This window comes from Phocoena sinus, chromosome 5, assembly GCF_008692025.1.
Source record: "Phocoena sinus isolate mPhoSin1 chromosome 5, mPhoSin1.pri, whole genome shotgun sequence".
Taxonomy (NCBI): domain Eukaryota; kingdom Metazoa; phylum Chordata; class Mammalia; order Artiodactyla; family Phocoenidae; genus Phocoena; species Phocoena sinus.
Genome location: NC_045767.1, coordinates 5,564,787 through 6,141,502, shown reverse-complemented (window position 1 = coordinate 6,141,502; position 576,716 = coordinate 5,564,787). Strand labels below are relative to the sequence as shown.

Below are 576,716 nucleotides of genomic sequence, written 5' to 3'. Positions count from 1 at the left end.
CAGAGACCTCTGGGACAATATTAAATGCACCAACATTCAAATTATAGGGGTCCCAGAAGAAGAGAAAAAGAAAGGGTCTTAGAAAATATTTGAAGAGATTATAGTTGAAAACTTCCCTATCATAGGAAAGGAAATAGTCATTCAAGTCCAGGAAACACAGAGAGTCCATTACAGGATAAATCCAAGGAGTAACATGCCAAGACACATACAAATCAAACTATCAAATATTAAATACAAAGAAAAAATATTAAAACCAGCAAGGGAAAAGCAACAAATAACATACAAGGGAATCCCCATAAGCTTAACAGCTGATTTTTCAGCAGAAACTCTGTAAGCCAGAAGGGAGTGGCAGGACATATTTAAAGTGAGGAAAGGGAAAAACCTACAGCAAAGATTACTCTACCCAGCAAGGATCTCATTCAGATTTGACAGAGAAATTAAACCCTTTACAGACAAGCAAAAGCTAAAAACATTCAGCACCACCAAACCAGCTTTACAACAAATGCTAAAGGAACTTCTCTAGGCAAAAAACACAAGAGAAGGAAAAGACCTACAAAAACAATCCCAAAACAATTAAGAAAAGGGTAATAAGAACATACATATTGATAATTACATTAAATGTAATGGATTAAATGCTCAAACCAAAAGACATAGACTGGCTGAATGGATACAGAAACAAGACCCATATATATGCTGTCTACAAGATACCCACTTCAGACCTGGAGACACATACAGACAAAGTGAGGGGATGGAAAAAGATATTCCATGCAAATGGAAATCAAAAGAAACCTGGAGGAGCAATTTTCATATCAGACAAAGTAGACTTTAAAATAAAGGCTATTACAAGAGACAAAGAAGGACACTACACAATGATCAAGGGATCAATCCAAAACGATATAACAATTGAAAATACTTATGTTCCCAACATAAGAGCACCTCAGTACATACGGCAAATACTAACAGCCATAAAAGGGGAAGTCGACAGTAACACAATAATAGTAGGGGAATTTAACACCCCCCTTTCACCAATGGACAGATTATCCAAAATAAATATAAATAAGGAAACACAAGCTTTAAATGACACATTAAACAAGATGGACTTAATTGATATTTATAGACACTATAAATATCAAACAACAGAATACACTTTCTTCTCAAGTGCTCATGGAATATTCTCCAGGATAGATCATATCTTGGGTCACAAATCAAGCCTTGTTAAATTTAAGAAAACTGAAATCGTACCAAGTATCTTTTCCGACCACAGCACTATGAGACTAGATATCAATTACAGGAAAAAACCTGTAAAAAATACAAACATATGGAGGCTAAACAATATGCTACTAAATAACCAAGAGATCACTGAAGAGGAAATCAAAAAATACTTAGAAAAAATGATAATGAAAACATGATGACCCAAAACCTATGGGATGCAGCGAAAGCAGTTCTAAGAGGGAAGTTTATAGCAATAAAATCCTACCTCAAGAAACAAGGCAAATCTCAAATAAACAACTGAACCTTATACCTAAAGCAATTAGAGAAAGAAGAACAAGAAAGAAAAAACCCCGAAGTTATCAGAAGGAAAGAAATCATAAAGATCAGATCAGAAATCAATAAAAAGAAATGAAGTGAACGATAGCAAAGATCAATAAAACTAAAAGCTGATTCTTAGAGAAGATAAATAAAATTCATAAACTGTTAGCTAGTCTCATCAAGAGAAAGCAGGGAGAAGACTCAAATCAATAGAATTAGAAATGAAAAAGAAGTAACAACTGACACTGCAGAATTACAAAGGATCATGAGAGATTACTACAAGCAACTATATGACAATAAAAGGGACAACCTGGAAAAAATGGACAAATTCTTAGAAGAGCACAAACTTCCGAGACCAGCCAGGAAGAAATAGAAAATATAAACATACCAGTCACAAGCACTGACATTGAGACTTTGATTAAGAATCTTCCAACATGCCAAAGCCCAGGACGAGATGGCTTCAAGGGGAATTCTATCAAACATTTAGAGAAGAGCTAACACCCATCCTTCTCAAAATCTTCCAAAATATAGCAGAGGGAGGAACACTCCCAAACTCATTCTACGAGGCCACCATCACCCTGATACCAAAAAAAAGATGTCACAAAAGAAAACTACAGGCCAATATCACTGCTGAACATAGATGCAAAAATCCTGAACAAAATACTAGCAGACAGAATCCAACAGCATATTAAAAGGATCATACATCATAATCGAGTGGGGTTTATCCCAGGAATGCAAGGATTCTTCAGTATATGCAAATCAATCAATGTGATACACCATATTAACAAACTGAAGGATAAAAACCATATGATAATATCAGTAGATGCAGGAATAGCTTTTGACAAAATTCAATGCCCGTTTATGATAAAAATTCTCCAGAAAGTAGGCATAGAGGGAAACTGCCTCAACATAATAAAGGCCATATATGACAAACCCACAGCCAACACCATTCTCAGTGGTGAAAAACTGAAACCATTTCCTCTAAGATCAGGAACAAGACAAGGTTGCCTACTCTCACTGCTATTATTCAACATAGTTCTGGAAGTTTTAGCCACAGCAATCAGAGTAAAAAAGAAATAAAAGGAATCCCAGTTGGAAAAAAAGAAGGAAACCTGTCACTGTTTTGCAGGTGACATGATACTCTACATAGAGTATCTAAAGATGCTACCAGAAAAACTACTAGAGCACATCAATGAATTTGGTAATGTAGCAGGATACAAAATTAATGCACAGAAATCTTGTATTCCTATACACTAATGATGAAAAATCTGAAAGTGAAATTAAGGAAACACTCCCATTTACCATTGCCACAAAAAGAATAAAATACCTAGGAATGAACCTACCTAAGGAGACAAAAGACCTGTATGCTGTAAAGTATAAGACACTGGTGAAAGAAATTAAAGATGATACAAACAGATGGAGAGATATTCTATGTTCTTGGATTGGAAGAATCAACATTGTGAAACTGACTATACTACCCAAAGCAATCTACAGATTCAGCGTTATCCCTATCAAACTACCAATGGCATTGTTCACAGAACTAGAACAAAAAATATCACCATTTGTATGGAAACACAAAAGACCCAGAATAGCCAAAGCAATCGTGAGAAAGAAAAATGGAGCTGGAGGAATCAGGCTCCCTGAATTCAGACTATACTACAAAGCTACAGTAATCAAGACAGTATGGTAGTGGCACAAGAACAAAAATATAGATCAATGGAACAGGATAGAAAGCCCTGAGATAAACCCATACACATATGGTCACCTTATCTTTGATAAGGGAGGTAAGAATATACAATGGAGAAAGGACAGCCTCTTCAATAAGTGGTGCTGGGAAAACTGGATAGCTACCTGTAAAAGAATGAAATTAGAACACTCCCTAACACCGTATACAAAAATAAACTCAAAATGGAATAAAGACCTAAATGTAAGTCCAAACATTATAAAACTCTTAGAGGAAAACATAGGAAGAACACTCTATGACATAAATCACAGCAAGATCCTTTTTGACCTACCTCCTAGAAAAATGGAAATAAAAACAAAAATAAACAAATGGGACCTCATGAAACTTAAAAGCTTTTTCACATCAAAGGAAACCATAAACAAGACGAAAAGACAACCCTCAGAATGGGAGAAAATATCTGCAAATGAAGCAATTGACAAAGGATTAATCTCCAAAATATGCAAGCAGCTTATGCAGCTCAATATCAAAAAAACAAACAACCCAGTCCCAAAATGGGCAGAAGACCTAAATAGACATTTCTCCAAAGAAGATATACAGATGGCCAACAAACACATGAAAGGATGCTCAACACATCATTAATCACTAGAGAAAAGCAAATCAAACCCACAATGAGGTATCACCTCACACCAGCCAGAATGGCCATCATCAAAAAAATCTACAAACAATAAATGCTGGAGAGGGTGTGGAGAAAAGGGAATCCTCTTGCACTATTGGTGGGAATGTAAATTGATACAGCCACTATGGAGAACAGTATGGAGGTTCCTTAAAAAACTAAAAATAGAACTACCATATGACCCAGCAATCCCAGTATTCAGCATATACCCTGACAAAACCATAATTCAAAAAGAGCCATGTGCCACAATGTTCATTGCAGCTCTGTTTACAGTGGCCAGGGCATGGAGGCAGCCTAAGTGTCCACTGACAGATGAATGGATAAAGAAAATGTGGCACATATATGCGATCGAATATAACTCAGCCATAAAAAGAAACAAATTTGAGTTCTTTTTAGTGAGGTGGATGGAGTTGGAGTCTGTCATACAGAGTGAAGTAAGTCAGAAAGAGAAAAACAAATTCCATATGCTAACACATATATACGGAATCTAAAAAAAAAAAAAAGTTCTGAAGAACCTAGGGGCAGGACGGGAATAAAGATACAGACTTAGAGAATGGACTTGAGGACACTGGGAGTGGGAAAGTAAGCTGGGACAAAGTGAGAGAGTGGCATTGACATATAAACACTACCAAATGTAAAATAGATAGCTAGTGGGAAGGAGCTACATAGCACAGGGTGATCAGCTTGGTGCTTTGTGACCACTTAGAGGGCTGGGATAGGGAGGGTGGTAGGGAAACACAAGAGGGAAGGGATATGGGGATATATGTATACATACAGCTGATTCACTTTGTTGTACAGTAGAAACTAACATAACATTGTAAAGCAATTATACTCCAATAACGATGTTAAAAAAAGGCAGAAGACGACAAATACTGTGTGATATTACTTGCATGTGGAATCTAAAAAATACCACAAACAAGTGATTATAACAAAAAAGAAGCAGACTCACAGAGGTATAGAACAAACTAGTGATTACCGGTGGGGAGAGGGAAGGGGGGAGGGGCAACATAGGGGTAGGAGAGTAAGAGGTACAAACTATTAGGTATAAAATAAGCTACAAGGATATATTATACAACAAGGGGAATATAGTCAATATATTATAATTATAAATGGAGTATACCTTTATAAATGGTGACTGTATTGTATAACTGTGACTTGTATAATATTGTATATCAATATACTTCAATAAAAATAAATATAAATTAAAAAAAAAAAGTAAATGGATTCTGTGGGCCTTATATTGAAATGACTGATGTTCAGCTGTTTCAATCACATAATTGAAGAAGGGCTCTGGCGTACTCTGACCTACCTGCCTGTCAAAACAGCATGAAGATGCTGGGATGGGCACACAGAGAGCGGAAGGCGTGAGCTTATCCTTTATCCTCGGTCCCCCTTTAACTATAAGCCTGTGTGCAGTTTCTAGACTCCTGATAGAGTGAAACTTGGCATGGTGATTTCATTAGCACACTGCTTTGGTGAACTGAGCTCACCAAGCATAAACAACTGAAGTGTGGTGACAGTCAGGTTCATTTCAGAAGGCCTTTTGGTTCTGGGGAACAGAAAAAAAATAATCTACATTATTTGCAAAGCCGCTCTGAGAGCCCTGGGTGAGCATCCGGTTTTGTTAACTGAAATAGAAACAGTTTCCTCTCCAGTTGCTAGTGTACCCTCCCCTTGACAGGTACTCAATGAAAGAAACTAAAGTGCCTTTGTGTAATTAAGTATTTGCCTGTGAGAGCCTCTGTGACTCATTCCTTATTTTAAATTGTTTCCATCTACTTCTTTTTGTCTCTCTAAGCTTCTATTGGGCGTTTTGTCCACTTTTCTAACATATTCTTTTACCACTACTGTTTCTTTGTCACTAGTCTCACCCATCTCCTAAAATGCCCTTAGTTCCTTCAAACAATGCACACCCATTGCTTTATTTTTTTCTTTCCACCTTTTTTGTTTGAAAATAAAGCTTAAGAGCTAAGAAGAGTATTTTAAGCAGCTAGGGGCTTTTAAAAATGAATCATATTTCTTTGGGGTGAATACTGTTAATGGAAGAATTCTCCCCCTTACTAAGGCCACATTAAGATAAGTTTAACATCTCCAGGGCTCACTTAAAGTAGGGTATAAAGACATTCTGAGGAAATGCTAGACCTTCAAGTTTATCTTACACTGCTGCCAGCTTTTATGGCCTATTTTAAGAACTTGGTACGAGCTCTCCTGTTTAATGAGCAGTTTAATTTAAACCTTAAAAATATTAAGGATTCCAATAGAGTCATAAATAATGCAGTTTATAATATTCTTATCAAGCACATAAAGATACATTTGTCTTCCATTAACAACATACTTTTAAAGTAGCCTGACCTCTTCAGATGTATAAGAGCATGCAATTAGTGCAATTTGTCACAGGCCTTTTACACGTTAATAAGATGTAATTAATTGTCTGTTTTGTCTAATTAACTTTTCAGACACTGGCAGCTCCTGTTCTTTTAGTATAAAGCAAGTGTGCTCTATTTGCAATTCTAATACTTGACAGAGAATTCTGACCATAAACTCAAGTCTACAATTCTTAGAAAAAGAGCATAAAGCAATTAAGAATCCAAGAGAGAAATAGTATATATTTTAGGATATTAATATGTTTTTAAAGTAAGGAGTAAGAAAAATTGCTACTCAAAAAAGGCTACTCTAAACCATATGAGTAGAGAAACTCATATTAGAAAATAAATGATAAGAAAACATATATACACATTCTAAGGATATATTCACATTATAAGAAGTTCTATAGAGTCATCTCTCAGTATCCATGGGGCATTGGTCCTAGGACCCTCCCCTATGCCAAACTCCACAGCTGTTCAAATCCCTTATATAAAATGGCCTAGTATTTGCCTATAACTTATATACATCCTCCCTTATGCTTTAAATCATCTCAATTACTTATAATGCCTAATACAATGTAAATATTATATAAATAGTTGTAAATACAGTGTAAATGCTATGTAAATAGTTGCCTGCTTGGTGAATTCACGTTTTGCTTTTTGGATCTTTCTAAAGGTTTTTTTTTTTCAATTCTTTTTGATCTGGGTTGGTTGAATCTGTGGATAGGGAACCCATGGATATGGAAGGCTGACTGTAATTCATTTCATAGTTGTTCGTTCATTCATGAGCCATTCTCTTACTAATTTATTCATTTTTTTGAATGCCCACTTTCTGCAAAATTGTTAGTAGCTAGAGATGTGAGGATTAGCAAGATAAAAACACTACCTTTAACAGAAAATATGTTACTTGACCATGATATTAATAGTGAAATTAACTGAGCCTTGGAGTAAATGCCTATACTCTATGTGTAAACTTTTATTTTCCTAGTGAAGTGTAGACCACAGTGAATTTTTGTGGCATATTTGTTCAACATGAGCCAATATATTTACTCTGTTCTTCATGTTTTTTAACTGTAAAATTAATATGTTTTAAGTACAAATATTTGAGAAATAGTTTATAAATATTTGTGTAATATTAAAAATTATTCAAAAATATTATTTTAATGGATAGAAAAATTCTAATGAGTACTATAATTTATTTAACACTGATTCTGCAACAGATCACCAGTGGGCCTTTTTAAAATTCTGAATCTGTGATTCTGTGTAGAAACACTACAGACGATTGTGTTAGTCAAGTTTGAAAAGAGGTTTCTCACTATAATATATTTACACAAATTACCAGTGTGACAAGTAATGAAAGATTTTACATTCTACTTCACTAAATATTTTCTTAGGGTCCCCTCTAGATTTAAAATGTCTGAATCAAATTCCAAATTGAAAGTTTTTTTTAAAGCTTCTAATTCATATAGTCAAATCACTTTCTAGAAAATTCCCAGAAATTTGACACTCTATATGAAAATACCAGTCTTACTGGACTATATTATTTTAAAAATTCATATTTGATTTTAAAGGTCTCTATATTTTACATTTTTGAATGACATTTTCCCTATGTGTATTTGAGTTGTGTACATAATATTAAATATTTCCCTATCATGTTAGTAACAAACTTTTAAATTTTTCCATTTTCATTGTAGTATAATGAAGTACTACTTAAAAGAATGTGTTCTGGGTTCTAATCCTGTTTCTGCACTTACTGGCTGTGTTACCCTGTGTAAATGTCTTAAACTCTCTCTTCTTTCATTTCTTCATCTGTAGAATGGGGACAATAATAGCATCTATATTGCTGAATTATGAGGATTAGATATGTTAATAAATGTAAAACTGTTAAAAAAGCTTTCATTCTTTTAAATTGGTTGCTGTCCCTTCAACTATAATGTTAGATTGGATTATCATTCTTTGTTCTTCAGGGCTCACACCCACTTTCATTAGAATCAATTCTAATCTTCTCTCACTCGCTATAAGCTCTCAGTAAGTGTTAACATCAATATATTACTTCAATATGATGCTAAATATATAGAGACATTTTAAGTCTAGTTGCCACCTGTCACCATACAAAGATATTACATTATTATTGACTATATACCCCAGGCAGTACATTTCATTCCTGTGACTCCTTTATTTTGTGCCTCTTGTACAAATCTCCCTCACCTATTTCACTCATTCCCCCACATGCCTCCCCTCTGGCAACCTCTTGTTTGTCCTCTGTATATATTTGTATCTATAACTCTATTATGTGTGTTCACTTGTTTTTAGGTTCCACTTATAAGTGGAATGTATGGTATTTGTCTTTCTCTGTCTGACTTATTTCACTTGCATATTGTCCTCTAGGTCCATCAATGTTGTCACAAATGGCAAGATTTTATTCTTTATTATGGCTGAGTAATATTCCATTGTAAGTGTGTGTGTGTGTGTGTGTGTGTGTGTGTGTGTATACATGTGCATAATGGATGTACTATATATATAATCGCTTCTTTACTTGTTCATCTATCTGTAGGCACCTAGGTTGCTTGCATATCTTGGCTATTGTAAATAATGCTGCAGTGAACAGAGAGGTGCATATATCTTTTCAAATTAGTGTTTTATTTTCTTTGGAAAAATGCCAGAAGTGGAATTGCTGGGTCATATGGTAGTTCTATTTTAATTTTTTAGGGATCCTCCACATTGTTTTTCATAATGGCTGCACCAGTTTACACACCCACCAACAGTGCATGAGGGTTCCCTTTTCTCCATATCCTTGCTAACTCTTGCTATTTCTTGTCTTTTTGACTGTAGCTATTCTGATAGGTGTGAAGTGATAACTCATTGTGGTTATCTTTTGCACTTCCCTGATGATTAGTGATGTTGAACATCTTTTTACATGTGTGTTGGCCATCTGTATATCTTCTTTGGCAAAATGTCTATTCAGGTCCTCTGCCCATTTTTAATCAGTTGTTTTTTTTGATGTTGAGTTGCATGTTATCTGTATATTTTGGATATTAACCCCTTATCATATTATTTCCAAATATATTCTCCAGTTCAGTAGGTGGCCTTTTCATTTTGTTGATAGTTTCCTTTGCTATGCAAAAGCTTTTTGGTTTGATGTAGTCTCATTTGTTTATTTTTGCTTTCATTCCTCTTGCCTGAGAAGACATATCCAAAAGAATATTGCTAGGACTGATGTCAAAGAGCACACTCTCTATTTTCTTCTTAGGAGTTTTATGGTTTCCAGTCTTAAACATTTAGGTCTTTAATCCATTCTTGAGTTTATTTTTTAATATAGTGTGAAAGAGTAGTCCAGCTTGTTTCTTTTACATGTAGCTGTCCAGTTGTTCCAACACTATTTATTGAAGAGGCTGTCTCTTCCTCATTGTATATTCTTGCCTCCTTTGTTGTAGATTAATGGGTCATATGGGTTCATTTCTGAGCTCTCTTTTCTGTTCCACTGATCTATGTGTCTCTTTCTGTGTCAGTACCATACTGTATTGATTCCTGTAGCTTTGAAGTATAGTTTAAAGTTGGGAAGCATGATACCTCCAGCTCTGTTCTTTCTCAAGATTGCTTTGGTTATTTGTGATCTTTCACGTTTCTGTACAAATTTTAGAATTGTTTGTTCTAGTTCTCTGAAAAATGCCATTGGTATTTTGATAGGAATCAAATTAAACCTGTAGAATATCTTGAATGGTATGGTCATCTAGACAGTATTAATTCCACTAATCTATAAACACAGTATATCTTTCCATTTGATTTTTGTAGTCTTCAATTTCTTTTATCATGTCTTAAAGTTTTCCAAGTCCAGGTCTTTTACCTCCTTAGTTAAATTTATTCCTAGCTATTTTATTCTTTTTGATGCAATTGTAAATGGGACTGATTTCTTAATTTCTCTTTCTGATAGTTCACTGTTAGTGTATAGAAATACAACAAATTTCTATATATTAATTTTGTATCCTGAAACTTTACTGAATTCATTGAGTTCTAATAGTTTTTTGTTGGTGTCTTTAGAATTTTCAATATATAGTATCATGTCATCTGCGAACAGTAACTGTTTTACTTCTTCCTTTCCAATTTGGATTCCTTCTATTTCTTTTTCTTGTCTGATTGCTATGGCTAGGACTTCTGATACTGTGTTAGATAAACATGGTGAGAGGGCATACTTGTCTTGATCCTGATCTTAGAGGAAATGCTTTCAGCTTTTCACCATTGAGTAGGATGTGTTTGTGGTAAATAGACTGATAGTGGTGGTCATTTTGTAATGTATAGATATATCAAAACACCACTATGTTGTGCACTAGGAACTAACACACTGTTGTAGATCTATTACACTTCAAGAAACAAACTCATAGAAAAAGAGATCTGATCTGTGGTTAATAGAAGCAGAGCATGAGAGGAGGGGAATTGTGTGAAGGTAGTCAAATGGTACAAACTTCTAATTATAAGATAAACAAGTACTAGGGATATAATGTCAACATTATTAATATAATTAACAGTGCTGTATACAGTATATGAAAGTTGTTGAGAGATTAAGTCCTAAGAGTTCTCATCATAAGGAAAGTTTTTTTTCTTTTATTTGGTATCTATGTGAGATGATTGTTCATTAAACTTGTTATGGTAATCATTTCATGATGTAGGTAAGTTGAATCATTATGCTGTACACCTTAAACTTATACAGTGCTGTATCAATTATATCTCAGTAAAACTGGAAGAAGAAAAAAACAAAAGAGATATCCACAAAGAAGCATTTTTCCTTAATAGCAAAATCAAGGGAATAACCTAAGTGTTTACAGGTAGAGAAATGAATAAAGAGATTCATATGATAGGGCATAATCTCAGGATGAAACATTGTCAAGGAGATAGAATGTGGATTCATTTCAGAAACATAATGCTGCAAGATGTAACATGATCTATATACTTCTTTTAGTTTGTGGCAGTTAAAAAACACACCAAAAACAACACTCAGCTCATTTGTGAATGCATACCTATGTGTGTACAATGGAGTAAAATGATAAATACAAAATGTATGATATTTTTTGCCCCTGGGGTTAGAAGAAAAGGAATATAGGTGTTAGTGAAAGGTAAGTTTAGTCATATCTATAATATCCATAATATATAATCTCTTAAGATAAAAGAAAACTGGAAACAATTATAAAGAAATGTTTGTGGATTTTTTGATGATAGCCATTTTGACTAGTGTGAGGTGATATCTCATTGTAGTTTTGATTTGCATTCCTGTAATAATTAACAATGTTGAACATCTTTTCATGTGCTTCTTGGCCATCCATATGTCTTCTTTGGAGAAATGTCTATTTTGCTCTTCTGCCCATTTTTTGATTGGGTTGTTTGTTTTGATGATATTAAGCCTCATGGGCTGTTTGTAAATTTTGGCGACTAATCCCTTGTCGGTCACATCATTTGCAAATATTTTCTCCCAATCTGTGGGTTTTCTTTTTGTTTTGCTTATGGTTTCTTTTGCTGTGTGAAAGCTTTTAATTAGGTCCCATTTGTATATTTTTGTTTTTATTTCCATTACTCTTGGAGATGGATTGAAAAAGATCTTGCTGAGATTTATGTCAGAGAGTGTTCTGCCTATGTTTTCCTCTAAGAGTTTTATAGTGTCTGGTCTCACATTTAGGTCTTTAATCCATTTTGAGCTTATTTTTGTGTAAGGTGTTAAACCCACTCCTGGGCATATATCTGGGGAAAAAAAATAACATGGTCCGAAATGATACATGCACCCCAGTGTTCATTGCAGCACTGTTTACAATAGCCAAGACATGGAAGCTACCTAAATGTCCATGGACAGATGAATGGATAAAGAAGATGTGCTTTATATAGACAGTGGAATATTACTCAGCCATTAAAAAGAATGAAATAATGCCATTTGCAGCAACATGGATGAACCTAGAGAGTAATATTGAGTGAAGTAAGCAAGACAGAGAAAGAAGAAATATTGTATGATATCGCTTACATGCAGAATCTAAAAAGAAATGATACAAATGAACTTATTTACAAAACAGAAACAGACTCACAGACTTAGAGAAGGAACTTATGGATACCAGGGGGGAAGGGTGGGGGAAGGGATAATTAAGGAGTTTGGGATTGACATATACAGACTGCTATATTTAAAATGGATAATCAACAAGGACCTAGTGTATAGCACAGGGAACTCTGCTCAATATTATGTAACAACCTAAATGCAAAAAGAATTTGAAAAAGAATGGATACATGTATATGTATAACTGAATCACTTTGCCTTACACCTGAAACTATCACAACATTGTTAATCAACTATACCCCAACATAAAATAAAGTTAAAAAAAAGACATGTTAACCATTATTCTCGGTGTTTAATGTTAATAAAACATTAATGTTTGTAAATCTTTGTACATTAAATTCCTCAAAAAAAATATATAAATATAGACATTTGAAGTTCAGGTCAAAATTATGAGTATTTTGTGGTTTTTTCCCATTGCTATCATGTAATGAAAGATCTTGACTTTTCCATCATCAGTTACATATTAAATTATGTTTTTTTCCCCACAATGTTTTATGTTCTCTCTCTTTTACATTTTACTTTAATTCAATTGGAATTTGTCTTAGCCTATGTTGAGATGAACAGTTGACTTGATTCTTTTTATTAACTCCCAGGTAGCCATTTTTCCCTACATAATTTCTTGAATACCTAACAATTACATATTGGCATATGTGTATGCTTTTAACACACGCTCAGTAGATTTCATTCCAGGACTATATGTTCTGCTACACTGATCTATTATTTATTGTGCCAGTTCCACATCTTTAATTACTATAGTTTTAAAATATTATTTGAACTAACAGTTCAAGCGCCCTTTTATTCATCTTTATCGTCAACATTATATTACTTTTCTCCTTTAATTCATCAAAACGGACTTTAGAATCATAATTTTTGTTTCCTTAAACTCTCATTGTGATTTCTATTATAGTATAATTAAAACCTCTAAAGTATGCAGGAAAAATCATACTCTTTTATAATAGTCAATTTTTATATCCAGAAATATTGAATATATCTTAATTTATTAAACTTCTATGGCATTTATGAGCAAATTTAGAGATGTATTTTTATAGTCCTATACATTCTGTGTAAATAACATATATTCTTCTATATACAAATTACATAAATTAAGTGTTTAATACTTAAAATATTGGATCTTATTTATTTTAGTCTACTTAAACACATTTTTTCAGTCTTTGCCACATTATCTCTATAATTTTGTTTCTCTAGGTTTGTCTTTGTACTTCTAAAAGTTAAACCATTTTAAGTTTCGGTATCAATATATCACATGAAGACTCATGATTATTAAACCCCTATTATGGATTCAGCTTTGTGATGATATAATATTATTTTGTTTCCCCTTTTCTTAAATGCTTATAAAATAATAAATGTGTCTACCCTGATAATCAAAATGTTTAGCTCAGTTTCTGAAATTTGGGGAAATTTCTTTGCAACCTCCTTTCTGCTACTGAATAGATTATATTTTATCTTAAATTCTATGGTTATTTTGGTGGTAACATATGTTAAATTCTAATAGTAGTTTCTTTAGTTTATTAAATACATCAGTATTACTCTAATACAGGAATGTAATGTGATTCTTATTAATTTGTAAACTCAGTTTTTGGCTTAATGAGTTTGTGTTTTGTTTTCTCTATAATATTAGCAATTTCACTGTTCGCATTCTTTTTGAGTTGGTTGTACTTCTGTCAGCAACGGTGTTAAGTTAGATTACCATTCTCTGGTCTTCAGTGCTCATACCCACTGTTTCATTAAAATCACTTTTTTTTTTTTTCTTTTTGCGGTACTCGGGCCTGTCACTGTTGTGGCCTCTCCTGTTGTGGAGCACAGGCTCCGGACGCGCAGGCTCAGCGGCCACGGCTCACGGGCTCAGCTGCTCCACGGCATGTGGGATCTTCCTGGACCGGGGCACGAACCCGTGTTCCCTGCATCGGCAGGCAGACTCTCAACCACTGCGCCACCAGGGAAGCCCCATTAAAATCACTTTTAATCTTCCACTGCATTCTTGGTGAGTCTTTCAGGCTCTCTCAAGTGTATGCTTCAAATCACTGATTCACATTTCCAAAAGTTTCAAATATAATCTTTGCCACTAGTGTATTTTGTATTTTCTGGCATTTTTTTTTTTCATTTAACTCTCTTTACATTTTTGACTTCAGCCCAATTTTGATTTTCCCCTATGGGTCCAAGACTTTGTGTATTAGAGGCCCTTTCTTCTTTGATATATTTGATAACACCAAGCATATATCTCATAATATTTCCATATTTTAGTTTTAGAAATCTATCTTTACAGATGTACTTAGTCTCTGCTTTTCTCCTAATTTTTTTTTTGGAAGTGGGCTTATATGTAAAAAAAAAAAAAAAAAAAATTCAGGCTACTCTCATTGAATAGGGATATATTTATGTAGGCTTGTTGTTTTGCTAGTAGGTAAAGTGGCAAAGTACTTTTGATCTCTCTGACTGCTGACATGCAAACTGGCAATGTTCTGCCTCTACCCCCAAAATAGACCTAGTTCAACCTGAAATGCCCTGCATCTTTTCATTTAATGTTGACCTGATCATGAAGATTGAAATTTGTTTCAACTTTTTCAGAGACTTTGAGGGCTTAGAGAAATGGCTTTGGTGAAATACCTGAAGAATTCTATTCAAAAACATGGTTATAATCATTATTATTAAAACTTGTATTATTGTGAAAGTAAGCTAACACATCCAATTCACAAGTGTTATAATATAGTCACAACTATATAGACAACTATATTTGAATATAGACAGCTGTAATCATAGAAGATTTTAGCTACTGACAACTAGAATCATAGAATATTAAAACTGGAAAGAAACACTATCATTCAGATCAAGCTCAGAATTTTATAAAACCAGATGCTAAAAGAGGTAAAGTTATAGCTATTAGGTAGCAGAGACTGGAATCTGACTCAGAATACCAAATGTCAGTGATTTTTCCCATGATATGTCACTAGCCCTTAAGGTTCAGGAATCAGGATACTAGGCCAGGAAAACACAACATGTTCACCAATTTCGGAGATAGTTGTCATTGGATAAAATCAGGCAAGTGTTACCTAAGAATAAAGACAGGCTAAACCCATGAAGAGAATGAACCATTTTTCTTGGCCCCTACAGAGATTCTTGCAATAATGTTTGAGTGGATGTCATTGCATTAGGAAGTGATAATGTGCCCAGAGAGCCATGGGTAGATGCGTATTAAAGAGCCGGACACTTGAAAGTGGAGATTTGTAATTTTATTCTCACCTGGGATTTGGTATTAGTTGATAAAGTTGACAAATCATGGAAAAAAGAGGACAGGTTTTTCTTTTTCTGTTGTTTTTAGATCCATATCTCAAAGCCATCACTTTGGGAGTTATATAAGCTGTTTCCACATCAATAAAATATCAAAAGTGAAATATTTCCTTTGCCATCCAGTTATTAGGGTTATGAGTGAAATTACCTATATAATGAATATCCAAAGCTCCATTTGCTAGTTCATCTCGGTAAAGGATCATTTCCTTTCTTACCTTTTAAAACACACAGCTAAAGGTATCAGTAGTCAAGAGAATAGATATTCTCTTTGTTCTATTTGTTGCTACTGTATTAGCCATATAATAAAAATTATATTTTTATGAATAAAGACACAATGCAATGTGTTGTTGATTGGCTACTAGAAGCAATGCTGTCTGTTTTGATTTGTCAATGCAGACACTACTTCACTTGCTGGCAAATACCTAAATTTCAGAATCATGTCTGAAAATACGAACACTAAATTCTTTTGGGTTTTATTTTTATGTATAGTTATTTTTTTCCAGCTTTTTGGAGACATAATTGCCATAAAACATTGTGTAGCTTTAAGGTATACAATGTAATAATTTGATACACCAAAGTGAGTACCACAGTAAGGTTAGTTAACATGTCCATCACCTCACATTGTTACCAGTTGTGTGTGTGTGTGTGTGGAGGGGGTGAGAACATTTAAGTTCTACTCTCTTAACGACTTTCAAGTATACGATACAGTATTATTAACTTTAGTCACGATATTGTACATTAGATCCCCAGAACTTATTCATCTTATAAAAAGAACTTATTTCTTTTATAAAGAAAGCTTGTAATCTTTGACCAATTTCACCCATTTTCCCCACCCCCTCATCCCTGGCAACCACTAATGTACTCTGTTTCTGTGAATTCACTTATTTTAGATTCCAGATGTAAGTGAGATCATATAGTATTTGTCTTTTTTGTGAAATTATTATTCAAAGAGGAAATAATTTTTTATCATGGACTTCTTACAGTTAATTTTGAGGCATATGTAGGCATTATTATAAAACCTAGCTGTGATTAAAAAATGGTTCAGACATGAAGAAAACTATTCAATATTATTATTTTAAAATAAAAAGTGAGAGTACTTTTTGCTTTGTATATTATGACAGGCTAAATAAAAACTTTAAAGAACCTTGTTCATTAATTGTCTCAAACATGTTTGGAAAACACCGTACTAAATAAAGATAAGCAGGCCTCAGTGTTCTCTTTAGTATTAACGTGGTGATGTATATTGAGAAGAAGAGAGTATGCATCACTTTCCAAACTCTCTGGATCATTCTGCTTCCATCTCCTTTCCCCAGAACACGCAACTAGTCCTCTAAGGTACACAGATTGGAAAAAACATGCAAAAAGGCTCATTTTTAAAATGTTGCACACTGGTGAGTTATTTTTGTACTTCCGTCTTGGAGTTTATGTCAAAACTGAGATTGTTGAGTGGAATGATGAATTACATCATCTATACCTTCCTTTTTGTCCCCGTTATGAAGTCATGACTATGAAAAGAATATACTTGATTAAAATAAATTGGAATATCTTCATTCTGGCATTCTTTGGTTTTTGTACAATGAAACCACTTTGTGAGAAGCAGTACAGCAGAGGGCTGGAGGGAGAGGGCCCAAGTCTTCGTGCTGGAGTCAAATGCCAGCTCCACTACTTACCAGCCAAATGAACTTGAACAAACTGGTCAGCCTTCCTAAGCCTCAGTTTCCTCAGTATTAAATAAGAAAATTAATCATTTCTAGTCTTATTTGAGGGTCCATTGAGTTAATACATTTGCAAGGTATTTGGCACATACAAAGTGCTCAGCAAAATACATAGTTATTTTTCACAATGAAACTACAAAAACTAATACATGATCATCTTTTTTTTTTTTTTTTTGCGGTATGCGGGCCTCTCACTGCTGTGGCCTCTCCCATTGCGGAGCGCAGGCTCCGGACGCGCAGGCCCAGCGGCCATGGCTCACGGGCCCAGCCACTCCGCGGCATGCGGGATCCTCCCGGACCGGGGCACGAACCGGTATCCCCTGCATCGGCAGGCGGACTCTCAACCACTGCGCCACCAGGGAAGCCCCATGATCATCTTTAAGGAGAGTGTATAGCATTTGAGATTTTTCAGGCCATTAATATCTCTTGCTGCCTTAAATAATTTCAAGGTTTTATACATTGAATTTAACATGTTAAGGATAGAATCTACATTTTTATTTAAACCACTTAGGGAAGTAAGTTGTTTGAAAATAAGGATCTTATTTTAGTGCTTAGTTTGCATTCTCAGAATTGAATTGAAACCTGGATGTTTGGCAAAATCTTATTTTTTAACTATCTTGATAGTTGAAAACTATCATGAGACAATACTAAGTGACATAAAAGCAATTTTCTAATGTTTTCATTAGAATAGTGACATTCTTGGAAATTCTTTCTTTCCTTGTAGTTGTTGAATATTTTTTATATGTAAATTATCATATATATGTATATTGCAAAACTTAGTGGAAAGTGTTCATTGCAAAAGGTAAAGTTGTAAGAGAAACATAGTATTATTTTAAGTATAGATTTTGTGTTTTTATATAAAATTCTGTGGGAAAAACCCAGCTAAAGTGAGGATTTTTGTCTGATTCTAGAACACCCAAAATGATATTATATAAATCTTCTCTTCCTATACTGTATATAGACTGACAGGGACAGAATGAAAACCAAAGCAAATATGGGGTAAAAATGAATTTTTTTATTGCTTTAGGTATTTCTAGATATCAGATAAAAATGAGAACATTGCTAAAAATTTTACAGAACAACAGCTCTGCCTTATGGGTAAAATTTTATAGTTTGATGTATGAGATAGAAAATGTGACAAATATTATGAAGTACTACCCTGACATAATGATGGAAAGCTGCTGGAAGTGTGCTAACATCAGAGAAATAGAATAAAGTTAAACTAGGAAGAATGCAATATTTTTGAATCTTGCCTACTCCAGAAACATGAAGTTTGGCTTTCAAAAAACGCAAACCACTAACTTTTATTTTTTAGTGACTTCTAAATGTTCCACTTTACTGCTTCACTTTGAGATTAACTTCTCAATGAATGCCTTTGCATGTCTATCAAATATGAAATATAGAAAGTTCTTTTAGAGTCATGATTGATTTTCCATGCTCCGTTCTACTGCAAATTACTAGATTACTGTATGATAAATTACTAATTCAGTGTTGCTACACCTATATTCTCTCTACATTCTTTCTTCTAAGTGGTAGTAGGCCCTGGATTCCTTAGTCCACATGGTAACAATTACCCTTTATTTACATTCACATTAGTCAATTTTGTCTTTTAGAAATGATCTAATTCAATGTGCCCTAGCCTTCATCTTTCAAGAGGTGAACACCTAACTCGGAGTCAGGAGACTGGCCTCTCTCTCCTGAGATGTTGCTCTTAGGCTGATTTATGTCAATGGTGGTTCTTTAGTAAATAAGCTTACTTTCTGGAGACCTGAACCTGCCCTGATTCCTAAACCTTTCTAAGCTTGATACATCAATTACTCTTTTGACTCTATAAGAAACCTCTTTCCTTCAAGTAAATTTTGTTTTTGTTAAATTAGCTAAAGTGATTTCTGAGGCTTGCAACCATAAAAACAGTATAAGTACCATACTTATTAGTTGAAGCTGTGATATGGTATAAAACCTCATGACAGAGGCATGCAGTTGAAAGTGTCATAGTATTCTTAATACCTTTAATAAGACAAACCTCCTATTTCTATGAATAATGCTGTCATGGGATTTTATTTTGAAGGAAACTCTCTGTTTCACTGATTTTCCCCTCATGTATTTCTGATGTTGAGAAGACTCCTCATGAATTAGTAAGTTAAGTCAAATATTATTTATTATCGCATATATGTAGATAAACTAGTTTCTACATTGATTTTACCTTAAAAAAGGATCCTTCTTTGTAACTGCTATCCACATAATATAATGTATTTCTCTAAGATCTTAATTTTTCATAGACTGCAGTTCAGAATATGGGCTACTGTCTTTTTTTGCCATGGATATTAAGTTGAAGTTCTGCTGTACATATACATATATATGATATTCAACAACTACAAGGAAAGAAAGACTTCGTTTCCTGAAGAATGCCACTATTCTGGACAGTTTAATGGGAACATTAGAAAATTGCATTTATGTTGCTTAGCATTAGAAAAACTCAACTTTTATATCATTTACAAGGCATAAGCATTATTTGGGTTTAATGTATTAGAGTCGCCAATGAGAACCATACTTAGAACAATAATTATGCTAGAGTTTATTTCTGATTAGATATATTTGTATAAATATTCATGTTGAACAAAAATTAAAGATTAATTGAAAATATTTTTTACTCATTCAATTTGTATAACAGTAATTACCTCATAGGATTTTTATGAGTAATAAATGAGACAGTCCATGAAAAGCTCAACAGAAAATTGGACACATCACAACCTCTGAATAAATATTAGTTGTAATATTGAAAAGTTAATATAATGATAATGATGGTGCACATCAAGTTGACAATAAGTCTTGTCTAAACATTATTTTTTAATTTTTAATACTCTTATCAGCTGGTTGGGACAGTTTATATTTCTCACCAACACTTGATATAATTAAACTTTTATGTTTTTATTATACGGATGGGTATGAAATTATATCTTATTGTTGCTTTAGTTTGTATTTCCCTGATTTCTAGTGCAATTGAGCTCTGTAAATTACTTAACCACACACTTCGCCTGTTTTGTTTGGTTTTTTTTTTTTGCGGTACGCGGGCCTCTCACCGCTGTGGCCTCTCCCGTCGCGGAGCACAGGCTCCAGACGCGCAGGCCCAGCGGCCATGGCCCACGGGCCCAGCCGCTCCGCGGCATGCGGGACCCTCCCAGACCGGGGCGCGAACGCCACATCCCCTGCATCGGCAGGCGGACTCCCAACCACTGCGCCACCAGGGAAGCCCCGCCTGTTTTTTTTTAATTAAAAGATGTTTATTAAGATATAATTGACATATAACATTGTATTAATTTTAAGTATACAACATAATGATTTGATATATGTACATATTGTGAAAGATTACTATAATGTTTAGTTAACGTCCATCACCACCCATAGTTACATACCGCATCTTCTTCATCTATTCATCAGTCAGTAAATACATAAGTTGTTTCCATGTCTTGGTTATTGGCTATTGTAAATAATGTTGCAATAAATATGGTGATGTATATGTGTGTGTATTATACATATATGTGTGTATATATATATATACACATATATATACACACATATATGTGTAATACACACACATGTACTATAAATTTTTTTGAGGTTGTAATTTTGTTTCCTTTGCATAAATACCCAGAAGTGGAATTGCTGGATCATATGTTATTTCTATTTTTAATTTTTTGAGGAAGCACCATATTGTTTTCCATAGTGGCTACAGCAATTTATATTTCCATCAACAATGCCCAAGTGTTCTCTTTACTCCACATCCTCACCAACACTTGTTACTTTCAGTCTTTTTGAAGATAGCTATTCTAACAGTTGTGAGGTGCTATTTCATTGTGGCTCTGATTTGCATTTATGTGATGGTTAGTGATGTGTTGAATACCTTCTCATGTACCTGTTAGCTAGCTGTATGTCTTTCTTGGAAAAGTCTGTTCAGATTCTCTGCCCATTTTTAATTGTTTTTTTCTTCTGTTGTATGACTTCTTTACATATTTGGGATATTAACCCTTATCATATATACAGTTGTATATATTCTATCCCACTCAGTAGGTTAGCTTTTTATTTTATTGATGATTTCCTTTTCTGTGCAGAAGCTTTTTAGTTTGACATAATCCCACTTGTTTATTTTTCATTTTGTTGCCTTCACTGTTGGTGTCAAGTCCAAAAATTCATTGCCAAACCAATGTCAAGGAACTACCCCATACGTTTTCTTGTAAGAGTATTATGGTTTCAGGTCTATGTTCAAGCCTTCAATCCATTTTGAGTTGTTTTTTGTGTATGGTGTAAGATAGTGGTCTAGTTTCATTCTTTTGCATATGGCTGTTCAATTTTTTTCAGCACCATTTGTTCAAGAGATTTTCCTTTCCCCATTGTGTATTCTTGGCTCTTTTGCCATAAATTAATTGACCATATATGTATGAGTTTATTTCTGGGCTCTCTGTTCTGTCACACTGATCCGTGTATCTGTTTTTATGCCAATACCACACTGTTTTGATTACTGTAGCATTGTAGTATAGTTTTAAATTGGGAAGCATAATGCCTCGTACTTTGTTCTTCTTTCTCAAGATTGTTTTGGCTATTTTAGGTGTTTTGTGGTCTCATGAAAATATTAGGATTGTTTGTTCTTTTTCTGTGAAAAATTCCATTGGAATTTTGATGGAGACGGCATTGAGTCTCTAGATTACTTTGGGTAGTATGGAAATTTTAACAATATTCTTCTAATGCATGAGCATAGAATGTCTGTCTTTCCATTTACTTGTGGCTTCTTCAGTTTCTGTCATCAATATCTTATAGCTTTCAGTGTATAGATAGTTCACCTGCTTGGTTATATTTTTTTCATAGGTATTCTTTTTGATGCAATTATAATGGGATTGTTTACTTAATTTCTCTTTCCGATATTTATTAGTGTATAGAAATGCAACACATCTTTGTAAATTGATTTTGTATCCTGCTACTTGACTGAATTCATTTATTAGTCTAACAGTATTTTGGAAGAGTCTTTAGGGTTTTGTATATAAAATATTAGGTCATCTGAAAATAGTGACAATTTACTTCATTTCCAGTTTGAATGCTTATTCTTTTTCTTGACTAATTTCTTTGCTAGGACATCTAATATTACATTGAATACAAGAGGAAAGATGAGGCATCCTTGTCTTGTTTTTGGTCTTAGAGAGAAATCTTTCAGCTTTTTATTGTTGAGTATGATGTTAGCTGTAGGCTTGTCATATATGGGCTTTATTATTTTGATATGTTCCCTCTATACCCTGCTGTCAATACTTTTTGTCATCAATGGATGTTGAATTTTGTCAAATGCTTTTTCTGCATCTATTAAGATGCTCATATGATTTTTATCCTCCATATTATTAATGTGGTATATCATGTTAATTGATTTGAAAATATCAAATCACACTTGCAAGCCTGGAATAAATTCTACTTAATCATGGTATATGATCTTTTAAATATACTGTTGAAATTGGTGTACTAATATTTTGTTGAGAATATTTGCATCTATGTTTATCAGAAATATTGTCCTGTAATTTTCTTTTATTGTGGCATCCTTGTCTGGTTTTGGTATCAGAGTGATACTGACCTTGTAAAATGAGTCGGGAAGTGTTCTCTCCTCTTCTGTTTTTTGAAAGAGTCTGAGAAGAATTGGTATTAATTTTTCTTTAAATGTTTGGTAGAATTCACCAGTGAGCCATCTAGTCCTGGACTGTATTGTTGGGAGACTTTGGATTACTAATTCAATCTCCTTACTAGTAATTGTTCTGTTCCAATTTTCTATTTTCATGATTCAGTCTTCATAGGTAGGTTATATGTTTCTGGGAATTTATCCATTTATTCTAGATTGTCCATTTGTTGACATATAATTGTTCATAGTGGTCTCTTATGATCCTTTGTATTTCTCTGGTATCAGTTTTATTATCTCCTCTTTCTTTTGTTATTTTATTTCAGTTCTGTTTCTTTTAATCTTGGTAAGTCTAGCTAACATATGTCACTTCTGTTTATCTTTTCAAAAAACCAGTTCTTATTTTCATTGATTTTTTTATATTGTCTTTTTGGTCTCTTGCATTTATTTCTGCTTTGATCTTTGTTATTTCTTTCTTTTTACTGAAGTTGGATTTTATTTGTCTTTATTTTTCTAGTTCCTGGAGGTGTAAAGTTAGGTTGTTTATTTGGGATCTTTCTTGCTTCTTGATGTGAGCATTTACTGCTATGAACTTTCCTCATAGAATTGCTTTTTCAGCATCCCACAAGTTTTGGTATGTGGTGTTTACATTTTCATTTGTCTCAAGGTATATTTTGATTTCTCTTTCAATGCTTTGTTTGACCCATTATTTGTTCAGTAGCATGTTGTTTTATCTCCACATATTTGTGAATTTTCCAGTTTTCTTCTTGTAATTGATTTCTAGTTTCATACCACTGTGGTCAGAAAAGATGGTTGATATAATTTAAGTCTTCTTAAATTATTTTGAGACTTGTTTTGTGGCCTAACATATTATCTATCCTGGAGAACATTCACTGTGTACTTGAGAAGAATGTAGAGCCTGTTGCTTTTGGATGGAATGTTCTGCATATGTCTTTAAGTCCTTTTGGGGTAAAGTATCATATGAGGCTAATGCTTTCTTACTGATGTTCTGTCTGGATAATCTAGCCATTGATAAAAGGGGTGTATTAAAGTCTCCTACCATCATTGTACTGCTGTCTATTTCTCTAGCTGTTAATATTCACTTTATGTGTTTAGGTGCTCCCTTGTTGGGTGCATATATATTTTCAAGTTTACATCCTCTTGTTAGATTGATCCCTTTGCCATTATATAATGATCTTCTTTTTCTCTCATTAGAGTCTTTAAAGTCTATTTTGTCTGATGTAAGCATAGGTATCTCAGCTTTCTTTTGGTTTCCATTTCCTTGGAAGATGCTTTTCCATTCCTTTACTTTCAGTTTGATCATGTGCTTATATCTGAAGTGGGTGTCTTGTTGACAGCACACACATAGGTCATGTTTTTTTATCCATTTAGCCACTCTGTCTTTTGATTAGAGAATTTATCCCATTTACTTTTGAACTCATTATTGATAGGTATGTCCTTATTGCTATTTTGTTCATTGTTTTCTGGCTGTTTTTCAGTTCCTCAGTTTTCTTCTCTTGCTCTCTTCCTTTGTGATTTGATGACTTTCTGTAGTGGTATGCTTATATTCCTTTCTCTTTATCTTTTGTGTATCTCCTATAAGGTTCTTGCTTTGTGTTTACAGTGAGGCTTACATAAAACAACTTATATTTATAACAACCTATTTAAATAGATAGAAACTTAAGTTTGAATGCATTCTAAAGCTCTACATTTTCACTCCTCTCCATGATTTATGTTTTGATGTCACAGTTTACTTCTGTTAAATTGCTTTATATCTTACTTTGATTAGGGTACTGTTGTTTTTCAGAATCCCCTCCCCAATATAGGAAACACTTTAGGTGGGATGCCCATGTAAATTTTAAAACATACTTGACACATTTATCTGTGCAAATATTCTCCCAAGTTATTTGAATTTAATAACATCAATTATAAGGAGCTACACTGAGTAACATTACCTTTATGTTTCAAAGTATAAATAAGTATGTTTTACTTTACTGGTAACATTGACTATAATTACAGAATAAAATGAAATAACTAAATTGAGTGTTTTATATCAGGTACTCACTACAACTATGTCTATGCTGCAAACCTTATATTGATATGTATTGCAAAGAAATAGAATATTTAAGGTATCCATTATTTTCTCCTAGAGAATGTAAGACAGTAAGATGTATATATGATGGATTTCTGCTTAGTATATTAAAATGCCTGTGGAAAATGCCACACATACATAATTCCCTTGTGCTCATGCTATGACCTGTTCTGTTCTCAATGGAGTTGGTTTTATAGTCTCTCTAGTCCTCAATGACATTTTTGTTTTGTAAACGACTCTTCTGTTTAGGATGTGTGCATCCTTTGTCTAGTATCTGTTGCAATGACATTTTGGAACAACTATATTTTTTTAGATCAGTATTAATTATAGCACACATTTTCCTTTTGCATTGGGTCTGGGATTGCTAGTGGGTATCTGAATGTATACATATGAAAAATACACTGTTATCAAAGGAAAATAATCACCTAAGTACAGAGTTAGAGTGAGACTCTGCATAACTCTTAACATAGCATTTACAAACTCAAACATATATGAAGCATAATTGTCACCCATAATACATCTTAGATGTATATTGTCATTATTTTCCCAAACATTATAAACTATAGCAATTGGACCACTCTCTTAAATAAGTATTTATCAAGCTCTTGCTTTAGAGAAGTTAAAGATGCCTTCCCTATACCCATCCTTAAAATTTATTTCATTTAGGAGTATGTAGAAAAAGATGTTAGAATACTAATAATTTTTGTCCCCCCACTCTCATCTCCTACTACCTTCATTCTCTTATATATTCCCCTGCTCATGCCCTTTGAGTGCAGTGGATTTCCTAGTATTTATTTAATCCGTCATTCTCCTGCTCAGTCTTTGAATCACTTGCTCTCTGTGCTTAGAATGTTCTTCCACATGCTTGCTGCATTATCTTTTTTACAACTTTTTATAAACTCCTTCTCATTGAGTCCTACTCTGACCTCTCTATTTAAAATTGCTATCTCTCCCACAAAATCCACTTTTTTCATCTCTCTTTCCTTGCTCTTATTTTTCCCACAGCACAACTCTTTAATACCTTATAAATGTTCATGGTATTTATTATCATTCTCTCCACTAGAATATTAACTATATGAGGGCAAGTCTTTTTTTTTTTTTTTTTTTGGATTGTTTTGTTTTTCCAGTTTTCCTCAGACCTGTACACCCCTTGCCTAGAATAGTACTTGCCAGGTAGTAGATAGTCAATATATAATTGTGAAATGAGTGAATAATTACACTTTCTATTAATTAAGTACTCAAATGTAATAAAGTTGCATAGGACATATCTGAAATGCCATGAATTCATAATTAGGGGGGAATTTACTATACAGTAACTGTTTTAAATTTGTTTTTATTGAAAAGATAATATTAAAAAGTTAAATTAGAACTTTATAATCCCACCACTTTAGTGAGCCTATGTTAACATTTCTATGTTATCTTTATCATGTACATAGTATGCTATTGAGACAACATACCATATACAATTTTATGTTATATTTTTCCACTGAGGTTTTTTTTTCCAGTTTTATTGAGATATATTTGACATAGCTGTATGTTTAAGATGTACAGCATAATGAGTTGACTTACGTATATATGTTATTAAATGATTACCACAATAAGTTAACATCCATCATTTCATATAAACACAAAGAAAAAAATGTTTTTCTTTCCGTGTGATGAGAACTTTTAGGTTTTACTCTTTTAACAGGTTTTAAATGTACCACACAGCAGTGTCAATTATAGACATTATGCTGTACATTGCACCCTGAGTACTTATTTAGCTTATAACTGGAAGTTTGTGCCTTTTGACCACCTCTATCCAATTCCTCCTTCCTCCATCCCCATCTCCAGTAAATACAAATCTGACTTCTTTTTCTATTAGTTAGTTTGCTTCTTAGATTCTAAAGATAAGTGAGATCATACAGCGTTTGTCTTTCTCTGCCTGACTTATTTCACTTAACATTATGTCTTCAAGGTCCATCCACATTGTCACAAATGGCAGGATTTCCTTCTTTTATATGGCTAAATAATATTTCATTGTTTATATATACCACAACTTCTTTATCCATTTATTCATTGATAGATACTTAAGTTATTTCCATGTCTTGACTGTTATAAATAATGCTGCAGTGAACACATGGGTGCCTATATCTTTTCGAGTCAGAGTTTTCATTTTCTTTGGAAAAATACCCAGAAATGAAATTGCTGGACTGTATGGTAGTTTTTTTTTAATTTTTTGAGCAGCAATCATACTGTTTTGCAGAGTGGCTAAATCAAATTACAATCCCACCAACAGTGCCCAAGGATCCTCTTTTCCACATGCTCACCAGCATTTGTTGTTTCTTGTGTTTTTGATGATAATCATTCTAACAGGTGTGAGGTGATGTCTCAGTGTGGTTTTGATTTACATTTCCCTGATGATTAGTGATGTTGAGCACATTTTCATGCACCAGTTGGCCATTTGTATATCTTGGAAGAAATGTCTAGTCAGTTCTTTGCCCATTTTTTAACTGGATTATTTTTTCCATTGAGTTCTTTGAGTTCTTTATAGATATTTGGATATTAACCCTATCAGATACATGATTTGCAGATATATTTTCCCCATTCCACATGTTGTCTTTTTATTTTGTTGATTGTTTTTTGTTCTGCAGAAGCTTTTTAATTGATATAGTCCCACTTTATTTTTTATTTTGTTGCTGTTCTTTAGGTATCATTGTTGTATTCATAGATTAAATTATCTGTAATTTTATTACATATTTTCTTTAAAATGTTCAAAATGATCTTAAGGTTATAAATATTTTACCAAGTTTCTGTAACATCATTTAATAAATCATGTTTTCTTTGATAACTTTAAATTTTTAATTTTATAAGTATAAAATAGACTCAAAATTCCTTTAATTTGCAATCCTTTATCATGGAAAATAAACATTTTTTATTTGAATTTTGTCTAATTAGCTCAATTGTTAGTTTTTTTCCCACTTAACTGTTGAAGTATTATAGTTTGATAACTTTCCTATAAATTATAGTAACAAAATAGATATATGAACACCTATTAACCCATTGATAGAAGAAGTGTTTTCCTCTTCTATTGTGCTTTTTGAGTTTTATTATATTCACTCTAAGTTTTAGTTTTTATGTGTTATAGTCTGCCAATATTTTCCATCATAAATTTTCTGCTGTTTCAAGGTTGAGAATTTTTGTTGGTTCTATTATTTGTCCCATTAAATTATATTTTATATTTCTCCTCTTATTCATGAGATTTAGTTAGGAGTATGATATAAGACAGTATTTGTCAATGCAGAGATCAAAACTATATGCTATCAGACGCAAGTGGTTTGTTTATACAGATTAAAGCAATCTCTGGTCTTGAGATCTTGGGAAGTATGTTTTTACAAGTGCCTGAGTTGACACTGAAGAACAGTTGAGAACAACTGGCATAAGATGGATAGAACTCAATATTTGCCCCTAAATCACTGACTGTATTAAAATACAACTCTTTATTAAATAACATTCTACACTAACTTATATTAAACTTTTGTATAATCATGAGATATTAGGCTTTATATTTAATGGATTGCATTCCGAGTTCTCTATTCTGCTAGTTTATTTCTCTGTTTGCCTCTACAAAAGAGAAATTTTTAAATGTTTGATTTGAAAGAGTTTAATTTTAAACTTAGTTTCTGAAAGGAAAAGAGTCCAGCTGTCCCATATTTTCTTCCAAATGTCCTACAACATTGTCTTTTTATTTCCATTATGTTTTGTAAACATTCTGTCAAGTTTTAAAAATGTCCTCTTAAAGATTGTCATCTTGGTGTTGTTTAAACTTATATGTTTAACTCAGGAAATAGATATATATTTTTAAATATTTAGTGTTTATATCCAAGAGTATGATGTATGTCTATTTTCAGATCTTTGATAATTAAGGCTTTGCCCTTTTTAAAAAACCTGACCATCTTTAGTTTATATTTATGGCTTATTATGTATTATATATTATTTTTGTTATAGTACATGGAATCTCTGTTTTTATTATATCTTATTTAGAGGTATTTTCATGATGTTCAGCAGTTGATCCCTTTGGAATTTTATATGTAGTTCAGATTTCATACTATATGGCAAGGCAGAGAAAAATTAAAATTTAGTGGTAAGAAAGAAGTTTATGTAAGTCCCTGGGTCATCCCCCACCTCCTCTTCCATATCTTTCCCACAATATCTCAATAGCCTATCCAACGATGATCATCTTATTTCCATAGAAATTAAGTTTTAACATATATTCAATCATGCAAGCTTTCCTTTCAGTCCCTCATTGCTCCTCCACTCCACTAATTTAGTAAAGGGTTGTTTCAGTTGCCCACTGCAATTTTCAATCAGTACACTACTTTGGTAAATGATAGAGTATAGGATAAGTTCAGTATATATGATGCTTCTTAGCCCATTGTTGTAGTGCATCTTTAGTAAAAGCAGATGCGTTGATCAGGTGACATATAAGCAGGGAATCCAACTTGAAATTATATTTTTGACTCTAGACCTATGGCTGTTGAATCTAGGAGGATGTCTGTCTATATGGGTGGTGAATATCTAAGTAGTTAATTGGTATAATGGGGGTGTTTTGAGGCTAATCTGTTTTGATGGGTGTTTGTTTTAGACGAGGTGGGGAGAGTGGAATGCTATGTCTATTGTACATATGTACACATATAATATTGTTATGTCCTATAACCACTGACTGAATTGCATACCATGGATTGTTGCTGCTGGTAAATAACTTTCAGTTGAAGTCCAGCTACAACTTGCTTGACTGTGTTAAGACCTTTTAAGGTCATAGCTGAGTCCAAACATCCCCCCTAAAAATTAAAAAATACCAAATGCATGAAATCACCGTTATGTGTGAGCATGGGCTGATTAGTCATTAGTCCATCGAGATGTCTTATTTAAGGGGAAAGAGTGGGCGATTTTAGGTGAGATGGCCCTGAAGTAAGACCCAGATGTCTGATAAAGTTCATCAGTAGAATCCCCTACAAGTTATGGGCCCGGAGTGAGAAGAGGGACACCTGCCGAGCAGGTTGATGGTTTCACGTGGCCTGGTGATTAAGCTCGTGATCTAATGGACAGGATATGCACGTTGACTGGAATTGATTTGACTTAATGTGCTATGTACGATTAATAATCTGTATGTACTATGTAATACTACTAATAAGACGTACATGCTTGTAAGCATGGGGTAGATAATGTAATGCACGATTATACATATAATGTAATATGTATGTATGAGGTATATGTACTTATTAATGTGGTGGTACAAGTATGTACGATGTACATAATAGTTTGTGATAAAATGGACTGTTTTTATACTGACACAGTTCTTAATAATTTTGTAAATGTCTTCTTTTCAGGGAATAGTTTAAGTAGAATTTCAGCTTTGGGTGCTGGCGGTGAAGCTTAGGGCTTCTTCCTTGAGTCTTAGGGAGGTGTGTTGTTCTCCTCTTCTGGTTTACAAGACCGGGGTAATGTGATATACTACAAAGACTCTTCATTTCAGGAAATTATTTTCAGTGGTGCTAGTTACTGGCATTAGCACTAGAATTAAAAGAAAGTGTAAAATAGATGCGAGTTGTCCGATAATGATGAAGGGGTGTTCTACAGGTGGCCCTCCAATCCATGTTAGTGTTAGTAGATCTGCCACTAGCACTCAAACTAAAAACTGGCTAAGAGGTCAGAATATTACGCTTCTCTGTTTGAATGTGTGGAGTATTGGGATAAATGCTAGAATTAGTATTCAGAGTAATAGGGCTAAGACCCCTAGTTTGTTAGGGATTGTTCGTAGAATTGCATATGTGAATAGAAAGTATCACTCTGGTTTAATGTGTGGTGATGTATTGAGTGGATTTGCTGGGGTATAATTGTCAGGGTCTCCTAGCAAGTTGGGTGAAAACAGGACTAGTATTAGTGAGGCTAGGATTAGTAGTAGGGCCCCAGGATGTCTTTGATTGTGGAATAGGGGTGGAATGGAATGTTGTCTGTGTCAGATGGGATTCCTGTGGGGTTGCTGGGTCCTGTTTTGTGGAGGAATAGTAGGTGGACAGTTGCAAGTGCTGTAATGATGAAGGGGAGAATAAAATGAAAAGCAAAGAATGGTGTGAGTGATGCTTTGCTTACGGAAAAGCCGCCTCAGATCCATTCGACAAGGATGGTTCCAATGTATGGGATTGCTGAGAGCAGGTTGGTAATGACTGTTGTCCCTTGGAATGATGTTTGCCCTCATGGTAGTACATAGCCTATGAATGCAGTAGCTATGACTGTAAGCAGTAGAATAATTCCAATGTTTCATATTTCTTGAAAGGTATAGGACCCATAATATAGACCACATCCTATGTGAATGTAAAGGCAGGTAAAGAATATGGAAGCTCCATTTGCATGCATGTATCGAATGATTCACCCGTAGTCAATGTCTTGACAGATGTGTGCTGCTGATGAGAAGGCAGTTGTGTCTGGTGTGTAGTGTACTGCTAGTATTAGGCCTGTTAGGATTTGTAGGATCAGGCAAATGCCTAGTAGAGAGCCAAAGTTCCATCATGATGAGATGTTTGATGGGGTTGGGAGGTCAATAAATGTACTGTTGATGATTTTTGTTAGTGGGTGAGTTTTTCGGATGTTGGTCATTGATATTCTTAGAGTTGAATGACAACGATGATTTTTCATGTCATTGATCGTGGTTGGGACCCGTGTGAGAATGATGATGACATATATTGTATTTATTTTAAGTGTTATTTTTGTGATCAGTTCTGTGGGGGGGTTCTTCAAAACCTTCACCTATATATGGGGACTTTGGGTTGATTGTGAGTGGCGGTGTTGGGTGCCGGATCGTGTTGAGCTTTGGTGGTTCATTTTTAGGTTTGATAGTGGTTTTGATTTTTTTAGGAGGGATATTAGCTGTGTTTGATTATATGATGGCTATGGCAACTGAGCCGTACACTGAGGTTTGGGTTTCTAATATGACTGTTTTGGGGGCATTTCTTTCAGGGTTGATAATAGAGTTTTTGATGGTATTTTATATTTTAAAGGATGAGGAGGTGGAAGTTGTGTTTAAGTTCAGCGGGTTGGGAGATTGAGTTATTTATGATACTGGTGACTCTGGCTTTTTTGGTGAGGAGGCTATAGGGATTGCGGCATTGTATAGTTATGGCAGTTGGTTGGTGATTGTTACTGGCTGGTCGCAGTTTATTGGTGTCGTGGTTATTATGGAGATTACTCGTGGTAATTAAATAAAAGCATGCTAAGGGTGAGAGTAATGAGGAATGATAGGAAGTATAGTTTGATAAGGCCTTTTTGGCTTGTGATTAGCGTGGATCATTTTAGTTGAATAAGGGATGTGGTTTCTGGTAGAATGTTTTCTAGTCAGATTAAGTCTAAAAGGGAGGATGCTGATTTTTGGTTTATTTATAGGCTTAGGTAAGGAGGCAGACGGTACATGATGGTGGGGAAATATCCTAAGAGACTAGAGAATTTAAGGGAATTTGAGGGGTAGATGAATTTTAAGTTTTGAGTGTTAAGGTTGATTTTGAGTGTTAGTAGGAAGCCTAGGGTGGTTACTGTAAGGGCCGTTAGTTCTAGGTGTAGGGGTATGGTTATTAGGGGGACTGTGGTTGGGGGGATGTTGTTGGAGATAATGAATCTGGCAGACACTTCCAATTAGTAGACGTTTGATGGAGTTAATTAGGAGGGCGTCGTTTTCATTGCTGGGGGTTCGGGGAGAGAAGCGGAGTTGGCTTAATAGAGCACAGAAGATGATGCGGGTGCTATAGGCAGCTGTGAGGGAGGTGGCAATTAGAGTTATTAACAGGGCTCAGGCATTGGTATAAGACGTGTCGGCGGCTTCAGTGATCAAGTCTTTAGAATAGAAACCGGTGAGGAAAGGCATTCCTGTCAATGCCAGACACCCGATAATAAGAGCTGTTGTGGTGAAGGGTAAAGCCTCGAATAGCCCTCCTGTTTTTCGAGTATCTTGTTCGTTGTTCAAGCTGTGGACAATGGATCCAGAGCATATGAATAGCATGGCTTTTAAAAAAGCATGTATGCAGATGTGCAAGAATGCTGGATGGGGTTTGCTGATGCCGATCGTTACCATTATTCGGCCTAATTGGCCTGAAGTGGAGAAAGTGATCATTTTTTTAATATCATTTTGGGTGAGAGCGCATGTAGCTGTGACTAGGGCGGTGAGGGCTCCTAAACACAGCGCTGTTGTTTGAATACGTTTGTTGTTTTCTGTTAAGGGGTAAAATCGGATAAGTAGGAAGACTCCTGCCACAACTATTGTGCTTGAGTGGAGCAGGGCTGATACAGGGGTGGGGCCCTCCATTGCTGAGGGGAGGAGGGGTGAAGTCCAAATTGGGCTGATTTTCCGGCTGCGGCTAGTATGAGTCCTGTAAGGGGGAGGTCTGAGGGACTTTGGTCCAGTATAGAAATTGGTTGCAGGTCTCATGTGTTTTGAGTTAAACAGGAACCATGCTACTGATATCATGAGTCTGATATCTCCAATGTGGTTATGTAAGATTGCTTAAAGAGCAGCTCTGTTTGCATCTGCCTCTCCATACCTTTACCCAATGAGTAGGAAGGATATCATTCCAACCCCCTCCCATCCAATGAAAATGTGGAAGAGGTTATTGACCATAACAAGGATTAGCATGGTGATGAGGAAAAGGAGTAGGTACTTGAAGAACCGATTAATGTAAGAACCTAAGTGTAGATACCATCTTGAGAACTCCATAATGGACCACGTAACAGATAATGCTACTGGTACGAATGTTATTGAGAATTCTATTTTGAAGCTAAGTGTGGATTTAAGGGTTTGAACAGTGACTCAATGTCAGTTTGAAATGATTATTTCTTGGCCCATGTGGAGGAATATTATTGTTGGAACTAGGCTGGTAATAAAAGCATGTGAGACAGTATTTTTTATGTAGAAATTTGCATTATTATAATCGGATGATTAGTATCAGTAGTGTGACCAGGGCAAAAGAGGGAAATAGGTTTATTACTTTTATTTGGAGTTGCACCAATTTTTTGGATCCTAAGACCAATGGATAACGATTATCCTTTAAAAGCTTGAAAAAGCCATACTGTTAGGCATGGGGGCATGAATTAGCAGTTCTTGCAATACTTTCTCAGTAAATAAGAAGTCTCAGTCTTCTATTACTAGATTGACAATCTACTGGGTTTTTTTTAAACTATATTTACAATACAGGGGGCCCAGGATAATTTTGGGGTTTAGCAATAGGAATAGGAGGGGTAGAATGTGGAGGGCTATAAGGGCCTTTTCTCGTGTGAAGGAGGGTGTAATATTATTAATATGGTGTGTGTATTTACCGTGTTGTGTCATAATATGTATATAGAATATAGGGCTGTAACTACAGTGTTAGTTCCTATTAAGATAATGGTGAGATTTGATCATGAGAAGGTTGTTATAGCTACAAATAGTTCCCCGATTGGATTGATAGTTGGGGGTAGGGCTAAGTTTGTCAGGCTTGCCAGTAGTCACCAAGTGGGTAGTAGTGGGAGGAGGGTTTGTAGGCCTCGGGCTAAAATTATAGTTCAGCTATGGACTCGCTCGTAGTTTGAGTTTGCTAGGCAGAATAATATAGATGATGGGAGGCCATGGGCGATTATTAGAGTGGTGGCTCCTATGTGACTTCAGGGAGTCTGGATGAGGATAGCTGCAATAACAAGTGCTATGTGGCTGACAGAAGAGTATGTGATAAGTGATTTTAGGTCTGTTTGGCATAGACAGATTGAACTGGTTATGATTATCCCTCCTAAGGAGAGCAGAAGAAAAGGGGATGCTATGAATTCTGTCAGGCGCTACCTATGGTAGTGTGTAAAACACTGGCTTCAGTTACTGGGTATGCAAATACAAATCTGGAATAAATATATACCCCTGGCAATATACTGGTGATACCTGCTAGTATCACCTGGAGCCATGGGCAATAGGACAGCTCTGGGCCAACTCTTAATTTCTCTGTTGTGGAACGAATGTTTGTTTCCCCCACAAAAATGAATATGTTGAAACCCTAACCCCCACTGTGATGGTATTAGGAGGTGGGCCCTTGGGAAGTAGTTAGGTTTGGATGAGGTCATAAAGATGGAAGTCCCATGATGGGATTAGTCTCCTTATAAGAAAGGGAAGAGACACCAGAGCTTCTGCTTTTTGCCTTGCTAGAATGTAGGAAGAGGGCATTTGTCTGTAGCCAAGACTGTAATCTACCAGCACCTTGATCTAGGACTTCCCAGACTCCAGAACTGTGGAGAATAGATGTCTGTTGTTTAAGCGCCTCAGTCTGTAGTATTTCATTATAGCAGCTACACTAAGACATTCTTAGTGGGTGGCCCATGGCTGTCCTTTTTCTGTCTCTTACGTTTCTGTTGAAAAACAGAACAATCGTTACCACATTTCAAGCTTTTTTTTTTTTTTTTTTTTTTTGTGGTACGTGGGCCTCTCACTGTTGTGGCCTCGCCCGTTGCGGAGCACAGGCTCAGGACACGCAGGCTCAGTGGCCATGGCTCACGGGCCCAGCCGCTCCGCAGCATGTGGGATCCTCCCGGACCGGGGCGCAAACCCGCGTCCCCTGCATCAGCAGGCGGACTCTCAACCACTGCGCCACCAGGGAAGCCCCCACATTTCAAGCTTTTAAGTGCCTTAGATTAGTGGGATGCTTTTCTATCCACCAATTGTTTCAATGATTAAATGCATCCACACCACTCACCTAATGTACAGGAGAGACTTCTTTGAAAGAATGAATACAGGCATCCATTCACGAGTTCCAGAATACTTCTGAAGTTGGAAAAAGATTCTTTTCAGATTATCAGCCCGCCCCCTTTGATTTTTCCTTTTTAAACCCACAAAAATTTTTATAACATAGCGCCCCAAATTGAAATTTAATTTTCCAGTTATCTAAAACCCATCTTAAACTGTACTGTTAATCCATTGTCTATCACCTGTATTGCTAAAAAATATATAACAGGTCATTATTGTTGTTATCTAATTCTTCTGGATGCCATATAAGTATTGTTATTATCTAATTCTTCTGCCCATTAAGCATATTTACCTCTTCCTTCTTTGGTCAAAATACAGCCCTTAAACAGGGGCAATATAGCTGTTTTCCAAATTAACGGTTGCTACTCCACTCTTGAGCTACCGTCTTTAGATCATGTGCTAGTTTGACATCCTCAGATACTGATCATAGGAAAGGAACTATTTAGCTTTGGGGTTAGTTAACTCCTCAGGGGTATCTAATGTAGGACTCAAAGTCATGCCAGTTACCTGTTTATAAATGCAATATCTATTCCCAAGTGTAACCCCTGTAACAATGTCCTAAACATACTATATCCATTTGACAAGGTAACCCTTCTTTGTATTTCCTTTTCTATTGAAATGCTATTGTGACATAAACCATGACATGATGGGTATTATCTCAAATAATTTTCTGTTCTTCTGGTAATAGAAGTAGTTTCAACTAAAGCCAAAAAAGAATCCACTAATTGTCTTTCAAAGGGTATATATGATAAGAATACGTAATTAATTTTCTAGTCCAAAATCTTAGCAGTCAGCATGATGTTGAGTTACTGACACTTTTAATATCATTCAAATATTTAGGTCCTAAGAAGGGTGATCAACTGTCCTGATTTGTCTGGACTGTATAAGTTTAGCACTGAAAGTCTTGAATGCCAGGAAAACCCACCCTAAGCTATAAAAGGTTTCAGTAGTCACTGTAGAAGGCTGAGGAAAAGTATAAAACCCATATGATGGGCCAAATATAGGGACTGAAAGAAACACTGTTTTTGGTGTCAGATGGGTATGATATAGATTATATAACTTCCATAATCACAGTCACTGCTTTTACCTGACTGTTGATACTGCTAACCATGACTTACAACTCACAATAATAAATAATCCATTGTTGAATCATTCGAAATGATGTGATTTAAGTGTGATATGATCGCTTGTGGAGTAATTGTTGTGCCTTTTAGTGCAATACTGCTAGTTTTACTTATAATATTGTGAATGTTGTGACAGTGTTTTCTGAGAGTTCAGATAATGAATATGTGGATGATTACAATACCAATGCCAGCAAGACTCAGATATCACTGACAAAGAAAGTTAACAACTGGGTTATTTTATTGGCAATGGAAGGACACATACAATGGCATTAGGACCAAAACAGAGCATACTGTATGATGTGCAAAAAAGAATTCAAAATTGGGCAGAGTGGAGAAGGAGGTATAAAATCACATAAAGGAGACTGAATCTCACAAGTCTCGGATGATATGGGCAAGTTCTTCTAAAGCAATGGAAACGTTTATTGTTTCCCCAAATGCTCAGTCCAAAATAGTGAGCACTGAATTAGCTTGGACGTACCACGAGTGAACGTGCGTTATCATTGTGGTCTTTTCATTGCTTCCTTAAACAGGATAGAGTTGTATTTCCTGAGTCAAAGATTGTAACTATAATGTCCTATGGACAAGCAAAAGAAGAAATTTTGATAACAGATGTGTTGGTGTCTTATAGTATTATACTTGGATGAATAGTGTCCCTGAAAATTCATATCTTTCCAAAACCTCAAAATATGAACCTCTTCAGAAGTAGCCTTTGCCGATGTAATCAGGTTAATTTAATCAAGTTAAAATTGGGTGTATTGGATTAGATTAGGCCCTGAATCAAATGACTGGTGTCCTTATAAGAATGCCATGTGATAACAGGCAGAGATTAGAATGTTGCGTCTATAAATCAAGGAAAACCAGGGATTGTCGACAAACAGCGGAGCTAGGAAGAGGCAAGGAAGGATTATTTCCTAGAGCCTGCAAAGGCAGCATGGTGCTCTCAGTGCCTTGGTTTTGAACTTCTAACCTCCAGAACAGTGAGAGAATAAACTTCTGTACTACTAAGCCACTCAGTTTACTGTTATTTGTTATGGTAGCCATAGGAAACCAATACAGTATAGAGCTCATTCTGTCAGATCTTCCCAACCATCATGCTTTCTAGGATATATAAAGTGATATGCTGAATAAGCATCCAAAGATGTTCTCTCTAACTCTTAGACACTTTCACTTCAAAAAAATGTAGTTTCAAGTGAAATCCTTGTTTCTGTGAAGATTTTAGTGAAACCACAGAAAGCATAAATCAAAATATTGCTAATATCTTTTCAAAATACAAACTAGACTTTGTTTACCTCTCTCCATATTTGGCAGACAGTGAAAACATAAATTTTGGCAAGTTCAATTCCATTTATAAATTTCATATCAGGGACAATGAAAACATCTTACCTCTTTAATGTCTTATACATGTAAAAAATACTGCTAAATAAGGGTGTGGTTTTCTCACCTGTGATATTGAGGCTTTTGTAATGTAAGTCATGGATAAATGTGGTATGTTTAGTAATGTTCCCCAAAGATACCCACGTCCTAATCCCTGGAATCTGTGACTGTTACCCTATATGGCAAAGGAATTTTGTAGTTGTAATTATTAATCTTGTGATGGTGAGATTATTCTGGATTATCCAGTTAGGCTCATGAAAGGGAATCACAAGTATCCTCCTAGATGTGTTTCTACAAGAAAGCTTTCATTGTTGTGCGCCATAAAAAAGTGCTAAAATGTTGGCCTGCTGCATGGAAATGCTGTTCTAGGAATATCTGTAAAGTGTAGGAAAAATAAAATTTCCTTCTCTAATTTGGAAATTCAGTGAGGATGAGAATAGAGATTACAAGATTATAATAAAATAGAAAGTTGCATGCTGTTTCTCTAAAATGTCGGAGAATTTTTGAGTCCATAAGTCTAGAAAAGAATGAACTAACAGCATCTAAATTGACCGGTATTATATGTAGGCTGTGGCAAAAATTCAAACTGTGGAAAACAATCAATTTTTTTGGAATAACATTGTTTCAGAATATTTTTTTAATCACCAGAAAAGAGACAAGTTAAACAGGACTTTTCAATTTCTTTACTAGAACTAATTTACATAGAATGCAAATTAAATTTCACAAGATCAACCTCCTCTGTGCTTTAAAATAATTTTCCCTGAGAAAGAAAGGTTTAACTTTTTAGATAATATCCAATGTGCTTACGAATTTTTTAAAATGCTAGAATTTCAGACTTAGTCTATATAATGAGTTTATAGGTACAAACGGCCTAATTGGCAAACAGCTGATGATCTACCAAAATAAGTCCATGGATACAAAGTGGGCATTTTTGGAGTACTGAACACTAATTTCTTAATCTAAAAATCTGCTCTTGCTAGTACGCTGAATTCCTAAATATTTCATGTTCAAGTGTGTTTTTGAGATTATCTAGCTTGATGTTATCACATTAGATTGACATCAGGACTTGGCAGACTGTGAGCTTCATATGGGCGGAGCTGCAAGTCAGTTGGTCAATTTTACATTTGACTATACTCAGTTTACCACTACTATAAGTTTCTTTAAAAAGAAAATGGTACCGCAAAAAAAAAGAGAAAATGGAATAGACATTTACCTGCTAAATGTCCTTCACACCTGTACACTATTTTGACAGTGTTATTTGCTACCAAAAAAAAAAAAAGGGGGCTTCCCTGGTGGCGCAGTGGTTGAGAGTCCGCCTGACGATGCAGGGGACACGGGTTCGTGCCCTGATCTGGGAAGATCCCACATGCCGCAAAGCGGCTGGTCCCGTGAGCCATGGCTGCTGAGCCTGCGCGTCCGGAGCCTGTGCTCCGCAAGGGGAGAGGCCACAACAGTGAGAGGCCCACGTACAGCAAAAGAAAAAAAAAAAAAAAAAAAAAAGGATGCAGGCAATTCAGAGAAGTATTATTTGAAAAATAAACTAAGTAAAATTAGTATAATACAGGGGAGAAACAAACTTATAGCGGCTGACAGACTCTAAGGTGGCTGCTATGTTGCCCACCTCCCACTAATTCTCATCCCTTGATTGTGGATGGGACTTGTGACTTGCTTTTATTTTTTATTAAGACTTTCTCTTTTTAAGAGCAGTTAAAGGTTCACAGAAAAATTGAAGGGAAGGTACAGAGATTTCCCCTCTACCCCCCGCCCCTACACATGCACAGCCTCCCTTATTATCCACCTCCTCCACCAGAGTTGTATATTTGTTACAATTGATGAACCTACATTGACATATCATTATCACCCAAAGCCTGTAGTCTACATTATGGTTCACTCTTAGTGTTGTACGTTCCATGGGTTTGGACACCTCTATAATGACATGTCTCCATCATTATGATATCCTACAGGGTATTTTCACTGTCCTAAATAAAAAACCTCTGTGTTCCACCTCTTCATCCCTCCCCTCTACCCCCAGTTGCTAGCAACCAGTGATCTCTCGATTGTCTCTATAGTTTTGCCTTTTCTAAAATGTCAGAGTTGGAATCATACAGTATGTAGCCTTTTCGGATTGGCTTCTTTCACTCAGTAATATGCACTTAAATTTCCTGTATACCTTTTCATAGCTTAATAGCTCACTTCTTTTTAGTGCTGAATAATATTCCATTGTCTTTGTATACTACAGTTTACTAATCCAGTCACCTACTGAAGGAAATCTTGTTGGCTTCCAAGTTTTGACAATTATGAATAAAGCTGCTCTAAACATCCATGTGCAGATCTTTGTGTGGACAGGAGTTTTGGACTCCTTTGGGTAAATAGCAAGGATTGCAATTGCTGGATCTTGTGGTAAGATTAGGTGCTTAGTTTTGTAGGAACTGCCAAACTCTTCCAAAGTGGCTGCGTCATTTTCCATTTCTACCAGCAATGAAGGAGAGTTCCTGTATTTCCACATTCTCACCAGCGTTTGGGACTGTCATTGTGCCAGATATTGGCCATTCTAATAGGTGTATAGTAGTATCTCATTATTGTTTTAATTTGCATATCTTTGATATGATTTGGAGCATCTTTTCATATGTTTATTTTCCATCTGCGTATCTTCTTTGTTGAGGTGTCTGTTAAGGTCTTTGGCCCATTTTTGTTAGGATTATTTGAGCTCTTATCACTGAGTTTTGAGTTCTTTGTGTATTTTCAATAAATGCCCTTTATCAGGTATAATTTTTTGCAAACATTTTCTCTCAGTCTGTACCTCATCTTCTATTCTTTTGACATGTCTTTCACAGAGCAGAAGTTTTTAACTTTAATGAAGTCTAACTCATTCTTTTTTATTTCATGAATTGTGCCTTTGGCATTTTATCTAAAAAGTCATTACCATGCCAAAGGTCATTTAGGTTTTCTTCTCTGTTATCTTACGTATTTTCATAGTTTTGCATCTTAGATTTAGGTCTGTGATCCATTTTGACTTAAGTTTTGTGAAGGGTGTAAGGTCTGTATGCAGATTTACTTACGTGTTTATTTTTACATGTGAATATCTACTTATTCCAGCACTATTTGTTGAAGAAACTATCTTTTTTCTAATGTGTTGCCTTTGCTCTTTTGTCAAAGATTAGTTGACCATATCTATGTAGGCCAAATGTCTCCATTTATTCAGTTTTTCTTTTTGTTCATCAGAGTTCTGTAGTTTTGCTCATATAGGTCTTGATTTATACCTAAGAATTCAATTTTGGCAGGTGCATTGTATTTTAAATTTCCAATCCCACTTGTTCCTTGCTAATAAATAGGAAAGTGATTGGCTTTTTTATATTAATCTTGTATGCCGCCACCTCGCTAGAATTGCTCATTAGTTCCAGGAAGTTTTATGTTGAATTTATTTTGGATTTTCTACATAGGCGATCACGTCATACGCAATCAAAGACAGTTTCATTTCTTCCTTCCCAATTTAACTTTTATTTCCTTTTATTGACTTATTATATTAACAAAGACTTCTAGTATGATGTTTAAAATAGTGGAATGTGGGGACATCCTTGAATTATACCTGATCTTAGTAGGTGAGTTTCAGGTTCCCCACCAGTAAGTACATTATTAGCTGTAGATTTTTTCATATATATTCTCTATGAAGTTGAGATAATTTCCTTATATTCTTAGGTTACTGAAAGTTTTTTTCATGAATGAGTGTTGGATTTTGTCAAATGTTTCCTGCATCTATTGATATGATCATGTGATTTTGCTTTTTTTTAGCCTATTTATGTGATGGATTTTATTAACTGATTTTCAAATCTTGACCCTGCCTTCCACAGCTGGGTTAAATCTTACTTGATCATGGTGGAGAATTCTTTTTATACATTATTGGATTCGATTTGCTAACTGAATATTCTAAGGATTTCCCCATTTGTGATGAGCAGTGTACCTCATCCAGAATAATCAGCTACACACTGAAATCCATATGATTAACCAGAATTTGTAACTCAATCTTAGGTTGATCTACCAATTGAGAATCAACATTATATCATGAACATTGTGTGTGTGTGTGTGTGTGTGTGTGTGTGTGTGTGATTGTCTGTACTTCCAAGTTAATCAAGTATACGTCTCATCTCTAGGCTCTGGCAATAAGCCTGAGAATTTAAATATCCCTATGTAAACACAATATTATAAACTCTAAAAGTATATTTGAGTTTGTCTCACATGATTGTGCGTTGGTTCTGGCTCCCCACCACCCCAATTTTCTTCTTAAAAAATTTTGAAGTAGTTATTGAAAAGAAAGTGTTAGCCAAATTGAACACAGAATACTGATCTGCCTTAGTTTCTTACATAGTTTGAATAAACCACACATTGGGAAGAACTGATGCTATTGAAGGCAACACTCCATGTAATCTTTTGTAGTGTGAAGTTAAACAGGGGACTTCCCTGGTGGTGCAGTGGTTAAGATATCCGCCTGCCAATGCAGGGGACACAGGTTCGAGCCCTGGTCTGGGAAGATCCCACATGCCGCGGAGCAACTAAGCCCTTTCACCACAACTACTGAGCCTGTGTGCCACAATTACAGAAGGCCGTGTGCCTAGAGCCCATGCTCCACAACAAGAGAAGCCACCACAATGAGAAGCATGTGCACTGCAACAAAGAGTAGCCCCCACTCGCCACAACTAGAGAAAGTGGCAATGAAGACCCAATGCAGACAGAAATAAATAAATGAAAATAAATAAGTTTATTTTTTAAAAAAGTTAAAGAAAATAAAGTTAACCAGGATCCATCACCTTTTCTCCAATAGCCATACTGGACTATTAAAAACAAAAATTGTGGGTACTGATAGACTCGCATCTAATATATCCTTAATTAAAGCTGAAATGTACTGATATTCTCCAATGTATCTGATATTGCTTTAACTAGCCATTTGAGTGTGTTGAGGTAATTGTAAAAGTTCTTATTTGGCATACAAATTAAAATAGTACGAACAGATTTGAAAACAGTTCAACAGCAGATTTGAATGATATCCCTTTTCCAATGGTTTGGAAAAGGACATAGTCTCCCATTCAAACATCTCTCCCATTACAGTAATATACTCTGGTGGGTGAGACAGCAATCAGAGATAACATTTGTTCTTAAATTCTTTAAGTCTTACTCATACTTTGGAGTCTATTATAGTTGCATCACCAGACCCTCTTAACATAATTCTATTGCCCTTTAGGTTTTGATTAGTGGGTTTAGTTATGACAGTACTTTCTTCACCAGTGTCCAGAAATCCCAGTAAAATTTCTTCACAATACCTAGTCCATTTTATTAAGGCAAATGGACTTTGGTCCCCTGCTGGGGTTGTACTGAGAGATCCTAGCCATCCACTCAAATTATAACATCTCCTTTGCTTCACACCTTTTAATTGGCACTGTTTGGAAGGGACTGTAGATTCCTCCTTTGTGTTATTATCACTTTTTAAAATTAATCAAGGCTATAGCAAATTGAGTAAACTCATTGTGGTCTTCGTGCAGTATTAGGGGTTGAGAGTAGCCAAACCACCTATTTTTTACGGCGATCCATTAAATTTTTAATAGCTACTCCATCTATCTCCTCTTTTTTATGTCATTTTTAATTATCTGAACACTTCTACCTAGTTTAATTGTCCCAAGGATATTTCATCCGTTTAATTTGTATTGTTTACTTGCTCCTTAAATCGTAACTATTTTCCCATTATTCAACCCCATCCTGTGGAAGCTCAGCAAGGATGTACTCCACAACATCTGTCACATCTCTCTGCCTATGTGACTTTATTCTGACAATAGGGTCACATAAGGAGTCCAAGCAATTGGAAACTCTTTTCTCAGCATCTAACATCACTTGGGTCAAAGGAATAGAATTAAGGAATACTTCAGTATCATCCTAAAATTTATCCATATGTGTTTGCATCTTCCACGTTTCAGCAGCCTCAGAAACAGTATTCCATTTAATAGCTTAGGATGGATTTGGACAATTTCTTTCTTAGGCTATATCTCTACTTTATCTCACCCAACAGGTTGGGAGTTTGTCTGGCCATATTTCCTGCAAAAGTTGAGATTAATGAAGATCCTGAGTAAGACCAAATATGCCTTTTCATTTGGTAATATCTAATACAAGGGAAATAGCTCCCTGATCACCAATGATCTATTTCAATAATGTCTTAAAAGTAATGTACTAATAGTGTTACAGAAAGTGACTTGACTATTTGAATCAATATTCCCATCTTTTAGGTGTCTCTTAATTCCTATCTCCTATAATCTATATACTCCTTTCAGTGATTTATTATTGGATGATGGCCACATGTTATTTTAAAAAATGTGCCTACCTCTCTTTGGTGTCATGTGTGTCCTCTGAACACACAGATTCATGGGCCATAATTTGAGGACCTTGGCAGCTTGAGATCTTTATCAGTTACTTTTGTTTTCTCCAAAGCAACCAAAAGCAACAAAAGTACCATATTAAGGGGCTGACTTCCTCCTCCTTTGAATTTTTAAAGATCCGTTTAGCTATTCCCCTCTGTTGTGGATCTACCACCTCTGATTCCCACTGATAAATGTTCCTTCCTTTCAGTTGTCACAGTGATTGAGTGAGGACCTCAAAGCAGAGGTTGTCAGGAAGCCATCCTGCCTTTGCAGATTCTCCATTCTAGATTCCTCATCCTTCTTTTTCCTAAACCAAAAGCCTTAGCAATTACTTACATTATAGAGTCAAGTGTATTACAAATAACCTGCTTACAGTACCAGCTGTAGCAATTAAACAATCAGAAATTGAAAGAACATCCATAGGGTAAACTCATTTATGGTGTTAATAAAGAAAACATCCAAGCACAGCGTTTAGGGATTTTTCTCAGTTATACAGAATATGCTTCATTTTCAAACTATGTGATAAGTCTTGATTTCAGGGGAGTCAAAGCACAAGTTGACTGCGGGTTTTCCCATATTCCACTGGTAAAGTACCTAAAACCAGGCTGTGTAAACCAGTTAAAGAAGGTCTAAACCATTAATTAATACATTTTTGGTAAACAATGGAGACAATAGTATAGAGTTGTCTCCAGGGAAATTGTGAACTTTAAACAGGACATTAAAAGGACTAGCTAGCACAATTTTTTTAAATCTTGGCCAAGGGTTAGAACCAGATTTTCAAACATTATCAAACTTAAGCATGGAGCTACCCCAGACCAGATTGAAGGCAAATCTATTTTTATATACCTTTTCCTAACTTGCAAAGATGTTTTACTTATCATAAAAGAATGTTCAATTTTGTCAAATGTTTTTTTCTGCATATATTGAAATAATTCATTTTCCTCCTTTAGTGGCATGGGGACTCAAATCGATTTTAAAAATTTTTTATTAATAGACCTTATTTCTTAAGCAGTAATGAGTTTACAGAAAAGTGAACAGAAAGTACAGAGAGTTCCTATATGCTCCATCTCTTGCCACCCAGTTTCCCACAGTAGCATACATCTTGCACTGCTATGCTACATTTGTTACAAGTGATGATCCAACATTGATACATCATAATTAAAATCCATGGTTTAAATTAGGGTTTATTCTTTGTGTTGCATAGTTTTATGGGTTTTGCCAAATGCATAATATCACGTATTCACCATTATGGTGTCATACTGAATAGTTTCACTGCCTTAATAATCTCCTAAACTTGACCTATTCATTCAACTTGACCTCTACTCCAACACCCACCCCAAACCATGGGAAGCTGTTCTTTTTACTGTTTACATTTACAGAATGCCATATAGCTGGAATCATACAATATGAAGCCTTTTCAGACTGGATTCTGAGGGACTGCATTAAAGGTCCCTCCATGTCTTTTCGTGGCTTGAAAGCTCATCTGTTTTTATCACTGAATAATAGTGCATTCTGTGGACATGCCACAGTTTGCTTATCCATTCACCTATTGAAGGACACCTTGGATACTTGGTTGCTTCTAAGCTTTGGTATTGTGAGTAAAACTGCTATAAACATTTGTATGCAGGACATAAGTTTCTTGGTTTATTTTGGACATAAGTTTGCAACTTATTTGGGTAAACTTCTAGGAGTACAATTGATGGATCATACTGTAAGATTATGTTTGTTTGTAAGAAACTACCAAACTGTCTTCCAAAGTGACTGTGCCATTTTGCATGCCCATCAGCAGCATATGAGAGTTCCTGTTTCTCCACACCCTCACCAGCATTGTGTTGTCAGTGTTCTGGATTTCGACCATCCCAATAGTGTAATAGTATCTCATTGTTTTAATTTGCATGTTCCTGTTGACCTATGATGTGGAGCATCTTTTCACATGCTTATTTTCCATCTATATATCTTCTTTGTTGAGCTATCTGTTACTCTTTGGCCCATTTATTAATCAGATTGTTTACTTATTGTTGATTTTTAAGAGTTCTTTGTATCTTCTGAATATAAGACTGATTGATTTTTTGTGTTAAACAAACTTGCATTTCTGGGATAAACTCCACTGGGTCAAAATATATTATTCTTTTTATATATTGTTGGATTTGATTTCGTAATATTTTATTAAGGAATTCGCATTGACATTCATGAAATTATTAGTATGAAGTTCATTTTTTGTGATGTCTTTTCCTGGTTTTGGGACCAGAGGAATGAAATGTGTTGGGAAGTACTTCCTACTCATCTATTTCTGGAATGTATTCATCTTGGCTTAGTCTTTGTTCTTAAATATCTGATACAATTCAACAATGAAGCAATTTAATGTTGGAGTTTTCTTCGTGGGAAGATTTCAATTATGATTTCAATATCTTTAATAGATATAGGAGAATTCAGATTTTTCTATTTCTTTTATCAGTTTTGGTAATTTATGTCTTTCAGGAATTTATCTTCTTCATTAAGCTGTCAATAGTATTGGCGTAAAGTTGTTCTAATATTCTCTTACACTTTTAATTTCTGTAGGATCTTTAGTGGGGCCCACAGTTTCATTCTTGGCACTGATAGTTTTGTTCTCACTCCTTTTTTCTTAATCATTCAGTCTAGGAGACTGTCAATCTTGTTGATGTTTTCTAACAAACAGCTTTGGACTTTAAAATTTTTTCTCTATTCATCTGTTTTATATTTTATTAATTTCTAATCTTGTCTTTATTTTCTAGCACTCTACTTATTTGAGTTCATTTTCTGACTTCTTAAGGTGGGAGATTAGATAATTAATTTTAGACTTCTTTTTCAATAGAAATATTTAAAGTTATATATTTCTCTTTAAATGCTTTAAATTTTCATGTTTTTTATGATCACCTACTTCAAAATATTTTGTAATTTTCATAATTATTTTTTCTTTTTACCTGTGAGATATTTAAGTGTGACTTGTCAGACTTCCAAATATTTGGGGGCTTTTCTGGATGTTATACTTATATTGCTTTCTAATTTAATTCTATCATAGAAAAGTTTCCTTGGGATAGTCATTATTTGATTTTGGAACCTACTGAGACTCATTTTATGGTGCAGCATATTGAATGTGTTATATCTACTCTAAAAAAAAATGCACATTCTGCAGTTATTGGATGTAGTGTTCTTTAAATCTCAATTTGACTAAAGTAGGTAATGTTGTCAATCAGATGTTCTATATCCTTACTCTATTTTTATCAAGCTTCTCTATCAGTAACTGACAGAAATGTATTAAGGTCTCCAACCATTATTGTGGCTTTGTTGATTTCTCCTACAAGAACTGTCAATTTTTGCTTCATATATTTTAAAGCCCTGTTATTAGGTGATATACATTCATAATTCAGAAAAGTATATTTAATGTGGTATGAATTTTGGAAACAATGGTCAAGACATTCTGCACATGTATCAATTTACCTGTTATCTACCTACCTATATAAATATACATACACACATACTTACATGGAGAAAATGTGTATGGAAGAATGCACAAAGTATTTGAAAAAGGACAAGAAGAAGGAAGATGGCAAGTAAAACATGCAATTTAGGAGAATTTTTAAATTGAAATTTTACCATACTTGCATTGTAATAATGATATTACATTATTGATAATGATAATGATATGCTATAGTACTAGTATTTAGAATTCAAATTATTTTAAATATTTTTAAATTATCTCAGTTGATAAATGTATATATCCTTACTCTTATAAATATTCAGACACCTGCACATGCAGTATGTACACACACACACACACACACACACACACGCACATTTAATAAGAAGGCAAGATTGAATGTTATTTATTTATTTACTTGAAGAGATGTGGTTTCAAATTAGGAGGGATTAGTGTCTGCATTTTGGTTTGTTTCTATTGGTGCATACTTTAATTACTGTTAATGGTAAGATGATACAACTATTTTTAAAAATTAAATAATCATAAAAACTCATTTAGAAATATTTATTGGGTACCAGGCAATCTTCTGAAAGATTTGTATTATCTTACGAAAACAATTTTTGGAATAAAGAAATGCAATTAGGATAATTATGTAACTTTTTCCTGTCTTGTATATTTTACCATGCCAAAAGAATAGAAGAAATAGTTGTATTTTTCTCAAATATAAATTTTCTTCTTTATCGTAAAACTGAATCAATGTCATAGTCATAAGAAACAATATTGATCTCTCCAAACTAGCTAAAATTGCCATTCTGAACAGCAAATAAATATGGCTTATGTTTTCCTAAGAGACTTGGTACTTTCCCTTAGCTAAATAAGTAGCTCATAATTTGAAGATGGCATTTTATTGGGGGGGAAAAAAAGTAGTATAAAGTCTCTTGCTATATATAGTTTTGCTTGGTAATTTTTTTTTTTTTAAAGAAGATGTTGGGGTAGGAGTTTATTAATTAATTTATTTTTGCTGTGTTGTGTCTTCGTTTCTGTGCAAGGGCTTTCTCTAGTTGGGGCAAGCAGGGGCCACTCTTCATCGCGGTGCATGGGCCTCTCACTATTGCGGCCTCTTGTTGCGGAGCACAGGCTCCAGACGCGCAGGCTCAATAGTTGTGGCTCACGGGCCTAGTTGCTCCGCGGCATGTGGGATCCTCCCAGACCAGGGCTCGAACCCGTGTCCCCTGCATTAGCAGGCAGATTCTCAACCACTGCGCCACCAGGGAAGCCCTTGCTTGGTGATTTTGAGTTTATTCTAAAATGTGTGTACATGAATTTATTATTTATATTAAAATTCCAAATACCCTCAAAGGAGCAAAAGCTAGAAAAAAATGTTTCTATGTCAAAATATACATGAAACAATTTAAATATTATTCATACCACTGCACTGGATTCATTTCATATTGGAAATCATCTTGATTCTTTAAAAATAAACTGAAAAATTGGATTAAATGGATTGAGTTAATGTCAATGCTCAAAGCAAAATGACCACATCTGAAGGACAGTATCACAACTATTGCAAATAGTAAAAATGTATAAATTTGGTATCCATTATTTTTGTAGAATACTAATGTAAACTAGCACATAATGTTTGCTTTGATTAATGCAAATATGTTAATATTTGGATTCATTTATGAATTCAACTCAGTAGAATTAAATAAATATATGTTGAACATCTACAATGTACAGAAACTAGGCTAAATACTACAAAATATAGAGATGAGCAATTATAATAAATATGAAATATAATGATAAGCACAGTCAATGGCATTAGATACTCAAACTGCTATAGATTTTTGGAGGAAGGGAAAAATCACATGAAGTTTGATGGGTCCAGAAATTCTGCAGTGTTAAAGAAATGATGGAGGGAGAAAGGAAACAAGAGGGGCTAAGGATAAAGAAGAGAGCAGAAAGATTCCTACTCTGCCAGGATATTTCTTTCTTTATTAATATTCAGAAAAAACCTGAATTGTTGGTACTTTGCACTTCATTTGAGAGATGAAGCTTGAAGAATTGAAATAACCTCCTTTCCACGATTCCATTGGTTGAGATGTTTGGAAACTTACAGGGGATCCCACACATATTCCTCTTCTAAAATCCAGGACAATTTACAATCTGTCTAGTTTTCTGTGTTCTCCTGTTTCTTTTGAAACAAACCCCAAATAGTCAAGCTATTTCTGAGACTGTCTAGGGAGTGGAACAATTACCTACCAATAAACATCCTTATTTCCATTAGACACAGATACACAGCCTCTTCTATCACTATGCACCTTTTTTTGAAAGAGTTTTACAGATATCCCCTTGAGCCACTTTGAAAGGATAAAAAGATACAAATCAGAACAGGGTATTTTAAAGTTGGTGTTTCTGACCCTTTTTTACACCCTTTCAGAAGATAGCTGTTGTAGGCAGCCTCTAAGATGGGGGGCAGTGATTCCCACCCTTTGATATTCATGCCCTTGTGTAATCCTCTTCCCTTCATGTGGGCTGAATTTACCAACTCCTTTCTTAGAGAACCGGCAAAAGTGATGACGTGTCACTTCTGAGATCAGGCAATGAGAATGCAACTTCAGTTACTCTGAGGAAAACCAGATGCCACATCAGGAAGCATCCCTTCATGATGCATTATCCCTTAAGGGAGCATGAGGAGGCCCACAGGGCAAGGGACTGAGACCTGCCAACACCCATATCAGTGAGCTTGTAAATTGGATCCCTCCCCGCAGTGAGCCTTCAGATGAGACTGCAGCCTCAGCTAAAAGCTAGACTGAAACCTCAAGAAAGACCAAATTCAGAGGCACCCAGATCAGTTGTGACCAGGTCCAGACCCACAGAATCTGTGGCTAATAAATGTTATTTTTAAATATCTAAATTTTGAGATATTTTGGTACATAGCAATAGATAAACAATACAGTAACATAAACCATCTCTAGACACTCCCACTCTTTCATGTCTTAATGACACAACAATCTTCCCTCCAATCCAAGTGTCCCAAATTGTCATAGAGCATCTAAACCTTCTGAACTCAAATAACATTTGAAGTCACTATTCAGTTACCCACATTAGGTAACCAAAGTCAGGAGTAACCATTGGAAATAAATTTGAAATGAATCAAAATATATGAGAAAAAAATATACTATCTTGGGGTTAAGAATGTAATTTGAAAAAATGTTTTGTTTTTAGACATACTTTGTGGAAGGACACAGATAATTTCGTTCTTAGTGACCCAGAAAATTTCATGAAAAATCAAGACACTTTAAATGATAATATTACACAGATCTAGTACTTTTTCCCTTAGTATCATTCACGTGCTTTTTTTTCAATTACATAGTAGATGTTGGGATATTTGATATGTTATTGGTAGTGTATATTAACACAATTTAATACAGAATTTGAATTTTGTACAGTGGTGTATTTTATACTGAATATGATATATGATAATACCAAATATAGATGAGACCTACAGCTACAAGCTTTGGAAAAGAATAGCATTGTTAAGTGTGTTAATGTACTCATCCATGACTTTTACATCAAGTTCATTTTATCTTTTAATTATTCTGTGTCCTGAGTATTTTACAAGGCATTACTCCAAGGTCTAAAGCATGTTTTGACTTCCATTTGGAGACAACAAAGGTCATTTTGTTCACCTTCGTCCTGAATCCAAGACAAGGAAAGGAGAAATAGAAAATGATAAAATTGATAAAATTAGGACAAAGCACACAGAAAGAAAGAAAAAAAAAACTAAACATGGAGTAAAGTTGCCAACAGCAGAAATTATTGGACCAGAGCAGTAAAGAGAAACAGAGAGAAAATTGTCTCTGTGTATCTAGGAGCACAGAGAATGACAAATTCAGTGTCACTTTCTCAGAGGCCATTTCAAGGTGTCCTTGATTGAAATAGCAATATCTAGAAAAACAAACAAGGAGATGTCCTTAAGCCATATTTATCACAGAGGTGTGTCAGGGGAAAAGGGGCTGGGAAGGACCCATCCGTATATACTGTCCTTGAAAGAAGCATGCTTTTAGGAGGCAGGATGAAGCAGCTTTGGGGAGTATGCAGCCCTGCAGTTTTCCATCTTGTCTGCTAAAAAAAAAATGCCATGTCAGTATACAATAAGTCTGTGTAGGAAGGTTGAGAACCAAGAGGACTGCTTGCTACCTCAAGGACAGAGAAATTTAGAAACCACAGGAGAAAAATGTTCAAACTGGGCTATTACAGCTCATGGACCTTTCCCCTTAAAATCACGTCTACAAAAAGCTGGACCATGGAGAACAGTCTCCATTCAGGGATGAGTGAAATCTAGAAAGGACTGAGCAAAGACACTCCAAAACAAATGACCTGGAGTGGACGAACAAAAGACAAATTATATCACAAAGTAGACCAAATCTTAAAAATCAACAACGGAAACAAAGAACAGTGAAAGATATGGCCCCTCTGAAATAATTGCCCAAAAAAGCAATGACAAGGTAACATAAAGAGATGAAAAGTGAGCAAACTGGTTCCAGAAAATAAATGAAAAGGGAAAAGAAAATATGTAGTGAAAATTCAAATAATATTAGCCAATAAAGGGGTCATTGGTCAAAGGTTTGGAAATATACAAAATCAAATTAGAAACAAAGACTGTAAAGAAAGAGAAAGATAATGAGCAATGTGCAAAACAGCATGTAACAAACCAGTGTTTTTAGAGGAGAGAATAAATAAACCTAGAAAAAATTCATATAATCAAAGAAAGAAATTATTTTAAAAGGAAGAACTGTATTATCACCTTAAATAGCCCATACCGTCCCAAAGATTATCAATACCAGGCCAATCCTGGTGAAGTTATAGAACTTCAATAACAAATAATAAAATTCTAAGGGAATTTAGGTAAAAGATCAAGTCACTTTAAAAAGGTACAAAAAAATAGAGCTCATTGCAGACTTGTAATTAACACCATTCAGTACTAAAAACTGTGGGGCAAATGTCTACAGTGTTCCCAGGGCTATATCAGAAAGCATGACTCAAATATTTTACACTCTATATGTGCCAATAATGCCATAATTTAGAAGAGGGACTCTGGGTCAGTATGGCTGAGTTAAAATTCTTGTTCCACCAGCTATAGCTATGTGAACTTGAACAAGTCACAAGTTCTCAATATCTCAATTTCCTCATCTCTAAAATGCAGATGATAGTCTTTTTTTCAAAAAAGTGACTTCTAGAATTTAATTAGTTAATACTTATAAAAGACTTAGTATGAAGTCAGGTGAGTATTATACATATGTTAAATAGTTAAGGAGCATTAAAATTAATAAAGCAAGAACTCTCTGGAAAAATACCAGAAACTTCTACTTATCTATTAGCCAATAGATTAAATAGTTTCAATAAAATCAAGAATATAGGAGAAATAAATAATGCATTTATGGTAGGATACAAAGAAAAAGATACATGTTTGTACTTATACATACTGAACGCATAGAATACACTTCACAAAATATAAAGGTGGTAACACTATCAGCTCTTTTGTAGTATCTGGTAAAAATGTTCAGATGAAAAATTAATACTATTATGCACCTAGCTTACAAGAAAAAGGAAAAAAATGGAAACAAAGGAAAACATTGAGTTTATAAAATAATTAAAAGAACAACAAAACATAACAAAGGAATGGAGAAGAAAGTAACTTTAAAAGATAAAAGCAAGCAAAATTTTATAAAATAGAAATCAGAAAAATGGCAAAGTTTAAGCACAAATGATATTAGAAAAATGAATGGCAGAATACAAAAGACTTATTTTTGACCACTTCTCTCAGCTCCATATGAGTTAATTTGAAAAGCTGGATAGGAAAAACTGTGTCTAAAAGAGATGGAAATCTAAAAGAAAATTCTAAGGAACTGTTTGAGAAAATTATTAAGGAACTATTTTCAAAACTCTTATGTCCAGATCTTTTACAGGTGCACTCTTTTTCATTAGGAAACAAACAGCTCCAATTATATTTAAAGAAAGGGGGAGGGGCAAATAGGGTTATGGGATTAAGAGAAAAAAGCTACTATGTATAAAATAGATAAGCAACAAGGATATATTGTACAGCACAGGGAATTATAGCCATTATGTTCTGATAACTATTAATGGAGTATAACCTGTAAAAATACTGAATCACTATGCTGTAGATTTGAAATTAATATAACATTATAAATCAATTAATCTATGATCTAAATGAATTAACTAATTCATCTAGATCATAGAAAAAAGGAAAAATTTGTAAAATGGTTTTCAGAAAAGTAGGAAAATACTGTCACCAAAAACTTAAAAATGGTGAAGAATAAATTGAAGAAAATTACTGACCAATATTACTTAAGAATATGAGTCCAATAATGCTAAATGAAAAATGTATTAATACATAAGTACCATCAACTGATTGAATTTTATCTAAGGAATGTACAAATTCTTCAGTATTAGGACATTTATTAGATTTACTGATTCAAAGGAAAAAAATGATAACTCACTAGGTGCTTTTCTGCATTAGTTAATGAAAAGAAACACAATCAATATAGACACTCCACCTAAAATAAGGGTTAGATTTGGGAAAATAGTTTGTGAGGCCTTTAAAAAACAATTGGGCAGTATATAAGAAATTCAAATACATTATTTCAGCTTAACATCATCATGAAGACTACTCCAAAAAGATAATTATTTTAAATATTCTTGATAGTACTAGGTAGTCCAATTACACATGCAGTATATAAATAAGAACACTTTGGGCAGATGGTGTTGTATTTGTCCAAAACTCTGAAGACTCAACCAGAATATGGTTAGAAACGATAAGAAACTGTATTAAAATGGTTAGCTACACAAGTAATAAAGTCAATCATTTTGTATACTGTAACAGAGAAAATCTAACAAGAAAAATGATTTCATTTGCAACATTTCCTTAAAGAAAGAAAAGAGGGAGGGAGGGAGGAAGGAAGAGAAAAAGACAATAGATAATATATGGTGGATGTGCTTAGGAATTGCAGATCTACAAAGGAAACTTGAAATATTTGTGTAAGACATAAAATAAGACTTGAGTAAGTGGAATCATAAACATTGTTTTTGATTATAAGTTCTTCATATTTAACTATGTCATTTCTCCCCTCAATCTGAAATGTATGTATCATAGTTTCTGGAACTCAACAGTTCTAATGTTAAAATTCTTAACAAAAAATATATATATTTTTAAAAAGCCAGGATAGTCTAAAGAGAAAAATGAGTAAAGGGTAAGGAGTCTCATCAGATAACTGAAAGATATTTAAAGCTTTAGTAATTGAAACAGCTTCATATTGGTGCAAAAAAATCTACAGACATTAATGGTACCAATTAGAAAATTAAGAAGTAAACACAAACAAGTATGGGAACATAACATATGATAAACTGCCATTCCCAGTTAGTGAAGAAAATACAGATACTCTGTAAATGTTGGATACATGGCTAGCCATTAGAAAGAAATAATGCTGATTTTTAATTCCTCTTGAAACAAACACTAACTGCAAATGAATCAAAGATTTAAATATTTAAAATGGAATCTACAAGAGTACTAGAATAAAACAATATATTTTAAAAAGATTCTTAGTTGAGGAAGTCCTTTATAAGCAAAAAGTTTAAAATTTAGATGAAAAGATGCCAGGTATGAAGTAAAAAAGAGAAACAATATTCATCCATGTAATTGTAGATTGTGGTAGAGTACTTTTTTTTACTGGTGTGTATTCACTGCATAAATGTAACACTTATTCTATGGTTAGTTGTTTCTAATTTTTGACTATTCTGAGTAAAGCTGTTGTGATATTCTTTTATGTGTCTTTGGTGGACATGTGCACTCATTTCCCTTGATAATCTGCCTAAGAGAGGAATTGCTGATAGGAAGTATGTTTGGCAGTACTTACTAAACAATATGGTTTTACCCGTTTACAGTCACTAACTATGAAAGAAAATTTTACTTGCTACAGAAATCCTTGTCAACATTTAGTATTGTCAAACTTTCTATTTTAGCCACTGATGGATGTATACTGATACATCCTTGCAGTTTAATGTGTATTTCTCAGATTACTAATGATGAGCACCTTTTATATAATTATTATAATTTCAATATATTCTTTTGTGAAGTGTCTCAAGTCTTTTGCCCACTTACTGTTTAGATTTTTTTCTCTTATTGATTCATAGAGTTTCTTTATACAATCTGAATACAATTCCTTTTTCAGTTGTATGTATTGTAAATATCTTCCAATCCATGACTTCCTTTTCATTCTGTTAACGATATCTTTTGATGAACAGAAAGTCTTAAATTTAACAAAGCCTCTTTCCATTTGCTATTGCTGTGTGAGTACCTACCATCAAAATTAGCAACTTAAAACATTGTATTATTTCCTCACAATTGTGAAATTGGGGAGGGTATGGCAGTCCCTTGAAGTTTCATTTCTCTCTTGGTAACCTGCTTCTGGTAACACAAAAGCAGCACAAATGCCTTGTCCTCCACATTCTTTTAGTTAAAGTACATTACAGTCTACAGTTGTGCAAACACACCCGAAAAAATTTCTCCTAGTATAGCATAGTTTGTATTAACAAAATGCTAGAAACGAATCAAATGCCGGTTAATATAGGGCTCATTAAATGTATCAAAATACAATTGTCTAATGAAATACTGACTCTGCTGCTGCTAAGATAATGAAGTAGATCTAATTTGATGATGTAGAATGAGCCAAAATATATATTGGCTTATTTACTGAAAATTGAAAACTGCATGAGAGGGAACACTTATGTGTGTGTGTGTGTGTGTGTGTGTGTATGTGTGTGTGTGTATAACATGATCTCATTTTTGTTAAAAAATATAAATGTATTTGGGCATATTCATAGGCAAATTATGGTAAGATACACAAAATAATACTAACAATGTTTGCATAGCAGAAAGAGCCTTGTGGAGTCTTCTATAGAAAAGAATCTTTCCTTTTAACCCCTCTTTGTTTATCATATGCATATATTAATTTTCCATTAGAATGTTAATAAAAGTATGTAAATGTGCCATTTCAACATATCAACATTAGCAAGATAAATAGTGCTAAATGTGTGTGTATACGCACACACAAATTACATGCCTGTCATGAATTTGTTGTTTTTGATTTTAAAGTTTAAAGTACTACCTATATGTTTCTGAGTACATAAACAAAGAAGAAAACTTGATGGTGATAATAAAAACAAGATGCGAATCCCAGTAGAATTTCAACCTAATCAGGAACACCCTCAGGCAAAAATGAATTCTCTGGGAGGATTTTTTTTAATGGTTTCAGAAACTTACACAGATATTTGAAAATAGTATATGTAAAAACATCCACAGGAAGTTGCATAAATTTCATGATACCACAGAATATGTGATGGAAGTGATAGGTGGCATCACTGTATCTCCTAAGAGAGCATCAGGAGTGCAGTTTGCCTGTTCTTTTTTACTGTGGACATTTAACCTTGACTTTCATAGCCCTGATAGGAACCACCCAGTCTTGCATTCCATATGCCACATTGTGTCACCTGGGAATTAACAAAGATGTGAAAAGGAATTTTTGAGACATTTATGATGTCTATTTACTTATTATGTTAAAAAAATCATTAAAATGCAGCATTTTGGGAGGTTCTGATGTCAACTACCAGTTTCCCTATTGTAATCTGGTATAAATATTGGCCAGTCTTAAGGGTTTTCTGGTTGTCTTCCACCTTTCTATCCCTTGTATAAAACTGTGTTTTCTAATTTATCATTTAACTCATCTTTACTAAAATGTCAGATTATGTCTTACTACAGAGTACACAGGAGAGCATTATGCTCCATCACAGAGACTTTAATTATTACCACACCCTTGATTTGAGTCAGTTTCAAATGTCAGCTCTGTAAACACTTTAAAACACTTGTTTTTCTCATTGTTTTTGAGAATTTTTGAATAAGTAGACATTAATATTGATGAGATCTGTGAGGGTCTAGTCCTACTTTAGTACTCCAAAAGATTTTTTTTTTTAAGATGTTGGGGGGTAGGAGTTTATTAATTTATTTTTATTTACTTTTGCTGTGTTGGGTCTTCGTTTCTGTGTGAGGGCTTTCTCTAGTTGTGGCAAGTGAGGGCCACTCTTCATCGCGGTACACAGGCCTCTCACTACTGCAGCCTCTCTTGTTGTGGAGCACAGGCTCCAGACGCGCAGGCTCAGTAGTTGTGGCTCACGGGCCTAGTTGCTCCGCGGCATGTGGGATTCTCCGAGACCAGGGCTCGAACCCGTGTCCCCTGCATTAGCAGGCAGATTCTCAACCGCTGCGCCACCAGGGAAGCCCCAAAAGATTTTTTGAAGTCATTTGAATATTTGGGCTGTGGGGCTGGGGAGCAGGAGTGTGTTAATGATAATTTTTTAAAATATAGGAAACCTACAATGTGACTTGGTATTCAGATAAAATCGTTGGAAATGCAGAGTTTTAATGCCCTAAGTTTAGCCTGGAGCAGAGCTTCTAGGCAAGTTAGGGAAAAAATGGTTTCTATGGACATTTGTCTGTAGGCAAAGTTTTTTGTTACAGCTGCTGTACCGGCAGCTGAGTCACCAATTAGGCTCTAGGAGCAATTTGCAAAGTACTAAGGTTTGACTGCATACCCCTCTGTAACCTCTTTCTAGAGCTAGGTGGGAAAAATAAAGTTACAGCCTCTTGAGAAGGAAAAATGTTCACATTCTACAGCTTTCAACTTTAGAGACTCTGAGCCAGTACTTATGTGTTGCAGAAGTTTTGATTAGAAGAAAAAAAAATCAATACTTTCTGATTCCTGTGATCCTGTTATTGCAATCACTTGCTTTATGATGAATAAAGCTATTATTGCTGCTGAGTGAACCAGAAAAATCTAGACTCAGAGCCAGACATAACTTATGACATAAAGTCAAATGCCAAAATGAATTTTCACTTTTTTATTTCTTCATGTATTTTATTTACTGTAATAAACATATAGACTATGAAAACATAAATGTCACATCTTCTCTTCCTAAAAACAATACACTCTAGCCCCTTACCGTTGAAAAGAAGTTACTAGTTAAAATGGCAACATTGCTGCTTTAATTTAAACAAAGAAACAGGTTGTTTGGATGCTGCCTTTGTTATTTAGTATGGAAAACAACCTATTTTACGCTTCAGTTACTCTACATTGCAAATGTGGAAAATAATGGTATTAAGAACTGATGGAAATAATAAATCACAGATAAAATAATTATGATGTAATCTACAAACACAAAGTACAAAGGCAAATGTAGTAACAGCAGCTTCATGAAATATGTAGAGGGTCATGAAGGCACTTATGGAATTAATTGCCTAGTTCTGAATTGAATAATTCTGTGTAAGCACATTACTCACACAGGTAAGACAGATGTTCCTCAAGGCATCAGTGTAAATATTTAAATCACATACCCAATCCTTAGAATAAAGCAAGAGTAATAAGCAGTACAGAAATGTGTTTCACCCTCGGTTCCTAAGAATGCATGTCCTTTTAGCTTATTATTTATTTTAGGCAATTCATATCATCAATGGGGGTAAAAGATTAAAAAAAATAGGAATAATTGAAGCCATTAATATAATACCCTGTTCTTACTTTCTGTTAATATTTTTCTATATTTAATTCTTAATATCACACATGATTATTTTTGCTTCACTTATATTTATGTTAAAATGAAAGAATATCCAAGACTATACTCACTGTAGAAACAAAAGGAATTTACAAAATATCTTGAGGAAGAAAAAAGAAGAGCATTGATTACAAAAACCAATACCCAATGCAGCTTTATAAACCAAACAACAACAAACCTTTGAAAATCTCTGATTTTCTGAGTCTATAGATAAGTTAATATGAACATAGACAAGAAAGAATAAAAGAGAACAGCACAAAGAATAGGGAAATGTAAGAAATAGAACCTGGGCACTGAATGATCATAAAAGCTGAAATTGATTGAAAATTGTGTTAGTGCTATGCACCATGCTTTGAATGCAAAATTTCTAAATCCCTACATCCCAGCAGTGTGGATTTCATTATGTAATTATGTAGCCAGGACAAACTATGTTCAGTAAAACTAAAAAACTGGCCATCAGTTTATCCAGCCAATTGGAGTCAGCACCAGCATCTGAAGGCAAGTTGGCCTCAAGCACAGTGCATGCCTTGCTGCTGGGCTGTTCCTCAAGTTTAAGGAAGTCTCCTGGGTTTATTAGAGAAGAAGTGATAAGTCTCCCAGACAGGAAGAACCTGATCTGGGAATCATTTGACAACAAAATTCTGATGAATTATATACCAGGATACTAAGTGAAGTTTCAGATAAAGTTACCAAGTGATTGCATTACTATTGGAAGAATTATGAAGAAGAGAAAGAAGGAAAATGTAGCTTGTGTTTTCCAAGAGACAAAGAAATTAGATTCTGATAATTATTAGCAGATGTGATTATACAGGTCCTGGTTAAGTTTCTAGAATCAGGTACTTAAAATTTGTGTGCTTAGAGAATGAAACCATTAATCACTAGGAGTATTAATGGCTTCATTTAGCACATGCCATTATGACTAATCTAATTTTCTCTTTTTTTCTTATGTGAAATTAGCAAGACATTTGTCAAGGTTTGTCATGTAACCTAGTGGATAGGAACAGAAATATGGGTGACACAGAAGTTTAGAGAGGCATTTTTTCATAACATTTTAGCCAATAATAAGAATAAAGACATTGAATATATTTTGCAAAATTTGCAAATAACAGGGAATGGTCATTAGTGAAAGTAATTAAAATCTAAAGGAGGTGCAATGCAATAGAGCAATCTGCCTAGTAGAATGAACTTAAAAGTGGGTAAATAAAAATTCTTGCGTTTGGTTCCAAAAAGGATGGAAGAAAATAAAATCTGAGTGGGAAACAGTACCTGGGAATTGAGAAGGCATGACATCTGAATGTTAGTTACTAAACTCAATATCAATCTCAATTAATACCCAATATATTGGTATAAAGTACCAACCTGTATAACTAATACAATGCTAGCCTAGTTGAATAGAATTGTAGTTGTGTTAGATTGCAGGATTCCAGAATATTGATTTGGGGTTCGAAATGACCAAAACTTTCCTCATTGCAGAGCTATCCAAAGATGAAAGAAATTTCCTCTGTAGGTCGTGTATTCTCAACTATGGCAGTTATCAAAAGTGCACTGGTATATTCTCCTGGTATATTCTCTGGTGAGAGTATATCCAAATAAACAATCCACACATAGTGGGAGATGGTATTGGATTGGCCAAAAAGTCTGTTTGGGTTTTTCTGTAACAGCTTAACGGAAAAAAAACCGAACAAACATTTTGGCCAACCCTGTATTTATGTGTGTATATATATATATGTATATATATATAAAGCTAAGCACTTTATTTTATTTTTCTATTTAAAGTGTATAATTCAGTGATTTTTGGTACAACCAAAATTGTGCAACAAAGTTTTGGCAACCGTCACCACAATCAATTTTAGGACACTCTTATTACCTCCCCCCAAACCTTGTATCTGTTAGCAGTCACTTCCCTCTTCCCCTTCATACACTCCCCACCTCCTCAAGTCCTAGGCAACCACTAGTCTACTTTTTTTGTCTCTGTAGATCTGTCTGTTCTGGATGTTGTGTATAAATGGAATCATATAATATGTGGTCTTTTATGACTGGATTCTTTTACTTAATATGCATTTTCAAGGTTTATCCATGTTGTAGAATGTGTCAATACTTCATTTCCTTTTTTGAAAAAATTTATTTATTTGGCTGCATTGGGTCTTCGTTGCTGCGCACGGGCTTTCCCTAGTTGCAGTGAGCGGGGGTTACTCCTTGTTGCGGTGCACAGGCTTCTCATTGCAATGGCTTCTCTTGTTGTGGAGCACAGGCTCTAGGCACACGGGCTTCAGTAGTTGTGAGTCATGGGCTCAGTAGTTGTGGCACACGGGCTTAGTTGCTCTGCAGCATGTGGGATCTTCCCGGACCAGGGCTTGAACCCGTGTCCCCTGCATTGGCTGGCAGATTCTAAACCACTGCACCACCAGGGAAGCCCCCATTTCCTTTTATTGCCTAATAATATTCTGTTAACCCACTCATCGGTTGATAGACATTTGCATTGTTTCCATTTTCTGGAAGTTCCACCATTGTTATGAATAATGCTGCTATGAACGTTTGTGTACGAGTTTTTGTGTGGACATATGTTTTCAAATCTCCAAGTATATACCTAGAAGTGGAATTGCTGGGTCTTATTGTAATTCTATGTTTAACCTTTGTGAGGAACTGCCGAAGTATTTTGCAAAGGAACTGCACCATTTTAAATTCCCACCAGCAATATGTAAGGGTGCCAGTTTTTCCACATTGTCATCAACACTTGTTATTATATCTTTTTTATTATAGCCATCCTCATAGGTGTGATGTGGTATCTCATTGTGGTTTTGATTTGTATTTCCTTGATGGCTAATGTTGACTATCTTTTCATGTCCTTATTGGCCACTTGTATATCTTTTTTGGGGAAGTGGCTACTCAGATCTTCACTCATTTTTAATTGGATTGCTTGTCTCTTTCTTGTGGAGTTGTAATTCTTTATATATTCTAGATGTTAACTCCTTATCATATAAATTATTTGCAGTTATTTTCTCCAGTTCTGTGGGGTATCTTTTCACTTTCTTGATGGTGCTTTTTGCAACACAAAAGTTGTTAATTTTAATTAGATTTTTAAAATTAATTTTTATTGGAGTATAGTTGATTTACCATGTTGTGTTAGTTTCTGCTGTACAGCAAAGTGAATCAGTTACACAAATATATATATATATATATATCCACTCTTTTAGATTCTATTCCCATATTGGCCATTACAGAGTATTTTTTTTTTTTTTTTTTTTTTTTTTTTTTTTGCATTACGCGGGCCTCTCACTGTTGTGGCCTCTCCCGTTGCGGAGCACAGGCTCCGGACGCGCAGTCTCAGCGGCCATGGCTCACGGGCCCAGCCACTCCGCGGCATGTGGGATCCTCGCGGACCGGGGCACGAACCCGTGTCCCCTGCATCGGCAGGCGGACTCCCAACCACTGCGCCACCAGGGAAGCCCATTACAGAGTATTGAGTAGAGTTCCCTGTGCTATACAGTAGATTCTTTTTTTTTTTTTTTTTGGCGGTACGCGGGCCTCTCACTGTTGTGGCCTCTCTCATTGCAGAGCACAGGCTCCAGACGCACAGGCTCAGCGGCCATGGCCCACGGGCACAGCCGCTCCACGGCACACAGGATCCTCCCGAACCGGGGCACGAACCCGTGTCCCCTGCATCGGCAGGCGGACTCCCAACCACTGCACCACCAGGGAAGCCCTACAGTAGATTCTTAGTTGTCTATTTTATATATAGTAGTGTACATATGTCAATCCCAATCTCCCAAGTTATCCCTCCCCCCACTTTTCCCTTTGGTAACCATAAGTTTGTTTTCTACATCTGTGACTCTATTTCTGTTCTGTAAATACATTCATTTGTACCATTTTTTTAGATTCCACGTATAAGCGATATCATATAATACATGTCTTTCTCTGTGTGACTTACTTCACTTAGTATGACAGTCTCTAGGTCCATCCATGTCGCTGCATATGGCATTATTTCATTCTTTTTATATGGCTGAATAATATTCCATTGTGTGTGTATATGTATGAATAATGTATGTGTATATATATATATGCCACATCTTCTTTATCCATTCCCCTGTCAATGGACATTTAGGTTGCTCCCACATCCTGGCTATTGTAAATAGTGTTGCAATGAACATTAGGGTATGTGTATCTTTTTGAATTTGGTTTTCTCCAGATATATGCCTAGGAGTGGGATTGCTGGATCATATGGTAGCTCTTTTAGTTTTTTACGGAACCTCCATACTGTTCTCCATAGTGGCTGCACCAATTTACATTGCCACCGGTGGTGCAGGAGGGTTCCTTTTTCTTCACACCCTTTCCAGCATTTATTGTCTGTAGATTTTTTGATGATGGCCATTCTGACTGGTGTGAGGTAATATCTCATTGTAGTTTTGATTTGCATTTCTCTAATAATTAGTGATGTTGAGCATCTTTTCATGTGCCTATTGGCCATCTGTATGTCTTCTTTGGAGAAATGTCTATTTAGGTCTTCTGCCCATTTTGTTGTTGTTGTTTTGTGGTACGTGGGCCTCTCACTGCTGTGGCCTCTCCCGCTGCGGGCTCCGGACGCGCAGGCTCAGTGGCCATGACTCATGGGCCTAGCCACTCCACAGCATGTGGGATCTTCCCGGACCAGGGCACGAACCCATATCCCCTGCATTGGCAGGCGGACTCCCAACCACTGCGCCACCAGGGAAGCCCCTGCAGAAGCTTTTAAGTTTATTTAGGTTCCATTTGTTTGTTTTTGTTTTTATTTTCATTACTCTAGGAGGTAGATCCAAAAAGATCTTATTATGACTTATGTTGGACAGTGTTCTGCCTATGTTTTCCTCTAAGAGTTGTATAGTATCCAGTCTTAATTTACGTTTTTAGTCCATACTGATTTTATTTTTGTGTGTGGTGTTAGAAAATGTTCTAATTTGCTTACATGTAGCTGTCCAGTTTTCCCAGCACCACTTATTGAAGAGACTGTCTTTCCTCCATTGTATATTTTTGCTTCCTTTGTGGTAGATTAGGTGGCCATAGGAGCGTGGGTTTATCTCTAGACTTTCTATCCTGTTCCATTGATTTATCTTTCTGTTTTTGTGCCAGTACCATACTGTTTTGATGACTGTAGCTTTGTAGCATAGTCTGAAGTCAGGGAGCCTGATTCCTCCATCTCTGTTTTTCTTTCTCAAGATTGCTTTCACTATTCAGGGTCTCCTGTGTTTCCATACAAACTGTAAAATTTTTTTGTTCTAATTCTATGAAAAATGCTCTTTGTAATTTGAAAGGGATTGTGTTGAATCTGTAGATTACTTTGGGTAGTGTAGTCATTTTGACAATATTGATTCTTCCAATCCAAGAAACCAGTATATCTCTCCATCTGTTTGTGTTATCTTTGATTTTTTTCATCAGTATCTTATAGTTTTCTGAGTACAGCTCTTTGGCCTCCTTAGGCAGGTTAATTCCTAGGTATTTTATTCTTTATAATGCAATGGTAAATGGGATTGTTTCCTTTATTTCTCTTTCTGATCTCTCGCTGTTAGTGTACAAGAATGAGAGAGATTTCTGTGCATTAATTTTGTATCCTGCAACTTTACCAAATTCATTGATGATCTCTAGTAGTTTTCTGGTAGCATCTTTAGGATTTTCTATGTAAAGCATCATGTCATGTGCAAACAGTGACAGTTTTACTTCTTCTTTTCCAATTTGGATTCCTTTTATTTCTTTTTCTTCTCTCCTTGCCGTGACTAGGACTTCCAAAACTATGTTGGATAAAAGTGGTGAGAGTGGACATCCTTGTCTTGTTCCTGATCTTAGAGAAAATGCTTTCAATTTTCCACCATTGAGACTGATGTTTGCTGTGGGTTTGTCATATATGGCCTTTATTATGTTGAGGTATGTTCCCTCTATGCCCACTTCCTGAAGAGTTTCTTAAATCATAAATGGGTGTTGAATTTTGTCAAAAGGATTTTCTGCACTGATTGAGATGATCGTATGTTTTTTATTCCTCAGTTTGTTAATGTGGTGTATCATATTGATTGATTTACATATGTTGAAGAATCCTTGCATCCCTGGGTTAAATCCCACTTTATCATGGTGGATGATCCTTTTAATGTTTTGTTGGATTTGGTTTGATAGTATTTTGTTGAAGATTTTTGTGTCTTTGCTCATCAGTGATATTGGCCTGTAATTTTCTTTTCTTTTTTAAATATCTTTGACTGGTTTTGGTATCAGGGTGATGTTGGCCTCATAGAATGAGCTTGGCAGTGTTCCTTCCTCTGCAAATTTTTGGACTATTTTCAGAAATATAGGTGTTAAGTCTTCTCTAAATGTTTGATAGAATTCACATGTGAAGCCATCTGGTCCTGAACTTTTCTTGGTTGGGAGTTTTTAAATCACAGTTTCAATTTCAGTACTTGTGATTGGTCTGTTCATGTTTTGTATTTCTTCCTGGTTCAGTCTTGGAAGGTTGTACCTTTCTAAGAATTTGTACATTTCTTCTAGGTTGTGCATTTTACTGGTGTATAGTTGCTTGAAGTAGTCTCTTATGATCTTTCTGTTTCTGCGGTGTCAGTTGTAATCTCTCCTTTTTCATTTCTAATTTTATTGATTTGAGTCCCTTCCTTTTTTCTTGATGAGTCTGGTTAAAGGTTTATCAATTTTATCTCCTCAAAGAACCAACTTTTAGTTTCATTCATCTTTGCTATTGTTTTCTTCATCTCTATTTCATTTATTTCTGCTCTGATTTTTTTGATTTCTTTCCATCTACTAACTTTAGATTTTGTTTGTTCCTCTTTCTCTAGTTGCTTTAGGTGTAAAGTTAAGTTGTTTATTTGAGATTATTCTTGTTTCCTGATGTAAGATTGTATTGCTATAAACTTCCCTCTTAGTACTCCTTTTGCTGAATCCCATAGATTTTCGTTTTCATTTGTCTCTAGGTATTTTGCTTTCTTCTTTGATTTTTTCAGTGATCCATTGGATGTTTAGTAAAATATTGTTTAGCCTCCATGTGTTTGTGTTTTTAACATTTCTTTCCTGTAATGAATTCCTAATCTCATAACTTTGTGGTCAGAAAAGATGTTTGATATGATTTCAATTTTCTTAAATTTACTGAGGCTTGATTTGTGGCCCAATATAGGATCTATCCTGGAGAATGTTCCATGTGCGCTTGAGAAGAAAGTGTGTTCTGTTGCTTTTGGATGGAATGTCCTATAGATATCAGTTAAATCTTTCTGGCCTAATGTGTCATTTAAAGGCTTGTGTTTCCTTATAAATTTTCTGTCTGAATGATCTGTCTATTGGTGTAAGTGGGGTGCTAACATCCCCCACAATTATTGTGTTACTGTTGATTTCCTGCTTTATGGGTGTTAGCATTTGCCTTATCTATTGAGGTGGTCCTATGTTGGGTGCATATATATTTACAATTGTTATAGCTTCTTCTTGGATTGATCCCTTAATCATTATGTAGTGTCCTTTCTTTTCTCTTATAACAGTCCTTATTTTAAAGTCTATTTTGTCTGATATGAATATTGCTACTCCAGCTTTCCTTGATTTCCATTTGCATGGAATATATTTTTCCAGCCCCTCACTTTTGGTTACTATGTGTCCCTAGGTCTGAAGTGGGTCTCTTGTAGACAGTATATATATGGGTCTTGTGTTCATATCCATTCAGCCAGTCTGTGTCTTTTGGTTGGAGCATTTAATCCATTTACACTTAAGGTAATTTTCAATATGTATGTTCCTATTGCCATTTTCTTAATTGTTTTGGGGGGTTTTTTGGTAGGTATTTTTTCTTCCCTTCCTCTTTTCTTCTCTTGTGGTTTGATGACCATCTTTAGTGTCATTTTTGGTTTGCTTTTTCTTTTTTGTGTGTGTATCTATTGTAGTTTTTGCATTTGCTGTTCCCATGAGGTTTTGATATAGCAGTCTATGTATGTACACAGTTGTTTTAAGTTGCTGGTCTCTGTCCCACCTAGAGAAGTTCCATTAGCATTTGTTTTAAAGCTGGTTTGGTGATGAATTATCTTTGTGTTAGCTTGTCTATAAAGCTTTTGATTTCTCCATCAAATCTGAATGGGAGCCTTGCTGGGAAGAGTATTCTTGGTTGTTGGTTTTCCCTTTCAGCACTTGAAGTATATCATGACGCTCCCTTCTGGCCTGCAGAGTTTCTCCTGAAAAATCAGCTGAAAACGTTTGGGGATTCCCTTATATGTTAATTGTTGCTTTTCCCTTGTTGATTTTAATATTTTTCTTTGTCTTTAAGTTTTGTTAATTTGATTCATATGTGTCTTGGTGTGATCCTCCTTGGATTCATCCTGTATGGGGTTCTCTGCACTTCCTGGTCTTGAGTGAGTGTTTCCTTTCTCATGTTGGTGTAGTTTTTGGTTATAATATCTTCAAATATTTTCTCAGGCCCTTTCTCTTTCTCTTCTCCTTCTGTGACCCATATAATGTGAATATTGTTGCATTTAATATTGTCACAGAAGTTTCTGAGACTGTCCTTATTTCTTTTCATTCTTTTTTCTTTATTCTGTTCTGTGGCAGTGATTTCTACCACTCTGTCTTCCAGCTTACTTATTCCTTCTTCTGCCTCAGTTATTCTGCTATTGATTACTTCTAGTATATTTCTCATTTCAGTTATTGTATTGTTCATCTCTGTGTGTTTGTTTTTTAAATCTTCTAGCTCCTTGTTAAACATTCCTTGTATCTTCTTGATCGTGCCACCATTCTTTTTCTGAGATTTTGGATTATCTTTACTATCATCACTCTGAATTCTTTTTCAGGTAGATTGCCTATCTCCTCTTCATTTAATTGTTCTTGTGGGTTTTTATCTTGTTCTTCTTTTGCAACATATTGGGTTGGCCAAAAACTTCCTTCAGTTTTTAAGTAAAAATGAAAGACACATTTTTCATTTTTACCAAGAACTTTATTGAACAATGTATTCACCCTTTTGTTCCACTACCTTCTGCCATTTTTCAGGCAACTTCATAATTCCATCTTCCCAAAACTTTTTATCTTTATGAGCAAAGAACTGTTCCAGGTGCCTTTTACAGTCCTCCAGGGAACTGAAATTTTTTCCATTAAGAGAATTTTGTAAAGACTGAAATAATTGGAAATATGAAGCTGCAATGTCTGGTGAATACAGGCAGAGTAATCAGAACTTCCCAACCAAGGTGTAATAGTTTTTGCCTGATCATCAAAGAAACATGCAGTCTTGCGTTATCCTGATGGAAGGTTATGAATTTTCTCTTGACTAATTCTGGACGCTTTTCATAGAGTGCCGCTTTCAGTTGGTCTAATTGGGAGCAATACTTGTTGGAATTAATCGTTTGGTTTTCCAGAAGGAGCTCATAATAGAGGACTCCCTTCCAATCCCACCATATACACAACATGACCTTCTTTGGATGAAGACAGGGGTTTGGTGTGATTGATGGTGGTTCATTTTACTTGCTCCATGATCTCTTCCATTCCACATTATTGTATAGTACCCACTTTTCATCGCCCATCACAATTTTTTTTAAAAACAGAAAGTTTTCATTATGTTTAAGTAGAGAATCACATGAAGAAATACCATCAAGATGGGTTTTTTTGCTTAACTTATGTGGAACCCAAGCATCAAAATGATGAACATAACCAAGCTGGTGCAAATGATTTTCAGTGCTTGATTTAGATATTTTGAGTATGTCGGCTATCTCCTGTGTGGTATAACATTGATTGTTCTCAATTAATGTCTGGATTTGATCACTGTCAACTTCAACTGGTCTACCTGACCATAGAGCATCGTTCAGCAAGAAATCTCCAGCAGGAAACTTTGCAGACCACTTTTGACACGTTTAATCAGTCACGGCACCTTTTCCATACACTGCACAAATCTTTTCTTGTGTTTCATTTGGGTTTTTACCTTTCTTGAAATAATAAAGCATAGTATGCCAAAAATGTTGATTTTTTTCCTTCCATCTTCAATAATAAAATGGCTACACAAAAATTCACCAATTTTGATAATGTTTTTAAAAATGCACAATGATATGACAGCTGTCACAATATAATCTAACAAAATTGTTTTGAATGAAGTTAAAGACAACTAAGCGCTACTAGAACCATCTGACGGGGAAAAAATGAACCTTTTGGCCAACCCAATATTTCTGTGTTGTCTCATTTTGTCTGACTTTCTGTGTTTGTGGTCTCCTTTCTACAGGCTACAGGATTGTAGTTCCTCTTGCTTCTGGTGTCTGCCCCCTGGTGGGTGAGATTGTTCCAGAGGCTTGTTCAGGCTGCCTGTTTGGAGGGACTGGTGCCTGCCATCTGGTGGGTGGAGCTGGGTCTTGTTGATCTGATGACTAGGGCCATGTCAAGGGCTGTGTTTTGAGGTGGCTGTGAGCTCAGTACGACTTTAGGCAGCCTTTCTTCTGATGGGTGGGGCTGTGTTCCTATCTTGGTGGTTGTTTGGCCTGAGGCCTTCCAGCACTGGAGTCTGCAGTTTTTTGGATGAAGCTGGGTCTTGGTGCTGAAATGTGGACCTCCGGGAGAGCTCACTCTGGTCAATATTCCCTGGGTCTTCAGCTGCCAGTGTCCTTGCCCTCACAGTGAGCTCTAGTTGACCTTCACCTTCCCAGGACGCACTCCAAGACCCCTAGGTAGGTGGAACCCAGGTTCCTATGGAGGTACTGCTTCATGCTGGGTCCCAGTGTACATGAGACCTTGTGTGTGCCCTCCAAGAGTGCAGTCTCTGTTCTCCCAACCCTGTGGATCTTCTGCACTCCATCCCTGCTGGCCTTCACGGCTAAATGCTCTGGAGGTTCTCCCGCCAATGCCAGACCCTCAGACGGTCTTCAAGGGCCATTTTATGTGGGAATGTCCCTGTGTAGCCTACGTGAGTTTAATATTTTTTGGTGCAAGGGTTGTTTTTAGTATACATGTCTGCTGTCTCTTTCCTTAGTGTATCGTGGCCTTTATCCTCTTTATAAGAGGTGTGATGACCAGAGCCTGCACTGGTTATTGAGCAGGGCCTCTCCTTTTCTCTGTGGTTGTTACTGCCCTGTCAGAGATGGGGTATCCTCCCTAGTTGTTGGAGTAGAGGCCCCCAGATCTGTTTCTAGCTGTGTTTCTGATCTACAGTGCAAGGTAGGTGGGATTGGAGCACTCCCACTGAGAGAGAAGACACTGAGTATTCCTCCTCTGTAGCCGTTCACCTGTGGGTGTGCTCTGTTGTGTTACCTTTCACCCATTGTGTGTGCTCTCAGATTACGTTGTTGTTGACACTGCTCTCGGGCCCACCTTAACTGTGGGTATGCTGGCAATTGGCCCTGGTGTCTCTCAGACATTATTTTCACGAGGGCACCAGCATAGATCCACTGAATTCAGGTCCCAGGAATGCAATAATTATGGATCTGGAACTGCCGTTGACACTATGGGGCAGCTCAGGCTCTGGCCTGGCCCAACCCCCATGTGTATGTGCCCATAAAGTCTACAGCTGCTAAAGTTAGACCAGTCTTGGCTGTGGGAGCACTTGTCCATTCAGATGTTCTGTATGCACTGAGTTTACAAAGCCCGTTGCGGGGGTGTCAGTGCGTGGTCTGCACAGCTGCAAGGAGAGATTTCAGCTTTTCTTCCTTAGTTGCATGGCCCCTGGGGCTCAGTTGTGGTTTCAGCCCCACCACTGCGTGTGGGCCACCCACAGGTGTCTGTTCCCGAGGCTGCCCAGGATCACATGAGACCACCCTGGTGAGGAAGGGGTACAGAGGTGGTAGCGGCCTTGGCCATGGGAGCCCCAGTGGGGATGGGGCATGCGAGGTAGCTGGCAGCCATGGGCATGAGAGAGGCGGTCCTGGTGGGGACCCTTCCTAGTGCCTAGTTGCAGGCACAAGAGAGCTGGCCCCAGAAGGGACCCTTCCTAGTGCCTGGGGAGGCAGGGGCTGGTGCATGGGGAGAGAAGCTGCAGTGGTGGCCCCACCCCTTTCATGACACTCAGCAAAGGTGCTTCACTTCTGTGGTGGTCCGAGTTTCCTCCACAGGCATTCCCAGTAGCTGATTTTCTCACTCCAGTCCCCTCAGGCTGTCTCCTCACAGCCAACAGCAGTCCTCTCCCTTAGGTCTGCTCTCCAAACCCCACATTCCAGCACCCAGAATGAATACTACTTGTTTTGTTTGAATTAATTGTACTGCTCTATTTTCTTTGAAATATTTAATGATTTAAATTTTCTACTTCTGTGAACCAGCGTTCTTGATGAGCCAAAAAAAGTGACAGTTTATCTTTTTTTATAAATTTATTTATTTATGGCTGCATTGGGTCTTTGTTGCTGCATGCAGGCTTTCTCTAGTTATGGTGTGCAGCTTCTCATTGCAGTGGCTTCTCTTTTTGTGGATCATGGGTTTCTCTCTAGTTGTGGCATGTGGGTTTTCTCTCTCTAGGTTGTGGCACGCAGGCTCCAGGGTGCGTGGGCTCTGTAGTTTGTGGCATGCAGGCACTCTAGTTGAGGCGCACAAGCTCAGTAGTTGTGGCGCAGGTTTAGTTGTGGGATCTTAGTTCCCTGACCCGGGATCGAACCCACATCCCCTGCATTGTAAGGTGGATTCTTTACCACTGGACCACCAGGGAAGTCCCTAATTATTTATTTTTATTGGATGGAATAATTAAAATTTACTCTCTTACCAAGCTTGATGATTATAATACATCACTACACTGTGCTGATTTATTGGGTTGGCCAAAAAATTCATTTGGGTTTTTCTGTAAGATGCTGTGGAAAAACTGAATGAACTCTTTGGCCAACCCAGTAGATCTCTAGGATTTATTTACTACTCATTGCAAGTTTGTACCTTTAAACAGTGTTTGTCCTATCCTTCCACTCCCACTCTCCTACCTCCTGGTAACCACCATTTTACTCTCTCTTTTTACAAGTTTGGCTATTTTAGATTCCACGTATAAGTGATACCATACAGTATTTGTCTATCTCTGTCTGACTTATCTCACTTAGCATAGTGTCCTCAAGGTCCATCCATGTTGGTGCAAATGGCAGGATGTCCTTCTTTATCATGGCTCAATAATATTTCTCTGTGTGCCTGTGTGTGTGTACACATACCACGTCTTTTTTTATCCACTCATCCATTGATGGTCACTTAAGTTGTTTCCATATTTTGGCTAATTTGAATTATGCTGCAGTAAATGGGAGTGCATATATTCCATCTATATTCCATGTCCATTTCCTTTGCTGGACCATATGGTAAATCTATTTTTAATTTTCTGAGGACTATCCGTATTGTTTTCTATAGTGGCTGCACCAGTTTACATTCCCACCAACAGTGTTCAAGTTTTCTCTTTTCTCCATGTCCTTGCAATACTTGTTATTTCTTGTCTTTTTGATGATAGCTATTCTAACAGTTGTGAGGTGGTATCTCAATGTGGCTTTGATTTGCATTTCCCTGATGATTAGTTCTGTTGAGCATGTTTTCATGTACCTCTTGGGCATTTGGATGTCTTCTTTGGAGAAATGTCTCTTTACTTTCTCTACTCATTTTTAAATTGGATTCTTTTATTTTTTGTCTGTTTGTTTTTAAGTTGTATGAGTTCTTGATATATTTTGGATGTTAACTCCTTATCCAATATATGGTTTGCAACTTTTTTTCCCATTCCATAGGTTACCTTTTCATTTTGTTGTTTCTTCTGCTGTGTAGAGCTTTTAAGTCGATGCAGTCCCTTTTGTTAATTTTTGCTTTTTTTGTTTGTGCTTCTGGTGACATATACAAAAAGTCATTGATGAGAACAATGTTGAGTAATTCTTCTCTATGTTCTAGGAGTACTATGGCCTCAGGTCTTATGTTTAAGTCTTTGATGCACTTTGAGTTAATTTTTGTGAGTGATGTAAGATAGGGATCAAATTTCATTGTTCTGCATGTATTTACCCAGTTTTCCCAGCACCATTTGTTGAAGAGACTGTCCTTTCACCATTGGATGTTCTTGACTCTCTTGTAAAATATTAATTTTTTGTGTATTTGGGGGTTTAATTGTTGCTTCTCTATTCATATTCCATTGGTTTTTGTGTCAATTTTTATGCCAGTACCATACTGTTTTAATTAATATAGCCTTGTAGTATTGCTTGAAATCAGGATGTATAATACCTTTGTCTTTATTCTTCTTGCTCAGAATTGTTTTGGCTATTTGGGGTCTTTTGTGGTTCCATACAAATTTTAGACTTTTTTAAAATTTCTGTGAAGTATGCCGTTGGAATTTTGGTAAAGATTGTGTGAATCTATAGAGGGCTTTGGGTAGTATGGACATTTTAATAATATGAATTCTTTCAATCCATGGACATGGGGTGTCTTTTCATTTTTTTGTGTCATCTTTGATTTCTTTCAATAAAGTCTTGTGGTTTTCATTTTACAGATCTTTCACTTCCTTAGTTAAATTTATTCCTAGGTAATTTTATTGTAAATAGGATAGTTTCTTTAAATTTTTCAAAAGATTCATTATTAATGTATAGAAATACAGTAATTTCTGTATGTTGATTTTACATCCTCCAACTTAAATGAATTCACTGATCAATTCCAATTGGTTGTGCTTTTGGAATTTTTTATATACAAAAATCATATCATCTGATAAAAATGTCAGTTTTACTTCTTCCTTTCCAATTTGGCTGCATTTTCTTTCTTTATCTTGCCTAATTGCTCTAGCTAGGACTTCCAGTACTATATTGAATAAGAGGGGTGAGAGTGGGCATTCTTGCTTTTTCCTGATCTTAGAGGAAAAGCTTTCAATATTTCTCCACTGAAGATGTGATCTGTGGGTTTGTTGTATATAACCTTTGTTATGCTGAGGTATGTTTCTTCTATACCTTATACGTTTTTCTGCACCTACTGAGGTGATCATGCAATTTTTATCTTTTATTCTATTAATGTGATGTATTATATGTATTGAATTGTGTATGTTGAAACATACTTGCACCCCAAGGATAAATCCCATTTGGTCATTATGTATAATAGTTTTAATGTGTTCTTGAATTTAGTTTGCTAATATTTTGTTGAAAAATTCTACATCTATTTTTATCAGAGACATTGGTCTATAGTTTTTATTTCTATTGTTTGATTTTGGTAGTTCTTATCTGGTTTTGGTATCAGAGTAATGCTGAATTATAGAATGAGTTGGGAAATGTTCTCTTTTCTTCAATTTTTTGGAAGAGTTTGAGAAGCATTGGCATTAATTCTTCTTTAAATGTTTGATAGAATTCACCCGTGAAGTCATCTGGTCCTGGGGGTTTCTGTGTTGGGAGATTTTTGATTACTCATTTAACATCTTAGTACTCATTATTGGTCTGTTCAGATTTTCTATTTCTCCCTGATCTAGTCTTGGTGGGTTGTGTGCTTCTAGGAATAGATAACATTTTTCCCCTAGGTTATCTAATTTATTGGTATATAATTGTTAATAGTACAGGCATACCTCATTTTATTGCCCTTTGCTTTATTGCACTTTCCAGATATTACTTTTTTTTTACAAATTGAATGTTTGTGGCAACCCTGAGTCAAGCAAGTTATGTCAGTGCCATTTTTTGCAACAGCATGTGCTCACTTCATGTCTCTTTGTCACATTTTGATAATTCTCACAATATTTCAAACTTTTAATTATTATTATCTTTGTTATGGTGATCTGTAATCAGTGATCTTTTGATGTTACTACCTTAAAAAGATTAAGATTTATTACTAAAGTATTTTTTAGCAATAAAGTTTTTTAGCAATAAAGTATTTTTAATTAAGGTATACACATTTTTCAGACACAATGCTATTGCACATTTAATAAACTACAGTATAGTGTAAGCATAACTTTTTTAAAATTTATTTATTTATTTATGGCTGTGTTGGGTCTTCGTTTCTGTGCAAGGGCTTTCTCTAGTTGTGGCAAGCGGGGGCCACTCTTCATCGTGGTGCGCAGACCTCTCACTATCGCGGCCTCTCTTGTTGCGGAGCACAGGCTTCAGACGCACAGGCTCAGTAATTGTGGCTCACGGGCCCAGTTGCTCCGCGGCATGTGGGATCTTCCCAGACCAGAGCTCGAACCCGTGTCCCCTGCATTGGCAGGCAGACTCTCAACCACTGCGCCACCAGGGAAGCCCTAAACATAACTTTTATATGCACTGGAAAACCAAAAAAATTATGTGACTCACTTTATAATTGCGTTATTGGAATGTTCTGAAACTGAACCTGTAATATCTCTGAGGTATGCCTATAGTCCCTTATGTCCCTATGTATTTATGTAGTATCAGTACTTTTCTCTTTAATTTCTATTTTTATTTATTTGAGCATTCTTTTTTTCTTGGTGAGTCTAGCTAAAGGTTTCTCAATTTTGTTTACCTTTTTGAAAAACAAGTTCTTTGTTTCATTAATCCTTTTTGTTTTTCTCATCTCTAGTTCATTTATCTCCATTCTGATCTTTATTATTTCCTTCCTTCTGCTAAATTTGGGCTTACATTGTTCCTTTTTTTCCTTCCTTGAGGTATAAAGTTAAGTTGTTTACTTGAGATCTTTCTTGTTTCTTGATGTTGGCATTTATTGCCATGAACTCCCCTCTTAGAACTGCTTTTGCAGCATCTCATAGAATTTGGTAAGTTGTGTTTCCATTTTTATTTGTTTCAAGAGTTTTTTTTAATTTCCATTTTTATTTTTTGTTTAACCATTGGTAGTTCAGAAATGTGTTGTTTAGTTTCCACGTATTTATAGACTGTCCAGCTTTCATTTTGTTTTTGATATTTTGTTTCATACCATTGTGGTCAGAAAAGATAGTTGGTATTATTTCAATCTTTTAAAATTTGCTAAGACTTGATCTGTTCCCTATCAGATGGTCAAGCCACTTGAGAATGTTCTATATATGTCTGCTAAGTCTCTTTGGTCTAAAACATGGTTCAAGTCCAATATTTCCTTTTTGATTTTCTTTCCAGGTCATCTATCCATTGCTGGCAGTGGGGTATTGAAATCTCCTACTCTTACTGTATTGCTCTCCAATTCTTCCTTCAGATCTGTGAGTATTTGCTTAATACATTTAGGTGCTCCAATGTTGTGTGTGTATATGTTTATGATTGTTATAGCTTCTAGATGTATTGAATCCTTTATCATTATATAACGACCGTTGTCTTTAGTTACCATTTTTGGCTTCAAGTCTATTTTATCTGACATAGGTATGGTTATACCCACTTTCGTTTGGTTTCCACTTGCATGAAATACCTTCTTCTATCCTGTACTTTGAGCCTATGTGTGTCTTTAGAGCTGAAATGTGTTTCTTCTAAGTAGCAGACATCTCTGTAACTAAGCTTTTATGACTTTTTTGCTTCTTACAATTCAACAGGCTGGCTATTAGAATCAACCTTTCTTTTGTATTCCAGAAGGTGGTGCTATAGCTCAGTTTTGTAGTTTCTCCCTTGCCTATTATCTGATCACCCTATGCGTCTACTCCAGTTCCCTCTTAAGGATGCACTTGAGAGCTTGCAGAAGGAGCCAGCAACAGAGTGCAGTGGGGGGGGAGATGTGGGTTTAGCACTTGGTGATTTGGGGCTACCCAGAGGCTGGTAGGGAGATCCTTGAGTGCGATACTCCCAGAGGTTGGTGGGTAGACTTCCTGCTGAAGTCCTGAAGCAGACCACAGGAAATATATTCCTTTAATGCCCTTCAATATTCTTATCAGCTTCCTTCTCTTTCTCCTCCTTCCCCCGAGTCATGGAAGTTCCTCCTCGGAAATCAAGAACTGCTGGAAACAAGCATGTTTCTCCAGATGTAACCCACACACCTGGGGTGGCTGGGCAATCACTCACAACTTTTGCTTCCCACCTCCTCTGCAGGAGGGGTCACCACTACAGCAGCCAAAAGTTTAGCCCCTTACAGTGTTGCCCTGGTAGCAGGGTGGTGTGTTACTCCCTCTCCTCTGTGTCCAAACTGACCTCTCTCTTGATTCATTGGGGTGACAGAATCTCGCCTCTGGCAGGCTATACTTTTATAAATTCTCTCTTGCCCATAGGTATCTGCCCAGTTTTATGCTCTCCAATTTTTTTTTTTCCTAATCAAGCCCAGTTGGGGTGGGGGGTGGAGCAGGTTCACTGAATCCCTTGTATCCACAGCCCTTATAAAGTTCTTGTTTAGCTTTGGATGCTTTTGTGGGCTAGGAACCTCCTAGGTCCATTGGTGTAAAATGCAGAAGCATTTTTGTTTGGTTATGGATATCTAATTAGTTGTTTAAAAAAGGGAGAGAAAAGAAGAGAAATGACTTAGACCACCGTGAGGCTGACATCATTCCTAACAAATCCTCCAATTTTATAATTCATGGTTTAGAAAAAAAAGATTTCTGGTAGATGTCATCTTCTGGAGAAGTCAAGATCACATAGACAATGTACATTATCTTTTTTAGTAAATCTTTAAAATATGATTTTGATTTACTTCATTTATAATTAACAGCTTTTTGAAATGAGATTTCTATACTTCATTCAATACAGTAAGAAAACTCTTGGTTCCTGTTTTATAAATGAGGGAAGACAAAGAATATTATGAATCATAAATGAAAGTCTACTGTATGTTAACAGATAGGGTATATTTATTGTCAGAAAGCTTTGGCAAGTGCTCAGAATTCTGAAAAAAAAAATTATACTCCTGACCTAAGGTAAGTAGGATGAGCAGTAAATAAGAAAATGTACAGTATATATGTGTTTATGGTAAACTCCCCTCTGCCATACACATACAATTAAAATTAAAAGTCACACCTTCTGACCTATAAATTCCTGCTGAAAGCTAAGCTTATAATCTTATGGGGGTTCCCTTATATATAACAAGTTGTTTTATCTCTTGCTGATTTTAAGATTCTCCCCTTAAATTTGACATTTTAATTATAATGTGTCTTGGTGTGGGTTTCTTTGGATTCATCTTATTTGGAACTCTCTGTCCTTCCTGGATCTGAATGCCTATTTCCTTCTCCCTGTTAGGGAAGTTGTCAGCTGTTTTATCTTGAAATAAGTTTTCTGCTACTTTCATTCTCTCTTTTCCTCTGGGACACCTGTAATGTGGATGTTAATCCATCTGATATTGTCACATTATCTCCTTAATCTATCTGTGCTTTTGCAATTTTTTTTTTTCTTTTCTTTTAGCTGCTCTTGGTGAGTTCCGATGCCCTGTCTTCAAGTTCATTGATCCTCACTTCTGCTTTGTCTGGTCTGCTATTGAACCCCTCTATTGTATTTTTCAGTTCGTTAACTGTATTTTTTTTTTTTTTTTTTTTTTATGCGTTACGCGGGCCTCTCACCGTTGTGGCCTCTCCCGTTGCGGAGGACAGGCTCCGGACGCGCAGGCTCAGCGGCCACGGCTCACGGGCCCAGCCGCTCCGCGGCATGCGGGATCCTCCCAGACCGGGGCACGAACCCGCGTCCCCTGCATCGGCAGGCGGACCCCCAACCACTGCGCCACCAGGGAAGCCCCCGTTAACTGTATTCTTTAGCTCTGTGACTTCTATTTGCTATTTTCTTATATTTTCTATCTCTTTGCTTAAGTTCTCATTGTGGTCATCTGTTCTTTTCCATAGCTAGTGAACATCTTGTTGACCATTACTTTGAACTTTTTATCGGGTAAATTACTTATCCCTGCTTCATTCATCCCCTCCCCCCCACACCTGGGTTTCATCTCTTTCTTTCCCTTGGGACATATTCCTCTGTTTCTTTATTTCCTTTGAATCTCTGTGTTGGTTTTTTATGCATTAGATAAAACAGCTGCCTCTCCCACTCTTGAAAGAGTGGCTTTGTGTAGGAGATGAAGCTCATTGTTCTATCCTGCCCTTGCTCTTATTTTTCTCTCAGACTTGTGTGATTGCCAATGCAGTCTATTTTATTTTTAATGGCTCTCACTAGTTGTGGTTGTGCAAGACTTGTCATTGTCCCAGAGGGGAGGATCTCATTCAGCACCTAGATTCAGGCTGATAGGAAGCCCAGCAACAGCTATTAAGGTATGCAAATATATACAAACCTGAGGGGCAGCAAGTATAAGTATCACTACCAGAGTCATGCAATCAAGGGTGTTGCCTGGTTACCAGTGACAAAAATTGGGGCTCCTTTCCAGGAGATACACATGAGTTGTAGCAAAGCAGAAGTAGAGTGCAAGGATGGCTTCCACTACTCTGTGTTACCTGAAAGTAGCTCCAAAGACCTCTAGATGTGAAGGTCTGAAGCCTATGCCTCAGGCTGAAACTCCAGAACAAGCACAGAAAGACTTTGGGTGTGTAGATCTGTCTCTCTGATCGTTACAGTCCCATGGGACCCAGGAACACAGGCTCTCCTGGCCACCAGAGCCAGGTATTCATGTGGCATCCCTTGGGTGGCAGCCACAGAGACCAGGGCATCAGACACTGTACAGGTTCTCCTCTGGGAGGTACAGTTGCTCTGGAGCATGACAGAGAATGCAAAGACAGTGCCCACTCTACAAGGTCCCTGGAAAGGACTGTATGAGCTCTTATCTGTATGTTCAACTAGAACATGTCCCTCAGGCTACAGCTGAGATGTTAAGCTAAGAAAGACTGAACTCCTTGATCCATTGCCTCTTGCTGTGCCCTGTGGGTAGTAGCCATTTTTTAAAAGTGTTTTAAGTTTTTACTTTATTACAGGCTTTTCTGTTTTTAATCATTACATATGTTTTCAACATTTCATGTTTCTGCTCCATTGTATTCCATTATGATTCTCATCTGTCCACCATAACTTCAAGTCATGTCTAGTATTTCCTATTTTTTAAAAAAATTTATTTTATATTGGAGCAGAGTTGATTAGCAATGTTGTGTTAGTTTCAGGTGTACAGCACAGTGATTCACTTATACATGTATATATTGTTTTTCAAATTATTTTCCCATTTAGGTTATTACAGAATATTGAGCAGAATTCCCTGTGCTATACAGTAGGTCCTTGTTGGTTATCTGTTTTAAATATAGCAGTGTGTACATGTCAATTCCAAATTCCTAATCTATCCCTCCTTCTCACCCTTCCCCCTGGTAACCCTACGTTCCTTCTCTAAGTCTGTGAGTCTGTTTCTGTTTTGTAAATAAGTTCATTTGTATCATGTTTTTAAATTTTAATTTAATTTAATGTTTAATTTTTTAATTTTATCATATGTAAGTCTGTCTGACTTACTTCACTTAGTATGATAATCTCCAGGTCCATCCATGTTGCTGCAAATGGCATTATTTCATTCTTTTTAATGGCTGAGTAGTATTCCATTGTATATCGGTACCACATCATTATCCTTTCTTCTGTTGATGGACATTTAGGTTGCTTCCATGTCCCAGCTATTCTAAATAGTGCTGCAGTGAACATTGGGATGCATGTATCCACTCAAACCATGTTTTTCTCCGGATATATGCCCAGGAGTGGGATTGCTGGATCATATGGTAGTTTTATTTTTAGCTTTTTAAGAAACATCCATCTTGTTCTCCATAGTGGCTGTACCAATTTACATCCCCACCAACAGTGCAGGAGGGTTCCCTTTTCTCCACACCCTCTCCAGCATTTATTATTTGTAGATTTTTTGATGATGAACATTCTGACTCTTGTGAGGTGATATCTCATTGTAGTTATGATTGCATTTCTCTAATAATTAGTGATGTTGAGCATCTTTTCTTGTGCCTCTTGGCCATCTGTATGTCTTCTTTGGAGAAATGTCTATTTAGGTCTTCTGCCCGTTTTTTGGTTGGGTTGTTTTTCTGATATTAACCCACATGAGCTGTTTATAAATTTTGGAGATTAATCCCTTGTAGGCTGCATTGTCTGCAAATATTTTCTCCCATTCTGTGGGTTGTTTTTTCATTTTGTCTATGGTTTCCTTTGCTGTGCAGAAGTTTTTGAGTTTAATTAGGTCCCATTTGTTTATTTTTGTCTTTATTTCCATTATCCTGGGAGATGGCTTGAAAAAGATCTTGCAATTTATATCATGGAGTGTTCTGCCTATGTTTTCCTCTAAGACTTTTATAGTAGCCAGTCTTACATTTAGGTCTTTAATCCATTTTGCATTTATTTTTGTGTATGGTGTTAGGAAGTGTTCTAATTTCATTCTTTTACATGTAGCTTTCCAGTTTTCCCAGCACCACTTATTGAAGAGGCTGCCTTTTCTCCATTGAATATCCTTGCCCCCTTTGTCATGGATTAGGTGACCATAGGTGCATGGGTTTATCTCTGGACTTCCTATCCTGTTCCATTGATCTATATTTCTGTTTTTGTGCCAGTACTATACTGTTTTGGTTACTGTGACTTTGTAGTATAATCTGAAGTCAGGGAGCCTGATTCCTCCAGCTCCATTTTTTTTTTTTTTTTCCTCAAGATTGCTTTGGTTATTTGGGGTCTTTTGTATATCCATACAAACTTTAAGATTTTTTTGTTCTAGTTCTGTGAAAAATGCCATGGGTAATTTGATAGGGATTGCATTGAATCTGTAGGTTGCCTTGGGTAGTATAGTCATTTTGACAGTATTGATTCTTGCAATCCAAGTACATGGTATATCTTTTCATCTATTTGTATCGTCTTTGATTTCTTTGATCAGCGCCTCATAGTTTTCAGAGTACAGGTCTTTTGTCTCCTTAGGTAGGTTTATTCCTAGGTATTTTATTCTTTTTGATGCAATGGTAAATGGAATTCTTTCTTTCATCTCTCTTTCTGATCTTTTGCTGTTAGTGTATAGAAGTACAACAGATTTCTGTGTATTAATTCTGTATCCTGCAACTTTACCAAATTCATTGATGAGCTCTAGTTGTTTTCTGGTAGCATCTTTAGGATTTTTCATGTGTAGTATCATGCCATCTACAAACAGTGACAGTTTTACTTCTTCTTTTCCAATTTGGATTTCTTTTATTTCTTTTTCTTCTCTGATTGTCATGGCTGGGACTTCCAAAACTATGTTGGATAAAAGAGGTGACAGTGGACATCCTTGTCTTGTTCCTGATCTTAGAGGAAATGCTTTCAGCTTTTCACCATTGAGAATGATGACAGCTATAGGTTTGTCATATATGGCCTTTATTATGTTGAGGTAGGTTCCCTCTATGCCCACTTTCTGGAGAGTTTTTATCATAAATGGGTGTTGAATTTTGTCAAAAGCTCTTTCTGCATCTATTGAAATGATCATATGGTTTTTATTCTTCAGTTGTTGATGTGGTGTATCACACTGATTGATTTGCAGATATTGAAAATTCCTTGCATCCCTGGGATTAAATCCCACTTGATCATGGTGTATGATCCTTTTAATGTATTGCTGGATTTGGATTGCTAGTATTTTGTTGAGGATTTTTGCATCTTTGCTCATCAGTGATATTGGTCTGTAATTTTTTGTGTGTGTGTGGTGTTTTTGTCTGGTTTTGGTATCAGTGTGATGGTGGCCTCATAGAATGAGTTTGGGAGTTTTCCTTCCTCTGCAATTTTTTGGAAGAGTTTCAGAAGGATAGGTGTTAACTCTTCTCTAAGTGTTTGATAGAATTTGCTTGTGAATCCATTTGGTCCTGGGCTTTTGTTTTCTGGGATTTTTAATTTCACAGTTTCAATTTCAGTGCTTGTGATTGGTCTGTCCATATTTTTCTATTTCTTCCTGGTTCAGTCTCGGGAGATTGTACCATTCTAAGAATTTGTCAATTTCTTCCAGGTTCAGTCTCGGGAGATTGTACCATTCTAAGAATTTGTCCATTTCTTCCAGGTTGTCCATTTTATTGGCATACAGTTGCTTGTAGTAGTCTCAAGTGATCCTTTGTATTTCTGTGGTGTCCATTGTAATTTCTCCTTTTTCATTTCTAATTTTATTGATTTGAGCCCTCTCCCTTTTTTTCTTGATGAGTGTGGCTAAAGGTTTATGAATTTTGTTTATCCCTTCAAAAAACACGCTTTTAGTTTCATTAATCTTTGCTTTTATTTTCTTCATTTCTATTTTGTTTATTTCTGCTCTGATATTTTCAATTTCTTTCTTTCTGCTAACTTTGGGTTTTGTTTGTGCTTCTTTCTCTAGTTGTTTTAGGGGGTAGTAGCCATCTGAGATTTTTTTCTGTTGGTTACAGCCCAGTGGGAACCAGAAACATAAGCCCCACTGGCCACCAGAGCCAGGTGATATACAGATGTCCTCTAGCCACAGGCAATAATTGGGGTGCCAGACAAAGGTATAACTTTTTTTTCTGGATGATACCAGTGTGCTGGAGTGAGGCAGAGGCAGAGTGCAAAGATTGCATCCACCAGCCTCCTTTCCCTGAGAGCACCACCGTAGCGCTCTTAGTTGTGTGCCAAAGTAGAAGGCTGCCCTTCAGACCAAAGTCACTGGGCAAGCAAATAGGCTTCTTTCACAGAAAGTTTGAGGGTATGTTTCTCTGCTGTCTGTGCAGGGCTCTGGGCTGGTAGTCTGCCAAGGACTGTCTCTCTGATTGTTCCAATACCATGGGACCCAGGATCACGAGCTTCCCTGGCCTCCAGGGCCAGATATCAAAGCATATGCTCTTAGTGGCAGCCATAAAAACTGGGGCACCTGATATAAAAACCAGAGAACCAGATGCATGTGAAAGCTCCCATCTGGGAGATACTTGTGCTATGGAGTGTGGCAGAGAGTGCGCCTGAACATGGTGCCCACAGGCTGAAGCAGGGCAGAGGGAGAGTGTGAAGGTTGTGTCTGCTCGGGGGGAAACAAAAATAGATGGAGCAAGGCAGAGGGAAGGCATATAAATGGCACCCACTGGGGGTGGGTGGTTAGGTGGTGCCCACTGGCTGGACTGAGACAGAGGGAGAGTGCAAAGACGGTGCCTGCCAGCCATCAAGTACCCAGATGTGTACTAAATTAGATTCCTGCTCCTCAAGCTGAAACTTTAGGATTAGCAAATGAGCCTCTTTCACCTGAAGTCTGGGCATCTCTTGATCAACTGCCTCTGCATTGATCCCTGAGTTGGGTGAGTTCGTGCATGAGCCCCTTATTAACCATTTCTCACTTCACTGTGGTCTTGTTGCCTCATGGACATGAGTCTCATTTGTTTCAAAGCTAGATGTTTTGGAGTCTCATCTCTTAGATGCAGGTCTTAAAAGATGGGCCACCCTAAAAGATGTAGTTCAAACCCTTTACTCCTCAGGGGAACCTTCAGGTTTTGAGTTCCCTCTTGATTGTGGGTCATAGCACTGGGGGTGGGATTCATGGTGAGATTGTGTTCCAGCCTCTCCTACCCACTTCAATGTGGGCTTTTTCTCATTTGCCTGATGTGTAGGAGTTGCTCAGCCAGTTTCTAAGATTTTTCAGAGGAAGTTGTTCCACATGTAGTCACAGATTTGGTGTGTCCAAGGCAGGAAGTGAGTTCAGAATTCTGCTATGTTGCCATCTTGAACCAGAACCCAGCACTTTGATTATTAAAATACAGACAGTTGGGCTTCTCTGGTGGCGCAGTGGTTGAGAGTCCGCCTGCCGATGCAGGGGACACGGGTTCGTGCCCCGGTCTGGGAAGATCCCACGTGCTGCGGAGCAGCTGGGCCCGTGAGCCATGGCCGCTGAGCCTGCACGTCCGGAGCCTGTGCTCCGCAACGGGAGAGGCCACAATAGTGAGAGGCCCACGTACCGCAAATAAAATAAAATAAAATAAAAATTAAAAAATACAGTTATCATGAATGGAGGGACTAGGAACAAGAGATAGCTCCTAGTTTTCTGCACACCTAAGTTCTACATGCCATCCAAAAATAGCATTAAAGTCATTGGAATCTCCACTTTTCATCATAAATTAAGGTATTCTTCATAATCATCTCTTGGTACACTAGGTCTAACCATACAAATATCTAGCCAACCAATTCTTATCTTCAATAAATTCTCCTTTCAAAACGTCTCAAAAACCTAGTTAGACAGTCAGGTTCAATGCCCTTCCACAATACAAGTCATGGTATTATCCTTTAACGATTTAGCTTTTTTATTTAGGACATTTTTTTTAAAGATCGAATGAGTATTTCAGTTACAGAAATATGTTCTGCTCTTCCAAAATAAAATTAATTTACATAATAGAAAACTCTCTTTCCATGGTTTGAAAATACTTTAAAAGTGAAGTCCTGTTAAATATATGGAGTTCCAAGGATACCTGGAACATTAAAATTTTGGGAAAAATAGGTTAATAAATTAAATTTTACCTGTTTTTCTGGATAATATAAACATTTTATATAAATGTAAAAATGTCAGTTTTTAAAAAAATCCATGATTGGGCTTCCCTGGTGGCGCGGTGGTTGGGGGTCCGCCTGTCGATGCAGGGGACATGGGTTCGTGCCCCGGTCCGGGAGGATCCCGCGTGCCGCGGAGCGGCTGGGCCCGTGAGCCATGGCCGCTGGGCCTGTGCGTCCGGAGCCTGTGCTCCGCAACGGGAGAGGCCGCAGCAGTGAGAGGCCCACGTACCACAAAAAAAAAAAAAAAAAAAATCCATGATTGCAATTGGAACAGATAAATACTTGCATATTTTGACAAGGAACTGTCAACATTAAGCCCTATTTATTCGTGAGATTTTATTAATTAACTTATTTCAAAAATGAAAATTATCTTGCCTTTTACTTTATGGTTTTATTTGTTTTAATATTTAACTAAACTAATTACAAAAATTTTATAACCAGTCTATGCTTGTTATCTTGAAATTTAATACTGTTGAGTAACAATTTTGTCAAATTAAAATCCTCCACATTCAGTATAAACTGAAGAAATATAACTGTGAAAAACCAGAGGCTCTGAATGTCTAAGCAAGAAATAATTATGTTGTATACAAAGAAAATACATAATATAATTAATTACTAACTTTATAAAAAATCTTTAAAAGTGAGAGAAACTTCTCCCTATGATAAAAAAAAAATAGGAAAATGGGATAGTGAGACAGGAGTTGGAAGAGAGGGGCAGAAAGAAAAAAAGAAGTGCAAAAACTGTAACTACTTCTAGATTTCCCTCGACCGAAGTTGATCTTACCTTCTCTCCTGGTAAAAATAGGTCCCTCATTTTAGAAAGTGGAATGTGAGAGAGAATAATCCATAAGGATCAACAGCATCCTCTTTCATAATCCCGAGAAATTAAGGGGAGTAGGAATCTTCTGTATATTTATGAAGATTTAGTTGTGAAGGCTTCAGGAAATGTTAAATATTAGGAAATATGAGTTATATATGTTGTATATGTTAAATATTAGGAATAAGAGTTATGAAAAGAAAAGTCATAGAAGGAATTTTGAAGTGTGGGACAGTAGAAAGGTGGGAAAATCTGGATAGGATGTCATGGTAGGGTTGTGGTCAATTAGAGAACAGTAAAGTGAAAGTTACTGAAGGTCTTGGAGACAAACAGACCTAGAATATATAAGTGAGAGTGAAATAACTCTCATAACTATTTTGTCTAGAGCCACCTACTTTGGCCACTGTGCCACTTTTGAAATATTATCATAGGTTTTCATTTCTATTTATAAATACCTAGATTTTAATTCTGAAATACTTCCAACATACAGCAAGCTATGCCACACCTTTCAGGGCCAACTAGATTACAAAGTTTACCAGAAGGGGAACTTCAGGCAGGTTCAAGGTCGTTATCGAACTAGCAGAAGCCATGCAAAGGATTTATGAGGGAAGAATCAACATGACTGGAGGCAGGTGCCCAGTTTCTTCCTAGAGCCTCAGAGAGGTGCGCACAAAGTTTGGTCAGGACTGCGTATGTGGTGGGAAGAATCTGATAGACCTGAAGAGTCCAGAGTCAGGGGCTTGCTGTATTTTACTCCAATCCATTAATCTTACTTCATCAAAGTTCCTCACCATTCAACCACTATTTGTCATTCATAAATAAGTACAATCAATATAGACAAAGTGGACACAGCCAGGTGCACTGGTCCAAATTCTACCCTCTGCAAAGATTTCTCTTCCCAAGACCTTTAAAGAAGGTTTTAATGCTACAGACTTCCATTTTCATTTGGTGATAGCGTATCACGTAGCGCCATCTAGAGGACAGGTACATTTTTTTCCCCTTAGTCACCCAGTCACAGGATCTTTCCATGAGGCCATTGATAAGGGTTGAAAAAGACAAGGCAATAAAACAGGGATGAATAATACATGCAGTGGGAGTGCAAGCTACCTGCTCATGCAACCTAGTCATGTTTTCAGGACCTTGTTCAGGACCTCCTCTTCTTCTGGGCATTGGGGACTCAGCAGTGACTACGGAGTTAACCTTCTGTGAGATGCAGACTGAAAAAAAATTAAAAGGACATATTTTGTGTACAGTAGTGAGTGCTAAGGAGAAATTTTTTAAATAAATAAAATTAAAGCAGGTAGAGGAAATGATGAGTTGTTTAGAGTTGTAATTTCATATAGATGATGAGGGAAGGTGATAGTTGTATAAAGAGAATGAAAAAGGAGGTGTAGGAAAATGCTATGTGGACATCCCTGGGAAGAAGAATGTTCCAAGCAGAGAGAGAACCTGTGCAAATATGCTGAGGTAGGAGCATGCGTAGATTACTAGAGGAGGCCTGTGTGCCTGGAACACAGTAAAAAAGGAGAAGAGTGGAAAATTATGAGAACACTGCTGATGCCAGCATGATTATTTACCACCTTATACACTTTTATTTCTCTGGGTGAACTAGGAAGCCATAGATAGCTTTGAGCAAAGATGTGACTTACGTTGAAGTAGGATCTTCAACGTCTGACTTACGTTGAAGTAGGATCATACAGGCTTCTGTATTCAGAATAGACTGAAAGGGATCAAGCTAGGAGACTATTGCAGTTATCCAGGAGAATGATAATGGTAGCTTGGACCAGAGTGGTTAATGGTGTAGGTGGGAAGCAGGGTTAGACTCTTAGGCCAACAGAATTTTTTGATGACTTAGATGTGGTTTGTAAGAGAAAGAGAAGAAATATGGCTTAAAGAACTGGAAGGAACTAAGATGAGGAACACTTTTAGAGCCAGACTGGGGGGATGGGAAATCATATCAATTCTGAACATATTAATTTGGGGTACTGCTAAGTCAGTTGTATATATGATATAGGTATACATAGGATAGAAACTGGGAATTAACAGCCTGGAGATGTTTAAAACTATGAGACTGTGTGAGATCATCTAGTGAGCAATCCAGGGAGGAAAAAGGTCTGCAGACTGAGCCCTGGGTGTTCCACTGTTGAGGTCAGAGACATGAGCAGGAACCAGTGTAAGTCACTGAGATGCAGTAGCCAGTGAAGAAGCCAGAAATCCAGGAGTGTGTACGTCTCACAAGAGTGTCAGGGAAGACTGAGTAGAGTCACATGTTAGATTTTTAAATTTCATTCTCCACATCTCCTAATCCCTTTCATATTAACCATCTAGTTATGACTCTATGCTGAATTCTAGATAATTTCCTCAGGGTCAGTACAGCAGAGTGGTTGATAGCACAGGTCACAGAGCCAGTTTGCTTGTCACTAACAAATTCCACCCAGCAGGACTATACTAATGAACATACTTATAATAATAAAATTAGTAACAGGGCTTCCCTGGTGGCACAGTGGTTGAGAGTCCGCCTGCCGATGCAGGGGACACGTGTTTGTGCCCCGGTCCGGGAGGATCCCGCATGCCGCGGAGCGGCTGGGCCTGTGAGCCATGGCCGCTGGGCCTGCACGTCCGGAGCCTGTGCTCCGCAACGGGAGAGGCCACAACAGTGAGAGGCCCGCGTACCGCAAAAAAACCAAAAAAAACTGAAAGAAAATTAGTAACAAACGACAATAAAAAATCATAGTATAGCAATGACCTTTTTAGCATTTGTAGGCTTGGTAAGCACTCTATAGGCATTAGTTATTATGTAGCTTCCAGGTCACTAATTTCCTATTCACCTGTTTCTAATCAATTGTTTAACTTCATAAATGTTTAAATGACAATTTTTAATTTTTGAAACTTATATTTAGTTCTTTTCAAATACTCCTATTATTTAAATTTGCTTTTTAGTTTTATAACTTCATTTTTATATATTTTTAAATCATTTTAAACATACATTTTCATAATGTCTACCAGTTTGCTTTATCACCTAAATTTCGGAGGTGCTATTCAACTGGCTCGTCACGGCCATGACTCTCTTACATGGGATAGTCTTTTTTGAGTGCGTTATAACTTTGGACTGTGAGCTTGCCTTCTGGGCTTTATTTATAGGCATTCTGTAGGGTCAAAGAGATTTTGCACTTGCTTTTCCCTAGTACCCCAAGCCTACCACTGTCTTCTGGGCCAACACTTATGTCATAGTGTAGGTTTCTTACTGTAGGGTTTCCAGAACCATTTAGTTAGTATATACCAGGGGTCCCCAACCCCCGGGCCATGCACCGGTACCAGTCTGTGGCCTGTTAGGAACTGGGTTGCACAGCAGGAAGTGAGCGGCGGGCAAGCGCGCAAAGCTTCATCTGCCGCTCCCCATTACTCGCATTACCACCTGACCCCCCACCCCCGCTCCCCCCCACCCACCGTCTGTGGAAAAATCATCTTCCAGGAAACCAGTCCCCGGTGCTAAAAAGGTTGGGGACCACTGCTATACACTGAACCAAAAGCCCAGTAGATAAAGATCCATCGTTTTGCATCGTTATTCAGGTATCTGCCGCATCATCTGCGTGTGCAATTAGGCAAACTTTCTCTGTGCACCCTCTTCACATGAGTGGAGGCTCTGAGGGTCTCAGCTTTACATGGGAGTCTAAGTACTAAATCCCTGCTCAGGTTACAAAGAGCAATAACTAAGATCTCCCTGCAGCCCGCTGCCAGCTCATTTTCTTATAATCCACGTTGAAGTTCTATTTTGTTTCATTTGCTTGGGGACTTCCCTTTCTTCCCTGTGAGAATGCCTCTTAAATTTTATCCCACATTTGCAGCAGGGTTAGTTTTTGTCGGTCGGGGTCAGAGATTGAAGCCACGTTATCTATTTCACCATATTACCAAAGCCAGAATTCCTCTACCTAGGTTGTCGAGCCTGGGATTTTATGTTCGGATTATGTATGAAGATTGGTCAGAGCTATACTGAAGGCATACACAAAAACATGTTACTCAAATCTACATAGTTGGAAAGCAACTTGTAGTTTGTATATACTTTCAGGTCAAGGTGAAAATCTCCACGAATGCCAAAGACACGAAGACATGATGGTATTATTATTTGACTATTGAATCCTTATTTTTCTACCCTCGTAAGCAGGCATTTCTTTACCCTTGCACATGGCTTTCCATTATGCCTATAGGACATAAGCTAGATGAAACAAAAATGAGTATATTCTCAGTAAAATAGCTAAATTAGTCCTGCTATTTTGTAAAGTGAAACTACCAGAAGCAGTTTTAGTTTCTATATCATAATCCTGATTCTGTCCTGGTATTCTTATTTTAAAGTAGTCTGTGACGTTATGACTCTGCAAAAGTTACAGGTTTCACATGTTATCCAGTTATAAAGATTAAGCTTCAAGGAAGAAGAGCTGAGATGAATCTAATTGAATTTTGCTTTATCAGTCATCTTTAGAATGCTACGCTTGCTTATACTGAGTTTTCAATTCAAATATCAACGATAATTTGGTACTGAAAAGCAGTCGTCTTTGACTTGGCATTAAGAAGATCCATGTAATTCACTATGCTATTTGCCTGTTTAGGGAAGCAAAAATGTGCTAGCAGAACAACAACGAAAACTGTTACAGCCCTGTCGGTTTCGTTTAAACATGGTTAATGTTTAAGTGCAACAGAAACAGGAATCAGGACAAGAATATGATTTTGTTTGCTATAAATGGAGTCTTTGTTTTTGAGCATCCATATTGCATTTGATAAGACAATATGTATTTAGTTCTACTGAGTAACTAGAATTTCCAATTTTATAAATGTGTTCATTGTAATTCAGATTATCAGGTAGGCAAATATATTTGAAAGACTAACGTTGTGAAATATTGACATTTATTGATCATATAACCATAAGTTACAAAATTATTCCATAAATAAAGTGTGAAGGAACTTATTTAAAGATATGAATGTTGAAAATTTTACACAGCACCACCACATTACTTTGAGAAGGGAAATATAAAGAAATATAACCTGTGACAATCCAAGGATACTTGAATCCTGTTTATATTTATACATACTAAATTTGATTTTTCAGCTGTAATTAGGAAAAATATTGTTTTCATGACTCACTTTTCTGCCAAATGTGTTATTACTTTAAGATTAGTCTAAACAGTCCTACATAATTCCCAAGTCATTTATACTTATTATTCTTGTGCTACTTACGATAGACCTATTAGTTCAGTGAATTTAACTGTCAGGATTGTTATTAGTCAATGCCTTACGTCAAGTGACTAGCCAAGTGGCAAACCAGGGATAGCTGGGAATTAGACGAACCTAGCTTCTAGGCTTCAGATCATCACCCCATGTCATGTGGTTTTATAAAGGGAACTATAAAATAGTGTATATAACATCCTTTCATGTCATATGTTTTGCATGTATGTATTTTTGTAGTACTTACTTTCAGTGTTTTGCCCAGTACTTTTATATGCATATTCATATTGTTCGATAAATCAGAGGAAACTCTGACTTAAAACGAATTTAAAAAATTAAAGCAAAATTAATGCTCAAAAATTGTTAAATAATACATTTTCAAGGATCAGGGCTTATGTGTATGTATGGGGTATCTATTTATAATACATACAGATATAAACTATGTTCATTTTCCTGCTTAGTTTTTGTCCTCACTATTCTATATAACATACGTTTCTTTTTGCTTAAAAAAACAAATTTAAAAATGAGATGGGAACTGTATTTTATTAAATGCTGGGATTTCTTGGTAAGGAAATAATTGTTTGGATTTGCAGCTCAGTAGAACTTCTCTATTTATCCATTACTTTTTCAAACAGTTCTTTAAAGCTAAATAGGATTGTTTTTTTCCTTTGCATTGCTTTTCAATATTGCCAGAAATGTTTCCATAATGAAGAGAAAATTACTTCAGTAAAATTTTCATCTTTATTACATCTCATGTACCGTTCAAGTTAATGAAAAACTATTTAACTATTACTTCAACTCAACAGTAATTCTGCTTTCCTCATTATTGCTGGTATATAACTGCATCATTGTAGCCAATATTTTTTGCTTCACAATGATGCATCTTGAAAAAAATACAGTCTTCCTTTCAGAGAAGCTGTACCATTGCTGCAATAAATTCCAACCCAAGAAAGCAGTCATTCACAGGCTTAGTATTTCATCCACGTTGTAAATGTCACATGCCATAGCATCTGAGGTCAGGCATTCTGTGAACACTGAAATTATAGTTATATAACACTTCAACATACCAAACTCAACAAAATAAAGTAAGCCAGTCTTTTCTTATACAATAGAAAATTTGAATGAAGAATTGAACTTTAATTTTAATGACGAAAAGTAGCAAAAACGGTTTCCGCCGTGCTATTTGTGAAGGCGACAGGTCTTCAGAAGTATGGGGTGTATTTGTTGAATCTGACAGCGTTGGTTTGAGGCGTCTGGTTCCAGGCCAGAGATCCCTGTGTGACCTTTCAGGCCCGACTATAGGCAATTACACCGGCTCTGCCTTACAGGTCTCATGGGGAAAGCTGTTCCCTCCTCACCAGACTTGGTCTGCAGGCCACATGTTAGAGTTGTCTGGAGAGAGTCAAGTTCAGGACTCGAGGTCCCACAGGCCAGCCATGTTCAGACACATACCTGCTTCCTAGCCTCGGTGCCTCCATTCAGAAGCCTCTTTACTGGGGCAACTGGCCGAGGCACTTTTCAGGTGTCTCTGCCAGGACCTCCTTAGTGGGGAACCTTCACTAAGACACTTTTCTCCAGTGGCTCAGTACTTCTCCACTCCTAGCCTTTCCCTTCTCCCAAGCCCCTCAGTTCCATAAAGAGATAGGGGCTGTCTGTTTGGGGCTCCTTGGCAGTTAGACAAAGGCTCCTGTCTGCACTGTGCGTCACTGAACCCTTGCCTTGCTTGTTCTATGTGAGACATGGAACACTGGGGAACTGGCATCTACTTTTGTCTCTTGTTATGCTGTTACAGTGAGTCAATAGGCGTGCTTGTTACCTCCGGTTTGACTCGGTATCCTAATTGACCACTTTGACATCTGAGAGCTCTACATGGCTGATAACTCTTCTCTGTTCATTGGGTGGTTTTCCTTAAACAACTTTCTTTTTATGAAACTAATGACCAAGTAACACAGACATTTTTATACGCTGAATTTTCTAATGGAGAAAATGTCCTCTCCTAAGAATACAGATGAAACTACTGGCTATCTAGACTCATATTTATAGACAAAGCAAAGAAGAATGATATGTCAGTTAGTCTATTTGAATATAATAGCCTACAAAATAAAGTCATGGAAACCATACTCATTGATATCTCATTGATGTGGCAGTATTTCCTGTGTTCAAAATTGTTGGGTTTTGGTTTCCATGACTGAATTTTAAAATATGTGGCTTTCTGTAATAACAATGTCATATTCACACCCTAACAATTAATAGAAAGTAAGTGTTGAATCTTTCCTCCTGACACTTTAGGCATCAAATCGATCTCTTGAGAAAGAAGTTGTTATTCAAGTTACACTAGTAAAGAGACCAATATTATGTGCGGGAAAACAAAGTTTCATTGTCTAACATATGTCTAATTAGGGAGTTGAGCACGTGAATCAAGTGAGGCATGGAAATGGATTATACAGCATTTACACGTGGAGCACATGATTTATCAGTCAGAGTAATAAATGCTGCTTTAAAGGCAAACTCACCGAAGCTTAGTTGAACTTTGAGCTGTTAATTTTTCTTCTTTTTTCATAATTCACATGACAGAACATAACTTTACCATTCTAGCTTGTGTTAAGTTAAACAGTTTAGTTATCCCAGTGAAAAAACACATTGACCATAAAACTTGACTCTTATAAGCTTTATTTTCAGAAACACACCATAGATAAACTTAACAAAGAATCTGTGAAATACTGACGAAATAAAGCACGTACTCAGACACTGCTAAATTCCACAGATGAGCTGAATTAGGAAGATAGCTTTGGTAGAAATGAAATGTTCTGTAAAACTAAAACACCTGCTTTGCATACTGCACATGTCTAACGAATAATGGATTGCTGTATTCTTCTTCAAATAATTTTTTCAAAAAAGGAAAAGTTTTAGCTTCTTTAGACTTTTACCATGTGCATAGCTGGGCTGAATATTTTAACACTACTTCTGACTTTTGAACAGATAGAATCTTACGCTACAATTACTTGATCGTAAGTATTATATATAAAATGTGCCTCTGTGACCTAGCACAAGATGCTCTGGGAGCAGAAACAAATGCACTGCCATTTAGGAGATGTAAGTGGAATTTAATCTGACTTTAGCAGGAGGTTAAGGACTCCTCATACTCCTCAAACTTTCGTAGTTTTAGACACAGCCACTACTATATATTATCAAACCTGTCCATTTTCTTAATCAGAATTTTACCCCAGCAAAGTAAAATAAATAGATAAATACAGACATTTGGAAAACTCAGATTCCTTCACTTACAATCTACATATCCATCAACTTAAGCTCTAGTTATCTTTTCATTTTCCCCTTTCCTTCTTTGCACATTTGTCTTTCCCTCAATTTCTTTCTTTCTAACTCAGACTACTAACCTATTGTTGGGTTGTGTTTATATGTGACTTCACAAAAATAATCCTTCTGTAAATGCCTGTAGGGCTAGTTAAGGAGAAGTGTATTGCCTATAACTGTATAACTATATTCTAGGAATATGTTTAAGTCTTGATAAGGTAGTTCAAAGTACAGTGTTTGTTTTGACGTCTCAATTCCAGGAAACCATGTGAACCATTGAGCTTATCTGTATCAAGGAATGCTAAATAGTACATAATTAAATGCTAATGCTCTATATTTTGAACAGAGTCCATTGTTTATGAAGTGCTTTATAATATTGTGGTTCTTAAAGAGTCTGATCAGTTTAAAATGATGTCCATCATCCCCATCCCTACCCTGCTACCTCTGGCAAGTGCCATGCAGGCTGGTGAAAGTCAACCCGCTCTGCTCTTTACTCTTTTTCCCACTCTACCTCCTTAAAGCAGAAGAGTCTGATGCCTGGACTGGCCCTACAATCTCTCTTCTCCTGCTACACTGGTAAAGTGAAATAGGAGGGACATGGGGCAGAAGTGGCAACTATCTCAATTCAACTGCCCATTGAAGGCCGCTCCTATTCATTGTCACTGTCTTTAGCTACTGTCTGGGCATCGATGACCTCCATGTGGCAAGTATAAAATGCTGGCTCCATCTTGGAGAGTTCCTGTTACTCCTTTGAAAGATCCTAAGGTAGTTCCTAGACATAGGAGTGCCACTCTTAAGGCAGTCATGGTAGTGCTTGACTGTGGTTGGACTAGTTCAGCTTCTTTGTAAAGATTTGTCTGGTCCCAAATTTTAAGGCTCATTTTAGAACTGAGGCACATAAGTTCTCTTTGTCCTCAGGAGTCAGTGCCAATTGAGGAAACCCTGAAAATCCTACTAAATATCTCATTTGACAACTATAGTTCTTTAAAAGCACTCTGACATGATGAAACCCACGGACTGCTGTGATTTTGTTGAGGATGTTACAAGATGTCTGTGTGGTGGTCAATACAGGGGCACAAGCACCACTGGGGAGCTTCAATGACCCAGTTAATTTTCAAGGAATGCTTTAAAGGAACTATACAGGATTGACAGGATTAATGAGTTAAAGAATTATATCACTTAACAAGTGTGTGTGGAGAGAAACCTAGAGTTAGGAAGCTAAAAAAATGACAAAGAGAGAACAATTAAAGTAACAGTGTTTCACTAGAGACTTGCCACTTAGCTTCAGAACTGGTGTTTGGGGAACATAACAGTCTAGTTCAAAGTCAAGTGGTATGGAGTTCTCACTGAATTATAGTATAATTGAAGATGTGGCAATTTCTGAGATACTACTAAATGCTTCAAAGAGACTAAAATAGGCAGGAATTGATTTTGAGATAGATTTTTTAATATACCTAGGGTAGGAAATAGAAGATTAACTGTCATCATAATAGATCTTTTATCTTAGTGGAAGACCTTGTGGAGAAATAAATGAAATGTTTTAAGTTTTGATCAAATAAAGTATGCACATGATTTTTAAAAAATGGAACATACTTACTTGACATAAAAGCAACTGTCCCTTCTTTATTTTTTTCATATTCTGTCCTGTTCCTTGCAGGAAAAAAATACTTTGTATTCTCTTGGATCTTTCTTCTGAAACCTAATTTTATCTAAAGTGTATTCTCATATAGATATTTTAAAATCAATTTTGACCATTATCTATAGACTTTTTACTCTAAAAAAAAAGAGAATATAGCTCAACTACAAATTTCCTTATCCTCCCTTCCCTTCTCCATTCTTCCTTTTTTTTATTTGTTTATCTATGATGAATTTTTCCGCTGCAGTTACCATGAGGTTCTGATATAGCAGTCTATATGTATACGTGATTGTTTTAAGTTGCTGATCTCTTAATTTCAAATGCATTTCAAATATCCTGCATTTGTACTCTCCTCCAACCTTGATTACTGGTTTTGATATCACATTTGTGTGTGGATGATTTCCTACCTTTATTGTATGCTTGCCTTTACCAGTGAGTTTTCCCACTTTGTAATTTTCTTGTTTCTAGTTGTGGCCTTTTCTTTTCTGCCTAAAGAAGTTCCTTTAGCATTTTTTGGAATGCTGGTTTGGTGGCGCTGAATTCTTTTAGCTTTTGTCTGTCTGTAAACTTATGATTTTTCCGTCAGATCTGAACGAGAGCCTTGCTGGGCAGAGTATTCTTGGTTGTAGGTTTTTCCCTTTTATCACTTTAAATATATAATGTGACTCCCTTCTGGCCTGTAGAGTTTCTGCTGAAAAATCAGTTGATAACTTCATGGGGATTCCCTTGTATGTTATTTGTTGCTTTTCCCTTGTTGCTTTTAATATTTTTTCTTTATCTTTAATTTTTGTCAATTTGATTACTATGTCTCAGCATCTTCCTCCTTTGGTTAATTCTGTTTGGGACTCTGCACTTCCTAGACTTGGGTGACTGTTTCCTTTCCCATTATAGGGAAGTTTTCAGCCATTATCGCTTCAAGTATTTTTTCACACCCTTTCTCTCCTCTTCTCTTCTGGAACCCCTACAATGCAAAGGCTGGTGCATTTGACGTTGTCCCAGAGGTCTCTTAAACTGTCCTCATTTCTTTTCATTCCTTTTTCTTTATTCTGTTCTGTGACAGTGATTTCCAACACTCTGTCTTCCAGCTCCCTGATTCGTTCTCCTGCCTCATTTATTCTCCTGTTAGATTCCTTCTAGTGTGTTTTTCTCTTCAGTTATTGTATTCTTCAACTCTCTTGGGTTGTTCTCTATATTTTCTACCTCTTTGCCAAGAACTTCTTGTAACTTCTCGATTTGTGCATCCATTCCTTTTCTTTTAAAAAAAATCTTTATTGAAGTATAATTGCTTTACAATGGTGTGTTAGTTTCTGCTTTATAACAAAGTGAATCAGTTATAAATATACATATGTTCCCATATCTCTTCCCTCTTGTGTCTCCCTCCCTCCCACCCTCCCTATCCCACCCCTCTAGGTGGTCACAAAGCACCGAGCTGATCTCCCTGGGCTATGCGGCTGCTTCCCACTAGCTATCTATTTTACATTTGGTAGTGTATATATGTCCATGCCACTCTCTCACTTTGTCACAACTTACCCTTCCCCCTCCCCATATCCTCAAGTCCATTCTCTAGTAGGTCTGTGTCTTTATTCCCGTCTTGCCCCTAGGTTCTTCATGACTTTTTTTTTTCTTTTCTTAGATTCCATATATATGTGTTAGCATACAGTATTTATTTTTCTCTTTCTGACTTACTTCACTCTGTATGACAGACTCTAGGTCCATCCACCTCACTACAAATAACTCAATTTCGTTTCTTTTTATGACTGAGTAATATTCCATTGTATATATGGGCCACATCTTCTTTATCCATTCATCTGTTGATGGACACTTAGGTTGCTTCCATGTCCTGGCTATTGTAAATAGAGCTGCAGTGAACATTTTGGTATATGGCTCTTTGAATTATGGTGTTCCCAGGGTATACGCCCAGTAATGGGATTACTGGGTCGTGTGGTAGTTCTATTTTTAGTTCTTTAAGGAACCTCCATACTGTTCTCCATAGTGGCTGTATCAATTTACATTCCCACCAACAGTGCAAGAGGGTTCCCTTTTCTCCACACCCTCTCCAGCATTTATTGTTTGTAGATTTTTTGATGATGGCCATTCTGACTGGTGTGAGGTGATATCTCATTGTAGTTTTGATTTGCATTTCTCTAATGATTAATGATGTTGAGCATTCGTTCGTGTGTCTGTTGGCAATCTGTATATCTTCTTTAGAGAAATGTCTGTTTAGGTCTTCTGCCCATTTTTAGATTGGGTTGTTTTTTTTTATATTGAGCGGCATGAGCTGCTTGTAAATTTTGGAGATTTATCCTTTGTCAGTTGCTTCATTTGCAAATATTTTCTCCCAGTCTGAGGATTGTCTTTTGGACTTGTTTATGGTTTCCTTTGCTGTGCAAAAGCTTTTAAGTTTCATTAGGTCCCATTTGTATATTTTTATTTCCATTTCTCTAGGAGGTGGGTCAAAAAGGATCTTGCTGTGATTTATGTCATAGAATGTTCTGCCTATGTTTTCCTCTAAGAGTTTTACAGTGTCTGGCCTTATATTTAGGTCTTTAATCCATTTTGAGTTTATTTTTGTGTATGGTGTTAGGGCGTGTTGTAATTTCATTCTGCTACATGTAGCTGTCCAGTTTTCCCAGCACCACTTATTGAAGAGGCTGTTTTTCTCCATTGTATATTTTTGCCTCCTTTATCAAAGATAATGTGGCCATATGTGTATGGGTTTATCACTGGGCTTTCTCTCCTGTACCATTGATCTATATTTCTGTTTTTCTGCCAGTACCATACTGTCTTAATTACTGTAGTTTTGTAGTGTAGTCTGCAGTCAGGGAGCTTGATTCTTCGAGCTCCATTTTTCTTTCTCAAGATTGCTTTGGCTATTTGAGGTCTTTTGTGTTTCCATACAAACTGTGAAATTTTTTGTTCTGTGAAAAATGCCATTGGTAGTTTGATAGGGATTGCATTGAATCTGTAGATTGCTTTGGGTAATATAGTCATTTTCACAATGTTGATTCTTCCAATCCAAGAACATCGTATATCTGTTTGTATCATCTTTAATTTCTTTCATCAGTGTCTTATAGTTTTCTGCATACAGGTCTTCTGTCTCCTAGGTAGGTTTATTCTAGGTATTTTATTCTTTATGTTGTGGTGGTAAATGGGAGTGTTTCCGTAATTTCTCTTTAAATTTTTCATCATTAGTATATAGGAATGCAAGATATTTCTGTGCATTAATTTTGTATCCTGCTACTTTACCAAATTCATTGATTAGCTTGAGTACTTTTCTGGTAGCATCTTTAGGATTCTCTATGTATAGTATTATGTTATATGCAAACAGTGACATTTTTACTTCTTCTTTTCCAATTCGGATTCCTTTTATTTCTTCTTCTTCTCTTGATTGCTGTGGCTGAAACTTCCAAAACTATGTTGAATAACAGTGGTGAGAGTGGGCAACCCTGTCTTGTTCCTTATCTTAGTGGAGATGGTTTCAGTTTTTCACCATTGAGAACGATGTTGGCTGTGGGTTTGTCATATATGGCTTTTATTATGGTGAGGAAAGTTCCCTCTGTGCCTACTTTCTGGAGGGTTTTTATCATAAATGGTGTTGAATTTTGTCAAAAGCTTTTTCTGCATCTATTGAGATGATCATACGGTTTTTCTCCTTCAGTTTGTTAATATGGCTTATCACAATGATTGATTTGCATATATTGAAGAATCCTTGCATTCCTGGAATAAACCCCACTTGATCATGGTGTATGATCCTATTAATGTGCTGTTGGATTCTGTTTGCTAGTATTTTGCTGAGTATATTTGCATCTATGTTCATCAGTGATATTGGCCTGTAGTTTTCTTTCTTTGTGACATCTTTGTCTGATTTTGGTATCAGGGTGATGGTGACCTCATAGAATGAGTTTTGGAGTGCCCCGCCCCCCGTTATATTTTGGAAGAGTTTGAGAAGGATAGATGTTAGCTCTTCTCTGAATGTTTGATAGAATTTGCCTGTGAAGCCATCTGGTCCTGGGCTTTTGTTTCTTGGAAGATTTTAAATCACAGTTTCAATTTCAGTGCTTGAGATTGATCTGTTCATATTTTCTATTTCTTCCTAGTTCAGTCTTGGAAGGTTGTGCTTTTATAAGAATTTGTCCATTTCTTCCAGGCTGTCCATTTTATTGGTATATAGTTGCTTGTAGTAATCTCCCATGATCCTTTGTATTTCTGTAGTGTCAGTTGGTACTTCTACTTTTTCATTTCTAATTCTATTGATTTGAGTCTTCTCCCTTTTTATCTTGATGAGTCTGGCTAATGGGTAATCAATTTTGTTTATCTTCATAAAGAACCAGCTTTTATTTTATTGATCTTTGCTATCATTTCCTTCATTTCTTTTACATTTATTTCTGATCTGATCTTTATGATTTCTTTCCTTCTGCTAACTTTGGGGGTTTTTTGTTCTTCTCTAATTTTTTTAGGTGCAAGGTTAGATTGTTTATTTGAGATGTTTCCTGTTTCTTATGGTAGGATTGTATTGCTATAAACTTCCCTCTTAGAACTGCTTTTGCTGCATCCCATAGGTTTTGGGTCATCGTGTCTCCATTGTCATTTGTTTCTAGGTATTTTTTGATTTCTTCAGTAATCACTTGGTTATTACGTAGTGTATTGTTTAGCCTCCATGTGTTTGTATTTTTTACAGATCTTTTCCTGTAATTGATATATAGTCTCATAGTGTTGTGGTCGGAAAAGATACTTGACATGATTTCAATTTTCTTAAATTTACCAAGGCTTGATTTGTGACCCAAGATATGATCTATCCTGGAGAATGTTCCATGAGCACTTGAGGAGAACGTGTATTCTGTTGCTTTTGGACGGAATGTCCTATAAATATCAATTAAGTCCATCTTGTTTAATGTATCATTTAAAGCTTGTGTTTCCTTATTTATTTTCATTTTGGATGATCTGTCCATTGGTGAAAGTGGGGTGTTAAAGTCCCCTAGTATGATTGTGTTACTGTCAGTTTCCCCTTTTATGGCTGTTAGTATTTTCCTTATGTATTGAGGTGCTCCTATCTTGGGTGCATAAATATTTACAATTGTTATATCTTCTTCTTCGATTGATCCCTTGATCATTATGTAGTGGCCTTTGTCTCTTGTAATAGTCTTTATTTTAAAGTCTATTTTGTCTCATATGAGAATTGCTACTCCACCTTTCTTTTGATTTCCATTTGCATGGAATATCTTTCTCCATCCCCTCCATTTCAGTCTGTATGTGTCCCTAGGTCAGAAGTGGGTCTCTTGTAGACAGCATATATATGGGACTTGTTTTTGTATCCATTCAGGGAGTCTGTGTCTTTTGGTGGGAGCATTTAATCCACATATATTTAAGGTAATTATTGATATGTATGTTCTTATGACCATTTTCTTAATTGTTTTGGGTTTGTTTTTGTAGGCCTTTTCCTTCTCCTGTGTTTCCTGCCTAGAGAAGTTTCTTTAGCATTTGTTGTAAAGCTGGTTTGGTGGTGCTGAATTCTCTTAGCTTTTGCGTGTCTGTAAAAGTTTTAATTTCTCCATCAAATCTGAATGAGATCCTTGCTGGGTAAAGGAATCTTGGTTGTAGGTTTTTCTCTTTCATCACTTTAAATATGTCCTGCCACTCCCTTCTGGCTTGCAGTTTCTGCTGAAAGATCAGCTGTTAACCTTATGGGGATTCCCTTGTGTGTTATTTGTTGTTTGTCCCTTGCTGCTTTTAATATGTTTTCTATTTAATTTTTGATAGTTTGATTAATATGTGTCTTGGTGTGTTTCTCCTTGGAATTATCCTGTATTGGACTCTCTGCTTCCTGGGCTTGATTAACTATTTCCTTTCCCATATTAGGGAAGTTTTCAATCATAATCTCTTCAAATATTTTCTCAGTCCCTTTCTTTTTCTCTTCTTCTTCTGGGACCCCTATAATTTGAATGTTGGTGTGTTTCATGTTGTCACAGAGGTCTCTGAAACTGTCCTCAGTTCTTTTCATTCTTTTTTTCTTTATTCTGCTCTGCAGTAGTTATTTCCACTATTCTATCTTCCAGGTCACTTACCTGTTCTTCTGCCTCAGTTATTCTTCTATTGATCCCTTCTAGAGAATTTTTAATTTCATTTATTGTGTTGTTCATCCTTGTTTGTTTGTTCTTTAATTCTTCTAGGTCCTTGTTAAATGTTGCTTGTATTTTGGATCATCTTTACTATTGTTATTCTGAAGTCTTTTTCAGGTAGACTATTTCCTCTTCATTTATTAGGTCTGGTTGGATTTTACCTTGCTACTTCATCTGCTGTGTGCTTTTCTGTCTTCTCATTTTGCTTAACTTACTGTGTTGGGGGTCTCCTTTTCGCAGGCTGCAGGTTTGTAGTTCCCACTGTTTTTGGTGTCTGTCCCTAGTGGCTAAGGTTGGTTCAGTGGGTTGTGTAGGCTTCCTGGTGGAGGGGACTGGTGCCTCTGTTCTGATGGATGAGGCTGGACCTTGTCTTTCTGGTTGGCAGGACCACATCTGGTGGTGTGTTTTGGGGTGTCTGTGGCCTTATTATGATTTTAAGCAGCCTCTCTGCTAATGGATGGGGCTGTGTTCCTGTCTTGCTAGTTATTTGGCATAAGGTGTCCAGCACTGTAGCTTGCTGGTTATTGAGTGAAGCTGGATCTTGGTGTTGAGATGGAGATCTCTGGGAGATTTTCGCCATTTGATATTACATGGAGCTGGGAGGTCTCTTGTGGACCAGTGTCCTGAAGTTGGCTCTGCCACCTCAGAGGCACAGCACTGACTCCTGGCTGTAGCACCCAGAGCCTTTCATCCACATGGCTCAGAATAAAAGGGAGAAAAGATCGAAAGAAAAAGAGAAAGAAAGAAAGAAAGGAAAGAAAGAGGATAAAATAAAATAAAGTTATTAAAATAAAAAATAATTAAGAAAATTTTTAAGCAGCAAAAAAAAAAAAAAAAAAAAAAAAAGACAGATAGAACCCTAGGAGAAATGGTAAAAGCAAAGCTATACAGATAAAATCACACACAGAAGCATAAACATACACACTCAGAAAAAGACAAAAAGGGGAGAAAATAATATATCTTTGTTCCCAAAGTCCACCTCCTCAATTTGGGATGATTCATTGTCTCTTCAGATATTACACAGATGCAGGGTACATCCAGTTGATTGTGGAGCTTTAATCCGCTGCTTCTGCGGCTTCTGGGAGAAATTTCCCTTGCTCTTCTTTGTTCGCACAGCTCCGGGTTTCAGCTTTGGATTTGGCCCCGCCTCTGCGTGTAGGTCACCGGAGGGCGTCTGGTCTTCACTCAGACATGACGGGGTTAAAGGAACAGCTGACTGGGGGATCTGGCTCACTCAGGCCAGGGGGAGGGAGGGGCATGGATTGCGGGGCGAGCCTGTGGCGGCAGAGGCCAGCGTGACGTTGCACCAGCCTGAGGCGCGCCGTGCGTTCTCCCGGGGAAGTTGTCCCTGGATCCCGGCACCCTGGCAGTGGCGGGCTGCAAAGGCTCCCCGGAAGGGGTGTGTGGATAGTGACCTGTGCTCGCACACAGTCTTCTTGGTGGCGGCGGCAGCAGCCGTAGCGTCTCATGCCTGTCTCTGGGGTCTGCGCTGTTAGCCACGGCTCGCGCCCGTCTCTGGAGCTCCTTTAAGCAGCGCTCTTAATCCCCTCTCCTCGCGCGCCAGGAAACAAAGAAGGAAGAAAAAGTCTCTTGCCTCTTCGGCAGGTCCAGACTTTTCCCCAGACTCCCTCCCGGCTAGCCGTGGTGCGCTAACCCCCTGCAGGCTACGTTCACGCCGCCAACCCCAGTCCTCTCCCTGCGCTCCGACCGAAGTCCGAGTCTCAACTCCCAGCCCCGCCCGCCCCGGCCAGTGAGCAGACAAGCCTCTTGGGCTGTTGCGTGCCAGTCGGCCCCGATCCTCTGTGCGGGAATCTGTCCGCTTTGCCCTCCGCAACCCTGTTGCTGTGCTCTCCTCCGTGGCTCCGAAGCACCCGCCCTCCGCTACCCGCAGTCGCTGCCCGCAAAGGGGCTTCTAGTGTGTGGAAACCTTTCCTCCTACACCGCTCCCTCCCACTGGTGCAGATACCGTCCCTATCCTTTTGTCTCTGTTTATTCTTTTTTCTTTTGCCCTACCTAGGTACGTGGGGGGTTTCTTGCCTTTTGGGAGGTCTGAGGTCTTCTGCCAGCGTTCAGTAGGTGTTCTGTAGGAGCTGTTCCACATGTAGATGTATCTCTGATGTATCTGTGGGGAGGAAGGTGATCTCTGCGTCTTACTCTTCCACCATCTTGAAGCTCTCCTGTGCATCCATTCTTTTCTCGAGTTCTTGGATCGTCTTTACCATCATTACTTAGAACTCTTCCTCGGGTAGATTGCGTATCTCCACTTCACTTAGCTGTTGTTCTTCTGGGGTTTTATCTTGTTCCTTCGTCTGGAACATACATATTCTTTTGCCATCTCATTTTGTTTAAATTTCTATTTGTATTTTTATGTATGTAGTAGCTTAGCTACATTTCTTGACCTTGGAGAAGTGGCCTTCTGTAGGGGATGTCCTGTGTGTCCCAGCAGTGCACCCCCCTCTTGTCACCCAAGGGCCAGGGATCGGCTGGTCCCAGGGTAGGTTCTGACCTGTGTTTGTTGACTCAGTTCTGCAGGTTGCAGGATTATAGTTTCCTTCCTTCTGGTGTCTGGTTGGTGAGGCTGGTTTAGAGGCTTGTGCAGGCTTCCTGGTGGGAAGGACTGGTACCTGCTCACTGGTAGGTGGAGCTGGGTCTTGGCCTTCTGGTGGGCAGGGCCATGTCAAGGGTGTGTCTAGAGGAAGCTCTGGGCTCAGGACGTCTTTAGGTGGCCTGTTTGCTGATGGGTGGGGCTGTGTTCCCACCCTGTTGTTTGTTTGACCTGAGGTGTCCCAGCACTGGAACTTACAGGCTGTTGGGTGAGGCCAGGTCTCTGGGCCAAGGACCCAAGATATCTGCCTCCAGCCGGTGGTCATGTAGGTCCCTGCTATGTCTGCCACCAGTTTTTATGTCCCCAGAGGGAGCCACGGCCACCCCCAACCTCCCCAGGAGACCCTCCAAGACCAGCAGGTAGGTCTGGCCCAGGCTCCTATGGAGTCACTGCTTTTGCCCTGGGTCCCGGTGCACACAAGACCTTGTGTGCACCCTGCTGGAATGGAGTCTCTGTTTGCGCCTGTCCTGTGGAACTCCTGCAATCAAGCCCCACTGGCCTTCAAAGCCAGATGCTCTGGGGGCTCCTTCTCCCCATGCCAGACCCCTAGGCTGAAGGGCCCAGTGTGGGGTTCAGAGCTCTCACTCCCATGGGAGAAGTTCTGTGATATAATTATTTTCCAGGGTGGGGGTCACCCAGCCGGGTGGTATGGGATTTAATTATATCATGAGTGCACCCCTCCTACCATCTCCTGGTTTCTTCTTTATGTCTTTGGATGTAGAATATCTTTTTTTGGTCGATTCCAGCCCTTTTTATCAGTGGTTGCTCAGCAGTTAGTTGTGGTTTTGGTGTGCTCCTGAGAGGAGGTGAGCTCAGCGTCCTTTTACTCTGCCGTCTTGTCCTGAGTCCTCCATTCTTTCAATATAGTTATGTCAGTATTTGTAATTCCACTCTTTAAAACCTTCAAGTAAATTTACTTGGTACCTATATGTAATGTACTTGCAAATCTGTTTCTTATTCAATAAATTATGCAGAGTATCATGGAAGACACTGTTGGATGTCTAGATAGCAGCTATTTCCCCCTTTCTTGCTTGCTTTACAGGATAATATTTTCTACTGATCTCCCTTCTACCCTTGCATTCTGTTTAGGATTATCCCATGTAAGGATGCTGCTTAGAGCTATGGCTGACCTTGTGGGGTAAACCACTAATGCACTAAGAATGGCCAACAAGAAAGGTAGACCCTGGTCCTTGATAACTTGAATGAATCTCAAAAAAAAGCTCTGGGGATGCTTAATTCCAAACATTTTGTTAAAGAAAATAATAAATGACCGTATGGGTTATGTCAGGTTTATTTGACTAGTCTCTTACTTTCAGCTGAAAATACTACTAATGCATGATCACTTGATGCACTCATTCTCTTCTACCCTCCTGTCTTCCACTTTCCAATTTTATTTATCTGCTCTTTTATTTTACCCTCTCAGAGTGGAATAACAAAGATATAAATATGAGAAATATTTGATTGAGAGGTGATTTCCATAAAGGTCAGAGAATATCCAAAATTAGCCAGAGATTTAACACATGTAAATTAAGAAAGAGAAAACCAATAGGAAGTTAAGCCAGAGACGAGATTAGGAGATAGTATAAGAAAAGCTAAATAAATACAGTACCCCATTTGGGTCAACAGTAAAATAGCATTTATGTAGTCATTAAAAAAATAAGAATTCGTATGAATTCATTTAAAAATGTGAAAGGGAAGGGAAATAAGCATGAAAGCTAAGGAATTAGGACAATGCAGGAACAAAGAAACAATGGAAGAGATTAAGGAGTCAGAAATAGACCCAATAGTGAATGAGGTTTTAATGTGTGATAGAGATGATTTTCCAAATCTGTGGGGAAAAGTTAAATCATTTAGTAAAATTTCTGGGAAAATTGATTATTAATAGTTAAAAAAATCAAAGTGGATTATTCAGTACACACATGCATTTGTGTATACAAATAATCACAGTAAAATTCAACCTAAATATTTAGAGCAAAGTATGAAAATTGTAGGAAATATAGGAGAAAATCTTTCTGAAGGTGGGGCAGAGAAGGACTCTATTGGCAAGAATCAAGATAGCATAAACCATTAAGGAAACATTTAATACATTTGACTACTTTATAATTAAAATCTTTGGACACTTGAATCAGCATAAACGTTAAAAGCAAATCCATCCACAGGGAAAAGATATTTGTTACACATATAAATAAGCATAGAAATACACAGAAAAGACTTGACAAATCAAATTAAAAACAACAGAGATAACTCTGCAAAATATCCAAAGAGGAAAAAACAAAAACAAAACGAAGAATTTTAAATGTATTTGAGAAGAATGGCTAATCTTACAGTAGTCAGAAAGAATACTTCTCCATTACGTTCTTTCCTTGAAGCACTGGACCTTTCCCCCATGTGCCCTGCCATCCTCTGTTATAGGCAAATCTCCAAAGTAAATTACTCCCCTGTGTTTTCATCCTCCCCTAGATTGGCTTCGCAGTAATTCTCCATCTGTTGGATTAAGCCCTCAGTCCTACTCATGTAACTGACCTCTTTTGTTTATTATACCATTAGGTCGCCTGGATTCACATAGCTCAGGTATGTCCATCAGGTCTAATTTTGAGAGCTAGGTGCCTTTCTAGAATTGATTCCTTAGCCTCCAGTGAGCAAAATGTGTCCTGCTACCTGGTTCTTTTTCTGCCTCCTCAAACAGCAACATCTTTGAGAACTGCATCTTCAACCTCAACGGCCCAGGTGTATTCTTATCCGATTCATCGCTTTGGCATATCTTTAAGATTACTGGACACATTCTGCAAAACAGGAGCTCTTTAATATGTGTTCACTTGTTGCTTCTTCTATATAGGGAAATACATCCTATAACATACACTTGTGTTTGCTGATATGGGACTACAAAATTCCACAATAAGACAGGTTTTATAATGTTTAAGAATATAATAAGTATGAGCTTTTGTTAACTTTGCTATGTAAAGACAGGGTTTTTTCCCAATAATAGCACCTTCCCTGTAACTCTCCCATTATTCTAACCAAGAAAATATAGGGGGAAACATTAAGACCAAAAAATAATTAAATGTTTTTTCAAAAGTTCTGTCTTCCCATTTAGAAGACAATCATATATTTCCAAAAAATAGTTGTAAAAATAGATATTGAGTCTCAGTTCTTAGGTAGCATAATGCCAATGACTGTAAAACTGAGACAGATGGCTCTTCATTACTCTATGTAAAGACAGTCTCTTGGATATAAAGTCGACAGCAGATGCTTCAGGAGGTTTTGTTGTTGTTTTTTTGCGGTACGCGGGCCTCTCACTGCCGCGGCCTCTCCCGTTGCGGAGGCACAGGCTCCGGACGCGCAGGCTCCAGCGCCATGGCTCACGGGCCCACCCACTCTGCGGCATGTGGGATCTTCCCGGAACCGGGGCACGAACCAGTGTCCCCCTGCATCGGCAGGCGGACTCTCAACCACTGCGCCACCAGGGAAGCCCTTCAGGAGGTTTTTTTTTTATGAGACACAAAACAGTGGGAGATGTCATAAAAGGCTCATTATCTTATTAAAGTGCAATTAAGCCATACCAAGCATTTATTCAAATAAAATATCTAAGAGTTAATTATATATCTTGAAAAAAAGTGAGTTTTGAATGTTTTAAGTCACCTTCACATGGTTTACTTATTAGATTAAAATAGTCTATACATTTTTAAGGTTAAGTAAGAACAAAAACGCACACTGATATTTCATTTTGCATTCCTTCGAGTGTAGCTTCTGTCGTGATGCCAGTGTGCTACAGTATTAAAGTTGTGCTCAAAAGCCTATATAAATTATGTGCAAATTATAGACAACACTGTCTAGAACTTAGTATTGCCCAAGCTTGTTAAATCTTGTAGCTAAAGTTGACTGCTGAGTGGATTTTTTAAGGCTTATGTCACATCCTATTGGTCATTAATTTTTCCTAATTTGAAAAGTGGAGCATTTAAGTGCAAGCTACAAAACACCTATATCTTCTGCCAACATACAGCATGCTAATTCCATGAAAGCAAGTGATAGCTAACATCTGGGCTAAACTCAACCACACTGCTTAACCTTCAGAGTAAGTTGAAAGAAAGAGGCCAGTTCCATTCCTAAATAATAGGCTGTAAATGAATCACACATTTACAAATCAGGCCAGTTGTAAAATTTTAGAGAATTTTACAAATTCTCTAAAAGAATCAAACATTATATGCAATCTTTTCTGGCAAGTGTAAATGTATAGAGCATTTCTGCAATCCGCTGCATACTGCAGTGTTATACCTTTAAAGACTCTCTTTCACTGCACATTTTTGTCAAAGAAAGTTAGTTTCCATTCTCCCTCTTGGTTTTGTTAGCATGTTCCATATTTTTTTAGGTGTTTAAAAATTTGTTCAGAATATCCCAATCTTCTAATAAACTATTTCTTAAAACATGGGTTCTAACACCTGCGTCAACGAGAATCATCTTATAACTTAATAATTTCTATGTATCTTGAGTGATCATTAGGGGCACCTTAAAATCTGGCAGTGATTGATCCAACATTCATTATGAGTCAGCTGTCAACATACAGGTGTTGGTAAGGCTTAATTTGCTCAAGTTGTTTTTATATTTAAAGGGTCTTATTTTCCACTGCTCTGTAAATTCTCAATTATTCATGGGTACTTTTCACATTTGAAGTGCCATGCTTCCACATTGCAGGGATAAAAGTCCAAGGGACATGAGCTTTTTTATACCCAATAAAATTTTTAACTTACTCAAAATCGGCCAGGCATAGAAAGCTCGTTAACAGATGAAGGAAGGTGAGCTGAAGAAATGACTTTCAGAGAGAGAGAGGAAAAAAAAAAAGATAACTGCCACTATGCGTTTTCTAGAGATGATAGAAAATGGAGTTTAGACAGCTCTGATTTATTCTAAAGTTTGGGAATTCAGCACTTTCAATTTAGCTAGGATTCAAATCAACACACAATATTGACAGGGCTAATATACACAATGTGTCAGGCTGCAGATTTTAAAGACTACTTTAATTCACCCTGAAAAACTGTGGAAGGAGCTAAAAGCATTGCTGTCCCTACATGGGAACACACCCTTAGAGCACTGTAAACGTAATAGTAAGTTTCTAGTAATAAAAGCATGTAAAGGTACATAAAAGGCTGCTTCACAAATGATAGTAAACTCTTTTTTACCTGTATGTGTCTGGTATTGTGAAATAATCCCTGCACTAAAAATAACGACCATTATCTTCTGAAATTGTTCCATTCCAGTGCTAAAGCTTATGGAGTTTATGAAATGTTTTCCTTCCTAGTTTATTAGGTGAGATATATGCACCTGAAAATGTAAGATTGGTTACAAGAACAAAATTCATACACACAGGATTAACAAATCATACCTAAATTGACAGCACCCTCAAGTATTTTAAGAAATTTGCATGCTTGCATAAAGTCTGGTATTTGATTGAAGAAAGCCTAAACATAAGTAGAAGAATAGGCTATAAAAGAGGAATCTTCTAATTGGGACAACAAAAAGTATAAACCCAGGAAAATAATTCAGTGAGTGTGTAAGGTATGCATGCTGTGTGTCAGCCTTTGTATGCTATTGGTCTTTTAGTTTGTGTTAAGGAACGTTTATGCTGTGTAATTTAAAGATTTATTGAAATCCAAGCCCATATATATTTAGTGGAATGGCTGCAGTACAATTTAAAGCACTTGAATCTCAGAATACTAGTGTAGCAATGCAGTGATCTAGTAAAGTAATATTCTAGCATTCCAAATGTCTAGTGGTACCTCTACGTGTATTTATATCTATTACTAATGATCTTGTGTGTGTATGTGTGATTTTTCTAGTACTCGAGAGCTGAGTTCTGTTGATGAAACATATTAATCAGTCGATCTAAGAAAGAAATAGAAAAACTGTATTTGAGCCAAGTTGAGGATTATAACCTGGGAAGAGCCTCTCAGAAAGCTCTGAGAACTGTCCTGCTCCTGGGAGGTCAAAGCACAGTTATACAGGTTTTGGAGACAAAGGGCCGTACATTAAATGATGTAGATAGTTTGCACGATCCAGGTCTGCAAGTACGAAACGAATAGTGGGTTATGGGTCACCGTGGCCCCTTACAAAATTAAGAAGGAAGGTTATCTCCTAAGGTGCTAGGTGTTGGTGGTAGGAGAATGTTGCTCTTTATAGTTGAGCAAGTATTTCTGCTGATGGGGAGGTCTGCTCGATACATAATACAGATACCTAATGCACAGTAGAGGGGAGAGAGGAGGCCAATGGGCAGAGAAAAATTTTTATGTTTTAATCTTCCTTGACTTGCCATAGAATACAAATTTTTATTATATCTGTTCAAAATATAGGTCTAATTTACTAACTATGTAACCTGGGTTAATTTCCTTATGCTTCCATTTCATCAGTAAAACAGATAATAATGGTACCACACTTCTATGACTGTTAGGCAAATAAATGAATACATGTAAAACCCTTTTGCTAGTTTTACTCTCTCAAGAAGTGTTGGTTGCTATTTTTATTACTTTGTTGAAGCTTTTTGCCTATAATATCCCCTGACCATCTATGCTGAGGAATCTGGTAGAGCAGTGTGGCCGGATGAAATGAGGAGTTGTGATACTGGATCTCTGTTCTCTTAGGGGATGTCAGAAAAAGTTACTAAGGATTATTTTATTAGCAGAAGGTTTTGAAGATAGGGAGCTATCTTTAGTTATCTTTATGTCCCTAATACTTAGTGTGCGTGGTACTCGATAATTAATTTTTGTTTCCGCAGTGTCTGATAAATGACAAGCTGTGAGCATTTATATAATGGACAAAATAGCCTGGGTAGTGTATCAGGGAAGACTCATGGTATTAATCTCAGAAGCTCTGCGTCCAAGTCCAAGACAGGGTAATCCAAGAAGACAGCCAGATCCCACAGAGAGAAAGTGAACAGCCAAGGTGACCACAGTAACAGGCTCCTTGCCACAGCAGGCAGTAAGGATGTCTCTCTCTTATAAACTGTCCTTCCAGTCCTGTGATGCCAAACAGGCAAGATGTTGTAGAACTGGCAGCGACAGCACCTGGAATCATGTCAATCTTGAAAGAGAATTGGCAGAAAACAGGATTTAGACAAGCAGGAAGACAGAGCAAAGGCCAAAATGTCACTCTGTGGAAGGGAGACCTATCCAAGCTACATTTCTCAGACCTGAAAAGAAAGAGGCGATACAGTTTTGTATTCCCCAAAGCGATTTCTGGCTAGAAGCGTCTTGTTTGGGGAGTGCTATTCTGTTGGGAGTGCTTGGCTTTACACCTTGTAGAGAGTAGGGCTGTTTTATGTGAATGCATTGGGTGGGCCGATTCTCTGGGAGAAGCAAACTGAATAATTACTGAGCATTTGATAAATCGCAGGCACTAACTTGAGAGATTTCTCATTGCATCATTTAATTCAATCATAATAATTCTGTGAGTTAATGTCCTTTAAAAAATTTTTACTGATAGCATTATCACTACTTAATTTAACGTTTAACAAATAAAGAAGCACAGATACATAATTTGCCAGACATCAAATTGTCACCGATAATTAAGACTCTCCATAAATATTTTGGGATGAATGAGCTGTAAAACTGATATTTTCTTCTTTCTTGTGGTTTACCTACAGAAAAAGCCGTTTTGCGTTCGTTCGATGAAGATTTTTTTTGGTCTGATATTAAACTGAATTTAGGTTAGCATCTGTTTCATGTGTATTTCATGAAATTTTAGAAACTTTGAAGAACTTATTGGTGACATGCAGGACGAGGAAATGATTCTTTGGAAAGAAATCTATGATACACAAAAAGGGTTAGGACGTAAGGATGTATAATTAATAAAGTAAGTTGAAAAAGACTGAATAGAGGCATTGCATGAAGAAAGGTAAGTACAAATCAGAGTCTGTAAATGTCCATTTCACAGGTACCATTACAAATGAGGAACAAAGAATGTAGTTAGAGATTTCTTATTCTTTCAGAGTTACAGAACGATTTGTTTAAACAGCCACTAAACATAGTAAAAGATATTACTGGCTCTTACATCTTCTTGCATCTTCTATAACTCATTGAATATTGAGAAGGAGAAGGGGGAAAGGATCCTTTGAGAGAGAAAGAGAGAGATTCTCCCAAGACATTGTCATCTCTGTATCAATAAGCTTTAAACCATTGTCATCTCTGTATCAATAAGCTTTAAACCATTGTCATCTCTGTATCAATAATCCCCAAATTTCTCCTAGATTCTCCTAGATTTATTTTTATATTTATTCTCTCTCTCTCTCTCTCTCTCTCTCTCTCTCTCTCTCTCTATATATATATATATATATATATATATATATATATATATATATATTTCTATATAAAGAAACAACACCTTTAAAATCGTGGTTGCATCATTCCTGATTTGTATATGCTAAATTTATCTCTTGGTTAAATATCTTTATCAAATAATTTTGATCAAGAAAGGTTTATACATGTCTATATTTGTTAAATGTATATACTTAGGAAATACTTTATGTTCATGTTTTTAAATTTTAATTATTTTTAATTGGGATATAATTGACATATAACAATATATTAGGTTCAGGTATACAACATAATGATTCAATATTTACATATACTGCAGAACGATCACCACAATAAGTCTAGTTAATATTCATCATGTTACAAAGTTTTTCTTGTGATGAAAACTTTTAAGATTGACTCTTAGCAACTTTCAAATCTACAATACAGTATAACCGTAGTCACCGTACTGTACATTACATCCCCATGGCTTATTTTATAACTGGAAGCTTTTGATCTTCTTCATCCATTTCACCCATCACACACCCCACATCTAGCAATCACCAATCTGTTATCTGTATCCATGAGCTTGGCTGGTCGTGTCTTTTGCGGGGTTTTCTTTAGATTCTGTATGTGAATGAGATCATGTGCTATTTGTCTTTCTCTGACTTATTTCACTTAGCATTAACGTCCTAGGATCCATCCAGGTTATTGCAAATGGCAATATTTTCTTCTTTTTTTCAAGGCTGAATAATGTTCCAGTGTGTGTGTGTTTATATCCCTATCTATCTATCTCTATATCTCTATATGCTTTCTTTATCCATTCATCCATCAATGGAAACTTGGGATGCTTCCCTATCTTGGCTATGGTAATTATACTTCAGTGAATTGGGAGTGCAGATATCTTTTTGATACTGTTTTGGTCTTCTTAGGACAAATACCCAGAAGTGAAATTGCTGAATTATATGGTAGTTCTATTTTTAATTTTTTGAGGAACCTCCATATTGTTTTCCATAGTGGCTGCACCAATTTACATTCCCGCCAACAGTGCACATTCCTTTTTCTCACATCCTTGCCAACGTTTGTTATGTCGTATTTCATTTGTTATTTCATTTGTCTTTTCAATAATAGCCATCCTAACTGGTGTGAGGTGACATCTCACTGTGGTTTTGATTTTTATTTCCCTGATGACTAGTGATGTTGAGCATCTTTCCATGTACCTGTTGGCCATCTGTATGTCTTCTCTGGAAAAATGTCTGTTTAGGCCTATTTTTTAATGGATTGCCTGTTTCTTTGTTATTGAGTTATAGATGCAAAAAATACGTAAAGAATTCAGATACATCATTTGCAAATATTTTTTCTCATTCACTAGGCTGTTTTTTTCATAGTGTCAATGGTTTCCTTTTCTGTGCAGAAGCATTTTAATTTGATGTAGTCCCACTTATTTTTGCTTTTGTTGCTTTTGGTGTCAAATGCAAAAAAATACCAAGACCAATGTAAAAAGCTTAGTGCCTATGTTTTCCTTTAGGAGTTTATGGTTTCAGGTCTTATGTTCAAGTCTTTCATCCATTTTGAGTTAATTTTTGTTAATGGTATAAGATGGTGATCCAGTTTCATGCCTTTGCATGTGACTGTCCAGTTTTCCCACAGTATTTATTGAAGAGGCTACCCTGTTCCCGTTGTGTATTCTTGGCACCTCGCAAGCGTAAGTCTCACTGGCAGCCAGAGCTAAGTAATTTAGAGGTGTTTCCTGCGTGCAGCCACAGGAGTTGAGGTGTCAGAAGAGTGTACGAGCTCCTTTCTGTGAGATACTGGTGAGCCACAGTGATTCAGGGAAAGAGAGCAAAGACAGCGCCCACTAGCTTTCGTCCCTGGATAGGATAGCACCTCAGTAGGCACCTAATTGTGTGCCAGAGGAGATGCCTGCCCTTCAGGCTTCCAGGACAAGTCAATAATAGTCCTCTTTCACAGAAAGACTTTGGATGTGTTTCAGTCTGCCGTCTGTACTGTGCCATGGAGGTGGCAGCCAGCCAAGAACTGTCTTTCCATTGGTACAGTGCCACGGGACACGGGAATTCAAGCCCCACTGGCCACCACAGCCAGACGATCACAGGGCATCCCCTGGGGCAGCAGCTACAAAGCCTGGGGCACCAGACACGTTGTACAGGTTCCCTTCTGGGAGATGTTGGCACTCTGGGGCATGGCAGAGGGACAGCACAAAGATATCGCCCATCCTCTGAGGCCTCTGGAGACGACTAAAGTTGGCCCTTACATATGTGTTGAAGTACAACCCTGCCTCTCAGGCTGTACCTACAAATATTAGCTCCTAGGCGTCGTTCACAGAAAGACTGGGCATTTCTGTTTGCTGCCTCTTGCTGTGCCCTGGAGTTGGTAACCAGTTAAGAATTCTTTCTCAGTTTCCTACAGGCCTGTGGGGTCTGAGAGCATAAGCCCCTCTGGCCAGCAGAGCCAGGTGACATAGGGGTGTCCTTTGGGCAGCAGCCACAAAAATCAGGGTACCAACAAGGGTACAAGATCTTTCTGGAAGATAGCGGTGAGCTGGAGTGAGGCACAGGGAGAGTGTAAGAATGGTGCCTGCGAGAATTTATCCCCGGAGAGTATTTCAGTTGGCTCCTAAATGTGTGTCAGTTAGATGCCTGCGCCTCACATCAACGCTAGAAGCAAATACACCTCTTTCACAGAAAGTCTGGGTGCCTTTTCGGTTGGCTGCCTCGGGTGCTTGGGCTTATAGGGCAGGTGAGTCTGAGTGTGAGAGCCCTTTAGGAACCGTTTTCTGCGTTCACTCTAGCCCTCTGGTTCTCATGGATGCAAAGCCGTGTTAGCTTTCAAAACTAGATGCTTTGGTGTCTTGTCTCTCAGGTGGAAGTCTTCAAAGTTGGGGTGCTCAGTGTGTAGTTCACAACATTTTGCTTCTCAGGCAGAAGGTGGGGTTTGGAGTCCCCTCCTGACTGTGAGTCATCACTGTGGGGTGGTGGGGATTATGCTGACTTTGACTCAGCCTCTCCTACCCACTTTGATGAGTTTTCCTTCTCACTTACCTGCTACGCAGGAGCTGCTCAGCTAGGTTTTTTCTTCTTCCTCAGAGGATACTGCTCCATATGTAGCATAGATTCAGTGTGTCTGTGGACGGAGGTGAGTTCAGGGTCTTTATACATCGTCATCTTGAACCAGAACTCCCACTCATATTTTAAGTGAATAAAAATATGAGTGTTACGAAATTTTTAGGAACACTCTCTCTATATATAGCTCAACTGTTGGCTTACATCAAATTTACTGAGGAGAATCCTGGAGCCAGTTATTTTATGCTTCATCTTTACAAGTAATTTAATTTTTCTGTCTGAATACCATAGGTTTCTTTCTTGATCCTTCAAGTTCAATAATGTTATCAACGTATGTATCAGTGTTCGTCATTTTAAATCAACTTTTCCTGGAACAAATTTTGCATTTTTGGTCTAGAGAGTCCAATTCTTCTATATTTTGGGAAATATCTTATTCTTTTTGATTTTTAAAAATATTCTCTTCTTTTAGAAATCCACCCATTTGTTTTCCTATGTTTTTCCATGTCTATCATCTCATTAAGCACAGTTATTAAAATGTTTTTAAGTAATTTGTTTTTCATAGTCACCTTGGTGTTTGTCCTTATTCCTATTCTCTCTTTTCAGTAGTATTTATTCTGTTTCTTTCTGGTTCAAATGTAGTTTTCATGTCTGTAGTGGTTTTATTTTATTTCTCTGTTTTCTGTGTTTTGCTGATTCATATTTGATCTGCTAGTATGTCTCCTCTCTTTGTTAATCACTAGTGCATCTCCCTTTTATATTAGAATTTTCCTTTGGTTTTATTTAAGGGTATGTGTAGATGTATTTGTGTGAAATGTTTTCTGTTACCTGGACAGAATTATTTTTTCTGAGGTGTGTTTAACCTAACAGTTCATCTGAATTTTCATTATCACTCCTCCTTTTCTACTGTATCTATCGTGCATCGTGTTCTTCTTGTCTCCACTTCATCTTTGAACGAGGTAATTCTCCCCTATGGTACAGCTGTTTGTTCAGCAGTGGTTAAGGCAAGTAAATGGATATTGATCTGTGATCACAACTCTCAAGGAAGAAAAGAAATGCTCTGACAATTCAGCTTTTGGCATTCCACCCTCAGGACAAGCAGTCACCCCAGACAGAGGATGTTACTTCTCAGTGAAGCTTGAAGTGCTTGGGTATTTTGTATGATGGTTAGTGTTGATTTCTGTTTAGTCCATTCCACCCCCTGCTGTAAAACTGGATGCTGCTCATATTCTAGCCTCCGTTACGATCCATCACCATGATGCTCTTCTTGGCTTAGAAGTAGAGATGGTGCATCAACAATATCCTTCCTTCCTTTATCCATAATGTTTTACCGGGTTTCAGAAGAAATGTAGTATACACAGGCTACTGCTTTACCAACAGTTTTCTTTCTTCCTTTCTCATTTTGGCCACTGAATATATCTTTTCTGAATTTCACTTTATAAATTTAATCTAACTCACTTGGTTGTATACATAAATCACAGTTTACTATTTATTTCCATGAAGCCAGAAGTAAACTTCTTGCTCTGCATTGATTCTTTCACATAAAGCATCAATTATCTGACGACCATCGGGGAAAGGTCTGTCTGTGTCACTTTCACTGCAATGGATTGTTCACAGTAGGTTTAAGTGAAGTTGCAACTTACGTGCCGTGCTGCAAAATTATGAAAAGTGTTTGAAATAGAACTCCAAATTGTTTAATTATTTCTGGATATACTAATAGCAATATTCACACTCCTCTTTTACTGAGTTACTATACGATCAAATGAACTAGCAACTATCTGCTATCAATCACATTAGTCTTCCATAAGAAAGGGAGAGCATGCTAAAATTAAAATATGCAACTTCTAAATGTCATTTGCCCAATGTCAAATTTACTTTATTCCTTTCTCAAAGGTTTCCTTGTATCTTTTAAAGGCAAAAGGTACAAAAACGTTTCCTCAGTGTCTTATTTCCATGAGTCAATGCTTAATTTTTCAGCTTTGCTGAAGTAGTGTTTTGCTTCCTTGGCATATCAGACCATTTTCTTTGATTTTTGCATGAGCACATCTGCCTTTCAACTGTAAACCCTCAGTAATAGATCTTTAAAATCTGATTGTGCTCTCATTCAGTATATCATGATACTAATTTTTTTCTTCCTAATGAAAGAAATTTCTTACTGGCAATATAACTAACTTTGAAATCATCCTTAATATAACAGCATCTTACATGTTTTCAGTTGTTTCCTATTTTCATTCAGATGTACGATTTAAACTTTTGGAAATACACAAATGCTCTGATAGAAAAAATGAGCATCTATTTCTATGTTAAGACTAACTGCTCTGTATCAAAAGTGGTTGGACAAAATAAGAATGTTGCTTTAACAAGTATAAGAAACTATACATATTAGAAACTGCTGAAGGTAAGGAGCAATGAGATAGAAATATTATTTGAAAATGATGCCTAAGCACTTAGAAAACACTCACTGTTTTCTGCGGTATAAACCTTGGTTCTCAGACCTACAAATAAAAAAATTACATACAGCCATAGGTCACTGGTTATCTCTAGGAGGCTAAGTTATTTGTAATATGTTAACGCTGCTGTCTTCAGCTGCCCCCAATCAAATTAGTTTCACATGAGCTCTTCTAGTTTAATTCTTCTAACAAACATTTCTCTGCTTCATGGAAAATAGATGACTTCTCTGACTTGCTCGTTTGGGCATGCTTGTGCCACTCTCTTTGAGCTGCCAGCATGTGTCCAATGCTATCTTATCCTTCACTTCTTGTTGCCATAAACTATGCAGGGGACGCTCTATAGAGGATGGTCTGCATCCTGACACCATTGCCTTAATTGGAAGGGTAAACCTGTGTAATTTTTCAAAATACACTAATCCACTTGACTGTAGATATATGCCCCATTTTCCAATACTAACTTTATTAATTTAAAAAAGTCATATTTGATCTCTCATCTGCCTCACTCTGTTGGTCTTATTTCCCAATTGATTGATTAGAAATTGGATGATGAAATTAGTGCTATAAAACTCTAAAACCTATATATTAACCAAAATGCTAATTGTCTTACAGAGAGAAATAAAACAGCCAGGCAAAAGAGAATACTTGTTAGCTGGTATCATCTTCTTTTCCTACAAGGAAAATGATGTGGGAGATCATTTGATTATTAGATGATTTTACGTTAAATAAATATACAATCAGGGTAAGGCTTACTGGGTAATCTGGATGGCTACCATCACCAACACACAAGTTTCATGCTTCTATTCTCTTACAAAGATATGCCTGTCAAGAGGTCTAGATGCTTAACTCTACTGGTCGTTATAGGTTCTTTACTGGAACTGCTGAAGATACTAAAAGTTTCTTCTTTGCCACCCTTTTTCTAGCTTCTAGGTAAATATTCAAATCATTCCCTTCAGGTAAAGGAGTCTTCAGACAGGGTATAATATATTTGAACATGCTACATAAGTGGACCTTCTGTGAGAGTTGTATCTTTTCAACTACATACTAGACAACATGGATAGGACCTTTAAATATTATTAAAATTAATTTTTAGTGGAGAATAGTCGCTTTACAATGTTGTGTTAATCTGGGCTTATATATTTTTAAATCTCCTGTGGCAAAGATGGCTAGTTGTCTGCTCCCTAATCATTGTGTACAATTCCTACTGATAGCAACTGCATGGGCCAAAGTTCTTATAGCAATTCTAGCCCTGGCCCATAAAAACCTCTTATAATCCTGATTTTTGCTCAGAATCAAGCCTTCCAAGGTGACATCTGGAGCTTCTGCTGAAGATGGTAGATCCCCCATCATTTGGGTTCCCAAATGAACATATAAAGAAATGCTTCTAGAGAGTGATATCACCAAGATTGTGACCTAGTCATTCCTGACTTTGCTCCCCAGCACAAGAAGAACAACTAACAACTATTCAGAGGCAAGACATGAATGAAAAAATCCTAGAACACGGGACTGAGAAGGAAGCACCCCCTGCACCAGAGACCAAGACAGATTGCAGTAGAAGGTAAGAAAAGTAGCTGTATGCTGACCACGTTGCCCCTCCCTCAGGCCAGCATAGCATCCCACGGAATGGTTGTCCCTGAGTCTGTGGTTCCTCCAGAGGAGAAGGAGAACCCAGGGTAAACATCCATCTCCCCCAGCATTGTCGGTCATTTCTTGGGAGCCCCCATTCTGGTACTGCCCCATGGGGGAATCTGACAGGCTTTACTGCTGGGAATCTAATTATAACAGAGAAGGAGGAAAGGGCTTCCAACAATCAGCACTCAGACCTTGGCAGACCAAGTTCCTACCTGCAGCGCCCAAGTAGTTATCCCGACTAGCAGCTTTGCTCATCTGCAGGGCCAAGATGGTGGTGCAGTCTGACCAGGGAACTTGGCAGGGTACAGGTCAGCCTGATTCGGGTCCTCAAACCAAGAGCCTCTTGGCTCTGGAGCCTATTCGGCCCCTGCCCAGGCAGGGGAGCTAATTCACAGCCCCATCTATTGCTGAGTATAGCTCCCAGCGTCATCTGACTGGAAAGCCATGTAGCCCAATAATGCGCCACTGAAGAGTCCAGCAGGCAGAGTTAATTGTCCCCAGAGCAAAGCTAGTGGCCCCACTTGGCCAGGGAACTTGGGGTGCAGGTCATCTTCAGTCAAGAGCAAAAAGAGCCTTACTGATTTGGATCCAGTTCTCCCACGCTGCCCTGGCGAGAAAACTAATTCATAGCCATGTTCATTGCTAAACCCAGCTTCAGGCCCTCCCAACCAGGTGATCTAACCAGAGCCCACCCAGCAGATCTGTTTAAAGTATAGATGAACAGAGAGCACAGCCTGTGGCTTGCCCCATCTGCAGAGCAAAACTGGTGGTTTCTCTGGCCAGGGAATTCAGTGCATAGTTTTGCCTGATTTGGGTCCCCAAACAAGAAGCTGTGCAGGTCCTGGGGACAGTTCTGCTGCCCTGCCAGGGCAGGTAAGCTAATTCATAGCCTCCAACTACTACTAAATAAATATAAAGCCCAGTCCCAACTGTCTAAATCTCACCAAGCAACTGCAGAAACCATACTTCAGCCTTGCTTGGGCAGGGAAGAAAGCCAGCAATCCTATCTAAATCTCCTCAGCTAGCAGATATCCCACTCTGACCTCAGAGCTCAGACAGTTGCCTCACCCAAAAATAGTCCCTGATATCAAGCCAAACCTGCCCAAGGCAATTACCTGTGGACACATCCAGAAACTCAAACTCAGCTGACTGGTTAAAAAAAACCCAAAACTGTCTCTGCCACAGTGAACCTGTAAAGTCTGGAAGAGGATAACACTTACTTACTCAAATTCACAGATACCAATGAAAGAAATCAAGGACCATAAAAAATAAGGTAAACATGACACCACCAAAGGAAATTAATAAGCTCCAATAACTGACCCTAAAGAAAGAGGTATATGAAGTGTCAGACAAATAAATAGTTCAGACTAATCCTCTTAAATTTTAGTGAAATACCAGAAAATCCAGACAACTAAATGAAATCAGGAAAATAATGCATGAACGAAATGAGAAGTTCAATGAAGAAAGAGAGACCGTTGGGGAAAAAAACCCCAGAAATCCCAGAGTTTAAAAATAAAATGACCGAAGAACTCAACAGAGAGCTTCAAGAGCAGACTCAATCATGCAGAAGAATCAGTGACCTAGAACACAGGATGTTTGAAATTACCCAGTAAGAGGAGCCAAAAGGAAAAAGTGAACAAAGCCTATGGAACTTATTGGACACAGCCAAAAGAAACAATATGGGAATTCCAGAAGGAAAACAGAAAGTGTATTTAAAGCAATAATGGCTGACAACTTCCCAAACCTGGGGAGAGAAATGGACATCCAGACACATGAGACTCCAAAGTTCCCAAACAGGGCTACACCTAGACACATTACAATTAAATTGTCAAAAGTCAAAAACAAAGAAAGAATTTTGAAAGCAGCAAAGGAAAAGAGACACTTAAATAAAAGGGAGCCTCCCTAAGACTTGGCAGGTTTTTCAGCAGCAACTTTTCAGGCCAAGAAAAAAATGGAATACTATATTAAAGTGTTGAAATAAAAAAGCCCCCACCAACCAAGAAATCCATATCTGGCAAAACCATCCTTCAAAAATTAAGAAGGGGGAAATACTTTCCCAAACAAACAAACAAAAGCTGAGGGCATTCATTGCCACTAACTCTGACTTACAAGAAATGCTAAAGGGAGTTCTTTGAGTGGAAGTAAAAGTACCCTAATAGTGGGGGACTTTAACAGTACACTTACATCAATGGACGGATCACCCAGACAGAAAATCAATAAGGAAACACAGGCCTTAAATGACACATTAGACCAGATGGACTTAACCGATACTTATAGAACATTCCATCTGAAAGCAGCCAAATACACTTTCTTCTCAAATGCACATGGAACGTTCTCCAGGACAGATCACATCTTGGGCCACAAATCAAGCCTCAGTAAATATAAGAAAACTGAAATCATGTCAAGCATCTTTTCTGACCAAAATGCTCTGATATTAAAAATCAACTACAAGAAAAAAACTGTAAAAAACACAAACACATGGAGGCTAAACAATATGTTACTGAACAACCAATGGATCACTAAAGAAATCAAAGAGGAAATCAAAAAATACTTCGAGACAAATGACAGTCCAAAACCTTTGGGATACAGCAAAAGCAGTTCTAAGAGGGAAGCTTATAACAAACAATACAATCTTACTTCAGGAAACAAGAAAAATCTCAAACAACCTAACCTTACACCCAAAGCAACTAGAGAAGGAAGCACAAACAAAACCTAGTAGAAGGAAAGAAATAAAGATCAGAGCAGAAATAAATGAAATAGAGACAAAGAAACAATAGCAAAGATCAGTGAAACTAAAAGCTGTTTCTTTGAGAAGGTAAACCTTAAGCCAGACTCATCAAAAAAAAAAAAGGTCATCGGATAAATGGATAAAGAAGATGTGGCACACATATACAATGGAATATTACTCAGCCATAAAAAGAAACGAAATTGAGCTATTTGTAATGAGGTGGATAGACCTAGAGTCTGTCATACAGAGTGAAGTAAGTCAGAAAGAGAAAGACAAATACCATATGCTAACACACATATATAGAATTTAAGAAGAAAAATGTCATGAAGAACCTAGGGGTAAGACAGGAATAAAGACCCAGACCTATTAGAGAATGGACTTGAGGATATGGGGAGGGGGAAGGGTAAGCTGTGACAAAGTGAGAGAGTGGCATGGACATATATACACTACCAAACGTAAGATAGCTAGCTAGTGGGAAGCAGCCACATAGCACAGGGAGATCAGCTCAGTGCTTTGTGACCACCTGGAGGGGTGGGATAGGGAGGGTGGGAGGGAGGGAGACGCAAGAGGGAAGAGATATGGGAACTTATGTGTATGTATAACTGATTCACTTTGTTATAAAGCAGAAACTAACACACCATTGTAAAGCAATTGTACTCCAATAAAGATGTTAAAAAAAGAAGAAGAGGACTCAAATCAATAAAATTAGAAATGAAAAAGGAGAAGTTTCAATGCACACTACAGAAATACAAAGGATCATAAGAGACTACTACAAAAAACTATATGCCAATAAAATGGACAACATAGAAGCAATGGACAAATTCTTAGAAAGGTACAACCTTCCAAAATGAACCAGGAAGAAATAGAAAATATGAACAGACCAATCACAATTACTGAAATTGAAATTGAAAGTGTGATTTTAAAAATCCCAACAAATGAAAGTCCAGGACCAGATGGCTTCACAGGCGAATTCTAGCAAACATTTACAGAAGAGTTAACACCTATCCTTCTGAAACTCTCCCAAAAAACTGCAGAAGAAGGAAAACTCCCAAGTCATTCTGTGAGGCCACTATCACACCCTGATACCAAACCCAGACAAAGATATCACAAAAAAAGAATTATAGGCCAATATCACTGATAAACATAGACATGAAAATCCTAAACAAAATACTAGCAAACTGAATCCAACAACACACTAAAAGGATAATACACCATGATCAAGTGGGATTTTATCCCAGGGATGCAAGGATTCTTCAATATCTGCAAATCAATCAGTATGATACACCACATCAACAAATTGAAGAATAAAAACCATATGTTCATCTCAATAGATGCCGAGAAAGCTTCTGACAAAATTCAACACTGATTTACAATAAAAGCTCTCTAGAAAGTGGGCACAGACAGAACTTACCTCAACATAATAAAGGCCATATATGACAAACCCACAGGTAACATCATTCTCAAGGGTGAAAAGCTGAAGGCATTTCCTCTAAGATCAGGAAAAAGGCAAGGATGTCCATTGTCACCTCTTTTATCCAACATAGTTCTAGAAGTCCTAGTCATGGCAATCAGAGTAGAACAAGAAATAAAAGGAATGCAAATTGGAAAAGAAGTAAAACTGTCACTGTTTGCAGATGACATGGTACTATACATAGAGAATACTAAAGATGCTACCAGAAAACAACTGGAGCTAATCAATGAATTCGGTAAAGTAACAGGATACAAAATTAATGCACAGAAATATCATGGATTCCTGTACACCAATGATGAAAAGTCTGAAAGAGAAATTAAGGAAACACTCCCATTTACCACTGCAACAACAAAAAGAATAAAATACCTAGAATTAAACCTGCCTAAGGAGACAAAAGACCTGTATGCAGAAAACTATAAGACACTGATGAAAGAAATAAAAGATGATACAGTCAGATGGAGACATATATGTTATTGGATTGGAAGAATCAACATTGTGAAAAGGACTATACTATGCAAAGCAATCTACATATTCAGTGCAATCCCTATCAAAATACCAATGGCATTTTTCAAAGAACTAGAACAAAAAATTGTGCAACTTGTATGGAAACACAAAAGACTCCGAATAGCCAAAGAAATCTTGAGAAAGAAAAAAGGAGCTGGAGGAATCAGGCTCCCTGAATTCATACTATACTACAAAGCTATAGTAATCAAGACAGTTTGGTACTGGCACAAAAACAGAAATACAGATCAATGGAACAGGATAGAAAGCACAGAGATAAACCCACGCACCTATAGTCACCTTATCTTTGATAAAGGAGGCAAGAATATACAATGGAGAAAAGACAGCTGCTTCAATAAGTGGTGCTGGGAAAACTGGACAGCTACATGTAAAAGAATGAAGCTAGAACACTCCCTAACACCATACACAAAAATAAACTCAAAATGGATTAAAGACTTAAATATAAGGCCAGACACTATCAAACTCTTAGAGGAAAACATAGGAAAAACACTCTTCGACATAAACCACAGCAAGATCTTTTGTGACCCACCTCCTAGAGAAATGGAAATAAAAACAAAAATAAACAAATGGGACCTAATGAAACTTAAAATCTTTTTGCACAGATGAAAAGACAACCCTCAGAATGGTTGAAAATATTTGCTAATGAAGCAACTGACAAAGGATTAATCACCAAAATATACAAGCAGCTCATGCAGCTCAATATCAAAAAAACAAACAACCGAATCCAAAAATGGGCAGAAGACCTAAACAGACATTTCTCCAAAGAAGATATACAGAATGCCAACAAACACATGAAAGAATGCTCAACATCATTAATCATTAGAGAAATGCAAATCAAAACTACAATGAGATATCATCTCACACCAGTCAGAATGGCCATCATCAAAAAATCTAGAAACAATAAATGCTGGAGAGGGTGTGCAGAAAAGGGGACACTCTTGCACTGCTGGCGGGAATGTGAAATGGTTCAGCCACTATGGAGAACAGTATGGAGGTTCCTTAAAAAACTAAAAATAGAACTACCATACGACCCAGGAATCCCACTACTGGGCATATATTGAGAAAACCATAATTCAAAAAGAGTCATGTACCACAATGTTCATTGCAGCTCTATTTACAATAGCCAGGACATGGAAGCAACCTAAATGTCCATCGACAGATGAATAAAGAAGATGTGGCACATATATACAATGGAATATTACCCAGCCATAAAACGAAACGAAATTGAGTTATTTGTAGTGAGGTGGATGGACCCAGAGTCTGTCATACAGAGTGAAGTAAGTCAGAAAAAGAAAAATAAATACCATATGCTAATGCATATATATGGTATCTTAAAAAAAATAATGGTTCTGCAGAACATAGGAGGAGGACAGGAATAAAGACGCAGATGTAGAGAATGGACTTGACACGGTGAGTGGGAAGGGTAAGCTGGGACAAAGTGAGAGAGTGGCATGGACATATATACACTACCAAATGTAAAATAGATAGCTAGTGGGAAGCAGCCACATAGTACAGGGAGATCAGCTTAACGCTCTGTGTCCACCTAGAGGGGTGGGATAGGGAGGGTGGGAGGGAGATGCAAGAGGGAGGAGATATGGGGATATATGTATATGTATAGCTGATTTGTTATACAGCAGAAACGAACACACCATTGTAAAGCAATTACACTCCAATAAAGATGTTAAAAAGAAAAACAAAATTGAAGAATAAAAACCATAGGATCATCTCAAGAGATGCAGAAAAAGCTTTTGACAAAATTCAAAACCGATTTTAATAAAAGCTCTGTAGAAGGTGGGCATAGATGGAACTTACCTCAACATAATAAAGGCCATATATGACAGACCAACAGCTAACATCATTCTCAATGGTAAAAAGCTGAAGGCATTTCCTCTAAGATCAGGAACAAGGATAGGATGTCCTCTGTCACCTTTTTTATCCAACATAGTTTTTTGTAAGTCCTAGACAGCAATCAGAGAAGAAAATGAAATAAAATGTATCCAAATTGGAAAAGAAGAAGTAAAACTGTAACTATTTGCAGGTGACATGATACTATACATAGAAAATCCTAGAGAGGCTACCAGAAAACTACTAAAGCTCATCAACGAATATGGTAAAGTCGCAGGATACAAAGTTAATACACAGAAATCCCTTGCATTCCTATACACTAAAAACGAAAGATCAGAAAGAGAAATTAAGGAAACAATCTCATTTACCATCGCATCAAAAAGAATAAAATCCTTAGGAATAAACCTACCTAAGGAGACCAAAGAGCTATACACTGCAGACTATATAAAATGTTGATAAAAGAAATCAGATATGACACAAACAGATGGAAGGATATACCATGTTCTTGGACTGCAAGAATCAATATTGTCACAGTGACTATACTACCGAAAGTAATCTACAGATTTAATACAATCCCTGTCAAATTACCAATGGCATTTTTCACAGAACTAGAACAATTCTAAAATTATATGGAAACACAAAACACCTTGAATAGCCAAGGAAATCCTGAGAAAGAAACACAGAACTGAAGACTCCCTGACTTCAGTCTATACTACGAAGCTACAGTAATCAAAACAGTATGGTACTGGCACAAAAACAGAAACATAGATCAATGGAGCAGGATAGAAAGCCCAGATATAAATTCATGCACCTTTGGTCAACTAATCTACAACAAAGGAAGCAATAATATACAATGGAGAAAAGAAAGTCTCTTCAATAAGTGGTGCTGGGAAAACTGGACAGCTACATGTTAGAGAGTGTTCTAATTTCATTCTTTAACACCATATGCAAAAATGAACTCAAAATGGGTCAAAGACCTAAATGTAAGGTCAGATGCTATAAAACTCTTAGAGGAAAACATAGGCAGAACACTCTTTGACACAAATCGCAGTACGATATTTTTTGAACCACCTAAAAACAAAAATTAACAAATGGGATATAATTAAACTCAAAAGCTTCTGCACAGCAAAGAAAACCATAAACAAAATGAAAAAAGAACCCAGAGAATGGGAGAAAATATGTGTAAACAAAGTGACCAACCAAGGATTAATCTCCAAAATATACAAACAGCTCATGCAGCTCTACGTCAGAACAAACAATCCTATCAAAATAGGCAGAAGATCTAAATAGGAAGAAGATCTAAATAGACATTTCTCCAAAGAAGACATACAGATGGCCAAGAGGAAGAGGCACATGAAAAGATGCTCAACATCACTAATTATCAGAGGAATGCAAATCAAAACTACAATGAAATCTCACCTCACACCAGTCAAAATGGCCCTCATTAAAAAAATAAACGACAAATGCTGGAGAGGGTGTGGAGAAAAGGGAACCCTCCTAAACTACTGGTGGCAATGTAAATCGGTACAGCCACTATGAAGAACAGTATGGAGGTTCCTTAAAAAACTAAAAATAGAACTACCATATGATCCTCCCACTCCTGAACATATATGTGGAGAAAACTTTAATTAGAAAACATACATGCACCTCAATGTTCATAGAAGCACTATTTACAATAGCCAAGACATAAAAACAAAGTAAGTGTCCATAAGTGGATGACTGGATAAAGAAGTTGTGGTATAAATACATCAGTGCAAAGAAGCATTATTCAGCCATTAAAAAAGAAGGAAATCCTGCCATTTGCAACAACATATATGGACCTTGAAGGCATTATGCTAAGTGAAGTCAGACAGAAAAAGACAGATACTGTATGATCTCATGGAATCTCAAAAAACAAACCAAAACCTCATAAAAAAAGAGATCAGATTTGTGGTTACCAGACAAGGTGGGTGGGAAGAGGGGGAATTAGATGAAGGGGGGTCAAAGGGTACAAACTTCCAGTTACAAAATCAGTTAAGTACTAGGGATGTAATGTACAACATGGCGACTCTAGTTCACACTGCTGTCTGGTATATTTGAAAGTGAAGAGAGTAAATTCTAACAGTTCTACTCACAAGGGAAAAATATATTTTTACACATATATGTCATGATGGATGTTAACTAAACTTACTGTGGTAATAATTTCAAAACATATGTAAATCAAATCATTATGCTGTATACCTTAAACTTACACAGTGCTATATGTCAATCATATCTCAATGAAAATGGAAGAAAACAAAAAATAAATTAACGTCAGCTTTCATAAGGCCCACTGTAATCATGTACCATCTAATAAAATGCAAGGAAATCAAAAAAATCACTTCTGGGCTTCCCTGGTGGCGCAGTGGTTGAGAGTCCGACTGCGGAAGCAGGGGACGCGGGTTCGTGCCCCGGTCCGGGAAGATCCCACATGCCGCGGAGCGGCTGGGCCCGTGAGCCGTGGCCGCTGGGCCTGTGCGTCTGGAGCCTATGCTCCGCAACGGGAGAGGATATTCTACAAAATAACAGTCATGTAATCTTCAGAGAGTCCCTGGCCACGAAGGTCAAGGACTGAGGAAAAACGTTCCAGATTAAAAAGGACTAAAAGGACCTGACAACTAAAGTAATGTATAATCCTGGACATTTATTGGGACAACAAAACTTGGATGGGTGTGGGGATTCGATGACAGTAATGTATATGAGTTAATTTCCTGATTTTTATATTGCATCATTATTACGTGGGAAAATGTCCTTGTTTGTAGAAAATGCACACCAAAACGTTAATGCTATTCTTGGAACTGAACTGACCATTGTTTCGAAATAAAAAGAAACAGGAAAGCCATCTATCAGTCTTTTCCTCCACTCTTCCTCATATTAAGTTCTGTAAGCCACTGAGATTTTAGGGTTGATTTGTTATAATAACAGTCAGGCTATCTTAACAAATTTGCCCCTTTGCTTTACCACTGACAGATTATTTATTAGTGTGGGACTTGCTGCACCTTTGCCATTATTGATCCCAGTCGAGACATGCCAATTGCTTCTAAATTCATCCTCATAATGTCTGTAACCTTACCTTCCAAGTTTCAGGTTTCTTGCTGTCACTAGTATATACTATAGAAAGGGTCAGTCAACCAGAGCCTGCAGGCCAAGTCAGCCAACTGTCTATTCTTGCATGACCCACAAGCAAAGGATGGCTTTATATCTTCAAATGGTTGGGGGGGGGGGGAAAAATCCAAAGAATAATAGTTTGTAACATGAAGATTACATAAAATTCAATTTTCAATGCCCATAAATACAGTTTTATTGGAACACAATCATGTCCATTCATTGACGTATTTTTCTGTAGCGGCTTTCATACTACAACAGCAGAGAAAATATTTACTTGCTTGACCTTTTACCAGAAAAAAAGAAAGAAAAAATGTGCTGAAGGCTGTACAACAAAAAACAAAAAAGTTTCCCAAACCAAGCTTTTATTATTAAGAGGCTAGATAGCTGCTAAGAGCAGAGGCTCTGAAGCCTGAGACCTGGCTCCTCCATTTACCAACTCTGTAATCTTGGGAAATGGACATACTGTTTCTGAACAGCAATATTTGATTGGTAATAATAATGGGACACAATTCAGAGGGTTGTGAGAATTCCACGAGTTATTACAGGGCAGGTCCTTAGATCACTGCTTAACAATAAAATCAGCATTTTTTCTTTCTCCTTTTTAATTTAAATTGTGTAGTATCATTAAACATACATGTTCTTTTCAACACTGATCTCCAGAAAAACAAAAATAACTCTCAAAATTCAAAGACATTATATAACAACAATCTAGGAATGTAAATTAATTCATAACTTTGTTTATATTAAATCCCAATGAAAGATTAAAGGGCAGTGACAGAGGCAGTCTTAATCCTGAAAGTATTACTTAAAGCAAAGGGAAGGATAAGAAAAAAAATTTATGTTGTAGTTGAGAAATTAAAATAACAGGAAGATACTAGAATTCTTCCTATTACTATAGTGGAGGGGTTGAGTTTAGACACAATAAATGAGTCTATAGTCTGTGTATTCCTGAACCCTTTTAACCCTTAAAATCCACTTAACAAAAGTAATGTATTTCAGATGCTGGAACATAGAGAAGAAATATGATGATACATTTTACATTTGTTCCCTCCCGTATATACTAAGAATTTAATGCTTTTAATAATAGAAAAACATTTTCTTCAATATATTAAATTAGTTTGAACACAAGGATTTTACCAACACATGTAGTTAAGAGTCTCCTGGAACAGTATATAGAGTCTTTTCATATTTTTTCTCCAAGTTTTTATAAGATTTCTGAGGCAAGTTTAACAGTTTAGATATTTAATAAAAATAGACTACAAAGAGCACCATTCTAGCCTTTCTAGGAAATTTAAGGTAGATATGAATTGGTTGAGTTGGCATAAATTTGCCCAAATTCATAAATATATTTGCATATTTATATTCTCCTTCTGGTTTTAGGTTCACTCTAAAGTTATGGTATACAGCAAAGGAAACCATAAGCAAGACGAAAAGACAACCCTCAGAATGGGAGAAAATATTTGCAAACAAAGCAACTGACAAAGGATTCATCTCCAAATATACAAGCAGCTCATGCAGCTCGATATCCCAAAAAACGAACAACCCAATCCAAAAGTGGGCAGAAGGACTTAAATAGACATTTCTCCAGAGAAGATATAAAGATTGCCAACAAAACACATGAAAGGCATACGCAACATCACTGATCATTAGAGAAATGTAAATCAAAACTACAATGAGGTATCACCTCCCACAGGTCAGAATGGCCATCATCAAAAGGTCTATAAAACAATAAATGCTGGAGAGGGTATGGAGAAAGGGAACCCTCTTGCACTGTTGGTGGGAATGTAAATTGATACAGCCACTATGGAGGTTCCTTAAAAAACTAAAAATAGAACTACCACACAACCCAGGAATCTCACTACTGGGCATATACCCTGAGAAAACCATAATTCAAAAAGGGTCATGTGCCACAATGTTCATTGAAGCTCCCATTTACAATAGCCAGGACATGAAGCAACCTAACTGCCATCGACAGATGAATGGCTAAAGATGTGGCATGTATATACAACGGAATATTCCTCAGCCATGAAACGAAATGACAATTGAGTTATTTGTAGTGAGGTGGATGGACCTAGAGACTGTCATACAGAGTGAAGGAAGTCAGAAAGAGAAAACAAATACCGTATGGAATCTAAAAAAAAAAAAGGTCTGATGAACTAGGGGCAGGACAGGAATAAGATGCAGACATAGAGAATGGACTTGAGGACACGGGGAGGGGGAAGGGTAAACTGGGACGAAGTGAGAGTGTAGCATGGACATATACACACTACCAAATGTAAAACAGATAGCTAGTGTGAAGCAGCCACGTAGCACAGGGAGATCAGCTCGGTGCTTTGTGTCCACGTGGAGGGGTGGGATACAGGGGGTGGGATACAGAGGGTGGGAGGGAGACGCAAGAGGGAGGGGATATGGGGATATATGTATACATAAAGCTGATTCACTTTGTGATACAGCAGAAACTAACACAACATTGTAAAGCAATTATACTCCAATAAAGATGTTAAAAAAATAAAGTTATGTGATAATATTCATGGAATTTTCTTTTTCACTTGCAACACTGTTAGCAATCTGAGATAAAGTGATAGTCATTAATTCCGTTTGTTTAATTTCTTAAGCCATATACACTTGTTGTGTTATTACAGTAACTTTGACAAGTCCATAGCTCCTTTCATGTGTAGTACTTTTATACTTTTACGAGGCAATATCTATCTTTATATCCTGACTAGCACATTTAAATAAAACTCATCTTAGTTTTATTTGTTCTTTTCTATTTCCACATCATCACACATCAAAGTATTAAGGGCTGTAGTTTTATATGGGTAAGAAACTTCACACACACATACACAAAAATACTGTATGTTCCATTTATATGAAATTCAAAAACAAGCAAACCTAATCGGTAGTAACAAAAGTCAGAATAGTGGTTACCTCTGATGGCGAATGGGTGTAGGTGTGAGTGGGCGTAGGTATTGGCTGGAAAGAGACACAAGGGAACCTTCTGGAGAAATGAAATTTTCTCTATCTTTAATCTAGGTCTAATTACAGGTGTACACATATGTAAAAATCTATCAAGCTGTATACTTAGTCATGTATTTTAATAAAATCACTATATTGTTTAAAAAGAGGAAGTGAAAAAGGGTAATATCTGTCTTGTCTTACAGTAGTTTTAGAATTGTAGCTCATCAATAGAATTGGAAACAGTTGTGTACTAAGTGAATGAAAAGAGGTCAAGTCATGGAGTAAGATTCCACAGAGGGTGGGAAACTGGAAGTCACCCCAAGGGCCACTGATAAGTGGTGAGAACATTAGAGAAATACTCAAAGTCTAGCTTTCCATTGTTCTTTATCAACCCTCTGAAATCGCCACAGCTTTTTCTTACTCCTATTGCCATCCTAAACATAAAAAAACATTTGGGAAGGCAGGCAACAAACAGGAGCAGCTGTTACTATTGGCACAGAAGAAAGGAAGAGCCGCACAGAACCAGCAGCATGTAGTAGAACGGCCATAAAACGAGGACAAAGCAGCAGCGCGCCCAAGGATGGCAGAGAACTGAATGCCAGCAATGGCGACCAGCAACATTTCCACTTTTCGAAAGCTACTAAGAAAACTTAAACACAAATAATGGTTCTTAGTCAAGTCACGGACACATAACCAATAACTCAAATGCCCTTTTCATAAAACCATGCCCAGGTTCTCGGTATCCCAAAGCAGTTAGATATTCTAACCCCAGTATTTTTACTAACATCTTTCAGCTTACTAAAGTACTTAAGAGTTTGCTAAGTAAATCTTAGGTAAGATGAAATACTTTACTTGTCAACACATTTGCTGGCTTCTTTGTATTTCTCAGCAATTTCAGGTAGCTTGGATAAGTAAGCTGTGAACTTTGCATTTACATGCCTGACAAGGATAGGAGTACAAGAGACAAAACCCAATTTAAAAAAAAGCAAACAAACATATAGCAGGAAAACTTTATCCAGAAGAAACTTGGTGTTGACTAGACTTTAAATAAAAAGCAATATTAAAAATAGAGTCACATACTGATAATTGTTTTTCCAGTAAGAAAAATTAATTCTAAACTCCTATGCATCAAATAATAAAGTTTTGTAAACACCAGCTGATAGAATTACAAAGAGAAGGTCTCAGATTCACCACACCAAGAGGATTTTAACACAGCTTTCTTGGATAGATCCATCTGCCCAAGCCAGAAAGTACATAGAAAAATTAAAGAACAAAATTAATAAGCTTAATACAATAGGCATATAAAGAACATATTCCTCGAGAATTATTTTAAGCACAGATCAAGCATTTATGAAAATTCATATAAATTTCTACAAATTCAAAATAACTGTTATCATAAAACTCCATGCCCTAAATTAATTTAAAATAATTGAAAGAAAAGTAGAACTTCCCACCCAGCTAGAAATTTAAGAACGCAAATCTAAATAAATCCTCATTCAAAGATAAATCATACTGAGAAGCAACAAATTTTAGATGTAAATCATGAAGAAATACTTATAGAATTCAGCTTACGAGATACATTGAGATAAAATAAACTTTAAGTCAAAAGCGTATTTTAAATGCTAATTTTAGACTAGAAATGTATAAAGGATTAAAATTAATAAGCTAATCCACTAATATAAGAAGAAAGAAAAAGATCAGAATACATCAGGAGAATATCACAAGGAATAATAAAAAAAGAAAAACAAAAATTCATGACATAGCAACCAAAAGTATAAAAGTCAAAAGAAGAAACGTTTTTTTAAAGACTAATATTTAAAAACCTATGATGAGAATGATAAAGAGAAATGTATTCTTATAAATTTGAAAGCTGTAAGAAATGAACAACTTCCTAGAAATATAAGATGCATCAAAACGGGCTGAAGAAAACACTGACAACTTGAATAGTACAATAAGCATTTAAGAATGAATCGATAACTAAGTATCTTTCTCTCACCAAAACCCATAGACCTAATTGTTATTACTTACCAGGATTACCAAATACTCAAAAGACACATAACGCCAACTCTATTATGACTCTTTCAGAGAATAGGAAAAAAAAAAAAAAGATATATCTTCTATATCTTCAACTCATTGTATAAATCCAGCATAATCTTATCAACACCATGAAAGGACATATGGGAATGAAAGAATAGAGGTAAATTCCATTAATACAAAAACAAAAATCCTGAGTAAATAAACAGGAAGGTGAATCTTCCAATATATAAAATCAATATATACCATAAGCAAGTTGGATTTATCTAGGGAATTCATGTTTGGTATAACATTAGAAAGTGATTCGCTAATTAATGGATTGAGAAAATACAGTTGAATGTCGCAAAAACACTCCCGAAGAAGTAACACACAGAGAAAAGATTTACTTCATAAGTACCACACCACAGAAATGAACCTAAAATGTTATGAATATAGAGACAAATAAACTAATGCAATAGAACAGAGTATCCAGAAAAAAAGACCCACAAATATACGGAAACATGGTCAATGGTGTTTGAACAAGTAATTAGCCATGTTGAAAAATAAATTGGGGACTTCCGTGGTGGCGCAGTGGAAAAGAATCCGCCTGCCAATGCAGGGGACATGGGTTTGAGCCCTGGTCCGGGAAGATCCCACATGCCCTGGAGCAACTAAGCCCGTGCACCACAACTACTGAGCTTGCACTCTAGAGCCCGCGAGCCACAACTACTGAGCCCACGTGCCACAACTACTGCAGCCTGTGTGCCTAGAGCCCATGCTCAGCAACAGGAGAAGCCACCGCAATGAGAAGCCCGTGCACCGCCACGAAGAGTAGCCCCCGCTCACTGCAACCAGAAAAAACCCGCGCACAGCAACGAAGACCCAATGCAGCCAAAAATAAATAAATTTTTTTAAAAAAGAAAAATAAACTGGATCCCCATTCATACCATACACAAAAATCAATTTCAGGTGGATTAAAATCAATGTAAAAATACAAAACCATAAAGCTACTAAAAGACAATAGAGTAGAAGGTGCATCTGATATTGGGGGCAGAGAAAATTTTAATAAACTAAATGTAAAAACACATAAACAAAAAAAAATTTACAAGTTCCACTACATTAATTAGAACTTATGTTCATAAAGGACAAGGCAAACTTGGTGAAACATTTGCATCACATAAAACTGAAAAGGACTGTTATGTAGAAAATAACGTTTTAAAACCTACAAATGAATACGAGACAGACAATCCCCCCCAGAAAAATGGGAAAAGATACTTCTTTTATAAAAAGAGAAAATAAGAAAAGACAAATGACCAATAAATATATAAAAGATGCATTACATTATGAGCTCTCAAAGGAATTAAAAATTAAAATCATAGGGAGATCAGAGTTTATACTCACCAGCTAAGCTAAACAAGATTTCAAAATTTCACAAGGTGAAATAATGGCAAAGATATAGAGTAACTAGAAATGTTACATAATGCTAGGAAAAGGTAAACTGTGCAACTACTTGGACGTCAATTTGGTGCTTTTCTGTTAAAGGTGAAGTTTAAAAATTTTTTATTTAGTTTTCTTTCAACAAACAGGCTTACACAGATGCAAAGACACTGAAACCAGACAGCTTCAGTTTGAATCACGGCCCTTTCACTAATTAGCTGTGTAACCTTGGGAACACCCACGACCTCTCTCTGCTTCAGTTTCTTTATCTGTAAACTAAGGACTGAGAACACTGTCTGTCATGCGGTAAACATTCAATAAATGTTAGCTGGGCTTACATGGAGAAATAAAGATCATTGTAAAACAATAATAATCAAAGGATACACCCATTAGCTTTGAGAAAAATATTTGTTAGGCATGACCTTTATATTTGTAATGAAAAATTATTTTTTAAACTACCCTGACAGGCAAATCTACCTGTGGCACAAAAAATTCTGATAAAACTAAACTTAGGAGCTGGGAAAGTACAGTATTTAAATCCACTTATCACAAGGAAGTACAAGCAAGTTCTTAGAACTGAGGGGACTACAATCATTTACTGAGCAAATGCCACAAGCTCACCACCCCAAAAGATTTCCCAACCTGTGAGACTAAGAGGATAGTCTTTACAGCAGAGCTTAATGAAGCCCTTCTGTTTGGTACATTAACTCAAGCATATGACTACCTGCTAGGAAGCTGAGTCCCTGACAATCTCAGGCACATGCTGGTGAACGCCCCCAGTGCTTTGCGTCCTTAGCTATACATTGGAAAGACCTGGGAGTTTAAAAAAAAAAAATTAAAAATTCTCTTGCCCAGGCCATACCCACACCAGTTTAATCAAGTTCTTGGGATGGGACCCAGGAAGAAGTACACTTGAAAATCTTGGCAGGAGATTCCAAAATGCAGCCAAGATTGAGAATCACCATGTTAGTACAAATCCCCATCACTCTACCTTGAAAAACCCAATCAGTGCCCCACGTGGGCATAATTTTACTTGACCCCTGATAAGCTAGCCAGTCTAGAATTGACGGTCTGAAGCTCTAAAAGGTTCGTTGTTTTTTTTTGGTATAGAGATTAAGGTAAAGCCTTTAAAGACCAGAATATGAACAAACCACTGTGGAACCTGTGGTTTCACCTGAGGTTAAAATCCTGTGTAGAGTCATACAACGGAGGACAGTATCAGTCAAAAAAGTATTATATCAGCGCGCATTGCCCTCACCTACCACAGAGACCTGAACGATCACGTCATCGTCATGAAACTGCCTACAATTCACAATGATGTCTGAAAAGCACTCTTCATTCAATCTCCATGAGAAGTGCACCAAAGAAGGCAGAGAAACAGTAGTAGGTTTACTCCATTCATAGAGGACAAGGTCTACACAGACTCTGAAAAACAAAAACAGTTCACATACAAGAGTATCTTAGTAATGCATTCTATTGTCCTTACTGATGTGGTATTATTAGAAGGTAAGTTCCTAACTGCATCATACAATATCAACCAAAAGTCTGTGGGCACCAACTATAGACACCTACATTACTAGACTTCTGTATTTACACATAGGCGTATTTTTCTTTTTTAATTGGGGTATCATTGTTTTACAACGTTGTGTTAGTTTCTGCTGTACAACAAAGTGAATCAGCTATATGTATACATATATCCCCTCCCTCTTGGACCTCCCTCCCACCACCGCCATCCCGCCCGTCTAGGTCACCAAGGAGCCCCAAGCTGAGCTCCCTGCACTATACAGCAAGTTCCCACTAGCTATCTGTTTTATGCATGGTAGTGTATATATATCAATCCCAATCTCCCAATTCATCCCCCCTCCCCTTCCCCCCTCCCCGTGTCCACATACTTCTTTTTTTTTTTTTTTTTTTTTTTTAAATAAAACAAACTGCTTTTATTTAGAATCATCTATTTTTTTAAACAGGGGAAACAGTAATTACAAATAAAATCACCAAAGTGAGGATCTTAAAGGACATGTATTTAGCACATCTTCGTAGTCTATATAACATTGTATCTATTTTGAAGTAATTCCTAACTTTTTATTAGTTCATACCACTTTAACATCTGTTAGTGTGAATTAGTACATTTTTTTCTTTTTTTTTTTTTTTTTTTTTAAACATCTTTATTGGGGTACAATTGCTTTACAATGGTGTGTTAGTTTCTGCTCTATAACAAAGTGAATCAGCTATACATATACATATGTTCCCATATGTCTTCCCTCTTGCGTCTCCCTCCCTCCCACTCTCCCCATCCCACCCTTCCAGGCTGTCACAAAGCACCGAGCTAATATCCCTGTGCCTTGCGGCTGCTTCCCCCCAGCTATCTACCTTACTACGTTTGTTAGTGTGTATATGTCCATGACTCTCTCTCGCCCTGTCAAAACTCACCCCTCCCCCTCCCCATACCCTCAAGTCCGTTCTCCAGTAGGTCTGCGTCTTTATTCCTATCTTACCCCTAGGTTCTTCATGACATTTTTTTCCCTTAAATTCCATATATATGTGTTAGCATACGGTATTTGTCTTTTTCTTTCTGACTTACTTCACTCTGTATGACAGACTCTAGGTCTATCCATCTCATTACAAATAGCTCAATTTCATTTCTTTTTAAGGCTGAGTAATATTCCATTGTGTATATGTGCCACATCTTCTTTATCCATTCATCCGATGATGGGCGCTTAGGTTGTTTCCATGTCCTGGCTATTGTAAATAGAGCTGCAATGAACATTTTGGTACCTGACTCTTTTTGAATTTTGGTTTTCTCAGGGTATATGCCAAGTAGTGGGATTGCTGGGTCATATGGTAATTCTATTTGTAGTATTTTAAGGAACCTCCATACTGTTCTCCACAGTGGCTGAACCAGTTCACATTCCCACCAGCAGTGCAAGAGTGTCCCCTTTTCTCCACACCCTCTCCAGCATTTATTGTTTCTAGATTTTTTGATGATGGCCATTCTGACTGGTGTGAGATGATATCTCATTGTAGTTTTGATTTGCATTTCTCTAATGATTAATGATGTTGAGCATTCTTTCATGTGTTTGTTGGCATTCTGTATATCTTCTTTGGAGAAATGTCTATTTAGGTCTTCTGCCCATTTTTGGATGGGGTTGTTTGTTTTTTTGTTATTGAGCTGCATGAGCTGCTTGTAAATTTTGGAGATTAATCCTTTGTCAGTTGCTTCATTTGCAAATGTTTTCTCCCATTCTGAGGGTTGTCTTTTGGTCTTGGTTATGGTTTCCTTTGCTGTGCAAAAGCTTTGAAGTTTCATTAGGTCCCATTTGTTTATTTTTGTTTTTATTTCCATTACTCTAGGAGGTGGGTCAGAAAGGATCTTGCTGTGATTTATGTCATAGAGTGTTCTTCCTATGTTTTCTTCTAAGAGTTTGATAGTTTCTGGCCTTACATTTAGGTCTTTAATCCATTTTGAGCTTATTTTTGTGTATGGTGTTAGGGAGTGATCTAATCTCATACTTTTACATGTACCTGTCCAGTTTTCCCAGCACCATTTATTGAAGAGGCTGTCCTTTCTCCACTGTACATTCCTGCCTCCTTTATCAAAGATAAGGTGTCCATATGTGCGTGGGTTTATCTCTGGGCTTTCTATCCTGTTCCACTGATCTATCTTTCTGTTTTTGTGCCAGTACCATACTGTCTTGATTACTGTTGCTTTGTAATATAGTCTGAAGTCAGGGAGCCTTATTCCTCCAGCTCCTTTTTTCGTTCTCAAGATTGCTTTGGCTATTCGGGGTCTTTTGTGTTTCCATACAAATTGCGAAATTTTTTGTTCTAGTTCTGTGAAAAATGCCAGTGGTAGTTTGATAGGGATTGCATTGAATCTGTAGATTGCTTTGGGTAGTAGAGTCATTTTCACAATGTTGATTCTTCCCATCCAAGAACATGGTATATCTCTCCATCTATTTGTATCATCTTTAATTTCTTTCATCAGTGTCTTATAATTTTCTGCATACAGGTCTTCGTATCCTTAGGTAGGTTTATTCCTAGATATTTTATTCTTTTTGTTGCAATGGTAAATGGGAGTGTTTTCTTGATTTCACTTTCAGATTTTTCATCATTAGTATATAGGAATGCCAGAGATTTCTGTGCATTAATTTTGTATCCTGCTACTTACCAAATCATTGATTAGCTCTAGTAGTTTTCTGGTAGCATCTTTAGGGTTCTCTATGTATAGTATCATGTCATCTGCAAACAGTGACAGCTTTACTTCTTCTTTTCCGATTTGGATTCCTTTTATTTCCTTTTCTTCTCTGATTGCTGTGGCTAAAACTTCCAAAACTATGTTGAATAAGAGTGGTGAGAGTGGGCAACCTTGTCTTGTTCCTGATCTTAGTGGAAATGCTTTCAGTTTTTCACCATTGAGGATGATGTTTGCTGTGGGCTTGTCATATATGGCTTTTATTATGTTTAGGAAAGTTCCCTCTATGCCTACTTTCTGGAGGGTTTTTTATCATAAATGGGTGTTGAATTTTGTCGAAAGCTTTCTCTGCATCTATTGTGATGATCATATGGTTTTTCTCCTTCAATTTGTTAATATGGTTTATCACATTGATAGATTTGCGTATATTGAAGAATCCTTGCATTCCTGGAATAAACCCCACTTGATCATGGTGTATGATCCTTTTAATGTGCTGTTGGATTCTGTTTGCTAGTATTTTGTTGAGGATTTTTGCATCTATGTTCATCAGTGATATTGGCCTGTAGTTTTCTTTCTTTGTGACATCCTTGTCTGGTTTTGGTATCAAGGTGATGGTGGCTTCGTAGAAGGAATTTGGAGTGTTCCTCCCTCTGCTATATTTTGGAAGAGTTTGAGAAGGATAGGTGTTAGCTCTTCTCTAAACGTTTGATAGAATTCACCTGTGAAGCCATCTGGTCCTGGGCTTTTGTTTGTTGGAAGGTTTTTAATCACAGTTTCAATTTCAGTGCTTGTGATTGGTCTGTTCATATTTTCTATTTCTTCCTGATTCAGTCTTGGCAGGTTGTGCATTTCTAAGAATTTGTCCATTTCTTCCAGATTGTCCATTTTATTGGCATAGAGTTGCTTGTAGTAATCTCTCATGATTTTTTTTATTTCTGCAGTGTCAGTTGTTACTTCTCCTTTTTCATTTCTAATTCTATTGATTTGAGTCTTCTCCCTTTTTTTCTTGATGAGTCTGGCTAGTGGTTTATCTATTTTGTTTATCTTCTCAAAGAACCAGCTTTTAGTTTTATTGATCTTTGCTATTGTTTCCTTCATTTCTTTTTCATTATTTCTGATCTGATTTTTATGATTTCTTTCCTTCTGCTAGCTTTGGGGTTTTTTTGTTCTTCTTTCTCTAATTGCTTGAGGTGCAAGGTAGGCTGTTTATTCGAGATGTTTCCTGCTTCTTAAGCTGGGCTTGTATTGCTATAAACTTCCCCCTTAGAACTGCTTTTGCTGCATCCCATAGGTTTTGGGTCGTTGTGTCTCCATTGTCATTTGTTTCTAGGTATTTTTTTATTTCCTCTTTGATTTCTTCAGTGATCACTTCATTATTAAGTAGTGTATTGTTTAGCCTCCATGTGTTTGTATTTTTTACAGATCTTTTCCTGTAATTGATATCTAGTCTCATGGCATTGTGGTCGGAAAAGATACTTGATTACAATTTCAGTTTTCTTAAATTTACCAAGGCTTGATTTGTGACCCAAGATATGATCTATCCTGGAGAATGTTCCATGAGCACTTGAGAAAAAATGTGTATTCTGTTGTTTTTGGATGGAGTGTCCTATAAATATCAATTAAGTCCATCTTGTTTAATGTATCATTTAAAGCTTGTGTTTCCTTATTTATTTTCATTTTGGATGATCTGTCCATGGGTGAAAGTGGGGTGTTAAAGTCCCCTACTATGAATGTGTTACTGTTGATCTCCCCTTTTATGGTTGTTAGTATTTGCCTTATGTATTGAGGTGCTCCTATGTTGGGTGCATAAATATTTACAATTGTTATATCTTCTTCTTGGATCGATCCCTTGATCATTATGTAGTGTCCTTCTTTGTCCCTTTTAATAGTCCTTATTTTAAAGTCTATTTTGTCTGATATGAGAATTGCTACTCCAGCTTTCTTTTGGTTTCCATTTGCATGGAATATCTTTTTCCATCCCCTTACTTTCAGTCTGTATGTGTCTCTAGTTCTGAAGTGGGTCTCTTGTAGACAGCATATATAAGGGTCTTGTTTTTGTATCCATTCAGCCAATCTGTGTCTTTTGGTGGGAGCATTTAGTCCATTTACATTTAAGGTAATTATCGATATGTATGTTCCTATTTCCATTTTATATATTGTTTTGGGTTCGCTACTATAGGTCATTTCCTTCTCTTGTGTTTCGTGTCTAGAGAAGTTCCTTTAGCATTTGTTGTAAAGCTGGTTTGGTGGTGCTGAACTCTCTCAGCTTTTGCTTGTCTGTAAAGGTTTTAATTTCTCCATCAAATGTGAATGAGATCCTTGCTGGGTAGAGTAGTCTTGGTTGCAGGCTATTCTCCTTCAGCACTTTCAGTATGTCCTGCCACTCCCTTCTGGCTTGTAGGGTTTCTGCTGAGAGATCAGCTGTTAACCTTATGGGGATTCCCTTGTGTGTTATTTGTTGTTTTTCCCTTGCTGCTTTTAATATGCTTTCTTTGTATTTAATTTTTTGACAGTTTGATTAATATGTGTCTTGGCGTGTTTCTCCTTGTATTTATCCTGTATGGGACCCTCTGTGCTTCCTGGACTTGATTAACTATTTCCTTTCCCATATTAGGGAAGTTTTCAACTATAATCTCTTCAAATATTTTCTCAGTCCCTTTCTTTCTTTCTTCTTCTTCTGGAACCCCTATAATTCGAATGTTGGTGCGTTTCATGTTGTCCCAGAGGTCTCTGAGACTGTCCTCAGTTCTTTTCATTCTTTTTCTCTATTCTGCTCTGCAGTAGTTATTTCCACTACTTATCTTCCAGGTCACTTATCCGTTCTTCTGCCTCAGTTATTCTGCTATTGATCCTATCTAGAGTGATTTTAATTTCATTTATTGCATTGTTCATCGTTGCTTGTTTCATCTTTAGTTCTTGTAGGTCCTGTTAACTGTTTCTTGCATTTTGTCCATTCTACTTCCAAGATTTCGGATCATCCTTACTATCATTATTCTGAATTCTTTTTCAGGTAGATTGCCTATTTCCTCTTCATTTGTTAGGTCTGGTGGGTTTTTATCTTGCTCCCTTCATCTGCTGTGTGTTTTTCTGTCTTCTCATTTTGCTTATCTTACTGTGTTTTGGGGTCTCCTTTTTGCAGGCTGCACTTTCGTAGTTCCGTTGTTTTTGATGTCTGTCTCCAGTGGCTAAGGTTGTTTCAGTGGGTTGTGTAGGCTTCCTGGTGGAGGGGACTAGTGCCTGTGTTGTGCTGGATGAGGCTGGATCTTGTCTCTCTAGTGGGCAGGTTCACGTCTGGTGGTGTGTTTTTGGGTGTCTGTGGCCTTATTATGGTTTTAGGCAGCCTCTCTGCTAATGGGTGGGGTTGTGTTCCTGTTTTGCTAGTTGTTTGGCATAGGTTGTCCAGCACTGTGGCTTGCTGGTCGTTGAGTGAAGCTGGGTGCTGGTGTTAAGATGGAGGTCTCTGGATATTTCCACCGTTTAATATTATGTGGAGCTGGGAGGTCTCTTGTTGACCAGTGTCCTGAAGTTGGCTCTCCTACCTCAGAGGCAGAGCCCTGACTCCTGGCTGGAGCACCAAGAGCCTTTCATCCACACAGCTCAGAATAAAAGGGAGAAAAAGTAGGGAGAATTAGTAGAAGTATGAGTAAAGAAAGAAGGAAAGGAGGAAAGGAAGGAAGGAAGAAAGAAGCAAAGAAGGAAAGAAAGGAGGGAGGGAGGGAGGGAGGGAGGAAGGAAGGAAGGAGGGAAAGAAGGAAAAAAGACAGAAAGAAAGATGATACAGTAAAAGAAAATAAAGTATAATATAGTTATTGAATTAAAAAATATTTAGAAAAAAAAAAAAAAGGGACGGATAGAACCTTAGGACAAATGTTGGAAGCAAAGCTATACAGAGAAAATCTTACACAGAAGCATACACATACACCTTCACAAAAGAGGTAAAGGGGGAAAAATCATAAATCCTGCTCCCTGAGACCACCTCCTCAATTTGGGGTGTTTCGTTGTCTAAAGGAGGGAAGGAAGGAAGGAAGAAAGAAGGAACGAAGGTAAAGTATAATAAAGTTATTACAATTAAACTTAATTATTAAGAAAAAGAATTTTAAAAAAAAGTCATGGACGGATAGAGCCCTAGGACAAATGTGGAAGCAAGAGTATACAGACAGGATCTCACACAGAAGCATACACGTACACATTCACAAAAAGAGGAAAAGGGAAAAAATCATAGATCTCGCTCCTAATTCCACCTCTTCAATTTGGGATCATTCCTTGTCTATTCAGGTATTCCACAGATGCAGGGTATATCAAGTTGATTGTGGAGCTTTAATCCGCTGCTTCTGTGGCTGCTGGGAGAGATTTCCCTTTCTCTTCTTTGTTCTCACAGCTCACAGGAGCTCAGCTTTGGATTTGGCCCTGCCTCTGCGTGTAGGTCGCTGGAGGGCGTCTGTTTTTTTCGCTCAGACAGGACGGGGTTAAAGGAGCCGCTGATTCGGGGCCCTCCGGCTCACTCCGGCCGGGGGTTGGGGGGTGGGGGGACGGCGGGCCACTGCGTGCGGGGCGGGCCTGCGGCGGCAGAGGCAGCGTGACGTTGCGGCAGAGGCCGGCGTGACGTTGCACCAGCCTGAGGCCCGCCGTGCGCTGTCCCGGGGAAGTTGTCCCTGGATCCCGGGAACCTGGCAGTGGCGGGCTGCACAGGCTCCGCGGAAGAGGGGTGTGGAGAGTGACCTGTGCTCGCACACAGGCCCCTTGGTGGCGGCAGCAGCAGCCTTAGCGTCTCCCGCCCGGCTCTTGGGTCCGCGGTTTTAGCCGCGGCTTGCGCCCGTCTCTGGGGTTTGCGCTTTCAGCCGCGGCTCGCGCCCGTCTCGGGGGCTCGCGCCCTCAGCCGCGGCTCGCGCCCGTCTCTGGGGTTCGCGCTTTTAGCCGCGGCTCGCGCCCGTCTCTGGAGTTCCTTTAAGCAGCGCTCTTAAACCCCTCTCCTCGCGCACCAGGAAACAAAGAGGGAAGAAAAAGTCTCTTGCCTCTTCGGCCGGTGCAGGCTTTTCCCCGAACTCCCTCCCGGCTAGTCGTGGTGCACTAACCCCTTCAGGCTATGTTCAAGCCGCCAACCCCAGTCCTCTCCCTGAGCTCCGTCCAAAACCAAAACCCGAGCCTCAGCTCGCAGCCCCGCCCGCCCCGGCGGGTGAGCAGACAAGCCTCTCGGGTTGGTGAGTGCCGGTCGGCACCGATCTTCTGTGCAGGAATCTCCCCGCTTTGCCCTCCGCACCCGTCGCTGTGCACTACTCCGCGGTCCCGAAACTCCCCCCTCTGCCTCCCGCAGTCTCCGCCCGCGGAGGGGCTTCCTAGTGTGTGGAAACTTTTCCTCCTTCACAGCTCCCTCCCACTGGTGCAGGTGCCGTCCTTATTCTTTTGTCTCTGTTTTTTCTTTTGCCCTACCCAGTTACGTGGGGAGTTTCTTGCCTTTTGGGAGGTCTGAGGTCTTCTGCCAGCCTTCAGTAGGAGTTCTGTAGGAGTTGTTCCACGTGTGGATGTATTTCTGGTGTATCCGTGGGGAGGAAGGCGATCTCCGCGTCTTACTCTTCCGCCATCTTCAAGGTCCCCCCATTTTTTCCCACATACTTCTTATACTTAAATTATAAGCTGGCTCATTTGCTTATTTTATAGCACTTTCAAAAGGGTTAAGCTGATACTTTTTTAGCATAGATATACACAGTTTTAGACATATTTTATTATTTAGTTCAGTTTTCTGAAAGAGACTGTTGTTTTTCAAAACTCATTCTTTATACACATGCTTAAACCTACCTCAGATATTTCTGTTTACCATTCACTTTGAGGATTTTTTCCCCCTGCTATGCTCTATGATTTAATTCTTGTCTTCATATCTCCAACATGTTAACAAGGAAGCAAACGCTATCAACTATTGTGATGCTTATGGTGAGAAATTCATCTTCATCTATTAGCAAGCCTAAACATCTAGTGATTTTGAGTAGAATGATTAACAAGCATATTTCTCTTCTTGTAAGGGGGAGAAAAGTACAAGAATGGTTAAAGACACAGGTAAGAGCAGATCTTAACTATACTGGGAAAGAAAAAAAATATAAGAGATTGGGAAAGAAGAGTTCTAAACGTACACAGGTTTCTAGAGATGTAATTGGTAGATGGAATTTCCCATTTACTAAAAGACACATGAATCGAAACCAATGTATATACTCTCCTTATGTTATTGGCAGGAGAACTAAGCTATTTGAGTGAATTAAGGTAGAGCTGGGCCAGAAGACAAAGGGTAGATTAGTTTTAATATTGGAGATAACGAACAGAATTGGTTTAAAACTGAACCAGCAAAACCCATAGCAAAAGGCATACATAAAACTAAGGAAACAACTAATGAGATGGTGTATAGATGCTGTCGATGCCCACGTAGGTCCCCTTTACCAGGCTGATGTACCCATATCCTGCCGTGAATGTTGCTTACTCATGGCTTACAGCCGCCCCTTTCTCCAAAGAATTGACCTAGGTCTTGGAATGTTCATCAATCCTTCATCTCCCCTTCCCAGCGGTTCAGTTGATATGAGACAAAAAGGCTGCCCCTTATCCTCAACTCCTCGCCTCACCAGCTTCAAAGCTGGATCAAGTCTATGGCATCATTCAGCTCCAGAGTCCCCTCTGGGACCAGAATAAAGCTGGTCTCACATTCTCTACTTACGTTTTTTTCCCTTTCCTACTTACCTTCGACTGAGAACTCTCCTAGTAAACCACTTGAGTAAGAATCCCCACCTCAGGCTCTTTGGGGACGCTAATCTAAACTCTCTTAAGTTCTGTAGTCTTAGCTTGCATAGAGTGAGGGAGGTGGCATTTAAGAGGAAGTCATGGGTTACTTTTTCTTAGATTTATTTAATTAATTAAGTTTTTTGGCTGCCTTGGGTCTTTGTTGCTGTGCGCGGGCTTTCTCTAGCTGCGGCGAGCAGGGGCTACTCTTCCTTGCAGTGCGAGGGCTTCTCAATGCGGTGGCTTCTCTTGTGGCGGAGCACAGGCTCTAGGTGCGCAGGCCTCAGTAGTTGTGGCACGTGGGCTTCAGTAGTTGTGGCTCGCAGGCTCTAGAGCGCAGGCTCAGTAGTTGTGGTGCACGGGCTTAGTTGCTCCGCAGCGTGTGGGATCTTCCCGGACTGGGGCTCGAACCCATGTCCCCCACCTGCATTGGCAGGTGGATTCTTAACCACTGCCCCACCAGGGAAGCCTGCTCATGGGGTTTCTTGTGGCTGGGGATGAGGTATGCCAGGATCCATCCTCTTACTATACAAGAAAATGTAAATTACCTATTTCCACACTCAGTGTTTTTCTTATATCATAAGGCTACTGGCAGTGGGCCTGTCGTACTCTTCAAAGATCCTACCCTTGATTGTGAAAATGGGTGTCCGGCCATTGTGGACAACCAACCTCTAGCTCCTGACTGGGCATGGGAATGACAACTCTATAATGTGGCAGAAACATACTTGCCTTTTACGTTACATGACTCTCAGTTCATAAGGCTTTACATTTCAGTGACTTGCTATGTTTTACCTCAGGGTCCTCAGTTATGAAGTAGTGATTATCTGGCCTGCCCTCACCAGACAGTTCCTCAAGACTTATTTGTCGACCTTTACTCTGTAGGACTCACTGACCAGGATGTGTTCTCAGGATTCCCCACCCCATGGGAGAGAACATAGCCAAAGGCCTACGTGGACCTGGCAAGTTCCACAGACTTCTATTAAAGAATCCTGAATAATAATGTTGGCAGATAATTAATTCTCTGTTCTACACTGGTCCAAAATCAGCTGTAAGGTGCAGGCCAAAAGAAGATCCCACATGAAACTGACAGCTAGGTACTGGGTTGCCAAATTTAGCTAATGAAAATCTAAAACACCCAGTTAAAATTGGAATTCAGATAAGCAATGACTAATTTTTTTTAATATAAGCATGTTCAAATGTTACAGGAGACACATTTATACTAAAAAATTTTCATTGTTTGAAATCTGAAATTCAGATTTAACTAGGAGTCCTCTATTTTCTATGATAATTCTACCCAGCGGTACACCTAGAAGGAGGTGGATTCTAACTAGGAGCTACTCTTCTACTGCAACCAATCTGCCACAGATCGATGGCAGACGATGGAGGATGCACCGGCCTCCCCAGGGAGGCCAGCTCAGCCTCCCAGGCCTCTGGATGTGTCCATGAGACTATCATACCTGAGACGACCCAGGCGTGGTCTCTTTGCTGTAGGCCACCAAGCCAAGTCTTGAACACTCCACGTGACTAGAGGTGCAGTATCCAACACTTTTCCACTAAAATTTCTCTGTCATTCACAACACTCCGGAGAGTGACTCAGTAGCACTTCATCAGCCTCCCCCATCAGAGTCCTTCTCTAAATGCCTTCACAAAGAGCTCTCTGCTCAAGCTCAAGTGGGGATACAGTAACGGATGTGAGCAAAAGGGTGAGATCCATTATTTCGGATTTCCTGCTGATGTTGTTATTTTTCTCCACTTGCCCTCCATTGAAAGTGTGATGTCCTTCTTGCCTATCTTGTAGACTGTATCAAACAAATAACTGGCCAGATCACGAAGTCCAGTCTAAGTTCAGATACTGGTAAAAGTGATGACTGAGATTTGTTTGTATATGCTTTCATTTCACTACTGAAAAATACACACAAATACATACAAAAGTTCACAGATATCTGTGATTTGGGCTTCTGGTGCCTGACTCATTTGCTGCTAAGGTGTACCCAACGTGTGGCAGTCTTAGCATCCCAGCAGCATATGCAAGCTGACCTTCCACCACGCGCTGCCTGCTTTCCAAGTGAACACACTGCAGGTTACAAAACTTCACCAACCTGAAACTGACTCTGGCCTCCCCACGGGGATGGAGAACCACGAGAACACATTTCCAAGAGTGAGTTACGAGATGTGGAGCAAGATAGAGCCCCCACGTGCCCATTTTCTGTGTGATGTATGATGAACTAAGAATGAATGAACGTAGAGAATTTGTAAAGAGTATCTTTATATCATTGTTTTAAATGACATACAACCAGTAGGAAAATAGGTAATTGTAAAGACAGGCAATCACAGAAAACAATACAAAATTGACTCAATGGCAATAGGAGTAAGCAAAAACTAAGGGATTGAAAAGTGAAATGCCTACACTTAGAAGCATTTTCATCCATTAGATTTAAAAAAATTGAAAGACATATAATAACCAGAATTGACAATGATGAGGAAAAAGAGGCACTCTCATACAGTACAGCTGAAGAAAGTGTAAAATGGTAATGCCTATTTAACGGCATCTTTTTTAAAATGTTAATATCCATCAAAGTGATTCCACTTTTGGCATATATCTTAGTGAAACTTTTGCACACGTACAAAGAGGAATGAAAAGGAACAATACTGTATGAAATAACCAAAGGTTGTAAACAATCTAAATCATCATCTAGAAATATAATCGATATATCAACACTATAGAATACTAGGTAATTTTAAATTATATGTGCATACATATATTGATAAGTTAAATTATCTAAAATATATTGTCAAATAAAAAGAGTAATTTTCAGAAAATAGGGACTTGATTCTATTTATGTAAAAGTAAGCAAATTCAAAATATACTTAGCAAGTAGAAAAAGATTCACATGGATAAAGACGAACTAATACTAATAATATTTGAAAAGAGAGTGCAATTAGGGGAGAGGAAAAGAAAGTTTTCACTCTTACTTTGTATGTCTGAAATTTTAAAATAATTGTGGATTTATTTATTGTATAATTACAAATGCACAAACACAGACACACATATATATGATGGAATAAGAACGATCACAGATTTTTTTAACATTCCTCCCTTTGACAGGTGGCAGCTGTGTACCTTCCCCTTGGTTCTGGGCTCAGTCTACTGAGCTGTCCTGAATAATAGAATATGGCAGCACTGTTGCTGAAACAGTTCCCAGGCCCAGGTCTTAACACATTGGCCACTTCCACTTCTGCTCTCTGGGAACACTCGCTCTCAGGTTGTTTCCTATGTGAAACTAGCCAACAGGCTGTGAGAAGCTTAAGTCATGGGGCGTCAACAGTCCCCAGCCAATAGTCAATATCTACTGCAGGCCATGTACATGAGCCATCTTGGATATTCAGTCTAGATGAGCCTGCAACATATGACTACAATAGCACTAAAGACTGCAAACAAGAATTGCCCAGCTGAGCCCAGTCAATGCACAGAATTATGAGAGATAATTATACACTAAGTCCCCTCCATATGAACAAGTTCTGTCGAGAGTGCATTCATAAGTCCAATTTGTTCGTAAGTCCAACAAAGTTAGCCTAGGTACCTAACTATCACAATTGGCTGTAGAGTACTGTACTGTAATAGGTTTATAAATACTTTTCACACAAATAATACATAAAAAACAAACACAAAAAATAAAACATTTTTAACCTTACAGTACAGTACCTCGAAAAGTGCAGTAATACCAGCTATATCACCACTGCTTTTACACCTGCTTCCAGACATCCTGGGCTTGAAATAAAGATACCGTACTGCTGTACTCTGTACACTAAAGTACCCAAAAGCACAACCACTTGTAGAGGATGCATGCACGTGACAATGTATGCCAGACATGTGAACTAACTTACGTGATGGGACATGCCAACGCCCATTTGTATCTTCGAAAGTTCGCAACTTGAAGGTTGCGTATGTAGGAGACTTACTGTAAATTGTTGTTTGAAGTCCCTCAACTTTGGGACGGTTTATTACATGGTAATAGATAACAAGAACAATATAAACAATATGCTTTAAAACACTCAGTAATATACATTTAGGACTTTAAATAATGAAGAAGAATATAAGATATCAAATCTATGTATCTGGGGAAAGTTAATAAACAGAAGTCAAAGTAAAATTTTATCTTTGCCGCCTAGCACAATCTTTGAAATGTAGCAAATGTTTCATAAAGACAGTAAAATACAGACAGAGGAGAGCTGTATAGTCAAGGAAAGGTTAAAAGAGAGGAGGGTATCTAACCTAGGTGAAAATGAAAAGTATGTTTTCTCTAGGATTCAACAACGTCCCTTCAGCAACTCAGAAACTACATATTCTACTTTATTTCACACATGTTGTGTTGTAATCATCTATTTGTATATAGTTAACACTTCACCTAACAAAAGAAGATATAAACAGTCATGTTTTGCCCCATGCCTTTGATTTGCCCAGAAAAGTTTATATGCATAGTTTTACATAAACATAAAAATGTTTCCAATAAAATTATGAAAATATTTTAATGAGTAAACTTCAAGGACTTTGCTTGAAGATGTGCATTTCAAGCACAATTCTTCTTTGTAGAAGACCGTATAATAATTGTGATATTACAAAACGAAACAATATTATTGTCTTTTTCAAATGGAGGAAAGGTTACCTCCTAAAGAGTTGAGGCTCACCAAAAGAGTTTTGAGTTCACCATTCTGAGTATCATAATATTTTTATCCTGAGTAACTGCAAATGTGTACATTGTATTTCCAGATTGTCATTGTTAAAAATAATCCATTTTGGGGGGACCTCCCTGGTGGTGCAGTAGTTAAGAATCCACCTGCCAGTTCAGGGGACATGGGTTCGATCCCTGGTCCGGGAAGATCCCACATGCCACGGAGCCACTAAGCCTGTGCGCCACAGCTACTGAGCCTGTGCTCTAGAGCTTGCGAGCCACAACTACTGAGCCCACGTGCCACAACTGCTGAAGCCCGCGCGCCTAGAGCCTGTGCTCCGCAACAAGAGAAGCCACCACAGTGAGAAGCCCACGCACCACAACAAAGAGTAGCCCCTGCTCGCCACAACTAGAGAAAGTCCGCTCGCAGCAATGAAGACCCAACGCAGCCAAAAATAAATAAATAAATAATTTTTAAAAAGGTAGAAATAAAAAAAAAAGAAAAGAATCCATTGTTTGTTATTTTAAAGAATGTTGAAATTGGGAGGAGGATACTACAAGGTAATACTGAGGAAGATGCAGAGCTGCACATGAAGAGAGGCACGACCTCACAGTCACTGGAATGGCCTACAGTTTGGGGAATAAATCTTAGGGCCACAGATGAAACAATAAAAAGTGCATTTCATAATATCAGCACTAAGGTAAATTATCATCAGTATACAAAAAGAATGTCACACGTATTTGAAAGGACACCAAGAAACTACTGCTACTAGATAACACATATAGGGCAGCCGCTTCAGTGTAGCCCTCCTATCAAGAATAACCATAGTCGTTGAATAAAATAAAAATAAAACAAAATAGCAAACAAGCAATGGCAGTCACAGACTTTTATGGCATTACAAAGCAATCAAGGCTTCAGAATTTGAGGGGCCACAATCTCAGAGAACAGGCAAAATCATCAAAGTGAACTGACGTTTTCTGTTCATTTTCCTTGAAGTATTTGTTTATTCTTAATCCACATGCATTAAGAGAAGAATCCAAAATTAAAGTGGCATCTAAGAAACTGAGTTAAGCAGAGCTTTCAGGAATCTCACAATACTATGAAAGAATAGTTGGAATTTGGGCTATTAAAGCAGCCAGGGCTTTTGGGGCCAAGATCCTAGGAAAACAAGGAAATAATGGAGAAGAGAGAGAATATTCTCAGCTGCATTTTCATTTGCGATTTGTAGATGCTGAAGTTTCATGGGATGAGAAGCTGAGATTAGCAAAATGGAGGCAAAGAGGCTAAAAATCTAGGCGGAGCTTCTAGCAACCTGATATTGCTAGGGAAACAAAAATTAAAAGTTTGGGCTTCCAGAAGAAGACGCCCTGCTTTCAGTTGAGACCCAAGGAAAATTCTCACGCAGTACTAGTGGGAATGTAAATTCTTCCAATGACCTTGCAGAACAAGAATGGGTATTCTTGTTTTGGTACAGGGAGATTCTGCTTTACAAAGTCACTCGGGGATCCAGGCTGCCAGTGGCCCTAACATCTGCAAAATGTGGCTTCCAGGAACTCCCTGGCCCAGGTCCAGTGGTTAGGACTCCGCGCTTCCACTGCAGGGGGCACGGGTTCAACCCCTGGTTTGGGGAACTAAGATCCCGCATGCTTCTCGGCACGGTCAAAAAAATAAATTGCTTTAAAAAAATAAATGTGGCTTCCAAGTGGAATTCACTTCTTACTCCACTGAAGATTGGGTAATAGAGATTATAGAGGGAAAACAGAAGGCTTGTACGGGCTAGACCTTATGAGTGGTCAATATCACTTTCAACCACATTCCATCGGCAGGAACTCAATTATATGGCCACCTTTCATTGCAAGGGAAATTTAGCTCTGAACCCTAGAGGCAGTTAAATTTATTTGATGAATAGCCAGCCAGTCTCTGCCATGGCCCATTTCTCATCATTTACACATATATAAAATAGCATTCCTTGAATAATGCTAGACATAAAAAATGACTAAGAGATATTTCACATCTTAATTTTATTTTACTGCATACAAGTAAAATTTCTCTACGAACACCATTCTCTTAGAGTGCGTAGTTGCCGTATACTAAAAAAAAAAAGTCTAGGTTCAAAACGTTATCCTCAAGCTTTTTGCTGATTTAACAGGAAAATTTAATAGATATTCCTTCAGTTCTCACTTTATGAACACCGATGATAAATTTGTTACAAAAAGAAGGAAATTCTACAAGTTAAAAAACAAATGATATAAGCAGCTATTAAAGATTGTAAACTGCTGTGTAGGATGGATATTCACAGCCAGTAATGGAAGCCTTAAAACAGAAGTTCTCATGCATTCTGGGCATTAATCCTTTTCAAAAGCTAAACAAATGCTTTGTGATTAATACCTAATTTGAATATGCCATGCTAAACAATCCTAGGAAGTTGCTTTTGAGAGAAAATGTCATTTTCAGTCAATTTATTTTATTATGCTTTTGAAACTTATCCACTAGTGTTGAAGGACATACTTAACCCTGAGGATGCAGTCCTAATCACTGTGTCTTACTCTAAGATTTTCTGGGGAAATGAGAATGTGCTTTCTGCACAGATATTAACTTATCAAGCTTTATTTTAGCAATCAAGGAATTGCAAAAAAGCACAAGGGGAGGTCACAATTAAGCAGAAAATGTATTGATTCCTGTGTCCTCCATTTATCATGGAATTTACATTATAAATTTCATCACAGTACATAGAAACCTTTTCTTTTGTAATTGTTCACCTTGTCTTTGGTCGGGTTTAAACAAGAATTGGGAATTATTCATCCATTTTATCAGTCCATAATTCAATCTTAAATGTTTTAAAATACCTTGCCCTCTAATTTATATAGTTTGCTCAATTAATGTTGAGAGACCAGCCAAAGAAGGAGGTAAAGCTCTCAGCTAACACTTGTTAACTTGGCTAATGTCTGGTAAGCACTCTCTCCTTGTGCATTACACATATGGTATTTATGTCTCAAATTTCTCACACCTCCTACGTAAGATGGGTATTATAAGGACTGACATTTAAGTGCTTTGTCCAGTGTGACTTAATTAGCACCTTTCCTTCTGACTGGACCTTGCCTTTCTAGTAATTAAATATTTGAAGTATCGTCTCTGGGAATTGCTATCCCATTTTATAGAAATAGGCATTTTTCTTGAAGATGGCGGAAGAGTAAGACGCGGAGATCACCTTCCTCCCCACAGATACACCAGAAATACATCTGCACGTGGAACAACTCCTACAGAGTACCTACTGAAGGCTGGCAGAAGACCTCAGACCTCCCAAAAGGCAAGAAACTCCCCCCACGTACCTGGGTAGGGCAAAAGAAAAAAAGAAAAAACAGAGACAAAAGGATAGGGACGGGACCTGCACCAGTGGGAGGGAGCTGTGAAGGAGGAAAAGTTTCCGCACACTAGGAAGCCACTTCGCGGGCGGAGACTGCGGGTGGCAGAGGGGGGAGCTTCGAAGCCGCGGAGGAGAGCACAGCAACAGGGGTGCGGAGGGCAAAGCGGGGAGATTCCCGCACAGAGGATCGGTGCTGACCGGCACTCGCCAGCCCGAGAGGCTTATCTGCTCACCCGCCGGGGCGGGCGGGGCTGCGAGCTGAGGCTCGGGTTTCGGTTTCGGACGGAGCGCAGGGAGAGGGCTGGGGTTGGCGGCTTGAACATAGGCTGAAGGGGTTAGTGCGCCACGGCCAGCCGGGAGGGAGTCCGGAGAAAAATCTGCACCTGCCGAAGAGGCAAGAGACTTTTTCTTCCCTCTTTGTTTCCTGGTGCGCGAGGAGAGGAGTTTAAGAGCGCTGCTTAAAGGAACTCTTAGAGACGGGCGCGAGCCGCGGCTAAAAGCGTGGACCCCAGAGATGGGCGCGAGCCGCGGCTAAAAGCGCGGACCCCAGAGACGGGCGGCTGACTCTAAGGCTGCTGCCGCCACCACCAAGGGGCCTGTGTGCGAGCACAGGTCACTCTGCACATCCCTCTTCCGAGTACTGCCCGCCACTGCCAGCTCCCCGGGATCCAGGGACAACTTCCCCGGAAGAACGCACGGCGCGCCTCACGCTGGTGCAACGTCACAACGGCCTCTGCCGCCGCAGGCCCGCCCCGCACGCAGTGCCCCTCCGCCCCCCACCCCCCACCCTGGCCTGAGTGCGCCAGAGCGCCGGAATCAGCAGCTCCTTTAACCCCGTCCTGTCTGAGCAAAAAACAGACGCCCTCCAGCGACCTACACGCAGAGGCAGGGCCAAATCCAAAGCTGAGCCCCTGTGAGCTGTGAGAACAAAGAAGAGAAAGGGAAATCTCTCCCAGCAGCCTCAGAAGCAGCGGATTAAAGCTCCACAATCAACTTGATATACCCTGCATCTGTGGAGTACCTGAATAGACAAGGAATGATCCCAAATTGAGGAGGTGGACTTCAGGAGCGAGATCTATGATTTTTTTCCCTTTTCCTCTTTTTGTGAATGTGTACGTGTATGCTTCTGTGTGAGATCTTGTCTGTATACTCTTGCTTCCACCATTTGTCCTAGGGCTCTATCCGTCCATGGTTTTTTTAAAAAAATTTTTTCTTAATAATTAATTTGAATAACTTTATTATACCTTACCTTCGTTCTTTCTTTCTTTCCTTCCTTCCTTCCCTCCTTTAGACAACGAATCATCCCAAATTGAGGAGGTGGTCTCTGGGAGCAATATTTATGATTTTTCCCCCTTTACCTCTTTTTGTGAGGGTGTATGTGTATGCTTCTGTGTAACATTTTGTCTGTATAGCTTTGCTTCCAACATTTGTCCTAAGGTTCTATCCGTCCCTTTTTTTTTTCTAAATAAGTATTTTTTAATTCAATAACTTTATTATACTTTATTTTATTTTTACTGTATCTTCTTTCTGTCTTTTTTCCTTCTTTCCCTCCTTCCTTCCTTCCTCCCTCCCTCCCTCCTTTCTTTCCTTCTTGCCTTCTTTGCTTCTTTCTTTTTTTCTTTCTTCCTTCCTTCCTTCCTTCCCTCCCTCCTTTCCTTCTCTTTCCTCATACTTCTACTAATTCTTCTTTTTCTCCCTTTTATTCTGAGCCGTGTGGATGAAAGGATCTTGGTGCTCCAGCCAGGAGTCAGGGCTCTGCCTCTGAGGTAGAAGAGCCAACTTCAGGACACTGGTCAACAAGAGACCTCCCAGCTCCACATAACATCAAACGGTGAAAATCTCCCAGAGACCTCCACCTTAACACCAGCACCCAGCTTCACTCAACGACCAGCAAGCTACAGTGCTGGACAACCTATGCCAAACAACTAGCAAACCAGGAACACAACCCCACCCATTAGCAGAGAGGCTGCCTAAAATCAGAACAAGGCCACAAACACCCCAAAACACACCACCAGACGTGAACCTGCCCACTAGAGAGACAAGATCCAGCCTCATCCACCACAACACAGGCACTAGTCCCCTCCACCAGGAAGCCTACACAACCCACTGAAACAACCTTAGCCACTGGAGACAGACATCAAAAACAGCTGGAACTACGAACCTGCAGCCTACAAAAAGGAGACCCCCAAACACAGTAAGATAAGCAAAATGAGAAGACAGAAAAACACACAGCAGATAAAGGAGCAAGATAAAAATGCACCAGACCTAACAAATGAAGAGGAAATAGGCAGTCTACCTGAAAAAGAATTCAGAATAATGATAGTAAGGATGATCCGAAATCTTGGAAATAGAATGGACAAAATGCAAGAAACAGTTAACAAGGACCTAGAAGAAATAAAGATGAAACAAGCAACGATGAACAACACAATAAATGAAATTAAAAGTACTCTAGATGGGATCAATAGCAGAATAACTGAGGCAGAAGAACGGATAAGTGACCTGGAAGATAAAATAGTGGAAATAACTACTGCAGAGCAGAATAAAGAAAAAAGAATGAAAAGAACTGAGGACAGTCTCAGAGACCTCTGGGACAACCTTAAACGCACCAACATTCAAATTATAGGGGTTCCAGAAGAAGAAGAGAAAAAGAAAAGGACTGAGAAGATATTTGAAGAGATTATAGTTGAAAACTTTCCTAATATGGGAAAGGAAATAGTTAATCTTAAGTCCAGGAAGCACAGAGAGTCCCATACAGGATAAATCCAAGGAGAAATACGCCAAGACACATATTAATCAAACTGTCAAAAATTAAATACAAAGAAAGCATATTAAAAGCAGCAAGGGAAAAACAACAAATAACACACAAGGGAATCCCCATAAGGTTAACAGCTGATCTCTCAGCAGAAACCCTACAAGCCAGAAGGGAGTGGCAGGACATACTGAAAGTGATGAAGGAGAAAAACCTGCAACCAAGACTACTCTACCCAGCAAGGATCTCATTCAGATTCGATGGAGAAATTAAAACCTTTACAGACAAGCAAAAGCTGAGAGAGTTCAGCACCACCAAACCAGCTTTACAACAAATGCTAAAGGAACTTCTCTAGACAAGAAACACAAGAGAAGGAAAAGACCTATAATAATGAACCCAAAACAATTTAGAAAATGGGAATAGGAACATACATATCGATAATTATCTTAAATGTAAATGGACTAAATGCGCCCACCAAAAGACACAGATTGGCTGAACGGATACAAAAACAAGACCCTTATATATGCTGTCCACAAGAGACCCACTTCAAACCTAGAGACACATCCAGTAAGGGGATGGAAAAAGATATTCCATGCAAATGGAAATCAAAAGAAAGCTGGAGTAGCAATTCTCATATCAGACAAAATAGACTTTAAAATAAGGACTATTAAAAGAGACAAAGAAAGACACTACATTATGATCAAGGGATCGATCCAAGAAGAAGATACAACAATTGTAAATATTTATGCACCCAACATAGGAGCACCTCAATACATAAGGCAAATACTAACAGCCATAAAAGGGGAAATTGACAGTAACACATTCATAGTAGGGGACTTTAACACCCCACATTCACCCATTGACAGATCATCCAAAATGAAAATAAATAAGGAAACACAAGCTTTAAATGATACATTAAACAAGATGGACTTAATTGATATTTATAGGACACTCCATCCAAAAACAACAGAATACACTTTCTTCTCAAGTGCTCATGGAACATTCTCCAGGATAGATCATATCTTGGGTCATAAATCAAGCCTCGGTAAATTTAAGAAAATTGAAATTGTATCAAGTATCTTTTCTGACCACAACGCCATGAGACTAGATATCAATTACAGGAAAGGTCTGTAAAAAATACAAACACATGGAGGCTAAACAATTCACTACTTAATAATGAAGTGATCACTGAAGATATCAAAGAGGAAATAAAAAAATACCTAGAAACAAATGACAATGGAGACAGAACGACCCAAAACCTATGGGATGCAGCAAAAGCAGTTCTAAGGGGGAAGTTTATAGCAATACAAGCCCACCTTAAGAAGCAGGAAACATCTCGAATAAACAACCTAACCTTGCACCTCAAGCAATTAGAGAAAGAAGAACAAAAAAACCCCAAAGCTAGCAGAAGGAAAGAAATCATAAAAATCAGATCAGAAATAAATGAAAAAGAAATGAAGGAAACAATAGCAAAGATCAATAAAACTAAAAGCTTGTTCTTTGAGAAGATAAACAAAATAGATAAACCACTAGCCAGACTCATCAAGAAAAAAAGAGAGAAGACTCAAATCAATAGAATTAGAAATGAAATAGGAGAAGTAACAACTGACACTGCAGAAATAAAAAAGATCATGAGAGATTACTACAAGCAACTCTGTGCCAATAAAATGGACAATCTGGAAGAAATGGACAAATTCTTAGAAATGTACAACCTGCCAAGACTGAATCAGGTAGAAATAGAAAATACGAACAGACCAATCACAAGCACTGAAATTGAAACTGTGATTAAAAATCTTCCAACAAATAAAAGCTCAGGACCAGATGGTTTCACAGGCAAATTCTATCAAACATTTAGAGAAGAGCTAACACCTATCCTTCTCAAACTCTTCCAAAATATAGCAGAGGGAGGAACACTCCTAAATTCCTTCTACGAGGCCACCACCACCTTGATACCAAAACCAGACAAGGATGTCACAAAGAAAGAAAACTACAGGCCAATATCACTGATGAACTTAGATGCAAAAATCCTCAACAAAATACTAGCAAACAGAATCCAACAGCACATTAAAAGGATCATACACCATGATCAAGTGGGGTTTATTCCAGGAATGCAAGGATTCTTCAATATACGCAAATCTATCAATGGGATAAACCATATTAACAAATTGAAGGAGAAAAACCATATGATCATCTCAATAGATGCAGAGAAAGCTTTTGACAAAATTCAACACCCATTTATGATAAAAACCCTGCAGAAAGCAGACATTGAGGGAACTTTCCTCAACATAATAAAGGCCATATATGACAAGCTCACAGCCAACATCATCCTCAATGGTGAAAAAATGAAAGCATTTCCACTAAGATGAGGAACAAGACAGGGTTGCCCACACTCACCACTCTTATTCAACATAGTTTTGGAAGTTTTAGCCACAGCAATCAGAGAAGAAAAAGAAATAAAAGGAATCCAAATCGGAAAAGAGGAAGTAAAGCTGTCACTGTTTGCAGATGACATGATACTATACATAGAGAATCCTAAAGATGCTACCAGAAAACTACTAGAGCTAATCAATGAATTTCGTAAAGTAGCAGGATACAAAATTAATGCACAGAAATCTCTGGCGTTCCTATATACTAATGATGAAAAATCTGACATTGAAATCAAGAAAACACTGCCATTTACCAGTGCAACAAAAAGAATAAAATATCTAGGAATAAAGCTACCTAAGGAGACAAAAGACCTGTATGCAGAAAATTATAAGACACTGATGAAAGAAATTAAAGATGATACAAATAGATGGAGAGATATACCATGTTCTTGGATTGGAAGAATCAACATTGTGAAAATGACTCTACTACCCAAAGCAATCTGTAGATTCAATGCAATCCCTATCAAACTACCACTGGCATTTTTCACAGAACTGGAACAAAAAATTTCGCAATTTGTATGGAAACACAAAAGACCCCGAATAGCCAAAGCAATCTGGAAAACGAAAAAAGGAGCTGGAGGAATCAGGCTCCCTGACTTCAGACTATACTACAAAGCTACAGTAATCAAGACAGTATGGTACTGGCACAAAAACAGAAAGATAAATCAATGGAACAGGATAGAAAGCCCAGAGATAAACCCACACACATCTGGGCACCTTATCTTTGATAAAGGTGGCAGGAATGTACAGTGGAGAAAGGACAGCCTCTTCAACAAGCGGTGCTGGGAAAACTGGACAGCTACATGTAAAAGTAGGAGATTAGATTAGTCCCTAACACCATACACAAAAATAAGCTCAAAATGGATTAAAGACCTAAATATAAGGCCAGAAACTATCAAACTCTTAGAGGAAAACATAGGCAGAACACTCTATGACATAAATCACAGCAAGATCCTTTCTGACCCACCTCCTAGATTAATGGAAATAAAAACAAACAAATGGGACCTAATGAAACTTCAAAGCTTTTGCACAGCAAAGGAAACCATAAACAAGACCAAAAGACAACCCTCAGAATGGGAGAAAATATTTGCAAATGAAGCAACTGACAAAGGATTAATCTCCAAAATTTACAAGCAGCTCATGCAGCTCAATAACAAAAAACAACCCAATCCAAAAATGGGCAGAAGACCTAAGTAGACATTTCTCCAAAGAAGATATACAGACTGCCAACAAACCCATGAAAGAATGCTCAACATCATTAATCATTAGAGAAATGCAAATCAAATCTACAATGAGATATCATCTCACACCAGTCAGAATGGCCATCATCCAAAAATCTAGAAACAATAAATGCTGGAGAGGGTGTGGAGAAAAGGGAACACTCTTGCACTGCTGGTGGGAATGTGAATTGGTTCAGCCACTATGGAGAACAGTATGGAGGTTCCTTAAAAAACTACAAATAGAACTACCATATGACCCAGCAATCCCACTACTGGGCATATACCCTGAGAAAACCAAAATTCAAAAAGAGTCATGTACCAAAATGTTCATTGCGGCTCTATTTACAATAGCCTGGAGATGGAAACAACCTAAGTGACCATCATCGGATGAATGGATAAAGAAGATGTGGCACATATATACAATGGAATATTACTCAGCCATAAAAAGAAACGAAATTGAGCTATTTGTAATGAGGTGGATAGACCTAGAGTCTGCCATACAGAGTGAAGTAAGTCAGAAAGAAAAAGACAAATACCGTATGCTAACACATATATATGGAATTTAAGGGGAAAAATGTCACGAAGAACCTAGGCGTAAGACAGGAATAAAGACGCAGACCTACTGGAGAACGGACTTGAGGACCTGGGGAGGGGGAAGGGTGAGCTGTGACAGGGCGAGAGAGAGTCATGGACATATACACACTAACAAACGTAAGGTAGATAGCTAGTGGGAAGCAGCCGCATGGCATAGGGATATTGGCTCGGTGCTTTGTGACAGCTTGGAGGGGTGGGATAGGGAGGGTGGGAGGGAGGGAGACGCAAGAGGGAAGACATATGGGAACATATGTATATGTATAACTGATTCACTTTGTTATAAAGCAGAAATTAACACACCATTGTAAAGCAATTATACCCCAATAAAGATGTTAAAAAAAAAAAAGAAAAGAAATAATGGAAACCAGAAAAAAAATGGAACAGCTTTAACGTACTGAAAATAAGATGAAATAAGCACACATTCAGAAAAGCAACAGCCAAACAGGTTCATTGCCAAGAGATCAAGAAATGTAGTTATTGGCCATTCAGGCTAAAGTAAAACTATATAAACTCAGCCATAAAAAGAAACGAAATTGAGTTATTTGTAGTAAGGTGGATGGACCTAGAGGCTGTCATACAGAGTGCAGTAAGTCAGAAAGAGAAAAACAAATACTGTATGCTAATACATATATATGGAATCTAAAAAAAAAAAAAAGGTTCTGAAAATCTGGGGGCAGGACAGAAATAAAGATGCAGACATAGAGAATGGACTTGAGGACACGGGGAGGCGGAAGGGTAAGCTGGGACGAAGTGACAGAGGGGCATGGTCATATATACACTACCAAATGTAAAATAGATAGCTAGTGGGAAGTAGCCACATAGCACAGGGAGATCAGCTCGGTGCTTTGTGTCTACCTAGAGGGGTGGGACAGGGAAGGTGGGAGGGAGATGCAACAGGGATGAGATATGGGGATATATGTTTATGTATAGCTGATTCACTTTGTTATACAGCAGAAACTAACACACTGTTGTAAAGCAATTATACTCCAATAAAGATGTTAAAAAAAAACTTAAAAAAAAAAAAAAGAAATAGGCATTTTTAAAGAAAAGCAGGGGTGCCTTCAAAATGATGGAGAAGTAAGGCGTGGACATCACCTTCCTCCCCAGAAATACATCAAAACTACATCTACATTTGGAACAACTCCTACAGAACACCTACTGAACGCTGGCAGAAGACCTCAGACTTCCCAAAAGTCAAGAAACCTCCCACGTACCTGGGTAGGGCAAAAGAAAAAAGGAAAAACAGAGACAAAAAAATAGGGACGGGACCTGTTCCTCTGGGAGGGGGCTGTGAAGGAGGAAAAGTTGCGACACACTAGGAAGGCCCTTCGTGGGCAGAGAATGCCGGTGGCGGTAGGGGGGAAGCTTTGGAGCCACCGAGGAGAGCAGAGCAACAGGGGTGCAGAGGGCAAAGCAAAGAGATTCCTGCACAGAGGATCGGGGCCGACTGGCACTCACCAGCCTGAGAGGCTTGTCTGCTCACCTGCAGGGGCAGGCATGGGCAGGGAGCTGAGGCTTGGGCTTTGGAGGTCAGATCCCAGGGAGAGGACTGGGGTTGGCTGTGTGAACACTGCCTGAAGGGGGCTGGCGCACCACAGCTAGCTGGGAGGGAGTCCGGGAAAAACTCTGGACCTGCCTAAGAGGCAAGAGACCATTGTTTCAGCGTGTGCGAGGAGAGGGGATTCAGAGCACCACCTAAATGAGCTCCAGAGACGGGCGTGAGCCACGGCTCGCGGTGCAGACACCAGAGACAGGCATGAAATGCTAAGGCTGCTGCTGCCGCCACCAAGAAGCCTGTGTGCAATCACAGGTCACTATCCACACCTCCCCTCTTGGGAGCCTGTGTAACCTGCCACTGCCAGGGTCCCGTGATCCAGGGACAACTTCCCCGGGAGAACACAGGGCGTGCCTCAGGCTGGTGCAATGTCACACTGGCCTCTGCCACTGCAGGCTCACCACGCATTCCATACCCCTCCCTCCTCCAAGCCTGAGTGAGCGAGAGCCCCCTAATCAGTTGCTCCTTTAACCCCCTCCTGTCTGAGCAAAGAACAGACGCCCTCAGGCGACCTACATGCAGAGGCAAGTCCAAATCCAAAGCTGGACCCCAGGAGCTGTGGGAACAGAAAAGAGAAAGGGAAATCTCTCCCAGCAGCCTCAGGAGCAGCGGATTAAACCTCCACAGTCAACTTGCTGTACCCTGCATCTGTGGAATACAGGAATAGACAATGAATCATCCCAAATTGAGGTGGTGGACTTTGGGAGCAACTGTAGACTTGGGGTTTGCTTTCTGCATCTAATTTGTTTCTAGTTTTATGTTTATCTTAGCTTAGTATTTAGAGCTTATTATCACTGGTAGATTTGTTTATTGATTTGGTTGTTCCCTTCCTTTATTTTATGTATATATATTTTTTTTTCCCTTTTTCTCTTTTAGTGAGTGTGTATGTGTACGCTTCTTTTTGTGATTTTTGTCTGTATAGCTTTGTTTTTGCCATTTGTTCTAGGATTCTGACTGTCCATTTTTTGTTTTTGTTTTTTTTAGTATACTTTTTAGCGCTTTTATCATTGGTTGATTTATTTTTTGCTTTGGTTGCTCTCTTTCTTTCTCTTTTTGTATTACTTTTTCATTTTTTTATTTTTAATACTTTTTTCTATTTTAGTAACTATTTTTTTCTTTCTTTCTTTCTTTCTCTCTCTCCCTCTCTCCCTCTCCCTCCCCCCTCACTCTCCCTCCCTCTCCCCCACTCTCTCTCACTCCCTCTCTCTCTCTCTCTCCATTTTCTTCTGAGCCCTGTGGCTGACAGGGTCTTGGTGCTCTGGCCGGGTATCAGGCCAGAGCCTCTGAGGTGGGAGAGCCAAGTTGAGGACACTGGTTCACCAGAGACCGCCCAGCCCCACATAATATCAAATGGCGAAAGCTCTCCCAGAGATCTACATCTCAATGCTAAGACCCAGCTCCACTCAATGACCAGCAAGCTGAAGTTCTGGACAACCTACGCCAAACAAATAGCAAGACAGAAACACAAACCCAACCATTAGCAGAGAGGCTGCCTAAAATCATAATAAGTTCATAGACACCCCAAAACACACCACTGGATGTGGTCCTGCTGACCAGAAAGACAAGATGCAGCCTCATCCACCAGAACACAGGCACCAGTCCCCTCCACCAGGAAGCCTACACAACCCACTGAACCAAACTTACCCACTGGGAGCGGACACCGAAAACAATGAGAACTACGAATCTGCAGCCTGTGAAACAGAGACCCCAAACACAGTAAGTTAAGCAAATTAGAAGACAGAAATACACAGCAGATGAAGGAGCAAGGTAAAAACCCACCAGACCTAACAAATGAAGAGGAAATAGGGAGTCTACCTGAAGAAGAATTCAGACTAATGATAGTAAAGATGATCCAAAATCTTGGAAATAGAATGGAGAAAATACAAAAAACGTTTAATAAAGACCTAGAACAAACAAAGAGCAAACAAACAATGATGAACAACACAATAAATGGAATTAAACATTCTCTAGAAGGAATTAATAGTAGAACAATTGAGGCAGAAGAACGGATAAGTGACCTGGAAGATAAAATAGTGGAAATAACTACTGCAGAGCAGAATAAAGAAAAAAGAATGAAAAGAATTGAGGACAATCTCAGAGATCTCTGGGACAACATAAAACACACGAACATTTGAATTATGGGGGTTCCAGAAGAAGAAGAGAAAAAAAAAAAGGGACTGAGAAAATATTTGACAAGATTATAGTTGAAAACTTCCCCAATATGGGTAAGGAAGTAGTCAAGCAAGTCCAGGAAGCTCACAGAGTCCCTTACAGGATAAATCCAAGGAGAAACATGTCAAGACACATATTAATCAAACTATCAAAAATTAAATACAAAGAAAAAATATTAAAAGCAGCAAGGGAAAAGCAACAATTAACATACAAAGAAGTCCCCATAAGATTAACAGCTGATCTTTCAGCACAAACTCTGCAAGCCAGAAGGGAGTGGCAGGACATATTTAAAGTGAAGAAAGGGGAAAAATCTATAACCAAGATTACTCTACCCAGCAAGGATCTCATTCAGATGTGATGGAGAAATTAAAACCTTTTCAGACAAGCAAAAGCTAAGACAATTCAACACCACCAAACCAGCTCTACAACAAATGCTAAAGGAACTTCTCTAGGCAGGAAACACAAGAGAAGGAAGACTTACAATAACAAACCCAAAACAATTAAGAAAATGGTAATAGGAACATACATATCTATAACTACCTTAAATGTAAATGGATTAAATGCTGCACACAAAAGACACAGACTGGCTGAATGGATACAAACACAAGACCTGTACATATGCTATCTACAAGAGACCTACTTCAGACCTAGGGACACATACAGACTGAAAGTGAGGGGATGGAAAAAGATATTCCATGCAAATGGAAATCAAAAGAAAGCTGGAGTAGCAATTCTCATATCAGATAAAATAGACTTTAAAATAAAGACTATTACAACAGACAAAGAAGGACACTACATAATGATCAAGGGATCAATCCAAGAAGAAGATAAAACAATTGTAAACATTTATGCACCCAACATAGGAGCACCTCAATACATAAGGCAAATGCTAACAGCCATAAAAGGGGAAATCGACAGTAACACAATAATAGTAGGGGACTTTAACACCCCACTTTCACCCATGGACAGATCATCCAAAATGAAAATAAATAAGGAAACACAAGCTTTAAATGATACATTAAGCAAGATGGACTTAATTGATATTTATAAGACATTTCCTCCAAAAATAGCAGATTACACTTTCTTCTCAAGTGCTCATGGAACATTCTCCAGGAATAGATCATATCTTGGGTCACAAATAAACCCTTGGTAAAGTTAAGAAAACTGAAGTCATATCAAGTATCTTTTCTAACCACAATGCTATGAGACTAGATATTACAGGAAAAAATCTGTAAAAATTGCAAGAACATGGAGGCTAAACAAAAACTACCAATAATAAATAAGCAAAAGGGGCTTCCCTGTTGGCGCAGTGGTTGGGAGTCCGCCTGCCGATGCATGGGACACGGGTACGTGCCCCGGTCCGGGAGGATATCACATGCCACGGAGCGGCTAGGCCCGAGAGCCATGGCCGCTAAGCCTGTGTGTCCAGAGCCTGTGCTCCACAATGGGAGAGGCCACAACAGTGAGAGGCCCATGTTCCGCAAAAAAAACTAATAATAAATAAATAACCAAAAGATCACTGAGGAAATCAAAGAAGAAATCAAAAAATACCTAGAAACAAATGACAATGAAAACACGATGACCCAAAACCTATGGGATGCACCAAAAGCAGTTCTAAGAGGGAATTTTATAGCAATACAATCCTACCTCAAGAAACAAGAAACATCTCAAATAAACAACCGAACCTTATACCTAAAGCAATTAGAGGAAGAAGAACCAAAAAACCCCAAAGTTAGGAGAAGGAAAGGAATCATAAAGATCAGATCAGGAAAAATGAAAAAGAAATGAAGGAAACGATAGCAAAGATCAATACAACTAAAAGCTTGTTCTTTGAGAAGATAAACAAAATTGATAAACCATTAGCCAGACTCATCAAGTAAAAAGGGGAGAAGACTCAAATCAACAGAATTAGAAATGAAAAAGGAGAAGTAACAAGTGACACTGCAGCAATACAAAGGATCAAGAGAGATTACTACAAGCAACTTTATGCCAATAAAATGCACAGCCTGGAAGAAATCAACAAATTAATAGAAAAGCACAACCTTCCAAGACTGAACCACGAAAAAATAGAAAATATAAACAGACCAATCAAAGGCACTGAAATTGAGACTGGGATTTAAAATCTTCCAATAAACAAAAGCCCAGGACCAGGTGGCTTCACAGGCGAATTCTATCAAACATTTAGAGAAGGGTTAACACCTATCCTTCTCAAACTCTTCCAAAATATAGCAGAGGAAAGGAACATTCCCAAAATAATTCCACGAGGTCAGCATCACCCTGATACCAAAACTAGACCGAGATGCCACACACAAAAAAACTACAGGCCAATATCATTGATGAACATAGATGCAAAAATCCTCAACAAAATACTAGCAAAGAGAATCCAACAGCACATTAAAAGGATCATACACCATGATCAAGTGGGATTTAATCCCAGGGATGCAAGGATTCTTCAATATTCGCAAATCAATCAATGTGATAAACCATATAAACTAATTGAAGGAGGAAAACCATATCATCATCTCAATAGATGCCGAGAAAGCTTTCAACAAAATTCAACGCCCATTTATGATAAAAACCCTCCAGAAAGTAGCCATAGAGGAACTTACCTCAACATAATAAAGGCCATATATGACAAACCCACAGTCAACGTCATTCTCAATGGTGAAAAACTGAAACCATTTCCACTAAGATGAGGAACAAGACAGGGTTGCCCACTCTCACCACTATTATTCAACATAGTTTTGGAAGTTTCAGCCACAGCAATCAGAGAAAAAAAAGAAATTAAAGGAATCAAAATCGGAAAAGAAGAAGTAAAAATGTCAGTTTGCATATAACATGATACTATACACAGAGAATCCTAAAGATGCTACCAGAAAAGTACTCGAGCTAATCGATGAATTTGGTAAAGTAGCAGGATACAAAATTAATGCACAGAAATATCTTGCATTCCCATATACTAAAGATGAAAAATCTGAAAGAGAAATTATGGAAACACTCCCATTTACCACCGCAACAAAAAGAATAAAATACCTAGGAATAAACCTACCTAGGAGACAAAAGACCTAAATGCAGAAAACTATAAGACACTGATGAAAGAAATTAAAGATGATACAAACAGATGGAGAGATATACCATGTTCTTGGATTGGAAGAATCAACATTGTGAAAATGACTCTACTACCCAAAGCAATCTATAGATTCAATGCAATCCCTATCAAAGTACCAATGGCATTTTTCACAGAACAAAAAATTTCACAGTTTGTATGGAAACACAAAAGACCTCAAATAGCCAAAGCAATCCTGAGAAATAAAAACAGAGCTCGAAGAATCAAGCTCCCTGACTGCAGACTACACTACAAAGCTACAGTAATTAAGACAGTATGGTACTGGCAGAAAAACAGAAATATAGATCAATGGTACAGGAGAGAAAGCCCAGTGATAAACCCATACACATATGGCCACATTATCTTTGATAAAGGGGGCAAAAATATACAATGGAGAAAGACAGCCTCTTCAATAAGTGGTGCTGGGAAAACTGGACAGCTACATGTAGAAGAATGAAATTACAACATGCCCTAACACCATACACAAAAATAAAGTCAAAATGGATTAAAGACCTAAATATAAGGCCAGACACTATCAAACTCTTAGAGGAAAACATAGGCAGAACACTCTATGACATAAATCACAGCAAGATCCTTTTTGACCCACCTCCTAGAGGAACGGAAATAGAAACAAAAATAAACAAATGGTACATAATGGAACTTAAAAGTTTTTGCACAGAAAAGGAAACCATAAACAAGATGAAAAGACAGCCCTCAGAATGGGAGAAAATATTTGCAAATGAAGCAACTGACAAAGGATTAATCTCCAAAATATACAAGCAGCTCATGCAGCTCAGTATCAAAAAAACAACCCAATCCAAAAATGGGCAGAACACCTAAACAAACATTTCTCCAAAGAAGATATACAGATTGCCAACAGACACATGAAAGCATGCTCAACATCACTTATCATTAGAGAAATGCAAATCAAAACTACAATGAGGTATCACTTCACACCGGTCAGAATGGCCATCATCAAAAAATCTACAAACAGTAAATGCTGGAGAGGGTGTGGAGAAAAGGTAACCCTCTTGCACTATTGGTGGGAATGAAAATTGATACAGCCACTATGGAGAACAGTATGGAAGTTCCTTAAAGAACTAAAAATAGAACTACCATATGACCCAGCAATCCCAGTACTGGGCATATACCCTGAAAATACCATAATTCAAAAAGAGTCATGAACAACAATGTTCATTGCAGCTCTATTTACAATAGCCAGGACATGGAAGCAACCTAGGTGTCCATCGACAAGTGAATAAAGAAGATTTGGCACATATATACAACGGAATATTACTCAGCCATAAAAAGAAACGAAATTGAGTTATTTGTAGTGAGGTGGATGGACCTAGAGACTGTCGTACAGAGTGAAGGAATTCAGAAAGAGAAAAACAAATACCGTATGCTAACACGTATATATGGAATCTAAAAAAGAAAATTGTTCTGAAGAACCTAGGGGCAGGACAGGAATAAAGACACTGACATAGAGAATGGACTTGAGAACACGGGGAGGGGGAAGGGTAAGCTGGGACGAAGTGAGAGAGGGGCATGGTCATATATACACTACCAACTGTAAAACAGATGGCTACTGGGAAGCAGCCACATAGCACAGGGAGATCAGCTCGGTGCTTTGTGTCCACCTAGGGGGTAGGATAGGGACGGTGGGAGGGAGACACAACAGGGAGGAGATATGGTGATGTATGTATATGTATAGCTGATTCACTTTGTTATATAGCAGAAACTAACACACCATTGTAAAGCAATTATACTGCAATAAAGATTGTTAAACATAAATAAATAAAATAAAATATAAAGAAGAATAAAAGAAAAGCAGATTGTGGGACAACCACTGATAAATGTTGATATGCATATCTCGTAAAAGAGAGACACAAATATATCAAAATCCAAGCCACAGAGTCTTTATAACATGTTTTATTGAATACCCTTGTAATATAACTTGCAATCTGTACTGATTCAAATACTTATTGTTGTATGACACTTATTAAATCATAACTTTATAAAATTTGAGTAATGTATGAGGGAAACACTTCCACGCATTAAAACATGTGTTTAATTATCAAAATGAGAGACCACACATTATCAGAGCCAGAGAGAACACAGTATATCCACTGTTATAAAAATTGAGTGCAGTGTGTCTGTTGTTGTATACGCTTTGACTCTTCCTTTACCATAAGCAGACTAGCACAACATAAACCTAAACCAAATAGTCAAGTAGTCCTGATAATAGCAAGGTAATAGTTCTGACGTGGGGAAGCGTGTTTGTGTGTACTTGAGGACACAAAAACGTATCGGAGCATTAAGGTAGCAAGTGGGAGTTTCTTTTCCTCTTTTTGTACTTTCATTTTACTCACAGACATACACAGAAAAACATTTACATAATAATCTTTTTCTCTACCACAAAATAATTGTGATATACCTTTAAATAAAGCAATCTTGTATGTTACTTTGTTTCGTTATCCTTGGAATTTGAGTATTTATAATTATTACAAAAAATTTGGCAATCAACACAACTGATTCATATTTACAAAAATACATGGCATCTGGCTCTATATGGAGGGAATCTATACCCTAGTTCAATCTCAGTTCACTACAACATATCCATAAATCCCCAAGCAGCTAATCATGAAACTATTAACGAAATAATCACATGCTTTATTTATTTATAAGTCTTGGCTAACTAGGCCCTTCTTACATTGCCAGAGAAGAGGAATATTAAAATAAATGATATCTGTGTTTGGCACTGAAAATAAAGCAAAAAAGCCACAGTGTCAGTTATAATAGATTCCAGTCAAATGTCGTTTTGTCACCTTAAACTGAAATGGCTTTTTCAACAATTCTAGAATAATGTCAGCTAGCTATAATTGACTAAGTGGAATAATTAAAACCCCTACATATATAAAGTATTGTAAGATAACACTTTATATTATATACATATAGCAATATACTTAGTATGTTTTAGATTTCTCAGAATCATATATCAGGGATTTACACAGTGAATCTTAAATTTGTAATTCACTAAACTACATGCTTTGTAAAAATCATCAATATATTATAATATGGTAGTGCTTTAGAAAAACATAATTTACTTCTTTTTTATCTTGTTTGTTAAGGTGAAATGTTTGGCTAAAGCAAAAAATAATTGTTTGCTGGAAGCAGATCCTTCACAGATTCATAAAGGAACAGGTGAATATTCAGGCTGGCCTCACCTCTGGGAGGTGCCATTCTCACTGGACAGCTATGCAGTTTACAGCCACATGCGGTGCCTTTGGGTGGAATCATTTCCAGAATCCACTATTTAAGCAAATAATATGTCATCTCTAATTTCTAGCTCACTATACTTCCTTATCTTTTGCAAAAACCATTCATGGCATTTCAAACGGTTTCGCCCTCTCTCTTATCCACTGTGTGGTTGACTTTTTGAGAAGCTTCTTTTTCCTCAATTAGTCTTGCATTGGCTGCCTCTGCAGAGACCCCTTAGAGCCATTTTCCATTAGAGACGCTTCAAACCCCTATCCCTCCCGACACTCGTGCCTTTGAAGAGACCTAACACATCTAATTTGTGTATTTATCCAGCTGTTTAGACTTTGCTAATTCATACATATGGTAGCAGTCAAAATTTAACAGAAAGCGCATTTAGAATTGTGTTCAAAACAAAGGATGGCCTGAAAAAGGAGGTGCAAGTTGAATCTGCCATGAATTTACGGCGCCTCACAAATGACCCACCACAGAGTTACACTCTCATCAAGAATGACCATTTAATTAACCTTCGTATAATTCAAAGTCATTCACTCATTACTGCAACCAAGCAAAGTCATCACAAGGATAGCATACTCCTTCAGTACAAGGAAACTGTCACCTTTATTCAACAGAATTTCTATCTTTGGATCTCAGTGCTAAAACTTCTGCCTTGTCTTTATGCTATATAACATAAAACATTATCAATAATTCAAAATAGAGAAGATACCAACAATATCAAAAATATAACCAATTTTCTAATAATTTACTTTCCTATCTTTATAAAAAATTATTTACAAAAATGTCACTGCAACATTTATAATTTCATAAATACATTCTGCATTTAATTGACTAAAATTCCAGGTTTGGGGACCTTTTAAAACATTTCATCTCTGTAGTTCTCTAAAAAGAAATGGGTAACTTCTCTAAAAGTTTTCCCTATTGATACCTCCTATACAACTGATGCCTTCAAAATGTCCATTCCCAGCTTAAACTTTTCTCCTGGGTTTGCAACCTCTATTACCTATCAGCACATCCATTTAGTTCTCGTTCTAAAATTGAGCTCACCACCCTCCCCCAAAACCTGCTGTATTGTCATGCTCCCTGTCTTAGTAAATAGCACTGCCATTTATCCCAGTTACTCAGGTTAGAAATCTAGGTGTTGGGACTTCCCTGGCGGTCCAGTGGTTAAGACTTCACCTTCCAATGCAGGGGGTATGGGTTCGATCCCTGGTCGGGGAGCTAATGTCCCACATGCCTCGCGGCCAGAAAACCAAAATATAAAACAGCAGCAATATTGTAACAAATTCAATAAAGACTTGAAAAAAATGGTCTACATCAAAAAAACCTTTGGGGAAAAAAAAAAGAAGAGAAGAAAAGAGAAAGAAATCTGGGTGTTAGCCTGGGCATCGTCTTCTCTGTCATCTTTCACATCTACTCGGCCATCCCCTGTAAATTCTACCTCCCGCGTGTTTCCGTCATCTGTCTAACTTCTCTATCCCCCAGGTGAAAGCCTCCTAGTCTAACCACCAACTTCTCTTGCTTGGGCACTTGGAACAGCCCTAGAACTTATCTCTCTGTTCCATTCCAATCTAGCCTCCATTCTGCAGGCCAGTCTTACTAAAACACAAAACTGACGATTCACGACTCTGCTAAAAATCCCTTGATGATGTCCCGTTTCCATTAGGATAAGACCCACATTTCTTAAATTCCCTCCATGAATTCTTCCCAACACAATTTCTACCCTCCAGTACTGGAATGCTCACCATCCCTTCACAGGTCGTGTATTAAGCAGCTTTCAGTTTCTCTAAAATGTTATAATTTCTTATCATACATTTAGACTTTCTGCAGTATCTGCCTGCAGTTCACCCCACAAGCTCTTGGATAACACGTGTCCATCACACGCATATCAGTTTAAACATTACGTAAGTCAGGAGACCTATGCTGACCTGTTAGATTGAATCATGTCCCTGACTGACTTCCCAAAGTCCTTGTATTTCCCCTATATTAACACTCTTTCCTACATCCTCTCTGGTCTCTCCTACTTATCTCTTGGGAGCTTTTAAATTCATGTAGGTGTGGCTCTATCTGCCTTGTTCATGCCAGTCTCTATCACACGTGTGATTTTAAAGCAGAAATTTCTCGCTTGAGATTCAGACTTCAGACATATTAGAAACTGAAATATTTTTTCAAAGCCAACTTAGATTTGGGGGAGGGGGGTATTCAGCAGCCTGGACCCTGAGCCAGATCTGCCCCTTACTAGCTGTGTGACCTTGGGCAAGTTACTTAAACACCTCTGTGCCTTAGTTTGCTGGTCTGTAATATAATCATACTTACCTCATAGTTTTATTGTGAAGGTTAAATGATAAAATACTTGTACAGTGCTTACAATAGTGCCTGGAACATTAAAAACCTACACTAGGGGCTTTCCTGGTGGCGCAGTGGTTGAGAGTCCGCCTGCCGATGCAGGGGACACGGGTTCGTTCCCCGGTGCGGGAAGTTCCCACGTACGGCGGAGCAGCTGGGCCCGTGAGCCATGGCCGCTGAGCCTGCACGTCCGGAGCCTGTGCTCCGCAGCGGGAGAGGCCACGACAGTGAGAGGCCCACGTACCGCGAAAAAAAAAAAAAAAAAAAAAAAAAAAAAAAAAAAAAAAAAACCTACACTAAATATTATTATTCCTAATTTTTTTTTTTTTGCGGTACGCGGGCCTCTCACTGTTGTGGCCTCTCCCGTTGCGGAGCACAGGCTCCGGACGCGCAGGCTCAGCGGCCATGGCTCACGGGCCTAGCCACTCCGCGGCATGTGGGATCTTCCCGGACCGGGGCATGAACCCGTGTCCCCTGCATCGGCAGGCGGACTCTCAACCACTGCGCCACCAGGGAAGCCCTATTCCTAATAGTTTAAGCAGGAAAATGTAGAGTCAGATTGTGTTCAAAGTCTTGCTTTGATACACTATAATCTTGTCATCTTGGTCAACTGACTCAACTTTGCAAAGTGTCAGATTCCTCTTCTCCATAAAACAAGGGGGACAGAACGTGCATAGTAAAAACAAATCAACTAATGTTAATGTTAGTCTATATTAAATAGTTGAATTGGGAGAGAGAAAACTTCTTGCTTAGGTTGAAGTCTTGTTTGCTTAAAGCTGTAGCATTAGTAAATCTGACATGAACTTCAGTTAAAAATCTAACCTCAGCTAAAAACATCTTTATCACTTACTGTAATTAAAAACAGATGAACCTACAATGCACATAAGGTACAAATGCCCAGGAATACCAAGTTTAAGAAATTAAAACGAACAGTAACTTCAATTAAAAGTATGTTCCTGTGAAGATCTATCTGGGGGAAAAAAATGCAATTTCTTTTTTCCTATGGAGGAAAGGTAAAAATATTTACTCTCTTGCTATTTTTAGATCGCCTCTCAGGAGAATTAGAAGTTATGGCTCTGGACGTGATTTTATAGATTCTTTCCTTATGTATGGTCTTTTAATCACAGATTATGTTATCTTAACTCTGTTAACTGAAAGATTACATTTTTAACTCTTTCTACTATTTCTCCTTTGGTCACGAAATTTTAACATCACGTTTCTCTGGGTCCCTCATTCCATTGTGTAGCGTATACTGTGATAGAGCTTCTCAACTAATACTCATTCCCTGGATATTTCATAACGCTGAACCAAATGAAGTTTTAACTAACACCAAATCATTATTATTAGCAATCTCATCACGCCATTATCTTTAAGTCATTTTCTTTTATTCCATGCTGAATGGAATCATTACTCTAAGTGTGACATCCTAATATAAATATGTATTAGTCAAACTGATCACTATGTATACAAATAGACAGTTTAGAAGCTAACTATATCAGCCATGCTGCTTTTGCACAGGGTTTTAAATATGCTACTGAATGATGCAAATGGAAGAAACAGATTCTAATACATCACAAGACAAGTAGCCAAAATGTTCTGAGCTGGATCAGAGGCAAAGCACCACAAATCAGGCAGACCTTTCACTTACGAACAGGAACATAGCTTTGTCTTTCACAGTAGTTTCTCAAAGCAAAAATAATCCCTCTCCAGTGATTTACAATGGACGATTTTCTGTCTTCCTGGCTGTTTCACAACTTTTGAGCATCCTTGCTATTTTGGAGAATTTCCACTTTGCTGGTTTGAGCTCCTCCAAGGCAGAACCTACAAAACTAGATTCCCTCACCTTTGGTGCTCAGGCCCAGTTAATGAGATCAGAGATCACGAATGCAAGACCTCACTTCAGAACTGAGCCACACGTAGAAGGAAAATGTGCACAGGATCCGTTTTGCTGCAAGGGTGGTAGCAGAGGCAGCTAGCTCTCTCAGTGGCGGTGCTTGCAAGATTGCATTCTGGCTCTGAAATTGTTCCAGTCGGTGTGGCAGTAAATTGGAGTTTGGCAGGGGGTTGTGAGGCGTGGGAGTGGCACTCAGCAAGCCCGTTCTGTGGCATCGTTTTGGGCAACGTTGCTGGAAGCTGAGTCTTGAGCCTGGTTATTTACTCACCTTAGCATTCTGTGAGTTACCCATTTAAAAAATAACAAAAAATACCTATTCTGCTTCATCAGTAAGAGTCAATTTCTGTTACTTTTAACAAGAATCTCTACGAGTATCATAACATAGAGTTCTTTTAACAGCTCCAAACGGCTCAAGTCTAGCTGGAATTGCAGCCAGACTGAGAGAAAAAGAATGGTGCAATTAAAATTTTAAATTATCATTTTCTTTTTTTTTTTTTTTTTTTTGGTTATTTGAGGATTTTTATTTTTATTTTTTAACATCTTTATTGGGGTATAATTGCTTTACAATGGTGTGTTAGTTTCTGCTTTATAACAAAGTGAATCAGTTATACATATGTTCCCATATCTCTTCCCTCTTGCATCTTCCTCCCTCCCACCCTCCCTATCCCACCCCTCCAGGCGGTCACAAAGCACCGAGCTGATATCCCTGTGCCATGCGGCTGCTTCCCACTAGCTATGCTAATCGTTGCCCGGCACTGTGTTAAAGCCTGTCACCCATCATCTCATTTAATCTTCACAATAGCTTAATGCGGACAATATTATCCCCATGATGCAAAGCAGAAACTGAGACAGAGATTAACTTGCCCAAGGTCTCAGGACTACTGATTACCAGAGCCCTGTGACACTGTAGATCTAGGTCACCAGCATTCTTACTTATGGCCACTCAAATTGTTTCATATTGCTGATAAGTTTAAAGTAATGAGGTAATGAATCTGTTCACCATTTGCATCTGCTACTGCCATCCGTATGGCTCTTTCTTCCAGCTGGCTAATAAACGTGGAAGTATTGGCTGATTCTCTGCCCTTTCTTGGCACTTTTTCCGTGTTTATCTTCAGGTCTGAAGATATCTGCACTTTAACATATTTAATATCAACTTTCAACCTTGCCTGGATGAATAGGTTCATCTTCCCTTAGATGTCAACATAAAGTCAGAGTAATCCTGGGTCTCTTCTTGTCAGTTCCTAGGAGCACTTACAAAGTTTAAACATTTTTATCTGAGTCTGTTTTAGAAGGAATCAACCAACTAGAAACAGAAAACCTTCTCAAAATCCAAGTTGAAAAAATACTGGAAAATTCTATGGAAATTGACAAGGCAGACCCCAAACTGGGGTATAATTAACCCTAGTAACCATTTGTTATCCCTAGGAATATATAACTATAGAAGTAGCAGTCCTTCAATAGAGTTTAAAAAAATAGATTTAAAAAATACATATAACATTTTTAAAGTTAAATTATTTATAGAATATCGATAGTTCCAAAAACATCTCTGCAAAGGAATCTAAACTATGTGTTTTTCCTTCTCCCAAAAAGGTCCACGATATCTTTGCAAGAGATTACTTAAAGTCCAAATAAAACATTAAATAAACAAAAGGGAACATGTGTGTGGAAAATATTTAATTGAATAGACATATAACCTGTACCCATGTCTAAGGATTTCTCTTGCAGGTTGCTTAGCTGACCTCAATCCTTTACAGACAGAGTCCCATCATGATGACATACAGAGCATTCTCCTGAATTATGTAAGTTGGCTGTCCAAGCAGAAAACTCTCTTTTGGTGCTAAATCTCCCTGCTGGAGACTCCTCTTTCCAGTTTACCTTCCATCTCCTGCTGTGACCTCAGAACCTATCAATTTGCAGCTGTCCCATTTCATTGGCCACTCTTATTGTTTCTTATAAGTCTGAATTGATTTTGTTACTTTTTTAAAACTTAAAAAAAATTTTCTACATTGTATTGATATCTGTGTTTAGCACCTATCTGCTTAAATGCTGATGGCTCTAATTCCCCTTTTTTTGTCTGTGTATATTTTCATCAATTCCTGGGAAGAGGGAAGGTGGGGGTCTGCTCTTAGTATCAACTCTAAGCTCCAAAAGAGTAGGGGCTTTTGTCATTTTTGTTCATCGCCTTACTCCCAGTGACTAGATCACCTAGGACACTCATTATCCCTATGTAAACCGGTTCTTCCTACTTAGCAAAGGGCAGTTAAGCTGTCACTTGCCTTCACAGATTCTGGAAACACATGAACTCGCATGAACTCTAATTTCCTAATTTGTAAAAAGACAACAAAAGTAATCCTGCTGTTTCGTATGACAGTTTAAAGGAGCACTCTCTAAATGTGTATGTGATAATGCTTTGTAAACTACAAACGTTCTTATCGCTAGTTCTTTATTCATGTAGCTCTTGGGTAAAATACTTTTCATTAGTTCTTATTTCTCCTGCCTTGGTATATGAATTCACTTTGATTTCTTTCTGTCAACAGTTTTTCTTCTTATCCCACGTAACTATAAGCTTTTTTTTTGAAATGGTATTTGTGGAAATTAAAAGTGGATAGATTTTTTTTTAGAAGAACAAGGTTTTTATTTGCTAATAAAAATGTGTCCATCGGAACACCTATTTCTTAGTAATCAAAACCCACTACTCTAGTCATTGCTGTACAAAGCACTGTCTTCAAGAACAGGCCCCTGAGGTTTTATATAGTATTGATCTCAGTTAATTCAAGCTTTGAATTTATGCAGTTTAGGAAAATTGTATTCAAATTTGAACTAAGTAATACTTCATTAATATGTAGAAAATGTATTTCCTTCTCATTCAATTTCTAATTAACTAGAACCTTTCATTTAAATAAAGATAAACCATGTTTGGTTCTTGGTACTTAAATCCCTGCAAAAATAATTCCTATACCAGCTTTTCAGACATACAAGTCTGTACCTGATATTATTCTTTTACTTAATTATGTCAAGAAAAGACAAGATTGTACCATTTACTCATTTTCACATTAATTTAATTTTAGTGCTCAAAGATGATTCCTTTGTAGGACAAAAGGGAAAATTAGAACTAAATTGGAATCGTTCTCAACCTTTTCCATTTCTAAACTGAAAAACATCCTTGAAATCATTTATGTTCTGAAAGAGCACCGATTTTTAATACCAGAAAAACTTTAGATAATAAGTTGTTAGGGGCTGTTTGAGCTAAATTTTGTCCTCTCTAAAATTCATATATTGAAGTCCTAACCCCCCTACTTCAGAATGCAACCGTATTTGGAGAAAGGGCCTTTAAAGAACTCACAGATACAGAGAACAGACTTGTGGTTGCCAAGGGGGCAGGGGTGTAGGGCAGGGAAGGAATGGGAGTTTGGGATTAGCAGAGGCAAACCATTATATATAGGATGGATAAAACAACAAGGTCCTACTGTAGAGAACAGGGAACTATATTCAACATTCTGTGACAAACCATAATGGAAAAGAATATGAAAAAGAACATATATATATATATATATATATATATATATATATATATATATATGTAAAACTTAGTCACTTTGCTGTACAGAAGAAATTAACATGACATTGTAAATCAACTATACTTCAATAAAATTTTTTTAAGTAACTAAATTAAAAGGAAGTCATCATGGTGGGCCCTAATCCAATATGACCTGTGTCCTTATAAGTAGAGGAAACGTGGACACAAACACGTCCCATTCACAGAACAGGTGCAGCCCGGCCCCCAGCTGCTGTGAATATTAGCTGCTGACAGCTCACAGATCCCTCCTCCTATGGAGAATTGCCCATGGCCAAATGGGAGCCATCCTGCCCAGAAGGTTAAGCCTCCACGATGGAGGCAGCAACCAGTAGCCAATAACTGACCTACGTAGGGTACCTCAAAGTGGGACCAACTCCATGGTGCCATTCATGCTCCAGATCCTCCATGGGACCAGTCTGAAGCTTGCCTAAAGCAGGAACCACACCATTGGCCTTTTCTGTATCATATCTTTGTTTATCTCCATAACGCCTTTCCTGAGAACACTCGCAATAATTCACTTGTACAGTAATTCAGGCTCTGCTCCTAGGAAAACTGAGCTCAGGCTGTTGGTACCAGAAGGGGTCAGAGGAAGCAAACTAGCGATAGGAATCTCAAGTTGGATTACTCATCAATCAACTGGCAGTGGGAACCCATCACTAGTGGTAGGTAGAGAATTGAAAGTCTCTGGCATACCGCCGCACTGAGATTTGCCGGTGCCCCATTCACAATCTTTATTCCTTTGCACCGGGTGAACTGAAACAGCGTGTAACTGGAAGTAGATGTACTAGCTGGTGCAATGATATGGAGGAAATAGTAACTATAAGTACTGTGGAGTTAGGTGGCTATGGCAAAGTGCTCTGTCATATTGGAAAGAGAAAATGAGAGACTCAGATTGAATAATAACTTCTCAAGCGAAGTATGAGTCCGGGAGCCTTCTTGGCAACACTTAAAACGCCAACAATTCAACTGTAGCTGAAGGGCAGTAGAGCTGAAGTTCAGGCATAGGTAAGAGAGGCAGAAGTTTAAAGAAGGTTGCATTCTTACCTTAGCCAAGTATTTCATAACAAAGTCACAGCCCTGCTAGGCAAGAAGTGGGAAGCCTGAGACGGGATGGACATATCTGGGATAGTACTTGAACTCTCAGATTCCCCTGAAGCCTGTGCGATAACGGAAGGAGCCCACATTCCTTCATTTGAAGATAGGGGCAACCCTTACTTAAAGACCGTACAGAGTTCCTTAATATGGCAGGTACTCCATAGATACCCCATAAGACAATGCTTATTCTCCTTAGGATCTGCTCCCACCTCCATTCTCAGACCCCTGCATCCACAATTTGGGTCAAATTGCATCAAAATCTGATTGTCAGTGTTCTAGGCCCACTAAGAGAGAACAGAGATTATATATCGAAGGAGCCGCAGAGTCCTGCTAACGTGTACTAGCAGGAAATGTAGCCAGTAACATGTACTCCCAGAAAATGCCTGGCAGTTGAGGCTGCGGGATTAAGAGAGGTAGAATATTATACTAGATAGGGGAGAGTTTGTCAGTATAAGAGACACTCTCCCATGAAACAAGACCCTTGAGGAGATGGGCCAAATATACTTCTGGGTATGGCTTCTAGAAACTTATAAAACGTAATGGCTCAAATTAAATAAGGTCAAGATGCCAGGCCTGCCAGCCTATGGAGGAAGAGATAAAAAACTCAGAGCAGTGGGCGTCTAGAATGGTTCTACTACTTAACTATAAACAAAACAATAACTGACCGCACTTCTTGGAAGAACCTGGAACACACTCCTTATACCATGGCAGTAAGAAAAGCAGACTGCAAAGAGGCAGTAAGTAGCATTGTTGGGAAGCTCACCAATGGCTGCTCTCTGCAGGACGGCACTGAGGGTAAGAGATGCTGTTAAAGAACAGGCTCCAAGTAGCAGTGAGATGTTAGTATCCCCAAACAGCCATGGACATAACTATTGTAATAAGCAACAAGGTCAGAACACAATTAAAGATCCATCTGCAGGTATCTATTGTCATGGAGAGTAGAACATAATTTTCCTAGGGGCATGTTACCTGGGCCGCCAACAAGGATATTTCTTAACATATACAATAAAAAGAAATCAAGTATAGATGAAAAGCCTGAGGTCAGCACTACAAATGGAAAGTCATGATCCTTCCCCCAGTTTCCAAACCTGAGCCAGTCCCCAAATTCAGAGCCCATTAACTGAAGGAGTGACCAAGTCCCCATCAAGAAGCACTATGAAACACCATGCCAATTACATACTGTGGTAATTTCCGCAGTCCTTTTCCTCCAGGGGACCTATAGCCATGTACTTAGGTAATACACATCGAGAACAGGAATGTTCAGATCTTTCTAGGGATGTTGAATACAGTCTGATCTGACATTAGTATCTGGGAAGCCAAAGTGCCCTCCTGGCTCCGATGTTAAAGTGAGGGTATACGGAGTCAGGCAACAAGTGGAGTCCTCGCTTAGGCTTGGGTCCATCTCACCACAGGTCCACTGGATGTGCAGACCCAACCAGTAGAAATTTCCCAGGTTCTCAAATATCTGATTGAAATGGACAGACTTACAGTTGTAGAACCCCCTTAAGAGCCGTTATAGTTGGAGAGGCAAAGTGGAAATTCTGTGTATTAGTTTTCTATGCTACATTAAAAGAGATTATCCCAGAGACAAAAAAACACAAGTCTGTAAGTCAGAGATCCAGGTGGGATCAACTGGGTTCTTTGCTGAGAGTCTCACAAGGCTGAACTGTTCTCTTATCAGAACTGTTCTCTTATCAGAAAGTGGATACTTCTTCTCTGGAGAAGTATCCACTTTCGTGTTCATTTCAGTTTGGGGACGAATTCATTTTCCATCAGCTGTAGGACTGAGGGTCTACTTTTCTTGGTTGTCATCAGCTCCCAGAGGCTGCCATCTTGTGCCCTTTGCCCCTTCTATCTCAGCAATGGAGAGCCTCCCTCAGGTTGAGTGATTCTTACAGGAATCTCTCTCACTTCTTTTGCCACAAGTTGGCAAAAACACTCATTTTAAAGGGCTCAGGCCCACCCATATAAGCTCTTTGGCCACGTGATATAGCCCAATCATGGAAGCATATGCCTGGGGCCAAAGATCTTGCAGGCTGTATCAGTTTCCTATTGCTGTGCCAACAAACACAAACATAGTGGCCTGAGCAACACAAATTTATTATCTTATGGTTTCTGGAGGTCAACATCTCAGAGGGTCTCACTGGGCTTAAATCAAGGTGGTGGCAGGGCTGCATGAGTTCCGGAGGCTCTAAGGGAATATCTGTTTTTATTGCCTTTTTTTTTTTTTTTTTTTTACCTTTTTGTTTTATATTGGAGCAAGTTGATTAACAATGTTGTGATAGTTTCAGGTGTACAGCAAAGTGCTTCGGTTATACATATACGTGTATCTATTCTTTTTCAAATTATTTTCCCATTTAGGTTGTTACGTTACATTGAGCACAGTTCCCTGTGCTATATTATAGGTCCTTGTTGTTTATTGCCTTTCTAGCTTCTAGAGACCGTCCTAATTCCTCGGGTCACGGTCCCTTCACAGCCAGCAATGTCAAACCCAGTCTTTCTCACCCTGCCATTTCTCTGGTTCCTTCTGCCACCCTCTTTCCCTTTTAAGAACTTTTGTGATTACATTGGCCCCACCTGCATAATCCATGTTAATCTCCCTATTTTAAGGTAAGTATTAGCCATCTTAATTCCATCTGCGACATTAATTCCCCTTTGCCATGTAACCTAACAGATTCACAGGTTCTGGGGATTAGGACATTGACATTTTTAGGGGCCCATTATTCTGTCTACCATAGGGGCCATCTTAAAACTTTGCCTACCACCAGCCAAGACAATAAATAAACAATTGCAACTCGTGAGGAAGGGCAGAAATAACTGGCACCTCTAATGACACAGGGATGCAGGGGAAATGGTCCTCATCATATTCCTTTTTAAATCATCAGGTTGGCCCCCGGAAAAACTAGGTAATTTGTGGTGGATGAAAGTAGACTCCTGCAAACCTAACCAAGATTAATCCCAACTGTCACTGCTGTTTCAGATATGATTTCACTAGAGCACCTCCCGGTACAAGGTGTACAGTCATTGTATGAAGTAAGGAAGGCGGCAGATGTCAGATGGCATCTGTCCCCAGTGCTTATGCAGTGGGCTCGTGGACAAAGTAGCCATGTTCTTGAGGCAGAGGTGCTGCGTGAGCCCAACTGCACGAACTCTCAACAGGACCGATCGAGGCACTGCCTACGATGAATGCTCGACTATCCAACAACAGAGGCGAAAGAACCCTAATGGAGTACTGTCCCTTGAGGAGATTAGCCAGCTACTTGGTGCAAGCTGACAATATTGGACTCCTGCCACACTGGAAGTGACAACCTTTCATCCTGATGGAACTGACAAATACATTGGGTATGGGTTTATCTTTCCTGCTCACAAAACCTCAGGCGTCATCACTATCAGAGGACTTGTGAAGAGTCTGGCTTATCATAACACTGCCTCAGACCAAGGGACCCACTTTACAGCAAAGGAGGTGTGTCAATGGGCACATGGCCATGCTACCCACTGTTTCTACCATCTACCACACTACCCAGAAGCTGATGACTTGAGAGAGTATTAGTCTCTTGGAAGCACAGCTGAAGCACTAAGTTAGAGAGGACACCTTGGAAGCACGGGACTTATCCTTCAGGATGAGGCATATACCCTAAACCAATAAGCATTATATGATTCTGCGTCATCAATAGGTAAATGTCGGGAAAGAAAGGTCTGGGAAACAAGGGGTGGAAATAGTTGTGATGACCTCACAGTAACCAACTCGGGGAATTTATGCCTTTTGTCCCTGCAGCTTTAGGTTCTGACTTCCTGGAGGAACTAGGTCCCAGAAGAGGGATGCTTCTACCAGTGGACACAGTATGAGTCCCACTAAAGTCAAAGCAAGAGCTGCGGCCCGGCCATTTTGAGTTCCTTGTGTCAGTGGATCTGTAGGCACCAAAAGGAGTTGCCAAACTGTCAGGGCCAACTGACCCCGATCCTCATGACGATGGAAGACTGCTGCCACAAACTGGGGGCAGGAACAAATACGTTTGGTACTCAGATGGTCTACCGAAGCATGGTACTCCCATGTCCAGTCTGAACTGTACGTGAACAAGTGTAGCAGCTAGGAGCCTCATAACCCCTGACCCATCAGGTCACCCCACCAGGCAAGCCATCCGGACAAGCAGAAATGCTAGCCAGAGGAGTGAGGGAGTATAAAACCCTCCTCTTACGTAGGTTTCCTAGAAATTGTGAACAATCAGAAACCTAAATTAGCTGTGCCTGAATGCAGTGAACTAAATGTGAGAAGCAAGAGGACCCGAGTGGTGCAAGTTGTAAGCTATAATAGAGGCTCTGGGTACCCACCCAGATCACCTTTGCCAGACCAGTGAGTTCATCCAGCAACTAGCTGCTCTCTTCTCATTCTTAGAGTTTCTGAGAACTATACACATTTTAATTTTATATACATTAAGCATATGTATATAAATATATATATATGACACTCTAATCATTTCACTGGATTTCTTAATTTATGGTATTTCAAGGATTTTAAAAATTTCTTAACTACAAAAAATTGAAGCTATGAGCATTCTTGTGCCTGAATGTATCCATCAAGATTTGACTCTTCCCAGGAGAGAAACTGCTAGGGACAATTGTGTATGCATTTTAACCTAATTGCCAAAGTGTTCTGTTTTTTTTTTTTTAAGCAGTTGAAGCAATTTATAGTATTACAAGGGAAGTTAATGTGTTCACAATATTCTACATTTTTGTCAATACTGATATTCTAATATTTTAATGTTTCCTAATTTCTCGAGTGTGTGATGGTATCGTTGAGGTTTCATGTTGCAGTTATCTGGTTATTTATGAGGTAAAGCATTTTTTCATTTCTTTATAATAATTCAGGTTTCCTCTCTTGAGAAATGTCTGTATATATAATTGAGTATTCTTCTGTAGAACTGCCCTTTTCTCATTGATGTATAGGAAATCATTATAAATTCTCAATATCGGTATTTGTGAAAATTTTCTCCAGTCTGTAGGTTGTCTTTTCATCTTGTATTGTTATCTATTGATGTACACATTTTTTAAATTTTAGCTTCATTGAACTTATCAATCTCTTTTTAAAGTTTTCATTTTTAACGTTTTTAGAAAAATTTCCCCTACCCCCAACACATGAAGGTATTTTCCTAAATGCCCTTCTAATGTTTATAATTCTTACTTTCAAATTTATATCTTTAAATCTTTAGAAGGGGTTTCTGTTATAAGGTTATCAGTTGTCCTAGTACCATTTATCCAATTGTCCCTTCTTGCAGCCTGATTAGCAATGGCAGTCCTGTCACTTATTACCACTCTATAACTATGTGGGCCTATCTCTTGGTTTATTTTTCTTTCCCACGACTCTCCTTCTATATCTTTAAGCCAACCCCATTGTCCTAATTATTATCTCTTTAATTTCTCTTGATATTTGGTAGGACAGGTCCACCAAATTATTCTGGCTATATTACACCTTTCCATCACACTTGAAAAACAGACTTAGTGAGTTCCATTAAAAATTCTGTTGGGTTTTGATTGACTATATAGAATAATTTAGTAAACTGACATCTTTAAGATACTGATTACCTGATTCTTCCCGTACAATTAGATCTTTTAGTCCTTTTACATCTTGACATTATTTTTATAGTTTTTTCTGTACTTTCATGCTTTTCTCAATCTTTTATTTCTAAGTTGTCTAAAGTTGATGCTCTTTTAGTATTTTTTAAAATGTATTTTTAAATGATTTTATTAACTTATTATTTAACATATAATACAATTACATGGTTCAAAAGTCAAGTCTCTCTCTTACTTCTCTTCTCCAAAACATTTTTCCCTCAACCGAAAGCATCTAATGTTATAAAATTTTAAATACACTTCTAAAACTTCTTTATACTTATATGTGAAAACATGCATATATATTTCCCTTTTTATCTAAATGGAGTATTTTATATACATGGAGGAGTACACAGAGAATATATGTAACTTATACGTATTTTTTAAAAGAATAATAAAATGAACTACCGTGCATACCACCAGCTTTAGAAATGGCACACAAATAATCCCCTCAGATCCCTGCTCTCCTCCCCAATCACATATTCCATATATCTACTTTATGGCATTTGGGAGATCTGCTCTGTCAAAACATCACACGTAAGGAAATACAAACATGGGCTTCCCTGGTGGCACAGTGGTTGAGAGTCCGCCTGCTGATGCAGGGGACATGGGTTCGTGCCCCGGTCCGGGAAGATCCCACATGCCGCGGAGCGGCTGGGCCCGTGAGCCATGGCCACTGAGCCTGCGCGTCTGGAGCCTGTGCTCCGCAATGGGAGAGGCCACAACAGTGAGAGGCCCGTGTACCACACACAAAAAAAAGAAAATACAGTTGTTTTTTTTGTCTCCAATGCCCACAATAATATTATATTATTATTAATCGCTTTAGCTGAAAAGTTCACAGATTCTTTTTTCTACAACAGTGTATAGATTTTCTCCAGTACGTTTTCACATCCTTCCCGTAATCCTGGAATGTGTGTTTCAGCGCAGGCTCAGTTTTATGTTGGAGCGACTATGTGGGCATTATCCAGGAGGATGCTCAGTGACCCTGGGCAGAGCCTGCCAATGGCTGTGAATTGGCATGTATATAGTACTAACTCATCAGAGATGTGCATGGAATATTTCCCCATAATGCCAGATCTTACTGCCTTTCCATGTCCCCAGACAGTTCATTTGTTATTTTATTTTATTTATTTATTTATTTATTGGTACGTAGGTAGGTAGGTAGCAGACTTAATAACAAGGGAACTTACTTATGAGGCTTGTCTTGGGAAGCTGCAAGATGAACAGATCTTCACACCAGCCTGCCAAATCTTAAAATCTTTTTTTTTTTGAATTTTATTTTATTTATACAGCAGGTTATTAGTCATCAATTTTACACACATCAGTGTATACAGTCAATCCCAATCGCCCAATTCATCACACCACCACCCACACCCCACCCCTGCATTTGTAATTTTAATTAGGCTAAATTCTTGGTATTTTATAGTGTGTCATTATAAAGAGCATTTGAGTTTGCTATTGTTTTCTCTTGCTTTGTAAATTGTTTTTCTTTCCAGGACTAATAGTCCTAATTCATTCTAATTTTTTGCTGAGTTTGTTGTTGCTTTTTCTAGGTGGATGATCAGGCAATCTATAAAGAAAGAGTAAGTTGTATCTCTTCTTTAACTCTTATGCCACACTTTTACGTTTCTTCTGTAATTGGAGAGAATTTTCAATATTCTTTTAAATATTAATGAAGATTGTGGGTAGCTTTGTCATGTTCCCTATCTCAAAGGGAATGAATGCAGTATTTCATTAGGGCTTGGGCTCTAAAATCTTTTCAAATTAAGGAAGTTTTTTCCTTATCCTAATAGGCTAAGTTTTATTTTTAACAAAAAATGAATGTTTAACTTTATCAAATGCTTTTTCTACATTGACTGAAGTAATCTATGATTTTTCTCAGTTAATATCTTAAATACATGAATCAATTTTAGGATAACAAAAAACATATTTCATAACAAAACCTCCATTTCATAATCTGTTATGTTAAATTTATTATTAAATTCATTTAGCCAATAATTTACTTATGAATTTTGCATGTATTTCCACTAATATAAAATAGAAAGTAGCTCTTTTCTGAAAGTTCGCTAGAACTCCCATGTAAAACCTCCTCAGGCTGTAGCCTTTTGAGAAAGGAAAACCTCAGTGACCATTTCAGTTTCTTTCCTGCTTACCGTTCTGTTCAAATTCTCTTTTCTCATTCTCAGAGAGAAAAGTAATTTACCCAATTTTCTGTTGCCATGTACTGACAGGCACAAAATTTTAGCTCAGGTTTCATCGATTCCACTGCTTATGCTCTTAACCACTGTGGTAACTATCATACAGACTTTTCTTCTTTAGAAAACGTCCTCCCTAAATATGGAGTATGAAGGAGGTACTAAGTAGAAAAACACAGTGAAAATCTTGTATACAGAAGACGACTCGTTAGCCTGAAATAGAGATTGAAGGCAGATGTAATGAAGGGAGAAAAATAAATCAGAAAGGTTATTCCAACAACCCAGGAACAAGCTGAAGAGTACAGAATGTATTAGTGTTGATTGGAAACAAAAGAAAGAAGCCGGTAGATGGCCAAAACAAGAGAACACGAAGTGAAATGTAAGAATAAATAAATACCCCGAAAGATGTGAAGTGCAAATACCCAGTTTCTTTGGCAGAAAACAAAACACCTTAGGCCTTAAAAGAAAAAGGCTGAAAGGAAGAACTGGTAGTAAATGAATTCAGTTCTGTATCTGGAATAGCCATTACTTTCCCTCCTTGCGTTTCCTCCCCTGCGGAGGGCGTGTCACTAGTATAGCCTTCCTGGTCTCTCTACTCACTCACTTCTCCCAAAGGACGGAGGAACGATTTAAAGAGGATCTTGGCAGAATATCCCTGCCCCTTCCTCTCTGTCTCCTTTGGGATGAGCTGTCTCTAGAGAGTATTCTGCTCTGTTCCACCTCCAAGCCTCTAGTTCTAGAGGATTAAACTTGAAGCCCTCAGTGAGGGCCCTGACGTAGGCCAGAGCTGTCAGGGATGAGACGGCTAAATCTGTCTGATTCTGGGTCTCAATATTAGGTTTAGGCGTAAGCCACATTTCCAAGACAGCTTTACCATTAATAAAGCTTATATTTGGCTTCTCAACCTGCCTATTCTTTTGTCCTATTTGTCAACGAGTTCAGAACTCAGGAAAGGAAAGTGAGTGGTATTTTTTGAATTCCTCAAGCACCAAACACGTATTAAGACTGGTATGAGATAAAATACATTTTAGAAATTTAAAATAAACATTTGATTTGTTTGAAATGGAAGTATTTGTGAAACATTCACACTGATGTGAAAGTTAAGGTTGTGGAAAAGAACTACGGAAACTGAGTTTGAAGATCTAGCTTTGAGAATTCCTTACATAAGAGGAAATAGAGTATATATTCCAGAATACAGGGAATTACTTGGAATGATAAGAGGTAAATCAGAAACCAAAGGAAAAGTAGCTTTTAAGAAGGAGATTCTCGACAATATCAGATTCCCAGAGGGTTTGGTAAGAACAGGATGCAAATGATGTGCTTCAAAAGCAATATTTCTGTATGTGGTGGGAGGTGAGCACCATGGTGGTTGTGCTAGGATTTTGCAAGGGAGAATGATTGAGGGGGCAGGGGGAGGGAGAGAGAGAGACAGACATAGAGAGAAATTCCGGGACTCTTGAGAAGAAAGTGCCTAATGCTCCCTCATTTCCTGGGAACTTTTCAGTTGTAACATAGTCCCCAAATACACCTAACACAGACCCTTTTAGGTAAAGTTACTTGCAACCTAAGAAGAATAAACAGTACGCTGATGAAGGGCTTATGGCATGTGTACGTACACGTGTAATTGTTGGGGATGGATGAAGAAATTAAGTTTATCAGAAATGTGATTACGAAGTGGCTTCTGTGCTTGGTTGGGAACTTTTGATTTTCAGTTCTTGACTCCTTCAAGATAAAAACAAAACAAAAACACCAAACAACGATAAAACCAAAGCCTGCCACCTTTTATTCTCTCTCTTCTTTCAGCTTTACTCTGCATTTCCTGATTTACCATCGCAATTTCTTTTTAGTCTCCGTTTTTTTGCACTTTGCTGAACACTTAAATAGTATTTAAATCTAAACAAAAAAAGTCTTGCTAGGGTTTGAAAGAATGGGTTTGCTTTGCTTTCTACCTCTTAGTTTATCTTATCTCAAAGTTCTAAGGTGTAATATATTAATTCTAACTTTAAATAGAAGCATGAATCCAGTCTCAGTGGGGAAAAATCAGCTTGTATTTTCACCACTGCCTCTATTAAAGTTAGAAATTCCCAACATTATTAGCCTATATTCAATTCTGTCAGTATTGATCCTGAAAGGATACATAAATGCACCAGCAATATCTTTAGATTTTTCCTCCAGTGAAATAGAGATGGGCTCCTCTAAATTTTCCACACCTTATTATGAATATTTAATGTATAAAAATTTAAGGATATGAATAAGCATGCAATAATAACTCATGGAGCCAGCAGCTGGACCATAATTGCTTCCCCAGACCCATCTTTAGGTTATATTTAGACTCTAGTTCTATAGTTCTACCATTGACTGACTCTTTGTTTTCCCAAATCTCTAGTCAACCAAAAGAGAAATATTTCCTGAATGTTTTTATTTAATCAGTGCATAAATTATATGTATCTAATCAGTTTACAGATTGATTTTCTTAGATCAAATTCAATCAGCTCTGGTCAGCAATGAAAGTGAGAAGGAAGGATCATTACATGGTATAAATTATTGCTCCTTTCACATGGCTGAATAGACAGGAGGGATGAAAAGCAAGCAGGAATTAGAAATAATACATCCGGTACCATGATCACCAATATTTTTTGGTATTACTCATATAGGTAATATCGTCCCATGTATAGTTAAAAACGCCTGCCCTCTACTCACACAGAGACATTCAGACAATTTATGCTATACTAACGATACATGGAACCATGGTATCTGCTGTTTTCAGTATCAAAATTCCAATCCTGACGTTAATGCCATTCTGTGACCTTTGACTTCTGAGACGTTACTGACATATCCAATACAGAATGATTGGGGAAAGCAAACACATTCAATAATCATAATTCCTATTTGAATTTAAAAAACAAAGAAATTACTATGAATTTGCTTAGTGGGTGCTAGTCTCTGCAGCTAGTTAACAGGCCTTTCCCGTACTCATTTCTATGGTCTATGGCATTGAGCCGGTACTTCCGACAAGACTTCAGGTCAGATATCTTTATTACAGATGAAGTCCATGTTGAAGGTGTCCTCTAAGGTTCAGTTAACCTTACAAATGGCAAGGTAAAGAAACACTTCGGGAATCCTCTGCATTCTATACTTAGTGTATTTGGCCTCCATTATGCAGTAGAAATACTATTTACTATTGAAAACGAATCATTTATTCATCCAAAAATGTAATATGTCTAACTTTATATAAAACAAACACAAAATTGTGTTCTCGTATGTAATAAGGAGCCCAAATTTCCAAGGTTTTATTACAAATTTATTGCAATCATTATTATTTTTCCTGGTAGACACATCATTCCATTTGGTGGTGAACCTCCAGACCCACAGAAACCAGTATAGAGTTCAGGAAACATCTGAGAGTTTGTTATATGTAATGTTTTAGTGAATTCTTAGCCCTTATTTCCTTAAGTACTACTTCCGCTCCAAATCTCTATCCTTCCCCTTACAGAAGCTGATTGTGTGTGTCATTCTGTCTTTTCTGAAATGTATTTTCTCTTCTGTATTTTTCAGACATGTATCCATCCATACTACATTTTGGCTATTTCTTTCTTATCTATTTCACTTTCACTTATTCTCTTTTCTATGTCTACTCTGCTTAATTTTAGTTCTTGATTTTATCTATCTCCCTCCTTCCCTCCCTCCCTCCCTATTTATTTATGATTTAGTTACTGTGTCTTTTAGTTGTAGAAATCATATTTGGTTATTCTTGTAGCTTCTAGATCTCTACTGAAATTTTCCTAATCACTTAATTCTACACATTGAGAAAATAATAGCTTTTCAAAAATAAACAACTGGGACTTAATCAAGCTTATAAGCATTTGCACAGCAAAGGAAACCATAAACAAAACATAAAGACAACCTACGGACTGGGAGAAAATATTTGAAAATTATGTGACTGATAAGGGCTTAACTTCCAAAACATACAAACAGCTCATACGATTCAATAACAAGCAAGCCAGTTGAAAAATGGGCAGGAGATCTAAATAGACATCTCTCCAAAGGAGACATACGAATGGCCAATAGGCACATGAAAAGATGTTCAACATAGTTAATTATTAGACAAATGCAAATCAAAACTACAATGATGTACCATCTCACATTGGTCAGAATGGCTCTCATTAAAAAACAAATGTTCTCTACAAAAAACAAATGTTGCAGAGGATGTAGAGAAAAGGAAGCCCTCCTACACTGCTGGTGGGAATGTAAATTGGTGCAGCCACTATGGAAAACAGTACGGAGGTTCCTCAAAAAACTAAAAATACAGTTGCGATATGATCCAGCAATCTTCCTCCTGTCCTACCCAGACAAAACTATAATTTGAAAAGATACATACACCCCTATGTTCATAGCAGCACTATTTACAATAGCCAAGACGTGGAAACAACCTAAATATACATCGACAGATGAATGGATAAAGAAGAGGTGAGACACACACACACACACACACACACACACACACACACACACACACACACAATGGAATATTACTCAGCCATTAGAAGAATGAAATAATGCCATTTGCAGCAACATGGATGGACCTAGAGATAATCTTACTAAGCACAGTATGTCAGAAAGAGAATGACAAATACCATATGATATCACTTATATGTAGAATCTAAAATATGACACAAATGAACAGAAACAGACTCACAGACCTAGAGAACAGACTTGTGGTTGCCAAGGGAGAGGGAGTGTAGGGGAGGGAAGTATTGGGAGTTTGGGGTTAGCAGATGCAAAGTATTATATATAGGATGCATAAACAACAAGGTCCTATTGTATAGCACAGGGAACTACATTCAATATCCTGTGATAAACCATAATGGAAAAGAATGTGAAAAAGAATATATATATGTATAACTGAGTCAGTTTACTGTACCGCAGAAATTAACACAACATTGTACATCAACTATACTTCAATAAAATTTTTTTTAAAAAAAGAATAGCTTTTGCTTGGGCAGCAAGTCTTACAGAGGAGATCCCCACTGACAAACATTTACTTATTATTGTAAATATTATAAAGATAATTATCTAAATTAGAGTCCCTGTAGGTTTGGTTCAATTTTCTTTTGTTTTTCTTGGTTTTTATTCTATGATTTCCTCATGTGCTTTGTTTAAAGTGTATGGAGGCTGTCCCTTGATCAGCAAAGTGCAAATTTTCACTTCACAATGAAATTCTTTGGGACTTGTCCAGCGCATGTGGGTGTGATTTAGAAAGGATGCCTTAGAGAGTCAGGATATTGGGTAATACTCATGAAAGTCCCGGCTTCCTATCAGGTAAATGATCTTCGTCCACTAGGGCTTAGTCACAGATTCACACTTACCACAGAACAGCGGGCAGAGGGGAGGAGGGCTGTACTCCAAACCTAAAGTACAGGTAAAGATCAGTGCCAAAGACGTTGTGAAATTTTTGTGACCAAACACCAAAACTGTGATCACAAACACCAATAATTTTATGGATTTTGATGGAAATATGTGGTTCCAGAGAAGCCTTTGTTTTATTGCTCTCAAGATTGGTTCCAAAGTTTCTTATTGTAGGGCACTCACTCAAATTTGTTTGGTGAGTTGGTAGAGAGGATTTAATAAAATGTCCAGGTCTGGAAAGTACTGTTTCCAAAACGTAAAAGCCTAATCAAGGATCAGGCCTCTTTCTTTGCAGTTAGTGGCTATAGGCACAGAATCATTTTAATGATTGTTATTGCTATTATTATGATGATTATGAGGAGAAGGAGGAGGATGTGGAATGTCCCCTTGGGCTCTGAGGCAATCATTGGAATGCAGAACCTTAGATATTGACCCCATCCATGGCCCATATATTGTCAGCTGGCTTGGATGTCTTATAATGTAATGAAGGTATTTTTATCAGTATTTCTAAGACTATAAATATATCATCAGTATAATGGAATGTTTAAATTTCAACCAGCAGTATACAGTATTCTAGAGTTGGTCCAACTAGCTGACGACATAGTTTGGGATTTCAAGTAGCAGAAGTGTACGGAATGACTTTCCAAATGAAGGCAAACTGACGTGGACTGGATTTCTGGAAAAGTGTTTCAGAAAGAAAGGATTAGCTATGAACAGTGGGGTGCATGTATCTTTTCAAATTAGTGTTTCTGTTTTTTCCAGATACATACCCAGGAATGGAATTACTGGATCATATGGTTGAGGAACCTCCATACTGTTTTTCACAGTGGCTACACCGATTTACATACACACCAACAGCATACAAGGGTTCCCTTTTCTCCACATCCTTGTCAACATGTGTTTTTGTAGACTTTCCGATGATAACCATGCTGACAGGTGTGAGGTTATATCTCACTGTGGTTTTAATTTGCATTCCTCTACAGTTAGCTAGGTTGAGCATCTTTTCATGTGCCTGTTAGCCACCTGTATGTCTTCTTTGGGGAAAAGTTGTCTGTTCAGGTCTTCTGTCCATTTATTGATTGGGTTGTTTTTTTTCGATACTGAGTTGTATGATCTGTTTACATATTTTGTATATCCACCCCTTGTTGGTCATATCATTTGCAAATATTTTCTCCCATTCCATAGGCTGTTCCTTAGTTTTGTCGATGGTTTCCTTTGCTGTATGAAAGCTTTTAAGTTTAATTTGGTCCCATTTATTTTTTGTTTTTATTTCTTTTGCCTTAGGACCCAAAAATATATTGCTACAATTTATGTTCAAGAGTGTCCTTCCCATGTTCTCTTCTAGGAGTTTTATCGTTTCAGGCCTTACATTTAGATCTTTAATCCACTTTGAGTCTATTTTTGTATATGGTGTGAGGAAATGTTCTAATTTCATTGTTTACATGTACAGTTTTTCCAGCAGCACTTACTGAAGAGACTGTCTTTTCTCCACTGTATATTCTTGCCTCCTTTGTTGTAGATTAATTGACTGTAGGAGTGTGAGTTTATTTCTGGACTCTCTGTTCATTTCATTGATCTGTCTATTATTGTGCCAGTACCATGCTGTATTTTTTGTTTTTTGTTTTTTGTTTTTTGCGGTACGCGGGCCTCTCCCTGTTGTGGCCTCTCCCGCTGCAGAGCACAGGCTCCGGACGCGCAGGCTCAGCAGCCATGGCTCATGGGCCAGCCGCTCTGCGGCATGTGGGATCCTCCCAGACAGGGGCACGAACCCGTGTCCCCTGCGTCGGCAGGCGGACTCTCAACCACTGCGCCACCAGGGAAGCCCCAATGCTGTTTTGATTACTATAGATTTGTAGTATAGTCTGAAGTCTGGGCCGGTGATACCTCCAGCCTTGTCCTTTTTTTTTCAAGATTGCTTTGGCAATTTGGGGTCTTTTGTGGTTATATATGAATTTTAGGAATCCAACAACAGGGCTGTAAATGCATTTATCTAATCAACAATAACACACATTCATACACCTAGATATCATTATCAGTTATATAAAGCTGACATAAAAAATAGCAAGCAAACCCCAAAACGAATGTTAGAATCATAGCCACCTTAGCTCTGGTATCCAGTAAGTTTAGGAATTTGGAGGGCTTCCTCTAGGGAGTTGAGATTGTGTGTACTACATCTTAGACTTGTTCTAGCTTATTTCTGTCAACATAATTCTCTGAAGCATGGGCCTTTGTTCAACCAATTGGTTTATCTGAGTCTTTGCTCAAAAAAAAAAAAAAAAAAAAAGAGAGAGAGAGACAGAGAGAAGAAGTCCAGGGGGGTTTGTTTGTTTGGTTGTTTTGTTTTTTTTTCCATGAGCTGGTAAGATCCAGTTCAACTTAATCTATTTGTCCCTTTAATATTATGAGAAAAGTCTGCAACAATAGCTAAGGTGACTCATCCTTATAATTGTGTCTTCTCCCAGTTTTCAGCCATAACACATTATTATTCATGCAAATTTCCCCCAGACTCTGCAAAATCTAGCCTCCTTTTCACCGGCTAACTGTAGTCCCAATTACCCATGATTTCCTTTTGGAACATACCTACTTCTCTTTAGAAACACCTGCTCGTTTGGGGCCTATAGTGGCCGAGTACCACCCCTTCCAGTCCTTGGATATGATAACTGAACAGCCACCACAGGCTCCTGGGCTTCTGGATTCCATGGTTACCCTGCCCACTCCAAGGCATCTGAACACTGGGGCCACCCAGCTTGATCCCAGGCTATGAAATAACACTGTGGTCCCCTACCCGTGGCAGGAAAAGTGTCTGTCTCAGCAATTCTGCCACTTTTTTATAGTCTCCCTACAGCCACTGTCACTAGGAAGGAATGTTTCTCATCTCCAAGATCAGCCAGTTAAACACCACCACTTCCAAGAACACGCTGCACAGGGACAGAGTAATGTTTGTCCTTTCACTGTTGCCAACTCTTTTGCAAATGTTATACCCATCCAGCTAGTAGAAATATAAAAACAGGGTTTGTTAAGAAAAAATAATTAGTGAAATAGCAGAGCACACTCTAACCTCCAGGCTTTATTTTTTTCCAGAGAGATATACTTAGACCAGATGGAGTTAGACTGTCTGTAATATTGGCAAATATTCCAATAGAGAGAAGCCTGATCTTTGAAATGCCCTACTATTTATAAGGATGAGGAACAGGGAACATCTATGTGTCTATATAGCAATGGAAGCCTCCTGGTGGAGGGGTATTCTCAATAGCTTATAATTTCCTGTTCTTCTCTTGGGCCAACTCTGTTAAATTGCCAGAAATGGGAAGAAATGAGCCTCAGGACCATCCTTATTTGTTTTGTCTCCTAAAGGTATCTTGGTCAGAATTTTAAAATGCAATTATCTTAGTCTAAGTTTCAGCAAAGTTGCTGAGACCATTGAGACCTCTTTCCAGAATAAGGTTTGAGACCAAGATGCAGGGCTTGCAAAGAAGTTGCAAGAAAATCAAGTCATGTATTCTTAGCTAACTACATGCTTCTAGTCTAAAAGTCGCTAGAAAGTTAGGTTGAAATTCAAAGAGGATTTATTTGAAAAGAGTGTCTCTATGAGTCTCACCATTCTATACCTCCTGAATTCAAGCCCAGTGAAAGGGCTTCAAAGCTATTCAGTAGAAAGCTTGGTCGACCCCCAGTTATTTGTGAGACGATCAGTAAACTAGTGTCTGAGTCATTCTTTAGAAATTTAAATAGACAGAGGGACTGGCTGAGGGTCTTTGTGAGAGCAGAACATGAGCCACAGTTTTAGGAAAATTTCATTCCCAGAATTAGCTAGGAGAGAGAATTAGTGTTTCCTTGGACCAAATATGGGCCCTAATTAGATGCAAAAGTTGGTTTCGGAACATGTTGGATACTTCAAGACAGATACCCAGACAAAAGCAAAAAAAAAAAACCTAGCAAAAAAAAAAAACCTAGCAAAAATAAGCTGAAGTTGATACTGGATGCATAGCCATTGAAGAACAAATAAGGAACCAGGGGAAACACTGATACATTTACTCTTTCAAGAAAACCATGGTTGACCAATTCACTGAAACTGGGGGATGGCAGATGGGAACATTTTCAAAAGAAAAATGAAAGCACCTGATGAGAGTCTACTAGGTTCAAAAAGGATAATGCCAGCATAGTGCCAGATAGCTACGACTATTCCTGTCCCTTTGTTTCCTTTTATTTCCAAGGATCAGAAGTCATGGCTAACTGAGTAGAGAGGTTGGAACTGACAAAGCAGAGTGAGAAGAGCCGGACCTTGCCAGGTCTGTCCCATTACAGCTTGACTTAGCTCAAAAAGTGGAGACTCAAATGGAATTTGAATTTGTATTACTATTGCACTGGACCAGGCATATTAAGTTCCCAGTAGAATCTGTTTTCTGTGAGCCAGTGGTCAAAGAACTTTCTTATACTTAATATTCACAAGAAAAGACAAAGTACTCTTTTTATCTAGTTAGGGGAAGAACTGGAACTATGAAATCTAAAGTGGCAGTGGAAAAAAAAGATTCTTTATATTCACACTTCATGAGGTATGCTTTCTGAATTATTATAACATATGTATTGATAACTGTATTACATATTTATATAATTATTATAGAAATAGTTTATATTATATTAAAATAATAAAACTTTTAAAAGATAAGTTTTTAAAGGTCATTTAAAAATGACATCCTGTTTAGACTTTAGTTACTGCTAATGTTGAAGTCAGCACTTTGACTAATATTTGCTCTGACACTTCGCAAAGCACATGGCTCATTAACACTTTGATTCCGCTTGTGTGTGGAAACATTCACAGATCTCCCACCTAACATTTTGTTATATGCTATTTTTCATCCTAGATTACAAAAAAGAAATTTGAATCTCAAGAGTAAGACTGAATTTTTTTAAATATTTACATTTCTAAAATAAATTGCTATGTAATGTAACTGCCAAGCTTTAAATCATCCATGGGAAACTGACTATATTCAGAAACATTCTAATGGAAAATATAGAGAAGGAAAGGGGAAAAAAGAAAAACTAACGAGCCATGATTTAGTAAGACATCTGTACTTTTTTTCTCTCTGTTTGGGCTTTTCCACTGTCAGTTTGATTAATGGGATGTCTTTAAATGTATCTCCTTTTGGATATCTTTTATCTGAACAAGTCCACCTCATGTTCTTGCCACCAACATTTCCAGTGGATTTCTTCTAACTTGTCAGAATGACGGATAAGTTTTCATAGTCAGCCTTATAGAGAGCTCATTATTTTTTCAAGCCAGTGCAATTGCCCTGAAGGTCCCCAAAGCAAAGGGCCTTGGAGTGCCCTGTGATTTCCAAACCCATGCTGAATAAAGGTGTCCATTTCTGGGCTTAAAATAAAGGTTTAAGTCACCAGTCAAGGTCAACTACTGATATTTTGTAAACATTTGTGGAAATCTCCTGAGTTAATGGGAAATAAATATTTTAAATATCTTAAATATATCAAATGGACTTTCAATTTTTAATGTAATCTATCTGTGGTTTATTTCATAGTATTTGGCTAATAATAGAATAATAAATCATTGAAAAGTTATTTAATTCAGTGTGAAAATTTTTTCCTGATTGAAAGTTTGAATAAAGTAGCATTTCTATAATATATAATATACAATTATAATAAAAAGCACCAATTTTAATTCCAGAAAATGTTTATAAAACACATACATTTTGATGTCATTTCCTTTTAAAGACACTCAACTAGACTGTAAAGTTTAAAAGTTTGACCATCTCCCCTAAAATTATTTTTTTGTCAAATATTTGTAAAAAAAAAAAATGCATGTGGGGGCTTCCCTGGTGGTGCAGTGGTTGAGAGTCCGCCTGCCAATGCAGGGGACACAGGTTCGTGCCCCAGTCCGGGAAGATCCCACATGCCGCGGAGCGGCTGGGCCCGTGAGCCATGGCCGCTGAGCCTGTGCATCCGGAGCCTGTGCTCCGCAACGGGAGAGGCCGCAACAGTGAGACCGCCCGCGTACCGCCAAAAAAAAAAAAAAAAAAAAAAAAAAAAACGCATGTGGGTGTTTACGAAGAGTTCAGCCTGTCAGTAGGATAACCTAACAGAGAAAAACAATGTGAAATATCCATAAATCAGTTACATAATATTTTAAGTAACCTCAGAAGTTAGTACTGAATCCATGGAAGAGTTTACGATTTCATCAGTTCTAAGGTTTTTAGACTCAGAGAAGACATTTACATCTTTAAGAGAAGACACGATACATAATCCCATCAAGTGAATAACTTGGGTGAGAGTTGCAAACTGAGGAGAAAGAACCAATCAGGTAATGTTAGTAGGTTGTTTTTAGCCCAGGATATTATAACTCTAAAAAGGAGCTCAGCGTGATGGCTGGGGAGTTGAGAAGCATCACCTATACTTTCAGCCTCAGGCTGAAATTTCTGGTGACACGTGATTTATCTGGATTCCTTTGTGTCCTTTCTAGTGTGTATCCACCTCTTAACTCCGGGAAGAAAACCAACTACAGTCAAGTTTAAAGTAACACACTAGTATTTCTAGTTTCATGTTAAGAAGGAAGCTGTTCCTTTTCAAAAAAAAATATTTTATGTATTTTATTTTAGATAGTTTGGCCTATTAGGGTGGTAAAGACGAATTTTCAAAAGAGTAAAACCCTGAATCTCATACAAATATAAAATGAACACGGGCAAAGATTGTATTTAACTTACTAATTACTGAGGGCGAGATGTTAAAACTGGCTCAAATAAGAATTCGACTTGCAGAGATTTATATTCTCTATCAGAATATAAAATTCATTTGTATTGTCATCTGCAGGGGTGATTTGTGTTTCTATGGTCAACAAATCTTGCATTGGTATCAGTTTCCACAAAATAACTTCTTTCTCTACCAAGTTGTAAACCAATCAATCAAAATTGCACTCCCACTATGGAATCCTATAATGCCTAGAAAATTTAGTTGACATGGCTCAGAACTCCATACCCAGTAATTCCTCATGTCCTTTCCAAACATTTGACAGTTTTCCTGACAAGTAGTAGAATTCTGTAACTTCAAGTTCCAATATGTAGTAAAGTAACTAATTTGAATTTGTGATTACAAAGTATTTATATATAATTTTGAAACATTACAGAGATTTTTTTTTTTTTTTTTTTTTTTTTTTCAGTACACGGGCCTCTCACTGCTGTGGCCTCTCCCGTTGCGGAGCACAGGCTCCAGACGTGCAGGCTCAGCGGCCATGGCTCACAGGCCCAGCCGCTCCACGGCATGTAGGATCCCCCCGGACCGGGGCACGAACCCATGTCCCCTGCATCGGCAGGCAGACTCCCAACCACTGTGCCACCAGGGAGGCCCTACAGAGATTTTATGCTTCATTCAAGTTTAAGTTATTACAAGTATTACTTAAGCATGCAGAAAGGTATTTAAGCCCAGATATAAACCCATGCACACCTATGGCCAATTAATCTATGACAAATAGGCAAGAATATACAGTGGAAAAAAGACAGTCTCTTCAATAAGTGGTTCTGGAAAAACTGGATAGCTACACATAAAAGAATGAAATCAGAATACTTCCTAACACCATGCACAAAAATAAACTCAAAATGGATTAAAGATCTAAATTGAAGACCGGACACTATAAGACTCCTAGAGGAAAACATAGGCGGGGCACTCTTTGACATAAATCACAGCATTGTCTTTTTGGATTTGTCTCCTAGAGTAATGGAAATAAGAACAAAAATAAACAAATGGGACCTAATTAAACCTAAAAGCTTTTGCACAGCAAAGGAAACCATAAACAAAACAAAAAGACAACCTACAGAATGAGAGAAAATATTTGCAAACAATGCAACCGACAAGAGATTAATCTCCAAAAAAATCCCTCATACAGCTCAATATCAAAACAAACAAACAACCCAGTCAAAAAGTGGGCAGAAGATCTAAATAAGACAATTCTCCAAAGAAGACATACAGATGACCAAGAAGGACATGAAAAGATGCTCAATATCACCAATTATTAGAGAAATGCGAACCAAAACTACCATGAGGTATCACCTCACACCAATCAGAAAGGCCATCATCAAAAAGTCTACAAATAATAAATTCTGGAGAGAGTGTGGAGAAAAGGGACTCCTCCTACACTGTTGGTGGGGTAAGTTGGTATATCCACTATGGAGAACAATATGGAGGTTCCTTAAAAAACTAAAAATAGAGCTACCATATGATCCAGCAATCCCACTGCTGGCCATATATCTGGAGAAAACCATAATTCCAAAAGATACATGCACCCCAATGTTCACAGCAGCACTATTTTCAATAGCCAGGACATGGAAGCGACCTAAGTGTTCATCGACGGAGGAATGGATAAAGGGAATGGATAAAGAAGATGTGGTATATGTATACAATGGACTATTACTCAGTCATAAAAAATAATGAAATAATGCCATTTGCAGCAACGTGGATGGACCTAGAGATTATCATGCAAAGTGAAGTAAGCCAGACAGAGAAAGACAAATATATGATATCACTTACATGTGGAATCTAAAAAAATGATACGAATGAGCTTATTTACAAAACAGAAAGAGATTCACAGGCATAGAAAACAAACTTATGGTTACCAAAGGGGAAAGCGGGTGGGAGGGAGGATAAATTAGGAAGTTGGAATTAACATATACACATTACTATTTATAAAATAGATAACTAATAAGAACCTACTATATAGCACAAGGAATTATACTCAGTATCTTGTAATAACCTATAAGGGAAAAGAATCTCAAAAGAAGTATACATTATATATATATACACACACGTACACACACATATATATATACACACATATATATACCTATATATTTATAAACTGAATAGTAAACTTATAAATGCAACTTAAAGTATTGGAAAGTGTTTAAATCAAATTTTAAATGAGACCGGACATAATTCAATGTTCAAATGTAAATAATTACTAAAATCTGTGAGGTTTATAAAATATAATAATATTTCCATGCTGAACTCAAGGGTATAAAAGAGAATTAGATTTTGAATTGTAGCTTTATTTATCTGTACATTAAATAAATAAATGATAAACCTAGAAGACGTCTTTTCTGCATACAAATTCTACCCAAAACTTAATCTATATGCAAAAATACCATATTATGCCTTGCTTTCATTTTGCTATTACATTTTCTTCATGTGTATTAAATGTTATACATTGCAGAAGTCAAACATTAACAATATGCCAATATTTTAACATCTCATAATAAATTATATTCCTCAAAATTAGAAGGCAAAATCTTTTCTCTGGTGGATTAATTTTTCACGTTTGTCATATTTTCTTTTTCTATACATTTCAAAAATAGTATAAACATTTTAAAATTCTTCCCACTAGACTTCTCTTAATCTCCTTCCTATCATTCTAAATTGCTTAATAAATGCACTACTAAAAACAAATACAGGACAAATATCTGGTTATATTCACCTCATAAGTTCATCGGAAACCTCTGCCTCAGTTTCTGAGCCAGTGCAAGTTACCAATTCATGCTTTAGCCAGGCACATTCAGTTTAAAGAGTTCAACAATAACTTATGTATTAAGCTTTGAATTATGAGTTAGGGGTATAACTGATCTTTTCTCCCATTGTCTTGGCCCATTTAGGTATTTCTTCAGTATAATTTAATGCTAAAATCCATTTTAAAATTCCAGTTATTTTGCAGATATCAACAAACCAATTCTAAAGTTTGTATGGAGAGGTAAAAGACCTAGAATATTCACCACAATACTGAAGGAGATATCAAAGTTGGAGGACTGACACTACCTGATGTCATGACTTATTATAAAGCTACAGTTAAATCATAAATCTATGGAACAGAATAGAGAGCCCAGAAATTAATGCCCACAAATATAGTCAACTGCTCTGACAAAAGAGCAAAGGCAACATAATGGAGCAAAGATAATCTCTTCAACAAATGATGCTGTAACACAACTGGATATCCACATGCAAAAATATGACTCTAGACACAGATCTAACACCCTTCACAAAACTTAACTCAAAATGGATCATAGACCTAAATTTAAAATGCAAAATTATAAAATGACTAGAAGATAGCATAGGAAAAAACCTAGATGACCTTAGGCATGGCAATGACTTTTTAGATACAGTACCAAGGGCACAATTCATGAAAGAAAAAAGTGATCATTTGGACTTCATTAGTATTACAAACTTCCACTTTGTGGAAGACAACATCAAGAAATGAGAAGACAAGCCTCAGACTGGAAGAAAATCTTTGCAAAATACACATCTCATAAAGAAATGTTATCTGTAATATAAAAAGAACTCCTAAAATTCAATAATAAGAAAACAACTAACCCCAATAAAAAAATGAGTCAAAGACCTAAACAGATACCTCGCCAGAAAAAATATACAGATGGCAAATAAGCATATGTCATCAGGGAAATGCAAACTAAAACAACAATGAGATACCACTACACACCTATCAGAATGGCCAAAATCTGGAACACTAGACAACATCAAATGCTGGTGAGCATGTGGAGCTCTAGGAACTCTCAATTCCTTAATTGTGGAAACGCAAAATAGTACAGCTACTTTGGAAGACAGTCTGGCAGTTTCTTACAAAATTAATCCTATTCTTATATGATCCAATAATCACACTCATTAGTATTTACCCAAAGAAGGTGAAAACTTATGATCCCCCCCAACAACCTGTACATGGATGTTTAGAGTAGCTTTATTCATAATTGCCAAAACTTGGAAGCAACAAGAGATGCCCTACAGTGGGTGAATGGATAAATAATCTATTGTATATTCAGACGATGGAACATCACTCAGCGCTAAAAAGAAGTGAGCTATCAAGCCATGAAACTTCCTTTATCAAGAGAGAGGAAACTTAAATCTGTATTACTAAATGAAAGAAGTCAATCTGAAAAGGCTACATAATGCATGGTTCCAACTACCTGACATTTGGGAAAAAGCAAAACTATGGAGACAGTGGAAAGGTCAATGTTAGCCAGGGGCTGGGGGTAGGGGGAGGGATGAACAGGAAGATCACAGGGGTTTTTAGGATGGTGAAAATACTCTGCATGATATTTAATATGGATATATGTCATTATACATTTGTATGTACAACACCAAGAGTGAATCCTAATGTAAACTATGAACTTTGAGTGAAGATGTGTCAGTACAGGTTCGTCGATTATACCAAATGTACCACTCTGGTACCACTCTGGTGGTGGTTATTGATAACCGGGAGACTATGCCTGTGTCTTGGCAGGGCACATATAGGAAATCTCTGTACCTTCCTCTCTATTTTGCTATGAACCTAAAGCTGCTCTAAAAATTAAAACAAACAAACAAAAAATACTGACAGACCAATTCAAAGACTCATTTTTTGGTGTTAGGAAAAAGAGAATTATTCAGTAGTCATTGTTAAACTACATACAAAAAGAAATGAATGCATTTTTAAAGATACTTAGTCTGTTTCATAGTCAATTGAGAATCAATTACATGACTGAGTAGTTTCCGAAAACAAGTTTTATTGCCCTTATAATTCATTATATATTTGTTTAAGCTTTTTAACAGGAAAGTTAATTTCTGTCCAGGAAAAGATCATGAACGACATCAGGCAAAAATATTTCATTCCAGGCAAGGTTTCTAATATCATCTTTTTGGGGGTTTGAAAAGTCATGTCTTATTACATATGATATAGATGTGTGTTACTTGAACTCAAGTCTCCAGAATACCTTAACTGTTCACTACAGCACATGAAATTCATAATAAAAATTATTTTGTAGGATCCTCTTTAGGGAGTATTATTACAAATCCTACAAAGGAAAATGATGAATATTTAATTTTTGAACAAAATCTGGCAAACTACGAAAAATAACAAAAAGAATATATGGTCCTACGGCCCATACCCGCAGCCACTTGGGGAAGAAGAGGTGGAGGCTCTCAGTGCCCATGGGGGCTGCTGGCTGCCCACCCCGATGCCATGTTCCCCCAGCCCTCATCCCACCCTACAGTAGTAAGACCTGATCTCTGGATAAGCGGCCGTGTGACTGACAGGGTCTTGGTGCTCCAGCTGGGTGTCAGGCCTGTGCCTCTGAGGTGGAAGAGCCGAGCTGAGGACACTGGCTCACCAGAGACATCCCAGCTCCACGTAATATCAAACGGCAAATGCTCTCCCAGATATCTCCATCTCAATACTAAGACCTAGCTCCACTCAACGACCAGCAAGCTGCAGTTCTGGACACCCTACGCCAAACAACTAGCAAGACAGACACACAAGCCCACCAATTAGCGGAGAGGCTGCCTAAAATCATAAGGTCACAGACACCCCAAAACACACCACCGGATGCAGTCCTGCCCACCAGAAAGACAAGGTCCAGCCTCATCCACCAGAACAGAGGCACCAGTCCCCTCCACCAGGAAGCCTACACAACCCACTGAACCAACCTTAGCCAATGGGGGCAGACACCAAAAACAACGGGAACTACAAACCAGCAGCCTGTGAAAAGGAGACCCCAAACACAGTAAGTTGAGCAAAATGAGAAGACAAAGAAATACACAGCAGATGAAGGAGCAAGGTAAAAACCCACGAGACCAAAGAAATGAAGAGGAAATAGGGAGTCTACCTGAAGAAGAATTCAGAGCAATGATAGTAAAATGATCCAAAACCTTGGAAACAGGATGGAAAAAATACAAGAAACGTTTAACAAGTACCTAGAAGAACTAAAGAACAAACAAACGATGATGAAGAACACAATAAATGAAATTAAAAATTCTCTAGAAGGAATGAATAGGAGAATAACTGTGGCAGAAGAATGGATAAGTGATCTGGAAGATAAAATAGTAGAAATAACTACTGCAGAGAAGAATAAAGAAAAAAGAATGAAAAGAATGGAGGAAAGGCTTAGAGACCTCTGGGACAACATTAAATGCACCAACATTCAAATTATAGGGGTTCCAGAAGAAGAAGAGAAAAGGAAAGGGACTGAGAAAATATTTGAAGAGATTATAGGGGAAAACTTTCCTAATGTGGGAAAGGAAACAGTCAAACAGGTCCAGGAAGTGCAGAGAGTCCCATACAGGATAAATCCAAGGAGAAACATGCCAAAACACATACTAATCAAACTACAAAAATTAAACACAAAGAAAAAATATTAAAAGCAGCAAGGGAAAAACAACAAATGGCATACAAGGGAATCCCGATAAGGTTAACAGCTGATCTTTCAGCAGAAACTCTACAAGTCAGAAGGGAGTGGCAGGACATATTTAAAGTGATGAAAGGGAAAAACCTACAACAAAGATTACTCTTCCCGGCAAGGATCTCATTCAGATTTGACAGAGAAATTATATACTTCACAGACAAGCAAAAGCTAAGAGAATTCAGCACCACCAAACCAGCTTTACAACAAATGCTAAAGGAACTTCTCTAGGCAGGAAACACAAGAGAGGGAAAAGACCTACAATAACAAAGCCAAAACAATTAAGAAAATGGTAATAGGAACATACACACTGATAATTACCTTAAATGTAAATGGATTAAATGTTCCAACGAAAAGACATAGACTGGCTGAAAGAATACAAAGGCAAGACCTGTATATATACTGTCTACAAGAGACCTACTTAGACCTAGGGACACATACACACTGAAAGTGAGGGGATGGAAAAAGATATTCCATGCAAATGGAAATCAAACGAAAGCTGGAGGAGCAATTCTCATATCAGAAAAAATAGACTTTAAAATAAAGACTATTACAAGCGAAAAAGAAGGACACTACATAATAATCAAGGGATCAATTCAAGAAGAAGATAAAACAATTGTAAATATTTATGCACCCAACATAGGAGCACCTCAATACATAAGGCAAATGCTAACAGCCATAAAAGGGGAAATCGACCGTAACACCATCATATTAGGGGACTTTAACACCCCATTTTGACCAATGGATGGATCATCCAAAATGAAAATAAATACAGAAACACAAGCTTTAAATGGTACATTAAACAAGATGACTTAATTGATATTTACAGGACATGCCATCCAAAAACAACAGAATACACTTTCTTATCAAGTGCTCACGGAACATTCTCCAGAACACATGATAACTTGGGTCACAAATGAAGCCTTGGTAAATATAAGAAAACTGACATGATATCAAGTATCTTTTCTGTCCACAACGCTGAGACTAGATATCAATTACAGGAAAAAATCTGTAAAAAATACACACACATGGAGGCTAAACAATACACTACATAATAACCAAGAAATCACTGAGGAAATCAAAAAATACCTAGAAACAAATGACAATGAAAACACAATGACCCAAAACCTATGGGGTGCACTGACTTCAGACTATACTACAAAGCTACAGTAATCAAGACAGTATGGTACTGGCATAAAAACAGAAAGATAGATCAATGAAACAGGATAGAAAGCCCAGAGGTAAACCTACGCACATATGGTCACCTTATCTTTGATAAAGGAGGCAGGAATGTACAGTGGAGGAAGGACAGCCTCTTCAATAACTGGTGCTGGGAAAACTTGACAGCTACATGTAAAAGAATGAAACTAGAACACTCCCTAACACCATACACAAAAATAAACTCAAAATGGATTAAAGACCTAAATGTAAGGCCAGAAACTATCAAACTCTTAGAGGAAAATATAGGCAGAACACTGTATGACATAAATCGCAGCAAGATCCTTTTTGACCCACCTCCTAGAGAAATGGAAATAAAAACAAAAATAAACAAATGGGACCTAATGAAACTTCAAAGCTTTTGCACAGCAAAGGAAACCATAAACAAGACCAAAAGACAACCCTCAGGATAGGAGAAAATATTTGCAAATGAAGCAACTGACAAATGTTAATCTCCAAAATTTATAAGCAGCTCATGCAGCTTAATAACAAAAAACAAACAACCCAATCCAAAAATGGGCAGAAGACCTAAATAGACATTTCTCCCAAGAAGATATACAGACTGCCAACAAATACATGAAAGAATGCTCAACATCACTAATCATTAGAGAAATGCAAATCAAACCTACAATGAGATATCATCTCACACCAGTCAGAATGGCCATCATAAAAAATCTAGAAACAATAAATGCTGGAGAGGGTGTAGAGAAAAGGGAACCCTCTTGCACTGTTGGTGGGAATGTATATTGATACAGCCACTGTGGAGAACAGTATGGAGGTTCCTTTAAAAGCTACAAATAGAACTACCATATGACCCAGCAATCCCATTACTGGGCATACACCCTGAGAAAAGCATAATTCAAAAAGAGTCATGTACCAAAATGTTCATTGCAGCTCTATTTACAATAGCCAGGAGGTGGAAACAACCTAAGTGTCCATCATCGGATGAATGGATAAACAAGACGTGGCACATATATACAATGGAATATTACTCAGCCATAAAAAGAAATGAAACTGAGCTATTTGTAGTGAGGTGGATAGACCTAGAGTCTGTCATACAGAGTGAAGTAAGTCAGAAAGAGAGAGACAAATACCGTATGCTAACACATATATACGGAATTTAAGAAAAAAGAATGTCATGAAGAACCTAGGGGTAAGACAGGCATAAAGACACAGACCTACTAGAGAATGGACTTGAGGATATGGGGAGGGGGAGGGGGAAGGGTAAGGTGTGACAAAGTGAGAGAGAGGCATGGACATATATACACCACCAAACATAAGGTAGATAGCTAGTGGGAAGCAGCCGCATAGCACAGGGAGATCAGCTCGGTGCTTTGTGCCCGCCTGGATGGGTGGGTTAGGGAGAGTGGGAAGGAGGGAGATGCAAGAGGGAAGAGATATGGGAACATATGTATATATATAACTGATTCATTTTGTTGTAAAGCAAAAACTAACATACCATTGTAAAGCAATTATACTCCAATAAAGATGTTTAGAAAAAAACAACAACCTATGGGATGCAGCAAAAGCAGTTCTAAGAGGGAAGTTTATAGCAAGACAATCCTACCTCAAGAAACATGAGACATCTCAAATAAACAACCTAATCTTACACCTAAAGCAATTAGAGAAAGAACAAAAAAAACCACCTGGATAGCTGAAGGAAAAAATCATAAAGATCAGATCAGAAATAAATGAAAAAGAAATGAAGGAACCGATACCAAAGATCAATAAAACTAAAAGCTGGTTCTTTGAGAAGAAAAGGAAAATTGATAAACCATTAGCCAGACTCATCAAGGAAAAAAAGGGAGAAGACTCAAATCAAGAGAATTAGAAATGAAAAGGAAAAGTCACAACCGACACTGCAGAAATACAGAGGATCATGAGAGATTACTACAAGCAACTATATGCCAATAAAATGGACAACATGGAAGAAACGGACAAATTCTTAGAAAAGCTCGACCTTCCAAGACTGAACCAGGATAAAATAGAAAATATAAACAGACCAATCACAAGCAGTGAAATTGAGACTGTGATTAAAAATCTTCCAACAAACAAAAACCCAGGACCAGATGCTTCACAGGTGAATTCTATCAAACATTTAGAGAAGAGCTAACACCTATCCTTCTAAAACTCTTCCAAAAGAGAGCAGAGGGAGGAACACTCCAAAACTCATTCTTTGAGGCCACCATCACCCTGATACCAAAACCAGACAAGGATGTCACAAAGAAAGAAAACTACAGGCCAATATCACTGATGAACATAGATGCAAAAATCCTCAACAAAATACTAGCAAACAGAATCCAACAGCACATTAAAAGGATCATACACCATGATCAAGTGGGGTTTATCCCAGGAATGCAAGGATTCTTCAATATATGCAAATCAATCAATGTGATAAACCATATTAACTAATTAAAGGAGAAAAACTATATGATCGTTTCAGTAGATGCAGAAAAAGCTTTCAACAAAATTCAACACCCATTTATGATAAAAACCCTCCAGAAAGTAGGTATAGAGGGAACTTACCTCAATATAATAAAGGCCATATATGACAAACCCACAGCCAACATTGTTCTCAATGGTGAAAAACTGAAATCATTTCCACTAACATCAGGAACAAGACAAGGTTGCTCACTTTCACCACTATTATTCAACACAGTTTTGGAAGTTTTAGCCACAGCATTCAGTCAGTGAAGGAAAAGAAATAAAAGGAATCCAAATCGGAAAAGAAGAAGTAAAACTGTCCCTGTTTGCAGATGACATGATACTATACATAGAGAATCCTAAAGATGCTACCAGAAAACTACTAGAGCTAATCAAAGAATTTAGTAAAGTAGCAGGATACAAAATTAATGCATAGAAATCCCTTGCATTCCTATACACTAATGATGAAAAATCTGAAAGAGAACTAAGGAACACTCCTATTTACCACTGCAACAAAAAGAAATAAAATACCTAGGAAAACACCTACCTAAGGATACAAAAGATGTATATGCAGAAAACTATAAGACACTGATGAAAGAAATTAAAGATGATACAAACAGATGGAGAGATATACCATGTCCTTGGATTGGAAGAATCAACACTGTAAAATGAGGATACTACCCAAAGCAATCTACAGATTAATGCAATCCCTATCAAACTACCAATGGCATTTTTCCACAGAACTAGAACAAAAAATTTCACAATCTGCATGGAAACACAAAAGACCCAAATAGCCAAATAAATCTTGAGAAAGTAAAATGGAGCTAGAGGAAACAGGCTCCCTGACTTCAGAATATACTACAAAGCTACAGTAGTCAAGACAGTATGATACTGGCACAAAAACAGAAATACAGATGAATGAAACAGGATAGAAAGCCCAGAGAGAACCCACATACGTATGGTCACCTTATTTTTGATAAGGAGGCAAGAATATACAATGGAGAAAAGACAGCCTCTTCAATAAGTGGTACTGGGAAACTGGACAGCTACATGTAAAGAACGAAACTAGAACACTCCCTAACACCATACACAAAAGTAAACTCAAAATGGATTAAAGACCTAAATGTAAGGCCAGACAGTATAAAACTCTTGAGGAAAACATAGGCAGAACACTCTGACATAAATCACAGCAAGATCCTTTCTGATCCACTCCTTGAGAAATGGAAATAAAAACAAAAATAAACAAATGGGACCTAATGAAACTTCAAAGCTTTTTTGCACAGCAAAGAAACCATAAACAAGACAAAAAAGACAACCCTCAAATGGGAGAAATATTTGCAAATGAAGCAACTGACAAAGGATTAACCTCCAAAATTTACAAGCAGCTCATGCAGCTCAATATCAAAAAAACAACCCAATCCAAAAATGGGCAGAACACCTAAACAAACATTTCTCCAAAGAAGATATACAGATTGCCAACAAACACATGAAAGAATGCTCAACATCACTAATCATTAGAGAAATGCAAATCAAAACTACAGTGAGGTATCACCTCACACCAGTCAGAATGTCCACCATCAAAAATCTACAAACAGTAAATGCTGGAGAGGGTGTGGAGAAAAGGGAACCCTCTTGTACTGTTGGTGGGAATGTAAATTGATACAGCCACTGTGGAGAACAGTATGGAGGTTCCTTAAATAACTAAAAATAGAATTACCATATGACCAGCAATCCACTACTGGGCATATACCTGAGAAAACATAAGTCAAAAAGAGTCATGTACCACAATGTTCATTGCAGCTCTACTTACAATAGCCAGGAGATGGAAGCAAGCTAAGTGTCCATCAACAGTTGAATGGATAATGAAGATGTGGCAATATATATAATGGAATATTACTCAGCCATAAAAGAAAAGAAATTGAGTTATTTGTAGTGAGGTGCATGGACCCAGAGTCTGTCACACAGAGTAGAGTAAGTCAGAAAGAGAAAAACAAATACCGTATGCTAACACATATACATGAAAATCTAGAAGAAAAACAAAAAGGTCTGAAGAACCTAGAGGCAGGGACAGGAGTAAACACGCAGATGTAGAGAATGGAGTTGAGGACCCAGGGAGGGTAAGCTGGACAATGTGAGAGAGTGGCATGATTATATATACTACCAACGTAAAATAGATAGCTAGAGGGGAAGCAGCCACATAGCACAGGATATCACCTCAGTGTTTTGTGACCACCTAGAAGGGTGGGATAGGGAGGGTGGGAGGGAGATGCAAGAAGGAGGAGATATGGGGATATATGTATATGTATAGCTGATTCACCTTGTTCTAAAGCAGAAACTAACACACCATTGTAAAGCTATTATACTCAATAAAGGTGTTAAAAAAAAGAATATATGAATATCTATCCTAATAGTTAAAACTAATTAAATATCAGTTGGACTGTTCATTTGAATATTTAAACTAATTGCTATTATGCATTTTTTGTGATTCTTCTAATACTAAAATATAAGTATGTGTGTGAGAAACATTATCCAGCAAGTAAAGGAGGCCCTTTAGTAGACATACAACAAATATGAGATGGCAGTCTCAGAATTTTAGGATACCTAGCTACTCTTTTCTATGAAAAAACAGATACTCCATTATTGATGGCATTTTCCGTTATGATATCTCATCTGGATTTCACAGTGAAAGGGCCACTTTGATGAAATAATAAAGGAGAGAAAGAAAGCAGAATGGATTAAAATATTTATTTTTGTTTTAAAATTCAGCATGTTACTTCAGTAAAAATACACACAAAATTGAATGTGACTATGGCTATGCAATGTGTTTCTCACCAGTACAAGAACAGGCATGAAATGTTGAAATTTGTGTCTCTGTTGAATATTGTATTATTTTGAAAATTAGTAGACTAGATTACAAGGAAAAGGTATCCTACAGATAATATATTTGAAGTGGAGGAACCTTTGTGTTATTTTGCAAGATTTTGGATAACAGTATTATGTAGAATCTTTTTAATATAGGACACACATATAGATTCACTGTATATGGCTCTTATTAAATATTTATTAATTCATTATAGTTTTACCTCATATCCATTGAGCTCTCAAGCAGTGATTACTGCTGTCCCAAATATACTGAAGGGTAGCAAAGCAATTCAGTATAATTCATGATACACAGTGTAACAAATCAGAAGCCACTGTTGTATCAATTTGGAGGAATAATCAATCATTCATTAAGATGAGCAACAGTTAAGCGTAGTGACTATTCTGATCACAGATGCATACTTGTCACCATGTTTTGATCATCTTTAGGAGCTAAATAATAATGCTTGTAATTTAAATATAAAATTCGACCGTTTTATTAAATTGGTCAGAGTACAGAGATAGGACACAGTATGTTTTTAGTCTTAAGAACAAAAAGATCATCAGAACAATTTCTTTACCTCAACTCAAATAATAAACCTGATGTTAAGAGATCTCCAAAATCTACTGTGGACAACATTATATTGTGGATATAAATAAAAATGGATAATTTTAACATTTCATTCCTAATCTATAGAAGGTGCTTAGATGCCCCGAACGCATCAATCTTGTGCAAAATAGAAGTAGGTACAATTACAAAAAGTATCCCCTCCTCAAACGCGATGTAGACCAGGGTCAGGGCTTACATCTGGCAAAGCTGGACTAACGTTTAATTTACCTCTTCTACAAATCCTTGTTGAACTATTTCTTTCTGTGCAAAAATCTATGCCAAGTATCGTTGCATCACGGCACTAGCTTGTATGTAAGGTCGACTTATAATCCTGTCTTTCTCCCTAAGAAATCATAAGCTCTCCAAAGTCAGGACTACAAAGGGTAGAAACTAACTGTTAAATGTACTGTACCATTTTCTACGGAGCATCTTTTTTACAACCTTAAAATATAATTGCTTCTGTTTGTAGCATTTCATAGTTCACTTAAGATTTTATATTCATTACTGTATATAATCCTTCAACAGGCCTAGGTTATAGGAAAATTGGATGTGATTACATGCTCTGTAAAGGTTACACAGCTAGTAAGCACAAGAACCAGTCCTATGCCAAGAATTTGGATCTCAGTCTACTGTACTTCCTTTTATAGCAATTACCATGAAAGAGCTGCCGCCATTAAAACAATGTGACATATTAAGGATATTATTCAAGAGTGGTTTTGCATAGAGAACTTATTAAAGTGAATTCAGAGGCAGCTCTACGTTTTTAGAGACAAGGTCCTCCTGGATTCAGTCTTCATTTCCTTCTTCATAAAGAATCAAAAAAACAGTTACAAATATGTCTACTGATGCTGATAAAAAGTAAGTTACCTTCCGATTTTAACGGAGAAATACTATCTCTGGAGGGCTATATTCTTCAGGCAGCACTCATGGAGTTGCACTTGCTTGAGGATTTCCCACAATTTTTTTTTTTTTTTTTTTTGCGGTACGCGGGGCCTCTCACTGTTGTGGCCTCTCCCGTTGCGGAGCACAGGCTCCGGACGCGCAGGCTCAGCGGCCATCGGCTCACGGGCCCAGCCCGCTCCGGGGCATGTGGGATCCTCCCGGACGGGGCACGAACCCGCGTCCCCTGCATCGGCAGGCGGACTCTCAAACCACTGCGCCACCAGGGAAGCCCATCCCACCAATTTAATGGGAAAAAAATGTTGGCCCAAAAGCACAGCAGGTGAGCTCCCATGTATAACCCCGCTTGAAGCCCACTCTGACCCCCAAAAATGGAACAAAAGAATGTCCTTCTTTTCTCTGGGATGTAAGCCTTTGAAGCCCAGGATTTCCTCCTAATTATCATTGTTTTTCTCCCGCTAAGACACCGCCTAGCATGTGGAAGAGACTCATAAAATTTTGCTTAACTTCATTGAATTTTAAAGCACAAACATTTGCTTATTTTAGCCATTTTTAACCACATTTTAATATTTAACTCTTATTCACTGACTAAACTGGGCTTAAGGGCATTTCCTTCTCATGCTTATCATTGTTTTTGAAACTCGAGAATCATTGATAGAACAATTAACTAAATAACTAATAAATAAGGAGAAAAAATTCAAAACACCTCTTTATATAAAAATGTGACAGTTTGAATCTCAAATTTTGTTGTCTGTTCTCGACCTGATATAGCTAAGTTTAAACTCTACTATTTTTTAAACCTTTGTAAACGCTACCCAAAGTCACTGAAATATAGTTTTGATCTATCCATGGATGAGGAGTTCAAGAGTTGGTTGAACTCAAGTTATTTCTTTTTTTTTTTTTTTTTTTTTTTTGCGGTACGCGGGCCTCTCACTGCTGTGGCCTCTCCCGTTGCGGAGCACAGGCTCCGGATGCGCAGGCTCAGCGGCCATGGCTCACGGGCCCAGCCACTCCGCGCGCGGCATGTGGGATCTTCCTGGACCGGGCACGAACCCGTGTGCCCTGCATCGGCAGGCGGACTCCCAACCACTGCACCACCAGGGAAGCCCAAAGTACTTCTTAAGAACCTATACTGCTTCCTCTCACTGTCCCCAAGCATGACAAGAACACTGGCAGCACCGGGGGATTCGTTCAATGAAAGACCATGACAGATTGGGTCCAACTGGTTCAGTAAGAAAGTGTTCATATAAGAACCCGTGTGTCATTCACATACACGCTCATTAAAAATCTATGTATGTTTGTTTCGTGAATGTACATAAAACCATAATCCGCACTCTTCATCACCAGGGTTTTTTTTTAACAAATTTGGAGATTGTATATAAATTAACAAGACTAAAATATGTAAGAAATTACAGTGAGAATCCAAAGATTCAAATTAATTTCATTCTGGAAAAATAGGCACTGCGTCTCCATAACCTCACTCATTCCTGAGCCATTGGCATTAACAGTCTTGCTTACAGGCCCTGGAATCCCCTCCCTTCTCATTCCTGCTGGTTCAGATTCTGTTCATTCATTAAGTTCCAACATATGTATCTTCTCTTCCATGGAATCTTTCATGAAAACTAGAGCCCACACTCATTCTTTATGTCACATACAGATATCATCATGACTAATGTTTAACTTTCTAAATATTTGTAGCAGTTTAGTTTTCATCTTACACGGCAATTCCGGTTCTTGACTGCAAGCAACGGAAGCAGCTCTAGATAGCTTCTGCAGAAAAAGAATTTCAGAATCAATGAAGCCTGTAGAATCGGGCTTGGGATATAAGCAGGATCCAAGAATGTTAGGAAACAGGAAACAGTCCAGGTTGGTTCCAGAAACAATTTGAATAAGGGGTTCTCTTTGTCTCTACTGATTTAGTACCTCAACCTCCATGCCAAAAAATAATTTAGTACCTCAACCTCCATGCTTAACTTCCCTATCTATTTGCTTTAAATACTCAAGATTCAAAGGCTCAGCAAGTTATGTGTTCTCTTCCCAGCAACTGGCAGAAGGAATATCTAGCTTTCTCAGCTTCAATGTGGTGGCAGTGGAGCCTTGACTCTTAGCAAAACTAACTCCATGAGGGTTCCTCCTAAATGGAGAAAATGTTTTAATTTGAGTAAGTTAAAATGCTTAGAGATGTCTATCATATTTTAAAATTTATAATATAACCTCACTGAAGTTATAGTTTCATTTGTGTCTCATTTTTACATTCTTCACTCTGCTTAAAACAATGTTGGCCATATGGTATGCGTTGTAACATTTGGTAACAGACTAGTGAGTAGAGGTTAGCATAAGACAGTCTCTTTCACAGCCAAAATTTCATGTTTCTAAAGCTTGATTCAGATAACAATTCTGATATTCCTAGGCCTTCCATAATCAGACAACTCGGCATATGCTATGGAATAGCTTTAATCACTGAATTCTAACAACAAACATTGTAATGTATGCATAATGCGTGCTTTAGAGAATCCTAAAGGAGTATATAACACAGTCCATGAACCAAAGACCCTCATAATCCTGATACAGAGATGCACTTTTTTTTCATGAGAAACAACTTGAAAAAAAGGCTAAGGAGCAATAAGCAAGTGCATATGATCTATAGAGGCTCCTCGCATGGGCATTAAGAAAATACCAAGTAACCAAAAGATTAATGTGAACTGTGTTTACTTCAAGATCATGAGTATAAATTGATTTATACAGTCTGAACTCAAGGACAAATAACATTCTCAGAGTAAAAATCTGATGAATAATAATACTGTGAAGCAGTTTGATTTATACAACACTAATAAAAAGTCCCTGCACTGCACTGGTAAAATAGGTTTTTACAATACCAATTGTCGGTGTTTCAATTGAACGTATTTTTTAAATATATATATATATATTTTTTTTTTTTTTTTTAATTTTCAGGCAGTAGACCTGATTTCATTTCCTTGAAAAATTCAAGGAGTTTAGCATTTTGAAACTGACAGATTTAGTTCATTAATGCAGATGTCTGTGAGCATTTCCTACTGAACAATTTTGCTTCATGACGCATGACTGTTGCATTCTTTCTGATAAACTTGTAAAGAGACAGAAAGAAAAAAAATCATTGAATGAAAAAATTTTCTGTCTCTCTGTAATATCGTTTTCAAAAAGAAAAAAAGCTTTGTTGAGATTCAAATAAAGATTTAAAGGTATTTTTATTATTTTTCCTAAAGTTTCTCTTAACATTATCATGTCAAGTTGGAGTCTTTTTGAGAAAGATGGTGTTTTGATGCTGTAGTATTGAGCACAAAAGTAAGAAAATTTTCCTCTTGTGGGGTCCCAAGAGGAAAGAGATTGAATGCTCAAATTATGATTATTCCAGAAGGATTTAACAAAGAGTATTAATAAACAAGTATAAAGAAAGCATTAGAGAGAATGTCAGATCACAGGACCGCCCCTATGTCCCCAAGGCTAGGCCACAGTTACAGGGAAGAGCTGCCTTGAGAGAAGCTGTAACCTTCTTTCAAAGGGTTTCCATACACCACCTGCCCTTCTTTCCAATCTGCTTCCTAGGCTCTCAACTGGCCAAATTCTGTTGGAAGCCAATGATGTTGTCCACCTAACTCAGCCTTCTGGGAGTACAGAACAAGGCAGAGAAGAGTGGAGAGCTGACATGGAGAGGTAAAGGGATTAATCTAGCATGAAGAATCTTGGATTAAGTTCCTAGATTTTTAGCCTGTTATCTGGTAAATAAACATGATGCTAGAATTTTGCTAAACGAACAAACTACACGACAAAGACCCATGGCAACCCTGATAGCAGATTTCACTGAAGAGTAAGAAAACAGCAAATAAGATTAGTAGACATTGAGAGGTTAATAATGAATCAACGCATGACTTTCAACGCACCAATCATTTGCTTATTGTTTAACCAATGCATAAAAATAGTTTATCCACCTGCACATTTCTTAGGAGCTTGACAAAGTTTTAAAGCAATTTATTAAAGACCTCTTTCACAGGGAAAAAATTTAAAGGCAGGTAAATCTTGTTTCCTTCTTCTAAATTACTAACAGTATATATCCATTCACTTACTTATCACTCAAGGAACATTTAATATAAGTCTACTGTGTATTCGGTATTATGAGTCCTTGACCTTTGGGAGTTCAGGGTAGTCACAGACTCTAATGGAAGGCAAACCTCTATGAACAAGTTAAATTCACTTAAAATACACTGATCTGATGAAACTTTCAAAGGGTAAGTTCTTTTAAATCCTTTACCCTTCATAGGAAAAGATGCCATTTCCCTTCTTTCTGTTCATGGCTGTAGCGGTCTGTGCTGAAAAATCAGCATTTCAAGAATCAGCTATGTGTATGACTTCACTTTTTAAAAAAAAATATACTGAATTATGCGGTCTGTGTAACATCAAAAGGTTGGAACATCCATCAAATTGCAAATTTCTTAAGGTCAGAAATTATGTTCTCTATTCCACTGGCAATTTTATGCTTCCTTATTCGGGGCTACAAACAGCAGTTACTGAGTTCAAATAGTGGCAGATCTCAAATTTAAGTTCAGTACTTAGTTTATCTCTGTGCTAGAGGGACTGAATTGAGTTATGCCTAATTTTTTCTGCACATATTAAAATATCAAGCACATCACTGCCAAATGCTTCATTATGGTTTTATCTACCCTCTTGAAATGGTATTCAATTTTTCCACCTTCTATAGTATTCTACTAGAGAATCACCGCTGTTAAATTAGCTCACAGTTTTACACATTTTAATGGCGAGACATATTCCCAATACAACAGCTTTAAAACAACATGGCTGGGCTTCCCTGGTGGCGCAGTGGTTGAGAGTCTGCCTGCCAATGCAGGGGACACGGGTTTGTGCCCCGGTCCGGGAAGATCCCACATGCTGTGGAGCGGCTGGGCCCGTGAGCCATGGCCGCTGAGCCTGCGCGTCCGGAGCCTGTGCTCCGCAACGGGAGAGGCCACAACAGTGAGAGGCCCGCATACCACAAAAAAAAAAAAAAAAAAAAAAACAATATGGCTACACTGTCTGCAGCCCTGAGAGTTTATATTCTACTGTATTTAGAACGGAGCTCAAACCAAATATTCTACTCTCACAACTGAGGTCTAAAAAGGAAGGCCGCAGTGAAATTCTGGGAATGTATCTAAAAACAAGTGAGGCAAACCAAGACCGTAAGATTTCTCAGCTTAAATATTGTCTGGGTTATACCTCTTTCAGATTCCTGAAATATTTTTAATGACACAGAAAATGTGAAACCTTAAAAACAAGACTCAAAGACACCTTATTACAACAACGTGGGAGAATATTTGTTATTAAAAAAAAATAGCACTGGTCTTAGCAAATAATAGCTTCGCCCTGGTAATACACAGGTTTAATATTATGACACAGGCTTACAAGTTAGTGAGTTGCCTCTACCTTAGATCTAGAATTTGTACCAGTCAGAAAAAATGGGCAATTTCTTAATCTTTCTTTTTTTTTTGAGGCAGAGAGTCCCCTTCCATCCACTTCTAGCTTTCTACATTAATTCTGAAACAGTCTTAAAATCAACAGACCTGGGACAGATCAGGTGAGAGTGGAGGGGTGGGGAATGGGGAGAAGAGGTGATGGGGAAGGGATGTGGCCAGTATTACACCACTTCTTGGAATAAATTATTCCAAAAAGTAAAGTGCAATACTTTCAAGAAAATATAACCCTAAGGATACTGAGCTTGGAGAATGGAAGCGTTTTTCATTTGATTTTTTGTTTGTTTTAGTGTCTTTTTAGAGTAATAGGGGTAGGAAAAATCACATTTCAAAAGAGAAGAATAACTGAGTGTTAGACTGGCAGCTGAACAAATCAACCTAAATTCCAGCCGTGGGGCTGGAGGGACCAGTAACCATTACCAAGGCAACAGGGAGCCAAGGCAAATATATGCCAACCCTTTACCTCTGAAGGAAAACTGAGTCTTATGGGAGGTCATCTCTCTTGAGAATGAGTAAAGCAAAAAGAAAGGAAGGAAAGGAAGGAGGGGGAGGGAGAGAGGGAAAGAAAGAAAGGAAGGAAGGAACCCTTATGGTTGATGAACAATACAAAAACAGAAAGGGGCTATGAAATCATCCTGAAGATTTATGAAAAGTAAACACCACTAAAAATATTCTATGGCTGTATCCAGAAAGAAATTCCAGGAAAGTATCTGCCACGCTAAAAACGAATGCAAAAAGATACAGCATGTATGAAATTAGAATGAAAATCCATGAGGCAATATTAGGTTGAAATGAAGATAAAAGTTGATATGGAAGGAATTACAAAGAATCTAAAACCTGTAAGTTTCTGTGAAGATTCTCCAAAGCAGAATTTCTAACAAGTATATCCTGACTACACATGGCTTCATTAGCAGAGATGATACAAAGAACAGCCATCCGAAGGAAGATCATCTTAAAAGCAATTTTCAACGTGTACAACGTATTTATACATATTGTGTTCATCTCAGATTATTTTCTTACGAAATGTGCCCTTGTCACAAATGCCCCGAGTTTACCACTTTACAATGCTCTCCACACGTGTCAAATGAGGACTGCAGCGTTTACTGAGCGCAACATTGAAGGAGTGAAACGCAGTGATGCAAAGGAAAGAGTAAATTGAGGAACACAAGAAGTAAAAGCATACTTATTACGTGACAGGGTGGGAATGGTTAGTTAAACATAGAAAAGGAAACAGAGATGGCTCCCAGCTTTCACACTTAGTAGCAATGATTCTAACAGAACTCAGACAAAGGAATACAAGAAAGTTCCAGATGAAGTGATTAGCTATGTCTATAGATATGATAAAGATATTATAAAGATAAATCCACAAGAGATGTAATTCCAGATGAAACTAAGCTTTAAAGGGCCAAGGTGGGCTTCCCTGGTGGCGCAGTGGTTGAGAGTCCGCCTGCCGATGCAGGGGATGCGGGTTCCTGCCCCGGTCCGGGAAGATCCCACATGCCACGGAGCGGCAGGGCCCGTGAGCCATGGCTGCTAAGCCTGCGCGTCCGGAGCCTGCGCTCCACAACGGGAGAGGCCGCAACAGTGAGAAAAAAAAAAAAAAGGGGGCCAAGGTACAAATTCCAGTGAAATATAAAACATTAATATGTCTAAAATTTTATTCAGAGGCTAGCTGATTTTCCTAATGCCACCTACATACTTGAAAAAAATCCCTGCCATGAAATGGAAGGATTAAAATACAAACAGCAAAATGTTGCAGAATAGTGAGTTCCTCAGCACCAAAATGTTGCTCACTTGAATTCAGATCTGCTAGGCTGGTTGTGTGAAAAGAACTGATGACGAAGAGAGACGTGCCACCGCAGAACTGACGGAGGCGACCATATTTAAAGATATGTCAGTGACTTCCTGGGGCACGACCTGCAGCGATGCACCGAGCTTCGGAAAACACAGTAACTGCAGTTGAGAGAATCTGGAGTTGGGAGGCAATCAATCACAGAATTCATTCATTTTAGCAAAATCTTTGTGTTTTGCTAAGGGACCAAAAAAAAAAAAAAAAAAAAAAAGACATTATGCTCACAAATAGGCCATGTAACTGAAAGCCCAAGCCTGTAATCACAGAAAATAATCTCTCTGCATAGCGTTTTGCAAGTGACTCCAGGTTAATGATAGTCACAGTACCATTAGCCCATCTGCACGCATAACAGAAGTGCTCTCAGAATAAATTTAAACTATGAAAGACCTTGACTTCTTAGGTTAAACCCTTGAAGATAGTTTTCCATACCACTAACACCTGTGTCATTCTAAGAGGCAAATAAGGAACGTTTTGAATGTGAGGAACTCTAAGTTAAAGAAATACAAGAGATATGGATATAGTTTCTCCTGCTTCTGAGAAAATGTAAAATGAGGTGATTTTCCACGTGAAACGTAATCAGTGAGATTTGAAGCATTTTGGCATTTACATTTATGATGCTCAAATTTTCTACTGTATATCCTGAATGATACTCAGCTACCATACTCTCCTCAGTTAAAAAGTTTACTGCTGGGCTTCCCTGGTGGCGCAGTGGATGAGAGTCCGCCTGCCGATGCAGGGGACGCGGGTTCGTGCCCCGGTCCGGGAGGATCCCACATGCCGCGGAGCGGCTGGGCCCGTGAGCCATGGCCGCTGAGCCTGCGCATCCGGAGCCTGTGCTCCGCAATGGGCGAGGCCACAACAGTGAGAGGCCCACGTACTGCAGAGTCTACTGCTGTGCACGCATGAGACGTTTCCAAAGCAAGTTAATATAATTCTTAAAATCAAGCCAAGGATATTATTCTTTGGATACTGTGCATGTCATTTAAAATGCATTTTTAAATGTTTTTCTAGCTATGTAGGAAGAAGAAAATTCAGAAATTATATATGGAGAATGGTTTATGGGTAGGTTTTATTGTCAACCTGTGTACAAATGAAACTGCAGTGCTCAGAAGAAGCATGTACACAATACTTCCACAAACCATTCAGTGTGGCTTTAATAATTCAGACTGTGTAACTACAAAAATAAAACTATAAGTGTATATTATGACTGCAATTTTTTTAAAAATCCGTGAAACTGGGAGCTTATACTCTGCCCAAGGATATCAGCAGAGTTCATTGTATGTACAACCTGTTTGTACATGACCAAAATTGAACTGGAAAGGGATTCTCTTTCCTGGACAATTTTTAAGTTGTGTCAATTCTGAGACTAAGAACAGCATAGGAAAGGATCACATCTAACAGATGATGTCTGAATCACTTTTATTTCATACCAGCAGGAACTAATCAGAACATTGACACCGGTGAGACAGACTAAAATAAAAAGCAAAGGAAAGCTAAGTCAAGATATATCAAAACTGAAATTTTAGGGTAATATTTCTAGTCATTTCTGGACATGTTATTCAGTTTGTAAATGAAAGGAAGAGCTACCTGATGGGTGGGTGGTATTTGAAATAAACTTTCCTAATAAATCTTTCATTATAGTGGAAAGTACAGAAGTTAATTTTCCCTCAAGTTTTTCATCTAAGAAAGTTTAAAACTATGGTTTTTTTGGTTCTTTTTAAATTTTAAAAAATTTTTATTGTAGTATAGTATATGTTGTGTTAGTTTCGGCTGTACAGCAAAGTGCATCAGTTATACATATACATATATCCACTCTTTTTAAGATTCTTTTCCCATAGAGGTCATTACAGAGTATTGAGTCGAGTTCCCTGAGCTATATAGTAGGTCCTTATTCGTTATCTATTTCATATATAGTAGTGTGTCTATGTCTATCCCAACCTCCCAATTTATCCCTCCCCACCCCTTCCCCTCCCTGGTAAGCATAAGTTTGTTTTTTACATCTGTGACTCTATTTGTAGGTATGTGTTTTTAAAATTTAATATTCCTGGTCCCCCAAAAATGCTTCATCTTGAGGAATGCAAGTGTGATAATTTAGTATGCCTTCTCTCTTGGGAGAAATGTAAAAGCATAGCTATTAGGCTGAGAAGGGGTCTAAAAAAGAGTTCTGGTACACACACTTACATGCACATAATTTAAACCCATAAACCAGCTAAATTCAGAAATTAAGAGTGTACACTTTAACAACTGACTTTGTTGTGACTCCTAAAAAATGCCATCAATGGCAGTAAATGTGGTTTGGAGTTTAAGTTCTGGGCAGGATTAACTTCTGTTGGTCCAGAAAATATAACCACAGGGAAGTATTTATGAGTAGCTACTCAGATTAAGAAGACTGCACCAGGATGTGAATCAACTCAGTGTTTTCTACACTGAGAAATTCTGATGAATGTCAGCTAAACTAGAGAGTGCATTTCATAACAGAGCAAAAATTATGAATTTTATAAGGTTAATGCACTAAATTAAAGAGTATGCTCTTTATTGTGTGATAATAGGGAAGCTGATCATAAATAAATGCTATCGCATGCTGATGTGTGGTTATCCAAGGAAAAAGGTTCTGTTGATAATGTCTGAATCATGGAACACACTTTTAGCGTGACTTAATATAGTTTTGGACAAATTGTTAAAGACGTAAATTTTTTTCACCAACTAGATTATTTGTCTGATGTCTTAGGTGTTTTAAGACTTATCTTAATATATCTAAGCAAAGAATGAATGTGTCAGGTATTTTTTAATGATAGGTAAGATGGAAAGACTAAAACAAAAGTTAGACATATGGACGAATAGACATTCCCCATAATTATCAGTGGAATAGATGAGGGACATTGAATAGATGATATTACAGCTTATGAAAGTTATCAAGAGCAACTTATAAATTAAAATAATTTTTCATCAGAAGAAGATCTAGACATATGAAATGAATAGACCCAAAGTCCATCTTATTCACTTAAAGGTAATTTAAATTTAAACACAGTTTTAAAGGCTAAACTGTTGAAAACTACTACAGGTCAAGAATTTAAGATGAATTTTGTAAATAATCACTTGCCTCATTTTGGATAAAAAATAATATCCTGAGATTGCTATGTAAAACTTAATAAACAGAAGCAACACTTAAAATACAGTCAGAAGACCAGAAAGGGGAGCTCTCACACCCTATGACAGTAGCAGAGTCCAACAGGAAGAAGGAGTTTTTCTTCCTCTTTTCTTTTCATGGGCAAGGATTCAGCCAATGAAAAGCCATAGACTCTTTGCTTACTATAGCCCTCCCACCTTCCTTTTCTCTTCTAAAAAAAGAGTTCTCTTTCCCTTGCCATGCAGGGACTTGCACACGGCTCGCCACGGTTGCAGTCTCTGAACTGCAATTCCTTGCTGATCCCAAATAAACCCATCTTTGCTGGAGGAATATCTGGCAGTCTGTTTGTTTTAGGTCAACAACTAAAATTGCTTTAAAAACTCTTCCTTCATTCCCGTTGACATACTATTGTGAGATTGTTTTTTCTTCTGTGAGTGCTATTCAAACAACACATAGAAAGATTTTGGAATATATAAATCAACAAGCAAGAAGCAAACAAACACTTGGTCACACGTAAACTTTACATAATCCTATGTACAATGTTCCTTCGAAGTATTCATATAGACAATAAGGGAAATAGCTATTTTCTTTATACATTTTGTTTAGTTATAATCTGGAACAACAGAAATACAAGTGTAATAATAGTTCTCTATGTTAATTATCTCTAAGAATACTTCCAATTAAATAACTTCCAGGGCTAGGTCATAAAAGAAATGCAGCCTCCAGCCTACCAGTGGTGCTCTGAGCCACCATATAAGAAATGAAACTGCCCTAAGGCCACCATTCTGTGAGCCACCGTAAGGAGGCGCTATGTGTAGGCTCTCTAATTGACTGCTCTAGCTGAACTCCCGGGTCAACAAGTGAGCATCAGCTGCCAGTCACCAGAGTGAGTCGTGTTGGATGCCCACCTCAGTCAAGCCCCGAATATAACTACAGCCACAGCCTACAGCTGGATCCCTCCCAAATTCCCAGCTTACAAAACTGTGAACAACAGGGGGGAAAAGGGTTATTTTCACTCGCTGGTTTGTAAGTCACTAGTTTTGAAAGTAATTTGTTATACAAGATTAGGAATTTAGTCCAGTGAGTATAAAATGGTAATCAATTAGATAAGAAAGTTAAATATAATACAAAGCATGGAGAAGTCAATTATTTTTTACACGAGCAACGAAGAGTTTTATTACCAGGATCTGCAGTATGAATTTTATTCATTGCGATCCAAGAGCAAGGGGATTAGTTGCACTTTTATTGTAGAGTTCAGATTTCCATCTTCCAAATAAGGTTAAAAATTCAAAAGAGGTTAAAACCAAAATAGAATGAGGATGAGTCTTAAAACTTACCCAGGGAACACTTTACACACTGAGTTGAAAAATTAAAACACAAAATTCAACCTGAGAAGCATGACTTTTAATTCTCTACTTTCCCTTGTTTCATTCAGTACAGACAGAACTATACTCCTCTAAAATAGCCATATGAACATGCAGCTCAGGTAGAATTATCAAGTAATCAACCCCAGATCCTATACGCCCGGTCCAGAATCTTGGGCCATAACCCAAATCTGTAAATGTATTTTGACACCAAGTCTAAGATCAAGAAACGTAAGCCAGTATGACATCTTAATTCCAATCTCTTTAGTTGTATTATAAATCGGTCTGTAATCCCTGGAAGGTACAGAAATAAATACAAAATAGGGAAGCAAATCAGTTCGATTATTAGTATTTTTGTATTAAGCTTTGCAATATGTTTTCTAACCATGGTGATCATTCTGTTTTTCATTTAAATATTTGAAATGCTTAAAAGAATCTGATATATTTGAAGACCTAGCATATTAGGCTTTGGATTTAATTTTAAATGTTTAGGTTTTCAAGCCATGCTTGGACTGATAGATAATATGAATTTTTACATCTAAAAATTTAGGCATTAATTTGTGCGTTTCAGTGCATTGGTAGAGTTATTTGATAGATTGGTAAATATGTCGTTTTGATATTCAAAGTCCTGAGAGATTCAGATATATTAAATCTGTGACTACAGTTTGAAATGTATTTATAAATGTGATCAATTACATAAGCGATGTAATACATTAAAGAAGATTTTAATCTGTAAAAATAATTGAGTTAATTTAATGATGGTCAAAGAATGTATTTTTACAAAAGCTATCAGATTTATAAATTAAAAGCAAAACTTATGTGTTACACTTAAATCAATAAAAGTAGTTATAAAAATCTGTAGTTTTAATAAGTAAATTATTAATTTAAACATGGGTAATGCAAAGTCATTTTACATGCAAAAACTCCAGTCAGACACTAATAACTGAAAGGATTTCCATTGCTTTAGTATATATCAGTAAAAAATACAAAATATCATTTTTATAAATAATTTGAAGCCAAATTATTACTTATGCTTTGATAATCTTATGAGACCTAGAACCTGGTTTATTGATGGAGGACTTTAATGAATGCACCTTATGTAAAGAAAGCAAAACCTTGAGACACAGGAAGTTCACTGGCCACTTAGTGAATACTTTAAATCTATATATCAGAGATCACTTACAACTAAACACTGGCATGAAAGTATTTTGGAACACAAAGGCTCTGTGTGCTTGGGCTACAAATCCACGTGAAGACTGACTTAATAAATTTTGCATGAAGTTATGTCATGGGAAATAATTTTCCTCCACTTGGGAAAGAGAAGCCAGTTTCCCTACTGCCTCTCTCTGTAGAGTGGGTCTCCTTGGAATTCATTCTTTCACGGAGGGTATACTCCTTGGCCCTTATTACATGCTCCCTAGCCAATATCCCATGTTTGGGTGGGGCTAGGTTTTGTCTCCTGCAACTGACACTGACTGCATGTAGCTATCAAAACAGAAATGCAAGGTGACCAGAGATTGTAGATTCTCTCATCTCACCTGCTCATTTCCCTCGATCCCTGCATTCAATTTACTTTTCATCTTAAAGGAGTTTCCTTACATTCATACAAGGTCTGAAATGCAATTAAAATAAATTTTAAAATACTGGTCTACCATATTCCAACTCCAAATTTATAATTCTACTAACCCAGGAATCGGAAGTAGTAATAGCAGTTGTTCAACCAACAAATAAATGAAGTATATTTCCATAAATTGTACAAAATTTTTTTGCATTATCATAAAGAATTGATGAATTTTTCCTAAGTTACTCTATTCTTTCTTCATCTCAGAGAATCTGACTCAGAAACATTATCAAGGTGAGAGCTTTCATAGGTCAAATACGGAAAAAAAAAGAAAATAGTTACCAATTTCAAAAATACATTTTTAAAAAATGTATTTATTTTTATTCATTTATTTTTGGCTGCATCGTGTCTTCGTTGCTGCGCGCGGGCTTTCTCTAGTTGCGGCGAGCGGGGGCTACTCTTCATTGCGGTGCGCAGGCTTCTCATTGCAGTGGCTTCTCTTGTTGCGGAGCACGGGCTTAGTTGCTCCGTGGCATGTGGGATCTGCCCGGGCCAGGGCTCGAACCCGTGTCCCATGCATTGGTAGGTGGATTCTCAACCACTGCACCACCAGGGAAGTCCCCCAAGATACACTTTTGAATGTGTTTTTGAAATACATTCATAAGTATTACAATAGGCTTTAAGCATTTTTACAGATTTTACTAGAAAAAAGGAACATAAAGATCACTCTATTAGGTAAAACATTTTTTTCTAGTAAGTAACTAATGGGAACATAATGGTAGTTTATTTTTATTGATGATGCTTTTATGCATAGAAAACTATAACTCAGTATCTATGTAGATATTCCTAGCAGAAGCAAGTTTACCTGAATTATTCAGCCCAAATGTATGCTTGTAAATCAACTGAGACTATCTCTAACTCAGGCAAAAATTTTACTCTTTTCTGAGATTATCAGGGCAATATATTAAAATGGAGAAACTTTAGCAGAAGTAGTAGCTGATATTTGTCCTCAAGTTTCTTGGCTATGAGACCTTGGCAAGTCATCCAAACTTTTGGGGATGCAGTCATCTCATTAAACATACTGGATTAATTTATTGCCACCCTGAGGCCAGGAAACAAGACAGAGGCTTGATGGAAATCTTTTAAAAATTTTAGGTCGATAGTCTGTCAGCGTGATTCATTATTTCTTCCTTCCCTCCCTTCCTCCCTCCTTCCCTCCCGTTTTTAACTGTCCCCCCCAACCACTGGCCACACATCCCACCGTGGACCCTTCCAGCTGCACAGCAGTGTCTTAGTCTTCTATCTTCTAAAACATATTTAGAATGTTCAGCATGTTCTATCTTCTAAAACATATTTTAGTCCAGGAAGGAATACGTGTACACTTACAAACACTATTTCTGGAAGACAATGACTGAGCTAAAGTTCTACACAGAGATGAAGTTAAAGTTGATTTCAGTCACTTAAGATGATATCAGCAATCCTCTAATTAAAAAAACAATGAAAACCAGGGCTTCCCTGGTGGTGCAGTGGTTGAGGGTCCGCCTGCCGATGCAGGGGACACGGGTTCGTGCCCTGGTCCGGGAAGATCCCACATGCCGCAGAGCAGCAGGGCCCATGAGCCATGGCCACTGAGCTGGCGCGTCCGGAGCCTGTGCTCCGCAACGGGAGAGGCCACAACAAGTGAGAGGTCCACGTACTGCAAAAAAACCAACCAAACAAACAAACAAAAAACCAATGAAAACCAAAAGTTACTACAGGTGTCCAAAGGTCAAGGAGAATTATAGCCCAAAGTTCTTAGGACCTTCTTGGTCTCCAGAGTTTAAAAGTATATATTACAATCACTTTTTCTGCAAAGTGGAGTCATAATCTTAGACCTTTTACAGCTAGATTTTCCAGATGGAAAGCCCTGGTTATTATCAGCTGCTTGAGTAGTTAAGTTTATATTTCATTGACTTTTCAATCCATTACACAGAGTAATTTTGCTTAACCAAAAAAATGATTTTTATAGTGTGTTCTTAAAAAATCCTAATTATAAAGAATATGCACTGACTGCTTATAGCCACAGTCCCAGCTCATGATTTATTTTACAAGTCTTTCCTCACAGTTCTTTGCTAAAGACATTCTTTCTGTTTTATTACAAGTTTCTTCCATTGCATCATGCTCTCAGTGGGATGGTGTGCCTATATTTTATTTTACTCCTGCCATTAATTACCTGTAGGCCTGTATAATGTCTCCCTCAGACCCATTTATTATAATAGTGTCTGCCTATGTCCCCACAGCTAGCAGTCTGTCAGCATTTCATTAGAAACACCATTTCACAGGGGCTTAAAATTCAGCTGTAAAATTGTGCTTTAGGCTGTACATGTTTACATGTTTAGAGTACATGATATGAGCTATGAAGTTCTTCATTTATAGCTCTAAAAAGACAAATTTGGAAAAAAAAAAAGCTGTTTCAAAACTGATGTGAACGTGGGTCTTAATTTTCATGATAAAGGGGTTTATTTTTCTAAAAACAATGTAGTTCTATAAAAATGTTTGCAGGTTTTGTTTTATTCTTTACAAAATGGAAACATATTTGCTCGTAGTTTACAGGAAACTGAATAAATCTAGGTGATGGTTATGCTTGCATACTTCTTTCTTTTCTCATTTTAATTCCACTAAAATATACATGACTGCTAATTTTTAAAAGATTTTTTATTTACTCACTGAACTCAGGAAATGTTCTAATGACAATATAATACTGATCTTTTAAAATGTTTCAAGAGTTTGCTATATAGTTGTTCATGAGACAGTATTCAAATATGAATGTTATTTGCCATAAGAAATACCTTGGAATTCAGAAATCATAAGTTTCTGAAAAATTATCACCCCAAGAGAAACTAAAATTACCCTTATCTTGGGTATGATAGTAGGATTGCCTGATAAAATACAGGACACCCAATTATATGTTAATTTCAAACTTAAAAAAAATTTTAGTATAAATATGTCCCAAATATTGTATGGAACATACTTACACTAAAAACAAATATCTGTTGACTATCTGAGATTCTAACTTAACAGGGTTTCTTGTATTTTCATTAGCAAAATTTGACAATCATAAATATTAGTGATTACTTTTCATATTCTTCTAACCTAAAACCAGAATTCAATGTTATAGGACATCTGAGGCATAAAAAATTGAGAAAATATATAGATGCAAAAATCCTCAACAAAATACTAGCAAACACATTACAAGGATCATACACCATGATCAAGTGGGATTTATCCCAGGGATACATGGATTCCTCAACATAGGCAAATCAATCAATTCGATACACCATATTAACAAATTGAAGGAAAAAAACAATATGATCATCTCAAGAGATGCAGAAAAAGCTTTTGACAATATTCAACACCCATTTATGATAAAAACTCTCCAGAAAGTGGGCATAGAGGGAACCTACCTCAACATAATAAAGGCCATATACAACAAACCACAACAAACATCATTCTCAATGGTGAAAAACTGAAAGCATTTCCTCTAAGATCAGGAACAAGACAAGGATGTCCACTCTCACCCCTATTATTCAACATAGTTTTGGAAGTCCTAGCCACGGCAATCAGAGAAGAAAAAGAAATAAAAGGAATCCAAACTAGAAAAGAAGAAGTAAAACTGTCACTGTTTGCAGATGACATGATACTATACATAGAGAATCCTAAAGATGCCACCAGAAGCCTATTAGAGCTAATCAATGAATCTGGGAAAGCTGCAGGATACAAAATTAATGCACAGCAATCTCTTGTATTCTATACACTAACAACGAAAGAGCAGAATGAAAAATTAAGGAAACAATCCCATTCACCATTGCAACAAAAAGAATAAATACCTAGGAATAAACCTACCTAAGGAGGTAAAAGACCTGTACTCAGAAAACTATGAGACACTGATGAAAGAAATCAAAGATGACACAAACAGATGGAGAGATATACCATGCTCTTGGATTGGAAGAATCAATACTGTGAAAATGACTATACTACCCAAAGTTGTCTACAGATTCAGTGCAATCCCTATCAAATTACCAATGGTACTTTTACAGAACTAGATCAAAAAATCTTAAAATTTGTACGGAGACACAAAAGACCCCGAATAGCCAAAGCAATCTTGAGGGAAAAAAATGGAGCTGGAGGAATCAGACTCCCTGACTTCAGACTATCCTACAAAGCTACAGTAATCAAGATAATATGGTACTGGCACAAAAACAGAAATATAGATCAATGGAACAGGATAGAAAGCCCAGAGATAAACCCACGCACCTATGGTCAACTAATCTATGACAGAAGAGGCAAGTATATACAGGGGAGAAAAGACAGTCTCTTCAATAAGTGGTGCTGGGAAAGCTGGACAGCTACATGTAAAAGAATGAAATTAGAACACTCCCTAACACCATACACAAAAATAAACTCAAAATGGATTAAAGTTGTAAATGTAAGGCCAGACACTATAAAACTCTTAGAGAAAAACATAGGAAGAATACTCTTTGACATAAATACAGCAAGATCTTTTTTGACCCACCTCCTAGAGTAATGGAAATAAAAACAAACAAATGGGACCTAATGAAACTTAAAAGCTTTTGCACAGCAAAGGAAACTACAAACAAAACGAAAAAACAACCTCAGAATGGGAGAAAATATCTCCAAACTAATCAACAGACAAAGGATTAATCTCTAAAATATATAAACAGGGCTTCCCTGGTGGCGCAGTGGTTGAGAGTCCGCCTGCCGATGCAGGGGACACGGGTTCATGCCCTGGTCCAGGAGGATCCCACGTGCCGCGGAGCGGCTGGGCCCGTGAGCCATGGCTGCTGGGCCTGCGCGTCCAGAGCCTGTGCTCCGCGGAGGGAGAGGCCACAGCGGTGAGGGGCTCGCGTACCACAAAAATAAATAAATAAAATATATAAACGGCTCATGCAGCTCAATATTAAAAAAGCAATCCAGTCAAAAAATGGGCAGAAGACCTAAATAGACATTTCTGCAAAGAAGACATAAAGATGGCCAAGAGGCACATGAAAAGCTACTCAATATCTCTAATTATTAGAAAAATGCAAATCAAAACTACAATGAGATATCACCTCACACCAGTTAGAATGGGCATCATCAGAAAATCTACAAACAGCAAATGCTGGAGAGGGTGTGGAGGAAAGGGAACCCTCTTGCACTGTTGGTGGGAATGTTAATTGATACAGTCACTATGGAGAACAGTATGGAGGTTCCTTAAAAAACTAAAAATACAATTACCATATGACCCAGCAATCCCACTACTGGGCATATACCCAGAGAAAACCATAATTCAAAAAGACACATGTACCCCAATGTTCACTGCAGCACTATTTACAATAGCCAGGTCATGGAAGCAACCTAAATGCCCATCGACAAACAAATGGATAAAGAAGATGTGGTACATATATACAATGGAAAATTACTCAGCCATAAAAAGGAATGAAATTGGGTCATTTGTAGAGATGTAGATGGACCCAGAAACTGTCAAACAGAATGAAGTAAGTCAGAAAGAGATAAACAAATATTGTATATTAACACATATATGTGGAATCTAGAAAAATGGTGCAGGTGAACCAGTTTGTAAGGCAGAAATAGAGACACAGATGTAGAGAACAAACGTATGAACACCAAAGGAAGCGGCAGGAGGGCCTGATAGTGGTGGGATGAACTGGGAGATTAGGATTGACATATATACACTAATATGTATAAAATGGATAACTAATAAGAACGTGCCATATAAAAAATAAATAAAATAAAAATTAAAAGATAAAACACACAGAAAGAAGATCTCTTAAAAGACACATGGAAGAAACAGTCACAGAAAAAAAAAATGGGAAAATACTCTTGGATTTTTTTCTAAACATTGCACAGGCTATAGAAACACTTTTCCAAAGAGTAAATTTATTGTTAGGAAATAATAGGTTGCTGTGGATAGAAGTCAAAGTGGAATTACATGACAAAGAAGAAGAAAAGAGAGATATTCTTAATGCAAGGAGATTCCCTAAGGATGAAAACTGAGATTTGTTTTTTTTTTTATGTCAATAAGTCCTTGAGCACAAAGACACTAGGGGAAAAAATACAGTGACAATAGCTAAGCAGACACTTCCAGATGTTCAATGCCCCTTGCAGACTCTTTCATAACTATGTGACTTACTTCTGAAGTACACAACTACTAAATACCTTTTAAGTTCATCTATTTGATTCCATAATAAAATTAACTCAAAACAAAAGGCTGTGTTAAAAATAAATTTCAAAGTATTGGACCCATTCACACAACCAAAAATTGTCTTTAAGCAGCTGCAAGAGACTGGATGGAAACAAATGGAGCTAGTAGTTGGGGAATTGCTGGGAAATTAATAGGCAAAGAGTCTGGAGGAGTTGTGTTGCCACAGAAGTTCCTAAGGATGAAGAGAGTCCATCATAAAACAGTATCTTCACTAAGCATTAATCAATCATATGCCTAATAAAAATATTCACGTAAAATCAGGCTTCGCTGGTGGCACAGTGGTTGAGAGTCCGCCTGCCGATGCAGGGGACACGGGTTTGTGGCCCGATTGGGAGGATCCCACATGCCACAGAGCAGCTGGGCCCGTGAGCCATGGCCACTGAGCCTGCGCGTCTGGAGGCTGTGCTCCGCAACGGGAGAGGCCACAACAGTGAGAGGCCCGTGTACCGCACACACAAAAAAAAAAATTCACGTAAAATATAACACAAGAATAAGATAAACAACTTATGAGAAAAAGACTCATTTTATAGCTAGTTAAGAACCACAATTGCATAAAACATAAACGCTATCCTAAAACCTATCAGAACATGGGTGAATCCATGAGAAGAGAGTTATACTGAATGTGAATTTATGTGGAAGGGCAAAAAGAAAATAGAATCTATGTATAAGAGAAGGATGAACATGAAACATTAAGTGAACATGAATGAGTGAGTCAGAGTAAGATACATACTATGCTTAAAGAACTTAATACATAGTTGGAGCTAGAAGACATGCCATAATTCAAAAGTATATCTCACCATATATTTTCTGTCACAAGATGTTTGGTTTGGTTGGTTTTCAACTTGCTTTTTTTGTTACAAATTTATTTATTTTATTTATTTTCTTTTGGCTGCTTTGGTTCTTTGTTGCTGTGCACGGCTTTCTCTAGTTGCAGTGAGCGTGGGCTACACTTCGCTGCAGTGCGTGGGCTTCTCACTGTGGTGGCTTCTCTTGCTGCGGAGCATGGGCTCTAGGCTCATAGGCTTCAGTAGTTGTGGCACGCGGGCTCTAGAGCACAAGCTCAGTAGTTATGGTGCACTGGCTTAGTTGCTCTGCAGCATGTGGGATCTTCCCAGACCAGGGCTCGAACCTGTGTCCCCTGCATTGGTGGTGGATTCTTAACCACTGTGCCACCAGGGAAGCCCCCTGGGAAATCATATTTTTATTATGCAAAGCAGCAGGAAAATATGATCCATAATCAGTAGAAGCTGATTTGAAGAGGATCTTGATATTCAAATTAGCAGACAATGATATTCACTAACCTATAAATATGTTTAAAATGTCCAGAAAAAGGTAGATATAATCAGTTAAACAATGAAGAATTTCAGAAGAGTTACAGAAACCTTGTAATTAGACTCTGCAAAAGAACAGATCAGTGACCTGCAGACATGTTAACAGAAACTATCCAAACTTAAGCACATAGAGAAATAATAATAAAATATTATTTATTATAATAATACAATACATAGGGACTTCCCTGATGGCACAGTGGTTAAGAATCCACCTACCAATGCAGGGGATGCAGGTTCAAGCCCTGGTCTGGGAAGATCCCACATGCTGCAGAGCAACTAAGCCTGTGCACCACAACTACTGAGCCTGAGCTCTAGAGCCCGCGAGCCATAACTACTGAGCCCATGTGCCACAACTACTGAAGCCCTTATGCCTAGAGACTGTGCTCTGCAACAAGAGAAGCCACTGCAATGAGAAGCCCGTGCACCGCAATGAAAAACAGGCCCCCCTCGCCACAACTAGAGAAAAGCCCGCACACAGCAACAAAGACCCAACGCAGCCAAAAAAAAATTAATTTTAGAAATAATAACACAATAAATATTATAATGATTGCACATAACACTGATCCTTGAGACTGTAACATGTAGTCTAACATTCATGTGGTTAGAATTCCAGAAACAATGGAGCAGAAGTACTTAAGAAATAATAAAAATGTCTGAATTTGATAGAAAACAACCGTCTTCAGCTCCAAGAATCTCAGTAAACACCGAGAAGGATAAAAAGACAAACATACACCTAGACGTATCATAATCAAACTGCTGGAAACAAAAGATAAAAAGAAGATATTAAAAGAAGCCAAGGGCTTCCCTGGTGGCGCAGTGGTTGAGAGTCCGCCTGCCGATGCAGGGGACACGGGTTCGTGTCCCGGTCCGGGAGAATCCCACATGCCACGGAGCAGCTAGGCCCATGAGCCACGGCCACTGAGCCTGCATGTCCAGAGCCTGTGCTCCACAGTGGGAGAGGCCACGGCAGTGAGAGGCCCGCATACCGCAAAAATAAATAAATAATAATATAAAATAAAAGAAGCCAAAAATACCTAATTACATATATAGGATTAACAATAAGAATGAAGGCTGATTTCTCATCAGAAACAATGGACTCTGATCTTCTCTGCCTCTCTCTTCCACTGTTAAGAACACTTGGGATTTCATTGGACCCACCTGGATAATCTGAATAATCTCTCCATATGCTGATTAGCAATCTTAATTCATCCACAAACTTAATTATTTTTTCCTATGTAACTTAACATATTCATAGGTCACAGGGATCAGGACACTGATATCTTCTAGGAGGGGCTGTTATTCTGCCTACCACAAAGGGCATCCCTTAACTTTCTGTGATGGTTCATTTCATGTGACAACCTGACCGGGCCACTAGGTGCCCAGACATTATTGGTCAAACATTAATCTGGGTGTGCCTTTGAGGGTGTTTCTGGATTAGATTAATATCTGTATTGGTAGTCTGAGTAAAGCAAATTGTTCTCCCTAATCTAGGTGGGCCTCATCCAATCAATTGAAGACTTGAATAGAACAAAAAGGCTAAAAGGAACCTCCCCTTGCCTGACTGTTTGATATAGGACATTGTTTTTTTCTGGCTTTTGGACTTGGACTGTAACATTCACTCTTCTTGGGTCTTGAGCCTGTTGGCTTTTGGACTGGGACCTACACCCCTGGCTCTCCTGGTTCTCAGATTGGAATTACACATCAGCTCACTTGGGCGCAGATCTTGGGACTTCTCAGGCTCCGTAACTGTATGAGCCAATTTATTGTAATAAATACATGTGGACCCTTGATCAGTGAGGGGATAGGGGTACTGACCCTCTGTGCAGTCAAAAATCTGTGTATAACTTTACAGTCATCCCTCCCTGTCTGTGGTTCTGCATCTGTAGTTTCAACCAACGGCCCGGCAGATCATGTAGTATTATAGTACCTAGTTAGAGAAAAAAATTCACGTATCAGTGGAAGTGTGCAGTTCAAACCCATGTTTTTCAAGGGTCAACTAATACATATATTATTTTTCTATTGCTTCTGTTTCTCCAGATAAGCCTAATGTACCTCTCATGGAAATTATATTCATAGTTTACATGAAACTCTATGTAACAGAGGTACTGATGAATTTCTTTGATAGTTTCATGTTTACTTTTTTTTTTTGGCTACGTATTGTGATTCTGTACAATAATCTACACTTGGTGATTTATTTGCATTAAACTGGAATTATTGTTGTTTGGACTGAATGTTTGCGTACACTCAAAATTTATATGTTGAAATCCTACCTCCAGTGTGATGGTATTAGGAGGTGGGGCCTTTGGGGGGTAATTAGTTCATAAGAGTAGAGCCCTCCTCAAGGGGATTTATGCCCTCTTAAGAAGAGACACCAGAGAGATCATCTTTCTCCCTGCCATGTGAGGACACCAGAAGAAGAACCCAACCATGATGACACTCTCAACTAGTTTTTTGAACTTCTGCCTCCAGAACTATGAGACATAAATGTTTGGTGTTTAAGCCACCCAGTCTATCTTATTCTGTTATACCAGCCCCCAACTGACTAAGACATGTTGGGAAACTAAGTATTTATTTTATACTCTAGGAAGAATGGGTATTTATTGCTGTAATAATTAATTTTCTATTTTCCACATGACTCATTGACAATTTAAAAAATAGAGTCTCCAAATTAAAAAGAAATTAAATCTATAGGTAGTACTTCAGTAGAAGAATCCTTTAGAGATACTTCTAAAAGATAAGGTATCAAATTTATTAGTCAGGGTAGGTTTGGTTAGGCTGAAACAACAAATATCCCCAAAATATTCCCAGTAGTTTAAACAGCAAAGTTAAGTGTTCTTTCAGACAATATGCTCACTATGATTTAGCTATGTATTTCTGAATCAGTAATCTACTTTCCATATATATTTGCCTACTCTTTTTTTTTTTTTTTTTTGCAGTACGCGGGCCTCTCGCTGCTGTGGTCTCTCCCATTCCGGAGCACAGGCTCTGGATGCACAGGCTCTGGATGCGCAGGCTCTAGACGCACAGGCTCACCGGCCATGTATTTGCCTGTTCTTAACATTTCATATAAATGGAATCATACACTACATTTTTTTGTGATTGGCTCTTTTCACTTAGCATGTTTTCAAGGAAAATCCATGTTGTAGCATGTTTTCAGTATTTCATTCCTTTTTATTGCCAAATTTCTAGTTTCTCCACATTCTCACCAACGTTTACTGCCTTTTTTATTTCAGCCATCCAACTGAAGCAATATCTCATTGTGTTTTTGATTTGCATTTCTTTTGTAACACTGGAGCATCTTTTGTTGAGAATCTTTTCGTGTACTTATTGACCATTTGTATATTATCTTTGAAGAAATATCTACTCAAATGTTTTGCTCATTTTAACTGGGTTATTTGACTTTTTATTACTTAATAGGAGAAGTTCTTTATATAATCTGGATACATGCTCCTTAGCACATATATGATTTGCACATATTTTGTCCCATTCCATGGATTGTGTTTTTACTCTCTTGATAGTGTCCTTTGAAGGACAAAAGTTTTTAATTTTGATGAAGTATGATTTATCCATTTTTTCTTCTGTTGCTTTCTGCTTTTGGTTTCATATCAGACAGACCACTTCCTAATCAAGAGTCACAAATTTACTGCTATGACCTCTTCTGAGATTTATAGTTTTAATTATTATATTTAGGTCTATGATCTATTTTGAGTTAATTTTTCTATATGATATGAAGCATGGGTCCAACCTCACTCTTTTGCATGTGACTGTCCAGTTGTTCCAGCACCATGTGTTGAAAGACTATTCCTTCTGCCACTGAATTTTCATGGTATACTTTGAACTGACAGCAGCTATAAGAGTATTCTCAGCCTGTCCTGCCTAAACCATAGCTTCTGCCTACTTGTCAGGGATTAGTGGAAGAAGGGTGCCCAAGCCTACTGACTGCATTCACCAAAATTTATCCTCTGCAACGCAGAGGTGAACGAGATAAGAGTTGTTGGTGGCCTTTCCCTTCTCAGAAGTACTGAAGTTCTTGACTTGGACTGGGCAGTAAGAGGTATCCTTATCTCTTTAGCACATCTGTTCAGAATAGAGCTGTCCAACAGGCTAAGCTGGGGCAGTGGTGGAGAAAGAAACAGGTTGCTCAAGGGCTACAGACACTCACTATTCTTACAAGATTTAGTAGATTTTTAAAATAAATATACTGTATATTCATTTGCTGTATGCCCTTAGGACAACTTTCAGATACCTTGAATTATTGTTTTTAGCTTAATTTTCTCCAATTACTGTTTTACTGGGGAGCAGTCCATAGAGCTCCTTATATGGCCATTCCACAAGTGGAATCTTCTCCCTGTGTGATGTATTTATTTTATGCGACGTTTTACTATTCTACCAAAATGTCTATAATATGCTTCAAAAAGCAGAACTTCTACTTGTCATACAGAGACAGAAAGAAAGAAAGAAAGAAAGGAAGGAAGGAAGGAAGGAAGGAAGGAAGGAAGGAAGGAAGGAAGGAAGGAAGGAAGGAAGAGAGAAAGAGAGACCTAGAAATAAATTACAAAAAATAAACCCAAAGCCATTTTTAATTTTAATAAAATGAGATTTTTCTGAATAATAGCTGTGTAAATTATAGACTCACACAGAAATGAGATTTCTTGGAAAGTAATAAAAGTAACACTACATTAAACATATAGGATTTAATCAAACCAGTACTTAGGCATTGTTTCTATTAGGATTATTTTCATCTGTAAGTGACAGAACCTCTATAACAGTTTTAAAAAGTTTTAAAAAGATGGAATTTTATCTCTTTCTCATTAAAGAAAAAATCCTGAAAATAAGAAATCCAGAATTAGTATATCAACTTGAGAGTAATCAGTATCCTTCCAGCTTGTTGCTCCAATATTTGTTCTAGTATTAGTCATCATGTTTGCTTTGCAGAAAACGAATGAGTGATAAAACAGGAAGAAAGACAACAGTTTCCTTTAGAGGCATGGCCCAGAAACCGCACATGCTATTTCCACTTGAACAACAAGTCATAAGGATAGCTGAAAATTTTTGTCTTTACCCTGAGCTATATATATTCAATATTCAAGGATCTATCACTGAGGAAGAAGAGAAAAACAGTTATTGGGGGAAAACTCATATACTCTCATGTGAATATAGCCATCTTGATTTAATCCGAAGAAGAATAATTGAACTAATAATCAAAATAAATTGAAAACAAAAGGTAAGAATATATTAATAAAGATTAAAATTGAAATTAATACATTAATAATTTATAAGAAAAAGTATATCCAAAAGAAACATTAAAACATTGAAATCCATTGGAAAAAGGCACAATCAGAAAATATAAAAATACAATGTTATATTGGATAAAATAACATTAAAAAATAATTTTTGTTATATCCTATTTATATGAAAATTCTTAACGAATTACATGACTTCTAGAAAAATACAAAATTCCTAAATTCTTTAAAAAGAGAGGAAGCACTTTCAAAATCAACTTTTTTCTGAATTCTGGAAATTAACTTAAGGCTTGCAACAATCTGAGGAGATTTATTCAATAAAAAGGCAGGATCCCATATAAGAACAGAGAGCTTTGTAGCATATCAACTTGTCCTATTTCTAATCACCTCCCCCCAGCTCCGAGGTACCTTTGAAAATCAATAGCTTCATGAACAAAGTAGTGAAAACCAGGAGCCTACCAGCCATGAGAAGGAAAAATGGGTTTAGATCTCTCCAGAAAGCCTTACCTCAGAGAATTCATTCTATCTGATCTGTCTGGCAGTTGCCTTGAAAAGTCTCATTTATACAGCTTGTCTTTATTTGAACTGACTCACAGCTCATTCAGGGAGAAAAACCCTATCCCCAGGGTGTTTGTCAAAAATAATCAACAGCAATTATTTAAAACTGCAGCTGCTTGAGGCAGTGAAACAAGGTTGAGCAAACAGGAAGAAAGAATGCATTAGGAAACTCCAGCTAATGAGCTGTCCATGGGGGCTTTGAAAACCTCCCAAATATTTCTGAGCATATAGATGGTCACTGGCACGTCCAGTGCTGTGCACAGGACTGTGAAATATTTGAGAAGACCTTAATCTCTCACTCTTGCTGACCTTAAGGCCCTGTACAAGAAGGTAGACTAAGGCAGAATTGTAATCTGCCAGAGCAATGAAAGTATGTCCCATCATACGCACAGAACAAAGTTGAGGGGGGAAGACATAGTTCTTCAATGTATTTAAGGAAATTTCTATTCAGTTATTAGCTGACAACTAAGCTAACTGAGCAAAGAATTCAGTGGTAGCATATGACAAAAAATGTAGTTTTTACAGAATTTTTCCTGTAAAGTCACTAAAAACAAACAGCAAAAACACCACCACCAAAAAATAGTAACAAACAAACCCAAGGGGATATGTGATTTCCTGCTTTGTCACTATTATTATACCTATAGTGCTGAGGTTTAGAAACTCTGAGACAGTGTTTATAGTTGCAGGGGAGGAATATAAACTGTATATGCATGTATGTATATGTATATGTGTATGTATATGTATATATATGATTGAGTTATTTATATTCTATGCAGTTTCTGTATGCATATTATACTTAATTTTAAAAAAGGAAAAAGGAAGGAAGGAAGGGAGGGAGGGAGGGAAGGATCTTGAACAGAAAATGACAGGAAATAAATACAAACATATATCATATAATTATCTCCAAATGTTTAAGGTATGAGTTCTTTCAGACTTTCAAAGAATGAATAATTGTCACCCTATGCCTAGCTTTCCAAAGTAAAAATATATTAAGCTTGCCAATGTATTTTATTGAGTAAAATAATCCTTACAAGAAAATATTACTTCCAAATTCATCCTGTGAGGCCACCATCACCCTGATACTGAAACCAGACAAAGATATCACAAAGAAAGAAAATTACAGGCCAAATCACTGATGAACATACATGCAAAAATTCTCAACAGAATACTATCAAACTGACTCCAACAATACATTAAAACGATCATACACCATAATCAAGCGGGATTATTACAGGGATGCAAGGATTTTTCAGTATTCACAAATCAATCAGTATGATACACCACATTAACAAACTGAAGAATAAAAACCATGTGATCATCTCAGTAGATGCAGAAAAAGCTTCTGATAAAATTCAACATCCACTGTGAGAAAAACTCTTCAGAAAGTGGGCAGAGAAGGAACATACCTCAACATAATAAATGCCATATATGAAAAACCCACACCTAACATCATACTCAATGGTGAAAAGCTGAAAGCATTTCCTGTAAGATCAGGAACAAGACAAGGATGTCCACTCTCACCCCTATTATTCAACATAGTTTTGGAAGTCCTAGCCACAGCAATCAGAGAAGAAAAAGAAATAAAAGGAATCCAAACTAGAAAAGAAGAAGTAAAACTGTCACTGTTTGCATATGACATGATACTATACATAGAAAATCCTAAAGATACCACCAGAAAACTACTAGAAATCACCAATCAATGAAGTTGGTAAAGTTGCTGGATACAAAATTAATATACAGAAATCTGTTGTTATTCTATACACTAACAACAAAATATCAGAAAGAGAAATTAAGGAAACAATCCCATTTACCATCACATGAAAAAAAAAAAAAAATCTAGGAATAAACCTGCCTAAGGAGGCAAGAAACCTGTACTCTGAAAACTATAAGACTCTGATGAAAGAAACTGAAGATTACACAAACAGATGGAAAGAAAAACTGTGTACTTGGATTAGAAGAATGAATATTGTTAAAAATGACCACACTACCCAAGGCAACCTACAGATTCAATGCAAATCCTATCAAATTTTCAACAGCAGTTTTCAAAGAACCAGAAAAAATTTTTAATTTGTATGGAAACACAAAAGACCCCGAATAGGCAAAACAATCTTGAGAAGGAAGAACAGAGCTGGAGGAATCATGCTCCTTGACTTCAGACTATCCTACAAAGCTACAGGAATCCAAACAGTATGGTACTGGCACAAAAATAGACACATAGATCAATGGAACAGGATAGAAAGGCCAGAAATTAAACCCACGCACTTATGGTCAATTAATCTACAACGGAGGAGTCAAGAATACACAATGGAGAAAAGACAGTCTTTTCAATATGTAGTGCCGGGAAAACTGGACAGCTACATGTAAGAGAATGAATTTAGAACACTACCTAACACCATACACAAAAATAAACTCAAAATGGATTAAAGTCCTAAATGTAAGGCCAGACACTATAAAACTCTTAGAGGAAAACATAGGCAGAACACTCTTTGACATAAATTACAGCAAGATTTTTTTGTATCTGTCTCCTAGAGTAATGGAGATAAGGATAAAATAAACAAATAGGATCTAATTAAACTTCAAAGCTTTTGCACAGCAAAGGAAACCATAAATAAAACAAAAAGACAACCTACAGAGTGGGAGAAAATATTTGCAAATGATGCTACAGACAAGGAATTCATTTCCAGAATATACAAACAGCTCATACAGCTTAATATCAAACAAACAACCTCCCCCGAAGAGGCAGGAGACCTAAACAGGCATTTCTGCAAAGAAGACATACAGGTGGCCAATAGGCACATGAAACATGCTCATCATTGCTAATTATTAGAGAAATGCAGAGGTATCACCTCACACCAATCAGAATGGCCATCATTAAAAAGTCTACAAATAATAAATGCTGGAGAGGGTGTGGAGGAAAAGGAACCCTAGTACACTTCTGGTGGGAATGTAAATTGGAACAGCCACTATGGAGAGCAGTATGGACGTTCCTTTAAAAACTAAAGTTACCATATGATCCTGCAGTCCCACTCCTGGGCATATATCCAGACAAAATTCCAATGCTAAAAGACACATGCATCCATATGTTCATAGCAGCACTATTTACAATAGCCAAGACATGGAAGCAACTTAAATGTCCATCCATAGATGAATGGATAAAGCAACTGTGGGGTATACACACACACACACACACACACACACACACTGGAATATTAATCTGCCATAAAATTTGTAAAATAATGCCACTTGCAGCAACATGGATGGGCCTAGAGATTATCATACTAAGTGAAGTAAGTTAGACAGAGAAAGACAAATATCATATGATATCACTTATATGTGGACTCTAAAAAAACGATATAAATGAACTTGTTTACAAAACAGAAGTAGACTCAAAGGCATAGAAAACAAACTTATGGTTACCAAAGGGGATGAGGGGGGAGAGATAAATTAGGAGTTTAGGATTACAATATACACACTACTATATATAAAAGTATGTAAACAATAAGGACCTACCGTATAACACAGAGAACTAGATTCAGTATCTCATAATAACCTATAATGGAAAAGAGTCTGAAAAAGAATCTGTGTGTGTGTGTGTATGTGTGTGTGTATGAATCACTTTGCCGTATACCTGAAACTAACACAACATTGTAAATTAACTACTTCAATTTAAAAAATGGTAAAAGAGAAAATATCACTGAAAGATTGTATATTAATTTTGTGACTATTAGTATAAAAATTTTTAATAAATTTGTAGAAAAGTAAATTTAGAGGTGGAAAGTCAAGCATAATTTAATATTAAAGTTATTACATATTATATATTAATAATTCAAATTATAATAATTTGAATTAATTATATATAATTATATATTATTTGAATTATAATTCAAATTAATTATATCATATTAATAATTCTCCTTATATTGGGGAAAATATTCAATAAAATTTGTTAATTTTTAACCTAGTAACAAGGCAATGTCTTAGCATGATAAAAACTCTATCTCAAAGCAACTTCTAAATTATAATTAATAACCTGTTTAAGATGGTGAACGTTTAAATCAGAAGGAACAAAAGTCGATTACTATCATTTAATTTGTACTTTTTTCTAGAAATTCAAATTAGTTCAATAAAACTTTAAAATAGAAATCGAACCTGTACACTTTGTATATCCTGCTCTAATTTATTCCACATTGTTTTCTGTAAGCTTCTAGTCTGTATCTTCACTTATCCTTTTGTAGATGAGAATCTCAAAATAATGAGAAGCTTCATAATTTAAGCCCTTATGTATCATTTTTTATTACAAAGTAATATGTGTAAGAGACATAACCCATATTCAATCCTTAACTTTAACTCAGTCCTCATATTCATTGTTACTCTTACGAAATCTTTCTTAACTACATCCCTAACACTCCTAGGTAGGGAAGGGGTAATATCTGGGGTGGACTAAGAATATGGGTTTCACAGGTTACTTGGCAATTTTTAAGAGCTACAAGTCCAATAGTTAACTTTTCAAGCAAGTTAAAAATTTCCCCAACTCCAAACTGCTGTATCAAAATGCCATACATCAGATTTCAAGCACGAGAATAGTACTGGTGAATAGTACTCCACCTATAAGGAGACTTTTTTTTTTTTTTTTTTTAATAAGGAGACATTTACTAATGAGATCTTCCTTTTGATGCACATGGATACTGGCATCTTTCTCAGGGCAAGGTGCCCTGTGGAAGGACTCAGTGGAAATTGTTTCACTGTTAAAATTGATTGTTAAACAGCTGGCACGTGGCTGGCTTGGGACAGGTGAAAGGGGGACACAGAGCCATGACGTCCCTGGCAATGTTAAGACCAGCAGGAAGGTTTTACTGCTGATCACTGATCCCTCTCAAAAATGACTAATGGGTGTAATCATTTGTACGCAAATGACACTTACCTCTCTGTGTCTCATTATTCCTGGTAGTAGAAAGTGGAAAATATTCTTTGTAACATATGAAATACCATATATCATACATGCACCTCAATGTTTAGTCAAAAATAAGTCTCAAGTGTTTGCTCTTTTTCCTCTTTTAAAATTCAGTACTAGTCACTGATCTGGAATCACAATTTATTCTTAAAGTAGTATCTTGATTTTATTTCTTGGCATTCTCAAAAATATATCGTTTTCTTCAAAATATTTGATTTGTAGTACAGAAAGTTGGTTTAATTTTCATCCTAGCCATCCAAGAAAAAGTAAAGATGAAGGAAACTTCTAAGAAAGAATGGCATAGCAAGTCAAAATTATAATATTTTATGCAACAGCTATTTTCCTTTCTGAGTCTTGCTTCAGAGGTCCAACAAAACATTGGGGTAAAAATAGACCAATGCGTGTGAAATTTTAATCTTACTGTCACAGAGGTTAGTAAAAAAAAAAAAAAAAAATCACATGAAGTTTATTGATTTCTAGTTTTGAATCTTCTATCCAGTAGATATTGCCCTACTTTCAAATGAGTTCAAAATAGAAACATCAAGGTATAGAAATATCCATGGCGAAGAATTAAGTCTGTCCTAGTCAATTTAAGTCAATCATTGAGTAATTGATTAGAATAGTTCACAGTTAATTTTGTTCACTCCACTATGAGGACAGCTGGAAAAGAAAATCAATTTCTTGATTTAAGTCTTTACCCTATCGAGACTACCGACACACAGGAAAAGGAAGTGGGCCAACTTCTCCATCAGGCCACATGACGGCCTCTTCCTTTCTCTCTCTGGAAAGTGCCCTGAGTTAAAATGAGTAAGCTACTTTTCTTATAGTTTGTAATATCTCCTGCTACACAGGTTATACTTATCCCTCTCTCTTTTAGAAAAATATGAACTCAGAGACAGCTTGTAGTTTGCCCTATGTACTTCTTTGAATAAATTCAGTAGTTTCCAAAAAATGTTTTCGTTAGAAATTTTATCAGTATAAATCATTTTGGAAGAGAAAGCTCAATAGGCATGGCGAATTAAATGAAGCAACTACATAGTGTACTGTAACTGAATGATAATTGCTGTTAGGGAAGAATCTTGTCCATTTTTCTCTCTCACATCTCCCAATGTTCTCAATAATAATATTCAGAATGAAATAACCAGTATTGCCTGGCTAGAGGAACCCTTGAGGAGCCTCTAGGTGTCCATAATTTGAAAACAGTTAGTATGAAGCATCGGTTTGTCCAAATGTACTTGACATGTATGGCTGGTTGGATAGAGTTTGACCTGATCCTGGGAGAACATTAACTTTCCCAGCCAGTTTTTCTGAAGAGAAGTGAGGAGTATGAAAAGTCGATGAAGATTTTAATTCACTGAGTTTCAGATATTCGCTTCCTGGAAAGAGACCTGTGTGTTTTGAAAAAAGCACTGGGGCTCAGGAACTCCCACAGGTCTTTTCTATTTGAGGATAGATGCTCCGATGGGACTATACAAGGATTAAACTGTACATCTCAGGGCAGTGACACAGGGACAGTATATTTATGCACTTAAACACATCAGAAGTCTAGAACTATGCTATTAACTTGGACCAAATGACACTTCTGATTCTGCGTGTCTTCGTCTCCTCTAATTTTAAAGTGAAGAGGAGAGAGGTGGTCATCGTGATGTAGTGGTGAGAAAAAGATGAGAAAATACTATTCAGCTTTGGGGAAATCTGTTTTGCTTTTAGAGAATTCTATTTTCCTATTTATTTCTACTACAAAAATTTTAACTCAGTATCAATACTCACAATATTAACCAACTTTTGCTATACTAAAAATACATCACAAAGTAAAAATATTAAAGTCTAACATTGCAGTAGAATCTGTAAGAGCAGATAGTTGCTTCATTCTGCTTACATTATTTTCTACCAAAGTAAAAAAAAATAAAATTATACAGAGGAATGGAGAAAGAAGATATGGTACATATATACAATGGAATACTACTCAACCATAAAAAAAGAACAAAATAGTGCCACTTGCAGCAACATGGATGGACCGAGAGATTGTCATACTGAGTGAAGTAAGTCAGACACAGACAAATATCATATGATATTGCTTAAACACGGAATCTAAAAAAATGGTACAAATGAACCCATTTACAAAACAGAAATAGAGTCACAGATATAGAAAACAAACTTATGGTTACCAAGGGGGAAGTGGGGGGGGGGGGCGGGATAAATTGGGAGATTGGGATTGACATATACACAGAACTATAAATAAAACAGATAACTAATAAGGACCTACTGTATAGCACAGGGAACTGTACTCAATACGCTGTAATGACCTATATGGGAACGGAATCTAAAAAAGAGCGGATATATATATATATGTGTAACTGATTCACTTTGCTGTACAGCAGAAGTTAACACAACATTGTAAATCAACTATACTCCAATAAAAATTAATTTAAAAAATAAAAACAAAATTATAGTTTTAATCCTTCCTCCTGTTTTCCATCCTACATATATTTATCACGTTGTCCCTTACAACCGTAACAAATGGTTCAACATGTCATTTCTATGTTATACATGTAAGAAACAATAGTAGGCAAAGAAAATTGTACTCCTCAGTAGGTTATACTGTCCTTTCTGAGGACCCTCATGATAAATTTGTCTCTGATGACAGGAATTAAACATCAGTGAATGTCAGAAGCCAGTCTACATAGTAAAACCTGCTAACATGCATGCCGGTCCACACCAATTCCTTCTCTCTCTGCACTTTTCCTTAAAATTACAGACATTACCACAAAGCTGCCAGTGGAACAGTCCATTACAAGTTTCTTTTCTTTTTATAATCCAAATTCACTGAGGATAGAAGCTTATTTTATATTTGTATCCCAATACCAAAACATGATACAGATAATCAATAAGTTTGTAAAAGCCCTTCAAATCAAAGCAAATTTGATAAAATGTGTATAAACATGAAAGCTCTTATAATGTCAGATTAGAGAGATAAGGGTTCACCCAAAATGTGGGAAAGTTATCACTGAATATACAGAAATATTTGCCTGTAACAAGCTTGTTTTTGCACACAGAGCAGAAGTATTTTGCCTCCGTCTAATCACTAAATCATGAATATAACTGCATTTTGCCAGAACTCATAATGGCAAGGTCTGGGATTCCATCTATTCTGAATTTTTCAGTTCTTTGTCAAATATTAATTCTTTTCCCTGACACTGCAAGGGAGGGAGCTCTTTTTAAAAAACCATCCCGTCTATGTTCCAGGCACACTGGATTAAGTATTTGAACCTGACAACAATCACCTCGTTATTTTCATCTCTCCACTTGAATGTGAGCTGTAAGAGAGCAGAGACCTTTTCTATTTCATTCTCTACTGTATCCGTGGGACCTGGAACAGAGTAAGAGCTTCATAAACACTTTTTCAAATAATGAATCGAAGTAGAAAGGCAAGTTATCCTGTGACTGAGAGTGTGGGCCCTGATGTCAGACATTCTGGAATGATCTGACCGCTGCAAACTTGGTCGTGTTACTAGTTACCAATCTTGCTTTGCCTCACTCTCTTCATCAGTAAACTGTAGAGGACAATTGTACCGTCCTCATGGGGTTGTTACGAGGACTGAATAAGTATTTCCAAGTAAAGCGCTTAGAGGGTGCTTTGCACATACTATGCACTCAATAAATGTCGGTGCTTGTTATTTTTTTAGTATTATTATAAAAAATATTTTATTATTAATAAAGTAATAAATTATATTTTGATATATTATTATAAAATATATATTTTTATAAAATTTTATATTTTATAATATATTTTAATATATAATTATAATATTGTTATATTAAATATAAGGAATTTGAAATTCAGAGACCTTTTATAGCCAAAGTCACACATCTGGTATAAGAAGAAAATTCTAATTTGAGACCTGTGCTCCTTTCTACTGAACTTTTCTGACCAACCAGTATATTATGATGATGTTTATGGACAATACAGTTTCTAGAAGTCAAGTAATACATTAGCACAAAGGGAAAAGCAATTGTTTTCTTAAGAAGAAGATTGATAGTAATTTTGTACAACTCAGGCTTAAGACTCAACCTTGAGAGAATTTCAGGGAACGAGTGCTGCCTTACAAGCATGAATTAAGTAGCTGTGCTTGTTATTCTGTAAAGCATAAGGCAGTAACACATCACTTGAGCTAAGCAGCCTTGGTCTGCAGAGGAGGGCACCACTGAATTCAGGGATACCCATGCTGTTCCTGATGGCCTTGGTGACCGGTTTTTCCTCTGGACCCTCCATGGAAAGTAATCCTCTGGTAAGTTTTCTGGCCTGGCCTCATACATACATTTCACCATTTACATCTAAGCCTTTGTATTACTTCCTTTATCGCCTGCCAGGTCCATGCAGGCATTTTCCCTTTGGTTCACTTGGGGTATCACTTTCTCTAGGCTTCCAAAAGCTACCCTAGCAGCAAGTTTGCCCCATGGCCACGGTCTTGATACAGTGTTAAATCCATGTCCTGAGAAAGTACCCAAGACAGTAAGTTTCTTTTTAAGTTAAAGATTTTATTAAACGCTCTTGTTAATGCTTTCTTCAATTCTTAAGGCGCAGATTTCCACTGAGTCACCCAGGAGTGATGAGAGCAATGATCCTGTACACTACACTCTACCATCAGCTGGGGGAAGACAGCTAAATACCACTGCTCATTGCTCCTGAGGGGTGAGTTTGACACTAATGTATCTTTTAGAACCTGTTTTGTATACAGTTATTGCACGATGAATGTCTTTCCCAAACTCCAGCTAAGGTATTCACATCTCTATGTCCTTAGTTGTGAGAATAATGAAAGTGGATTTTCTTCGTCACCGAAGGGATACGTGATGAAAACAGAGGTGATCAATTATGTTTTAGTTCCTGTTCTCATTGCCCCCAACCCTAGTTGATTCTGCTTGAAGTTGAGCTCTTTGTTTTGTTGATTTCACTTCCTTTTTAAATAATTTATTCTGGGTGAGACATCACCATAGCTATAACTTATTGTAATATTCCCCATTTCTTATATTACACCCCATTGGATAGAAATAGATCCATCTTGCACACAAAATGGGATAATCCAATGCCGGATGTGCTGTAGTATCCATCTCCCTACCGTCAGATTAATCTTCTAAATTGTTGTGTAAACTTGGTTTCTAGTTTTATATGTTTTATGGGCATATAGTGTGTGTACACTCACATATACATTTACATATATAAATAGATGACATCGTACATATCTGTATATATGTACAAAGGATGAACTGGATAAATTCCACTAACTGTTAATTATGGTTGTTGCAAAGGGTGAATTTTGGAGTTTTTTTTTTTAAATATAACTTTCAAAATTGCATATATATTATTTCGATTAATAATTTCACCATATAACTTATCACCCAAACCAAGACTTTATTGAGAGTAAAAGAGAACACTATTGACATATATGCCAAGGAAGTGGCATAAAGGCAGGCTGTCCTGGGCAAACAGTATGTATCAATTACTACTTCTTACACAACATCCCGCTTGCCTGTTCTTGTCCCTATGGCCAGATGTGCTCTTTGCACACTCTTTTTCCACAAGTTGGGGTAAGACTTCCCATGAGCTTCTCTTGTGACACTTATCTTTCTGTTATGGATGTCTGTGTACCTCTCTTATCCCTATTTCTAAATGATGTGTAAGCCATTTATTTCAAACACAACATTGAACCTTTCACTGTGTCTTGGTTATCTATAACTGAGGAACAAATTACCCCGAAACTTAGAGACCTGAAGCAACAAATGTTTCTCAAAATGTTTCCTTTTTGAAGAAAGTTAGCACAGGTTTGCAGGTGTTCTCACTGAGGTTTATTTCATCAGTCAAAAGCCATACCCACAAATCCCAAAAGGGCATTAATAAGTTTTTATTTAATTTAGCAATTGTATGTCAATATTCTGTTTTTCAGTGATTAAAAAACCTACAGATAGAAGTAATAGTTTCATCAACCTACTGGTCACCCCATTAACGGGTTCAGTAAATCTTTGACTTGTGCCCACTCAACTTATGTAAGAATCAAAGTTTAACTCTTGAAAATTATGCTTTCAGAATAGATGAGTTCTTAGAAAACATAAGGTTTCTGTTATCAATATAGCTTTGCTGCTGACGAGATGTCATGGTTTCCTTTTTCTTTTGAATTTATGTTTCAATAAGGTGCACAAATGATACACAGGAATGAATGGGGGTAGAACACAATACCCATCACCTCTGTGATAAATAATCTAACTTAAACAGATAATTGGCTGGCTTAGCAGGTTTTCTCCTTCTCTTCACAAAATCTTGTGAAATTCCTCAGTTGAAAACAGTGAATAGATTGTGTTGTTAGAAGCATAGAACTGGCTTCTGCTGAAACCTTTCAATACTTAAATATTACATTTATTGGAGTATATGGTAGAGGATTCAGCTTTCCACGTGTGGCTTCAAAATAAATAAGAATCTTTCTTTTGCTTTTAACAATTTAACGTTCATCTTGTCATCTTATTTAATCAAAGAGGCCATCAACTGAGTAATAAGTAGATGGAATAGCTAACTTACTTATCTGGAGAGAGACCATCACAGAAACGAGAAATCAAATTTCTTCACTGTCAGACTGCCTGAAGCCCATCTCTTAGTTGAGGCATGGAGAGCATAGATAATGATAATAAACTTTGATTTTGTACCTTTTAAAAGTGATACCTGGGGGGAAAAAAACACTACAGGCTCATTTTTACAGCATCTTCTGTGCATTGGAACAACTGGTGCAGAAATTCAGTCTGGCTCTCAACCTCAATGACAATGAATGATACTGAAAGAAGTCACATATTAGGGACTTCATTTTGACAAATGGTAATGAAACACACATCTCAAAGAAGACAGCTTTCTGCAGAACCAGTTTCCCATCTTAATTCTAGAATATGGAGATAACTAGGTACCATCATCTATAGTTTATGTAACTCATGTCTGTTTTATCATCTGATTGTTTTCTTGGGAAAGCAGCCCCAAACGTTTATTTCAGGAATTCAGAAAAATTTAAACGTACCAACTGTTTTGACATCCTTTCTGCCGCACTGCCCTTTAGTCATGTTCTAGCTCCAGAATGTATACGCTCTTTAACCCAGTGTAATAAATCATGAAATGATTTTTCTCAGCAAGACAAAAGGGACATTACTTGAAATGCTGGCGCGGCACTGGGATGGCAGGGAAGGATGATGCAATTATCTAGAAGGTCTGTTTATGCCTTCTCCATTCTCTCAACCTGAGGACAAAATTATTATTCAGCCCAGTCAGCTTGAGCGTTGCATCAAGAGCGAGATTAGAAAGTACTGATTTATAAGGAGAATTATAGCTGGAATAGGAAATTCAGATAAGCAAAATGACTTAAAGGCTTTATTTTATTTGCTCTGTTTTTTAAATTCTCCTCTGCCCCTTGCTCTCTATTTAAGTTGTATAATAATTGACATGAAGACTTTCACTGTTTACCTCTATACTCTCACCCCAAATATATAACATTGTATTCGGTCACTGTTTCATCTGTGAAACAAGGGAATTCTAATATGTAGGCATATAAATCCTGCTGGTGCATGATGTATGTGCCACAGGACACTAGGTCCCATGTCCTGGGAGGGAAATGAATGGCCTTTGAAGTGTACAATGTTGGTAGCAAATGGTGAGAGGTGGAAATCCCTACCTAGTAGTTCATATCTTTCCAACATAAGCAAAGTTTACTGGGCTTTTCCTGAGACACATAAATTCATATTTCTTGACTTCACTTATTTTTGTTAAATACACAGTCAAATAGAGAATACTACAGAGTGGAACCCAGACAAGGAGAATGACATGTAAATCTTGCTGTTGTGAGCGTGGGTCTCTTTCCCCTCATTGCTTCTGGAACACGGTTTGCGATTCAGAATAACTTATTAGTGAGCCATGCCGTATTACCAATATGACTACTTTGGATTGAGAACAGAAGTATTTTGTATTGTCCTGAATGCAATCTGTTGAAAGAGACAGCCGGGAGAGCAGGCGTAGGGGTGCATCCCACTGACACGTGCAGACTTCCTTTGCATACTAATTACCACACAAAATGTCAGCAAACAAAAGGATGGATAGGCAAGGGTTTACTATACCTGAACACTTCCGAAACTATAATACTTCATCCTGGTAAGCTGCAATCGGTCTATTGTACCACACGTATGCAAAGTAATAACTATGTGAGCCATCTGATTCTCCAGACAAATCATATTTCCTCTACATTACAGACTATCTTTTAATCCTTTTATAAGATTATCCTCAAATCGTCTGTAGTTTATTCTTCTCTTACAAAGAGGATCTGGGTCAGAGACATGGACCCCTAGCCTCAAGAAGGCCAGCTAGCCTCCCGCAAAGGGAGTGGCAAATTTAAACCATTCTTGCCTGGTTAATCATAACTAACCTACTTAAATTATTCAGCAATATCCATAATTACAAATGGAATGGTGATACTGTAATAAGAAATAGTATATGTTACAATTTTAAAATGCATCTGTGAAATCTATAGTTATATTTTCCATTGCATTTCAAACCTATTATACTTTCCTATCAAGAGTTATATAAAATCTCTTTTATATTCAAGCTCTTTTTAAATAATCATTGATAACCCAAGGTTTAAGAAAATGATTCACAATAAAAACATTGTAAGACATCACTAAAAGTATCAGAAATCGAACTCATATGTTATTAATGACAGTTTAAGTTATATGCAAACAATAACCCTAGTGCCTATTTCTCAATCTAGTTGCGAAACAACCAGCAAAGCGTCAAGGTTTCTCTCTAGTAACCATGAAGGATGAAATCTGAAAACCACTGAATTCAAGAGAAACGAACCTCAGAGATCACTGGGTCCAACCCCCTAAAGTTGCACAGAGAGGTTAAAAACGCAAAGGCCTAGAGCATCTAAATATCCCTCACTTTCAGCAAAGCCAGCATCAGAAACAAAGGCAAACTCAAAGTCCCTCACTTTCTTGAAACAATGAATACATACGTTGCAAGCCATTTTGATAGGAGAGCAGGTGTGCCATTCATATTTTGATCTGATATCAGGTACGCTGATTCATATTGCCCACTGACTAACCCAGAATGACTACGTTACATACTAATCTAAATGACAGTCATCCTGAATCACCTTGCTGGCGTACAAACAAGCCTACACTTAAAAAGAGATCTGCAAACATGAACTAGGGTTGACATTACTCAATCTGCAACAAGGAAGCTAGCAAGTAAGAGCAGCTGATCTTGTCTCTCTCTCGTCAACCCTGAAATATCAAGGCAAGTCATCAGGCATCTTATTCGAATCAAGGCCTGTAAGTCTTACGATAAGCCTGGGGGGTGGGGAAACTGAAGTGAATGAAGATTCTAGAATTGAGGATGGATTCAAATCATGAAGTTTAGGATTCTGTGATAAAAAAGGGATTAAAATGTCTTTAGTTCTCCAGAAAGATGCTCTAAGGCTACAGGAAAAAGGCACTAGAAAGATCTGGAACAGTAAGTCCCCTACATACAAACGAGTTCCAGTCCAAGAGCGCATTCATAAGTCCAATTTGTTCATAAGTCCAACAAAGTTAGCCTAGGTACCCAACTAACACAATCGGCTGTAGAGTACTGTCCTGTAATAGGTTTAGAATACTTTTCACCCAAATAATACATAAAAAACAAACACAAAAATAAAGAAAACATTTTTAATCTTACAGTACAGTCCCCTGAAAAGTACAGTCGTCCAGTACAACAGCTGGCATCCAGGGGCTGGCGTGGAGTGAACAGGCCGGGAGAGTTCCTGACTGGAGGAGGGAGAGGAGGTGGGAGATGGTAGAGCTGAATCGGGATCGTCCGCAAGAGGAGACGGAGGGCGAGCTGCAATTCCACTCAACGCCTGACGCTGATGGCCCAGGTTCTGGTTCAATTCTATCTACCCTCTTGAAAAAACGATCCAGTGATGTCTGGGTAGTAGCTCTTTTATTCTCGTCACAGATAACATGGTGGCACTGGATTGCATTCTGATCGGCTGCTGCACCTTTCATGTACCATTCTACGTTCAGGTCCCGTGCCTCAAACACGAACAGTGCCTCCTCAAATAAAGAAAAATCCCCTTGCCATTTCTCACGCTGTGAATCTCTTTGGTTCTTCAGTTACTTCTTCTTCCTCTTGTCTCTCTTCGTCCTTTCTCTGGGCCCCCAATTCCTGGAGCTTCTTAGCACTCCCAGCTACATCACCGCTGCTTTTACAGTTGCTTCCGGACATCCTGGGCTCGCAATTAAGATACTGTACTACTCTACTCTACACGGTACTGTAACGTACACAAAAGCACACCACTTGTAGAGCGCGTACCACTTGTACACACGCGACAATGTACGCCAGACACGTGAACTAACTTACATGACTGGACGTGGGAACGCATGTTCCCATCTTTGAAAGTTCACAACTTGAAGGTTCGTATATAGGGGACATATGGTAATATTTATTTAGGACCTACTACATGTCAGATACTACGCTGGATTGTTTACATTAGAATATTTCCTTGATTTCTCAACAATCCTAGGAGGTAGATATTTTTTCTGAATATGTGAGTTTAAGTTCCTTTGGGAAGGTCCCACATGGAACAGAAGTTCCATACATATTCATTAGCATGTAGGAAAGATTTATATGCAAAACCTAATAGAGCTCGAAGTAGCTACTCCTGTAGAATAGTGATGAAATGCACAATTTCTAGAGCCAGACAACTTGGGTCTAATGCTGGCTCGCCAGCTGTTTGATGGTGAAGTTACTCCCTCTGAGCGTTAGTTTCCTTGTCTGTAAGATGCGACTGATGGAGCTGGTGTGAAAGTTAAATGAAGTAATGTGTACACATCTTGCACTGTGCCAGGCACACAGCGAGATTTCAGCCCTCAGCTATGGCTGGTATTATAAATGTCACCAGCAGATGGCGCAATATACCTATAAAAGCAGGGCTCTTAAAAGCATTCCAAAGGGCACAAAGAAACATTACATTGCAGGGAAAGACTATTTCCTCTTGGCCAAAAATTCTGTGGCTCTGAGCAAAGAGTCTGAATGCTGGGCCAACGTAAGGAGAGCCCCCCAAAACCAGAACAAGATCTGGAAACTACAGAAACCAAGAATGGAAACACCTGTGCTTGAGAAGGCCAAGGACCCCAACAGCAGAACCTAAACAGTCCCAGAGCAAGGCGGCTGGGAAGGACTGCCTGAGAATCTCCTCAGCTTATCCCAAACGTCCCATGTGGGGGGACACTGAAAGGCTGAGGGAGGTGGGCACATCATAATAATAGCTAGCATAAACTTTGCAATCCCTACCAAAATTTTATGAGTTACAAGGAAACTGAGACACAAGGGGTTAAGTAACTTTCTTAAGGTCTCAAACTGGCGAGGCCAAGATTCTTACCCATTATGTGTTTCTGGAGAAAAGCCTCCAACAACCCAAGTGTGTCTGCAACAACAGGTGGGTCTGAGTTTTTTCTTTCTTTATGCATCATTCATCTAGGCCACACGCACCATCTTAGGGCACAGATGCTCTGCTCAGCCCCAGGGGAAGAGCATCTTGGCCACCACAGGACCTGGTCACATCTACGAGAAGGGGAGTTTTCCACAGAAGACAGATCAGGTTGTTACAATGTTCTGAGTCAAGTTTCTTCACGTTCTCTACAATCGGAGAGATACAGGAGGTCATTCTCTATCCACACCAGATGCTTTGTCCCTCTCAAAAACACTCAAGTGTTTTTGCTTACTGTTTTCTCATGGTTGTGCTTTGGAGTCATGTTGAGAAAGTTCTTCAGTGTAAACAAGAGAAAGGTTTGCTGATAGCATTGAGGTTTCAAAGAAGCAGAAACACTACGAGATACATAAATAATTATCGTTTTGTGTTCAAGCACCCTACTATTATTGTATTATTGTCAATTCCTCCCTTTACCTCTGTTAATTTTTGCCTTATATATTTAAGTGCTCCCACATGAGGTGAATGTACGTTAAAAAATGTTATATCCTCTTCTTGTGTTGATCCCTTTATTATTATCTAAATAATGCTTTTTAAATAGGAATTTGACTTCACCGACTTGTGGGAGCTGGTTCACCAGTATCTGTGAACTGCTGCCCTCATATCTGACGCTAGAATTAAAAGTCTGGAAGAAAGAGCAAGAATATACTGGAAGCACAAACACAAGCAAAGCCCACGACCATCAACAGAAATCTGACTTGTTGCCTTGGAACTTGGTAGAACTGCAGAAGGTGGGACATGTGAAGTCTCCACCTCTGATCTAGAGAAACTGAATAAGGCTCCAGAGAAAGGTGGGACAGTTGCAGGCCTGGTGGTGGCCTCCCAGCAACAAAATGAGTCATCAAATAAGCAACAGTGTGTGTGGAACAGCTGTTGCTACATCTTGGCTTTCCAAATATCCCAGAAGACTCTCTCACACAGCCCACCCTAACTAGGTAAGTGTAGGAAAGAGAGCTCTGGGAAACGGTCCAGCCCAGCCAAACTGACACGATACAAAATGACCACAATCGACCCCTTGTCGACTTGGCATACATACACATCTTAGTAAATCATACTTAACCTCCAATAACCGTAGCAAAGCCACGCCTCCACCTAACAAGATACAGTAACATCCCAAGTGCGACCAAAAGCAAGCTAACGTGGAGATACAGGTCCAGGAAGGCAGCGCGAGGAGTCCTGTGGACTGGCTCTCTGGTCAATCAACTATGGTTGGTAAACATTACCAAAAAAAAAAAAGTTTAAGTCTCGGAAACTGTCCTAAGGACATATATCAAACAAAGAAAACTTTACTCAAGAAAGTCTATTACATCTTGGTAGGAACAGTAAGGATCTGTGGCACTTGAGCCATGACCTGCTCACCCCCAATACTCTCCACAGCTCAGCTAATGGAAGAGGCATTTCAGGTGGGTGTGACCAACAAGAGGGAACTCCCCCACCCCTCAGCTCAAGGGCTGCGGATCTTCCCAGGAGCCACTAGTATTTCCCAACACCCCACAGCCTGGGCCAGACAGACTAAATTCCAGAGCGGTGCAGACAAGGGCCGGGGGGCTCTCCAAGCAGCCCCCACTGTTAGGCAGAGGCTCTAGCCCAGGTATAGCAGGCTGAGAATACTGGGGTCTCCATCATCGCACCCCAGCTCATTCGGTAGATAGAGGCTTCACGCTACGAGAGGCAAGCCAGAAACACCAGAAACTACCAATCTTGTTCAGTGCCCTGCCCATAATGAAGGGGGTCACACCAAAAGAAGTGGGTCCCAGTCCCAGCTCTGGGACAATGGCTCCGAGTTTTGTACAGAGAAGAGGCAGGACATACAAACAGAGTCCACCGAAGGTCCCTCCAAAGGAAATGACTTTATGACAAAGGATGGGATGGTTCAAGACTAAGGGGGCTTTGAAAACAATGGAAATTTAAGTGGTAAGCAATTAGTAGGAGGCTGATTGCTCCATTAGAGCCAGAAGCTAAGCCCGAGGACAGCTAGTGTAACGTTAAAAAAAAAAATGGAAAGTAGGAACAAGATGTTTTATAATTCCGCAAATGGTAGTTTTGGCAGAAACATCGAGGACATCTAAGACAAATCCGTATCTACAGGACAAGTGTCTACTCAGTAAGAACAAAACACTGCCCCTTCCGTTATGGAAGCAGTCCTATGCAATCAACCTGCTACCATGTAGCTTGCTGACACCCCCAGGGAATGGTGACATGTCAGGGTTCAGTGTTGATGTCATCTGCTGACACAACGCAGCAGCAACTGTCATCAGACTGGCCTTGGTGAATGGAAACATGTAATCTCACCCTGCCATCGTGGTCACTCTGTGAGCCCATTAGACAATGGGGTAGGAGGCTGATTGAATCATTCCATCCCCTAGTTATTGAAACCCTTCTGTCTTGAGGTCACCACTTGGTGAGCATTCTCACAGGACACAAATATCTCCACATTCTATGTCCCTCTGACCATCTGGCCAAAAACTCGGCCACAGTCTATGAATTGCTATAACCCCATACTTTCCGACCATCTCTTCTTTCAAACTAATTGAACCGCTAGGCAAACACCCTGAAGTTCCGTCCACTGGACAGAGTGGGGTGGTGGTGCTGTAGCCATCCATCGGTGGGTAGTTCCTACATTTTCCACCTTCAGGCAACTGACCATAGAGAACTCCCTAAGTGGCCTTAGGGACAGGTTGAGGAAGAGAAAACAATGTATCGGAAGTAAGAGTCATCTGGTCAACCTTCTCACGCAACTTCCCGGTACCTTCAGGACCTGGTTCTATTTTGTTACACAGTGCTGGTGTGCATGCCGGACTTCATGGCATAGTGAGTCAGAACACACCTAGCTCAGGAAGGATAGCTCAGGTCACATGGTAACACAGCATGCCATGGTCAAGGTTTCAGTTCCTCTAAGGTCCAGTAGCAAGGCAGAAGCTGTTCTCGAAAGAAGGGGGTAGTCTTTTGGCAAAGAATGGCCTAGCTTTACTTCAACATCCTAAGTGCTGTGTGTGCCACTTTTAGGGAGCCTGTTGAAGCCTCCAGGCAGCCTCCCTCTCTGTCCCTGACACTCTGAGCATCATCAGATTTGCTGTGTCATGTGGTCCGCGTGGCAGAGCGGCTTGCACAGAGCCTGGTCTTGCCCTGAGCCTCACTCAAAGCTGGCCACTTACTGGGTCGCTCAATAAATGGGTCAGGGTAACATTCACAGATGAGTCCTGTGTTGTTCTCAGAATCCAAAAATGCCTACTTAGGTATTGTGCCTTCTCCTAAGTGGTTGGATGGGTCAGATGCAGTAACTTGCCCTTCACCTTGAAAGGGCTATCTCAGCATGCCCCTGTACAACTGGATACCTAGAAACTTCTCCAAGCTAGAAGACCACTTAACTTTGGTGTGATTTATTTCTCACCATCATTCATGTATCTTACCAATGTCTTTAGAGTAGTTGCTACTTACTGCACACCCAGGCCCAAGCAGAACTATATAATCATTGTAATAGATGAGCGTAATGTCCTATGGAAGGAAACTGAAGGACATCCCTGTTGTATAGATTACAACATAGGTCCTGAGAAGTTCGTATAGCCCCAAAGTAGGGCAGTGAAAGTGTACTGTTGGCCGTGCCAGCTGAAAATATACTGTTTTTTGGTGCTCTTTGTGGAGGTGAGTAGCTATCTACCAGGTAAATCACAAACACTCCAACCTCTAAGTTCTTGATGGTGCCACTGACGCCTATTAATCCCTTCAGGAATATGGCATTTCTCTCGGTTCACAATTTTGGTAGATAGAGGCAACTCTAGTGAATTTCCTCACTTCACAGACCAGGGAAACAGTCTCTGAGTATGTCTACTCCAATTACACATTTCAGTACTGGATAAGTAACCACAGAATAGGTTTGGGGACCTATTGGATCCACTGATCACCTAACCTCCACAGGCTCCTACTCTGACCACTGAGCCACAGTGACATTTTGGATCTCCAGGAATTAATCTGATTTCAGAGCCGGTGTCCAGTAATCCATAAAACTACACAAAAAACCTGGTCAATGCCTATAGGTCCCATTGAGGAAGGCTGGGAGGGTGACTGACACAGTAAATTTGGGACAATATAGCAAGGTCTTTCCCCAAGGGGACCCAATGTCCCCTTTATTCAAAGGGTTCAGGGTCTGTAGACCAGTTCAAGTATGGGAAATGGTTATGAGACTGTGATAATTTTCTTGAATCAAATTCTCTATCAATATAAGCAGAAAAATAATGTCTAGAGTAAAACTTCATTACTATCTATAGTTGATTTTCATTATGTTTAAAGTCACCACAAACACTGAATTAGCAAATACTAAACTACTGCTCCTAGGGAACATACAGAGTTAGAGTCCTGCCAGCCTCTGGTCATATTTTCATCAACCTCCCAACACAGAGCCTTGTTTTATATGCGTTTCTGTTTAAAGACACCTCATTTATATATTTTATTCATTAAAATTGAACTCACGGCCAAGAGCATAACTCATACCAACAAAGAAGGCAGAGAGGGCTTCCCTGGTGGTGCAGTGGTTGGGAGTCCGCCTGCCGATGCAGGGGACACGGGTTCGTGCCCCGGGCTGGGAAGATCCCACATGCCGCTGAGCGGCTGGGACCGTGAGCCATGGCCGCTGAGCCTGCGCGTCCGGAGCCTGTGCTCCGCAACGGGACAGGCCACGGCAGTGGGAGGCCCGCGTACAGCAAAAAAAAAAAAAAAAAAAAAAAAAGGCAGAGAGTTGCCTTGTTCGCTTCAGCTGGTGTGTGAGCATCCTCTCTGTATGCACATGTCCATGAATGGCTGCAAAATGCTGCTAGTATTGCTTTTGAGGTGACGAAAGTATTTTAGCAAGTAGGCAAATGTGCAAATGCAAAGTCTGTAACTGACAAGGATTGACAATTTTAGTTCTAGGGAACGCCATGATCTATCACTCAGCCAATGCCAACAATCTCTGTGAGTCAGACTATTGTGATTGTGGCTTTGGCTCTGCTGCCGGTTATGATAAGCCTGTCTACTAGTCTTTGACAGTTAGGTGCCTCCACTTGTCCTCTGCCACCATGGAATCCTGCCATCCCCATTACGTTTCAAGATTCCGGTTTGATGGCAGCAGCTCCCACTGTAATTTCTGGCCTACAGAAAAGAACCATCACAGAACTCTTGAAAAATATATCTATCAAAGCCACGTGGAAGGGAAGGTCCCCTGGACCCTCGCAGAGTGGTGACCAGGTCTGACGTGATAAATCCATTCTACCTTTCCAACTTTCCCAAGTCTTTGGATACTGTTCTCTGCAATGCACCAGGAGATTCTGGTGTTTCGATGTTATTTAGCGTAGGCTACCTTTGAGTCCATGTTTCGGTCAACCAACCAAGTGAAGAGAGCAATTCTTAGCCCCTCAAGCTAAAATATTGACCTGGGATTTTTGCTTACGAAGCTTATCGCTGGTAAATTCTTCCTGTTCCAATTTTACACTCCTTCTACCTTGATCGTACACCCTGAAGTTCCTTTCCCTAACATATTCCCTGGGTTCAGCACTATAAATTGGAAAAATCATGCGATTATTTTAGTATGTATTATATCCCTCACAGGGCACCCTTTTACCACACCCATCTGGGTCTTGCTGAGACTTGAGGCTGCTAACAGATCTAGAAACCAGAAGAGTTTGTGGAATTATGTCCTGAACAGCAGTATCAGTGCCTTACAAGTCAACCAACTCAGAGGAAGCTTTCATAGGTTCCTCAGACATGGATGCTTCAACTTGCCACAAAGGTTTGACAAAATTTAGGGGTTCAAGATTCTGGCATCATTAGTATCTACCCCTATGTCCCTACCCCAATTTTCACAATCCCATTCCTTCCCAACCAATGCCTTAACTTTAATAAAAGACAGCCTATGAGTTTGCGAAATCATTTGCATTGTAATTCAGTCCACCTCAAGATCAGATTTGAGGTCTGATTTCCAGAAATCTCAGCGCTGTAACTACAGGACATAAGTATTTCTTTCAGGGAAGTCAAAGAAGCCTTCAGATCCTTTGTGCAGACTTTGATCTGGGAATTTAAACCCTTATGCTTGTCACACATTTTCCCCAAGTTCTCCAGCACAGTTATAAGCAACCAATGCCATTGTCCTCCTATTTTTTTTTTTTTTTTTTTTTTTTTTGCGGTTCGCAGGCCTCTCACTGCTGCGGCCCCTCCCGTTGCGGAGCACAGGCTCTGGACGCGCAGGCTCAGCGGCCACGGCTCACGGGCCCAGCCGCTCCGCGGCATGTGGGATCTTCCCGGACCGGGGCACGAACCGGTGTCCCCTGCATCGGCAGGCGGACTCTCAATCACTGTGCCACCAGGGAAGCCCTGTCCTCCTATTTTTAATGAAAGCTTTTATGATAGCAAATAATTGTTCACCTGGCGCCTTGCCTTCTATAGTTGCTTGATTACAAGTATCTAAAGACGATAATTTATGTAACTGTTTTACTGTTGCATGGCACAGCCTACCGGTATCCTTTTAACCACTGGAAACAGCGTCATTAATACCTTTAGAACCTATCCGATCAAGGAACCAATTCCAGAAAACCCAGAACCGATTCATTCTTAAGATTCTGTCCTTCTAGAACCATTGATGGTACCAAATTAGTATCAGTCAGGATTTTATTAGAGGCAAAACCACTAGGGCCAATATATAGGTAAGTTTATAAATATAATCAATATGAAGCCATTTATTACAAAAATTTGGCCTTATGGAATTCTGGGAGCTGATTAAGTACTTGTCTTTGCATTTGATTCTGGAGCTTGAAGCCCACGGGGCAAACAGTTGGGAAGGAAAGACAGACAAATGTGGTGGAGGGCAAAAGCAAGCTGAAACTCATGAGCTGGAGGCCGCAGGGACAATGGGAAACACTGGTCAGTTCTTTATGCTTGTGTGACCTTGGTGATAAGGGCGTCCTAGAGACTAGGGCCCTTCCTCGTGGAGCCAGGCACACACACTTGGCCCAGGAGTCAGAGACGCTGAAGTCGGCTCTAGCAGAAGGTGGAATGCTGCCAGCCCACTACCACCAATGAGGTGACACGGCAGGTCGGTGGCACGTGGGAGATACAAAATGGCTGCCACTTCACTTCCCGCCTCCAAATCTCCCACAAGAATCCCTCCCGATCGCATCCTAACCAGCTGGTTTCATTACAAAGGGAGTGGGAAGGATAAAACTGGCACTTCCAGAAGGGAGACATGAAAAAGGAACAAGGAAGGATGCAAAAGAAGATACTGGACCTCTAGCACTGATTCAAAGTAGTCTCTACACGGGGTAAATACGACCTGATGGGAACAGTAAAGAAATGTCTGCACTCTGGATACGTTCCAAATATATTTCTAACCGGCTAGAGTGAGACTGAGTTCTTTCAGGTGATGACCTGGATCTATATGCCTTGGCCAGCCTTGAGAGTTTTTTTTTTTTTTTTTTTTTTTTTTTTTTTTTTGCGGTACGCGGGCCTCTCACCGTTGTGGCCTCTCCCGTTGCAGAGCACAGGCTCCAGACGCGCAGGCCCAGCGGCCATGGCTCACGGGCCCAGCCGCTCCGCGGCACGTGGGATCTTCCCGGACCGGGGCACGAACCCGCGTCCCCTGCATCGGCAGGCGGACCCTCTGCCACTGCGCCACCAGGGAAGCCCTCCTTGAGAGTTTTTAATAGCAAATTTGTAATCAGAGGACAAAATGCTCTTCTGTAAAGCGGCCCTGCAAGCATACCCTCCGAGGAACTTCTACAGGCAGAGTGCTAGCTTGGTGCAGAACCTTCAACACTTCCAGACAATTTCACGCCTGTACTAGTAATCTTGCTAGGATTAGGATTCGTGCAATAGTGAGGAAACCCAGTTAAAGAAACTGGTCTACAAAGTTGTTAACACTAGGCTAGAACTGCCCTGATCATTATAGGACTTGGAACACAAAGAGAGGTGCTGACAGGTAAAGGGACGTGGAGTTCCCCAAACAGCAGTTCCCAGCATAGCTTTGATCCATTTTCAGTATCTCCTAACCAATTCTGAAGAGAGAGTCTCAGGATCATAATGGTAAGGAAAGAGATTAAGGAGCAAATTTTATTATCTGCAAAGTCACAGAAGCAAACGTAATTTCGGCATGTTACTTAGAAAATGTAAAGTTCAGGGTCCAAAGATTTTATTACGTAAGCCTGGCTCAAAGACTAGAAATACTGACGAAGGAGAGAGAAAACAACCAATGAGAAAATATACAGTACATTTTGTCAGCTCATTTCGATGAACCCTAAGGTGTGACAATAGAAATGACATTTTCCATTCATGGGTAGTTAAGTTCTCTCATGTCTAGATGTAGAGAGAACAATGACAATTTGATGGGATACCTTTAAAGCCACTTAAGGAATGAGGTATGGGTCTCATTCATCTTTCATTCTGAGTTTAGCACGCAGATACAACATAGGTACTAGCAAATGTATAGCTAACCTTCCCAACTACTTAACACATCCACTTGGTCAATGGCTGCCCAATAGACTGTATACGCATCAAAGTGATTTGCAAAGCAAAGACACTTCTTTTTGGGTCAATATCCGTCTTCAAACTCATCAAAGTGATTTAAAAGAGTACTTAAGTCAAGTTGTCCTTCCCTCTCATCATCCTGGAGCACCTTGTTAAACATCGAGTAATAGCAAAAGAGCATTTAACCATCTGCTTCACACACACCTCTTTTCCAGCCAAATTGCACCTATAAAGTTAAAACAGAACCTCTTTGGATTCTCAGCAAACACGAACTAAATATTTTATGATTTGTGCACTGTTTACGGTGTGTTGCCTTTTCTTAATTAGCATATCTGGGGATGCCTTTCTTTCATGGCACGTTATCACTGTTGCAATAATTCAATAAAAGTACCCTAAACATTTACATCGTGGAACATTTTTTATGATTTATACCAACACAACAGCACACCCAGTGCTGCACCTCTGCTTTCGGTCATCACTTTATTTCATATTCTCATGTCCCTTTTAAGAATGAGAAATACTGTAGCTTTGGAGCAATGCCTTTACTTTTCATCATTCTGTCTCCCTGTGAATTTCATTGTTTTACATACTCTACTCCCCATAACGTTGCTCAAATCAATACTGCTGAGTGGAATTGATTTTTAAAAATGCCATTTTTTGCCAAAAAATTGGCAACTTTTTCCTGAAATCTCTCACGACAGAGTAACAAATTGTTTCCTTAATCCACTCCACTGGATTTTTATTATTAAAAAAAATAAACAGTATTTTTCCCTGTTTGGTCACTAACTAGACTTACACTCAGCCTCTTCAAAATGGCTTGTAAATAGTCAAAAGCGCAAGTCTTCCATAAGGAAACTATATACATGCTGAAAGGAAAACCATTGTAATTTCTTTAGAGTGTACTCCTCCCCTAAACCATTTCCAACCTCAAGGATCAATGGAATTATGGTTCAGCTGAACAAAATGATTATGTAAAACACCTCTCTAGGGCTTCAAGTTGTTTCCCTTTGTATTATTATACATATTCGTGACAAAATAGAGCCATAGCAGTCTGCTTCCATTCAAAATTCAAGGCTCTGAGATTTCATTTGCAATAGCTCTGTTATGTCCATGTGTCAGCCTGAGCGTTTAACCTGCCCATGTCTCTACTCCATCTCCTTTATATATAGAGAAGCAAGCAGCCATCTCAGAGGAATTTAAAAGATATCTTTTGAAGTGAGAATTGGACATCCAAAAAAACCGGAATACACATTCTTTTCAAGTGCACATGGAACATTCTCTAGGACTGACCATGTACCAGGGCACAAAATAAGCCTCAACAAATTTAAGGGTATAGAAATTATCTCAAGCATCTTTTCTGACCACAATGGCATGAAACTAGAAAATAACCACAGAAAAAGAATTGAGGAAAAAAAAAACCAAAACATTACATGGAGACTAAACAACATGCTACTAAAAAAACCAATGGGTCAACAATGAAATCAAAGAGGAAATTTAAAAATACCTTGAGACAAATGACAATGAAATCACAACCACACAAAATCTTTGGGATGCAGCAAAAGCAGTTCTTAGAGGTAAGTTCATAGTGATATAGGCCTTCCTCAAAAAACAAGAAAAATCTCAAATAAACAAACTAACCTACCACTTGAAGTGATGGTTGGAGCTTATGGTAACAAAATTACAAATTTCAAGTAAGAGGTTTGGTCAATGACAACACTCTTTTTAAACCTTAAGATGTGGTCTGAGTGACCAGCAAACATACCTGAAGTGGAGGATACTGGTTGAGGTCTGGCCTAGCCCACTGGCTGAGTGCTAGTGGAGCGAGTGGCATTTGTGAGCACGGCACTCTAAGCTAACTCATTCCGAGGGAATCTTGCAGAGATATCTACAAGAGAAAGGGAAAGACAAATAGGTCTTGTTTTAATATCAAGGTATTTTAAGAAACCGCAAACACCAGGCCTACCTTAAGGCTAGTGGGGATAGGGACATCCTTTCCCTGAGATTAGAATTTCGTAAGGGCAAAGCAACAGGGACCACACAAGGAAAGAGAGAGTGACGTCCGAGCTGAGACACCCTGAGAGCACCACGTGGTGCAGATCGGCATCCCCGTCAGGGTCACGTGGACAGCAGGTAAGAACACCAGTGATCAAGAATACAAAGGTCCAATACCATTTTCAGACATAATTTTAAAGGCTACAGAGGAGAATAGATGGAACGTTCAGGATTCCACAGATGAAGTGATGATGATGGTGATATTAATAATAATTACTGAAACTTAGAAAATTCTTTTAATTTGTCAAGAACTACTCTAAAAAGTTTACATAGGTCGTCTTATTTAATACTCAAGCCATCCCTATGAAGTAGGAACAATTATTATCTTTTTTTTTAAGATGAGGAAACTGAGGGGTAGTAGGCTAAATTATTTACCCATGTTTCATAGCAAAAAAAAAAAAAATTACCGTGCTGAGCTTGAGCTTGGAAAAGACCTATCCTAGATGCTTCAATCACTACAGAATCCCTGGCAGGGAAGAGGGGAGGCTTGGGTTTCTACTTCCAGGGCCTCCACTGCCAGTGTTCAAACACTCTTTTTGATATCATCGCGTATTGTTACTTAGCTAGATCTCCTTGACAGTATTCCCCCAGGCTTCTGTGAGAACTAAGATAACACAGGAGGGGTAACAGAAAATGTAACTTAATCACGGTCGTCAACAATAGTACTGGCTATTCTTTCACTTTCTCATTCATTCATTCACAGGATACCCACCCTTTTTCCATCTCACCCTCGTTGTGCCTGGAATGCTAACTATATAATCCACAAGCACTTTCAGGCCCAAATGCCCATCTCCTTTTCCAGAAGAAGCCATGTTCTCATCAGCTGATCATAGTACATGCCTTTGATACATGCCTCTTAACTGCTAACTCAGTTCAAACAGCTCAGGGTGCCTCTGCTACTGCAATATAGCTTTAATTCTCCGTGCCCACAGTGAGAATATTTCAATACAAAAATAAAAGACACAGTGTTATTGGAACGAATGTGTTGATAATTAGTATTTAAGAAAATGTTGTTTCCATAGCATCACCGGAGGTCTAGAGTCATACAAACACACATACTCAAGAAGGTTTTGAATTTTCTTCACATATTTCAAATAACATAGGAATAAATATCAGGTTTAAAGAATAAAAAGTACAATACTCTAAGTGAACTGACAATCCTGCAAATGTTAAATGACACTCAGACGCGTTTGTACATAAAATACATTGACAAAGAGCTAAGCTAAAGGTAATTGTTTACCCTTTTCGTCAGTATACTCAGATTCCAGCACAGCTCCAGCCCCTAAAATTCACTGCTCAGTATTCAAAATGAGTATAGTTATAAACATGCTCATTTTTTATGCTGTTTTATCAGCAGGTAACTTGGCTGATCTGAAACGGAAAGAAAGCTACAGTCTACCTCATTTTTCTTCACGCCACCTAATTCTGAAGACGCAGAGTAAATAAGTAGTCACTCAGTGACGCATATCTAAAATCCTCAAGGTTCATCCTGAGCGCCTACTTTCTGAGAGATTGACTGACTTATCCTCTGGGCTCCACGATCATTAAAATGTACTGGAGCCTCGAATCCACTGAAGTGCTTTAAAATTCAGCGGGTATAACCCTTCCTGCAAGTGTTCCATTGCTTTTTCTCCAAAGCATAAACTCTCTGGGGGCCTGACACAAAGTAGCTGTTCCACACTTCAGAAAGGGAGTACCAGTTGCCAGACTTGAAATTGCTGCTGGGATTACAGCAAACTCCCAAACCACCACACAGCAGAAACAAACAGCTAGTCTCAAATGTTCAAAGAGCGAGATGAGGCTGAAACGTTTATGCCGCAGAAGAAGGCTTTGTGGCAACTGTTGGGTAATGTTGAGATTCGAAATTAAGGGGTTTTAGTTCTAAGAATGAACTGGGGAGGAAGGTAAGCAAGTAGGACAAGGAAAATGAGACAGCTGATCATTTTAGAAAGTTTCGCTCACAGATTTAACCAATAATTCGTTCTTTATTATAGCATGTGTTACATATTGCCATATGGTTTAGTTATGCCATACAGTTCTGTAATGTTTATATTCAGAATAGGCTGTAACATGCATAGAGATGGCCACTCCCAACTATGTTTATTCATCTTTGTATACCTACAGGTCCCAAGGAGGCTATGCATTTGACACTTAAACTGAGAAAAACGTAAGTCATCATCTTAAACACAGCAAGGCTAGAATTGAGTAACGTGCCGTTATCAGAAAACGGCCAGATGGCTATTTTTAAAATTGCAAACTCATATATTTCTGTCATAGGGACTAATCATTGGAGGTTATTACAGGTGAGGCCTTGAAAGGAATTTCTGCCCATCCTCTGCCCTTCAAGTAAGCATTCAGCACTACCCCAAACAAATGAGAATTTCTTCTCTGTCTACAGAACTCCAGGGAAGCGTAAGGCACCGTCCTCTTCAGTAAATCATGCCATTGATCATATTGCCCTGTAGTAAATTTGCATGTATGAATTGATCGACTAACTGGCAATCTGGCAATGGGAGAATTTAATCTTAAATTTATTAAAAAGGCAGCAGACTGAAGTTACTACCGAAAGCTAAAAGTCTTCTGCGTATGTTTAAAAATTCAGTCAAAACTTTAAAAAGTTAATAGGAAAAGTCCGAGACTCCCTCTATGGATTGTTTGAGGGTTGTTATTACAACGCTTGAAAATCAGGTAGAGTGTAGAAAAATTAAAGCCTGGTTCAGGTCCATTAATTATAAATGCAATGCCTCAGCCAACCAACAGCTTGGCCTTAAATCAATACTCAATTAAATGCTTCCTGCAGTTCTAGCCATTAATTGCTCTGCAGCTTAGAAAATAACATTCTAACTGCTTGTAGAAAGGTAATCAAAATTGGTGTGTGAAACTTCAACTTGGTTCCTTTGTGAGTATCTTTCCTCAAAAAGGGAATTTAATTTCTTCAGTGACTTATCGTCCATACCTTTCAAATCTACTCAAAACGATTGAAAACTGAATACAGTAACCAGCAATAGTTTTTGTTGTTGTGGAATAATATATTTAGTTTATCTTACGAAGTGAACACAGCAAACAAAATAGCATTCTCAATCTTCCTAACGAAAAGTATCATTATTTCTATATTAGATCTTTACTTGGGGATGTACAGAACTCCTGCTGCCTATACACCATTGGATGGAAAATGTTTAAGGGGTACATCCAGCTGCTGCTGTCAAGGGAACATTTAATCTTTAAATAGGAAATGCTATCTTGCTTCTGCAGTGAGGAATCACCTTTCAGCTCAACTGGAAGCACAAAGTAAGTCCTCCTGACTAAGGTGATTTACGATGCCCCTCCCACTGATGTATCATCCGGAACGCTGATTGTATAGCAGGACAAATACAGAAACAGTGAAGGGAGAGGTGGGATTCAGGAGGTTCACTTTAGACAGAGCTGCAGAACCTAGAAACACATAGAAATCGTCACCACGGCCAACTAATGAGGATGAGAGAACATAACTGAGAGAAACAACACAAATGTAAACACCTGGCAGGCTGGGAATACCAAGTGTTTGCAAATGTGATGACTAAGAATGTAGGAAGTAAGGTTTGAAAATGAAGTAATATCTCAGCCCTACACAGACCGGGGCAAGATATCCGGGGAGTGAGAAGAGTTGCAGAACGACGGCAATGCAGACAGAAAAGGAGAAGCCCCTGGAAGAGGAGCCCTTTGCCGTCCCTCACATATTCATGATTTAGTGTGGATGGTTTACAAGTGTGTGGTATACAGTTTTGTTTTTTTTTTTTTTTTTTTTTTTTTTTTTTTTTTTTTTTGCGGTACGCGGGCCTCTCACTGTTGTGGCCTCTCCCGTTGCGGAGCACAGGCTCCGGACGCGCAGGCTCAGCGGCCATGGCTCACGGGCCCAGCCGCTCCGCGGCATGTGGGATCTTCCCGTACCGGGGCACGAACCCGTGTCTCCTGCATCGGCAGGCGGACTCTCAATCACTGCGCCACCAGGGAAGCCCCCAGTTTTTTTTTTTTTAATAGCAAGTTTGATACTTATGCATTATGATTCAGATGTGCAGAAACACAACTCTCCATATTTCTCCCCACTGCATTCAACTTGTTCTCGGAGCTTCCTTTAAAAACTGTAATATAGACTTCCAATTTCCTGTTCGGCACATAAGAAATTTGGAAGTCGCCACTCTGTCCTAACAAGAAGTGAAAAGCTGAACAAACTGAAAAATCAACAACTCTTTAGACCCCGAAGTGGGGTCACACGCCAAACTGCCGCTACCAAATTCACTGACAGGCAAATACAAAGAAGCACCACTTACCGGATCAGAAGCCCGGGGGCAGAAACCTCTGTAGGAACCGGCACGGGGGTATAAAAAGCCGAGCAGGAATTGATGAATGGCTGGTCAGTGTGGACAAGTCTGAGAGAGGAAAAACTCCAGGGGCACCCAGTCACCGGGAGGACGCCACACTTTTGTGAGTCTTTACCTTGGGAGCTTTACCGAGTTCTGACAGTGAATATCTGAGAAAAACCCTCTCACGCTTTTCGTACGGGATGGGAAAAGAAGCCATCTTGAAATGCACCAGAGCATTCTGGTTCTTGCAAGATCTGCCCTCAGGAGAAACTATTTAACCAGAGCCTAACCGGCTGGGGTTTATGAGTCTAAGTGCTCTGGGGGAAGGGAAATCCCCAATTCCAGCCCACTCTGGCCATCCTGTCCCACCTGAGGGGGGTCAGGGGGGTGTAATTGAGAAGCACACATGAAGTTCACCATCCAGGTGCAGAGGCTCATGAAAAGACCGAGACCGAATCAAAGGACCACAGAATGCTTCCCCTCCCCCAACACCACCCCCCCCCCCCCCCCCACGTTACTAATGGCCCATTTACAGTAGCTCCTTCTGCCCAGCATATCATATCTGGCTACCAAAAAAATTTACAAGACGTACTATGGGCAAAAACACGCTCTGAAGAGACTAAGCAAGCATTAGGAGATGACATGGCAGGGATATTGGAATTATCAGACCAGAAAGTTAAAACAATTATTATTAAAATTTTAAGAGCTCTAAAGGATAAAGTAGACAGCATGCCAGATAGATGGGCAATATGAACAGAGATGGCAATCCTATGAAAAGAGAGAGAAAGAAACACGCTAGAGATCAAAAACACTGTAACAGAAATGAATTCCCTTGTTGGGTTTAGCAGTAGATTGGACACAGGTGAGGAAAGAATTTCTGCACTTGAGCATGTCTTTTTTTAAAAATTTTTATTGGAGCATAGTTAATTGACAATGTTGTGTTCGTTTCAGGTATAGAGCATATCTTAATAGACACTTCCAAAACTGAAAAGCAAATAGAAAAAAACTGTAATAAAGAAAAACAGAACATAATGTCCACAAACTATAGGACAACTACCAAAGTTCTAACATACACATAATGGGAATACAGGGAGGAGAAGAAAGAGAGAAATTAACAGGAGAAATATTGGAAACAATAGTGACTGAGAATTTCCCCCAAATTCATATCAGACACCAAACTACAGATCCAGAAAGGTCAGAGAATGCTAAGCAGGATAAATGCCCCCAAAATGTACATCTAGGCGTACCATTTTCAAACTACAGAAAATCAAAGATAAAGAAAAAAAATCCTGCAAGACACCACAACGAATCAACACTGATAGAGGAACAAAGGTGAGAATTACATCTGACTTCTCAGAAACAGCAAGCCAGAAGAGAGTGGAGTGCAATATTTAAAGTGTTAAGAGAAGAAACACCACCACCCCAGTAATCTGTACCTTGCAAAATAATCCTTCAAAAAGGAAGGGCAAATAAAGCCTCTCAGAAAAACTCTAAGGTACTCTATGGACTCTCACTGGTAATAATGTGTCATTTTAGGTCTATCAATTGTGACAAATGTTCCACTGTGATGGGGGTTGTTGACCATGGTGGGGGCCATGCATGTGTAGGGATGGGGGTTATATAGGAAATATCTGTACCTTCCATTCAGTTTTGCTGTGGACCCAAAACTGCTCTACAAATTAAAGTCTATTTTTTTAAGAAATATAATCTAGGCTTCTGCAGGTAATTCTGTCACATCTTGTCGAAACGTTCTTTTTGGTGTAAGTATTTAATTAACAGAGATGTTAATGATATGCGCTCCTCTTGGGCTCTTGCCTCCTGACCCGTTCCCCTGTGGGAGAGCTTTGGAAAGCAAGCAGCTGCTGACAGGTCATCACAACAGAGGGAGTGGGGGAGTGTATTTTTCAAGGGTACTCCTCAGGTTCCAATGGACTATATCACCCTCCATATTAACCTTTTATGACCACCTTTGTTCTCTCTGTATCCACAGCTGACGTATCCACAGATCCTTGCTCATGACCAGAGCCCCTACCATGGTCTTGATGTGTACACACTCATCTTGCCCCTTATCTCAACCTCAGGCCTCCAGTGAACCTTTACAATCAGATGTTCTCTCTTCAGGCATGAAGCAATTTCGTGATTTTCTCCATACCACCAGGTCTTTCAGAACTCTGCAATGCAACAAAAGATGCAAGCCAAGCCCGCTTTCTGCATGAATATGCAAAGCCTTCACGTAAAATCCTCTGGTCATCCCATTTGGGGAGCATTATGGAGCCCTGCCTCCCAAATGGGAACAGAGAACATGCTCTCTGTCCCTGAAATCACCTACGATATGGGAGTAGGCTTCCCTACTTACCATCTGATGCCTGTCTTGATTTAAGTCATTATTATTTATACTCCACATATTAAATTCCAGGAGGACTTAGTATATTTTAGTAATTTTTTTGTATTAAAATACAAAAGCTAGAATTTAATATTTTTCCTTGACTTAATATTCTTATATCTATTTGTATGTATTTTATCATGCAATCTTCATTTATTTACATACTACATATTAAATCAATGAGAGGATTTATTCTACATATGTAAATTTTAAAAGACCTAATGGTAAGTTAAATTGTAAGAGTGGAAGAAAAGACAAAGGAAAAACCAGCTTGATTTCTGCAGTACTGTAGTGCCATCGCGTATTCAGTATCACCGTCCAGTCAGGAAAATAGAAACTTCGACTGGTATTTCAACTGGAGGAAATTTAATACAGGGAATAAGTGACAAAAGGTTTAAAAGGGAAACGAAAAGGTTCGCAAGTGATTAGTATCTGCAGTAAGCCAGTGCCATCTTAGGCCACCCAAGCAGAAGGGAAAGGGTGTCCTCAGTAGTGGAGCTGCTGGGCCCCACTGTGGCCTCTACTATTTGGAAGCAGTGAGGAAGCTGCCTCGCAGAAACCATGGCCCATTCTCCTGTTGCTAGGGTGGGAATCCTGGGGTCCAGAGTTCCTTGCATCTGTCACTGAAACAGACGGAGTCAGGGCACGTTAGCCAGGGCCGCTAAAGCCCCTGCAGCTACTGCTGCTTTGCTATGCCCCCGGAAACCTGTGCAGCTGCTGGAAGCAGGCTGCCTGAGGAAGAGCCCAGGGGCTCACCGCCACCCTCTGCAACTGCAGCTGAAGCCTATGCTACACGCTCTGCCCTCCCCACCTAAAAGAGGTGTGAGTTTTTGCCTAGTTTCCTTCCTCCCAACTTCTAATCACCTGCCACAGTGTCAGAGTCTAACAGAAGCCAGCGGGCAAGGAAGTCTCAGGAAGGTACCTTTCGGGCATCCAGCCCTCTGTGATACAGAGCGGAGCACAGAAGATGAGAAGCGGAGCTGAGAGCAGATGTACAAACAACCCTGTCCCACCTCCTAAGTTACCGAACCCTTTTCTTGACATCAGTCTTTGGTAGTCTCCAAAGATTCCTTAGATTGTTTTCTTTCTCTTCTGCTCATTTTGAAAGTAGAAAATATATCTTCATTCTTTTAGTAATTTCTGTAAAATTTTAAATTCTTTGTTGTTATATAAAATACAATTTAAAAGTGTGAAGTTCTATCCATCAGTTGTGCTATATTCGTTTACTTGTTCTAATAATTTATTTGTAGATTCTTCCGGATGTCTATATATATAATAAAATTATCCATGAGTAAATGGCAACTTGTTTTCCATTTTTCAATATTAAACAGTTCACGTATGTGTGTGTTTGTATACTTTTGCTTTATAGTGCTGGCTAGTATCTCAAGCACAATAATGAATAAACGTTGTAATAGAGGGCGTTCTTGTTTTCCTTTCCTTATATGAGAGAAAAAGATTTCAATATTTCACCATTAATATGAAGCATGCCATAAGATTTTCATTTTTAGAAATGTTATATCAGAATAAGGAAATTTATTCTATTTTTAGTTTCCCAATTCTTTTTATCATAAATGTTTGATTTGCCAAATTGTTTTTTCAGTACCTGTTATGAAGATTATATGATCTTTTTTTTAAAATTCTGTGAATGTATGACTTAATTGATTTTCAAATAATAAATCTCAAATGAACCTACCCTGGTCATGGTGTATTATACATTGTATATAGTTGTAGATTCTGTTAGATTTTGTTTAGAAGTTTTTTTCATAGTTGTTTATGATTTTTCTTTCACAAATTTTTATTGTTAGTTTTGGTATCAAGGTTATACTGACTCCATAATTCCTGTTGAGAACTGTTTAATAATTTTTTTCTGTTCTCTGAAAGAATGTGTATAATATTAATGTTATGTTTTTCTTAAATATTTAGGAGAATTCACCAATTAAGGCACTCGAGCTGTGTCTTGCAACAAGTATGAACTATGAAGAAATGAAGGCAAAAGAAAAGAACTAAGCAGGGGTAAATACCAAAGCAGAAGTAGTACCATAATGAACACTCTTTACAAATTTCTTCTTCCAATCAACTGTTAATAAAAGATCCATTAGATTTTTTTTTTTTCTCTTTCATCTCTTATAGAAGGAAGTAGAAGTGACAGTTGGGGAAAGACTAGGAGGTAAACAAGTTTACTTATCTGATGGAAATGTAAGCTCCATCATTCCATAATGAATATAAGAAAGAGGATGTTCCCACAAATAAATGAAACTTACTAATTCAGTCTATTTACTTACTGTGAGGTTGCAGAATTTTGGTAGTTTGTGTTCTTCTAGAAATTTGTCCATTTCTTCTAAAGTATGTTCTGTTTATTTTTCTTCATCCTTTTTTCTCTCTTTGGAATGCGTAATCCCTATCTATCTGTAATAACGCTAAGGTACTTTCTTTGGCTGGCTTAAGTCTACTGCTGAGCTTTTCTACTGAATTTCTCATTTTATGTAAATGTTTTACAACCCCAGAATTTCTGTTCGGTTCTCTTTTTATCATTCCTATCATTTTAATAATATTGTCTATTTGATGAGACACTGTCTTCATACCTTCCTTTACTTCTTCAAGCATAATTTCCTTTATTTTTACAACCTATTTATCATGGCTATTTTGAAGTCTTTGTGAAATCTGATATCAGTTCCTCTCACAGGCAGTTTCTGTTTCCTGATTTGCTTTCTTATTTTCTTATATGTGGGTCACACTTTCCTGTTTCATTGCTGGTCTCATAATTTTTTTTTTTTTTTTTTTTTTTGCGGTACGCAGGCCTCTCACTGTTGTGGCCTCTCCCGTTGCGGAGCACAGGCTCCAGACGCGCAGGCTCAGTGGCCATGGCTCACGGGCCCAGCCGCTCCGCGGCATGTGGGATCCCCCTGGACCGGGGCACGAACCCGTGTCCCCTGCATCGGCAGGCGGACTCTCAACCACTGCCCCACCAGGGAGGCCCTGGTCTCATTATTTTTTATTAAAAACTGGACATTTTAGGTACTATATTGTAGCCACTCTGGATCCCCCAAAGATCTGTTTTTGTTGTCTGCTTGTTTGTATTTTGGTGACTTGGTTTGGCTCTTTCAATGAAATCTATTTCTACCTTTTTTATACCTCCTTGGGTGCAGCCTTGGATGGGGCCTAGTCACCCTGAGATAACAGCAGTTTTAACACGGCTCTCTTTTGTCTCTTTCCATGATCTCTCTGGTAAACGGTCGGCTTCATCTGGCATTAGCCCCTACCCATTGGGCTTTTCTAATTACCAGCTGACTACTCTATTTTTGTTGACAATGTCCTCAAGACAGAACATATTGCTCAGAAGTCTAATCCAATGAAATCTGGGCTCCTTTGCAGATATATTTTTTGAGGCAAGTCTTTAAGTTTTTTTCTGATCCTACAAGGGTTCTTAGGTATCTCTTTTCCTAGTTCTCAGTTGAACTAGCTCACCTGTGGTTGTGAGCGTTCTTCTTAATTAACACATTTTTGACCGGAGATGTAGTAGGGCCACAGGTGTTAGTTTCTGCAACAATCCTCCAGTCAACAATGTGTAAGAGGGACTATTGTTTGCAAGGACCCCCTTAGCCCTGAATTTCTCCACACACTGTTCCAGACGAAATCAGTTCCTTTGGGAGGAGCTGCAGAACTTTCTTCTCCTATAGACTGCCTCTCCCCCTGGACAAACTCTCTGCAACACTGTTCTGGGCACTGGGCATGGCAGCAGCCTCTTCTCAACTTGCCTCTCTCCCGTCATGGGACCTCTGTCCTAAAGTGAGCTGGAGTGAGGGCAATCTTGGTGCAAGTAGTCTCAACCTGCCCTGCACGGAGTCTTCATCCTGTGGACAGAAGCAGGTTGCAGGAAGGTAGCCCTTAACCTCTCACCCATACTGACCAGCAATATAGCCTCTTCGACTTGAAGTTGGAGGAAATGAGCAATGCTGGTAACTTTCTGTCTCAATGGGATAAAGTAAGCTTTGACTGGAAACCGAGAAGAGAGGAAGCCTCAACTTCTTGGCCACCCCTACCTAGGGTGAAGTTTCTGTGGATCTGAGCCAGAAAGGGGGTTGGGGGGGGAGAAAGAGGAAGTGGATTGAGGCTCGTTATCTTACTGCATTTTCGTAGATTTTATTGACTAAATGTCTCTTTCTCCACTGCTTTGCTGTGTGTCCTTAGGACTATTTCCAGAAACTTTAAATGGCTGGATTATTTTTTATAGTCTGCACTAGCTTTGCTTGTTTCTCTGGGTACTCACCTATGGAACTCTTCATGCTGGTGTCGTGAAAGTGGAGCTCTCCTGAGCTTCAGTCTTAAAGGTAAGATAATGTAATGATGATCCCCAAATGTTTAAAGTCTTTATATCCGTGGCTTTTATTTTTGGTATCCCACTAATTTATTGTCATATCCCCGGTATTGAGGGCATTGTGACTAAAGGTATTGGTGTTTCTCTGCTACCTATTTGATTTAAGAAAAAAGATTTTTTACATGTTTTGCATCAGGACCAACCGTGTAACTTTATGCCCATTTAATCCTCTACCATTATTGTTTCCAACGTACTGATAGAGTAGATTGGTATGAGAAATGAAAGAAAAACTTCAGATTGCCAGAAGGGGCCAACTAAAAGGAACATTTGTGCTAATAATGTTCCTTGGGTTTGTGATGGGGATTGCATGATTTTAAATAGCATCAACCAGTTATCTAAGCCCAGGTAATTATTTCTATAAATTGAAAGATTCCAGAAGGATCTTCGGACTCACGTAATTCTAGAGTTAGAAGTGCTCTTACTGGGCATTTGGCCTAACCATTTCATTTACAGCCACAAATGTGAGAGGTCACTTGTCAGAGATGAGGTCAAAGTCACACCTCTTGATTGACAATCACTGTAATTTCTTCTGCCATGCTACTTCTTCTATCTGCTGTTCTCAATTTAATGGTTGATCTAAAATACAATGGATACGGAGTTCATTTTTATCTAGTTAGGAATGAGGATATATCTGGGCAACTCCCTGCTCACACGGTTTACTTTTAACATATAATCTGAAAAATCCATTTCATATATGTAATTTCTGAGTTGTTACATCTTCTATTTCCTCATTACTATTTTCTAAATCTCTATAATTTTGATCCTATATGTTATGTGTCTTTTTCAAGTAGAATTTCATTTTGTAGTTTTACCCTTTTCAGTTCATTGTTATTAGTGGTTTCTCACAACTGGCGTTTGCAGTAACTATTAAACTCCTCAAAATTTGTTGGCGTGATTTTTCTATCCTTTTCCAACTCAAGATTATTGAGTAAGGTGTATAATATTTTCCTTTACTATACTTTTCCCAGGTGGTTGCAAAGCCCTCTATCATTACATCTCAGTTTATGGCAGTTCAGTCACATCCAAGCTAAAGGACTGCCAAGTAATATTATACCAATAAAATGTCAGGTTAAAGTAAACTCAGATGAATTTCATACGTGTAAATAATGTTACTGTTTCTCTTTTAAAAATAATACTATATTGTATGAGATCAAAGCATAGTGGTCTGCATTAAAATGTTTTAATTTATTGCCTACTTAAAATTACAACCCATCTCTTCCCCTCTCGTGATTCTCTTTCCTACTCTACCAGTTATTTCTATCACGTTGATCACTTTCTACTGAAGTATATATTTTTTCATTGACTGTGACCGAGGCTTATTATTTTTCTTCCCTCCCATTCTTCTACCTAGACGTGAACTCCATAAGGGCTTTAATTTGTTGACTGAGGTACTCTATGTGACCTGGATGATGCCTAGCTCTGCTGACTGATTCGGCGATGGATGTCTATCGGCAGCCTACTACGTTTAAGGCTCTTGGCTAAGCTGGTAGAGGAAAAAGGTGGTTACAGCCCTCAAGATATATACATTTAAAATATATTTGACAAGCTTAACCTTTTTAATAGCACTATAACGGGATAGGAGCAATAATAGCAGACCTGGACCCCTTTATTTTCAAATTAATTAGAGGATTTGTAATACAGCCTCCATCAGGAAAAGAGTCAGTATCTCTTGATAATGAGATCAAAATTATGTAAACAGAGGGAACAGGGTTATTTCACTGAGAACACTCAACTCCACAGTGCGGGATATTAGTTTTTAAAAAATATTCCTGGTAAGGGGAAGGGTCTCCCCATGTTGGATTAGCTGGCCGTCCCTTCTCACTCACCCAGGAGACCACTTTTCTCCCGAAACAGGTGCAGAAGTCTGGCAGAGCTGGAAACATTTTCAATTCATGGCTTCTCCTGGAGCATCAATTCATCCATTTATCTATTCATTCACTTGACCAGTTTTTCTTAATTCCTGCCTATGTATTCGTAACTGTTCTAGGTTTGGGGGATTTAGCAGTGAACAGACCAACTAAATTACTCTTCCATAATTTACATGACACAAAAGTGGACTTGGGACTCAATGGTTTCTAAAAATGGGGTAAATTATTTTGGAAAGAGAAGTCTACAGGACCACAGGAGACTTAAAGATTATTTCTAAAAAAGAGAGAGATACTGAGGAGAAAGAGAAGAGGTAGAGCTATGGAAGAGGGTTTGTTCACATGGCAAACACGTGGAAGCTTCTGTGTCACGACATCCGGCACTGTGCACGACAGTGGCTACGAGCCACATGGGGCCTCTGAGCGCTAGAACTGGGGCTAATATGCCTTAGGACCAGGCAGTGAGGGCCAGAAACACTAATGTATGAGTCATCAGATCAATAACTCATCCCCTTTCTGCAAAATTCAGATTTATCCCTGAAGTCAAAACAGCTTCCAGGGACCTGTGGCAAACTCCATTTTGTCCACCACTGATGACCCCTTCAAAAGCATTAAAATTCAAAAACGTCCAAAACTGTACAAGCCAAATTAAATATATGCAATAAGCATGCAGGTAAATATACTGTGACCTGTGATTCAACGATTCCCAGAATATGAACATGCTTGTGTTTGTGTATAAGTAGCTGTCAACACGGTACCTGAAATAGGCAAGTACCACAGAGCCTCCCTCATCCAACAGACAGCATCAGAAACACTTTCGTCCTGAGATACGTAAGGGGCAGCATAGGGAACCCTCTTATTATAAAAACCAAGTTGAACACAGACTATGGTTGGCAAGTCCTCACCCCATAACTACCACCAACTAGTCACTTTATTGCAGAAGCTACCCCAAAATACCATGCTGTGCAACAAATGAAAAGAATCTCAACTTGCTTTAACCTATAAATGAAAGCCTCCTGGGCTTCCCTGGTGGCACAGTGATTAAGAACCCGCCTGCCGGGCTTCCCTGGTGGTGCAGTGGTTGAGAGTTCGCCTGCCGATGCAGGGAACGCGGGTTCGTGCCCCCGTCCAGGAAGATCCCACATGCCACAGAGCGGCTGGGCCTGTGAGCCATGGCCGCTGAGCGTCCACGTCCGGAGCCTGTGGTCCGCAACGGGAGAGGCCACAACAGTGAGAGGCCCATGTACCGCAAAAACATAAAAAAAAAAAAAAGAATCCGCCTGCCAATGCAGGGGACATGGGTTTGAGCCCTGGTCCGGGAAGATCCCACATGCCGCGGAGCAACTAAGCCTGTGAGCCACAACTACTGAGCCTGCGCTCTAGAGCCCGCGAGCCACAACTCCTGAAGCCCGAGCACCTAGAGCCCGTGCTCCGCAACAAGAGAAGCCACCGCAATGAGAAGCCCACGCACCGCAACGAAGAGTAGCCCCCGCTCGCCACAACTAGAGAAAGCCCGTGTGCAGCAACGAAGACCCAACACAGCCAAAGATAAATTAATTAAAAAAAAAAACGAAAGCCTCTTAACAGGCAAATTAATCAAGTTCCTAACCAAAGAAGGAGACTTTGTCATTCTCCTTAACAGACAGTTAGTTACATGACAACTCATTGCCAGTCAGCACAGCTCTGGGCCTCACAAGTCAGGAAAATCCACTTTGGGAAATTCTGTATTGCTAACATCTTCCTCACCTTGAGCTCCAATTTCTCAACCTGCAGCTTCTACACTTGGTTGCAAATTTTTCTCTTAGTACCTCTGAAAGTATATCAAACAAATCAAACTTATCTCCTCCAAGAAGGTGCTTCAAATATGTCACATGTTATAAACACTCTTCCTCCCTACCCTTTCCTCATCTTCCCCAAGTTAAATATTCTTCATTCTGTCAACGCTTTCTCATCTGACGTTAACTTAGAAGCGTCTAGTGTTCTGCAAACAGGTTTGGGTTTGTTAGGTTTTGCTTCTGATCTACTCTGAATTCAAAATTGTACTTTTTTTTTTTTTTTTTTTTGGCTAAGTGCTAACTTCATTTATTCCTATTGATTTTACCACATCTAGCATAAGAGACTCTCCCCAATTTTTCTACTATTTCATTCTGAATCCTGCTTTTATCATCCAATCGTTTATCTACAGCTGCAGTTTTACACCCCTATAGATTTTATTCATCTGCCTTTCCTGTATTTCTAAGCCACTGATAACATGCTAAATAAAATCAATCAATAACTAGAAACCTAGATAAATCAAGCCACTAGAAACTTCTCATTCTGATTATCAAGAATACATTATTCTCTCCAAATAAGCTATTCAAATTTGGAAGATAAGACATTTAACCAATATTTGCTGAATGTTTACTATGTGCTAGGTACTCTTCTAAGAATATGGATGCTAATATGAGCAAGACAGAAAAAAACAAGACAAACTTTACAACATGAAGGAGTTCGTTCGTGGTGCCATAGGGTAGGTAAATACATAAGTAACTGCCTGCTCTAAATCAGTGCTATCATCTAGAAATTAAACAATCAAAGGTTAGATTTTATTTTGTTTTGTCTGACATATAAGAAGTAAAGTGGGAGCTGGTCGCTAGGCTGATTCATCCACTTAAGAATATCAGACCTGGGCTTCCCTGGTGGCGCAGTGGTTGAGAGTCCACCTGCCGATGCAGGGGACGCGGGTTCGTGCCCCGGTCCGGGAAGATCCCACATGCCGCGGAGCGGCTGAGCCCGTGAGCCCTGGCCGCTGAGCCTGCGCGTCTGGAGCCTGTGCTCCGCAACGGGAGAGGCCACAGCAGAAAGAGGCCCGCGTACCGCAAAAAAAAAAAAAAAAAAAAAAAAGAATATCAGACCTTTCTGAGTCTCATGCCCTTTTCACAGCGGTCATAAGACAGCCATATAGCTCCAGCATCAAGTCTGTGTTTTGTATCCGAGGAGAATAGGGTGAGAAAAGGTAGGACTCCTGTGTCAAGAAAACAAAAGCTTTTCCCACATCAAGACTTAATTTATGTCTCATTGGCAAGAACCACGTCCAGCGGCCACGACTGGCTCGGGGTACGAAGGAAAAAGGGGTCGGGAATGCGGAATTGGCTGAGCTTAGTAAAAGTATCTCCCAAATTATGGGCACACGGGGTGTGGCACCCAAATCTACCCAAATGACCAGCAGGGGTGAGAGAAGACCTCTTAAGAGTTACTGAACTGAATCATGGAAACGTGACAGTTTTTCAGGTGCGTAGTAGACAAGGATGAGATGGACAAAGGTTATCGTAGGAGAAAAAGTAATGATATTTACAAATGCAGAAAGGTGTGAGAGACGACGTTGTGTAGCACAGTAGAGTATGACAGGTGGCAGGACGTCAGCCTGTGTTTTCTTCCCTCCTCATTTTACGCACAGCGCGGGCTTTTCGGATTTAATTTCAGTCACAGGGAATACAAGTGGAGCGCCCTTGATCCCACCTGCAGCGTGTCCTGTGTCATGGCTGATTCCTCCGGAGAGCTCTCCCTGAGTGCTGTTCAAGGTTCATAACTTCCCGTTTCTGATATGCTCTTTTATTTACTGTATCAAGGCCTTATTGAAGCTGAGTCCTAACTGTGCTGTTGCCCCATCTGCCTAAAGCTCAAATTGTCTCTTCTATGAGCAAACATCATCACGTTTTTGTTTATTTTCTTCAGACGGTTTGAATCAGTCTCCTGTCACTTGCATTCTGTTACTTGAAAAAGATTCTTACAACCTCTGGAAGTAACCTTCAATGAAATGCGCTTTGGGAAACATGGGTTACAGCAGGCAGAATTTTGAGATGACCCCCATAATCTCCACCTCTTCATGTTTCACTCTGCATAATCCCCTCCTTTTGAGTGTGTATAGAACTTGTGACTCTCTTCTAGCCCATTGAACATGGCAAAGTTAATAGGATATGCAGCCCTTGGCTGGGTTTCATTACATAGCAAAAGTAATGAGATGTCACTTCTGTGATTACATTCTTATACAAGATTCCTTCTTAGCAGGCTGGTATGAGAGACTGCCTTGCTGCCCTCAAAGAGGCAAACGGCCATAGTTTGAACTACCTATGGAGAAGACCACGTGGCAGAGAACTGCCGGTAACCTCTAGGTGCTAAGGACAGCCTCTGGCTGGCAGTCAGCAAAACGCCCGGGCCCCAGTCATGCAGCTACATGGAAATGAACTGTGCCACCTGGGTGAGCACAGAAGTGGACTCCCTCCACTCAAGCTTCCAGATGAGAATGCAGCCCACTGACACCTGTGTGCAGTCTTACGAACACAGATTAACAAAGCCCAAGGGTTCCTCACATACACAAAAGTTAAGACACACGTTTGGCTTTGAGCTTCCTGACGGATAATATAAAAAGAAAATACATTTATTTGCCTCGTTTTTATCGTATAAATATACCGTTTCTTGTTCGCCTAAACAGCAATAGTAGAATGTGAATCAAAGTACCTCTGTATGCAATGTTGTGCAAGCTTCTGACTCTTAATTTCAAGAACTCTGGTGAAGTCCGAGCTGGAGTACGTGATCTAAGTGCTCCAAGGAGAGGCACCTCATCCATGAAGCTAGAGTCTTAAGAACAGTCCACCCACGCCAAGACCGAGGAGAAGGAAAAGAGGGAGAACCACAGCAGAAGAAAATGCCATGTCCCAGGAAGAGCCTTCACACAAATAGACCCACCAGCTGCACGGATCCAGGAATGGAAGAGAGATAAGGAGCCGCCCCTGGACATGCACAGGGTCTCACCGCGCAGTCACTCCATCCACACATTGGCGTGGTCCAGCTGCCGGCTCTGTAGGTTGACCAATCAAACTAGTGTCTCTTCCTCCCTTGGAGGCTCTGAAAATGGTACTGGCAGAGGTAACCGTGGCCTGAGAAGAGCCCACCTCTCTCTCACACCCTCTCATTTTTCTTCTGTTTTAATCTATGTCCAACAATAAAGTCAAGTTTCAACCATGAAAATGGCATCTCTTTTAGGAGGAGAGCTCTTTTTGTAGTCTCCAAGGCCTAGTGGAGTGGGAGACTAAGATTTTGCCCACAGAGTCTCCGAAGCAGGTCAGAACGGCCACCAAACGTTAACTCCAAAACACACTTACTACTAGATGAAATTCTCTCGCAATTCTTCTAACCTCAAATTGTGCCCAGCTACCCGGCCCAACAGGGTTCACAAGAAAGAGTCAGACAATGAACACCATGCGTTAGTCAGAATTCTTTCTATTCCAGGGAACAGAACACCATCCCAAACGAAGCTGAAGAAAGGAATGTATTGTTTCACGTAACTGAAAAAGCCAGACGGGGCACAGCTTCAGACACGTGCTGTGTAACATCAGGACCTGGCTGACCTTCATCTTTCAGTCCTTCTACCTTTGTATGGGCTTAATTCCCAGGCAGACTCTTTCTACATCATGGAAAAGAGAATCGATAGCATCTCAGTGTGTACATCCTTCCACCTACTCATCCTGAAAGACAGACGAGCTGAAGGCTTATGTCACATGCCTGTCCCTGAAACAAGAATCCTGTGACTGTGACTGGCCAGGACTCAGGACGGCCCCAGCCCCACAGTCAGAGAGAAGATCAACCATTCCCAACCACGCGGCCTGAGAACTGGAGAAGGCTGGCTCAGTAAAGCAGAACAGGAGTGTTCCATTAGTGAAGGAGTGGGACGGATACCCAACAGGCCAAACTAACGTGTCTCAGGCACACGACTGGCCATCACATCCCAAATACAAGAATGGAACATTTTCCTAAATGTGAACATAATGAACACTATTCCATGATCATCTTACCACACAGAAATGAAAATGCCAAATAAAAGCCCTGTCTCCTTATAAATTAAAGTAGTAAAATATTAAAGTCCAATATTCTCTCTTTCACAATTTTCCTTTGCCGCTTAGTTCAGCTCCACAGATTCAGAAGTCAGGGCAAATTGAGGGCTTTTACCAGGCACTGTGACGCTTGAAAAATATTTCATCCACTGAAATGAGTGTGACTCTTTAAATATTTCCAGAGTTTAACTGAACCACGCAAGTCGTTTGTACGTCAAGAGACAAGCTAGTACACGAGACTCCCTACTCCTTAATGATATTTAGAAAACACAAATGATTCCTAACTAGCTAGGCACATTGCTGCATTGAATAAACTTGGAATTTTGTTACTAAGGAAAGAAAGAGGAGTGGATATTGTGGGAGAGTAGCAACCTCTACCATAGGCCATTATATTTACTTTCCTACATGATCAGAATAAGAAAAGAGAAACAGACCCAAGGTCCAAGGTATCCTCTGACTAATAAGAAATTTTACACAGTTTTTATATTGGTAGATTAAGTAAAGGCAAGACCATGAGGTCATAGCCCATGGGTTCCTTATCACAAGGTTAGTGAGAAAATTCAATTACCAATGGCAAATACAGTCTATAAATGTAAGTGAACAAATACAATTTCCCGACATGCATGTTTTATAAGCCTTCCTTGCGGTCACAGCTTGCAGTTCAAAAGGTTACATTTTAAAGGAAAGCAATGGAAGCTTTGTAGCTAATTGCTGAACATGAAAGGAGACTTTCTGCTCTTCCTGGTAAAAGATACAGGAAGGCAAATCCATAGCGATAAATTGAATCCACAAGGATTCAATCTGAATAAAACCTTTGTGCTTCCTGGGCAATTCTTGAACAAATCTGGGGTCACCGGAGATTATTTACTAGCCCACTTTTAGTCCCTCTAAGACGTTTTCATCAACCATTATAACATATATTTTAATTTTAACCAGTCGGGAATTAAAGTTTCTTTAAAGTTATGATCTTTATTTCCATTAGAGGTTAGTGGTGCTGCCATTTGCTCTTCTATAAATAAACCTTGAGGAAGTCCCAGAGTGTCTTTATATCTCTTTGCTGTTCCCCTTGACTCTTCCCAAACCTGAGCTATTGGAGGCCCAGAGAGAAGCAACTGTCTTGGCCAGATGCTCTGCCCTGATCTGGCCTTTCTTCAGCATTTAATTTCCCAGATATTGGATAACCTGCACCACCCTGGTGTCAGCATCAAACTTCCTTCCCATCTTTGATAGCACTGCTCCAGCGGGACCTGACTTTACCGTTCCCGCAGCCAAGGCTAAGAAACAGGATAAAATGTAAAAGGTTAACAAGATTCTCAAGAAGGTAAACACAAGTGAAATCACTAGCAATTAATCTGATGCCGCCTACCAAGGTTCAGGACTCATCATCCAAAACCCAACGTCTCCCCACAAAAGAAAGCTGTCAGCATTTATCCGGACCCCCTTGTGGTTGGCAGTGACAGTTGAAGACAAGCTTATTTTGTGATGCCGTCTTCCTGACTCTAGCTAGAGCTTTTCCATGTCCATATGGACCTCTAGGCTCTAGGAGATGGCCCTGCAGTCATGGTGTATAGAAGTGCTGGCCTTGACCCCTAAGGAAGGACTCTCCAAGCTTGGTCCCATCATTCTGTTTGAAGTTACCACCTAGGCTCTCCACCACCAACCTCCAGACTACTCTCCATAGCGACACCACAGCCATGTTTGGTGAAAACCACCCACATTAGCCAAGTCTGCTTAATTCACCAGTGTACGAACCGTCTCCCTGCAGAAACATTATGTAAAACGATTGTCTTTCTTCATAGACCCTCAGGACACCACATGGAGTGCTAATATCATAGAGATGATTTGCATGCCTATGTATTAAATCAAACTGTAATCATTACCTAGTAGCAAAGAACAAGGGAATGGAGGAGAGGAACATGTTTGCATCCCTTTTGGCTGAATAAATCCGACAATTAAATACATGTCTATATCAATGTACCTTCATTCTAGAGTACTTATCATAGTCATATGTTTCCACGTATTTGTTTTCTTACTTGGCTATATGCCTGTCTCCCCCACTCACTCTTTACTCTTTGAGGAAAAAAAAAAAAAAAGAAAGCCTGATTTACTCATCGTTGAATTAGCAGAACTTAATGCCATGCCCAGTATAAAACAGGCACTTGCTCCAGTAATATCTGAGCCTGGACCAGATCAACAATTCATTCTTGTTCATAGGTGAGGTTCACTGCATTCAAAAAAATAACTTGCAAAGAGGGACTTCTCTATAAAAATGAAATACATGAAGTACTAAATGGAAAATGTCCCCCAAAATACCTGAGGAGAATGGAATATTTGAGTTTGGTATTTTTTTATGTCATCTCTAAATAAAAGCCAAGGGCATGATTTATAATTACCTCAGTTAAATGATTCTACCAGAAGTCAAGGCACCGTGATTCACAAACTCAGATGGTCACTGCTTCGACTCAATCCAAGTTAAAACCAAATACGCAGATAAAACTTAAACCACAGCCTAGAATATCTAAAAGAGATCTAGAGGATATAATCCTTTCTTCCATATAAACTTTTAAGAGGAGTTGGATTCCAAGGTTATATTCTCTGGCAAGGCGCTGGACTATAAGCCCAGTATTCTGTTGTATATAAAATGGCAGGCTAATTAGTAAATGGCAGTGTTGACAATTTTTTACAAATCCGTAATTCCATCCTCAATAGATGAATATCCTACTTCTAGAAAGCAGGGCTAAAAGTTTTCCTTTAGGGAAAAATGAGTCTTTCCTGAATACTTATTACAATTTTGCTATAATAAAAGAACAACCTATTGATGAAACCCCGAAGTTCTACACCACAGACAATAGCCTCTATCGGTGCCGTTCAAATTGCCCCATGGATGCGTGGTGGTCTGCTATTGCTCTCAGTCCACAGTGATATAAGTCCAGAAGCTGGTAATAAACACTAAGAGACTTGTATCACAACCTGATATTGTCATGCCACCCAAGCACACGATCAGTGCATTCTACAAAAGTACGGGAATGTGACTGCATGAAAATTAAACAAATAAACAATAAGAACAACAACAAAACAGTTCTTTGTCACAGATGGTTTAAGAAGCTTTGGCTGAAATGGTTTCACTCGGAACGTTTTCAAAAGGTTTAACGGTTGCTTAAAATGACCACAGAAAATTCTCATTAATGAAATTACATAAAACCCTGTTTGAACAAGCATATTGGGGCAGCTGCTAGGATTAATTATTTGCACAACGTGTCCAAAAGTAACCAAATGAAATGACTTATTTTGGGGAACGTTATCAAATACAATGATGTTAATTCCAGATTGATTCATCCATGGTAAGGCACTCCTCCTGACAGAAGCTGGAGAACAGGAGGAATTGTCCATTCAAGCCAAATAAAACAATAAATGAGCATAATATGATCAATAACATTTATTTTCACTTGGAAAATAAAGTTTATTATTTTTACTATGACAACTCCTCCCACACACAAATTGGCTTCGGTGAGGAACGTCTTGAGAGATAGAGGAGAGTATTTGAGAAGAGATGTCCAAGCGTGATTTTTTGGAATGAAATTTGAAAGCTGTATGATGTCTCTCTTTTGATAAAATCTACACCTTCCAAAAATGACTTACAGAGTGAGAGGGAAAAGAAGGACAGTAGTTGGAATGTAAGGTCGTACTGAACTTGCTTCAAGGTTGACAGAGGCCAAAACAATCAACAGAAATAAGACATTCTGAAAGTGGAGCCAGTTATACCAGATTTACATAGAGGAGGACGTTTGTCAGCGTCTTCTCAAACACACGTGGAAAGTGAGCTCAGAAGTTCAACAAGCCTTAAAATATAATTTAACATGAAATGAAGTCAGGCAACTCAGAAACGTGATGTAATTTGTTCTGAAGGCATCTATGCCAACCTCACTCTCCCCGTGGTTCTGGCCGATGGCTGGTAGAAGCAGCGCTGAGTAGGAGTTCATACCTAGTTCTTAAGAGATCACCCACCAAAAGTTCCCTTCCACAGACTCCAATTCTGAACTAAAGACAGTCATACTACGCTTTTGTCATCAATTCTCCAGAGAGTGACTGAACGAGGGTCAAAATTGCTTGCTTTTCATGCAACAGCAGGATTAAAGATCCTCGTACTTGTCATGGGTCAGAGGAAACCCACAAAGTTTAGATGCAGTGCTTGAAATTTTTAACAGAGGTAAGATACAGAGGAGTTTGTATGAACATAGGATCAACCATACCGCTTCTCAGGAGCGAAAGGGACTTATAAGGGGTTTAAATCATACTGTTCTCGGGATTATATTTTTTTAAATCTTCAGTTAACAGACAACTGAAGATCCAAGTCCTTGAGTTACTTAATTAATTACAATTTTTGGTCCATTGCACTAGTCAAAGTGTTCCAACCAAAGATGCATATAAGACATACAAAATGTTGACAATTTGCCTGTCATTATTGAGATGGCAAATTAACTCTCAGGTTAAACGTAGCTCGGGGCTGGTTTGCAAGGACAAACCCAGTAGCTATAACTGAGCTTACTGTATTTGAAGTATTTGGAAGCTATCCGCAAAAGGGTTAAATAGGCTAAGGTCTTGAGTAGCCCCTTTCATGCTTCTGTCTCACTGTCTTACTGATTTCCCATTTTGCTTCTTTTTTTTTTTTCTTCTCCCATAGCCCTTGTCAAACCAGGAACTTTAAGTCCAAGACCTACATTTTTCCAAACATGAAATAGACCAGATTTTATTAATTATCTGTTGATAAGACAAGAGGAATCTTTACTTTGCCAACAGTGACAGCAGTTTGAAATATTCTTAAAAAAAATAGAATATAAGAGAATAAAAGCTTTCTTTACTCTTTCTCAATCTTTTCAGAATTCTCATCTCACCAGTCTCCATAAGGATATAGGTAGACACAAGAACACCTACAACCATGTCAGATAAACCAAGATACTTCGTCTAAGTCCGAAAGAAAGCAAATGAGTCCATTATAATATAACCAGTGACATATGAATTTCTCCTAAATATAAGTGCCTTGCTTTCCAAATTTGTCCCATAGGCTGCCATTTAATGATACAAAGGCTTTATGTGTAAAACAATGAGAAGTAAATTTTCCATTAAATTGACACAGCTCTTTTGTCAAGAAATATACTGTCTTAAAAGTTTTCCCTAGAGCAGCTTTTCTCTTCTACAGGCAACTACAAAAGTCTTCACAAATCATCATCTCTGGTATATACCAAAATATAATATAATATAACACAGTCAAGTTAAAGGGTAATTACAATTTAAAAAAAAAATCTGAACAGGCATATTCTGCTTTGGTGGGAGTGACATGCACAAGATATCAACAAATCATAGAGAAAGCCAAATCTGTGGGGCTGGGAGGGAAAAGTCTTAGGTCAAAGAGTTTAATAGCCTTATCTTTGCCGCCCCCCATTACCAATCCCCCCTTTACAGTTGGCGAGTATGAGGGCTTAAAACGTGGCACTTGAAGAAAGCTATTTTATAAAATTCCAGGTTGCCTCTAGACCTATAGTATAATATTAATATCCAACAAAAAACCTACCCATAAAGACTGTGCATTAGTTTTCTTGCCAAGCCACAATTCTGGAAACAAACCTTGGAATTTGGAAGGCAATCTTCATAGAATCTGCCAAACATGAAAAACCCCAGTCATTATTCTCATGAAGCTGAAGGTTAAATCTGTTGGTGCCAGTGGAACAAAGTAGCTCACTCAAACCAGGGACTTAAGGAATCTAGCCAGGTTTCTGAGGAAAGAGAGACAGAACTGTCTTTCTGGAATGGGTCACGAGCCCACTAGCTGGAAAGGCAGCCAAACAAGCACTATTTCAAACTATTTCTGAAAAGGATGGGACAGGATGTTGACAGGGGACAGTCTGAGGGTTCAATTACCTACCATTTCGTATCATTCTACTTAATTGGCGGTGATCAGTTTGGTTTCCAAAAGAGAAAAAGTGTCAGCTTCTAAGAGAGTTTTAATTTATGCTCTTTTTATTTTTCTAAACCTAATACTCTGCTTAGCATGGTCTTGTTTATAGAGCAGGCCCTGTTGGACTGTGGTTAAACTGAGCTGAACACATGCTAATCTCTGAGAAAAAGATGAGGGTTTTGTCATCATGAACAACCACCACGCTAAAGACTATTAAATCTAGTAGATCCCTTTACATAATAGGAGTTTTCAATCAAACTTCTATTTTGGGAACTGTCATTAATATTTTTCTACAGTGTCACTTCCACAAAGACATTCTTTGGTTTATATTGGAGCCCAGTCAGTTTATGAAGCTTATCTTGGAGCCTAATCAAATTCTCCCACACTCTTCCTGCATTTCTTTGTATAATGACCCCCATTCCCCGACCTCAATCTCTGTTGTTAATTTCCTGAGGATTGTATAGAATGCTGCCTAAATGAGAAGCATGTTTTAAGGATGTAGGCAATGCCTTAATTGATCAGATAAACATGGTCCATTTAGTTCTGCTTTAACTCAAGACTTCAAAGTACTAAGCTGTATGTTTGCTCCGTTTTGGCAGAAGCAAAAAGCCTGAAACTCTTCAGGAGGTAAGGAAGCAGTGGAAATTAGGCATCTGCCCAAAATCTAGGATGAAGAATAAACACTTACAACCCATCTTAATTTCTACTTTGAACTGAAAAGAAAAGGACTTATGAGAACATTTGAAGACAGGAAAAGCACAGTTTTCAAGACCATGAACTTGAACCCATGTGACAGCAGAGGATGTGGTCTCTGGGCCATGGACTACTGGCCTTTCTTCATTAATGTCCCATCAGCCCAATCTAGATAAAAAACGGGTTCTAAACTTTCGTGCACTCTTCCACCTGCCCTCTGTTAGCCCTAGGTACAGACTTGCCTGGGAAGGATTTCTATATGCCTTTTTTTTTTTTTTTTTTTTTTGCGGTACACGGTCCTCTCACTGTTGCGGCCTCTCCCGTTGCGGAGCACAGGCTCCGGATGCACAGGCTCAGCGGCCATGGCTCACGGGCCTAGCTGCTCCGTGGCATGTGGGATCTTCCCGGACAAGGGCACAAACCTGTGTGCCCTGCATTGGCAGGTGGACTCTCAACCACTTGCGCCACCAGGGAAGCCCTCTATGTACCCTTTAGAACTTCTAATAGAGTTTCTCTTTTGAGTAACCATGTAAAAGAAGATTAAAGTTAATTAGACTGTATCTTTTTCCTGTGACATGCTGTCTTCAAAGTCCACTTTGTTACATTCTTCTACCCCAGCAGTGTACTAATGCTGGCTGGCACGGGGCACCTTCAAGATGCAGGGGGAAGGGAAGGAGATATTCATCCCTTCCTCCTGCACTTTATCCCCTGGGAGTATTTTGGAAATGGCTGACATCGACATCTATGCCAGTCCAGCAACACACCTGAGTAATTTTGCTCAGGGATCAACTGGGACATGTGACAAGTTGGAGGTACCTGAGCAGCGCCCCCAACCTGCCCTAGCTAGGAGCTCAGAGTCATCTTGGGTTCTTTCATCTACTTACGCCCTATTTATTTTATTTTTTTGATGTTCTCTCAGTCTCTGAATTTATTAATAATAACTACACCACAATAGTAGTTGCTAAGAACCCACTTATGGAGAAGCGTTTGCTTTACCCTGAAACCTAGGTGTGATGTAATTAATGAACATTTCAGTCTAATTTGCTCTTAAAGCTATGTTTACACATTTACTATAAATACTATTTATTCAAACAAAATCAGTGTCAATGGCTTGAAAGGGATTCATGGGAAGCAAGTAACTCAATTGCTGTTCAACCGTTATTAGATCACGTAGGAAATCATTCCATGTAAGATTCAGTAACTATCATTTTTAATTGGTAGACCTTTGAGAAGAGAGAAAGAAATATGACAAAGAGGAAGTAGGCATTAAAAAAAGATAAAAGCATTTTCAACCTGGTACTAAGGACTTATTCCTTTTTTTAAAAAAATTAATTTACTTATTTTATTTATTTTTGGCTGCGTTGGGTCTTCGTTGCTGCGCGTGGGTTTTCTCTAGTTGCGGCGAGCGGGGGCTACTCTTCATTGCGGTGCTCGGGCTTCTCATTGCGGTGGCTTCTCTTGTTGCAGAGCATGGGCTCTAGGAGCACGGGCTTCAGCAGTTGTGGCACACGGGCTCAGTAGTTGTGGCTCGTGGGCTCCAGAGCGCAGGCTCAGTAGTTGTGGCACGTGGGCTTAGTTGCTCTGCGGCACGTGGGATCTTCCCGGAACAGGGCTCCAACCTGTGTCCCCTGCACTGGCAGGCAGATTCTTAATCACTGCGCCACCAGGGAAGCCCCCAGGACTTATTCTTCTTAAAGGGGAAAAGAAATGCAGCTGATTGTTGGGAAGCGCAGATAAAGGGCATGTTCTCGCTTCATAATTGTGCTGTTGCTTTAGTCAGGATGTTACGGCATTTTACCAACCTTTCCCGACCCAGTCACATCTTTTACAAAGATGAAGAAGAAAGAAAACCAACAATTTTTAAAGCAATTCCTTCTTCATTTTGCTGTGTTTTTCAGCAATGCTGGAGCATCTCCGTGGCCCTGGCTGCAGGCTGGCTGCTCACTTCTCTGACCTCTAAGTCTCCCACACTGCTTGGACACGGGGAGGCAGAAGGGTTGTTGGTGATTTTTCAGTTTTTGCTTTTTCACTGGCATGACCTTGCACAGCAGTCTAGTCTATTCCTGCATTTTTCACTGGTGCAGAGGTGTGGAGTCGCTTAGCAAAAGACACCACCGGCGGCTAAAGGCAGAGAAGGGGATGCAAAGGGGCAGGCCACTCTGGCCTCTCTTTGGGGCCTGAAACTGTGTAAAGTTGATTGCTCGCATAAGAAGAATAACTGGTGGTGCTATAATTGAATTTTTACGGAAATAGACAGGTGGCAGATTTGCTATAGCTGTGGGGATAGGAGGGGGTGAAATGCTGTAGCCACATTAGCCTGTTTAATTTAATAGCTCAGTACTCGTAGAAAAAAAAAGGCAGTGTTGCCCCTGGAACCAGCTGGATGCCAAATGTAAAGAATTACAGTTACCCTAGCATGCCCATGTCGTTGAGCCACAAAAGGGCACTGTGCCAGCTTCCACTTGTTTTTTCATGTTTATTAATTAAGCTCCTGGAAGTTCCAAAATAAACGTTTTAACTCACCAAGAACCCTGAAGAAGGAGAACAGGAAAAAATTTGACAGAGAAATAACAGACCGACGGACAGGCAGGCAGACAGACAGACAGACAGACAAAAGCTCTGCTTACGTTAAAGGCACAGCACAAGTCTTCGAGCGGGAGGTTTTACCTAGTCTCCCCGGGGTGCAGGAAGGATGAACGAAATGCTAGCTTTGCGCTATGCTTCCCCCCAGTGGTCACGTTTGGGAAATGCACTTTTATAGCAAGGGAAGAAAAATTCGGGACCATCTGGGTGAAAATCTGCAAAGAACACCATTAGCTTATTAATGTACCTGACATTTACTTTTAGGCCAAATAATAAAAAGGAGAGTTTGTATTTAAATTGTTGCCGATTTGCAAATATAATATATATATATATATATATATATATATATATATTTTTTACGTCAGGGATTGAAAGAAAAAAATATTAAGGGTTATAAGAGAGCGTTTACTTTACTATCAGGGAGGCACGCCAACAGCATTGTGAACACAAAGGTGAGTGAAACAAGGGCTTCGTCCTGCCAAATTTCCCGGGTTTGGAGGGTGGACAGATTCCCAGATCTGCAATCTAAATGTAAAGCAGAGATTTCTAAGTACTGAATGTCACACAAAAGAAATGGGGACGGGAGTGAAATAGAGAGCATCAGAAAGTCACTGGCTAAATGAGAAATGTTTTAGACTGTATTTGAATCACCAGATCAAATACTTAGTAGCCAACATTATTAGAACCAGAGGATTTGAGTGAAACGTTACAATCCAAGTTGGAATGCTTGTGTTTATTTTTACTGTTTTAGAGTCAGCTAGTAGACAGTGAGAGGGCCTAAAGGGGTGCTCTCCTTTTCTATCAGTTTTAGATTTTAAGCCCATAAACCGTTAGTGAATTCTTGCCTGGTACGTTTCACTGTACTGACTTCATCCCAGGGGGACCACCGCCTTATCTGCTGGGGTCTTTCAGGGCACATCCTCGGGCTTTTCTCGTATTACTCTGCATTCCTCCACATCTCTGGCCTCACTTCCCATCTATGGACCAGTGCCCACGACATGTACGATTTCTTTCATCACCAAACTGGTTCCCATCCCTCATCGTTGTGTCTAAGTTTTCATTCAGCATCTTCACATAAATGTGTCACACCCCTCAATCTCTACAGGTCCAAGAAGGGACATATCATCATTGCCCCAATTTTATTCTCATTCAGCGATAGATAGATGGATAGACAGACATTTTCTAGTGAATCCAAATTATAGTGAAGCAAATGAGCCCCAAATCAGAGCCACTCCAGCCAGTTCATATTATATATAAGATAGATAGATATAGATATACAAAGATCTTCTGCTATACCAGCTAGAAATATACCAGCTATACCAGCTTTACATTTTCTCCTGCTGCATACCCAATATTCAATCCATATCATGGTCCGTCACCGATCCTATTAATAGCACCTCCTAGATATGTCATCAATCTACCTCCTGGTTTCTATGTCCCTACCACAAACTCTCCCTTGAGACAGCTCCATAATGTATCTTGCCACTCTCTGTTCAGATCCCTATGGCAGTCAGTGAAGTCTTTTAAATATCTGATCATGCCGTCTTACCTACTTAAAACCATGCACTTGACTTCATGGATAGTCATACAGGAGCAAATCCAGCAAGGTTAGCCCCCCTGGCTACTACTTCAACTTCCTCTCTTCCCTATTTTGCGCTTGACACTCATCGCTCGAGGTACACTGTTCTTCATTCAGTTTCTGCTCTGCTCTCTGTGGTGTTTTGGTCCCTGCCCCCATGCCCCCCACCCACCGCCCGCCACAAGCTCTGCCTAGCTGACACCTTCCTCTGCCTCTGAGGTTATCTGAGTGTCACTTGCTAAAGGAGGACTTTCCTCACCCTCCCTGCTCCCTCCTCCGAACCCCCTCTGAACGCACATACACACGAACACCAGGACAACACAGGGCTCCCCTGTAAAACAAGCTCGTAGAATTAGCTTGAGCAATGCCAGTCTCTCCCACCAAAATATCTGTGCCACAAAAGCAAAGACACGTCAGGATTTGCTCATAATGGTACCCTTGACATCCAGCACAGAGCATGAATCTTGCTCTGTGCTAGAATAAATATGTGTTAACTGGACAACTGGGTATAATTTATAATCATTCAATGTATCTGTGTCTTCCAAGCCTGTACATCTTCTAGACAGGCCTAAAGAGAGGCATGAAAAGAGGCATCAACCCTGTATCTTTCATGCTTTTGATGTCTTCCATCGTCATGCTTTACCTCTGGATGCAGTATCACTTGGGATTTCAGTACTTTGGTAGATAGGGGCAACACCTGAAGCTTGGCATTTCCAATCATAATAGCCCTAGTCATGGTACAGGGACCCAGTAAGGGTTCCTGCCAATTGCTTAAGAGACCTGTTCCAGTCACGTATTCAGAAAAATAACCACAAGACTAGACCACCTAGAGACAGCCTCAGGTCAAAACTCAATTCATAACCTGAGATACAATTTGCTGTTCTGATCCGTAGATCACAGTGGTGGTCTCAGTCTCCAGGAATTAGGTAGCTCAGCATCAGTGTTTAACAATATCCCAAAGCTCCATTTTTTTTTCCCTTTCCCAGGGCATGTTCGGTATATACGTTTTTACTACATGGAATTTTACAGCTCCTTTGTATTCTGTTCACATGTAAGTAATACCTAGCATGACACGTCTCTGTAGCTGGATTCTAGGATGTGTTTGTATCAGCGTGGTTTGAAATGCAAGCAGTCCATTTTTGTCACAAAGTGGAAACAATGACATTTGGTACCTGAAAATGTTTACGTGAACGTTAACCCCTAAAAGCACATTACCCTTAGCATGTAATATCGCTATTCTTAACTCTTGCTGGATCATTGTTATAAGAGAGCAAGGGTTCTTTGTAATTCTTTCTCCAAAAAGACAGCATTTCCCAGCCATTCTGAATAAACCCAGAACAAAGAACAGGCTAACCAGATTAAGGACTCTTTATCTGCAATACATAGTAAATGGCCACAGATCCTTTGGTGAAGTCTAGGAAGGAGGTTTGTTGCACATACAAATGGTATTATTGCAGAATCCGTTATCAAGTAATTCTTGATTATGGAGATAAATCTGAGAACTGGGTGAAAATGGGAAATTCCTGGTAATGGTAGCCCACATCAGACCTATACTTCCCAGTTGTGGAGTGTTTTCCATAACGCAGATCAAGAAGGACTAATGTACTATCACCTGTTTCAATCAAGGGACTTGATGATCCGCCACCCACTACCAAAGAGTCCTGTAATTCACCGCATTCTGACTGATGAGCTCGCCCTGCTGCCTATTATGGTAACCAGAATGATTCTACCTTTGAATGCTGCCCCACGGCCTTGGCTGCCCTACGAGAGTTTCCTCTCCTTTCAATCAGGGAAACCGTTTCAACAGAAGCGTCTGCCACCATCCTCAGCCTAGAAGGAACCGTGGCACAAACTCCTCTGAAAACTGCTGTCACTCTTCTCACCAACACATTTCTTAAGACCTTTTTAATGACCTAGAACCTCTTGGGGGACAAATTAGGGTGAAGGTCATTTGTATACGGTAATTTTACCCTCGAGTTCCTTGCTACCCTTCTCTGTGTTATTTAAGGGATTTCCAGAATCTCAGCTTCATTATCCTAAGCCTCCACTGAACCCAGATTACAGTCAAGCAAATGAGCTAAGGATCAGACACATCCCTGCCAGCTCAGACTGATACAATCACTTCTTTGAAAAACTGTTGTCTACCTGTTCAAGGTCAATCACCCTTATTATTGTTCTCATTATTGTTCTTTCAGATAGTACCAAGTTTTGCCAAAAAAATAAAAGGAAAATAATTCTCCACCCAGGTCTTACACAATGCAACTGACTCCCCTGGGACATGTCGGGTCAAAGTCTGGAAATAAGAAGAGATCTGTGGGTTCCAAGTGGTGCCCTGGCTCTCCCTTGCAAAGTTAGCCTCGGAGCAAAAGACATCCAGTCTCCAAGCAAGAAGAGAAGGCCCCACCAAACAAGGAAAAAGTACTTCTGAAATCCCAAGAACAGTGACGTGCTGGTACCTGTTTAACAACTCACTCTCCAGCAAGAGGGGGAGAGGGAATCCTGATTTGTAGCATTTAAAATTCTTCCAACCATAGTGGATTTCAACTTGTGCACATGGCGTCAGGGCACACAGAGCTGGGGAGAGATAAATGCAATTGGCTCTCAGAAGCATAAAGAGCTGGCTTCAACACAGCACTGCAGGGGTGGGGGAGGCTGCACGTTCGGGGTATTGCGAGCCTTTAGAATCAGTTCGCATGGTCCAATTGCAATCGGTGCGTTCACTTTCACATAAAAAGACCAGCAGTACTGTAAAGTTAATTGGTATTATGACTCAGCAACCACAGCAAACCACGGGTTTCATTTTCCAGAACATGCAAGTAGAAAGAAGCTGAGAGACTGGAGAGGCTCTTCTAGCATTGTTAGAGCTCCTCAGATACAGCCCTTGCCATAATCAAGAATTTAAGGGGAGAGACTTATTCACCTCTTCCAGCTAGTCAATGCTCTCAAAACATTCCCAGTATCCCTATAATCTTTGATTTTAGCTGTTTAATGACAGTGGCAACTTGGTTCTCCCAAAGCCTCACCTTGAATAGACATTTCATTCCAAGGGAGTCTTTCATTCCAGAGACCAGAGGCTGTGTTTAATTAGCTCTTCACCACTGCATGTGATGGGCTGCCGGAGTCCTGTCCCTGAAGACGAATGGGATTCAGTGTTTTCAGCCCCTTCCTGCTAATAAGTCTTCACCCCACTTTTCCTAAGACTCCAACATTAAACCCATTCCCAAGTACCATTTCCTGTGTCAGCGAGGTCTTTAACTCAAAGGAACATAAACCAAATATTTCAATGAAGGGATGAAAGACATTTACAGAAAAGATATTAGCTAGCTCACAGAATTATGTGAAACTTAGAAAACCAGGCTCAGAAAGTAGGGAGGACCCAAAAGGAATGAGTCAACAGAAAACACTGCAGAGAAAAAGTCTAGTGTGGGACACCATGGACTCGATAGCCAGCACCGTCACCGCTGTTCCAGGCTCTGTTGCTGCCACTGTCTCTGTTAATAATTTCCCCTCTATCCCCTGCCAAGCCAAGACTGCATGCCTGTCTCTACCTGCATTTCTTCAACCTCGTACATGAACCCTGCCTTCTGCCAAGATGTGGAAATTCAAAAACACACCCCTGAGAGGAGGAGCGCTCAGACGCTAAATGGTCTAAAACTATGACACCTATACTCAGTACACAGAACAGTTTCGAAAAATGAGATTACAATACAGAGCCAAGTAAATGAAGAGGAAAGATAACAGAAGCTGAGGCTAATCTTTCAAGAACTGTTGTAGGAACAGAAGTGATAGTAGCTCGAAAGGCAATGTAGTTGCGGAAGTAATGTTTTGTTTCTTTTCCTTGATAAGGAGTAAATGCAAGTCAATCAGAGGATGCATTTAAGAGAAAAAGGCTGAATATTTTAGTAGTTAAGGGCATAACTGAAGAATGAGTGGAACTGGGTAAAATTAATAACACGTTTGGATTAACATTCTAAAGGGGGAGGGTAACTTTCTCCCTAAAACTGGGGGAAATGAAAGAATTAATGAAGTCAGGGATACTTTGAGTTGGAGGGGCAGGTTGCAGCTGTTTATTAAGTGAGTTCTCTCCGAGAGCCTTGATCTGTTTACTTAAACAGGAGATCAGAGCAGCTCAATGCTGAAGGAACCAGGCAGAGTTAGGAATGGGGGGTGACTAGAAACCATTTAGAAAAGCTACTACGAAAAGCAATAATGAACTAGGCTTCAATAAATGATCTACTAGTGGAATTGAGGACCACTTCCTATCCGACTGCCTAAAAAGCTGTTTCAGAATAGTCACTGAAGTTGGGCTGATAGATTTTTCTATTAGGAAAACCAAGCGTATACTAAATCCAGCTTCCCCAGCCATGGTAACAGCCTTCAACGTGATTATACAAACAGGCGCGGGAGACGTTAGCCATGCACCCACACACATAAAAGGCACAAACACCTTCTTGTAGTTATGGTAAGTAGAATAAAATACTGCAGGAGGATGAAATGATCCTGACAGATGATAAATAAGTACCAAATTTCAGTGTCTGGGGCGGCTTTCTCTTTGGTCTGTGGTGCCTTTGATGGCTACTTAAAGGAACTAGAATTTAACCACCCACTGAGAGCACAGATCAGAACTTAGATTCACCTTGGTCTTCTGAGGTTTGCCCCTCTCCCACAGAATCTTCCAGATGCATTCTGTAATGACACTCTAACAAGCCACTGAGATCAACTGCCAAAGCCCAATCTGCTACAGGAATCTTCCTAGAAGAAAAGGATGTTTCATCAGAGGCAGTCATCCATCCTAGCCCTCACCTCATCTGCTTCTACTGTTAAAAACATAACACACTGGAGGAAGATTGTGCTATACTTCATGAGTGTTCTGTGCCGCTACCAAGGGACAGTTCCATCTGTTATTTGCTCTCAGCTTTGCTTTACTGATAAAACAGGAAGGACAGCTTGCTGACGGGCCCTTTGAAGCAAACGGCCCCTCTCCTTCCCGCAATTAATGTTTATAAATTATTTCTACAGTAGACAGTATGTATGGTATCATGATTTCAAAATTAGTTTCAATCAGTTAAGGGCCTGCATTGATTACAAGAGGAGCTCAATTACAATGCACTGCATGGAGTTCAGCATTGCACGCTACCTTTGGTGAAAATCGCTGCAAGAAATCAGTCATTAATTCTGTTGATTATCATCCCCTCCTAAGATCTTAAGATCGCATATGTTCAGTTGTTGAAATGTCATTTGATGCAGAGTATATCAGAGAGTTTTAGTTCTTCACAGAAAATAGGATTCCAGGGCACCTCAAAATTTCAGAGACTAGGTTAATAACCCTTTGGCCGCAGCAAAGGGAAATGGTTCATGAGAACAAAGCACAAATGTATCTAAAGTGATTTATTCTTCCCCCAAATTACTCTGCTGTTCCAATCATATACCATTCTTGGGGCAGAGAAATAACTGTATATTTTCTGGCCTCCGCACCATTTTACAAGAGATTTCCACAGATCTAGAATATGAGTCACTTTTTTGAAACTGGAAAACATTCTTGTACCACAACTTGTCATGTTTCCTTCATTTCTTTGGCTTAATATCTATGACCAAATTTGTCTATCTTTTCTTTCTAAACTAAATATTTTCCCGTGTTCTATAATGATCCATCTTCTAAGAAATAGTGACTCTAAAACTGATATGAGGCTCGTCACTTTTAAAGTTTTAGACTAGGAATTTTAACTTTCCAAGCAACGCCTATCAGTTCAAAGTCCGAATGAGAAAAAAATGAAATCATGATTTCTAAAGACTCCAGGTTGGAAAGAGAAGGCTTTTAGCCATGTGAGAGTCATTAAAAGACTCTGAAAAGCCCGGGGAGGCAATCACCTCTTCAGCCTCGTGTGAGATCAGATGAGAAACAGAACTCCTGCAAGGAGGGAGGATCAAGGGGGACAGGAACACCAAGACTGCTGGTTAAATAGAATAACACAGTACACCACCTGAAAGCACTACTTCTTTGTGCATGTTAATAATAGAAAAATGGAAGAAAGAATTTACTGGAACATTAAGAAAAAGATAGGTCTGAAGCACTCCCTACCATTAACAGAATGTATTTAGGAGAAGCAATGTTATAAAAATGCAGGCCAGTGGTATTGCACATTCTGTGACCGTTTCACTTTAGTTCGTGATAAGTCACAGAAGATGTGGTCTGTGTTATGTGTGCTCATGGAACCATGAGTGTAAATCAGAAAGCATGGTACAGATTTGAAGCCTAAAACCAAAAGCGAAAAATACAACTGATAACATCTTTAAGATTAACTTTAGTGGAATTTGAACTACAGCATTCTTTGTCAACTCCATCATTCAATGAGAAATGAGATAAAGCCCCTTTGAGATGGGACCACAAACATTAACAAAGATTAGACAGAATAAAATGTTCTGTTCGCTTTTTTTTTGAAATCATTAAATCTGTTTCCTTCATTTTTTTTCTAACCTTCCAAGTACCCAGCCATTCTCATGAGATTGAAGTGGTATTCAAAGCAGCACTGATAGCAGATACAAACTACCGTGTATAAAATATATAAACAAGGTCCTACTGTATAGCACAGGGAACTATATTCAATATTCTGTAATAAACCATAATGGAAAAGAATACATACATATATATAACTGAATCACTTTGCCACACAACAGAAAGTAACGCAAATTGTAAATCAACTATACTTCAATTAAACAACAAAAAAAAGCGGACTTCGCTGGTGGTGCAGTGGTTAAGAATCTGCCTGCCAACGCAGGGGACATGGGTTCGAGCCCTGGTCCGGGAAGATCCCACGTGCCACAGAGCAACTAATGAGCTTGCACTCTAGAGCCCATGAGCCACAACTGAAGCCCATGCACCTAGAGCCTGTGCTCCACAACAAGAGAAGCCAACGCAATGAGAAGCCCGCGCACCGCAACGAACAGCAGCCCCTGCTCGCCGCAACTAGAGAAAGCCTGCACACAGCAATGAAGACCCAATGCAGCCGAAAATAAATAAATGTATTAAAACAAAACAAAAAACAGCACTGATGAAATGGAGAAGTGATCAGAAACTAAGAGAACACTTATGAAAAGGCCAGGTAGAACAATTAGGGTTTTTTTAACTTTTGAATTTTATTTATTTTTTTATACAGCAGGTCCTTATTAGTCATCCATTTTATACACATCAGTGTATACATGTCAATCCCAATCACCCAATTCATCAAACCACCCCCACAACTTCCCCGCCTTGGTGTCCATACGTTTGTTCTCTACATCTGTGTCTTTATTTCTGCCCTGCAAACCGGTTCACTTGTACCATTTTTCTAGGTTCCACATATATACGTTAATATATGATATTTCTTTTTCTCTTTCTGACTTACTTCACTGTTTAACAGTCTCTAGATCCACCCTCGTCTCTACAAATGACCCAATTTCGTTCCTTTTTATGGCTGAATAATATTCCATCGTATATATGTGCCACATCTTCTTTATCCATTCATCTGTTGATGAGCATTTAGGTTGCTTCCATGACCTGGCTATTGTAAATAGTGCTGCAATGAACATTGGGGTGCTTGTGTCTTTTTGAATTATGGTTTTCTCTGGGTATATGCCCAGTAGTGGGATTGCTGGATCATATGGTAATTCTACTTTTAGTTTTTTAAGGACCCTCCATACTGTTCTCCATAGTGGCTGTATCAATTTACATTCCCACCAGCAGTGCAAGAGGGTTCCCTTTTCTCCACACCCTCTCCAGCATTTATTGTTTGTAGATTTTCTGATGATGCCCATTCTAACTGGTGTGAGGTGATACCTCATTGTAGTTTTGATTTGCATTTCTCTAATAATTAGTGATGCTGAGCAGCTTTTCATGTGCCTCTTGGCCATCTGTATGTCTTCTTTGGAGAAATGTCTATTTAGGTCTTCTGCCCATTTTTGGATTGGGTTGTTTTTTTTTTAATATTGAGATGCACGAGCTGTTTATATATTTTGGAGATTAATCCTTCGTCCATTGATTCATTTGCAAATATTTTCTCCCATTCTGAGGGTTGTCTTTTCATCTTGTTTATGGTTTCCTTTGCTGTGCAAAACCTTTGAAGTTTCATTAGGTCCCATTTGTTTATTTTTGTTTTTATTTCCATTACTCTAGGAGATGGATCAAAAAAGATCTTGCTGTGATTTATGTCAAAGAGTGTTCTTCCTATGTTTTCCTCTAAGAGTTTTATGGTGTCTGGTCTTACATTTAGGTCTCCAATCCATTTTGAGTTTATTTTTGTGTATGGTGTTAGGGAGTGTTCTAATTCCATTCTTTTACATGTAGCTGTCCAGTTTTCCCAGCACCACTTATTGAAGAGACTGTCTTTTCTCCATTGTATACCCTTGCCCCCTTTGTCATAGATTAGTTGACCATAGGTGCGTGGGTTTATCTCTGGGCTTTCTATCTTGTTCCATTGATCTATCTTTCTGTTTTTGTGCCAGTACCATGTTGTCTTGATTACTGTAGCTTTATAGTATAGTCTGAAGTCAGGGAGTCTGATTCCTCCAGCTCTGATTTTTCCCTCAAGACCGCTTTGGCTACTCGGGGTCTTTTGTGTCTCCATACAAATTTTAAGATTTTTTGTTCTAGTTCTGTAAAAAATCACCATCGGTAATTTGATAGGGATTGCACTGAATCTGTAGATTGCTTTGGGTAGCATAGTCATTTTCACAATACTGATTCTTCCAATCCAAGAACATGGTATATCTCTCCATCTGTGTGTATCATCTTTAATTTCCTTCATCAATGTCTTACAGTTTTCTGCATACAGGTCTTTTGTCTCCCTAGGTAGGTTTATTCCTAGGTATTTTATTCTTCTTGTTGCAACGGTAAATGGGAGTGTTTCCTTAATATCTCTTTCAGATTTTTCATCATTAATGTGTAGGAATGCAAGAGATTTCTGTGCATTAATTTTGTATCCTGCAACTTTACCAAATTCATTGATTAGCTCTAGTAGCTTTTCTGGTGGCATCTTTAGGATTCTCTATGTATAGTATCATGTCATCTGCAAACAGTGACAGTTTTACTTCTTCTTTTCCAATTTGTATTCCTTTTATTTCTTTTTCTTCTCTGATTGTGTGGCTAGGACTTCCAAAACTATGTTGAATAATAGTGGCAAGAGTGGACATCCTTGTCTTGTTCCTGATCTTAGAGGAAATGCTTTCAGTTTTTCACCATTGAGAATGATGTTTACTGTGGGTTTGTTGTATATGGCCTTTATTGTGTTGAGGTAGGTTCCCTCTTTGCTCACTTTCTGGAGAGTTTTTATCGTAAACGGGTGTTGAATTTTGTCAAAAGCTTTCTCTGCATCTATCGAGATGACCATATGGTTTTTCTTCTCCAATTTGTTCATATGGTGCACCACATGGATTGATTTATGTATACTGAAGAATCCTTGCATTCCTGGGATAAACCCCACTTGATCATGGTGTATGATCCTTTCAATGTGTTGTTGGATTCTGTTTGCTAGTATTTTCTTGAGGATTTCTGCATCTATATTCATCAGTGATATTGGTCTGTAATTTTCTTTTTTTGTAGTATCTTTGTCTGGTTTTGGTATCAGGGAGATGGTGGCCTCATAGAGTGAGTTTGGGCGTTTTCCTTCCTCTGCAATTTTTTGGAAGAGTTTGAGAAGGATGGGTGATAGCTCTTCTCTAAATGTTTGATAGAATTCACCTGTGAAGCCAGCTGGTCCTGGACTTTTGTTTGTTGGAAGATTTTTCATCACAGTTTCATTACTTGTGATTGGTCTGTTCATATTTTCTATTTCTTCCTGGTTTCGTCTTGGAAGGTTATACCTTTCTAAGAATTTGTCCATTTCTTCCAGGTTGAACATTTTATTGGCATAAAGTTGCTTGTAGTAGTCTCTTCGGATGCTTTGTATTTCTGCGGTGTCTGTTGTAACTTCTCCTTTTTCACTTCTAATTTTATTAATTTGAGTCCTCTCCCTCTTTTTCTTGATGAGTCTGGCTAATGGTTTATCAATTTTGTTTATCTTCTCAAAGAACCAGCTTTTAGCTTTACTGATCTTTGCTATCGTTTTCTTTGTTTCAATTTCATTTATTTCTGCTCTGATCTTTATGATTTCTTTCCTTTTGCTAACTTTGGGTTTTGTTTGTTCTTCTTTCTCTAGTTCTGTTAGGTTGGTTTATTTGAGATTTTTCTTGTTTCTTGAGGTAGGCTTGTATAGCTATAAACTTCCCTCTTAGAACTGCTTTTACTGCATCCCATAGGTTTTGGATTGTGGTGTTTTCATTGTCATTTATCTCTAGGTATTTTTTGATTTCTTCAGTGATCTCTTGGTTATTTAGTAACGTATTGTTTAGCCTCTGTGTGTTTGTGATTTTTACGTTTTTTTCCCTGTAATTCATTTCTAATCTCATAGCATTGTGGTCAGAAAAGATGCTTGATATGATTTCAACTTTTCTTAAATTTACTGTGGCTTGATTTGTGACCCAAGATGTGATCTATCCTGGAGAATGTTCCGTGTGCACTTGAGAAGAAAGTGTAATCTGCTGTTTTTGGATGGAATGTCCTATAAATATCAATTAAATCTATCTGGTCTATTGTGTCATTCAAAGCTTCTGTTTCCTTATTTATTTTCATTTTGGATGATCTGTCCATTGGTGCACGTGAGGTGTTAAAGTCCCCCACTATTATTGTGTTACTGTTGATTTCCTCTTTTATAGCTGTTAGCAGTTGCCTTATGTATTGAGGTGCTCCTATGTTGGTTGCATATATAATTGTTATATTTTCTTCTTGGATTGATCCCTTCATCGTTATATAGTGTCCTTCCTTGTCTCTTTTAACATTCTTTATTTTAAAGTCTATTTTATCTGATATGAGAATTGCTACTCCAGCTTTCTTTTGATTTCCATTTGCATGGAATATCTTTTTCCATCCCCTCACTTTCAGTCTGTATGTGTCCCTAGGTCTGAAGTGGGTCTCTTGTAGACAGCATATATATGGGTCTTGTTTTTGTATCCATTCAGCAAGCCTGTGTCTTTTGGTTGGAGCATTTAATCCATTCACGTTTAAGGTAATTATCAATATGTATGTTCTTATGACCATTTTCTTAATTGTTTTGGTTTGTTTTTGTAGATCCTTTTCTTCTCCTGTGTTTCCCATTTAGAGAAGTTCCTCTAGCATTTGCTGTAGAGCTGGTTTGGTGGTGCTGAATTCTCTTAGCTTTTGCTTATCTGTAAAGCTTTTGATTTCTCCATTGAATGTGAATGAGATCCTTGCCGGGTAGAGTAATCTTGGTTATAGGTTCTTCCCTTTCATCACTTTAAGTATATCACGCCACTCCCTTCTGGCTTGTAGAGTTTCTGCTGAGAAATCAGCTGTTAACCTTATGGGAGTTCCCTTGTATGTTATTTGTCATGTTTCCCTTGCTGCTTTCAATAATTTTTCTTTGTATTTAATTTTTGCCAGTTTGATTACTATGTGTCTCGGCGTGTTTCTCCTTGGGTTTATCCTGTATGGCACTTCCTGGACTTGAGTGGCTATTTCCTTTCCCATGTTAGGGAAGTTTTCGACTATAATCTCTTCAAATATTTTCTCAGGTCCTTTCTCTCTCTCTTCTCCTTCTGGGACCCCTATAATGTGAATGTTGTTGCATTTAATGTTTTCCCAGAGGTCTCTTAGGCTGTCTTCATTTCTTTTCATTCCTTTTTCTTTATTCTGTTCCTCAGCAGTGAATTCCACCATTCTGTCTTCCGGGTCACTTCTCCGTTCTTCTGCCTCAGTTATTCTGCTACTGATTCCTTCTGGTGTAGTTTTCATTTCAGTTATTGTATTGTTCATCTCTGTTTGTTGGTTCTTTAATTCTTCTAGGTCTTTGTTAAACGTTTCTTGCATCTTCTCGATCTTTGCCTCCGTTCTTTTTCCGAGGTCCTGGATCATCTTCACTATCATTATTCTGAATTCTTTTTCTGCAAGGTTGCCTATCTCCACTTCATTTAGCTGTTTGTCTGGGGTTTTATCTTGTTCCTTCATCTGGTACATAGCCCTCTGCCTTTTCATCTTGTCTATCTTTCTGTGAATGTGTTTTTTGTTCCACAGGCTGCAGGACTGTAGTTCTTCTTGCTTCTGCTGTCTGCCCTCTGGTGGATGAGGCTATCTAAGAGGCTTGTGCAAGTTCCCTGATGGGAGGGAGTGGTGGTGGGTAGAGCTGGCTCTTGCTGTTGTGGGCAGAGCTACGTAAATCTTTAATCCGCTTGTCTGCTGATGGGTGGGGCTGGGTCCCCTCCCTGTTGGTTGTTTGGCCTAGGGCAACCCAACACTGGCGCCTACCTGGGCTCTTTGGTGGGGCTAATGGCGGACTCTGGGAGGGTTTACGCCAAGGAGTACTTTCCAGAACTTCTGCTGCTAGTGTCCTTTTCCCCATGGTGAGCCACAGCTGCCCCCTGCCTCTGCAGGAAACCCTCCAACACTAGCAAGTAGGTCTGGTTCAGTCTCCTATGGGGTCACTGCTCCTTCCCCTGGATCCCGATGCACACACTACTTTGTGTGTGCCCTCCAAGAGTGGAGTCTGTTTCCCCCAGTCCTGTCGAGGTCCTGCAATCAAATCCCACTAGCCTTCAAAGTCCGATTCTCTAGGAATTCCTCCTCCCGTTGCCGGACCCCCTGGTTTGGAAGCCTGATGTGGGGCTCAGAACCTTCACTCCAGTGGGTGGACTTCTGTGGTATAAGTGTTCTCCAGTTTGTGAGTCACCCACCCAGCGGTTATGGGATTTGATTTTACTGTGATTGTGCCCCTCCTACCTTCTCATTGTGGCTTCTCCTTTGTCTTTGGATGTGGGATATCTTTCTTGGCGAGTTCCAGTGTCTTCCTGTCGATGACTGTCCAGCAGCTAGCTGTGATTCTGGTGTTCTCGCAAGAGGGAGTGAGAGCACATACTTCTACTCCGCCATCTTGGTTCCTAATCGAACAACTAGTTTTTTTTTTAAATGCCTTTTGGTGGGATTAAAAGAAATTGTTATCAACAAGGCAATGCTATTGTTAAAGAGCAGGCAGGGCTTCCCTGGTGGCGCAGTGGTTGAGAGTCCGCCTGCCAACGCAGGGGACACGGGTTCGAGCCCCGGTACGGGAAGATCCCACATGCCACGGAGCGGCTGGGCCCGTGAGCCATGGCCGCTGAGCCTGCGCGTCCGGAGCCTGTGCTCCGCAACGGGAGAGGCCACAACAGTGAGAGGCCCGCACACCGCGATGAAGAGTGGTCCCGGCTCACCGCAACTACAGAAAGCCCTCTCACAGAAACGAAGACCCAACACACCCAAAAATAAATAAATAAATTTAAAAAAAAAAAGAGCAGGCACATCACTGGCCTTTGTGTGATGAATAAGAGCCATGAAATAATTTTCCTACTGAACATAGTTATGTCTTTGGGGGGAAACTTAGATAATCCAGGATCCCTGGAATGATTAGACATTTGACAAAACACTCTGGTCAGTGTATTCTCCCCAAGTCGTCAGGGAGATAGAAACATTCGCAGAGGTTAGAGGAGAGAATAGATTCAAGTATATTTTCGTTAAAAGAAATAGCAGGCATTGAACCCAGAGAGTAGCCTACCATGTAACAGATTTCAGCAAGACATGGTAACTCTGTGTTTTCGATAATTAAAAAGAACATACGGTAAAAAAAATTGATAACGTAATATGAGAGACTGAAGTTAAATCTGGGGCAACATACATAGAACCTGAAAGATACGAGCCTTTGTTCTGAGTCTTTATAGACACATGCCCTGTCACGTGTGAAATATTTTAATGCCAACCTTCTTACAGGCCTACTCACGATGATCAGCCCTATCATTATTCCCTCGGATACAGTTTAGAAAATATGTTTGTGCACTTAGTAAATGGACTGAATCGTAAGCAACTGTCTTTTGCTCCTGAATTGACTGCTTTGCTTATGCGTACCCGTAACTAGTCAATCTTAGGGGGGAAAATGTTCGTTTTCTTTTGAAAGAATTTAAGTGCCTGGTTTTATGAGAACTAGAAAGAATAACGGCATCCATTGTGTTATTTTCCTATGAAAGTTGACGGATGTTTAAGGTGACTATGACAACAAAATCACTGGCTACTAGTAACAGGTGCTTTTCTTTTGATATGGAACTTAAAAGAGTTTTTAATTATTATTTGAGAATTTCCAGTTGTCTGTTGAAGCGACCTAGGGAAAATGGGCCGTGCAGGGCCGGTACTCAGGAAAAAGACAGGAAGCTGGTAAACAGAACAGCATGATAGGCGACCAGAAAGAGACTTATTTAAGCGTTGAAACTACCTATCATTCAAATGGGTATTTTTCTTCAAAGTAATCTCCATAAGGAAGCTATTATCACAACGATAACTTTGTTCTAAGTATTCTGAAAACATCACTTTGGGAATTGATTTTGTATACAACACCAGCTATGCAAGCAGTCAGGCACTATAGCTTTGCCACATCCTATGTAACAGCTCAACTTCTGTAGCTTCGCCCCAAATAGCAAAATAAATATCCTCTACTCAGAAGATTTGCTGCCTCCTCGTCTTACTGGCAGCGCCATACAATTAAACTGAAGCATTTTTAATCATTTTAAACTTGTAGTGAGAGCTATTAACTTCAACACAGATTCATGGCCCTTAAAGTTTTCTATGACCATGTGCTAAATAGACAACGTGAATGGTCATGAACGAACGCACCAACCCACTCCTGTTTTACTATCGGTTTGGTTACACGAGGTTACTTTGCATCAGCACATAAACATTTAGGAAGAAAAATTACCTACACAGTGCAGGTGAAATGTCACAGGCTAGTTAATACATTTTGGTCCTCGATTGCCACTTTAAACTAGCTCGATACTCGTGCAAATTCTGCAGCCAGCTTGAGACCATTACTCACTCCTGACATAGTCGCTTACAATCCAAAGAATGGTCATGTCCCTCCACTTAGGAAGGCAAGAGTCTTAGGACCCAAACTCCATAAATTATCACCTCCAGTCTAAACAAAGCCTCTCGTATCTCATCATTCTGAATAGAGTTACTGTTCCTTAAAAATTGTTAAAATATTGGCTGAGGGCTTCCCTGGTGGCGCAGTCGTCGAGAATCTGCCTGCTAATGCAGGGGACACGGGTTCGAGCCCTGGTCTGGGAAGATCCCACATGCCGCGGAGCAAATAAGCCCGCGCACCACAACTACTGAGCCTGCGCGTCTGGAGCCTGTGCTCCTCAACAAGAGATGCCGCGACAGTGAGAGGCCCGCGCACCGCGATGAAGAGTGGCCCTCGCTTGCCACAACTGGAGAAAGCCCTCGCACAGAAACGAAGACCCAACACAGCCAAAAATAAATATTAAAATAAATAAATAAAAGGTTACTATTAAAAAATATATATATATATTGGCTGATAGAGTATGGTGGTATGGCAGATTTTTTAAAGGAAAAAACTGGCAAATGCCAACAATATATAATGAAACGTAAGGACACAATTCCTGTCTTGCAAGCATTTATCATGTTTGTATAATGTATAATGGCGGTATATGGTATAATAGTCCCCTCCAAAGCCATCACTGCATTACTGTCATTATTGTTTTCAATAAAACCTCTTGCTTTGAAAGGGATGGTGGGAAGTGTGACTAAAAATGTTTGTGGGTTAACAGCATAGATTATGTGTCTACTGTGTGCTCTATTACTATAAAAATAGTTAACACGTCTAGAGAACTTACTGTGATCCACACACTATGTTTAACCTGTACAGGAGGCATTGCCAACCCTATTTTAAAGATAAGTAAGTAGAAGCTCAGTGAGGTTAATAATTTGCTCTTGGTTTCATCCCTAAGAAGTGGTAAGACCAAAATTTCAACCGAGGTCTAACCTCAGTTTGCATTCGTACTGACTGTTTCTGCGAGTTTTGACTAATCCTAGTTGTTGACGTTTTACTAGGAAAAATCTCAGTCTCTAGGGGCTGAACCATCAATATCTAAACTGTTGTAAATGACAGTATCTGTCAGCCAAAGAAACACAATTTAAAACAATGTTTAAACCTGAGACAAAACTCCGTGTCCTATTTATTGTTTCAAAAATGATTAAATAAATTTCTTTCCCTGATGGATGAACATCAGAATGGCATCTGATATATTTGGAATCTACGGTCCAGCCTCAAGTGGCCAGAAAACAAAAGCTGCTTTCAAATCATTTCTAAGCAAAAAGCTGAAAGGCCAAAAATCACTGGAGAAATTCACTCTGGCGAGATTTTCAGTTCTGTTTTATTCTCCCTTGGGGTTCCAACAAATATCAGATAATTATCTTGAACTTGGTGATGAACCAAACTCAGATTCAGACAACGGCTTCTCAGAGGGTCAGCCCTTCCATTTAGACTAAGGCAGAGCTTTACAGTGATGAGTCAAATGGGGTCAGATGCTCCATACTTGGCAAAAGCCTCTGCTGTCATATTGAAACAATGTTGACAGGACGGCAGGCTTTAATAAATCCCCGGTGGAGGCTACTGATATCGTTGTTGCTTTCCCTTCTGTCTTATCCAGCCTTGCTGCTTTCTGGAGCACATGCCAATCACGCACAGCACTTACTAAGAACTACCGAGACTACGCGACAGGGCAGTATTTCAGCAACAGGAGTCAGTCCCGGGCACCCACACAAGGGCGCTTCCTCGACGCCCCAGCCCAAGATAAAACACACTGCTGACATCCATCTGCCTCAACGATCGGAAAGCAACCAAAGCCACCGCAGGCCTCACCCACCAGCAGTTAACCCTTTTCAGTCAATTTTACTGAATAAAGTGGGCATTGAGCCTCACGAGCTCTTCTTCTAAACAATCCATTTTGGCAAATGTTCGGAGAATGTTGATTGATTTCAGTTCGGCAACATCAAGCCGTGTTTCTGGTAAACGAGAAGCTGGCTTACCGACTTTGAGTTAAACACCATGTGAGGATTAGAAATACGGATCAGTTAACTCTTTGGGTGGTACCATTTCTCTACAATAAATTAACGTGGACTGCTTCAAGTAGAGCCTAAAAATGTAGCCCAAATTATGACAAGCCTAAAGCTTCGGATTTCATGACCTTTCACTGTGCCATCATCAACTGTATCAATAGATACAGAGCTAGCCACACTGTGAGGAAAATTCACTTTTTGACACATCACTCCTCTGTTCCAGATAACTGATCGTCCCATAGATGTAAGAGAATAATAGGAGAATACTGTAATTAAAAGAAATATAATTGGATATTAAGGTGATATTCTTTTAAATGGCTCAAATTATCTTTGCCTTTGGAATCTATGTAATACATGATTTCAGCCCATGTACCTTTTGGTGATAAAATTCTGAAGTTGGTAAACAGGTATCTCAGTAAGCACACTGGGGGGTCCTAAACCACCAGAACACTCAGGTAAATTGGCTTTACTACAATGAAAAGTTGCAAAACTACTAAAATGAAGGGAAACGTGGAGAAAAGAATGTTCTTCTAATGGGGGGTCTTAGACTTACCCCATTCTTAGGCTATTCATCTTTTTAGTGCTTTCAGAATTTTACAGTCATGGATAATTAAAAAGCTAGAACTTGAAGGGGCCAGAAGATGGCTTGATTTGGTCCTTTACAAATGGGTTACAACGCGTCATTCCGAGGCTACCCAAAGGCGAGAGCCGCGGGCTGCCCACGTCTGCCTCCTTCCGGGCAGGTCCTCCACCCTTCAGCTACTGGTCTTGTGAGCAGAGTTTCTTTGGGGAAAACAAAGTGCACTGTTAAGGGAAGAATTAAAACTCATGGCTCTTGTCCACACTCATTTAACAAATGCATAAATTACACACTACTCTAAATAAAAACAGATAACCCACAAGGACCTACTGTATAGCACAGGGATAGCACAAAATACTCAGTATTTTGGAATAACCCATAAGGGAAAAGAATCTAGGGGAAAAAATAGATATATACGTGTGAATAACTGAATCATTTCACTGGACACCAGAAACTCACGTAACATTGTAAATCAACTATACTTCAATTTAAAAAAAAGTGAAGTTGAGAAAGGTGATCAGGCTACCGTCACCCACCTGGCTAATGACCAGGTCAGAAGTGCAACAACTGTTCCCACTGCTGACGCCAGAACACGTCAGGCTCTTTCAGGAGACAACAGTTTTCCTCATGTTGCTGTTTCTTCTGTCCGCAGTACCCAACCCCCTCTTTTATCCTTTTATGTCCTCCTCATGTTCCCAGCATAAATCCATGAAGCCCTTTTGGGATTCCAGGCAAGTTCATCCCTGTCACCACACAGCTGAGCACCTACCCAAAGCCTGAAGGAAAGCACAGGGAGAAACTGGCATCAGAGAGAAAAGCCAGAGCTGGGGTGACACCTTCACTTCATTTCAGGATTACGTCATCATCATCATGATCATGATTACGTCATCATCATCTCCTTCATCATCCTTTATATTCATACTGCACTCTATAATGGTTTATTAACACGCATGTCACTTCATTTGATGACCCGTCAACAAGTACCAGGAAAGCATCTTAAGAAACTGAGTGCTGGGGAAATCGAGAATTCGGACGACTCTGTCCTTTCAGACAGACTGCTTTGTAACTGTCCACAAGTTGCCTAACGTGTGAAACTTCTCTCACAAAATAGATTTTCAAACTTTTGAGGTCGTCTGTTATGCCTCCTGTACCTTTTTTATTACACAGATGTCTAACACAGAGACACGTGTAGAGAAAACAATCTGCAGATGACTGGTTAATGGAACTAGAAATAAAGCCAACACCCTTCACCACAGAGTCCAATGACGAAAAGTTGGGTTGAAAGTGGAATCAACTACAGAGGAACTGCAGGGGTGCTGCAGCCCTGACGACCTCCCTGCCGCTGCTGATGCTAATGACCATGCCCTCCTTCCTGAACCTTCCATGCCCTTTGCTTCATATATCACTGCTCTCTTCTTGGCCCTTTGAAGCTCCCTTCTCAGTGCCATTTTATGGCTTTGCTGACCCTCCACGGATGTTCATGCTTCTGAGTATTTGCTTATGACATTCATTTCTGGCTTCGTCTCTGCTTGAACTTCTCACCTTCCCAGATTCACCTCAATACTGCTTCCCTTCTAAATCCTTTCCTGACCATCCAGGCTGGAATGATTTGCTCTTGCCTCTTTTCTTTATAAAAAATACTTTTAGTTTTTCAAACAGGTAATGCATTCACAGGGTTCAGAAACCAAGAATATACATAGGCATGCAGTGAAGTCTCCTTTACACCATTGTTTTCTGTCACCCAAGTTTTCTTCCCATTGATTGACTGGTTGATTTTTGTGTTTCCACAGATACCTAAATAAGGAAACATGAGCATAACTTTCCTCTGGTTTTACACAAGTGGTGGCGTACTACACAGTATGTTTTGGACATTGCTTTTTTTTTTTTTTTTTTCACTTAATGTTGTGTTTTGGTGAGAGGTGCTTTCCTATTAATACACAGAGTATAGTATCATTCTCTTACATTCTCTTATGCTTAATATTTTATTGCAGGGTTATAAATAGTATATTTTAATCAGTATCTTATTGATGGAAATTTAAGTTGTTTCTAACTTGTACCATTTTGAGCAATGATACAGTTAACAGTCTAATAATACGTTTTTGCACATATGTACTATTATACCTACAGAGTAAATTGGGATTGTTCTATGAGAGACTATGGAATTCTGATAAACATTTTCAATAGTCCTGCATGTCTGTGTTGTAGAAATTTATAGTTTCTCAAGCAGTATGTGAAGTGCTTATTTGTCTCCCATTCTTGATAACACAGGATTATCAAACTTTCCTATCTCTGTCAATCTTAATAGGTAAGAGATGCTATTTCAGTGTAATATTAATTTTCATTTCCTTTATTATGATTAAGGTCGAGTACCATTTCTTACTTTTAAAGGTCACGTATATTACCTTTTTAATGAATTATTTGTTTATATCATTTCCACATTTTTCTACCAGATAATCTCATTTATTTATAGATGCTCTTTACATATTAGGGAAATTAGAGCTGCGATTTTTTTTTTTCCAGTTTGTGCTGTTTGCTTTTGATTCTGTTCATAGTAACCCACCTCATTTTCTAGCTGCTCATTAACTATTCATTGAACTTATGTCATAAATGTTTCTATATTTGCTATTACAAACAAACAAATATTGTTGCTGCTAGACTTTGAGAATCTCAAGAGCACATATCATTTCTTATTCAATTTTCCATGACTTTTGTACATGAGCACAGTGCCAGGCACCTAAAGGTCAGCAATCAATTTTCTGTGAATGAACTGGTGTTTGCTCTATTTTTTTCTTTTGAGCTTAAATGAAGGCTACACTGGAAAGGTTAAATCGGTGTTAACTACATGTATTACATAAACAGCATTTACAGCGCTGCTTTGCTGTGGCTCTCTGTTTCCTTTTCCCACTCTACTGATGTTTAACTGAACAATAACAAGCAGAAATTCTTCAGCAGATTGGTTTTAACTTGGGGTCCAATTCAAAGCATGTCACGAGAGTGTGTCTGTGTGTGTGAGGGTGTGCGCACATGTGTGTGGGAGGCAGAAGTGGAGGAGGCATGTTCACGGAACCATTTAAGGGCCTGAGCTTTTTTTTTTTTTTTTTTTAATCTATAAAAGAAATAAGTTGCCAGAATACAGCCTCCTGGAACACACTGAAGATTTTGTGCCAAGATTCCTAGTCCCAGAAATCTATTTAGAAATGATAGCTTTGAAGTCGATCAACAGAAAATTCAAGGAAGTAAGAGACTTGCCCTTCAGTGAATCCAACATCAATCGGGACCACCTCTGTTTGTTCTTTATTTTCCTCCTTGCATATCCTAGATACACATTTTAAGGTATCTTTTTTAGAAAAAGAAATGACGATTTAATTTTCTAGGATCAGCCACTTATTCTCATACTACTGCTTCTCAAGCGTTTCTGTGGTTGAATGAAAATACAAGGACGGGGCTGGAAGGAAGGTGTGGAATTCCACACACACGTTCACCCATAACTTTCTCTTGGGTTCAGACCTTAATGAGAAGCCAAGGTGATCCTTCGCTTCGTTTGGGTTCGAGGTCTCTGTGCTAGCATGTGCTGGCTCAAGAGCAATTCACCCAGACTCACCTTCCCTTTTCGTTCGTTTGTATCTTTTTTTCTCTCTCTCTTTCTGCCACTGATAATTGCAGAAAGAAAAAGAAACAGTTTTCCTATGGTGCTCAATAGCAGTGAAATATGCCAGGGCAAGGACCCCTTTTCTAGAAAATGAAATACAACATATGGAAGGAAACTAAGAACTCTTGTCAAAATTATTCCACTGTGAAACTAGTTACATTCCACAAGAAAATATAATCATGCCAAGGGTTTCTTTCTTCAGTGACTCTCACATAAACTGCAGTAGGAGAAAAAAATCGAATGCTCAGCTTCATAAGCTGTCAGTGCCATTGGCTACCAAAACCCATTCATATTCGATTATTTTCAGTCCACTGCAATTTCTATACAGCCCTCGTTGATATTTCTTCGGTTCACTGAATAAAACATTCACATCAGCCTATGATTGTGCTGTTGCTGTCTTTGCTATAATTAACACAGCAACAGATTAAAAAATACTACTTAAAATAACTGGTGTACAATTCACTTCCAAACAGAATACACATAAAAAGGATTATCCCACAGAGAGCTGCCAAACGTACTGTAAACTGGAAGGATTTCAATATCCCTTAAACACTCGGCTAGAAGCTAACTGAACCACGTCTCTGCTGTCAGCAGAGCATGAAACCCTGAGATCTGTTTCAGTTCCCATCCAGTCTCTGCCAGTTAAAACTAAAGACTTCCACAGGGTAAATGCATATTTCCATTTTTACTGGCATGGTCTACTTACTCTTTTCCAAGCAATATACTTCCCTCTCAAGGATGCTTGAGTCTTTTATGAGATGACATTCTGAAAAGCACTATGGTGTAACAAACTTTCCCAACTTTGATCACTTTCCCTCGTCTCTACGAAGGCTTTCTTGGGTGCGCACAGTTGTGAATGGCACCGTAGAGAAAATCTAATAGACCCTATCCTTTTTCCAATGAGAATGTATCACAGAAAAATACACACACACTATCTAGAGAAAAAGAGGGAGAAACGAATGCAGGCGGTAAATCTGCTCCACTGAATTCCCATTTCTTATCAAATCAAATTCAATTTTCTCAGCATGTCATTCAGAGACTTCCACAGTGTGAGCCTAGATTATCTTTCCAGCCTATGTTCTAGCAATCTCCTGGATGTATCTCCCACTCCTAGTAAACCAGATTACTCGTAGCTCCTGTGACATTGGCGCTTTCCCATTATTTGATCCTACCTCCTATTTAAGCAGAGAATCAGGGCCGTGGAGTCAACTCGTCTAGGGTATGGGGTGTTAGACGCCTGCTTCAAAGGGAGGGAGGCAGGGGCCTAGGAAGGAAAAGGTGTTCCTTGTAATCTTATCAATAGGCAACTGGTGTGCAGCTAAGAAAGGGATCTGAGCCCGACCACTTCTCAGAGTCGCTGAGGAGGAAAGTCATGCAGACCGTCCAAATAAGTTGTCAGTTGAAATGAGTGCTGCAGAAATAAGGTTTCTGTGATGAAACCAGGAAGACAGAGACAGGGCAGGAGACGTTTTAAAGCGGAGGCACTGAGATGCAATCTAAAGCTGAAGGAATGAGAGGAGAAATGAAATGACTTCCTAATAGTGACTGCTCCTCCGGGCAGCTGGGGACAGAGTTAAGGATGTGAATGGAACCAAGTGCCCCCTCAGGGCTCCTATTCATGGCATTCTTTCTGCAAAGAACATCTTCCTCCACTGGTTCCAATCATATCCAGCCTTCACCACCCATCTCAAAGAGCATCTTTTCCATGAAACCTGTTACTATCCCTTCAGAAGAGGCCACCCCCTCCCTCTTTTTCACTTCATCAGACATGGTTGGTACTTCTTTACGGCCTTAGGTAGATTGTATATTACGGTCTTCCAGTTTACTTGTCTCATACCTTTACTGTATTATATACATTGTAAACTATGCATTTATTCTTAATATCAACTGTAGCAACTACAAACCCTGATGCTTAATTGTTGCTCAATAAATATTGTTAATATTATTTTACTAATATCTGGGTAGGGAACAAAGATTTGCCTGATCTCTGGAAAAACGAAAAGGGTATCAAGGTCCAAACATATCTCTGGGTCTGCTCCCAGCTGTCCAGTATCACTGGCATCCCCACAGTATGTTTTAGAGAGATAACTAGTTATGTTCCGCTTATATTGACTATCTATCTACAATTCCTTATGGGCCTAGTCAATCAATTTGCTAATTTGTCAGAATGAGATTATTCACTATATTCTCAAGGTACATGGAGGGTGCTTAATAAATATCACTGCAGAAATATAGAAATGTCCGTTTTAACATTCTCTCTTAGCACAGCCAGGAAGCCATTTCATCCCACCTACAAGTCTGATACCAAGACTAATTTAGGTTATCTTATGATTAAAATTCAGTTTGCTATTTTATTTTAGTCAACAATTATTTCTCACTGTATTATCTGTCTGTTAACTTCACCATTTTGAAAATATATGCTTGAAATACATATTTCACAGAAACCAGTGGTAGGATCCACAGGAAAAAATCTTACACTGCTATCAGGAATAAAATACTTGAATGTTGTCTGTATTAGTTGCTAGGAAGATTGAGGTCAAATTTTCAGCCAAGCTATAGCAGAGCCTATTGGACATTAGGAAATATATTTTATGGTTAAAAATTATCACCAGATTTATTTTACTTTTCCTACTTATTTTCCAATTTTATCACTAAAAAAATTGGTATTTTACAAGTCCCTTCAAATATTTTTTATTTTAACAATGAGGGGCATAAATAATAAACACGTAAGATTAATCTACTCTTACTGACACTTCGATAGTCTGAAGTCAAAGATATTACACAGACGTATAATACTATTAAATAAAAAAGAAATTGCCACTTAGGTATATTTTCTTAAAAGTAGAATGATCTCAAAACTAGCTGGAGGGTTCTGGAAAATTTTATTGATCTAATTTGCTCCAAATATTGAGGGAAGCCATTTATTCATTTTTCTCTCCTTTTTTTCTCTAAAGGGTAAGGTAAATGAAACTCTTACCTGGCCACCTCACTTTTACAATTCTATCATAAAGTAGAAAGGTGACAAATATTGGCTTTCAAAATTCCTTGCAATACTCACAGAGCTGGAAGATGATAAGAAGTGCAGAATGGTCCTATTCATTAAGGACCTTGTCTTCCAAGGCTATAGGCATGAATCAAGAACATAAACTATAAGTATGATACATTGTTGGCCACTCAGCATTTGAAAGACCGACACCTTTAAAACACGTAGTTCTCTCACTAAAATAAGATGAAAACTTAGAAACTGAAGCTGACGAACAGCAAAATCATTGCAAGTGTGATGAAATTTTGTCATAACTTCTTTTTATTTCCAAAACTTCCCTATCCTTAGTAATGCTATGTTTTGCTTTTATTTGTATACGTTCATTTCCAATTAAAATGTTTCAGAACTTAATGTTTTGACTAAAAACAGTCATTGAAAGGCCAGTCCAAAATACGAAGTTTCACAAAAAACAAAGTCTTTTCCTTAAAAAACTAAAAATAGAATTACCATATGACCCAGCAATCCCACTGCTGGACATATACCCTGAGAAAACCATAATTCAAAAAGACACACGCACCCCAATGTTCACTGCAGCACTATTTACAATAGCCAGGACACGGAAGCAACCTAAGTGTCCATCGACAGAGGAATAAATAAAGAAGATGTGGTACATATACACAATGGAATATTACTCAGCCATAAAAAGAAATGAAATTGGGTCATTTGTAGAGACGGGGATGGACCTAGAGTCTGTCATACAGAGTGAAGTAAGTCAGAAAAAAAATAACAAATATCATATATTAACACGTATATGTGGAATCTAGAAAAATGGTACAGATGAGCCTTCTTGCAAGGCAGAAATAGGGACCCAGATGTAGAGAACAAACATATGGACACCAAGGGGGGAAAGGGGAGGGTGGGATGAATTGGGAGATTGGGACTGACATATATACACTATTGATACTATGTATAAAATAGACAACTAATGAGAACCTGCTGTAGAGCACAGGGAACTCTACTTAATGCTCTGCGGTGACCTAAATGGGAAGGAAATCCAAAAAAGAGGAGATGTATGTATACATATAGCTGATTCACTTCACTGTACAGCAGAAACTAATACAACATTGTAAAGCAACTATACCCCAATTAAAAAAAATTAAAATTAAAAATGTGTTTAAACAAACTATGAGGCTTTTTATGAACCAGTTATTTAAATGTGTGGAAGTGAGCAAATGTTATCTTACTGTTGACTCAAAAGAAGACGCTGTGTGGGCAGAGAATGTGGAAGCTGTCTGTGAGAGAAGAGTTTGTCATCTAAAGTAATGTGGTAGACTTGCCTCATAAGCTATCTCCACCGCCCTGCTTTATGACTCTGCTGGGAAGAGTCAAGGTCAATATTCCACTCATTTAGAACACACAGAGCCTATTTATTTACTAAGGGACTCACATCCCTTCATGTAGTCAGGATACAATAAGACTCAGGTTAAAAGCTTCTTTAAGAAATCAATTATGCAGGGAAACGAATCAACTACTAAACTTGAACTCATATGTCAAAATCCGGCTTGCTCTCCTCTGCTACTGAATGCCACGACTAGCCTACCCATACAGAGGAGATGGTCACCTACCAACTCAGATTTCAGTGCAGTTAAAGAGGCTCCTCTCCCCCGATGCAGTATGTTTCCCTCTTGGTGTGTTCGTTGAAGGCTTGATTTCTATTATTTTTCCCCCAAATCCTTTAACAAGGAACAAGGCATTCCTTTGCTCAATTAGACTTAAGAATTAAACTCCTTTATGCAGAAGGAGTGCTGTATTCAATACGGCACTTTTAAAATACTCATTCCACACCAATTATACAGGAAGCACTGTGACAGACTTTCAATTACAAAAATATTTTTAAAAAAATAATTCCTGGGCTTCCCTGGTGGCGCAGTGGTTGGGAGTCCGCCTGCCGATGCAGGGGACGCGGGTTCGTGCCCCGGTCTGGGAGGATCCCACGTGCCGCGGAGCGGCTGGGCCCGTGAGCCATGGCCGGTGAGCCTGCGTGTCCGGACCCTGTGCTCCGCGACAGGAGAGGCCACGGCAGTGAGAGGCCCGCGTACCGCAAAAAAAAAAAAAAAAAAAAAAAAAAAAATAATTCCTGTTTTCACAGAGCTCAGGGTCCTCGTGAAGGTCAGCATGAAAGCAATACAGCTGAATAAAAACTATTATAAGAACTGGTGAACACACCATTGTAAAGCAATTATACCCCAATAAAGATGTTAAAAAAAAAGAACTGGTGGCAGATTATGAAGAGATGAAACTGTCTCAGAGATAAGAGATGGAAGGGTTACTTAGCAGGAAAAACAAAGATCATGAAAAAGGTAGCATTGGAAGGAAGTCTCAAAAAATTGTGATTGAGAAATATAATGTGATTTCAACATTATGAGAACCAGGGAATCACTTCCAATTCCTCACCACCTGAGGGTGCGTCATACAATTGGGGGTTTGTGTTTCCATCCTATGCACTTTTAGCTACTTCCTGCTTCTATTTATGCACCGTTAGCTGGTTGGCTGGAAACTATGCTACCATGTGTTCATCCTTACTCGTCTTTCATTCTTTATAAAAAATGACTCAACTTCTATAAGATTCTATGAGATTTTCTCAGAGGTCTCTATTTCCCTATAATTTTATCATCTTTAGGCCCTTCCTTGACCATTTGTATGCCCTATAAATTCAGCTGCAATGGGGCTCTCCAAAGGGCAGAAGTATCAGACCTGGGGCAAATCAAAATTGGTTTTCCTTCTCCCCTATGAAGTATGGTTAAAAAACATCAATGAAATCTATGAAGGACCTAAACAGAGAGGAGATCTCACAAAACCAACTGAAATGAAGCTGAGTAAGGCCTGCTTCTTCCTCTTGTTGAGGGAACACTGTCATAGAGGAAAGAGTAGGGACTCGGCCACTGGGAGCCTCTCCCACCTTTTCTCCCTGTGCTTTCCATGGGATACAAAGCAGCTAAACCCTTGGTACCCACTTCAGGCCTGGACTCAAGTTGCATCTCTGTGCTTGTAAAAGCCCTCCATTCAGCTGGAACAGAGGAGACTAACTTAGTTGTCACGGCAGATAAGAAAGCACACGCAGTAGAAGTGGAGTTGGCAGAACAGACAAGAACACACGGGTGTCGTGGAGGGCTTTCAGCCACCTGAAGCAGAAGAAATCAGGCCGAGCACACACAGAGCACAACCCGGAGCAGAAACGCCTTTGTGTGTTCAGCACACATTCATCACCCTTCCCTCTCCACCCATTCATTCTTTAACAACTGTATCCTAGAAATTGATGCTCTATCTCTTCCATTAGTTATATTTTCATTTGCCCAGATGTACTTTTGCTCTCAACCTCTTGGCATAAGAAACAGGAGGACAGAATGGCCACTATTCTCCAGAAAAGCAGATTCCATCTTCAGTAGCTTATGGAAAGGCTGACAATAATTCATTCCTACCAACCACTTCCAGAAAGTCAGAGAAGGAACGGCCCAGCGCCCTGAAGGAGAAAGTTAATTTCTCTGTGATGTTTAAATGTACAAAAAGAAAAATCTCTACTGCAGCATTGGCTATAAACTGCACCAACAAATTGTTTTGAAGATTGATTAAGCTCGCAAGAGTTGCTATGACCATTAATTAATGGCATCAGCAAAGTTTACATGACGTAAACAGAGCATTTGTGAAAAATCAACAAGCACAACTAAATTTGGTTGTAATCTGTTCAAGCCATCTTAGAAATCTCACGAAAATGGGAAACCAAACATGTATTAAACGGTACAGACGTCTAAGTATTCTGATTTTCATTACTACCGCACCAGCAGCGTTTGATTTTACATTGTAAAATTTTAGGGTAAATTTTTGTTTAGAATGTGTTCCCATTTTCAAGGATGTAGTTTTCTTAGGCCAAAAACATAGTCTGCAATAACTGTAAGGTTTTCTTCCCCTATATTTTTTGTATCTTTGACAATACTACTTTATGTAACCCCTTTTCTCACCCTGTATTTTTTCTGCCTACCAGAATAAATTTGAGGCGAATAAGCTATTCAATTTAGCAAGCATTTTCTTTTATTTTTAAAGATTTACTTATTATTTACTTATTTTTATTTATTTTTTTTGGCTGTGTCGGGTCTTAGTTGCGGCACACAGGATATTTCGTTGTGGCGTGCAGGCTTCCCTCTAGCGGGCCTCTCTCTAGTTGTGGCGTGCAGGTTTTCTCTTCTCTAGTTGTGGCGTGCAGGCTCCAGGGCACGTGGGCTCTGTAGTTTGGAGCACAAGGGCTCTCTAGTGGAGGCGCAAAAGCTCAGTAATTGCGGCATGCGGGCTTAGTTGCCATGTAGCACGTGTGATCTTAGCTCCCTGACCAGGGATCAAACCTGCGTCCCCTGCATTGGAAGGAGGATTCTTTACCACTGGACCACCAGGGAAGTCTCTGGCAAGCATTTTCTTTTTTAATTTATTTATTTGTTTATTTTTGGCTGCACTGGGGCTTCGTTGCTGCATGCGGGCTTTCTCTCGTTGTGGCAAGCAAGGGCTACTCTTCGTTGCGGTGCGCGGGCTTCTCGTCGTGGTGGCTTCTCTCATCGTGAAGCACGGGCTCTAGGCACACGGGCTTCAGTAGTTGTAGCACACAGGCTCAGTAGTTGTGGCTCGCGGGCTCTAGAGCGCAGCCTCAGTAGTTGTGGCGCATGGGCTTAGCTGCTCTGCAGCATGTGGGATCTTCCCAGACCAGGGCTCAAACCTGCATCCCCTGCATTGGCAGGTGGATTCTTAACCACCGCGCCACCAGGGAAGCCCCGTTAGCAAGCATTTTCAATCATTAAAAAGCTGATGTAAAGGTAGCTGAATATGACCCAAGCAAACAGAATGGATCAGTGTAGGATTACCTGAACCGTACATCATCCTAAAGCAGAGGGGTCATCTCTAATCGTTCTTGCACCTCTTCTTATTGCCTAATACAGGACACGGCATAGAACAGGTTCTCAGAATCGCTGGTGAAATTGGTTAGAGATGAATATTCTTATCTTGTAAGAATACAGTAAATTTTGTTACCCACCTCTTTCAAATGGCCTCTATGGAAGCAGGAGACCATCCTGCCTCTTGGCACTAAGCCTTGAAAAGTGGATTTGCCAAGCTCAATGTCAATAAGGCCAGTTACAGGATCACCCTTAGTAATCAGATCTGTGCTGAAAATTTAGTTCTATGTGTGTGAATTCGAAGTGATCTTATCAGAGTTTTATTTAGTTATTGTTTTATTTATTTATTTATTTTTGGCTGCATTGGGTCTTATTGCTGCGAGCAGGCTTTCTCCAGTTGCAGTGCGCGGGCTTCTCATTGCGGTGGCTTCTCTTGTTGCGGGGCACGGGCTCTAGGCGTGCAGGCTTCAGTAGTTGTGGCACGAGGGCTCAGGAGTTGTGGCTCACGGGCTTAGTTGTTCCGCGGCATGTGGGATCTTCCCGGACCAGGGCTTGAACCCGTGTCCCCTGCCTTGGCAGGTGGATTCTTAACCACCGTGCCACCAGGGAAGTCCCAGAAGTGATCTTATTAGGGTTTTGAAGTGTGAGACCTGACCGCAGTTTAAATCAAAATATCTCTTCAAAGAGGAGTCATGTATAACAGGAAGAGCACTGAGGTAGGAGTTGGCTGACAGAACTCTATCTTGACTGGGTCATTCTGAATGAATCTCTTTAACTTTCTAGGTCTCAGCATGCACACCTGCAAAATGAAACAAGTTGAACCCCCAAATCTTCTATGTGCGTCAGGGTGAAACTCTTTAAATAGCCTGTTGCCTTTCACCTAGTAAACCAACAATTGTGAGAAATAACCAGAACGGAGGTCTTTAACATTTACCTTTAATAATTATTTAATAATAACAACAACTGAAATAAAAATGTGATGAAAGGGCGCCTCTTACTTGATTCCTTGCCCATGGCCTTGGCTTTCCTCATCATTTTTTTCTTCTCTGTCTGATGCTGTTAGAACCTGTGGGAGAGCGTGTGAGTGTACTTCTGGTCCCACTTGCACTACCGCGAGGGCTTAGTTTCTTGGATTTCCCCACAAGGTTCTATTTGTCTGCCTGTGCCAGCACTTCTGTGATTTCTTAGTAACTGCTTCTCTAATCCTCCAACATCACCCTTCCAGAGCATCACTTCCTCAGCAAGCTCCCACATTTGTCTATAGTCTAATTTCTTCCACAAAACCTAATAAATCTTTTATTCCCATGGAACTTAGAGTGGCTCTGTTCTCCTAACTGAAAGCTGATGGGAACAGTGGCATGGCATACCATGGGGACCACCAATTATAGTCTCTGACTTGTTGGCATATGTTCAGTCTCTACCTTCAAATCTCTTTGTCCTCAAGAAGGTACCCCCAAGAGAAAAGGACAGTGAACTTCCCTGACAACGTGATACATGCAGAATCACTGCATACCTATGTACCTATTCTTTACCAGGTGGAACACAAGGTCTTAAAGATGCTTCCTGCTAAAAGGAGATCCTCGCCTATTCTGCGAGTATGAGAAGAGAATTCGCATGAAAGAGAAGTGTTTCCGGGCAGTTCTCTGTTTCAGCACCACTTCTAAAATTGATCCTGAAGGGAAGAAGGTGTCAGGAAAATGGTTATCAGGTGAAACTCTTGTCCGTGTCCCCAAGATCTTCACACACTTTAAAATCCATTCATTCCCTCCTCAGAAAACTTAGGGTAAAATGCAAAAAATAATGAGAAACTGAAAAATAGATATGAAGGAAGCATTGAGTTAATGAAAGTCAGTATCAATAGACGTAAAACGTACTAAAGAATAAAAGTAAAATCCTATTTTATTGACAAACAGATTTCACATTCTTCAGTGATGCAGAAACCTAATCACTAGTGGAAGTGAGGAAAGGTATGACCTTCACTACTTTGAAAGGCACTCCGTCTTCTTTGTCCTATTGGTTTTCTAGTCCATTTCTAAGTGCCAATGCCCTATCAGATGCTCAAATGCGAAAACTTGAGTTCAAGTAATTGTCAGCACTCATCTGGACTCTTTTTCATTCCATCTTCCATTTCTAAATCATGTTTATTTCGTAACTTTAAACTCAAGTCAGATGAACTCCCTTGACAAAAGAACTGAACAAGTCCAGATTGATCTCTTAAGTGGATCAATAGAAACTTAACTGAAATGGATTGGGGATTTTATCAAACTTGATATAGTAGAACACTAATGAGATCACTTCCAACTCACACATACAGAACTAAATTTTCAGCACAAATTGATCTGATTACTAAGGATGAATGGTCACCTTTAATAATGGATTAAGGTGGTAAAGAATTATCTCCTTATACAAAAATCCTTTTTTTTCTTTTAAACTACTGGAGATTGCTTTAACTTTTCTTCTTATATTGAACTTTACTTGCTTCTTACATGGTCAGGTTTGAGTTTGGGATTGTTTTAATTTTCGGAATTTGACCTGAAGTTTTCAATTCAGAAATATCTTCTGAGGTATTCTCAAAAGGGAATTTTGTAACACCCAGAAACGCCATGGTGATACAAATGTACTGCTCCAGTAAACCACAACATCCCTAAAAGCTGTTCATAAAATAATGCAAATAATAGTTAATAAAGCCGTCAGTATGACAGAGGATTGTACCTTTGAAGTGTCAGCTTTGTCCATTTTGTGACTATTAATATGATAATCCGGATATACGTTTCTTAGAAGATGTTACACATTAGAATTTTTAAATATTATTCATAAAAAAAATGCATGAAAATTTGATGATCAATCTTCCAGTTGGTTGGGGTAAAGACTTAATATAGTGACGAACAGAGACCAAAAATTGTACCTCTCTCCAATCCATTTGAAACATTAGAAGATTCATCCATCCAACGTCCGTCTCTTCATTTCTACATTCAGTGACTAGCTTCCGCAATGGCGTCAAGTGTTGGCTCAGACGCTCCCGGCAATCTTCACTTTTCTTCAACGAAGACAAAGAGTGGTGCTATGAAATGGTCAGATCCTAGGAGACTTTACTGGACACTCTGTTAGTGAATGCATGTGAATGTACCTTTTCCAGATCTTTTCTTCCTGGGATCATAGAATAATGCTCCATGACCTAAATCCCTTGAGAAAATCAGTCAGTCAATCTCTGTCTCTCTCTCTACTTTTCCTCTATCCCTCCCCCTTTCTCTTTGGTCTCTCTTCAGGTCTTTAACTCTACTGACTCAAAAATCTCCCCATCTTACATTAGGTAAATAGATCCAAAAGCAGAAAGCTTCTCTATACCTAAGAAAATGTTCAAACACTCAACCAAGGCTTTGTATCTTGTTCCTGCATTCTCCTTTGCTTACTGGTGGGTGTGCTCTGAATTAGAAAGTCTTAAATGTATTTGTGCTTCAGCAAGGAAAGAACAAGACAGAACATGTGGTCTACTTTTTGCTTCTCGGTTCTTAGAACATAGATGGTTTAGGTGGAGAAAATCCATCTAAAACGTTCTCTGTCTTTCTGGTTCAGGATAACTCACAAGAGTTTTATATTGGATGGGGGTCTAAAGCCCTAGAACTTCTGCAGTATCCTTGTCCCTTGGGATGCCTTCTCTGTTCATCTTTGTACCCAGAAGCACACACACACAAAGGTTGATTTGTCTAGTGTAGATCTGGATATAAATCTGTTCCTAAAACTAATACCACCATAAGGGTCACACACATCTTTCAACACTGGGAACTATAAGAAATAAAAAATGAACAAGATATTACAAATAGTCTCAAGTGACATGGAATTCTCCCTGATTTCCCTGAAGTCACTCTCCTCATGCAGGACTCTTCATTTTTGTGTTGTTTTTGAAAATAAGTTTATTGTATTTTTTTTCTAAATGTAAAACTAATGATGTGCTTATTGTAAAGTAAATGTTTGGAAAATATAGAAAACAAAAAACTAAAAGAAATAGAAACTCATATATAGTCCCACAACCCAGAGAAAATCATTAAGCTTTAGAGAGAAACTACTCTGTGTTTAAGTTGAAAAGTTCTGGAGCTGAAGTGCTAAATTGAAAATTTCTTTCTGTTTCTAGACCAAAGCCCCAATAATGGCCATATATCTTAGATATTCAATGCAAGTAGAGGTCACCATTTCAGAAAGAAGAATGGTCAAGATATCCAAGAGACATAGAATAGTTACCTCAATTTTTACTAAGTTATTAACTGATCCCATCCCCATTCCACTCACCCATCCTACCTGATTATGTTGGAAGGAATTCAAAAGAGAGAGACGGCAAATATAAACGGTCTAACCATCCACGAGAAAGAGGATGCCCCCAGCTACCGACAGTACCAGACCACTCCAGCCCTGCACAGAGAAAGCCCCTACCCATTTCCAAGTGGATGATAAGGCCTCTTTGGCTTTGAGCAACACATCTCCTAAAAGCACATTAAGTGGACTAGTCCTACCTCTTCTGCAATAAGGAGTCAAGAGGTTCTGTGGGGAGATAGGGTTTGAGCTCCTTTGAGAGACCAAAACCATAGTCTAGGATGTGACATGAGTATGGGTAAGTGAAGTGGAATAGTAGCAAAAGTTAATTAATGTGAGATAGTGGACAAAATGAGAGCTGAGGGTCATGGCTTGCTGTTAGATCAAATGTTACTACTTCCCTTCTTTCAGTGACCCTCTTGGAGGGATGCTTCAACATCCCCACTCTGCTGAACCTAGACTTGCTTTGGCCAAATAAATGTGTGTGAAGTGGTGTGAGTTAAAGAGATGTAGAGGTTTTAAGAGCCTATTTGTGGTTTGCCATGCCTCTTTTCTCCTTCCAGCTAGAGATGGTTCCATTACCCTAAGTTCTAAAGGAAGTACAAGGAACAGAGTCAACATGAACCAGTGAAGGATATTAACGTGAGAAAAATAAACATTTACGGTTATAAGTTAATAGGACTTGTGTGTTGTTTACTACTGTAGTACACAATAGCCTACTCTGATGGATACGCGCCACGCGCCAAAGATTTCACAAACTGATGAGAGACAGATAATAACGGATGCTACCAACAAGAAGGGGTAGAGCAACCACAACTGCAAGAACTGAGCTGCAAAAGAGGTTTGTTTTTTTACGTAAGAGTGAAAGGTAAACTCTGGCAGCTGCATAGACTCAATTTTTTCACTGTGCATTTGAGTCATAGATTAATTTTACTCAACCTAATACTGTGAGCGTTTCTCATGTTTTAAGCGTTTTTGGAAAGCAACTTTTTTTTTTTTTTTGTGGTACGCGGGCCTCTCACTGCTGTGGTCTCTCCAGACGCACAGGCTCAGCGGCCATGGCTCACGCGGCATGTGGGATCTTCCCGGACCGGGGCACGAACCCACGTCCCCTGCATTAGCAGGCAGACTCTCAATCACTGCGCCACCAGGGAAGCCCGGAAAGCAACATTTTTAATGCTTATGTTCTATCCCATTTATTTACTTACTGTGCCATTGCCATTTGTCTCCTATTATATACCATTTCAATGATACTCCAAAAAATATCATTATCTCGATACTCAAGTTTTGAATATGTAATTTTATAACCTCAGCTGACTACGAATTTTACTTATTTAAAATCTCTTTTCGTACTGCCCCTTGCATTAGACTGGAGCTCCTTATATGCACATATTATGTGTATTATTTTCTCTTAATTTCCCTTGACATTTATTCCAGTAAATGACACAGAGCTAATACATATAGTAATTATAGCTAGCCAACTAACCCAACAGTGCTACGAACATACTTTTCTCTGACTCTTATAGAGATAACTGACAAGATGGTGGAGTGTTTTCTTAACAACAGCTGCCGTATGGGTGATGTAATTGCATAAACATTTATATTTATTTATAGGAAGGCTAACTCTGAGTTTTATTCTACATTTGATACTGATAGCCAGGCTCTCATCAAAGTTCTTTAGAAGATAAATTAAGAAAACTGGCAAAAGCCAGTATTTTAATACATCCAAATCCCTATTTCCCTTCTTATTCAATAACTAAAAGCTATTAAACACAGTAAGATTTTACAAAGTCAAGATCATGACTGATTCAAGTGTGAAATAGAAACGTCTGTGACTGAAAGAAAAACTAAAGTCTATACAATTAATCATCCGTAGATGACACGTATTCACGCAGAAAATCTAGATAATTCCAGCAGGGAGTTAAGGGAAAGAACTAAGCTTCACCCCAATTATCATGTATGCTATACAATTAGATTCTAAATTCACCAAATGTAATGTGTGTAGATAAGACAGAGTGGGGTGATAGTTGAGAATGATAGCCAAATTTCTGACTTGAGCAATGAGGTAAATGGTGATACCATTCTCTAAGAGAGGGAAATCCAGGTTGAGGGGCTGGGTTGAAGGGGAAATGTCTCACATCGTCATGAACATTTGGAGAAAATGTGAGGCCAGGGTGTCTGACGTGTCTATGTGCATTTATCCATTTGTCAGTTTGGTGGTAATTTCCCATGTTTATCAACCTGGTTGGCTCAGGTTGATAAGTATCTACCTGGTATCTAATCCTATTCATTAGCTAGTTACATACTGTTATTTAAACTTACAAGAGAATAGAAAAGCAGTGGAGAAACAGGACAATGTTTTACCAAGGCAGAAAAGTCGGGAAAATAAATGCTTACACAATAATACGCTTTAACTCATTTGGAGTAAGTGCTGGCCATTAAATATAGTCAAAACAGTTACCATGCTGAGAATTACAGGGTCTTAAACATGCCTTTAACTGATACTTGACATGTTAGAGTGTAATGGTGGGTGGAGAGAGGAGTATCACAGTAAATAATTGAAGATAAATTCTAGGCCTCTCAGCAATGGTTTCTCACGTGTTATTTTCACTTCAACACTGAAAGAAATGACAAAGGCATGAATAGAATGAAAGCCGACTTAATGAAGTCTTTTTTCATACAGTTCAGTCACGCTGAATCTCAACCAGTTTCCAGACAAGGCAATTTTGGTACTAGAGCCACATCTCAGGACCGGTTTGCTGGGATCGAAACCGAGATGCACTTCTAGAATTGTCTTTATTCGAATGAGTCAAAAAGGTTAATATCGTCGTATCATCTACTTTGTGTTTTTTCAACTTGATGGTGTCTGCAAAATCCTTTTCAATTTACAAGATTTTAGGTAGAAATGTGCTTCAGATTGGTATCTACTTAGTTACTTCAGAGATTTGAGTGTAGCAATAAATCTAAATAAAGAAACACTATAGACTTCCAAAAGTTAAGGGGCCTCCAGCCCAACCTAGTCTACTTTTAGCTTCTAAGAGTATACTTCTATCTGAGCTGCCAGTGATCCAAATTCACATCGTCATTGCAAAATCAAAGCAAGTCAAAGATTATGCTGTATTGACCTTCCATACCCCAAGGGCTGTCTACGAACAAAAGTTGCTTCAAGAAAGGCAGCTGGCACTGGATATTCATTCATTCATTCAACCATTTTATTGAGGATCTATTTATTGTCAGACATCATGTTGTACTGATATAATCAAAGTACTAAGTGCATCTTCCCTATCTCTCTTTGGGACCTAGATATATGGCTTGAATTGCAAATTTTAAAATACTGGGAAAGTCAAAGCCTTTCTCACAATTGATATGATTCCAGAGCCCTACTTTATCTTGAAGTCATCTTTTCCATACCCATCCGTATCTGAAACTTAGCTCCTTTAACAGAAGATATACACACACACACACATCTGCCTATTGTCAAGTTTAGTAATGCTATTAAAAATACTGTATACTCCCAAGTATAGAATTATATGGCAGAATGTATAGCCTTCTCCCGTCTCTCTAGCTCCCTGTCTCTCCCCATTAAAACTCTCTCGTCTTCTCCACTCTCCTTCACCTCTCAAGACCTAAGCGGCAGTGCACTCGACGGTCCTACAGATCTGTCTCTTGCTTCAACAGTGTTTAGATGCACCAGACCCAGGGACGCCCCTTGCTTCAGTCTCTGCCCACCCTCCAACCTTTTTTCCAGTCTCAACCTTTTGAATCAGCCACTCATCTACCCTCGGCCACCAGGACCTGCCAGCACCATTTTTCGATCTTAACTCCTTATTAGCGATCAACCATGAGCTCCCAGATTCATCAGAATTATTCCACTGAGGTGGAGGCTGTCGTCAACCACCTGGTCAACAGGCATCTGCGGGCCCCCTACACCTACCTCTCTCTGGGCTTCTATTTTGACCACGACCATGTGGCTCTGGCCGGCGTGGACCACTTTTTTTTTTCCGCGAAATGGCCGAGAAGCGAGAGGGCGTCCAGCGTCTCTTGAAAATGCAAAACCAGCGCGGCGGCTGCGCCCTCTTCCAGGATGTGCAGCAGCAGTCCCAAGATGAGTGGGGCGAAACACAGGGTGCTGTGGAAGTCACCGTGCTCATGACGAAGAACCCGACCTTGGCCCTTTTGGAGCGGCACGCCGTCGGTTCTGCCTGCAGACCCCGCCTGAGACTTCCGGGAGAGCCGCTTCCTGGAGGAGCAGGTGAAACTTATCAAGAAGATGGCAACCACCTGACCGACCTCCGCAGGCCGTCTGGTCCCTAGTCTGGGCCGGGCGAGCATCACTTGGAAAGACAGCCTCAAGGACAGCTAGGAGCCTCCAAAGCCCAGCAGCCTTTGAGGAGCCCCTCTGGTGTCAGGGTTTCTACCCGAAGCCCCTCTCTGCAGCCACCAGGCAGCTTTTTAACTACCCTGGAGCCCTCTCCCAAGCCTTGGACCAAATGGAAACAATAAAGCTTTTAGCAGGAAAAAAAAAAAAAAAAGACCTAAGCAAATTCTTTTCCTAGTTGCATGCCTGCATGCCTGACATTTCTGTCTTATTTTATTGAAATGTTCTGACTCAAACCCAAGTCTCTCTCTAGTCTGCGACGTTCTATTTCCCAATAAAATCTCTAATGTACAGAGCAAGGTTGTTCAGTAGAACTTTCTGTAATGAAGGAAATGTTCAATATTCATCTGGTCCATAGAATAGCTACTCGCCATATGGGACTACTGAACATTTTAAGTGTAGCTAATACAAGTAAGGACCTGAACTTTTATTTAATTTTAATTAATTAAAGTTTAAATAGTCACATATGGCTGGGGGCTACCATCTAGAACCACTCTAGATCAAGTAACCTTTGCTAAGCATTCGAGAACCTGCTTAATTATCAGGGCTATATTGGCCACCAAGTCATTAAGTGTATCTTTACAGACCTCATTTTCTTCACGTTAAATATTCTAATCTCTTAATGAAAAAATGCCAAGGACTGAATTATCAAACCAGACTCACTTGAACCAGAGTTTCAAACTTTAGTAATGATTTTGAGTTTAAAATTAATCCATGGGACAGGCAAAGCAAAGAGAAATCTAGAATCCCTAGTGCAGGTCCCCTGATGCTTTCTTGTCACATCAATACCTTCCAGCCCTGATGAATGTATGAGATCACTAATAATGTATGTGACTACAGTACCTACACAGAGGGGATCTATTTTAATCCTGAAATTCCTTCACTTTATACCAAATAGCTTTCATAACATTTCCTAGAAGGCCATGGCCACACATCCATAGATTTCATCCCCCCCCCCCCCCCGCCCCCGCAATCCACAGACTATCATAAGCAATCATGGACAGACCAGGTGCATCAGCTCAAAGTATTCCATAGATAAAAGACTCTCCCACTACTGAACGCATTAGGGCTTTCCCCAGGAGTTCTGTAATTAGAATGTCTATAAGAAGATTGACTGGGTCACCTTCGTTCTTTCTTGGAGGCATTTTCCAGGTAAAGGAAGAGAATGCATTGAAGACCTGACGCTTAACCATTTTCTTCCTACTCAAGAAACTGTGTTCACTGATACTCTGTTGAGTCCTAACTTATACGCATCCAACGGTTAGGTGGCTATGGTGAGAATGTATTACCGGTTGAGCATCATCCAGGATGTAGTGCCATATTTGGTCCAAGTTCAACAATCCCAGGGGAGCACTGAAAAATGAAATCTTACTATCAGCTGCAGGTTACCTGGACTATGGAAATCTACAGTTTTGATGTCCAGTATAGAAGCCACTAGCCACACATGGAGTCCCTGAATGTGGCTCGTTCAAATTCAAATGTAAATACAAAATGTGCACCAATTTTTGAAGACTTAGCATCAAAAAAGGAATGTGACACAGTACATTAATAATTTTTATGTTAACTACATGCTTATATGAAAATATGTTGGATGTATTTTGTCAAATAAAACGTATTATTAAAATTAAGCCTACTACTTATTTTTACTTTTTTAATGTGACTACAAGAACATTGAAAATTACCTATGTGGCTTGTCTTTTGTGATTCACATTATGTTTCTATTGGGCAGCACTGTTCTAAAATATTCTATTTCAAAAACCCTTTGCTGGGCTTCCCTGGTGGCGCAGTGGTTGAGAGTCCGCCTGCCGATGCAGGGGACACGGGTTCGTGCCCCGGTCCGGGAAGATCCCACATGCCGCGGAGCGGCTGGGCCCGTGAGCCATAGCCGCTGGGCCTGCGCGTCCGGAGCCTGTGCTCCGCAACGGGAGAGGCCACAACAGTGCAAGGCCCGTGTACTGCAAAAAAAAAAAAAAAAAAATCCCTTTGCTAGTTAAAGCTCAAAGCCTCTTTGTGATCTCTTCAAACTCCCAGATATTACATTTCCATGGCACTTTTACCAAACACCTCCTCTATCCACACTGTCTCTGTTTTGCTCTATGTTAGCTCAGCCCCAAATTCATAACCTTTATCAGTTATTAATTTAAAGGATAGGATTTATAAGCGTAGAAACATGATTGACAATTAATGGACTGGAGTTGCATCTTAAGATCTCCTGCCTTCTCTTTGCTGCCTTTCTTTTTATTCTTCATTCATTCTTCCTTTTCCTCTCCTTTCTTCTCAGGAACAGAACAATCTCTTTCTCTGTCTCCCACAGAGCAGTTTGGTAAGCATCATATTTTATTTAAGCATGCTTTTGAGGTCTCTCTCTTTACCTAAATCCAGGCAAAATTTCTCCTTATGATGAAGTCTAGGGAATACATTTTTCTGTTTTTTACACTTGCGATACAAAGATGAAAGCCACTGGGGAGATCCTTCGTGTATTCATAATCTAGAGGGGGATACAGAAAAGTTAAAACAAAAATGAAAATGGAATATGGAAAGAGCCATGATCAAGCCATGTACAAGATGCTGTGAGAACATAGGGAACCGACAACACGAGTTGTTAATTACACAGATGGATAAACGCAATCACAGCTGTATGGTTTTGGCTACATTCACCCTATGCTCTACCAAGCGACCATGTGACGTCCATCGTTCACTCTACCCCAACTTCACTACTCTAGAGATTTTCATATTTTAAATACAATTTTATTAAAAAGCCCCTTATTTAAATAAAACCCTATGGAAAAAATGTGAACCTATGACTCAAATAAAAGCACAGTCACTCTGATTTTGGTGAGCAGTGCGGAGTCCTATTTATTCACTCCTCTCTTCTACTGTGAAATGCAGTAATCCCTAGCGGGACTTTGAAGGGCACAGTCTGCTCTGTTGCCTTGGTTCTTGAAATATTCCCTTTACCAATTTTCTGACAAATCCTCCTTGGTCAACGTTGAGGGCTGCTGTTCCAAACACCCCTAATGGCGGCTCCCTGTGATTCTCCCCACTCTCAATTTCTCCCCATGTGTTTTCGTCCAACACGGCTTCAACTCTGCTCCCTAAAGGCTGGAAACATCCAAATCTAAACTTCCAACACAGTTTTCATCCAGGCTTCAGGTTCACATAGCAACATACCTGCTGGATAGCTAGACGTCTCCCGTGGGCTTGAAGTTCCACAGGCACCCCCATCTCTACGTGCCCGTCACCTCACACCTGAATGATAACCCTCACACCTGAACGGTTTCTCCTCCAGCATACTTCATCACAGTTGATGACACCTCTTTTCTTAAAGTCAGCCTGGTAAACAGCCGGGCATGTTTTACTTTCTCTTTCACTCATCCCACACCATCTTCCTGAACTACCGAGTCCTCCTAAATATTTTTTCAACATGTCCTGTGTGGTAGACAGAATAACGACCCGTCAAAGATGCTTCCATCCTTATCCCTCAAACCGGTGGATATATTACCTTACGTGGCAAAAGGGACTTTGTAGATGTGATTCAGTTAAGGGTTTGGGGACGAGGCTAATGACACGGGATAGTATTATCTCGGTGAGCCAACCCCAACGTGATCACGGTCGTTATAAGAGGGAGACAGGAGAGTCACAGTCAGAGATGTGACGACAAAAACTAGGAAACCAATACATCCCTTACCTCAGTCTCTATGTCCACAGCCCTGGTTTGGTTCCTGTCACGTCTTGTCTAGAACACTGTCACCACCTTTTTCTTATGACCCTTCTTATACACGGGTCCTCTAGAATCTAGTCTCTACTTACTATAGGGTTTTGTGAAAGCTGCCCCTTGCTTACCCCCCCAAGGAATCATATAAAGATTGCTCACCAAGGCCTATGTGATCCCAAATGACCTGGCCTTTGCCTCCTTCTCTGGCTTTATGCCTTTATATCAGCCACAAACACCACCTGAGGTCCTGTAACAGAGAAGAACAAACCTGACTCCATATTGGATCTGTTCCTTTAGCCCTATCCCTTACACTTGTGCTCCGTAGCCTATGCTTAGTCATGCTGGCTCTGCACGTTTTGTAAAAGAATGTTGCCTAAAGCCTGAAATATACAGGATAGTCCATTCTCAAGGCTCTGATCTTTAAAGGAATAACACTTTTCCATTCAGATAGAGATACAGAGTTGCAGAACAGAGAACAGCATTTGTCTTGCTGGAGCTTTATAGGAACCTTGTGACAGGCCCCACATGGATGTTTGCAAGGACAAAGGATTCCTGCAGCAAGAGGTGTGCCACAACCTGCAACACTCCCTCCCCTTTTACTATAAAAGAAGCCTGCATGCTAACTCGGGTAAGATGATTCTTTGGGACACTAGTCCACCATCTTCTCCGTCTGCTGGCTTTCCAAATAAAAAGATGGAAAATCCATCTAAGATAGCAAATGTTGTATAGAACAGACCAGGGTTGCAATGGTATATTTCCAGTTTAAAAGTATAACTTACCTTTGCATTGGTATGTTGCAGGTAAGACTCATACTTGGTCAATGAAGGAAAAAGATTTTATAGGATAAGCAGTCATTTAAAATCCATATTCATATTGGAACTCAAATGAAAGTCTCTGGAATGATCTCCCATTGCCATATTTATCTTATATAGCTGAAAGGTTAATAAGCCCATCTCAAGGCTTCTTTTCATGCTTCATTTACTATAGAGTTAAATGTAAATTGTGGAGAATATCTTATGATTCATGCGATATTGGTATTTGAAAATTATACTACCTGGAAACTTCAGATTATTAGGTCAAAAATTCTGCCAGGCAAGGTGAGAAGTGAGAAAGTTTGTTCTAGGCTTCATTTTTCTCCGAAATCTAGAAAACAGGACTGAACTCCCTGGAATGAAGCAGGGGATCGCAGTAATCCATGGGTGAGATGGGCTTCTCTTGCTAACATGGTAAACTAACCATCCTTATTCTTCTTTATTTTCTGCTCTCTCTTTTACGGATCTCAGATGCATAAATAACTAGGAAATTTGTGGTAACTTACAACACGCATTGACAATTATTTCATTGGTACATGCATTTCTATCACAGTTCCTCGATATCAATTTAATTTCCTGTAAAATAACCCCCCTTCCATTCTAAAAACCGATTTGAATGGAACACATTCTTATTGCATTATTGCAGTTAATTTATTCAAAACTATTGTCTTTTAAAAACACTAGTAAGCGGTTTCTCAGTTCATGATTGGTCCTCCATCTTGATCAACCTGTGCAGTCTCTGTCCTGGTTTTGTCTCTGTTGTGCTGTTATTATTGTTATTATTTTCCCCCTACATCTGCATCTCCACTCTTCTTGCCTTCCAAATTTCCCTCTCAGAATGCTTTACCTGTCACCTAAAACTCCTGGCTTGTTTTTGCTCTTCATTACCATGTAGTTCAAAGTATCCTGTAAAATATTTTTACTTAAGAGTTTCTTACAGTCTCTTTTTAATATTACAGATATACAGACTTTTTAAAGCTATCTTTTTATTATTAGATAATAAAAAATTATTAGATTTATTAAAATTTTCTAATTTTATTACATTATTATCATAATCTCCAAGATATTGATTCCTTGAGATTTGGTGGGTTTTCACTGAGTCCCAGTAGAAACTCAGCTTTGGTGGATGGTCCATGGATGCGCAAAAATAATATTTGCTTATTGGATATTAAATGTATACATATGTAATTTTATATATAAACATAATTTATATATAATTAAATATAATTATGATTTTCAAACATTCTAAACTTCATGTCTTGTGTCTGTTAAAATTTTCAATTAAAATTGGTAATCCATCCAAATTTCCCTGTCACTCTGTCCACTGCTCACCCCTTCACCCCAACTAAAAACAAGTCCTGAAAGCAAGAAACCAAAAGGAACGTAGAATTGTCAATCAGAAGTAAAATCGTTTTTTACTAGCTACGGCCTTAGGGCAGGATCGTGGAAGTGAGGCCTGTAATTTGAGGTGAATTGCCTTACTATTGGCAGGACGTTCCAGTGGTGAGAGGACCTGGCGAATTACACTTCCATTCTTAATATGTCCCCACAGCTGGATAAGCCATCGTCAAAGTGAACATCATTATCCCACAGGTATCCCAAAGAACTAGTAATACCCATCACCAGTCCTCCTACCAGTGGAGGTTTCTTCTGCTTTTGCTCGGTAAGCAAAGAAAATTCAATACTTAGGAACAAACTGAAAAGAAAACATTTAGTGGTTGGAGAATAGGAATAATTTTTAAATGCTTTTATGTAAAGATATCTGAAATGTTCCAAGCACTTACCATGTGACTTTTGAACTTTTGATGCTTTGGACTTAATTCCAACTTGCCTCTGTTTCTTCCTAATTGTGAGGACCTCCTAAAGTCGCCATGAGGATTAAATGAGTTAGTATATATTTAGTGCCTAGAACAGTGCTAAAGGCACATAATATGTATTTGTGAAACGTTAGTTATTTTTATCTTATTCCTGCCTACATTTCACTCTTTCTATTCTTTCCAACTTCTTGAATGATTCATGCTTTATAGAATGTGTGTGTGTGTGCGTGCGCGTGTGTGTGTCTAGAAGCCTTTCATCGTTACTAAAATCTCCAGGAATTCTGCTTCCTCAAAACCATTCACCCATTCAGTTATGCAGGAACCTGAAAGCCATGACTGGATTCTGCTTGGGGTTAAAATCTGTTACCTGGAATTGTGACTAAGAGAGTTGATTCTTCGTCTGAGCTTTTCTCTTTTTTTTTTTTTTTTTTTTTTTTTTTTGAGCTTTTCTCTTGATTGGAAGAGACGTATAAACTCAGGCATTGTGTAACGAAGGCCAGTACAGGGAAGAACAGAAGTATAATAGAGTCACACGGAGACAGAGATAAGAAATGGAGAGAATGTGACCTAGCTTCCTGTACTTTCCAGTTCCAGACATGTATTCCTTTCTAAGGCCAGATTGCATTCCTGACAAATGGTTCTTCAAGACATGGCTATATCCATATCCTATTCCCTCTTGTGCTTCAATTACTTGAACTGCTTTCTGTTACTTGCATCTAAAAGAGTCCTAAATAATATAATACAACACATCACAACCGCCTTGTTAAGGCTGAAAATTGTCTTTGATGGCTTCTGGGATCAGAAGGTAAAACAGTAATCGTTGTTCAGCATCTTTTCATTTACCACATACCTGAGACCACAAATCCCAGAATGGCTGTCAACCTGACCAAAATATGAGAAATAGAGAATGACATCATTGGAAGTGTTCTGAAACTACAATACATCATGCCGTCGTCCAAAACAGACATCCCCCTAGATCCAGAGTCTTAGTAGGTTTTCCTGTTTAGTTCCCCTGCCTTTTTCCATTTCCTACCTAGCTCATGCAAGCTTACTCCATGGGGTTACACGCTTCTCCTCTTACACTCTCTCCAGTGGAAATACATCAAGTTACATCATCTTCAACTGCCAACTTCATATTTACCCATTTAATCAAAAACGATTTGTTGGGTAATAGACACTTTCCAAGTTCCATGCTTGAGTCAGATTGTGGATTAAAAAATAGAAAAGACATGTTTTCTGAACCCATGAAGGTGCGTTTCTATGCAGAGTACTCTTTTTTTTCCTTAATAAATTTGTTTATTTATTTATTTTTGGGTCTTCGTTGCTGTGTGCAGGCTCTCTCTAGTTGCGGTGAGCAGGGGCTACTCTTTGTTGTGGTGTCCAGGCTTCTCATCGCTTCTTTTGCTGCAGAGCACAGGCTCTAGGCGCGCGGGCTTCAGTAGTTGTGGCACGCGGGCTCGGTAGTTGTGGCTCGCAGGCTCTAGAGCGCAGGCTCAGTAGTTGTGACGCACGGGCTTAGTTGCTCCGCGGCATGTGGGGTCTTCCCGGACCAGGACTCGAACCTGTGTCCCCTGCGTTGGCAGGTGGCTTCTTAACCACTGTGTCACAAGGGAAGCCCCAGAGTTCTCTTAAATGTGATGGGGTGGGCAGAAGGAGCGATGGTTCTTTCCCATAGCTGATATTTACTTCCATGTAGAAGGCACCATGTTAGGGAAACACTCTTAAGCCTCATTCTAGAAGAGTAGTGTCTTAATCTCATTGGTGAGTTTGGAAAGAAAAAAAAAAACCAACTGTATGTCTTTTCTCTCTTGGGAGCCATCCTGACCTCAGAGGACATTAATTCTGCCGTGCTGCTCCACGTCTTAAGTTTTACAGGGGCAGAGACCCATGCGAAGAGGCCTGAAATGGTACAAGACTGCCTGCGGTGGGGTGAGTAAATCTCTCTAACCCCAGAGTTCAATGTTAGAAAGCCTACTTGCCCATAGCTATGAATCACATTCTTCTATACGAGCTGTATCAGAAATAAAGGTGATATTTTGTTCTCCTATCTGCCTTACAGTTTCGACTTCTATCTTAATTGATTCATAACTCAAGTAGGGAAGAGAGGTGCTATCCATAAGCCTCCACAAGAACATTTAACGATGTGTATCTAAATTCTCTCCTCTCACCTGAGCTGTTGACCTATAAGCTGATGATCAGGGGACGTGTACAGATGGACTTTTCACGACCTCAACTTTAGCACTTCACAAATGAAAATGTGCTGGAATCGCCAATCACCTCATAAAAGGAAATCAGATGTTTTACCACCAAAAACCTCTGGTCAGTCACATGCCCCTTTATTTTATCAGCTCATTCAGGCCTGACACCACAGAGTCACCTATGACTTCTCTTCCTCTTAATCCTCCAGAGTGAGTCAGGCATGATGTCATGCTGCTTTTTTTCTCCAGAATTTCTCATTCATCTGCCCTTTTCTTTCCCGTCCCAATCTGGACTTCTTCACACCTGTTTCCTGCACAAGCTTGTCAGCTAGATTTTGCCGAACCCAGATCTTTCCTCATCAACTCTAGCAGAACTGACAACCTTGCTCAGTTGCCACTTTGACCATACGATTCCCTTCAGAAATGTGTTCAGTGGCTTCTGTCTTCAGGTCAAACTCATTTTCCTGATATAAAGGCACTGGCGTAAGGGGACATGGTACAATCAACTTCTCTGTATTTACTCTTCTCAACTCCACTCAGAATTAGCTCTGTTATGAACCAAAAGCATAGTATGCTTTTAATACATACCTTCCACCAAGTTGCAAACCACGCACACACCATCCAAAATCAACATCTACCCAGCCGACCCCCTCCTCCAAATATTTAAGAACTAATGCGAAGCCCAACACACATTGTCACGGTTAATCACACACTGTATTCAATGATGTGTTCCTGCGGTTTATTATTAGGTTATAGATTCTTCTTTATCCAAGCTGAATTACTGTGAGTTCCCTGCGCTGAAGAATCAGGGTACATTTCCCATACCATAAAGTTCATTGTTAATCATATAGCAGATACAAAATAAATATGTAATGACTGATTGACGTATAAATATAACGAAGTAATTGTCTTTACCTGAGAGATGGTTTGATCCAAGAGTCAGGAATTTAAGAGTGATTTGATAATCAGAACTTCTACTCTGACCTTTTTGACTTTCTCTGTTGCTTGAGGCAAGGCATTTTAGCTATTTTGAACTCATTTTCTTAATCCAAAAATGGAAGTAAGGCTTGTCATCTCTCTTATTCACAGAGAGTGGTGACGAGTATCCCAGGCAATGCAAAGCACGTGGCTGATACAAGGTTTAATAAAAATGATAAATAACATCTATTACAAAATTGAACCGTTGTTCAATTTCTTCTGCCCTTTCAGTCCTTTGATTCCATATTCTCTCACTGAAATCTGAGAGCTTTAATTTGAGAAAGCGTTTTACTAAGAATCATAGACTTTCTACATTAACCTTTTGTTATCACTAGGCACGCCTGGATGGTATCAAATTATTCTCTTAAGGAAATCAATACATCACTATAAGTGCATAGAGAAACACCTGGTAATGGAACTTCAGATTAGGGAGACCTGGGTATGAAAATCTGCTTCAGAGCAAAATGGCAAAATGGATGGTTCCTGATCTCATTCCCCCTCACAGAAAGAGCAAACAGCACTGCCCATAGACAAGACGCCCTTGTGAAGATCCCAGGACGTAGGGGTGAGGCTGAAGCACCCTCCTGGACCGCAGAAATCAAGAAAAGACGCATTAGAAGGGTGACCGAGTCTCCCCTCCCTCAGGTCAGTACGCCATCACACCTAGCAGTTCTCCCCTGGCCTACAGTTTCTCCAGGGGGAAAAGGAGAGCACAGGGCAGACACCCAGCTTCCCCAGCATCCAGGAAGCTTCCCAGGAAACCCACTTAGGTATCTCCTGATGGGAATAACTGGGGGAACAGCTAGAGCTGGAGGAGAGAAGCGGGCTCACAGAAACGAGTGTATAGATCTCGGCAGACAAATTTCTGCTGGCAGTGATTTTAGCCTGATCTGAGATCTCAGCCAGCAGCTCTGCCCATCTGCAGACCCAAGCCGGTGGCCTGTCTAGCCAGAGAGCTTAGTAGAAGTTCTGCCCAGTTTGGGTGCACAGCCAGCGGGCTGTCCCAGTGGCGGAGCCCCTCCTCTAAACCCACCAAGAGAGTGAGAGCTTGTGAGCAGCTCCGTTCAACTGCTAGACATAGCCTCCAGCCCTGCCTGACCAGCAAGCCCAGCCAGAGACCTTGGGCAGCTGTGAAGCTCATCCTGGAGCCCCGCTGAGGCAGAGAACCAGGCTGGCAGCCCCAACTGCAGAGCATAGCTTCCAGCCCTGTCTGCAAGGGAGCCCAAACCAAGACCCCAGGCAGCCTCCAGCCAAGCCCGCAGTACTTGCTGGCCGAGCACGGCAAGCTTCCTCCTGCAGGCAGGGGGCCCAGCCAGCAACCCTGCCCAGTCATGGAACACAGTCTGTGGCCTCACCTGCCCAGGAGCCTTGGACTGCAGCCCCACCCACTGCCAGGTAAAGCTGGAGGCCCTGCTCCACCAGGGATCCCAGACAGAGACGTCGCCTAAGAGCGGAGCTCAACCAGCGGACTGCCCGATCACAGGCGGCAGCCCAGCCTCAACGGAGTCCAGCCAGTGGCACCATCCGGCTGGGGAGCACAGCCTGATGAACACAGATTCGAAAATTCTCCACAAAATCCTAGCAAACTAAAGTCAACGTTTAAAGGATTTACGCAATGACCAAGTGGGATTTATTTGGGGGATGTAAAGATGGCACAGTATCTGCAAATCAATAAGTGCGATTCATCACATTAATAGAATCAAAGATTAAGATCGTATGATATTCTCAATAGACGCAGGAAAAGCATCTGACAAAACAGAATATCCTTTCATGATAAAAACTCTCAGCAGATTGGGTATAGAAGGAATATACCTCAACATAATAAAGGTCATACACAGCAAACCCACAGCTGACATCCTACAGTGAAAGGGTTGGACGCTCTTCCTTCAAGACGAGGAAGAAGACAAGGATGCCCACTCTTACCTCTCCTATTCAACATAATACTGGAAGCCCTAGCCAGAGCAGTTAGGCAAGAAAGAGAAATAAAAGGAGTCCAAATCAAAAAGGAAGAAGCAAAATTGTCTTCGTTTACTGATGACATGATCACATATTTAGCAAACTCTAAATTTGCCACCAAGACAAATACTCTTTGATCTCACATAAGTATTATCTAAAAAGTTGAACTCATAGGAAGGAGGTTGGTGGCTTACCAGGGGCTAAAGGGTGGGGGTAGTGGGGAGATGGTCAAAGGGTACACATTTTCTGTTAGAAAATGAATACATTCTGCACATGTAATGTACAACACGGTGACTGTAGTTAACAATACTGTACTGTATACTTGAAATTTGCTAAAAGAATAGATCCTAATGTTGTCACTACAGGAAAAAGTAGTCACTGTGTGAGGTGATGGATGTGTTAACTAACCTTAATGTGGTAATCAGTTCACAATACGTACATGTATCAAATCATCCCATTGTACTAAACTTAAACAATATTACTTGTCAGTTACATCTTAATAAAGCTGGGGGGAAAACTGTATCAGAGAATTCCCCGTTTTCCATGGAAGTGTTCTTTAAATAATCTCAAATAATTTTTCTTACTTTATTTCCTTATTTCCTTAAATGAAATTCTTGTTCTCTTGCTAGAAAAGTCACTTTTCATCCATCGTGAATTATGAAGAGTGGGAAAAAAAAACCACTAAAAGTTCTTCTCTGTGTTTCTACAGAACCAGAAATAATTTCAAATATCTATAGTATTGACATTTTTCACATTGACCCACTAGAGTCAGATGAATGATACCTTTATTCATAAGACAATAACTCTGTTAACAACAGGTCATGCAAGGTAGATTTTTGTTTAATGTTTTCATTTGGGCAAAAAATAAATTTAGAAGTTAAGAAGAGATTTAAAAATTATAGCACCAGAGGAATATCTCTCTCAAAAAAAAAATTTACAAACCATCCTAGAGATAGCTGATGAATGTTCAACACTGTAGATCAGATGTTAATCTAACTTGGAAGAGAGAGGGGAAAACATGCTAAGGAGAGACAACAATAAAATTCCCAGAAAAAAGCTTTCCCTCGTACGTTGATTACATATTCCTGTAATTACTTCCTCTTTCAATATTAGATGGTGAGCCTATTGCAGTTTACAAATACCTTTGGCAGTGTGAACTAATTAGATAAAATATAGGAATAATATGAAAGTGGTAAAACAAATTATCTTCTACTACTGAAAAATTCTATTTCGAACTTTAGGAGAGGGTAAGATTTGAAATTTTGATAAAGTTCAACGTTCATGTTGTGTGTGAATTTCTTTTTGTCTGTGACATCTCCGTTATACTGGGTAAAGACCAAAACTTTGAACATTGCCTAATAAGTCCTCTACAATTGCTCCTCTTTTAAAGCGCATTATAAACTTTGTCCTGTGCTCTAGTTGCACCGGTCTTGCATTTATTTCCTTTAACAAGCCTTGCTTTCTGTGGTTCAGGGTCTTTATCACACAGTCCGCTTTGCCTGTAACACTCCTCATCCCACCTTCCCTTTACCTGGTTAATGAGCACCCATCCTTCAATATCAGTTCATATCACATCCTTAGGAAAGCCTTCCCCAACCTCCTAGACCAGATCACACTGGGGTATACTGCCTTCTAGCACTTGAGATTTACCCTAATTCTTAACAATACAATTGAGTGATCAAGAAAAAGTATATCTCTGTCTTCAACTTCGTGAAGCACAGGCAATACCAACTGTTCAGTATTGTATTTCTAGCACCCACCTCTTTGCTCGGCATGGGGAGGTTCTTGTGGAATTTTTCTTGAATCAATAAACAAATAAACTTTGACTTTAATGCCTTGAGTAACAAATTCTTAAAGGAACATGGCAATGTGGGAGTAAGAAGTAAACATAAAGTTTAAGGTGGAATTCAGAACATGAAAAAACTTTTGTGGCATATTTAGATTTTAGGAGATGGAATACATAAAAATAATGACATATTGTTATATAATTACAATGTTAATTACTATGACAAAAGGAAGATTAGTTTCTCTTATTTTTAAGAGAAGTTAGAATAAGAGGAAAATAACTGGTTTGCTCATACCTTTCTTAGGGTTATACTCATTTATACTTATTTAGTTTATTACAGCTAGAGGGGATTTCAATTTTTATAGTAATTTAACCTGAATTAACACCTTTGAAATCCTGTTTCATATCTCTTTTCAGAGATTAATAAATCTTCAAAGCTAAAAACGTAAAGGGTATTGAATCCTAATTATATTTTTATTTTTAAATTCTTTCAAACATCAAACATTTTAAGATCATAGTTTTTAGTCAACGTCTGCTGGTGACCAGGTGTTCTTAGGCTTAATACTATAAAAACAATAAAATGTCTATGAAGACCTGACCTTCTAAGTCAGATTCCTAGAAAGTCTGCACATATAATTTTTAGGGCATGTGGAGGCAAAAGCAACAGTACAGTTATCCATGACCTGCCCACCCATCCCAGGATACATCATCATCTCAAATTTTTATAAATTAGACACAGCCTAAAAATTCCAGTAGAAAATTATTAGATGTAGTTCAGCTGCAAAAGTCATTGTGAAGCTAAACCAGCATGTTTAAGAGCCTAATGAAAGTTTTAAAAAATTATTAGCCATTACGTATTATCTAATTTTTCCTACACATTTTCGTTACACTTCCAGTCATATTCATTAATTTTAAAATAAGTATATCTACATATCACATGGTTTGTATTTCTTTTCAAAAGTGTTTAAATTTAACAGGTGCAAAAGTTACGTTTCCTTTTTTATTGTTCTCCCAAAGTATGTCATCAGGAAAAAGTGCTACTTAATCTCCTGTGACTATTTCGAAGAGAAGTTTGTTCATCAGAAATATAGATTTTCTTCTGCTCTCCATTTCAGACCATTATTTGTTTTCAAGTTAGTATTATGAAAAAAGATACCTTATCAATAACATAGGAGCCCAAATGCATTTTCATGGGAAGAGATCATAGTAGGTCATTTGCTCATTGCCTCTATTCAAGACCCACCTACCAACATGAACTGGGGAGGTAGGAGTGGGGAGAAAGAGAGAACGAACAGGAGAGGAGAGAGTCTGAAACTCTCCAGTTTCCTTATATTCTGAAAGTAAGACATTTCACAGAATTTCACAGAAGCTAACAGATTGCTTAGTTTTAAAGGTACTGTAAACTACTTCGGAAAAAAGTTTATCATGAAACCTAATGAATAAACGTCATTTGTTCATTTATTGAATGTATGAATCTAAAGCACTGAGCACCTACTATGCTTCAGTCAGTAAAAGACAACTAAAAATTGGCAAATCCAGGCAGAGAAAGGAATCGAGCATATCGATTACAACGGTGTACAGTGAGTTCTACTAAAGAAATGCACCCCAGAAGATGGAGGTGGTCAGGGCTCAGGTCCTGAACCAGCTTGGGGAAAGTTTTTGGAAGAAGTGACTTTTGAATCTCAAACTTGAATGTTGGGTAGAAGTATGCTACGCTGGGTATAGGAGACAGGAATGGTGGAAGAAAATATAATTCCTGTAGGAATCCGCCCTATGTCAAATGAAATGATGGCATGTTTTCTTTGTTAGACTAAAAAGACAGTTAATATTGTGGCAGAGAATATGGAAGTGGTCACTTGTACCTGGAGAAAGAAACATGGCAGATTATGGAAAGCCCAGTATGCTATACAGAAGTATGGATTTTACCCACCCAGAAAAAATTATTAATAATTACTAGATGTGAAATCATAGAGGGTTTTTTTTAAACATGTACAAATCTCTTTTCTTAAAATAAATTTATTTTATTTATTTATTTTACTCACTTATTTTTGGCTGCATGGGATCTTTGTTGCTGCGCGTGCTTTCTCTAGTTGCGGCAAGCAGGGGCTGCTCTTCATTGCAGTGCAGGGGCTTCTCATTGCGGTGGCTTCTCTTGTTGTGGCGCACGGGCTCTAGGCTGCATGGGCTCAGTAGTTGTGGTGCACAGGCTTAGTTGCTCCACGGCATGTGGGATCTTCCCGGACCAGGGCTCGAACCCGTGTCCCCTGCATGGGCAGGCGGATTCTTAACCACTGCGCCACCAGGGAAGTCCCCATAGAGGGTTTTTACCATATTTGTGCTTCAGAAAGAACATTCTGGGGAAACACGTGAAGGCTGAATTATAGAGAGACAAGGAACGAGACTTTTGTTAAGAGGTGGGAAATAAGAAGACCGAATTAGGACAGGTGAGAAAAGAAAAGAGAAGTTGCTAGATATTTCAGAGCAGAGGACAGATGGATGGAGGCCATGGGGAAGAAGAATGTCTACAGTGTTTGCTAAATCCACCACCACTTTCAGTTTTTAGAACAGGAAATCGTCGTGAAGTGGGATACTCCAACAAATTCACGTAATGAGTGACAGATAAATCCAATCATTAAAACCGAAGCCTTCAATTTAATGGAATGGACACTGCTAAAAAAAAAAACACAAAACAAACAAAAAACAACCAAAAACACAACATGGTTTTCATTAGGTAAACTATCAAATGTTTATTTAACTTCCATGTCAAATGTTTTCTACTAAAAATATGTACAAAAATATATATACAAAGGTTGAAGCAACTAGAAGCATGACAGGTGTACATATACATAAATACAATTGCAATTAAATTCAGTGCAACATTGAGTGACGTCATATTGCACCAAAATCTATTCCATACAAAAACACATGCATCAAGAGTTTCCATCAGATGAAATCACACTTATTTCATAGCATCTTACCACTTACACAAATAGCCCGTAAACACCATCTGGCAGTGCGATTGCTGTACCAGAACTCTCCCCGGAGGGAAATCATTAAGCTGTAGAAAAATCCATTTTATGTCACATATCACATGCTGGTATAGGCATCAGTGCCACAGAACCCTAAGAAACGGCACAGTCCACAGATGAAAGTCCCTTTGCACCATTTATATTTTCATAGTTAATTATCTTAGCACTTCTAATATGGTTGGAATGTAGATACAGGAAAGAAATGTTGCTCTTTAAGAATTTGTCGATAGAAGATGCTGTGCAAAATTTGTATAAAATAGCACAATCCCATTTACTGAGCTTCATTATCACGATGCTAAGATGAAGAAACCCCACCACAGATGAGGACCATGTAGGATGTCAGGGCTCCCCCTCCCTCAGCTGAACTTCTTGTTCCTGTATTTTAGAGCACCCGCCCAAACGCACCCGCCCCTACTCACAATGAATGGTCCAAGGTCATGATGAACCCATTCCAGATCCAAGTTAATGGATAGAGCTGGTCTATAAATGACAATCTAAGCACAGATCAAAGAGACAGCTACCAGCACAGCCCTTCAGGATAACCGGACTACTTCCCCACTGGGCTGTGAAAAGCACTGAAATACATTCATATATAGTACCTAGTAATATGTTAATGAACATTACAATACATATGGATTTTTCTGCCCCTTGATAGTTGAAAAAGAAATTACTGCTACCAGGTCAAATTTTAGCACAGAGCTCGCTAAACCCATGTTAATAAAGTCAATACAGATATACAGACGATAAAACAACATGAAAGATTCATCCTGAGATGAATTCTGAGTCAATAACTGAAAACCATGTCTACCAGTACATCACTACCATCTAATCTGCTCTCTGATAAGTAAAAACCAAGCTCTCTGAAACCCAGAGTCAAATCTTTGCCAGCAAATTAGGACAAATTAAGTTCTCGAAGCATTCAGTACAAGAGGTCATTTGTCTTGCCTCTCTGTGACTTGCACTTATTATAAAACTGCAGGCAGTCAACATTTAGCATCAGTGAAACAGTTCTATCAATACACGTTTGTTCACCAGTTTGGCGTAAACAGAAGACACTGCATTACATGGTAATAAGCAATTTTTGTTTGTTTGTTTTTTTAAACACATCTGATGCTTATGTTCGCAAAGTTCCCCAAATGCTGAAAGGTACCACTGAAAATTCATTATTATTGTGCTGCAGTCCATCTACAAAAAGACAGAAATTTGGGGCAAACGTCTGTGTCCACAGTAAGCAAGAGTAAGGTGATATGCCACTCTCTGAACGCAGATGGTTACTGTCAAAAGATGAACCCTGTTTTCAAGATGATAAGTATCAATAGTTAAGTTCTAGATGTAAAGCAGTAGTAACAACATTCACAAGGAAAAACCATAAAGTAAAAAATTTCTCCAAAAAGAGGATCAAAAGAATCCCAGACTTAAAAAAAAAAAAAAAAAAAAGAATCCCAGACCACTCAAAATCTTTGCAGGGGTCTTGTGTGCTAACCATAGTTACATATACCGTTTTTGCTTCCAGAGCAATTTAAAAGTGCCCTGTGGTAGTGTCTGAAGTAATAGCATACACAGTAGTTTAACGTAGATCATTTCTATTCTGTTATAAGCATACGCTCATTTGAAACAATCTGTGTTTTACTTCTCCAAAGTACTTTTACTTTATATTCCATTAGTCAGTAAGTGGAAGTTTGGAATGAAGGAGGAATGCTAGGGAAAAAAAAATAATTCAGACATGCTTTAAAATAAGACAGCTCAAACCTCAAACCAGGGAACCACACTGCATCGCCTCCCGGTGCGCTATGAATGTGCTTCAGAGCGCGCGCAGAAGAATATTCATCAGTAGGAATAAGTGGGCTCTAACTTCACAATCCTCGGTGCAGTCAGGCCAATCACACCCCAACCAGTTATACAGCTGTAACGTCCAAAGGCCTAATCTGTCTTCCCACAAGACGCTGTACAAAATACCCTGCTGCACAAAGGACTCAAAATACATGGCCTTTAGTGGCTTCAACAAGAGGTAATAAGGATTCGGGAGGCAAGTCTTCTAACCAAGAAATTAATTCACTTGAAAGTCACACTTTTAAAAAATAAAATCAGTAGTGTATATGTTGAGGGAAAAAAGTATGCTCACTTTCAAAGCAGTGCATCCATCTGTATGGCTGCTAGACACCTAAATGCTCCACAGTTTCTTGAGAGGTTATCTATAAAACTGTTAAGGCACTTATTGATACTCTAAATGTACCCTTGATCCAAGTAGCCAAAATGCACTCGTGTAACAGATAACTGTCTGGAGACTGTAACCATCCTCCACTGACATTTTAAAGCCAACGGTAACAGAGAGAAGGGGGCAGGGACGCACACAAGGGCATAACCGAAGTGGTAGTTTCAGGCTAAGAATATCAAGTAATTGTATAAAATTAAGACTCACTCCTATCTTGAAAATATCATGTCAAGAAAATAAAACATACAGGGAACCATGTGATTAACTCAAAGGAAACAGAGAACCGGTTCGGAAAGATCAAGTTATTATCCTGACGAGATTGTAGGGAAGGGCAATTATCTCACAACATATGGAAAACTGGTGAACTTTCTGTGAGACCATGATGTATGCCTCCGTGAATTTGTTATCAGACCTAAAAATAGACCAAGCATTGATTTTTAGACTCCAACTAATTTGAAAAATGCGACAAAAAGAAGGATTAACTCCCAAAATTGGCTATTAAAATATCTTTTTAAGTACAGTACTAATAATACCTAGAGGTTACACTTTTAGGTATTATATATATTGAGATAAATTAAAAATACTGTTTATGGGAAAATTAACCTAAAATACATTTATAGGTAATAATTCTTTTACCTATATATATAAATAATGTAAACAGAAGCTGCCAAGATGACTCTATCTACTCTAATTTATATCCACCATGAGCTTCTTGTCAGTCACACGATGCCATCCTTTAATTCCTGACTTTGAACGGTTACGAAAGTACATGTAGCTCTGTAAACATTATCAGCACCAACATACAGCATATCACGTAGGGTGAAATGAAACAAGGTTTTATTTAACTAAAATCAAATTTCTTGACTCCTCTGCATTCAAATTTCAAATCTCTCTCTATTTCCTTCCAAACTAAGAAAAAGAGATACAATTAAAATCCCATGCATTGTTCTTCTATCATTCAGAATTGACACATAAAATATGTCCAAAGTGAAACTCTCTCCTTATATACCACATATAATATGTACTATGAGAAAGCCACTTAGTTATATAGAGATATTTCAATTAACTCACAACTTTATTACTTAAAAATATATCCTACAAATACCCCATGCTTATTTCTAATAGACAAAGTAATGGGAGTACTTTGACCTTTCTCACAGGGACAGATGCAGATTTTTTTAGGGCCAGAAGTATATCTAATTTTGCTAACCTTCAAGAAACGTGATACAAAATTCCTAATGCAAAATTAGGTACAGGACCTAGGAAAGGGCATGTCTAAGTAAGGGGCACTGAAGCTTACATTTCATTAGCTTTTAGGGGATTCACAAGGGCATAACCAAAGTCCCTGTGTACAGCAGACAGTTAATTTTTAATATTTCTCTGATTATGTGGCATAATAAGTTAGACCAAAATATCGTTCCCTCCAATCACATACTACCTTTCATTTCCTGCTACTCTGACCTTTAGTTTTCCATCTTTTCATAACCCATTCCTCAATTAGAAGAAATCAGCTATAGGTCAAAGATGCTCCCTTCCTCAGTTAGCATTACATTCATCTCAAATAGAGATAATAAGTTTCCTGAAGACTGATTCAGTTCAACATAGAATTCTATTGAGTTATGTAATTATACTCATGTTAACCATCTGACGATATATCAAACAGCAACTGGGGAAACAACTGTACCAGACACACAAAACAATGTAGAAGCTTGTTTCAACTTGCATATCTTAGTGTTAGAGAAAAACTGCCGTGAATTGGAAATGTAATTTAATAATCTGTCCTATTTTTGTGCCAGCAGAGGCAGGGGAGATACGGTATAAGCACGTATGCAAATGTGTGCAAACACACATCTAACGTTTATGTTTGGCACTGGACTCAGCCATCTTTTCTAGGGCAAACCTTTAATCTCCTAAAGAAAGATAAGAAGAGGGTCTACTCCTAGCTGACCAAGACACCAGTTATAATAGTCAGTTTTCTTCATTCAATCTTAGAAAAATCTCAGAAAACTAGTCTAATATTTTTTAAAAGGGGTCAAAAACGTTTACTGAAATATTCATAATTGTGTAAGGAGAATCATTCCATTTCTCCTAGCAAATTGTTTTAGCTTTGGAGGTCTTTACTACATCTACTAAATTCATATCTAAATACTTGAGAATCTATGTACCAAAAGAGCAGAACATTTGAAAACAGTATATTAGCCGTCGTAAACTATATTGGCTACTTTTACTTTTTTGTGTTACAATAAACTGATAAAATGTATTTAAACATTTGAATATGCACACTGGTACAAATGTATCACATCTAACAGTTCGATATATGAGAAAAATATATATGAGACAAAATTTTCCTAAATATGAGAAAAAATTACTTAGCATAAAAATATATATACATATAAAAGTGTGTAAGGGAGTTTTCAAACTAGAATCTGCTTGACATTAATACCATTCCAAATAAATGTTACGACGATTGAATGGATGATTACAGAAGCCCTGTATCTTGTCATGATGTATCCTAAGGATAAGTAGAAATACAACTTAATCCTCGTCGCTTTAAAAAAAAATTACTGGGCTTCCCTGGTGGCGCAGTGGTTGAGGGTCCGCCTGCCGACGCAGGGGACACGGGTTCGCGCCCCGGTCCGGGAAGATCCCACATGCCGTGGGGCGGCTGGGCCCGTGAGCCATGGCCGCTGAGCCTGCGCGTCCGGAGCCTGTGCTCCGCAACGGGAGAGGCCACAACATGAGAGGCCTGCGTACCGCAAAAAAAAAAAAAAAAAAAAAATTACTGACTGACTTTCCATCTGGTTAAAATGATATTACAATGGCATTAGAAATTTAACAATGCAAAAATCATTTTTTAAAATGATGAAAATAATAATGAATATGTAATCTAGTTAGCTTGTATAATGACATATTTAAAGAGAAATTAGAACTAAAACTAAAATAACTAAAATGAGGAGACCTATCTCCCACTTTTGATATAAGCACATTAACCTCAGGAATTAATCAGTAACTATACAAACTTCTCCATGAGACTTTACCATTTTTCTCTTTCATTAGGGGAAAAAAACAATTCCAGGAGAGTTTGCTGGTTTAGATTACATGGGCCTAGACCATAAACAAGAATATAAAGGAAATCTGTTTTCACCTACAGCAACAATTTAGTGGGGACAGATGTAGACAAATGGATATAAGCTGTACAGACTACAGATCAAATTCTGAAAATCCATGGTAAGAGAAAAAGGAAGGAATTTTTATAAATTCACTTAAAGACCCAAACACTACGTTTGGCTGACAAAATTTCAATCTCAGATAGATATTAAATTGAAATTTAATTAACTGAATTAAATTTTGAAATTGAAATTAATGAACTGAAAATTAGTTAATTGAAATTGCCTCAAATTATCATCATTTCTACTTTGACCAACTGTCTATGAACTCTATATATCTCTTCTTAATGATCTGAATCAGTGTAATTCTTCCAAAAATTCTTCTTTTCAAATGGACAAAAATTACAGAATGAAAAAATTCTGGCCCTGACTATTTACTCTGAGACTTAAGTAAATAATGGTTAACAACTTTCATCATTATATTATTCTTATTTGAAAATTCCACAGTATTTTCCAAACCCAGCATAGTAATACCTGTCTGAATATATACATTTCATGTACAGTTTCTTTCAGTGAATTTATCAGTTATCTCTTTTACTTTGTCAGGAAATTACTGATAAAGCCTAGAGAGAGAAATGGGAACATTCTTAGAAACATCAGTTGTAAATCTTATTTAGCAGTGACATTTCTTCCTTAATTTTTATGTAAATATATGTCTTTTCCTAATTGATCTGGACAGTTTTGTCCAAAGAGATATTTTAACAATACAAAATGTATAAAGAAAACGTAAAACTGTCAAAATTCATCACCATGTAAAAACAGCTATGAGATTTTTTTAAAATGTTCAGAAACACTAACAATGTATGTAGAACGACAGAGTTGGGCATAATATTTTGGGCATTTTCTTTCTTGGTGATTTCCGTCTCCTGTTGATATTGTAACTTGGAGATTTAAAAATGCACATATTTAGATGTATTTATCAAAGAGTAAATTATTAGTGAAACACATGATCATGCTTAAGAGGATTTAATACCAAACTGACTTTTGTTTTGCTCTAAGACAGGCGTTACATCCTTTCCTGATCAATTAGGCTGCCATGAAAACAAATGGCACGTAACTACGGAGCTTCCTGATAATGAGTGAAAAAAATCCTAACGTAATAAATTCTCAAGCATTTTTTTTACTTAAACATAATTCCTGGATTTGCCTCATAAACAACAGCCCCTAGAAACTCTTCTTTAATGTATTCATCACAATTAGGCATACCCCTAAGTTTTTTTTCTTTTTCAAAATGCTCTGGGTATAATCCATTAAAACATGTATGATATCTAAGTTGATACCTGTGGGAAGCAATGCAATGCCAATGTAAAATAAATTTCTTTCTTTCCTCTGTCCATAATGATGACATACACTTTTTTTTTCCCCCAGAGGAGTAGAAAACAATTTTCACAGTACAGTTATCTACAGTATATAAAAATTGTTTTTACAAAACCCATATTAAAGAAAGCATCTCAGTTTTCAGTCTGAAGGTTCTTAGCCATAAGATATGTTATAGAGAAAGACCACTAAAGTAATTTCCATTCTGTAGTCGTTTTTCCTAACCTCAACAGGTAGGTATCAGGGACTCAATGATCATGTGAGCTTATGGTATAATTGCATATCAGCGTTCTATAACCACATGGAGTAATAACTAAATTTCTTAGAAGATCCATTTTTTGTTTCAGCCCTTTGGGCAGAAACAAAGCCAAGGATAGATTGCCAAGACTTCAAATGCGTTAATTTATAATTTATGACAATCTTCTTCTGGTACAACTTCCAGTATTATTTGTAATGTTCTGGTTGTAATGTCTACAAAGAAATAAAGAAGAGAAATTTAAAATGCACAGAAATCAGAAATGCATAAAAACAGCAAAATGCAAATTACTGGGGATTGAATATTGAAAACTCACAACCGCCTATCTCACAGCGCACTTTCAAGAATTACTTATTTCATTAGAATCCTATCATGCTCAATTAACTTGTTAGTCACCTCTGTAACCTCCCATGATGGCTTCTCAGCAAGAATACATTAATACTGGGGTTTCCCTGGTGGTGCAGTGGTTAAGAATCCGCCTGCCAATGCAGGGGACACGGGTTCGAGCCCTGGTCCGGGAAGATCTCACATGCTGCGAAGCAACTAAGCCTGTGCGCCACAACTACTGAGCCTGCCCTCTAGAGCCCACGAGCCACAGCTACTGAGCCCACGTACTGCAAATACTAAAGCCTGCGTGCCTAGGGCCCGCGCTCTGCAACAAGAGAAGCCACAGCAATGAGAAGCCCGCGCACCGCCAACGAAGAGTAGCCCCCGCTCGCCGCAACTAGAGAAAGCCTGCGCGCAACAACGAAGACCCAATGCAGCCAAAAATAAAAATTAAAAAATAAAATTTATTTTAAAAAATACATTAATATTTTGCGTTCGAATAAGGACTTTTAATCCTGAACCAGGAGGCTGAAAATATTTTGAGACAATAGAACCAAGATATAAATAAATGTTCAAAAATATACTTCATATTGAGTCTAAAATTGGTTTGTTGTTTTTGTACCTATGAGAGTACATCCAACTCCTCAGCAAAATCAGAAGAATCAGAATATAATTTCCAGTCTCAAACTTGTAGTGTATTATTGAGCAAAACATTTTATCTCCTAGGGCCTCATTTACCTCCTCTATAGAATGGGGGGGACTTGGAAGTGATGTCAGCAAGACGGAGGGCCGGGAGGTCCCCCACCCCCAAAAACAAACAAACAAAAAAGAAAACCAAGAACAATAAACAGTTACAAATGGAAGAAAACAGCTCAGGGAAAGCTCTAGACAACAAAGAAGCAGCAGCAAAAAACCTGGCAGAGCTCAAAAATCAAGGATGGCCACAGACAAAAGCAAAGGAGGCGTTTTGTCCCCATCACCCCATCCCCCAGTCGGGAGCTGCTGGGCACCAGGAGGAATCCTCTCAGGAAGGTCACCACATGGGGAGAAGGAGAGCAGAAGGACCACAGCAAGCCTCGCCATTGTGGATGTCTGCAGCTTTTGGTACAAGAGTCTCTCAGTCTTCAATGATGCTGACCCCACCTGATGGAGCAGCCTGTAGTACCCCCCTCTTCTGGATCTACTCCCAGAGGCTGGAGATGTTGCTGAGGTGAGACCTGCCCTCAGGGGTCCCAGTTGTTGCTGTGCCCCCCTCTCACACATTGGGTACCACAGCACATCTCCACATAGGACACCAGAGCTGCCATGGCTCTTTGCCCACCCCAGCCCCAGGTTGGGGCCTTGCTCCACCATTACCAAGGCAATCTCCCTGACCTGAGCCGTGCCTCCTGGGTCCCAAGTCATGCTTTGGCTGCCCGAACTGGCTGTTGCCCGCCCTGCCCCATCCCAGGTCAAGACTCTGAACTGTCGTTGCTGAGATGAGTTCTCACTGCCTCCCAGGTCCCAGGTTCTGGCTCTGACTCATCATTGCTAAGGGCAAGGCCACTATCCTGAGCATCACCCCCATGGCAGGTCTGGTCAAGCCTGAGACCCTCCACTGCTGGGACTGGGCCGCCTCTACCCTGAGCTCCGCCTCCATCCCAGATTGAGGCTCTTGAGCCATCTTTGCCAGCGGTGCTACCACTGCCCTGAGCCCCGCCCCTCAGATTTCAGGTCAGGACTCTGACCCACGGAGGCTGGGACCAGGCTACCACTGCCCTGAACTTCACCCCCCATCCCAGGTTGCGGCTCTGAACTGTCATTGCCAGGGGCTTGCTGCCACTACCCTGTGCCCAGTTCCCTGAGTCCCAACACACAGCTTTAACAAACAACTACCGGAGTTGTACTACTGCTATCCTGTGAGCGCTCCCAGCGGGCGGTGGGAGGGGTGGGGGCAGAGGTCAGACTTTGACCTGCCATTCCCAGGCTGTGCTACTATTTCTGCCCAAGCCACCACTGCACCTTGTCATCCCAGGGCCCTCGTCACTGCCACATTCCCTCTCACCAGCACAAGTCACAGCAGTGGGCCCTCGAGACCCAAGTACCAGCTCCGTAGGATATCTGCACATGTCCATGCCCTTAGACACCTGTGTCACAGCCACAGCAAGTGTGCCTATGCTCCAGGACCCTGGCACTGTGGTAGTTCCATGTGTGCCTGATCCCCGGACCTCAGTTCCAATACTGCTCTGAGAACTCTGGGTGTCAGCACATCAGACCAGGCACCAGGAGGGGTGTCCTCAAACAGAGGCTCCTTCCAAGAGCAAAAAAGTAGAGGAGCGCAGGAAGATGTCAGCAGCCTTAGCCTCTGAAGATACCGACAGCCCTACCTGCCACCTATAGGTCCTCTGCAGCCTTAGCCATATAAGAACCCCACGGTCTGGCCGATTTCAGCCTCAGCCAGTGGAGTGGCGTAGAGACTGCATCGCTGTGCCTTCTCGGGAACCAAAGACACCACGTCCCAGTCAGCAGGTGCTCTAACGGCCACCTCCAGGTGAAAGTCTTTCCCTACTGAAGCCAGTCTGAAAAGACTGGAAGAGGTGACATCATTCTCAAATGCACAGATATCAACACAGACCCATCAGAAACATGAAAAAGCAAGGAAACATGACATCACCAAAGGAATGCAATACGACTCCATTAACTGCCCCTAAGGAAATAAAGATCTGTGACCGATCTGAGAAAGAATTCAAAACAATGATTTGAAGGAAGCTGAGTGATATGTGAGAGAACACAGATCAATGAACTCCGGAATAGTATATGAACAAAATGAGAAATTCAACAAAGAAAGAGGGCCCATTTAAAAAAAGATCAGGAATTTTGGAGAAGAATACCATGAATGAAATGAAAAATGTAATAGCTTTGACGAGTAGGCTCAATCAGGCACAAGAAAGAATCTTGGAGCTTCGAGACAGACCTCTTGATATTTTCCACTCAGAGGAGAATGAAGAAATTAGAATAAAAAAGAAGAAAGCCTGCATGAACTGTGGAACATGATCAAAAGAAAAGTTATCCATATTATGGGAGTCCCAGAAGGAGAAGAGAAGGAGAAAGATACATAAAACCTATTTAAAAATATAATGGCTGAAAATTTTCAAATCTGGGCAGAGAGACAGCCATCAAGGCACAAGAAGCTCAAAGATCCCCAAACAGATTCAACCCAAAGAGGTCTTCACTGAGACCCATTAGAGTCAAGCTCTCAAAAATCAAAGACAAAAAGGGAATCTTGAAAGCAGCAAGACATAAAAGAATCATCACATATGAGGGAATCTTGATAAGGCTATCAGCAAACGTCTCAGCGGAAATCTTACAGACCAGGAGAGAATGGGATGATATATTCAAAACGCTCAGAGGAAAAAAACTACCACCAAGAATACTTCACCCAGAAAAGCTGTCATATAGAAATGAAGGAGAGAGAAAGACTTTCCCAGGTCGACAATAGCTAAAGGAATTTGTAGTCATTAGACCTGCCCTGCAAGAAATGCTAAAAGGAGTTCTTTAAGCTGAAACAAAAATATGCTAATCAGTACCATGAAAATATATGAAAGTATGAAGAAGAGGGAACACTTCCAAACTCATTTTATGAGGCCAGCATTACCCTGATACTAAGTCCAGACAAAGACACTATAAGAAAAGAATATTACTGACCAATATCCCTGATGAATACAGATGCAAACATTCTCAACAAAATTTTAGCCACCCAAATTCAACAACACATTAAACGGATCATTCACCATGATCAAGTGGGTTTTATCTCTGGCATGCAAGGATGCATTCAACATAGTACTAAGCCAGAGCAATTAGGCAGAAGAATAAATAAAATGTATCCATATCAAAAAGGAAGGGCGGGGCTTCCCTGGTGGCGCAGCGGTTGAGAGTCCGCCTGCCGATGCAGGGGACTCGGGTTCGCGCCCCGGTCCGGGAAGATCCCACATGCCGCGGAGCGGCTGGGCCTGCGCGTCCGGAGCCTGTGCTCCGCAACGGGAGAGGCCACAGCAGAGAGAGGCCCGAGTACCAAAAAAAAAAAAAAAAAAAAAAAAAAAAAAAAGGAAGGGCTTCCCTGGTGGCGCAGCGGTAGAGAGTCCGCCTGCCGATGCAGGGGACACGGGTTCGCGCCCGGGTCCGGGAAGATCCCACATGCCGCGGAGTAGCTGGGCCCATGAGCCATGGTCACTGAGCCTGCGCGTCCGGAGCCTGTGCTCCGCAACAGGAGAGGCCGCGACAGTGAAAGGCCCGCGTACCGAAAAAAAAGGAAGAAGTAAAATGATCTCTGTTCACAGATGACATGATCTTATATAGAAAATCCCAAAGACCCCTAAAAAACTGTTATACATAATAAATAAATTCAGTAAAATTGCAGGATACAAAATTGACACACAGAAATCAGTTGTATTACTATACATTAACACTGAATTATCTGAAAAAGAAATTAGAAAGCAATCTCATTGACAATAGCATCAAACAAATTAAAATACCTAGGAATAAATTTAACTAAGGAGGTGAAAGACCTGTATACTAAAAGCTATAAGGCTTTAAGGAAAGAAACTGAAGAAGACACAAACCAAAGGAAAGATACCCCATGTTCCTAGATTGAAAGAAGTAATATTGTGAAAATGTTCATAGGACCCAAAGTGGTCTACAGATTCAGTGCAATCCTGGTCACAATTCCACTGACATTTTTCACAGAAATAGAAACAAACTATCCTAAAATTTATTTAGAGCCACAAAGTAATCCTAAGAGAGAAGGACACAGCTGAAGGCACTGTAATACCTGACTTCAAGCTATATTATAAAGTTATAGCGATCAAAACATTATGGGGACTTCCCTGGTGGTCCAGTGGTAAAGAATCCACCTTACGATGCAGGGGACGTGGGTTCGATCCCTGGTCAGGGAACTGAGATCCCACATGCAGTGGGGCAACTAAGCCCACACGCCCCCAACTACTGAGCTCGCGCGCCTCAAGGAGAGAGCCCGAGTGCTGCAAACTACAGAGCCCACGCGCTCTGGAGTCTGCCCGCCACAACTAGAGAAGAGAAAACCTGTACGCCACAACTAGAGAGAAGTCTGTGCACAACAATGAAGAGACTGCGTGCCGCAACTAAGACCCAATGCAGCCAAAAGTAAATAAATAAATCTTAAAAAAAAAAACACAGTATGGTATTATCATAAAAACAGGCATACAGATCAGTGGAACAGAATGGAGAGCACAGAGGTAAACTCCCACATATATGGTCCACTAATTTTTGACAAGGGTGCCAAGAACACACCATAGAGAAAGGACAGTTTCCTCCATAAATGGTATTTGGGACAACTAGATATCCATATGCAAAAGAATGAAACTGAACCCCTACCTCATGCCAATCACAAAAATTAACTTGAAACGGATCAACGATTTAAATGCAAGATCTGAAACTATAAAACTCCTAGAAGAAAACATAGGGGAAAAGATCCTTGATATTGGTCTAGGCAATGATTTCTTGGATAAGCCACCAGAAGCACAGGCAACAGAAACTAAAATAAATAAGTGTAATTGCATTAAACTAAAGAGCTTCTGCATAGCAAAGGTAACAACCAATAAACTGAAAAGACAACCTACAGAATGGGAGAAAACATTTGCAAACTATACATCTGACAAGGGACTACTCTCCAAAATATAAAAAGAACTCACAACTCAATAGCAAAAAAGAAAATAATCCAATTTAAAAATTGGCAAAGGACCTGAATAGATATTTTTCCAAAGAAGGTATACAAACGGCCAAGAGGTATTATGCAAAGGTGTTCAACATCACTAATCATCATGGAAATGAAAATCAAAATCACGACATCACCTTCACCTTAGCAAAAGGATGGCTTTTATCAAAAAGACAAGAGATAACAAATGGTGAGGATGTAGAGGAAAAGGAACCCTTATACACTGTTAACGGGAATGTAAATCAGTACAGCCAGTGTGCAAAACAGTATGGCGGTTCCTCAAAACATTGAAAATTGAACTACGGTATGATCCAGCAATTCCGCTCCTGGGTATGTACTCAAAGGAATTCAAATCAGTATCTCAAAGGGATGTCTGTACACCCATGTTCACTGCAGCATTATTCACAGTAGCCAAGATAAGGAAATAACTTAAGTGTCCATCAACAGATGAATGGATAAAGATGTGGTATATATATATATATCACATCTGGAATATTATTCAGCCATGAGAAAAAAGGAAATCCTGCATTTGCAACAACATGGGTGGACTTGTAAGACATATGCTAAGTGACATAAGTTAGACAGATAAAGACAATACTGTATGATACCACTTATATGTGGAATCTAAAAAAACTGAACTTGTGAAAGTAGAGAGTGCTTACCATGGGCTGGAGGGTGGGGAAATTAAAGAGATGTTGTTTAAGGGTACAAACGTACAAGTAGTAAATATATAAGTCCTGGAGATTATCGTCAACAATACTGTATTATAAAAGTTGCCAAGAGACTATATCTTAACTGTTCTCAACAACAACAAATAATAAAAGATGTTTACCATGATAAAGACATCGTAAAGGTGCTAGCTAATGCTACTTTGTTTTATCTAATGCAATATATAAATATATCAAAATCAACACTTCCTACACCGTAAACTTACACAATGTGATAGGTCCATTTTTTCTTAATTTAAAAATTAATTAATAAATAAAGAAGAATGAGGGTCTTGGACTAGATCAGTGGTTCTCAAAGTCTAATCCCCAGGCCAGCAACATTAGAATCACCTGAGATATTAGAAATACAACTTTTGAAGCCTCATCCTAGACCTACTGAATCAGAAACTGAAGGTAGGGCCCATAAATCTGTGATTCTGATAGACACCAAAGTGCAGAGGTCACTGGGCTAGGTGATTTCTACGGTCATTTTATCTCGACAGTCTTAGAACCCTGTGACTCCACTTTCCTGAGATATTAGCTCTTGTCCACCTCTTATCTCTGTAATTGGTCTCCACAAAACCTCTTCAAACTGCTACTGGTCCTGAAGCCCCTGGTGCCTATTGTCTTGATGGTTTTCAGAGCCACATCATCTCTCATCCAGACAGGCCATCTTTCTCCTCTTTTGTGACTTGTCACCTGTAAGAGTCCCTTCCCAGCAATATTTAATGCCACTAAAAAAGGTACGTTTTTCACCCTTTATTTTCTAACAGTGTTCCCAAGTTGTTTTCCTCAGCACACTGATTTTTATAATATACATTCATTACAAAGGGTCCAGCATCATTCTGGCAAAAGGTAAACTCTATGTAAATGTTTCTCGAATGAATTCTCTTCTGTCACAGCCCACTCTTGACATTGAGATGTACATGGAGCACAAGGGAGTGCTCAAGAGCAACTGAAGTTCATGTTTACAGAAAAGGGAAATGATAGAATTATCCTAGAAAAATAGACTGTGGAAAAGTAGATAGCAGTCAATAGTAAGGGCAATGTGGCTTTTGCGGGCAGAGATGGAGCTAGGACTAACTGATAGCTTTAAATAACAATTCTTCTTCCACGGTCAAATGCAAAGCGGTGGGGTTAAGGTGACGTGCTCTGCAGCCCTTCCTCCCTGGAGAAGTCCTGCAGTCGCTACTCGAACTAGTCTCCATAACGACGGCCGTTCTTGAGTGTGTGTGCGCGTGTACGCACGTGTGTGACTATTTATGCAGTTGTCTACGGAGATTTTTTTTTTTTTTTAATGCAGCATCTACTCCTCCATGCCCCAAATGAAAGCCTTTTCCAAAAGTGTGCCTCTGTATTCTGCAGCCCTCGGCCCTCGACTTTCTTAGACATCTTACTGACCCATGTCACCACACTGCATGGGTTCCAGACAAAGGGAGAACAACTTAAGAGATCCTGTTGCTTCGCTCGTGTGGCATTCTCCTTCCTGAAAGCTCCATTTGGATCTTCTATTCAGTAGCACTTTTGGGGCCAAAGAACCTCTCTCCTCGTTCTACACACCCAGTAGAACCTCCACGCTCAGTCAGCCCTGTTGACAGTCCCTCGTGTGCTTTTCTTATGCCCTCTCTTGGGATCTCGAGATTTAAATAATTTTCATCATGATGGAGGTTTGAGCAGAGTGACTGATTTGGGCTCTGAGTGGCTTTTGGAGTCCTACCAACTTTTCCCACCAGGTCATCTACAGCCATGGGGGTCACAGAGCAGTGCTCAGCGGACCCAAGTAAGCCTCTGAGGAAGCTTCCTGCTTGCCCAAAAAAGTTGCAGAGCATGTGATCTCCCACTACATCCCTACCCAGATAGGGCCTTTGGCTTTGGGTATAATCAGCCCCCTGACAATATTTCTTTAAATAAAGTCGAGCCATTCAGTCTGCATTTGGTGTTTTTAGTTATGTAAGCTATAAGACCAAATAGCAATTGAAATATTTTCAGCTTTGTCTTCCATGTTCAGTAGTTGTTTTTGAAATCCGTTGAAACAACTACTGCCCTTGCAGAATCTGATTTACCCAATCATACCTGGTACAAGCGTGGGAACTACAGCCAAAACGGAATAAGCCTATGAAAACCAAGCTTCCCCAGAAATCATAACAACAGTGTCTACGTTTTTCTTTTTTTTTTTTTTTTTTGGAAAAGCCTTCAAAACCTTTTCACATGCATGGCCCCACTTGACCCTTACCGTGAAGATGGTTTGGTAAGAAATGCAGGCAAGCTTAACTCGTGTAAAACATCGCACCTCGGTCTTCGTGAAGAGCCCGTCAAATGCACGCGGCAGCTTTCAGTGGAGCATCGTAAACAAACTGATCACAGCACACCGTATGCAGAACATGCTTTTAGAATTCTGGTTTTGCAAAATCTGTCCACGATGGACAACGGTCATTCTGTGGTGCTGCCCTGTATGATTCTTTATAACTAAAGATTTTGTTTTAATACAGCTGTCCTCCACAACTCGCCCGGAGCCGGAGGGACCAACTTCCAGTCACCCCACGCACTCCCGGCTGTGATGGGGTTGGACGGATAAACAGAGGCGGCCGGGGAAAACGGCTGTGGGGAGCCCTGGCTGGGGTTTGCCGGCTCCAGCATCCCCACGAATTTGAGTATGTCAGTGGGGTATCTGTCCCCCCTTCCTTGGGTGAGAAGCTTGAGTTTCTATAAAGAAATCGATCCAGATGAATTAAGCACTCCATCACGGATGGGGGAAAAAAGCTCTCTGCACATCCAAGTATTCCCTTAAGAGCACGTTTTCTTTTCATCCCAGGAATGCTATCAAATGAAGCGCGGTTCAATACTGGCACCCTGTGGCCAGAGAAATTCATCAAGTCTCTGGAACTCTCAGCTTCTCGGGTTCTGAACGTTCTCTGGCTATCTAAACTCAGCAGCCCGTCTCTGTTTTCTGAACGCTGTTCGGTGACCCTGTGTTTTTTTAATGGATGCCCCCCTGGTAAGATGTATTTTGATAAACTATCATTTCACAGGGATGATCTGTTCAGGTATACTTGGGTGAAAATAAGTGATCAGACCAAGGCTAAAGAATGTTCCCCAGCAGAACAATTTGGTGTTAACTCTACACACTGCTCCAAGCAGAGGCTCTCTGGCTCCAAGTTTACACTGAGTTTCTCCCTAACAACAAGGAGGCAATTGGGAGAAGAGGCGACGTGATGGCTCAGGACTCTGCTGTGGTGTGTGTCCGTGTGTGAGTGTTCTGTTTTGGCCAAAGGCTAGCAAAATACCTGCTACGGCCGCAATAAATATTATGAATTTTCTTTATTTTACTTTTAAGAATGCTGCCTAAGTGGAAATCAAACAAAATTACAGAGGATTGTTGCTTTTCGCAAACTCACTCAAAAGGCAGCTATAAAGATAAAGGGTTGCAATGATCGCAGTTTCAAGGCAGAATTGCCACGCTCCCTGGTAAGACTCGATGGCGTTGTTGAGAACCAAATAACCATTACGGGACTGCTACTTGCTGCTACTTTCACGAATGGCTAATGCTACATTTAGAGTCCTTGGAGATGTTCAAAACGCCATAGGAGACAGAAAAATAACAGAAAACTTCACAACGACATGAGCATGGAAAAACATCAAAGAAGGAGCAGGCGTGAAAACCAGTAGTTGATACGTACCGGCAAAGAAATGGAAGGAAATATGCACATGTTAGCAGAAAGAAAGCATTTTTAGAGTTGGCTGACTGCAAACAGGAAGGACAAAATGCCTACTAAGTGCGCAAGAAGGGGAATTTGTTCTTTCGTCATGGTCTCTCACACTGTAGTCCAACTCTAGGGCTACCCACTCTTTCTTCCTAAATTCTCATGGTTTTCCATGCATTCAGGGGTTTTAATTGTCTCTAGCCAGGATCTGAGATGGACACAGACCCCCACCCCCCAGTGGTGAGTACTAATCTACCCCGAACATTGGTAACAAGCAATCCTAATGGTAAATACTGTTTAACAAGACTTGGATTTGTTTTTCAGCAAAGGCTCTCTATGTATTGCCTACAACAGATAAAACGTAACTAAAAATACTCTACCGAAAACCAGTGTGATCTAACAAGACACAGAGATTAAATACCCTGTTAGGCAATCTGTGTGCCTGTGTAAACCTTGAAGAACCTAACTTTTATAGTAACACTTCCTCTGGGAATAATGTTGCCAGCTAGGCAACAAAATGCAGGTATAAGTAATAGTATAAGGTCTAAAGATATCAAACACCAATTAAAAGCTAATAGAGAGTAGTAGCAGAAGTCTATTTTACACTTGATCTTAGCCAAAAGGCCGAGAAGCAATGCAGAAGTCTATTTTAAATGACTAGCTTCTAAATGAGTTTGTGTAGCACACTAGAGATGCAATATGTACACAGAGTTGTTTGTTTTTTACTTTTAGTAACACTGACATTATTTATTAATAATTTTACCAGAAATCTCCCTGAACTTTTTACTGGGCTTTAAAAAATTAATGATGGTAAAGTAAGTAAATTAAAATGAATGAAAAGAAAAAAAGTGGATTTTTTAACTCACCAACCTCACCAGCAAGAACCTATCTGCTCCCCTGGATATAGTTCTCCCTCTCTCTCTTCCTACAGGTACCCGATCTAAAAAGAGCATGAATTTGAAATCCAGCATATGTGGGTTCAAATCCCAGCTCAATGGTTTAAAATCTGTACACTTAAATTCTCCATCTCCCTGCACCCTGGTTTTCCCATCTGGGTATAGAAATCAGCCAGTTCACACGTGGATCTTGTGGAGGATTGAATGAGACGATGATGTGAGGAAAACAGCTTCACTGGCAGAGCCTCTGACAGAGGGTGAGGCTTTTAACAGAGGCTGTTCCGAAGCACCCTTCCTACCTACTGATTTTTTTTTTTTTTTTTTTTTTTTTTTGCGGTACGCGGGCCTCTCACCGTTGCGGCCTCTCCCGCTGCAGAGCACAGGCTCCGGACGCGCAGGCTCAGCGGCCATGGCTCACGGGCCCAGCCGCTCCGCGGCATGTGGGATCTTCCCGGACCGGGGCACGAACCCGTGTCCTCTGCATCAGCAGGCGGACTCTCAACCACTGCGCCACCAGGGAAGCCCGGAATGCGGAGTCTTAACCACTGGACCACCGGGGAAGGCCCCTCAGGATCATTCTTGCTGTTCTTATGACCCTCCATGATTCACCAATAGGGTGGTGTTATAATAATGATATTTAAGCCCTTTGCAGGCTCTACCTAACTCCCCACCAAATCTCATATCACTCATTAAGTAGTATGTTATCATACAGAATCAATAAACTACGTTCAACCCAGGATACAAACAATTAAGTTAGTAAGGGATGTGGAAGAACAATTAGGTCGTTTACAGAACTGCTGATAAAATTCTATCTAAAAATGTGTTCTCCTAAGAAGTGATTAAAGCAACTGGAACTCAATATCCTGAAAGGATTCAGTGGCTCTACCCCCAACATCCTTCCTGCCTTTTCTTCTACCAGTTCTCATTAGAATACGGTAATGTATTCAAACTAGCAACTTCCCCACTTATATTTTCACACTTTAATGCATGCATGTTATATAGGTACACATAGATGGGTTTTCTACAACATGGTCTCTCAAGAGGTCCCAAAACTGCTTAAAAGTCTTACCTGACATTCTTCTAAACCACCTGGGTTTCTTGTCCCATATAATAAAGAGATAGTAGGCAGGGACCCCGGTCAGAGTGATGATGAAGCCAATCCCTGTACTAAATGGGTCTGAATAAAGGGAAAGGGCGACCATGAAGAGACACGTGAAGGAAAACAAAGCCGGGATGAATAGCGGCACCTGGAACACAGCACAGAAGAAAATCACTTCAAGGGTGGTTCAAGAGACAGAAGGTGGATTCAAGATGAGCACATCAGTCATGTGATCAGGTGATACACCTTGATCACGTGACCAAGTGACAGGCCCCATCCTACCATACCTTTATACCAAAATCTCTTGCGTAGGGCACAGAGACTATATTAAACACACTCCTTTAAATTGAAAAAAAAAAAAAAAAAAAAAAAAAAAAACTTTGGGTAGAACAAAATCTAAGGATAAATAAGTGTGTTTCAATAGAGATGTTCTGTTTGAACTATTTTACTAGTTAAGCACTGTTTTACGAGTTATGTTTTTGATTGTAAAAGATTGGTTCTCTGATAATTATGATTAGAATCCACTTTAATGTAGAGCCAAGAGCACAGGCTGCTTGTTACATGTTAAAGCCTTTCAGTGCATATTGATTTTCTGTTGGAGATTCACAATAAGAACGGACAGGGATAAAACAGGCCAACTCCTATTCAACCACTAATAAAGATGTTGCCGGCATTAGGCAATGAATACAATTAGAAACAAATTCTGACAACATGACGGACAACATTATCGGTGTTATTTCTTAAAAGCAAAAGTGTGGGAAGCCGTTGTTCTGCCATGCCGCAGATAACGTGGAAGCCGTTGTTCTGCTGGTCGTAGATAACGCTTATCAGGGAGTAGCCCAAAGGCTATGTGCCACACATGCGCCACGACGAGCCAATATGCTAATAAAGGCTCAGAATTGCAACCAATAAATTGTGAACAGCACATATCTTGTTGAGGTAACCAGCCAACCACAGATTGAGTTAACCAGCCAACCACAGGTTGAGTTAACCAGCAAACCACAGGTTGCCACAGGTTCTAGGGCATTATAAAAAGCCAGTGTGAACAAAGCTCGGGGTCTTCCTTCCATCTGTCTATAACCAAGCTGTACTCCAATAAAGTGTGATACGAGAAGAATCTAGCGTGTGGTGACTCGTCATTCTGCTGGTCAGAAGCGGCTCGCCGCAAGTGGTGCCGAAACCCGGGAACTTCGCACCTCGCGTGGGGGACCGATTCAGAACTCGACACACGGAGTGGACCGTCGGTGAGTAGTCCAGGTATGCTATTGTTGCTTTCGTCCTTTTGTGGTTCTCGCATTTTTGTCTGCGTGTAGCTGCGGGTCCATCAGCTTGACCGAGTGTGTCTCCCACTTTAGTAAGTTGTTTGTTTAGGAGAGTGAACTATGGGGAACAGTTTATCTACGGAACCGTCTGCTGGATTTCATGAACCCATTCAAGCTCTTTTGAACAGCCAAGGACTTAAGCTTTCGCACAAAACGATTAGTAAGTTATTGCAGGATATTGATGGTGCCGCTCCATGGTTTGCAGTATCCGGAAGCCTGACTGTTCCATCTTGGGAAAAATTGGGGAAGGACTTAGCTGATCGTCATGAAATGGGGGAGCTCTCTCGAGGCACGTTTCCGTTATGGAGAATGATACATTCGTGCTTAAGAGAAGGGAAATGCGAGGATATTGTACAGATGGGCCGTAAAGCTCTTAGCATATATCAAGATAGTGCGTCAGAAAGTGACAATATAGGGACTACAGTAGATAGGCCTAAGACTCCTAGGAAAAGGAGAGAAAAACAAACAGAAAAATCGGATCCAAGAGAAAAACAAACAGAAAAATCGGATGCAACGCCAGGATTGTATCCACTTTTAGATGAATTTAAAGCGCTTTATTTGTCTCAGGATGAGTTGAATCCCAAGGAGGAGGCGGATCTGGAAGCTATGCTGGATTTAATTATAGAAGGAAAGGTATTTTCCGGTCTGGTTGATACCGGAGCTGATCGCAGTATTATTACTGCCACCTACTGGCCAAAATCCTGGCCTTTACAGACCTCCTCTCAGACCTTACAGGGTTTAGGATATGCCAAAGCACCCCAAATTAGCTCTAAAACACTGACCTGGATTTTTGAAGATCAGAAAGGGAAGTTTCAACCCTTTGTGGTTGAAGGATTGCCACTTAATCTGTGGGGAAGGGATGTGCAAAGCCAGATGAAATTAAAACTTACTAATGATTATTCCGAGGCTGCACAGCAAATGATGCTCAGGTCTGGTTTTCTACCAGGCAGAGGGATAGGGAAAAATTTACAAGGTGCTGCTGCTCCTATAGAAGCTCAGGGAAACCCCAATCGCAGGGGGTTGGGTTTTTCTCAGGGGTCACTGAGTTAATGATTCCTATTACATGGAAGACCACGATGCCCGTGTGGATTCCTCAGTGGCCATTGTCTAAGGAGAAATTGGAAGCAGCGTCACAACTTGTGGAAGAACAATTGCAATTGGGACACTTGGAACCCTCTCAATCACCCTGGAATACTCCTATTTTTGTTATTAAAAAGAAGTCGGGGAGGGCTTCCCTGGTGGCACAGGGGTTGAGAGTCCGCCTGCCGATGCAGGGGACACGGGTTCGTGCCCCAGTCTGGGAAGATCCCACGTGCCGCGGAGCGGCTGGGCCCGTGAGCCATGGCTGCTGAGCCTGTGCGTCTGGAGCCTGTGCTCCGCGACGGGAGAGGCCACAACAGTGAGAGGCCCATGTAACGCAAAAAAAAAAAAAAAAAAAGAAGTCGGGGAAATGGCGCTTGCTCCATGATTTGAGAGCAATAAATCAACAAATGCAAGTTATGGGACCCATACAGCGCGGTCTACCGGCCTTGACAGCCATCCCGCAAGGGTGGCCTGTTATAGCTGTTGATATAAAAGATTGTTTTTTCTCTATCCCATTGAATAAGACAGACAAGGAGAGGTTTGCCTTTACATTACCCTCAATTAATCATGAAAGACCTGATAAAAGGTATCAATGGGTCGTGCTTCCTCAGGGTATGGCCAATAGCCCCACCATGTGCCAGCTTTATGTTGACACTGCCTTACAGCCAGTACGGGAGAAGTTCCCGGGTGTTAAAATTATTCATTACATGGATGATGTTTTGCTGTCAGCCCCTAGCATGACACTGCTTGAGCAGGTTTTAGGAGATTTATCAATGAGTTTAGAGAATAGAGGTTTGTATTTGGCCCCTGAAAAAATTCAAAAGGGAGATGCCATGAACTTTTTAGGAGCTGTTATAAACAAAACCAAAATAGTGCCTCAAAAAATTGAAATTAGAACCAGCCATTTGGTAACTTTGAATGATTTTCAGAAATTGCTTGGGGATATTAATTGGCTTCGACCGTATTTGAGTCTGACTCGCTTTGAATTACAACCCTTGTTTGCTGTATTGGAAGGTAATCCTGATCTTAATTCCCCGCGTCAGATGACCCCCGAGGCCCAAACAGCTCTTCAGAAGGTGGAACAGGCTCTTATGAAAGCACAATTACAGCGTTATAACAATGCCTTGCCTATTTGGATGTGTGTTCTTCCAACCTTAGGATTTCCAACAGGTGTTCTTTGGCAAGATGGGCCTTTGCTTTGGATTCATACCAAGTCTCTGGGGATGAAGACGCTGTCTCACTATCCATCTATGGTTGCTGAGGTTGCCTTTTTGGGTATTAAACAATGTGTTTCCGCCTTTGCAATGTTGCCGGAAAAACTTGTAGTTCCCTATACTAAGGATCAAATAGAAATATTAACTGCTACCACCTCTGAGTGGTCTATACTTATTTATACCTTTTCTGGAACTATTGATAACCATTTGCCCAAGAGTGAAATTTTGAAATTCGTTATCCAGCAACCTGTCATTTTTCCAAGGGTCACTGTAGAGCGACCACTAAATGATGCCCTGACCATTTATACGGACGAATCAAAATCCGGAAAAGGGGCTTATATGGTTCAGGGTCAGCATCCTGTCGTTATAGACTATCGACCTGATGCTCCTCAAGTGGTGGAATGTCATGTGGTTTTGGAAGTTTTTCAACGATTTCAAGAACCCTTTAATTTGATCTCTGATTCATTGTATGTGGTTAATGCAGTGAAACATCTCGAAGTGACCCCCCATATTCGATCATCCAGCACAGTGGCATCCTTGTTGGCCGGGATAAGGTTTCAGATATTGCGCCGCCAACACCCCTTTTATGTTACCCATATGCGGGCTCATTCCCTGTTGCCTGGTCCAATGGCAAAAGCCAATGAACAAGTTGATATGGCAACGCGTGTTTTCTTATCCTTGGATCAAAAGCAGCAAGCACAAGAATTTCATGAGCTATATCATGTATCATCTGCAGTGTTGAGAAAGAAGTTCTTCATTACTAGAGCCGAGGCCAAACATATTGTTAAGTCTTGTTCCACTTGTGCCCAATTTTTGCCGGCCCAAAAGACTGGTGTAAATCCCAGAGGTTTGTCCCCAAACGAGCTGTGGCAGATGGATGTCACTCATGTTCCCTCCTTTGGGAAGCTCCAGTATGTTCATGTATCTGTGGATACCTATTCCGGGGTGGTACATGCTACCCCTCTCTCTGGAGAACGGGTTCAACACGTTATTACTCATTGCCTTGAAGCCTGGGCAGCCTGGGGCAAGCCTGCTAAACTAAAGACAGATAACGGCCCAGCTTATAGTTCCAAGAGCTTTGCTCTCTTTTGTCAAAAAATGCAAATAGAACATGTTACGGGCCTGCCTTACAATCCACAAGGCCAAGGTATAATAGAGCGAACTAATCGCACACTTAAAGAATTGCTTTTAAAACAAAGAGGGGGAATAGCGGAGAATTGCACCCCGAAGCAGAAATTGTCGCTTGCCTTATTTACTCTTAATTTTTTGAATTTACATGATGAGAAAGAAACTTCTGCTGAACGCCATACTATACATGAACAAAAGGAACATGGTATAGTGATGTGGAAAGATGTGTTGTCTAATCGATGGAAGGGCCCGGATCGCGTTGTCACGCGATCCAGGGGATCTCTTTGTGTTTTTCCGCAGGATCAAGATCCAATTTGGGTCCCAACAAGATTAACAAGAGTCGTGGAAGAGGATCCCAAGGGCGATGCAGGGCGCTCAAGGGATGATGCTGAGCTGGATGGTGTTGATGAGCCTTTCCTTACTCAAGGCGGAGGACAAGATGTTTTGGGGAATTAGCCGGTCCTGGCCAGTTCCTCTACCGGTCCATTCCCATAGCAGAGTGCTTCCAATATTTTATTCCACCAGTTGTGAGATGAATACAGCCTGCACTGTATCGTTAGACGATAAATGGGTGCAATATAATGCTACAAATTTTGTTTTAAATAATACCCTTTGTTTTAGTTGGAATGCCTCTGTGGACTGCATTCGTTTAGCTCGAAAAACCTTGACTGCCTGGAATAACCCACTTACGGGAAATCAGGTTCCTCTGTCTATGCTAAATGAAGCCTTGACCAAAATATCACAGGGTCAACATTCTGGCTCTGGTACAGGGAACTCTAGCCAGAATGCAGTGAATGTTACCACCTTACTTTTGAAACATGAGGGCATGGTCCCCCTACCGAACAATACAAAAAATTGCACTGAGTCTAACCGGACCAGGATTGCTCCTTACTGTGCTGCCATTGTCAATACGCCTCCAATTTTTACCCCGTTACGCTTGGGGACTTTACTACCTGGCTGTCTTCTGCCTTTACTTTCTTTAAGGAGTGGGTCGGTGTAGGGATGTTTGCAGTGTGTTGCATGGCGGGACTTGTGGTGTGCCTGTGGTTGATATGTCGTTTGCGAACTCGGACAAAGCGAGATAAGATGCTGCTCACGCAGGCATTGGTGGCCATTAGTAAAGGCGACTCCCCTGGCGCCTGGATCTCCATCTTGAATGACCCGTAGTGATTGCCCTTGCACAAAAAGGTTTATGACCATTGCACTTTTGATGGGAATCACGAGGAACATCAGCCCCTGCACTCCGCGGTCTGTATGGACATTGCACGACGGGGAGGGTGATGAGCCAGCTTCTCGAACTAACTCTTGCTCAGCGAGCATCCCATGGGGTGAGCCTTTTTGCGGGCATTGTTCGAGTTCAGCTCCTGGGTCTAAGAAAACAAAAAGGGGGAGATGTGGGAAGCCGTTGTTCTGCCATGCCGCAGATAACGTGGAAGCCGTTGTTCTGCTGGTCGCAGATAACGCTTATCAGGGAGTAGCCCAAAGGCTATGTGCCACACATGCGCCACGACGAGCCAATATGCTAATAAAGGCTCAGAATTGCAACCAATAAATTGTGAACAGCACATATCTTGTTGAGGTAACCAGCCAACCACAGATTGAGTTAACCAGCCAACCACAGGTTGAGTTAACCAGCCAACCACAGGTTGCCACAGGTTCTAGTGCATTATAAAAAGCCAGTGTGAACAAAGCTCGGGGTCTTCCTTCCATCTGTCTATAACCAAGCTGTACTCCAATAAAGTGTGATACGAGAAGAATCTAGCGTGTGGTGACTCGTCATTCTGCTGGTCAGAAGCGGCTCGCCGCACAAAAGCACGTTTGAAAGAACGTGCTTTCAAAGAGCAAGTAAAGACAAATCAGTCCATGAACTTTCAAGGCTAGAGGCATATGCGCCAGCCCTCCCAAAAGGAAACGCTTAGCTATGGTAAATGGACATTCTATTAAGCGGTATATTCACACATCTTCACTTTCCCTATGTATTTCACAGTTCTACTCCTTCTGGAGTGTACAATGCAGAAAAGGGGCAATATAACAAGTCATAACATTTAAGAACACTTAAAATGCCTTTCTGTAAAGCAGCATCCTTTTTAAAGTTTGAATTAGCGATGATTTCATACACATCGGCCTCACTCTCGGTATGGTTGTCCACAACTTATTCAGCATAAAAAAAAAAGAAGCAGTCTATATTTTGAACGTATCAGGTCATTAGACGCATTCATGAAAAATCAACATAACAAACATTGTATATTAATATCCCCGCTTCTCAGCAATGTGACCTACAAAGTTCAGGACATCACAAACAAGTCGATGAACTATTTTTCCAAAGTAAAATAAATCCCATATGAAGGCATGACCTGCAAGGGTTAAACATGTTATTCCAGAGGATTCTGGCCCTCTGCCCAAGCTCTTCATCATCAACTTTTGACAAAGGGAGGACCAGGCATTAGGAGGAAGATTTATGGAAACCCATCAAGATTGCTGAGGTTACCTTGAAAGGACGATGCATATCTGGGCGTTTGTATCGAAGATAAATCAGCCCAGCAACCGCCAGCCCAATAAAAAGCCACCTGGCAAAACTGAGGAAATTCAAAAGACTGTAGAGGTCCCCAGAGAAGAGCATTACCATTGTCAAAGGGTGCTGTGGGGGGGGGGGGGGGGAGGGAGAGAAAAATTATGCACAGTGAGTTAAAAGAGAACACACGTGATAACAAGCAATACCATCACTGTACATTATTATTATCTTTTCCAAACGATTCTTTCTACTGATAAACAACCACTGCGCCTAACACCTATACTCAACTAACCTCCTAGCTATACATCCAGCTTTTCTACTCTCCCTTTACACACACACGCATGCATTGCTTTTAGTTGTTTTTCATTTGAGTTAAGAGAACGTGCTTTCAGAGAGCAAAACACAGGACACTCAATGACTCAAAATTTAAAGCCCCAGAGACTGAGATGGTCGGTAAATAACTAACAATAAAAGTCAAAAGCGCATCCAATACACACATTTGCAGAAAGCTCTGCGAATGGTGTCTGATGAGCCCCTGGCGATGCATACACAGGGACGACAGCCACCTCTAAGAGACTGTGTCCTCTCCTGAGTGCAAAACGTTGACCTCTCCTTCCTCCACACTTCCTCTCCCTGGGTGCTTGCCACGTGTGACCCTCAAGACCGCAGAAAAGAATGGAGCGCAGAGTTCAGCAGAGCAAGTCTCTACAGCTGCACAGACCAAGGACAGCATGACTGATAACGCAGGCTTAAAATGAAAGCCCTGTTCACCAATAATATATTCTGTTCCCACAAAATAATACATTCTGTTCCCACAAGTGAAGTAAATTTCCAGAATCCACACAGAGCACCCCACCCGCCCAACCGGCCTTTACAAAGAAATTTCAAGGAAATATTTTGAAACAAATGAAACCCATGGGGGGTGGAGATGGGGGTAAAAAAGTGTTCAGTGCATTCTGTGGTGTGCCTGACAGCAGGAGATTGGGAAAAAATGTTACTGGGGAACATTTCTGGGAAATGTTTTTGGGTTTTGGAAACGCTATTGGGAAAAATTAGTAGGTAAAAAGAATATAACATTGCCAATGGGGATCTGAGGACTTCTACACCTTACACAGTCTTTCATATCCCGTGTTTCACAAATACTTTTCTCTGCATAAAGAATCGTACGGCTCAAATTTAAGTTTTGGTGCTTTTATTTCTCCCATTTAGGGTTGCTCTCAAAATTCTCACTTTCAAGCACAGAATCCCTGCACTGTCTAGGATACTGTCAACTTTATCTATAATTTTGTATGCACTTCACGATAAGGGGCCTCTGATGAGACATCTGGGCGTTTTGGGACTGTAGCTTTTAGCTCCACTTTCAATAAGTAGAATTGGGACTTATTACTCGACCTCCTTTTCTGCGAGGCTCTCTGTCGGTGACAGGAGCCCAGGCAATCATTTCCCTTTGATCTCACAGATTTCTACACAGATGAAAAAGAAGTGACGTGTCATTGCTCCAAAGCATCAAATATGCATCAGATATACTGGATGAAGGGAAGCGATGGAAAATATCCTGCCTGTGCAAATCCACCAGGATACACAGAGAGCCACTTTAGCAATGAATGAGAACAGAAAGCACGAGCTGAAGTCAAGTTTGAAATCCTCTTTGCTAAGCGGTTCTTTGAGGGTACATCTAGATACACGTTACTATGCATTTACCAAAACAATAACAGCTGGCAGAGGAGTGTGCTTGCGGATGTGAATCATGGAGAGGATTTCCGGAAGGTGACCCTCCCGAGATGCAACATAGAATAACCTGACAGGAGAAAAATGTATAATTAATCATTTCCAAGGGAAAAAATCCAGAAATCGAAGAGAAAACTTGCATCTTCTTCCTACCGAATGGTTTGACATTTCTTAGGTGATTACTTCGAATTTTATAGAGTCTGCCCAAATGTTACGTTCCTTTGAGGAGAAACGGTAGCAACATCTGACTCAGCAAAACTCACCCCACATATAAATAGCTGGTGGTGAATTCAGTTCTAGATTTCTAATACTGCTCGTGTGTCATCAGTCCAGTCCAACTCAACACACACGCACGCACACACACACACACACACACCCCATTCACATTTATCTGATTGGGTTTGCATCAAATTAAAACAAAAGGGACTTCTGCATCAAACAAAAGGGATACAGATGGTGGCATGGTGATGTCTGGCGTCTCTTACTTTACTTTTTTGCTTGTCACCTTTAGAGAAACAAAAGATTTTATTGCCAGAAATAAAATGTTGTTGCTAAACTCTGTAGACATAACGTTAAAACAACAACAAAAAAAACCCCTGCATCCCTGGCTTCAGAGTAGGCTATGAGTAGACAAGCAGTGCCCTCTAATGGACAGAACAGAACATGCTGTTGACACTTGGAGAAAGATTTCAATCTTGCGTTTCCCTTTAAAAACAGCAGGTTTAGAGGCACTATTTCTTTTCTTTTTAAACTTATCCTTACCACATCCCATCTCAGACACAGAAATGCGTTTCTAGAAATGCCTGAACTCACTCACCTGGAGACAGCAAACACACCACCATTCATGGAACCAAAGCAGGAGAGGGCAACAAAGATTGGAACCGCTACTGAGAAATTTCCCAGGAGCCGCTCCGAAAAAGTCTAGCGAAAGACAGAAGGAAGCAAGTTAATGCTCTGCCAAAAAGTGGAATAAAATGAACAATTTAGGTCAAACTCGCTCTATGACTTTCTGTTCACCTGGTGATATGTGTGTGTTTTATAATCCTTTTTTTGGGTTAGGGTCAGACTAACCTCTTAGAATAATAATCAAAGGCAGGCACCATGTCCTTGCTTGTTGCAGAATTATGGGCAATAGTCCAAACAAGCGCCTTCCCTCTACTTCCAAAGAGCAATGATCCATTGATCAAATCTTTATCAACTATGATATCTATTGTCTCTGACTCTGGTAAATAAAAAAAACTCAGTACAGAAGTTCTCCTTTTAGAGACAGAAATCCTTCTGTATAATACCTTCTCTTTCGTCTGGAAAGCCACATTTTTATAGCAAAGTACAAAGGTACACTGAGAAGTGTTGCAGATACCTGTTTCATATACCAGTCCCACTGTTATGACTCAAAAGCGTGGCAAAAAATAATTGAGGACTTAATCATGTATATTAGGGATATGAACAGTTCTGAAAATCTTTTGCCCAGAACAATCACATCAGCTGAATCTCTGTTTATGAAGTCCATCCCGCCCTCTCAGTTATCTGCCAATTCCTTCTGTAGTTTCCTATTAAAGGGCTAGAACACCAACACAAGTCCAAGGAAATCAAGCTACAGAAAATATAAAAGTTAAACAAAACTTCTGACATTTCCTTTTGTTGCATGGCATGTGCCACACTGCAAATTTTCATGAAGGATGTATTTTCCAAAAAAAAAAAAAAAAAAAAATGTGGGATTCTCTACTTGTCCTTGATGCAGCCGGTGCTGTGTAATTAATGGACCATATTACGCTCAAAGACTTAAGTGCTGCCCTCTGTCTAGTAAGATGAGATGACGACCTGACATCAGGAAGCTCTGTGCATTTGGTTGTCTGGTAGAAGCTACAGCAGTGGACAGAGTCTTTTCTAATACAGTGAACTCGTACATAGGTTCACATGAAATGAGATAATTTGTTCCCTGTGGATGTTTCTGATATGAGGTAATAGTGACTCTTTTAAAAGGAACTGACATCTAGTGATGGGAAGTTCTTTTTTTTTTTCACCCGTCATTGTTATAAGGTCATGAATGAGTGCCCTCTTACTAGCTAAGTTTTTATACCAAAAAGTCTGGGTCACAGAATAGCAGTCCCATAACATGACCTTTGAAAGCAAAAGATGCTCCTGAAGTCAAATAAATTTGGGGAAATGCTGTAAAATTATGAGTATCCGCATCTCAGGGAGTTAAAATGTACATTAGCTTCTCTAACATTCTGAGAAGTACTATAGCAATGACATCTGCTTAACTTTGAATAACTCAGTATTTCCTTAAATTTATAATATCCTAGAACTTGTATTCAAAATGATATATATACTAGAAAAAAAAATGTTATGTGGTCCATTCGGAAATTCTAAAGTGGTACTTTGGGAAAAAGATTTTAAGTTAGCATTTGAAAAGCGTCTAAACAGGGAGGAGTCCAGAATCCATTGCGATTTGCATACCTCAAAGTGCATTCATTTACACTCAGTGACTGCCCACCTGTCTTTAAAGACATGTTGGAAGAATAATGACTTCTATTCAACATGTATGTGTGGAAATATGTTTTCAAGCAGGCATATGTGGAAATGTTTTACATGAAATTAACAGTACAGAGAAATCATTTAGGAGTGTAGCTGTATCCGTTAAATGGAATATGCTAAGGTATGTTCTAAATTTTTTAAATATTCATTATCGTTCAGTTAAAAAAGAATTACTGGGTTTCAAAACACTTTCTGCTGGAGGGAACTACTATAAAATTGCATCATTTCATTAACCTAAATTCAAACTGGCGTTTTCCCAACTTAGACTTACCACTGCCACTGCCTCTGAAAGCAACAGCTCCTCCGCGCTAATGGTCGTAAAGTAGGCCACATTTGTTAGCACATAGCCAATAGTGACAACGGCCATGGATATACATATCGCGAGGGGGATGGTTCTGAAATGCACAAAGGAATCACTTATCAGTCATCTTTTGTTAGCCATTTCTCTGCAAGCAAAGAAGATAACAGGCTCATTCAAACAAAGAACAAAACGGTATATGGCTAACCACAGGCTCTGTTGGGTATGTATAAACATTTCATCAGGGTGAAGTACCACATATTCCTTTGTAATTTAATAAAGTCCATAAGGGGAGGTACTACATTTGTCTTGTCTACTGCTCTACCCCAGAACACGTGGGTCTGTCCGATTCTCGTGCTCCATAAATCCTACGGCAGGGGTTCACACACTTGAGCACACATCACCCGGAAGGCTTGTTGAAACAGAGATTGCTGAGCCCACCTCAGGAGTTTCTGATTCAGGAGGATTTGCGTCTTTCACAAGTTCCTGGGTAATTCTGATGCTGCTGGCCAGGGGACCACGCTTTGCGAGCCACCGTCCTATATATATGCCTTTCAAATCCTGATTCACTTGCCTTGACACCTTTCTAATACTAGTTTCCCAAAAGATCTTTCGCATTCAGTGTTTTCCCCTTCAGTAATTCCCCTTGCCGTCAAATACGCGTACACTTTGGGAAGCATGCCAGCAACATATATCTACCTTTCTAAAGGACAGTAATAATAATTTTGTACATAACACAAAAAGCCCAGAAGTGTTCCCAGTAATGCCTTTGCACTGCCCTGCTGTGAGTTCAAAGGGAGCTCAAGATCATGAGTATCTATTAAAGCAACAGCACAGATAATCCCATGAAGTCAGAGGTGACATGCTGTGAAGTACATATGACCGGACGGTACTGACACTACGTAGCATCAAGAAGTAGCCGGCACAAACACAACGTTATGTCTTCATTTAATGCACCGGGAAAGCCAGGAAGTTACTGACCCTCATAATTTGACTCCATGTTACCGATACACATTACTTGCTTAACATAATCACCTCTTCAGACTGTTTCCAGTTCAAGCAACTTAAACCTTCGGCTCCCTACACAAAGGCTGATGGGTTTTGTGGGTTTTTTTTTTTTTTTTTTTTAGCCATAGAGCTTATCAGCCTTCATGGAGCCTTAACCCTGCTGGGTGCCACTAATGAAGACCTCCATATAATTTCTTCCAAGATGAAAATACAGGTCCGAACCAGGAAAAAAAAAAGGCACAGCCTGCCTCTCTCCCCAAGCTGGGTGTGTTGAGAACACTAAGTCCCAGCTCATTACGCTGAATTCTCTATCCCCTGTTGAGAACAGGCAAACCCAGCCAGCCAGCAACTGTCATTCATTATGCTGCCTGGAGCCCGACACTTCCCCTGGTCCCCAAAGCCTTAAGCCTTGATGGGGAAACACACTGACCTCTAAAATCCTGGCATCCTGCTAGAAAAGGAGCAGATGTTCCCCTTCCCCAGTGTGAAGAGGGTTCTGTGGAATTTTCTGTTCATGCCGTACCACGCACTGCTACCTGTGACTGATAAATGCTTAATGTAAGCAAAGGAGATTAAATTAAATACAGAGGGGTGAGTGGCATAAGGCATATGAAAGATAAAGGCGGCTTTTCAACCACTCGCTGTATTATCAACATTTTAAACTCGAATCCCTCAGCTCTTATAACACGCCAAATGGGGTTTTGAGTTCTTTCTATGGAGGAGAGAAGCAGAGAGAAAGGGAGGGAGAAAGACACTCTCTAGAGATCTCCTCGCAAGAGGAGGATTAAGAAACGCAAAGGCTCTGCTAATAAAAAGTGAGGTGATTTACTGTTCAGTGCGGTGAAGTCACCTAACCTGTCCAGGACAGGTAGTAACTGTCACATCACGTGATGCTGTCATAGAGCACAGAGGAGTCACTCTGAAATTTTGACTGTGGCCCTGCCGGCATAGAATCTAGCCTCCCAGCCCAGCTCTTTCAAGGCAGCCTGTGTTTCCTGCCCGGAGAGTATGGTCTTTCTGAGGGAGGATTTCTAAACTGACTTTAGCAGAAGGGACCTTTAAAACATTTGAAACTTCCAGGTTAGTTTTCCTTTTGTTCTTCCTCAGCTTGTCAATAACAAAAAACAGCAGATGCTGCTATGTACACCTACCCTTTTATTAGCTACTTTACATATTTGCCTCATTTTGTCCTTGGAAAATCCTGTGAGTTAGGAGCACAATTACCATGTTATTTATGAGGAAATGAAGTCTTAGAGAGTTTAAAGAACTGTTCAAGGATACACAGCTGGTAAGTGGAAACCCAGAATTCAGCTGCAGATCCAGCTACCCTGAAGTCAAAGCATTTAAACCACTGAAGCGTATTCTCTCTCGTGCATGTGGGTCCTCAAACTCTTAACTATTACTTTCCAGAGAAATTATAATTATTGAATATAATGTTTATTGGAAAGCTCTTATCAAGGCTGTATTCCTCATGTGTTCACTGAAAATATAGTTTTGTGTAGTATGAAGGAGGGGGAGAGACTTATTCCATGGTTTTCATGATTTTTCTGTGTGATACGAACTATAACGTCAAGTGAATGTTTTCAAAAGTTTCAATGTTTTGGAAATACTAGTTTATTCTGAATTTAAAAAACCACAGAGGCACACTGAATAAACTTCCCTAGACAACTGTTATAGAAAAGGAGGAAAAGGAGGCATACTTCTCAGACAAAATGAAACAGATTATTAACAGTTTTACTATCAGCCAAGTATAGATAGCCTATAGATATAGCCTATAGATAGATCAGCCTAGAATATAGATACTAGAGGAAAAAAAAAATCAAAGGAGCTTAAAATATAGGATAAAAGAGAAAAGGGCTCTAACCTTGCAGCAACTCACAGCAAACCCAGTAATTCCTCCCTAGGTAAAATTAAGCCATGGGAACTGAAGAGGATGTGGCCAGACAGCCAGTAGCTTCTGTCCTTAAGGTTCCATTTCACTTTAACAAAGGAATAAATAAAAGGAATCACAGGAACTGGTAGGCCACTGACATTTCGAAGCCCCTGTGTAACTGCGAGGTATCCACCAATTCTAAGTGCAACAAAAGCATTGTCTTTAAGCTGAATAAAAATGACTCACACCTATGAGTTGTAATCTTTCTCAAACGTTGTGTATATATATTTTTATGATTAACAAGATATGAATGTATTGGGAAAAGTTACTTAATCCTTAAGAGCTTTTTGTCATTATAGTCTTTTCAATCACGTATTCATGAGAAATAAGCACTAAGTAAGTGAGAATCTGATATTTTTATTCATTGCAAATGGTCTTCAATCAAAAGGTCTTGGACGGTCTTCTTTCCTTGTAGGTTTATTTTAAATTGGCATCTGTAACCAGTCTATGTAACACATAGATAAATACTTGTTTTATTGGAAATTATTAAATGGAAGTCTCTGGAACATCTGCTTAGAAGCACTCTGATTCTAAGGATAGAGCTGCCCAGGAATTTAAATGGCCCCAATAGTCACGGCAGGTAGCTTCTATTTGTACAATCTACAAAGCACTGGCAAACGCATTTTATCTCCAAATATACACATTTCATTTCAAATCCTTTGTGGAATAACACAGAATACGAACAAATGACAAAATCCACAACAACCCACTGAAATAGGAGGTAATACCACCATCTTCAAACAATGGAAACAAGGCTCAGAGAGGTTAAGTGACTGGCCAAGGTCACAAAAGTAGTAAGGGAGAAAGCTGGGTCTTGAATTCAGATCTTCCATCGCTAAGTCCCACGTTCCTGAAATATCTTGTCCGTGATATCATGGCTGTTTTGTGCCTACTTTAACTCTAGGTACAAAGTTCCTAGGATCCTCACATGCTGACAAACATGTCCTCTATTTTATATACATGATACAAATATCAGAAGGCTGACTGTTACAATGTGACACATTTTAAGCCACGTAATATTTTACTATGCACTTAATAGTCATCACAAATAATCTTGCAAATGATGGAGCATGGGATGCATTTTGAATATACTTTGCAACTATACGGTAGAGCATCAGCAAAGATCATTGTTTCCAGTACTGTATGTTGGCTAAAAAGACTCCTGCCATGAAAACAGAATGAGTAAACCTAGCTTCAGAGAGTTGAGGACACATGAAGGTCACAAGGATTTCTGATATTCAGGCCATCCGAGTAATTCTGTAGTCACTTGTATTTAGGACATTCCTAAAATTGTTTTATAACTGGCGCAAAATCTTCTGAGCTTTATGTGAATCAAAATAAGTTTCATACATTCCCCGGTGTGGATACATCCACTGGAGACCACAGAAACCATTGATCCTGGGGCATCTAAAATTGTCTTTGAGCCATGGGACTGGGCCTGATGCCAGTTCTGCTAAAACCTTCTCTTGTGTGTTCTGGAATCTTCTAAGAGAAGTGCCTGATACTTCACATTTTCTATTTAAAAATCAATAATGTTTTAACACATGTATTTTGCATTCAGGAAAAAAGAGGGAGGGGAGAAAAGAGGAATTAAGAAGGGCAAGAAAATGACGAACTTCTTAATATGTGAGATGCAAATAAAAAAGAAAACAGGGTTTTTCAAAGAACTTTAAAATTTTTTAGTAAACTGTTTATATATAATTGAAACAAAGCCATGATTCATCTCAACATAAAGTATTTAAAATTATAAATGAGTATTTCTTGATTCTGAGTACTTATTTTAGGATCATACCTATTTCACATTGTCTTTTTTTTTTTTTTTTTTTTTGTGCTTTGTGACCGCCTGGAGGGGTGGGATAGGGAGGGTGGGAGGGAGGGAGACGCAAGAGGGAAGAGATATGGGAACATATGTATATGTATAACTGATTCACTTTGTTATAAAGCAGAAACTAACACACCATTGTAAAGCAATTATACTCCAATAAAGGTGTTAAAAAAAAAAAAAAAAACATTTTCTTTATAATGACCCTGTAGAGACCGTGAAAGCTTTTCTCTAGATCTGACCCAGAAGTGACTCAAGTATCTCTTACTTCTCTTTTTTTGATCTACCAATTTATTTTTGCAGGATTATTCAGTTTACTTTATTACCACTGCTGTTAATTTTATTGTACTCCTCAAACTTCAGTCATGTGTTACAATCCAAAAGATAAATACTAGTATATCTCAAAGAAAATCTATCTATATTTTTCACTCACGTGATTTTTTTCTTCCATACATTTTTACATAATTTCCCTGATTCTTGCTCATCTCAAACTTTCCAGAGACACCCCCCTGCCCCCCGGCAAGCATGAAACTGTACTATCTGGCTATGTGATTTCTGAGATTTCTAGCAGGGACTGAATTACAAATAAGGGTTCTTGATTGTTTTCCAGACTTGAAACAATTAGATTACAGATGACTGGAACCCTATGAACTGCCTTGTATGTTATCGGTGGTTTTGCCCCCTTGTCATTTAGTGCTATCACTGTATCTCTAGCTGCACATTGTGAGTGGGAACTGGACTGTGAATAACAGTATAAGAGAAATGCACTTGAGGAGACACGGCAAGTTGCGGGGGAAGTTGTGGGTTGTCACTGAAAGAAGAAAATGTAGCAAGAGGAAGAGTACACTCAATAAACCCATTTAGAAACGTTCTTAAAGGTCCATGGTTCATGTTCTAACTTAATGACAATTTCTGGGCCAAGGCTGAACACAGTGATGTGACGAGCAGATTGTCACATAAAGGTACACAGTGATCCCACTGATCTCAAGCACTAAACACCTGCCCTCGGCTTCTTATTGTACCACGGCAAGACTACAGGTGTTTTCACAGAGACGCTTTAAATTTCAATACCACTGATGTCTAATCTAAATCTCACCATTCTCCATTGTCCACAGATGAAGAACTCCATAAACAAAAAGAGAAGACAGAGGGACCTGTAGGGAGATGTAAGAAATGAACAGACACAGATTAAAAGACTGCAGCCTGAAGGAGGCTCATGGAAAAAACATACACAGATGCATGAAGGAGACAGAAAAGTGCAGCAAAACCTCGCAGAAAAATGAACTGAAATGGAAACTTATAATTCAGAAACATAGGGTCATAAGCAATCGGAAGCATGAGTCTAAGCGTTTTTAGCCCTAATAATACTTTATTTTTTTATCCAACTAGCAGAATAAATTCCTGCCTAAATAAAATTATTCAGCAAAATGTAGCTTGGGGGTAAATTTTCATTTGCTTGAATTTCATACGAATAAAAAATCTGCATTGTCTGCATCTCATTTGTTCTCATTTTCTCAAGATTTAGAGTGTGGCGTCCAGATATATTACAGTTATCCATATTTATCATGGATGAACGTAAAGAAATTAGTAGGCAAGTTTGAGGGCGCAAACATAGAAACAAAATTGGTTTTTGATAAAACGTTAGCAAGTAAATAACTAAGAAAACAAAATATTTTAATAACAATAAATTACATTTCATACTAATGTTCAGCTCTTATTTTTTTTTATTTTACTTTTTAGTACGCGGGCCTCTCACTGTTGTGGCCTCTCCCGTTGCGGAGCACAGGCTCTGGACGTGAAGGCTCAGCGGCCGTGGCTCACGGGCCCAGCCGCTCCACAGCATGTGGGATCTTCCCGGACCGGGGCACGAACCCGTGTTCCCTGCATCGGCAGGCGGACTCTCAACCACTGCGCCACCAGGGAAGCCCCAGCTCTTATTTTTGTTATATTGTTTTTATAGTATACTTTTTAAAATGTTATTTCCCTCAGGACTTTGTCTAAAGTACTCTAAGGTGATGTAACATCTCAGTGAACCTTTTTTTTTATGTTTTATAACTGAGTTCCTGAGATTCAGATATGCATGGCTGAGAGAATGAAGTACTCACCACAGTTTTGTGCTCGTCTTTCCAAAGTATCAGTCATTCCTGAGAAGAAGCTACCCAGACAGACCACATTTTCCAGACTCTCTGGTATCTAGGTGGGAGTGTGACTCATCCTTATGTGTCAGCTGATGTGGCAGTTTTAGGCCAAGGTGGTTAAGAAGTGGGTCTGCCCCCAACCCTTTCTCTAGTTGTATAGAGGATCTATAGAGAGGCAAAGCCACAATGTGGAAGGAATCTGGGCCACAGAATCAACATGAGGAAGAAAGTCTACCGCTCAGCCAGGGACACCAACAGTGGACTGTAACATGATCTAAAAACTAAACTTTCGATTGTTTAAAGCCATTGAAAATTTTTGGTTTGCTTGTTGGAGCAGCTGGCACTACCCTAACTAATAAAAGAATGAAGGGCCTCATTATATCAAGACTTTTTGTAGATTTCAGTGAATTAGTTTTTATGAGACAAAATGGGTCCTCATTAATTTTTATCTCATATTTTTTTGTTTCGTAAGAGACCAGTATATGATATAAAGTCTTTAAAATAATGTCCCAAATGAGATCAAATTGAAACACTTACATTTGCTAAAGTTAGAACAGTGAAAATTCGATTACTCAAAACTTCCCAGAAACAGAGCAAACACAGACCCCATTGTTCACTATTTTGAAATATAAAATCTCCTGCACATTTGACAACTGCCTCCGATCCAACAAAGATCAAAGTATAATCGCCTCTTGTTTTGGCCAAAGATACATAATAAAACAATGCAATGTTAAATAAATATACTCTTACGCTAAGTACAAGGCAAGGTAAAATAAACATACCCACTTTGGTATAATAAGTGGGAATTAGAGTCAAAATTCCCTCTGGTCATAAACACGTGTCTTAGAAGGAACTGATAACACTTCTCCTACTATAAACCCATAAATCAAATCCAGTCACATTTCTGACCAGCTGCACGGTAAGAAATGGAACAGGTACATACGGAGACATTCAACCCTGACAAATGAACTACTGCTCTACCACCGGAAACTGCCTTCAATATTTGTGACCAACAATGACAGGTCTAATTATTAGAAATCATTTTACTTTGACATCTGGTAGTCAAGGAGACACCAGGGCAATATGGGAATCAGAATAGAAGATGGACAATTGATAAGATTAGAGGCTAACCTGTCCTCACTCACTTCAACCAGATCAGTCCTCTCTTCCTTGTTTTATGTACTGATATACAACTGAAGGGATCCAGTGCTTTCAAACAGTTTTAACATCACTCCACTAGATGCTACAAGTCAAATTCTGTCTTTAAATACTTTTTTGGGACTCAATGCTGGCTTCCTAAAGTACGGTTTTCAAACTCTATGAATTGGTTTCATAAAATGCCTATCTATGAATGATTATACAGGTATGTACGTATGTATATATATATTTGATCCTACAAAGTTAAAAATAATTTTTCACGGCAACAAATCCTATTTATAGGTAATTGAGGGAAACATTTGTAGTAGGAAAGGTATATGGTTGATAGGGGAGCCAACAGCTATGGCCTGGCTTTAATCAAAGTGGTAAATCCACATGGCCGGGCCCCAGAGAACATGACACAGCAGCTTAATGGAGCTGCAGAGAAAGGTGAAGATGAGAAGAAATTGAATTGATGGGTTAAATACCTTTCCAGCTGAGAGAGATGGTATGTCATTGTCAAGAAAGTGATGATGCTGCCTTCTGCTTGGAACAGTTGACAGCTCCCTGCAAAGGTCACAGAGGCCCCCAGAATGGCAGAACCTCCTGTAAGTTCCCCTCTCCTCTCCTTGGGCTGTCCATTTACAAAGATTCATATTCCCAGCCGAAACGGAAATTTCATTATCTTTTATCTTTCAGCTCAAAAGTTAAACTTTTCAAAAAATAAGCTTTGTGCTTTATTTTATATTTGCTAATGCCTTTTCTTAGACTACAAGGATTCGTAGGCAAATTTCTCCCCAAGGATACTTTTGCAAAGTCAAACACAACATGCAATGGTTGAGGGACTACCTGCCCCAGAAAGGGAAGGGGTCCCCGCATTCACCCACCCTGTAAGTTCCCTTCTCTTTCATATTTTCCCTCAGCCCCATCCCCAAATTCCTATAACCAAGAAAAAAATGTATATGTACCATCCCAAGTGAAAGTTTCCTTTATGCAACATCTTGTCTCCGATGTTTGCCTTCAGTGTTCGTTTTGATTTCATAGAATTATGAACATTCTCTGGACTCCAACCTGAAAGCAGGGTCCAGTCATCTTCCAGTCACTGGCAGGAACCCAGGAGATCACTGGACCTCACTAGGCATAAACTTCCTCCTTAGTTAAAGAGGGTGCTGAATTAATGAACTCTAACGTCCATTTCTCTTGGAAGTTCATTATTCAATCACTTTAACAAATAAAGCTGATCTTTAAAGACTGTTGAACAGAATACTTTGAAAACTTAGTTCAGTCCTTGCTCATGTAACAGAGCATCCTAAGGAAGTGCCTGTGTCTGTCCTGTTCTGTTGCTCAGAGGAAAAAAACAGGACACAGATTTTACCGACTCTTCTCCTGGGTCTTGAGGTTATGATCCTATCCTCAATCAGGAATACCAGTACATCGCAGTACCTTCATAGTATCAGCCTGGCTGATAACAGTGATCATTACAGAAGAGCATATAAAGGAAAAGTGGTGAGGGACCTTCAAAATGGCAGAGGAGTAAGACATGCAGATCAGCTTCCTCCCCACAAACACATCGGAAATACATCTACGTGTGGAACAACTCCCGCAGAACACCTACTGAACGCCGGCAGAAGACTTCAGACTTCCCGAAAGCTTCCCAAGAAACTCCCCACGTGCCTGGCCGTGTGGCTGACAGGGTCTTGGTGCTCCGGCCAGGTGTCAGGCCTGTGCCTCGGAGGTAGAAGAGACGAGTTGAGGACATTGGTCCACCAGAGAACTCCTGGCTCCACGTAATATCGAACGGTGAAAGCTCTCCCAGAGATCTCCACCTCAACGCTAAGACCCAGCTCCACTCAATGACCAGCAAGCTACAGTGCTGGACACCCTATGCCAAACAACTAGCAAGACAGGAACATAGCCCCAACCATTAGCAGAGAGGCTGCCTAAAATCATAATAAGGTCACAGGCACCCAAAAACACACCACGGGACGCAGTCCTGCCCACCAGAAAGACGAGATCCAGCCTCACCCACCAGAACACAGGCACTATTCCCCTCCACCAGGAAGCCTACACAGCCCACTGAACCAACCTTAGCCACTGGGGGCAGATATCAAAAACAACAGGAACTACGAACCTGCAGCCTGTGAAAAGGAGATCCCAAACACAGTAAGTTAAGCAAAAGGAGAACACAGAAAAACATACAGCAGATGAAAGAGCAAGGTTAAAAACCCACCAGACCAAACAAATGAAGAGGAAATAGGCAGTATACCTGAGAAAGAATTCAGAATAATCATAGTAAAGATGATCCAAAATCTTGGAAATAGAACGGAGAAAATACAAGAAACATTTAACAAGGACCTAGAGGAACTAAAGAGCAAACAAACAATGATGAACAACACAATACATGAAATAAAAAATTCTCTAGAAAGAATCAATAGCAGAATAACTGAGACAGAAGAACGGATAAGTGACCTGGAAGATAAAATGGTGGAAATAACTGTCGGGGAGCAGAATAAAGAAAAAAGAATGAAAAGAATTGAGGACAGTCTCAGAGACCTCGGGGACAACATCAAATGCACCAACGCCCGAACTATAGGGGACCTAGAAGAAGAAGAGAAAAAGAAAGAGACTGAGAAAATATTTGAAGAGATTATAGTTGAAAACTTCCCTAATATGGGAAAGGAAGCAGTCAAACAAGTCCAGGAAGAGCAGAGAGTGCCATACAGGATAAATCCAAGGAGAAACATGCCAAGATGCATATTAATCAAACTATCAAAAATTAAACACAAAGAAAACATATTAAAAGCAGCAAGGGAAAAACAACAAATTACATATAAGGGAATCCCCATAAGGTTAACAGCGGATCTTTTAGCAGAAACTCTACAAGTCAGAAGGGAGTGGCAAGACATATTTAAAGTAATGAAAGGGAAAAACCTACAACAAAGATTACTCTACCCAGCAAGGATCTCATTCATATTCGATGGAGAAATTAAAACCTTTACAGATAAGCAAAAGCTAAGAGAATTCAACACCACCAAACCAGCTTTACAACAAACGCTAAAGGAACTTCTCTAGGCAGGAAACACAAGAGAAGGAAAAGACTTACAATAACAAAACCCAAAGAATTATGAAAACGGTAATAGGAATATACATATTGATAACTACCTTAAATGTAAATGGATTAAATGTTCCAACCAAAAGCCACAGACTGGCTGAATGGATACAAAAACAAGACCTGTATATATGCTGTCTACAAGAGACCCACTTCAGACCTAGGGACACATACAGACTGAAAAGGAGGGGATGGAAAAAGATATTCCATGCAAATGGAAATCAAAAGAAAGCTGGAGGAGCAATTCTCGTATCAGACAAAATAGACTTTAAAATAAAGACTATTACAACAGACAAAGAAGGACACTACATAATGATCAAGGGATCCATCCAAGAAGATATAATAATTGCAACTATTCATGCACCCAACATAGGAGCACCTCAATACATAAGACAAATGCTAACAGCCATAAAAGGGGAAATCGACAGTAACACAATCATAGTAGGAGACATTAACACCCCACTTTCACCAATGGACAGATCACCCGAAATGAAAAGTAAATAAGGAAAGACAAGCTTTATATGATACATTAAACAAGATGGACTTAATTGATATTTATAGGACATTCCAGCCAAACACAACAGAATACATTTCTTCTCAAGCACTCATGGAACATTCTCCAGGATAGATCATATCTTGGGTCACATTTCAAGCCTTGCTAAAGTTAAGAAAAAATTGACATCATATAAAGTATCTTTTCCGAACACAATGCTATGAGACTAGATGTCAATTACAGGAAAAAATCTGTAAAAAATAGAAACACATGGAGGCTAAACAATACACTACTCAATAACCAAGAGATCACTGAAGAAATCAAAGAGGAAATAAAAAAATACCTAGAAACAAATGACAAGGAAAACACAGGACCCAAAACCTATGGGATGTACCAAAAGCAGTTCTAAGAGGGAAGTTTATAGCAATACAATCCTACCTCAAAAAACAAGAAACAGCTCAAATAAACAACCTAACATTACACCTAAAGCAATTAGAGAAAGAAGAACAAAAGAATCCCAAAGTTAGGAGAAGGAAAGAAATCATAAAGATCAGATCAGAAATAAATGAAAAAGAAATGAAGGAAACAATAACAAAGATCAATAGAACTAAAAGGTGGTTCTCTGAGAAGACAAACTAAATTGATAAACCATTAGCCAGATTCATCAAGAAAGAAAGGGAGAGGACTCAAATCAATAGAATTAGAAATGAAAAAGGAGAAGTAACAACTGACGCTACAGAAATACAAAGGATCCTGAGAGATTACTACAAGCAACTATATGCCAATAAAATGGACAAACTGGAAGAAATGGAAAAGTCCTTAAAAAGCATAACCTTCCAAGATTGAACCAGGAAGAAACAGAAAATATAAACAGACCAATCACAAGCACTGAAATTGAGACTGTGATTAAAAATCTTCCAACAAACAAAAGCCCAGGACCAGATGGCTTCACAGGCAAATTCTGTCAAACATTCAGAGAACAGCTAACACCTATCCTTCTCAAACTCCTCCAAAATATAGCAGAGGGAGGAACACTCCCAAACTCATTCTACGAGGCCACCATCACCCTGATCCCAAAACCAGACAAGGATGTCACGAAGAAAGACAACTACAGGCCAATATCACTGATGAACATAGATGCAAAAATCCTCAACAAAATACTAGCAAACAGAATCCAACAGCACATTAAAAGGATCATATACCATGACCAAGTGGGGTTTATCCAGGGATGCAAGCATTCTTCAATATACTCAAACCAATCAGTGTGATAAACCATATTAACAAACTGAAGGAGAAAAACCCTATGATCATCTCAATATATGCAGAGAAAGCTTTCGACAAAATTCAACACCATTTACTATAAAAACCCTCCAGAAAGTAGGCACAGAGGGAACTTACCTCAACATAATAAAGGCCATATATGACAAACCCACAGCCAACATCACTCTCAATGGTGAAAAACTGAAACCATTTCCTCTAGGACCAGGAACAAGACAAGGTTGTCTACGCTCACCACTATTATTCAACATAGTTTTGGAAGTTTTAGCCATAGCAATCAGAGAAGAAAAAGAAATAAAAGGAATCCAAACTAAAAAAGAAGAAGTAAAGCTGTCACTGTTTGCAGATGACATGATACTACACATAGAGAATCCTAAATGCCACCAGAAAACTACTAGAGCTAATCAATGGATTTGGTAAAGTAGCAGGATACAAAATTAATACACAGAAATCTCTTGCATTCCTATAAACTAACGATGAAAAATATGAAAGAGTAATTAAGGAAACACCCCCATTTACCATTGCAACAAAAAGAATAAAATACCTAGGAATAAACCTACCTAAGGAGACAAAAGACCTGTATTCAGAAAATTATAAGACAGTGATGAAAGAAATTAAAGATGATACAAATAGATGGAGAGATATACCATGTTCTTGGATTGGAAGAATCAACACTGTGAAAATGACTATACTACCCAAAGCAGTCTACAGATTCAATGCCATCCTTATCAAACTACCAATGGCATTTTTCACAGAACTAGAACAAAAAATTTCACAATTTGTATGGAAAAGACCCCAAATAGCCAGTTTTGAGAAAGAAAAACGGAGCTGGAGGAATCAGGCTCCTGGACTTCAGACTATACTACAGTAATCAAGACAGTATGGTACTGGCACAAGAACAGAAATATAGATAAATGGAACAGGATAAAAAGCCCAGAAATAAACCCATGCACATATGGTCACCTTATTTTTGATAAAGGAGACAAGGATATACAATGGAGAAAAGGCAGCCTCTTCAATAAGTGGTGCTGGGAAAACTGGACAGCTACATGTAAAAGAATGGAATTAGAACACTCCCTAACACCATACACAAAAATAAACTCAAAATGGATTAAAGACATAAATGTAAGGCCAGACACTATCAAACTCTTAGAGGAAAACACAGGCAGAACACTCTATGACAGAAATCACAGCAAGATCCTTTTTGACCCACCTCCTACAGAAATGGAAATAAAAACAAAAATAAACAAATGGGACCTAATGAAACTTAAAAGCTTTTACACAGCAAAGGAAACCATAAATAAGACGAAAAGACAACCCTCAGAGTGGGAGAAAATATTTGTAAATGAAGCAACTGACAAAGGATTAATCTCCAAAATATACAAGCAGCTCATGCAGCTCAATATCACAAAAACAAACAACGCAATCCAAAAATGGGCAGAAGACCTAAATAGATATTTCTCCAAAGAAGACATACAGATGGCCAACAAACACATGAAAAGATGCTCAACATCACTAATCATTAGAGAAATGCAAATCAAAACCACAATGAGGTATCAGCTCACACTGGTCCAAATGGCCATCATCAAAAAATCTATAAACAATAAATGCTGGAGAGGGTGTGGAGAAAAGGGAACCCTCATGCACTGTTGGTGGGAATGTAAACTGATACAGCCACTATGGAGAACAGTATGGAGGTTCCTTAACAAACTAAAAACAGAACTACCATACAACCCAGCAATCCCACTACTGGGCATATACCCTGAGAAAACCATAATTCAAAAAGAGTCATGTACCACAATGTTCACTGCAGCTCTATTTACAATACCCAGGACATGGAAGCAAGCTAACTGTCCATCGACAGATGAATGGGTAAAGAAGATGTGGCACATATATATAATGGAATATTACTCAGCCATAAAAAGGAACGAAATTGAGTTATTTGTAGTGAGGTGGATGGACCTAGAGTCTGTCATACAGAGTGAAGTAAGTCAGAAAGAGAAAAACAAATACCCTATGCTAACACATATATATGAAATCTAAGGGAAAATATGGTTATGAAGAACCTAGGGGCAGGACAGGAATGAGGATGCCAACGTAGAGAATGGACCTGAGGACATGGGGGGTGGGAAAGGTAAGCTGGGACGAAGTGAGTGGCATGGACATATATACACTACCAAATGTAAAATAGATAGATAGTGGGAAAGAGCCGCATAGCACAGGGAGATCAGCTCGGTGCTCTGTGACCACCTAGAGGGGTGGGATAGGGACGGTGGGAGGGAGACACAATGGGAGGAGACATGGGGATATATGTATACATAAAGCTGATTCACTTTGTTATAAAGCAGAAACTAACACGCCATTGTAAAGCAATTATACTCCAATAAAGATGTTTTTAAAAAAATTAAAATATAAAGGACAAGTGGTCTGTCCATCCTTCCAGATTCTAAAACAGTGTCTGTAGATCAGGTCAGACCTCTGGCTGCCACATTATATGGACCATATTATCACAGACACTCATATTTTCTGCCTTTAGTTTTTATCAAAACTGTATTGCAAATATATTTTTAAAAATCATATGAATTTTAGGAGGACATCTGTAGTAATATTATTAAGGATATTGTCCTTTATCAGAGTCCTTTACAAAAATTTCATTTCACCTCTGTTTATCAAATATCTTCTTTATGCTAGACATTATTGTAAGTAAAGTGATACAGACATCAACTACAAACGAAAACTCACTTGCTCGTGGAATCTAAAATTCAAACAGGATAAGACATGGGCTCCCTGCTCCGGTTCTTCACGTGATCAACTCACTCCTTTCGCTTAGGCTTAAATCAAAAGTCTCCTCCTCAGAGAAATCTCCCCTCCTTTTCTACGTATGCCCCACAACCCCTGTACTCCTCATTCTCTACTATTTTTAATGTGAGGAAAACAAAACCAAACATTTTCTAACTTCAACAGTCTTCTCAAATATCTTTACATATTCATACTCACCAAATTCTATGGCGAAATTAAGGATATTCAAGTGAGCACGTAATGTGGCCTGAAAATATATCCTCTCAATCTCTAGGGCAAATTTTTTTTTTTTTTTTTTTTCGGTATGCGGGCCTCTCATTGTTGTGGCCTCTCCCGTTGCGGACCACAGGCTCCGGACGCGCAGGCTCAGCGGCCATGGCTCACGGGCCCAGCCGCTCCGGGGCATGTGGGATCTTCCCGGACCGGGGCACAAACCCGTGTCCCCTGCATTGGCAGGCAGACTCTCAACAACTGCGCCACCAGGGAAGCCCTAGGGCAAATATTTTTGAGAGGAGTTGTCAGAACTGTTTGCCACCCTTAAGGATAAGTTCTGCTTTTTATTAGCTTGTAATCACACATGGAAAGAGCTCCTGACCTCTTTGGCCTCTGTTATTTATTTATCTATTTATTTTTTGCTTTCTTATCAACCTTTTATTTGTAAGACATGTTTTATTTTATTTGTAGGACATGTTCTAAAAGAAATAGTTCATTAAAACAGGGAGAGAAGATAACTACTTTGGAAAATATAACTTGGGATTAAAATAAGTAAAACAGAAGTGCGTTTATAATAGTGGTGAAAAGACTCACAAAACTTACCAAATTTAAATCACTTCAACCAAACTAAGCTATCGTTTTGACTCTTCCTTTTACATTATCTTCATAGCTTTGAGATAAATCTGTACAAACCTCCCAAAAGAAGACTTTAAAAAAATAAATAACTGGAAGCAGCGAAGAGGAAAAAGGAAATAAAAGGTTAAGAGGCAGCTTTAACAGAGAAAAGGAATGTTTATTCCACCAAAACCTCATGTGAATTCTAAATTATTAAATCTCTGAGAACACCTGACTTATGAACAGGATAACATGGCCCCTAGCCAAAATCATTTTTAATAAGAATCAGGAAACCTCCTGAAGTTCATCTCAGATTTAATACCAAACGCAGCAGCCGCACATGAACATCTCCCCATAAAACACGAACAAACACAGCACGGCACAGTCAGCTGGCAGCCATCGGCAGGGAATCAACAGTACAAACAAACAGGGTGTCCGAACCATGGAAGGGATCAGGCCTCACAACCTGGGGGGAGAAGCCAATGGAAATGGAACACCGACTAAAATGACGTCATTGAGGAAGGAAAAGGGCACAAGGGAGACTCATTTCTAAATACACAATAGCAGCTGACTCACTCTTGGTCAAAGCACTGAGGTTCTCGATTGACTATTCGATCGAGAGAGCAACACAATTGTGTCTTGAGTTGATTTCTGTGCATACATTTGGAATATACCAGATGAATTGGAAACAGCATGAGAAAACAAATGCTAGAAATGACACAATCCAATATTGCCATTCTCATTTTGTAAGAAAAGTAGCAAATGTCTAAGAGACGCATAAAACATGATTCAAATATTTTCCAACAGATGTTTGGTTCAATCATAAGAAGGATATCAAGGAAAAAACTTCTACTGTCCAATGTATGTTGCTTAGGAATTGTGTTTATTACCATGTTAATAATCTATGTAGCAAAGGATTATTTCTCAGGAATATAAACTCAACTATTTGGATACATACACAATAATTAAATTCATTGATATTTAATCCCTTACAGGGCAGTTGCACCAATTACAAGGACCGTAAAGAAATAATTTTTTGCATGTTTCCATTGATATTTCCACTAATATTTTGGCATTTGGTATTTTGTTTAAAAATATTCTGGAAAATAGAAAATCATTATAAAAGTGCTTCATTAGTAGAGCTCAGAGGTTAAAAAAGAAAGGCTGAAAGGGGAAAAAAGTAAGACTAATATTATCAGAAGATACCTTGTAGGTTACTTTAGTTAGTATTTTTTAAATCTGATAGAAGTAAAAGAAGAAACCAATTAACCATGATATAACCAATATACAGGAGTCAACAATTAACCATAGTACACAGCAAAAGAAATTTCTGGAGTACAAAGGATTTAGTCATATATGAAGAATATATCTTTATACGATACAGATTATGAGATAATACTACCAAGATAATCTGAAAAACTATGAGCTTTAAATTTCAAAGCACTGTATAGATTCTCTTCCTATGCATGAAAAGCTGAGAGTAAAAACTGCCTTCATACGAATAAGTTATACTCAACGTTGATTTATTTAGAGAAAAAGAACAATACTTAAGGCTACCTTTCCCTCCAGATTAAAGAGTATTAAAACTTTTAATAATAAAAATTGTATAGTAATTGGCTGATATATCAATAGAAAGGTAAGTGGAGCAGAATAGATTACCTTGAAATAAAATCTAGTATATGACATAAAAACTTAATACATAATATGATGTGTAGTAAGTATTATAAATTAAGTAAATACCATAAGCTAAGTGGCATTATGACTTCAATAAATGATGGGATATTGGGAAATTTGGGGGGAAATCAAGAGCTTACACTGGATGGATCACACTCAAAGAAATCCACTCCAGATAAGATTAAAAGTTTAATGGGAGGGCTTCCCTGGTGGCGCAGTGGTTGAGAGTCCACCTGCCGATGCAGGGGACACGGGTTTGTGCCCCAGTCCTGGAAGATCCCACGTGCCGCGGAGCGGCTAGGCCCGTGAAGTTTAATGAGAAAAGAAATCAGGGAAAAACAAACAAATAAAATATGAGTGAGATTTAAATGATCTAGGGATGTAGAAAGATTTATGGTATAAAAGCAATATATGGAAAAATTTTTAAATGGTTACATTTAAATGTAGTAGTTAAATTTAAATATCTAACTTATTAATTACTATATTTAAATTTAAAGTTCTATAAGCTGAATCATAAAGAAAAATTTAATTACATGAAAAACTGATGAAATGTTTACAAAAAATATAGGATATAAAGAATAAGGGCTTCCCTGGTGGCGCAGTGGTTGAGAGTCTGCCTGCCGTTGCAGGGGACGCGGGTTCGTGCCCCGGGTCCAGGAGGATCCCACATGCCACGGAGTGGCTGGGCCCGTGAGCCATGGCCGCGCGTCCGGAGCCTGTGCTCCGCAATGGGAGAGGCCACAACAGTGAGAGGCCCATGTACCACAAAAGAAAAAGAAAAAGAAAAGAATAAGTGCCCATGATATACAAAGAATTCTGCTGAATTGTGAATATTCATGCCCCCAAATGGCATCCACACACAGCTACTAGACATGGGAGAAGTATTAAGCCTCATGCGTGATCAAAAACTGCAAATGAGGTATAATTTTTGCTTTCAGTTAACAAAGATTTTTGTTAATAATGACACACACTGATTAAATATTCTTTTTCTTTTTTTTCTTTTTGCGGTACGCAGGCGTCTCACTGTTGTGGCCTCTCCTGTTGCGGAGCACAGGCTCCGGACGCGCAGGCTCAGCGGCCATGGCTCACGGGCCCAGCCGCTCCGCGGCATGTGGGATCTTCCCGGACCGGGGCACGAACCCGTGTCCCCTGCATGGGCAGGCGGACTCTCGACCACTGCGCCACCAGGGAAGCCCTCTTCTACATATTTTTGAATATTCTAAATTTTGATCATCTAGTATTATTAAGAGAAAGGGGGAAAGGCTACATATTGTTATTGAAAATACTGAAAATCATAAAGTTTTACTTTGACTTTTCCTGGTAGGGTACAGAAGCCATAGAAAGTGATTTTCCTTTCTATCTCTCGACTAAATCATTTGACTACAACTAGAGATGGAGAATTGTGTCCTAGCCATTTAAAAAATGGAATAAGCAATGTGTGTCTGTTAGGAGAAATATGAGAATGAAATAACCAGGATATCTTGTGCTCCTAGGTGCCCCCTGGATCAGCCATGTGGAGTTGTGAGGCCAGGCTGAGAGGTGAGGGACTTTTGGGAGGAGTTGCTATAGAAATGGCAACAGCAGGAACAGAATTAACACTATCTTTTAGAGAACAGGAAACTGCCGCTCCGTTTAGTTACTGACATGCATCATAAACTTGACGGTTTGAAAGCACCTACATATCCAAGCAGAAGCTCTCTCGTTCGCTGCCGTTCAGAGTTCAGGCTGTGGCTTGGCAGCAAGACAAATAGCTTCGTGGCCCAGACAGAGACATCGCTGAGTTCAATTTGCAGCTGCTTTCCCCCCACCTTTGCTACTTGCTCCACCCCTCCATCCTCGGCAAGAGTACAGGGCACTATGGGGATCAAATAGCTAAACACATACATTTAAAACACATTTAACCTTTCCTCCATCAGACCCTGAGCAGCTACAAAACAGTCTTTTAGAGTCATGACCTCCTCTTGCTATCTATCTCATTCATTTCTTTTGTCATTTTCTGGCTAAAAAAAAAAAAAAATTAATTGCATCTTCTGTCTCAATTTCTCTTTTGCCCGCCTCGGGCCAGAATACAGGAAGGGAGATTTTGATTGTTTGACAATATCAAGACAGGGAAATTAAATATTGTCCCCTCCCCCAGAGACAGCAGAACCATTTTAAGAAGCAGTCTCTCTGTAAAGATGTTAGAGAAAGTAAAAAGCAACTATTTCCTGAGAAGAGCCTAACATTTTAGCATTTCCTAATCATCAAATTTCTGTTTTAATCTTGTAACTAAAAGACCTTCGATAAACGACCTGGAATAGAATACTTAATTCAAGTTAGCCTGGGACCTCTTCCATTATGTGTGTGAACAACAGTTGTAGAAAGTCGAATGCAGGCAAATGTCAATGCTTTTACACATTTTTTAAAAGCAGTTTTGTGGTCTTCTCAAATGACGTACAGGTCACTCCAAATGATTACATTCTCCTCCCAGCTAATTTCAAGGCTACGAGCTCGCCCTAGCCATCTCTCTTAGATGTGTGTTCAAACAACATTAAGTATTTAGAAAGAGGACTGGAAAGGGTTCAGGGTTTTAACTCGTAAATATAGACAAATTAATCTATCTCTATGACTTTGATTCTTTGATCTTTACAAAGAAAGGGTTGTAAAATGTGACGGCCACTTCCCTTCCAATTCTAACACCCCAGGCCTTTGTGATTTATTTTCCCAAGGTCAAGTTCGTTGTGTTGTTAACTGTGACAGTGAGTTAGTCTAATAAACTAGGCCACCCCAATGCCAATGTGTGAATGGAAGAAGGTAAATGGGTGGAGAAGTATTTGTACACAGAGGTAACATGAAAATTGAAACAATTTAGACCTTTAGAGACATTATTACATCCTTTGCGATATATCCATGAGAGAATGACCATGATGGTAGAATGTTGGGGAGGAAGAAAAAATGGCATCCTGAAAGGCCAACAGGTGAGACACTTTGGATGAGGTGGGACATGAGATGCCTGTAAAAAGCACTGTGTGATGGGTAACCTACCAGGTTCTAGAAATGACTGTTTATAAAGCCATGAATTACAATCTTTAGTCTCTTTCTCATTTTATGATATATGACTATATATTATAAGCCTTACTTTTTCACATATTATGAAATATTTGAGTGCTATGCTATAGATTTAATTTCATAAACTATCTTCCATATAATATTGTATATCTCACCATGTAAAACAGTGGCCTTTGTATTTCATCACTGCATTCTCAACTAATTTGCATTGGTATTGATTACTGTTAAGCTTTGGGCAGTTCTATTTGCTCCATATCTAAAATTTTAAGAAAGAGAGAGAATACAAGAAAAGAGGAAGCTTAGAATATGGCACACTAGTGAACAGTCAGTTGGGAAAATCATTTGATTTTTAAAAGCTATGAGCTGGTCTCCTTAGAAAATGAATGAAATACTATATGTTTTTGGAAAACAACCTCCAAATTCAAAGATTAGAAATGCCTAACTCTGAGACTGAGATAATTTCTGCCTCCCATGGCAAGGTGTTTCAGAAAGTGTGTCTTTTACCTTGTCATAATGGATCGCAAACCCAACACTTAAGCAGGACAGAAGAGAAATACTTTGCCCAAGTTTACAAATCCTGACCTGATAAGCCCTATCGGATTACAAAGGAGCTAATGACATGATGTTTGATGACAACAATAAAAAGTTGACTACCATTAAATAAGCATCTATTACGAGCAAAATAATGTCAGACACGTCAGTATATTATTTCTAATTCTCACCAAAACTCTGCAAGGTAAGCATTAGAATACCCACTTAACAGCTGGGCAAAGGAATGCATATACACTCTTGAAAGTTATTACCAAAATCTCTCTCTCTTGCTAACTCTCTCTCTCCCTCTCCCTCTCTCTCTCTCTCTCTCTCTCTCTCTCTCTCTCTCTCTCTCTCATTCTTTAGGTAGGCGGTATAAAATTATAAATAAATCAATAATTCTAATTGGATTATTGGAAATGTCTTATGCTTAAAGTAGTAGACCTATCAGAGAAGATACCTCCCTGCATGAGTAATTCCCTCATAATATAGGCTTAGACTCTTGAGAAAAATAAACACAGTAAAAGGTTACTAGGAACACCCTGTACCACTTTATAGACCATTTTATACCTTCTGTAGCCATATATGATAAAAATAGTAAACAGGATCTAGGATTCATCATCAGAGATTACCGATCACCCTAACAAATGCATTAGCATCTATATTTCTCCTGGAACACGCCACATATCATAAGATCCTGTACTTAGGGTCACCCCACTGCATCAGATTCCACAACTTGGACTAACCCTAGATCTTCAGATCTAATAATTAAGTTTCCACATAGAGAGGTGCCAATCTGGCTTTATCCCCACTCCCTCATTTGTCCATCCAAATTTCTTACCATTTTCTGAAATAACTCGAAAAACTTTAGTCCTGTCTGATCTCCAAATCATCATGTAATCTAGAAACTGGTCACAGAATCCCCTTCTCTGTGTCTGTGTACTTGACACTTTTTCTTCCTGAGATAGATCTTATAAGTTTCATCCCTTCGCCATGCTCCCAAAATATCTTCTACTTGTCAAACCAGGTACTTGGTGTGTCATCTACAAGAATGATAGAACATACTAGAGTTGACAGAAAACTCAGAATTTGCTACTCTACCATTCCTTTTCTGCAGATGAAAAATCAGCAGCTCAGAGGGGATAAAGGATGTAGCTAACGTCACAAAATTAAATATTTTCAGAAGCGGAACTAGAACCTTACTCACTTACTCCAAGTTCAGAGCTCTTTCTACAACACCAGTGTGAATCTCACTGTGGCTGGCAGTGCCAATTACCTCCCAGCACAACTCTTGTCCTGTACTGGCATAGCTATTTTCCTCACCTCCTTATGCCCCCTTCCCCTGGAATATCAAATGTTTGAATGTAAGCTTTTATAACACATCTTATTTAAAATATTTCAAAACTCTTTGACCTTAAAAATCTAACTAAGGATTTTTGGATTTCCTTTATCTTCCTAGCATGTGATACCCTCCCCAATAATATAGACCTGTGATGTAGTATATGCTTCCCCACATTGATTCCTATACATTTACTAACCTAAAAAGGGAAACTTTATATTACAGAACTAGAAGCAAACTTAGGCAATGGTCTCTCCCTTTTCAACCTGAATATTGAAAGAACTATGGCTAAATTATAACCCCTTCTATCTCTATTTTGAGAATTCCAATGCTTAACCAAATTCTCTTATGTCAACACATTTGCATATAAATTTTATTCTAAAATGAGCTCTCTTCTCATTTAATCTCACTTGCTCTTCTACTGGCATGGAGAATAAATGATACCACCTTCTTCATTCATTCATTCAAAAAAAGACAACTCTGTATATTTTCGGAGAGTTATGTGAAGCCTATGTTGACTTACTCCTTTTCTCTGAGCAGTTTGTTTAGTCCATATCTTTAAGCTAGGACAGTGTAGAGATTATGGTGCTATTTCCTAGAATTTTCTGCCACGTAATTTGTCACCGTGTCTGACTCCAGCAATGGTTCAAGTACAGGAAACAATTACGTTTTCTGAGATACTTGCTTTAATTAAAAATAAACTTATAAAAGATTGAAATGTGACTTCTTGGATGGTAACTCTCTTTAAACTGTATATATGTCACAAAAAGAAAATCCACTGATTGTGCCATTGGGGTCATCTTCCCCAAGCACTGCTTCACATACACCAAAAACATACAACACACCTGCACCCGTCCCATCCCACGGGCTCCCGGATCAGTTCCTAAACTCCTGTAATGGAAGCTAAGGCTCACCCCACGCCAGCACCCACATCTTAATTATCCCCGTGTCTTCTATTCCTCTTCATAATCTTTTGCTTTAGCTACAGCAGTCTACAGAGTTTTCCCTGAAACCACTGAACAGCTCCACGGCTTTGTGCACGCCCATCCCCTATCTGAGATGCCTTTACTTCTCTAGTCTACCTTTCTAGGTTCTGCCCTTCTCCCAACTTCCTCTTCCACAGCCAAGTTACTTCCTTAGTCAGCCGTTACACCACCTTGCATACCCATGGATCATTTCTGCTCTGCCTCCCAAAAAGAACAACTGGCATTTGGAAAGAGCTCTGATGGATGGATCTAGAGGTGATCGTATCAAGCAAAGTTAAGTCCGAAAGAGAAAAGTACCACATGCTATCACTTATACTTGGAATCTAAAATATGACACAAACGAACTTCTCTACGAAACAGAAACAGATTCACAGATTCAGAGAACAGACGTTTGGTTGCCAGGGCGGTGCGGGTGGGTGGCGATTGGAGGGATGGAGTGGGGGTTTGGGATTAGCAGATGCAGACTGTGATATACAGAATGGATAAACATCAGGGTCCTACTATAGAGCACAGGGAACTACATTCAATATCCTATAATAAACCATAATGGGAAAGAATATGAAAAAGAATATATATATATACACACACACATACATATATACATATGCATATGTATAAGTGAATCACTTTGCCGTATACCAGAAACTAACACAACATTGTAAATTGATTATACTTTAATAAAAAAAAGAAAAAGAAAAGAAGATCTCTGGAGCCAGACAAACAGTCCATGCGTCATGTCTAACATGGATTATAATCCTAATTTCCTCACGTACTAATTACATGGCCGTGAGGAGTGAATTCACTTCTATGCACTTTCTCAACTGAAGAATGCAAATAACACACACCATATTTTCAAAAATAATGAAGTGCTACCCCGTCATCCATCTCTTACTCAGATAACAAGTATCATTTATATTTTTAATGATGCATTTTTAAATTAGACAGAAATTCATTTAAAAAAAATCATTTGGGCCTAAACTAACACTCGTATTCTCCTGTTGTGTACCAATTCTATAGCTTCTTTCCTGGAAATAAAAATAACAATTTCAATACATGATACCAGCCACTCAGATCAAGACCTTGTTCGTCAGACTTCGTAAAGGAGTTTCTTGGTAAGACAGTGAGCCTAAAAATAGGTGACTGAAGCGGAAGTACAAATAGTCCATCCATTATAGCAGCACCACTGGCCGACAGTGTGACGTGGGCGGTATGGGTGTGGCTATGCAAATACTGGTTCAGAAGGGAAAAAAAACCTGCCAAGAAATTCATCCTGATTATGATGCGTGAGCATATTACCACCTGAGGGAGGTTAGAGACTATTAAATAAAAAGCAGTTCTCATCGTCTTCTGAACCTTCTAACGACCGATAATCGGGTACTTTGCTGACTGTGCAGAACTTTTCAAATTGATTAACAAGCCATGTGTGTTGAAAAGGCAGGCCCGTCCATAAAACAATTATGCTAATCCTCTCGTTTTTTCCAAAGATCATGAAATATTCTTATCTTTGAAGAACACAGGTTTGGGTTGCAGATGGGTTTGTATATTACTTGTCAGGCTCATGAACGTTTCTGATTTTCCCATATTTTATCCTCACAACCCCATGAGAACTGCAATATAGGGATTATGACCCTCTATTTCAAAGGGGTAAACAAAGATTCAGAAGCATTTAGAGGTCTACCCAAGGTCAAACATCTAGTGAAGAGGAGACAGCATTAGAATGTTTATTTTCTGAACAAGTGCTATTTTCAAAGACTCAGTAAGTGTTTTTAGAGTTCACAAAAGTGAAGGAAAATGTTGCTTTCCTGGAAAGTCTCAACTTCACTGCGTTCATTTTAGATGTTTACATTATCGGTAATACGGCTTTAGCTTGCACCTATGCGAATTCCAAAGTGGCTCATTTTCCTGAGCTGGTCGGTAGGCTGAGTCACTGTTTGAATATGACTAGAACTAAATTATCAAAATTACTTCAGTGCATGGCGAGCACACAGATAACGGCCTAGACGCATCTTGTCTCTGCCCATAAGGAGCAATGTGGGATATTATTCTATTTTTGTGAGAATCTTAAACGACACTCTTTCATGAATGAATGAATACCACGCAGCAGTCCACGAGCTAGATATTAGGGGGTCTAAGAAGTTTTTCACCAATTATAACCCAGGATGTAAAATTTAGTTATGAGCTGCCTGCTGGGTACAATCATTAACTTTCCAATTCAGGAAGAGAGAAGGGTAGCTTATTTGCATAAAGCAGCATATGGATGAGGGGACCTACTAAAGTGTGAACCCAAAAGCGGGAGACAATCTCATGACTGACTTTTTACTTCTAATTGCAGGAGGTACTTCCTTTCAGATAAGAGGATTCTAACTCTGCAACCTCTGGTGCATGAGAAATTAAATGACATTTGGGTTGTGCCTATTTAGTCAAGACATTTGGATCACCCTATGTATGCCAGCCAGCCAACAATTTATCAAAGTTTGAAATGGTTACAGAAATTAGCAGGTTGGGGGGCGGAGTCAAGATGGTGTACTAGGAGGACACGGAATTCGCATCTCTGCGAATCACCTCGCAGCACGACTAGGGCACCCACCAGGCACCAGTGGAGAACCACAGACACCTAAGGGGACGGGAGGAACCCCCAGCGACTGGGTAGGACGTGGGGCGTAGGGGGAGTGAAGGGGGAGGAGAAGTGGAGGTAGGACGGGACTGGCGCCCCTGAGGGGTGGCTGGGGTGGGGTAGGGATCCCACGCCTGAAGGGGTAAATTGGGGAACCACTGAGAGGTCAGAGGGTCCAAAGGGAGTGTGGCCAGGTTTCCCCTGCCCACTTGGGCCCCCAGGAATCTGCTGAGATCCCAGGTCTGATCCTCTGCCCACCAAGGCCCCTCCAGCCGTGCAGGTCCTGAGGGAGTGGGAGGGAGGGAAGGGGGAGCAAAAGTAAAGGCCGGACCTCTGGGACCGGGACCCCTGAGGGGCGGCTGGGGGAGGGGAGGAGTTCCTACACTCAGTGGGACCCACGCACGGTTAGGGTTCCAGCGGGGACCGGGGAGACCCTGGGGGAGAACTGGGGGTGAGGGGGCATGGAGGAACAGAGGGGAACACAGCCAGCGCTTTCCTGTCCACTTAGGCACGGGGCAGACTGTTGGGGTCCACAGCATAAACCTCTGCCCTCGGAGCCTCCCGCCTGCCGAGAGCCCAAGCCCCGCCCCTACACCCCCACCCAGGGCCCTCTACACTCGGAGACACGCCCCCCCACCCAGACCCCCCTCCAACGCTCTGGGCCTAAACCCCACCCACACAGCCTCACCCAGGGCCTTACCTCCAAACTCTGCAACTCCACACTCGAGGCCCCCCTTTGGACGTGCTGCCTCTCCGCTTCCGGGCAGGTCTTAAGCAGGGGGCCCTGCCCCACGCTTGAACATCGCCCTTCCTAGGCCCCACCCCCCCAGGGCCTTTTCCGGCTACATGGGTCCTGAGACTACAACCCCACCCCCACCCCCACCCCCCCCACCCCCCCGCCTAGATCCTGTCCCACCCGAAACCCCACCCCTGCTTAACTTCCACCCCTGCCTAAACTCCACCCCCCACGGCCAAAGATTTTTTTTTTCTTTTTTCCTCTTTTAGATTGGGATTCTCTTTTACCTTGCTATTGATTCATTGTTGTTGATTCATTTATATTTTTATTTTTTCTAATAAATCTTTTATTTTTCTAATTTTATTTCATTCTTTATACTTTGTTATTGTTCTGCTCCTTTTGGCTTGTTCCCCTTTTTCTTTTTTTCTGTGTGGTTTTGTTTTACCTTGTTGCAGTTGTTTCAATTATATTTTTATTTTTCCTAATATATTTTTTATCTTTCTAATTTTATTTTCTTTTTTATTCTTTTTTATTGTACTGCTCTTTTTTTTTCTTTTCCTTTTTTCCACGTCATTTGGCTTGCGGGATCTTGGTTCCCGGGCTGGAGGTCGGGCCCAAGCTCCTGTGGTAGGAGCTCCGAGTCCAAACCACTGGACTAACAGAGAACCTCAGGTCCCTGGGAATATTAATCAGACTGAGGCCTCCCGGAGGTCCTCATCTTGGCACCAAGAACTGGCTCTATCCAACTACCTGTAAACTCCAGTGCTGGACGCCTCAGGCCAAACAACCAGTAACACAGGAATACAACCCTAACCATCAAAAAAAGAAAAGAAACGACAAAAAAAATATGTTACAGACTAAAGACCAAGGTAAAAACCTACGAGACCAAATAAACGAAGACGAAATAGGCAACCTACCTGAAAAAGAATTCAGAGTAATGATAGGAAAGATGATCCAAAATCTTGGAAACGGAATGGAGAAAATATAAGAAACATTTAACAAGGATCTAGAAGAACTAAAGAGCAAACAAACAATGATGAACAACACAGTAACTGAAATTAAAAATACTCTAGAAGGAATCAGTAGCAGAATAACTGAGGCAGAAGAACGGATAAGTGACCTGGAAGATAAAATGGTGGAAATAACTGCTGGGGAACAGAATAAAGAAAAAAGGATGAAAAGAATTGAGGACAGTCTCAGAGACCTCTGGGACAACAGTAAACACACCAACATTCGAATTACAGGGGTCCCAGAAGAAGAAGAGAAAAAGAAAGGGTCTGAGAAAATATTTGAAGAGACTATAGTGGAAAACTTCCCTAACATGGGAAAGGAACTAGTCAATCAAGTCCAGGAAGCACAGAGAGTCCCATACATGATAAACCCAAAGAGGAACATGCTGAGACACATATTAATCAAACTATCAAAAATTAAATACAAAGAAAAAATATTAAAAGCAGCAAGGGAAAAGCAATAAGTAACATACAAGGGAATCCCCATAAGGTTAACAGCTGATCTTTCAGCAGAAACTCTACCAGTCAGAAGGGAGGGGCAGGACATATTTAAAGTGATGAAAGGGAAAAACCTACAACCAAGATTACTCTACTTGACAAGGATCTCACAGATTCAATGGAGAATTCAAAGGCTTTACAGACAAGCAGAAGCTATGAGAATTCAGCACCACCAAACCAGCTTTACAACAAATGCTAAAGGAACTTCTCTAAGCCGGAAACACAAGGGAAGAAAAAGACTCACAAAAACAAACCCAAATCAATTAAGAAAATGGTAACAGAAACACACATATCAATACTCACCTTGAATGTAAATGTATTAAATGCTCCAACCAAAAGACACAGACTGGCTGAATGGATAAAAAACAAGACCCTTATATATGCTGTCTACAAGAGACCCACTTCAGACCTAGGGACACCTACAGACTGAAAGTGAGGTGATGGAAAAAGATATTCCATGCAAATGGAAGTCACGAGAAAGTTGGAGTAGCAATACTCATATCAGATAAAATAGACTTTAAAATAAAGAGATAAGGAAGGACATTACATAATGATCAAGGAACAAATACAAGAAGAAACCATAACAATTATACATATTTATGCACCCAACAGTAGGAGCAACCTCAATACATAAGGCAAATGCTAACAGCCATAAAAGGAGAAAGTGACTGTAACATGATAATAGTGGGGGATTTTAATACCCCACTAACACCAAGAAACAGATCATCCAGACAGAAAATAAATAAAGAAACACAAGATTTAAATGACACAATAGACCGGATAGACTTAATTGATATTTTCAGGACATTTCACACTAAAGTGAAGAATACACTTTCTTCTCAAGTGCACACAGAACGTTCTCCAGGATAGATCACATCTGGGTCACAAATCAAGCCTTGGAAAAGTTAAGAAAACTGAAATCTTATCAAGCATCTTTTCCAACCTCAACACTATGAGATTAGAAATCAACTACAGGAAGAAAAAGAGTAAAAAACACAAATACGTGGAGGCTAAACAGTGCACTGCTAAATAACCCAGAGATCACTGAGGAAATCAAAAAATACCTGAAAACAAATGACAACAAAAACACAATGATCCAAGACGTATGGGATGCAGCAAAAGCAGTTTCAAGAGGGAAGTTCATAGCAATTCAAGCTCACCTCAAGAAACAAGAAATATCTCAAATAAACAACCTAACCTTACACCTAAAGCAACTAAAAAAAAAAGAACAAAGAAAACCCTAAGTTAGTAGATGGAAAGAAATCATAAAGATCAGAGCAGAAATAAATGAAATAAAAACAAAGAAGACAATAGCAAAGATCAATAAAACTAAAAGCTGGTTCTTTGAGAAGACAAACAAAATTGATAAACCATTAGCCACACTCATCAAGAAAAAGAGGGACAGGACTCAAATCAATAAAATTAGAAATGAATAAGGAGAGATTACAACTGACACTGCAGAAATACAAAAGATGATAAGAGACTACTTCAAGCAACTATATGCCAATAAAATGTACAACCTGGAAGAAAAGGACAAATTCTTGGAAAAGTACAAGCTTCCAAGATCGAACCAGGAGGAATTAGAAAATATACACAGACCAATCACAGGTAATGAAATTGAAACTGTAATTAAAAATCTTCCAACAAACAGAAGTCTAGGACCACATGACTTCACAGGACAATTCTATCAAACATTCAGAGAAGAGCTAACACCTATCCTTCTCAAACACTTCCAAAAAATTGCGGAGGGAGGAACACTACCAAACTCATTCTATGAGACCACCATCACCCTGATACCAAAACCAGACAAAGATATCACAAAAAAACGAAAATTACAGACTAATATCACTGAGGAACATAGATGCAAAAGTCCTCAACAAAATACTAGCAAACAGAATCCAACAACACATTAAAAGGATCATACACCATGATCAAGTGGGATTTATCCCAGGAATGCAAGGATTCTTCAATATATGCAAAACAATCAATGTGATACACCATATTAACAAATTAAAGAATAAAAACCATATGATCATCTCAATAGGTGCAGAAAAAGCTTTTGATGAAATTCAATACCCATTTATGATAAAAACTCTCCAGAAAGTGGGCACAGAGGGAATCTACCTCAACATAATAAAAGCCATATATGACAAACCCACAGCAAACATCATTCACAATGGTGAAAAACTGAAAGCACTTCCTCTAAGAACAGGAACAACACAAGGATGTCCACTCTCGCCATTCTTATTCAACATAGTTTTGGAAGTCCTAGCCACGGCAATCAGAGAAGAAAGAGAAATTAAAGGAGTACAAATTGGAAAAAAAGAAGTAAAACTGTCATGGTTTGCTGATGACATGATACTATACATAGAGAATCCTAAAGATGCCAGCAGAAAACTACTAGAACTAATTAATTTGGTAAGGTTGCAGTATACAAAATTAATGCACAGAAATCTCTTGCATTCCTATACACTAACAATGAAATATCAGAAAGAAAAATTAAGGAAACAATCCCACTTACCATCACAATAAAAAGAATAAAATACCTAGGAATAAACCTACCTAAGGAGGCAAAAGACTGGTACTCAGAGAACTATAAAACACTGATGAAAGAAATCATAGATAACATAAACAGATGGAGAGATTTACCATGCTCCTGGATTGGAAGAATCAATATTGTGAAAACGACTATACTAGCCAAAGCAATCTACAGGTTCAATGCAATCCCTATCAGATTACCAATGGCATTTTTCACAGAACTAGAACAAGAAATTTTACAATTTGTATGGAAACACAAAAGATACCGAATAACCAAAGCAATCTTGAGAAAGAGAAACGGAGCTGGAGGAATCAGGTTCCCGGACTTCAGACTATACTGCAAAGCTACAGTAATCAAAACACTATGATACCGGCACAAAAACAAAAATATAGATCAACAGAACAGGATAGAAAGCCCAGAGGTAAACCCACACATGTATGGTCACCTTATCTTTGACAAAGGAGGCAAGAATATACAATGGAGAAAAGACAGCCTCTTCAATAAGTGGTGCTGGGAAAACTGGACACCTACATGTAAAAAAATGAAATTAGGACACTTCCTAACACCATACACAAAAATAAACTCAAAATGGATTAAAGACCTAAATGTAAGGCCGGACACTATAAAACTCTTAGAGGAAAACATAGGCAGAACACCCTATGACATAAATCACAGCAAGATCCTTTTTGACCCACCTCCTAGAGAAACGGAAATAAAAACAAAAATAAACAAATGGGACCTAATGAAACTTAAATCCTTTTGCACAGCAAAGGAAACCATAAACAAGATGAAAAGACACCCCTCAGGATGGGAGAAAATATTTGCAAATGGAGTAACTGACAAAGGATTAATCTCCAAAATTTACAAGCAGCTCATGCATCTCAATATCACAAAAACAAACAACCCAATCCAAAAATGGGCAGAAGACCTAAACAGACATTTCTCCAAAGAAGATATACAGATTGCCCACACACACATGAAAGGATGTTCAACATCACTAATCATTAGAGAAACGCAAATCAAAACTACAATGAGGTTTCACCTCACCAGTCAGAATGGCCATCATCAAAAAATCTATAAACAATAAATGCTGGAGAGGGTGTGGAGAAAAGGGAACCCTCTTGCACTGTTGGTGGGAATGTAAATTGATACAGCCACTATGGAGAACAGTATGGAGGTTCCTTAAAAAACTAAAAATAGAATTATCATATGATCCAGCAATCCCACTACTGGGCATATACCCAGAGAAAACCATAATTCAAAAAGACACATGCACCCCAATGTTCATTGCAGCTCTATTTACAATAGCCAGGACATGGAAGAAACCTAAATGTCCATCGACAGATGAATGGATAAAGAAGATGTGGCACATGTATACAATGGAATATTACTCAGCCATAGAAAGGAATGAAATTGTGTTATTTGTAGTGAGGTGGATGGTCCTAGTATGTGTCATACAGAGTGAAGTACATTAGGAAGAGAAAAACAAACACTGTATGCTGATACATATATATGGAATTTTTAAAAGTGGCACTGATGAACCTAGTGGCAGGGTAGGAACAAAGATGTAGATGTAGAGAACGGACTTGAGAGCATGGAGGGGAAGGGGAAGCTGGGATGAAGTGAGAGCGTAGCATTGACATATATACACTACCAAATATAAAATGGATGGCTAGTGGGAAGCAGCCACATAGCACAGGGAGATCAGCTCGAAGCTTTGCGATGACCTAGAGGGATGGAATAGGGAGGGTGGGAGGAAGGCTCAAGAGGGAGGGGATATGGGGATATATGTATACGTATAACTGATTCACTTTGTTATACAGCAGAAACTAACAGAACATTGTAAAGCATTTATACTCCAATAAAGATGTAGAAAAAAAAGAAATTAGCAGGTTGATAATCAACATATGCAGGTAAAAAATACTGGTAGCCCAGTCAAAGAGGTTTTAGTAAGTTTCTCATTGTATTTTACATGAATTATATCTGTTTAAAGATATTACGGAGGAGATTCGCGCATTTGGTGAAAAGCTAGATTATACAGCGTCCAAGGTCCTCCTCTAGTTCTGAAGTTCTTTGATTCTATTCACTTGTGGTCTCATATTTTATGGATAATTAATGAGATCAGAAACACAGGGTAGAATTAAATCAGCCACTATTATTGCTCCTAAAACACGAGTTTATGATTCTAGACTCAAAACATAAACTTCAATAAAGCTGAAATTCAAATTTAGAAACAACTAATGTGAAAGGACGTAAAGCAGTCAAAAGCACTGACCTTCAAATTTTTGCCTCATAATGGGGTTAGAATCCTTAAAATTTTTTTAAAAATATCTAAATGTCTTCCACAAAGCACTTGAAGGATTAATATCTGTCTTCTTTGATTACTGCCTGATAAAATACTATAACATAATCCTGTAATTTCTGCACCACTTATTTGACATTTCAGCCTTACAGGAACAAACTGTGTTTGAGCCAGACGTATTTTTTATGCATATGTGAAGCTGAGAAATGCAAGCATTTTGATCCCAGGGTACATCAACCTCATGTTCCATCAGTGAGAAATTCTCAAACTGCACAAAGGCAGAATAACTTGGTGACCTTGTTGTCTGAACATAGAATCATTTCTTCTCTGTGTCATCTGGACAAATTCTGATCTTTTGTCTGCCTCAGTGCCTCAACCACTATATTTAAAAATGGATTTACCAAATTTTTCGTATATATATATTTCCAGAAGAAATGCATAAAATAGAGTGATTTTAATTTAGGTTTCAATTATTTCAACAACTGAAGAGAAACACTGTCACATATTAAGATAATCCTAACAATGTCTTGTTGTCATTAATAAAGAGATGCCTCATTTTGCCAAAGAAATCTTTGTAAATTTTGGTATAAATTCAATTTTACAAATAACCTGGTTAGGAGACGTCATTTCTAAGAAGTTCATTTGGCAAATTCTTTTTGCAAATTAATTCTGCTTAATAATCCCTATTTTTTTCTATCTACATTTATCTATAGTGAGGTAACTGTGAAAATGAGTTTGCATACCTTAAGAACATTTATCTATAGTGAGGTAACTGTGAAAATGAGTTTGCATACCTTAAGAACATATATCCCTTGAGTATTTGTAAAAGACAGTTTGAAAATATTCTAAGAATGTAGCAGATAACATTACTTTTTAACAAAAAGATCACAAAACATAATATTACTGTAATCTGCACGTGTATACATTATATGCTATTTTCTAGCAACTGTTGCATTAGGAAGCTAAGAAAGCATAGAAAGCGGAAGATTTGCCTCTCATAGAAAACTGCATCCTTAAAATGCCAATATGCAAGATAAAAGACTTCAAGTCAACTTTTCATATTCTGTCATGCAACTGTGCTACGGCCCATTTGGGCAAGATCTTTAAATTGCTTTGTTTTGCTGTGTTTTTAGTCATGTTAACAGTTGTATATGTCCTATAAGCAATAGGCCTTATAAAACAGTAAAATATTATTAATAAATGCCTTTACTCTGGCTTAATATAAGTCAGTGAGGATTAAAACATATATGCTATGAATTTAAGACTGCACCATCTGAACGGAATGCAAGTAATGTGATAGTGGACCGTTTATAAGCCCCTGTGGTCGATCACAGACCTTAAAGGTTTTGGGGCATTTTTCCCAAACCAAATTTCTCTTCTTCTAAGTTATCATTGGTGCAAGGTGTGATGACTTTCAGGCTTCAATTAATATAAATTGAAAGCAGGCAAAGTATTAATTAAACATGACACCCTGATTATTTAAACCTTCTATTAAAGTTGATTATTCACAGAGAGTTGATAGCCTGCTCTTCAACAATGACGGATGATATCAAGGTTTACTGACTTCCTTCAAGTCTAGTGTTTCCAACTATTCAGAACAGAAGGAATAAATGAAGTGAGAAGAACGCTGGAACGAGTCTGATAGACAGACTGACTAATCTCAGACCCGCAAGGTCAAAGTAAAGCAATTCACTTCTTGGCTTTCATGAACATGAGACATGATTTATCCATCTGAGAGCAGAATTACAAACATCATACATCTCAGTGATAGGTTCTTCGCACCGTGTAACTTTCTGAACAGTGATCGGTGGCACGGTTGCCACAAAATTCATGTCATAAAGCAAAACTCATTATAGTTGCAAATAAAAACCCTTTGATTTTTAAGAACAAATGTACACATTAGCAGTTATTACCACTACATACTTCATTTGGGGGGAAAATAACATTTTAAAATTCATATGTTCCTTGGGATTCTATCACCTTCATGGTCCAAACTTTGGATATACGTGCTCCTCAAAATACTATTCTTACTCTAATATTTATTGCTTGTGGAGCCAGTCAGCATGCTATAAATAATTATTCGATGAAATACTTTTACATTTCTATAAAACTTCAATGATAATCGCTGTGTTTTCAAATAAAAACGTTAAATACCTCGTAAAGGGTAACTACTCCCATAGATCCAAAGCCACTCTTAGAGAAGAAAACACAAATTATAAGACAGACCACGGGAACGTTTTTTAACATTACAAATGTAATCACAGAACAGGAATTTTGCCCAAATTTTTAGGATTAGTGCTTTACAAGCTTTAAAGAATAGATGAAACTTAAGAACAGAAAAAGCCACGAGCTAGTTCTTCGGATTGCATTAATCTCCCAGTTTATCTCCCACTTGTTACGATATTAAGGAACTGTTCTGTAAGTCATACTCGTAATAGCAGTTCAGAAATTATTCCAGAAAGTAATGTTAGCTAATTTGAAAGATTTCCGCTGAAATTAAATTATATGTAAAGGGTAGCCAATTGCGATCATGAAACCTCATTCCACATCCTATATATTCTAACTCACAGTGCTGTTTTCACTGATCTAAATTAATGATCCCTTTTTCGATCAGGTCACAATTTTAGGGAAATTTTATTGCCTAGGTGGAGGAGGACAGTAAAAAGGGTTGTATCTCCAGCTGATGATTCATTTCACCAGCTGCTGAATGCTGCCCATTACAACGCACCTGGACACATGCACCCGTGACTGAGGCGCGAACACATTTATCTCGGCACGTCACAAAGGAGATGGAATTATAATTATTCTCCCTTGTATCTAAAGGTATTTTGGAGCCGGTCTCCCTACAGAATAATACAAATTACACATCTGGACAAGGTCCACATACATAATTTTACCATCTCTTCTCAATATTCGATCATTGATATTTCCCAAACCATTCTCTGCGTTTAAAAAATAAGATTTAGTTTTAAAAGACCTGGGAAAATTGTCAACATTTCAGGGAAATGCTATTTTTAAAATTAAGACATTGAATAAATTGCTCAAAACCCTGGATTTCTTTGGTTGATAAATACATAGTACAAATTTGACCTTTCCTTTCCATTAAGGGGATTTTGGAGATTTCTCATATTCTGATTTTGAGAAAATAAATGTGTTGTCTGAGTTTTACACAGACTCCTCCATGCAAACATTGCATATCTGAGTACCTAGCATAAAAGGACCAAAAGGTATCAGAGGTTTCTTTCTTCAAGTTGTCTTTGTGGTTACTCATTATCTTGACCTAAAAATCTAGAGATTTGTACTCTCTCCTGAAAAGTTCCTAAGTTTAAGAGCTTAAAATATAAGTTTAAAATTAAAAGTATTCTAGGAATATTTCATGAAATTTGCAGAATCACGATTTCCAGAAAATGACAATATTTCATCCAGTGTAACCAGTGATAACAATCTTAGTCTTATACAACAGGCTTCAATATGGTGTGAAAATTTTTTTGCCTTTCTTTCTAAAACACTGAAGAAAGAGAATTGCTTAGGATCCTGAAACCTAGGAAACACTCTGATGGGAGTAACATTTTACCTTGCTCCTAAAATAAGGATATGGTAATAGTAGCAACAACCAATTATGTAGAGATTAAAAAGTAACACTCACTAATCTACGTACTCACTGCCACAGCCCAGTGAAGTAGGTGCTATTATTCTTCTCACTTTTTGAGATGAGGAGATTTCTTTGCAACAGCGGACAACAAACCCCGAATCAACACATCCCTGTTATTTAGTATTTGTATATCTTGATCATAAACATTATCAATGTGTGAAACTAAGCCTCTTAAATTAAGAAGAAGAAAGAGGGAGAGAGAGAATCCTAAACTGGCATACCTCTCTGGCAGAATGCATCAGAAATTCAGATCAAGCTAATAATGGCATAGTTTGAATATGCAAAATAGTATAATTGTACATATTGAAAACAAAATCTATGCTTAAATTATTAAATAACATTCAATGAGAATATGAACTATCTCCATGCCACTGATGTACCATGTAACTGTTCCATTATAGGTCACATCCACAGACCTACAGTTTGCCACTCTTTTCATAAGAAATATTCTCTGATATTGGATTTTAGTAATTGGTCTCTTTAAAATGTTTGTAGACTTAAAAAAAGACAGTCATAGGGCTTCCCTGGTGGCGCAGTGGTTGAGAGTCCGCCTGCCGATGCAGGGGACGCGGGTTCGTGCCCCGGTCCGGGAAGATCCCACGTGCCGCGGAGCGGCTGGGCCCGTGAGCCGTGGCCGCTGGGCCTGCACGTCCGGAGCCTGTGCTCCGCAATGGGAGAGGACACAACAGTGAGAGGCCCGAAAAAAACGACAGCCATAAACCGTAGTAATCTCTTTCACACAATGGAGACTCAATAAATACTTTACATAAAATCTAGTAAGAGGAGTCTTTCCTCCTCATTGCCACTTACACACTAATTATGTGCAAAAAATTAAAAGGCAGGGCAACCCATTTATCTCTGTGATCAGCGGATTTAGAGTCATAATGTAGTTTATCACTTCAGAGCCATGCTAGAAAGGACTAGTTCCCGGTAAATGTATGTTCTCTACCACAATTCCAGGTATAAATCTGAAAACATTGCTAGAAACTTACCATATTTCTCAATAAAATAACCATTTCACATGTTTAAATTACATAGTGATTTGCATAATGGTTAAATCAGATAGTATGAAACACTATTTGAACCTCAATTACTGGTTTGCGTATTCAAAATTCTGACAACTCTGGTACTTGGCCAGATCTAATCGGCTACCAATATACTTGCTGCCCGAATTTTAGTCTACCTTAATTTGAACTGTCAACCCTTAAGCATGTTCTCTGAAGTCCAGGCTACTTCATACTGACTCACCTTTGCACCTGTTTCCCTTTCTTGGAAGTTTGTCCCTTCCTCTCCCTTCGCTCTCTCCCTCTCTCCCTCTCTCGCTCTCCCTCTCTCTCTCTCTCTCTCTCTCTCTCTCTCTCTCTCTCTCTCTCTCTCTCTCTCTCTCTCCTATAATTACCTAAGGAACACCTACTTACCATTTGAGTCTCTATATAAGCAACATCTCCCTAGATAAATATTTTCTCCTTTCGTCTCTGTCAAATGGGGAAAATAATCTACTATGGTACCAATCACACCATGTTAGTTATTTGTTTACACATTTGACTCAGTGACTAGGCAATGGAATCCTGAATACGTCTTATTCATCATGTCAGATGGTGTACCATAGTTGGAACATGGTATAGATATTTCATAAAAGTCAGATGAATTAAATAACTCTAAAATTCTGTCTTTATCTTACACTGTGCTACTTAAAATTTCCCTTTTCTGGCTGTAGATTATGTGATTTTCCTGTAAAAAGTCAAGTTTTTAGACAAATCATCAAAATAATTCAGTTTCCAAAGTTCTAGGTTAAAAATAGTTCATTCTGAAACATTATATAAATCATCATCAAATCACCTAATCATCAAAAGGATGATTTTTACCAGTAACAAAAAGGAAAAGCAGTCACCCAGCTCCCCAAATTTACAAGTTCCTAGAATATTCTGCACTTGTTTATAGGTTTTCATAACTACTTGTTCATTAATTACATTATTCCCTTTAATTGGATAGCTCTGAAAAAGCTCACGTGAATTACTAGAAATAATCAACTTTCAGAGTTCACATCTCATAGCACGTTTGTGAACATCCAAGACTCCGTTTTAATTTGTATGTATGTTTTTATGAAATGAGTTACCTAAAATACAACTCTATTCTTTTATGCTTTCAGTTTACCAGACAATTTTATATTGGATGTAGAATATACAATAAAGTTATTTACATCTAATTTATGATAAAATCAAGTAAGTTTTACTGTCCAAGAGAATGATGATAGTGAGAAAGCTAATTAGCCCTCACTGAATTCCTTCTTTAGGTCCACTTTTTTAACCATACAACCTTACACTTCATTCCTTATAAATATTTCAGAGTAGTTATGGCTACTTACTTTTCAGGATTTTCCACTTCTTCAGTAACAAAGTTGAGATAAAACCTAAAAAGACATCCATGAATTATAAACCATTAATATATTTTATGATCATCACCCAAAGTTTGAAATTTTAAATATTTAAAATCAAACTCAGAATCATAAAAACTTTATAAACAAATAACCTAAGATGAAAATCTCCAGCACCCAAAGCTCCCACAATTCATTTTTCTATTAAGCAGTATTTATAGAGTTCTTTTTTATTTCTTAACTTTTTCATAGAGGTATATATGGCACACAAACAGTAAAGTGAACAAATCTTAGTATACAGTGATAAATTTTTACATATGTATACACCTAGGTAACTGACAAAGGGATCGAAAGATACAACATTTCTAGCACCCTGGAAGGTCCCCTCAAGGCCCTTTGCAATCATTATCATCTCCTCCACCCTCCTGTAAAGGTAACCACTTTTCTGGTTTCTACCACTATAGATTAGCTTTGTTCGTTTCATTACAATAGACTAATAATATTTGCTTGTATAACTATTATACAATATTTATTCTATTGTGCCTGGCTTTTTTGCTGGACTTTATGTCTGTGGGTCTCATCCATGTTGTTTGTAGTAATTCATCATTCTTTATTGTTGCTTTTCATTGTATGAATGTAACACTATACGCTCTACCACTGATGGATATTTGAATCATTTCCAATTTACAGCTATTATGAATATAGATACCATAAATATGCTTGTATATGTTCTTTTGGGGACCATGCAATCATTTCTCTTGGGCATATACTCAGAATACGATCACTGGGTCACAGAGCAGACACATGTTTATAGTCAAACTATTTTCCTCCATTTCTGCATTCCTACCAGCAGTGTATGAGATTATCACATGTCAGTCACTGGGGAAATAAAAGTAGAAAATCTATCATCTTTCTTGTCAAGGAGCTCATAGTTCATAGAATGGTCCATAGAGTGGTGTTAGAGCATGCCCAGGTTACCATGGAAGCCAGGGGTGAGGTCTAAACCAGACTGGCAGGTCTTGGAAGGTTTCTGAGAGAAGGCATCACCCAAGCTGAGTCTTCAAAACTTCTTGATGTTTAGCCCCAGTCAAGTGGCATGAGGACATTCTAGGCAGAGTACAGCGCATGAGCACGGGGGGGTGTGGGAGAGGGGTGTGAGCAACAGCGTAGTACCACAAAGCGTGCCCTGGGAGTGAGAACAGGATGTAGGTACAAGATGGCCTTTGGCTTCTGGGAATCCAGCTTTTAGTAGGCGTGATAAAAACTTGCAGGACAATAGAAGCATGATAATAGCATTTCTTAGTTTTAGGGGATTGGCTTCTGGATATGAACACAGAAGGCACACAGGAAATAAAAATGGGATAAAGGAGAATAAATTCTCAATTTGCACTTTTTTTTTTTTTTTTTTTGCGGTACGCGGGCCTCTCACTGTCGTGGCCTCTCCCGTTGCGGAGCACAGGCTCCGGACGCGCAGGCTCGGCGGCCGTGGCTCACGGGCCCAGCCCCTCCGCGGCCTGTGGGATCTTCCCGGACCGGGGCACGAACCCGCGTCCCCTGCATCGGCAGGCGGACTCTCAACCACTGCGCCACCAGGGAAGCCCTCAATTTGCACTTTTTCCTTTCAATGCACTGTTTTCCAATATGCATCCCACCCAAATAACCTCGTCATAAGGCAACTATGCCTTACGCATAATAGCAATGGTGAAGTTGCTTTGTGTGTGTGTGTATTTAGGCAGCTAATTTTAGGCCCACCGTTAGTCATTACACTGTAAGTTGATAACTAAAGGGCAGAACACTTTGAGTATTTCCCCCGGATCCTGGACACTTTTGTCATCTCTTACATGACAAGAAGCATTGGAGGCACACAATATTTCACTTTCCAGTCCCATAGGATTACACATATTACCCTAAATTTATGGCCCTAGAGAAATTCAGATTCCTTTCCCTCACTTTATGACACTACTTATCCCATCCAGGCATGTCAATTGCCTTGCATCCTTGACTTCTTTTTCTAATCTAAAGTGACTTCTCGAGACCATTTAAAGCCCTTGAAGTTCTCTTTCAAGGTTCCAAGATGTAAAATTGAGGCAGACTCCTCAAATAAGCACACAGAGATAACCGGATCATGAAGATGGGAGAACTAAGGGATCGTAACGAAGAGAACTAGACATACAAAGACCTTTCTACTTCTCCATTTCAGAGGCTTAGAAACTTTCTGCAAAGTAAAAAAGTCATATTTCCATTGTATTCCTCTATGCTCTAATTATTCCTTAGAATATAAAATAGCTATTATATAGGTCCACAGAAGCATGGTTCTACAGGGACAAATTCTCTATCATCTAAAACCAAGAGGCTGGAATATTAGCCCATCAGCCTTTAATATAATTAAGGTATCTCACACCTTAAAGCAAAGATGAGAAAACCTGTCTTATTCCACCTTTATTCACAAATAGGCAGTTGATGTTCATGGTTGTAAAACAAAACAAAACAAAACACAAGACAACAGGCCCAAAATGGAGTCGCTTATGCTAAGCCTCGTGTCACCAAACCAAACTGTAATTCACTTAAAAGTTTCAGATCTCCCAGAAATGGAATCTGAAACCAGTCGATTAGGAATTGCATTATCTAAGCATTCTGCCTGACAGACCCCTGCCATCCCCTAAATGGAAATAACTTTGTAATAACTAAGCTGTTTTATGGCTTAGTATAACTTCTTGTTCTCACCGCCTTCTGCCTATAAAAGCCTTCTCTTCTGTACAGCTCCCTGGAGCTCCTTTCTGTCTGCAAGACGGGATGCTGTCAATTCATATCGATTTTTGCTCAAACTCTTAACATTTTAACATGCCTCAGTTTATCTTTTAATAAAGTTCAGGTGTCTAATACTGTAAGGACCATGTTCTAAGTAGAAATATTTGAATACCTGAGAGAAAACAGTAGCAGCAAAGGTGATCTAAAAAGTCAGCAGAGGAGCCAAGTATATGTTTTAATGACTAGAAAGTAAGTTTCTAAAAATAGAGGTTGTAGTTACACCAGGAACGCAAGCAACAATCAATACTTATATCTGGAATATGCACTCTGAGGGATCTGATGTGTTTGCTATAAGCCCAAGGCAGTGGGAAGTACAGGAAGAAAATGAACAAAACAAAAAACCTAAAAAAAATACCCCACGCAAAAACCACACACACACTTAGAAATATTTCCAGGCTTCTCACTTCAAAAATAACCAGTTCCTTCTAAACAGTTGTTTTAGAACTGGTCTTTTTCCAACAATGTTAAGGCGAGAAAGGAAATATGAAAAAAGAACGCAATTGCAAATATTTTGCCATAGAGAAAAGGAAAGGGCTTGGGACAGGGTGGGAGGTGGGAAGGAGAAAGCTTCTTATTTTGGTCCAAACATTCACTCCTGTGGGAAATACACCTTTATGCTCTCTAAGTCTCCAGCCATGCGTCCACAGCCCGTCTCCTCAAGTTCTCTAGAGAATGTTCATAAGATCCACTCTTCCAGCTTTTCCGTGATTGTGTATAAAAGGCACTGCAAGGCTGGCAATGCATTCTGGTACCCAACCATGTGAATTATTTTGAAACGAATCTTATTCTTTAGATTCGATTTGACACAATGCTACAAAATAATCCCAGCAGGTGCTTTAGAAAGACTAAATCCACTGAGGATAGGATTTAAAAGGGAGAAAAAAGACAGACCAAAAAAACTATTTTCTATCACACAATTCAAAAAAAAAAAAAAAAAAAATCCCACCAAGCAATATTTAGCTTGGGATCAGGATATGGGACTGAAATTGATTGAGTTCCCCTGGGCCACAAGGGAGACTGGCGGACATACTTCTCTGAATGCAGACGTTGGCAATAATACAAAAGTTGTTCTGACCCAACTCTGTGGCCTGGCTGGGTTAATGATTTCTTTCCCCCTAATCATGTTTCCGTGAAGGAGTTTTCATCATTCTGAAAAGGTCCAGCACTCCTCATAAACCAACAGCCTGCTCTATTCAGGTCCAAGGTTTGGCTACGTCTATTCAACACATAGGGGGTGACTTACTAACGGAACAGGGCCTCCCAGACAACAGGGGTCTTGCTGCGTTTACTTACACCCTGGGTGGTTAACTTCTGAGGACGACAGCTGCTTCTGTCTCCTTGTTTGCAATGCGCCCTACACTCTTTTTTTTTTTTTTTTTTTTTTTTTTTTCCGTTTTTTGCATCAAATATTGTCAGGGCAACAGCACAGGGAGTGGAGGCTCATTCCTGGCACCCAATTTATAATTCCACAACCCAGTCTTGGAATTCCATCACGAAAGACAAAAAAAAAAGGTCAGAGAGGCGGGATCACATTTGGAAAGTGCCTAAACACCCCCTGCTTTGGGAACTCTTTTAGTCTCCATCTCGTTGCGCTTATATCCAGATATTAACTTTTTCCTCCGGCACTCCAAACCAACAGACTAGTTCTTCTACCCACAGCTCCCCTTTTCTAAGACTGGTGGCCACAGATTAACAAGCAGGTGATTTCTACCTATCCACAAAGCAGCATGCAGGTCGCAGAACAGCCTGTTGGAGACATACGGTTACTTATCTGCCCCCGTACATTAACCATTGGTAACGCGTAACAGTCCATTGAAAATCCCGGCCTTAATTTCCTACACTATGATTGAACCCTCTAGAATACAAGAAAACCAACCGTTTCCTGTTCTTTAACCTAGGATGTGGACATGAGGATTCGACGGGTAAAAGTAGGACCAAAGGTTCACGTAAACCCCATTTACACTGTAAACAGTGTAATATATTTCTAGGCCCAAGATGGAGCCACTCAACCTCCAAACGCCAAGCCACCTCTGGGGTCTATAATTATTTCCTTGTTTCATACTCATTTTCTACTTTTCTTGGCTCCTTACTCTTCATCCTATAAAAGCTTCCTGTCCTCCACCCCGTTTTGCAGTTCTTTGGACTCGTCTGCTATCACCTAAATTGTCATTTCTAATCATTTTAACAAAAGTAACATTTGGGGTTCAGCATCAAAAAACCAAAGATTAAGATAATAAGATCATTCAAAATGAAAAGAGTCTTTATACTTGGAGAGATCTACCAGCCCTCAAGAGCTTACAGAAGTGGAGAAGATTTGCTCGACATAAAGCAGGTTAACCTCAAGATTCAGCACTTACAGCAGGGGAGTGAGTTGGATAGAAGCACACTGTTAAGATTCCGTGGGAACACACGCATGGTACTCACAGGCTAAAGAAACTTCATTCAATAGAATTAATCAAATCTCCCTCGTGATGATCTCCACATTCCGCATTCCTGATTGAATACCGCCAAGCCCCCAACACTTGGCTCTAGCTGAAAGCTTTTGTCACCTCCCCCACTTGCTCTGGTGTCTCTTGGTGACCCTCCCAGGGCTTGGCTGGTGCCCCAGGGTGCCAGAGCTGTGATCAGGCTGAATAGCCATAGAATAGATGATTCTGCTGCTAACCCTGGGAGCACAATTCCGTTCTATTTTTTGTTCAGCCCCACGTCGTGCTTTGGACAAAAATGAAAAGACTTTAAAAATACTAAGAGTAATGCTTACACGCAATGGCTATCCAAATATTTCGAGAATACACAAATATTTTACACTAGACGTTTCAGAGCTACAATCTTCTAAGAACTTCAAACATTTTGCTTCAAATACCGTATTAAAATTTTTAGTTCCTGTGCTCTCCTAATTCCCCTCTATAATTCAGTGAGATTAACAGGGTAAAACTATCTTTATATTCCATGCATTAGCTGGAAGGTAAGATCCTAAAAACAAAAGAAACAAAAGGAAATCGTATTTGTATTTGAAATGAATTTACATAATTTTTGAGCTAGTGTAGTTCATTATTTTTAGACTCATAGAACATTCTCACAGCAACTGTACAACTATCAGCTCTATAAATAATAAAAAAGAAATACTGCTAGTAATTATTCCAAAACAATGAAATTTAACTGCATTACAATTATTTGGATGTTTAAGTAGTATTTTTCTACCCAATGGGATTTCTTGCAATAGTCGCTTCAACTAAATCTTATTAGATCAGTAAAATTTAATTAGGAAAAACAATCCCACTCCCGGCCATGATTATTGTTATTCAAGTTCCCGAACAAAGCAAGACATAAATACAAAGCTTTAATGCTTCAACCAGAATGGCATCACAGTTGGACAGGGATTTAAGGAAATGCACTTGTGGCACAGTGATTTTATTCATCCTTTCTGCATTTTTTTTGTTTTCAAGTGTTGAGGAAATTTTAAGGAATCTGTAAGGTCCTTTAAAATGTAACAGATTATCTAGTACACCTGATTTCACTATCCCGTTTTCTCCTCCCTGCCTTTAGAGTACCATTTTACCTCCTGGGAACATCTTACTCATTTCTGTAACTGACTTATTTCCTTCTCATGGGAAGGGGGAGTAAATCAATTAATCACTATTGGGTACACCTCTGCAGCTTCCGCTGGGAGGCTTTCTGACAAAGTATCAATACTAATCTTTAATTTCTTGTGGTGCTCTTATGCCCTTACCGATCCATACTTACAAGTGATTTGTACTGGTTCTCAAGACCCAGCATTTGTTTCTTTTTTACATTATCAGGTTAAATCTGGTAGTTGCCTTGACTGGAAACCTCAGCCATGTTTGTGTTAAGTTGTGTGCACGGTAATGGGCCTGGTGAAGGGAGCCTCATCATCTTTCTCACTTCAAGTAAAGCACGTCACGCTGGATTATCCCTGTTCACGTTTGCCTAGCGCCTTGCTTGGCACTTAAAGTACCTGAAGGAATTAATGAACCACCCAAATCACCTGTTGATAGCGATATCAACTTACCAGCCAGCGTATGCATACATTCCGTAATAAAAAGCCAGTGGCAATCCCATAATACTTGCATCTCTTCCTGAAAAGGCATCTTTAAAGTGTTGTGTTTGCCCTACAATAAGAATAGAAAGATTTAGGACTTTTCAAAGAATTGGTTATTATTCATTCTTTAACCATAAACATGAATGCGGGGGTGGGGGGGGGGGACTGGGAATAAACTATACAGTTTCAGGCCTAGATTTCTTTCTGTCTGCTCATTCCCAACTTTATTAATGCTGTATCCATTCTACAGAAGGAGTCCCAAAAGTATACTGATTGCCACTAACACTACCTCACATTTATTTTACTAAAATCATGGCAAAGAGGAAAATGGCATTTCAAAAACAATCTGTTTTTTAAGCATGCCTCTACTCGTAACAGAGTTTGACCAGGAAAGAAGACTGAAGGATAGTCTGTAAACTATAGTTTTTAGGAGTGTGATATAATTCTTAAAAATGATGATAATATAATGTTTGGGAAGAAATATTCAAGGGTCTATCTTCAGTGAGGAGGCATGAAACCCAAGAACCACCTCCTCAGATCATTTAACTTACTGTCTGCTTTCTCCCCATAGTTCATTAGATACCAACAGGGCTTGGAAAACCCTGTGGAACCAATCTGTTCCGCACCCCCAAGCTTCTTTTGTAAAGAAAGATTTATTGGGGCTTCCCTGGTGGCGCAGTGGTTGAGAGTCCGCCTGCCGATGCAGGGGACATGGGTTCGTGCCCCGGTCCGGGAAGATCCCACATGCCGCGGAGAGGCTGGGCCCGTGAGCCATGGCCACTGAGCCTGCACGTCCAGAGCCTGTGCCCCGCAACAGGAGAGGCCACAACAGTGAGAGGCCCGCATACAGAAAAAAAAAAAAAAAAAAAAAAAAAGAAAGATTTATTGGAGCACACTTAGGTCCACTTATTTACCTATGACTGATACTATCGGTCTGCGGCTAATTTCACTCTCCAGCAGAGCTGATAGCTGTGGCAGAGACCAAATGGTGCACAAAGTTGAAAACATTTACTATCCGCCCATTTACGGAGAAAGTCTGCAGACCCTTTCCTAGAGAATGGCATGCTTTCCTTCTGGAAACAGAAAAGAAACTATACTGAACTCTAAAATAAATAGGTTTAAACAAATTTTTGCATCAACACGTGAACTGAGCATTTTTATTTTCTATAAATTTATTTATTTATTTTTGGCTGCGTTGGGTCATCACCGCTGCGCGCGGGCCTTCTCCAGCTGTGGCCAGCGGGGGCTACTCTTCATTGCGGTGCGTGGGCTTCTCATTGTGGTGGCTTCTCTTGTTGCAGAGCATGGACTCTAGGTGCACGGTCTTCAGTAGCTGTGGCACGCAGGCTCAGTAGTTGTGGCGCACGGGCTTAGGTGCTCCACAGCATATGGCATCTTCCCAGAGCAGGGCTCGAACCCATGTCCCCTGCATTGGCAGGTGGATTCTTAACCACTGCGCCACCAGGGAAGCCCTGGACTGAGCACTTTTATGCATAACAGTTTTCTCTACTTTGTAAATCATAATGGGACTTTTCCGGTATATCTTTTGGATAATTAAAAAATAGAAATTCAGATTTACTTTAGTCAATCAGTATTCAAAGTTAGGCATGAAAAGTCTCTACTTCCCAAAGAAAACAGCAAATGAGATGATCTAAATGGGAAATGTGACTTGTTTCAAAACTGGCCTTCCCGTAAGAAAATAAAAGGCGGATGGGAGGTAGGTGATATACATAAGACCCTTTTTCTCTTCACTCAAATCTCAGTTTTTGCCTGCATTGTACAGACAACAACACATGTATCAATATAACGTGCAAGTTTTGAGACCCAAAATGGAGAATATTGAGTTATCCACTAAATGACTTTCCCCTCAAAGCATCCAATGCCTAAATATAGTTCATTTTTTAAAATGATACTGTCAATTCAGAAATACCTATTTTACAAAAACATCTCTTGTCCTCATAGAAGGAAAATACTGGAAACCCTGTAAAAACATCTGTTGCATATTGCTTTACCATGATCTGTAGTCTACTTGGCCTTAAGGGACAATATTCCTAAGAGTGCAGCACTGAATAATCAATAAAAGATATCAAATTTTTTTTTTTTTTTTTTTTTTTTTTTGCGGTACGCGGGCCTCTCACTGTTGTGGCCCCTCTCGTTGCGGAGCACTGGCTCCGGACGCGCAGGCTCAGCGGCCATGGCTCACGGGCCCAGCCGCTCCGCGGCATGTGGGCTCTTCCCGGACCGGGGCAGGAACCCGTGTCCCCTGCTTTGGCAGGCAGACTCTCAACCACTGCGCCACCAGGGAAACCCAAAAGATATCAAACTTTGCAAAGACTGAATCCCAAGCACAGATCCTGAAAAGGGCCATTTTGAGAGTATTACGAAAGAGAGGTGTTTCTAAGTTTCAGGAATATTTCGGCTGCATAACAGAGGTCTCACGAAGATGAAAGCTATTATATTCAAAGGAAAGTTTAACAAATCCTCGTAAGAGAATACAGAACACACAGCTAGTTTCTGGATCTCATTAGATTAGAATAAATGCACAATCTGTATAAGTAAAATTTCTCTCTTCTTGAAGTTTCATATTAATGCGAGAAATATGTGATAAGTTAGAGACAAAGAGAATCACTGTTTTATAGTAATAGAGTAAATAAACCTGCTAAGAATACTCTCCAAAATATTTAATTTACTTTAAATGTAGTAAAATTCTCAGGTCACTTCTCTGTTAAGTGAGATATAAGGAAACATGGTCACATGAAGCACTGATATTGAAACTGAGCAGGACCCTGTGGGGCCTTCCTGGGGACAGATCACTCCCCATGTCCCCTGCCTCTTGTCTGTAGAAAACCTTTAACCTTCTAGGCCTTCCCTGAGTTCCAAAGAGCAATTTTAATCAGAGAAGTGAGAAAATGCAGAAACAAAGGAAAGCAGTCAAAGAAGACAAAACAGAATAGTCACAGTTTAGCTGTAAAACGAACTCAAGGTCTTTTAGTTACTCCTCAAGGGCTATAGATAACATCCTGAGTCATACCCTTGAGTTGTTTTCCAGATACTAAAATCCCCACCAGGTGGAAGAAGCTAACTGCGTGATCACCAGTCTTGTGGCCCCCAAACTGGCGGCAACCTGAGGATCGACAACGCTGACCTCTGTGACCTTACCTGTTACCTCCTCATCAACCAATCAGAGAATGGTGCCTGAGCTGATCATGCACCCTGTGTGACCCTCTCCCCCACACTGTCTTTAAAAAGCCTTTCCTGAAAGCCATCCGGAGGTTCAGGTCTTTTGAGTATGAGCTGCCCATTCTCCTTGCTTGGCCCTGCAATAAACACTGTACGTTCCTTCACCACAACTTGGTGTCAGTAGATTGGCTTTGCTGTGCATTGGGCAAGCAGACCTAAGTTTGGTTCAGTAACAATATCATAAGTATTAAAGGATCATTCTATTGTAATGTCAAAAAACAAATCTAAACACTCTATCGTGACCTTTGCTCTCAAGGAATTCGCAATACACTACCACTTGGGTAACCTCACCTCACCTCACACACATATATAAATAAGTGGTAAAAACTGACTACGGTCTTACATTACAGCAAAAAGAAAAAAGAAAAGAAAAAAATCTTTGTTTTAAAGGATAGCATATCATCTTTTGGAACCTGAACTAGAACAGAAGAAGGGTCCATGACCCAGAGTTTCTGCACTTTCCGAAAATGGAAGAAATTCCTTACAGAAGTCTAAAGAGTTAGCCCAGAAAAGGAAAGCAGCAGCAAAACAGATTATTTTCCCAACATTTCTGACAGGTCAGATAAAATATGGGCAGGCCACCTCTGTGGAGGCCAAGGTGAATTAGAAGAGTGAGCCCACGTCTTCCCTTCAGCGTAAGCTATAGTGTTAAACATCTTCATTGTGTTTACGTTGGCTGAGGTTGCTGGATTTGATGCAAACATTCAGCCAGGAGAGCTCTAAGCTCTCCCACAAGGCTTATTAAATGGACAGCAGCAGCTCCCTTTCCCCAGCTACAGAATGACGAATCGTTCCACTTTTATTACTGTTTAATGCCTCTACCATCAGCAATGATTTTTTTTTGCTTAATTTTGGCATTTCCTTTTGTCTTGTGTAATTCTTCTCTTGCCACTTCATTAAATTTCTCTATAAATTCCCTTTCTTGGAACAGACAATATCAATGTAAACATTAAGTACTTAACATGCCCAAGTTATATGTCAGTCCTTTACAATTTCATCTCACTTTCTTACTTATTTCCTACCATTGTGCCCATTGTTAGTTAAATAACTCACCTGGACCTCCTTCTCATCCAACAACTTCCCCTGAATCCAAGCAACTGCCTGTGCCTTCTTACCTAGAACAACTGAAACTCTAAATGACATCACCTTCAACCATCTCATCTTTGCTTGTTTAACAGTCAAGTCTATAAGGCAAATACTCCCAGAAAATGGTGTTACATCTCCACAGAAATGCAGATTTTACATTAAACATAATGTAACAATAAAACTTACATTTTTACAGCTATCTTTATTGTCAGATAATAGTTGTCTTTTTGCGAACGCTATTCCCATATCTGACTCTCCTTCTGTCGAGAGTCTATTCTCAAGGTAAAAGGAATGATAACCGTAAAAGAATTATTCATCATTTTTCATTATTTTCCAGATATCTTTTTCTCTCTAATCTTTAATACTGTGGTTGAACTACTTTAAAGGAAAAATAAGAAGACATATTTATCTGTAGTTAAAACTAATGGCTTATTTTTCTTTCCCCCTTTGTGTTTTCGCTACAAATAGTTTAGACCAAGAGAAAATTCACTGATGCCTTATTTTGTTGCTTGGCCCAGTCTTAATCCTCTTGTTGCCGTTCAGCTGTAAATACCAACTCAACCCCCAATGTTGCAGGCTTTCAAATCAATTAGATGACAGTACAGAGTCTAAGTTCCATGAGCAGACAGTCTAATTAAGGGATTCTGCTAGTACAAGCGAAAGTTAGTGTTAGAAGAGACCAAAAGCAGAAACGTATTTTAAAAAGCATTTACTTTTCAGTCCCTACCTTTAATTAGCTGCATCACTCCAGGGACTATAATTATCAGAATTGCTGTGAGCTTGCAAAAGGTTAGGAAAATCTGGATCCGGGCGCTCCAGCTGACACTCATGCCATTTAGGACCATCACCACAGCTGCAAACAAATAGATGAAGTTAGAAAAGGTGAATCATCATTGGTATGAAGACGTCTTAGGTTGTGGCTCTTCAAAGTGCCATCCACGAACCAGCAGTGTTGCCATTACCTGGAAGCAGTTGAGAAATGCTTAATCTCAGGCGCCACACCAGACCTAAGGACTACAAATCTGTATCTCAGCAAGATCTCTAGGTGATTTTTATGCACACTGAAGTTTCAGAGGCTTGGATGAAACCTGTGAACAGTAAGAAGTTCTCTCTTGTTCTTTGTATATGTCAATAAGAGTGGACAAATACCGTAGCGCCCTAATAATCATATAAAAATACCTTCTAAGCAAATCCCGAAGTCATCACGTGCAATGAGATTGTTGAATGTGACTCTTCAGCTTGATACAGCTGGCAACTCTTTCCTCGTTCAATGATTGCGTCACCTGCCAACTGGGCATCACACTCAAGAAGGGGCAATGTGTGATTCTTCACCGTCAGGACTAGCTGTAGACAGCACTTCTTGCATTTCCTTTCCACGTTCCAATCAGCACAGTCAGGAGTGACTTTCATCCTACCCTAAATGTATAGGCTTCCCAGATACGTTTTGGAACTTGAAAAAATGTTACAAGGGATGAATCCAAAAGAGTTCCCAGATGCACAGTGGGTCTGAAGCCAGCAGAATTTCCCTCTCTTGGTGGTACTGTCACAGTGTCCGAGTAGTATTCAACTATTCACTCTCCCCACACTGTGGACCATGAGAACCTTGAGGGCAGAACAAGCATTATTCATCTCTGTCTTGCTAGTATCCAGCTTCATCCCTGGCCCAGGAAGATCGTCAACATGGTTTTGTTGAATCACTGAATGAGCTGGATCCTCAGTTTTAAAAAGCCAACTTCAGCCAAAGAGGAATGAAATGAATGGCGATATTCTCAAACCGTGCCTCCTATACTCTGCTGGAGTGACTTACTCTAGACAGTGGAGTTCAACTTTACGCTCCTTCTAAAACTTTATGCTTAGTGTTACTTGCTCCCTCCCCCACTGCCCAAAAAGCTACTTCATACCTGATATCTGTAGTTATTATCTATAAGCTTTATTTTTAAAAAGGTGTATTCTCCCTAAACAAATAACAAAAATGTATGAAAATACTTCTTGGAGGATAAAACCAAACACAGAATTCTTACAGTTCAGGCTGCAATAGGAAGCTTTCCATATGTACAATAATGAGTCATCTTCATAGTTCCAATTGCCTGATACAATCATTAGCTCATTTAAGAATTGGAGCCAATGTATCAACACAATGTATAATAGCAGAATTTTTAAAATAACCTAGCCCCCTAAAGGAAGGCTAATTAAGGTATACCTTTTTAAGGGTTTACTATGCAGCCATGTAAAATCATGACGCAGTTAAATATTTATTCCACGAAAGATTGTTCATGACGTTTTACTGACCAATACAGCAAATTACAGAGAGATGGGTAGATAGAAAGATAGATAAAGACACAGAGAGAAAGGAACGGAAAAATTCTGAATGAGTGTTTACTAACACATTAACAGAAGGTATCTACAGATGATAGAATATTGAATAATTTTCAAGTTTAAAAATTTATTTTTCTACATGATTTCAAATAATTTTTATAATGAACATGAAGTATTAAGTAAAAAATCAATAAAAGCAATTTTCATTTTTGAAAACAACTCAAAGATGGGAAGAATGAGGGACCATGAAAAGTTAGATACGAGGTTACCAATGAAGAAATGTTTCAATGATTAGAAAGGCTGGAGCCCTGAATAAGCTACAGGGGAAGCTAAGAGAAATATTTTATCTACGTTTGAAGCTGGAAACATGAAGAAATAGACAGGTCTATTGTTAATCACCAAGTGCATTATTTTATCAGTGAAAAGATAAAAAATAATTATTTTTCTCTCCCCTATACAAAGCACTTATATACTGAAAATAATTTAATGCAACTCTGTGTTCATCTTCATCATCCAGTGATTCTTTTCCTTTTTCTATGTAAATTACTCTGTGATAAATGAGTCATGATAAGAAAGGGATTTTTTTTTTAGTTAAGGAGATTCAGCACTGATCTGAAAATAATTGGGTGCATGTTCCCACCAACAACAAAAGAGCACTGTTTTCTTTTAACTAGAGCTCCTAAAACCCCAAAGTATTTTTGAGAGTATTTTTGAGAGTACTCCACAATAGAAAAGAGCTGTTGTAAGGAGAGGAGGGGAGAAAAACGAGGAAGGAGAAAAAGGAATAGAGGGCAGGAGGGCAGGAAGGAAGAAAAAGAAGAAAGGGAGGGAGGGAGGAAGGGGGAGGGAAAAGAGAGAGGCATTCTCATATTTAGAACCTCTATATATTTGGAAGAAGGTTGTTACGTTCATAAAGAGCGTAGGCATTACATTCAATGCCTATTGAAATAGAAAAAAAATGAGTTTTGGGAATTTTATATTTTGTAAAGTTTTCTTAGAAAAATGGAAGACAAAATCAAACAAATATTATGAATGGATAATCTCACCTTGCTTTCCTCTCAGACAGCTGAAATAAAAATTCTGGTTAAGCCTGATTTCTCTCAAAGGTTTCTCAAAACCCTGCTTTATCTGAGCATCCAGACATTGCCCTCATTATTCCATAAGCCAAATTCAGCTGAGATGTACCTCTATGACCCTGAAGGGGATACAGCTTAAACAGTAACAAGGTAGCCAGTACAGAGGCACTGTGAAGGTCCTCAAGCCGCTAGAACTGCTGTTTCATCATGTGTCTTACAGAGAAATTTAAGTCTATGTATATTGCTCATCCAACAATACTGAAAAGGGATTTGGGATCACTAACTGCAAGTTTTCAGAGCTTCTGAAACGACATCTGCAATACTTCCGGTTTTTATACACTATCTATCCACATTGTAATCATCAAAGAAATGTAAGCAAGCTTTCAGTCTAGCTTTACTTCCCTTGAATAATGATGGCTAACTTCATGCAATTAAGAATTACTTGTATCAATTTGGGCTTATTATTATTATTATTGCTTACCTTAAATGTTACCAAAATGAAAACAGAGGGACATACAGTTTTTATTTACTTATTAATGAGGCCGTTTCCTAAGAACTGAAACGCAGCAACAAGGAGTGTTGAAAACTGGTACCATGATTTAAGGACTGGTATTTCTTTCTGCACTTCCGCCATTCAAGTCTGTCTTTTGTTTTGCAGAGTGAGATGACCGAGCCTGGATATACTGGGTTATCTCCCAGGTTCAGGTTCTCCCTGGCTTCTGGCTTCTGACTGCTCTGTGCTAAACTGGTAAAATATATGGACAGTATATGGATGCGACATGGTGAGCTAAAGTGAATTGTTCCACTGTTCTTTGTAGCAGCTGCCTGGGTCGCCTCTGTCTCTTTGCATTCGTTTCCTGGATACATTAATTTCAGATAGGCTTTTAGCAATAAACAACCTTTATAAAGCAGAGAGACTATATCTAGGATCTCACTATTGGGAATAAAAATGGTAAGCCTTAAATAAATACATACTCTTGTTATATGACAGACATTGTGCAAGGACCTTACTTACGTGGATAATGTTATTTAATCTTATCTCTCTGACGTGGTTACCATCACTGGTGTTATTTTTCTGATGAGCAGCTGAGAATCCAGATATTACTTAACTTGCCCGTGTTCACGAAGGTAAGGTGTAAAGATAGGACTGAAGCCAAATAAGCTGACCCCAGAGTCCACACTTTTACCAGTTGTTCACAGGTAACAATGAGGAAGTAGCTCAGAAGACACATACGATCTCACTACTATACCTAGTCCTTCCAAACTCCCGGTGACTCTTCCTCTCTGCTAAGGTTCATGTTTATCTTGGCTGGGATTTCAGGACACTTTGATTCCACATTTTATTTCTCATCCTCCTGAAGGGTACCGTTGCTGTTCTGCGGTCCTTGTATATTTCAACACGACATGTATTTACCTAAGAATTGCTTGTCATGGTATCTAGTTATGGTAGAAAAGGAGTAGGGATAGTCCAATTTCAGATTTATAAAGAGCCACTCCATGTACAATGTCTGAGAAGCTAGCACAGAACTGGGCCTAGAGTTTCTTTCATGTAATTTAATGATGCCAGGGAAGGACAGTTTTAGAAAAGGAAGTACAGCACTGCATTTGTAGAAATGGCTATTTCTTTTTCCCACATCGCCATCATTAGTGTTACTTTGTTTCCTTCCCCCAATTATTCCCACAGGTTATGGGAAGAAGGTAGGGCTCTTTACTCACCTACGTAAAACTAAACTAGTAAGAAAATTGAGACGGAGAGAGAGGCTGTTAGGGATGCATCTGAGACTAGATCCCACATTTTATTTTATTTTATTTTATTATTTTGCGGTACCCGGGCCTCTCACCGTTGCGGCCTCTCCCGTTGCGGGGCACAGGCTCCGGACGCGCAGGCTCTGCGGCCATGGCTCACGGGCCCAGCCGCTCCGCGGCACGTGGGATCCTCCCGGACCGGGGCACGAACCCGCGTCCCCTGCATCGGCAGGCGGACTCTCAACCACTGCGCCACCAGGGAAGCCCTAGATCCCACATTTTAAGGAAAGTATTTTTATTATAATATTCTGCCATTCGAGTGTATACTTAAACAGGGTCTAGTTTCAGGAGTGCAGAACCAAAAAACTAAATATCATTTCAACTATTGAACATACTTCAATGTTTATTGAAGCTACAAGGAGAGTGAAAATTCATGGAGTTCCATAAAAGTTAAAGGGAGTAATGTCAGTATTGGGCTAGAGGAGAGAAGACAAATGTGAATATATAAGATTTCCCCGTCCAACTTCCGTGTGCCTGGTACGTTTACCAGAATGGACAAGATGTGGGGTAAGCCAAAACTTCTCATTTTTGTTAACTTGGCAGAAACGAGGTAGAGTACTTTTAAAAGGGGAGGGGGTGAATTAGTGTTCAGTAATGCCCCCCTACCACCCCACTCTCATTTCTCGAGTGGTTGGTTAAGGCACTCTGCTAAGTGTTAAAAATCTGACTAACTTCGTCCTTCCACAGCCATTCAAGATAAATGATCTTTTCACAGGTATTTTACCAATAAATAAAAACAATGCTTAAAGAGGTTTAATATTTAGCCCTAAATCACATCACTAAGAAATTATGACACTAACTTTCAATTCAAATGCTAAGATGTTTCAAAAATTCAAAAATTCATGGTGTTAGATCGGAGCAAACTATTTACCTCCATCTTCCCGCTGCCTGAGAGACCTGAAGACGTGTAATCCTCCAAGTTTAACACACAGGCATTCCATTGGCTTCTCTACTAGGGAAAAATTCTTAGACCTCTTCTCATAAAAATCAGTTGTCAGTAAATATTTACTGAGCGCAAACGACATGCTAGGTGCTACGGGAAGGGCTGGAAACACAGCAGTGAGGAAGCCCCTGGTCTCACGGAATTTGATGAGATGTTTTCCCACAAGGGTATAAAGAGCTACCATTTGTAACTTCATTCTTAAAAAATTTCTGGCATTCTCCAAAACACTTTATATACATTGTCTCTTTTACTATCGTTTCATCTTCACGAGACACCTGATGAGACTGGGCACGATTTAAAGGTAAGAACACGGAAGCGCAGAAAGTTGAAGCGATGTGTCCCCAAGTCTCACATCGGTGGCAAGGTGAACCAAGAACACCATTACCTTTCCAGAACTCAGAAATGTCTAATTCGAGTATTTTTCTTTGCCTCCCTTCAAAGATTTCACCGAACAATTATTTGTGTAGGTTCCATGAATGAGGGGGGAGAATCCAGGATGAACCTACTTGAGTTCAGAAATACATGTACCCAGCACTAGGGATATTTTAAGTGCAATTCCTAACTCTTTCCTGCTAACTGACCACTCACCCCTCTACTGTCAAATGTTCACGTCTCTCTTCGTTGTTCTATTGAAATACTTCAGTCACGTACAACTACAAATTCTTTCATGGGTATGCAGTTCAATTATTCCTGGGGAGCTCTCTAGCTCCAAGTAGGTCAAACTTCATCAAGTGGGATCATATGGATTCTGAAAACAGTGATTCAGTTCGTATCTACAAGTAAGTGATCATCTCCCATCATATTTAAGAGTTTGGAATGTCGACTCTTATAACAGGAAGTTAGAGTCATATTGGGCTTCATATCACTTACATCATGTTGGCCATGTTCCTCTTTTTTAATTTCCTTTTTTAAAGAGAGTTCTAATATCTGTGCCCATTGGTGAAAATGAACAACTTCCTAATCTAGAGACAATAAAGAAGACTCCTAGTTGAGGAACATTGCTAATAATCAAATACTGGAGGAAGACTCTTGTGACCGTCGATGGACAGCCAAAATCCTAACGCTGAGAGTGACAGCTGCTAACACTGGGAAATGCATGAACACCACACACACCCAACACACAAACACCACTCCATGAGGCTAAGTGCGTTCTAATTCAACACGTTATCGGTGAGGAAGGATATTTTCCAATACAGAATCCATTTAAAAATTGGGTTTTCATTTGTAAACGTCTCTTTTTATGTACAATCCAGTTACTATTTTACTAACAAAGTGGTTTTGTTTGCCTATTTTAAAAGCTTAGCCGTCAGAGCTACTGACCTGGTGCAAAATGGGCATGTAATGTCATATCAGGTATCACTCCACCTCCTTATTCTTTTCTTTGTTTTCCAAACACAAACTTGGCAGTGAACGGTAAGCAAAAAGATCATGTGGGAAGCAGTCCCGCCACAAAGAAAGTCTTAAGAAACTTTGTCTCCAATCCCTGTTGTAGGGATTTTTTTTTCTCTTTCATATTTACACCTATGATACTCACTTATGCCCACAGCTGTAATGAGCTTGACTGCAAGTTCAGGAATTTCACACTGAATGAAAAATGGTTCCAGAATGTACCGTCCAAAGGCCAGAGATATCACAGCAGTGGCTGCAGGGCTAGAAAAAACAAATACATACTTAGGTTAACTACAGAAAAAGAAAAGAGCATCTTCACTCAACTTGTTCTACACTGAGGTGCTATTATTCAGCATGTGGAACATATTAAATACGGAAGTCTGTGATTTTCAGAAGTCCGTATTTGATTAGGTTGTCATAGACATTCCAAATGAAATACTGTCTACAACTTTGCTGGCTCCTTTTTAAACTTCACGTCTCCTTGGGTACAAGGCTGGGTACTGTCAGTTTTGCCCCTGCCTTCCCATTTTTGAATTTTTCTTAAAAATTGAGTCTATTACTTGAGATCCTGACAGGGGTGGGCTTCACAAGAAGCAATCTAATTTCTCCGTAAGTCAACAATTAAACTCCAGCACAGTATGAATGCATTAACAGTGCAGGTCTAATGGGTTGGGTCATGGTCAGAAAAGGAACACAAAAGTCACCTTAAAAAAATTAGTACTAATAAGCGTTCATTGCAAATATATGCTTATGTGCTTGATACCGTGTTAGTCTTGGTTTTCCATACAGACCAAAACTTGAAGAGCCAAGTGATTATTCTTAATTCCACAGAAATATTTAGATGCAAAGTATGCATTGGAAAATAAAAGTATTCTTGTAATTTTACAAATGGAGGAAACATGCATGAAATAAGAAAATGCAATAACTTCAGGTATATAGTGAAATAGGTAACAAACCATTCTATCTTAATTTTTCAACTATTTCTATGAAAAGATTACAGATGCCTTTCAGTTTAAATATATCTATATATGAATGCATATTTGTTAGATACACAGGCAAGTCCATGGTATTATCTACTCTGTCCTGCCTGTCTTCCCTTTCAGCTTATCTTCCTTCTCATGGTTATACAACACCCATGTCCAACTCCTAACTGTCAGAAAACCAACCACCATTATGTGTTCCAACCTGGACCTGCCAGTACTAGCATGACAGATTTCTTGATTTTTTTTTTTTTTTCTTTTCCAAGAGAACCTCTTCCTCGCCCCAACAAGCTTATTTTTCTCGGTCACCATCATTCATAAATTTTTGACGTATAAATTAAAATCTGATCATGACATCGTAGTGCTTTCAAAACATGCTCAGGATATGCAAAAACTCTTCAATTCAAGGCTCTATCTGCTCTAAGCTTTTCCTTCCTCTTCAGTGTGCTTCTTCCCACACAAGGATATGAATACCCTTTGCCTGAGGCCCCTGCAACTCACTGACGGTTTCTTATACCTCAGGTCTTAGTTCAGTCTTTTGCCCAAGGAAGCTTCTCCAGTCCTCTGATTGGGTTAGATCTCCCAGAGTGTACTCTCTTCCGGAACCTCATGGCTTCTCTTTCACGGCGTGTATCACAGTAGTAACTTTATATTCTCTTATGTGATGTCTTGATTCATAACTATTTCCCTCATTTGACCCTGAGATCCATAAGTACAAGGCTGTGTCCAGCTTAATCATTATTTCATCTTCAGTGTATAGTATAGTGTCTGTCATACAGTAGAAACCCAATGAATATTGAATATATAGTCAATGTGTGAATTCAATCAAATGACCCCTGATGTGTGATTTTTTTTCCCTTAAGATTTGTTTTTACAGACTAATTCTGACAAGAGTGTCTTAACCTGATGTACAATTTTAATAGTAAGTATTTAGGTACCATGGGTGTTTTCAGTGGAAGAGAAATGTTAAAGCACCTAGGTATCTTGTCACCCCTGAAGCCATTCATTACTCTGCCTATCTGAGAAACCAGTTGAGTAATGTAAGTCCATTATTACAAAGAAATATATGAACCCATTAAAAAAGCTTCTAGAATATATCTAGGTAATTTCTTCTGTAAACACACACACACACACACACACACACACACACACACACCATGAAGTAGCTCTCCCGTGATTAAAGTAACATTTGATTATGAGCTGCTTGAGAATAGGAACCATGGCTCACTCCACTTCGGGTCTCTTTAACGTACCATTCACCATTCAGTAGCAGTTTGTGGAATGAATAAGTGAACGCATAAGCACCGTTTCGGTGCTACTACCGCAAATGAAATGATCACGCTGATCACACTGCCGACACAATCAGCCAATACAGGACTAAAGCAGGACTCAAGTCCAGCTACATCACGTTCCAAAAGCCTACTGTCCTGACAGGCCAGCACTCTAAATAAGTAGTGTAGCCATCTGAATGCTGAGTGTGTTGTATTCAAAATACTATAACCTTAACCTTTCAGTTACTTGTTCAAAAAGAATTTAATATCTGACCATCAGGGCACTGAATGAAGTAGTATAAGGGTTACAAAAAGTGTGAGACTTGGTCTTATATGCTTGAAATGCTTGCAGTTTTAACAGGGAGACAGAGCACGGATTCCTAAAATATTAAGTAAGGTTTTATGACATCTTGTTCAATGTCAAACGAGAAGAAGAGACTGCATTCTTTTCAGAAGGATTAAGAGAGGAAAGACATACTATAAACTAGGGTGAACAGGAACTTAACTGTGGAAATGATAGAATTTAAGTTGACCTTTGAAGAGTAATATTCAGATTATCAGAAAAGAGTGGAAGGCGCATCCCGGGCCAATCCCAGAGTTTAGGAAAGGAACAAAATACCTCTTTATCACTATTTCATTATAACAAATTTTAAATAATGCAGAATTGTCTAAAAGGAGAACAGATTTAACAAAGAAGTAAATACTACTCTAAGCTCTTTGATAAAAAAGAGATTCCTAGAACTATAAAAACCAAGATTAGTGTTAAGTCAATACTTATTAGCTCTGCATTTGCCACTTAGGCCCACATGACAGGATAAAAGCTCACAGGAGCTCTCAGCTGTGTAAGTTTGATAAGTTTACAGTAAGAGCAAGTGTCCCTACTTACTCATGTTAAACTCTGCAATCAGAATGTGCTAGTCACATTTCACGGATGCCCTTTGCCTTCAAGATACTTTTAAACTTCTCAGGTGACATCATAAGTTTCCCACAAAGTTGGAGGAAATTTGCTGCTCAGAGTGACTTAGCATTATTTGGTTTGATTTTAAACCAGGGCAATCAGGAAGAGGAACATATTCTTACAAAAGTAAACTCAAAAAAGCTTTTCGCAACAGTAGTTCACTGATTTGTTTAAGATGAGGATATGAGTCATCTGTGACAAGTGAAGTTTTGTTCTTTTATAGAGTATAAAACTTGGTAACGGGCTTCCCTGGTGGTGCAGTGGTTAAGAATCCGCCTGCCAATGCAGGGGACATGGGCAACTAAGCCCATGCACCGTAACTACTGAGCCTGCGCTCTAGAGCCTGCATGCCACAACTACTGAGCCCACGTGCCACAACTACTGAAGCCCGCATGCCTGGAGCTTGTGCTCCACGATGAGAAGCCACCGCAATGAGGAGCCCACGCACCGCAATGATGAGTAGCCCCTGCCTGCCACAACTAGAGAAAGCCCACATGCAGCAATGAAGACCCAACACAGCCAAAAAAAACAAAAACAAAAGCAACAACAACTTGGTGACATACTAAATTGTTAGGAACAGAAGCTTCCTAGTCACAAAAACTGAGTAAACTAAGATGGCTTAATGGTGTAATCTACAAGAAGAAAAACTCCAGTTCCTATAACATAACATTTAATTTTGTCTAATTATGATTTACAATCAAACAAAAGGTCTGATTTATCAAGGTAGATTTTGATGCTTCATATCCTTTTCAAGTCAGCATCTGTCCTGAAAATGTCATGGAAAATAACTGAATATTAACAAAAAGCAGATGCTTTAAAAGTTTGGCAGGGTTGGCAAACTACCGCCAGTGGCAAAATTGTATTAAATACATTAATTGAGAAAGGTATTCCATCACAGATTTTATGTCCTGAAGTAGACATGTTTACCATATAATCACATGACATGTATATTTCTAACTACTTAAAAATAATCAAGGTGATTAAAAAATGGTATAATGAAGGGCTTCCCTGGTGGCGCAGTGGTTGAGAGTCCGGCTGCCGATGCAGGGGAAACGGGTTCATCCCCCGGTCCGGGAAGATCCCACATGCCGCGGAGCGGCTGGGCCCGCGAGCCATGGCCGCTGAGCCTGCGCATCCGGAGCCTGTGCTCCGCCACGGGAGAGGCCGCAGCAGTGAGAGGCCCGCGTGCCGCAAAAAAAAAAAAAAAAAAAAAAGGTATAATGAATAGATTTATTTTTCCCTAATTTTTTTGTATGTAGGCTCTTACCGTATAATGAGCAGTTCTACCCAGACTCGCACAAAAGCTGGTAATGGGCCAAAGACTTCCAGAATGTATGTGTAATGACCACCAGATTTCCTCATAGTTGTTCCCAGTTCAGCATAGGACAAGGCTCCTGTGAAATGTTTATCATAAAAAGGTGAAAGGTTAAAATATTACCAAGTCATCCAGCAGAAGAATGGATACAACAACGTTTCTGTTGTGTGAGATGTTACTACATCCTTTGATCTGAATGACATCCTTTTTCAAAATTAATAAGAGTCATCGAATTCCTAAGAGCCTCCAGATGCCTCTTGTAACCTCCTCACATTTGAGATCTAGTTCATTCTATTCAAACAATGTAATCTGACTTGAAGTAGTAAGGACAAACTTCTCAAACAATATCATATGATTAAGAATTTTGAATCTCCAACCTGACAAGAGAAAAGGAGTAGATGGATGCCAATATCACTAGCCTATTTTTCAAAGCACTTCACATCAAAACAAGGAATTATCACCAATTGACCTCATTATATTGAGAATCCTTTTAATAAATGATATTTCTGTGGCATGTCAAAATAAATAAGATTCATCTGTTCTCCAGACAAGTATGGACTCAAGGATTTGGAAGGCTTCATTTAATTTGTAGGATATGTTTTGCTGGTCAACAAAATGAATTTTGACGCAGATATTCTGTTTTTAGGAAAGTTTTTCTTGCATGTCTTCGAAGTACACACTCTGTATGGCTGAAATAACACACACTTTTAAAAAAGAGGTGCTATGACATATTTACATACGTTAGGTAAAATTAACTATAGACCAGATTTTAACATTTAGCAATAAACTTCACACAGAGTTGAGCAAGTTATATAATCCCCCCAAACGTCAGTTTCATCCTCTGTAAAATAAAGATCTTAATTCTCACATCACAAGGAGGTTGTGTGTTTAAATATAAAACGGATGCCAAGGACAGCGCTGAGCCTGACACGCAGAAAGCACCTCATGAAATACAGCTATATCTACTAATGTGAGCAATTAATTTCCAAGAAAATGAAAAATATATTTTGACATTATGTGAAAAGTTCCATCCATACTGCTAAGTACTCAAACGTAAGACATAATTTCTGCCTGGCCTGCTCTGGGGACTCAAAGTGTGGGAAATTATTACTAACCAGTAAAGCTTCAGGTAGAACTGCCCAACATGTAATTTGGATATTCAGCAAAATCTTAGTGTCAGTTACTGTATTCCTGTATCACTTATTGTATTCCTGAAACTAGTACTGTATCAGAGTCACCTGGGGAGAATTTTTTATTTAAAAACAAACAAAAAACAAATGCTAAGGCTATACCCCAGACCTCCTCTCTAACCAAGAGAGGCCAGACTGTCCAATAGAGGCATCCAAGAAAATCTATTATTTTAAAATTCACACCGGTTAATTTTAAAGTAACTAGTCTACAGATTGATATTTGGGGATCACTGATACAGCCCGTCTATTTATAACTAATTGGGACTAGTTGCAATTCACTCTCTGTTGGAAACCAGTCACCATGTTGGTAGGCTGTACAAAGAAGCAGCCAATATAAAATGTTATTGGAAAGTGTCTTAAGCACCTCAGAATTTATCCCCCAAGAATCAATACCTACACCTTTGTATGCTTTGCTGAAACTCCAGGATAGTTGCCCCAGGTTTAAATTGAGTTCTGGAGAAATGAAATTTTCATTTAAAGGTCTCAAGCTCCATAACCATTTTACCCAGATGAAAAAAGTTCAGAATAGGTTGTAAGAATCCATGTATTGACCCTGGCTTAAAAAAAAAAAAACCTGTAAATCCAATATACAAATTCTTTACTTTTAGTCCCAGAGTTCTAGAGTTCTAAGACAAAGGATTTTTTTCCTTATATTTTGCTTTGCTTCCTGTTAAGAAGGTACTCCTATCAAAGTTGCTAGTAACGTAAGTGATAAATGCAATGCAAATATAGGTAAGTAGGTTAGTACAGAAGTACACTCACTGCAGTTAGTAATCAAAGAATACCAACTCAAGTATAAACTTAGCTAGTCCCCTTAGCTTTTTTTTTTTTTTCCTGAACTTCTTGAGATGATATACTTATGCAGAAGCATATTTTCTTAGTACAGGTCTACATCACTATCATCACTTTAACTAGTTAATGCTCAGAGCCATGCATTTTATTATATCTGAATAACCTTTTATTGTGTACGAAAATGGAATCGCATAGTGGGAGCTGCATGCCCACAGTATGCAAAATCCAGGAAGCTGATTATGGTTTCTCCTATCAGACACTGATTTGTTCTGAATATACCACGTGTTGGAGAAGATTAAAGGCTGAGGAGGCATAGTCATTTAGAAAGATCAACAGTTAAGTTTCTCTTTGTTCATCTATAAACATACATGCCACACCATATGAATGCCACGAACTCTTTGTAAGCTAAAATAACCCAAAAATAATTCCTCTGTAGATCTTTCTATACAGCTTTTGTTTTAACAAGTTTTATTTAAAATACCTTCTCCTAATAACGGAAGTTGGAGTTCTCTAGATGAATGCTCAGACCAACGCTGAAAACACTGCAAGGCCTTAAGAATAAATGGATTGGTCCGTGTAGGACCAAGAGTTAGTACTTGGTCCTAGAGTTTGGACAAAGAGTTAGTACCTTTAAAGAACAGTATCTTTTGAAATCAGAATACACTGTTTGCCAGAGAAGAGCAAATATGTCTTAGACATGTTTCCCATAACATAAATAAAATTTAATTTTCTTGACCATTCACCAGTTTTCGTCACCTTCACAACTAACCCAGGTAGCTCTCTAGTAATGTGCCCACCTCATGAGGGGACATTTATTACCTCTTTACTATTAATTATCAAGTCAATAAAAAAAAATCTCGATTTTGAAGAAAAATTAATAATCATACTTCTTCTACCAGTTCTGTTTAGACTAACTCAGCAGACAGGTGGGCCAATGACCTGTGTCTCTGAAGACCAAGTGAACTAGAAATGAAGAAAACAGAGCTGGGCAGACACAGCAAGCTAACACCCAATTCCAGTTTTACAGTTTATATTGCAAAGGTTTATGGGTACTGGGGAGAGACGAAAAGTTGAAAAAACTGTGGAATATGCTCAGACCCTTGCAATATTCTCATTTACAAAAGGAATTGAATTGTATGCCATCACACTTCTTTCCACAATAAGGACTTCTGGAAGAATACTGGGAACTGACAAGCGCATGAAGTTAAAAAATTAAAAAGGAAAAGACTGCCACCCATTTGTTTAGCCAATAAAAAGTCAGTAAAACTTCTGCTGAACACTCAGTCCTGTGTCTAAACAGGCCACACCGGGTTTCACTTCACAGGTGTTTCATTCAGTACGCCAGCTGCCAAGATGCCCCAAACACAGGTAACTGAGCACAGATGCCCGGTACAGAAAGCTTGCCTGTATTTTACTGGGTCATCAAAGCTAGCCTTGACGTTCATTGCCACAGGGAAAAATCAGAAAATAATCTACCTTAGTCAGGAAAAGCGAGCACAGCCTACAGGTCGCAATTTCAGGGAATTCAGGATTCTGCCAACAGTGGAGAGTGTGCGTGGACAGTTCGCATACCTCCCCCCAGATCAGAAAATCTGGGGAAACCCTGGCCATTCATTCCCTCCTTAGAAATCACCCTCTGTTCTCCCAGAGAGCACGGCACCCAGCCCCACAGACACACCCCCAGAGAAGCGGCAACACTCACCAAACAGTGACAGGACCCCACAGACCGTCCAGACGACCAGGGACAAGCCCACGCTGCCCGTGTTCTGGAGCACGCCCTTAGGAGAGATGAAGATTCCCGCTCCAATGATGGTGCCAATGATGATGGAGATCCCTCTCAACAGACTGATCTTCCTCTTCAGCACAACTTTCTCCTGCCCAGGTGGCTCCTTGCCACCCAGGGAAGACAGCCTCGTGTTAACACTGCCCTGCAGGTAACCCCCATTGGAGATGGTGGATGCCACAGCCTTTCTGACCATGGTAGTGACCCGCAGGGAAAAAAAGGAAACAGAGCAAAAGAAAGAAAGAAAAAAAAAAAAGAAAATTAAAAGAATAAAACCTCCAAACTTTCAACTTTGGTGTCTCTTGGGGTGACTGACCGATTTGATCTCTTCCTCTTTGCCTTCAGATTCCTTCTCAGCGCTAGTGTGCTCCCAGGTAAAAACTCTAAGGTGTATTTTCACCTTCCGCAATCTAATTACTCCCAGGAACACCTGTGTGCTCGTTCATGGTGTTCTGGTTTCTCCACCTCCCGGACTACCTCTGCGGCTGAGGCTGCGGCTGCCGCCCTATCATTACAGCCCAGCTCAACTTCCTCATGGGCTGGTATTTAAGCTGCTGCCTGTTTCACCAACTTACTCCAGCTAGATGATGATGCAAATTCTCCAGGTTTGCATCAGCCACATGAGAAGGCTCCAGCATTACTCAGCTCTTTTTTTTTTTTTTTTTTTTTACCACGAGCCGCAAGTTGCTCACTGACCAAAGCTTTCAGAGAACAAGCACACTCTTAACAGGGATCTTAACCAATCCAGAAGTAGTAAATTCGGAACAGGACCTTCCGAGAGATTTCAAGCAACTCCTAGTGAGGGACAAAAGCTCTTCACTCGAAAAGAAAATGAAAAATGAAACAGGAAATGATCACTGTGTTGAAAGGAGTTTCTTTTCTTTAACGTACAAATAAAATCGTTTAGACCAACCTTTTGATCACAGAACAGAACTCAAAGCTGCATTGTTTGTAACAACAAAATTTAGATTTCATGATGCTTCCTGCTTATTTAAATTTCTTTTTATTTTTGGGTTTCCTAGCAACACGGTCAAATCTAACATTTACAAACCTAGAATGATTCTGTATAGCTGCTGTCACGCACATAACAACTGTGAGTTTTACTTAACATTAAAAGATAAAAATTATTTCTTACTTCCCATAATAACACCAGTACTTAAAATTGCCATCTGAGTCTGACTACTTCAAAAATCACAGTGACTCCAGAAAACAGTCATTTTCTGATTCTCATAAGTGCTAGGTGATCTCCTAAACTAAGTAAAAGATATATTCTTCATTTGCATGTTGTTCCAACAAATTACACACACACAAATCTAATTTCAATATTAAGCAAAACTTACAACGATATAAAAACATGCATATAACAAAGGCTTGAGAAGGGATACACAGAATAAAACTGAGGAAAGTGTTAAGATTATGTAGGAATTTTTTCGAAAGTATAGCAACTATTGTTATATTATGATTATAAACTTAGAATGAATTAGAAATACAAGCTAAGATTAAAATGTTTAGTTTGCTAATAAGGACCTACTGTATGGCACAGGGAACTCTACTCAATACTCTGTAATGGTCTATATGGGAAAAGAATATAAAAAAAAGTGGATACATGTATATGTATAACTGAATCACTTTGCTGTACACCTGAAATTAACACAACATTGTAAATGACCTATACTCCAATAAAAAAATTTTTTTTAATGTTTAGTTTGAAACAGTAAGAAAGGCAAACATTTAAAAACCCTATTAACTTTCTTAACCAAGTGTCCATAAAACAAATACTGAAAGAAAAGAAATCCTAGGTATCACTTTTGGCTGTGGTCATAGGTGGTTTTGGATTCAGTGAGAAGAATTAGATGTTATCATTACCCTGAAGCTACATTTGTAAATGCGATTAAATATGCTTCTGAACAGCTAAGCAAAGACAGCAGACAGAAAACTTGTGTGTGCAAGGTGGAGGTGGGGATGGAGAGGGGGTCAGGATGACACAAGAAAGAAACAGCCACTAGAAAGTAGCATGGAGAAGGTCAGACTGTTTTCTGTTATGTTGGCACCTGAGGAAATGATACCACATCAGTGCTCTATCATCCAGATAACTGAGGCTACATCATTTCTTATTTGTATTATGTAGCTAAACCCTACGTAATTTGCTTTGAGTATACCAAGTTAGGGTTTTTATCAAGCCAAAATAAATACTTTTCCCAGCTGCGTGTCTTTCAAAAAATAAAGATGGGTAGTTCTGCTCATTCAACCTTGTTGAAATGCCAAAAAAAAAAAAAAGAAAAAGCTATAGGAAAAAAAAAGAAGCTAAAGGAAGATTCTATTTCTCTTTCTCCTCCTACGAGTCCTTCAATCACACAATTCTCCTGACTAATGCACATAATGAAGAGAGGAGAGGCCTTTGTTTCCCAAAAAGGGGAACAGATTAGCCCTGAAGAAACATGAGTTAAAAGTAGAATGCAAACTAACGCAGAGCCACAGTTCAATTTTAAATTTTGTGCTAAATGACTAAACTCATAAATTGAGAGTAAGAATGCATTCAGACAGAAGTTAGATACATTCTAAAGGACAAAAAATATTCTTTTAATATCAAATGACATTCTCCTCCTTTGGAGTTTTTTTTTTTTTTTTTTTTTTTTTTTTTTTTTTTTTTTTAATGCGATACGCAGGCCTCTCACTGTTGTGGCCTCTCCCGTTGCGGAGCACAGGCTCCGGACGCGCAGGGTCAGCGGCCGCGGCTCACGGGCGCAGCCGTTCTGCGGCATGTGGGATCTTCCCGGACTGGGGCACGAACCTGCATCCCCTGCATCGGCAGGCGGACTCTCAACCACTGCACCACCAGGGAAGCCCCCTTTGGGGTATTTTTAAAAATTATTTACGAAGAAAAGTTACTGAAGTTAGAACAATGGCCAAAAGGATTGTACTATCTATATAAAACACAGTCACATTCAAAACCTCTGCATAGCTGCAAAACAGTTACCGAAGACACCCGTATATCTCATCCAGTCGCCCAGAAATTTACAGAAAGTGTAGTTTGTAAAGAAAATACTGAGTTACCTTCTTGGTTGCTTTATAAATCAACAGTCCTAAACTTATAAATTAAAAAATTGTATGGTCTTCAAATACGTGTGTATCATGAAAATTAGTTCCAAGCAAATGCATTTATATCCTCCGTCCTGCTTTAGGCCTTATTTTAAGCATTCCTGTCAAATTGGGAAACTATTCGGGTGCTATCTACAAATATTAATTTAGTGCACAAGAAATAGCCCCCGTTCCCTAAAAGCATTTCATGGAAGAAATAGATGTGATATATCGTGGTAGCTTCCCCTTTCTGGTAATAATTTCTGTTCCATGATTATAACTATGGGCATATAATGAATGACCGGGCCAAATATAATCATCTCCCCAGCTGCAGGGTATAGGAATGTGGCCTGAGCTGGGATATTTCTAAACAGAATTAGATTTTTTTTTTTTTTCATCTGTCAGAAGTTGTAAAGATGTGACCCTAGAACAACTGGAGGCCATGTCCCCTGCCATATTGAGAAAATCCTTGCAAAATAAAGAGAATAAGCAGAGAAGAGAGACACTTAGTCCCAACATCATCAAGCCCTGTTTTCATTCCTAAGGAACTCAGATTGGCTCTGTATCCTGAAGGTCTTCCTTCAATTCTATAAGCTACTTAGTTTCCTGGTTAAGTATGCTACCTTAGGCTACACACGAGAAAACAACTGCATTTGGGTGGTAGCGTTAAATGTAAACGGCATATCATTAAAACCTCTAAACTAGGTTATTATGGCATATTGATAGCCACATATGATAGCCCTTAGACACATATGGGTATCAGCACTTGAGATGTGCCTAGTCCAAATGGGGATGTGCTGTAAGTGTGAAATATCCACTAGGATTTGAAAGCTTTTTTTTTAAAGAACAAAAAATATCTCCTTAATAATTTTGTTATCTCTATTAATTTCTCCAGCTTCATTATATTTTTAATGTGGCTACTTAAAAATTTAAATCATATGTGTGGTCCAAATTTGTGGTCCACATTGTTTCTAATGAACAGTGCTGATCTACAAGAAAACAGAGACTGTATTTCCCAACTTGGTATAAGTGGGGATTTCTTAAAAGGGACACACGAAGTACTAACCATAAAAGAAAGGTACGTTGGAAAATATTAAGAATTTCAGTTCATCAAAATACACGATCAAGAGATTCACGATACAGGGCTTCCCTGGTGGCGCAGTGGTTGAGAGTCCGCCTGCCGATGCAGGGGACACGGGTTCGTGCCCCGGTCCGGGAAGATCCCACATGCCGCAGAGCGGCTGGGCCCTGAGCCCATGGCCGCTGAGTCTGCGCTTCCGGAGCCTGTGCTCCACAAAGGGAGAGGCCACAACAGTGAGAGGCCTGCGTACCGCAAAAAGAGAAAAAAAAAAAAAAGATTCACGATACAAAATACATGATCAAAATACATAATCAAAAGTGAACCATAAGGTGGAAGAAGGTATTAACACCTGGCAAAGATCCCATATCCAGAACAAATAATACATTTCTACAAATCAATAGGAAAAAGACAGATAACCCGGTAGAAAATGGGCAAGAAATCTGAACATACACTTGATAAATACATTTGATGTGAAAATCTACAGTAAATGGACATCTTTTTGGAAAACAAATAGATACTGAAATGGCCCTGAAAAATAAAACAAATAGAAAAAATTGAATAACCATTTAAGGTGGTAATCAAGGATATCCTTGGCTCAAAAAAACAAAACAAAACTAAGCTTCGTTTGATTTACAGATAAGGCCTACCAAATTTTTATGAACTAAATAATCTTTCTTAGAAAAGTTATTTAAGAGAATGGAAAAAGAAGAAACATTATCCAACTCATTTTTGTGAGTCTAGTGTAGGAGCTGGCAAACTTTTCTGTAAAAGGCCAGGTAGTAAATATTTAGGCTCTAAGGCCACACATAGTCTCTGTCCAGTGTTATTTGTGTGTGTGTGTGTGTGTGTGAGTGCATGTGTATGCATTTGTGGTTTACAACACTTTAAAAATGTAAAAATTATTCCTAGCTCTTGCGTAGTTTGCCAACCCTTGGTCTAGTAATACCTTGACTGCAAATAGGATAAGGTCATGCAGTCACTGCACTAGCTATGACAGATGACTTTGTAAATAATTTTTTATTAAAGCATAGACATGCCCACTTATTTGTATATTGTGTTTGGCTACTTTCACACTACAACGGCCGACATGAGTAATTGCAACAGAGACTGAATGGAGCACAAACTGGAAAATGCTTACCATCAGCTCTTTACAGAAAGTGTGCTGACCCTGGCCTAAGAGAACACACAGGAACTGCCAACCCATTTTTTTATTTTATTTTGTCTCTTGCTAGTAACTGTTCTTGAGTATTCAGAGCTTGCTAGTCCTACAAGATAGACATGCTGCAGCCTTAGGGCATTTGCAATTGCTATTCCCTCTGCCTGAAATTTGATTCCCTTAATATCTACATGTTTCATTCTCACCTGCTGTACTAACTTCTATCACAAATAATCATTCTTTTTCAGTTAGTTTTATTAATTTTCTCTGTACCTCGTTAGATTGTGAGCGCTCTCATCTTGGACTGAATTTTTATTTCTACATTTGAAATGCCTACCCTGTAATGTGTTACAGACTAGTAAGTACTGGATATGTATTTGATAATTATTAACTCCCAGAAACATAAACAATATTATTCTATAGCTCTACTGGGGGAAAAAAGGGGTGGATTAAGGGGAGAGAGGAATAGCCAAAGAGACAAGTCATCATCTTTCATAGCAGAAAGTTGATACATAACATACAAAACAATAACTGTAACCTAACAGGACACACATATTATTTAGAGATATGGACACAAAGAATAGGAGAAAAATCAGGATCTGGGGGAACGTGTTGTGTCTGGGGAGCACCAAGAAGGGTAGGGGAAGGATGGAAAGGGATATAAAAACGGGAACACCGATCGTGTTATAAGCCTTATAGAATAACCTGAATTTTCAGACTGTCTTCTTATCTTTGATAAAAATAAGACCAAAAAATAAAATTTAACAAAATATAGCTAGATTTGGATAAAATAACATAAAATGGGAAGTGGTTAAAGTAAGATTACTAAGGCCTTTTTATTTGAGCATAGGAAGGTAGAGGTATTAATCAATTAGATTATATAAAGTTGTGTATTCATGTGAATAATTTAAGAGTAATTATAAAAAGGGAAGAAAGGAAGGAAGGAATAAATGAGGGAAGGAAAAAAAAAAGAGAAAAGAAAAAAAAGAAGTGATTCATGACTCCCAAATCCAAAGAAAGGAAAAAGGAAATAGAAAAACCTCAGTTATTCCAGACTGCAATCAGGAAAGAGAGAAAAAAGGGCCAAATGAGGGCAAGCTAAACAAAACACACAAAATTAGATGATAAAATATATCCAAATATATGAATAATACCTATAAATTTAAATGGAGTAAAAGCACCAGTTAAAAGACAAAGATTTAGATTGAATTATAAAAAAATCCACATTCAGTTAGGTTCTACTTACAAAGAAAACATGAAGTTGAAACAAAATAACTTTAAGATAAAAAATTATTATGGATGAAGCCACTGTGCAAATAAAACATATTTATGCACCTGAAATATAGACACAAAATAAGTGAAGCAAATTTGATAGAATTACAAGGAAAATTTGATACACAATTGTTGGCAACATCAACACTTATTTTATTTTAATTTTATTTCTTTATTTATCTATGGCTGTACTGGGTCTTCATTGCTGCACACAGGCCCTCTCCAGTTGCAGCAAGTGGGGGCCACTCCCCGCTGCAGTGTGAGGGCCTCCCACTGCAGAGGCCTCTCCCGCTGCAGAGCACAGACTCTAGGCACGCGGGCTTCAGCAGCTGTGGCACACAGGCTCAGTAGCTGTGGCACACAGGCTCAGTAGCTGTGGCTCACGGGCTCTAGAGCACAGCCTCAATAGTTGTAGTGCATGGGCTTAGCTGCTCCGCGGCATGTGGGATCTTCCCAGACCAGGGCTTGAATCCATGTCCCCTGCACTGGGAGGTGGATTCTCAACCACTACACCACCAGGGAAGCCCAACACTCTTATTTTAACATTTGCTGAATGAATAAGAAAAAGTTTTATCCATTGTAGCCAATTATTGATGTTCTATCCAAATTTCCTCAAGTCACTATTTTTGTTTCTGTGTACCTACTTCCTGGCTTGTGATTTTGCTTTATAAAGCCATGGCTGTGACTCTTCTCAGAGGACTGTCCACGGACTAATGGAGTCATTTCCCAGGTTCATAGAACAGGAAGTACCTGGGAGTTTACATCCCTTACGAGATGTCAGCCAATGACACACTGATCTGATTATATGAAAGTCCAATATCCTTGCCTTGAGTTGAGAAAAACTCTAAGGTACAGTTTACCCTGAAGAAGTTCTTCCTGGGCTTCCCTGGTGGCGCAGTGGTTGAGAGTCCGCCTGCTGATGCAGGGGACACGGGTTCGTGCCCCGGTCCAGGAAGATCCCACATGGCGCGGAGCGGCTAGGCCCGTGAGCCATGGCCACTGAGCCTGCGCGTCCGGAGCCTGTGCTTCGCAACGGGAGAGGCCGCAACAGTGAGAGGCCCCCATACCGCAAAAAAAATAATAAATAAATAAATAAATAAATAAAAGCTAGCCTCTGGTAACACAGATGGATGAAAAGAGAGAGAATGCACACATAATTTTATGAGTGATAAAGGAGACATAATGCTGATGATGCAAGTGAACTTTAAAAAGATAGTAAGTAAACATTATCAGCAACTTTATTCAAGTTTAATTGAAAACCTAGGTGAAATGGAAAAATTTTTAATAGAAAGGTAACCTAACAAAGCTAACCTGTGAAGACAGAGAACACCTGAACAGCAATATAATTTTTATTAAAGAAATTGAAGAGTTATAATATGTTAACAGAGCAACACAGATGGTTTTACAGGTGAATCTTACCCAAACTTCCAAGATGAGTACAGTTGGAAATTTGCTCACCCTACAACCCACCGATTCTCCCCATAGCAACTTAACTCAGAGAAAGGCTGACACATACACTGTGAGAGGTCCTCAAGAACAACTAGAAAGCAAAAATTACAAACAGCCCAAATTCCCTTCAACTGCAGAATTGTTAAATTATGTTTTATCCACACAATGGAGTGTGAAAAAAAAAACCTATAGATGCATATAACACCATGGCTGAATCTTACATAACGTTAAGTAAAATGAAGTCCCCAAACCCTTCAATAGGATACTCTTTTCATGAAGTTTAAAAACAAGCAAAAGCAAACACACACACACACACACACACACACAATTCCTAAATGGCAAGGAAATGATAAACACTTTAAAATTCAGGGTTATGGGATGCAAAGGGAGAGGATTTGAGAGTTCCTATGTGTCCATGACATTATTTATAAACAAACAGGTAAATAACAATACGGCCATGCATGGTCTAACATGGTTTTGCATCTTGAACCTAGGAATATAATGAATGTAATGCTTGAGATCCTAAAGGAAATAAAAGAAGTAATTGTACCTTCTGGTCTCCTAGTAACAAACCTTAACCAGCTAATTTACACAGGGCAATGAAAGAAAAACTAACATTTTACCCCTCTCAGGTTGACAAATATTTACGATGGATAACATCCACGTTTGGTGAGGTTATGGGGAAAAAGAAACCTAAATATTGATCTGAGAGTGTAAATCTATACAACTTTAGAGAGCAATTTAGAAATATCCAGAAAATGTAAAGTTGCACTTGCCCTATGAGTTATGAATTTCACTTCCAGAAATCTACCGTAAAGAAATTCCAATACAAGTGTTCAAAGGAGACAAGCACAGGATCTCTCACTGCAGCAACGTTTATAACATCAAAAGTGTGGAAACGGCCTATTTGTCATACAGCAATGGATTAACAGGTTTATTCCTATAAAATGCGATAAAACTGGTAAAATGTATGAACCAAATGTGCATGTATCAACATCTCAGTGAAAAAAAGCAAGTTGCAGCAGGATACACACAGTATGATTCCACTTATGTAAAGTTTAAAAGCACACAATACGATTTTGCATAGCGTTTATGAATCCATTCCATATGTAGGAGAAGAACAAAAAACACAAAGGGATATAAGCAACTCTAGAAGAGTGGTTACCCTTAAAGAGGAAAGAGAGGGAAGGGTTACAGGAATGAAGCTTTGTTGGGTTCTTTAATGTTGTATTTCTTTCAAATAAACTGTGATCTCCAGGAAACACCACATCTGTTAAATGACGTCTGTTAAGTCCAAATTGTGCACCCTGTGTTTGTTACATTATTTTCTAATTTTTCTGTATGTTTGAATGATTTCATCAATAAAATTTGATTGAATTATATGACAAAATAATCTATTTCAAACTTTACCTGAAGTCCCAGTGAGCACCGTCATGTCCAGGAAGGATTCATAGTACACAACAGTAAGGGAATCGTTGGAATCTGTGGAATGGTAAGATGTGTCTGGTCTTGCTTGTAATTATTTTACTTAACTAAGCCTAAATTGTGACTTGAAAGAGATTTGGGGAAGAGTACTTAGCCTCCCGTAACATACATTTTTATCAGTCATCAGGGAGTGCCTGAAAGTACTCTTTTGTAACAGATGGTTGAGGTTATATTAAACCTAAACAAACTAAAATCATTCATAAATGAGAAATTTCAAAACATCTCGAGTAATTAAGAGCTTTAATTTTTTTGTACTGTGATTTTTTTGGAAAAGGTGTGAACTCCAGAGGAAATATCCAGAAGCAATGAAGGAAAATTATAAATATAAGTTATAAATATAAATACGTGCAACTGAAATATCATGATTCTTATGGTATTTCCATCTCAAAAACTCAAGCTATAAATGAATCTTGTGCTTTAATTTCAATCATAACATTGAGTCATCACAATATAAGTGCAGGCAAGACTCAACTTGGATTTCTACTCTTCGTTCTTTTAAGAAGCAGGAAATCTTATAATCTCTGAAAAGGATACACCCATCACCACTACTGACAGCACATCTACAATACGATTCATGTCAACATTCAGTGGCATAATTTGTTAGAGGTCCCGTACTTCATACTTTGTACCAGGAATGAGCTTATTAAAGGAATTTTCCAAAAGATAGTTATAAACAAAATCATTGCTGAATGGAAGGGAGGGTGGAATCTTTGTCTCTAACACAGAACAATTCACGCATTTTATCTATTAAACAAAGTAAGTTAAAAACCGTGAATTGAACCCTAGTTAATTCAGTCATGAGTTATATGAAAATCTCACTGTGAAATTCAGGCCAGAATTCACCAAAATAATTTCTATAAAATGGCTAACTCACTCTCGCAGGTGTCACAAAGAACGATAAATGACTAATAATATAAAATTATTTTGCTGAAATTGGATTCTTTTCAAATCTCTTTATTAAGTATTTGAATTAATTTTGCCAAGCAAATTCTCTTTCCACTTGAACATGCCGTGAAAGTACAAAAATGAGATATGAAGTCATATACCTGACCGTATGTAGCCCTTATACGAGAACATCCACTATGGAAGAACCAAGCCAATTCATTGACCTCTTTAATCTAAGCTTTTCCCCTGTGCATCTCAAACATTTAATGAATATTTACCAGGAGCCAGGCATTATATTATACAAGGTGGGAATATTTAGTGGTTAATAATAATAATAGTAATAATAATGTGTGCTATGTACTTGGAACCGAATAACCACTTTACAATCCCTTCCTTCACGAAGTTTACGGTCTAGTAGGGAAGAAGCAGCTAATGAGTCTAGTTCAATTATAATAAACAATTAGAAGGAATCCTATGGGAATCTAAATGACAGGGAGATGGTCTGAAAGTCAGGGATGATGTTCGTGAGAAACCACAGGAACAGAAAGTACACCACACCTCCTCGTCTTGCCCCACTTGTCCGATACTGCTTTTCTCTGAACACCAATGTCGTACCCCATGGACTTCACTCAGCCTCTTCCTACCGCTTCCCCTTTCTCTCCCGTGTCCTGACTTGCCCTTGACGATAAGCTCGTACTTGGCCTCCATCTCCATATTTAGGCAAATATCCTTCATCCCACTGAATATGCAAAGACTCACATGAGCACACATGTGCAGTTATTTCCCCACATCAAACAAGCAAACCCAAACAGAATGCAGGAATTGCTGATTCAAAGCTACCTTTTCCCCAAATTCTTACCTCGCTCCTAATTCGGAATCCGTTCTCTTTCCTTGCAAGGAAGAAAATGAGAACAAGAGGGCAGGAAGGAGGAAGGAATAAAAGAAGAGGAAAAAAGAACAGAAAGAAAAACTGGAAGAGAAGGAAAGGAGGAGGAGAGAAGGGCACCAGCAGAAAGTTCGTGATCAATTTGGAAAGCACAGGAGAACTCTGACACGCCTTTTCCTCCCTCCCTTTTTCCTTCTTCCTCTTCTTTCTTTCACCTTTCTCCTTATGTTCCTTTTTATCTCCTTTGGCCATCAATACACACAAATGCACAAATTACATAACCTACATCATTCGATTAATATAGCCGGAGTTCCTTCCTACATGCTGATGACATTGCAATGCAAAAGTCAGTCCCTGGATATGAGGGCTGCACAGCATTGAGGTCACCTTTCTGACACTGGAGAGTTTTGCCTGGTCATCTTCCTTCCAGAGAGAATGCCAACCGTTGGAAAGTTACCCAGTGGCTAGTTATCCCTTAGCTACTTTCATCTCCTCTCTCATTCTCAGGCTGCCTAGAGCACCTCAAACTTCTTATTTGGCCACCAGAGCAATTGGTTTGCCTTTGCCTCACGCCTAGCCCAGCCTGTTCTTACACCAAGAGGCATCATTCCACAAACCAAATGGCCCATCGTAACACCTGTCTCAAGAAGGTGTTTGCTTCACCAAAGAGGAATTCTTTCCTATTTTTTAAACTAACAGGTTCTTTTCTCTTCCTGTCTATAATTTTGAAAGTGTAATTGTGAATTAAAATAAAAAATAAAGCAAAAGCAAACAGAACAAATCAGTCTCAAAGGAATAATACTGAAAGGTAAAATATACTGTCATAAGTATGTTTAAAAATTCTGGCTAGTACCTTATAGAAACAGTACTTCACGGAAGCAACTACAATGGAATTCTCTCCAACAAGTATAAGTGTTGTTCAGTTATACATGTGTGTGTGCGTCCTTGTATCCAAAAGTCTCTAAGATAGTAAGAAACAGTCTACTGTGTGGCATACCACGCTGCGAGGACAAAGAAAAAAAGAATTGAGACTTCAGTGAACAGTCAAGCAGTAGCAGAAACCTCAGAAATAGAGGCACAGTTACTGGTACCGAGTCCAAGCTTGCTCTATCTGCTGCAAGAGGGGTCAATCAATTGAGAGACGAGTCTGGGGGGCAAGAAATAGTGAATTTATTCAGAAAGCCAGCAGACTGAGAAGACGGCGGACTAACGTTGCAAAGAACCATCTTGCCAGGATTGGATGCTAGTTTCTTTTATAGAACAAAGAAGAGCCGGTGAGGAAGTAAAGTAACAAGGTGATAAGTTATTGTAAATATTTCCTGGTTCCAGCCAGAGTGCAGAGGGAATCTGTTAATATCTTCTTTCCTACAGCCATTCACAAGTCGGCCTGGTCAGGATGTTTCCCATGAGCTAAACTAAAGGTATTTTAGCTTAGCACTCAGGCGTGGGGGGCAGGGTTCCCAGAGATGGGCCATTATGTACATACACTTTAACCTATAAGCAGCATCCCTTTAGTAATTAACTTGTAGCCAAAGCAATAGAATACAAAGGTTAAAGTGAAAGAAACAGATTCAACATGGTGTCATATTTGTTCTTCCCTGTTACGTTGTGACTCCGAAAGTCTAACAGGTTGTGCAAATCAGTGTGTGTATGTACGGTGTTGGTTGAAAAGGTGGGATGGGAAACGTGAGAACCGCTAAAGCAGCCACTCAAATGACAACCATACACCACATATCCAGAAGGTCTATTTGTTCTGCCTTCCCGCGAAACTCTGAGTTGATCAACCTGCCAAGTTAATGAGCAAACCGCAACATAGCAGTGTGTCCCATCCAAGCCTGTGATGGTCAAACACCACACTTGCGAAAGAACCAAAGAGGAAACCCAGGCTGGAGCTAACCAAAAACATATATCACATCCTGGGAAAGTGTCAATGAATCTGGAATGAACACTTTAAAGAAAAAACTGAAGGAAGAAAGCATCAAGACTTGACAGGTGTTCATGACAAAGCTGAAAACGAGGTGGGTAGATGATAAGTGAAGCTGATGCAGAGAGAGTGTGTTGAATATTTTGAAGTAATGCAGGTAGTCATGCTTTGCTTGGGGATTACAGACTCCAATACAGCATGACTGACAATAACTTACATTTGCAAAGCTCTAAGTTGGAAGTGAGTTTTAACTTGACAAAGTAGCCTTTTCCTTCCATGAACGTCAAGTCAGAATGCAGCCATTTCAGTTAAAGAGCCCGTTGCAACATTCAGTGCCCTTGTCATAACTAGGTATTTGGCCACATCATTGTGGCTTCGATTTCTTGATAGGAATGGTAGGAAATTGGACCATTATAGCTTTGAAGTTTGGGTATTCAATATGCCAATGAAGTAAGGGTTCGAACTGTACATTAGTGTCAGGTATCATTTCCTAGCAAACTGAGTCAACACTGGTTTGCATTTTAAGAAAAGGAAGGAAGGAGGGAGGGACGAGGGAGAGAGGAGGTCATCTTTTAAGTATCTGTACGTGGCTACTAGGTGTTTTACGGTCATCTTAATTGAGAATGCCATATGAGAAAAGCATCCAATTACAGTAACTCATGTTTCTCTGACACATTTTAAATATGAGAAAGAAATTGAAGCCAGCCATTTTTATGGGTTGGAGAGAATCCAAGTATTTTTGCTGTTTTAAAAGATGAAGGTCAGGCAATCTATGACGTGCAAAGCGTTTCAAGGAGAACATGTTCGGTGGCACACTTAGGAAAGTGGTAAATCAGGATAAATTTATTGCTGCCCTCCTTCAATCATCCTTTTCCCTCCTTTCAGCTGAATATACTGTTGTGTGTTTGGTCTACTGAAATCCTCCAACTAAATCCACTTCTCACTAAAGTGCCCCACAACACAAAATAATCCTTTCTTCAATGAAAATGCCTTTTCTTATACATATAACCAATAAAAAAGCAATTCTATTGGAGAAATCCATACTAAGCGTGAACGGCTGATCTAAGCCCAATCCTCGAAGGGGAATTTTCTAATTAAAATCAATCGATGGTACAGATGGGAAGGTTTGTTTGTTTGTTTTGGTGTTTTTGTTTATTTGTTTGGCATGGAAGCATTCAAAGCACTCATTCTGACAGAGCAGACTTTTATCCCATGCGTTTTCAAAATAATGACACGATAATTCAATAGATTTTTCTATTGGTTGCTGGCCCTTGCAAAAAAAACTGGCAACCTATCCTTCTGTTTGTAGGATAGTGGCATCTTCCTGATTTCATGGTACTGCTCCCCTATTACTCAACCCAGGTGCTACTGAGGACAGGTATTGATACCAAGCAGGGCCCTGTGGGGCTCCTGGGTGCAAAGCCTTTCTGTGTTCCCCATTTCTTTGACTACAGGAAATAGCTTTCATTCAGCCTCCATGACCTACCCTGAGTTCCGATGGGCAGATTCAATCAGTTGTTAATTAGGGAGGGAGGGGATGCCAGAGCAGGGAGAAACAAACAGTCAAGAGAAACAATAGTGCAGCCTCGGGGCAAGGTCCTGGTTCCCCATCAACAGATGCTCACAACAATATCTTTGAGCCGTTCTGCAGGTTCTGAAACCCCCTCCAGGTGGGAGAAGTTAATAACGATGGTATGCTGCCCACAAGCACGTAGACCCCAGACCAGTTGGAACCTGAAGGTTGATGATGCTGACCGCCAGCCCATCCAAACAATGTCCACGAGCTGATCACGCCCTCTTTGAACCAAAACTTCTTACTATCTCCTCCAGGTTGGGACACATAGTTTTTCGAGGCAGGAGCCCGCTGTGTCCCCCTTTGCCTGGCAAAGTAATAAAGCTCTCGTTTTCCACTTCACCCAGACTCTGTCTCCAAGATTCGATTTGGCACGGGTGTACAGAGAGGCTGAGCTTTCGGCATCAGTAGTGGAATTTCAGCCTCAGTCACTGGGAGTTATGATGAGCAGGTCTTGCCACCGTTTCCCCCACAGTCAAGAATGAGATCACCCCGGTCATCCACCTGCCCAGACTGCTCCTGCTGTCCCAGACCCACAACATGCGAGCCCAGATCATGTGAATGATTTTCTGCCTCAGTTTCTCCACATATGCTCTTCAGCTGTAACTAGACCCCGACCCTGACTGCATCTCTCTGTGAGCCCTTGACTTTCCATCTCTCTCAGGAGCCAGAGCTCCGTAAACATCCCACCTACCACCTCCATCAAACCAAACACACTCAGCCCAAACTGTTACCTGTCACATGGAGCTGACGTATCCTCATAAGGCCATGAGGAACAAGTGACCTTCTGAACACAAAGGACTCAGTACAGTGCCTCACAGATTATGTAAAATGCCTTTGACTTCCTTTCTAAAGACAAAAAGTCATAGGAAAACACTAAGTCTAGATTTGTACCGGGCCCATGGTTTATTAAGTGTCAATTAAAAATTTTGATTTTAAATCCCTGAATAAGGTAGTTTTGTCTTTTGGGGGCTCCTCCAAAATCTCTTGAAGAAGACAAAAACAAAAGAAAAAGCTCCATTCCGAGAGTTGTGAATATTTACATATGATAAAAAGATTCTGGGAAGATATGATAGTGAAGGGATCTCCCTGAATCCCCCATATAAAGACCTAAAAGCCACAGATAATATCTACAACAAAATTAAGTGACAGAATCTCCTTACAAACCCCCAAATATAAGTCAGTGGCCACAAGCCATCCAAAGCAGAAAGAACCAGAGTGTCAGCAACTGCTAAGGAGAAAGTAATGGAAAGGTAAAGGGCCCTGACAGCTGGAGAAGCCAAATATTGCCACGAGATACTCACTGAAAAGCCGAGTAGGGCCGGCTGTAAGCAGCATCGAAACTGCAGGTGGGGACTTCCCTGGTGGTCCAGGGGTTTACACTCCCCACTTCCACTGCAGAGGGCACGGGTTCAATCCCTGGTCGGGGAAGTTCTGCATGCCACGTGGCGTGGCCAAAAAAAAAAAAAAAAAAAAGAACTGCAGGAGGTGGGCTTTGCTGCTCCAGTTCATAGGTGAGCGCAAAGGGACCACAGAAAGATGTGGCTGTGCTGGAGGATTCGGACCCACAGGACTCCTGAAATTAACCAAATGAAGCTGCCTTCCGGGATGAAGAGCCCACTAAGGAGAGCCTCTTGAGAGCAGAACGTAAAATGAAGACGACAGGGACTAGAATAGAGGGGGCAGGTTGGGAGGAAGAGCACCGTGGTTTTACATCAGGAGTTCAGGGACAGACCCACCCGTAACATGACACTGGAGCGGAAATCCGAGGGGAATAAGGAGTGTGTTAGTTTCCTATTGGGACCCTAGTAAATCACCACAGACTTAGCGGCTCAAAGCAGCAGAAATTTATTATCTTGCACTTCCAGAGGTGAGAAGTTCAAGATGAGCCTCACTGGGCTAAAGTCGAGGTGGCAGCAGGGCTGGTTCCTCCCGGAGGCGCTAGGGGGCAAACCCTTTCCTTACCTTATTCAGCTTCTAGAGGCTCCCTGCTTTCCTTGACTCATGGCGCCGCCTCAATCCAAGTTCTTTTCCCCTATTCTTCTCTCGGATCTCCTGCCCCTATCAGAAGACCCTTGTGATTACACTGGGCTCACCTAGATAATCCAGTATAATCTTCCCATTTTAAGATCCCTAAACACACCTTCAAAAATTTTTTTTTGCAATATAAGATGACGTCATCACAAGTTTCAGAGATTAGGATATGGATGTCTTTTTTTTTGCGGTACGCGGACCTCTCACTGCTGTGGCCACTCCCGTTGCGGAACACAGGCTCCAGACGCGCAGGCTCAGAGGCCATGGCTCAGGAGCCCAGCCGCTCCACGGCATGTGGGATCCTCCCGGACTGGGGCACGAACCCGTGTCCCCTGCATCGGCAGGGGGACTCTCAACCACTGCGCCACCAGGGAAGCCCGATATGGATGTCTTTGAGGGGACATTATTATGGATGTCTTTGAGGGGATATTATTCAGGAAGCGAGTTTAGCAAGACTAGCCTTTCTTATGAAATGCAAGGTAAGAAATACCTTCACTTAGGTAAAGCTGTGATGGGTCATTATGTTCCCAATTCTGCGAGTTCCTCGGGCCTCTCAATTGTTTTGAAAACAATCACTGCCTTCTGGGTTTTAACTGTGTCCCTGGAACCTGAACAGAAAACGTTTCAAAGATGAGAAAGAAGGTTTAGATTTAAGGCAAATATCTATTCATTTCAATCTATCTCAAAATCTGCTATTTCGCTAGAGAGACTTAGGAGGACGCCAAATTGTACATCAAAATGAAAAAAAAAAAAGGAAGATATATACTGTACATCAACTTTTCACTGTGAAGTACGATGTTAGCTGTGTGTTTGTCATATACAGCCTTTATTATGTTGAGGTAGGTTCCCTCTGTGCCCACTTTCTGGAGACTTTTTATCATAAATGGATGTTGAATGTTATCAAAAGCTTTTTCTGCATCTACTGAGATGAACATATGGTTTTTATTCTTCAATTTGTTGTGGTGTATCGCACTGATTGATTTGAGGATACTGAGGATACTCTGGTTCTTTCTGCTTTGGATGGCTTGTGGCCACTGACTTATATTTGGGGGTTTGTAAGGAGATTCTGTCACTTAATTTTGTTGTAGGTATTATCTGTGGCTTTTAGGTCTTTATATGGGGGATTCAGGGAGATCCCTTCACTATCATATCTTCCCAGAATCTTTTTATCATATGTAAATATTCACAACTCTCGGAATGGAGCTTTTTCTTTTGTTTTTGTCTTCTTCAAGAGATTTTGGAGGAGCCCCCAAAAGACAAAACTACCTTATTCAGGGATTTAATGTGGTGTATCGCACTGATTGATTTGAGGATACTGAAAAGTCCCTGCATCCCTGGGATAAATCCCACTTGATCGCGGTGTATGATCCCTTTAACGGTGTTGTTGGATTCAGTTTGCTAGTATTTTGTTGAGGATTTTTGCATCTATGTTCATCATTGATACTGGCCTGTAATTTTCTTTTTCTGTGGTATCTTTGTCTGGTTTTGGTATCAGGGTGATGGTGGCCTCACAGAATGAGTCAAGATGTAAAGAGAACCCATTTATGAATCCATGCTTTAAATGGCGTGCCATTGCTGAGCATTGATATGTTAATTTAAGTAATTTCTGGTATGATTTACAGAAAACTGTTTGCTGCCCTTTGGCCCTGCTACAAAGTACAGTAGGTGGAAACGTGAAGAAATTTTCATTCACTCATGGTCATTAATACAAAAGGCAATGCATTTTATTAAAAACTAATAATTAGTCTTCATAGTATAAAAAAAGAAAGAAAAACATTTTAAACACATACACACATATAAAATGTTTAAATCTCACCTAATATCCTAGGAAGGAAGACATATTAGAATCTGGACTCTGGAATCAGCTCTTCTCAATGAGACTCACTAGCCCTATGAGCTTAGACAAGTTGCTTCAACTCTGTAAACGCATTTTCCTGCCTATAAAATGGGGATAAGTGATGGACTACCTCTTAGATTAGCTGTGACGATTAGCTGAGGTTATGTAACGTTAACTCTACCCAGGGTTTATCCATTGGGTAAAGCTTTCAGTACATACATGCTACTCCTCTTTTCATTTACTTTTCCATTTCACGTTTTAAGATTTTAAAGGAAATCATGTCCTCTACCTCACAGATCACTGAGAACGTGAAATACAGAGTGATCGTTGCTCTAAAATGTTGAGTCCCACCCGGTCGCTCCCTTGGTTTCTAACTGATGGTCTGTGAAAGCAGTCGTCCTTATGACGGCCTGGAAGTTCCCTCAGTCCTCTCTGACAGCATTTATTGCTCCTCCCCTCAGTTCATTCCTGTATCGCCTTTCCTGCCAGTCTTGGGGGAATGCCAGTTCCTCCCTGCCTCCGGGCATTTACCCTTGCTCTCTACTCTGTCTGGAACCTTTGAGCCCCATGAGTCTGCCAGCTCCCTCCTTCTTTCCCGTCTTGAGCAGGGAGGCCATTCCTGACCACGCTGGATGCAATAGCTCTTTTTCCCACTCAGAGCTCCCAATCACCTTCTGCTTGATATTTCTCCAAAGCACTTACTCCCTTTCCGTTATATGTCATAAGTTACCTGTCTATCATACCTATCATTTGTCTTTCCTACCCACGTATAGACTCTAAGACATCAGGAAATTTTGTGTCATTTGTTCATTGTTCCATTCCCTTTGCCTAGAACAATGCCACAGAGGTATAAGATATTCTGGTGCCCTCACTTAAATTGATGGCTTCACTTTTTTTTTCCATCAAGGGGGAGCCAGACCAGGGCCCTGTCATCCACTGAACACTTCTAACATCATCGGAACAGCACGTTCCCCTCTATTACCCTCAATTGTCAGGCAAAGTTTACGGGGCTTCTCTTACAATAATTGTCACGCATACCTACCTTATATACTTTACCTCTTAATTCTCACAGAGCAAAACCAAATAGGACTGAAGTATCTTCTATAATGGGCAAAGCTCCAAACTTCCTATTATAATTTAATGAAATGTTTCTCTCCCATGTAACAGTCATCTCCTGCTACTGATGCTTTACTCTGCTAATCATATATTATCCCACTTCACGCTCACAATAACTCTATGGGGTATATACTACAATCCCTATTTCAGAGATGAGGGAACAGAGCCTCAGAGAGCTTAAGAAACCTGACACAAGGTTAGTAGGTCTCACGAGGAGTGATTTCAACTTAGAGACGTCTTTCTCCAAAGTCTCTGTTCTTGGCACTTTGCTATACTGCCTCTTCAACTGTGGAAGATCTGACATCATTTTCAAAGAGTCTTGAAGTCTAAAACCACATTCTTTTCTTGTATCCTTAGAGACAAATTAGTATTTGAAGTGTGTGCGCAAGTATTTCTACTCTGTACAATTTCCAATAAAGATAAATGCTTTCTTTTTATGTTTCTGATAATATTTGAAATGCCAAATATAGCTTTTCAGCAAAACCTCCTCTGTATCCTTGTGGAAGGCAGTCATCACTTCTGCTGATAAAGGGACGGCATAAGAATAACCAGGATATCCATTTAAGATTTAAGTTGGATCCAAGTAGAAACTCGTTTATAAAGTTGACTAACCAATAGCGCAAACCACTGGAAGAGACCCACTTTCAAAAGAATCTGGACAAAACTAAAAACAAAAAAAGGAAGGGAAAAAAAAAAAACACTTGGGTCAACACAGATTCTCTGTACTATGAAAGAAATTAAAATAAAGGTGGAGAACACATCCCACACGTGTAAAAAATTCTTCTGCATACGTAATATCAGATAGCACAGAATGCTCACAGAGTTAGTTAACGTTGAACTGCCGTCATTGGATCCTAGAGGGGCTCATTTTCCCGACAAATCAATGTGCATATTGTATCTTCCTAAAGGAAAAATGCTCAATCTGAAAAAGGATTGCTTGGAGCCCTACCAAGGAGATTACCAGTTTATTGGAGCACAGCCTATATTTTATTCCTGCATTTTATTGAGACTGTTATTTTAGCCTCACAGATATTTTTCAAAATCTATTCCCACCTCTTTCTCTTTTGGCTTTCTGAAAAGTATCAGAGCTCAGCTTCTTCGCTTTTAGGATACACTCTTCAGTTTAGCATATTACCTTTAACGATTATGTCTAAAATGTCGCAACCTAATCATAACAGAAAAATACTGTCATTTTGAGTTGAACGTCTTGCATAAATTACTTGCAACAATCTCTGAGGATAACTTTTAGCCGGAGAGTTGAATCATTCTCCTATTTAAACAAATTACATCTAAAATATATCCCTAATATTTGTCCAATTATCATTTGCTTGATGAAAGTAATCTTGTGCCTAACTGGCAAATCACTTTATTGTGTATTTGATTACTGCACTTGTTGATTAATAACTGTTTTAATTGACTAAATTGTAATGTACAAATATAATATTTGAAAACTAGGAAAAGCTAGATATTTTAAGGTCACTTTATTCAAAACCACAAAATCTACTATGAAAGACAATTCTATTTCCTCATTATCTAGGGTTAATTTTCAAAGGCATTGACTGTTCGCTCTTTTCTTCCTTTCTGATTGATACAGACACCAGTTTATGCTTGTTATAGAGAATCAGAATCCCAATCTTACTTAACACATTGCTCCATGTCACAGATCAGGGAGATGTGAAAGCAAGTGTTAGCTTTAGCAAGTCATTAACTTCCAGACCCTTAGAAACAGTGCTTGTTCCAACTTGTTAGAGAACCTTGCTTCCAACTATTTCTGCAAAGTTCTGGTGTAAAAGATAAGATTTTTGGTGGCCCTTGGCGCAGTGAGAAAAGACATTCAAAACTACAGTGGACGAGGGATGAAAATTCTTAAAGGATCAAGTAAATTCAAACAGAATCTGAAATTTTACCACACCCAATGGATGTTCTTATATTTTGAGCAGAATCGGGTGACCAAACACCCGATTAGGACCCCATCCTCAAGGCATATGTGTGTGCAGTAAAAATAGGGACCTCCCGAAAGACAAGGAACAAGTAAAAATAGTTGACCTACAAACGTAGAGCATCACATTAGCAGGATGATTTATTCTGATCTTCAGATACTGTAATGTGTCTCAGATTCACAAATAATTCCAGCTGCGACTGTTCATTTACTCTCTTGACCCTGGTGATGTCACTACCCACAATGACTTAACTAGATCTTGATTAAACTTACCTGCATTTTCATAGGCAAAACATCCTCTGACATAAATTGTACCAATGTTTTCTTAGGTCAGTCTCCCAAAGGCAACAGAAATAAAAGCAAAAATAAACAAATGGGACCTAATCAAACTTACAAGCTTTTGCACAGCAAAGGAAACCATAAACAAAACAAAAAGACAACCTACAGAATGGGAGAAAATATTTGCAAATGATACAACCAACAAGGGCTTAATTTCCAAAATATACAAACAGCTCATACAACTCAACAACAAACCAACCAACCAACCCAATAGAAAAATGGGCAGAAGACCTAAATAGACATTTCTCCAAAAAAGACATACTGATGGCCAACAGGCACATGAAAAAATGCTCAAAATCACTAAGTATCAGAGAAATGCAAATCAAAACTACAGTGAGGTGCCACTTCACACTGGTCAGAATGGCCATCATAAAAAGTCTACAAATAACAAATGCTGGAGAGGGTGTGGAGAAAAGGGAACCCTCTTACACTGTTGGTGGGAATGTAAGTTGGTGCAGATACTATGGAAAACAGCATGGAGGTTCCTCAGAAAACTAAAATAAGACCTGCCATATGATCCAGCAGTCTCACTCCTGGGCATATACCCAGACAAAACTATAACTCAAAAAGATACACGTACCCCTAGGTTCATAGCAGCACTATTCACAATAGCCAAGACATGGAAACAACCTAAATGTCCATCGACAGATGAATGGATAAAGAAGATGTAGTACATATACGCTATGGAATACTACTCAGCCACAAAAAAGAAAGAAGTAATGACATTGGCAGCAACATGGGTGGAATCAGAGATTATCATATTAAGAGAAATAACTCAGAAAGGGAAAGACAAATACCACATGATATCATTTATATGTGGAATCTAAAATATGACACAAATGAACTTATCTATGAAACAGAAACAGACTCACAGACATAGAGAACAGACATGTGGCTGTCAAGGGGGAGGGGGTGGGGGAGGGATGAAATGGGAGTTTGGGACTAGCAGTTGCGGACTATTATATACAGAATGGATAAACAACAAGCTCTTACCGTATAGCACAGGGAAATATATTCAATATCCTGTGATAAACCATAATGGAAAAGAATATTTAAAAAGAATGTGTGTGTGTATATATATACACATATATATGTGTGTATATATATATACACACACACACGTATGTATATATATATACACATATATATATGTATATATATACACACACACGTATGTATATATATATGTATAACTGAATCACTTTGCTGTACAGCAGAAATGAACACAACATTGTAAACCAACTATACTTTAATTAAAATAAATAAATAAACTTACTTCTAATTTAAGGACCATCTCATTAAGGTGATCCTAATTGCTAACTTTTTAGAGATTTTGCTATGTTCATTTAAGTGCTGGGCATTTATTTGTCCATTTAATCCTCATAACAAGAGCTTAAGAACTTGTTTCAAGGGGTTATCCTAAGGTCTAATGAGTTGATATGTGCAAAGTGTTTAGTTCCTGGTTCATATAAGAATTCCAAAAGTGCTAACCATTTAGTAAACAAAATTATTATCTACATTTTACAATTAGAGAGAACCCTTAAGTTTGTAACCATGCCCTTGTCCACAATTCTGTGTTCAGTATGAACTGCATGAAATTAGAAATCACATGCAGAAGAAAGGACACACCTGTCTTTGGAGTCAGATTCTCTTCCCATACGATTCTACTCCCTTGATCTCATTTCTCACTAACCTCCATTTCATGCCCTCTCTGACAGCATGTTGCTACAGAGTGAACTTTGAGCCCCTAAACAGGCAATTTCTTATTTCTGAAACAAATTCCAGGAAAGAATATTGCATCTTCTGTCTAATTGTTCGTTTCAAGGTCTCTATTTTCTGAAGCATTCTAGGGTTTACTCCATCTCTTTTCAATCTCTAACCCACCTCACAATCCCTGACCTCTCAATATTCTCCATTTCTTTTCTTTATATTGAGGGGTATGCTTAGAAACACATCTTTCATTCTCCCTATTGGATTCTTAGGAAGTAGCAACGTTGTCTGAAGCCTTGGTTGTTTTCTACAAAAGCCCAATTTATTAAAATTGTAAGCTTCTAAGAGTGCCTGTGTCAAGAAGCTGCACCTTTGTCTGACACGCTCCAAATAAATGATACTTATCAAAATTATTTTAAAATGTTGGTTAAAATATTCAAATTCCTAAGTGTACCAAATATTGCCCAATTGTGAAGCACAGTCCAAGATTCAATCTACTTCTTTTTCCTCCATTTAACAGGTCTGAAATGCAAAATCAAAAGCACAACCTCTATCATTAATAAATTGTATGCTTTGTCTAATAAATGAAGTAGAGTGTGTAATTACACAAGGAGTGCACAGTGTTCAAATAATAAATCACCTTGGTATTTAGAAAATATTGTGCCATGAATCAAAACCTTTATTAGAATCATAAGGTATTTTATTTATGTTACATCAGAGTGACTGTGAAATATTACACAAATTTCCAATATGAAGTTATGTAAAATTTTCCTGATACCAGATTCACAAGTGATACACATTACTATGACAGTCTCACAACCTAGAAGGATCCCTACACTGCAGAGTGAGTGTGATAGATCGACAATAGCCCCTGTAGCCCATTCTACACAGAGTAGTAATGGGATGTCAGGCAAATGACTCGCCTTATCTCCCACCGCAATTTTTTCATTTACAAAATGGGTGGGTTAACACAGTCCTGCCTTGTTTCTAAATTCTATCAAAAAATCTCTAAATATGCCATATAATTTTCAAAACATTGATAACATGTTATTCATAAGAATGATTTAATTTAGTCACCATGTCTATATTTAATATCTATGGTGTTCCTACTTCATAACTGAACATTAACGCGACACTGCCACACTTCTGACAAAATTAAATCACATTCTAGGCTACTTTAAGCAGTTTTGTAATTTATCCTACTTAGAATGTCTCTATAATAAATGTTTCCTTGATCTTTATAGAAAAATAATATCTGTATTAAGAAAGCTTTAGGGAGAACATTGATAATATACGAGTGCTGCACATAACTTTTCATTGGGTGTTTTTGAAAAAGTCACTGTCTCTTTAGAGTAATTACAAGACTTAAATATATTTCAGAGGGGCAGGAATGTTTCTTTCTATTATTAGGATACAAATTTTCCTCCTAAATTCTCTCTCTCCCCTTTGCCTCTGGGCCTCTATTTTCTACTCTCAAGTTCAAAATGCTGTGTGAACTAGCAAACACATCACAAAGCAAACACAAATGTATCAATGTAAATCACACCCATTTTCCAAGCATGGACATTGGTGCAGTTTTTATGAAGGGTATGTTTCTTTATAATGATCTCTGCCCCCATCAGCTCAGCTTGTCCATGGCCTTAGAAAATATATTCAGACAGGAGACACATTCAACACCGAACACCAGGATGCCGGCGGGCAGAGGCAGGGGATAATGACTTATTACAAATAACTCATTTGGGATAATACCAGAGATTTATTCAACTAGATATTCCTGGGTTCTGATGTCTGATAGCTATGCAAGAACGCAAACATGGTATATGCCTCTGCAGTGGCTGTCAGAAACAAGAGCTTCGAAACATACTGTTTTTTTCAAGTGGACGTTTGTAATGGAAGGGAAAACATCAGGGAGAGTGGAAATCAAATTACTTTTTGCTCTTCCCTTCTAACCACTTTAAAACGGACTCAGAGGTTGTTTTACTAAGGAATTTGCTGGCATCACACAACTCCACTTTCAAAATAAAATGAACAGGATGGTATGACTATAAACACATCAGCTACCTTTCTGGATTTGTCCTGGCTTATCTCACCACTAACTTTTTGCTTGATGTAAGACTGATGATTCCTTTTTAGAATACTTATTATATTGAGAAACAAAAACATCATTTGAAAGAGAAAGCCAGAAAAAAAGATCCAAGTTACGGAGTATCGAAAGAAAACCTCCATTTGGCTCTACTGCTTTTCCTTTTAAGGTATTGATCTTTATTGTTTACTTAGATGTTCAGAGCCAGGAAAAAACAACACAACTATCTAACTCACCTCCCCATTCTCAAGTAACTTTTATTAATGAAATGCAAAAATTATTTCTGCACCATAATGATTCAATATTTCCTATTATGAATGCTCCTTGATTCTGTCCCTAACATTGCTATTTATCCCAAAGAACATTCTTTTCAACCAAGTAAACCTTAAAAGTGCATAGCAATCGGAAACTTTATTTTTGAATATATTTGCGAGTAATACTGTCCAACTTTAAAGCCCTAGACTTAGGACTCAGTGCAAATCGTTTAATAGTTACCCAGTGACCTCGGGATAGGTCACACCTCATCAAACTGATGGTATTACCGTGCTGTTCAGTGTCAGGCCTGCTGAATAAATTAGAAGAAGTGTAAACTGAAATATGGACTGTGTCTTGCTAGAATGAATATTCAGATGTTAGCTCTGTTTTTTAGTTTGATATGTACCCTTGATCTTCAGCTGCCAGAGCAACTTTGGGTGTTATGTTTTTTGTGGTTTAAAAAGTATTTACACGTGTGAGACAACAATTCTTTTAAGCAAAATGGTATGTTTTCACAATTCAAATAATCTAATAAATAGAATACTTTGTTTATAGACGAAGTATTGTTTTCACTGGGATATAACATCATAAAATAGTAAAAGAGAAGTCTAGTCTTTTATGGTCCAATGTTTAAAAATATGTATGTATATATTTATTGTTTATGTATATACTCACTCACATAATGTACATTAATTGTAAGTCACACAACCAAAAATTAATACATTGAGTGTAATTTTTAATTTTTATTCAAAGTCTGTAAACTAAACACGAAGTTTGACAACTTGCAAACCACAAACAGGCATTTACAATAATCAGAAATGGAGAAGTTTTTTCTCCTTTCTTCTGGTATTAATTCTGTGGAATCCCTTTAGAATATCAAAGTAATATTTGGAGAGAAAAAGGAACCAGGAAGTACATCTGTGATCATTTTCTCCACTGCATGGGGAAAAAAAGTTTTAACAGAAACTTGTGGGAAAATATCATTGTCCATATAACAAACAGGCAGGTAAGAATAAGGAGAAGAAAGGTAAAACGTAAACTAACGCTGTGTTGAGATAAATCTTTATCTTGTATCACATTCCACTGGATTCACTCAAGGCTACCCAGGATTATGTCTTTATTGGCCGTCTTAATTTTTTCCCAATAAAAACTCTGAACATATGATTTGCTAAAATCTGCATTGCTCCAAAACAAACTATTTTTAGAAAACTACATTCAATTTAATGGGAACAATTAGAACCACAAGGCTTCCAAGAGAATTTTAGAAAACTAGTTAAATCTTTGTGAATTTTTAAAATAAGAACTCCTGTTATGCACAGACCATTGGGTCAATATTTATTTTTAAAAAGAAATATATTTGTAAAAAAATAGGGAAGAACAATTCGGACTCCATATTAGATCTGTTCCCTCCGCTTTAATCTTTGTGCTTTGTTCCCTGTGCTTAGTCATGCTGGCTCTGCACCTTTTGTAAAAGAATGTTGCCTATAGCCTGAAATATACAGGATCAATTATTCTCAAGACTCTGACCTTTAAGCATCCGTTCACACAGAGATAAAAAGTTCCAGAACAGAGGATAACATTTGTTTTGTTGGAGGTTTGTAGGAACATGGTGACTTGACCTAGGCAGACAGCTTTAAGAACAAAGGATTCTGACACCAAGAAGTTTGCAACAACTAACCACGCCTCTCCCTCACCTTGCCTTTATTAAAAGTGCTTTGCTGAAACCTTTGGGGAGTTCGAGATTTTGGGGGCACGCGCCCCTGTCTCCTTGCATGGCCCTACAATAAACCTTTCTCTGCTCCAAATTCTGACGTTTTAGTTTGGCCTCAGTGTGCATCGGGCACAGGAACTTGCACTTGGTAACAAAAGTGCAAAATGGGCAGTTGCAGAATTCAACGTGTTGAAGAATATTTTATTCCCAGGCTTGGAAAGACGACTTCTTGACTTTGGTATTCTACCCGTAACTTGGCAGAGAGACAAAAAAAGAATTTTCATCTGAGATTCCTCAGATGCTAGCCTTATTTAAAATTACAAGCATTATCAGCTGTTTTAAATACCTAGACAAAAAAATCATCAACAGGGGCTTCCCTGGTGGCGCAGTGGTTGAGAGTCCGCCTGCCGATGCAGGGGACACGGGTTCGTGCCCCGGTACGGGAAGATCCCACATGCCGCGGAGTGGCTGGGCCCGTGAGCCATGGCCGCTGAGCCTGCGCGTCCGGAGCCTGTGCTCCGCAACGGGCGAAGCCACAGCGGTGAGAGGCCTGTGTACCGCAAAAAAAAAAAAAAAAAAAAAAAATCATCAACAGTACAAAAGTGATTTCAAGATTCAATTCTTCACCTGGATGACTAAAAACAAAATGAATGTAAAGGTGTTCGGTATATAAACACTATTGGCCAATATTATTCTAAGGGTATTACTGATGGTTGGTTGTCAAGTGAGCGAAGAGGCTGTCCCAGACATCTTGGTCCAAATCATCCTCAGGTTTCTCACAGTTAATGGTGTGTCTGGGTTTCCTAGCCAACAGAATGTAGGGACTCAAAATTTGTAATATATAGGTGACCCTACCCCAACTATCAAGCTGTACCTGTTGGTTTGCCTGAGAGCTGAAATATCTCCCAGAGGAAAAAATGAAACTTACAACTTTGTCTTTCTAAGTATCTACTAAAGCCTGTGGAACTGGGAGAGGGTAGGCAACAGGATCCGTATTCACAGATGCTCATACCCTGAGAGAGCATATTTTACAAAGGCTCAAGGAGACGGTACAAGGTGCTGGATTTCATAGGAGGACCTGAGCATCAGAGGAGAACCCGTGCACATTCAATGACACAGGAGAGCACTTTGTGTGCTCCAGGCAGCAAATGAAGTTTAAGTTTCGAAGACTCTCAGTGTGCTTAAGAGAGCTTAAAGAAGTGTTCAAATGGTCGCAAAGTTTTGGAAACTCAGCAAACATAAGATGTTTTAGCCTCAACCACTAAAGACTACTAACTCTCTCCATCCCAACCTCTGCTCCAGTTGGAATGGTTGCAAAAGCATGTTTAGGATCCAGTAAAGTAGAAGTTGAGTCGGGGATACATTTATACTGAGTTTAATGAGATACATTCCTGTGGATCTCAGTCATGTATGTGTGTGGTTAGGTTACTGCCAGCTGGGTGAGGCTTCCAGCAACATGCTACCTCATAAACACACCCAGTTTCATGACGCAAACAGGCAGATCCAGAGATTATATCACAATGGGAGCAAATCCTATAGCACCTAGGACCAGAGCATGTGGGGAGGTACATGAGATGTGAGATGCAGAGAGCCAGAAGCTAGACTGTGGAAAAGTGTTCCAATTATTAGATAAGTTAAAATTGTAAGCAGAGAATTTGATTCACATTGACATCTACTCAAAAGGAATTGACTCCTGTCAAAAATACACCTGATAAATAAATGTATACAATTACAAACACACTATAGCAATTTTCTCAAATTTTACAATCCCCCAAAATGGACATGATGGCATTACTAGGAAGTGGTGAAAACATCAATAAAAACAAATTTTAATCAACCATCTCAGAGGAAGGGTGGAATTATCTTTCTATACTTTATAGAAAATGTTATAAAATCTTTCTTCTGTGAAAAGGTGTTCGAAGAATATTTAGCCCAAAAGCGGAGGAGGAAAGTATTCTAGTGGTGTGGGGATTTTTTGATGGCCTCAGTATTAGTCAACTTTTTAAAATGTGCTGTGGTTTTCTAATTCTGTATCAATAGTCCCTTTCATACCTAAATTTGTACTCATACTATTGTATCCTTTTCTTAAAGAGTTTCTACAAAATCGTGTAAGCGCCAGGCTCAACGAGACCTATATCTTCCCCTAAGTGGGGAATTAATAATAATTTCTCCTCATTTATATCTGAATCAGGATGTTGAATAGGACCCTACCAATAGTTTGAGATTGCTATAAAATCCCAAAGCTGAGGACTATCTGTGCTAAATATCACACACACTCTTGAGGGCCAACCGACACATCTCCCCGGGACCTACCAAGGGTTCTGGCCGCTACCCTAAACATCACACACCCTACCCCAGCCTTCTAGCCTTACATAAAAGCAGACTACAACATTCAAAGAGAATGCATAAGAATCGAGAGGCATTAGTCTAGGGAGAAAATGTTACATGCCCTTCTCCTCCCCTGCAGGTCCACCTTCCAAGCCTTCTCCATAGACCCCTGACCTGAAAGGCAGCCTGTATGGGCTGCATCAATTGGTTCTCATGCTCTCTGGCTGTCCTTGGATGCCACTCTTGGGGAGAATGGGCAGGAGATGGTGAAGAGAAAGGAGAGCTGTAGCGTTAACAAGAGCTGGCTGTACCTACTGGGTGAAGAATACAATTCCTGCTGAGTGACCTTCTCTCCACACAGCTCTGTCTCCAGCTTCAGTAACCATCCTCTCCCTAGTATTTCGGTCTTAGGGGTAGTGGCTGCAAGAGGTCAAGCGTATTGAATTCTCCTTTTGGTATTCCTATATCTTTCCCACACCTTTTAAAATAGTCATATTTTTAATGCATAAAAAATTTATTGTTTTACTTTTTTTTTTTTTTTTTTTTTTTTTTGCGATACGCGGGCCTCTCACTGCCGTGGCCTCCCCCGCCGCGGAGCACAGGCTCCGGACGCGCAGGCCCAGCGGCCATGGCTCACGGGCCCAGCCGCTCCGCGGCACGCGGGATCCTCCCAGACCGGGACACGAACCCGCGCCCCCCGCACCGGCAGGCAGACTCCCAACCACTGCGCCACCAGGGAAGCCCTATTGTTTTACTTTGATGAGTTTATCACAAGTTAGATTTTCATTTTCTCACCCATAGGCTTTTCCAGGTGAGTTTTTTCTCCCAATTTTTTTTCTGGGAAAACGTACCAACATTGACTGTATGAACTACTTGTAAGGGTACAGTTCAGTGGTATGAAGTATATTCACAACAATCCCCACCATCCATCTCTAGAACTGTCTGTCTTGCGAACTTAAAACTCTGTACCCATTAAACAGTAACTCCCTATTCTTCTCTCCCCCCAGTCCCTGGCAAACACTATTCCACTTTCTGCCTCTAAAAAGACAACCCACAGAGTGGGAGAGAAAGTATTTATAAATCATACATCTGATAAGGGATTAATATCCACAATATATGGAGAACTACTAAAACTCACCAACAAAAACACAATCTGATTTTTTAAAAATGGCAAAAGCCTTGAATAGACACTTCTCCAAAGAAGGTATACAAATGGCCAATAAGCACATGAAAAGATGCTCAACATCACTAATCATTAACAAAATGCAAATCAAAACCACAATGACATACCGCATCATAACCCACTAGGAGAAACACACGCGCGCGCGCACACAGAAAATAACAATACAGGTGAAGATGTGGAGAAATTGGAACTCTAGTGCACTATTGGTAGGAATGTAAAATGGCTCAAAACTGTGGAAAACAGTATGGTAGTTCCTAAAAAAAAAAATGCAACGATCATACGCTCTACCAATTCTACTTCTAAATATGTACGCAAAAGAACTGAAAGAATTGAAAAAAGGGACTCAAAGAGATATTTTGGACATCCATGTTTAGCACTGTTCACAAAGCTAAAACATAGCAGCAACCCATGTCCATCGACAGATGAATGGACAAACAGAATGTAGTACATACACACACTGGAATATCGCTCAGCCTTAACTAGGAAGTAAATAGTGTCTTTGTCCCTTTAAAAAAAATTTTTTTTTAAACTCTCCTTATTTTGACCCAATTCAGATGTGGTATCTATTTCTTACCGTCACTCAAACCAAATATATCTATACAAACTATGTAAGGGAGTTTTCAGGAAAACCACTCAACGAGATTAGATATCAACCAAAAGGGAAAACAGCCTTTCAAATACCTTTAGACTTCTGCTCATTCAGAGGACTTGCTGATCTTCCCTCTATGCTGTGGGGTCTCCTGCCAGAGGCAGGAGCTGAGGGGACCCAGAAGAGGCGAAACAGGAACACAGTCTCCCGGGTCAGGGACTTGAGCACTGGGAAGTCACCTGCAGAGCCTCCTAAGAGTCGCATGTGCCCCATGAGGTGGCCCCCGTTGGAGCTCCTGCCACTAGGGCAGCAAAGCAGACCCCTACAATCAGTCAAGAGGAAATGGCTTAGTATCATGTGCTCAGTTACACAAAAGACACTTTTCTTTTTCTTTTCCCTTTTTCCAAGCTCCAATGCCCTGGAGGATCCAAAAGGATGTACGAGGAGGGTTACCAGATAAAATACAGGATGCCCAGAGAAATGTGAATTTCAGATCAACAGCGGCAACAAAAAACATTAGTGTAAGTATGTACCACGGAATATTTGGAATATACTAAACTAAAAATAATTTGTTGGGGGGACTTCCCTGGCGGTCCAGTGGTTAAGACTCCGCGCTTCCAATGCAGGGGGTGTGGTCTTGACCCCCGGTCAGGGAGCCAAGATCCCGCGGCTAAAAAAACCCCAAAACAGAAGCAGCATTGTAACAGATTCAATAAAGACTTTAAAAATGGTCCACATCAAAAAAAAAAAAAAAAAAAAAAACTTAAATATTTTTTACAAAACAAAAATTGTTTGTTTATCTGAAATTCCAATTTAACTCGGACTTTGCTTTTTGTTGTTGTTTTTGTTCTTCATTTTTTGTTTTCTAAATATGACAACCTAACATAAGAGGACGGAGACAGTGTCTCAGGGTGAGAACTTTCCCCACCCAGACTGCCACACACACAGTTTAAGGCTGATCATTAAAGGGGAGGAGAAGAGAGAGTTTTAGATCAGAAATGAGATTGAATTCTAAAGTATTCTACACCAGACTGGACTGTTTTCCATAGAAAAGGAACAGGAAAGTTCTAGAATCCGTCATAAGTCCGCTTAAAGGGTGACAAGGAGAAAAAGGAAGACAAGTTCACGTTCTGGTGCCCCACCAATTTCAGATTTGTTCAATAAGACTATAAGAAAAGTAAATGTCCAGAATTTGGTAAAATGTCCAAATGCAACCCTGGATTGTCATTAATTCTAATGTGGAGCCTATCTATCCATACACAGATAACTGCCATCCCTAGAAATAGATGTAATGAGTTTTTGGAATAGTGGCCATGTCTTTCTTTGAGGACAGATCCAAGATTTTTTTTTTTTTTTTTTTTTTTTTTGCGGTACGCGGGCCTCTCACTGTTGTGGCCTCTCCCGTTGCGGAGCACAGTCTCCGGATGCGCAGGCTCAGCGGCCATGGCTCACGGGCACAGCCGCTCCGCGGCACGTGGGATCCTCCCGGACCGGGGCACGAACCCGTGTCCCCTGCATCGGCTGGCGGACTCTCAACCACTGCGCCACCAGGGAAGCCCCAGATCCAAGAACTTTTGATGAGGATTCTCAGAGACCAGTTCAGGCTTGAGAAATACCAGAAAACTGGGATGGGGATGAAAATGAGGACTTTCCAGCCTCTTAGGTAAAGGCCCCTGTGCAGACATAAAGTGCTCGGCTAGAAGTCCAAATGGGAACAGCATGAATGCAGCCTTGATAGAGCTTCCTGAGGATGCTGATTCCTCGGCCACCTCCAGGGACCCCTCATGAAAAAGGGGTGTCTAGAAAATGATAACTTAGACACCACCTCAGATACTCAGTTTTTTCAAAAGACTGAATCTCTTTTTATTTATTTTTAAATTTAATTCTTACTTGATACTGAACCTCTTCTTAAAGAAAGAAAAAAAACACTGTGTGAGAATGGCCCACATCTTATGACCTGACATCCCTCCCCAAAGAGCTTGGGCGCGCCGTCAGAGAAGCAGGCTCATCTAATAGAATGGACAGAAGAGCGTGCTCTCAAGCCTTTCAGGGAAACCAGGAAGGCACAAAACTACAGGGAATTCTGGACGTGTCCTGGGGGAAGAAACCTTGGAGCCCCAGTTAAAAATTACTGAGATGCAAGTTACTGTTCTCCTGAAGTTAATGAAGTTAATTTGGGAAAAGGAGGAGAGGGACGTCAAAGTCAATGAAGACAGAAAAAGGGAAAAGATGAGAAATTGTTAACAGTCATGAAGATCCCTGGCAGGGCTTTAAGTGGAACAGGTGATTCCTTGGAACACTGTTCAGTGATAACTTTAAAGGCCTGAGACTCAGTAAATCAGGCCAACCCTGCTTTCTAGATTGAATGCTCAGGTATCAGATGCAAAAGTAGTAGATCTTCTTCTCTTGAACGAATGGACTACTCCTCCAAGGTGAAAAATAATATAGAAGGCCTACCTTGTAGGGATAGAGATAAATTAGCCTGCATAAAACTGTTGGAGAGTCCCTTTCTGAGAAAGCAGCATTTAACACGAGGAGTCAGCCCTGCAAACAGCAAAAGGGAAGAGCAACTCAGACTGAACAGCACATGGTATGGCTTCAAAGTGAAAAGCAGCTTTGCATGTTTGAGGTACTGAATAGAAATCCATTTGGCTGGAGCACAGTGAGAGAGCAAATGGAACCAAGGAGTTAGGGAGGCATGTTAGAAGTTGAATAAGAAAGTGAAGAAATAAGTGAATAAATGCGTGATTACTATGAAGGACATTTGCCTTCCACTTGTCAGTCAGATTTGTGAAGAAAGGATGCTCTAGGTACAAAACGAGTCGTGGCTGTTTTATACAGGAAAGAAAAGTAAAATGAATCCCTAGAATCTACAGACAGAAAAGAATTTAAAGTCTTGGGGAAAGACAGCATGAATGTAAAAAGTAGATATTGGTTCCATGGTAGAGAGACACCGTTCTCCCCTTGCTCCAAGAAGGCTGATGAGGTAAGGATTTCCCACCCCAGAAGCCCCGCATTTGGAAAGCATCAGTGCAAACAAAAGCTCCCTTGTTTCTTTCCAAGAAACTGCAAGAAGATCCTCACTCACAACAGGTGTTAACGGATAGACTGTAGGCTCAGGATTTCCTTAACTGGCAAAGAACAGCTCCTGCATGACTGGTTTTTGAGAAGATGGTAGTCATTGCCATTGACAATTAGTAAGTGTCATATAGTCAATAGTGAGAAGAATTATCTAGGTGACTATGACCGTAACTGTCAGCTTCTTGAGACTAAGTCGAATTAAGTCATGAAAATAGATCTTTAAATCATAACATTTTGAAACTGGAAGATAACTTGAATACAAGTCATCAGTCTCTCTATGTCTCAAATTAGGAAAGTGAAACAAACATAAAGCAAGTGATTTACATATAGCTATAACAGGTTCAATGACTGCTAATTTAGACTCAGTTAGAGACTCAGAGACCAAGGTCTATAACAATTCTTTGCTAGCAAAATGTAATTCAGAAAAAGTGAATACTAGTTTGAATGGCCCTTTCATTTCAAGGACAAACATATCTACATTTTTAGTATAAACCGTAACAGATACATTTTTATACCATAAATTGTGTAAAGAGGGGTAGCAATTCAGGAATAAATACTAAAATGAATAATTCTAGAGTTTGGGATTATGAACATTTGGGGATGTCAGAATTTCCAAGGCACATTTTTTAAATCCTGTATCTCAAAGTATATTGAATATCTTTATAAATACTCAGCTCTTCTATCTCAATTGTTTTTGTTCCACAATCAGGAACACATTTTCCTCCCTGGAGGGTGAAGTTGTTGAAAATATCTACAAACTGCTGATTTAGATAACACGATCCTAGTAAAAAATGTATCACCTCTCTGAATCTGCCTAATCCATTTCAATCTGTAGTTCCTTTTGCAACAAAGTGATGTTGTAGAGAGAATGTGGTCCCCTGAATGTTAGTTTACATGGCAAAGGGGAACTTACTGTACAGATGGGATTAAGTTGTTAAGCAGCTGACCTTTAAACAGGGAGATTAGCCTGTAATATCCACATGGGCCCAATTAATCACAAGGGTCCTTAAACATGAAAGAGGGGGACAGAATATTCAATGTCAGAATTACACGATGTGAGAAGGACGTGAATGGCCACAGCTGGCTTTAAAGATGGAAGGGGGCTAGGGTCAAGTAACGTGGCCAAGCTGGAAAAGGCAGGAAAACACATTTTCTTCTGAAGCCTCCAGAGAGGGATGCAGCCCTGCCGTTGTCTTGACTTATTTTAGCCCCGTGAGATCCATTTTGGACTTCTCACCTCCAGAAGTCCAAACAATTGGACTGTAAGATGATAAATTTGTATTGTTCGAAACTACCAAGTATGGTAATTTGTTACAGCAGTCACAGAAAACTAACATGCACGACAAAGGAGTACATATAAAATGACTCAAGTTTACGAACAATATTAAATACGCGGAGTTAAGAAATAACTGAATTTGGAAATTCTCAAAAATTTCATGTCACACTTTCCCAATGAAAAGTCAATACATTTAGCTTCTAAAAGAGCATGAAAGAAGCAGTATGGTAGGCACAGAATATGCAACTTGTTTAATGTTATTTTACACTAACCACGTTCTCTATTCTTCAGAACAATTACTTCTTTTAAACTTCTGCACTGCCTGTTATAAATTTAAAGATAAAATTAATCTGTACCATTTTAGTTAAGTATTCACATCAGTCACTCAATATTTATTGAGCTTTCTCTGCCCAGCTGTTCTCGCAGAATTTATAATCCATATTAAGAGGCTCATTTTTATGTTTTTAACATAAAAAGAGTGGTACAATAAAAGTAGGAATTGTACAAATAAATCATATGGGGTGATTTGAGAAGATTCTAATAAATATTCATGGGAACGTTATTAAAATGGTGTCTATATTCAGGACTCTAAGGAATAGGATTAAATTAGTCTGACATGTTTGCAAACTTTCAAAAACCGAAAACACAGTTAACAGTGCTTTTAGGCACATGATACAAATGTAAGTGCTTACTTTTTAGAAAAATAGTTTGATTTATATTTGTTTTATATAATAATGTCAATCATTATTTAAAAATGATTGACATTTATTACTGCTCACAATCTGAATAGTGTTACTCCTAAGAGAAAACCATCATTACTCATTACATATTACAAAACCTCTGATTACTTGGGAATTTTTGCCTTCACATATATTGCATTTATTATTGGTATGCTTTATTAGAATTTACTTTGAAACTACAAAAGCAACAAATGTTTGTTTAACACACAGAGTAACATAAATACAGTAAAGAAAAACATGACAAATCTTGTCTTTATCACTTTCTCAATTAAGATACCAATATTAACAGCCTGACAAATGTTTTTCTTAGATTTTCTCTATGCTAATACAAACTAACAGAAATGTACTTCTAAGTATTAGAATGTGTTGTTTTTACAAAAGTGTGATCTTTTGTTATGCAAAGTAGTCTTTTTCCTGCATTCATTTTCCTCTCAGTAATATTCCATGGATGTCAATATTTTCACTGGCCACATAATACTCTATAGTTTGGAGAGTAAACTACACCATAATTTCTTCAACATTTCTCTATTAATGAATATTTTAGACTGCTTCCACAGAACACAGTGATGACTCACACATCTTTTTATCTGTATCCTTACATATTTATGGTTTATATCCTTAAGATAGATGCCCCAAGTCATACTGCTGTGTTAAATGGAATGTACAAGTAATATTAGTAGATATTATCAGGTTACATTCCAAACGTTGTGGAATGTAACTCACAAGAGGAACGCAGGAAAACATCCATTTTCCTATCATCTAAATAAGTGCATGTTCAGTCTTCTAATTTTCAACAATCTGATAGGTGAAAATGGAACATTGCTGACCTTTCACCTGGAAGTCTCTCAGATGAAGCTTCTTTACATACATTTCTTTTCTAGTTGCCTTTCTGTCTCTGTGGGGGACCTGCTTTTGTCTTTTGTTCAGTTTTTGTACCGAGCAGTCTTACCTCTCATTTCCTTCTTAACTGGTAAGAGCTTTTTATATTTAGGGATAGTCACACTTATTCTACCATATGTGTTGCAAATATTTTCTCAGAAATGATTTTTTATATTTTGATGTTTTATAAGCATCTTTTGCTATGTAGAAAATTTTAATTTCTATATACTCAAATTTGTCATTTTCTACTTCTGTGGTACCACAATACTTTTTTTTTTTTTTTTTTTGCGGTACACGGGCCTCTCACTGTTGTGGCCTCTCCCGTTGCGGAGCGCAAGCTCAGCGGCCATGGCTCACGGGCCCAGCCGCTCCGTGGCATATGGGATCTTCCCGGACTGGGGCACGAACCCGTGTCCCCTGCATCGGCAGGCAGACTCTCAACCACTGCGCCACCAGGGAAGCCCCATAATAATTTTTAATGCGAGGAAAGTACTGATTAAGTACATTGCAATTGTCCTTCTAGTTTCCCATTTATTTATTCAGTACTTAAAATATCCTGAAACTGACTTAAGTAGCAAATTGTCTGATATTCTATTTCACTGAAAATTATTTTCAAAACGCAACAGTTCTGCTTTAAAATTCCTAAATAATTTCTAAAATTGCATGCTTCTGTAGAATTTGAATTTAGAGAATAGATTTTTATTTGATTATTGAGATTTACTCAAGAGTTGACATTTGCTGAGGCAACAGTGGTGTTACTGACTAAATTGCTCCCTAAAATATTAAGAATACTCTGTTCCTATCAGTATGAAATGTTGTGCCTGAAGATAAACAAACAAACGCACCCACGTGTTTGCCTGTAAACAAATGAAGAGCTGTAGAGATAGATTACTAGTTTGGGAGACAGCGAAATTAGCAGGCAGGGATAATACCATCTGCAACTTGATATGGGAAAAATATTTAGTTTGGGGTAGAATTTTACCACATTCTCTGTTAGCTGAATCTTCCTAAACCTGTTTCCCCCTTTTATGGTAGTATGAAGGTGTAAATAACTAAAGTGAACTCTTTTTCTCCCACAAAAATCCAGAAGAAGTCTAAATCGCACAAGAAGACCCTCTTTATTAGCAAGGAGATAAGTTGACAAGCAAGTTTATGGCCAGTTCCTCAGGATCAGCACATTAATTCTGGCATGTGGCAAGTGCAGAGACCACCCAGCTGCCAACTACCCTGACTAAATCAAGCGGCTGAGAGAGTTACTTGCGAATCCGAATGGCGTTATATGAAAGACTTTTAAAATGTCATAATTTCAAAAATGATAACACCATTCTATTCCATTCAATTGAGTGACCAGTTTTTCTCTATTTGATAACCACTATTTGTTCCTTAACGGAATACAATTATGCAAAGGAATCAATAAGAAAACAGTGGATCATAAAATTATCACTTAATTGTCAAAATGATAATAGCCAATACTTTGTGTGTATTATGTAACAGGAACCATTTTGAGTGCTGTTAAATAGGTTAAATAACATGCTTAGGTCACAACATCAATAAGTTGCAGACATGAGATTTAAATCCAGAAAATATGGAGCTAGAGCCTATACTTGTCACTATTATGCCACAGTGCCTTGTATAAGCACACAGATAAAAGAAAATTATTCTTTTCCAAAATATGGTCAATGCTTAATAGCTTGTGATATTAATCTACTAGAGTATTTTTCTTGGAATTAAAACTTCTTTGGGTTAGCTAAGTTTATAATAAAAGGATTCTATTTCATTTAAAGATACTATTGTTACAAAAATGTGTTTATATGTTCTGATTTTAGTAAAAGCAGATCAGGTAATTTGGCAACCCTCCCACTAAGAACAACTAGAAAATTTAGGGTAAACATTAAAAAAAATCTGTTTAAAGATCTCAAAGATCTTAAATAAGCAGTCATGAATTTCAAGATCAATATCTGGGGGTGGAGAGAGGAAGAAGCCTTCACTGGCTAAGAAAGTTATTTATAAGTCTGAACACCATTATATGAGAGATTTGGAACTGGCATCATTCTGAAAAGCCATTAGTCATCATGACACCATTGTATTCTATTCAGTTGAGTAGAATGTGAAAAGTGAACCTGGCATTTAGACCCTCTTTTCTCCTAGGGGAATCCCCTGATTTCTGAATTAGCATCTATCAGGCCTAGAAGCTGAGCAGACCTTTTGACATCCTTGTGAGGCAAAGGGGAAACGTTTTAGAGTCTAAGGTCCTGGTAAAATCTCTTATGCTTTAGACTGGAAACCTAGAGGCTACAACTTAGAGTAACCAGGAAATGCACCAGCTCTCACAGGGGCTGAAGCTTATCTTTAAATGGGGTAAACGTGGTAAAACGGTCTAGGATAGAAAGAGTTCTTATCCACCTGAGAGAAGCCAAGACTCAAATTATTGCTACCAAGAATTTTCACACTAATATCCAGTACTCAATCACAAATAAATAAGCACAGGAAGAGATGGGTTAATTTGATCAAACACAAGATAAGCAACAAAGAACAGAAACTGACCTTCAGAGATGCAGATAAGCAAAAGAGACTTCAAAATAAATATTCCGCTGAAATTCAAGAAACTAAAGGATGTAAGTAAGAGTTTTGGCAGAACACCAGAAACTGTTTAAAAGGAAACCAATAACAGTTTTAACTGAAGAGTACAAAAAAGTAAAAGTCAGTGGGTAGATTTAACAGAAAATTAGACTTGATTGAATAAAGAATTAGCAAACAACAAGATAAGCAAAAAGAACATAAGCACCCTAAAGCATGGAAAGACACCCTGAAGAATGGAATACACAGAACACAGTATAGAAGACATAAGAGATATGGTAAAAAAGTGAAATGGTCTATTATATGTGTGACTGGAGAGCATAGAAGTAATGGGACGAAAGGAATATTTGAAGAGATAATAGCTGAGAATTGCTACAGTCATATATTTCCAATTCTGTACTCTACAGTCTACAAATGCTACAATCATACATTGAGATACTATAAAGAAAGAACAATGAATGAATTCCAGGGACTTCCCTGGCAGCCCAGTGGTTAAGACTCCCCCTTCCAATGCAGGGGGTGTGGTTTTGATCCCTGGTCTGGGAGCTAAGATCCCACATGCTTCGCAGCCAAAAACAACCAAAGCATAAAAGAGAAGCAATACTGTAACAAACGCAATAAAGACTTTTAAAAAAAAGGTCCACATCAAAAAAAAAATCTTAAAAAAAAATTTAAAATACAATGAATGAATTCCAGTTGTGCCAGAACAGGTTGAATTAATTTTATACCCATAATATTGAGGCAAGGAAGCCAAACAAAAAAGAGTATGTGCTAATGATTTATATGTGTAAGAGAAAGTTTGAAAACAGACAAAATTGATTAAAATGTCAGAAGTCAGAATGGCAGCTATCTTTTGTACTGAAGAAGGGAATACTGATCGGAGGGTCACCAGGCAGGCTTCTGAGTGCCGACACTGTTCTATTTCTTGATCTTTGTGCTTTACCCAAGCATATTCACGTGGTAATAACTCCTATATATTTTTTTACTTTGTATATTTTTGACACACTTCATATAAAAACTTAAAAATAAAGGAAAGAGCTTCCCTGGTGGCGCAGTGGTTAAGAATCTGCCTGCCAAGGCAGGGGACACAGGTTCAAGCCCTGTTTCGGGAAGGTCCCACATGCCGCAGAGCAACTGAACCTGTGCGCCACAACTATTGAGCCTGTGCTCTAGAGCCCACGAGCCACAACTACTGAGCCCGTGTGCCACAGCTACTGAAGCCCATGAGCCTAGAGCCTATGCTCCGCAACAAGAGAAGCCACCACAATGAGAAGCCCGCGTACTGCAACAAAGAGTAGCCCCTGCTCACCGAAACTAGAGAAAGCCCGTGCACAGCAACGAAGACCCAACACAGCCAAAAAATAAATAAATAAATTTATTTAAAAAATAAATATAGCAAAAATAATCATTATAATATACTTATTATAGAGAAAATATTAATTCCAAAAACTAAAAGAAATTTATTTGAATACAGCTCTTAAATTAAGAATTACATTTTACAATTTATATTTTAAATATGAAACTATATGTAAGACTATAGATCATTTCAATTCTCTGTCTTTTTCATAGTTTCTATAATTTAGGACTTCCATGACGAAAGAAAAGAGTCAGAAGTTTAATGCACCTTATGTCAAAAAAAGAACTTTGTGGTGACACTTATACAATTTTTCCTCTTTTTTCCATTTTTCTGATTCCCAAATGGTCAGATAGAATATATCAGTACTGAAAGCTGCATGTGAATATCTTTACTTTTTTAGAATCATGAATTTTTCCTATATACTAAGTAAGATATGCAGAAGGAACTTGCTAGCCACAATATTCATTCTGGTTTGGATCTAAGGCAGCAGGTAACAAGAGATGTCTATGTTAAGTTATCTGATTAAGTTGACTGAGCAAATCTTGATTGCCTGCTTGACATGGAATCACTGTTGTACAAAAACCTTTGTGATGAGATCTGACCTTGAATCATACTTTAATGAGACCTGAAGAAAATATATATAATCTTAAGTAGCTGAAAATATTTACTGATTTTAAGAAGAAAACATCAGTATTCCAAACACAAAGCAAATGTGTAGAATTATCTTCCCATTATAAGGTGTGAATGCCAAAACTGAGGGGTCATTTCACTGTTTAACCAACCTCTAGGAATAGGAAACCTAATCACTTACAATTGAAACTGTAAATAACTATTGATAATCTAAAACATGAATTATTCTGAGACTTGCCAAGAGAGATCTGAAAAGACATTTCTTTAATCAAGTGTAAGAAAAGCAATAACTATCAACTTCAATAATAAATGAATGTTGAAATGTCAAGAGAAATGTTATAAGGACTGATCTATATATGTCTGCATCCTTTTTAAAATTTTGGGGTAGTTTTATCCTCTTTAAAGAGGGCAACTTGCAAAAGAATAACAAAATTTAAATGTACATCCCTGTAAAATTTTTCATATAAATAAATCCATGAGTCAGCGGGTACACAGAGATTCATTTGTATCTCTATTACTGTGTTTATCATATCATGTTAAAACTATGTATTTATTTATTCTCCCAGTGTACTGTAAGCAACCATTAGGAAGGAACAATACCTTGTTTATATCCCCAGGACCTTACATGATATGGTGCTCAATAAACATTTGTTGAACTAAACTGAGCCTTAAAAAGTAGTCTTATTCCTACAATCCCCAAACCTTAACACTAGTTCCATTGTCCTGTATAAAATAAAGAGCAGGCAAATAAGCCCTCTGGCAGAGACTCAAAGTTCATTCTCTCTTTTTTTTTTTTAACAGAACACCAATTTTCAGCTGTACACTTGCCACCCAATAAAAGGTCTACATTTCCCTGCCTACCTTGCAACTCAGTATAAACACGTTAGCCTGGCCATTCGGGCAATGAGTTCTTTCAAAAGGAGAAGATAAATAGACAAATTATATATTAAAATGTATGTTAAAAATTAAAATATAAAACATACTAGTAAAAGTAAGCATACAATCAAATTCAGAATAACATCACAATATGGCAGTGTGTTAACCATTTAACCCTAGTGTAAGGGTAAAAGGACAAGCCACTCTAACTATAGCTACAATAATTTGTTAATTGATACACAATATAAAGAGAGGCAAATGGTGACATCAAAAACATAAAATAGGGCTTCCCTGGTGGCGCAGTGGTTGAGAATCTGTCTGCCAATGCAGGGGACACAGGTTCGAGTCCTGGTCTGGGAAGATCCCACATGCCGCAGAGCAACTAGGCCCGTGAGCCACAACTACCGAGCCTGCGCGTCTGGAGCCTGTGCTCCGTAACAAGAGAGGCCACGACAGTGAGAGGCCAGCACACCGCGATGAAGAGTGGCCCCCGCGAGCCGCAACTAGTGAAAGCCCTTGCACAGAAACAAAGACCCAACACAGGCAAAAATAAATAAATAAATTTATTTTTAAAAAAACAACAAAACATAAAATAGATGATATATCAATTATAACCCCAAAAATAAATAAATAAAAGAAAAAAATTAAAACCAAAGTGACAACTCATAACAAAAAGCCATAAATTATGGAAGGGAGTAAAATGACAGTGTTTTTATATGTGATCAAAGTTAAGTTAATATTACCATAAAATAGTCTGTTATATCTACAAGATGTTTTCTATAAACCTAATGGTAACCACAAAGCAAAAGCCTACTATAGATTCACAGAAGATTAAGGAAAGGGATTCAAAGCATAACACTATGGAAAATCATCAATTCAAAAGGAAGGCAGCAAGAGAGGAAGACAGAAACAAGGGAAATTACAAAACAGCCAGAAAATAATTAATAAAATGACATTAATAAGTTCTTACCTATCAATAATTACCCTAAATGCAAACTGATTAAATTCTTCAGTCAAAAAGTACAAAATAGGGCTTCCCTGGTGGTGCAGTGGTTGAGAGTCCGCCTGCTGATGCAGGGGACACGGGTTCGTGCCCCGGTGCGGGAAGATCCCACATGCCGCGGAGCGGTTGGGCCCGTGAGCCATGGCCGTTGAGCCTGCGCGTCCGGAGCCTGTACTCCGCAACGGGAGAGGCCACAACAGTGAGAGGCCCACGTACTGCAAAAAAAAAAAAAAAAAGTACAAAATGGCTGGATGGAAAAAACAAACAAACAAACAACCCTATGTTGCCTACAAGAGACTCACTTCAGCTCTAAGGACATACATAGGATCTAAGTGAAGGGATGGAAAAATATATTCCATGCAAATGGAAACTAAAGGAGGAGAGTGGGGTAGCTATACTTATATCAGATAAAATAGACTTTAAGCCAAACACTGTAAAAAGAGACAAAAGATTAGCGTATAATGATAAAGGTCTCAATTCATCAAGAGGATATAACAATCATAAACATATATGCACCCAACACTGAAGAGCCTAAATGCTAACAGATCTGAAGTGAGAAATAGACAACAATACAGTAATAATAGGGGATTTCAATACCCCATATTCAATAAAGGAAAGGTCATCCAAACAGATAGTCAACAAAGAAATGTTGAAATTGAACTACACTTTAGACCAAATGGATATAACAGACATATATATAAAACATTCCATCCAATAGCCACTGAATACACGTTCTTCTAAAGTGCACAAAAAAAATTTTCTAGGGTATATTACATAATAGGTCACAAAATAAGTCCTAGCGAATTTAAGATTAAAATTAAATCAAGTATCTTTTCCAACCGCAGTGACTTGAAACGAAAATCAACAACAGAAGGAAAGCTGGAAAGTTCAAATATGTGTAAATTAAACAACACACTCCTGAACAAGCCATGGGCCAAAAGAGAAACTAAAAATATCTTGAAACAAATGAAAATGGAAAGACAACATACCAAAAGCTATGGGATGTAGAAAAGCAGTTCTAAGAGGGAAGTTTATAGTGACACATGCCTACATTTAAGAAAAAAGAAAGATCTAAGACATACAACCTAAGGTTACACTTCAAGGAATTAGAAAAAGAAAAACAAACCAAGCCCAAAGTTAGTAGAAGGAAGGAAATAACAGAGATCAGAGCAGAAATAAATGAAATAGAGACCAGAAGGACAATAGAAAAGATCAACAAAACTAAGAGCTGGATTTTTGAAAGGATAAACAAATTGACAAAACTTTGGCTCAACGAATGAAGGAAAAAAGAGAGAAAACCCAAATAAATAAAATCAGATATGAAAGAGGAGACATTAAAACCAATAACACAGGAAAACAGAGGATCATAAGGGACTACTAGCAACAGTTATACTCCAACAAGTTGGGTAATCTAGAAGAAATGGATAAATTCCTATAACATAGAACCAACCAAGACTGAATTAAAAAAAAAGAAAGAAAGAAAGAAAATAGACAATGTGTACAGACCAATAACAAGTCAGGAGACTGAAGCAGTAATTAAAATTTTCCTAACAAAGAAAAGGTCAGGTCCAATCCTTCTCAAACTCTTCCAAAAAGTTGAAAAGGAGGGAATGGTCCCAAACTCATTTTAGGAGGCTAGCATTACCCTAAACTAAGTCAGATAAGAACACTGCAAGAAAAGAAAACTTGATGAATATCCTTGATGAATATAGACGCAAAATCTCTTAACAAAATATTAACAAACTGAATTCAACAGCACATAAAAAGAATCATATACCATGATCAAGTGGGATTTACCCCTGGGATGCGCAGGTGGTTCAACCTAGGTAAATGAATAAATGTAATGCACTACATTAATAGAATGAAAAATAAAAACAATATGATCACCTCAATAGATGTAGAAAAAGCTTTTGGCAAACTACAGCATCATTTAATGATAAAAACACTCAACAAACTGGAATATAGAAGGAGTATACCTCAACATAATAAAAGCCATATATGAGAAGTTCACAGCTAACATCATACTCAATGGTGAAAGGTTGAAAACTTTTCCTCTAAGGTCAGGAACAAGACAAGAGTGATCACTCTCACATGTCTATTCAACATATTACCGGAAGTCCTAGCCAGAGTAATTAGACAAGAAAAAAAATAAAGGCATTCAAATCAGAAAGGAAGAAGTAAAATTGTCTCTGATTACTGATGATATAATCTTATATATAGAAAATCCTACAGACTCCACCAAAAACTGTTTGAACTGATCAACAAACTCAGCAGTTTCAGGAATCAAAATCAACATACAGAAAACAGTTGTATGTCTATGCAGTAATAATGAAATACCTGAAAAATAAATTTAAAAAAGAAATCCCATTTATAACAGCATCCAAAACAATAAAATACTTCGGGATATATTTAATCAAGGAGGTGAAAGTTTTGTACACTGAAAACCATAAGACTTTGATGATAGAAACTGAAGAAGACACAAGTATCCTATATTCAGGGATTAGAAGAAATAATATTGTTAAATTGTCCATACTACCCAAAGCACCTATAGATTCAATGTAATCCATACCAAAATTCCATTGCATTTTTCACAGAAATAGAAAAAACAATCCTAAAATTTGTATGAAACCACAAAAGACCCCACATAGCAATCTTGAGAAAGAAGAACAAAGCTGGAGGCATCACACCCCCTGATTTCAAACTACACCTTTAAACTATAGAACGCAGAACAGCATAAAAACAGACACATAGATCAACTGAACAGAACTGAGAGCCCAGAAATAAACCCACACATAGAGGTCAGCTAATATTTGATAAGAGAGGGAAAAAATAGTCTCTTCAATAAATGGTGCTGGGAAAACTGGATAATCACATACAGAAGAATGAAATTGGACTCTAATGTTACACTACTCGCAAAAATTAATTAAAAACATAAGAAGTTGAGACACAGATGTAGAGAACAAACGTAGGGACACCAAAGGGGGAAAACCATGGTGGGTGGGGATGGTGTTGTGCTGAATTGGGCGATTGGGATTGACATGTATACACTGATGTGTATAAAATTGATGACTGATAAGAACCTGCAGTACAAAGAAACAAACAAACAAATACTAAACTTTCTTTGGGTTATTTGTATGGAAATATGTTAATATAAATGTTTAGATGTTACATGAAATTTCTAAAAATCTTATATGTTCTGGTATAATGTTATGTCATAATTCTAGTTATTACTTTAAAATGTATATCTCAGAAATAACTAAATTTCCTTGTCAATTGCATTATTATGAACTTTCATCAAATCTTTAACTGTGGTCATTTTTAAGTCTTTTGTCATTTACAGACAGTTCTGGGTGTACTCTGACGCTTTTGCAAAAATGTTCCTATAAAAGGGTTTCATCTTCAAGGAATTCATGGAAAAGACTCTGACAAGTACACGTTTCTGGTAACTGACTATACTGCTGAACTGAATGAATAAGCATTTTCAGAACTCTAATGGAAAACTGATGAATTCATAACAGTGCTAACAAAAGATCAAGATGAAAAAAAATTAATTACACGGGACTGAGTGAACTGATGAGGATGATTACAACTTTTGCGACTTTCTGTTTGAATAATAAAAAAAAAATCCCACAAGGACTCAGAGGCACAAAAATATACAAATCAATTTTCACTGCAAAGTAAAGGAGCTGTTACAGTGGAGGATTAATGGACTGAATGTCAACATTATGACATAGTATGAGTGTGTTTCATGTTTGGTAATTGCAATCATTGTTGCTTTTGTTGTGGCCATCCGTTTACAATGCTTGGTGTCAGTTTATTTATCTCTTGTAAAAATAAAATACAGCGTGTGTGTGTGAAAAAAAATTAATTTAAAATTAATTAAAAACATAAGACCCAAAAAACTCCTAGAAGCAAACACTGGGGAAAACTCTTTGACATTGTTCTCAGAAACAATTTTTTGAATATTACACCAACATAGCAGGCAACAAAAGCAAAAATAAGTATATGGGACTGCATCAAACTAAAAAAAGTAATTTTTTCATAGCAAAAAAAAAAAAATGAAGAAAATTAAAAGGCAATCTACAGAATGATAGAAAATACTTGCAAGTCAAATATTGGATAAGGGGTTAATATCCAAAATATAAAAGGAATTCATACAACTCAAGAGCAAAAGCCAAACAATCTAATTTAAAAATGGGCAGAGGAACTGAATGGACATTTCTTTTTTTTCCAAAGAAGACATACAACTGGCCAACACGTACATGAAAAAGTGCTCAATTTTACTAATAATCAGGAAAATGCAAATCAAAACCACAATGAGATATCAACTCACTCACGTTAGAATGGCTATCATCAAAAAGACCAAGAGATAACAAATATTGGTGAGAATGTGGAGAAAAAGGAATTCTTGGGCACTGTTGGTGGGAATGTAAAATGGTACAGCCATTATGAAAAACAGTATGAGTTTCCTCAAAAAATTAAAAATAGAACTGACATATGATCCAGCAATCCCACTTCTGGGTATATATCCAAAGGAAGTGAAATCAGGATCTCAAAGAGATATCTGTGCTCCCACGTTCATTGCAGCATCATTCGCAATAGCCAAGGAAACAACCTAAGTATCCAGCTATGGATGAATGGATAAAGAGTATATGGTACATATATATACACAATGGAATATTATTCAGCCATGACAAAGAAGATTCTCCCACTTGTGACAGCACGGGTGAACCTGGAGGGTATTATGCTGGGTGAAATAAACCTGAGAAAGACAAATACTGTATGATTTCACATATATGTGGACTCTAAAGAAGCCAGGCTCCTAGAAACAGAAGGTAAAATGGGGGTTGTCAGGGGCTGGAATTGGGGGAAACGGGGAGATACTGGTTCAAGGGTACAAAGTTCCAATTATAGGATAATAAGTTCTAGGGATCTAATGTACAGCATGGTGATTATAGTTAACAATACTGTATTGTATATTTGAAAGTTGTTAAGATCTTAAGTGTTCTCACCACATAAAGGAAATTGTAATTGTGTGAGGTGATGGATGTGTGAACTAGTGCTACTCTGGTAATCATCTGGCAATAAGTAAGTTCATCATCAGCACATTATACACCTTAAACTTGCATTTTGTTCTATGTCAATTAAACCTCAGTAAAGCTGGGGGAAAATAACCTATGAAACAGGTAATATTGCCATTACTGTATTACGAGTGAGAAAACCAAGGCACAGAGATATTCAATAATTTGCCCAAGATCACTTAGTGAATGGTAGGTCTGGGTCTTGAACCCAGAAATCTGGCTCCCAAGTCTGTGCTCCTAACCACTATGACTGTTTCCAAAGTATTTAGGTAATGGAGATTTAAAAACAAAACATTTCTCTGGAAATTCTTCAGGTTGTATACTTGTGATTTGTCCATATTTCTGTGTGTATGTTATACCTTAAATTTAAAAATTTAGTTTAAAAGTATACTTTAAAAAGAACTATGGGAATTTTTATCATGCTAGGTACGAGAGGAATATAAATCCAGGGTCTCTGACTTCCAGAGGATTCTAGGCAATTAACACCTGATACTATTAGGAAATAAGAGATGATGGAAGGAGTGGAAGGTTGCAGATTTGAAAGGAGATATCTTAGTTAAAATATCATTTTCTTAACCAAAAAAACTTTTTCTAAGATCAAAAGATCCTGTATATTTAAAGACAGAAGAGAAGAAAATAATTTGTGCGTAAAGGAAGACAAAGTTAAAAGCAAGAGCCTGTGTGATTCGGCAATAGATAAATAAATCACACGAGGTTGGCGAACTATGGCCTCTGGGGCAAATTCATCCCACTGCCTATTTTTGTAAGTACAGATTTAGTGGAAGACAGCACTGTGGCTTAATTTACTTATTGAGCCAGTGGGACAGAGACACCATGGCCTACAGAGACTAAAATAATTACTATCCGGCCCCTTACTGAAAAAGTTTGGCAACCCTTGATCTAGAAAAAGTTAAAAATTTTAATAATCCATATTTTTTAATAATATTCTGTGAAATGAGATCCATCTAAAAATTTTAAAATGTCTTCTAGAAAGCCAGTGTGGCTGACTTTACTTCCCTAGTCCTTTGAGTGAATGCATGATACATGTGTGTTCTTAGTGGTAACTGCACTTCCAAAATCAAGGCCACTTAACTGTTAAATTAGAATCTGGGGTATAGATATAAAATGCTTTAAATAAAATGGAGATTAATTAGGAATTCAAATGCATTAACATTACGTGAATGGTCAATTAAATAACTAATTACGTTGAAAAATTAGTTGCCTGCTTAAGTAGCTGACTGCACCCCATCACATATTTTTTCTCAGCCCACACAGGTGCTGCATGTCTCCTAGACTTCAAAAATGATTTGGCCTTCATATTTAATGATCAGAATAGCCAGACATTTTTAAACAGTTCAATTATCTATTTATTCTACAAGCATATAACGAATGACAATTTTGTGCTAGGAACTATATTAGCATTTAGGAGTATAGTGAAAAAGATGGTCCCTCAACTCAAAAAGCTCACTTTTCTCTCATATGTTTTAGTTCTCATTCCAAAAGCTACACATCCCTATGGCATTAAGTTTATACAGTAAGCCCTCCACATCTGTGGATGTGGAGCCCAGGGATACAGAGGACCAACTGAATCCCTATAATAGGATGCACAAAGAAAGAAACATTGCTACTATGACAACTGATGCTGAAGGAAGATTTGCTTGGTTGGTAAAACATTTGTCTGGGCCCATTGATTGTACCCATGTTGGCTCTCAGGATGGTGTGGAGGAGAGAGGCTGAAAGTAAAATGGGCAAATTTATCCCACATAACTAAGTACCGTCAACTTTTGATTCCTCCTGGTGACTTGGAAACTCTTCCTTAACATTTGGGAAATAGAGATGGAAGGTGGATTTTGGTTAGGGTGAGGGTGAACCCCAGCAATACGTGGGAAGTCTGGGACCCAAAGAAATACATGAGTGAGTGATTTCCATACAGGAAGAATATCTGACCAAAGTGAAGAATTGCAGAACGTCTAATATTCAAGCTTAATTGATCTCTTAGTCTGTACTTTAATGAACTTCCATTTTTTTCTAGATTTTCAGTTACCCAACCCAACAGCCTTGGGTTAATGATTCTTTGGGAAAATGAAGGAGAAATGCCCAACCTTGGGATAAAGCCCCAAGAACCAGGAATAAGCAGGCAGAGATGATGAGAAGCAATCCAGGATAGAGTTTGGAGTTGAAGATGCAGGCAGGCATCCACTGGGAGAGTATAAGTGCCAGCAGGCAGGAGTTCTCAGAAACCCGCGAAATGACACTGAACTTCTCACAGTGGTTGGAGTGGGGCCTTGAGTGTTTTATTTGGACGTAAAAGACAAAGGCCCCAAGAAGCCTTGGGGACTTGGAAGCTTTCAGCTTATTATTATGAGCCTGATTTTTGCCTCATGTTATGCATATTTAAATCACATTGACCTTCCCCAGTGGAGCACGAGCACATGTTATATTTATCTTTTCATTTCTTCTGTACCAAGTTAGTGTATTATAGAGCAGGAGCTCGTTAAATTAAGGAGGAAAAGGATTTCAGAAGCAGCAGGAAGACTGCATAAAAATGATGATCTTTGTTTCAACATAAGAAGCAATATGGAACTGGCTGAGGGCTAAATAAATTACTTTTGTCTAGTTGAGTTTCCCCAACTGAAAATAGTTTCTCTACGGTTAGGAGTGGGGAAGGGTGGGAATTGTGTCAGGGAGTAGATGTTCAGAATAGTTGTAAATGAAGTTGCAAAATGGAAAGAACTTCTTCTGTAACAAAACTTCAGTCTGGGAGAAAAAAAAAGTAAAAGAGGGGAATATATTTGCCCTTTCAAGAAAGAGGAAATAGGAATCCCTAATGCTAATGTTGTAACAGGGAAGAACAAACCTGACTCTATAGTGAATCAGTTCCTTTAGCCCTAATTCTTGTGCTCTGTTGCCTGTACTTGGTCATGCTGGCTCTGCACCTTTGTAGAAGAATGTTGCCTATAGCCTGAAATACACAGACCAGCCCATCCTCAAGGCTCGTATCTCTAAAAGTATAACACCGTTCCACTCATATAGAGATAAAAAAAGTCACAGAACAGAGAATAACATGTGTCTTCTGGGGGGTTTATAGGAACACTGCGACCAGATCTATATGGACAACTGCAAGAACAAAGTGTTCTGGTACCGTGAAGTTTCCAACAACCAACCACACCCTCTCCCCTTTTAGTATAAAAGAAGCCTGAATTCTAACCCGGGTAAGATGATTCTTTGGGACACTCGTCCACCGTCTTCTCGGTCTGCTGGCTTTCCAAATAAAGTCACTATTCCTTGCCCCTACAACACATCTCTTCATTTATTGGCCTGTTGTTCAGCAAGCAGTACGAGTGTGGACTTGGTAACAATTTGACTTATTCTGTGGATCATATATGATATGAACCAGAGATTTCTAAACATAACTGTACAATATTGAAAATATATGCTCAGGTTCAATCTCTGGATATTCCGATAGTTTTGGTCTGAGTAGACCTTTGAAATCTATATTTTTATTCTATTTCCTACAGCACGTTGAAATCCTAGAGGAAAGTTTCTATTCCTACTGGTCTTTTTTTCTGCGATACGTAGGCCTCTCACTTTTGTGGCCTCTCCCGTTGCGGAGCACAGGCTCCGGACGCGCAGGCTCAGTGGCCATGGCTCACGGGCCCAGCCGCTCCGCGGCATGTGGGATTTTCCAGGACCGGGGCACGACCCCGCGTCCCCTGCATTGGCAGGCGGACTCTCAACCACTGCGCCACCAGGGAATCCCCCTACTGGTCTTTTTAATCTCAGGTCTCGCATGCTTACTGAATTAATAATGTGTTCTCAATGCAACATCTGTCTCTTGCCTTCAGAAATTCAAAATTTATCAATAGAGATAGTTTAATCTAATTTTCACCCTGTTTTGCTTTAAATGAATCTTCCCAATGCCAGTATTACGTATACCTAAGACACTCATCGTCCTGCCCAGTAAGCAGAAAACTTAGGGAATGGCTGAAATAAGGCTCTCGGCTAGGAAAAAAACTGGTAGCAAAAAAAAAAAAAAAAAAAAAAGGGGAAAAAGTGCTGAATAAGTAACTTTTATTATGTCATTAATGGACAAGATGATATTAGTAGCAGCAGCATATAGAGAAAATTTCGTTTTCATGCTTCAGACTTTCAATCTGTAATTGTTTTCTTGCATTCACCTTAAATACTATAACAGATCAATCAATTCTATCCATAGATAGAAACAGAGAGAAATAAAAAGATAGAGATAGATAAAGAAACAGTAAGGAATCTTACAATTTAAAACATGTCACACAAAAAATCCAATTAGAAAAAGAAAGGGAAATCCAGATTTCTCAGTGTAAATTCTTCATTTGTTGTTTGACTTTAAATGTAATAATGTCCATTTCTGGCATGTAATTATGTGGTTCTGTTTCAGATGCTGATATAATAAATGTGGCTCCAGTACTTTTATTCACCCTCTGTTCATGAGATTCTAAGTTGGGGCATCAGCTTTGTTTAGCAACTTAAACTGAGAGGATACAAGATATGTTTTAAGAAAGCTAAGAACAGGAAAATTGTTGCAAAGCTCATTTTCTGATAGAAGATAGCAGAAAAGTTTGGAGTCCACACAATACCCACAAATGTTATGACATGGGAGTTCCAATGACTTGAAACTTCTGAAGGAGAAAAAAGTCTATTTCCCCCAATTGAAAAAGCACAATTCTGGAATAGTTCTATTCACACCACACCAAAGCTTTCAAAGTATTTATATAACATTACCACCCATGTTTCTGAGATGCAGCCACTTAATTTTCATAAACACACACACACACACACACACACAGCTTTCTGCAAGCGGATGCATTTTACAATTCATGAGTATATTCTATGTAGTTTGTTCTCCATGAAAACTAATAATAAGTCAAGGGTATATTTTACAACTGAGAGCATATTAAAAATGAGAACATACTGCATTCAATTCCCAAATTTAGTTAATGATTCATTTTTTCTGTGTAAGTGAAAGTGTGCTACACTGATGCTACGAGCCTAGGCCTAGAGAAAAAGGAAATTCCTTGGTAGTCAAGAGAACTGGGAAAGATCAGGATGATATCGCTGTGCACTTAGACCAGGTGTAATTAATTTAACAAGTTATTGGGAGATCCAAAGGTCACAGCTGTTCCAATACTTCATTCAGTTCCCATAATAAGTCAGAAAGGTACTGCCCTGTCCCTGTTAGATTAACAAAAACTGACCAGGATAAGCAATGAAAATAAATTAAAAGAAGAAAATTTGAAGAGTTCTAAAATTAACCAAAGTAAGTCCCACATTCACACTTTTCCAGAGAAAGAGAATAAGTATTTTGTAAGTGTGCTGAAACCTACTCTTACGGACTCCCTAAAACTGATTTCTAAATTTTCAGGAATTCTGTGAGCCAGTTGTCAACTTAACAGTAGCTTGAATTTGGCCATAGTGGGAGTATCTTCAACAGGGAAACCAGAAAATGCTACAAGTCTGGACCTTCTGTTCCCCCAGAGAGTCCTTTTATTGAGAAACGTTTGCTTTGGGACAACTGCTTCTCAATTTCAAAATGTATTCACTTTTTATGGTTCTATTTTTAGAAATTATCTGGAAAACACATGAAACTCTATGTTGGGACAGAATATATTACCTTAAAAAGCAACACTTTAGATCAAGAAACAAGTTGCCCAGGGCTTCCTTGGTGGCACAGTGGTTGAGAATCCATCTGCCAAGGCAGGGGACATGAGTTCAAGCCCTGGTCTGGGAAGATCCCACATGCCGCGGAGCAACTAAGCCCGTGTGCCACAGCTACTGAGCCTGTGCTCCAGAGCCCGCAAGCCACAACTACTGAGCCCACGTGCCACAACTACTGAGCCCACATGCCACAACTGCTGAAGCCCGCATGCCTAGAGCTCGTGCTCTGCAACAAGAGAAGCCACCAAAATGAGAAGCCCGCGTACCACAAGGAAGAGTAGCCCCCGCTCGCCACAACTAGAGAAAGCCCGCGTGCAGCAACGAAGTCCCAACGCAGCCATAAATAAATTTATTTATTTATTAAAAAAAAAAAGTTGCCCTAGTTCTGACCTAGCCTCATCAACCAAATATCATTTTAACATATTTGCTTATCAATATTTACAAAGATACACGAAGTCTTCTCACCTTAAGCCAAATAGAAACTAAATTAAAACTAAATTACACACACACACGCACACGCACACGCACACTGACGTGGGCCATACTCTTCCAATGCAAATACAGTGATAAATATCATCCACAAAGAAGACAACCCTTTGGGCATCTGAAACCTACAGGCAAGATGGCAGAGCTCCTAGAGGCATAACCCATCTAAACATGTCTCCCTGAAGACACCACAAGGTACTAAATAATAATCCCTCACTTGAAATCTGACTGCCTGCTCCAGTGAAAATACAGGCCTCTGTGAACCCTGAACTGGGGATAAGGGATAAAATGGCTGATTCTATTTAAGATTCTTGTATATGAAGATTTCATGTGTGAATGTTTTGAGAAAAAAATATTAAAGATTTTTTTAAACCAAGGCATTTTAAAGCATGAAATTTGGTCCAAATATGGGACTAAGTGGGTCATAAATATCACAGTCTCTCTTCAATACTATAATAACTATTGAAGAGTATATTTCTTGGGAGCCTAACAGTATGCATATAATTGTTTTTCATATTAAAAATTGACCTGGTCTCAGTTAATCTGTTTAGAGCGAGGCAATCTGTGCACCATATCGGGAGAAGAAGGCTATGGCCAATAACATAACATAAATAGAATATACATTTGCTACATGTTCTGTAGGAAAGAAAAAGCCCTTATAAAGCCTTTATAAAGCCTAAGACTCTTAAATCAAATCTTAGTAGCAACGTTAAACAAAATCTCTTTTCTAAGCAAAAGCAATGAGAATGCTAGCTCACAAGGAGCTCAAATATTCTACTGCACCTCTTGTGCTAGGAAAAATGGCATATTTACAGAAATGAATAAAGGTTGAAAATTAAAGTAACTATAGATGAGTTTTTAAATTTAATTTTTAAATTTAAAAATTTAAATTTTAGTTTGGTCATGAACACTAAATATCCATATCTAAAAGTCTGCTCTAATGTATACTGGTTCCCTTGCTGTCCCTAAAATACTTCAATTATCCTCCCACCTCAGGGCCTCTGCACGCGCTACTTCCTCTGTGTGGAATGGTCTTTCTCCCTGATATCGGGATGGCTCACCCCTCACTTCCTTCAGGTCTTTGCTTAAACACCACCGTGTGAGTGTGTCCTTCCAACATAAAAGAGCAAATTACATTCCCTTCCTCCATCCTGCATTTCTTGTCTCTCTTAGCCTTGCTCCAAAGCGCTTATCATCACCTAATATAGAATACATATGCTTAAAAAATTTTTTGTTGTCCATTTATTGTCATGAGAGAAGGATCATTATCCGTTTTATTTACTGCTATACCCTGAGCACCAAAAGCAATGTCCACGTGTAGTGATAGCTTAATTACTAAATCTGAAATAAATGAAAATAGCCACAGGGTCAGAAGACACCCAAGTGTTCTCTGACAGCTTCAACGTTAATTCATTGCAAAACCACAACTAGAATTACTGCCCCCCCAAATAAAAAGTGTTGTATTTAAACATAGTAAACACTATTTCTCCACAATCACTTTATTGGATCTTTACAATCGTATTATTCTAATATAAGGAGGAAAAGGCTTTTTTATATACCATCAAAAGAAAGCTACTTAAAAGTTTACTCCGTCTAGTATGCAAACCATTAGGAGAACAAAGGGCTTTATGGGCCAAAACTTTACATGGGTGGAGAAATTAAATCAGAAAATCAACAGCATCTTATATATATTGAATATATGTTTCCATTAGACAAAAATTTAATTAACTTACGAGTATAAATTGAATATCAATCTATAGTTTGATTCCCAGTTACTTAAAAGGAAGATCCTCCTTTAAGCCCACAGTGATGGCTGATAATTTTGTTCTCATAGACTTTAACTTCTGAAGTGAATGATAAACGTCCCTAGAAGATAAGAATAATCACTAATACCAGAGTACTTTCTATGTTTCAGGAGCTGTGCTTGCATTAACCGCTATCCTATGACAATTCTGTAGGGTAAGATTTTCTTTCCGATTTTCATAGATTTAAAAAGAAAGGAGGAACTAGGATTTTTGCACTGAATTCATGTTGAAGAGATCAGAGAATATTTAAGTTCCTCCTGACCCTATGGTTACATTAATTCACTTAAGGTGTATTAACTGAGCTGTCACTACATGTAGACATTACTTAGGTACTTAGCAGTGAATAAAACAGATAATGATAAAAATTGAGTAAATAAATAAATAAGGGAAGAAATGACAAATCTCCCTTACAGAAGAATTCAGAATAATTTATGTAGATATTCTCCTTTTGAGGATGTGGAGTTGAAGGCCTTCCCTATTCTTGAGCGTGGGTTACGCTTATACACTTACCGACTTTCTTCCAAAGGGTGGAGTGCAGAAAAGGGAGAGAGAAGGAAGAAGAACTTTACAGTGGAGAACCCTGGCCACACTTCCTCAGCAGGTGATCAAGGTTAACATCATCAGTGGTAAGTCATGTTGATAGCCTGTGTACTTGACATGCTGTGATGAGAAAGGTACTTCACCTCTGTGGTCTTCCTCCAAAAGCACATAACCCTAGTCTAATCATGAGGGAAAACCTCAGACAAATCCAAGTTGAAGGACAGTGTACAAGATACCTGATAAGTCGGCCTCAAAATTGTCCAGATCCTCAAATCAAGGAAAGTCAGAAAAACCGTCACACAGAAAACTAAGGGGCATGACAACTAAATGTAACGTGCACCCTGGAACAGAAAAGGTCATTAGGGAAAAAATTAGTGGAATTCAAATAAAGTGTGGAATTAAGTTGATAATAACGTACTAATGTTGGCCCTTTCATTGTGACAAGTGTACCCCTAGTCATGTAAAAGGTTAACGATAGGGGAAACTGAGATAGGGACAGATGGGCGTTCTCTGTGCTATTTTTGCAACTTTTCCGTAAATCTAAAACCATTCTAAAATTAAAAGTTTTAAAATATATATTTAACATAGTGATCCCCTTAGACAAAAATTCAAAGAACTCGTACTCCCATTCCCAAGCATATTCACCCACCCCCACCATGACAATAACAAAAGTGATGTGAAATGGAGTCCAAGATATTCAAACTGGAACCGCCATAGAGAGTGGTTTACCTTGGACGAGTGGGGATGACTCTATTGGCCAGACATAAGAGACAGGCTGGAAAGTATAATGACCTGGATGAAAGATGTTGGTTTTTCTAATTTCAGGGGTGGATAAAACTTCAAAATCTCAGCCGAGCACTAGAGCAACAGGGAAGCTTTCCTTTCCGGGCATGAGAAAGGCCTCATTAAGAACTTCTGTTAACTTAGGATAAAAATCAAGAAGGGGTTACTCTGGAGATGTTGGGAGTGAGGCAAAAGAAGGGAGCTCTGGGAGCAGAAAACCACAGGAAAACAATTGCTGGAGAGACCTTGGGGGTCCCGGGGCAGAAATGCTTATCTGCTCACTGGAATGTGATTCTGAGTGCTCTAAGGGAGAGATTCCTGACTGAGGGAGACTAAGACCCAAATGGCACTGTGGGTCCCGCCGGCACCATATTGGAATTGTAGACCTGAGGTTCATTTGTTTTGTTGCTGTTAATTAAATCTCTAAAATCCACATTAAGGACGTTTTCAAGTTAGGATATATTTTTTCCCACATGGGACAAGCCAGTGAATTTTCATCCTATCATAATGTAGATTTACAATCTGTGTCACTGAAATCTTGAATGTAAGGAATCAGCTGTAATTCTCAATTTAAGAGAGGCCCAAACCAGGAAGTGAGGACCAGAGGAAGCAGCATCACGAGAAGTAAATTTACTTTTTACCTTGATTATTTTGTATCTCTCGTCATAGAATTGTATCTCTCTTCCTTTCTTCTGATCAAAGAAGAAAGGAAACATTTTTTTGATTTGAAAATGAAACCTGTCCTTCTGAAAAAGGACCAAAAGGGAGACACGCATATTTCAGGCAAAATAAAAAGTGTGTATCTTTCTACTGGGCTCTGGTCACCTACTGCTCATATGGATAATTGTCTTCTCTGGCGTAATAATTTACTGCCTATTAGTTCACTATTTTGTAGGCCCACTTTTCTCTCTTTGGCTGCATGGGGTTACTCCATTTGTGGTAATGAACTGGGTTGTGGGTAATCACACCATCGAGACCCATCTACCTTAAGCCCCAAAGCTTGAGACCCTCTCAGCATTTAGTCCTGCAAAACAGAAAAAAAGCAACGACCTGCAAAAATAGAGACCTGAGAACTTCTGGAGATATTAACCTTAAGCTTAGCAGGGAGTCATTAATAAATAACATGCAGTATAATTATCAATATGGACCACATTTAGTAATTAATACCTTGCAAACAAAAGAGAAATGAAACACTGAGTGGAATTAGACAGAGGTTATATTCCGTTCCTCTTGAAGACCCTGCTTTGAAGGGGAAATCACAAACTGTCGAAAATTATAGAAGAGCCATTTCCCCAAAGCTCACATAGCGAGTCGCTTAGCAAATAGGATTCTTAACACGCATCCATCTGTGTGCTCTTACAAGCTTTACCTATGCTTAATTCTAAACGTCCAACTCCTCCCATTTAATTACAACTTTTCACCTTTCATGGAAGTATCCAAAGGTTTTGGCAGAAGTGTGTGATTAATAAAAATGAGTGGGAAAAGTAGTTAAACATAGCCTCTTTCATATGTCATTCTTATTATCTGGGATTCTTAGGCTACAATTTGTTGGTTGTAACCTCTAGTTTCTGCTGATAAATCCCATTTTTTGATGGCCTATACTTTATTGAGTAAGGGGAGGGAACTAGTAGTTACAGAGCAATCACCAAGGTAGATGGATTATCCCACTGGCTATCTCATGGAATTCTCTAAACAAGTCTATGAGGTCAGGCTTGTTAACATCAACGAATAGACCAGAAATTTCAGGCTAAGAGAGGCCAAGCCACTGACCCAAGACTAAACGTAATAGATTGAGAATGCACTTACCGACCTTTCCAGCCCCTAAGCCTGTCATTTTCCAATTCTGGGAGCCAAATGAGTCTAGAAATAGAATATGAAGGTCTTCTCGATGCTTTGTAAGTGACCATACCTAAAGTAAAGTTGTAGTTATTTATATGACATTTGATCAATGCCCCATAATATTTAGCAGTTTGTCAATGGTTGAGAGAACAAAGGATAATTGCACTTCCCAAGTGCAAGTCACTGATTCAGAAGGGAATCCAGTCATTGCCAGCACTGCTGGCCAGTTGAGTCTGTGATAAAAGGAGAGAAACAAGCTCTCACCGTCACTCATAAACCCTTTTCACCAACCCGTCCCCACTGCACCAGCCGCGGAACAATGCCTGGATGTTGGAGGGAAGGGTTACAATTTCCTTCCATAACTGTTACCTAGCACAGCAAGTCTAACCCTCATCATGGTGTTCAAGTTAAGCTAGAATGAGAGCAGATGCACCTCAGGATATGTTATAGGATGTCAAAATGTAGTATGTTTTTTTTTTCTTTCACTGTCTTCTGCTAGGAGGCCAAACACTTAGCAGGATCTGAGATTTCCTTTTTTTTAGGAATGGAATATTAGCTTAGTCACGATCCCATACCTGTACCATCTATGGTTTCAGTGACCCCAATCTGACTTTCTCTGGCAGGGCATCTTCCGGAGAGCTGTGAACACAGTAAGTATTCCATGCTTTTTAAATTGAATAAATGTGTATTTGGATCTCAGATTCCATTCAAAATACTCATCAGATTCTGTCCACATTGCTTCAATCTTAGTCAGATTTTACTGGAAACACATTTTTAAGACAATTGGGATAATAATAATAAATAACAATAGTAAAACAAATACTCCATCTTAAACAAGTTTTAATACTTAACACTAGAAAAAGGGCTCAATGCTGATTATAGTCAATGATTTCTCTCTACCTGATGAGAACACTACAAGGAAGCTTTAGGTTTTAAAATTTCCTTAGCCGCAAGGATCACATAGGTAGTTAGCATCGCCTACTATGATCAGAAGAAAAATGAAAGAGAAACAAAATTATCATAGGAAATAAGAACTTGGCATAAACTCGTCAAAAACAAGTCATCTATTCAAACAGAATTAAATTCGGACCCCCTAGATACACTATCTCTCATAAGAATAGCTCCAAAAGAACACATCCACCCAATTTCAGGAAATGTCCTTCCTGTTCTGTGGTACTTGTTTGAACTCTAGCCATCTTTCAAATCTCAGGTCATTCCATTTCCTTCCCGAAGCCATTAGCTCTTATTCTGTCCCTTTCTCCATTTCCTAAATGCCATGAAAGTAGGGTTGTACCTCACAAATTAACATACAGGACACGCTTCTATGACATCGTAAGGTGGTACACACATTTTCATGTGTAACTCTCATCTCTGACACAAGAAACTGAGCCACCGGAATGCAGAAACTGCTCCTACATTCCTTCCCTGTAGCTAGCAGTGAGCTAGGCACAAATTATACTCAATAAATGCTCCTGGACTGACTTCTGGGTGAATACCAAATGATCTGCTTGTTTGCTGTGAAATGCTGTGTTTTGGCATGTATTCACCTCTTATTGTTTTTTTGGAAGTTCTTTATCTCCTCTTGATTTATTTTCTGAACCATGACATGCAAATGTGTTTTTCCTTCCTCTCATCAATCTAAATGCTACACCTCATTGAAATCTATCCTTAAGCCCTGCCTCTTCCAGGAATTCCCTCTGATGCCCCTGTGTGTAGCCATCTTTCCTTTAGCAGATGTACTTTAAATAATGCTGTCAAGCTGGTAAACCCTTATTACTTCACACTAGTCTTGAGTGTTTTCCATTGTCCATATTACTTCCCCAAGTAGATAATAAACTCCCTTAGCTCAGGGGGTGTGCCTTCTACTTTCTTTGAATCACCCACAAAAATCATCCATGAAATCTAAAGAAAATGTGGATTGATTGGGTTTCTGATTCTGTCACATTTTGTGGTCTCTTCTAGCCTCAGTTAGCTGACCCATCATATACTTTTTTTCCCCAAAGTGTGATTGCTTTTTACTTTACAACTTAGCCATAAAGGGATTTTATTAATAGCTCAAACAACTTAATATGTGTGAGACATTCCTCCTGGATTTCCAATATGGTGTTTTTAAGAAGGTCCCAATTCCTGGAGATTTTAAGGTATTTTAAAAATTTCTCACTTCAGTTTTTTCTAGTATTTGGCCACAGTTTCCTTTTCTAAAATCAAGTAACCAAATAACGGACTTTTTTCCCCATTATAGCCAGAATATTTAAATAAATTTAATTATGTTATGATAATTCCAATAAAGGCAAAATAATTACAAAATCACCATGAATTACTGCGACCTCTCCCTTTTGTTCTTTATATACACTCACTGTATTTGTCTTTGTGGGTTCTGAAAGTCTGTCTAGAGAAGTAGCCCTCTTATCAAATCACGGAATGACTGACAGAACCATTATATTTTTAAAAAGTCACATTTTCTCCCATTTCACAAATCTGTAGGTATATTATTACACGGAATATGTTTTTATCGTTAAATTAACAGTGTGCTTACAGAGAAAAGCGTAAGGTTTTGAGCTTCCTAAAAATTGTTAAAACTGAGGTAATAACTAGAAGTTTTGCTTCTTTGTTTATCGTAGTCTCTAAAAGAAATACATTAATCCAACATATTTGATATTCATGTATAAAGCAAAGGAAGAAAAAATAGTGTGAAAAGTAGAGTGTGTAAATGTTAGTGGATATGAATTTTACTTGGATTGATGTACACTTTTACAGTCATCTGCAGAGAAATAGCACTATTTAATATTTTAAGATTTTCAATAAGGAATCTGAAAAATACACACACGTATATGAAATTGCCAGTTGCTTAATTTAACAGATAAAATTTCAATTGTATAGATTAAGACCTGATGATAAACAAGCACCTCTTCTAGTTGCTTTTTTGGTTAAAACAATACATCTTTTACTATCAATACCAGAGATTTATAGATTTATGAGCGTCTCTCCATTGTAATGGTTCTTGCTCTGTAAATAATATATGCTTTCTTCAAAGTAACTGTAACACTAAAAGAGAAAAGTGTGAAGTTATTAAAAAAGAAAGACATACAGAGGGGATAGAGAATATTGAAGACAGAAGATTATATTGAGAATAAATATTGAAAATAATTAACCATATGCTTCATAATTAACTATATGAAAGAGACTCAAAGCCTTGAGTCCTTTCATTTATTTTTCTGAGCATGGAGTCATGTATATATAGACTGTTGTAACAGGTAAATATGTCTGCCTGCTTCTCAGTTGCTAGCCCAGTCCCCTTCTTTTCCCAATTGCCTCTTCTTCTCTTCAGTGTCAACTCTCTTAAGCCCCTTCCTCAACTTCCTATCTCTTAGTTTCTAAATTTACAATCAACTTGATGAGAATAATAAATTACTTCGTGACCATTAAAGCAACTGAAAGAGGCAAACATCCTTAGAATTTGATTTAAATAATTAATGTTCAACTCTCCTGACACTAAGCAGTGAAAAATTCTGGGCATAACAACATGCTGTCTGCATCCTGAGAGTGTCTCTCTGTAAGGTACAGAAAGGGTTGCTGCTTATTTGCTCTCTTTGAATCCTTCTCTACTGGCACTGCTCAGTGTACATCACAGGCCTATGGTATCTTATGTTTCCACAGCGCTGAGGTGAGATGGAAAAGTAATACTGCCACAAAGCTCTATGAGCAATCTAAAGAGGGACTCTCATTTCCATGTCTGTTGACCTTATATGTGCTGTTTTTTTATGCCTCAAATTCCTTCCCTTCGGGCTTCCCTGGTGGCGCAGTGGTTAAGAATCCACCTGCTAATGCAGGGGACATGGGTTTGATTCCTGGTCCGGGAAGATCCCACGTGCCGTGGAGCAACTAAGCCCGCGTGCCACAACTACTGAGCCTGCTTGCTACAACTACTGAGCCCACGTGCCTAGAGCCTGTGCTCCGCAACGAGAGAAGCCACCGCGATGAGAAGCCCGTGCACCGCAACGAAGAGTAGCCCCCGTTCGCCGCAACTAGAGAAAGCCTGCACAGAGCAACAAAGCCAACACAGCCTAAAATAAATAAATATTAAAAAAAAAAATTCCTTCCCTTTGTCAGTCTTCCTTCCCTTCTTCCTATTCCTCCATCAGGACTCAACTGAGGCACCCCCTTTCTTGTTTCCCTGCCTCTGTGCTCCCCTGCATTCATCTTCTGTGGTGCTCACTACTACTCTGTAATTGCCTGTCTACCTGTCTACCTTTCAAACCATTCTGCCAGCCATACTGAGAGTCCCTTTAAGTGGGCACTCGGTCTTTCACCTCTGTGTCACTCCTAGATATCCATCATGGTGCCTGAATTATAAATTTGAATGAATAGATAAATGTCTGTATTCATGAACAGCTCCCTTCTTCTCACAGGATAGTCTGGACTTGTAGCCTGGTTCCAGACTTGCCATCTTCCTCCCCTTCCTCTTTATCTCCTGTAAACTCCCTCAAGTTGTCTGGGCACTCAAATGGTCCAGTCATCCAGGACTTATCCTTTCTCACACAGCGTGTGTCTTTCTTTTTTTTTTTTAATTAAAAAAAAATTTTATCTTATTTATTTATTTTTGGCTGCATTGGGTCTTCGTTGCTCTGTGCCAGCTTTCTCTGGTTGTGGCGAGCGGGGGCTACTCTTCATTGCGGTGCATGGGCTTCTCATTGCGGTGGCTTCTTTTGTTGTGGAGCACGGGCTCTAGGCGTGCGGGCTTCAGTAGTTGTGCCGCGTGGGCGCAGTAGTTGTGACTCACGGGCTGTAGAGCGCAGGCACAGTAGGTGTGGTGCACGGGCTTAGTTGATCTGCCAGCACGTGGGATCTTCCCGGATCAGGGCTAGAACCCATGTCTCCTGCATTGGCAGGCGGATTCCTAACCACTGCACCATCAGGGAAACCCAGGCTGTGTCTTTCTAATTAAAATACTTTCTGTACTGGATGCAGGGAGAATCAAGACTGGGTTCAAATGTTGCTGCCTCCTTGTTCCCTGAGCACTTTGTTTATAACACTAATATAGCATGAATTACATTGTCCCATAGCTAGTAATATATCTGTCCCTCTTTCCCATCACCCTGAACTCTTCATGGAGAAAGAGCTGTTCGGTTTTGTCTTTTTACCTTCAGAGAGTTTATTTGCTCAAGTCCACAAAGCTGGCAAAAAAAAGCAAAGGCAAACCCAGATATTCTGCCTGTAAGTCCGGTACTCTAAAATTATTTTTCTGAACTTCCCTTTCTTTCACACCTGCCCAGGGACTTTATTACTTTTAACAATATTAATAATACCAAACGTGTGTGTGAACACACATGGACACACACACGGACACACACACACACACACACACAATACACACGTTTTTCTTTGACTGTTCTTATAAATTATGACACAAATAACCCTGGAAACCAAAATAAATGTAGATAGTAAATACAGAGGCCCTGCTGGGAAGAATTCTAAATAGAAAGCCAGACACCAGCTTTACTCCTAAAGCTATGCAAAGTTCTGTTGGTAGTATTTGCCGTTATTACGTAACTTCCTTTACTGAAGTTTCCCACCAAACCCTTAACGTTCTGATGCATAAGATGAAGACTGATGACAGCCGTCTAATTGTTTCCTGAGGAAAAAAAAAAAAAAAAACTTTTGAAATTTCCCTATATGAAAGCCAGTTTTTGAGGAGAAACTGTCAGTTAAGCTATAATGGAGCCCAACTACAACCAGCCAACATCTGGTGTATTTTCTGGACTGTAGACCTCTTGCTGATAGAGCTCAAATACTCAACAGAGAGCTCTGGGGCGGGATGAGGGAGAGACGACTTATTAGATAGGCCAAGGCAGCTTGAAATAAGTACAGTCTGAGAGCAGGTCTTGGAATCTTGAGGCTTTCTGAACAGTAATCCTGCCTCAGACACTGACCCCTCCTGCAACCTGGGATAAATGACTCAACCTTCTGCCCCGGGTTTCCAGATCCTCTAAATAGGGATAATAACCCTGAGCACAGTAGGCTAGCATATGAATTAAACATCTGAGAGGTCTGATCTTAAGGAAAGGCAGAACGAGGCATCACATTCCTTACAGACAGCCGTGACCCTTTCAACTCAAGCTACCCGGAACAATTTCTGTTAACGGGGTAAGAGACGGCTGAGTCAGGTATCCGGGTATCCTGAAAGTGTTGTTTAGGCCTAAAAGGAAGTCAAAGACATAAATGAAAGAAACATGAGGCTGAAAACTGAAAACAAAAATAAAAACAAAATAATGTTTACTTCACCCCAAATCACCACAGTTTTCTATCCGTGACAAGATAGTGTTTCAGTTTGAAGACAGTTGACATCTCTGAGCATTGCTCCTCCTACCTAAACGTATCAGCGTATTTTGTTATTTACTTCAATAGCTTACAGATATATTTAGTTGGAGAAGAACTCAAATTATAATCACCAACAGTTCAAGGATACAACTTTTTGATACCTGGAGGGTCTATCAAAAGTGCCATCGTGGGTTATACAGAACATTAAGATTCTGTAATCTTGCAATAAAATTAAAATACGTAGAATTGAGTCACTTATAAAATAGGTGAGGGGATGCGTTTTAGAACGTCATACAGAGTTCCAAATTCACTCAATTCCAGGTTAATTTCCCCATAGGAATAAATGCAAAAGAGGGGAAATGCATTCTTGGAAAGATGAACTCTAAAGCCACTCTAATGCATATTTACTTTTATTCTCTTCTCAGCATTATTTCCCTTATCTCAGAGTCTGCTTTCCTATATTAACAACAGAACAAAACATGGTGGTGATTTGTCCGTTGAATCAGTTACCTACTGCTGCATAACCCATTGCCCCAAAACTTGGGGCTTAAAACAACGATATTTATTATCTCACTTTATTAGGAACCTGGACATGGCTTAGTAGGGTTCTCAAGCTTAGGGCCTTTTTACCATCAAGATGCAATCAAGCTGCAATCATCTCAAGGCTTAAATGAGGAAGGATCTGCAACCACACTTACTTGGCTGTTGGCAGGATCTAGTTCTGCATGGGCTGTTGCACTGAGGCTATCAGTTCCTCACTAGCTGTTGGCCAGAGGCCGTTCTCCATTCCTTACCATACGGGCCTCTGCGAATGGCAGCTCGTGACGTGGCGGCTTACTTCACCAAACAAGCAAGCAAGAAGAGTTAGAGAGAAAGTGAGAGAGAGAGAGAGAGAGAGAGAGAGAAAGGGAGATAAAGACAGCAAGACTGAAGTCAGTCTTTTGTAACTTAATTTCAGAAGTGACATCTCTTTTGCCATATTCTATGAATTAGAAGTGAGTTGCTAGGTCCAGCCCACATTCAATGGGTGGCAATTATATAAGGCTATGAATACCAGGAGGTGGGGATCAGTGGAGGCCATATGAGAAGGCTACCTGCTACAGACTTCTGTATAGCTTATATTACATCTACTGTCCTTTCCAACAGTATGTATATTCAAGAGTGTTTTTCAGAGTTAGCATAAGCTTTACTACTTAAGATATACTTGTATGACATTGTTATAAGTTGTAAAAGAGCTCTCAAGGTACCATAGTGAATGTTAAAATAACATCACAAAAGTCCCCCAAATCACTCAGGGAAGTACAGGAGCACAGACGTATCACCAACAGTGTGTGTATCCCAGGAGATCAACAAGGACGGCAGGGGTCTGTGCAGGGTAGAAGGTGGCATTACCCTGTGACGATAGCATCAACTCAGTTTACTCAATTCATTCAAATGTGTTTTCCAATACAATACCGGCTTGCAAATAATGCAATTCTTGAATATTTGGGGGAAGAATGCTCAGATTTTCATTAGTTCATATTCATAAGTGAGATTTTATTAACATGCTCCAAATTTGTATAAAATATGACCACACTCTATGTCTCTGTATGTGAATATGTTTGTAAAAATAAGGCCTATATTCCAAAAATGTTTGTATGTGGAATGTTTTTGAAATCTGATCAGTTATTTCATTAAGATCATGGTGTTAATTCAAAGTCATATTCTTGATAGTCGTGTAAGCTACCTAGTTTTGCAAAAGAAAAAAAATATTGTTCCTGAGTGTTATCCTATTTATGTGTTGTTATGTGTGTGTGTGTGTGTATTTATATATATATATATACATATATGTATATATTTGTATAACATATATAATTGTGAGTGTGTACAGATTAGAATGTGGACAGATTGGAGGAAAAATGTATTACTGCTCTTACGAAAACAACCCAAGGTATATTACCTACAAAGAGAGGGTCAACGTCATGATTTATACATGTTGTCTCAACAGTAATCATTTGCTTGGAAAGATAATACTTACTTAAGAACACCTATTCAACTTCCACTCTGATATTGTTGAATACATATTTAATGAGAAAGGCCACTTTTAATATGTTTACTAAAAGAGTTCTGTTACAGTTGCGGAAGACATTTTTGCTCACCAGCCACTCCTTTTGTACAAATTTCTTCCTTTTTTCTGAAATGCTTTATATTTGTTATTTTCAAGCATATGGTTATTTAGCTTATCCCTAATTTAGTGGTCTGAGATAAGATATATTACAAAAGACGTACTTCCATTTCTACATCATCAAAGAGAACAGATGGAGAAAAACAGGAATTTTTTTCCCTCAAACTTGCTATCTATGATGAATTAGCTGCTGACTTTGTGGGGAAAAATTCCCTTCCACAAGGGTTTCAAAGCATCATTCGTGAATGTAAGATGCAGAAGTTCACTGTGAGTCAATAGTTTGAGCTGTGAAAACGCAATGCAACTTAGATTGTGTTAACAGAGGAACAGCAACTACAAAAAAAGGAAAAAATAAATAAATTAACCATTCCTCTCTTCTGTTCACTTATCAGACCGTATCTAAAATAAAGTGTTGACAGCAACAAATTAATGAAAAATGACCAAAATCTCAACAGAAAAAAAAAATGAGCAAAGGATGTAAACAGTAGGAAAAATAAAAGTTTTTAAACATTTGAAACGATTCTCAAACTCATTTATATTCAGACAAACAGAATGAAAGTATTTTTTATTCATCAGATTTGCAAAGATCAAAAAGTTTAAAAGTTTGTGGGTGAGAGCAGAGGGATGCAGGTAACTCACACACAATTAATGGAACTGGTCAGATTGCTACAGAAGGCAATTTTGCAATATTGTCAAAACATAAAATGCATATACCTTTTGACTTCTAGGAATTCTCCCACATATACATAGAACATGTGCAAAGATGTTCATTGCGGTATTAGTTATAACAACGTTAGAAAACAATGTAGATGTCCAACAATAAGAGAATGGTTAAACAGACCATATGCAGCTGGTTAAAAAGAACTATATGCTCTATATGTCCAGAATTGGAACTACATGGTATACAGTCACCCCTCCTATCAGCGGGGAATTGGTTCCAGGATCTCACATCCCCTGGGATACCAAAATCGGCAATGCTCAAGTCCCTTATATAAAATGGCGTCTGGGAAACCTGGGGATCCAAAGAGCTGACTGCAATGTGAAGTAAGAAAACGCACGATGCTTTTAGTGGTATACTTAAAAGGCTACCATTTATGTACAAAGCAATCATACATGCAAATACATATTCTTGTCTATCTATGGAAGAATATCTAGTAAAAGTGGTAGTTTTAGGAAAGAAGGAAGGGTAGGAGAGAACCCTTTCACTGTTTACATTTTTAACACTGTATCAAGTTTATGTATTTCATTTTCACATAAACACATTAATTATATGTACAAGGCAACATTTACTATTTAATATGCACAAGTAGTCTCATCATAAATTGTTCCTTTCCAATGTCCGGAACCAGTTTTAATAACTGCACTTGTGAGTTTATACCTCCAAAACCTATAGATCTGAAATTCTGACTAGTCTTTGAAAACTTGCAGCAATGAATGAATTGCTGATTGGATGAGCCACTTATACCCTTTAATTAGAAGATAACTATTAAAAGAAATTGGTGAATTTTTTATTGTAAGCATAACCTTTCTTCCAACCTGCCTTTGCAAACTTTATTCCGTATTGAAGGGGCAAAAAAGAGAGCTAGATAGAGACTTAAAGCCATTTTTTTTTATAAGGTGGGCATTGATATAAAATCAAGAACACAGTATATATATCAGATGAATAATAGTTGAAAAACTATCTAAATATTCAGATCATGACCTCCTTTCACTCATTTAAAAATGGTTATATGTCAACACCAGAGCCTTAAAAGAAATTATTATTTTTGTTCCTGAAAGAGACACTATTAAACTTAACCTTCTCATATGCCTCGTAAGTTAATAAAAATAGTTTTCAGTAGTGTCATCTTCTTCATGCTATCTTGATTTGTAAAATCCCTTTTCTAGCTGCTGATAAAAATATCAATTGTCATTTCAAATTAGTATGATATGTATCTATTTTTTAAAAATTAAAATAAAGTGTTTAGTCTTGGCATAAAATTCCAGGAGGGATAATGATACAGCAGAATGACTGCGGTCAAAGGCCATAGGATAATAGTGGTATAAAAGGTAATTGAAGAATTCATGGATGCTATATTAGTCTGGGAGGGCTGCTGTAAAAAGGTGCCTGTCACAAACTGGGGGGCTTAAACAAAAGAAATGTATTCTCACAGCTCTGGCGGCTGGATATCCTAAATCAAGGAATTGACAGGCTTGGTTCCTTCTGTAGACCGTGAGAAAAACATCTGTTCCATGCCCTCTCTTCCTCCTGTACTTTCACATCACCTTCTCTCTATGCATGTTCCTGTGTCCAAATTCCTCTTTTTATAAGGCCAGCAGTTACATATTATTGGGGTCCACATTAATGACCTCACTTTAACTTGATTACTTCTATAAACACTCTGTCACCAGATAAGGTCACATTTTGAGGTACTAGGGCTTAGGACTCCAACAAATAAATTTGGGGAGGATGCAATTCAACCCATAACAAATTTCTATGTTTAGTAAAAAAAAAAAAAAAAAGTATTTGAAGGTATATAATAAGTATTTTCAAATTTCTGAAGGACTGGGGTGAAAAAGAGGGACGACATTTTTCTGGGCTGCTCTAAAAAACCAAAAACTAAAATAAATCTATGAAGTTAGGGAAATAAAATATTCAATTATATATAAGGCAATACATTCTTTGAGAGGTTGTGTAAGTGCCTATACGAAAGGCTTTGTATCTTGCAGACAAGAATGTAAAGAATGTAACGGCTAGCTACAGACCCTGGACTCGTTTTTTAATTTCTCTCTGCCTTGACTATTACCCTTTAGTAAAATGGAGGTAATAACACCTACTTCCTATGGTTTCTCTGTAAACTAAATGAGATGATATATATTCAACATCCAGCACAGATTAGAACCTCAGGTAAGGGAGTTATTAATATCATTTTTATTACTATTTGGTATTTTCTAATAATTGTAACGTATCGAGATAGTTCTGAAGAATTAAAATTGTGGGTAGAGGGCCACTTTGCACGGATAATATTACAGGAACTCTTACACTGCTTGCAAGTTGGATTGAGGATTTTAAAGGTCACTTGTAAATTAGTATTTTATAGTTCTAGAAGGCAAATGGTAAGTTGAAAATAGATTCAGCAGCCTTGGTTATACATCTTCCCCCGTGAACACAAACTACAGCTGTTATTGTTTACTTTGGTTGTATCACTCCTCAGCTACTTAATTTCATAACTTGTAGCAATATTTTCCCCTGTCATGTGTTTGATTAATGTTGAAAAATATCTGTACAAACACCAACATCAATTTTAATGTAATCTTCAATGTCAAATATTATCACAAAAAACAGCACTGAATATTCTACTGACGTAGCAGCTCCTTGGAACTGAATTGCCTCTAAATGCAAGTCCATTGTGGGTTTATCAAGAATAAGTACAAGTTAACCTTGTCCTCATATCATATATAGAGACTACATCATCCATTCATTCATTGATTCCTAAGTCACCAAAATACACTTTGGTACCCTGTTACGTGCCCAGAGACTGTCCTGGCTTGAGAGATACAAAAATAACAAAAAAAGGTATTCCCATCTTCAGAGAGTTTTCAGCTTACTGGTCAAAACATCTAAGGAGACATACAATTTCTGAAGTATTAGTACTGTGGTAGGTGAAGCATAGATTATCGAGGGGGTAGATGGGATGGGCACCTAACCGCAATTCGATGGTTAGGAAGGACTTGGCGATGGAAATGTTTCTAGGCTTAGACCCACAGGGTTAGTAGGCGTTCACAACTGAAAAGGAGGGAAAAAGAGGATGCTAGAAAAGAAAAAAGTGTGTGTGAATGCTCAGGGTCAAGAAAGGTCATGTAAGGGGACGATGGGATGAACTGGGAGATTGGGATTGACATATATACACAATCATGCATAAAACAGATACCTAGTGGGAACCTGCTGTATAGCACGGGGAGTTCAGCTGGGTGTTCTGTGGTGACCTAGATGGGTGGGATGGTGGGGGGAGGAAGGTCCAAGAGGGAGGGGATATAGGTATACCTATAGCTGATTCACTTCATTGTACAGCAGAAACTAACACAACATTGTAAAGCAATTATACTCCAATCAAAAAAAAAAAAGGTCACGTAGTTCTATGAAAATATTGAAAACTGAAGATTGGGAATTTACAGAAACTCTTTGCTACCTGGATACTCTGTTTCTTACCTCACAACCACAAACTCTGCAGTAAACACATGACTGAAGACAAAGGGACAGAGTCACCTGGGCCAGTGTCAGATCACCAAGGTGCTTCTTACATGCAGACTCCTGGGCTCCACTGCAAACCTACCATGTTAAAAGTGAGAGTGGAGGTGGGGCGGTGTTGAGAATCTGCATTTTTAACAATTTATTCAGGGGATCCTTATGGACCCTAAATCACTGTTACCTATCTTCTTCCAGTCCTAAGAGGAAAGACCCACAGCCTCCCAAGGATCACGTATTACTTCCAGAAGCCTTCAAAGCAGACCAGGAGTGGTAAAAATGACACTATTCGTCCCAATGATTCATTTTCACTCCCCTTCCTAATATGTCTATCTTTTGCCACGTGACTTGCCGTGGGAAAGACGCACTCCACAGTCACCTCATTTACATCTCACTTGACCGTGTAATTTACTGTGGCCAATGCAGTGTAAGTAAAAGTAATAGGTGCAACACGTGGGTAGATGCTTCAACTGCCGCTGCATGGTTCCCCCATGACGAGACTGAAATAAGGTCTTTTCTTTATTAGTCTGGATCCCCAAATGAAGAAGGTATGTCATACAGAGCCACAATTCTTCAGGAGCTCACACAGCGATGACCAGAAACAAACAGACTGCCAGGTATTTCTCCAGCAAGGATGGGTTTATTTGGGATCAGCAGAGAATTGAAATTCGGGGTCTACAACCATGGCGAGCCACATGCAAATCCGCCCCATAGGAAGGGAAGGAGAACCCTTTTGTAGAGGGGAAAAGCGAGTTGGGAGGGCAATAGTGAACAAAGAGTCCATGGCTTTTCATTGGCTGAGTCCTTACCAAGAAAGAAGGGGAGTCTTTCTTCTTCCTGTTGGGCTCTGCTATCATCTCAGGGCATGAGAGCTCCCCCTTCTGGGCTCCCAACTCTATTAAATTGAGGTTTCCGTCAATTAATTTTTTTATAATGGACAGAGTGAGAAATAAAGTGTTATTTTTGTAAACCACTGAGATCTTGAACTTACATTTTATTAAGGTAAAACATAGAGAAAGATTTCAGATCCGAAGAGATGAAAAAAAATTTTAATGTCTTTCCCTAAGACGAAATATGGTAAGTATGGCCACAGAAACACAAAAAGGAATTTGCAGTGCCCCTAAAGTGGTGTAGTAAGTGCACCTGGCAATACCCAACAACAGGCCAGACCCTACGTGTACAGTTACCTGATGGTCTCACCCCACCACGGCTCCCCAGACTATACTGTCTCAAGAACAACAATGAGACCGCTAATCTGTCTTCAGAACACTGCAAGGAGGGCTTACCTGCCCTGCTGCTCTCTTATACACACACACACACACACACACACACACAGTTTGGGCAAGAAAGAATACCACTGGGCAAATAGCCTTCAAATACACAATCTGTCTAATTTCTTCATGGCTTTTCCTGTTTGCTTTTCCAAATTCACCTTCTCATCTTCCATGGTAACAGGACGAGACAAAATGGTTCTGTTTTAATATTCAAGGGCCGTCACTCGCAGACAATGCAGTGCTGTTCAGTGAAAGGCACCATTCAGCATACAAAAAATTTCTTGAATTCTTCCTTTCCCATCACTTGTGAATTAAAGGTTCCCCGAACAATACCTCGCCAGACTCCTGATTTCATCTTCCTGACGATATAGGTTACAAACACAAATCAGCATGAAAAATAACATGGATGGCTAAACCATCTGCTACCTACTCATGTCTTTGTATAAATCGACAAAACGGCAAGATTCTGAAATGGATGTGTAACATTAGCTTGGTAAATACCCTCTGGATCTGGAGCCCTATACATGGAAAGAAATTCCCAGAAGCCACCTTTTTCTAACTTCCGGTCTTCTAAAGTAAACAGACACATATGCAGACTTTTAAAAAGAAGAATTCTAAAAGATGCTGGAAACAAGTTTATAATGAATATGCTGAAAATATACATGCAGGTATATATACTCTGTACCTAGGTGACAAATAAGTCACACAGAATTTTATTAAAGCAATGCTCACATGCCATTTGTGTCTCACGATTACTCTGGCATCCTTAGATAGTGTAACGGCAAATGTCTCTGATGATAAAAAGCCACTAATTCCTGCAGGTGCAATTAGTCATATAATTTGGCACTAATGCGCTTTAAAATGGTATGTGGCTACTTTCAAAGCCCCAATAGTTATCAAATATGATTTTTCAAATGTGCTTAAAGTTGCTAACATAAGCTGGAGTCCCTAGCTGCCAATACTTAGGTGCTTCCATAGGAATATAGCTGTTCAGAGGTCATAAGGTCCTTTACTCCATGACCCAAGCCAGTTGAGTCAGAGGTAATGATAACTGAAGTCCCTCTTGTCGCCTGTCTTAGAAGGCCATGATTCTGCTGGACTGTTTATAATTAAGCCTTACCAAGATCCCAGTGTCGTCCAGGGGTTTCTGAGGCTGTGAGTCAAAATTGGGAGCACAAGGTGTCCTAAACTCCACCAAGACTAACTCCATGGGGACAATTCCTGGCCCAAGATAACCATTGGAAACCTGATGAATTATTTATAGATTCTTTCCCCTTCCTTTGCTAACTGCAAGAATCCAAGATACTCCAAAAGGTCTAGGAGCCATTCGCTTGGTCCTGTACTTCCTGGAATACCTCAGATGGCCCCAGCGTTGTTTTTTTAACCCCAGGGAACCTCCAGATTTCTAGAAATGACAGGAAAGAATACACACACGTTGATTATGGCCTGGATTGTGTGCCCATTAGATCAGAGTTAGAGTCAAGCAAATACTCAGATAAATCCAGCCTCCTCAAAGTTTCAGGGTACATTCATCGACTGGCAGCCACTATGACAGGCACCCCCGTCTCACCAAAGGTATCATCACTCCCATAGCGACAAGGATGCCCTCCATCTCGCAGGGATTCTTTTACTTCTCTTACACATTCTCCTTACCTAAGTTTCTTTCCTATCCCCCCTCCAAAATATATGGCCATAATAAGAATGCCATCTATACCGGTTAGGGCATTTGTTCATTAAAAAGCCATCTCTCAGGGCTTCCCTGGTGGCGCAGTGGTTGGGAGTCCGCCTGCCGATGCAGGGGACGCGGGTTCGTGCCCCGGTGTGGGAGGATCCCGCGTGCCGCGGAGCGGCTGGGCCCGTGGGCCATGGCCGCTGAGCCTGCGCGTCCGGAGCCTGTTGCTCCGCGGCGGGAGAGGCCACAGCGGTGAGAGGCCCGCGTACCGCAAAAAAAAAAAAAAAAGCCATCTCTCAGCTAAATGAAGACCCAAAGATCATTAGAGGTGACAGGGCATAGAATTTTTACAATGACTACCTCCCAGAAGGGCTCAAATATCACCTTAGCCATTTATGACTCTCTTGGTGTGTATTTTATACACCATTTACTTAAATCAGCTTTGAGAGAAGGTCATTCAGGTATCTGGATGTGGGTTAACATCTAAAATGAACCATGGTTTCTTCTTCTTATTGTTCACTTAGTAAGGATAGTATAGTAGGCGGCCGAAGGCTATGACCTCACTTGAGAAAGTGCAAAAACAGCACTTTTCCTTTGTTCACATTAGCATGAATATTTTAATATTTAAGTCTCTAACCCTTTAGGAGTGAAAGGTAATTTGGTGCATATAGTATAAATGTAGCTCATCCTTCTGACTCTTAAGAATAATACTCTAGCTCAGGTGGAGAAGAGCTGCAGCAAAAGGACGTTAGCGTCTGCAGCAGTGTTCTGTTTAAACGACTTGGATCTATAAGGCAACCTTATCAGGCTTGTTTTAGAATAAATGGCAGCTTTATGTTGAAGAACAAGAGGAAGTAGTGAAGGATGCCGTGATACATCATAACCCTGCAGGATTTTTACAAGCTGAGATAAATACTGAGATAATGAGAACAGATTTACTTGTCAGAGGCTCTGATATCAAAACCAGAGTTTTCTACGATTTTCAAAAAGAATGCTTTTTAATACATTCACAACACAATAGCCCGCAACAGCAAATGATGAATATAGATGTAAATTAATATCAAAAAGAAGCATCTCCCTCTGATTGTCAGGAATGCCTGTGGGTAACACGAGAGTTACTTTATAAACACGGTGATATTTTTGAATGTTAACTTGTGCAAGCCCATCTCAAGTTTGCTCTCATTTTTCTGGAAATAACTGAAAGGTCATACACAGAAAGACAAAAAACAATTCATCTGAGACTCTGAGTAGATTTTTATGAAACCATCCACAAGCAGGAAACTTAGTAATCACAAGGCACCAGATGAAGCTCCATCATAAAAACATCTTTGAGGAGAACTGAGAAGAATTAAATGGTTAAGATTCAGAATATAAAGAGGTTATTGTGGGATGCCCCAAGAGTGTACTTCAAAACTGTTTATGTTCAATGAATTTATTAACCTCGGAAAACAGGGGGTTGGGAGTTTAAAAGTTTGCTAATGTTATAGAATTATTAAAAGAATTCAGGAATGAGAAGTGTTTTTTTTTTTGCGGTACGCGGGCCTCCCACTGTTGGGGTCTCTCCCGTTGCAGAACACCGGCTCCGGACGCACAGGCTCAGCGGCCATGGCTCACGGGCCCAGCCGCTCCGCAGCACGTGGGAACCTCGCGGACCGGGGTGCGAACCCGCGTCCCCTGAACCGGCAGGCGGACTCCCAACCCCTGCGCCACCAGGGAAGGCCAAAATTTAAGAATGAGAGGATTTTAAGAGCTACCGGGGGCCATCTGATTCCTTTGTACGATGCCCTCTGCGTGAAGCCTGCAAACAGCCCTGATGGAGAATGCCTCTGCCTTAAGAGATGATGACTGAGTTTCCTAAACAAGGACCAGAGAACTATTTTAGATTCTTAAAGGGAAAGGGGGCAAGGGCACTCAGAATCATACTAGAAAAAAAAAAACATTTTAACTATTTGTTCCTTACTGATAAATGTAATTATTGGACATCGAGGAAATAATGTTCAGTAAGGATTCGGAATCAAACAAAATTTCGAGGATTGTCTCAAACCAGCTTAAGAGATGAAAATTGAAGAAAAAATATAGATTGCGCCAATGTATAAACCAGTATCACAGACATATGACGAACACCATTTTTGAGTTTGATCAGCAAACTTAGTCGAATTTTATTTTTAAAATGTAAAGGGATTTCAAGCACTACGTCCTATTATTTCCCTTAACACCAGTACTCCCAGCTGCTCCAAATGGAGCAGCAAAGTGAAATTAACCAACTCCCTTGAAAGGCTGTAGTGGTTCAGCTTCGGGGGGGCTTGTTAATTTCCCTTCTCCAGGGGTTCTCAGTGAGGCCTCGGAGCAGGGCAGGCAGAGTGAAAAAGAGAAATTAGCAAGCTTTCTAAAAATATTGCTTCCCCTAATTCTTTCAAGGGAATTGGTTCATTTCATTGTGCAACTCCATTCAGATCACTTCAAGTTTGAGAAAAGCTCCAATTAAAAAGAGGGAGAGGGGAAACAAAGGAAATTGGGTAGAGGAAATGGATAGAATTTAAATCAATGACCTCAATCCAAAGCATTCCCCCCAAATACTTAGAGCACTTAACCTGTAAGGATTACAAATATATTTTTTAATTTGGCCAGGTAAAAAAAGTTTTCTTTTCACTTTTATTAATTTTATTCTCCCTTAGACTCTTGGTAGAACTTCTGAAATACAAATATTTTCTACTTTACCTGAATCATGGGGTTAAAGGCTGTTTATTTATGTCTGATCCATAAAACCCTCATTCCCTCTCTTCAAATCTGGATGATGGCAATATCTCTACCCATTTCCCATGTGAAGTAACATTATCAAGTGTTTTAAAACTGAAAAAGCTAGAAGGGACTTCTCATAAACACTGCCTTGAATTATGAAAAGGGGAAAATGAGAAAACGAAATGAAAAAAATGAAAAAAACTGAATTAAAAAACTGAAAGAAAATAGTAGAAAAACTAAAGGGATGATAAGTGGAAGAGGCTTGAAGGGAAGAGACACATGAACGTGGTAAGTGCATGTATATCACCTAAGGACGCAAGGTACCATATTTTTTAAGGTATGGTTTTAATAGAGGAGAACAAACCTGACTCCACATTGGATCTATCCCTTTAGCTGTAACCTTTGTGCTGTTGTCTGTGCTTAGTCATGCTGGCTCTGCACCTTTGTCTGCTCAGTCAGTAAGAGAAGGTTGCCTTTATAGCCTGAAATATACATACTAGCCCTTTCTCAAAGCTCTGCCTCCCAGACTTGACCTTCAAACCCACAACACTTTTCATTCATATACAGATTTAAAACTTTGCAGAACAGAAACTAGCATTTGTTTCATGTAGGTTTACAAAAGCATCATGACCAGACCTACATGGACAGCTGTAAGAATAAAGGATTACCACCTCCATCCCCTCGGAGGTCTGGCCGGCACCAAGAAGTCTGCAACAAACAATCACACCCCCTCCCCTTTCAGTATAATAGAAGCCTGATTTCTACCTTGGGTAAGACGGTTTTTGGGGACACTGGTCCACCATCTTCTCAGTCTGCTGGCTTTCCAAAGGAAGTGGCTGTGCCTTGCCCCGACACCTCGTCTCTTGATTTATTGGCCTGTTGTACAGTGAGCAGTGTAAGCTTGGACTCAGTAACGTAGTGAAGGGCAGAAGTCAACACACGCATTCAATTTATAGCGTCACTAAATAACAGACAAAAGTTTTACTAAGAAAACCTAGAATATGTAAAATCACTGAAATAATGTACTACAGCTGTTAGCCTAGTATAAATAAGTGTTCACTAACGGTATCTTAAAATTACCTATTATCTATAGATCATTTCTATTCACGCTTCTCTTTTATAAAGTATGTAAAGTCCTTCGTTAGAGAATAATCTTTTATCTTCAACACATTTGACTTAAACCAACCAATAATATTAAAACAGTTAAGGATATATAAAGTCTTTTTGTAGGTACCATGGTTAAACAGAAAACGCACAGCTTTGATTCCAGATCACAAATAAAATCTAAGTTCATCAGTTTCTAGGTAGACTCTACATGTGGTCTTGGGCAAATTACTGGCCCTTCCAAAGAAAGAAATGTCAATTTTTAGAAAATTAGGTTAATCATGATCTTGGAGGGACAGCAGTGAGTGGTCCTGAAGAGAGATCTTAGTTCCCTACCCAGGAATTGAACCTGACTAGCCTGGATGAAAACCAGGAATCCTAGCCGCTAGAGCACCAGGGGCTAGAGGCTAGAAGCAAAGTGAGCCCTGGCTCTTTCCCCCAGTTGAAAGCAAGAATGTTTCAAGGAGGCAAGAACCGTAAAAACAGGTACGAAGTTTATTATTAAAGACACAGCACGGTATGGGAGAGCACACAAAGAAACAGTTTATTTATTTAAGTCAGAAGCAGGGCAGAAATACACACCGGGAGAGGAGGGCGGGCGTCCCGAATGCGGAGCGCAGTAAAGAGGTGAACTGAAATCACTTATGTAGGGCAGTCCTTCCGGATCTTTGTTCACATTTGGCCAACTATCTTGTTTCTTTTTTCACACCCGACTGGTCCCAGGACCCTCCCCACCATGCGTGCGCAACTTTTTGTTAAGATGGATCCCACCGCAGAGGCCTGTGGGTGCATGTCCACACCACTTATTATGGGGTGGTGCCCCCTCCCTTTTTGACCCTCAAGGAGCCTTCCTGCACATGGACAGACAGGGAAGTTTTTCTTGACCTCAGGAGTGGTCATCTTATCTCTTTACTTCAGCAGAGCTCAGCTTCTGCCACTAGCTTTGTCCTTGGAGTGTCTGGGTGAGAACAAAGCTTCAATTTTACTCCACTTGACAAACCCCAGCCGTCCAGCCCGGAGGCCCATCTGTCTCCTACCTCAGTAAGATCCACCACGAGTGATTGTTTGATTAGAGGATATGTATGTAACGTACCCAAGACACTGAATGTTTAGTGTTCAATGAATGGCAGCTATCATTATCATTATTAAGGTTCAATATAGGTAAGCCTAAGGCTGGAGTAATTTAAGAGATCATCAAGTTTAGCGCTTCCCAAAACTAAGATCCGATTTCAGGGTCCAATCTCAAATTTATTAGATCAGAATCTCTGTAAATGCTGTCCAGAAATCTATTTGCAATCCAACGTGTTACTTTTATTAATAATACTTAAATAAGTTAAGTCACGTGCTAATATCTCACAGCAGCGGCACAAAAACTAGAACCTTACATTTTGTATATGTCAGCTTGAGGTTTTCTGTTAAACACTGTATCTCTACAGTCAGCTTTTCCGTTATACACCGAATCTCTACAGTATTATACTCATGGTGTCCTTAGGAGTCTGATTAATCTTCGTATCTTTGTTTTTTTAACATTTTGTGGGCTAATTCTATACACTTGGCAAATCCCACTATCTTTTTTCTAAACTCCAGATTCTTCGTGGCAGACAATACTCAAGCACCTATTTTGCCCACTTTCTATAGACTTTTCCTATTACTTTTGCAGTCTTGTTTATAGAGACAGAGCTAAATCAATAATTCAGATATACCAGCTTCAATAAAGCCACATGAAAAAATATTTAACTTCAATGTAAAGTTGTACTTCTAAACAAGACAGAGTAACAAGAACTATATTTTTCTTCCTGTCTGAAGCAACTGAAAATCTGGACAAGATATATAAAACAACAGTTCTTAATACACTGGACATCAGAGAGTCTGAAATAAGGAGGTTTAGAACATGCTACCCCAAAATATGTTGGTTCGGCATATTGGCTATTTTGAGCTAAAGGTATTTGAAAAACAGCAGGTGAAAGAAGAGTGTGCTGACCTCCCCTTTTCTTCCTAAAAGCAAGGGATTAAAAAAAACCCCAAGGGAGTTCAAGGCCAAGAGAAATCTTACATACAAACATACCTTGTTAAAATAACCCTAACTTCCCTTTACCCTCGCCAAATATATTAGCTACTTTGCCACAATTACTACTCTTTGTTCAACCCAGAATATAAGCATTTAGGCCTAACCATTTGGGTCTTCATTTTCCTATGGAAGGCTCAAAAGTACATGTAAAAATAAACATATGCTTTTCTCCTGTTGATCTATCTTATGTCAACTTAATTTTCAGGACTAGCTGGAGAGCTCAAGAGGGTACAGGAAAAGTTTTACTTCCCTTCACAATGAATGACAGTGATCCTTGCACAACTGGAAATAAATATGATAGTGCCTACCATGCCCTAGCTTATTTTTCTAAAGAGAGTTTTCAGGCCATAGTGTAGAGAGGGGAAAGCTGGGACAGGCTAAAAAGAGTTCAAATCATACAAAATATCTTATCTGACCACAGTGGAATTAAATTAGAAATGAACAATAGAGGAATCTCTGGAAAATCTCCAAATATTTAGAAATTAAATAACACTCTACTAAACAACCCATGGATCAAAGAAGAAATCAGAAGTGAAATTAGAAAGGCTTTTAAGTTAAATGAAAACACACATATCAAAATTTGTGTGATGCAGGGCATATATACACTAACAAATGTGAAATAGATAGCTAGTGGGAAGCAGCCACATAGCACAGGGAGATCAGCTCAGTGCTTTGTGTCCATCTAGAGGGGTAGGATAGGGAGAGTGGGAGGAAGATGCAAGAGGGAGAAGATATGGGAATATATGTATATGTATAGCTGATTCACTTTGTTATACAGCAGAAACTAGCACAACATTGTAAAGCAATTATACTCCAATAAAGGTGTGAAAAAAAAATCTGTGTGATGCAGACAAAGCAATACATGAGGAAAATGTATAGCATTTATAATGTTATACATTTAGAAAAAGAGGCCTATATTGGAAAAAAAGAAAGTTATCAGTTTCCACCTGGAGAAAAAGAAAAGCAAAATAAATCTGAAGTAATCAGATAAAAGAAAAAATATCAGAGTGGAAATCAGTGCAACAGAAATCAGTAAAACAATGGAGAAAATTAATTGCTATAACCCAAATCTGTTTATTTTAGAAGATTAATAAAATCTACAAACTACTAACCGTACTGATTAGGAGTAGAAAAAGACATAAATTATAAATAGCAGAAATGAGAGAGATGATACCATTACTGATTTTACAGATATTAAGTGAATCATAAGGGAATATTATGAACAAAGTTATGTTAATACATACATTTGACAACTTCAATAAAACGGATAAATTCCTTGAAAGACACAAATTGCCAACTCAATAAAAAAATAGCCTGAATAGTCTTATATATACTAAAGAAATTAAACTTGAAATAAAAATCTTCCCACAAAGAGAAGTGATAGGGAAGGATTACAAAGGAGAATTGGGAAATGTTTGGAAATGGATAGATAGGTTCATTACTTTCATTGTGGTGATGTTTTCAAAGGTGAATACATATGTCAAGACATCAAATTGTACATTTTATATGCAGTTTACTGACTATTAATGAAACATAAAAATGTGATGTAAAAAACACTGATTACATTTAGCAAGGCTGTGATAGTTAGTAGTCAGTTTATTCAAGAGGATACCAGAAATTAACAATCAGATGGATAAAGAAGATGTGGCACATATATACAATGGAATATTACTCAGTCATAAAAAGAAACGAAATTGAATTATTTGTAGTGAGGTGGATGGACCTAGAGTCTGTCATACAGAGTGAAGTAAGCCAGAAAGAGAAAAACAAATACCGTATGCTAACACATATATATGGAATCTAAAACAGAAAAATGGTTATGAAGAACCTAGGGGCAGGACAGGAATAAAGATGCAGATATAGAGAATGGACTTGAGGACACTGGGAGGGGGAAGGGTAAGCTGAGACGAAGTGAGAGAGTGGCATGGACTTATATATACTACTAAATGTAAAATAGATAGCTAGGGGGAAGCAACCGCAGAGCACAGGGAGATCAGCTCGGTGCTTTGTGACCACCTAGAGGGGTGGGACAGGGAGGGTGTGAGGGAGACGCAAGAGGGAGGAGATATGGGGATATGTGTATATGTATGGCTGATTCACTTTGTTACAAAGCAGAAACTAACACACAATTGTAAAGCAATTATACTCCAATAAAGATGCTAAAAAAAAAAAAGAAGTAAATAAACATCACACACACACAAAAAGAAGAGGACTTGGAACTCAAAAAAGAAATCAGAAACATACAACTCCAACCTTTGAAAGTGGTCAAAAGAGAACATTCAAGCAGAGAGTAAAAATGCTTCAAGTTTGAGGACATTGTAGATATTCTAGAAGTGTTATTTTCCTTCTTTGGGTCAAATGTGATTATTTGAATTTCTGACTGAAAACACCTGATATTTTAAAAAATTTTGTGTTTACCAATGGAGAGAGAAAACTATAATAACTGTTACTGAAATCAATCAGAGAGGAAGAATCCCTCCATGTCAGAGTGTGGACAGTCTGTTCATCTCTCTCAGTTGTTTATCACTAATATCTGCCCACTTCTCTCATAGGCCACTTGTGAGAATAAAATAAAATAATGTATCTGAAAAAAGTTTTCCCTATAAAGTGTTTAAACTTTCTAATACTTTGAGTGAGCAAAACTCACAGGGTGGAATGGAAAATATCTTTATTCTATTCTAGAATCTGCCTGTATGTATCCATTCAAAGGTGATTATTTCAACCTCCAGCCCCCCAACCCTTCCACATTTCTAGTTTATATGGAATCTAGGGAAAGTCCCATGATTTTTCTGATAAAGTTCACATAATCAGAAGGTCTTCTTCAGTCTCCCAGGCAGTTCTGGGACATTAATGACTATGTTCCGCCCAGGGTAATAGCAACACTGTACTGAATTTCGTGCTAAAGCTTCTTCCCTGATTCATACTGACCACCTACAGTGGAGGAAGCTAGAATGAATGACTGTCTCCTTCCCTTTTTCTCCTGTTTGTGCTTCAAAACGTCTTCCCTCAGCTTGCTACTGTAGATGTGCTACCTCTCCAGAATCTAAACAGAGGAGGTAGAACAGGACAAAGGGCAGGAGAGTTCCTACATAACAGGTACCAGTATGGCTGTCTTGGGGTTTAAAGCAGACCCTTTCCCTTACAGGAGCATTCATGAGTTCTTGGGAGACCCTCATTACAGGAAATCTTTTACTAGCAGTTCTCAGTGCAGGTATTCCTTGGATGGTTGTTAAGAATTCTTCTCTAAGCCCTTTGGGTATCTGACTGTATACTGCCAACTTTCAGCTGAGTTTTCTTTGCCTTTTTAAGCAGTCCTCTTGAACACGATCTAAAACGACCCTCTAACCACTCGTATTCTCCTGTGCCTCACAATGTGTCCCTGGGAAACTACCCAAACTTTGCTGTCATTCAGAGTGCAATTGCATGCTGTATTTGTTTCCTAGGGCTGCCGTAACAAAGTACCACAAACTTGGTGGGTTAAAATAATAGAAATATATTGTCTCCCAATTCTGGAGACTTGAAGTGCAAAAGAAGGTGTTGGCAGGACGATGCTCACTCAGAAACCTGTAGGGGAAAATCAGTCCTGGCCTCTTGTACCTTCTGGTACTTGCCAGTAACCCTTGGCATTCCTTGGCTTATAGATACATCGCTCCAGTCTCTGTCTCCGTCATCACATGGCCATTATCTCGCTGTGTGTCTCCGTCTCTCCTCTTCTTATAAGGACACTAGTCTTACTGAATTAGGACCCAGGGTAATTCAGTATTGCCTCATCTTGACTTGTTTACATCTACAAAGACCCTATTTCCAAATTAGGTTACACTTACAGGTTTTGAGTGTTGGGACTTCAACATAGTTTTTGGAGGGGAAGCAATTCAACCCATAACACATACCAATCATTCCAACGGTACCCCTAAGCTCTACTGCCATTGGCTCCTCAACCCGACGCTCACCTTTCAGATTTCTCAGGCATGAGACAAGCACCAATCTCAGCGTCCTTCAAGCTCTCTGAATGGCTTCTTTAGAGCTCCTCTTATTGCATTGAAGTGAGAGTCAAACATCGCCTTCCCACCCAACACCCACTTCCTCTAAACTCCCACACAGATGGTTCAGCATCTCCTTTCGGAACATGGGAAGAGGTAGCACCTATTATATTAGGACCTCAGTTAAAACTGAAGCTGAAATAGCTCAATATTTCCATATACAGCTGTGAGAGTGGTTTAACTCTCACATGCTTCTGTTAAAGCAGATATATACCAAGTACATGTATCATCAGAAATTTCATTCTCAAAGGTTTAAATAAAAAGAATACATCCCCCAAAGTGAGAGTTTTTGCCTTCTCTATTGCTCCCTTAATGGGTGAAGCCAGACGATCTTTATTAAAATGTTGTGTGGTATTACTGGCTCACAAATACATAGTGTGATCATGAGTAATAAACCCCAAAGCACTATAACTGAAGTCAATAAATCATGCAGAAGACTAAAATTAGCCTGTACCCTAAAAAGGCATCACTCCAAATTACTTTTGTTAAATAAATAATAAAATTTGACGTCTTTCACCGAATTGGCTTGTAGGTGAAGTTTAGACGAGAATTAAAATGGTTGAAAGCAAGCATTAAAGAGCAAAAGTGAAGGTAGGAACTTAAAAGATGGCAGTAATCAAGAAACTGAATAACCGTTTTAAGAGTTATTGAATACATTTAAAATAATAAATAAAATTAAATTCAATAAAAGGTAGAGTAAAAAGTGGCTTTATTTCACATGACTCATAAAGACAACCAACTTTTGTAGAATCTAAGAAAACTATTAGCTGCACATATAAAAGCTAAGATTACATGACTGTATTTGTAATCATTCCTTTTTCTTTTTTTCTTTTGTAATCATTCTTGAGATGTGGAATGGACATTATCACATACTTATAACGTGCACTGCTACCCACCACATACCTCATGGACCCATTGATCATAATTTTATCTGCTAAGTACCAAGAGCTACATGAACTCTACTTGAGAGAGGATAATGACAGTTCATTCTTCTTTTCTAAGTTTCATCAGATAACATCTTTTTTTTTCTGCCACTATATACATCCATTCGAGCTTAACTGCATATGTCCAAACTCCATCATTGAGTCGAAAAAGCTACTTGGTAGTATTAAAAATTTTTGTACACATGTATAGTAACATCTCTCCCCACTGACTGCCTGCATTTACACATAATTAACTTAAACTGATTCCCTAATATGTGATTTATTCAACGATATCAAATCACATTATTCTCTGCTTAGTACTTTTTGTAAGTCAGGCCAGCATCAGGACTTCCTGTAACATGTACGTGGTTAGAATTATAAAATATTCTTGGGAAAACCCAGCTGTGGCATTCTCTCACTTCCTTATTTCGTCTACTCCAACCTCTAGCTCTTTGAGACTCTCCATTCTCCCACAGAATCTGTTTCCAATAAGCTCTATTCAGCTTCCCTTTAATGGATGAAAGTTGTCAAACTGATCTCATCTCCAACTCATTATCTAAACTTGCTGTAGCTTTGAATGGGTTTTCCAAACATATGCTGTGTTTGAGCAACAAATACTCCACGCAGGGCAGGGTTCACTTATACGGAGCTAAATGGACAACCTTAGAAAATTTGGGAGGTAGAAACAATAGTTTTCATTCACCTTTTCTAAGCATCATTTTCTCCCTCTTCTTGTCTGCCCTCCTCTGCCAGCAAGATGCCTTTGATTCTTCAGCTCTCTGGCACTAACATGATGGTCATTGTGAAAATGACCTAAATTCATTTACAAGAAGGCATTATATGCCTAATAACTTATACCTTAGGAATAGTCACATTTCTAAATAATACGAAGGGAAGAAACTCTTTAAAAATGGGAACCAGTACAAAAAAAATCAATGAATTCTCGAACTGGAAGAAACATAAATCCTTCCTTGGATCTCGTTGTATTCAAGTGTCCAGCAGATATGTTTTGAGAGCCAATATGTACTCTCATGATAACATTCTTTTATTTTATCCCAATCTGTTCTATACCAATATTAGTTGGACATCTGTCTATTTCTCTCGGCCAGAATAATAGCCTTTTTAGTAGTGACATGAGAAATATTTGAGGAATTTAATTCAGCTCTATCCAGTTCCTCATTTTATAGTTAAGGGAAAGAATATGCTGGAATGTTAGGGGACTTTCCCAATAGCATACATGTGGTGAGTGGAAAGCAGGTGAAAACTACTGGCATTTTAGGCATTGGTACAGAAAAATACCAATGATACAAACCTAGAATAATGTGGGAGGAGGGTGACCAGGCTGGCAGAGGATGTAAACACAGTTGTATGGAAAATGGCTAGAGTATTAGGGGATCTTAGGCCTTGAGCATAAAGAATTTCAGGGGGCCTGTAAATGCTATTTTCAAATCCTTGAAGATATTTAATACGGTAAATGAATTTTCTTGTGTGTGTCTATCTTCAGAGACAATAATAAACCAAAGTTTTGAGGAAGTGAAAAGAAACCAGATAACTATCGGTTTAGGTATAACTGATTTATTGTATCAGCTGGACTCATAGGGTGCAACTAGAAAGACAGAAAGGAGAGGAGAGGAGAGGAGAGGAGAGGAAAGGAAAGGAAGGGGAAAGGAAGGGAAGGAAAAGAAAGGAAAGGAAAGGAAAGGGGAAAGGAAGGGAAGGAAAAGAAAGGAAAGGAAGAAAAGGGAAGGGAAGGAAGAGAAAAGGGAAGGGAAGGGAAAAGGAAAGGGAAGGGAAGGGAAGGAAGAAGAAAACTTTCCCTCTGCCATTCAAACACACTTATGGGATTCCTCTCTCCCCAACATTGATGACATCTAGGGCTACTCTCTCAGCCCCATTTAGTCACAAGAACAATCTCATTTCAATAATTTTAAAAGTCCCCTCCAATAATATAAAAATTCCGAACCTTATCCTCTTTGAAGCTCCCCCTTCCCTCCCTTCCCCTGTATCTGGGCTGGAATCAGAAATGCATGAGTGACTGACCTCCTCTGTCTTCCCAGTTCTCCCTCTTTTCCTCACTCCCTGGCTACTCGTTTGATGGCTCCAGGGCCAGACCCAGGTAGTGAATGAAGATTAGAAGGAAATGGCTTGGTTGTGTTAGGTTGGCAGAATTACTGTCATTGACTGTCTCACTGATGTTTTTGCAGACTCCTTGGAGCTCTTCTACTGAGGATCCCCATCTGAAGGTCACTCAGCCTGAGCAAGGCTGCTTCCCCAGCTGGCTTCTTAGGATTAATCTGGACTCCTGGTGGTCACCTCTGCTGAGGACTTCTTGTCCCTTTAGTCAGTCCTCTTGGGTAGGATTCCTTTCAACCTGAGCTACAGTCAGTTCCCTTCAAGTCTACAATGTTGGTGAGGACATAGCTGGAGCAAATGCAGCTCCTTCCCAGAGATTCTCTTCCCTCTACCACCAGGAAGGGGCAGCTCCAGTCACAGCCTCTCATCATGAGACTGTAACCTAGCAGGACCCTACGGGACCTTCCCAGGACAGAGCCCCTCCCCCCATGTCCTCTGCCTGCCTCTTGTTTGTAGAAAAGCTGCAGTCTCCCAGGCCTCCCCTGAGTCACAAAAGCCTGGCTCAAGAATTAATGACCAAAAGGATGTGAACATGTAACGACAAAAGTAGCGGTTGGGCCAGGAGAACTGGTAACAATTTAAACAGTAAATTATCCATATGACCCTCACAGAATCTTTAGCTCCTCACTGAAATACATCGATAGCAGTATCTGATGCACATTTCCTGAGTTGTTTTACAGATACTAAAACCCCATACGGTTGGAAGTTAACTACTTGATGACCATGAGACCGACTAGAGCCTGAGGATTGAGATTAACCGCGTTAACCCCTTGACACCGCCCTGTTACCTCACCATCAACCAGTCAGAGAATCGCGCACGAGCTGGTCACACACCCTGCAACTCCCCTCCCTCGCCTTGCCTTTAAAAATATTTCCCTGAAACCCGTCAGGAAGTGCAGGTTTTCCGAGCATTAGCTGCCCCAACTCCTTGTCTGGCGCCTTACAATAAACGCTGCACTTTCCTTCACCACAACCCAGTGTCAGTAGATTGGTTTTACTGTGAGAGGACCACCAGACCTAAGTTTGGTTTGGTAACAAGACTGTTTGAGAACAACCTGAGTAACATGTCACTAAACATCAAGAGCTTGACCAACACACGGGTCAACCAGGGAAACCTCTCTGCTCATTGAAATCTGATCCCTCCCTAAAGCTTTCTCACTTAAAGTGGGGAGGAAAATACTTACTTCTTCTTCCCCCATCCCAGCAACACACAGAAATTGCTCTCCAAAGAAATATCTTCCCTACAGTTTTTTCAACCTCAATCTTTCATATAGGCTTGCAGGTGGGTAATAGTCAATACAGGCAGGATCTAACTCCTTTGCCAGATTTTGCAAGTCTAGCTCCTTGATTTAGAATGTTTTGTTCTCCAATTTGGGCCTCTGGAGAAAACAGAAGATACCACCGAACATCCTGTTGCTTAAATAAATTTTTCAACAATTACAGCAGTTGAGAAAATGCAATTGTCAGCCTTGTGACACTGACAGAGTTCAGACAGAGGCTGGATCTCGATCCGAGACTGTCAGAGCGTAGGTAAAGCTCCAGCACAAATTGGGAAGACAGTCATCTCAAAGGTACCTTTAGCTCTTAAGGCTTAACGATCTACAGGCTGCCTCTGTATAGGATGAGCAAGAGAGGTTTCCCTAGTTTTCAAGGACAAACAGAGGGAAGAACATCAACAGAAAACCAGAATATGATGTGACTCAGTAAACATCTCCACATATCCGACTCAGCTGTCGTTTACTTGATCTCTTCTCATTTTGTTTGAATTGGCATGTCATGATGGCACCGAGCTTGTTATTTCAACTTTAACATAAGATCCCCAGAGGGGTAAAAGGAGAGTTCTGGGTTCATATACACCAAGGATTCAGATAATCAAAAGAAGTTTAAAAGCAAAACAGTAACAACATAGGAATAGTTATGCGGAAATAGTCAACATCACTCTATTTGAAAATAATTACTAATAATTATAATAATAACATAATTTTGTTCTTCCTTTCCCTCAGGCTCCTTCATTTTAATTGCACTTTGGTATTTTCTTTCTAAGGCCAGATATTATCTAACACATTTAGATAGGTCCTTCTTGCCTCTCACAAAGTTGCTTCGGTTTGATTTCTGTTCAGTAACTGAAAGAAATATTTAAAATTCTAGCATAGTTTTTTTTCAAATCCTCTTGCTCTGGAGTTCATCAACACATGCACTTTTTTGCTCTTTCTGAGAAAACCTGGATGCGGAACACATTACTTCTCTAAGTGGTCCTAAGGAATTCACACACACACACACACAAATACACAAACTATGAGCAATGTAGATTTTCCAACATTTTCATAAGTGAGATGGGTGGAAAGGTTAACATTTTATACTCCACAACAAACAACTTGAAACCCCTCAGATGTTTCTGCCAAACCTCCATGGAAGACTTTGTTTCTTCTTTTGACCTCGCCCTTCCCTCCTGCAGTATTAGACCCTGTGCTCTTTTCTCCTCTCTCCCAGATTGCCCTCAGAAACTTCCAATTCTTCTCTCCTTTATATGTAGAGTAAATCCTCTCTACCTCAGTGCCTACCACGCATTTTGCACATCTGAACACATCCCCGACACGCTGAGCCAACAAACTCCCTCATGACACAAATTTCCTTCCTAAGAATACAGAGTAAACACCCCCTTTGATTGCCAGAACATGCTCACCTGGCCTACCCTCCCTCTTCCCTAGAGGTTCATCAAGATAGTCCAGTGAAGGAGACGTTCTCCCTCTAGATACGCCAGCCGGGTGAAAGAACGCACATTTTCTTCCTGAGTTGTTTCTCTGTCCTGTCAACTAAAGTTTAATGAATAATTTCTGGTAGTCACAGCAGAGAATTCAATCAGATGCCACGAACACACGACCAAGCAGTCTCTGAGTGAGTTGTGGAAAGTGAACTGGACGGTGCCACCACCGTCCTGAGCCCCGGGTCTCGAAAGGTCATGAGTCCTCATGCCCCGGAGTCTTCGTCAACGGGAACTGTTTCCTTTCCAGGACCCACATTTCTCATGGCCCTGAGAATTACATTCCACAAGATGAGTTTTCTTTCCAACCGTACACCTACAAACTTGTTCAGATGAAAAGAATGACAACGTGTAGGGCACTTTTCTGAGGAACTCAGAACTCTTCTCGAGGATCTAAGACTCCCCGTCATTTCCCTCCCCTGTATATCATCATCTGAAAACTAATGATTGGACCCATCATTGAAGACTTAGTTCAAGGGTTTAAATACATCTTTAACAGCTAGCCCTAAATACAGAGTTCTAGCATATTCCACGAGTGACGAAATAGGAAGCTGACAGCCAGTTATGGTGCCTACGGTGGTTGTAAAGGACTTTACTTTCTGCCTGAGTAAGGTATTAAGACACGTGTCAGGGCTCGTTAGGGAAGGTGTTGAGCCACTGTCAGCCCCCAAATGATTACAGACCACAGTTTCTTTTAAGACGTGCTCCCCATTTCCTGCACGGTGGTACCTGCCTATCACCACCTGCTCTGTCACGCTGCCGGCAGAGTGCAAGGGACAGGCCTGGATCACCTGAGGTTAATGATTCCCTGGGGCTTCCTCCACAGTTTACACATGCTAACATTCTCCTGCTGGATTATCACCTGCCAGCTTCCACAGGGCAAGAAAGAAGTGCATGGTGGGTCCAAATTACTGGTAGACTTCACCACCGATTGTGTGTGTGAGCGTGTGTTTCATCAACAGTGCTGCTGTAGTACCATTAGATTAAGTTGGAAAAGGAAGAACCAAAGGGAAGGGAAGAAGTTGACCCAAAATCATCTCTCCAAAGGTATGTCATTGAACCAGAGAAGGGATGTCCTGCAAGCATTGAAAATGCTATTTTTAAGGGCTACTTGCATAGACAGATATTCTGCTCAGCTGCTTTAGAGTGTTTTGCCGTGCGCAGATAGGCGCAAACACACAGAAAAACACACAGCAAGAACTCTCATCTGTTCTTAAATCCTGCCTTGACTAGGAAAGCTCAGGTCTTTATGCGGTTAGGAGACGGTAATTTGGGCACAGCAAGGCTGCTCTTTATGTTGAGAAAATGAAAGCCCTTTGGAGATTAATAGGACGGTGGGTCTTCGTTCATTTTGCAAGGGCACAGCCATGCTGATTCCCACACTGTAGCAATTTAAGGGGAGCAAGAATCAGCTTCACCTGAGAGAAATGAATCACGAAGCAATCTTCCCCAGACCGCGCCCATTCCTTCAGTCTTCCGCAAGCCCTCCGCTTTGCTATGTCAACTCCCATCTCCTCCAGATACTTCTGAGAAAAGTTCACTCACACTAGGCATCCCAGTAAATATAAAGTACATGAAGGGGTCAGACGTCTTGCCCAACAAATTAGCAAGTTTGATTTAGCATATTTGAACTCCCTGAAGTGGTATTTGGAATCTCCTGGGATGTTTCCTTCCTACGGCAAAGGTGATGCCAAAAAACTGTTTCCCCAAAATGCATTCATCCCACGTTTCAGGTCCATCCACAGGAAAACACAACCGCCCTGCTGTAGCTCCCCCTGCCTGGGTCCCTAATGAGGTTCTGCTATTCTCCAATTCCTATAAGTGGCCAATCTTTTACTACATCTTGGGCTTACAGCTGTGTGGCTTTTGGGTTGGGACTACTTTTTAAAAGCCATGCCTAAAGGCAATTCATTGGATCCGAGAGTTATATTTTGACTTCCTCTTTTATCATTTCCCAGTCAGATTTGGGCTGCAGGTGAAATCCCGCAGTTACTTTGTTTAACATTAAAAATAATTTCAGTTTCCTGCCAGAAACTGGTCTTCCTGATCACGTTACTGCTTAGAAGCCTGGAGAGTCATGACTTTCACCTCACTTTTAGAAGTGAAAGATGGCAGATGATCCTAATTAAGAAAGAAACGCGGATGGGGAGAAAGACTGCAATACAGAACAAGAATAACAACTCTACTGTAGCAGCTATTTCCATAACCCGAAAGAGAAAGGGAAATTGTCAAGGCGGCAGGAACTGCTTTCAAGAGTAGAGCAGAGATGCAGCAAAATTTACTCAGATCCACTTCTTTCTTCAGCTCGGCTGAGGATTTCCATTTAATTTAGTACTGCCAAACCTATAGTTCAGTAGAGAATGCCACAGATTCTGAAAGGAAGATGATTTGCATTCAAGAAGCAAAAATGGTATATCTCACTATGGCATTAAGTAAATTTGCATTCAAAAGAGCTGAAGATATTTTCCCCTAGGCATTATTTCTTCTTTTCTTTTCTTCAAATAAAAATCTTCAGTTTGAGGACTCAGAGATGATGTAGAAATGCCAGTGACTGCAGGACTGTGACCTGCTGCAGTAGACAGCCAGCCTCCTGACTTGGGTGTCCGATGCTGTCGGCAAACCACCGAGGGCTTGTTCATTACAGCCCTGGGTAATGGCAATGAACGTTATCCAGGGCAGCATACCAGGAATGCCGAATCTGAACGCAGCACAGAGAAAATCCGGGAACGTCAACGAATCGTTACCTTTTTGTTATATGGCTCCCATAACAGAAAACAGATGTCTTACGTACATGCAATAAAGAACAGGAAGGAAATTTCTCTCTAGACTGTTATATAGAAAGGGCATGGGCTTCAGAGTCAGACAAACCTAACTCCACGTAAACACACAGAAATGTTACTGCCCACTGGACACTTTATACTGTTCACAATTGGTATAGTTTCTAACTGGTATAGCAAACCGAGTTTGCTATAACTGGTATAGCAAACTCAATGCCCTCAGTAATGGGGGCAATCATGGGAAAGGTCTTGGCCAAAAGATATTGAACACCGAGCATCACTCATTCCGCATTGAAAATTTACAGAAATATTCTCTAAAATTCAGAATTAAAGGGTTCTCATAGAACCTAAAGGGCTTACCCAGAACAGTGTCAAAGATCCTATAAGTCATGGAGAGAGAAATTCAGGTTTTGCTGTGTTTAGAAGGGGATAGGGAAATAATTTCAATTGATTTCCTATCGCATATCAGATATTTTATACACAGCTCAATTATTTCTCAGTGCAGTGAAAGTATTATTACCTTCATTTTACAGAGGAAAAAATTGAAACTAAGATAATAGTAATAGCATGCACAATGATTGTTTTTATTACTATTATAGTTAATATTGGGGACAACAATTTGTCAATTACTGTACTAAGTGCCTTAAATATATTGCTTCATAGAGACCTCCCCAGAAGAGTCAGATATTTGTATTCTCCGTCTATGGATGAAGAAACTGAGGCTTGCAGAGTTAGCATAATTTGCCCAAGATCACACAGTAAAACAATCAGGCCAGGATTAAAACCCTGTAACTTCCCCTAGGTCACAACCGCCTAGCGAGTCGGGTATAATATACTCTACTTGCTATAAATCTTCACATTTTGTAAGTTACTAGTTATGTGAAGTATAGTAGGCCTCTCTAAATTACTGCTAATGATAATTAAAATAATTACAAAAATTAAAAGCGTACAGCAGTCACTGGGAAAATAAAGGTAATATTTAGAGCACGCAAGTCTGGAGGGGTCTACCTACATTAGATTAACAAATGAGAAACTTTACGCATACAACTTCCCTGAACTTCTTACCAAGAAATCTCATGATGATATAAAAATTACTTTGAGCACCAATAAATATATTCATTTCTCCACATCACCTAACCTGTATTTTATTAAAAGCACAATTAATGGTTGACTTAAACGGTTTACTTCAAAGAGTGGAGTCTCTTGAAGATTTTGTGTCAGCCAAGGTCACATTTCTTTCTTGATTATAATTACCCTAGAAAAATTATGAAGTATCTTAAAATCTATACATTGATAAACCAAAACGCCTGTGAAGAGGTTTGGAAATATTCTCATATTGTCTTAAAGCACCTGTAGAATTTCAAAGTGATCTTGCCAAACATATTTTCGAAGGTAGGTTTTGGGATCTCCAGAGTTTTACTTTCTGTGTGAGGGGTCAGGAACCTCATTCTACCAGTGAGCACCTCTGCTTCCCAGCATCCCTCACGGTTAGGTTGGCCATGTGACTGACAGCACACAAGGCAACATAGGCAGAAGGGATGGAAGGCCAGGTTCCTAAAATATTCCAAGTAATTTTTCAAACCCACTCTCTGGAGTCTGTGCATCTGGAAATGAAAGTCTCAAGACGTGGTGATGTCACACAATGGAAGGACTCTACTCCCTCAGTAGCCACTCGGGGCAAAGCTACCCAACTAGGAAACTCTGCATCAGTATTTGTGGGCGAGAATTAACCTTTGTTGGGTGAATTCACAGAGAATTGTTTTAATAGCAGCCAGCCTTATTTATGGCGACCTTGGATCTGGAAAATTAGGACTTTACTATCTGCTTCATAAAGTCCCCGTGAAGATGGAATGAAATAATGAACTTAGATGCACAGCAAATATCCCTCCTTCTTTACATGAGTTTGAGTCTGTAGCCTGTAAGCTTATGTGTGTGTTGAGTTAGCTAAAAAAAAAAAAAAAGAAAGAAAGTTAAATATGTATTCTATGACATATACTTGTGTAAGTAAGTACACATACATTTATACCTAAATATATAGGCACACATCTCACCCAGTCCATACATTCCTCTGCTGTTAAAGTCTGAAAAGGAGACAAGCTTTTTTTTTTTTAAATTTATTTATTTAATTTATGGCTTCATTGCTGTGCTTGGGCTTTTCTCTTGTCACAGCGAGCGGGGGCTACTCTTAGTTGTGGTGCGCGGGCTTCTCATCACAGCGGCTTCTCTTGTTACAGAGCACAGGCTCGAGGCGCATGGGCTTCAGCAGTTGTGGCACGTGGGCTCAGTAGTTGTGGCACACGGGCCTAGTAGCTCCACGGCATGTGGGATCTTTGTGGACCAGGGCTTGAACCTGTGTTCCCTGCACTAGCAGGCAGATTCTTAACCACTGTGCCACCAGGGAAGCTCAAGACAATCTTTACAATGCCATTTGGTGGTTACCAGACATAGACAAAGAAGGCGCTAAAACATGAATTTTTGAGCAACATTTTGGTGTTCATGCTGGACTCCCACCAGCATTTTTCCTTCTAGAGCAATAGAATTAAAGACTCTGATTCATATAGAATCACCAAATTCATGTGATCATGAAACAGCTCTACATGTGATTCATACAGAATCACGAATGACAAGCCCACAGAGTGAACTTAATGAACTTCTCTATATTGAAAGACCAGAGCTGGAGTTCAGGTCTGTGTCCCAAAAAGATGGCCCAAGAGAGAAAGCTGTTGTGACTGATTTCTGGGACTTTTGGAAGCTCCTCCATTCTCAACTGAATTAGATAGCTAAAGCACTCTTTCTAACAGTGGTGGGTTTTACACCAGGCAGCAGGGAATGGGGGATCAAAATTTTAGAGAGATCCTAATACTTTCTCACTAGAAGTTAGAAGAACAACTAGAATAAATGACATGGTTGAAATCATTTGTATCTATAGAAAGACTATAACTGTTCAAGTCTAGTACATTAAGTGCTTAAGCTATATAGATAGTGGGTCCGACTGGCTCAAGAGAGAGATCTAAATTCAGAGTCAAGATCTGTTCTAGCACTAAATCTCTTCCTTCCTCTGAATCAGAAATCTCTGGCAGGCTAGAATTTAAATTCCAGCTTCCAGGCATTGTTTACAAAATACACAGGAACAAGCCTAAGTGTCCATCAACAGATGAATAGATAAAGAAAATGTGGCATACACACAGGAATATTATTCAGCTATAAAAAAAAATCCTGCCATTTGTGACGGCAAGGATGAGGGCATTGTTCTAAGTTGAATAAGTCAGAGAGAGAAAGATAAATACTGTATGATCTCACTTACATGCAGAACCTTAAAAAAAAAAAAAAAAAACAACTCATAGAAATAGAGAACAGATTGGTAGTTGCCAGGGGAAGGGAGTGGGAGAAATGGGTGAAGGTGGTCAAAGGGTACAAACTGTAAGTTATAAGATGAATAGGTTCTGAGGATTTCATGTACAGCATGACGACTACAGTTAACAATACTGTATTATATATTTGAAAGATGTTAAGAGAGATTTTTCTTTAAAAAAATTGTAACTTATGTGAGGTGATGGATGTGCTAACTAACCTTACTGTACTAAGCATTTTGCAATATATACACATATAAAATTACCGCATTGTATACCTTAAATTAAGCATGTTACATGTTAATTATACTCAATAAAGCTGAGATAGATAGATAAATTTCAGCTGCCACCACTGGCTCATCCCTCAGATCTAAACGTCTTTCTGAAATCTTGTGCAGATCAGAATGAATTCTTGTTCAACACTTCATCATCTTCTGCTTTTTATCCTACATGTTTCATTGCTTTATTTGTTAGCTTGGACCCTCTGGGTTTTCAAATCTAATTTCTGAAGGTGGATAGAAGCCGCATATGTATCTGTGACACTGGATACCTTGCTCCCTGAAAGCTTTTTCCTTCCTGTACCATAGTTTGTCCCATCTGCTACTACGTGGGGGTTAAAAGAAGTGGAGGCTGGAATTCTAGGTCAACACCAAATCACTGCATGAGATGATGCAGTGCAGGAGACAGGCATTTTAGGAAAGCAGCAGCAGCTCTCCAGATGGTGACAAAGGCCTAGCATAAAAGATCTCAGTGCTGCCGTCCTTTGAGAGAAACAAGATGAGACAGCCAGGGGGATAGTCAAGTCCTCCCAAGCTTGAGTGTTGGGAGCCAAGAAGTTTTCGCCATTAGAAGATGGCCGACATCCTGCTTCTCTTCCTGCTTAATGAGATAAAAGCCCGCGCCTAAAAACGAAAGCCCGCGCTTCCAACGAAAGCCCGCGCACGCAGCACCAATGATAATTTGCCAAGTACTTCCCTTATTCTGGATCCCGCCCCCCTTTCTCTGTACTGTATAAATACAGCTACTGCAGCAATAAAGGTTTGAGGCTTGATCAGGATTTTGTCTTGCCTCCATTCTTTCGCGTCTCCTGCCCCTTCTTCTCTTTTCAACCCCTACAGGTTCCTCCTCGGACTCACAAGGATTTGTCCTGCTGGTCGGGACTCCCGGGGACGCCCGGGGCCGAGCACACTTGAGCATGGAGCTTTGGGTACCAAGCAATGCATTCTGCCAAGTAGGAACCTCTTCAATTGGATTTAAAGTTGGCTTCCTGCCAAATTCTGAAAATTATTCTACCCTAATTATACATACTCATATATGTACCAATACGTGCAAAAATTACTTGAATGTGTTGGATGTCTTTCTAGGTATATTTATTTGCTAGGTCTGCCATAGCAAACTATCACAAATTTACTTTCTCCAGAGTTCTGGAGACCAGAAGGCTGAGGTGTCAGCAGGGCTGCTTCTTCTGAGGCCTCCTTCCTCTGCTCACAGACGACCACCTTCTCACTGTGCCCTCATCCCTAGCATCTCCTTGTGTGTCCAAATTTCCTCTTCTTATAAGAGTACCTGTCAGATTGAATTGGGACCACCCTAATAGCCTCATTTTAACTTAATTATCTCTTCAAAGGCTCTCTCTCCAAAGAACAGTCTCAGTCCGAGGTCCTGTGGGTTACGGCTTCAACATAGGAACTTTGGAAAAACACAATTTAACCCATAACACTAGGTCATGAATTAAATTATATAAGAGACTAATGATGGGCCTTAGGCGTAATTGCATGAAGAATAGATTCTAGGTTGGACCAGGAGTGGATGGATCCAGTGGTTCTGAATGCAGTGTACCAGGGAGTCATTAACAAGTAGGTTTGAGTGTCTTCTTCTCGCCAGGTACTATGGTAGGTGGGTACCCAGACATAACAGCAACAGTCTCTGTTTCTAAGAAGTTCAGAACCCAATGACAAGACCTGAACACTAAAAATTTAATCTGATAATAAATAAGTGTTAGAGTAGTGGTATAGCTGGGACATCATGAGATCAAAGGGAAGGATCTCTCCTCCTAGAAATAAGGAAAGTTTCACGGTATAAAGGACCCTTCAGTGGAGTAAGAAACCGAGCAAGAAAGGTGGGAAAAGAAAGAAGGGAGAGAAAGCGATCCGGGTGAAACACAAACAGTAGTAAACTTTTCTCCATGCCTAGGTTAGGGTGTGAGCTAAAGAATGATGGTCATTTGGTCAGAAGAAAGAAAGGCCTGGTGTGTTCTCTCATGCGCTCGCAGACAATCTAGAACAATGCTGCCCAACAGAACTTTCTGTGTTGAGAGAAATGTTCCATATCTGTGCTATGCAATGGGGTAGACACCAGAACTTGTGGCTCTTGAGTCCTGAAATGTGGCTGGCGCCACGGAGGAAGTCGAATTTTAACTTAATTGTTTTACATTTAAATTTAAATACGCACACATGGCTAGTGCCTACTGTATTGGACAGCACAGACCTGGAGGAAAGAGCTTTTCACCCTTCTGCTTCTATACCGTCCACATGCATCACACAAAACTCCTACCGATAACACTTCTCAGAATGTTCAAACGGAAGTTTGGCTGAGAACATAAGGCAACAAGTATCACAAAGCAAAATTAATTGTGAGATAGACCTCCAAGTGTATTAGTCAGGGTTCTCCAGAGAAATAGAACCAATAGGATGTATATATATGAGTCAGCAAGCTGAAAGCCCAGGAGAGCTGATAGCACCATTCCCGCTCAAGTACAAAGACCCAAGAACCAGGAGAGCCGATGGTGTAGTTCAAGTCCAAAGGCAGGACAAAGCCAAAGTCTCAGTTCAAAGGCAGTGAGGCAAGAGGAATTCTCTCTTACTCAGGGGAGAATCAGCCTTTTTGTTCTATTCAGGCCTTCAGTTGATTGGCTGAAGCTCACCCACACTGGGGAGGGCAATCTCCTATACCAAGTCTGCTGATTTAAAAGTCAATTGCATCCCAAAACATCCAGACCAATGTTTGGCCAAATATCTGGGCAACTTGTGGCCCAGTCAAGACACAAAAAATGAACCATCACACCAAGTAAAGCCTAATAATAAAAGTACTTACTAGAGACTCTTAAACCTCTCACCCATGTGAAGAATATAAAAGAGATGAGGGAGGAGTCTTGGAGAAGATTCTTGGGGACCCCAGAAAGAACTACCTGTGGGTTGGTTTGCTATAAGAAAGGCCTCATCCACCCCTCACTCAACCCTAATGAAAGAGTTTCAACAGAGAGATGGATAGGTGTCTTTGCTATTGGGGTGAAGCGTGGATTGGAGTCTGCCTTTCACCTGAAAATCCCACAAGGCAGAGTGGGGCTGGATAGCTGTTCCAGGCAGGAAGAGGGAATGAAAGGCAGCAGATTTCAGTCGCCTGGACTCCCACACGAGGTTGACACAAAGTATGCTGGAGTCTTTCCCATCAGTAGAAGTGGGCCACATGTGAGCTCCTTCATTATAAGATCACCCAGCCAGGAAACAGGCCTGAACACAGTATCACATATCATATGATAGTGTCCCTAGAGTCAGAGAAGAGTCTCTCACCTACAGGGGAGTGCAGATGAGAGCTCCCAGAAGACTCACAAGTTTACCACCCAAGAAGAAGGAGCTTTCAATTTCAGTCAGGTCCTGAGAGTCTGAGATCAGGTTTTGTATAGACCAGTCAAGTAAAAGATTTCCAGCCCACATACCCGCTCTTCCTGTAGTCAAACAGATCAGGAGTCACAGTTCCTAAGCTGAGGGAAGAACGAGAACAAAAAGAAAAAGCCGACCATGTACTCTTCCCCAACTGCAAGCTTTCTACAGCTGGCCTTACCTAGGAAAAGGGCAACAGCTCGAACCTGAATGAACTTGAAGTTTTGTCTGCAATGTGGAACTAGGCAAATTCAAGAGATGTCTAAGAGGCAAAACTGACAGCACTTGATGGACACATTTCATACAGGTGGTGAGGACAAGAGGTTTCTGAGGATCACGCTTGGGTTTCTGTTTTGGGTAGTTCTCTCCAGCTGTATTTGATGATCCTACGACTTTGTATTTCCTAAGATTGAATAGATAGTGGGGTTTCCATCTTGAGCAGAGGAAAATCTAGCCCCACAGAGACAAGGTTTAAGAGACCATGGAGAACAAAATAATTACTCTGAATCCATAGTTGTGTTAATTTAGTGTACCAGATACATGCACAATGATTTTCAAATGGTTGTCCAGTGAGAGGGAGAGGGCATGATCTCTAAATCATCTGAGAATCTTGGGGCAGGCGAGTGGAAATTTATATAATTCAGAATGCCTTTTAAGAAGCTTCTTTTTTGTGTGATGAAAACTCTAATTCGAAAAGGTACATGCACGCCAGTGTTCACAGCAGCGTGACTTAAAATAGCCAAGACGTGGAAGCAGCCTAAATGTCCGTGGACAGATGAATGGATGAAGAGGATGTGCTTTATATATACAATGTACTATTACTCAGCTATAAAAAATAATAAAATAATGCCATTTGCAGCAACATGGATGGACCCAGAGATTATCATACAAAGTGAAGTAAGCCAGACACAGAAAGACAAATATATAATAGTGCTCACGTGTGGAATCTAAAAAATGATACAAATGAACTTATCTACAAAGGAGAAATAGATTCACAGACAGAAAACAAACTTAGGGTTACCAAAGGGGGAAGTGGGGCGAGGATAAACTAGGATTCACAAATACACACTACTATATATAAAACAGATAAATGACAAAGACTTACTGTATAGCACAGGGAGCTGTATTCAATATCTTATATACTCAATATCTTATATATATATTATATATATAGAACTGGATCACTTTGCTGTACACCTGAAAAACAATATTGTAAATCAACTATACTTCAATAAAAGATTTAAAAATTTTAAAAACTAAAAAATAAGGTTCTGGTGGTGGAGCTAATGGCGGACTCTGTGAGGGCTCACACCAAGGAGTACTTCCCAGAACTTCTGCTGCCAGTGTCATTGTTCTTACGGTGAGGGACAGCCACCCCCCGCCCCTGCAGAAGACCCTCCAACACTACCAGTAGAAAACTGAAGCTTAGAAGTTAAACATTTTGAGAGAGGGGGAAGATGGCGGAAGAGTAAGACGCGGAGATCACCTTCCTCCCCACAGATGCAACGGAAATACATCTACATGTGCAACAACTCCTACACAACACCTACTGAACGCTGGCAGAAGACCTCAGACCTTCCAAAAGGCAAGAAACTCCCCACATACCTGGGTAGGGCAAAAGAAAAAAGAATAAACAGAGACAAAAGAATAGGGACGGGACCTGCATCAGTGGGAGGGAGCTATGAAGGAGGAAAGGTTTCCACACACTAGAAGCCCCTTCGCAGGCGGAGACTGCAGGTGGCGGAGGGGGAAGCTTCCGAGCCGCGGAGGAGAGCATAGCAACAGGGGTGCGGAGGGCAAAGCGGGGAGATTCCTGCACAGAGGATCGGTGCCGACCGGCACTCACCAGCCCGAGAGGCTTTGTCTGCTCACCCGCCGGGTCGGGTGGGGCTGGGAGTTGAGGCTCGGGCTTAGGTCGGAGCGCAGGGAGAGGACTGGGGCTGGCGGCGTGAACACAGCCTGCAGGGAGCTAGTGCGCCACGGCTAGCCGGGAGGGAGTCCGGGAAAAGTCTGGAGCTGCCGAAGAGGCAAGAGACTTTTTCTTCCCTCTTTGTTTCCTGGTGCGTGAGGAGAGGGGATTAAGAGCGCTGCTTAAAGGAGCTCCAGAGATGGGCGCGAGCCGCGGCTAAAAGCGCAGACCCCAGAGACGGGGCATGAGACGCTACGGCTGCTGCTGCCGCCACCAAGAAGCCTGTGTGCGAGCACAGGTCACTCTCCACACCCTCCTTCCGGAGAGCCTCTGCAGCCCGCCACTGCCAGGTTCCCGGGATCCAGGGACAACTTCCCCGGGAGAACGCAAGGCGCGCCTCAGGCTGGGGCAACGTCATGCTGGCAGGCCCGCCCCGCACTCCGCGCCCCTCCCTCCCCCACGGCCTGAGTGAGCCAGAGCCCCCGAAGCAGCTGCTCCTTTAATCCCGTCCTGGTTGAGCAAAGAACAGATGCCCTCCGGCGACCTACACGCAGAGGCGGGGCCAAAGCCAAAGCTGAGCCCTGTGAGCTGTGAGAACAAAGAAGAGAAAGGGAAATCTCTCCCAGCAGCCTCAGAAGCAGCGGATTTAAGCTCCACAATAAACTTGATGTACCTGCATCTGTGGAATACCTGAATAGACCACGAATCATTCCAAATTGAGGAGGTGGACTTTGGGAGCAAGATAGATTATTTTCTCCCCTCTTCCTCTTTTTGTGAGTGTGTATGTGTATGCTTCTGTGTGAGATTTTGTCTGTATAGCTTTGCTTTCACCATTTGTCCTAGGGTTCTATCTGTCCGTTTTTTTTTTCTTTCTTAAAAAAATTTTTTTTTCTTAATTATTTTTTATTTTAATAACTATTTTATTTTATCTTCTTTCTTTCTTTCTTCCTTCCTTCCTTCCTTCCTACCTTCCTTTCTTTCTCCCTCCCTTCCTCCCTCCCTCTCTCTCTCTCTCTCTCTTTCTTTCTTTCCTCTCCCTTTTATTCTGAGCCGTGTGGATGAAAGGCTCTTGGTGCTGCAGCCAGGAGTCAGTGCTGTGCCTCTGAGGTGGGAGAGCCAACTTCAGGACACTGGTCCACAAGAGACCTCCCAGCTCCACGTAATATCAAATGGCAAAAATCTCCCAGAGATCTCCATCTCAACACCAACACCCGACTTCACTCAATGACGAGCAAGCTACAGTGCTGGACACCCTATGCCAAGCAACTAGCAAGACAGGAACAAAACCCCACCCATTAGCAGAGAGGCTGCCTAAAATCATAATAAGTCCACAGACACCCCAAAACACACCACCAGACATGGACCTGCCCACCAGAAAGACAAGATCCAGCCTCGTCCACCAGAACACAGGCACTAGTCCCCTCCACCAGGAAGCCTACACACCCCACTGAACCAACCGTAGCCACTGGGGACAGATACCAAAAACAACGGGAACTACAAACCTGCAGCCTGCAAAAAGGAGACCCCAAACACAGTAAGATAAGCAAAATGAGAAGACAGAAAAACACACAGTAGATGAAGGAGCAAGGTAAAAACCCACCAGACCTAACAACTGAAGAGGAAATAGGCAGTCTACCTGAAAAAGAATTCAGAATAATGATAGTAAAGATGATCCAAAATCTTGGCAATAGAATAGAGAAAATGCAAAAAATATTTAACAAGGACCTAGAAGAACTAAAGATGAAGCAAGCAACAATGAACAACACAATAAAGGAAATTAAAAATACTATAGATGGGATCAATAGCAGAATAACTGAGGCAGAAGAATGGATAAGTGACCTGGAAGATAGAATAGTGGAAATAACTACAGCAGAGCAGAATAAAGAAAAAAGAATGAAAAGAACTGAGGACAGTCCCAGAGACCTCTGGGACAACATGAAACACACCAACATTCGAATTATAGGGGTTCCAGAAGAAGAAGAGAAAAAGAAAGGGACTGAGAAAATATTTGAAGACATTATAGTTGAAAACTTCCCTAATATGGGAAAGGAAACAGTTAATCAAGCCCAGGAAGCACAGAGAGTCCCATACAGGATAAATCCAAGGAGAAACATGCCAAGACACATATTAATCAAACTGTCAAAAATTAAATACAAAGAAAACATATTAAAAGCAGCAAGGGAAAAACAACAAATAACACACAAGGGAATCCCCATAAGGTTAACAGATGATCTTTCAGCAGAAACTTTGCAAGCCAGAAGGGGGTGGCAGGACATATTTAAAGTGATGAAGGAGAGAAACCTACAACCAAGATTACTCTACCCAGCAAGGATCTCATTCAGATTTGATGGAGAAATTAAAACCTTTACAGACAAGCAAAAGCTGAGAGAGTTCAGCACCACCATACCAGCTTTACAATAAATGCTAAAGGAACTTCTCTAGGCAAGAAACACAAGAGAAGGAAAAGACCTACAATAACGAACCCAAAACAATTAAGAAAATGGTAATAGGAACATACATATTGATAATTACCTTAAATGTAAATGAATTAAATGCTCCAATCAAAAGACACAGATGGGCTGAATGGATACAAAAACAAGACCCATATATATGCTGTCTAAAAGAGATCCACTTCAGACCTAGGGACACATACAGACTGAAAGTGAGGGGATGGAAAAAGATATTCCATGCAAATGGAAATCAAAAGAAAGCTGGAATAGCAATTCTCATATCAGACAAAATAGACTTTAAAATAAAGATTATTACAAGAGACAAAGAAAGACACTACATAATGATCAAGGGATCGATCCAAGAAGAAGATATAACAATTGTAAATATTTATGCACCCAACATAGGAGCACCTCAATACATAAGGCAAATACTAACAGCCATAAAAGGGGAGATCAACAGTAACACATTCATAGTAGGGGACTTTAACACCCCACTTTCACCCATGGACAGATCAGCCAAAATGAAAATAAATAAGGAAACACAAGTTTTAAATGATACATTAAACAAGATGGACTTAATTGATATTTATAGGACATTCCAGCCAAAAACAACAGAATACACGTTTTTCTCAAGTGCTCATGGAACATTCTCCAGGATAGATCATATCTTGGGTCACAAATCAAGCCTTGGTAAATTTAAGAAAATTGAAATTGTATCAAGTATCTTTTCCGACCACAACGCTATGAGACTAGATATCAATTACAGAGAAAGATCTGTAAAAAATACAAACACATGGAGGCTAAACAATACACTACTTAATAACTAAGTGGTCACTGAAGAAATCAAAAAGGAAATCAAAAAATACCTAGAAACAAATGACAGTGGAGACATGACGACCCAAAACCTATGGGATGCAGCAAAAGCAGTTCTAAGAGGGAAGTTTATAGCAATACAATCCTACCTTAAGAAACAGGAAAGATCTCGAATAAACAACCTAAACTTGCACCTAAAGCAATTAGAGAAAGAAGAACAAAAAAACCCCAAAGTTAGCAGAAGGAAAGAAATCATAAAGATCAGATCAAAAGTAAATGAAAAAGAAATGAAGGAAACAATAGCAAAGATCAATCAAACTAAAAGCTTGTTCTTTGAGAAGATAAACAAAATTGATAAACCATTAGCCAGACTCATCAAGAAAAAAGGGAGAAGACTCAAATCAATAGAATTAGAAATGAAAAAGGAGAAGTAACAACTGACGCTGCAGAAATAAAAAAGATCATGAGAGATTACTACAAGCAACTCTATGCCAATAAAATGGAGAACCTGGAAGAAATGGACAAATTCCTAGAAATGCACAACCTGCCAAGAATGAATCAGGAAGAAACAGAAAATATGAACAGACCAATCACAAGCACTGAAATTGAAACTGTGATTAAAAATCTTCCAACAAACGAAAGCCCAGGACCAGATGGCTTCACAAGCGAATTCTATCAAACATTTAGAGAAGAGCTAACACCGATCCTTCTCAAACTCTTCCAAAATATAGCAGAGGGAGGAACACTCCCAAACTCATTCTACAGGGCCACCATCACCCTGATACCAAAACCAGACAAGGATGTCACAAAGAAAGACAACTACAGGCCAATATCACTGATGAACAAGATGCAAAAATCCTCAACAAAATCCTAGCAAACAGAATCCAACAGCACATTAAAGGGATCATACACCATGATCAAGTGGGGTTTATTCCAGGGATGCAAGGATTCTTCAATATACGCAAATCAATCAACATGATACACCATACTAACAAATTGAAGGAGAAAAACCATATGATCATCTCAATAGATGCAGAGAAGGCTTTTGACAAAATTCAACACCCATTTATGATAAAAACCCTGCAGAAAGTAGGCATAGAGGGAACTTTCCTCAACAAAATTAAGGCCATATATGACAAACCCACAACCAACATCATTGTCCACAGTGAAAGACTGAAACCATTTCCTCTAAGATCAGGAACAAGACTAGGTTGCCCACTCTCACCACTCTTATTCAACATACTTTTGGAAGTTTTAGCCACAGCAATCAGAGAAGAAAAGGACATAAAAGGAATCCAAATCAGAAAAGAAGAAGTAAAGCTGTCACTGTTTGCAGATGACATGATACTATACATAGAGAATCCTAAAGATGCTACCAGAAAACTACTAGAGCTAATCAATGAATTTGGTAAAGTAGCAGGATACAAAATTAAGGCACAGAAATCTCTGGCATTCCTATACACTACTGATGAAAAATCTGAAAGTGAAATCAAGAAAACAGTCCCTTTTACCATCTCAACAAAAAGAGTAAAATATCTAGGAATAAACCTACCTAAGGAGACAAAAGACCTGTGTGCAGAAAATTATAAGACACTGATGAAAGAAATTAAAGATGATACAAATAGATGGAGAGATAGACCATGTTCTTGGATTGGAAGAATCAACATTGTGAAAATGACTCTACTACCCAAAGCAATCTACAGATTCAAAGCAATTCCTATCAAACTACCACTGGCATTTTTCACAGAACTAGCACAAAAAATTTCACAATTTGTATGGAAACACAAAAGACCCCAAATAGCCAAAGCAATCTTGAGAATGAAAAACGGAGCTGGAGGAATCAGGCTCCCTGACTTCAGACTTTACTACAAAGCTACAGTAATCAAGACAGTATGGTACTGGCACAAAAACAGAAATATAGATCAATGGAACAGGATAGAAAGGCCAGAGATAAACCCACACACATATGGTCACCTTATCTTTGATAAATGAGGCAAGACTGTACAGTGGAGAAAGGACAGCCTCTTCAATAAGTGGTGCTGGGAAAACTGGACAGATACATGTAAAAGTATGAGATTAGAACAGTCCCTAACACCATACACAAAAATAAGCTCAAAATGGATTAAAGATCTAAATGTAATGCCAGAAACTATCAGACTCTTAGAGGAAAACATAGGCAGAACACTCTATGACATAAATCGCAGCAAGATCCTTTTTGACCCATCTCCTAGAGAAATGGAAATAAAAGCAAAATAAACAAATGGGACCTAATGAAACTACAAAGCTTTTGCACAGCAAAGGAAACCATAAACAAGACCAAAAGACAACCCCCAGAATGGGAGAAAAGATTTGCAAATGAAGCAACTGACAAAGGATCAATCTCCAAAATTTATAAGCAACTCATGCAGCTCAATATCAAAAAAACAAACAACCCCATCCAAAAATGGGCAGAAGACCTAAATAGAAATTTCTCCAAAGAAGATATACAGATTGCCAAGACACACATGAAAGAATGCTCAACATCATTAATCATTAGAGAAATGCAAATCAAAACTACAATGAGATATCATCTCACACCGGTCAGAATGGCCACCATCAAAAAATCTAGAAACAATAAATGCTGGAGAGGGAGTGGAGACAAGGGAACACTCTTGCACTGCTGGTGGGAATGTGAATTGGTACAGCCACTATCGAGAGCAGTATGGAGGTTCCTTCAAAAACTACAAATAGAACTACCATATGACCCAGCAATCCCACTACTGGGCATATACCCTGAGAAAACCATAATTCAAAAAGAATCATATACCAAAATGTTCATTGCAGCTCTATTTACAATAGCCAGGAGATGGAAACAACCTAAGTGTCCATCATCGGATGAATGGATAAAGAAGATGCAGCACATATATACAATGGAATATTACTCAGCCATAAAAAGAAATGAAACTGAGTTATTTGTAGTGAGGTGGATGGACCTAGAGTCTGTCATACAGAGTGAAGTAAGTCAGAAAGAGAAAAACAAATACCATATGCTAACACATATATATGGAATCTAAGAAAAAAAAGGTCATGAAGAACCTAGGGGTAAGACGGGAATAAAGACACAGACCTACTAGAGAATGGACTTGAGGATATGGGGAGGGGGAAGGGTAAGGTGTGACAAAGTGAGAGAGTGGCATGGAAATATATACACTACCAAACGTAAAATAGTTAGCTAGTGGGAAGCAGCCGCATAGCACAGGGAGATCAGCTCAGTGCTTTGTGACCACCTGGATGGGTGGGATAGGGAGGGTGACACAAGAGGGAGGAGATATGGGAACATATGTAAATGTATAACTTATTCACTTTGTTATAAAGCAGAAACTAACACACCATTGTAAAACAATGATACTCCAATGAAGATGTAAAAAAAGAAAAGGTTCTGATTCTCCCAACCCAGATGTGAATCAGTGCTATGAAGGGCGGGAGCCATTAACAAGGAGAATGACATATACATATTCCTGTTGTAATGTGAAACGGAAACGGACTAAGTGTAAAGACTTTAAATATGAACACTCGCTCGGAGCTAAAGGCAATTATTCAGGTGAAAGACGATGGGAATCTGAGCTAAGGTTACATAAGGGATGCAACAAGGGGAAGAAATTCAGGAGATATTTAAGAGGCAAAATTAACCGATCTTAGTAATAAAATTGGATATAAGGGGTGGGAAAAATTTTTTTTAAAGATGATGTTCAGATTTCTGACTTGGGTAATTCCCTCCAACTGTATTAAGGTAGAGACCCCAAAGACATAAGCTGAGACTTGGATAAGGATTGTCAAGTTAGAGCCAGTCCTGAGTGGGCATTCTGCTATATCACATGACTATATCATATCACCTTGCTGTGGTAGGTACAGTAAAGCCTGCCCCTTCACAACATGTCTGTGTTCTAATCTTGGAACATTGTAGGTTACATGGGAAAGAGGAATTACGACTGCACTGGAATTAGGTTGCCAACGACCTGGTTTTCAAATGGCAAGATTATCCTGAGTCATCCAGGTGGCTCCAATGTAAAATGTCCTTAAAGGTGGAAGAAGAAGGCAGTGCTGAATGATGCCATGTCAGAAAGACTCAGCAGCAGCCACTGCTGTTAAGGCGGGTTGGGTGGGGAAGGGCGGGGACAGGAGCGAAGACATGCCGGCAGCCTTAGGAGCTGGAAAAGACAAGAGAACACATTCTCCCCTAGAACCTCCAGAAACAAATGTGTCATTGCTGATGACTTGATGTTACACCAGTGAGACCCATTTCCATCTTCTGACCTTCAGAACTGGAAAACGACAAATGTCTGTTGTTTTAAGCCTGTAGCACTTTGTTACAGCAGCCATAAGAAAACGATACCCTTACCACCTATCCTCCTTTAGCAAATCACTGGTCTCTGACCTACGTTCCGAATTCGTTTACCTCTAAGTAATGCTTTAAACTTTTCTTGACTCTCTGAAATGTATGAGCTGGCTACTATGTACCTACAACTGTGTGACTACCTCTGCATTAAGTTAAACTACCGGGTGTATTCCCTGTGAACAGTTGGGCCCACTGAATTATTCAATACAAACATAAAACAAAAGAACACTTTGCCATGCAGTCCTTTTTTTTTTTTTTTAACCCTGCTTATCTAATCACCATTCAACCAAAACATTTCTCAAGTAATCAATAATTTAGTTATAAAACTTCAGCAGCTTTCTGTCACAAGGTATAATATTTATTTTGCTGCTGAATTAATTAATGTTTGGAAAATGCCATGTAAATGTTAGCTCTTAGCCTTTCCTTTTTTATAGTAACTACATAACCTTAAATTTAATTCCATGCAATAGAAAACTCTGTGAAATATATGTGGTAATGATGGATGAACATTATTTACCCTTATGACTTTTTCTATAACCTATATATAATATTCAGAACTTGAAATGATGAGGATAATTTCTCTCAGGTCTAGCTTGGCCCAGTACTCAGGAAGTACAGATGTGGATGATTTTGGCTGGAAGACTTAAAAATGAATAGAAAGCCGCTACACTTTTCGCATAACTCTAAAGCAAGAGAGGAGGAGAGCAGGAGTCAGGACTCTGTCAAAATTGTGTCTTTGGACGATGAGAACATTATACGTACTTTTATAAGGTCCAAAATACGTTTCCCAAACAGAGATAAAGCAAAGACAATTTTGATTCTGTTTCAAGGTCATAAATGGTCTAACATCAGGTTTACATTGTGAATCACCCCCGCTGGAAGATGGGTCCCACCTGGAAGCACACATCATATTCACTGTACCACTGCCAAGTGTTCCAAAAGGTTAGCAGAAAAGAGCGGCGGGGCCCCAAAGACAAGGGCTGCATCGTCTTCTTTATAGGCTGAGGAGTGATGAGGACATCATGTTCTTCCACAAAGTGCTGGCCAGACAGGCAAGGGAGCAAAGAATCTAGCCTCTGGGTTATCCTTAGTTATTACACTACCACCTAAAAGGACAAAAATGTAAAGTGGGTCAAGAAGAAAGACATGGGGCTTCCCTGGTGGCGCAGTGGTTGAGAGTCCGCCTGCCGATGCAGGGGACGCGGGTTCGTGCCCCGGTCCGGGAAGATCCCACATGCCGCAGAGCGGCTGGGCCCGTGAGCCATGGCCGCTGAGCCTGCGCGTCCGGAGCCTGTGCTCCGCAACGGGAGAGGCCACGACAGTGAGAGGCCCGCGTACCGTAAAAAAAAAAAAAAAAAAGAAGAAGAAGAAGAAACACATAAATTATATAAGCAAAGGAAACTGAAACTTGACTCTGGGCCCACAGCAAGCTAGAGATACTCTACTCTAAAATTCCAGAATTTTGCACACTCGTCTAAGCCCTTAAGCCACAGAGACACCAAAAGGCCTCTCTATGAAGATGATACTGGAAGCTATAATTGGATTAAGGTTGAGGTACTGTGGTTATAAACTGCATGTGAAATAACAAATATTTTAAACACAAAAATTGTTTGTTGTGTTTCTTAAATTTGAGCCACATGCCATCAATCGCAAAATGCAGGGTAACTGCAGTCTCTGTGGCATGTCTGTTTGTACAGCAAAACCTGTATTTGAGCATCTCTGGAGAGCTAAGGTGTCATGTGCCACAGCTGTGTAATTGAAGAAGCTCTGATGTGTGGAACTATACACGTTATTTTCAACTAGCAGAACTCAGGGTACTTTTTTTTTCTTTTTCTGAGAATGAAAGTGTAGAGGTCTGGGTTATAGTTGTATCTCTACCACATTAAAGGAGCTCACAAATGCTTATGCTGTGATAGGTGCTGGCCTTAAAAGAGTCCGTATGTACAACTGCACTTCTACTCGACAATGTGATTTTTAACCAACTTTTAAATAGCGTAAGCAAAATTCACCTGAACTCATACGCACAGTGAATCCTGGGTGGGAATGTTAATTCAAATGTGTGCTTTGCCCTAAGTAAATATCCTGAAATACAGCTTCCTGTTCACATTATCTGCCCCTCCCAAATATGGGCTCCAAAGTTACTTCATGGGCTATTCCAAAGAATATTGTTTCCTGCCTACGTATGCGTGATTGTTCCAATCATCCAGACAGACTCTGGTGCAATGCTCAGTACTTGGAACTTTCCATAGCTTATGCTCCCTGGAAGCTTTGTAGCCCCTTTTCCACTTTATGAACTTGAGAATAGTTGGTTTGTCCCTGGCTTTTCTTGGGTGAATTGACTTTCCACCAAGTACTATCAAGAGAGTTTAGTTTCTGGATCTTGCCTTAATGAAAAAAAGAGTTGCAGTTCCACATAGCCGGTTGTGGCCCACATGTAAGTATGCCCTTGACATAACTTTAGCACAACTTTAGACAGTGGATACGACCCAGATCCTTCTCTACCCTGAGAGAAACTAGCTAGAGGGAATGCCACTGGATCACCAGGGATTACTAAAGAGCTTTCAGCTTTTTGTAGGTCATTTAAAAGAACAACATATCGTTTGTAGGACTTGGAACAGGGAGGACTCTCTGTTCTCTATAAATGGACCCTGAACATGTTTAGAGACACTAGCAGGGAATGCAGCTCCCCACAAAGCCCTCTTACAAGGTCGCTATCCAGCAGGGCAGCCTCTCTAAGAACATAGCTTGGAAGGGACTCACGTGAGGAGGTAAGAGAGAAGGGAGCTGACAATTCAGCCACCCACAACAGCCAACACAAGGGTAACCAAGATGGCAGATGCCACAAGGAGATAGACAGCACTGTGTTCCCTTTTGTCTCCTACTATTTTAATTTGACTCCTTATTATTGTACAATAATACCCTAACTTGGCATAAGACATGTCTTAATAACAACACTATTATTAACATGCTAGAATTAGTTCATATACAACTAGCCTGTGAGCTTCTTTGCCAGACGGTAAAGTCTGTGAAGGAAGAACATGTTCATTTGTATATGTACAGAACCTGGCATATTCGGCAGACAGTGGGTGCTGGAGAAGTGTTTATTAATTTGAGTTTTTTTCAGTGCACCTTATGTGTCTAGTGTCTATATTGTCCTCAACATGGCCATTTCCTAGTCCCTGGAAACTTTGAATAATGGAGTACAAAACAAATATTTAATACCATACACAACACCACAAGATCAATTATACTATATCTTGGTTCCTTTGTACCTTTCATCTTACTTATTGAATAGATGTGAGTACCTTTGTACCTTTCATCTTACTTATTAAATAGATGTGAGTAAACACCACAAGGAGAGTCACTTGTTAGGATTTTAGACGTATTTAAGAATGTGGAAATCCTCACTAGCCTGAGATAGTTTACCACAGAAATTCATCAATTTCATCAAAAATGAATTTCTGATCAACATGGCCAGGGCTATTAAATCCTGCATAGTTATAACTGCGCCCAGGTCTTCATTTCTTTAGTTCCACTGGCAGATTCAGAAACAGAGCAGATGTGGAAAAGATACACGAATATGACGCTCAGCACATGGTTTTCTTGATCTCCTCACCCCCTTCTTTCAGACCTGACAAGTCTCGCGAAGACGCTACAACGAAAGTTTGCCCACGTGAGTTACCTATCCTTTGCCCAGTTTCTCTCTCTTGGAGCCCAGAGCCGCTTGTGATTTAGATCCCTGTCTTATCCAGCTCTGCAGAGCTGAGAAAGCACGGGGGAGGAAGTCAGTGAAAAGAAGAGGGGTCACCACGCTCCCAGCTTCACTCAGGCCACAGATTGCCGCGGCTCAATAGCGCAGAGTGAAATGATCGTGATCCGGTGCTTGAAAATCCCCATTAGCAGAACACTTACAGCATTAGGAGAAAATGTGCATTTCTTTAGGGGTGACTGGCTGTAGGGCTGCTCTCTGTCAGTCAGGCTCTGAAAAACCTCCCCCGCCCCTCCTTGCCCCAGGATGTTACACTCAGGGCTGCTCTTCTCTGCCGTGAGGATGACACCTCATATACCCTCAGTCAAGAGGCAATCTGGAAAGATGAAAAAAACTGGACTATGTTTTTTAATTTATTTTTTTTTATTGAAGTATAGTTGACTTACAATGTTGCTAGTTTCAGGTGTACAGTAAAGCGATTCAGATATATATACAAATAGATAGATACAGATATATTCTTTTTCAGATTCTTTCCCATTACAGGTTATTACAAGATACAGTTCCCTGTGCTACGCAGTAGGTCCTTGTTGTTTTATCTATTTTATATATAGTAGTGTGTATCTGTTAACCCTAGACTTTTTGATCTGAACCTTCACGAAGTATTCAGGTAAGATGCCTGCAGCCCAGGGCAATGAAGCACCCCACAGCCCAAGTAAAGAATAAGTAGTAGGGCAGGATAGAATATGGTTATTCTAATCCCTGAACTTATTAATTAGAGAATTTGGGTCAGTCGGGCGCTTGATTTGTTTGCAGATTTCCATGATGTTGGACAACTAATTAGAGCTCATGGGATTACTATAGTCTCTACTTTTAACACACACATATGAAAAGCACAGTCACTCAATGACCAAAGAGAAAACTTCTAACAACTCTTTTATACCATGGAGTCCAGAAGAGCCTTTCAGGTCTTGATGGTGAATTTCATGAACACAGCAGGTCAGTATCAATTAAATTTTGACAGCCCTTCAAACAGTGAAAGGCACTGTGGGTGAGTGGTTCAGAGCATGGATTTGGAGTCACACTACCAGACTTGAAACCTTGGATCTTTTCAAATCACTGGTTGTATGACTATGTGAGTTATTTAACATCTCTGTGCCTCAATTTTCCTACCTATAAAATGGGAATGATAATAAGGTACTTACCTCACAATAATTAATAAAAGTTATGAACTTGTAAGAGTGTATGAACTTGGAAGTACATAGTAAGTGCTTAATAAGCATTAGTCACAATATCTAACATTTTGTGAGGAGAAAAAATAGTGTCTACGTTCTGTGGTCTTGTTGGAAAATAAGAAAGTACGTTTTAAAATAGTTTTTTTATATATAAATTTATTTATTTTTGGCTGCACTGGGTCTTCACTGCTGCGCACAGGCTTTCTCTAGTTGCGGCAAGCGGGGGCTACACTTCGCTGCGGTGCTCGGGCTTCTCGTTGCAGTGGCTTCTCTTGTTGCTGAGCACGGGCTCTAGGCACATGGGCTTAGGTAGCTGTGGCACGTGGGCTCGGTAGTTGTGGCACGTGGGCTCTAGAGCACAGGCTGAGTAGTTGCGGCACACGGGCTTAGTTGCTCCGCGGCATATGGGATCTTCCCAGACCAGGGCTCGAACCCATGTCCCCTGCATCGGCAGGCGGATTCTTAACCACTGCACCACCAGGGAAGTCCTTTAAAATAGTTTTTAAAAAGAAAAATCAAATATCCCAAGAGCATGAAAGGAAATAAGACCAAAGGCTGTTGTGGTTATAGATTATAAACAAGAAGGAGAAAGGCCTCTGAACTTGGCAATAGTCAAATGTGTTTTTCATGAACATTAAAAAATTTCTGTGATTGAATCAGCCATCCATTAAATTTTAAATGAAGAGAAGCCTTATAGAGAAGATAGACAACAATCTAGACAACTAAAACGGGGATTAAAAAGCCACTATATATTTGATTTTCATATAATTTCTTATAATTTCTTTATAAGATTAATGTAAATGCCTGTTAAAGTAGACTAGTCTATGTACATCAAATTTTACATAAAAAGTTTAACTTAGGTTAGGTATTCCTAACAAATCAAGCAAGTTGTCCAATATAAAATATACTATTGCTTTAATATACAAGCACATCTAAATAGCTATTCCAAAAGAAAAGAAGAAAATTGCTTGCTTTTTAAAGGCATCCCAAGGTAGTAATAATAGTATTAGTTTCATTTGGGAGTTATTTACATATTCACTACATGGATGATGCAAATAGGTCCATTTCCTCACTGCTATGTAAGGATTCGTACAAACCAAGAGTATTTTAGATTTTGAGGCATTTCAAATCACTGACCACCAACCCTAATTTTTAGGTTTTAAAACTGAGGCCCACAGAAGAGAACGAACTTGCCTAAAATTATAAATAAAGTAATTCCCATGTATGTTTGTCCCACATAAAGAGAATTTGCTCTCACTCAGGGAAGACAATACAATACTATAATGCCAGTGCACTGTTTTCCTAGGGCTGCCATAACAAATGATCATAAACTGGGGGGCTTAAAATAACAGAAATGTATTTTCTCATGGTTCTGGAGCCAGAAGTCCAAAATCAAGGCATGTGCAGGGCTGCACTCCTTCTGGAGGCTCTAGGGGAACATGCATTTCTTGCATCTTCCAGCTTCTGGTAGCCATCAGCATCCCTTGGCTTGTGGCCCCTTCTCTCTCTATGCCCTCTTCATGTCACTTTCTCTGTGTGGGCCTAACTCCAAACCTCCTCATTTAGAGCCTATCCAGATAATTCTGAATAAAGCCTCCGCTCAAAATGCTTAACTTAATCTCATCTTTTACCTTATAAGGTAATACTCACAGGCTCTGAAGGCTAGGTTGTAGACATATCTTTTTTTGGGGAGGGGAGGGGGGAGTGGGAGGGGAGGGACAGGGTACCACTTAGTCCACTACAGCCAGGGAGAGTTCATGAGTTCGTGGATGCCTCTAAAATAGAAATTCCACCTCTGAGGGGCTTCAGATGATAAAACCGTAAGAAATTACTGTCCTTTACCAATTGCTCTGCAACTCCCTTCTCTTGATTAATTGAAATGTCATTACAGACCTGCAGAATCCTATCATTAGCAAGCCATTTTTTATCTATATCTCTGGGTCCTACTTAACCTTGACATGTGGATTCTGGTTAAACATGACAGATTGGATACATCCAATGATCTCCATTCATTCCTTAAAACCCACTAAGAAGCCAGTTAAGGAATACAACAGGTAAACACATACAAGGTGAAAGCTTATAGAAGAAGATAAAGAGCAGAAGAGATATATCTACCAATTTTTTTTTTGCTTTGTTTTGTTTTGTTCTGTTGCGGTACGCGGGCCTCTCACTGTTGTGGCCTCTCCCGTTGCGGAGCACAGGCTCCGGACGCGCAGGCTCAGCGGCCATGGCTCACGGGCCCAGCCGCTCCGCAGCATGTGGGATCCTCCCGGACCGGGGCACAAACCTGTGTCCCCTGCATCGGCAGGTGGACTCTCAACCACTGCGCCACCAGGGAAGCCCATCAACCAAATTTTGGAAGATGGAAAGCAGATGGGCAAGTGAAGACTAACTTAACAGAGCAAAGAAAGACAACACTAAGTTTGCAGAGGGAGAAGTCAGTAAGTCATGTACGGGTTCATACCTAGAAACTCCAGAAAAGCTAAGGAACTGGAGGCATTAGTTACCCTCAAAAGCCAAGTGAGAGGTAAGGATTCAATAATGCCTTATCTGTAACACCAAAATCCAAAATTTCTGACAACTAGATTTTAAAATACTCACTTGGGGGCTTCCCTGGTGGTGCCGTGGTTAAGAATCCACCTGCCAATGCAGAGGACATAGGTTTGAGCCCTGGTCCGGGAAGATCCCACATGCCGCGGAGCAACTAAGCCCCTATGCCACAACTACTGAGCTCGTGTGCCACAACTACTGAAGCCTGCGTGCCTAGAGCCCGTGCTCTGCAACAAGAGAAGCCATCACAATGAGAAGTCCACGTGCTGCAATGAAGAGTAGCCCTGCCCACAGAAACTAGAGGAAGCCCGTGCACAGCAACAAAAGACCCAATGTAGCCAAAATAAATAAATAAATAATAAAATACTTACTTGGCAGCAAACCTTGACATTATCTGAACTGCTTTGCTATCAAAATTATTTTTAAAATATATAAAACTAATAGTAGTCTTTATTTACCCCTCTTAGTATGTGAATATTCATGTCCCATTGCAGAAAATTCAATATATTTGATTAAAGAGCCTGTCTTAGGTCCCACTAGGTAATATATGGATTATGCACTATATTTGCTGAAATCTTTAAAAATATTGGGTGGGATTGCCCAGGAGATGGCACAGAGGGAGAAAAGTAAGAGAGGTAGTGGACTGGGGCTTCTCACTCTTTCTAAGAATTTTAAGTTTCATTTTTGGCCCCTCAAGCCAGGCTTTTCCTGGAGCTTTCTCTGTCTGAACCATAGTGCTTACTTCCAGGGTTCTGGCTGTGTTAGGTACAAGCCAGGGGATACCACAGGAGAAAAAAGGGAAAACTCAATGGTGGTTTGGAGAAAAATCACAGTGCATTTAGAAGTTACTAGGGTGAGCGTAATCAATAAAATCAGAAATGAAAGAGGAGACATGATAACTAATAACACAAACACTAAGGATCATAAGAAGCTACTATGAACACTAACAAACCGGATTACCTAGAAGAAATGAATACATTCCTAGAAACATACAATCTACCAAGACTGAATCATGAAGAAACAGAAAATCTGAACAAACCAGTTACTAGTAAGGAGATTAAATCAGTAATCAAAATCTCCCAACAGACAGAAGTCCAGGATCAGATGGCTTCATGATGAATTCTACCAAACATTTAACGAAGAATTAATACCAATTTATCTTAAACTCTTCCAAAAAATAAAGAGGAGGGAATACGTCTAAACTCATTTTATGAGGCCAGCCATACCCTGTTACCAAAACCAGATAAAGATCTTTAGCAGGCTAGTATCCCTGATGAACAAAGATGCAAAACTCCTCAGCCAAATATTAGCAAACTGAATTCAAGAGTACACTGAAAGGATCATACACCACGATCAAGTGGGATTTAGTCCTGGAATGTAAGGATGGCTCAACATCTACAGGTCAGTGTGATACAATGCGTTAACCAAATGAAGGATAAAAATTATATGATTATATCAATAGATGGAGAAAAAGCATTTGCCAAAATTTAACATCCTTTATGATAACCATCAATAAACTATAGATGACATAACAAAGTGCATATATGACAAACTCACATTTATCATACTCAGTGGTGACAGGCTGAAGGATTTCCCACCAAGATCAGGAATAAGACAAATGGGTCCCCACTCTCACCACTCCTTTTCAACATAGTATTAAAAGTCCTAGCCAGAACAATTAGGCAGGAAGAAGTAACAAAAGTCATCGAAATCTGAAGGGAAGAAGTAAAATGGTCTCTTGACTGCAGATGATATAATCTTATACGTAGGAAACTAAAGACTCCACAGAAAACTGTTAGAACTAATGAACAAATTCAGTAAAGTTGCAAGATACTAAAACAACATACAGAAATCAGTTGCATTTCTATATACTAACAACTAATTATCTGGAAAAGGAATCAAGAAAACAATTCCATTTATAATGGCACCAAAATAATAATACTTAGGAATAAATTCAACAAAGGAGATGAAAGATCTGTATACTGGAAATTTTAAGACGTTGATGAAAGAAATTAAAGAAGACACAAAGATGGAAAGATATCCTGTATTCATAGATCAGGAAAATTAATATTGTTAAAATGCCCATTCTACCCAAAGCCATCTATATATTCAATGTAAATCCTATCAAAATCCCAATGGCATATTCCCAGATATAGAAAAAACAATATTAAATTTCATAAGAAACCACAAAAGATCCGAAATAGTCAAAGAAATCCTAGGAAAGAAGGACAAAGCTGGAGGCATCACGCTTCCTGATTTAACACTTTATTATGAAGCTATAGTAAGCAAAGTGTACGGTAATAGCATAAAAACAGACACATTGACCAATGAAACAGAACTGAGAGCCCAGAAATAAACCCACACGTATATGATAAACAAATATTTGACAAGGGAGCCAAGAATACTCAATGAGGAAAGATAGTCTCTTCAATAAATGGTTTTGGGAAAATTAGATATTCACACGCAAAAGAATGAAATTGGCCCCCATCTTACACCACTCACAAAAATGAACTCAAAGTGGATTAGAAGTGGCGTACAGCCACTACAGAAAACAGTATGAAGTCTTTTCAGATTAAAACTAGATTTTATTTCTTTTGGACATATACCCAGCAATTATCCAGCAAATAACTTGATTTTAAAAATGGGCAAATGACCTGAGTAGATATTTTTTCAAAGAAGACATACAAATAGCCAGTGGGTACATGAAAAGATGCGTAGCGTCATTAATCATCAGAGAATTGAAGATCAAACAACAATAAGATATCACCTCACACTTTTGGACTGTCCATTATCAAAAACCTAAGAGCAAAGAAGTGTTGGTGAGGATGAGGGGGAAAAGCACACCTGTGCCCTGTGGGTGGGAATGTAAACTGGTGCAGCCACTGTGGAAAACAGTATGGAGGTTCCTCAAGAAATTTAAAAGAGAACTACCATATGATCCAGCAATTCCACTTCTGGGTATATCCAAAGGAAATAAAATCATTAGCTTGAAGAAGTATTCCTATGTTCATTGCAGAATTATTCACAATAAGCAAGGTATATAAGTAACCTAAGTGTCCCTTGATAGATGAATGGCTCAAGAAAATGTGATACACACACACACACACACACACACACACACACACACACACACACACAGAGGAATATTATTCAGTCTTAAAAAGAAGGAAATCCTACCACTTGCATCAACATGGATAAACCTGGAGGGCATTATGCTAAGTAAAATAAGCCAGACACAGAAAGACAAATACTACATGGTATCACTTACATGTAGAATCTTCAAAAAATTGATTAGAAAATTATTAGGTTTCCTGGACTGCTTGTTCATATTGAAAGAGCCATAGGAAACTAAGCAAACAAAAACCAAGGCATTTATTACCTTCACTAAAAACAAAAGGTAGTATAAGAAAGGAAACAATAATTATAGTAGTCCACATGGCTTTGCCATGCACAGTATTTATATAACATAAAATAAAAGCATCAAATATAAATTTGATATATGATTAATATATTATCAAATAGCAATTCCATATATGGTTAAAACATGTGCATGAGAAGAATGGGGGAAAGGAATTATGGGAGTGAATGTAGGGTATTATAACAGGTTGATATGAGAAAGATACTATCTAAGTTTTAAAATCAAGAACTAGATAAATGCATTTGAAATTTAGAAATAAGGAGGTAGCTATTAGAAGAAACAGGTAAAACAGGTGAAAGTTGTTACCTCTGATCCAGAGACCTGGGGTGGTTGACTTGAGCAAGAGTCTGTTATTTTTCATTATAATTTTCTGACTTTTTAAAATATGGGTTAATTTGATATAAATAAAAATCAAATTAATTTTTAATAGAGACTAGTGATAGTGTTAGCAAATAAATAAGATTAATATTATTGTAATTTCTTGCCTGTACAAGTTTAATATTTTCCCTCCTCTCCTTTCCTATCTAATCTGCATTTTTGCAGCCTAAATTGCATTTTCTTTTTTTGCCAAATTAATCTTTCTACAGTCCAGCTCAAATCATGTTCTCCTCAAAAACTTTAAGTGGCTAAACTCACTAATTTGGCATGCAAGTTCTCTACAACTCACTCCCCAACTATTTTCCTTCCATTTAATCAACAGATATTCGTGGAACCACTGTTGTGTGTTTTGTTGGAAGCAATGAGGATACAATGATGGACAAGATAGACATAATTCCAGTCTTTGAGGCACTTACATTACACAGACTTCCTGCTAACACTCTCTTTTGCTAGACCTTTGTTCTAATACTTTTGGATTTTCAGCCCTCTCCTTTCTCTTCCAGGGTGTATACTCAAACCTTGGTTCTCTTCAAGGCAGAAGGCAAACGCTACCCCCTACACAAGGTCCACTGTGACCTCACCCACCCGCAGTGAGAGTAAATTTTTTTCTTACCCAAACATCCTTTGAACTTCAGCCCCGTGGCTAGTATGTACTTACTGCTTTTCCCCAGGATTACAGCAGCTCATAGACATGCCTTCCCAAGTAAAACCTGAATTCCTAGAGAACAGAGTCCTTATAGATTCATTTCTATATCCTTTACTGAACCCCTACACAAAGTAAGTAATAAGCAGTTATCTAGAGAATCCATTTGGAAATTTCCACCTACAAGCATTGAAGCACGATATTATACTGATACTTACTTCCTATTTTCTCTTCTGTCAAATAAACATTTTAGTTTAGAATAGATTTAAATTCACAGAAAAATTGCAAGGATGGTAGAGAGTTCCCATGTACCCCACACCACTCCTCTTATTATTAATATTAATAATATGGCACGTCAATATGGTACCTTTGTCACAATTATTGGACTAATATTGGTACATTAGTAACTAAAGTACACACGGTATTCAGATTTCCTTGGTTTTACTTAATGTACTTTTTTCTGTTCCTGGATCCATCCAGGACATCACATTACACTTAGTTATCAAGCCCCCTTAGGCTCCTCTTGGTTGTGACAGTTTAGTTTCTCAGACTCTATTAGTTTTCTATTGCTGCAATAAAACATTACCACAAACTTAGTGGCTTAAAACAATATAAATTGATTCTCTTCCAGTTCTGTAGGTCGTACATCCAATCCAGGTCTCACTGGCCTAAAATCAAGGTGTCAGGAGGGCTTGTTCTTTTCTGGAGGCTCTAGGGGACAGCCTTGTTTCCTTACCTGGTCCAGGTTCTACAAGCTGTCTACATTCTTACCGATGACCTCTGATAATTTTGAGGAGAACTGTTCCGGTATTTTACAGAATGTCCCTCAACTGGGATTTGTCTGATGTTTTTCTCATGATTAGACTGGGGTTATGGGTTTGGGGGAGGGTAAAGTAACACTCTTACCACATATCAAGTCCACACATATGCTATCAACCTGACTTGTCACTGCTGATGTGATCCTGGCTCAGCTGGCTGAGGTAGGATTTGTCAGATGCGGTGGACAGCTTACCCGGAGATACGTCTCTGTCCTATACCCTGGAGCCTGTGATTATCTTAGGTTGCATAACGAAGGAGAATTAAGGTTGCCCGATGGAAATAAGTTTTCTAAGCAGCAGACCTTAAGATAGGGAGGCT

At 38.9% G+C, this 576,716-nt stretch overlaps 1 protein-coding gene, 1 long non-coding RNA gene and 1 pseudogene across 15 annotated transcripts; 1 reads left to right on the top strand and 2 right to left on the bottom strand.

The window, feature by feature from the left end:
• Positions 1–12,781: 12,781 nt before the first annotated feature.
• Positions 12,782–30,942, top strand: LOC116754774. The gene is made up of 3 exons (XR_004350156.1): positions 12,782–12,793; positions 23,081–23,089; positions 30,867–30,942. It is a non-coding gene; the product is annotated as an uncharacterized LOC116754774 (long non-coding RNA).
• Positions 30,943–32,316: 1,374 nt separating this feature from the next.
• Positions 32,317–34,000, bottom strand: LOC116754672 (annotated as a pseudogene).
• Positions 34,001–138,353: 104,353 nt separating this feature from the next.
• SLC7A11 (solute carrier family 7 member 11) lies at positions 138,354–452,933 on the bottom strand. Of its 14 annotated transcripts, XR_004349977.1 has the most exons (15): positions 452,255–452,931; positions 448,523–448,649; positions 444,192–444,307; positions 437,244–437,369; positions 432,161–432,260; positions 425,314–425,358; positions 385,448–385,571; positions 383,456–383,559; positions 382,612–382,708; positions 380,887–381,036; positions 373,622–373,799; positions 337,507–337,812; positions 270,231–270,353; positions 259,874–260,130; positions 138,354–138,684 (listed from the first exon to the last, which is right to left on the bottom strand). XR_004349977.1 is itself a non-coding variant. In XM_032632570.1 (13 exons), exons 1-13 carry the CDS (start codon positions 452,529–452,531, stop codon positions 303,217–303,219), a joined length of 1,824 nt encoding a protein of 607 aa, XP_032488461.1. In that variant the 5' UTR covers positions 452,532–452,933; the 3' UTR covers positions 301,260–303,216. The 14 variants fall into 14 exon arrangements, 9 of the variants coding, with proteins under 9 accessions (XP_032488461.1, XP_032488463.1, XP_032488464.1 ...); XR_004349976.1 differs by lacking the exon at positions 259,874–260,130 and having other exon boundaries at positions 138,555–138,684; XR_004349978.1 differs by lacking the exons at positions 138,354–138,684; positions 337,507–337,812 and having other exon boundaries at positions 260,116–260,130; positions 452,255–452,915.
• Positions 452,934–576,716: the final 123,783 nt, after the last annotated feature.

Bases quoted from the DNA above. Each gene is read 5' to 3' on its own strand.
- SLC7A11 (XM_032632570.1), bottom strand. From the start codon at position 452,531: ATGGTCAGAAAGGCTGTGGCATCCACCATCTCCAATGGGGGTTACCTG. The intron at 425,359-432,160 runs GTAAGTTGATAT...ATGTCTTTTTAG, and splicing joins ATGTATGCATACGCTGGCTG to GTTTTATCTCAACTTTGTTA. The intron at 303,291-337,506 runs GTAGGTGTAGGG...ATTCGTCTTCAG, and splicing joins AAATAGAAGCCCAGAGAGAG to GGACAGGACTCCGGCAGCCC.